Genomic DNA, 576,716 nt, shown 5'->3' on the forward strand with positions numbered 1-576,716 from the left:
GTGGTGATTAGGCCAAATCGCAGGTGTGTGTGCGTGCGCCTGCAGTGATGGCGTTTTGTGCATCGGGGTGTTGCTAGGTCTGGAAAAGATCGAGGACTATGCTAATGTCGGCACTGTCAGGACTCAGGGCTAGCTAGCCTTTTGGTTGTAGCCTCTGGGCTTCTATCCGGGGCTCCAACCAAAAGACCCGGGGCGTTAGCCCCGAAGGCCCCCCCCCAGCAGCCTCTGTGTGTTTTTGTGTGCACATCCAGCTAGCCCTAACCCATTACATTGTTATATACTGTGTCTCCCTGAGAATGTGCATTGAATAGTAGCACATTGTATTCAGTGTTTTCATACTGTACTCTATGATATTGCCATCCAGGCATCCCTAACAAAACACTTTCATTGTTTTTACATACTATCTCACATCTATATATCTTTAAGAAAGTGCAACACATTATTTCTATATTCTGAGCAATGTTTATACAAAACTGCTTGCATTGCTTCATATGGTGTCCTGAATTGTTTCATACCTAGTGTGGTAAGCCAGAAGAAGGACTCGAACCAGAGGACATGTTGTCAAGAGGCTTTATTTAACTTAAAAAGAAAAAACCTTTTTTTAGCCCTATTGCTAAAAGGGAGCTCCCATCCTATCAAAACAATAGCTAAGGCACTCGCCAATAGTCAAAACAAAAAAATAGTCCCCGGTCCAACCCTATCCACTAAAATGGCCCTACATCTTAGAAAACATGAAATAAAAACTGGGCAGAGTGCCCGGACCCCGAGTGATTTCACCCAGATCTTCCTCTGGCTTCTCAGGAGCCTCCTCCCGGCTCTGGGTTTAATATGAGTCTGTAGAAAAGCCAATTCTTGGTTCTTTTTTCCACAAGTCTTGGCATTCTTTTAAAGTTCCAAAGTTTCATTAGTTCGTAAAGAAAGCCTTAAGTCTCAGAAAAAACAAAATGTCTCAATTTCTTTAAGTGGCTGGGATAGTGCCCTGATGTCTCTCCACAACTTGTAGTGACCTTTCTCCACTCGCTTCACATCTTGGGAGACTCTGTGCTCTCTTGGTATGTGTTCTTCACTGTGTTTCTTGTGCCTCTCTAGGCCGCTTGGGTTCCTCCTTCCTAATGTCTCTCTTATCTCTCTAGGGTATTTTTAGCCAATCTTTTTAGGTTCCCTTAGCTCTTGGGAGATTCTCTGAGCCGTCGGATGAATTACAATCTTTGAGTTTCTTGGGCTCCCATAACCGCTATGTTTCTTCTCTCTCTCTCTGACCCTTGTAGGGGCTGATGGAAACTCTTCCTTCCTCCCCATTCTTTCTCTCCTTTCTGCGCCTCCCTCGGGCTGTGACAACCCAGATACCTTCTGTTCCACTGGGTTTGTTCCAGGGAGGGGGCGTCTCTTGGAAAGCATTGGTGTTCCCCACGACTTGCAGGTTTCCAGTCTGGATGCAAGCAGGGTTTCTCTTCTGTTCGTTTTGGTGCGTCTCCGCTCTTGTGCTCTCTCGTAGAGAGTTGAGTTTTCAGTGGCTGTTTGTGGTCACCGGGCCAACCACGTCCTCCGTGTGGTCGCGTCTCCAGGTAAGGCGTGCCTTGAGGTGCCTTTGCCTGTCCGACACTGCGTGTGCCTTTATTCTAGCTCCATGACCAAAAAGGGGCATGTGGTTTATGTTCAGCTGTCAAGCCCACAGAAAGACCAGCAGACCAGCATGGCCTTGAGCCAAACATCCAAAGGCACCTTCAGTATTATCTAGCGCACCACAGTTGAATATACCATCAGTTTCCTGAATTCCCATAAATGCGATAATGCCTTAGTTATAAGGAGTTCTCCACGGGAGTGGGAGTCCTTTTACCCTTCCGGGGAGTGACTCCAAGCCAGGTACTGCGTTTCCAAACCCCTAGGGAGGGTTTTACTTAGCAGGCCATCCATCCTAGCCTCAAAGGGGGGTGGCTCCCCCACGGAAGAAGGGACGAAGCCTCCAGAATCGTCACAGTAGGTATACCCAAATAATCCATCAACTACCTCATTTTTCATCCATCCTCCATCATCCCCATGCAGACCAACCACTCCAACACAAATAGCTGCAGAAAAACAGTCCTCTTGGGCTAAAAACCCCAAAACTCTACACCTCTCAACAATGTGCAAATGTCACCAACTGACCTAAACACCATGACAAACGAAGCCAAGCACAACCCCCATCCCGCCTGGAAACAAAACTCCACTCATGTACATTGCAGACCCACCTAGAAAGTATGCATGCACCAATGCCAATAACTCTTGGTTCTCCACACATCAACAGCGCAGCAAAGCAAACTACCTTTTTCCCCTCTTCTCCGCTAACCAACCCTCCTCCCCCACTTTCCCTTTCAGATCCACGAGAAGTGCCTGGAGACCTTGGAAACAGCAGAGGTGCACAGTATATATCACAATAACATAACGTTTCCAATCTGGATTCCAATCTCTTCACTCTACTGAAACTGCTCTTCTTTCTGTCTGTGACTCACTGCTCTCAGCTCGCTATTCTAAACGCCCATTCTTACACCCTTGGATCTTTCCACTGCTTTTGACACATTGGACTATATCATACTTCTTCAGTTCTCTCTTCCTTTGGTTTCGCCAGTTCTGTATTATCTTGGTTTCTGTCTTATCTATCTAATCGTACTTTCTCGGTCCATGGGCCGGGACCTGCTCTGATGCTTCTCTGCCTTCGCGCAGGGTTCCACAGTGCTCTGTCCTCAGTCCTTTTCTTTTTTCTCTTTCTACCTCCTCTCTTGCTTCTATTATTTCTTCCTTTGTGCTATCTCATCACTTCTTTGCTGATGTTACCTAACGTTTCTTGTCTTTCCCTTCTTTTCGTCCTACTATTCGTATGAATCTTTTGGCTTTCTTTCTACTATTCACACTTGAATGTCTGATCATTGTCTTGTTCTTAATGCTTTGAAAACTGAATTTCTCTCTTCCCCACCCTCTACTATTCCTCCTCCGTCCCCTCCTCCTTTTGTCCTGTTTCCAGCTTCTCGTCTTTCTATTTCCCTTACTGCCCATGATCTTGGTTTTGATCTTGACACTGAACTATCTTTATCTGACCATATTTCTATTTCTTGTCGCACTTGCCGATTTCATCTGTTCAATATTCAAAATGTTAGGTCCTTTCTTACCTTTAGCGCTACCAAACATTTGATATCCTTACTTGTTTTCTCAAGGCTATTCTACTGTTCTACACTACTCTTTGGTCTTCCTGTTTCCCATCTTGCCCCTCTAAAGTCTATTTTTAACTCCTCAATTTGTCTTCTCTACTTGCTTTCCCCTTGTAATTCTATTTCGGACTCGTTGTCTTCTCTTGGATGGCTATCTTTCCATTCTGACTTAAATTCAACTTTCTTTGTATAGTATTTAAATCTCTTCATGGCCATGCAACAATCTATCTAGCATATCTTGTGTCTTTTTATGTCACCCCCTCAGGCTCTTCACTTCTCAATCTTTCTGTTTGTTATCTGTTCCTCGTCGTCTTTGTGTGCAATCACGTTTCGGTCCTTTTCTTTGCTGGCTCCCTTTCACTCGAATGCTCTTCCCCTCTTGCTTCATTCTGTTGATTCCTACACTGCTTCTCGTACTGCCTTGAAAAATGTTCTAGTGCAATCTTAATTTTATCTTTACTATTTTTGAAATTGAAGTGCTTGTTTTTTGCATATTTCTTTGATTATGTTTCAAAGCCGTTTGTACTGTAAATGGCTCTGTACAGCGCCTTGGCATAAGGCGCTATATAAATAACAAATAAATACAAACATAGCTATATGCCCCCACCATATGAATTTTTCATATTAAAATAATTAAAATGTATCTCTAAAATGTACTTTCTAAATCCCTCTCTCCAGAGCACTTAACCTTTTCCTAAAGCTGTAATGTCTGTTTCTCGCTTTATCTGCTCCTAAACCTGCAACAACTCCCAAAATTGTATCTTTCTACATAATCTGATTTCCATTCTTTCTAAATCCTTTCCTCTTACACAAAATCTGTTTCTAAATAACCCTATTCCTTTTAAATTATTCATTTTTTAAATCTCTTTTTCCCTATTGTTTTAAAGTACATTTCCCTTTCTAAAATGTTTTCTCTGGGTATCCTGTGCTCTTTCTTAAGCTCATCTAAAATGTTCTCTTTACACCCATTGTACATCTCTCTCTCCAAATCGGATTTTACTAAACCTCGCTTAATGTGTACATGTAAAGGCTAGCTCCATTTAATTTTCTCTCTTAATCCTCCACCCTCTCAGAAGCTCTTTCTTTGACTTTCCCAAAATCTTCTCTGAATCTCCATATTTACTCTTACACTATATCCTTATGCAAATATCTCAAAATATATCCAAGTGTCTCTTAATTCGTGAACGTGTTTTCTTTTTGCCAAATATCTCTTTGTACACAAAACAAAACCTGACCTCACATTTTCTCTGCAAACCTGTTTTTTTCTCATTGTCCTGATACCGGCCACTTTGTGGGCCTTCCCTTATCATGTTCCGTTTGCGGGTGTCCATTGCACATGTGAACCCATCCTGCTCCTTCGCTAGAGTTGCCTTGATTAGTCAGCAAGTGTAAACCGAATAAGTTGACATATCTGGATCGACCACAGAGGGGCTAAGTACAATCTACTTAATAGTGAGACAGATTTAGACTTTCCTGCATAGGACAGTGATGGACAAGTGGGGGACATTTATTTACTGTATTGTCCCTTTACATTATAAAGGTTATTTCATTCTGGGGATGATGTGTACTGTGTTGTGGTTGTAGACCGATGCGCTGCATGCTTTGGTATTCGCTCAATCAGTCCTGAATGACATGAAGACGAACAACGCTGAATTAAATGCCCGAATTCCGCATAGTGATCTTCATTACTCCGAGTCCTGCTCTCCGCCGTTGCAGTAACTGCAGATAACCCTCCACCACCTGGAGTTGGTCCATTGCTCCTCAGTTCATTGGGTTCGATATTTGCAGCAAGTACAAAGGGGAAGGATCCCTGTTTAAGGGAGAGGAGAAAGAGAGAGGGGAATTAGCGTTCGAATAGTACTGTACGCATGTGACACACTTGTGTATAGGCACGTTACAAATGCCATATCATATCATATCATGCCTCTGAGTGGTAGCGGACATCCTGAGACTTGACTGGATCTTGGAATAATTTAATGTAATGTGCTGTGAAGTCATCATGAATATGATATATGATATGATATTTAATTTATATTGCACTCATACACAAGTGTTTCAGAGCGCAACCGGCAAGGGAGGGGAACAGGGGAGAACAAAACAACAGTCTTACTAGGCCCAGTGACATTGAGAACGCGCAAGTGCATGGGAAAGGGAAAAGGGGAAAAGTGCTTGGAAGGGGGGAGAAGTGGAAAGTGCAGAGCAGAGGAGAAACAGATAAATAACAATAAATAAATAATAAAGGCTATAAATATTGGTAGTGCATCCAGCAAGTGGCAAGTGCTGAGTTTAGCAGACAGGGTGTGTCTGATGAGTGCAGAAGAAAAGAAAGGGGGTGGGGGACTGTATAGGTAGAGATACAGACCCCAGTGCAAGGGGTGGCCCGGAGGCAGTGCAGGAGGGTGTCAGGGTGAGCAGGTACCTGGACTTGGAGAACAGAGGGTGGCCAGGTGCACACTGCAAAGAGAAAGACAGATCAGCAGGGGAGAAGAAGGGGGCGAAGAGGAAGGTCATGAGATTCTTCCGGAACCAGAGATGGTTCTCCTCAATTTTCAGAGTGGCAGGGAGACTGTTCCAGAGGGAGACCGCCACTGAAGACAGGGATCTACCCCCAGCTTGTTTCTTTGAAAAATGACTGGCCCTGCGGGAATTAGAGGTAGAGGAGCGAAGAGCTTGAGAGGGGGGGTATTTACGGAGGGATAGTTAAAGGTAGTTTGGACCCAGGCCCCAGAAAGCCTTGTGGACAATGCAGAGGGTTTTGAATTTAATCCTTGCATCCACTGGGAGCCAATGAAGGGGTTTTAGAGCTGGAGAGATACAATCCCACGGCTTGAGGCCAAGGACAAGTCTTGCAGTCCTGTTCTGGATTAGGGAGGAGAGTAGAGGCCGGTAGATTTAGAAAGAGGCTGTTACAATGGTCCAACCTAGAGTGAACCAGAGCTTGGGTAACAGTAAGCTTCTGTGGGAAGGGGAGGAAGGGCAGAGTACCTCGGAGGGAGTGCAGTAGGAAGTTTTACTTTTTAGAGGCGTCAGAGATGTGGGCGGAGAAGGAAAGTGTGGAGTCAAAGATGATCCTGAGGTTCTTAGCCTCGCAGGTAGAGGTAGGAGAAGGGCCAAGGGAGGCTGCCCAGAGAGTAAGGGGAAAGGATGGTGAAGGTGTACCGATGAGGAAAGATCTCAGTCTTGTTGGAATTTAGACAAAGATCGTTGGCGGCACACCAATCTTGAATGGAAATTAGGCAATCAGAGATGAAGGAAGGAGAGGAGGTAGCCGTGGGCAGTCTGAAAATGAGTTGAGTGTCGTCGGCGTAGCACTGGAGGTTTGAGCAGAAAATGCCAAAGCAGTGGGCGAGAGTTGCCAGGTATTGGTTGAAAAGCCAGGGCGAGAGGTTAGACCCCTGGGGAACACCACAGGTAGAGAGGGAGATAGATGATAGGAAGGCCCCAAGTTGGACCTGGGAGGGTCGATCAGAGAGGAAAGAGGTCAGCCAGGCCAGATGCTGATCAGTGATACCCAGGTTATCAAGGAGACGATTGAGCAGGGTGATATGGTTGACTGTGTCAAAGACAGAAGAGAGATCGAGTAGGATGAGGACAGAGGGAATGTTAGAGTCAAGGTTGGAGAGCAGATCTTCCTGGATGTTCAGGAGAGCAGTTTCCGAGCTTCTGGCAGCTCTGACGCCATACTGGTGCTCATGGAGAGAACCTACAGACTCAGAATGAAGGTTAAGCTGAGAGATGGCCAACTTTTCAAGGAGTTTACCCAAAAAGGGAGTAATGGAAATTGGGAGATAGTTAGCCGGACAAGTAGGATCAGCTGTGGGTTTCTTGAAAAGAGGATGCACAAGGGAGTGCTTCAGAGGGGAGGGGAAGGATCTTGAGGCAAAGGAGAGGTTGCAGAAATCGGCAAGGGCTGGAGAGAGGGTATCATTGTGGTCCTTGATGGTTTTAGAGGAACAAGGATGAACCTGTTTTGATGAGGCTTTCATAGATCAGATTTATCTAGCAACCTCATCAGGGGAGAAAAGAGGAAAGGTTGAGAAAGAGGGTGGGGGGTTACTGGGGGAGGGTCAGTAAGCGCAGACAAAGAGGTGAAGGAGGAGAGGGTGGACAGGATGTCCTGGGCTTCTGAGATAAGGTGAGTGGCAAGGGCATTGCAAAGAGCCTGGGAGGCAAGAGGATGGCAGAGACCGCTGCAGCGTCGGCCAGCTCCTTGCAGATTTTAAAGAGTTTGGCCGAGTTGTTAGATGCCCCAGAGACACAGGCTTGAATCTGTACTATCTTATTGATGAGGACGGAAAGTCGGTATTGCCTTTGGAGCAGCTGAGAGGCCAGTTTGTCAGAGGATAAACAAGAAGCCCTCCATTTCCTCTCAGCTGCCCTACACTTACATTTAAGTGTAGCTAGGTCAGAGTCATACCAGGAATTGCACTTGGCTCTGGACTTCAAAAGGATCCTCATTACAGGGGCAAGAGCATCAAGAGTATCAGGAATGGAAGAGAAGAGCATGGACAGGGCTGTGTCAGAGTGTGAGCCAGCAAGGGATGGAGGAGGGGGAGAGAAGGTGGCATCGAAAACCTCAATTGACATACGCTTCATGGGCCGGATGTCCAAGAAGGTAGGTGGCAATGTTGGGGTAGGCTTAGCTTGGGGGAAGAGAAGGAGAGATAAGAGGAGAGGAGGCAGTGATCGCTCCAGGGGAGAGAGGAGTAGTCAGAGGGGTTGTGGGGAGGAGGCTAGAGGAGATTAAGACATCAAGTGTATGCCCTGCAGAGTGAGTTGGACCAGAGGGGAGGATAGAAAGGGAGAGGGAATCGCAGAGGTCGCAAAAGAGTATGGAAGAGGAACAGGGAGAATCAAGATGGATATTGAGGTCACCAAGGAGGAGGAGGAGTTGAGTGTTAGAGGCAAGGAGGGAGGAGGAGAGGTCAGCCCACTCAGAGAGAAATTAGGTTATTTGACCAGGGGGCCGGTATGGAGTAGAAACCGTAAGAGAGTGGCTAGGAGAGAGAGCCTGCAGACAAGGCATTCTAATGAGGAGTAAGTCTGAGTGGGGATGAGAGAGGCAGGAATCCACTCAGGAAAGAACAGGGCTACACCACCTGCGGGCCGGGTGGATCTGGGCGTGGAGAGGATCTTGTAGCCATCGGGGAGGAGAGTGTCAAAGCTTGTGACAGAGCTGGCAGTGAACCATGTCTCGGTGAGGACATGAAGGACAAGTTCTTCCAAGAGGTAGCAGATGTCAGAGGAGTGTTTGACAGCAGATCGAGAGTTAAGAGTGCCAAGATGAAGAAGGTTGCCGGCCTTAAAGACCTTCCGTGGAGGGTTACAAATCAGAGGTACGCCCTGCAGAGGTGTGGGGGGAGCCAGAGGTGGGGCAGAGGAGGAGGGAAGAGGGGGCAAGGTAACCAAGGAGGGAGAGGAGGGGACAGCCGGAGATGAAAGGAAGTTAATGAGGCAAGGGAACTGCCTATCAAAGAGAAGGAGATTGGCCTGAGGGACTTGGACCATGACAGTGCCGTTTAGGTAGACATTTATTATGACTCTGTAGGAGTCAAAAGAATCCATGAGGACTTCCCAGCTGTTGCCACCATTAATGGGAGAGGGAGAGACAGGACAGAGCACAGAGATCATATATGCGGGGTCAATAGATCTGGCGAAGGAACGACAAAGAGGATGTTGGTGAGGGTCTGTGTGGAAGAGGCGCTGGTGTAGTTATCAGCGATAGGGAGACCAGGGTTGCAGGCCAAGATATCCTTTTTAAACTTCTTACCAGACTTAGTGAGAAGGGAAGGATAGTTGATAGAGAAGTAGTTGGATTAGATAGGAGAATCAGAAAGCGCCATGGGTGAGTAGAGAAAGGAGGCAGTGGGAGTAGTTAGCAAGTACAGAGGGGAGGAAGAGTCACTGGGCTAGCAGGTTACAAACAATTGGCAAATTTAAATGTAAAACACACCCAAATTTGAATGCCAAATTAAATGCAAAACACACCGAAATTTGAATTCCAAATTAAATGTAAAACACACCCAAATTTGACTGTCTTTTCTGAAATTTTGATTTGGCGTTTTGGTGACCTCTTAGGGCTATGATTAAAGTTTACTCAACGTTTACATAGCTGGCATTGTGTCATTTACCAAGATTTCAAGTAAGAACATTTTGCTAAAATATAAACAAATATTGTGGTAAATTACGCAATAAACGTACAATGAGCATTGGGGTGCTGCGGCGGCTACAGCCAATGGCAGCTGCTCCTGGGGTACAGAGGTTTGTCTTAATATTGAGCTTCGTGCATTTCCAAGTGGATGGAGCGAAGAGGCTCCATCACGCAGTAAATCTGCAGGGGGCAGCACTTTCAAGCAGTGGCGCTGATACGGCATAAAATGCGGCTGCTTGGCACGCAAGGTCGCGACAAGCTGGCAGGTGAAGCGGTTGTCAAAGTCCATTTGACAGCATTTTTAAGTAATGAAATCCGGGGTGTTTATTAAGATCGCGAGCGTGAGCGCCTCCAATTATTGGACTATATGTAAAAAGTAGTAATGAGCGCTTGCGTGCCGGATGGCGGTGCGTGCGTACGCTCTCCCTGCCTGACAGAAAACCGCCTTAAGCTGTAAATCTAGGATACCTTTCAGCCGGTTTCAAAGTCTTGATTTCATAACGCAATAGATTTTTTTTTAAACCCCACCACCCACCAAAAAAACAAAAAAAACTCTGCGAAACAAACAAATTGTCTGAGCGGACTTTAAAACTACCCGGATATTTAAAATGCAGAGCAAACCTTATCCAGTAGTGACACATTATAACTAATTCCCGGCAGGAAGCCGGGCTGCTGGCGCATTTTTGAGTAACCTCACATTTCACATTATATTTCCACATTAATTAATCTATAATTAATCCCCCAGGCATCACGTGTGACATCAGCCAGAATACCAAAAGAGCTCCTTGCCTTGAATATTATTAGCCCGCAGTTAGCGCCACTAGAATTGCATATCACGGCTCAACTTGTGTAAAGTGTTGCTATTTTTTTTCTCCGTCCCTCCCCCCCTCCCAGCGTGGGAGTTCTGTCCGGAGATCCGGCACGCGCGGAACGAGGCGCGGCTCAGCAAATATCATATATTCATCCAACTGGATTAAAAATCTGGAAATGCTAATTTAGACGCCTAGTGTGCGTCTCTTTATGATAATATCCCTTTTTTTCTCGTTTCTGTGAGGAAAAAAAAAATCACAGACTGTTTTAAGCAGCTTGGCAGGGGTGCCGGGGGTGTTGGGAGGGGTGCTTCACAACGTACATATTATTTTAAGTGGTGAAAAGAGAAAATAAATAGGTGCTCGAAGATTTTTTTAAAAACGAAATAAAAAAGTGGGCCCGTGTGCCTGCTGAGCCCTTGAAAAGCCCCGCGCGCGTTTAAAGGGGAAATATTGTTTGGTGCTTTCCGCCGGCGCCATGATCAAAATAAGAGGTACAAATTAGTTCATCATGGCCGCCGACGACACAAAACATCATGCAGAGAGCGGTCTTTGGCAAGGTTTTTAATGAGGAGGGGAGGTCAAGCAGGCGGTGGCCCTGCTTTTCAGAGTCCTTCGAGAACAACACAGGCCTCTCGCGCCTGACGTGCCGGGGAACGAGGCGGCCTCGCGCTCTAATCTCGCGCCACTTTTGAACCGCGCGGGCGCTCCATTTTGTGGCCTGCGTCGGCCCCTGCTCAAAGGAAGGCCTCCAGATTTTCCAGTGCGCGCTTTATTTCAAAAGTAAAGGGATCTGGCGCGGCTATTTATGATGCAGTGTTTTTTTTTTTATTCCCCTTTCTTCAGGCTACTGAGGAATTGTTAATGTTTGCATTGCTCTCGATGCAGGGCTGTGGCAGGGCGCCGTCGTTAAAATGTTTGCGCCTACCACAAATCAAGGAGCGGCAGGAGAGAGCGCTTTGCTCTAAAAAAAGCAGGCAGAAACTACTCCTCACTTGCAGTTTGAGAAAACATGTCGCCCAGTGGAGCCGCTAAAATGTATGTCAAGAGCGTACACTCTTGTTTCAACAAATTAAATTACTTTGTGGTAATTTACTTTGCCAAAATTACCTTGCAGTGGTAAACTAGGAAAGCACATGCTGAGGGGGAGTGGCTATAGTGGGCTAGTAATTTACATTGATAAAGCCATGGAGAACGTTTCAGAGTGCAAGGTGTTTGCAACATGGGGGCCATATAATTAGTGTTTTGTTCGTGTACGGTTAGTTTTGCATGTCATTGTTCCTTGTCTTTTAACATTCCAGCTCAGCGTATGTTGAGACCAGATACTGCCTATTATTCATTATAGCCTTTTAGGCTGGAATTGCCAAATCTTCCTCCTCTTCGCTGCTGGGCTGCGCAAGTTAACTCACTGTTTTAATTAGTTCTCACTTTGCGCTGCTTTTTACACCGCTTATTGATATTGATGCTGTTTATTGGTTTACGTCATATGGTTCCTAATTAGGCCTTAAGGGCACCCTGGTGTCTACCCACCACTTCACCCCCTCCCCCACAACAGCAGCCCGTGCACCTCCCTACACTAATTCCTGCCAGCACCCAATTCTTGCATGGCAGAGGGAGCACCAATCCTGAAAGCGGGAGCGCAGAGGCGCATGCTGCATGCCACATACTCCTCATGGATTTGGAAGCCCTTTCTGTGGCTCCTGCTTTCCTTCCTTGGTTTTGACTCTAGCTGCTCCTGCCGTGCCCCCCTCTGAGAGGGACTCTGCCCTGTGACTTATGTCCTTCTGGTGCCAGTTTGGTGTTTTCCTCCCCCCACACCACTCACTTCATAAGCCCAGACAGTACAACCAAACTTGCAGCATTGTTCTGGTTCTATGGAGTGAGTATATCACATGAAGTATGCGCCTCTGCGCTGCTGCTTTCAGGAGTGCGGCTTGCGCTGCCATTCAAGCAATTAGGTTCCAAAGCCTCAGATCTAAAGGACCAGTGTAGGTTGATTAAATATTTATATATTTAATATTTTACCATCTAGAGGCGTGGAGGGCTCATTACAGGCACCTGCCTTAATACCGGGAAAAAGCGGCTAGACTCCTCTATCATAACAGCTTCTCAGGAGGTGGTTATGGGGGTGCTTCCCCAATGAACGGTTGTTTAACTGAGCTAAACTCCTCTTCTTCAATTTGAGCAACTAGAGTCGTGCAGGAAACTATGACCCAGCTGCCTCAGCCATGAATCACACCCTCGGATCAGCTTTTGATCGGCTCATTAACAGAATGGCCAACTTTGACCTCGCCATTGCCCCGACTTCCCTCCCTTCAGCCCAACCTTCTGTATCAGTCCCTCCTCAACTTTTCAAACATGTGCGAGTCTGAGCATATTAACAAGGACTCAGGAGCTTCTGCTAGTTTGCCCCAAATCTCTTTCCTTCTAAAGGGATGGTTTCAAGCTCTCACAAAAAATAAGAGAGTCAGGGTAATTGTCCCTCTCAGATTCAGAGGATTCCGACTCCCCTCAAAAAAGGAGTGTGCGGATAGAATCTCAGGAACTACAACCAAAAGGCTAGCTACCCCCCAGTCGCGACAGTTCCGACATTAGCTTAGCCCCAGGTCTTTTCCAGACCTAGCAACACCCCTGTGTGTGAGACAATCTCTGGTTGGGTGCTTTGAGATGGTCTAGGGAAGTCATACTTAGACCGGGCAAATATTCAGCACCCCAGATCAGCTGAGAGGGGACCTTCTGATGCAGAGGCCTCACCCCTAAGACACAGCAGAAGAAAGCTCTGAGGAAAAGGTGAGCAGATCAAGCAGCGGTCCAAGCGGCCACGCTCTATCCTACCCGATAAAGTGGAGCAGACATCTGAATTGGATTGGTTGTTTATTTATATAGCGTCCATACACAACGTGTTTCAAAGCGCAGTCTGTGGTCTCGTTTTAGTTGAAGAATGGCAAAGAATGCCAAAGGGGGAGTCATAAAGCACTGTATTCTTGTCAGAGTGAGCTCCTATAGATATTGGGACCCCCTTACCCAAACCTTTTGAGTTAACGGAGGAAAGCGCTATAAATAATACACCATTGGATTTTCGAAACCCCAGGAGTTAGATCTAAATTTTGCACCCGCCTGCTCAGCAACACCAATGCAGCCCTCTATGGAAAAGAGGAAGGCTTTCCTTATATGCATAGACCCTAACCTTACTGACATGATCACCACGGAAGCTGGGCCAAAGGCACTGTGCACTTTCTCTGGGGCAGGGTATTAAGGATATATCCAAATAGGTACTGTTATGAACTGGGAGGCTAGGGAGGTGAGCCCGCTCCGCAAGATCCTCCCTAGGGGTCGATGCAAGTGGGACCGCACTGGGAGAGGCTCCACTTTATGGGACAAGGACTCCCGTTACGGTGATGAACTCCCTAAACCTGTACACATGATGGCTTATGTGGGATGCTCTTAAATATCTGAAACCGGTTTACAGCAATACTGTGACAAAGAAACTCTACCAAGATACGTTATGTTACTAAAAAGGAATATGCCCCTTTAAAAAGAGTAACCAATCTACGGAGGTGAATACATTGATTAAAGTAGCTGCGAAAACCCAGAGAGAGGAGACAGAGAGGGAGAAACACAGATGTCGGCTCAGGGTAGTCCTGAGCCGCAGAAAACCTGCAGGAAGCGGGGAATCAGAGAACCTGCGAGTTTCGAACTTGCTCAAGTGCAGTGAACACAATGCCAGAGCGACGGCATAGCCACAGCCCGAGAAACCAGATGGTCAAAAACTCAGGAATAAGTGGTGGCAATGCTACGGTCGAGGGCCCGTGGTTGACCTTTGGCCTGAGAAAGTTTGCAGATGCCATCGCGTCTGTGAAACCCCAGGAGACCAGATCTCATAGCCGAGTACCAGGAAGCAGAGAAGATATTAGAAATCAGGCGTAGAGGCGATGCCGCGAAAAAGCCATTGGGAGTGAAGGGAAGGCACTGGCAACCAAAGTTAAGCAAGAAGGATTCAGAGGAAACCAATTCCGGAAGACGTACCCTGTCGAAGAAGAAGGTAACAGGAAGTACAGGAGTCGCGGGTGGCCTTGAAAGGGAAATCAGTATATCGCACATCCAACTCGTATCAGTTCTAATCCTGAAAGGAAGTTAAGCCTGAAACAAAGTGAGATAAAAGTCTGATAACATGAAAGAACAAGCTATTGAGAACCTCAACAAAGGACTTCATTATTTGGTTTTCCGCGAAAGACAAGCACCTTAGTTGGTTAGATAGGCAGGGACCCCCCATAGTGATAAGGACATTTAGGCTTTAGAAGTTTACTTTAATAAACCATCCTGAAACATAGTCTGTGTCTTTCTCCTGACCTGCCACAGTAGATACTTTCTCCACCAGAGATAAGGCACAAGCCACCGTTGGGAACATGTTCACCCCTCGGGTTTTCATTAAGGCCAGAGTAATTAGAGTTCGCTATTCTGCTGCCGCCAGTTCTTCCCAGAGGCAATCACTACGATCCCTTCTGCGATAGAAGGGGCCAGTCCCATTATTCCATCAAAGTGTAGACCAGTGGAAACACAGATTTAACAAGGTTCTGGATACATCCGGCCCTCATCAGGTAAGCCGGGTCCATTCAAATGTGTCTGTCCGAGAAGGTTTGACTAGCAGAACCACCCAATTGTTTCCAAATTGGACGAATCTTGCATTTGACCCATGGACCCTTCAAATTGCGATGTGGTTCCAGATAGAGTTTTTCCCTTGCCCTTGCGAGTTAGATATTTCTCTCTTGTTCGGGATAAACAATCAGACTTAAAGATCGAGCAACTTACTGCACACATCGTTTACTCAAATGATTTTCCTAATCCCCAGGGTGGACAATGGATATTGTCCTGCAATCAACGTAAAAGCATTGAATGCAGTCTACTGCCCCTTGAAATGTGAGGGATCCACCTGTTATGCTCCACTCTCTTGAAAGGGGAGTGAATGGCAAAAATAGATCTGAAGGACGCACATCTGGCAGTTCCAAGACACCCCTCAGGAATTCCTACATTTCCTTCGCCAACGCCGCAGGTGGAAATCCTCTTTTCTTCCATTTTGCTTGTCGCCAGCCCCTTTGTGCTGCTATGGCCCAGACTGCCTTAGCTCAGAGCTATGGGGGTGAAGGGTAATCATATACGTCCACAGCTTGCTCCTTGTGGCTGAAAACATACATGCCTACATCTACAGCCCTAACAATATTCCTACTTCAGAATCTAGATGTTCTCATAAACACCAAGAAAACTCTCCTAAAGCCTACTTTTCTTGGTAGGATAGCTCAGGGGCAACGTGTTCCCCTTGGAAGCAAGACGACACAGACCAACACAGGTTCGATCCTCAGGTCCGCGCTTAGAAACCTATGGGTGTTAAGCGTGTTATAAATAACCTACCATGTCATGTCATACTCAAAGCATCCAGTTTTTGGGCTTTGATGCAGGACTTTTGGCAATGTGTCCTCCTTCTTACAAGATTAAGAATAAAGAGAGTAGAGCATTCCAAAGAAAGACACGCTTTCCCTCATAAATCCCCTAAGGATTTTGATAATGCTTTTAGCCACTGTTCAATATATCTTCAACACTCGTCTGCATTACAGAGCCCTCCAACGCCTCAAACCCAGGAATCTCTCTTGCTCGCACTTGATTTGTTTATCCGCAGACACAAGGGAGGAATGCCTTTGTGGCATAAACGCACAGAGGCTTGGAATGAGAGAGAGAGAGAGAGAGATCCTTTGTCCTATTTCTGACATCATTTTGAGGTCAGATGTCAGCATTCTAAGCTGGGGTGCGAGTAGTGGATACATTTCCCTGGAGGGAATTGTCTGTGCAAGAGAGTCAACTTTATATCAATTGTCGGGGACTTTTGGCAGGCTCCTTTGATTAAATATCCCTGTAAAACATAAGGTGAACTGTTGTATGCTTCCTTGGTTGGACAACATGTCAGCAGTCTGGTATATCAGCTGCCTTGGCGGGACCAAGTTCACCGGCTGTCTACAGCTTGTGAAAGATTATTGGAATTTCTGTCTGAAAATAGATATAACTATCCAAACAGAATTCCACCCGAGTCTGTACAATGCTGCTGCGCATTGGAATTCCAAGTACCTCCACGGCAGGAGAGACCGCATCCTAGACCACTGCCTGTTTGCTCACCTTCAGTCCCTCTTGTCTCCTATCACACAGATCGCTTTGCCTCCCTCCACAACTGCCAAGTTCCCAAATTATTTAGCTGGCTTGTGCACCTGAACACTTTTGCCTTGGAGGTTGTCTCAAGTCAAAGGGTATGCCTTCCCACCCTTAAAAACAGCAAGGTTCTTGGTGCAAGTCCTCAGACAACACACATCCCTGGATCTCTTCACTCCCTGTTGCTTATTACAAGTTTGGTGCACATCCCTCCTCGAACTAACAGTGGATTTTACTCGACATACCCCGCTCCTTCTACATTTTCCTAGAGCCAGTGTTAGGCCAATATCTTTAAGTGGTCCTTCAAGGTCTCCTTTCCCTTATGGCATGAAGAACTTCATCACTTCTTGGTCTTTCCCAAGTCTTTCGGGGATGCTTTCTAGGACATATCGGATTCTTTAGCTAAGTCTGTCGAATCCTTCTGTGGCTCCACATGGCCATCATGGGTGGGCGAGCACATGAATGGAAATATGAATTCCTTCGATGCCCCGCCAGCAGACGTTGCAAACGTCCTCGTCTCCCTGTACAGACAGGAAGCCCTGTGGGACAAATGGACTCAGATCTGTAAATTCAGTAGGTTGCATTTTAGTTAAGGGTGAACGACTGGAGACACCCTCCTTGGTCAATAAAGCATTGCACACCATCTGCATTAAGATAGCTCCTGATGCTAAGTATTCAGTTTGATAGTGTTTCAATTTTTTTTCTCACCTTTTTCATTCCTGACCCGATAACCGTTCCATTACCTTGCCGCATCTGTTTGTCGAGTTAATGATGCCGTTATGCCTTTGGCATGGAGGGTGTGTTGGGATACGGCGGCAGCAGGAATTGATTCAAAATTGTTTGGAACTCCTTCTGCTTCTGTAGCCCTGGCGTCCAAATTGGCACTCTTGGGCGGGTGGTTGGAAGACAGCCATCAAACAGCAGACTGGCCAGGGAAGTCAACATTCAGACGGCTCCAGTTTTTACATAGAATGACTACTCTCCCTCACTTTTACAAGTGGGCGTTTTGATTGTGTTAAGAGACAGGAAGATGGGTATTATCCCTCCGCCCACCCTTATTCTTTCTTTTCATTCAGTGGACTTCTCGTGGGGGTATGGATGTAACTCTCCAGGGCAGTGCCGTGGTGAAATAGCTACAAAGGGTTTCTCTCCACTCTCTGATTGATCGATTTGCCTTTTTTGATCGGGGCTTGCTTTGGTGGTCAGAAGTTCCAACACAACACCCGAAGAGGACGATTTTGTATCTCTAGCATTAGTTATGCTATGTGACCATACCAAATTGGTTGATGAGGGGACGTGGATTAGTTCTTCGTGTTGTGGGCAGCAGCATGTACTGTCTGCACCCATGGCATGCCATCACAGCAGTAGGAAATCATTGGCCATGCTGTCCAAGCACAAGACATTTGTTGAGAGCCGTCGGCGTGGTTTACTTTTTGGTGCAGATATGCATGCACACCCTGGTTGTCGACCCATGTTGTCAACTACTGAAAGTACTAAAAGAACGGCCTAGCAAATTAAAGGAGAGTGTTTTTGGGATGTTTCCGCTGGTTACGTGGCATGCGTAATTACAAGTGCTAAGGCACACAGTCGTAAAGGCATGTTGTATGCCCCTAATTGTACCAAACAGAAGGACTGTGCATCAACTCAACAGACTCCCAAAAAGCATTAATCTACAAAGGCCACCAGACCTGTCAAAACTGGGACCCAGAAATACAGTCTCACAATTATAGATGATGATAGGCTATGCTTTCTTGCCTGGATTCCCCATTTAGCGTAGCCCTCTAAAGGAGGCATATTACGCTATTGGGCCGCCTTATTTACCAGCTGGGTAATAAGTGCTGTGGTGCTGCTCAGAGATGTCCCTTTTAACTCTTTCACACCTGCCCATTTGTATGCACCTTTTGTTGTCAGCAAGTTCAATGTTATGCTGTCATGCACATGCAGCAGTCACTGCATGGCAGGTGGTTGCAGGCATTGCGGCTCCTTTGGCTGTCATGCCGTGTTCCCACCCGGTGTCCTATGCGGTGTGGCTCACTCACCTCAGCTTCCATTATGGCGTTATGATCGTCTCTCTCTGCAATGTGTGCTGCAGCATAATTAAACTCGGAGGGGTGTGTGACTTCTCCTTACTGATTGGTTCGTCCCCTAACGTAAATTCAGGAGGCTGGTTTTTTTCAGGGCTTTTGCTGTTTTCACTAGAGTATGAAATGAAGTTTGGGTCACACATCTTAGATCCTGCATACCCCATAAAGATGTTAGTCTCTAAGGAAAAGGGATGGTGGCTTAAGTCTCTCTGGGGTTTCCCGGTCCCCTAAGGGGGAGTCACCGCCAGAGGGGTCCTGCTTACCCCGTCCCCTAGTGAGGTGTTAAACATAGCAGCCTCACCTCACTAGTCCCAAAGGTGGAGGCTCCCTCTTGAAGAAAGGTGATTGTAAGGCACGGAGGGTCAGTGATTGCTATAAACCTTTATTAAAAAAAAAAGATCTTGCCCTAACTTTAAGATGGGGTTTCCCGAGTTAACTTATTTAACTAGCGTCAGAATGTCCAAAGCAAAATTCCCATTGTCCAGCGTCAAAATCGTAACTATGTTCCTTACACTCTAAGCTAACTAAATCAAAAGAGACGTCTTCTTGGTCCAGAGAAATGACTCCCTTACCTATGACAATTGTTAGTTCCTATCTTGGTTGGATTTTCCCAATGTGGTTTCAGCGACTCCTTAGCTGTTGGGGGAATGTCTCCCTTCCCCCAGACTTCCTCAGGCTTACAACATAGTTACTTGGGGACCCAGTCCCTTGTTGGCAGCTCTGGCTTCCCTTGTCATATACTGCACTGAAGAACAGCAACCAGGATGCACTCTGCAAGCTGTAGCTGGTCCTTGACCCTGGTTGGCAGACCTGGTTCCCTCTCACCAGGTACCTTCGAAGAAGAATAGCCTGGATACACTCTCCAAGCTGTAGTGGGTCCCTGACCCTGGCATGCAGACCTGGTTCCCTCTCACCAGGTACTGTGATGAAGAAGAGTAGCCTGGGTGCACTCGCCAGGCTGTAGTGGGTCCCTGATCCTGGCATGCAGACCTGGTTCCCTCTCACCAGGTACTGCGATGAAGAAGAGTAGCCTGGATGCACTCTCCAGGCTGTAGTGGGCCCCTGACCCTGGCATGCAGACCTGGTTCCCTCTCACCAGGTACTGCGATGAAGAAGAGTAGCCTGGATGCACTCGCCAGGCTGTAGTGGGTCATGCAGACTTGGCTCACTAACCTGTCAAGTACAGTCTGAACTATCCAATAACTTCCAGTTCTTTTTATATTGGTGCGAGTCTCAGACACACAATAACAGCATTAGTTTTCCTTTATGTGGGCTTTGCTCATTCTCCTGCCAAATCTTAGTACAAATCTGTGTACTTTACTTTTCTCCCACTGCATTTGGGTCCCAGACCCTCATTTCCCAGCCTTCCAATTTCGGCCACCACCTCATTGAGCCTTCAGTGCCTTCTCAGCTACCCGTGTACCTTGTGGGGTAGTCTGCGAAAGTGTCGGCTCCCTTGAGGTAGCTGGATCATTCGCAGGGCCCTGGTTACTTCCTGGATCTTCCCTTGGCTCCACAGTCTTCTTTCCTTCTGGGACAGCATGGACTCACACTCTCGTGCTTCCCGGGTCTCTGGGGCACCTGGAGTCTTAGTCTGACTGTGGGCCATGCAGTCCTCACGTCCTGGAACGGCCTCGGACTCCCCGCTTTCTCTGTGTTCTGGTCAGCAGCTGCCTGCACGTTGGGCTCATACTGCCTCTTGTGGTTATTCTGGGGAGGGCTTGAGACCATGTCAAGTCCCTCTTAAGTTTTGATCTTCTTTCTTCCAATAAATTGTCACAAACCACTAGACTGGTTAAAGTAATTCCGATAGTTATTTGGTATTGCTTAACACTTCCTCCTTATCTTAGTACTAAGTAAGAGCTGATGTGGTAACTCACCAAGGATCTTCCTCATCTCAGTACTCTCTACCTGGACTTCTTTAGAAAAGTACATAGGGCATGAGGTTAGGACTGAAGAGGAAGCAGGTGAAGGAATTACGGGGTAACTGTGGGAAGGGGGGTCTAGGATCATATGATTAGTGGGAATGCTGCATTCTCCAAATGTGGTCATCACTGATCCCAAAGGGTGTTTCCCCTTCCCATGAGATCCAGCCACTGAGTTTCACCCCCAGGGGCACTATCGGTAAGTAGCCTCACCAACCTGGCCTCATGGGAAGGGGCTCCCCCTTTGGAAGCAGTGACGATATCCTGGGATTCGTCTCATGACAAACTTCCTGGATTCATCACATACCCCCCACCGTTTTCTTTAAACCCTCCTCAAAAGGGTCTACAGTCGTGGTTAATACTCGTTTTGGCCAAATCCACTTCAGGGTCAACTCTTCCTCTGGAAATTCATCCTAGGATGGTAAGGGGGGTGGGGAGTATATTTCCTTATTATCTCCCTTGGGAGAGGGCTGAAGCTGATCCTGAAAATGAGGGTTATCAGTACCGATGATTACTTCCTCTGGAGTTTGGCGACTATTGCTACTTTTAGTGGAATTGGACCCCCCCCCCAGACTTCCAAGGTCATCAGTACTTTGGGATAGACCTTAGCAACCCCATGTACACACATGATCTGTTTTTCCTCTCTTAAGCTTAGGGTGCTAGGGTAGATGAGTAGGGCTCTTGTTAAGTTGACTTTAACCTGTTTTCGCACCTGGAAGGAGTCACTCTTACATACGAGGGTATCCGTCCCCTCAGAGGGTTCTGGTCTTCTCTCCTCCCATTCTTCCCTTTCGTTCGTGTCAAACCACCCTATTTCCATAGGTTCTTCCAGTAATTGTTTTGGCTAGACCCAGGCAAAATGTCCTTTTTTGCTGCAGTATGATCAGGTCGGTTGGATGGGTGGAAAGGTTTCCCCCCTACTTCCACTAGCTTCAGTAACTCCCAGAGGTTGTATAACGGTCAGAGAAGCAGACTTTCATACAACCTCACCCCCTCTGCTTCAGGAGAAGGGATGTTGGAATTAACTGAACTTCATGGGTGGGCCCTCTATAGCAAAAGGTTTAGTCTCTCTGCAGGGTTCTGGAGTCTTCAGTATAGGTTGTCTAAGAAACAAAGGCTTCTGAGTGTGCTTGAGAAATTTGAATAGCTGTCTTGAGAGTTGTCTGATAACTCTGCAAAACTGCTTTCTGGCGAGCGGATGCAATGAGTTTACAAACTGTTCAAGTGCCAAGTTTCTAGAACCTCTGGTAGAGTCTTTTTTCCCAACCACTGACTTAAGAGATTCTGAATCCTCTCCACCAATTCTATGAAGATCTATTTGGCAAGTAGATGGATCATTTGCAATTTGCATTAGAAAAAGAGCTCTGTCTGACCCACCTTACATAAGCGATACTTCTTATTCTCATCAAAAGGTGTTGTCCCATTTGCATTGATGGTTTGATACGTCAGTTGCAGCTCCCCCTTATGTAATGGTGCTAGATAACATGTTTTCAGCGTATCCTCCTAATGAAACTGGGTGGCCAGGCTTTCTAAATTGATATACAATGCACACAGGTCATCGCCTTCCTGATAGGGCTGTAGCACTCCACGAGGAAGATAACGACCACCAGGGAACCACCTATACCATCTCTTTTTTTGGTACCTCGTATCAGCCTTTTCCTGGTTATCGATGACTCTCTCCATGAGGGTCTCAAGAGATAGGGAAGTAGTAATTTTTAATTTTGAAGTACCATTCTTCAAGGCTCATGCAAAGGCTCCAGTACTAGGTGAGCATTTTTTGGGGTCCAGAGATTCAAGCTCTCCCTCGTCTTCTGAGTCGTCAGGTAACTTACTGGTCAGGGACGTGGCTAGTTGCTGGTCGTCTCATATTGGGGTTGTAATGTTCCTAAGGGTGGTTAAAGAGGGTTTTATTTCTCACTGGTCTATAAGGGTTAACTGATCAATGCGCCTTGACCTCACAGTCTCGGGGCTGGCCTGACTCTGTATCGAGTCACACACATTCCACTTCTAACACCACTTGTAGTAGCTCAGATTCAGGCGACAGACAAGCATCCATGATTTTCAAACAGTTTATTTCCTCTTGTGATTTCAAAAGACCTAATCTTTCCCTAACTGTTTGATACTAAGCCCTATTCTACACAGAGGAAGGTAACAAGGGGTTCTGGTCTGTGTGTCAAGATGGTCAAACATAAATTAAGTCTCTATCTAGAAATCTGATTCTAATCTACTTTCTCTCCCTACTGCTCCAAGGAAAATTCAGAAACAACCAAGACATACTTTGGCCCTTGCCCAAGGGAAGTGGATGGCTGCTGGCTTCAAACCGCCACCCTTGTCTTTTTACAGTAAGTCTTTACCTATGTTCACAGTCCAAAACACATTTTTCGTGTATGGCTGGAGTGCCGGCCCCCGGGGTCTCTCTGGTTCTCCTCGAAACTGTCTCACAGTCCTTTTCCCTTCAGGGAGACATTCGTATTTCCCCCTTTCTCACTGTTTGGGGTGCTTTCAGTCTTTTCCTCTCCCGTTCTGGGTCTCACCCTTGCTCATTTCCCACTATAGGCTCTTCGGTTCTTTTGGCCACATCGGGCTTCTTTTTGTTTCGTTTCACCACTCCGGGCTTCTTGGGGTTTTTTCTCCTCACTCCAGGGCATTTTGGCTTTTTTCCCAAGCCAGGGCATTTCTCAATTTCTCTGCCCACTCTACGGCTTCTCTATAAATTCACCACACTGGGGCTTCTTTCAGTTTCTTCCCCACTCTGGGCTTCCCTGTTTCTCTCCCTACTCTGGGGCTTCTCTCAGCTTTTATCCTTTCAGTTTCTCTCCCCACTCTTGGGCTTCTGCTTATCACTCCTCATTCTGGGGTGTTATCAGTCTCTCTACTCTGGGGATATTTTCTATCATACTCCTCAATCTGGGGTATTCTCAGTCAGTCTATGATTCAGGGCTTTTCCCCTTGACACCCCCCTTCTATTGGGTGTGCTTCCTCTTTCTCCACTCTGCCTTCTTTTCTGTCTTTCTCCCCAGTCTGAGGCTCTCCCAGTTTCTCTCCACTCTGGGGCTTTTGTCCTCCTTCCTCCCCACGCTGGGGCTCCTTCCTCTGGCCTTGCTGCCCACCTCCCGTTACTCAGAAGGCACCACGTACATGATGAGTGGTGCTCTTTAGGAGAGCTAATTAAACCAAATGTCTCTCATCTTGCCGAAGAGCCACTAACGTTACTCGCCAGCTTGACATGTGGCGCTGGGTGTCTCTTCTGGTTCCCACTGGCTCAGTGTGGGAGATTGTTGGTGGTTCCACCTCTGGACTGTGCCTCGCCCCGAGATACTTCGTTCCCGCTCAGGTTGCCACACATCATGGTGCTAGTACCTGTGCTAATTTTGGTGGGGTCGGGGGACAGCTAGGTAGAGGTTGCTGCTGGGTGAGAGGGCACAACAACCTCAAAACCCTGGAACCCTTGACCTCCAACAATACAGCAGGCAAGTGTCTGAAGCTTTCCATCGTCTGCCTGCCTGCATGAGGGATGTCTGTAACATCAGCTGAGGATGTGAAACGTGAGAGGAAGGCAGGTAGTTCAAGGAAGAGATGAACATAAACGACATCAGGCTGTATGGGGAGCCAGAACAAACATCAATGAGTACAGGTTAGATGGGTGTAAGAAACCTGAGGGTAGCCTCAATCCTACTCCCCCTGGATCCTCTTCTCAGGTGGCCAGGGAGAGGACTTCACTTTTGGATCCTGACCCTGGAAGTGGAGAATCAAGGGAGGATCACCTGGGTGGCGGGTCCTTGGGGATTCGGAGTGTGGTACCCACAGGCGAGACAAGGTATCCCCCTTATCCTAATGACAACCATTGGGGATGTCAGGCATGTCCCACAAATAGTTTGCCTAAAGGTCAGGCAATTGAAATTACTGGCACACACCTGTGGACCCTTAATACTATTAGAGAGTATACGAGGTGGGGCTGTACACCAGGGAGAGAGTCGTGTGTGACAGCTGAGAGAAGGCTGGGAACGAGAATGGGCTGCAAAGAAGAGGAGGAGAACTTGTCATGTGTTACAGTGGCAGATTTGTGCAATCTGAAGCAGAGGAGGGATGCCATCAGTGAGGGTTGTGGCAGACCGAGTAAGACATCTGGAGCAGAGCGCACCAGGAATGAGGATTCTTGGATGCATGAATCCTACCCCGTGAGTGGCCAAGAAGCTTGTACTCCATGTGGCAGAGGTCACGCAGCGGAGAGCAGTGCAGTGTGAAACTGTGACGAAAAGCGCTCGTCGATTCTGACACGACGTTCAGAGGGTCAAAGGGGCAGTCTGAAGCCCTGGTGGGCAGCCAGAATCAGCAGCAGTTTGCATCGAGGTTTGCCCTACACCCCAACCACTTGAGTTTCTCTGAGCCCCGCAATCCGAGACCGCTATGCACACGAACGCTGAAAAGTAACACTGCAGTATGGTTAACGCGATTCCCATTGTCTGAACCGGCACATGAGCTGAAACTAAGTAGCAATGCATTGCGCAAGCATTTAACTCATGCTGCAATTGAAAGACCAGTTGCGTGTGAGAATTTCCAGAACAAGGAAATTGAGTCTTTGTATCCCTTGTCAATGAAAGTGTTATTCAGCGAATTGAAGGCAACGACAGAAAACACTACTGACAAAAGCAAAAGACTGATCACTATATTGAATACTGAACTAAATGAAACCCTTCCATGCAATGCGACGAGCCGTTGCAAGTTAAAGGAAAAGTGCCAATTTAAAGCGAACACACAAAATAAGAGTGCAAGTGTGAAAGAGCATGACAGAAAGGTGGGGAATAAATAAGACCACCACAAAGTGGGCTTTATGAATGAACACAGTGTGGCAAGGCCAAAGACTGGTAGAGGATGTGCGACACGCAGTGGCAAAGCCAAGAGACAAATCAGGAAAAGCCGAGAGAGTGTGAACCTGTACATAAAGCCAAGACGCCGACAAGGACAAGCTACGTGAAGGTGAATCTGTACACAGGGAGTCATACAGAAGAACCTGTTTGGGCTGAAGTGCCTAGGGTTCCTGGTTGCATGACCTGTGATGGGTGGACCATGTGCTCCTAAATTGTGAAAGCCAAAGACATTGTGAAACAAAGAAAGAAGGAGCACTGTAAGTGAACTGTTAATGCAAAACAGAAGGAGTGTCAAGTTGACTTGGAAGTGTTGTTGAACTGTAAAAGACTGAAACCACGTATAAATTGATATGTTGGAATCTTGGGAAAGGGAACTCTGAGGCTTGATAAACTGCAATATTGTCTGGAGGATGGAGCCCTCAAATCCCTTTGTTGGGAACTGTGCTGCCTTGACCTTGGGGAAGGGAACCACAAGGATTTGAGGAACTGTTTGAACTTGCGAAAGGTAACCTCAAGATTTTTGTGGTATTTTCTTGAACTTGGGGAAGGGGCGCTGAAAGGGAAGCTGTCAACTAGGTCAGCTTCACCCTCAGATTCCAAGAAGGCCCCCTCCTCCTCACCTGAACTCTGGTGACTTCTGAGTCTTATTTTTCTTCTTACAAATATCTTCCTTTTTTTATGGAGATAAGGCCTGCCCTGAGAGGAAGCCACTGTGGATACTGGTTGGCAACAGCAACCCATGGGCTCTTCTCACGGGACAAGCCCAGAGCAGGGGAAAAAGCCGGAAGGCAGAAAAAATCCCTGGGAGGTGTTTATAGATGTTGGTGACCACAGGAGTCACTAATGCGGGAGGACAGTTGCAGGGCTGACCACAGAAGAATCCAGAAAGAGGATCCTGAATGGCAGGGAGTATTAGGCGAAGGACGGAAGAAGTAATGAGAGTCCTCCTCCTAGTGACCCCGGTAAAGAGAGGGATCAAGGAGGAGCGGAAGAAGCCGCTGGAAGCGGCCAGGACAGAGCTGTGACCAGGCAGAGACCAGAAAGAGCCATGGGAAGGCGAGAGACGAAGAGAACAGGAATGCGACAACAGAAGGAGACCAAAGAGGAGAGAGAGCCAGAAGAGAGAACGAAGCTGCACAGCGCAGAGAAGGCGACCTAGGGCGGTAAGCAGAGCAGTGCCAGGAGAAGAACGAGAGGAAGAGCGAGAGAGGGACAGAGGTGCATTGTGCACCGAAAGCAGAGTACAGCATATTCACAGAAATGAACGGAACAAGACGAACGGTTGCAATGCACGGCTCGTCGGGAGAAGAAGGAAGTTAAGCCTCCCGGTGGAGCCATGTGGCCACAACACTAGACTCCTGCAGGACATACGGGGAGAACCTAATGGCACACTAATGGTATCTAAGCCGCCAGTGGTTCCAAAAGCGCTGGGATACATGGCGCATGACAGTAGCTAGGAGCTGGAAGAAGCTCAGAACTTTGTGTTAATCACTATTTCTTTCATTATTAACATACCTACACATTGTTTAGCTGACGTTGTGAGGGTAAGGGTAGGTTTTGAACACAGACATACTTTTAAGTTGAACTTTCTGACTCAGACTTTCCTTAGCTTCGTTCAGGTAGTAAAATCCCACCTTAGCTTGTCACACTCAACCCCCGATCCTACCTGTTTGTCCTTCACCGCTCTCTTCTTTGTGGGTCTCTCTGATTTCCGAGAAGTCCTGGACTTGAACAGGTACGGCCACTGGTCCTCTATATCGAGCATGGAACGTGGATGGAGACAGAGGAAGAGCTCAGGATTCCGGGAAGCAAGGGTAGACTATGTTCAGGAATAAGCGCGGAACCAGGAAGGAAGTTGCTGCTCGTAAGATAAACAAGCAGGGTGTATGCACGGAGCAAGGAAAGGAGCCAGGAAGGAAGGAGCGAGCGGCCTGGAAGAGGAGTAGCCGCTCCGGGGTCCGGGAATGAAGGGGAGAAGGATTGAAGTATCGGAAAGCGATACGAGGAAGAAACGCAAGGCACACTAGCCGCTAACTAATACAGGAGCGTTGAAAAGCAGAGCGCCGCAGGGGCGTGTCCTTTTTGTAGGAGTCCATCGCACTGGCATAAATGCTGGAGCGCAGCATGACTGATGCGACGGCCATGTTGAGAGGAACACCGCCCGGTGGTACGATGCATCATGGACCAGGAAGTCCAGAAGGGGCGCGAGTGGGGGTTCATGACAGCATAGCCCCTCCTAAACCCTGATCCACCGGGCTTGCCAGGGTGAGTCAAATGGAATTTCTGCACTAGGCAAGGGGCATTCATGTTGGAGACAGGTTCCCAAGTTCGTTCGCTGGGAGGATATCCTTTCCATTCCACTAAGTACTGAAGTCAACCTCTTCTAGATCTAGAGTCGCAGACAGATACTGGAGATCTCGAATTCAGTCTGCTCGTTGCCTAGCACTGGATTGGGTCAGCGAGTTGACCTAGTGGATGAAAGATTAGGTTTGAGCAGGGAAGTGTGAAAGACAAGATTAATCCTTCTCCAGGAGTCTGTTAACTGGAGTCGATATGCCACTTGATTGATGACCTCCTTGATAGGAAATGGCCCATAGAATTTGGGGGACAATTTATTAGGATGTAGATGTCGAGGTAGTAGTTTTGATGACAGCCAGACCTTGTCACCGATCCCATAGACAGGGGCAGGTCTCCGTCTGGCATCAGCATATCTTTTGACATCCATCCTGGCCTTTTTCAAATGTTCTTTAGCATCCCTGTGCGAGGTGACCAACCTTTCAATCCAGGAATCAACTGATGGAACCGGGGTGGCATGAGGTAGAATGGATGGTAGCACCCATGGATGAAAACCTTGACTACAGAAGAAGGGGCTTGTCTTAATGGATGAGTGATCAGAATTGTTATAAGCAAATTCTGCCACTGGAATCAAGATTGACCAATCATCCTGGACTTTGGCTGAAAAGCAGCACAGATATTGTTCTAAGGTCTGATTAACTCGCTCTGTAATCCCATTGGTTTGAGGGTGGTAACCTGAAGACGAGGCATGTTGGATGCCCAGCATGTGGCATAGGTGTTTCCAGAACTGTGAGATGTATTGAGGACCGCTTGGAGGGTAGTCCATGTAATCTGAAGATGTGTTTCAGAAATATACCTGCCATTTCCTGGGCTGAAGGTAACTTATGCAATGGGGTGAAATGAGCCATGTGGGTGAACAGGTCAATGGTAACCATTATGGTGGTAAATCCTTTGGAAGGGGGCAGCTCTACGATAAAATTGGTAGCGATTATTTCACAAGGACGATTTGGCAACGTAGGTTGATGGAGAAGACCAGCAGGTTTCCTATTATCTGACTTATTCTGACTGCAGATTGGGCAGGCTTGGACATACGCCTTTACGTCATCCTTCATGTTAGGCCACCAGAATTGTCTCTGAATATGACGAAGGGTGGAAGTAATGCCTCGATGTCCAGGTGTCATGACAAAGGTTTATGATCTTGGTTCTCAACTTGTTCGTGGTTACTGCCAACCTATTATCTTTGAAGAGGTAACCATCTTTTGTAATTAAAGACCATTGGTTCTTTCCGACGTAGTCCTTCCACAATTCGGAGGATGGGGTTTCAGCTCGAAACCTTTCCAGCAGGGAGTTGGCTTGGGTGACAAACACACTGTGTCAGGGAACATTTTTGGAAAGGCACGGGCCACCACTGGCTCGTAATCCGGGGACCTAGATAAGGCATCAGCAATTACATTGTGAGTTCCAGGAACGTGATGAATGTGAAACTGATACTGTGCAAAGAAATAAGCCCAACGAGCTTGACGACTGTTCCTGCATTCCATGGATTTTAGAACCTGTAGATTTCTACGGTCAGTTCCCACCTGGACAGGAAATTTGGCACCCAGGAGTAAATGGTGCCAATCAGTAAAGGCTTGCTGGTTGGCGAGCACTCTTTCTCCAGCACCGAATAGTTGGTCTCACTGGGAGTTAAAGTTCGAGACAAATAAGCGATGGGGTGTTCCAAGTTGTCCTTGAATTCCTGTTTCAGGACGGCTCCAATTGTGTGATCTGGGGCATCAGTTTCTACCAGGAAAGGTCTGTTGATATCCAGTTGGGCCAGGATAGGACCCTGAGTAAATCTTCGTTTTAACTCCTGGAAGGCCGTTTCTTGAGCTTCGTACCAAAGGAAGGGAATGTCTTTCTTCAACAATGAAACTATTGGCTGTACAACATCAGAGAAAGTGGGAATGAATTTCCGGTAAAAGTTGGCAAGTCCCAGGAAGGATTGAATCTGTTTTACTGTGGTAGGGGCTGGCCAAGATAGGATAGACTGCACCTTGGAGGGATCCATTTCGATTCCCTTTGCACTCAGGAGGAACCCAAGGTAATGGACTGTTTGGGTGTGGAATATACATTTCTCAGGTTTGACCAGCAATTTGTCTTCACGTAAACGTTGTAATTCCGATGTCACATGTTTCTGATGTAGCTGAGGATCCTTAGAATAAATCAAGATGTCATCCAAATATACTATGACAAAGAGGAACAACATATCCAAAAGACTTTATCCTTGAATCGCTGAAACACCGCAGGGGCGTTTGCAAGGCCAAATGGCATTACCAGGTATTCAAAATGCCCAAAGGGGGTCTGGAAGGCTGTCTTCCATTCATCACCTTCCCTTATCCGGATGAGATGGTAGGTGCCTCTTAGGCCGAGTTTAGTAAAGATTACAGCTCCCCTGACTACTTTCAATATGTCGGATATGAGCGGTAGGGGATAGCGATCCCTGAGGGTCCATTGGTTGAGTGCCCGATAGTCCAGGCAGGGTCAAAGTTCCTTAATGTCTTTCTTGGGCACAAAAAACAAGGAGGAACCGGCTGGAGAGTTGGAAGGTCGAATGGTTCCATTGGCAAGATTGGTATCCAGATACTCCCGCAATGCCCTTTTTTCCAGCTCGGAAAGGATAAACATTCTTCCAAATGGTATCACCGTAGATTCGTTTGTGTCGATAACGCAATCTTCTGGTCAATGTGGTGGTAGTGATTGAACTATAGCTGTAGAAAACACGTCAGAGAAGTCATGATAAATTTCCGGAACCTGGGAAATACTGGAGACACAGATGGACGGTCGTTGGGAAACCTGGGTTCCATATCCACATTCTGAATCATGTTTTGTGGTAAACAATGGGACAGGCAGTATTCAGATCCTAGGAATAAGGACCCTGCCGCCCAATTGATATATGGGTTGTGTTTTTGTAGCCAGGGCATTCCCAGAACCAAGGGGTAATGTGCTGTCTTGATGATGTAAAAACAAAGCATCTCCTGATGGTTGTTGATCGAGAGTAACAGTTCCGTGGTTTGTTGGGTTATGGGTCCTGACGAAAGTGGTTTTCCATCAATTCCTTTGACAGCCTGAATTATTCCCTTAGCTTCCCGGGGAATGCTGTGTTTCAAAGCCCATTCATGGTCCAAGAAGTTTCCCACTGCGCCACATTCTACTAGGGCCATTACAGAATGAGTCTTCTTATTGGCGGTAGATAAGGATGTTTGTAGGACCACCAAGGTGTTCAATCGAGGGTGATGTAAGAAAGGAGCTGAGGCGGATCAAACACCATTCTCCCGAAACTGGGCTCCGCTCAAGATCGGGAGCTGGCGTTTCCCGAACGCCGGGGTGGAGCAATAGGGCAATTCCGTACTAGATGTTTATCCGAGGCACAATACATACAGAGCCCTGTGTTAATCCTACGCATCCTCTCTTGTGCGGATATTGGACCCCGTATGGAACCCAGTTGCATAGGTTCAGGATCAGGAGAGTGAGATGTGGTCGGTTCCTTAGGGCTGGGATATTCCATGGGAACCTTAGGAGAAGCTGTTTTGGTTTTTTTCTTTTCTGCTCTTCTTTCCTGGTTTCGAAAGTCAATTTGGAGGGATAGGTCAATCAGGGCCTGGAAGGAACTTGGACGGGCCACTCTAGCAAGTTCGTCTTTGATTTCTTTGTTTAATTCCCTGCGGAACAGGGTAAAGCTTGCTTCCTGGGACCAATCTGCTTCTTTAGCCAACTGCTTAAAACGGGTTACATAAGAAAGCATGTCTTGACTCCCTTGTTGGAATTCTAGGAGTCTTTCCTGAGCACTGTATACCTGTTCAGGATGATCGAACATGGTTTTGAAGGCTTCCACAAACCCGTCATAATTATCCAGGAGTGGGTCCGCAGAATTGACTAAGGGAGTTGCCCAGGCTAAGGCATTTCCTGAGAGATGAGCAATTATAAACCCCACTTTGGCTCGAGGTGTAGAAAAATAGTAGGGTTTAAATGTGAAATGCACCAAACAGGAATCAAGGAAGGACGCAGTGATTTGCTTGAACCATCATACTTGTCCACTATGCCCCCGACTAGAGCACTTTCCTGTAGTGCAGAATCCCGGGAAAGCACGAGTTGCTTTAAGGCTGCATTTTCAGCCTTGAGGTTCTGGACCTCAGTTGTTAATTCCTGCATTCTTCTCATTAGACTGCAGCCTTCATATTGAACACTGTATCAAGTTTGTGGCATCTCCAACTGTTACACTCAACCCCCGATCCTACCTGTTTGTCCGTCGCCGCGCTCTTCTTTGTGGGTTTCTCTGATTTCCCAGAAGTCCTGGACTTGAACAGGTACGGCCGATGGTCCTCTATATACAGCGTGGAACGTGGATGGAGATAGAGAGGAAGAGTTCAGGATTCCGGGAAGCAAGGGTAGACTACGTTCAGGAATAAGCGCGGAACCAGGAAGGAAGTTGCTGCTCGTAAGCTAAACAAGCAGGGTGTATGCACAGAGCAAGGAAAGGAGCCAGGAAGAAAGGAGCGAGCGGCCTAGAAGAGGAGTAAACGCCTCGGGGTCCGGGAATGAAGGGGAGAAGGATTGAAGTATCGGAAGCGATACGAGGAAGGAATGCAAGGCACACTAGCCGCTCACTAGTACAGGTGTGCTGAGATGCGGAGTGCCACAGGGGCGTGTCCTTGTTGTAGGAGTCCATCGCACCGGCGTAAACGCTGGAGCGCAGCATGACTGATGCGGTGGCCATGTTGAGAGGAACACTGCCCAGTGGTACGATACATCATGGACCAGGAAGTCCAGAAGGGGCGCGAGTGGCGGTTCATGACAAGCATAGGTTAAGTTAGACCTTTACGATCCTGACATTTGATTTAATAAACTATTTCATTTTGAACTTTGAATCTGTTGTTTGTGTCTTGCTTCATGATGCCTTCGTAGGGGACATTAGGAATGTAGGTTTTGAGTTTGCTTAATAGGGAAGAGGGTGAAAGGTTCTTGTACCAGAGTGGAAGTATACCAGGCCTCGACGTGATGGGGGAATGCATCCAAGATTTATAAGTGTAGGAGACCCGCTAGATGAACAGACTTGAGCCCAGCCAGAGGGTCTCACACAACAAGAACAAAGAACAATAATATGAATATAACTATGAAGACCTTAAGTCTTGCTGACTTGCCCTAATACCAAACAATACCTGGTATTCAGCATCACCAAATCTGCATGATAGCAGGTTCAAAGACGTGATGTGGAGTGTCTTCAGGGCTTAAGTATTATCAGACCAGGAAGCAGTTCCTTCAAGTTCCGGGTCCGTGTCAGAGCCGGCCATGGTGCCCCATCCTGTGAGCCACCACCTTTGGGTCAGGCACCAACCTAGACGCCAGTCTCAACGCATCTCCGCTTCTCACATGAACCAGAGGTTGTTCCGGTTGTACTGGCATGGCAGGTGAGAAAGAGGACGGAAGACGTGGCTCCTCCATGCGAGGGGAGGAGATACTGAGTGGTAGGTGACACAGGGTTGAGGACCGCGTCTCCTAACACACTGCTACGGTTTCTTGTCTGCTAATCTCTGTTGAACTCTCCCAATGTGGTCCTTTGGATACAATGCCACATCTGGTGTTCTGTCTCTCTGAGCATGTCTCTACTGAACGTGTGCTGCCGCATAATTAAAATCTCTGGCCTGCATGGTTACTCCTTCCTGATAGATGTTTCGCCTGATGTCACTTCAGGGGTGGCATGATTCCACGACAGTGTCACCGTCCACAACGCTGACACAGCAGTCACGTGACACATTGAAATGCAGAAGTGCATTGCATAAGATGGAACGCATGCAGCTGGATAAAAGGCGTCAGCAGGGGAAGAACGGTGCTCTACAACACTCATAAGTGCCAGAGCCTGTTGCTTCTTCCTTAGCTGTTTCGATGTTTCCAGAAACCACTCTTGCTCTTTGGTTCTATTTCTTGCCTCTTGTTCCTTTCCTTCCCCTTGTACTGTCTTTCCTCTTCCCTCTACTACCTGTTGCTGACTACTCATGTACCGACTTATGCCTGTTGAACATGAAGTAGATTGTCCTTGTCTGTTCTTTTTAGTAACTCTCCAGTATACTACCTTCCGGTCTTTTTTTAGATTCTGGGTTGCCTATTGTTGGATTTTAAGTTTCTTTTGGAACTCCATTGTTTTATAATCACAGTGTTCAAACACCCAGGATTACTACCTACTCTCTACTTCTTCGTCTCTCCCTTAGAGCGCCCATGTTCCGGCGTGTTAGGTCCCTTAGTCTTTTTTCCCCTTTTGTCGTTTCTCCGGTCTCTGGACTCAGGGATGGACATTGATACCAGTTGGTTCTTCCTGTTTGCTGTACTCGCCCTAGGTAGGCGTTTTTCCTTACTTATCACATTATATTGTGTCATGCCGGGATTCTAAAACTGTCCACCTCTGTTTTCACAACCTGGGGGCTCGCTCGTCATTGGTATCCATTTCCCCCCATCCTTTGCTTACCTTGGGAACCCCACGTTTTCCATTGGTGTTCTGAGGGAGGGTTAAGGGGACGGTTCGAGCAATCCTTGCAGACGTCACCTAGTGAAGTCCTGACAAGGGGGATGTTTTCTTTTCTGTCGTTCTGGTTTCCCTAATGAGGATGAAGTGAAGTTTGGGTGAGAAGCCAAGCCAGCTCACACATAGTTCCTGCACAGCCCATAAAAGTGTTAGGGGCTCATTATAAATTCAGTGGTCTTGAATAAATGTCAGAAAAATGCTGGTAATTCCAGTACTGGCATTTTTCCCGGACCGGGGAAACACGTTTGCCGGCGAGGGCAGTGATCTACCATCAAGCCTGACCAGCCGGGAGTCCAGGCCCCTACTGGCAAATAGATGCTAGAATGACTGGCCCCGGGACTAACGGTGCCGATAATTCCAGCAATCCCACCCCATGGCGTCCTACTGGACTCCATGGAATGAGAACATACCAGTGTCTCAACTGCCCGTAATATCCCGGTAATACCAGGATATCGGGCGGTGGAAACACAGTTTTCCTGTTTCCTGTTGGAATTACTGGCAGGATAACTGCAAAACTGTAATGAGGGCCTAAGGCCTCTGGGGAAAAGGGATGGTGGCTTAAGTCTCTCTCTGCGGTTTCCCTGTGCCCTAAGGGGGGACTCACCCCCAGAGGGATCCCACTAACCCTGTCCCCCTCAGGGGTTTTAAGTGTAGCAGCCTCTCCACCCTAGTCCAAAAGGTGGTGGCTCCCTCTTGGGGAGAGGGGACAAACTTCCTGGATTCGTCACAAAACACTACAAAAGGAACAATTCCTTTCAGAAGTTGCGGGAGATCCATGGGAAAGGAACATACATGCTGTCCTTGTTCTGCTTCTAACCGGACATGAAAAGTGGCACCAAAAACGAATCTCCCTCCCTACCATTATGTGGATTTAGTTGAATAAATAGGTCTGCAGTGCCACTGATACCATGTAACCTGTAGGGGGCGCCAGAATCTTGATGATCAGCAAGTAACCTTTGCTAAAAAGCAAGCTGAACTGTTCTTTACGAGGTCTGGGCATAATTATGACAGAATCATTTCCTTTTGTTTGTTTGAAATGCAATAATGCAATTATAATAATGCATTAGATGGGCATGCAGTGTCTGTTATTGCACATACCTTCTAGAGAAGATGAGGAGCTGGGGGGGGGGGGGGGGTGTTCAGCCTGTGTATGTTTTCCAACATTTAATCTTCATTTCTCCTGGAACATGTCCTCTGTGGGCTTGAATGATTGCCAGTCCATATTGATTGACAGCCCAATGCAATTTAAAATGCACTTTTCCTAATTTAAATCTTACCCTGTCATCTCTTTGCAGAATTGCTGCAAGAGGTGCTTTAAATTCACATTTTAACATATCGGCATTGCTGCTTTTAAATCCGTCATGTTTTCCAAGGCTATTGCTTCCTGCTGTTTTATCATATTTTTATTTAGCATTTATGCATTGTATGTTAAAATATATGAACAAGTAAGGATCAACCGGCTCCGCTCGTGCCATTTCTCCAATATTTAATTCCAGACCAAAACCAAGAATACACACAGACTGCTTCAGTTAGGACTCAGTATAGCTATGTGTGTGTGTGTACTGTCATACACACAGACTGCTTCAGTTACGACTCGGTATAGATGTTTGTGTGTGTGTGTACTGTCATTCACACAGCCTGCTTCAGTTAGGACTCAGTATAGATGTGTGTGTGTGTGTGTGTGTGTGTACTGTCATACACACAGACTGCTTCAGTAAGGACTCAGTATAGATATGTGTGTGTGTACTGTCATACACACAGACTGCTTCAGTTAGGACTCAGTATAGATGTGTGTGTGTGTGTGTGCACTGTCATACACACAGACTGCTTCAGTAAGGACTCAGTATAGATATTTGTGTGTGTACTGTCATACACACAGACTGCTTAAGTTTGGACTCGGTATAGATGTGTCTGTGTGTGTGTACTGTCATACACACAGGCTGCTTCAGTTAGGACTCAGTATATTTGTGTCTGAGTGTCTGTGCATACTGTCATCCACACAAACTGCTTCAGTTAGGACTCAGGACTCAGTATAGATGAGTGTGTGTGTGTGTGTACTGTCAAATACACAGACTGCTTCAGTTAGGACTCAGTATAGATATGTGTGTGTACTGTCATACACACATACTGCTTCAGTTAGGACTCAGTATAGATATGTGTGTGTGTGTGTGTACTGTCATATACACAGACTGCTTCAGTTAGGACTCAGTATAGATGTGTGTGAGTGTGTGTGTGTGTGTGTACTGTCACACACACAGACTGTTTCAGTTAGGACTAAGTATAGATGAGTGTGTGTGTGTGTGTACTGATATACACACAGACAGCTTCAGTTAGGACTCAGTATATATGTGTTTGCGGGTATATGTGTACTGTCATACACAGAGACTGCTTCAGTTAGGACTCAGTATAGATATGTGTGTGTGTGTACTGTCATATAAACAGACTGCTTCAGATAGGACTCAGTATAGATGTGTGTGTGTGTACTGTCATACACACACTGCTTCAGTTTGGCCGTTAAGACTCAACATAGATGTGTGTGAGTGTCTGTGCGTACTGTCATATACACAAACCGCTTCAGTTAGGACTCAGTATAGATGTTTGTGTGTGTGTGTGTGTACTGTCATACACACAGACTGCTTCAGTTAGGACTCAGTATAGTTGTGCGTGTGTGCACTGTCATACATACAGCTTGCTTTAGTTAGGATTCAGTTTAGATGTGTGTGAGTGTGTGTGTGTGTGTGCTGTCATACACACAGACTGCTTCAGTTAGGACTCAGTAAGATGTGTGTGAGTGTGTGTGTACTGTCATACACACAGACTGCTTCAGTTAGGACTCTGTATAGATCTGTGCGAGTCTGTGTGTGTACTGTCATATACACAGACTGCTTCAGTTAGGAATCTGTATATAAGTGTGTGAGTGCGTGTTTGTACTGTCATACACACAGACTGCTTCAGTTAGGACTCGGTATAGATGTGTGTGTGTACTGTCACACACACAGACTGCTTCAGTTAGGACTCAGTATAGATATGTGTGTGTGTGTGTGTGTGTGTACTGTCACACACACAGACTGTTTCAGTTAGGACTAAGTATAGATGAGTGTGTGTGTGTGTGTGTGTACTGACATACACACAGACAGCTTCAGTTAGGACTCAGTATATATGTGTTTGCGGGTGTATCTGTACTGTCATACACACAGACTGCTTCAGTTAGGACTCAGTATAGATATGTGTGTGTGTGTGTACTGTCATATAAACAGACTGCTTCAGATAGGACTCAGTATAGATGTGTGTGTGTGTGTGTGTACTGTCATACACACACTGCTTCAGTTTGGCCGTTAAGACTCAACATAGATGTGTGTGAGTGTCTGTGCGTACTGTCATATACACAAACCGGTTCAGTTAGGACTCAGTATAGATGTTTGTGTGTGTGTGTGTACTGTCCTACACACAGACTGCTTCAGTTAGGACTCAGTATAGATGTGTGTGTGTGCACTGTCATACATACAGCTTGCTTTAGTTAGGATTCAGTTTAGATGTGTGTGAGTGCGTGTGTGTGTGTTTGCTGTCATACACACAGACTGCTTTAGTTTGGCCGTTAGGACTCGGTATAGATGTGTGTGTGTGTGTACTGTCATATACACACACTGCTTCGGTTAGGACTCAGTATAGATGTGTGTGAGTGTGTGTGTACTGTCACACACACAGACTGCTTCAGTTAGGACTCAGTATAGAGTGTGTGTGTTTGTGTGTACTGTCATACACACAGAATGCTTCAGTTAGGACTCAGTATATGTGTGTGTGAGGGTGTATGTGTACTGCCATACACACAGACTGCTTCAGTTAGGACTCGGTATAGATATTTGTGTGTGTGTGCTGTCATATAAACAAACTGCTTCAGTTAGGACTCAGTATATTTGTGTCTGAGTGTCTGTGCATACTGTCATCCACACAAACTGCTTCAGTTAGGACTCAGAATAGATATGTGTGTGTGTGTGTACTGTCATACACACAGACTGCTTCAGTTAGGACCTAGGACTCCGTATAGATGAGTGTGTGTGTGTGTGTGTGTGTGTGTACTGTCAAACACACAGACTGCTTCAGTTAGGACTCAGTATAGATATGTGTGTGTACTGTCATACACACAGACTGCTTCAGTTAGGACTCAGTATAGATATGTGTGTGTGTGTGTACTGTCATACACACAGACTGCTTCAGTTAGGACTCAGTATAGATGTGTGTGTGTGTACTATCATACACACAGACTGCTTCAGTTAGGACTCAGTATAGATATGTGTGTGTACGGTCCTACACACAGACCGCTTCAGTTAGGACTCAGTATAGATATGTGTGTGTGTGTACTGTCATATACACAGACTGCTTCAGTTAGGACTCAGTATAGATGTGTGTGTGTGTGTACTGTCAAACACACAGACTGTTTCAGTTAGGACTAAGTATAGATGAGTGTGTGTGTGTGTACTGACATACACACAGACAGCTTCAGTTAGGACTCAGTATAGATGTGTGTGTGTGTGTACTGTCATATAAACAGACTGCTTCAGATAGGACTCAGTATAGATGTGTGTGTGTGTGTGTACTGTCATACACACACTGCTTCAGTTTGGCCGTTAAGACTCAACATAGATGTGTGTGTGTGTGTGTGTACTGTCTAACACACAAACTGCTTCAGTTAGGACTCAGTATAGATGTGTGTGTGTGTGCACTGTCATTACATACAGCTTGCTTTAGTTAGGATTCAGTTTAGATGTGTGTGAGTGTGTGTGTGTGTGTGTGTGTGTGTGCTGTCATACACACAGACTGCTTTAGTTTGGCCGTTAGGACTCGGTATAGATGTGTGAGTGTGTGTACTATCGTACACACAGACTGCTTCAGTTAGGACTCAGTAAGATGTGTGTGATTGTGTGTGTACTGTCATACACATAGACTGCTTCAGTTAGGACTCTGTATAGATCTGTGCGAGTCTGTGTGTGTACTGTCATATACACAGACTGCGTCAGTTAGGAATCTGTATATAAGTGTGTGAGTGCGTGTTTGTACTGTCATACACACAGACTGCTTAAGTTAGTACTCGGTATAGATGTGTGTGTCTGTGTGTACTGTCATACACAGACTGCTTCAGTTAGTACTCGGTATAGATGGATGTGTTTGTGTGTACTTTCATACACACAGACTGCTTCAGTTAGGACTTGGTATAGATGTGTGTGTGTGTGTACTGTCATACACATAGACTGCTTCAGTTAGTACTCGGTATAGATGTGTGTGTCTGTGTGTACTGTCATACACAGACTGCTTCAGTTAGTACTCGGTATAGATGTGCGTGTGTGTGTACTGTCATACACACAGACTGCTTCAGTTAGGACTCAGGACTCCGTATAGATGAGTGTGTGTGTGTGTGTGTACTGTCAAACACACAGACTGCTTCAGTTAGGACTCAGTATAGATATGTGTGTGTACTGTCATACACACAGACTGCTTCAGTTAGGACTCAGTATAGATATGTGTGTGTGTGTGTACTGTCATACACACAGACTGCTTCAGTTAGGACTCAGTATAGATGTGTGTGTGTGTACTATCATACACACAGACTGCTTCAGTTAGGACTCAGTATAGATATGTGTGTGCACGGTCCTACACACAGACCGCTTCAGTTAGGACTCAGTGTAGATATGTGTGTGTGTATACTGTCATATACACAGACTGCTTCAGTTAGGACTCAGTATAGATGTGTGTGTGTGTGTACTGTCAAACACACAGACTGTTTCAGTTAGGACTAAGTATAGATGAGTGTGTGTGTGTGTACTGACATACACACAGACAGCTTCAGTTAGGACTCAGTATAGATATGTGTGTGTGTGTGTGTACTGTCATATAAACAGACTGCTTCAGATAGGACTCAGTATAGATGTGTGTGTGTGTGTACTGTCATACACACACTGCTTCAGTTTGGCCGTTAAGACTCAACATAGATGTGTGTGTGTGTGTGTGTACTGTCTAACACACAAACTGCTTCAGTTAGGACTCAGTATAGATGTGTGTGTGTGTGCACTGTCATTACATACAGCTTGCTTTAGTTAGGATTCAGTTTAGATGTGTGTGAGTGTGTGAGTGTGTGTGTGTGTGTGTGTGTGTGTGCTGTCATACACACAGACTGCTTTAGTTTGGCCGTTAGGACTCGGTATAGATGTGTGAGTGTGTGTACTATCGTACACACAGACTGCTTCAGTTAGGACTCAGTACGATGTGTGTGATTGTGTGTGTACTGTCATACACATAGACTGCTTCAGTTAGGACTCTGTATAGATCTGTGCGAGTCTGTGTGTGTACTGTCATATACACAGACTGCTTCAGTTAGGAATCTGTATATAAGTGTGTGAGTGCGTGTTTGTACTGTCATACACACAGACTGCTTCAGTTAGTACTCGGTATAGATGTGTGTGTCTGTGTGTACTGTCATACACAGACTGCTTCAGTTAGGACTCGGTATAGATGTGTGTGTGTACTGTCACACACACAGCCTGCTTCAGTTAGGACTCAGTATAGATATGTGTGTGTGTGTGTGTGTGTACTGTCACACACACAGACTGTTTCAGTTAGGACTAAGTATAGATGAGTGTGTGTGTGTGTGTGTGTGTGTGTACTGACATACACACAGACAGCTTCAGTTAGGACTCAGTATATATGTGTTTGCGGGTGTATCTGTACTGTCATACACACAGACTGCTTCAGTTAGGACTCAGTATAGATATGTGTGTGTGTGTGTACTGTCATATAAACAGACTGCTTCAGATAGGACTCAGTATAGATGTGTGTGTGTGTGTGTGTGTACTGTCAGACACACACTGCTTCAGTTTGGCCGTTAAGACTCAACATAGATGTGTGTGAGTGTCTGTGCGTACTGTCATATACACAAACCGCTTCAGTTAGGACTCAGTATAGATGTTTGTGTGTGTGTGTGTGTGTACTGTCCTACACACAGACTGCTTCAGTTAGGACTCAGTATAGATGTGTGTGTGTGCACTGTCATACATACAGCTTGCTTTAGTTAGGATTCAGTTTAGATGTGTGTGAGTGTGTGTGTGTGTGTTTGCTGTCATACACACAGACTGCTTTAGTTTGGCCGTTAGGACTCGGTATAGATGTGTGTGTGTGTGTACTGTCATATACACACACTGCTTCGGTTAGGACTCAGTATAGATGTGTGTGAGTGTGTGTGTACTGTCACACACACAGACTGCTTCAGTTAGGACTCAGTATAGAGTGTGTGTGTTTGTGTGTACTGTCATACACACAGAATGCTTCAGTTAGGACTCAGTATATATGTGTGTGAGGGTGTATGTGTACTGCCATACACACAGACTGCTTCAGTTAGGACTCGGTATAGATATTTGTGTGTGTGTGCTGTCATATAAACAAACTGCTTCAGTTAGGACTCAGTATATTTGTGTCTGAGTGTCTGTGCATACTGTCATCCACACAAACTGCTTCAGTTAGGACTCAGAATAGATATGTGTGTGTGTGTGTGTACTGTCATACACACAGACTGCTTCAGTTAGGACTCAGGACTCCGTATAGATGAGTGTGTGTGTGTGTGTGTACTGTCAAACACACAGACTGCTTCAGTTAGGACTCAGTATAGATATGTGTGTGTACTGTCATACACACAGACTGCTTCAGTTAGGACTCAGTATAGATATGTGTGTGTGTGTGTACTGTCATACACACAGACTGCTTCAGTTAGGACTCAGTATAGATGTGTGTGTGTGTACTATCATACACACAGACTGCTTCAGTTAGGACTCAGTATAGATATGTGTGTGTACGGTCCTACACACAGACCGCTTCAGTTAGGACTCAGTGTAGATATGTGTGTGTGTGTACTGTCATATACACAGACTGCTTCAGTTAGGACTCAGTATACATGTGTGTGTGTGTGTACTGTCAAACACACAGACTGTTTCAGTTAGGACTAAGTATAGATGAGTGTGTGTGTGTGTACTGACATACACACAGACAGCTTCAGTTAGGACTCAGTATAGATATGTGTGTGTGTGTGTGTACTGTCATATAAACAGACTGCTTCAGATAGGACTCAGTATAGATGTGTGTGTGTGTGTACTGTCATACACACACTGCTTCAGTTTGGCCGTTAAGACTCAACATAGATGTGTGTGTGTGTGTGTGTACTGTCTAACACACAAACTGCTTCAGTTAGGACTCAGTATAGATGTGTGTGTGTGTGCACTGTCATTACATACAGCTTGCTTTAGTTAGGATTCAGTTTAGATGTGTGTGAGTGTGTGTGTGTGTGTGTGTGTGCTGTCATACACACAGACTGCTTTAGTTAGGCCGTTAGGACTCGGTATAGATGTGTGAGTGTGTGTACTATCGTACACACAGACTGCTTCAGTTAGGACTCAGTAAGATGTGTGTGATTGTGTGTGTACTGTCATACACATAGACTGCTTCAGTTAGGACTCTGTATAGATCTGTGCGAGTCTGTGTGTGTACTGTCATATACACAGACTGCTTCAGTTAGGAATCTGTATATAAGTGTGTGAGTGCGTGTTTGTACTGTCATACACACAGACTGCTTCAGTTAGTACTCGGTATAGATGTGTGTGTCTGTGTGTACTGTCATACACAGACTGCTTCAGTTAGTACTCGGTATAGATGTGTTTGTGTGTACTGTCATACACACAGACTGCTTCAGTTAGTACTCGGTATAGATGTGTGTGTCTGTGTGTACTGTCATACACAGACTGCTTCAGTTAGTACTCGGTATAGATGTGTTTGTGTGTACTTTCATACACACAGACTGCTTCAGTTAGGACTTGGTATAGATGTGTGTGTGTGTGTACTGTCATACACATAGACTGCTTCAGTTAGTACTCGGTATAGATGTGTGTGTCTGTGTGTACTGTCATACACAGACTGCTTCAGTTAGTACTCGGTATAGATGTGCGTGTGTGTGTACTTTCATACACACAGACTGCTTCAGTTAGGACTCGGTGTAGATGTATGTGAGTGTGTGTGTGTACTGTCATACACACAGACTGCTTCAGTTAGGACTCTGTATAGAAGTGTGTGAGTGTGTGTGTGTACTGTCATACACACAGACTGCTTCAGTTAGGACTCTGAATAGAAGCGTGTGAGTGCGTGTGTGTACTGTCATTGTCATGAATAAACTTCAGGTTCAAGAAGATTTGTGGCCCCCTTTTTTGTCTATAAGAAAAGTCACGCTCAGACAGGTTCTGGCCCTTTAAGACGAGGACTACCAGGTGCATGGAAGTTGGCCTGGCAACACTGTCGTCCCATCATTTCTTCATTGCCCCGCCTCCGGCGTGATGCTAGTGTGTTCACGTGATTGTTTAAAAAGCGCCGCCGTGAATCACTCGGTGCTTCTGAACTTCCTGGTTTCCAGTGGCGTTACTTTGTATCATTGACTCTTGTTTACCGTCCCTCCCTTTACCCGCCCTTCTTGGAACTGCCTCCCTGTGTATCGTACTTCGGACTGTCCCTGGATTCTGCCTATCTTCTGTCTCCTTGGTATCTGGAATTGTTCGCTGCCTTCATTGTACTGCCTTGACCTCGGAACGTCCACGGACTATGAATAAAGCCTACGTTTGTTGCCTTACGGATTTCTTTTCAGACTAAAGCCGCTTCAGAGTTCCTTCGGATCTTGCGGACTACATGGGGATTTTGTTGGACTTCATGTTGAACTGCCTTGGATTACGGATTTTGGTTGTGGATTTGCCTTTGGATTTGAAACTTTGTGTTTACTTTAGACTTGAGACTGCCTGTGAATTCTGCTTAGGCGTCCTCGTTCCGTCGGGGTAGTTTCTGTTTGGACTCCCTGCATCCCACTACAGACCCTCGAATCTTCATTGCCTCAACTGCTCCAGTACAGTTTCTTTCAGGGTAAGGGTGTATTCTGAACATTCACTTTGTAATTAATAGCCGGCCAATTCCAGTCGCTAGCATTTATTGTTGCATTTCCTTATTCACAGGGGTAAACTGGTAAATTGCCTGGCACACTCCCTTGGGGTTGAGAGTTCTTAACTCAAAGGTCAGTGCTCTGTTATTGATTGCTTACATTGTCTTACTGTTACGGATTGTGGATAACTTCCATCACTTTCCTTACAGTCACTTCCAGTCTACCTCTACTCCTGTGTCGGCGCACCCTATCCTGAGTACTGCAGCCATCTTAGTCTTCGTTTGGCATCCTATCTTTTGGCTACTAGATCGCACTGGTTGTTTATTCCAGCCAGCGGGGTATAATAGTCAGAAGAACTCTTCGGCTACACTACGAGGGCAATAGTCGCCTGACAGATTCAGAAGCCTTTAACTATAATGTATGCCAACGAGTCATTGACGGCTATTCTCCAGCTGGTGGCTGATCTACGTACTGATATGGCTGCTGCCCACTCCGCCATGGAAAGGCGTATTGATCAGCTTCAAGCTGGTTTACAGCCTGCTGGTGCTCTGATACCCTCTCCTGCAGTGCCCTCAGGTTCCGGTTTGTCTCAGCCTCAGCAGGAGGCAGGCCCGATTCATATGACGGCCCAGTTTCCGTTGGCCCCACCGGAGCGGTTTATGGGGGATCCTAAATCCTATAGGACCTTCCTAAACCAATGTAGGTTGCATTTTCTTTGCAGGCCTGCTTCATTTCCAGACTCCACAACCAAAGCGGCCTTTTTGTTGTCACACTTGGGTGGTACTGCAGCGGCTTGGGCTAATCCCTTGCTTGAGGAAGGAAGTCACTTGTTATACAACTGTGATGCGTTAATAGAGGCCATGAGTCGTGTTTTTGACACGTGGTATGCCACACAGGCTACCGATTTGGAATTGCTTGGGTTACAACAAGGGAATACACCCCTCCTAACTTATGTAGCTAAGTTTAACCAGCTGGTTGGCCGGAGGACAAGAAAGCCTCCCTGTTTTACAAAGGACTTTCCGATCCCCTAAAGGACAAGCTGGCCACTGTCCCGGTGATACCTACGGCCTTTCCCGAGTTATTGGACCTTGTTTTACAGGTTGACTCCCGACAGGCAGAAAGGAGAGGGAAGAAAAGACTAGTCCAACCCACCTCTTCCTCTGCCCATGTCTCCGCCCCCAGTACGGTAGAAGCCATGCAGATTGAAGCAGTTCGGGGGCCAGTTTCACCTGAAACAAGGGAACACAGGAGAAAGAACGGACTCTGTTTCTACTGTGGGGCTTCTGATCACTTGCTCCGCTTATGCCCCAAGAAAACCAACAAGAAACAGGGAAACACGAAAGCCTGACAATAATTGGAGTCCAGTTGTCGGGTATTTCTCGAAACTCCAACAGCCAAGTTCCCTATGGTGTGTCGGTGACTCTTTCCGCTGAGGACTGTGGGGAATGGTTAGTTACTGTGGTTCTGGATTCCGGGGCTACAGGTAACTATGTGGATGATGCGCTGGCTAGGAAACTGGGGTTACCAGTGGTCCTAAAATCGTGTCCGGAGATTGTGAAGGCGGTCGATGGTTCGTCCCTTGTATCTGGCATGGTAACGGAAAGCACTGCCGCCTTGATTATGAAGATGGAAGACGGGCATAGCGAAACTATCACATTTGACCTGATAGCCGCCCCCCAGTTCGGGTTTATCCTTGGCCTTCCCTAGTTAAAATCACATAACCCAGTGGTGGATTGGCAGTCCGGGGTGGTGTGCTTTTCTTCGGAATTCTGTGCTAAGAACTGCCAAGGGACTAATCAGGAGTCCATAACAGCTAGTCGTGCGCTCCTGGACGCGGCTTTTGTTGTAAGTGCGGTAGGTAAAACACAGCTTCCTGAGGAATATGAGAACTACCAGGATGTCTTTGATGAAGGGGTGCTGATGTTTTGCCACCAAACAGGCCATATGACTGCTCTATTGAGTTAATTCCGGGGGCTAAGATCCCCTCCGGGCACATATATTCATTAACTCCTAAGGAAGATCAGGTTTTGAAGTCCTACATTGACAGATCTTTAGCATCTGGTTTCATATGCCCTTCGCGATCCCCGGCGGCCTCCCCCTTGTTTTTTGTGCCTAAGCGGGAGGGAGATCTCTGCCCGTGTATTGATTATGGCGCTTTGAATTCCATTACTATTAGGAATCCGTACCCCATTCCGCTGATTTCTGTTTTGTTGGACCAACTAGGCTCAGCTAAGATCTTCACCAAACTTGATTTAAGAGGGGCCTATAATTTGGTGCAGATACGCGAGGGGGATGAGTGGAAAACCGCCTTCAAGGCCAAGTATGGTCTCTTTGAATACAGGGTCATGCCATTTGGCCTATGCAATGCCCCAGCCACATTTCAGTACTTTGTTAATGAAATATTCCACGATATGATGGACCGGTACTTGATTGTGTATCTAGATGATATCCTGATCTATTCACCGTCCTTTTCTATGCATGTTGACCACGTTTCGGCTGTACTGCAACGGCTCCGGGAGAACCACCTATATGCTAAATTGGAGAAGTGTGTTTTCCACATGAACGAGGTGGAGTTCCTAGGCTATAACATCACCAATAAGGGAGTGGAAATGAGCCGAGCCAAAGTAGCAGTGGTTTTAGACTGGCCAACACCTGTCAACGTAAAGACGTTGCAATCGTTCCTTGGATTCGCCAATTTTTATCGGCGCTTCGTCCAGGACTTCTCCCCAATCGTCAGCCCTCTTACTGCCCTCACCAGTTCTAAGCGCTCATTTACTTGGAATGTGGAGGCGCAGAACGCCTTTGAGGCCTTGAAGACTGCTTTCACGACCGCCCCTGTACTCCAACATCCGGATCCGACCTCACCATTTGGCGTTGAAGCAGATGCTTCAGAGGTGGCGATTGGGGCTGTCCTATCCCAGTATTGTTCAGACATTAGTGGTCTACATCCTGTGGCTTACCATTCCAGGAAGCTTACCTCTTATGAGCGTAATTACACAATAACAGAGAGGGAGAGCTGTTGGCGGTAAGAGTCGCCTTTTTGGTTTGGCGGCACCATCTACTAGGCACTTCAGAGCCGGTCCAGGTCTTTACGGATCATAGAAACCTCCTGGCTCTCCAGTCAGTGAAATGCATGACAGCACGTCATGCTCGATGGCATGAGTTCTTTTCAGCCTTTAATTTTAACATCACCTATCGTCCTGCTTCCCAGAACTCTAGGGCGGATGCCCTTTCCCGCCTGCACAGGGCCTCTGGTCCTGGTAGCCTTGATGGGGTCCCACTTTTGCCCACTCAGGTGGTGTGTGGATGTACCTTGCAGCCATCCCTGAGGGAATCTCTACAGAACTGGGTTAAGAAGTCGCCTTCTGAAATAAATACGCTGGGTCTCGAAGTGTTGCATTCAATACCCTATAAACTGGGAAAGATCTACTTACCTGATTCATCCACCCGGAATACCGCCATGCAATGGTGCCACGGTTCGTCCTTGGCTGCCCATCCGGGTGTCAGAAAGACTTTGGATCTATTAAAGAGATGGTGCTGGTGGCCTTCTCTAGATAAGGACGTGGCCTCGTATTTGGCAACATATGCGTTGTGTGCTCAATGTAAACAGACTTTGGGTAAGCCCATCGGCATTTTACAACCAATGCCCATTCCTGAACATCGATGGGCAGCTATATCGATGGACGTTGTAGTGGAGTTACCACGGGTGGACGGTTTTGACACTATTTGGGTGGTTATAGACTACTTCACTAAATTTGCTCTGTTTATACCATGTCGTGGCATTCCTAGTGCTCCTACATTAGCCGACCTGTTTCTGAAAAACGTATTCAGGTTATTCGGCTTGCCTTCTGTTGTGGTCACTGATCGCGGCCCACAGTTTACCTCTCGTTTTTGGAGGGCCTTGACTTCTTCGCTTGGGATTGACGGGAGGTATTCAAGTGCTTACCACCCCCAGACGGATGGGCAGACTGAGCGACTGAATGCCACCATGGAGCAATATCTCCGTTGCCTAACCTGCCTCTCCCAGGATACTTGGGTCTCAGTGTTGACTTTTGCTGAATTCGCCTATAATAATTTGTTGCATACAACTACCCAAGTATCTCAGTTCTATGAATTGTACGGCCAGCCTCCTCGTTCTTTGCCGCTATCTCCGGAGATACCAGTGCGTAACCCAGCCACAGAGGCCTGCATTAGAGACCTGTGAGAGATCCAAGCACAGGTGAAGAAACATCTACAAGAGGCGCGCATGCGGACCAAGGCCTTTGCTGATGCTAAGCGCTCACCTGCTCCGGTTTACCATCCTGGTATGCGGGTATGGCTATCGACCCGGAATCTCCGTCTTCCTGGGTGGAAGCCCTTGTTACCACGTTTTGTGGGTCCATATGTGGTGCAGCGGGTTATTAATGCTGCGGCCGTCCGCTTGACCCTTCTGGCCACTTGGAAGATACACCCAGTGTTCCACGTTTCGTTGCTGAAACCTTGTCATCCGGATGCCCGGCTGCCATCTCGGCCATTACCTGTTCGGGTTCGGGGCACGGATGAGTATGAGGTATGTAAAGTGTTGGACACCAGGGCCCGTGGTGGTAAACGGTTCTATCTCATAGACTGGAAGGGCTATGGTCCGGAAGACCGTGCTTGGGAACCCGTAGAGAACGTCCATGCCCCGATCCTGGTTTCGCGATTCTGGGCTTCTCGTAAGGTGAGGGCCTCTTTGAGGGAGGAATCTGTCATGAATAAAACTTCAAGATTCAAGAAGATTTGTGGCCCCCTGTTTTGTCTATAAGAAAAGTCGCGCTCAGACAGGTTCTGGCCCTTTAAGAGGAGGACTACCAGGTGCATGGAAGTTGGCCTGGCAATGCTGGCGTCCCGTCATTTCTTCATTGCCCCGCCTCCGGCGTGATGCTAGTGTGTTCACGTGATTGTTTAAAAAGCGCCGCCGTGAATCACTCGGTGCTTCTGAACTTCCTGGTTTCCAGTGGCGTTACTTTGTATCATTGACTCTTGTTTACCGTCCCTCCCTTTTCCCGCCCTTCTTGGAACTGCCTCCCCGTGTATCGTACTTCGGACTGTCCCTGGATTCTGCCTATCTTCTGTCTCATTGGTATCTGGAATTGTTCGCTGCCTTCATTGTACTGCCTTGACCTTGGGAACGTCTACGGACTATGAATAAAGCCCACGTTTGTTGCCTTACGGATTTCTTTTCAGACTAAAGCCGCTTCAGAGTTCCTTCGGATCTTGCGGACTACCCAGGGATTTTGTTGGACTTCATTTTGAACTGCCTTGGATTACGGATTTTGGTTGTGGATTTGCCTTTGGATTTGAAACTTTGTGTTTACTTTAGACTTGAGACTGCCTGTGAATTCTGCTTAGGCGTCCTCGTTCCGTCGGTGTAGTTTCTGTTTGGACTCCCTGCATCCCACTACGGACCCTCAAATCTTCATTGCCTCAACTGCTCCAGTACAGTTTCTTTCACGGTAAGGGTGTATTCTGAAAATTCACCTTGTAAAATATTGCCTGCCAATTCCAGTCGCTAGCATTTATTGTTGCATTTCCTTATTCACAGGGGTAAACTGGTAAATTGCCTGGCACACTCCCTTGGGGTTGAGAGTTCTTAACTCAAAGGTCAGTGCTCTGTTATTGATTGCTTACATTGTCTTACTGTTACGGATTGTGGATAACTTCCATCACTTTCCTTACAGTCACTTCCAGTCTACCTCTACTCCTGTGTCGGCGCACCGTATCCTGAGTACTGCTGCCATCTTGGTCTTCGTTTGGCATCCTATCTTTTGGCTACTAGATCGCACTGGTTGTTTATTCCAGCCAGCGGGGTATAATAGTCAGAAGAACTCTTCAGCTACACTACGAGGGCAATATTCGCCTGACAGTCATACACACAGACTGCTTCAGTTAGGACTCGGTATAGATGTGTGTGAGTGCGTGCGTGTACTGTCATACACACAGACTGCTTCAGTTATGACTCGGTATAGATGTGTGTGAGTGCGTGTGTGTACTGTCCTACACACAGGCTGCTTCAGTTAGGACTCGGTATAGATGTGTGTGAGTGTGTGTGTGTACTGTCATACACACATTGCTTCAGTTTGGCTGTTAAGACTCAATATAGATGTGTGTGAGTGTCTGTGCGTACTCTCATATACACAAACTGCTTCAGTTAGGACTCAGTATAGATGTTTGTGAGTGTGTGTGTGTGTGTGTGTGTGTGCACTGTCATACACACAGCTTGCTTTAGTTAGGATTCAGTTTAGATGTGTGTGAGTGTGTGTGTGTGTGCTGTCATACACACAGACTGCTTTAGTTTGGCCGTTAGGACTCGGTATAGATGTGTGAGTGTGTGTACTGTCATACACACAGACTGCTTCAGTTAGGACTCTGTATAGATCTGTGTGAGTATGTGTGTGTAATGTCATACACACAGACTGCTTCAGTTAGGAATCTGTATATAAGTGTGTGTGTGTGTACTGTCATACACACAGACTGCTTCAGTTAGTACTCGGTATAGATGTGTGTGTGTGTTTGTGTGTACTTTCATACACACAGACTGCTTCAGTTAGGACTCGGTATAGATGTGTGTGTGTGTGTGTGTACTGTCATACACAGAGACTGCTTCAGTTAGTACTACGTATAGATGTGTGTGTGTGTTTGTGTGTACTTTCATACACACAGACTGCTTCAGTTAGGACTCAGTATAGATGTGTGTGAGTGTGTGTGTGTACTGTCATACACACAGTCTGCTTCAGTTAGGACTCTGTATAGAAGTGTGTGAGTGTGTGTGTGTGTGTACTGTCATACACACAGACTGCTTCAGTTAGGACTCTGTATAGAAGCGTGTGAGTGTGTGTGTGTAATGTCATACACACAGACTGCTTCAGTTAGGTGTGTTGGTGTGTGTGTGTGTGTACTTTCATACACACAGGCTTTAGTGAGGCCTTGGTATAGCTGTGTGTGAGTGTGTGTGTACTGTCATACAGACTGCTTCATTTAGGACTCAGTATAGATGTGTGTGAGTTTGTGTACTGTCATACATGCAGAGTGTACTGTCATACATGCAGACTGCTTCAGTTAGGACTCAGTATAGTTGTGTGTGTGTGTGTGTGTACTGTCATACACACAGACTGCTTCAGTTTGGCCGTTAAGACTCAGTATAGATGTGTGTGAGTGTCTGTGCATACTGTCAGACACACAGACTGCTTCAGTTAGGACTCAGTACAGAGGTGTATGAGTGAGTGTGTATGTGTACTGTCATACACACACACTGCTTCAGTTTGGCCGTTAGGACTCAGTATAGATGTGTGTGTGTGTGTACTGTCATACACACAGACTGCTTCAGTTAGGACTCGGTATAGATGTGTGTGAGTGTGTGTGTGTACTGTCATACACCCAGACTGCTTCAGTTAGGTGTGTTGGTGTGTGTGTGTGTGTGTGTACTGTCATACACACAGACTGCTTCAGTTAGGACTCGGTATAGATGTGTGTGAGTGTGTGTGTGTACTGTCATACACACAGACTGCTTCAGTTAGGTGTGTTGGTGTGTGTGTGTACTTTCATACACACAGGCTTTAGTGAGGCCTTGGTATAGCTGTGTGTGAGTGTGTGTGTACTGTCATACAGACTGCTTCATTTAGGACTCAGTATAGATGTGTGTGAGTTTGTGTACTGTCATACATGCAGAGTGTACTGTCATACATGCAGACTGCTTCAGTTAGGACTCAGTATAGTTGTGTGTGTGTACTGTCATACACACAGACTGCTTCAGTTTGGCCGTTAAGACTCAGTATAGATGTGTGTGAGTGTCTGTGCATACTGTCAGACACACAGACTGCTTCAGTTAGGACTCAGTACAGAGGTGTATGAGTGAGTGTGTATGTGTACTGTCATACACACACACTGCTTCAGTTTGGCCGTTAGGACTCAGTATAGATGTGTGTTTGTGTGTACTGTCATACACATAGACTGCTTAAGTTAGGACTCAGTATATATGTGCGTGAGTATATGTGCGTGAGGGTGTATGTGTACTGTCATACACACATACTGCTTCAGTTAGGACTCAGTATAATATTTATGAGTGGGTATCTACTGTCATATACACAGGGTGCAGGAGGAAAGGTAATATGAGGGACTGCCCCAATAGTGGAAGGACTGAGGGCTCTCAGCATATGCAGCGAGGGGGCGTTCTGCCACTTCACGTTTGCGCCATCTTGTCATTTAAAGATGACTAAAGTTATTCAGAAACTATACTGGCTTGAAACATTCTTCTCCTTGCAGCCAGACTTAAGGCTGTTATGTATTTGCAGGATAGGGCTACAAACATACACGAAAACATCTTGTTGTCTTGTAGGCAGCTTTCTTTAATTGGCTGCTAATCAACTTAATTCTCGGTGCCCAGAGCAGAATGTTTCAAGGCAGTATACTTTCCAAATAACTTTAGTCATCTTTGAATGACAAGATGGCGCAAAGATGAAGTGGCAGAACCTGCCTTTAGCATTCTAAGCCAAAATACATCCCTGCCCACAACTTTATTTTGTGTACTTTCACAGCTAGCACAGGAATTACTCCAAGCCTCAGAGACGGTTCAAGGGTTTTTATCATTTGTCCAATGGGCCCCATGGCAGTCCCCTCTCTCTCTCTTTATAGCACCTCCTCCATAGTCTGGGCGTCCATAGCACCTGGTGAGTAGATACCGACTGTTTCATCCTCAGAATAAAAAACAGGTTAAGTAAACTGTGAGGGTAACTTAAAGGCATGTGGCCTCATCTCACTAAGCTCCCTCTGGGATTTCTTTGCTTTCCCTACTCTACCAAGATGTTAGTGTTTTAAAGCGGCATGGTAGTGTGCCTCGCAGACACCCTGCTCGATTAAGACTTTTTTTCTATCATGCTAACATTTTCCTCTCCCTCTCCCCTCTTTACAATCCCTCTCCAAGTACACCCGCCTCGTCTCTCGACCCTCTTTTCTTTTGTCCCTCTGATTTATCTTGTACTTTCTAGGCCTCGCCTCCACCCTTTGATGATGCTCCTGCCTCCTCTGCATTATTACTCTATCTTCCACACTATTACTCCCTCCTGGATACTACTACTCCCACATTTCTCTCAGCCACAATCACAATCACTTCACATTCACATTCACTCCTTACGCTATCTCACCTAAGCGCACACATCACCTTTTTTTTCATGGACACACTCGGCACCTTACCACTCACGCTGACTAACCACTACCTCACCTTCTCCAGAAATCACGTTCATAGTCTGCTGCTTCTTCCTTCCTCCTGCTGGTCTCCTGGTCTGCCACCTCCTCCTCGTCTGACCTCACCACACCAACACACTAGTTCCTCCTTCTTCCTCTTTTAAAGCTCCCCTTCCTCCTGCCATTGGTTTACTTGCCCTGCCCAATCTGGCTGTGTCTTTCCTGCTAAGGTGGTTACAAAATCAGTAAAAACTGAATTGCTCGCTGGTAGCGCCCTCCCCCAAACCCCTCCCCCACTTCCCCCAGCTGAGAGGGGTCCTATCAACTCTTGACATGGCCAGTACCTTGTCACAGTATATATCTGTAGGTGAAATATGAGTTAACACAAATATTTCCAGAATCCACACATCGTAGAGTAGCAAATAGTACATGGTCAAACCAACGTTCTGTATTTTTCTATCTTGGTCAGGACCTGGAGAGAGTGAAAATGTTTGTGTGTGTGTTTGTGTGTATGAGTGAGAGAGTTTTAAGGCACACTAAAGCAAAATAATATTTTTCAGACCCTACGGAATGTAGTTTCAACACATTTAAAATATATAAAGTAAAACCAGGCATCATCAAAGATATTTTACAAAGCGTGGATGACGCAGTGTAAAACAGTTCAGCATTTTGTGTAGCATACAATAGATAAACGGGTAAATAAAGTTAACTATACGGGGCACATACAGGTTTTATGATTTCCTGAGATAACCAGGAAAGCATAACAAGTGTAGTTTTATTTCTATGCACCAAGGGTTAGAGATTCTAGGAACTTGGACCCTTAAAAAAAGACTGAAGAGAAGGAGTTCTAAAGAAAGGAGTTCAAACAAATTAAAGTTGAATTTCATTACTGATTTTGAGGCGCTAGGAATGAGTCACATACGCAGAGGAGACATGTTTATGGCTACAACAAACATTTATTAACACAAATGGGGTTTGGAAAATGCCTCACTATCCCTAATCTGGGAGGAATTTCCCTACCTCAAACAAAAACTAATGGGTCTGTCAGTGTCAAGATGTTCAAACAAAGAATCAGTTCTCTGTTCATAATCTTACTCTGGTCCTTAAACTCTAAAGTAACTCCAAGGTGAAAAGGATACTGGCTCTTGTTTTCTTAACGTTTTCAAATAGTCAAAGTTCAACATAAAAGTTCAAATCTAGCAACAGTTTCCACATGGACAAGATATTCACTTCCTTTGGGGAAATCACTCCCTTGCCCTAGCGTTCTCTTCACCTCCAATCCTTACGGTATACTTCTTCTTAAGGACTTTTCCTTCATACACTTAGTTCACAGTTCACAATTACAATGATAATGTCTTTCTTGAGATCTTTCTCTTACAGTTCATAACTCTCAAGGGCATGAACGTTTCTTGAGATACATCACAATTTGCGTCCATGCTTATCTTTACCTGGTATACTATCCTGCCAGGACTTTGCTATTCAACACATTAATTTAACTTCACCTGGTATACTCTCCTGCCAAGACATTTCTACTCAACCCATTCATTTAATTTCACCTGTTAAATTCTCCTTCCAGGACTTTTTTACACATCACTTTCATTTTCTTCTTCAATTAGGATTTTAATGACCTATTCACAACTTGTTTGACAAATCTTTTCATTTGTTTAATGGCTTCCAACTTGCTTTCTCGTTGTGTTTCTATGAAGTGGCATAGCTTGCTACACCATCTTGCATACCATAACCCTTAGGTGAGTCAGACTCTTCAGTAGTCTCTGGCTTCCCCCGTCTTTCATAACTTTACCTCTGTAGTGTTTTTCGATAATGGCTTCCGTATGCCGGCAACCCGGTAACACTTTAACTTTCCCTGGGCTTACCTGTTACCTTTGGCGTTGCTTCGCCTCCATTAGCTTCACGGATTTGGCTCAGGGAGCGTCCTAATAGGTGCAGTCATGCTACTGTGCCGCCTCCTTCAGTGCGCCATTCCCACCGTTCTCCCCTTTCTCGCAGTGAACCGCCGGCACCTGTTTCTCACCTTCCTGATGTCTGGTTCACCTCCCTGCTGTCTGCCGCAGTGTACCTTCCCTAAGCATGACACTTGGCTTTGCTACGAGCTGTCTGGCCGACATGCATCTCTGGCTCTCTCCTCTCCTTCTCCCTATCAGCTGTGGCTGACTTGCTTTTTAAGTTGCCGGTTCGGTAATTCTTTTTCCAACAACTAGACTGTTGCATTGGCATTGCATTGGCTGCCCGGTCATAGTAATCATCATTATTCTGTTATTCTTTCTCGTGTCAGTGGCTGCGGTTCCTCCTCTTGAATGGTATTGAGGAAGTGGCTATCAAGCTCTAATAGGAGTGATCCTCACTGCTCCTGAACTCTTCCTAGTCTCAGTAGTCAGTTTATGGTGCCTAATGGGACTGTGGGAGGAAATTAAAGTAGATCTACTAGGGAATTGAGCAGGAGCATGACAATATGCCATTAAAGTCTATGGTAACAGAGGCAACATCCCTGGAAGGGAATGGGGGTATTTGACTCTCTCCAATGATGACATCCTCTCTCCCCGAGGGTCACCTCCCTACAGGTGGTCCTTCCTCATATAGCCGCCCCCAGGGTCAGGATCAGGTAGCAGCGCCGTCCCCTGGCCCCATGGGGGAAGGTTAACTCAGGGAAAGGAGTAATGACATCACCAGATTCATCGCATCATTTATTATTCACATATACAGAGCAAAGTGCAATACAGAGTTACTTTGTGGCGCATGTCTTTGGGCAATGTATACACTTATAGCCAGTAGATTAGCTGTATTTATTTTACACTAGACACAGCTGTTTGCCTCACTTCATTCATTTGCTGTCCTTTTACCAACTAAATAAGCCCTTTGTGTATTTCCGATCCCCCCAAACAAATAAAAAAAAGAAAATTCAGTATTCTTTGGGTATTTTGGTTGCAGTGAAAAGTACCACTCTGAAATGTGCTTTGGTAATATCAGATATAACCACTTATCTTGTGCCTACACAGAAGCCAAAACTGTTGGCTTTGCCAGTGCTTGTTAATGTGGTATTTACGGTATCCAGTGAGATTGCTACTAAGGAAAAGGCTGCCAGGGGGCAACATTTAACCAAATGTGCACTCTGAAGGAAATCAAGCCCTTTCCTCAAATATTCTAAAACAGTTCAAATTAGTAAATAACAGCCGCCCTAGAATGTGTTGGGGAAGGCTTTTTAGGAATCATGGCAAACCCTTTCCTGCTGACATTTTCTCATAGAACCATATCTATTTGGATAGGAAGTGGAGCTTTAATAAGGCGGGCTGTACCTGGGTACTCGTCGCTGGTCAGACGGTCTCCTGCCTGGGCTCCTCCACTAGATGCTTGCCAGTATTTGTGTTCGCTAAGCGGTACATACTTCATTTTCTTAGTCCCACCCCACCCAAGGCGCATGTCCAGAAACAGAAACACTTTTTGGGCTTAATACGTGATGTGACAGGGCCAGCTCCGTGACCCTGTAAACGGGTGGGGTGAGGGAGCCCACCCTAACCCCATTGGTGCCTGTATGCTGGCAGGCCCCCTCCCCATCCCCAGGGACGTCATTTCACCAAAATGCCAGGGGAAGCGGAAGTGACATCACATGACCTTTGACCTCTGTTGACATCACAGGAAGTGATGTCTTTTGACCCACCCCCCCACTTCAAAGTGACATCACGGGAAGCGATGGAACCCAACATTTCACCCCTTGACAAAACAGGAAGGGACATCACATATTGTTCCTAAGTACACTACTATAAATCATACTCCAAAAATAAAGAGCCACATGACACTGGCCACAGCCCAGGAACTTAAATAAAAAATAAAAAAAAGTTTTACAAAATGAACATTTTAAACATTTTTTTTCTAGGGGTGGCAAGGGAGATCACAGGGGTAGCAAGGGAGACCTCAGGGGGCACAACTGCGACCCCTGGCGACCCCCAAATGACGTCCCTGCCCATCCCTCCTTACAGGCAGAGACAGCGGCCTCTGGGCCGCAGCAGAGGAGACGCAGCGGCAGCTCCACCAGATACGCCAGAGAACACGCGACGTTGGCGGCACAACACCGGCAAAGGATGCTGGAAGGGGCGTGCAGCACCAAAGGGGTGCCTTGCTAATCGCTAAAACCGGCCAGCAAAGGAGCGCGGCTCCAGCTGACACAGGACAGCTGGAGCCTGCGAAGATTAAAAAAAACACTAACCGACCAGGGATTTCTAATGAATAAATAAAAGCCCCATAAAGGCTTTAACCCTAACCCACCAGGGAGAGTTGATTACTAAATAAAGGTCCCACAGAGCCCTTTAACCCCCTACACCACCAGGGATATCATTTATAATGAATTATTGTTATTAAAGGCCCTGCAGGCCTTGAATGTTCCAGCATCCCGGGACCCCAGCAGGGTCCATGTTGAAAAAGGGGCGGGGCTTACTAGCCCCTTTGAGTCCTCCCATGGCCTTCCCCTGCGACCCACCTTGGAGGTAGGTAAGTGATTGGACAGGGTAAGTAGCCAAGCCTGCTGGGAGGGGGTGGGGTATTTAAGGAGATGTGTGTGAGTGTGTAGGTGTGGGTTAGTTGGGTGAGGACACGAGGCAGTGGAGGACTTCCGAGAAACCAGAGGAGGCAAGAGCGAATGGAGTATGCAGGCTATTGTTAAGGAGGGCATCTGTGGAGTGTTTGTGTGTGAGACAGGGAGAGTGTGAGTATTAGAGGTAGAGTAGGAGTAGTGGCAGACTGAAGTGGTAGTGGTAGAGGTAGTGCTAGTAAGCGGAAGTAAGTAAAGTAGGTGGTGGTAGCAGCGAGTAGTAGAGGGGTGTCGAGGGCACCATATCCATGGGTGTCCATGGGGTCTGACCAGGGGCTAGCGAGAGAGGTGAGCAGGGCATGATATCCATGGAGATCTCCATGGAGGTCTAGTGAGAGGAAGACAGTAGAAATAGAGAGGTGGTGGTAGTAGCAGAATAGGAACAGTAGTAGAGCGGGAAGAACGCCAGTGAGTGGGAGAGCAGGAGTGGCTATTGTCACTAAGTGAGCTAGCAATTCTAATATGGAGAATAGCAAGAGGTGGGGAAATAGAGTAAGAGGGGAAAACAAACAACAGAGGTAGAGGAATAGTTGGAGGTACAAGTGGGAGTAAGAAGAGTAGTGGGAAAGAAGGTAAGATCAAAGGGTGGAGGTGGAAAGGCAGAGTGAGAGATTGGAGGGACAGTGACGTGGTGGGAGGATTACGGTTTAAGAGATAAGTATAGAGAAGGGTCAGGTACGAGAGGGTGTAAAAGGCGTGAGTGTGACATTGGGCGAAAGAAGGCACCATTCCCTATTTCTTGAGTTCTAACCACAGACAGGAAAGGGAAAGTTAGACGTTTCCTAGGGAGTCAGGTAGCCATCCTCTCAGGACAAACGCCTAAAGTTTACAGAAGAATGAAGACAGATGAGATAGGTGTTACCGATCAGGAGTTTACTAACAACCCGGTAGGGACGCTGGGGCTGGGAGGTGGGGCCCAGGCCGGGGGAAGACGAGAGAGAGGAACGGGCCGGCCCTAGCACCAATATTCTCATCCCATGGGGCCCTGAAGAACCAGAAGATAAACAAAGCCATTCTGACAATTTAATAAACACCTTTGGACTTTTCCAAAGAGTCAGTGTGGGTATTTGTCGCGGGCCACCCTGTCACAGTGAATATGTTGTGACTGGATGATATGATTTTCTAAATATTTTCAGCTTACACAACTTCAGCCTAAGACCTAAGTGTGCACATAACATCTCAAAAATCGAAGCACACAGTTTTGAAATGCAGGGATGAAAGCATGAGGGTTTTGGCTTCTATGGAAATCTCAATGTTATGTTATGTTATCTGGTCTTGTACCGTGCACTGATGCCACTTGTGTGGACTCCTGGTGCCCTAGCGGACCTGCAATGGAAGAAGGATTGGGGGCGGGGGTTGTTAGCGAGAATAAGAGGGACAAGAGCCAGCAAGCTTTGTTGTGCTTTTGGTAACTTCAGTTCGGAGGAACCGGTCACTGAGCGTTGGTGCATTTTTCGTTGGTAGCGACCATGTGGTTGCTGGATCTATTCCTTTGTGTTGGTTTGTAGATGATGATCTCGTGTAAGTCCTCCGCCCCTTGGATGTGGATTGCTCTGTGTGTTGTGCAGAGTGTTTTGAAGGTGATTTGTTTTTTGATTGGCAGTTACTGAAGTGTCCTCAGCGCTGGTATCATGTGGTCTCTCCGGGTGAGTTTAAGGAGAAGTCTTGCAGCTGCGTTCTGTATTCGTAATAGTTTCCTCAACAGATATTCTCACGTTCCGAGGTAGATGCTGTTGACGTAATGGAAAAAAAACATTTCATCCAGCAACACTATGCACCTGAAAACTTTGAGGACAGATCACCAAAACTTAACAGAGGACATTTAACATTCAGACCTGGGTGTCATTTTAGATTGGACATAAAATAATGAATGAATCTTTTATAGCACGCTTAGTACCAGAAGCCAGTCTCAAGGTGCGGGACCATGATTCGCACCTGCGTTGCTCTGTGTTGTCTTGCTTCCATGACAAACACGTTGCCCCTGAGCTATCCTCCTAGCCCGGTTTTACAAACAAATTCTCTTTCAGTATTGCTAGTTTGATAATCTTTGCAGACTTTGATAGCCAGAGGAATAGTACCGAAATTGAACAAACGGAAGATCCCTCTAAGTCATCAAAAGGTGATGATGACAAAGATACGTTGGGTGATTGGAAATAAACCTGCAAATGTTTAAAGGTGAACAAAGAGTAAGGAAGAAAGAGGATGAAATGGATTATGAACAATGGAGGATCTATACATTTTCAAAACCATTTCACCCACAAAAGAGAGAATAGACATGGACAACATCTATGCCCAGTTTTCCTAGCCAGGAATCTCCTTCAACAGCAAAAGTGGAGGCTTCCGATTGAGAAAGTTGACCCATTCCTTGAAATTTCTTGGAGAAGTTCAAGATCTGCTATATGGACTAAAAGAAACGGACCCAGAGGAAGACCAAGGTGGCGGAGAAGAGTTGAAGTAGACGGGACAACCGGGCAAAGAGATTTTACACCCCGGGATCCTCACACCTGCTCTGGCCACTGGCAGAGCAGAATGGGAGAGAGAGAGACAGAAGAAATACCTACAGAAAAACCAGTAATATGGACCATGTGTAAATGCTTCAGAGCAGCTGTGTTTTCTCTTAGTTCAGTTATACAAGTTCCTGCCTCTCCCCTGACCCCCAAAAGCACTTTCCCATACCCACGCCAAGCACACCAGTTCCCCCAAACACTTAACCTCTGCCTGCCTCTCCTGGCCACATCATTGGCTCTGGTCCGCCCAGTGCATCACTGCCCATCTCCCATGGCTGCCATGAAAAGGGAGAAGGCGCTAAGACTAGTTCCCCTTCTCCTTTTTCTTTGGCGGCCATGTTCCTCAGAACTTGTGTAATGGCTGCCGCTACGTCTCGCATCATAAAAAATAAAAAGCTATTGGCACCCCATGCGAAATGCAGGAGTGCTAAAAGCTATGACCACACCTGTATGGGCTTTACAGCTTTGCTCAGCTATGCAACTTGGTCCTTGGGCTGATACCAGCTATTAATGCCCCTGGCTCAGTGGTTATTGCTAAAAAATAATCGGATTTTTCTGTAGAGTTTAGGAAAAGGAATTCAATGTCAAGACCGCAAGCTCGTATTATGCTTTCTATTCTTTACTGAAAGCTCAAGCAGCATTTTAACAATAAAACATTCAACACTATTTCAAGAAAAAGAACTATCATTTTCTATGACAATGTAGTCTTTGAACTTTGAAAACTCTATGCTCCCAGGCATATCACGTGTATCAGTCCCCCAATCACGGCGCTCCTGTCCCAGCACTTCACAAGTCCTCCTCATAACTTCCTCTTTTCTTTGCTGCTTGAGCAGCAGATAAGTACTTATTAGTTCTGTTTGCATGATTGTGTTAAGTAACACTAGTATTAGGGAGCGTAGCGCAGCTGCACTAGATAGTGCGCATAGCTGGTTAGGTATGCCTTTAGATATGCAATGATTTAAATTTGGCAGCGCATAGGGAAGTGAAACGCCGATGGGCCAAAACTCTGTATGTTCCGGGCGGCGTACTTTTGGCTTTTGGCATTCATTGTTCATCTGGTGCTGTCAGTTGGCTACCGCTGGCCTGTTGCTTCTCTGAGCAGAGCTCACCATGCCTTAGCCGAGTAGCCACAGAAGCAACTCGATGCTTAGGAAAGCTGGGCACGGTCAGAGGAAATGCCACCTACTGGTGGTGGATGAGCACCATGGCTTCATTTCATGAACCGCAGGGTGCGTGACAGACGAAGACCAATTGCTGTGCAAGTAGAGAGCGACCAGCTCAATTAAATAATTTAGTCCTTACGCTGACAGCATGCGCATAACGGGGCAGACCCAAGATCTCTTGATAGCAACAGCATGTATGGGCACAGCACTGTGAGAAACCTGATGGTGTCTCACCCATTAGTCCCCGTGGATCTGTCATCTAGGTGGCCAGGACACCACCAGTTGGATCCAGTTCCTGGAGGTGGATCAGTGGGGCAGGATCACCTGGATGAAGGGTCTTTGGGGAGTGTAAGTGGCTACCCCTTTCTTTGTAACACCTTTTCCCCATCCTACCCAGTAGGATATTTAGAAGCTCTACCCCACCTTTTTCAACACACTTTCTTTCTCTGTGACAGACAACAGACTAACACCAGAGCCATTTATGTGACATTTCCCAACACACAGGTCAGGCAGAGTCAGGCAATTGACAACCACACACACCTGACGGCCCTTTACCTTCCCCACAGGGATAAAAGGCAGAGCACGAGAGCACACTACGAGCAAGGCCTGTAAGCATGAGGAAACAGCTACACCGGACCAGCAGTTCAAACGGAGGAGAAAGGCGGCGAGACCTGGAGGGACAACAAAGGGGGAATTGCCCGTGCCCTTTTCAACTCACACCTTCGAAGCCTCCGAAAGGGAAATCATAAGACTGGGATTGACAGCTGGCGTACGGAGTAACCGATGTCAACAGTGCACGGGAGCCTACCGCATTAATAGCGCAGGCGGGGAGGCATGCTGGCTACCGTGGTACCATCCTTGACTCCAGAAGCAAGACAAGCCAACGGGTTCAGCACAGCCAGTGAGTAGGAGGAAGCTGATAGCAAACCGAACTGTGTTGAGCCCAAGGTTGCACGTGGCAACATTATATGAATGCAAGGAATTTGGGAACAAAGAACTTGTGTGTTTGAAATTTTGGGAAAGCCCAGAGAGGGGCCAGCTGCAGAGTGGTCAGGCACTGCAGGAGTGCTCATTCGAAGTACTCTCGCTGGCACCTTTTATTTTGTGTTGAAACTGAAAGTACCAGAAGGCCCAAGGAAAGGGCGGCGTGAGGTGTCAGAGTGGTCCTAAAAGGGTCACGTCAAATCCAGGAGAAGGGAACCCATGCTTTCTGATGAAATGAAGCAAATCATGAACTGTGTTAGAAATTAATGAACTGTGTTAAAGATGGCTATGTGATCCCGACAGGGGGATGTGAAAGAAAGCTAGGGGAAGGGAACCCTCGCTTTCGGATGAGATAAAGCAAAGCATGAAATGTGTTAAAACTCATGAACTGTGTTAAAGAAGGCCATAGTGAACTTGACGGAGGGAGGCCCACATTGCAAGGAGAATCCAAGCCCATTGTAGGGAGATCCAAGGGGCAAAGAGCAATCGCCCAAGGTGCAAGACCACCGAAGGAACCTTTGTTTGTTGTTTTCATCCAGCAGGACTTCCAATGCAAGAGACTTTATAGGAAAAGAGACTTGTCCCCTGAAGGTTCTGGTATTGTTGAAAGTAATTGTGAGCCTCTTGCTGAAGAGGCACAGGAGAGTGCTGTGCACAGGAGTTCCGAATTGTCACGTTCTTAAAACATGGGGACGGGAGACCCAGGCATACCATCCTGACTTATCATTTTGTAAACACTTCTTTCTTTTCTGGTGAACATTATCTCACACTCTTTTGTAACTTCATGGTAAGGATTAGCAATGGTTTTGTTTTAGTATAGGCCCCCTTTTTTTTATAAGACACCACTAGGACCGCCTTATTTTTATTTGATGGTCGTAGCTTGCTCCCATCTTAGATTTAGGTTTAGATGAGGTGTTTTTCTCACCCATTATACATGTTGCCACCATGAGTTCCTTACAGCACCTACTAGCTTACGAGCTCACAGTGCGACGGGTGAGAGCCCAAGTTCACTATTTGATGGGGACAGGCCCCAAGTAAGCCTGGAAGTCATTTTAAGGCATAGCCACCTGTGCTTTGCGCATCAAATAAGATGGCCTTTGTGGGAAAAGAATCCTCAGAGAGTGATTCTGGCAGAGACGGGCCTTCTGACCTGCTGCGTGACCCCGATCTAGGGCAGCTAATAAAGCAAGCAGTGTGGGCAGGCCTAGGGCCTTTATCCAATAAATGGGATTTCCTGTAGGACTGGGTGGCCTTCACTCAAGGCCCCAGAGCAGTCAGGCCAATGGCCCACAAGAGACAGTGGCAGGAAGAGCAGAAGGACGGATCGAGCCACAGTCCGTACAGCTCAAGAGACATGCAAAAAAAGCAAGCACACTAAGGGGAAAGCAAGGCAGAGGTGGCAAGGTGGCAGACCCTCTAACCCAGACAAAGACAATAAGGGCTTAACTCACTGAGTCATAAAGAATCAAGCATTGAGGTGAACCACGCAAGGAGTGCATGAGGTCTGACAAAAAGTGCCGGCAGAGTTCCCCAGATGATACCTTTGACCCAGATTCACTGGTCCACCTGTGATCCTCCGAGTGGGAGCCCCCAGTGAAGGTCGCTAACTACTTGTGCATTCGTCTGCACACTCCTTTGAATAAGGAGACAAGGAGTAAATTGAGGCCAGAGGGTCCCAGACCCTCTCTGACAGATAGAGTGGCGGAGAACCCCAGAGGTGGACCCCCGCATGTTGACGTTCCTGGCAAAGTACACCAAAGATTTGAAGAAGGGCATCTCTTGCTCATGGAGAGCTTGCCAGGATAAGCTGCTGGATGCAGTGGGTCCATTGGCCAAAATCCTCCAAATGGCAGAAGAAGTCAAAGAGGGCCCAACGACCCGCAGGTTTTAGTGGGTTGGGCACAAAGGGCGGTATGTGTTTTAGGCAATGTCAACTGTGCGATCGCTGCAGAACACAGGCGGTCAATATTGGTAAAAATCAACTCCAAACTCAGGGAAATGGCATCCTCGACGGCCACGATGGCAGCAAAAGGGCTACTATTTGGTGAGACTTTCATAAAAGATATGTCCAGATTTGTGAGCACTTTCACTGCTCTGGACAAAGCCCAGATATCCTTGAAGAGAGTCTTCGTGCCCCGGCTGGCAGAGGCAGCGGCTGCTCAGGCAGCCGCAGAGGGAGTCAGATGTCTTGTAGAGCAAAGAGCTGGTGGCAGTAGGGCAGCTGGCCCAATCCCTTCTTCCCCTCCCGCAGACTTATCTAGGGTCAGACTGGGCCATGAAAAAGTGTCACACACTTGCAAATATCAATTCATTCCTTTTGTGACATTGTTTAATAAAATGTGAGGCAAATTGTGCATTGGACAGAATATTTATTCAGCAACACTGGTAAAAACTACTAGCCTTTGTCACAATCTTAAGTGATACAGATATACCACCCTCTCCAGGTGGTTCTTCACTCTTGTAAAGTCCCGAGCATGATGTTTAATAGACTTTCCCCCCAAGAGCGCGGTACTGAAAATATCACCGGTGGCAGGCAGCTCAATCCCAGCAATTGTTGGCAGACTAGCGGGACACACACACACACTTGGCAAGAGCTTACTGCAGATTCCTGAGTCTCGAATTCAAGAGCCCATAAAGGCGAAACCACCACTCCCATGCACAATTCCAGAAGTAGATCAAGCCCTCATGGACAAGAAATAGGATAGCTTTTCAAGAAAAAGACGATAGGGCCGTCTGTGCAAAAGGCACTAGGCTTCTTAAGCAATTCATTTCTAGTAAAAAGGAAACAGAAGATTAGGCCGGTGATCAATCTCAGACAATTGAATGCCTTTCTCATATACCAGCACTTCAAGATGGAGGACATCCATCTCCTGAGGGACATTCTGCAGAAAGGGGATTGGCTAGCACACACAGGTTTGAGGGAAACCTATCTGGCAATACCAATTCATTAGATGCCCCACCTATGACTGAAAATCCTCTGGCAGGGACAAAGGTGTGAGTTCACATGCCTCCCCTTCGGCCTAGCCTTGGCGCTGTGGTGTTTCACTAAGCTTCTCAGACGGATAGCGGCGAGATTACGAGACTTGGATTGAGGATGACCATATACCTTGGCAATCTGTGTCTCATGATGCAGGATCCGAGCAGGCTGCAAGAGCAGGTGGCCCTCACGACGGGTCATCTGGAGAGTCTAGTTTTTAGGTTTTCTCGTTAATTGGGAGAAGTCTAGGACCAGTTCGCAGCAGAGAATGGAGCTCCTATAGTTTATCATAGACTCACAGCTAGGGACGCCGGATCTGCCCCCGTCTGCCCCTGAAGAAGGTGAACAACATAAAGAAAGAGATCAGTCTTGGCCAGGGACCAGATTTCCCAGATGTACCTGGCAAGGAGAGTGAGGTGGCTAGTCTCTTCTATCCAAGCAATCTTTCCTAGACCATTGCACTATAGTTCCCTCGAATGCCTAAAGATTCAATTTCTCAGACAAGGATGTCATACCAGCACACTGTGCCAATGTCAGAAGAGGCCAGGACAGAGCTGGCCGGGTGGCTCTGAAACATGCAAGCATGGAATGGGAGAGCCATCTTCGGCACCGCTCTGGACCTAGTGATAGAGTTTGATACCCGCAGGGGATGGGGTGCCTGCTGCAGAGACTTGATGACGGGGGCGATGGTCCTTGGAGGATTCAAATTCCTAGAACTGCTAGGGGGCTCCTTTGCAATCAGGTCAGGTGTCTGACTTAGGACAAGGTACAATGCTGCATTCTGCTGAAAATGGACAACATCTCAGCAGTATGGTACATCAACCGCCTAGAAGAGACGAAGTCCGGGTGGTTAGCAGAACTAACCAAGGATTTTTGGTACTTCTGCTTGGAGAGGGGCTCTAGTGTCAAAGAGTAAAAGTTTCCGGGAGTTTCCAGCCAAGTAGCAGACTGGAACTCCTTGATTCATTGATTCCAGCGATTGGAAATTGAACAGCTCAGTTTTTCGAGTTCTCATGCAGAGAACAGGTCCTTGCCAGATGCACCTTTTTGCGTCCAGATTGAACCACCAACTGGAACGGTTCATCAGCTGGAGGTGCAAGGAACTCTTGGTGGCAACAGTAAAGACAGACACAAGTGATCACAGTTCAGGGGAGTTTGTTAAACTGTATGTGCAGATTGGAAAAACGCCTAGTCCAAACCTAAATGTAAGATGGGAGCAAGCTACAACCATCCAATAATAATAAGGCAGTCCTAGCGGCGTCTTGTCAAAATAAAAGGGCCTATACTAAGAAAAACCTATTACCAATCCTTACGCTAAATACAAACAAAGAGTGTGGGATAGGGTTCATAAGAAAGAAAGAAATGTTCACAAATAATAAGTCAGGATGCGGTAATCGGGATGTCCCTACCCCACATTTTGAGCAGAGAACAAGGCAGGACTCCTGTGCACACCACACGCTCGAGATTTCTCAGCACAAGCCAACAGTTCCACTCTCAGTTATCAGAGCCTTCGGTGGTTAAGCCTCTTCTAAAATAATAAACAAAAGTTCATTTCTGCTTGTACATTGGGTGATGCCTTTTCACCCCTGGTTCCCCCTCTTCCAGGCTCAGATCCACCAAAACGTTATTTGCAATATCAGGACCTTCGGTAGTTACGTTTCTTGCTTCCGAAGGTCAGATGTGTTCAAAATAATAAACAAAAGTTCCTTCATTATTGTAATTGAGGTGATATTTCTTCACCCCTGGGATCCCCTCTTCCGGGCTCAGACCCCTCTCGAATATCAGCCTCCTTCCGTCGAGTTCACCCTTGCTTTTATTCAAAAGATGCATCTGTTGCATGCACGTCTCGGTGGGGTGATGGCTTCTCACCCCTGAATCCCCCTCTTCTGGGCTCAGTCCCTTCTCGAATGCTTGCCTTCCCTCTGTTGGGTTCAATACGGCCTTTTCCTATGGGTGATGGCTTCTCACCCCTGAATCCCCCTCTTCTGGGCTCAGTCCCTTCTCGAATGTTTGCCTTCCCCCCCTCGGGTTCACTACAGCCTTTTCAACACAATCCCATCTGTGACATTCCCAAATCTTAATCACTCTTGTCAACACACTGTTTATCAGGACTTTTGGCTTCGCCCCCTCTTTATCCGCATCCCACCGTCGGGTTCACTCTTGCCAACTTTGTCAATCGCACAGTTTCTTAATCAGTTCTTACGATGAAGGATAAACTTCCCTTAGCTTTACAATCATCTGTCGGTCAAAGACTTTTGACTGTACAGAGGATTTTACTAGACCCCTGTATGACCACTTTGACCCTTTTCTCGCCTTTCCCAAGGCCTTCTGGTAACGGTAGTTTCAACAATAGGGTGGCCACCCAGAGTTTCCCGAGTCAGCACCCCGTATACCGTTGACATCTGCTGCAACACATGCTGGCTATTTTTCACAGTCTTACGATTCATTCTGTGGAGGTTTCATGGGGCCGACTCAGAAAGGGAAAGTTTGCTTCTCTCCTTGTTACCCTGTTGAATTGCACTGTCTTTCTCCTCCTCTTGAACAGCTGTGCTGAGTTAGCTCTCCCGTCGTGCAGTCTGCCTTGCTCGTATTGTGCTTCACCTTTTATCCCTGTGGGGAAGGGAAAGGGCCGCCGGGTGTGTCTGATTCTTGTAAATTGCCTGACTTTGCCTGACCCTTGTAGTGGGACATGTCAGGTAAACGCTCTGGTGTTTGTTTGTCGTCTTTCGTGGTGTGCCAAAGTGTTCATGTCCGAAAGGGGGGGGCGGGTAGTGTGTTTGAGTATCCTACGGGGTAGGATGGGGAAAAGGTGTTATAAGAAGGGGGATGCTGCATCTCACTGTCGTTGTCCCACTTCCAATCCCCGAGGACCCTCCATCCAGTTGATCCTCCTGCACTGGTCCACCCCCAGGAACTGGATCCGACAGCAATGGCCGTGTCCTGGCCACCTGGATGACAGATTCCGGGGACTAGTAAGTGAGATACCTTCAGGTTTCTCGCAGAGGCCGGATCGGGAGGCTGCAGCCATGGATGCCTTCCTGCAGTGATAGGGTCAGCACAAGAATTACGTTCCCACCCCTTCACCTTGTTTGTGAGGACACTGGCATACAGAAGGCAGCAGCAGGCGAGACTAGTGTTGGTGACTCCAGTCTGGAAGAGTTAGGCTTGGTTCCCAGACCTGCTGGAACTCGCCTGAGACACCCTCATTCTCCTGACGGACATACCGGACATCTTGTCAGATCCGACAGGGCTCCAGCACCCAATGGTCAGGCTATGTTCTCTGTGACTGGTAGCCTGGGTGATTTCAGGGCTGCGTGCCAAAGCCAGGACTATTGGGAGAAGCTAAAAGCTTCATCCAAGATTCCTGGGCTCCCACGACAGCCAAATCCTACAAGTCGGCTTGGAATGGATGGCGCGGATGGTGTCTGGATAGCGACGTGCATCTCACTACAGCGGATGTGATTCACGTGGTAAACTTTATAGCACGTGTGAGAAAGCCATGGTATCACAAGTTAGACACTGACACAAAAGAGGCAAGTACAACAGAGTTTTATTAAAATTTTCAATAGGGTTGAAACTTCCCATCTTGCCCTAACGCTATAATAGGAATAATCTCGACCATTACATTAAAAAAAAAAGTCCTAGTCAGTCTTTTAGTCAAAATAAAGGATTATCTAATAAGCCTACACTTGCACTACTTCAGATACAATAACTGGGTGAGGGGGGGTGCCACGAAAAACAAAAAGGTGAGTCAAATAAAGTCAAGAAACAATGTTACTGAATTATATCTCCCTTCCCAATGTTCAAATCCCAGAGGGGGCCAAAGGAGTTCTTGCTTGATGGCTGGTTTACACAGTTCACTGGTTTCGCAAACTTTGAAGTAACTTGAATAAAGTTCAGACAGTTCACACCTCAGTGTCAGGCCCTCTTGGCCTGGGTTCAATAGTTCAATCTTTGTGATGCTTCCCTTACCTTGGTTCAACATAAATCTAGCACAGTTTTGATACAAAGCTCTTTTACAACGGACCCCTCGGGTTTCCCTCACCAAAGTTCGGGCCTCTCTTGACTTTGAATAAAGCAACAATATTCTTTCATAATGGACCCCGCAGGTTTTCCTTGCCTGAGTTTGTGTCTTAACTTGAGATTTTCACAAACTAGAAAAACAATGTCACAATGGCTTACCAGGCGTCTCTCACTTGAATCCGAGCTTCACTTTCATGGTACTTCACTCTGAAGACTTTCGATACTGCATACTTCCATGCATGACCACAGAGTTTACCATACAGTTTACACGTGCTTCTATAGGATGTATATGGTTTGGCCGTGGCACAATTGTTCGCGGCCGAATTGACCGTGGTAAATTCGGCCGTGAAGCCAATTTTGCCCAAACTAAAACCTCCACCCTCCCACATACACTCTCCCAAGCCGCCCTCTAGTTACCTTTTCTCCGTCCGCTCATCTTCTAACCCTGCAGCGTCAGATCAGTCCCTCCTAAGCGGCAGATCCGACTCTGCAGGGTCCGCTTCTCTTTTTTTCTTCCCGTCCCCTGCCTCCAAACTTCCGGAAGCGGGAGACACCCCTGCTACCCCCAAAGCCATCACTACCAAACATGAGGAGCGGGGGACACCCCCACAACTCCCGTTCCCCATGTTTGGCAGTGATTACCCAAATGGATGGTTTACAAATGATCGAATGGCACTGGCCGAATTCGGCCAGATTTACCATACGATTGTTTGTAAACGATCAATTTGGGCAATACCTTTCTATAGCATCAAATCTTTCCTTAGTTCTTCACTGTGGGGTCTCTGTGGCCCTCCTGGGTCCTTCCCCTGCATGGAGGCCACCCCAATTCTTTAGCTTTCCTTGTAGTTTTACGGTGGGGTCTCTGCGGACCTCCACCCCAAATGCTTTCTTTCATACAGGCCTTCTTGGCTTTGGCTAAGCTTGTTTCTGTTTCTTTATTTTTGGGCCAAATTAGTTTCACAGTTCATAGGCAATTTGCAGATATCTTCATTTTTGTATTTTCACTACAAGTACCATAATGCATCTCTCTGTATGGTCAATAGTGGATTTCATGCCAAAAAAAAGGGGTTCATATATTTATACAAAACACCTGCTTCAGCCTCACACGCGTGCCAGGTTTCCCCTCGCTGAGAAACTCACCAGCCAATGCGATGCTGTCTGCTCTCCCAACTGCTGCTCTCCTTTCTGCCAGGAACTTCACCTTTTATACACCTGTGCTTCTTTAACAGGCTGCAGGTGTGAATTCTGGGCTTTGCTGGCCTGACTTGCCTGACCCTCGTTAGTGGAACATTGGTTGTTTCTAAAGTGGGTTGCGCTTATTTGCTCTAGGTTGTTCTTTTGGGTAATCGTCATTACTCCTAGTCGCCTCTTCTTCGCCCTAGTGTTATGTGGAAATGGGTGGGGGGTGGTTGTGTTTCTGAGAACAAATGGGCAATGTCTTTAGCCTTCTCTTTCTCATGTCAGGACTACAGTTATGAGTATGATATAGACAGAGTGTTGTTCCTAATTTCTTTCGATGGGTAATATCAGGGTAATTGTGATGAATGGGTGGTTGTTCCGATTTCTTTGTCTTCCTTCCTTTTGAGGGGAAGTCAAAGGGTAAGACAGGGCCTGGATGACAATACCCCACAAAAGCCTCCGGGACATCGCCTTCCTTGCTTCTTGTCCCATTGGGATACCGCGTTCTACCCCGGGTACTCCCCCGGGCACAACCCCGGACTCCCCTACCCAGGTGATCCTCCCACTCTGGTCCACCCCGAGGACTGGAATCCGAGAGCGACATCCCTCCCCTGGCCACCTGAATAGAATATTCCTAGGGTCTACGTGGGTGAATACCCCAAGGTTTCTCAGACGAGCCTCGCAGCGCAGTGACAAGCCCATCGGACGGTGAACGCGTCTATGTCAGCCGTCTCAGCGGGGCATCAACAGGTTAACAAGGCACCGATCTGCGAGCATGCCCTGGTGGTTTGGCTAGTCAAGGGGGTGAGAGCTATCCGGCCTCGGGCGCTGAAATATTCATGTCTGTGGGATGTGAATGACATACTCCGGCTTTTCCGGAGTTGGCTGGACAACGATGCCCTGATCGGGAAGACCCTTGCAGCTAAGCTAGCAATGCTTTCTGCTTAGTAGAATGCAAGAGAGTGTCAGACGTGGGAGCACTGGAAATAGACAGCACATCTTTCTCTCCAGAGGGCGTAACGTTGCGTGTTAGAAGGAGGACAAAAACCTCCATCAGGACGGCTACTTTTCCCACTTTTACGGAGCAGCGGAAACTCTGTCCAGTTAGCAGTCTGAAAGCGTATGAGAAGACCACCGTGCATCTCAGGCCTGCGGGGGAGAGCAGAGTATTTATTCGAACTCCGTAAGCCTTAAAGCAGTATCCACCACCACCCTAGTCAGATGGGTTTGATGGGTTATGCAGGAGGCAGGCATAGACACTTCTTGCTTTGGAGCGCATTGCGTACTAAGGACCATAACTTCAGAATATTTTGGCAGCGGGACTAGATTACAAGACATCCTCAAGGCCACCGACTAGTCGAGTGATTCTACTTTTAAAAACTTTTACTTCAAGCCTGTCGACCAGGTTCCTTCGTTGGTGGTAAGTAAACTTTAAATAAGCATAATACGAGCTTCCAGTCTTGACATAGAATCGAGATTTTCCATACTAAGATTCAGGAAAATCCTGATTCGATTAAAGACTCAGAGGTGAAGTATTATCCCACATGTTCAATCGCCCAGATCTGCGCATACAGGGTGTGGAAAGGCAAGCTGCAGGGCATGAGAGGCACCAGCCAGGCAGCGGCGCAGCTCAGCGGTAGCAGCGATTGCCCACCCACAGTTAACCTGAATGTGGTAGTGGTCCTTTTATTCTATCCACACAGGTATGAACGCTAAACAGACAGGCTCCTGAGTGTCTTTGGCGATGAAGTCCCACAGTTGAGGCAGAGCCCCGCGTGATCCAGAAGCGGTCGTTCGTTCTGAGTTCTTCGTTCTGACAGAAGGTAAGGCGAAACTACTCATGAAGAGGCTGCAACGAGTCAGCGAAGGCAAAGAGGAAGTTATGAGGAGGACTCGTGAAGTGATGGGTAAGAAGCCCCGTGTTTGGTGGACTGATAAACGTGATATGCCTGGGTGCATAGAGTTTTCTAAATTCAATGACTACATTGTCATAGAAAATGGTAGTTCTTTTTCTTGAAATAGTGTTGAATCTTCAGTTGTTAAAATGCTGCTCGAGCTTTCCGTAAAGAAGAGAAAGCATAATACTTTGCCTCTGTGTCTTTAATAGAATCATGACTTCCTGAACGTTAGTATGGAAAATCTGGATTATGTTCCAGGATACTATTTTTATTTAATGCATTCTGCTGCTAAACATGTGATCTAGACACTGAAATGACAGTGGTTATGAATAAATAACCTGCTGAGAAATGTGTGGTTAAAATTACAGATTCTTGTTCCTTTACTATTTATCCAGCCTATGGTCCAAAAGTGATTCAGAAATATTGCTACTAGTGTACACCAATTGCTTATACAAGACAATGGTTGAACCCGCCATGCTCGTTACACATAACCATCACTTTCTGTCTTGTCACTGTGTATATGAGGAGACAGAGAATGCAATAAATTAACAAGTTACTTACCAACTGGTAACGTTCTTTCGATTGGATGTTCCTCCAACGTATTCCACATCTTTGACATGTAATGTCCACAACTGTGTACTTCGGAAACTTTTTCTGGCAAATGGCGTCCTGCATCGCTGGCATCTGTTCGATGTCCCTCGACGGCCTCCGTTGAAGGCGATGTCACCAGATGTTATAAATAGGACGCAGGGCGCTCGTAGCCTCAGTTTATGTTTTTATTTCCTCCATAACGTGTGACATGCACATATCCAATGCCTGCTTGACTGCACGTAGCCTTGCTGAAACGTAAGCTGCAATCGCATAGGAAATTCTCCAGAGGGGCAGGCTGGGAGGGCGATGTGGAATACGTTGAAGGAACATCCAATCGAAAGAACGTTACCAGTTGGTAAGTAAGTTGTTCTTTGAATGAATTGTGTCCTCCCATGTATTCCTCATCAGGATGAGGAGCAGGATAGAAAGAAGGAAGAACCACACTCTGGCTCAAATGAAATTCAGACACTACCTTAGGTAGAAAGGAAGGACGTACCCTCAGTACAACCCTATCCTTGTGGAACACAGTAAAAGGTGGCTTAGATGAAAGTGCTTGCAATTCACTCACTCTGAAAGCGGAAGAAACCGCAACCAAGAACATCGTCTTGAAAGAGAATAATCTCAAAGGACAAGAGTGCAAAGGTTCAAACGTAGCACCCATCAGGAATTTTAACACCAAATTTAGATCCCAAACCGGCACCTGGAAAGGGGACGCAGGAACACATTACTGAGCCCTTTTAAGAAATTGGCAAATGAAAGGAATCTTAAAGTAAGAACATTCTTCAGACGAGCGCTTGAATATAAACAGCACTGCCAGGTAACCTTTAATGGTACCCACATGAAGGCCCCTGTGGGCCAAAGAAAGCAAGAATGACAAAACCATGAGAATGAAACACTGAAAAGGATCAACATTTTGTCCTCTGCACCAGTCGCAAAACATACGCCAACGGCAACGGTACAGGGATTTTGTCGCTGGTCGCCTGCCCAAAAGCAACACCTCCATCACATCATCCGGGAAGTCCCAATCCTTATACCTCAACCTTTCAGATACCAAGCGTGAAGGTTGAGAGTCCTGACCTCTGGTTGGAGAACCTGACCCCTGCTCATGCAGAACCTCTCGTTAGGGAAGACGGCGTGGAGGGCAGATGAACATTTCAAGAAGGTCCGGGTACCATGCTATCCTGGCCCATCTGGAGCAATGAGGATCATGTGGGATCCGAAATCTCCATAACCTCCTTAACACTTGAGGAATGACGGGGACTGGAGGAAACGCGCACAGCAGTGGGAATGACCAATCAACCACAAATGCGTCTACTAAGGCTCCTCTCGGAGGAAATGTCCTTGAGCAGAACCTCTCGCACTTCTGGTTGGCACTGGTGGTGAAGAGACTCACTTGTGGGGTTCCCCAAAGGGCGAAGATCTCCAGAAGGACTTCCTGAGCCAACTCCCACTCATGAGAGATTATGCTTTGCCAGCTCAGAGCATCACCCACCGCATTGTCCTCTCCGGCCAGATGAACTGCCGAGAATGGAATTTCCTGCCGAATTGCCCAGAACCAGAGCTGCATTCCCTCTCTGCACAACGGGAGTGGCCCTACCCCCCTTTTTTTTGTTGAGGTAATGCATGGCCACTGTGTTTTCTGTCATGATCAGGACACTCTTCCCCCTCATAGACAGCAAAAAAGCCTTCAGGGCCAGCCTTATGGCACGCAGCTCTAACAGTTTGATGTGGAGTCTGGACTCTGACGGAGACCAACGACTGATGGCAGTCAAGTCTCCGGCATGAGCTCCCCATCCTGTGAGGGAAGCATCCGTTACTACAGACACATCCGGCCATGGTTGCTAAAACGGCTCCCCTTTCATCAGGTTCCCCTCGTTGGCCCACCACAGAAGATCGTGGGAGACTGAGATTGGAATCTGAATGGGATCCGTCATTTTGCCGGAAAACTGTGACCACTGCATCTTGAGGACCCATTTCAGGGATCTCATCTGCAGCCTGGCCTCTGGCACCAGAAACATGCAGGATGCCATGAGGCCGAGCAACCTTAAGAATTCAAAAGCCGGGAGACTCTGGGCATGTTGAAACTTGTCCACCATTTGGACAATGTGATGAGCCCTCACCTTAGGAGGCGAGCACTTCCCCAAGGACGTGTCCAACACAGCCCCGATTTACTGGAGCTGTTGGGGAGGTGTCAAATGAAACTTCTTGAAATTGAGGGAGAAGCTCACCTTGTGGAAGCAGCGGCAGGTGAGACCGAGGTGATCCAATGCTTGTTCGGGAGAACGTACACGGATCAGCCAGTCGTCCAGGTAAGGGTAGACGTGAATCCCCCCTCGCCTGAGATACGCGGCCACCACCAGCATTAGCTTGGTGAGGACCCTCGGGCGGAGGTCAATCCGAATGGCAAGACCCGAAACTGAAAGTGCGAGTCGCCAGCCACAAACCTCAGGTACTTTCTGTGTTTGGGATGAATTGGCACATGAAAGTACGCATCATGTAGGTCCAGAGACACCAGCCAATCCTGAAGTTGAAGGGACTGGAGGACTTGAGAAAGAGTTACCATCTTGAATTTGTCCACCCTGAGAAGTTTGTTCAATTCCACAATTCCACAGAGTGTGTGAAAACCTTTCCAAGGCACAAGTGGAGTTGGCTGACTTCAATGACACACTCCCTGCAGAAAACAGTTTGCGTGCCCAACCGTCGAAACGTTTGTCATCCCTTTCAGGAGGGATGGTAAGGTACACCGCCTGCCACGATGTGGCCGTAGCCACCTGAACCACCGAACTCTCGGGAGTGGGCTGAGATGAAAGGTAGCTGGGGTCGCTACCGGAAGGGCAGTATTTTTTGGTTAACGATTTGTTAACTGCCAGAAGAGATTCCGGTGACTGCCAAGCAGCCGCCACCCTTTTCTGCAAAGTCAGATGAAAAGGTAACACCGGGTCAGAGGACGGACCTTGATCTAAAATGTCAGTTAGATCATCCTGTACAAAAGCTTCAGGAGGACTGGACCAGCCCAGATACTCTGTGACCCTAGCCATGAGCCTCCTGTAGTACGACCCAACATGAGCCCCAGGCCTGCCAAATTCCACTTCCGGGGAAGTGTCCAAACCACTGGCATCATGAAGAGTTTGCCTCAACTCTTCCAATTGACTGTCTCCAGAAAAGACAGGAGCTACATCAGGCTCAAAAGGGTCCATATCAAAGTCTGACCTCTCCTCGTCCTCATATATGTCATTCAGAGGGAGGTAAAAGCCCTGCCTCGGGACAGAAGAGGGTCTGGAGTCCACCACAGGCCTCACAGACTTAGAAGTAGCCTTCCTTGGAGGATCCACAGTACCAGGGAGCTCCATCTGTAAATTTTGTGCAAAATGCCCCAAAGCCGTCGAGGGCGCCGAAGGCTTCGGTGTCGAGAGTGCTGATGGCATCGGCGTCAATGTTGATAACGGCGCCGATGGCTGGTACGAAGGCAAAGCTTTGACGTCGGTACCCAAAGGACATGGCGCCGATGGAGTCGACGACGACCTTGGACCCTTACCAGGATTTTGCAGTCTCGCTGGAGACGAGGACCGAGACCTGGAAGCACGTCTCTTGCGACTATCCTGAGCATTGTCCGAACTGGACCTCAAAGGTTCCCGATGAGCGTCGTGTCGAGGACACGAGCCCGAAAGCGTGTGAGCCACGGTACAAGACCATTCCTTTGCTGGCTTCAGCAGAAGGCTCGGTCGGAACTGTGCCCTGCGATTGAAAAATCGCTAACATCTGCTATCTAAAGGCAGCCCACTCCTCCGGAGTCGAGGACTTCATTGGACAAGCCACTTTCCTCGCAGTTCCATCCTCCGAGGAGGATGGGGAAGGCGATGTTACGCTCACCTGATATCCTCGGGGGAGTCTGGAAGGCTCTGAGATCTGGAACCCTGGATGCGTAGTTGCCCATTGCTGAATAATGAATCTGCAATTAAAAAAGGGGGGATTTGTGATAACTGTCTCTAATGGTTGAATCTCCCACCTCCCTCTGATGGATTCCCTTCCCACTGGGTTCTTTTCTCACCTTAGTTATTTGTAGCGTGAGCTATCCGTCCGGCGTTTCTTGTGCAGGGGCGCTTGATGTATGTTGGCGAGTTGCCCGAGTTGCTTCACTGGTGCAGTACGCCTTCCTTGGGCCCAGGCCTGCTGTGACCCCGAATCTGCTGGTAGGCAGGTAGGTTTGTTAATTGTAAGTGTTTGTTCTGTTTATGGTGGGAATTCGTTAATGTCTTCATCTCCTCCTTTTCGGGTGTGAAGGTCTTGATGCTGGCGTGCCAGATGGAGATGCACGTTTCTAGGTAAGAGAAAGCGCGAAGTGCAGCACCTTTATTGTCTTTTGAAGCTAACCTGTGTTTGTTTTCTTCTTCTTCTCCTCACAGGCTGCTGTGGTGCTGCGAGTGGATGAGAGCATGATGAAAAACAGGCCCCCGGAATCCGTTAAGGTAGTACAGCGCTGTGCGGTTGTTTAATATTGAAAGCAAACCTGAATATGTCTCTTTTCCTTTGCAGATGTTGCTGTGGTGCTCCGGGTGGAAGCGTGGCGTAGCGCGATGGAATTCAGGTAGGACTGATGGAATTCGATGTTTTGGAAGCGTGCGTTCTAATATTGTTTTTCCCTTTCTCGTTATTGCAGGTCGCAATGTTCGAACAGCAGCTGTGGTAGCGGTTCGCTGGAAGTCCTTAAGCAAGTATTCACAGGTGAGTGATGTTTCTTCTTTTCTCGGTTTCCACAGATTGCAGCCCAGTTGAGATGCTGAGTGCTGGATGGTGTTTTTCTCAGGTAAGACAGATTAATATTGTTCTTGTTCTTGCAGGATTACAGGAATATGCTGAAGACCAGGAGCTGGACACGGTGAGTGTCACTCTGCTGGTTGCAGAATAATACGATGCATGTTCTGCAGTCAGGGTGTGGTTTATATAGCCCAGGTAAAGTATTACCAGGGAAAGTAGTTCCAGGCCTGCCACACCCAAAACACTAGACCGCATGGCTTGGTTCTTAGAACTAGACTGTGTGGTTGCTTCCATGTTGGATTTAAAGGCCCATGTGCATAAATGGGACCTAGTTTGAACAGCCCTTCCTTCCTACATATGAGCCTGGTGCCAAAGGCGCCAAGACTGGCTCCAGGAGCCCTTATGCAGTGGTTTTAAAGCCCTCTGGGTTCTGATGGGAGCCTGCTTGTGGCACATCTTGTGCCCCCTCACAGTGGTCATGACAGGTGCCCGTGACGACGCTTCCTAGGATGCCACGACGAAGTCGACGAATGGTGGGAGCCACTCCGGGACCGAGATCCCCGGGACTCCTCCTAACGTGAAGAGTTGCACCTCAAATCGCGGGTGGACATCCCCTTGGACTTAGATTTACGAGAATTACTGGGTTTAGAACCCCTAACTACCTGAAGCTTCCCCTTACACTCCCGCAAGGCCTTAGCAGTCAGCGACTGGCATTTGGAACAGTCGTCAGTGTCTGACTCTCGCCCAAGCACCACAAACAAATGCGATGCAGGTCGGTAATCGACATTTTAGACTTGCAGTCCCGGCAAGTCTTGAAGCCAGACCGCGGAGTCGGAGGAGTCGAAGAAGACGACATATTCACAAGGAATATACGAGGCGTGCTGAGTCTCCGAAGCAAACACGTTTGCGGAAAAAACGGAACTGAGGTTACAGGCGTCGTGGATCATATTTATAACATCCGCTGACGTCGCCCTCGATGGAGTCCTTCGAGGGACATCGACCCGATGCCAGCGACGCAGGACGCCCTCTGCCGAAAAAAGCTTCTGAAGTACACAGCTGTGGACATTACATGTCAAAGATGTGGAATACGTTGGAGGACATAATCCATTCGAAATACAGAGCCAGACTGCTGACTGATCTATCTTCATTCTTTTCTCGCTGGCAAGTGCTGTGCATGGTAAATCCCTCTGCGCACGCACGACTGGAGCACGCTCTGATTGGGCGAGGCTCATTGTGACTGTTAAGCTCACCTGGTCTTTGCAGGGACGTTGGGGCACGGTTGCAGCCCTTCCAGGAAGTCGAACCCCCCTGTCTGCTTTCTCCCGCTGCAAATAGGCTGTGGGCTGTTGCGATGAATTGGAACACTGCTCCTGTGTAGATATGAGAGGACGTAAGTTTGCTGGCCTGTGAGTGAATTCCCTCTCAAACCCTTCTTCCCATAGCGTGGTTTCCGTGAGCATGCATTGACCCATTAAGGCTCACCTGTAGGTTATTAATGGTGAGCTCTCCGTCCTGCTACTTCTGGCAGGGGCGCATTTAGGATGAGGACTGAGTTCCTTCACTGGTCCTTCATACGAGGTGTCCAGTCCAGCTGTGACTATTCCACGCCTTTCTGGTGTCTTTCAGTTTTCTCTTTGTCTTGAAGTATTTGTATTGTCTTTCTCACAGCCAGTTGTCAGCTCTGTAATAATGTCTATCTTTCTCGCAAACAGGTGTGATTGCGGCCCAGCAGAGCTACAGAGCATGAGGCGGCACCAGATGATGAGCGGAGATCCTGCAGCGGTCTGGCAGCAGGTAAGTGAGCTTTTAAGGATAAGCGCGAAGAATTTAGCAAGCGCAACCTCAAACTGAAAGTTCGTAATGTCTAACCTTGCCTTTTGTCCTTTTACAGGGTTTGCCTTCATGGATGAGGAAGATGCAGTGCTGCGGTGCCCAGAGCTGAAGTCCTGCGTGCTGGAGGATGAAGAAGATGTGCTGCTGTGCCCAGAGCTGAAGTCCTGCATTCCGAAGGATGAAGGAGATGTCGTGCTGCGGTGCCCAGAGCTGAAGTCCTGCGTTCTGGAGGATGAAGAATGGACGCCAGGCTCAGCGGTGAAAAATGCATGTGAATGCTGACTCCAGGAGGTAAGTGTATGGGCAGGAGACTGGATTCCCAAAGGTAAGTGCTGCTTTATCCCAGGCTGCGGTGAGCGTTACGCTGCATGCGAATACAGATTAACGTGAAGCGTGCGCCTTGGGGTTGGGTTTGCTTTTATAGCTGAGCTCTTAAGGCCATGCCTGCCAGTTCTGTTCTGCTTGCCACACCCTACCACTCCTTGAATTTGTAAGTGCAGCTTATAGATGGAAAGTTGCACATGCAACTCAAGATGGAAAGCCACGCCCGGACTGACTGTACACACGTGGGAAGTTCCTTAAATGCACTCCAGCCCATAATAAAGAGTCTTGCTTATGTTTCCTCCATGAGCCTGGTGACAAAGGCGCCAGGACTGAGTCCAACCGGGCCCCCTGTGTATAAACGTCCCAAAGGGACGTGCGTGAACCATGCTACCCCTTGCTCCCATAACCTGGTGGTGCAGCACCTGTGATCCTGGGCAAGTGGCCATGACAGCACCCCCCCTCAAGGCCCCTCTCAAGAGTGGTCCTCCTCCTGGTCCTGGTTTGGTGAGGTTGTCGCGATGTAACTGCCTAACCAATCGGGGAGCATGGACATGTTCGCTGGGTTCCCAGGTTCGGTCTTGAGGTCCATATCCTTTCCAGTCTATGACGTAGTATCATTTGGATCTGGCCACCTTAGAGTCTAGGATAGTTTTGACTTTGTACTCCGGCTCCCCCTCAATTATCTCAGGATCCAGTGGAATGCCGACATGTGTACCCGGTTTCATTGGTTTTAGAAGTGAAACGTGAAACACGGATGAATACGCATGTTGGATGACAACTCCAATTTCATGGCAGCAGGATTGATTATGGCTTTGATTGTGTATGGTCCCAAGTATTTGGGTAAGAAAGCTCTTGGTCCTTTCAGAGGGTTGTTTTTTGATGCCAACCAGACCTTGTCTCCGATTTGGTAACTGGGAGCTTCTCTTCGATGTTGATCTTCAAACCTTTTTTGTCTCTCCTTGGCTTTGGCCAGATGCTTGGCTGCTTCTTTAAAATCCTAGGTGATGATTTTGTGCAGGTTTGCTATTGCTGGCATTTCTAATGTGTCGAGTGGAACGAAAACAGATGTTCGTGGATGCCGTCCGTGCACAGTATAAAACAGACTTTGCCCTGTATTGGTGTGAATGGAATTGTTATATGCGTACTCCGCCAACCAGACGATGTCTTTCCAGGAGTCTTCAGATTGTTGTAACATGCATCTTAAATACTGCTTTACGGTCTGGTTGGTTCATTCGGTCTGGCCATCGGTTTGAGGGTGATGACTTGTGACAGCCAAAGGTCGATTTAGGCAATTTTACAACACCTTCTCCAGAATGCTGAAACAAATTGAGTTCCACGATCCGATATTAATAGCGATGGGAACCCATGCAGTCGCACAATCTGTTCCAGAAACACTGTCACGAGAGCAGAAGCGGTGGGGAGTCCTTTCTAAGGAATGAAGTGGGCCATTTTGGAGAACAAATCCACAATAACCAAGATGGTGTTGTAACCGTTGCAGGAAGGGAGATCTGTAATAAAATCCATGGACAGAGTGTGCCAAGGCACTGGCGGTACCATCAATGGATGTAGTAGACCAGCAGGATTTTGCTTTTGGGATTTGTGTTGAGCGCAGACACCATAAGTCGCAATGAAGTGGGTAATGTCCTTTCTCCAAGTGGGCCACCAATAGTGTTTCTTTACTTTAGCCTGAGTTTTTGCTATTCCTGGATGTCCTTCCACCAAGGAATCATGATAGTTGGCAATGATTTGGTTTTGCAGTTTCTTATCCGGAATGTACAGTCGCCCTTGGAAGTAGGGTAGATCGTCTTTTTAAAATAAAAATGTAAACAATTTTATTAATTTTATTAAAAAAATAACAACTCAAACCAAACTTACAGTGGATGCATAATGTAAATCACAAATAAACATAAATTGCTGTATTCCAGCCCACTGTATCTCCCCTTCCCTCCCCCACCCCAGCCTACTCCCCCTCATTACAGTCTCTCCCTCTTGCAGTAGGGATTCCTCCTCGACAGAACTCATTGAGTCGCCATCATTTGATCCATCATACGAAGGCCCAAATAGTTCAACAATCAATTGCCTCCAACCCGATAGGGTTCCGGCTTTTTCTTCTAGCTCCACTTTACACGCTTCCTGCCATACCACTGTTTCCGCCTCCGCCCACCCCGTTTCCATTTTGGGCCTATGGCATGCCTTCCAACCCATCGCAATCCTTCTCTTCGCTAGGACATACGCTAGATCTTTCAGCTTGCTCACATTTTTAAGCTTACGTGATCTGGGAAACCCTCCTATCAAACAAGCCCATGCAGTATCCACCTTCATGTGGATCCCCTTGTCTTCCATTTTCTGTGCTATTTCTCCCCAATATCTCTCTATCAATGGGCACGCCCAAAACATATGCACCATTCCCGCATTTTCTTCATTACATTTAGGGCACACTTGGCGTCTGGTGTTTTTAAATTTAGCTATCTTCTGAGGCGTCAGGTATGCCCTGTGAGTTATATACAACTGTATCTGCTGTAACCTAGCATTTCTCGATACTTTTTTATGATATCCTTGTGCTCTCTCCCACATCCCATCACTCGTCGGGGCCCCCACTTCTTCTTCCCAGTCCAGTCTAAGTTGCACCACCTCCTTGCCCCCTTGGGACATTGGGCCTCATTCCGAGTACGGCGCTAACCAATGGCGCTATTAACGCCTTGGTTGACGCCGTACCCGGACCGGCAGCACCTTGGTGGATGGCGGAATCACCGCCCCATTCCAAGGTTGGCGGGGCGGTAATTACCCATTCACCAAGGCTCTTCCCCATTCCCGAATGAGCCCCCATAGGGCTCAATGGGAATGGGGAAGATGCAAATAACGGTGACCGTTCATTACAGTCACCGTTATTGGCTTGGAGGCCCCTTTGCGCCCTCGGCTTTAACACCTCCTCAAAGCAGGCGTTAAGGGCGAGGGCGCAGAGGGAACTCGGAGTATGGCGGTAAGGGATTACCGCCACCGGTCTCGTTACCGGTGGCCGCTATCCCTTACCGCCATACTCGGAATGAGGCCCATTATCATTTCATATAATCTAGATGTTTCGTGTCCCCCTTCCGCTATGTCATATATCGCATCTATAGTGGCGTTCAGTTCCTCCGCCAGTGCCACTTCAGACCAGGTATCCTTAATTCGTTGCACCACCCCATTATACGTAATATATTGCCCCACACTCAGTCCCATTAGCTCCACCAGCTCCCCAAATTCCAATATCTTCCCCTCCTGCCACACATCCGCCATTGTTGCTATATCCACCGATTCCCAGTGCTTCCTAATCATTAGCCTCAGTTGCTTTTCTCTTCCCACCACTGTGACCAATGGGATCTGTGGGGAGCACTGGGTTGGCTTTTCCATTAACTGGCACGCTCTTTGCCACATCCCCCACCCAAGGCCCATCATCCCCGGGCAGCCTTCCAACTCCGATTTAGGCAACCATATCATCTCTTGTAGAAAGTATGGGGCACAGTCCCTCTGAAACAGCCTGTGTTCTAAGGTGGGTTCATCAGGGAGCCATTTGGCTACGTATTGTAATTGGCTCGCTACATAATAGATTTCCCAGTTTGGTAATTTAATGCCTCTTTCTCGTATGGATTTTGTAATTTCCACAGGGCTACCCTGTTTCTCATCCCGTGCCATAGGAATTCCCTGCATATGCCGTCCAACCTAGCAAAGAATTTCCTGGGTATTGAGTATGGGATGTTCGCGAAGCATTGCAACAATCTGTGCAGCGCCACCATCTTGAGCATCGCCCCTCGTCCCATCATTGCCAAAGAGAGCTTCACCCAAAACTTCATACTACTCTCCAGTTTCTTAACTGAACTTTCCGTATTATGCCTATGTTCAGCTTCTAGCGTGTGATATATGTCTACCCCAAGATATCGGAATGTGGTAACCTCCCACGGTATCTGTAGAACCGGCAAATGCTCTATTGGGAGCCCTCTATATCTACCCATGGGGAACATACAGGACTTACTGGGGTTCACAGCTATGTCTGATAGTTCTGCGAACCTCTTCATCACTTCCAATATATATTGGAAGTTCTCTTCTGGGTAGCGCAAATACAGTAACATGTCATCCGCATACAATGAGATTAAATGTGGTGTCTCCCCAACGACAATACCTATTGCATCATACTGCTGCCTTAAATAAATCACCAGGGGCTCCAAGGCTAACATATACAGCATGGGGGACCATGGGCACCCCTGTCTAGTACCTCTACTGAGTTGCCATCTTTCAGAAACTACAGATCCTGTTTTCACTCTAGCTAATGGTGCGCTGTATAACAGTTTCACCCATTTAAGATACCCTGGTCCCATGCCATAATTGGCTAGGGCCGTCGTTAACCAGGGCCATTTGACCGAGTCAAATGCCTTGATCGCATCTAATGATACTGTCGCCATCTCACCTATATCTCCATTAGCATGTTCAATGACTCGGTGGAGTCGCCTAAGGTTATTTGAGATGTTCCTATTCGGGACATATCCTGTCTGGTCGGGATGTATTAACTTATTGATGACCTTCTTGAGTCTATTTGCCAAGACCGCCGTTAGAATCTTGCTGTCTTGGTTTAACATCGAAAAGAGCCTGTAAGAGCCACAGTCACTACCAGGCTTATTGGGTTTGGGAAGCGGTATAATGACTGCCTCACGTACGGATTCTGGTCATTTCCCAACTTCGTATGCCTCGTTAAGCATCTCAGCAGTGGGGGGGAGTAACTCTGTTTTATATGCTTTATAGAATTTGCTTGGGAGTCCATCAGTTCCCAGGGTTTTGCACGCGGGCAGCTGCCTCACTACCTCTTCTATTTCCTACAGAGTAATCGGGGCATCTAACTCCTCCCTCTCCTCTGCACTGATCTGGGGTAGTCCAATATCCTCCAATGTATCCCTTATCTCTTCACTGTTGCCTCCTGTCCCATCCTCATACAGGCGTCTATAATACTCTGCAAATTCCTGATTAACCCCCTCTTGTGTCTCTGCTATGCTCCCATCTTCTTTCACTATCGTTCTAATTGGGGGCCTAGGGGTCTCATTTTTATATAGCCATGCCAGGACTCTCCCTGGTTTGTCCCCTTCTGCATGTTGTCTCTCTATATACTTTTTGTAATTGAGCTTACATAATCTATCCCAGTATACTGCACGTTTCTGTTGCAGGCCGAGTACCATTTCCGTGTCTTCCTTAGTGTTACTACCCCTTTCCGACACCCTTTCCAGCTCCTTTTCGGCTTCCTGTAACTCGGTCAGGATCCCATCCTGCAGTCCCTTAGACTTGGCTATGGCAATCCCCCTCACCACCACCTTGAAGGCGTCCCAGAGAGTGCCTGCTGTTTTAACACTGCCAGTGTTTATCTCAAAATAACTTATTATTTCCTCTCGCATATCCTTCCTGAATACGTTGTCTTTCAACGCCTCTGCACGCATGCGCCATGTGGGTATCCTTCCCCTCGGGGGGTCGGTATTGCCACACTAACATCAATGGCGAGTGGTCCGAGAGGACCCTTGCTTTGTATTCTTCATGCGTTATTTCAGTCATTAGTTTGTGCGTGACAAACGTCTAGTCTAGTATATAGGCCCTGAGGGGCCGCATAGTGTGAGTATTGTCTAGCCTGCGGATGGCGTGACCTCAATGCATCGTCCAGCCCAAAATCTGCCAATAATGACTGCAATGCCTTTGCAGCCGGAGTGGGTCTGTCTACCTTAGCGTCTGATCTATCTATATTTGGGTTTAACATGCAATTAAAATCACCCCCCACAGCACCCCCACCCCCACACTACCACTGAATTTAACATAGAGGGTTCTAAAGTATGCAGCCGTGTCCTGATTTGGGGCATAAGTATTTACAATACATATCTCTCTGTTTTCCACCAGCCCTTTTATAACCACCATCCTGCCGTCTGACTCCGCTGTAGAGTGCAACAACTGGAACGGGACATGTGGGGCCACCCATGTAATCACCCCTCTTGCGTAGGCTGAGTATGCTGCCCCTACTACCGTCCCTTTCCAATTCTTCCGTATCACTTCCAATTTTTCCTGTGTTAAATGAGTTTCTTGTAACAAAGCTATGTCCACTTTCTGTATGCGCAGGTACATCATAACCTTGTTTCTTTTCAAATAACTGTTGAGTCCGCTAACATTCCAAGTAACTATCTTAAGGTCTCCCATGGTTCATATCTTGTATCCCGGGGTGTAGGCTCATACCCCAACTGTACACCCTCCCCAACTACAACAAACCACTGCACACAACCCTTCCCTCCCCCCTCCCTGCCCTACCCCAACCTCAACAGGCGCCCAGCTCCATCCCTGGATATCAGGCTCCCCCGCGTTTGGTCCTACTCTGAAACACCCAGGCCAGGAACCCAGCAGGGTGTCACCCCACTATCGGTGACCTAACTAAACTCTAAATGGGGGTATAAGGACTAGCCCTGCGAGGCTCCCCGACTAAGCAAGTCACAGTGCTCACGGATCATGTTCCTCTCCAACCTGTTCATGCCAGCCCATACGCTGCATCATTTACTATAATCAATTCCCATAGTCTTAATCCACGACACCTTAAGGTGCCCCCCCTGCGCATTACTTATCTCTTCCTTCTCCTTCTCCCATCTGGATGCTTGACTCCTGGGAGCAGCTTTGCATGTCGAGCCACTCCATTGCTTCTTCCGGTGTTTCGAAAAACAAGGTTCTGTTTTTATGGAAAACGTTTAGCTTCGCCAAGTAGAGCAACATTTACTTGTGGCCCGCTTCTCGCAGTCTTCTCTTGACAGTCTCAAAGTTCATACGGCTCTGTTGTACCATCAAGGTATAATCCGGGTAGGCAGTTATGTTTGTTGTCCCTCTTCGTATTGTTCCACCCTTACGGAAGTGTTCCAGGATTCTTTCTCGATCCAAATAGTTGAGGATCTTAGCGATCACCGGCCTAGGTGGGTTGTCCGGCGGCGGCTTCCTCGTTAGAGTCCTATGCGCCCTTTCCACCACGAACCCCTGGGACAAGACTCCCCCGGTTATCTCCTGCAGCAGCATAGATTCAATAAACTCCGTGGGGTTGGGACCCTCTGCTCCCTCCGGCAGGCCAACGATGCGGATATTATTCCTCCGGGCACGTCCCTCCGCCTCCTCTTCCCTGTTCCCTAGGTTGCCCACGTGCTGCACCAGGGCGTGAAGTTCCGATTTGTGTGAAGCACAATCCGCTGTGTTCGGGCCCACCTCTTTCTCAAGGTTCTCGGTGCGCTCTGCCAGTGACCGGCCATCCTGCCGGAGCAGATTCACTTCTTCTTGCACCGCCCCAACTTTGAGCTCCAGCTCCGTTTTCAATTCGGTCATGGCCAGCTCAAGCTTGGTCTCCCAAGCCACCTTCAGGTCAGCGATCGCGGCAAGGACCTCCTGGTTCATGCCCATGGCGGCCACACCCCCAACGGGGGCTCTGTCCTTACTCCTGGCCCCTTCCGGGCTGGGCGGTGTCCTGGCGTATTCATCTAGCGTAGGCTGCTTGCCCTTCAGTCTTGGAGGTTTGTTGGACATGGCGCTGCGGCTAGAGTTCGTAGGCGAGCCCCAGCGGGGGCAGACTTCCATTATCACCTGAGCCCAGGGGGGCCGCCCCAGAAGTATCCCAAAACTACTTCTTAGTTGCAGGAAGGGATTGTGCCCTCCCACGTAACCGTGTGTATCCCCTCTTCGACTCTCCTAGCGGCCTCAGGGCAGCGGGTGCGTTGGCTATATCTCTATATGATTTATGCCGCTCAGTGCCCAAAAATGCCCAGGCCTAGCCCGATCGTGCCAGGGGTGTCTCCCGGCAACTTATCTTATTTCCAGGATGGACTGTGTCATCCCACGTAACCATGTGGGTTCATTCCTTCCCACCACAGCTTCTGCGGTGTTCACATTTTGCTGGGGACCGTTCAAAGTCCCAGGGAGGGGTAGTGTGTGCACTTCCGTGTTGCAGGCGTTTCGATATCAATTCTGCCCAATGTGGTGCCCTGTCGTGTGTCTGCTGGTCAGGTGGGCCAGCTCATGTTCAATCTCGCACAGTGTGTGATTAGCCCAGGGTGCCACGATTTCTTGATCTCGGGTGTCAGACCATGCCCATGGTCTCCGCAGTATCCATCTTCATCCTGGGCCTACCGCCCACCGGGCACATTGACTGGCCAGTGTGCTCTCCCCTCTACCACGGAGTGGGGGATTGTGCACTTTGTTGCAATGTCGCCAGCGCTACCCGAGCAAGGGGGCGCTGTGCTGCGGCATTTTCCCTTCTGAACTGTCCCACGGTGTGTGTACCTCAATGCCTGTTTCATGCAGGTCCGGCACCATACGGTGTGCTGCTTCGGACCCTCGTGGACCGGCCCTGCTCAGTTCGCCTGGATGCACCCTTTTATCCTCTAGTGTACAGTTCAAGCGGCAGGGGCAGATAGCTGCATCCTTATAGCTACAGCGTGTACAGTGCTATGAGCTTCAGTATCTGTCTATCATTCTCAGTCCTGATTCTATTTTCACGGTTCACTTATCTCACATGCTGCTTCCTTTCTGGTGCAGCTACAGATGTTGTGAAATGCCGGGCCCACCGTCCTTTACCTCTCTGTGGCTCAGGCAGCGCTGCTACTATGTTGCGCTCTGCCTCGGCCACACCTCCAGCTCCTGAATGTCATTTGTTGCGCCCAGCGAGCGCTCCGCTTGTTCTGAAGTCGTGCGCCGACACGCCGCGGCCTCCGACAGCTTCTGAACGCGGGCTGCAGGAGCCGCGCACTCGATCTGCTGGTCTCTTCACAACCTGCCTGGGCACAATACTGTCTGCCACCGCACGCATTCGCCGGTGTCCGGTTGCAGGGTCCGGCGGGCAAACGAAGCCCGAGGTGCACCACCACTACTTCACTTAGTGCTGCACACTGTTATTCAAAAGTGGCACAACATCGAGCCCACGTTGTTTATTAAGCCGCAGCTATGCTTTCTCTTCCAGCTCCGTTTCTTCGCATCGCAGGCACAGAAATATTTCTTCACATTTGGCTCCTTTATTCGCTCTGCACGGCCGCCATTTTGGGTCGGGATCACAGGCCACTGCATTCTCAATCATGCTCAGAACCACTGTCCTGGTTCATTCCCTGGGTTCCCGATGCTCTTGGAGGGGGATCCATACCTTCACATGCCTGCCCCTACGTTTTCGTCTGCCGCGGGTTTCTGTGTATGCACTTTTACGTCAGATCACTGCAGCATCATACGGAGCTCCTCTAGGAGTGCGTCTTCTTACATGGCCCTGTAGCCACGCCCCCTGGTAGATCATCTTTAATGGTGTATCGGTCTCCTTTTTGTAGCCATTCCTGTTGGGCAGATTGCCTCATATGGCATGGCAAGTCGGGATGTAGATCATCCAGACAGGTAACCACGACAATCATATTTTGGATCCGCTCTTCAGGAATGATAGCCACAGGGTCCGGTGTAGTGAAAGCTTCCTTTTCCTCGCTCATGCGGGAGAGGACGTCCGCTTTCCCATTACAAGCTCCTGGTCTATAGGTAATGATAAAGTCGTATTCCTCAAAGAAGAGGGCCCAATAAAGTTGGCGCGAAGATTGCGCCTCATCGGACTTTAAGTATTGTAGGTTGCAGTGATCCGTGATGACAGTGAGTGTATGTCTGACTCTGAGAAGATAATGTCTCCATGCTTTAAACGCTGCCTTGATTGCTAGCAATTCTTTGTCAGTGAGTGCATAGTTCAATTCGGGAGCAGAAACCTTACGGGACCAGAATGCCGCGGGGTGTAACTGTCCGGTTTCAGTGTTCCGTTGTGACAATACAGCCCCCATTGCTATGTTGGAGGCATCAGTTTCAACCACATACAGTAAGTCTGGTTGCGGGTGTCAGAACTGGTGCTGTGGTAAATGCTCGTTTTAGTTTCTGAAAGGCTTCCTCAGCCTCTGGGAACCAGCAGAATCACTTGTTTTTTCGCAGCAGAGAGGTAATAGGATGGACGATCTGAGAGAAACCGGGCATGAACCGACGATAGAAGTTGGCGAATCCGAGCACACTTTGTACTCCTTTTCTAGACGTCAGTGAGGGCCATTGAAGGATAGCGTCCACTTTGCGTGTATCCATGTGAACGCCTTGTGGGGTGAGAATAAATCCAATAAATTCAACCTCTGTTACATGGAAAAAACACTTCTCCAACTTGGCAAACAGTCGATGTTGCCGAAGCTTTTCTAGAACTGCCCTGACATGACCAAAATGCTCTTCTTTGGAAGTTGAATAAATGAGAATGTCATCAATATAGACAAGGTAGCAAACATCCAGTAATTCACGGAGCACTTTGTTCATAAAGAACTGGAACGCTCTGGAGGCATTACATAGCCCAAAGGGCATCACCTGGCATTCATAGAGGCCATATTTAGTACGGAATTCCGTCTTCCATTCATCTCCTTCTTTGACCCTTACAAGGTGGTAGGCCCCTCGTAGGTCCAGTTTGGTGTAAATCTGAGCATTTTTTACTTGATCCAAGAGTTCTGGGATAAGTGGTAACGGGTATCTATTCTTCACCGTGATCTGGTTTAGTGCTCTACAATCAATGCAAGTTCTTAAGTCGCCCTCCTTTTTAGGCACGAAAAAGAGCGCCAAGGAGGCAGGGGATTTGGATGGACGGATGAAGCCACTGGCTAGGTACTGGTCTAGGTAAGATTTTAGGTTTTGGTTTTCCTGCTCAGTTAGAGCATAAATCTGACTGCAGGGTATCTGGGCTCCAGGTAAGCGATCAATTTGGCAGTCGTAAAACCTGTGCGCAGGAAGGACATTTGCTTGTTCCTTTTGAATACATCCTGGTAATCTAGGTATTCGAGTGGCAAGGAGCCAGTGAGACCCAGGGCGATTCCTTTCTTAGTCTTCGGGTTGGTGGGACTTTGAGTATAACAGGTGTCAAAACAGTTTTGGGGAAATGTCAGAACTCGTTTTCGCCAGTCAATCTTAGGGTTGTGAGTCTCCAACCAAGGCATTCCTAATATCATCTGGAAATTAGGAGCACTGATGAGATCGAAGGTAATGTCATCTTGGTGGCCGTCCTGACACAACAGCTTGACTTTTTTGGTATAATGTGTTAGTGGGCCGGATGAAAGTTGAGATCCATCTGCCGCTGTGACATTTTCCGATTCCTGCTTTTGTCGGAGGGGAAGGCCTATTCGGATAGCCAGATCTTGGTCAATGTAGTTTCCCACAGCTCCACTGTCATTGTATGCTTCCAAAGCACGTATTTTTGATGGTTGTTTGTGGTCTACCAAGAGCACTGGGATGACTAGATGTGAGGTCTGTACAGGTTGCTTTTCACCGCTCGACAAGTGGACCCCTAAGCTTGGCGGGCGTTGGAGTTTTCCGAGTCTTGTTCTCCTTCTTCGTCTTTGTCGGTTGCTCCAACTATTTTCCTGGGTGGCTTCAACCGGGCATTCTCGAAGAAAGTGACCTGCTCTTCCACAGTACAAGTACTGCTTCACTGCCTCCCAAATACGAGATTATGAATGCCACTCTGGCTTGGTCATTGGGAAAAACCCCAGGTCTGCACAAAAAATGTAAGCGGCATAGATTAATAAATATGGCGTACTTGTTAGGGTCACCTGTGAAGCATTTAGGTGGGCCTGAGGAACTGCTCCTGGAAGAACCACCTGGTGGTGACTGGTGCGGTGTGAGAGTAGGCGCTGGCAATGGGACCTGGCCAAATTGTGCCTGGAGTAAATGTCTTTCAAAACCATCAGTACGCTCTCGGTTCACAATAAGGTCCCTTCTTAAGGCCTTGGTTTCCTGCTTAGAAGCATGAACTTGAGCCCGTAATTCACCCAAAAGTTGGGGCAATTGGTCAGTCTCTGAGGTATCCATAACTCCCAGGCAGAGATTCGTAGTGGCATCGCGTTCTGTTACACTCACCTGGTCTCTGCAGGGATGTTGGGGCATGGTTGCAGCCCTCCCAGGAAGTAGAACCACCCTGTCTGCTTTCTCCCAATGCAAATAGGCTATGGGCTGCTGCGATGAATTGGAACACTGCTCCTGCATAGATATGAGAGGACGTAAGCTTGCTGGCCTGTGAGTGAATACCCTCTCAAACCGTTCTTCCCATAGCGTGGTTTCTGTGAGCATGCATCGACCCATTAAGGCTCACGTGTAGATTATTAATGGTGAGCTCTCTGTCCTGCTACTTCTGGCAGGGGTGCATTTAGGATGAGGACTGAGTTCCTTCACTGGTCCGTCATACGTGGTGTCCAGTCCAGCTGCAACTATTCCACGCCTTTCTGGGAGGTTTCTTTCAGTTTTCCCTTTGTCTTGAAGTATTTGTATTGTCTTTCTCACAGCCTGTTGTCAGCTCCGTAATAATGTCTATCTTTCTCCCAAACAGGTGTGATTGTGGCCCAGCAGAGCTACAGAGCACGAGGCAGCTCCAGATGAGGAGCGGAGGATTCTGCGGTGGTCCGGCAGCAGGTAAGTGAGCTTTTAAGTATAAGTGGGAAGAATTTAGCAAGCTTGACCGCAAACTGAAAGTTCGTAATGTCTAACCTTGCCTTTTGTCCTTTTACAGGGTCCGCCTTCGTGGATGAAGAAGATGTCGAGCTGCGGTGCCCAGAGCTGAAGTCCTGCGTGCTGGAGGATGAAGAAGATGTCGTGCTACGGTGCCCAGAGCTGAAGTCCTGCATTCCGGAGGATGAAGAAGATGTCGAGCTGCGGTGCCCAGAGGTGAAGTCCTGCATTCCGGAGGATGAAGAAGATGTTGGGGGTGTCCAGTCAACTGGTCGAAAAAAAACTGGTCGACTGCAATTTGGTCGACGCAATTTGGTCGAAAACCAAATGGTCGAATTTTTTTTTTTATTTATATATTTATTTTTCGGGTTTTCGTTTAGTAAAAAAAGGGGTTTTTAGAGACAAAGGGGGTTGGGGGGGGACCCCCCCAAAAAAATGAAAAAAAAGGGTTAAAATAAAAAAAAAAAAAATTCGACCATTTGGTTTTCGATCAAATTGGTTCGACCATTTGTCTGGTCGACCAATTTTTTTCGACCAAATGTCTGGCAACCGATGTCGGGCTGCGGTGCCCAGAGCTGAAGTCCTGCGTTCCGGAGGATGAAGAAGATGTCGTGCTGCGGTGCCCAGAGCTGAAGTGCTGCATGCCGAGGATGAAGAAGATGTCATGCTGCGGTGCCCAGAGCTGAAGTCCTGCGTTCTGGAGGATGAAGAATGGACGCCAGGCTCAGCGGTTAAGAATGCAGGTGAATGCTGACTCCAGGAAGTAAGCGTATGGGCAGGAGAATGGATTCCCAAAGGTAAGTGCTGCTTTATCTCAGGCGGCGGTGAGCGTTACGCTGCATGCGAATGCAGATTAACGCAAAGCGTGCACCTTGGGGTTGGGTTAGCTTTTATAGCTGAGCTCTTAAGGCGGCGCCCGCTAGTTCTGTTATGCTTGCCACACCCTGGCACTCCTTGAAGTTGCACGTGCAGCTTATAGATGGAAAGTTGAATGTGCAGCTCAAGATGGAAAGCCACACCCGGACTGACTGTACACACGTGGAAAGTTCCTGAAAAGCACTGCTGCCCATAATAAAGAGTCTTGCCTATGCTTCTCCATGAGCCTGGTGCCAAAGGCGCCAGGACTGAGTCCAACCGGGCCCCCTGTGTATAAACGTCCCAAGGGGACGTGCGTGAACCATGCTACCTCTTGCTCCCACAACCTGATGGTGCAGCTCCTGTGATCCTGGGCAAGTGGCCATGACAGTGACAAGACGGCGCTCGAACATTAACTGTGTCCTTGCCAGGACACCTAAAACTTAAAGGGGCACTTGGCTATTCCCCGATCTCTCCAAGAGGAAATGTACATCTATAAATCAAAGACTGATCAGGTGATGACTCACTATTTTATTCATTACCAGTGAAAGGATTTCTTCCCTCTCCAGGCACTTATTACAGGTCATTTACACATGGGCCTTTGGTTCAGTCCTGTAGAACATGCCATACTTTTTAATTTGTCGATCCCACAGGCCGTGCAATGTCACTGCTCCAGGTTTACTGATAAGGATGTCCTCTCCGGTCACCTAGCACCTGGGCACCCTGTGTAGCTTGCCCATGACAACTATAGAAACCGGGGAGCTAGAAAGGTTTTTTATCTGTAATCTCTTGCAGTTTCACCTACTACCTTAACAGGGACAACACTGATCCCTTTTCTCTTATTGTACAGCGAGCAGGTTCACGCGCACTGGCCGCGATGCCAACCTCCAGAACAGAGCCCAACTGATGTGGACTCCTCAAACCAAGGGTCATCTTGATCAGGTATTTGACCCTATCGGCCATTTTGAGAGTGCATGTAGTTACAGGCGCCACTTTTCAGTAGATCATGTCTAAATCCAAGACACTTTCTTGTGTTTTACAGAAATGTTCAACACACTGGCACAAATTCGCATTATACGTGCTGACTTCCACCTGCACAGTAAGTTCCCTTTGAGACTGCTAGTTGCAATTCATGAGCATAGATGCTCACTTTATAAAATTGTTCCGGATAAAGACGCCCACTTACAGTATGTTATTTATCTTTCTAGATCACAGCACACCTCATGTACAAGTATGTCTCACAATTCCCCATCCTGATGAAGGCCGATATAGTTACAGGACTCCACTTCTGCTGCAAGGCCGAAACACAGACGTGTCGACAATTCCATCACCTCACAGTGCTCCTTACGCAACACTATTGATCAGGCCAATTAATTTGGCATTTGGGAAAATACTGCGCTCCAGACAAGGTTAAGGGCCTATGTAGCCAGGATGCAATACTTTATAAATGTATTAGCCTTTTTTAATTATTGTTCGTTGTTTTTTGTATGTAGGAAATGTATGCTTTCTATTAAACTGTGCCCTGTTTTTGGTTTAATATGTTCCATTTGTTATTGTTCACAATAATAATTGTAATAAAATAGTGGGTCATCACATATCGGACTCGTCCTGATCAGTTCTTTGATTTATAGATGTACCTTGCCAGGACACGACAGTAGCCATAAACATGCTGGGTTCGAAATTAAGGGGAGCTGAGAGCTATTTAGCTCCCACTTGTAGCCTAGAGGAGCCTGGTTAACTTGACACTAACAGCCACCAGGAGCTACTTTTGGCTCCACAAGCCAACTGATGCAGAACAAACCCATCTATGTAAATGTCAGTCACTCTGTGCATTTCGGACAATTGATAAATACGAATTAGGACACATCTATACAACATCTATACAACATTTAAAGCATAATGGGTCATAAATAGTCACCATGTTATGTTTGCATCTTGGGTGCAAGTTAGATTTGTGGAAATCTCTGCACCAGCAGTGTCAGCTCCCATTGGCTAATGCTGGATACCCAGGTGCTGCTTTTAGCTCCTGATTTTGCAATCCTAATTTCGACCCTGCACATGTGCTTTAGGATTCACCAGATTGCCTGCTTAAAAGGGGCTAGTTTGTGAAAAGTAGCATTTCAGTTCTTTTTACCCATCCCTGTATCATCACTAATTAGGTGTAGTGGCCATTATCACCATTTGTACCCCGGCATTAGGTCTAGGGAGGTAAGGGCTATTTTTGTTTGAGAAAGAATGGGCTGCAGAAAGGACTTTGGTCATTTTTTTCTAATAAAGCAAACCACACCTAAGATGGCCGCCGTGCTCTTCCATTTCCATAGTAGCCAGGGGTACCTTTGCAGAGTGGGAAGCCGTTAAGTAGGACGTGGATTCCTCGGCTACTAAGAAGGTGATAGAATGTCTTTGGGGGGGGGCAGAGGCATTTTAGTTGGGGGAGAAGTGTGCAACGAGAGGATGGTACAGGAAAGGGTGGGGTCCAGATTTGGTGCCAGCATGTTAAGAGTTTAGGGCAACCTGATTGGTTACTTGCACCCACACAGACGCTAATTGCCAAGAACAACAATCCCAGAATGCTACGCGGATGGGGCTCCATTGGATTTTGAGGCCCAGACTGACCCCATTCACCAAATATCCCTTTAGAAAATGTTCAACAGACAACACAAGGTAAACAGTTTTTAGCACTCAAATCAGTCCCAAATCCCAGGGAATGGTGTGCGGTTGATTTTATTTGTGAAAATGTCACCCTGAGTGATGCGCAGTTTAAGTTTTTATGTATTTGAAGTTGTCCCAGCAAGCAGCATAGGTCTTCAGAGATTGTCACATGCATTTGTGTCTATAAACGACCTCTGTGAAGGTCTTCAGTGTGTGTTGCCCCTTTAATGAGCATATGCTCTTTCATGCAGCTGGGGGCTGCGGGGGCATTCATTAGCGCGCTTGTGTGTACCAAGGCCCCATGTCCCAGTTGTACCTTTTATGCCCTAGATATATATATATATATATATTTTTTTTTTTTTTATTTTTTGTTTTATTTCTCAACAGTAAATGCATTTCCCTTTGACATATTTTAATGCAGTGGCACAGGGAGAGGAATAGCTGGGGAACAGAAAAACATACTGCTTTCAAAATCCAGCAGTCACCTTTCAGGCTCACATATGGCCATTTTTTTACGTGCCTTTGAACCTCATCCCAAGAGGCCGCTACCTGGCTGCTCTTGCAACAACAAAGTCATTCAAAAAAACCCAAAACATGATTGTTAACTGAACACCGACTGTTTCTTCTCATTTGGCGTTGTACACCAGGGCAGGGGTCCTTGTGGGTATGCACACTGAACCTCCTGTAAATCTCATTTTTTTTATTTTAAGGTGTCCTTTGAACATCCTCTCAGGAATATTTTATAGCTATAATGAGTCCTCCTTCCTAACGCAGCTTATTTTTCGTTCTCTTTCATGTCGGGCTCAGTGATTCTCCCTTTTTTTTTTTTAGACCTGCTTGCTGTGGGGTGGCAAAAATCAAAGCCGCGGCCCAGAGGTGGACTGGACCGAGGGAGCTGTTCCGGCAACACACGAGAGGAAACAGAAACAAGGCCCATTGCGAGGACAGCGGCGCTGTTGGCAACGTGTGCAACATTTGCCACTTTCTAGCTAGCAGGACAACACAGGGCCCACTTTCACAAATCGCCGACTGGTTTGTGTCAGGCGCTGCCTGGGCTCGTCAATGTGACGGTGTTGGCGAATTTAAAAGCAAAGCGCTTGTTGCTCAAACGGAAGGCAGGGCACCATTTTGTAAAGGTCAACAGCGGTGTATGTGAGTCTGGGGAAACAACGAAAATCTGACCTCAGCGTGCTGAGATCAATGAAGGGGCGTGGGCAAACAAGGGCAAATATTGCACGCACACCGCGGGGGCAAACAGGGTCTTTTAAACAGTCATCCTTGTGAAGGCTGCTGAACGGGCCCATTCGCAAAGAAGTGGCAACAAATATGTGAACGTATATTTTCAATTTTAGTACTTGATATAATTACTTTTTTTTCTGGAGTTGGAACCATTGCCTCATTTGAGGTATGTTATGCACCTGGAAAGACTAAACTTTCCACAAATCGCATATTTGTTTTAAAAACAAAAAGAATGGAAAATTAACACATTTCATTTAATGTGATTGACTATTTTAATTTGTTTTATGGAAAAAAAATATTAAAACATCAGTACATTTGAACACTTTCCCCCCCACATTTTAAAAGAAAGATGTCAAATATTGCAAAAAAAAGGACTTTTTTAAGTGTAATTAGGAAATTCATGATCAATTCTGCTGTTATGCCATATGGTCCTCCATCTCACAAGTTGCCTGTGTGCCTCCAACATGAACTTTGTAATTCAATTCCCGGTATGTCTGCCTGAGCTCCTCCATCCTCACAAGGTCGATCAATTGAAGGCCATTACATTTTTGTGGTACGAATGGTATCCACTGATTATACCGAATAAAAAATAGATAATGAAATTTAAACAAATAAAAAATACCGAAATAATATGGATTGTTTTAAAAATATATATATCTGGGGGTGGCTTAAATCTGATGAGGAGGGGATTGGAGTGGGGTTTTAAACATAGGGCAATTGGGGGCTTGGGATGGGACCCCTGTGTCCCCCCAAAACATTTTTTGCAACAAAAATAAACAAAAAACAAAACAAAAAAAATACAAAAAGCAATCTTTTTTCGTTATTTATGTTTCAATAACATTTCATTCTCTATTTTCTCATTTGGTAAAATCCCATAGAACCCCATGAACACCCTTTTTATAGTGCCTAGGAGCAGATGGAATCTTATCATGAAGCGCTACATAAAAATGCAATACTACTATTTTTTTTAATATAATTTAGATGTGATTAACCCACTTTTTGTCCATTTTTTTCAATGCATCTAGGGCAATCCTTTTCTCCTTTTCCATGTATCGAAAGACTGTGATTTAAAACTGTGGGCGAAAATTTAAAAATCTTAGCCTAGCTCCCGAGAACGCTGGCGATCATAACCTTCTGGAATCAACTTTTGATCTTGTAACTACTGGTTGGGCAACCGTAATGACGACGGAGGTTGAAACAAATTACGCTGGGTATAGGCTGCATTTGAAATCTGAAGATATAATATCTGCCACTAAAGCCTACTTCTCCACAAGAGACATGGGAAAAGGATCTATAAAATCGATTGACTACAGACCATTATTAGCCCCTTTCAGCAGTAGATTTTCTGGGTACTACAAAAAAAACCCTGAAACACCACACATATGGTCCTATTGTGGTAGCGAAACGAAGATCGATGAGGCACCTAAGGAGGCAGGCGGCAAGATCAAACAACCTGGGCCTAAAAGATAAAGCTGCTAAAGCTGTTAAGGAATATAAATCCTGGATATTCACCTTTAGGCACAACCTATTACAACAGGACGCAGAACAAATGTTAAGAGTTCTTAGCGGAAAAAAATCGAAAGCATTCTGACAGTGGTCGAAGTGAGCGGTCGGGAGCAGTGCTCCTCTACTTTTTTTAATTACCTTTTACAGCTCCTATACGTTTATTTTAAAAAGAAACCGTTCCGGAATGGTTTCGTTTTAAAATAAAAGTGTAGGAAGAAGTTGAAACTTGCACTTTCAGTGCACTGCACTGAACGTTCCCTTAAACAGCAGGTGCAAGTGTTTGGGTGTGTGTATTGTGTGTGGGAGGGGACGTGGTGATGGGGTTTGTGGGGAGTGGGTGCAGGCCAGCATGGTACATAGTTCCACTACTTCTTTTCGTACACTTCGACCACTGCTGATAAAATCATCTCTTAACTCCAGCAACAAGACACAACCCAATGGTGTGAGTGAACAAGCTTGGATTTCCCATTTTACCACTCTTTATAAAGACTTGTTGCAGATTTCTTCGCCTGAGACTAAGAATGAACCGGACCAACTATGGGCTTGTGACTACGAGGCAACTGAGATCTTGGTAAATATAAAAAAAATTGAACAGATCCAGGGCCTCTGGCCCCGACGGTTTGACCAACGTTATGCTGATGGAACACCCATATGAATGGTCTTTGTTTATACACGCAGTGTTCAGAGATAACTCCAAAGATAGGACAATACCGGATTCTTGGTAATTAGCAACAATTGTCCCTATCCACAAGAAAGGAGATAAAACAGTCCCAAAGAACTATAGACCTATAGCGTTATTAGACGTTATAGGCAAAATCTTCGGGTCTTTCCTGCTGGAGAAATTCACAGATTGGACACTGCGCGCTAACGCAATCGATCCGTTCCAGACCAGCTTGTTCAAAACTATGGGAACTTCTGTAAACATAATGCTTTTAAGCATATTGAAAGACAAGTCACACTCTAGCAGAGGCCAGATTTTCATAGCATTTATGGACCTCGTCCAAGCTTTTGACAGAGTTGATTGTCAAATGCTCTGGTCAAAGTTGGAAGATCGTGGATGTCCTGGAGAAGTATTGGGTCCTCTGAAAGCGCTTCACACAGGAACTCAGATCAAAGTTCGGCTGAATCAAGCAGGGATCCTATCTCCTCGTATTCCAACTTACCAAGGGGTTAAGGTGGGGTGCCCTTTGGCCTCAGCGATTTACAATTTTTGTACCTCAGATATCCAGCATTTCGACCTTACAGTGAGATTGTTCCAGCTAACAATTGGAGGGGTAAAGGTGACTCGTTTGGTATATGCGGACGATCTTATATTGATAGACCAAACAAAAATAGGTTTGCAAAGACAACTTGACAGCCTACAGAGATACACCACCGTGAACCACTTGGAAATAAATCAATCAAAAACAAAAATAAAGAGCTTCCATCGAGGAAATCAAAGGAAAGATCCTTTCGTATGGACTGTAGACTCAAATCCAATTAAAAAAGTTGAGACTTTTAAATACTTGGGAATCATTACGAGGAACAGCTCAGCCGAGACCCCACTTCTTGAAGATCTTCTGACGAAAGCCAAGCAGTTAGCTAGCCAAGCTAAAATTATGGATGCTAAATATGGTCCATTTTCATTAGTGGCAGCTCTAAACTACTATAAAGGAAAAGTTCTCCCTTCTCTAACATATGAAGTGGAAGGTATCTTGGACATTCCTGTTGAAATTTGGGGACGATTGGAATCTATCACCTGGAAAAAGATTCTAAACCTGCCAAATTCAACCCAAATTGAAGTGATCCACAGAGAATTAACTTTGACATCAATCCAGGCAGTTGTCAATTGGAAAAGGCTTGCCCTGCTTCGGAAAATAATCACATCAAAGGACTCGCTCCCCCTCAGTATAATCAACTGTGAAATAAAGAATGAATCATCTCCAATGCTTGTTAAATGGATAAATAACCCCAAGGTTATTATGGACGAATTGGGTTTCACAGTAGAGGACCTAATCGCTAACCTGATGAACGTGATGAAAAAACATTTTCGCTTTGACTGGATCAGAACTTTGGAGAAAGCTAATGCCTCGAAACTGGTTAAAGATGTACCACAGATCCCCTTAAAGCTTAACAAGGTTCAACCTTACCTTTTAAAATTCCCTGACCGTTCATACAGGGCTACCTTCACGAGAATCTGCCTCAATTTAATTCAAACCAATGAAATACTGGCAATAAAAGGGCTTAGTCAGTCAAACAGCTGTAGATTCTGTATGAACTCAACCGTGGTGCAATCCATCAAACATGTGGTGATAAGCTGTCGTGGCCTGACTGATCTGCGCCAACAGCTACTAATACCTCTTTTCCACTCCTTACAGACCCTGGATGACGAACAGAGATGGTCAGCCCTGATGAGTGGTCTAAAGACGTCCTGTCTCATCGCAATGGTTAGATTCATAAGGAAGGTGTACGCACCGACTTAATTAAGCACCTTAAACCTGAGGCTGAAATTTGAAACCATAGGGACCCCTGGATGTGATGATAGAAATGTTGACTAAGGAAAGAGACAACGAGCGTTGGTGATTGTGTATACGGTTTTGTAAAAATTGCAATGCACTTAAATCAAATAAAGCAAAACAAATAATAAAAGAACGCTGTTTTCAGGGATTCCAATCTGCCGAAACCATGGCATTTGACACAAAATTCACGCCTTCCTTATAACCATTTATTTAGAATAATTACAATTAATTAATCTGAAATACATTATTAATAGCAGTGTTACGAAATACACTCCCTGGATGGAACTTAGCAAAACTTATATTTGAGGTTTGCTATGTATAGGATATCTGGAAAGGTTCATGCAGCACCTTCAACCGTGTGCAACATTTTTATTACTGAAAAGAGTCCCTCCTTTGGTTACGGCATGCACCAGTTGGGCTACAGTTTCCTGTTTTTTTTTACATTTTACCTTTCAGGGTTTGAGCACCCAAGATTTCAGCCAAACCTAAATATTAATTCTGATATTAACCAATCTAATCCCTGTTTTGGGATTTTGGTCCTTGCTTGATCGGACCAAACATACATAAATCTGTTTTGGCCAGCTTATAGGGGATTTTAAAAAACACACTGAAAAAATGTTCAATAAACCAAGCAAAGAACAGGGGTCAACTTCTCCCTCAAGTGTGACTGCAACTCTGTAGTCACCTTTAAGGTGGACTTCCCACAGGAAGAGGAATTTTCCAGAGGCTAACAACTTTGACGCTGCTGAAGAAACTGTATAAAACATTAAAAAAGGCCCCTCACCCTTCAAACAAACCTATTGCGAAACGTGCCATCACAAGCTATAAAATGGGTGTGGGTTTATAAGATCCACACAAAGATCGTTCAAGGCACCACCAGAACCCACTATGCACTAGGAGGTGTCGCACCTAGAACTACGCTCTCACACAAACCCTGTCCAGAAGGATCTGAGTTTCTTGGTAGGTATTTCCAAGGTAGATTTGAAACAGAATCAAATTGCCCTCCGCCCCACCCTACTGTGCGAGCGAGACCTGTCAGACGCTGGATGTAATGGTGAGGGTCCGTTCTCAAGGCACTTCCATCCCAAAGGAATGTAAACACAGATCCAAATGGTAACTATTACTTGGAGGTCTCTTTTTAGGGGTGTGTAATGCTTTCGCTCCTTACATGGGACCGTGGGTCCCTATTAGGGGAGCTGAGACTGTTATATTTGGGAGGAACTTCTTAGCAGAGGGAAGGAGTTGTGCCAGTTTACTGAAGGCTCCAATTGAACAGGGTGGTGCAATGAAGGCGACTAGGTTTTGTTTGAAGAAGCAGCCAAGGTAGATGTGGGCATTCATTCTAAAGCATCAGCCTGTCGCCAGGGATCTAATCAATTATATCTCTCTTTTAAGTAGTAATAATAATATTAATACTAACGAGGATGCCATGTTTCAATACAGCACTCCATGCGGCTGTCTCACACTTCAAAGCACTGCAATACAAGGTGTTGCTATATCCAATTTAATGGTACTTTTTGTATTCCCATCAGGATAAAAAGGAGGATCTGGAATTAGAAATGTTGGAGATCAGGCTGGCTCTATATCTGAGATGATTGCTTAACTTGTGGAGCTATCCTCCTGAGAATATAAACTGGAGACTGAAGAAGGCTCCTATGGTGAAGAGAGATGCATACATGTGGCACCCGGGGAAAAACAGCTACCACTGGAAAACACAGTGAAGCCCGCCTGGATTGTTTGATCTCGGATATCCTGTTCTTAGTTATGTCCCAAGTGTGGCTAAGTAAGAGTAAGATTAATTAGCCAATCAAGAATGCATGCAAACCCCAGGCACTATTAGCCAGTATTTGCTTGGAATCTTTGCTCTTGCTCAGCTGGACCAAGCAGAAGATAACGCAGTGTGGTGGTCTTCTTCAACAGCGAACACATGTCAACCTTCCAAATATGTTCTGCACACTCTCGTCACTCCCCCACGACCCAGTTTACACACAGTCTGGGAGGTTACTGTTCTCTGCCCAGTAACATGAGTTCTTGCTGTGTCAAGTAGTTCGGCGTTAGTGGTTCCGTTTCAGAGTACACCCTACCCCCAACTACTAACATCCGACTGGTTCCTGATCAAGTTCCCTCCTTGCGGTGAAAAAAACTCTTTTTTATTAGTGGTCACAGGAATACACAGCACCATCACATATCTCACACAGTATAACAATCAAAAAAAGGAAAGGAAAAATAAAAAGGAAAATTATGATGTACATCTCATTCAAGTGTTAAAGATTACATAGTTTCGTCATCTTCTGAAATCATGTCACATAAGTACATTCTGAAGGGGACCCATATGTCTTTAGGCCTGCTTGCAGATGGGCGGGTAAGGACAAATTTCTCCTCGGTTTCATTTACATACGTCAGTTCCCAAATGAAGTGTTTCATGCTGGGTGGTGTACTACTTTTCCAATGCTGCAAAATGCAGTTTTTGGCCACTGCACATGAAACGTTGACTAGTCTCCTGACTTTTTCGGAGCACTTGCCTATATCTCCAAACAGGTTTTTCTGTGGGGTTAGCATAGGGGGGATCTGTGTGATGTCTCCCAGCATATCCGCCACCTCCCTCCAGAAGTCCGCCACCATCGGACACTCCCAATACATGTGGAGTGCACCCGCCTGAGGTGCTGCTCTGCATTTAGGACATTCTGTGGACCCATTCGGAGTAAACTTGGCTATTTTGGCTGGAGTGTAGTGTAGCCTGTTCAAAATTTTAAACTGCATTAGGCGCAAGCCAGCATTCAAAGATACCTTTTTGGTAAGTGAACAATATCTGTCCCAGGTTCTATCATCGATGGAGGCCTGTAGATCCCTTTCCCACTTGTCTTTTTGACAAGTGTGTTTGAACCGCACCATATAGTCCGGATATCCCCAGGCCATCTCTGGTCGTTACTAGCTGTGTACATGGATGCACAGGGGGCTCATCTGGGAAGAGTGGCCAGTATTTCTGAAATGCTGATCTCATGCGATAGTACAGGAGTGTCTTAAGTGGTCCCCCACCCAATGCTCCCAGAACGTCCTGCAAGGTCGCACATTTCCCGTTAATGAACATGTCACCTATTTTCATTTCCTGATTGGGGTCCCAAGCCTCCTGTAGGCTGCTATCATGTGTAGGTGGTATACCCGGGTAGTTCCAGAGGGAAACCTCTGGGTTGTAAGGGCTTTCCACTCCCAATCTTTTAAATATAGCTCTCCACGCTCCAACCGTACAGCTTACCAGGTTATACTCACATGTATCTCTATACTGTGTATCAAAGGTTACAGACTGTATATTCGTGGGGTGTGTGGTGATGTCATGCCTGCATCATGGGCGCACACATTGGCAACCATCATGGACTATTTGTTATTCATTTATCTTCAGAATACTCTTGGAACAACCCCTATTCACACTTTGGTACTTAATTCCCATTTGCGTGACTTTGGTGCCTTCTTATATAACTCAACTAACTACATGTACCACAATGCACCTTGCTACAGCTATCAATTCCTGGCCATTCCCATTCATCAGCATTGGAACCACAATCCCCAGAAGCCCTAGGGATCAGTGCTGCTTCCACCATCTCAGCACCAGAGAGGGAGGAGGCAGATTGTATTCAGGTGTGCTGCTCCAGGTGCTGCCAATTAGCCTGCCTCAGTACAGGGCACAGCGGTATTTAAGCAGCTGCCTGCAGGAGCTCAGTCTCTTGCACCAAGAGTCCTCCCAGACCCTTTTTGCCTTTTGTCTCGAATTAGTATGCTGTTCCTGCTGCTGCATTTTCCTGCTTTTGTTCCAGTGCTCTTTCTGGGCTTCCTGCCTTGCAGCCTGCTACACCCTGCTGCCTACAGCCCTAGCCTTTTGGGCTCCCTGCCTCACAGCCCTGCTCCGCTGGGCTTCCTGCCTTGCAGCCTGTTACACCCTGCTGCCTACAGCCCTAGCCTTTTGGGCTCCCTGCCTCACAGCCCTGCTCCTCTGGGCTTCCTGCCTTGCAGCCTGCTACACCCTGCTGCCTACAGCCCTAGCCTTTTGGGCTCCCTGCCTCACAGCCCTGCTCCTCTGGGCTTCCTGCCTTGCAGCCTGCTACACCCTGCTGCCTACAGCCATCGCCTTCCGGGCTCCCTGCCTCGCTGCTCTGCTCCTCTGAGCTCGCTCCTTGCTGCTCTGCTCCCCTGGGCTCCCTGCCTTGCAGCCTGCTACTCTCTTCTGCTTTCAGCCCTAACCCTCGGGTCTCTCTGCCTCTACGCCCTGTTCTTTTGGGCTCGCTCCTTGCTGCCCTACTCCTCTGGGCTCTCTGTCTGCCGCCTACTACAGCTCTCAGTCCTGCTCCTCTGGACTCTCTGCCTAACAGCCTACTACAGTCCTCTGCAATCCACTACAGTTTTTCTGTACCTTGTACCATTTGGTACTGCAGCCCTGCTTCCTTGTTTGCAGCTCCCCTCTTTCCTGACTGGTGCTCCCTTGCTCTCTTCCTTGTTTGCAACCCCTTGTTCTTGATCCCTGTCCTTCTCTTCTTGACTCCTCTGTCCTCCCATTTAGTTTACCCATTTCTATTGTACTGTTTCTTCCTTCATTCCCTTCTGCTAGATTTCTCTTAGAATTCCTTGTCCCTGGTTATGTCTGTTCTTGTCTCTCTTGTGTCTTATGTTGATCCTTTGTACAGAGCTTGACTGTTGGTTTCCGGCAGGCAACCTCTGCCCCTTCCCTTGTCACGTTTTCTGTTTAACAGACACCCACAGCTGTTGTTCCCAGCCATGAGCAGACAGAGTGGGCCTCTGTAATAGTAATCCCTGCAGAAGGCTGGAGTTTCCAAAGGTCCGTGGAACACTCTTTTTTCCATATCTGCATACACCCCAAGAGGGAATCCAGTTTGTTTGTATCTTTGTATTTCCTGCCCCTTTCTGTTCACAACTACAGTTGCCTACTTTTCTTTCTTGATGAGTTTCCTGCTGCGTGTGCTCTTATCTGTCACCTTACATCAACACAGCCACCCAAACCCTACCTGGGGGCCCTATGCCACTCTTGACAGAGTGCCATCCTTGACAGGTGAGTTCTATCCACGCATGGGGGGGCCCTCGGTTTCGTCATACCAATACTTCGTTAGTTGGGCTTGGGGGCGTAGTAGTATAATTCAAAATCAGGTGTCGCTTTGCCACCTGAAGAATATGGTTCGGTCATTTTTTCCCACCCTATCCTTGGAGTTTTACCATTCCAGAGAAAAGTTACCACCATGGATCTAAGTCTATTAAAGAAGGATCATCCCGGCCATATGGGGATGTTGACAAAAAAGTATAGCAGTTTGGGTAAAATTATCATTTGGTATTTAAGGCATGCAGCGCGCTTTCATGGTTATCTGTAATAGGCCTCTTTTCTTATACCTTTTATCCCGCCAACCTGCTTTGGGGGTTTGGTCTCAGTGTCTTTCGCAGGGTTCCCAATGCTTCCTTTCCGTCACATGATGGCTTGAATTGAGTCCATAAAAACCTTTGGCAGCCATTTTACATTCATGGTATAGTTGGTTTCCTTCTCAGTCCTCGCTGCTCTACTTGCTCTGATATAGTGGGTTTCTGGCAGCCTCACCTTCTGCCAGGAGACAAAATGCAAGTGCACCGAGTAAAACCAGGAGTGCTGCATCTCACCTCTGCTGCACCAGACTCAAAGCCCAAACTATACATCACCACTGTGTCATGCAGTGCCTTCAGGCACCCTTGGTGCAACCTTGGGTAAGTCTCAAGTGGGTTTTTCGCTTGGAAAGTTGTCATTACTGCACTTTTCATGCATTCTAACAATTACTTTGAGAGCACTGTGTGGGTCTGGTACTTATAGTCCTCTGAGGTGGTCCATGAAAGCCTTTAGCACCCAACCTTTTAATGCATTGGCATCTGCAAGGCTCTATTTCCTGCAGTGGGACCTGAGAAGCACTGAAAGAGCAACCTTTCCTCACTCTTCACTGATAAGAGATTTGAGCTTGTGTGGGATATATTTACCCACTCCGTGGAATTCCCATCCATAACCAAGCTGCGCTTCTGCAGTCAACAGCAAAAGGGATGCGCTGGCTCCTTGGAGCACCATTCCATCAAAACTGCCTTTTTCAGCGACAAAAGGATGGCTGCACCATCTTGCCAAACACCTATTGGGCGAGTTGGAACAGAGAGCACACCGAGAAAGGTGCCAGTGTGTGTGTTCTTGTGTGCACCAAAAGAAGCAAATTGAAAAACAGTGCTGCTCTGCTGTTTACTAAAATGTTCCCATTGAAAAGGGAATATTTTACATGAAAAAGGATGCTGCTGTGACGTTATTTTCATCTGTTCATCATCAAACTACTTTTTATCAGTGAGACCCTGCCATGCCCACCCAGATCCAGATTGTGCTACAGCAGAAGAGAGCACTATCCCTGAATGACAGGCTATGTCAGGACAAAACTGGGAAATCAACAGAAGCTTTACTTCAGCCGCACAGGAAAATGCTTTACTTTTGGGATACAAAATGTCAAAAATCAATGCTTCAAAGAGGCCCTGGCTCTCTGGGCCTATGTCACTTTCAGTGGATCTGTGTTTTAAACAAATTGCTGTGGGAGAGGTGACCTGTGACATCAAGTAGGATGAGGTGATATTCCAGGTCCCCAATGACTGCCTCTGCTGCCTGAAACCCTCTGTCCAGGTCAATACTCTAACCAGAGACCTCTCCACCCAGGTGGAGGAGGCCGCTGAGATAGCAAAAACAGAAGTCTTTCCAGGCTTCAGGCAAATGGTTGAAGAGCGGGTCAACCTAGCTGATGCCTGTGAGACTTTGGAACAAAAGCAAAAGTTGAAACAGGTGTTCTTAGATTTTCAAGATCTCTTTGCTGTGGACTTGTACGACTGTGGTCGCACTGAAAACCATACTACAACAATTCCCACGGACTCTGAAATGACTCCTCTGTTTGTGAGGCAATATTGCTTGCCTCTCGCATCCATGGAGTCCCTGACAGAAATCATCAAAAACCTGGAGTCCCTTGGGATAATTCGTCCAGTCCACAGCACCTTTAATAATCCGGTGCCGGGGATTTTAAAACCAAATGGTCAATGGAGACTCTGCGCAGACCTTAGGGAGCTAAATAAACGGGTCCACATGTCCCAATAGCCTCTCCCCTACATTGACCAGAGGCTGGCCCAGAACCAGGGGTCAAAAGTATACACTGCCATTGACCTGACAAATGGGTACTGGACCGTGCCCGTCAGGAGGGAGGACCAATACAAGCTGGCCTTTACCTTCGGGGGCAGCAGTACACGTGGACCCGGACTTCCTTCAGATTCATAAACTCCGGCAACAAATTCAACATCTTCCTACATAAGGCCATGCCCGACTTGGGTGAAAGGGGTAACCTGGCCTATGTGGATGATGTCTTGATAAAAAGCGCAACTGTGGAGGAACACTTAGCGGAAATCCGTTATGTTCTGACCCAGTTGAGGGTTGCCGGAGAAAAACTGTCCTTTCAAAAGGCACAGTGGTGCAGGACCCGTGTCAACTTCTTGGGACATGAAATAACTTCGGAGGGTCTCTGTCCCCAGGAGAAGAAAGTGGAAGCACTCCTATAACTAAAAGACCCCACAACTCTGTGTGAGCTAAGAAGCCTCCTTGGACTGACTAATTACAGTAGGAAGTTCATTGAGGATTACGCAGAGATCACAAGACCCCTGATCCATCTGTTGAAGGGGTGGGTGTCAAGTGGGAGTGGGGTCCAGAACAAGCCGAGGCAGTAAAACAACTCAAAAGAAGTCTCTTACAAGCGCCTTGTCTTGCTTACCCTGTCAAAAACAAGGTGTTCTTGGAGACAGGGTTCTCGAATACATGCTTGGCAGCAGTATTATATCAAAAGCATGACAAGGTCAATAAAGTCAACTCCTACGCAAGCAAGACTTTATCCTCCATTGAGGAAAAAGTCAACAATTGTGCGGAGGCACTAGGGGCAACGGTGTGGGCATTTAAAAATTACTGCCCGTTAATCCAGGGGAATACATCATAGTGGAGACTCCACACCAGCCTTTGCAATACTTCCAAAGAGACAGAATACGGGCTGTAAATGTGAGTAATTCCAGAATTACTTCCTGGATTCTGTCAATGCAAGGCTTTCCGGTGGAAGTCAGATATGGCCAAAACAAGAAGCGTGCCCTCACGCAAGGTCTGGCTGACTTGCATGATTGTGCCCGAGAAATCTGTCTCGTGGATGAAAGTAATAAAACCCAGGACAACATGGAGGCGTACCTGAATTCCCCGCACAAAGTCTATGAAGAAGACAAGTGCGAGGGAATACCCACAGTTTATGTGGATGTGTGCTCCTACCATGTTGACAACAATGAGGAAAAGGAACTGGTGTCCGGCGTTGGGAATGCCTGGGTGAATGATTCCCCGGAATCCTCCACTGGGTAAAAAATCGTTCCGCGCAGTAGGCAGGTGGCACAGTTGATGGCAGTTCATCAGGCCATCCGCACTGCCGTCCAACACCAACTCCACGAACAGGTCATAATCAATGACTCAGATTATGTCCGGAACGGGTTAGTGGAGCACCTGGTTAATTGGAAAACCAGAGGCATGCTGTGTGTTAATAACAAACCTCTCAAACATGGCAAGCTAATCCAACATATTGATGATCTGGTCACCTCTAATGGGATGACCATCTATTGGAAGAAGATCATGGGTCATTCCAGGATAGAGGGGCCAGACAAAACTGGAAATTACCTAGCTGATCAGCTGGCCATAACCGCAGCCATCCAGAGGGATCTCCTTGAGATCGAGTCGCTGTTGGGGGAAATCCAGGTCACTGCTATCACTAGGTCCCAGACAAATGCTCACAATGAACTCTCAACTGCCCAGTGGAGTAAGGAGACCTCAGATGCTGATTTAATCACGGCACAAACAGGGGATCCAATTATTGGGAAATTTTATCAACACATTGAGGACCCTGAGAACATTTTCTCTGATGGATACCAATTACATTGGGTAAGAGGACCTCCGAGTGTTGATGAAGTGTCCCAAAACGTTCCGAATCCAAGACGGTTTGTTGGTAAGGAGATCCATCTCTGGCTGTGACCAGTAGGTGGTACCTACCTCATTCTGAAGCCTGATGCTTAGTCACGCCCATGAGGCGGCCACAGCCGGTCTTCAGGGGTTTCACACTACTTTAGAAATCTTGCAGGAGGTTGCATACTGGCCACACATGGGGCAGGACCTCCATCAATATTTGAAGGGGTGTCTTGTGTGTGCACAATTTCAGCCAACTTCACTCACACACTGAGCTCCCCTGCAGAAGAGGGGAATGACACTGCCTTGGTCAGATTTACAAGTAGATTTCATCGGGCCCGTGATTCACTCCTCTAGGGCGAACAAGTACATGTTAACAGTAACATGCTTGTTTACCAAATGGGTGGAATGTCTCCCGGCCCACATTGCAAGGCAGCAACAGCAGCTGCCCTGATGATCAACCACATCATCTCGCATTTTGGCCTACCCCAAAGGACTAAGTCAGACCGAGGTAGTCACTTCACCAGCGAAGTGATGACAAAGATGTGTGAGATACTTGGGGTAAAAATGAAACTTCACATTGCATACTGTCTGTCCTCTAGTGGGGGAGTTCAGAGGTACAACAAAACAATTGTGAGCATTCTAAAAAAGTTTGTGGCAGACTCTGGGCAAAGTTGGGACATCCGATTACAACTTGTCCTGATGGCCACCAGATCTACACCTTCTTCTGCAACCAAGATGTCTCCATTTGAGCTAATGACTGGGCGAAGGATGGTGCTACCTCAGCATCTGCTCTACAGAACACAAGAAGAGACACTGATAAACGCGTTCACAACTCAAGAGTATGTTGAGAATCTAAGAAAACACCTTCAACATGCTTTTGCGTACGCTCAGCGAAATCTGGAAAAAAAAGGGATGAAGATCAATATGACTTAAAAACAACCAAAAAGGAATACCAATTAGGAGACCGGGTCTACTTGTACAATTTGAAAAGGAACCAGACCAAGGAGCGAAAGTATTTACCGAGCTGGCGCGGTCCTTTTTAAATTGTAGATAAAATTTTACCTGTCGCCTATAGAATCTGCATCCCCAAAGGAGAACTGACAGAAGAGAAATGGGTCCATATTAATCAGTTAAAAAGTTGTCACCCTACGCACACTTTGCAGCTTATCGAGGAGCCAAGAGAAGACCAAATAGAGGAGACATCTGGAGAATGAGAACCAGAAAAAGAAGAACCAAAAGGGAACAGGTAGGTTTATAGGTATAATTATTTAACAGGGAGTATTTTTCTTCATTGTCAGGGTGAAAGGTGTTCCCCAAAATTCTAGTCAAATCCATAGTTATATGTGTCTTGTGAGTGATCATTTATTTGTCTTTATTGTCTAAATACAGCCATTATTGAATGCACGTGTGTCCCACTGCTGTCAACCATCCTGGAAGGCAGTAAGTGGGAAAATGTAGTAACCGGTTCTTATTTATTCACTAGATTTGTACTGTTTCCGCTCTCCAAGACCAAGGAGGACTTCCCCGGGGACCTGGAAAGGAAAGGCCAGAGGAAAAGCTGGGGCTGTCGCTCCACACCACAAAGAAAGAACTAAGGGGAAGCTATGGATGTTGCTCCCCACTCCAACAAGAGAGAACGGGAGGATCGTGGCGAACCGCTCCATGATGGAAGAAGGACTCCACCTGATGAACCCCGCTTTGCCCTACCGATGAATCCCACACTTTGCCATACTCTCCCGACAAGGAATCTCAGAGGAGTTGGGGGCGGGGGGTATTTGTGGGATATATTTACCCACTCAGCAGAATTCACATCCATAACCAAACTGCGCTTCTGCAGTCAACAGCAAAAGGGCTGCGGTGGCTCCTTGGAGCACCATTGCATCAAAACTGCGTTTTTGCAGCGACAAAAGGATGGCTGCACCATCTTGCCAAACACCTATTGGGCGAGTTGGAACAGGGAGCACACTGAGAAAGGTGCCAGTGTGTGTTCTTGTGTGCACCAAAAGTGAATTGAAAAACAGTGCTGCTCTACTGTTTGCTAAAAAGTTCCCATTGAAAAGGGAATATTTTACATGAAAAAAGATGCTGCCCTGACACTATTTTCATCTGTTCATCATCATACTACTTTTATCAGTGAGACCCTGCCATGCCCACCCATATCCAGATTGTGCTACAGCAGAAGAGAGCACTATCCCTGAATGACAGGTCATGTCAGGCCAGAACTGGGAAATCAACAGAAGCTTTACTTCAGCCTCACAGGAAAACGCTTTACTTTTGGGCGTCAAAAATCAATGCTTCAAAGAGGCTTTGGCTTTCTGGGCCTATGTCAATTTCAGTGTATCTGTGTTTTAAACAAATGGCTGTATAAAAGAAACTGACTATGACTGCAAAACCATGTGGGGAATTCAAAAGGAAGAGAAAACCTTTGAAATGGTCTGCCCAGCAGACTTCACCACATGTTTAAAATGCGCTTTTGCAAATAAGGAAAAATGCCTTTCTTAAAAGTGTTATGTTGAAAGAAGGCCCTGCCTTGGCCTAGCAATGTGAAGGGGGTTTGCTGGGAAACATATATGGGATGTGTTATTTCAACAGGCTTGATTTTGATTCAGAACAAAATTAAATGAAATAAAAAAAGACTTTGGCTGCAGTCTGAAACTAGCTAAACAGGTTTCTGCCATGGCCCAAGGGACATTTGGGTGCTGATAACAGCATTGCCCTACCCCCAAGAGAAGCCACAAGGGAGAGCTGGGCCACATGCGTGATAATTGCTACCTTCAGAAACTTTGAATGGAGCAAAAGCACTAAACAGCATATATTCATCAGACTTTTGTGTGGGCTGATGCCTCTTACAATAGAAATTCTGGGACACTTAGGTGTGATATAGGAAATCACACGTCCTCACAACCTTTACTGGGAGCTTCAAAGCCAACTGAAGAGTAGCCTTGGAACTATGCCCTTATATGGTGAACAATTCTGACCATTTTGGCTCTAACGATTATTTTATTAATAAACTTGTAAGACTTTTATCTTTGCAACAGGACTTTGCAGGAATGTAAAAAGTTAACAGTTTAAATGTAATTTTGTGGGTTTTAATTTAAGACGTGGTAGCCTTCACTGCCATATTGGGAACAGAAATGGCAGAGAATTTTACAGTCTTTGGAAAGTGCACATGATGCCACTGTGAAATTCAATACTTACGTGCCTTATGATAATCTATACCCATGTATAAAGTTATAGAATTTTAGGTTGAATATTTACCACTGAAAATCATGAAAAACTATTAGACGGGCGTAACAAAGTCCTACAGAAATGAGGGTGGGACTGCCATGCTCTGCATAAAATATGTAATCTGTTAAGATGCCACAACTGTAAAAATGTGCCATTTATGTCAAAACTGGATTTTAGCTAAAGTAACTGTGGGATGATCTAGGCATTCTAAATGTCATGCACTTGCCACCACATACCAAGTTGCCTTCACTTGCCCCGCCCCGCTTCCGAATGGGGTCACGTTCACATCCCAGATGCTCTTGGGGGGGGTCTGGGTTGGCGGCGCTGGCCGCTCCGGTCCTGGCAGGTGTCATGGCAATTACGGCGGGCACGCCGGCCGGTCCATGCAATTGCCGTGGGACGAAGGAGGCAATCATGTGTTTGGGGGCGGGACCTTCTCCCTTCACTGCCCGCTTCCGCGTCATGTGATCCTTCACCCTCCAGTCACTGCCATCAACTAAGACCACGTGTTTCTTTATGCACGTTACCTATGCGCCCACGTGACTGATACCAGGAAGTATAAATTAATACCCGACACGCCGCAATACGCCTCTCAGCTGTTTTTCCTGCAGCGTGTGGCGTTTGTCCTTGCTTCTGGTATTTTTCTTGGATTCTGGACCTTGGTTTATGCTCTTTGGACTTCCGCTTGGATTACCCTTTGGATTTGGCGCCTTTATCCTGAACTGATACTCTGAACTGCTCTGACCTTGGACTACGAACTCGGATTACTGTTGGATCTCCCCTTTTGGTTATTGGAACCCTTGGCCATTGAACTTTGATTCCATCCCCTGCCTGGAACCCTTTCTGGCCCTATCCCTGTCTCCCTTCCAGCTATCCCCATTCCTCTTGTACTTGTGGTGGCCTCCCATGGTTGTCTGGTGTAAGTAGCCTTTTGGGTACTATTACATTAGCCTCTTCTCGACTTCTTGAGGGAACAGCTAACATCAACTGGTAGGACACTTTAAGTATTCCTTCTTAGAGCTTGGTGATAAGGTTGGTTTTTGGTTAACTTTCTGTACCTGTTATTTCCCTCACAGTCATCTGGATTCTGGAGATTCCTGTTCCTGCCACCACCTGTGGCCTCAACGACCGGTCAGGGAGTATATTAATATCTCTCTGACTGGTAGTTGGGGACGGAGGTATTCTAGTCTACATGGATCTCAGTTCCTGACACTAAAGCCTCATCACAAAGCTGATGTCATGTCCGTAAAAATCCAACCAGCTGACAGCAAGGCGGTAACAATCACCCCTGGCCAATCCAGTTGTTAGAGGCGTGCCTAGCTTAAGCCTGCCCCACCATATAATTCTATGATGTTACCAGGCCTTATAAATAAGGGAGCCTGACCGAACTCTGGACACAGTCTCTCCTGAATTTCCAGAGCCTGCGTGTCCTGACATTCCAGATCCACCTTTGCAAGATTTCAGACTCTACTGCAAGGGCAAAGCATAGCTGATCCTATCCCAGCAAGGCCAGAGCATTGCTGACCCTATCCCAGCAAGGCCATTGATCCAGAAATTCCACTAAAATCCCAATAACAAAGGGGAAAAGCTGTGGTATACTTTTAGGAAGCATCCAGTGACCAGACCGGCTTCTTGCCCACTACCTGCATTCCCGCTATATCCTTGCCATCATCCAGAGACCAGATTTGCCCAGCTGTTTGCTGTTAGGGGTGTGTGCCCACTATCCGGTGACCAGAACCTTTTGAGTCCAGAATATGGTTGGCTGTCCAAATCCAAACTCAAGTGTGGATTGTGAGTATTTCCCCATTCCATAGCCACACATAGTCTACCCCATCTTGATACTGTGTCTTTGTTCTACTCTCTAAGTAATCCTATCCTTGCCTTGGTAACCTTTTTAAGACTGTTAGAATTCTCTGTGCATCTTGCTTTTCTAGTGTTAGCAAAATTCTTTCATTTACGTCATCTTGTAACTCCTTAGCAATATTTGGAATAATTTAAATTAATTCCCACAAAGATCTCAAAGCGGGGTGAAAGGGTTAAGTTGCAAATTAACCAGGGATCGTACCGTGTCTTTCTTTAACAATTTAGTCTGAATAATCTAGTTTAAGTAAAACTTGTCCTTTTTCTTTCAAACCCGATTTCCTCCCTTAAACGGCATTATTTTCCCAAAACCGACCCTCCGTTTATCTTGAAAATCTTATCCAGTTCTTCAGCAATAGCCCTCCTTTCACTTCTATATTGTCCCTGTGATGTGCATCTATGCCCCAGCCCAAAACCCGCATTCCGATTCAGTGTTTTTCACCCATTTAAAAAGAAAAACGTTTTGACATTTAAAACTGCAAATGTGTCAAATGCAACTTTTCCATGTGTGATTTGACTGCATTGTGTTTTCAATTTCGATCTGATTTGTGAACTGTATGCCTTTGGGGATACCTTGCCTTATAGTTGCTAGTCGTATAGCATCCCTGATACTGTAGTAAAACATATGTACATCATTATTTAATTACACATATAATTAATTATTTGTTAAACTCTGAGTGTCATTTTAGGCCATTGCAAAGGGTTTAAAATCAGTTTTTGCCTAATAACCCTGACTACCTGCTGCTTCTTTCTATCCACTCAGAAATCGATTAATTGTGGGTTGAGGGAACGTTGCAGGGGGAAACCTTAACTCAGGTGCTATCTATTCTAATTGAAAAAGTGCTCCTATTCATTTGTGTTTTGGATATGTTCTTGTAGAAGGTTAACCAAGTGTATTTCAGTGGTTTGCATTGTGATTATCACCCCATTGGTGATTGCTGTCCAACATAACAAATGGTGTGATTTCTTTGAAATTAAAATAAATATATATTGTGCTACCACCCACCGGCCAGGTACATGGTCCATTGTGACCCGGGGTATTTGTAAAAGGGGGTGTGAGACAAGTCGGGTATCGGCTCAATTCGAATGAGTTGAAATTAAAGAAAAAGCATTCTAATCGCGCGCTACATCTAAGGCTAAGGGCGAAGGTCCTGGTCTGGTGTGTGACGCCCGACTGGAATCCTTCACAATTGCAAATAGTCCAAGAAAGAGCATCAAGAAACACCAACTTGAAGTACAAGCTGTTGGTACAGAGAGAACTAACATTCAAATGACTTTCCAATATAAAAACAATGTGTCTATATGGGGCCCGGTTCTGGCTAGGGTTTTCAATGCAGTTGCGCAGTCGGGGGTGGTACCTATGATGTGGCGGGAGGCCATAATTGTCCTGATATTTAAGAAGGGAAATAGGGACTCCCCAGAGAATTACCGCCCCATCTACTTATTGGATGGGGTGGGAATACTGTATGCTAAGGCAATTCTAGGCCACCTGCAAGAATGGGTGGGGAGTAAAGGCATCATCAGACCGCTACAGGTAGGCTTTAAACAAGGAATGGGGACACTTGAGCAGTGTCTTAGGCTAAATCTTATTGTCAGCAAATACACTGTTCTGAATAACACCAAGGTATATGCTGCATCAGGGATCTCGGGAGGATAGCTCAGGGGCAATGTGCTCACCTTGGAAGCAAGACGACACAAAGCATCACAGGTTTGACCCCCGGGTCTGCACTTAGAAACCTCTGGGTATTAAGCGCATTATAACTGCTGACCCTAAAACGGCCTTTGAATCAGTCCCATGATCTCAGCTTTGGGAGACGCTAAAAGGATAAAACATCCCGGCTGGACTGCTACTGCTAATCCAGGCCTTATATCATAATAACAGGGCTGTGGTGAGATGGGGGCTAAGTGGAGAAAATACGGAGATCTTTCAGGTGCAGCGTGGAGTAAGGCAGTGCTGCGTATTGGCCCCGCTCCTCTTCTGTATCTACATCAACAGGCTGATAGAGGAATTGATGATCAATGCTATGGACCCCCCGGAAGATGGGTAATTTGTGCTTCCGTGCCTTGTTCTTCGCAGATGACGCGGTATTGCTGTCAACTAGCCCTCTGGGCGTTAAGCACATCATGGCTGCCTTTGTGAAGAAATTCAGCCAACTGCACCTAAAAATAAACAAATCTAAAACCAAAAGTTGGTCTTTAGACACAGGACGGCTAAGCATGTTAAGGTCAGTGTAGAAATCGAAGGAACAAAGCTGGAGCAGGTCAATAACTACAACTACCTGGGCCTATGCTTTTCTGAGAATGGAACCCGGGGCGAGCAGGCTACAAAAGCTGGGCTGACCTTCAGGATGTACAGAGTGGGCATTATTCCACCTACATGGGAGGGGTGCCTTGACTCCAGCCTTAGAGTTGTATAACATACAAGCTATACCAGCCTCAATATATGGTGCAGAAATTGGCTCCATAAGTGTGGCCGAAAATGCCTTCCTAAAATCTCTTCTATTGCAACCTGGAAGCACCCCCAATGCAATATTGCACACGCAGTGTGAGTCAAGACCGATTGGACATCACATATCCACTATACCATTTCTTTTCAGGGTCCGGGTATGGATAGCACCGGGATTACAGATGTTTTGAGAGTTGCTGACCAACAATTTGGCATTGGATGGTGGCTGTTCAACGACGTGGTTAAAGCACATCCAATTCTGGTGCATGAGATTGGGTGTTGGATCGGCCTGAATGCCCGGCCTGTGGGGCACTGTATGCGTCTGCACTCTGCTTCCTGCTACTCTGCTCCCAAAACAAAGCACTTGGAGCTAAATACTTAAAGCCAATTGTTAAGACAAAGGGCATCCAAGGCACAGTGGAAGCCATGGGCTTATGCTTATGCATGCAATACTATTGGGCTTATGCATGCAATACTATTCTATATTTGTGCTTTTAAATGTTGATACTGTTTTGTATGTAATGTTTCTGCTTTGACGGTACTATTGCCGAATTAAGCTCAGAAAAAGAAAGACAGACTTTTCCATCAACATCTATTACAGCAATTGGTCCTATTTGTTTAGAGTCGCCGTTGGTCCTCATTTTATCGTATGCACTTTACTGCCTTGCGGTCACAACTCAATATTGCGCGTAAAGATTTTTTGATTGGTTTCATCATTCTGTCTAATTTGGAGCGTCTTGTTTTTACAGTTACAAAAACCTTTTTCTTTAAAGTAAATACCCTTTTCCGGATATTCCGAAACAATGACTAATCCCCCACACTAACGTGAGATGGGGGTTTAGATTCTATTAAAGACAAGGAGGCGATTATTATGCATTACAATCTTTACTCTGAAACCACAGCAGCAAAGAAAAAACTTTTACAAACAAAAAAGTTGTAAAGAACAGAACTAAATAGAGTTCAATGGCAATGTATGGGAGCTCCCCAATCCATCATGGAGGACAGGTCATGCCCTGCAGGCGACCAATGAGCAGGGACCCTTCCCCATATAAGTCCATTACTCCAATTCCAACCCCTCTTTCTGTAGCTGTCTTGAACCAGACGTCCACTGCACAGATCAGACGATAAATGATGAAGGCCAATCCAGTGAAGCTCTCGTACCACGCACTCCATAACTTGTAACTGCGAGCCACACTCCTGATCAGGACCTTAAACCATAGCTGTAAAAAACAACAAGCAAGAAGGGTGGGTGGTTGGGCAGAACAACAAACCAAAGAATGTTTTCACTTGAACCACCTATGTACATGCATATCACAATTGACATCATATCATATCCAGGGTGGGAGGGTGGGATAATAATCGCCTCCTTGTCTTTAATAGAATCTAAACCCCCATCTCACGTTAGTGTGGGGGATTAGTCATTCTATGACAAGACAGGAGGCTCATATTATGCAAGTTCAAAGCCCCTGCATCTCATTAGTACAACATGATCCATAATAGAGCCAATATAATGAATAATAAAATAATAGGAAAGGAAACCTTAAATGTTTTCATTAAATAATCAGCTGACCGCAAGAGAATTGCCCAAGACTAGGATGCCCGAAAAACTGTCTTATAAGGCATAGACCAATCCACTGCAAGAAAACAGGAAAATGTGTCAATTCCTGTGTTCCTTACCAGCCACCAAAACCAACTGGTTAAAAGAGGGGAAAACATTGAACACAGTTCTCCTATACTAATAGGTTAGGACAAAACTCATCTGAAATAAACACCTCTGTTGTCCAAAAAACATTTAAAACACTTAAATTCATACCCTTTTTGGGAACGTAAAAAGCAAACCAAAGAAAATAAGCACCTAGCTCTCCTGGAGATAAAGAAAAGTACCCCATAGGGGTGAAAGTCTTGTAGGTTCCATCCCATGGTTTAAAGGAAGATATCGCATTAGAAATAGGGCATGTCGCAGAACTACACTGGGAACCAAGATGGAAAGACAAATCTTCAAAAGGTAAAATGGGAGTACATTTTGTAATAGGACGACCCATCCTGAGCAGAGCGGAAAAGCAATAGAATGAACCCACAATTGTCTTCAGACATATGTGTCTACTAAGGAGGGATGTCTTCTGGAGGCAGAAACAGAATGGAAGAGAGGAGCCCCACCTGAGAAGCTAAACCCATCAAACCGCCAACACGGAGACCTTCAGACCTCCCTAACTCTTGCAGAAGGACTCTGCTACATGACAAAAGGCAGATATTAACAAACCTGATCCTTAAGAGGGAAAACTTGGCAAGGAGAAAAAATGTATCTGACATCCAATCGCCACCATTATAGTGATATGTAAACCCCCTTGTAGATATGCCCGGTGTTTGAACCTTGATCCCTCCTCCCTGGAGATAAACCCCCTAGAGGATCAAAACTAACCGAAGGAGGACACCAAAATTCCAAAGTCTTAGCAAGACTGTAAACTGCAAAGAACTAATCACTAAACAGTTAAACTGAAGTTGTACACCAGAATAGGTCCAGCAAATATTTCAGCCAACTTGCAGATCCTTGAAGCTCACAGCACCTTGAGCTGGCACCTTACTGTAAAAACAAACTCTTGTGAAAGAACCCAAAGGACCACCTGCCATGCAGGCGACTATGAGAACCACGTCAGTAACTAAATATAAATATCCCAGTCCTCTGGGAATCGTAGCGGCAGACACCTTCTGATAGTGAATGTATAGAGACGCTAGAACACATCAACAGAGGGTCATGAGAACATGGATGGGGAATTAGTATCACTCCCAGACCCCTCTATCCCACCAAAGGATATTGAGTCCTCCCAAAAGAGGAGAAACCTCCCCCACTTATCCAAGGGAAACCTTGCAACCCAGAAGAAAGCTCCCCTGAGGACCCCATTAAAGCACAGCTTTACACCCTTAAGAGAAATAAATACACTATAGCACCTCTAACCAACCCCTGACCGTGGACAGGATCAGCTTAACTTCTTGAAATACCAGATATTAGCAGAAAGGAAAGTAACTGACGGGAGGGAAATGCTCAGTGCGAGTCTGCACTGGTCACGCGTCAGAAATCCTGTAAAAAAAAAGGAAAACAGAAAACCATCGGGTGTTACCCCCATAGGTGTAATAATATGATGCAATCCCCCCCAAGGATGGGGGGAAAGGGAATGAGGGGGAAAGGACTCTGGATAATTAACAATGCCCTGTAAATGTAAGGTTGAGAAAGAAACTGGGACCACTGTCCCCTCAAACCCTGAGGACTGAATCACTGTATTCATGTGAGGCCAACTGGCCACTAAAGGAATCAGGGAATGAAAAACTAAGCACCTTGTCCATAGCAAACCAGTACTTATACAGTACGACGAACCCTCAGGTATACGAGAGGTGTTTACTTATCGATCTCAGCCGGATAAAAGACAGATTTAGACCTTTCCAAATTTAGGAACCTGCATCAGTAGGTTCAGCACAGATATGAAAACAGCACTCTATTTGGTGCACTATAGAAAAATATATATGTATAAAGAGGTTAAGTAACGCTCATGAGGGTACAGCAGCCTACTTGTACTCCTCGAGCAGAGGAGAAGTTGCAATATACTATTAGACAGCAAGCTGAACCATAGGCCAAGCTTTGGGAGGAAAACCATGGGGCAGGCGCCATAAAGTTATTACTTGGCAACTCATCTATCAGATACCATCAAGTGTTTCCATCAAGTGTTTCCCAACATTCCATCCAAGTAAAACATGGTTGCTCAACTTGTCATGCAACAAAAACTGAACAGTTACCCTCGAGCTGACCCTGTCTCCACCAAAATCCAATAGAATAATGAATGTCCAATGGAACAAAAGTAGGGGAGAAAAACATGTCCCCACTAAAGAGCCTTAAGCCCTGCAGACCTCACTAGAGACACTTTTTTCTCCTCATGTTGAGAGAAAATACTGTAGCTTAATCAGTACGGGTATTGGGTGGAGCAATTGAGGTCGGGGAAGCAAACCTAAGGAAAGGACTGAGTTGTCCTGAACTAACTAAGGTAAAGGGCAACAGAATTTTTAACTAAAAGACGAAGGATAATACCAGAGAGATGGTTAGAGAGGAAGGTACAACCCCTCCATATGGGTCTGTTTACAACCACTTCCACACTCTCTTTTCTTCAAAGTACTTAATAAATAAATAATATATAATATATATAATATATAATATATCCAACGAAGAGGGGTTACGCCCTCACAGGGGTCCGAACCCCAGGCCCTTATATAAGCTGATACTCACTGAGCTATCCGGGCCACTGACAATTCTGAAAAACGCAAATGTGCTCCAGTCAACACTTAAACATATTGTTTATCAAAAGCGTACACTGAGCAAGTGCACCTCAACTGCTCACCCCAGCAGGGTGTGGCAACTAATAGTACACGAGGGAGCACCTCGCAGTATAAACCAGGCGAAGCCTGAAACCGACGGTTACTGCACGCCTACCAGAACAAACAATGGCGTCAGCCATATGCAGCACTTAAACAAAGCTGCCGACCTTAAGGGAGTAATACACTGAGCAAGTGCATCTCCAACTGCTCGCCCGAGCAGGGCGTGATAATCCGCAGTATACGAGGGGGTAACCTCGCATTAGAACTCAGGCAGAGCCTGAAACCGAGCAGGTTATGGTGCATGCCAGTTAAGGTAATTACCCAAGTTGCCGACTTTAAGGGAGGAAACACTGAGCAAGTGTACCTCAAACTGCTCACCCTAGCAGGGCGTGGACCCAGCAGTATACGAGGGGATCCCTCGCAGAAAACACAGCCAACCTTGCCACCGAGCAGGTGACTGCACCTTTCCAGGGAAGATAATGACATCTGCCACCAGCAGCCCCCAAACAAAAGAAAACTGTCAAGTTTAAGGTAGGAAACACTGAGCAAGTGCACCTCCAACTGCTCGCCCGAGCAGGGCGTGATAATCTGCAGTACACGAGGGGGTAACCTCGCAATAGAATTCAGGCTAAATCTGAAACCGAACAGATGGCACCTCAGTGAAGGCAAATCACCTAACTTAAGAAATAAGTAAATAAATAAACAATAAAATAAAAACTGCAGAATTGGCAGTGTATGAGGCTCTGCAGTAGGTGAACCAGTGTTAATATAAGTTGAAATATCAATATAAACACAAAATAAAATATCAATTTTTAAATATATATATACATAAACATTCATATTCAAAAGTAATTAAAATTACATATAATCTTGTTAAAGTGGAAAAATGCGGACTGGGCTGTCTCAAGTGGTCTCGCATAACTAGGGTGAACAGGCAACCCGGATTCCTTTTGAGAAACCCCTCTGGGATTTGCATGGTTGGGCGGTATGGAAAATAAAATTGTAATTATTTACCCCAACACGTTCCGAATTTAAAAGTTTATCAGCTTCAGTCCAGCCGTACACCATAAATAAACACAAGACTGCTCGCGCGCGCGCGCACACCTGCACAAAGCATTAGCTTCTGTTAGTAAATAAATCTTTACATAAAGAAAGCTTCCATTCAGACCAGTGCACGGGATAAAGAAAACAGTACACACTTAAACATAATGCCCAGAGGCAAACCAGCGCGGCGGAGAGCGTTGGAAAGTTAAACAAACAGTACTTTAAAATATAAAGGACTAATATATATCTTAAATGTATCACAAAGAAATGCTACAAGCATACAATATTTTTCCCATAATATAACCAATTAAGGTTTAACTTCTACTGACAACATGTAAGGCACAAACTGAAAGGAGTGTACTTAACTGTGGTGTCAGCAGCAAAGAAAGAGGGGTTGGGATTGGAGTAATGGACTTATATGGGGAAGGGTCCCTGCTCATTGGTCGCCTGCAGGGCATGACCTGTCCTCCATGATGGATTGGGGAGCTCCCATACATTGCCATTGAACTCTATTTAGTTCTGTTCTTTACAACTTTTTTGTTTGTAAAAGTTTTTTCTTTGCTGCTGTGGTTTCAGAGTAAAGATTGTAATGCATAATGTGAGCCTCCTGTCTTGTCATAGAATTTCATGTTGCCCTGTTTTCTGTCGTACTATGCAACTTCACCTCACCTGTCAGCCTGGGTGAACCCCTTTGACAATGACCTGCGTCACCTGAATCCTGGGGTGCTCTGCAAAGATTTGCTGGTGAGTTGTGACTTCTGGAGCTACACCAAGAAACCACAGACAGTTTGGGGTTACCCACCAGAATGCAGCTTTCGATTGTTGATTAAGCCGCAGTGGAGAGCATGCAGGGCAGTACCATTTTTGAAAACCAGCCTGCCTGAGCTGCTGGTCCCCTTCCTTTCAACGTCATGCCTTAAATCCTCCATATAGATGACATAGTAGAAAGACGATATTCTGGCATAGTTGGTCTGTTCTTTCAGAACGCAGTCTTTCTACTATGTCTACTGCAGGACAAGTAGGCACCTGAAGTAAAGTGAACCGGGGATGGGGGCATCTTTAAGAATTGATTATTTAAAAAGATGACACTATGCTATGTGAAGGGGCAGCCTGTGCCCAGACAGGCGTTTTACAAAGAAAATGTTGCACTACCCTGCGCCTGACCCTCAAATACCCAAGCATTTAAGAATGGCGGGCATCTCCCTTCTCCTGCAGAGTCTTAACAAGAAATACAACCCTTTGCTGTTACTGCAGTAAACTACCCTTCCCTGCAGGCCCAATAAAATCAGGGGAAAAAAACACTTTGCTTTCCTGTGGGTGCCCCCACTCCCACTCGGAGCATAAATAAAAAAGAAGGTAAACAAACAAACTCAGCTGCAAAATATTCAGGATCTTTCGTCAACCCTGAGTACAATGCCACTTGAAGTGATAAAGCGTTTGGCCAAACCTACTCCTGTCAACTCTTTATCAGTATCAGCCTTGCTGCTCAACCTCGCTACCAAACATCAGACTTGAAAATGCAGTGAGCTACTGCTTTGCTTTATAAGAGATACTAAGCAGAGTCACAGTGGGAAAGGGAGGATTGAGTACTGGCGTCCTTGGGTATATCTTGCCCGCATTGTCTTGCCTCAGCCGATTAAAGCGCGACAAGATGATTTATGAGCTCATCAAGGGCAGAGTTCAATATGTCTATAACTGCAAGACATAATTCAGGCCACAGAACTTTATTTTAAATGGCCAATTGCATGTTCAATACCTATAATATCACTGCTGTATCTTTCTTTAACAAATGCGATGCATGCCCCCCTTATGCACACTGCACACCAGTGGGTCTTGCTAGTGCACAGCCTCTTAGCGCTTTGGTCGCTACCAGTAACCGGTGGGGTTATGGTGGCCTAGAGGGGACAGAGGGACAAGCTGTTTGTGTGTATGCCTTGCAGAGGGATGCATCAGGGTTGGGCGGGCACTGTTGGTTTCAGCAACAGCCACTTCTCTACAAACATGCTACATCAAAGCCCTGATTAAACAAACTTTGCACCAGTGCCGTGCAACCGGTTACAGCACACGGGCAGGGACAAAAGGTTGGCTGGCACAAAGATACATTGAAACAATACATAGTTCCTCCAGGGCAGTTCTTATCCCCTGTGCAAAATGGCAGCTGCAGCGGTGCACAGGTTCTGTAAAATGCAAGTACATCATGCGACAGTGTAAGGAGCAATCAACCAGGCTGGGACAACTATGAAAGGTGCTATATTCTGCGTTTTTTCTAATAACACTTCATCTAATTATCACTCCATAGGTTATAATGCCGCACCTGTAAATCATGCGGAAATTGAGTTTCCTCTCATTGTATATTCCTTTCAAACTCACTTCACTTAACATCTGAAAATTGAAGGTGGTGGGCGCGTTCTTGCTCATGCGCGCTGCACGGGATGCGCGTGTACGCAGGTGGCGTAGGTTGAGCGGAACATTGCGGAAACCCCTGAGGTTTCTCTGCATTGGTCAGTTGGCGTCAGATCACATAGGATGGGTTCATCCAGTGCCAGCTGCATGGAAGTTCATCTTTTTCCCAACCTCTCTCGCCTTACGTCAACTTTAGACTCTGATGCCCGGGACTTTTGCGAAAAGAAGGAAAACTGGACATTTCCGCCGATGAAGATCCCTATTTGTGGACCCGCAAATCCGAGGTGGTAAAATTGATAGAGAAATTTCAGATCTAAAATGATGATGGACGCGGTATGCCGCGGAAACCTGTAAAGAGACCCGTGTGGATTTGAATCGGTAATAGCATAATTGACCTAAAACATTTGCCCTAAATCATTTGATCGAATTCTTTAGACTTTTTTTTGGTCAAATGTAATAAAATATATATATGGGGGTGCGTAAGGGTATAGATTAGGTTGAGGGGACGTGGGGTTGGTGCTTGCCGGGGCTCTCCCCCCAGCATTTTAGACCGAACAAAAGGTGTAATAAATGTGATCAAATGTGATTAGGTTAAATAGACCCCAACCTTTGAATCCATCTCATAAAATAATAGGGTTGTTGTAGGGTACTTGTCACTAAACCTTGAATGGCCCTGAAGCTTGAAAGCAGAATCCTATTTAAGTAAATGGGAATATTCAATAATACCACAGAGCTTATTTGGGGGAGGGGGTGGGGAGATATTTTCCCGGTTGGACCGAAGTTTATGAATATTATCTCCAATCTCGGCAAGACCGAAGGTTGATGGCTGGAAGGTTTTGAATGAATCAAACACTTATGGCACTGCTCTGGACAGCCCTGAAGAGCATGGTTACAGAAGGGGGAAGGGGCCACCTGGGCACGCTCCAGACTCGCTGGGCATCATCAGCGTGGTGTAGCCAGACCTGGGTCCCTAGCCTGTGTGCCTGGTGACCCAAGCTGCGACTTACAAATGAGACCCAACAATGCAGGCATTGCTCTAGGGATCCTTGTGACCTTTTGCAAAGGGGATGTCATGTGACCTAGCAGTTGAGACTGGACTGCCCCTTTTGAGTTGGGAACACGTCTGATGGTCTTTGCTCTTGTGCCATCGCAAAGGAAGCTGAGAAATGATGGCTGGATGGGTTCCCCAGAACAATACCTGTGGTTGTGATTTATTCCAAACCTACCATCCATCACTCGTCAGTGCAGCATTTGTCACCCTACGTGGGCTGGTATGTCCAGAGGTGGGGTCTGCAGCTGTTGTACCTAGAGACCCAAGTCTGGTAATTCCTAGGTGGAGTTCTGTTCCGGCAGTTGAACCCGTCGTGTAGCCGACAAGTTCTTTCTGCCAATGTACCTCTCAGCGCTATAAGAAAACCACCTGAGAAGTCTATTGACCCAAAGGTGGATGGATGGATGGACGCCACAGGATTCTGCTGGCCTGCAAAGGAAAGTCAAGGTTAACCCCACAATGTATATCGAGAAAACAATATTCAAAGACAGTAAGGTTTGTACCTTGCGTCCAGCAGGAGTTTCCCTGTAAGTGATTTAGAATCCTGTTGGAATGCTAACTGGCGTATCCTATGAAAAAGACTGCACACTGATAAAGGAATGCGGGTTGTCTAATCAGTGACTATACTTTTAGCATGAACAGTGCCGTAATAATCAGAAGACAAGCTTACCAATGAACACAGTGTAGAAGTTCCATAGAAAACGTGAATGTCCAGAGGTAGGTTGATGATGAAAAGAAAATGCTCCTCCTAACACCCGCCGGCACAAGGACTCCTAACAGTATCCCAGAAGGCAGTCCAGGTTCAAGCGGTACATAGAAGTTCCAATAAAGATGAGTTGAGAGGAGTCAGCGGGTTGCGGTGTGAGTGATGATTCCAAGGGAAATGCTGGGGCGTAGCACTGAGTTAAAGGAAAACAAGTTGCTCGTCCGAGACCATGAATACAAGAATACGTAGTCAGGAGGATTCCATGTCGGTAACAGTGCAGGCAGTGAACTCAAAGCAGGCGGAGCATAAGTAGGAAAGACACTGAACACACGTGACCTTGTGGAAACGGGTCTAACGTGAGAAAACACGTGACCTAAGGAACGCGAAATGACTGCGTTTCCACAGCAACCCGCAACGCCGCCGAAAAGAGACACAGCGTGTTGTTGTGGACTTGGGGATTCTAAGGCAACGTCGGTTAGATGCTTTATTGGCAAAACGGGAGACAGGTGTAGAATGGGAGTTCCTGACATTCCTCATCGAATGATGCTAAATTTAACGTACAGTGGGGGAACTGCCCTTCTGATTCATATGCCATGAACTTCACAGGTTGGTTAACACTGACTATGCACCGGAAAGTCGATCAGTATCCTCACTAAAAAGTGTCACATTTCTGGGTCAATTCTTCCATTAACTCAATGAAAAGGCTGGGACATACAAAGTGTGGTCACCCCATCACACCCTTTCAGGTCCTCCATCAACAGCTCTTATGCAGGATTATCTCATGAGGTGGCAATCACTGAGACCACCCAGAGGGCTGGTGATGCTTATTGGCCTTGCAAATAAACCCTCATTAAAAGCCATATACTCTCATTAAACCCAATGAGTAGGCGTGTTCATATGAGCCTGCCACCTACATAGTCAACGGGTTTAATGAGGGTCTTTGGAGGGTAAAGCGATTCGATGAAGGCTTTAGCAAGCAACTCCATGACAATGTTCACAGATGGTGGTGGGTCTGACGCGGTTTCTCCTCTACCATGGATTCTTAGACTCACTTATGTAACCCACAGCCTCGTTCATACCATACAGCCCTGTTGCCATTTTAGCCATATGTTGGTTAGCCTCTTACACGTGATGTAACCTAGGCCTTTAATTGCTCTCCTTGCCTTGATAAAGCCCCATTTGGCAGGACACATGTTGCTAGCCTCTACTCTGCAATAAGTAATGCACTTACATGGATGTAACGTGATGCTCTCTCCTGTTCTCATTTAATGGGAGGATGCAAACACGGGTACTTCGCGACTAGCGTCAGTGGTCAGGAAATACTCCTCTCCTCCTCCAACCTCCATAATGTGGGACTGGAACTTCGTGGAAGCCCAATGGCAGTCAAGCCAATGACTCGACTTTTCGCTCTTTTCTAACATAAAATATACAATCTAAAGCTACACCGGGAAAGATTTTATTTATTTATTTATTTATTTATCGGTCATTTGTTCGGCGCTTATACAGTTAGCAAAAACTGTTTCAAAGCGCCCACAGGGCAAAACAGTGGGGACAGAGGAAGGTAGAAAATGCATCAACAGAGATAAATAAATAAATTGAATTAATATTACTGACCATGAGAATAAAAGGGAGGGTAGGCAAACCTACCATGCCTTGTGAGTGGGCAGGGGAATTTGGCAAATATGGGTTCATGGGTATGTTTAATGAACCAAATTACGAACACATTGCCCGACCGCTCCCAATTCTCGCCCTTCAAGAGAACATTCACTCTAGAGCTTCACACAGTGCTGATGAAGGGTCACGAAGTTGTACAAGGGATCAAACCCTGTACAGGCAGATTCGAACCATCAGACGTGCCAGTAGGCGCCTTATAATAAGCCGCATTGGAGTAGTTCTTAAGTGGTTTAGATAACAGGTGGGGGATTGTTTTCCTGTCTCGGGAGGATAGCTCAGGGGCAACGTGCTTGCCTTGGAATCAATACGACATGGAGCAACACAGGTTCGATCCCCGGGTCCGCACTTAGAAACCTCTGGGTATTAAGTGCGCCATAAATAAGCTATCATATCATCCTGAAGGTGAGTATTTCAAAGGGTCGATAGACGCATGCATGAAACATGTTGTGGATGATTTCTATGAACCGTTCGAAATTCTGGGGTTCGCAACGCAGTTTAGGGACTCGGGACTCGGAATAAAATGCAAGGTCCCACCACGCCAATCCGCTCCAGGTTAGGAATCTGATAGCATCTCCTAATGCCTGCGATTTTAATGCTGGTGAGGATGGGATGGATTGCTATGGAATCTGTCCGTTTTGTGCACCTTCCAAAGCATGAGGATTCCATAGGAATCCCTGTAAATGCTTCGGCATGCATAGACAGTCCTAAAGGAACACGGCCGCCTGGATTTCTGCATTGCATTTACTGCCAGTGATCAAAATGATCAAACTGTCACATGGGGGTGAGGGGGGCTTGCGTGTATGGAAGGGCGGTCCTATGTGGGCCCCTCTCTGCAAAGTCAGCCCCTTAATGAGCAACACTCTGGTGGGGACACAATATGCCACCTTTTGGACAAGGCCATGTGCCGTAAAGCCACTACGGCGGTGATGGCCACTTGGAGTCAGAAGTCAATGCTAGTGTCACGCTGCTAGTTTAAATTGGCACAATTCTTGCACCCCCTGGAACTCCCATCCTGCCTGTGCTGTGGCTTTCCCTGCCCCTCATAGTCAAAACTGACCCACAGCCCCAGTGACAGACATCTGCAAACCACTCCTAAGGTCCTCCTAAACATAACATTACAATAATCAGAAGCTCTTCCTGTCCTCGTCTCAGGCACTCTTTAACAGCCGGGCAATAGGGGGAGGGGCAGTACAGAAGGAGGGGGGGCGAGGAGGAGGGGGTACCCTCTACAACACCCGAAAAGCCTCCATTCTTCTGAGCAACGCGGCACAGGACTCAGACTCTTCCTAAATATTGCACGCATTTTCCACAGATACAGCTCCTCGTGCAGCCCAGCGCTGCCCCACGCCGGGGCATCAGCTCTCTCAGAGAGGGCCGGTGGTCTCGCCGGCCGGGGCAAGGGCTATAGGTCTACAGTGTACTACCGCCTGGCAGCCGACGGAAGCCTAGTCCAGGAAACTATCGAGCTGGACCCCAGAAGGTCTGGAAGACCCCTGTAATGAGCCGCCTCAAGCGGCGTCAGGAGGGTTCCCAGGCACTCAAGGGTTAACCCTGCTCTGCTTCCATGGGGGTGGGATTGTGGTGGGTGGTCGATTCCTCGCCCCCCTTAGGAGACTGGGCGCAATACTGATTGAAAGTGAGTCATTAGCAATGACAGGATTGTAAGTGCCAGCACCCCCCGACCCACTCCCCAGCCCCTCCCCACTACTGAAACGTCTCTACTCTCGCAAAGCTAAGGTCACTAAGTACAAAAAGGCGAAGTCTACACATGTTGGGAACTCCTGATGAGCTGCTTGCCTACTACAAGCACACTACAAATGCAACCTGAACTCACACTACACAGCTGCTTCCCATAACAGCTACACGGAGAGAGGAGATAGATAGAGTCGATTGATACCTAGAGAGATGGGATAGATGGATAACTAGATAGATGGGATAGATGGATAACTAGATAGATGGGATAGATAGATAAGTAGATAGATGCATAACTAGATAGATAGCTAACTAGATAGATGGGATATATAGCTAACTAGATAGATGGATAACTAGACAGATAGATAACTAGATAGATGGGATATATAGCTAACTAGATAGATGGGATATATAGCTAACTAGATAGATGGGATAGATGGATAACTAGATAGATGGATAACTAGATAGATAACTAGATAGATGGGATATAGAGCTAACTAGATAGATGGGATAGATGGATAACTAGATGGGATAGATGGATGACTAGATAGATTGGATAGATAGATAACTAGATAGATGGATAACTAGACAGATAGATAACTAGATAGATGGGATAGATAGCTAACTAGATAGATGGGATAGGTGGATAACTAGAAAGATGGGATAGATAGATAACTAGATAGATGGATAACTAGACAGATAGATAACTAGATAGATGGGATAGATAGATAACTAGATAGATGGGCTATATAGCTAACTAGATAGATGGGATATATAGCTAACTAGATAGATGGGATAGATGGATAACTAGATAGATGGGATAGATAGATAACTAGATAGATGGATAACTAGACAGATAGATAACTAGATAGATGGGATAGATAGCTAACTAGATAGATGGGATAGATGGAAAACTAGATAGATGGATAACTAGATAGATAACTAGATAGATGGGATATAGAGCTAACTAGATAGATGGGATAGATGGATAACTAGATAGATGGGATAGATAGATAACTAGATAGATGGGATAGATAGATAACTAGATAGATGGATAACTAGATAGATAACTAGATAGATAGGATAGATAGCTAACTAGATAGATGGGATAGATGGATAACTATAATAATAATAATATCTTTAATGTGATATAGTTTAAAACTTCAAACTTTACACATGTACATCTTAATTACTTTCAATACAAAATTCAAGGCGCCATAAGCATAAAATTAAAATTGAGATTAAAATTAAAATAGAAAATTCTTCGTAGAATAGCACCAAAGTTATACATGGGCGTAGTTTTGATTATTTCTTATCATGTCAGCCGTTAAGAATGCATATACTGGACTGCATTATCCCATGACTCTTTCCAATGTGATGACTAGCTCCCCTCAAATCGATATCCCCAGCTCATCTTCCACTCTTAGCCAAATGGAATAGAGTGCAGTTAGCAAACGCATACTGTTGGTGTTTACACAATGATTCCAAAACATCCTGTCTCCAATAGTCTCCCAATTATGTACAAACATACTTAAGTGTAGTTTTATGTTAACCATCATACCCTGGCATTCGGTTAGTACATGTTTAGCTGTCTCCAGAGCTTCCTGGTTCTTACACAGGCGACAATAGCGTTGTTCTCTGGGTATCTGTTCCGTAATACCAGTGGTCATTTTGATGGGGAGATATTCCATTCTTAATAGAAGTATAAACCTCCTTAATCTTGGGGACGGGCATATCATCAGGTATTTCTGTGGTTTCTTGAATGTATATAATCTAGTTTCCACAAACCTATACCTTTTTAATTTGCGCAGATGTTCGTAGTTCTCAAGCCAATCCCATAACTCAACTCGTCTCCCCAGGCAAGATTGCATAGCCTCCGTGAAAGTCCCTGCACGATGATTCCAGCAAATTTCTTTAAGCAGTTGTTCCATTTGTTTTTTGAAATCACTGAGGGTGTTTTCATTATTATTATTCAGGGCAAATGTCGTTAGCAGGGCATTACCCGCGCAGTTCACCATTTTTAAGTAAAATCCGGCTCTTTTCTTTAATATCTGTGCTTTCAATGATATCAGACCCAGCTCGAGTCTGAGAAGAGCCATAGGGATGCATCCCGGAAGTCCTAATAACTTCCTCCAGTATTTTCCCTCAATAATTTGCAACCAGTTTAAATCCATCTTAACCAGTGATTCCAATCCATACACCATCATGGGTGCTAGTACCTGTATATAAAGGTGTCTAGCTCCCCATAATGTGTAACCACCCTGTTTAGTTGTAAAGCTTTTAAATAAGGCAGTAATTTGGGCAGCTCTTATTTTCCGATTGCGTTTGCAAATCGTGTAGTCACCTCTGGGTTCGAATTCAATTCCGAGGTATTTATATTCAGGGACATATGAAATTACAGCTCTATCAATGCATAGCGCGACACGCGCGGACCTTTTACATGTATATCTCATTACATGTGTTTTTTCAACATTAATTGTAAGGCCATTCTGTTCAGAATATCCCCAGATCGCTATGGCTGAGCGACGTATACCACTGATTGTGTGGTCAAATATCACTAAATCATCGGCGTATGCAAGTACCGGGCATGGAGTTTTACCAATATTAGGAGGACAGTTTTTCACCAAGGCTAAAGATGCCGGTATGTCATGCACATACAGATTGTATACTAGGGGAGCCGTCACACAACCTTGTTTAACTCCTCTATTTTGTGCGACTTCCTCCGTCATATGACCTGCTTGGTCTAATTTCAATTTAACCTTGGTGTTCTGATGTAGCAATCTTAGGTAGTATAGTAGATCATCTGGACAGCCAAGGTTTTGTAATTTCAGCCATAGTTTTTCTCGGGGGATAGAATCAAAGGCCGCTTTAAAGTCTATGTAAAGTGCATAGAGGGGTGGTTGTCCGCTTTGTAAGGCTCTGGTTCGTAAGTAGTCCATGACAAAAATGTTATGGCTAGTTGAGTAGTCTTGCCTAAAACCACATTGAAATTTACTTAAGATTTTAGCTCGGTCAGCCCATAACTGTAGTTTTCCCAGCAGGAGTGATGCAAATATTTTACTTGTGCTGTCTAGCATGGAAAGTAACCTATAATTATTAGGGTCCAATCGATTGCCTTTTTTAAATATTGGTATTAGTATGGCCGATTGCCACGAACTCGGCAATACCCCCGTCCTCAAAATCTTGGAGAACCATACATTCATTAGGGTGGCCCAAAAAATTGGGCTACTTTTTATTACAATATTGGGGAGCCCATCGGGACCAGGTGCCCTGGATGACTTCATCCGATTAATAATAGAGAGGATGGAGTCATGGGAAATGTCAATGTCAGGGTCTGTTGGTATGTTACCTAAAGGGATTATCTCCTTGGCTCTGGTCGCTGTATTGCGTTTTTCCAGAAATGCAGTCCATTCCACACTGGAAATGGGATTAACTAGTTGTCGTGACCTATTGCCTCTTGCTTCATTAAGAAGACCCCATATACTGCTGGTTTTACGGGAGCAGATAGTCTGTATTAGCTTTTGCCAGGCTCTATTTCTGTCGGCGCTTCTTTTTGCTTTGATCGCCCTCCTATATCTCATCTTTATTTCCTTGGACACAATTTTATATATGTCCCAGGTCATACTTGTTTTCTTTGCTCTTCTTAGTTCCGCCCTCAAGGTTCTTTTAGTGTCTCGAATAAATTTATCATAGGTAGGACATTTCTCCTGCTCACCGAGCATCATCCCAACCGGAGTTGCGGCATATTGGTCAGAGAACAGGTATATCCAGTCCTCTACTCCATCTATGGTCATTTTCTTAATGTCCTCGACATCGAGATGGCCATACTTATGTAGGGCTTCCTCGGCGCGAGAGACATTCTTATCCGTCCAGCGGATACTGGTCCCTGCGTGGTTGATTTTCAAATCTCCCATAGTGCGCACTCGATCATTATTCTCCGGGATGTCATATGAGCACGCCAAAATAGCATGATCACTCCATATGTTTGGTATTACCTTCATATCATCAATCAGTAACAACAGACTTGGTGACACGAAAATATAATCTAGAGTGCTGATCGCAGTTCCATTGCTCCAAGTATGTTTGCCTGGATGATCACTTTTGGTGCGTCCATTTAACATCTCAAATTCCCACCTACAAAAAAAGTATATCCAATCCAGCCCTTCATCCTCCAATTTATCATGCTCCATAACACATCTGGGACGGAGCTTGGGATTTGCAAAGCTCCTCTCTTCCCCGAGCATGTGGGTGTTAAAATCTCCAGCCACACAAACGTTACTATTTCCTTCAATGGATAACCAACTGGCCAGTAGCTCGTGTAACCCATCTTGTATTGATTCTCTACACATATCGCCCGGAGGATTATATAGGCACACCACCAAGACTTTCTCGGTGGTTTTCTTAACATTGTATATTATTTCAACAGCCAATAGTTGGTCATTTTGGCTCCCAAAAATCCTCCTTGAACTTAGGCTGTTAGATACCCCAATCCATAGTCCCCCAAAGGGTCTGCCTCTTTCGCCTCGTTTGGCAAATACCTGGTGGCCCTTGTATCCATCTAGAAATAGGGGATTCATTGCAAAAGTTTCTTGTAAGCATATACAGTTGTAATTGGACAATTGGGCTATAGGGCCAGTATTGTTTAGAAGATGGGCAAAACCTCTACAATTCCATGAAGCCAGCGATAATTTTCAATGATTCTCTACCACTTTAGACAATGCCTCCGTCAGCCATTTCAAGATGGATTGTACATTGTTTTGGTCCAACTTGGTTCCTGATGGCATGATGGGGCTAGCAACCACAGGCCCATCTATAACATTTTCTATTTCAGAGCTGCTGGGCTCATTATAGTTTACTTCAGCGTCTAGCTCAATGTCAACATTTTTCAGCTCTGTTTTGTAAGTCCTTAATAGTTGGGCAGTCGATGTAAATTTGCAATGCAGGGCGGATACCTTGGGATGAGATCCTGACAAGGGCTCAAGAAATTGAAAATCATCCGATTGTAGGACTCTCAATTGGGGTACCGAGAATAGTCTCTTTAAAAATTCGGAGCGAGATAGCCAAGCGCTTGTGCCAGATTGGTATAAATTTCTAATAATACAGGTGCGATTCCCCCACTTCGGATCACACTCTTTTGCCAGGTCTAAAGGATTTGTATTATGCAGACAATCAAGCTCATCCGTTGTTTTCGGGGGCTTTTCTAGAATGCCATCGTCTTCAAGTATAGATTCTATTATTGTATTTTCGAGTTGCTCGGCCCCGTCTGGGGCTGCAGTGGTCTCCGTAATCAGCCAACTAGTTAGACAACCATCTCCTGCAGCCCTTCGCTTCTTTGCTCGAGCTGCTCTTTTTTTCCCTTTTTTAGAACGAGGGATGGGCTTTTCTAGTTCAATAGGTAAGAGCTCTTGAGTATTCACTCTGGCCCTGTCTAGCGCTAACTTGGCCAACCTCCGCTGCTTACGGGTCATTGGAATGTCTGGTTGGGTTGTTAAGTCGGTGTGGGGGTCAGGGGGTTGTTGTTCGTGTGTCTCGTTTGCTATTGTAATAGCTTCAGATAGGTTGACTTCAACATCCTCGGCCTCCTTCCGTCTTTGCTCAGTGTCACTCAACAATGTGTTTGTGTTTGCCAATATGCGGCCCGACATCTTCAACAATATTTTTAGTGCGAACTGTAGGGAGGCCACGGAAGCTTGCAATTCGGCAATTTCCTGGGCTACCGAATGATTATTGCTGCCTGTCTCTCTTCCAATGTCAGTTGAAGTATCAATAATTAGGTTAGGTGATGTAGATAACCTCTCCATTGTTTCAACTTGAGATAGTCGTTTGCCCTGGTTTTCACTCAGGTTCTCCGGTGTGAGAGACTCCAGATCCTCCGAGTGCACCACAATCTGGGGTGTCATGCCTTTCTGTATGGATAGGCATAAGTCCAGCAAGGAGTTGTTGTCAATATCCTCAAAATTTAATGATCTGTCCAAATTGGAGGTATTGGTCACTTGATTCATGGGCGTCTCGATGGTTGTGGAATTATTTTCAGCCGGTATGTTTATGGGGAAAAAACCCGTTATTTTACCTTGATCTACGGGGGTTCCCTTCTTGGCTTTATTTCTCCTGCCTTTAAACTCTTCCATTATGGGACCCAAGTCTGGTTCGTGTGTCTTTTTCCTTAGATTGTATTTGGAAGGAGCAGGTTTTTTGTGGGGAGCCATCCACTCTAGGATAAGTAGGCTACCCGGCACCAGTCGGTAGAATTAACCGGTTACAGGATCAAAGGGTAATCCCCGCAGTCTCCTGTTACGTTGGAATTCTACCAGGCTCAACTTCTGATGCCACTAATCTTTGTCAGTAGTGGAACGCAGATACTATGTTAATTGCGCCGGGGAAAATATCCGCATAGAGGAACTGTCTCCTCACTCACAAGATCTAACAAAGGGGAGGTAGCCTCACTGCACAATTTGTGGGGGTACCTTATTCAGCCAATGACCTGGTCCGGTCTGTGTGAGTGCGCCCAGTGCCCAGCGCATCACCCGCGGGCACCAACACCCCTCCCCGTACCTCTTGCCGTAAGGCCAGTAACCTTCGGGGGGGGGAAAACTCGCCCGCTTCGTCGCCGGATCACAGTGCACCCAGTGCGCCCTCTGTTCCGTATGGGGCTGCACTATCGGGCGGCGGGTGACGAATCGGGTGTGCGCCCCCGTCACCACTGGCGGCTCTCCTTTCGTCGTGTGTGCGAGAAGTCTCCGTCTTCCTCCGTGCTCCCGACTCCCGGCTCCGCTCCGTTCCCAGCCCTAGAGCCCTAGAGCCAGTCCTCCGGGCCTTTCGGGCCGGCCAACGGCGCAGTTCGAGGAAAGGACCCAGCCGTCCCAAGCCGTCTCAAGCCGCACCTCTACGCAACGAACGCAGAAACGCAGGAGCTATGCGTCGTAAGAGGCCGCCTCCGAGACACCAGCAACTGGTGGATAACTATATGGGATAGATGGATAACTAGATAGATAGATAACTAGATAGATGGATAGATAGATAACTAGATAGATGGGACAGATGGATAACTAGATGGGATAGATGGATAACTAGATAGATAGATAACTAGATAGATGGATAGATAGATAACTAGATAGATGGGACAGATGGATAACTAGGTAGATGGGATAGATGGATAACTAGAGAGGAAGGGACATAACTAAATAGATGGGAGAGATAATTCGATAGAGAACTAGATATATATGGTAGATAGATAACTAAAGAGAAGGGGAGATAACTAAATAGATGGGGTAGATAACTAGATAGGATAGATAACTACAGAGACGGGAGATAACTAAATAGATAGATGGGATTTGATAACTAGATAGATTGGATAGTGTCAGTGCTGTCTGTCTCTGTGTCGTCGGAATTGGTCTCAAAGTCCCTCCCTCCTCCTCACCTGAAGAGATCGACTCTGGAGACGGAACCTTCTCTCTTCCTCTGGCCCGATAGCCCTTTCTTTTGTGTAGATAGGGCCTACCACGGAAGGAAGCCACTGTGGCTGCAAGATTTAGCAGGCCAGTGATCTCGCTTCCGGAGTAGCCAAGAAATAGGGGCAAAAGCCTGCAGACACATAAAACCCCTAGATGCCACGGATACAGGTGGTGATGGTAAGTCCACAGTAGATAACGTTTCCGGTAGAAGAGTACTTGAATCAGGCTGTCAGATTCAGGCCTGGTCAGGAGCAGTGGAAGTCTGGGCTTCTACAGGAGGAGGTCCTGGAAAGACTGGTAAGCTCCCTAAGCGAGAACCAGAGAGGAATGTGGTAAGTACAAAGGTACCATTCTTGAAGAGGAACGGAATGGTCACCCGGAAAGGCAGCAACCTGTAAACCAGAGCAGGAGAATGACAAAGAGGGAGCGACCAGGCTGAACCCTGAAGGCGGGACAGAGGCAGGATATCGCGGGGTGGAGAACCCGCCAAAGAAAGAGGGAGAGCGCCAAGCGCGAAAGAAAGTAAGAGAGAGCCAGCAGAGAGAGAGGGAACGCGCACACAGAGGGCGTCAGCGCGAGGAAACAGAAAGAAAGCAGACGAAAGACAGGAATGTCCAGGGACACAAAGAAAGGAAGCGGAGCACCACTAAAGAGAGCACTCAGCGTGGTGATCCCAAAGGAGGAAGCACTGTGGGTTGCAATGCGCCGCCCAGCTGGAGGAAGTTGATTAAGAACCTCCCGGCGGCAGCCATATTGAAGAACAACTAGACCGGACGGAAGGCACATCGGGGAAAGACGTGACAGCAATCTTTAATGGCGGTGGTGCCTCCATCGATTTCATCAGCGCCAGCCCCCGGGTAGTGTGACAGATAGACAGATAACTAGATAGATGGGATAGATTAATAACTAGATAGATGGAATATATAGATAACTAGATAGATGGGATAGATGTATAACTAGAGAGAAAAGGACATAACTAAAGAGATGGGAGAGATAACTCGATAGATGGGAGAGATAACTACAGAGAATGGCGGATGACTAGACAGATGGGATAGATAACTAGATAGATTGGATAGACAGATAACTAGATAGATATCATCGATCGACAACTAGATAGATGTGATATGTACATAGCTAGATAGATGGGATAGATAGATAACTAGATACATGGGATAGATGGATAACTAGATAGATGGAATAGATGGATAACTAGAGAGAAAGGGACATAACTAAATGGGAGAGATAGATAACTACTGAGAACAGGAGAAGATTATGAAGATGGAGGTCCAGGTATGGCCCTCATGACTCCCACACAGCTCTCAGCCCGAATAGAGAGACACGACAGATGCACCTCTTAGGTCCTTCACCGCCATCCTTGATGTATCGCAGATGAGAAACGTTACTCTCTCAGACAGCCATTCAGGCCATACCCAATCGATGACATGGAGGAGATGGAGATGTCAGTAATCGCACAAGTCGACTGAAGTCAATGACGTCATCACTGACATCACAATGTAGCCGCACTTAGATATGAAGTACATAGTCATCCATTCACAAAGTTACACAAACATGCATTAATTTATTGCATATAGACATGAAACACATTCTTATGACTCATGCAGGTAGATGACTGACACACAAGCATATCTCTATATATATATCCACATTCTTTGCCAAAGCTGAACCGCAAGATGCCAAGGTATACATATACGTAGTTTGAACATGCTTGATTGCCCCAAACATGGAAAAGTCATAAGGACAAATATGGAAGCTATGGGTCCACTGAAGGGAATGAGGAAGGGGAGACAGTCTTCGAATACATGAAAGGGCTAGCATGATCGCTGAAGCCAGAGGCAAGCAAAACGGTGCACCCAGCCATGGACAAATGGAGGCGGGAATGTTCCTGTAGAGATGGAGCCAAGTACACCCACCAAAAGCTCCTCCCCCCATGTTGCCTATATGTTGGGAGCCAGAGTGTGAGACACGTACAATACCAGTGAGAGTACCAATACCGAAGAGAATCCTGGAAGTAAGTTTCCCATTGAGAAAGCCATACATACTTAAATGACAATATGATGGCCATTTGAATGAAATCCCGGAAGAAGTGTGAAAACTGAGCAAAAGAGAAGATTGGTGACGTCATAAAGAATATAGCTGACACACCCAGAAGAGATGTAGAGACGAGAGAACATAAACATTCTATAGGCACTCTAAGGAGGAGGAGGTGCGAAAGATGAGCAACATTTCGGGCTCGAGAGGAAGATGCTCATGCTACAGAAATAATGAAGAAGATATCAAGTCATTTTACAATTGTACAGAAGCAGTAACGAAGTAGACAAATTATTCTTAAAGGATAGCTATGTAGTGAATAGATTGCGGCGACGCGCCAACGTATATGCATCAGAAATGTATGAACTATGGATGATTCCACAACGTACTTTAGCAGAGCTAGAGCCAGTGAAAAGGAAGGTTTTCAGTGTGTCGCAGTTAGAAATCAAAAACTTAACCATGGAGGTGAACCAAGGAAGGGCTTGGCTGGCTCAACACCAAGAAGTCAAGGCCACCTTGGGCCTGAATGTCCGCACAGTAGAAACAGAACGTGCTAAAGAACAAAACTCCTGTCTTAGATGAGGGGCGAGAACATTGAAGACGTCAGAGGTTCATCATTTAATGGTATTTTAAATGCAGAAAGACTCGAAAACATGGTCTGCATTCACGTGGTTGGAGGAAAATAGACACTGGGACAAGCTGTATCGAAATCAAGAGTATGCCTCTACTCCCCCATATTTTTGTGCTCAGAGAACATTTTTAAGGCTACGTTCAAAGCTTAATTGACTGGCAGACTGCAAGGGTGATGACGGATGAACAGGCTAGTTGGTGGGAATGTATTACCCACAATCCCAGACAAAGTCAAAATTATGTTTTTTCCACCAAATGTCAGACTTTGTCAGGGATTGTGGGTCATAAATTATGGGGCGATTTGCTCAAGTCAAACTTCTGTGGATTCCCACGGGTGTCTTCATTTTGGAAATGCATGGGGTTCCCTGTTTTCCTTCATGGCTTCGACACCCTAGGCCCAAATCTATAGGTTGTCCACATGAGCAAAATTCCTGAAAATCTGTTGTGCGAAAAGACTTGGGGTTACCAGTGTTTTAGGCTTTTCCCTTTGCACCCAGGTACGTGCACCCATATATGTGAGGTACCGTTTTTGTTGGGAAACCTGTGGGAACGTGGGAAGGTAGGCCTTGTGTTGTTGGCTGTGTGTTTCGGTGGGTGACCAAAGTGAAATGTGTGGAAATTGTGTTTTTTTCTGTCATTTTCCCGATTTCCCCCCAAACTATGTAATCTTTCCCTACATAGTTGTTGCCTACCTGCGCAAATTACCGCTTCCTAAACTTGGAATATTGTCTACTTTTCAGAAATATATCCCTTTCTGGCTTCCCATTCAGCTTTCCTACCCTTTTCTTCCATTCCATCCACGCATGTCCTATTGGACAAAAAACGCCAAAATCGCCTACCTCTCACAAAAACGGCTGATTAGCATATCAAAATATGTTATTTTGGATTCCACTCAATTTGTTCTTGAAAGCCTGGAAAATGGCGAATCCAGCACAGCAAAGCATTTGTTCCTAGCACTTACAAGGAAAACACCACAGGCTTCTTTGTAAAACATTTTATTGCCATTTTCTGAAAAAACCCCAAATGTTCTCCTTTTGGTTATTTTCTCTCACCACCCCCTACAGCAAACTAGGATTCCTGGGTGGCGTTACGACCGTCTAAATGTGGGAAAGAAGGGGCCAACTTTGGCCGAGATCTCTTGTAACAAAGAAGTTACATGGGATTGAATGGCGACATACCAAAATCCCCAAAAAAGGCCTTCGCACTTGGGGGGAAATACCTATGGCAGTTAAGGGGTTAAGAGGGTAAAGTCCCAGAGGAGATATCATTTGTAAGGTAGCTCAGTTAGTTAATGCTCCAAATGCAGATTGTGCACAGGAATATGTTAACACCTGTGTTCACTTCCTGGCTTAATCTTCCGGTGGGATAATAGGCAGAGTGAATGCATTCAGCTTCTAATTCAACACAGCATTTTCCAGGTCAATTGTTTCAGAAAAAGTTGTGGAAAACACTATTACTGTCCCTTTTTCTAATTAGCCAGATTTTCGTGAATTTTCTGGGTGGAGTTCGGAGCCGAGTGGACATACCAGGACCCACTGTATTTCCCGCTCCACCAGACAAATGCGGCCTTACTGCCAGCATGGATTCTCATGCTGGAAATAAGGAAAGGGATTCCTCTGAGATCTGCTTGGAAATGAAACCTGCGGGTGGAGTCCAGTGGAAGCCATTGTCAATTCTGCCAGCAATCGCTAATTACGCAAGGTATTTACACCCTTCCAAAGTGGAAAAGCAATGCGATTTCACCTGCCTTTTACGCCAAAATCTTCTATTTTGTGGCGGAAAAGTAAAAACATGCGCCAATGGAAGTGGTCCACACCATGCAGTTTAATTTGCGCCTTGATGCTTGGGGGTTTTGTGTGATGCTACCCATGTAATAAATAAATAAATACATTTAACATGACCCCAGATAAATGGCAATTTGTGATCAGAATGAGTGAGAATGTCATGTTGCTGGTAAGAGGGTGTCCTGTGCCTCTTTAGTGTGTTGGCAAATGCCCTTAATTGCCATCTCGCGTTAAGCAGGTGCTTAAACCCATCAGTGTGGATTGCACAATAATAAGTCGCCAGAGGTATTTCAAATGGCCAATTTCGCTCTTTGGGTGACATTGTCAAAGTGGGAGAGTGTTGCCCAGAATGTGCCACTTTCTCTGCGGAGTGAATTGTGCCCACCCCGAGGAAGAAGTGTGAAAAACCCACAAGGGCACTGTGCCCTGCTCTTTCTGCATGTGTCTTCCCCACAGGGCGACAGATGCCGACTCAGACATGGGTAAGTCTCAGGTGGCAAGCCTGTACCCTAGTTGATGTGGCAGAGGATTCCAGACTTCTGAGGCTGATAACATTAGTAGCTTTGAGTTACATGCCACCTGACAGGTATGTGTGATAAAGTTGCAAAGCAGAGCTGTTAGTGGGCTAAAGCAGGAGGCAATTTCTGCCCACCGTCAAAGGGCACGTACAACTAAAAGTAATAGGCCCCTCCCCCCATCATGGCTGTAGGGGCTAGGCTCCAAACCAGGGCAAGAATGTCCTCCTATCATCCATGCCCATGAGTAGGGTACCCCTCGTGCTCCAGGAGCCCTGCTGAGCAACCTCTGTGCTTTCCAGGTGATACTAACATTATTTAAAGCCAGAAGTCTAAAAGGTAATCGCTTAATTGCAGCTGGAAATTAGCTCCTGGCGTGATCAAAATGCCTTAACCAAGTGTGACATCATCCCCTTCATTTATAAGCAATATGTGTGTTCTCGCGTTTCTTCATACACTGAATTACTGTTAGAAACAAAGGCAAGAGTTGTCTCTTGTGTAGGCATTAGGAAGGCAGTTGCCAGCCTCTGGCATAATATGCCCATGTTCTTCCAATATTGGCTAGCTGTTGCCCTCTTTGGCCAGGTAGAGCCCTCATGGCAGTGACTGGCAAATGTCCTTCACCTGCAGACAGAAAAGCGGAAATAAGAGGCCAATTCAAGATAAGGAACAAATAGAAGTTAGGACAGACTGCAGCTGCCATTGCTGTGTTAGGGAGAATAAGTTGAGTGTTCAATCAAGGAGGTATGTATAAAGCAAGCAAGCAGTGAGATAAGGGAGAGGTAAAGAAAGGCCAGAGGGGCTCTTTGAATAATGCAACAGGGCAGGGGACCCATGCTCTGCCGTCCTAGTGACATATGAGAGTATCAAATAGATCAGGCTTTGCAGCAAATGTTAAACGAGAAAGGAACAGAGTCCAGCTCTGCATTCAGAATAACAAAGGCAAAGAAACGCTAGGCTTTGAAGCCAGCATGAGATGAAATAAGAGGGACCAGATTCATCATGAGAGGGTGGCCTGGCCCGGCCCTCGCAGGGGCGCTAGAGGGTCATTCCACATAGCGGGCGGCCCCTCTGGCCACCCCCCTGGGTCCACATACACCCCACCTACTAGGCATCCCCTGGGTCTGACACAACCCGGCAGCAGACCTCAGAAGTGCTTATAAGGTGGTGGGCTTGCAATCGCTCATCCTCCTTGTTTGCTGTACCCCCTGACCCCTGGAGGACAGTCAAAGCAGCAACATCACACACCTGGTCCCTCTACTCCCATTACAGGGCTTCTTCATAGATACAAACAAGATTTCCTCTTTCTTTGAAACCCCCATCCTTCCATTCCAAGAGAGACACACGCCTCCTTGCCCCACACAAAAAAAGTAGCAACTTGCAGTTGGTAGAAAAGGCTGCTACTCCTTTATTTGGCAGGAGTCCACTTACAGGTGATCTGCCTCTTAACAAGCTGCGTCCTAGCGGTGGCCCACTGGAAGTAATTGTTATTTCCTCTCTCTTACCATGAGCTCACAGTCAGATGATAAATCCAGAAATGCAACATACAAAGACAGGTTCTTTGCTGCTGCATCCTTTAATTTTCTTCTTTTCTCTTGTTTTATACAGTGATATTTGTAATTTAATACATACTGCTATTTTAATTATAATTTTGTGAAAAGTCTAGTTCTTTGAGTAAAACACAATAAATAAATAAAGCAAAGTCCCCAAGATGTCCCCTGTTCCCCCTCCCCCAGATTTTATGTGTCTCCTACGCCCCTGAGTAAAAGCATGAGAAGGAAAGGAGAAGAGAAAACAAAGAGCTAGAGGACATAGCAAGGAGGAAAGCAGAAGAAGAGTGGGAAAATCAATTGCAAATAAGGATAGAGAAAAGGAAGTTAGAAGTCGAGCGGCTTGTTAAAGAATAGGGATGCAGGGAGGAAGAGGAGCAGAGATGAAAGTGGGACAGAGATGAGAGCAGAGAGAGACGTTCTTTGAAGGCGGTGGAGATTAAGATGGATTTGGCACATTTAGATGAGAAGGATAGGCAAGGGATACGAAGAACTCTACAGAAGTAGGAGAAACAGCACGGCTGCCCCATGGGCAGTTAGGGGTGCTGCTCGGCCCTCAGTGAGGGGAGAACATGGGATTACAAATTGAGCCAAGGGAAAGCAGTGGGAAGACCCAATGTTAAGGAGGCTTAGCTTTGACGACGAGAGAGAAGGGGACAGTGACAGTAATATCGGGACCAGAGGGGTCAGATGAGGATCAACAGGGGAGTGATGATGACGAAGAGGGAAGACCCTCTCACCACTCCAGGGAAGCAAGTACTGATAGAGACACAGTATAGGAAGGCAAAGAAGACATGGAAAGAGGAGACGAGAACATCGAAAGGGTGACTTCTGCGTACTAGGGGTGGATTGCGCAATGCGGACGATATTACTCCATATGTGCGGAGGCTCAGGGACCTGCCAGGATGGAAATGGTCAGAGATAGCAAAGGCGTTCACCACCACTAAAGACATGGGGAGACAGGACAGAGGGATGAGACTGGCACAGTTCCCATAATTGGAGAAGGGTGGTGGACGGCCTCAGTGTATTCCTTAGAAGCTAATGGATAAGGACAATTTAAGATGCAAGCTACCTTTGTTCACTGCTGGGCTGGGAAATTGATTCATGAGTATGAAAGACTGACAGCAGAGATGACATTAGCGGTGGGTGACATGAAGAGTTTACTCTCAGCCATTCTTGGGGAGGTAGCAGACGATGTATGGAGAAGAGCAGGGTATCCCGGAGTGACTGGACAGAACACAGCACGCAATTCAATAACTGCTGAGCGGCCTTATGGCAAGCTCTAAGGGTGCAATACCCAGACACCTTGGATACAAGCACGATTATGGAATGCAAAATGTGTGAGGAGGAAGACCCACTTCAATATATTCAAGAAATTCAAGAGCAATGGCATCTCAAGACGAGAGAGCTGTGGGACAAAACAGATGTGTTATTTTATCACATATTATGTCAAGGGTTGCCCGTGCAAGTGCAAAAACAGTTTAAGAAGCTAGTGGGGATAGAGGCTAAGCCGTGGTCACAAATTCAGCTAAACGTAGTGCACTATTGTAGGCTAATCAGACCTTCCAGGATTTTGCGGCATGAAATGGCAAATTTTGCGGCATAAAATGGCAAATTTTGCGGCACAAATCTTAATTTATTGCGCCATTTTTGCGGGACATTTTGTATTAACTGGAGGGTGTAAGATTGCCACATTACAGGAAATAGGCAGAGTGCAAGGCTACAAGAGAGCCAGGGTATCATTATTATGTATCTTTTGTATTAATTTAATAGGAAGAGTCCCAGATGTCTCTGGCTTGGCAGAACAGTGTTTGATTTGGCTACATTTCTGGTTTAATGTTCATGCCTATTTAAAAGTATTAACTAAATTGATCATTATCAGTTGTAATGCTGAAAATATTCCCCTTAATGTTCTCCAATCCCCCAAACACCCACACACCTCTCTCACCAACACACATCTCACCAACTCTCCATCACAACTTGCATTCCTTAACCTCTCACTCTGTCATACAAGTACTCACGTGCTATGTCACACTGTCAAGTCACAATTTGCACTGCCCAGTCCCTGCCACACTCCAAATCATACTCCCAACTCACACCTTACACTTTACAATTCCTCCCGCAATATACAGTCCTTCATTCTTTTGTGCTACTTCTGCATCTTGCATCCTTTCTCCCATTCTATCGCACTCTTCCCTCATCCTTTTTCCCCAATCTGCAGCTCACTGTCTCTTTCTGGCCAACCGCTTCCCCTCTACTTTCTGGCTCACTGACCACACGCTCCCTCTACTTTCTGCACCTCTGCTCGCTCTCAGATTTCTAGGCCACCACATCACTGCTTCCTCTGCTCTCTTGTGCAGCGCTTCCTCCTCTGACCCACTGCTCTCCCTCTGCTTTCTTGCCTATCACTTCACATCTCACCCATCACTCTTCCTCTTTCTCATAGTGCAACCATTTTTTAATTTTTTTTAAAATGTAGATTTTGACCCAGTTCCTCAAAAAAGGGGGCAGTTAAAAAAAGAACGGAGGATATGCTATTTTTAGACAACCCATTTTTGGAAATGAGCAGATCACCTTATTCTCAAAGGTGACCGGCGCATTTCCACAGGCTTGAGCTGTAGCACAAATTGTGCGCTGGCCAGCAGCCTTGAATGGTGTTCTGGGTTGTTTGACCGAAGTGTAATTATTTGCGGCAGAATTGACCGTAGTCAGTTTTGCTGCGAATTGGTTTGCACTTCAGCCAAACAACCCAAAATGTACCTATCACGACCATCCCACCCCCTCCCCTACTTAACTGCTTGGTCGCTGCCGCTTCCCCTGCAACCCTGCGGTTCCAGATCCGTCCCTCTAACGCGAGTCGGATCCGACTCCGCAGGGTCCCTGTTAAGTTATTTTCTTTTTTTTCTGTACCCGCCTCCAATTTTGAGGAAAAAGGGGAAAACACTTCTCCCAACCTAGACCAAAAATACTGAACATGGGGAGCGGGTGACACCCCCACAACACATGTTCAGCATTTATAAAAATCAATCGAATAGTACTGGACAAAATAGGTCAAATTGTAACATTCAATCGATTTTTGTCATCAAAATGGGCAGTACTTTGAATATAATCGCTCTCCCGACAGTGTTCTGCAAGCTCCCAGCACCTTTCACAGGGACAGGCCCTCCAGGTGCCTGCCACTGTAAAATGCGACCCAAAAAATGCATTTATATCCTGTTTGAGGAACAGAAATGCAAGCGACATAGCAGCGGTTCATACCTTAAAAGAAATGCATGACAGGGTCAGGAAAGACCCTGTCATGCAGTGGCAGCCCCACATCCCGTGCGCGTAGGGTTGCCTACAATTTCTGCACATTTAAAAGTGCATCTTACATGGAAATGAGGGATGCGCTTTTAAATTGACAGACCCGCCACTTGATCAAGGAGGTGAAAAAAGGCCATCTGAATGGGCGCTCATATAAAATGTGCCCATTCATGTGTCCCTTGTGGATTGGGCTGCACTTTTTTGGGGCGCAAGTGATGATATGTGTTAGCGCATTTCATTTCTTGTGTAAAAAGAAAAGTTGAGAACCTGGCACCCTGAGTATTATTTTTTTTAAAACAGTCATTTTTGCAGATTACTTTAAAAAAAAAAAATAATAATTTTTTTTAAAGATGCAATTTTTGCACAAAACGGACGTTTTTGCGGCATTTTGCGCAAAACGGCCGTTTTCGTGGTATTTTGCGGGATCGCAAAATCGCTATAAGCTGGAGGGTCTGGCTAATGCAAGAGAATGCAAGGAAGAAGCATGTGGAAAGAAAACAAGAAGCAGCAAAGGTAGTGCAGAAGAAATTATCCAAGCACACAATGAAAGGGGCAATGCTAACGAGTGGGCAGGGAGTAGTTACTCAGGATGTGCAGAACAGACCGGAAATAGCAGGGGGAGGCTTCACAGGGAGAAGGGATATAAATCAGTGGCCATAGGGACGAGGAAGGGCACTTCGGTGAAGAGGGTTTCGGTATCATAAGCATCAGGGTGCAGAGGGGCTTCACGGGGACAGCAAAGACCGACAGGGGGGTCCCGTATAATGTTGGGTGTGTGGACGAATGAGTGTGTAGGGACTGGGGTGGGATGCACCAGAATGGGGGAATACAGCACCAACCCACATATCAGACAGAGCAGACTGACTATTATGCCCAGGATAACACACAAGCGCAGACATACACTCTACGACAAACACACACACAGGCAGCACATGCAAGTGCAGTCATATCAGCTCATGACACATGCATTGCAGAACATAATAACCACGACACATGCAGACTTCACGATGCCGACTCCCATGCGAAAGCTGGGCGGAGCGGCTGTTGTAGGGGGCAATTCATTCACAGGGACGGGAATGTCATTATACCCACAATAGGACACCGCACAGACAGACCTGATGTGTTCAATCCTATCCGTTCCACCCAATCCGGCTGAGGAATCTCATATAGGGGTGACACAACTTTTTTATTTTCTCTGGATACAGGGGTGACCCAGTCCTGTATTAGGGAAGGAAGATATCCAATGCGAGGCATTGCCATGAATGTGCAGGGATTATCTGGGGCTACAGACTTGGCTACTTTTACCAATGAACTTCAACTTTCTGTAGAAGAACACGACCTGACCATGCCTCTGTTATATTCCCAACAGACACAAGTGAACATAATGGGTAGAGACATAATGAGCCGACTTGATATGACCATTTCATTCACAGACTAGGGGATAGTGTGCTTGACACCAGGAATTCATTACATGAACGTGAGGGAGCTCATCCAGGCATATTGTGGACAGACGGTACAGAGGGGCATGCCCACAGACATTGAGCTGTCCAATATGGAGCAGAAGAATTGATAGCATGGCTCCCAGGGTTACAGTGACTGTTGCGCATCCCCAATGAGTTGTTATTTAAACCACAGAGTTCCCCTCGATGAAAGGGAAGGAAAACTGATCTCAATGGAACTTGAGGCAGTTATAGTGAGAAACGAGAGAATAGTGTTGCATGGGACTGATGACACAGGACGATCATGGCTAACGGTGATTGCAGTGGGGGAGGGATACAGGTTGACTGATGTGACAGATGAGGAACTAGACCATCGATCAGACCATGAATTGGTGTTTCACTTAAGCAGTGCATACTGGGTGAGAATACATTACAGGGAAATGCCACAGAGAATGTCAGTATTGCGAAAAGCAACACCACCATTTCTCGAGGAAGACTTGGAGCGAGTACCCAGAGTCTTATGGACCAGTGATCCCTATGATGTGGGTCTGCTAAATGGGATAGGAGCGGTCAAGATAAAACTTAAACCTGGGGATATTTTACCAAGGGTGAGACAGTGGGCCTCATTACGACCCTCGCGGTCCCGTATTGAAGGATGCCGGCACGGGACCGGCACCCTTCATTACGGGATTCCCTATTACGAGGTTCCCTTGCGGCACCCGAAACAGACGTCTGGTAAAACCAGATGTCCTTTGCGGGTTCCACAAGGGGATCAAGGAGCTAATAACAGGCCCATTATTAACGGGCCCGTTATTAGCTCCATCCCCATTCCCATTGAGCCCTATGGGGGCTCAAATGGGAATGGGGAATGATTCTGTGCATGAGGAATTACTGGGTCCTCCAAGGTCGGAATGACCCGGTAATTTCTCATTCACAGACCCCGGTATTGGAGCCCGGTATGGAGGCAGCCATGGCGCTAATAGCACCATGGCTACCTCCATACTTGTAATGAGGCTCAGTATCTTCTATCAAAGGAAGCAGACAAAGGTATTTATGAGATCATTGCCATGCTAGTGAAGCAAGGCATTCTGGTAGCTTCAGAATCGCAGTGTAACACTGTGGTGTACCCTGTAAAAGAGGCGACCGGAGGTTGTGGTGTTTTATTCAGGATTTGCATCCCTTGAACCAAATTGTTGAAGTAGAATTCCTGTTATTTCCTAATTCAGCGGCAATTCTGTGTAGCATTCTGATGGAAGCTACCCACTTCACAGTAATAGACTCAAAGAATGCCTTCTTCTCCATACCGCTCCATGAAGAGTCACAGGACCTGACCTTGTTTCTATATAGAAAACGGAGTTGGAAACACACAAGATTACCGGAGGGGTACTGTGAGTCCCCTTCTATCTTCAATAGTGTGCTCCAGATGGATCCTGGCAACATACAGATGGGGAGCACAGTCATGCAGTAGTTGGACGACATTTCAATGTGTAGCAAGTCAGAGGAACAGTGTCGAAATTACTCAGTATACTTGTTGACAGTATTGGCAGAGAAGTGGTACAAAGTGATCAAGACAAAATTACAATACTGCCAGAAGGAAGTGCTATAAATCGGGCAACTGATATTGCAGCAAGGGTGAAAGTGACTGCAGAAAGGGCGGCAGTGATCTGCAGAACGCTGATGCCAATTATAGAGAGAGAAATGCAGCAGTTCTTGTACATCTGCAATTATTGCAGAGCCTGGGTGTTTGATTATAGCACATATACAAGACCCTTGTTAAACAGACACAGGGAGGAACAGAGAGGGGACGGCAAGTTGCTATGGACACACAAAATGACTGAAGAATTTGAGGAGCTGAAGAAAGCAATGTGGACAGCTCCAGTGTTAGGGATCCCAGACTAGCATGACAAATTCTATTTGGTCTCACACTCCAATGGAGTGGTGATAACTGCAGTACTCACACCGAAGACTACCCTAGGGCACAAGCCACTGGCCTAATATAGTGGATGTTTAGACCCAGTAATGAGAGGATATGTCTCTCCTGAAAGCTGCATCGCTCTGGCCAGAGCCCTAGTGCTGACCTGACTGGACTACTGCAACACCCTATACACTGGCACCATGACTTACAACATACATAAACTCCAGGTCCTTCAAAATAACGTCATCAGGGCAGCGCTTAACATTCCTAGATCAGCACACATTTCCGAAACTAGACAGAAACTCCACTGGTTACACATTCAAGAATGGATCTGGTTCAAAACACTCACACTGACTCACAAATGTCTTCACCGGGTAGCCCCCGCCTATAAACCTCAATCTTCCAGACCTACTAGAGCAGCCTACAAGCATCTCAATGTCAGCTCCAAATTCAAGCTCCAAAAAGTGGGGGCAGCAGCTTTCCCTCGATGGCCAGCAAACTCTGGAACGCTCTGCCTGTCTAACTTAGAGCCCAGGATTCCTTTGGGATTTTCTGTAAACAGCTTAAAACACACCTCTTTACTCATAAATTGTGCAATTAACGTACAACACCGGTACCCCTTACATTATGTATCCCACTGTACTAACTCATGTATGCCACCCCAGACATGTATACATTTGTAAAATATAAAATTTGCAAAATATATAAAAATGTAAACATTTTAAAATGACTGTATACCTGTAACCTGTGTTACAACTGTAATGTTTATGTAAGCAAGCGCCCAGATGCCTTTGGGCTTGGCGCGCTATATTAGCAACAAAAGATAAATAACTAAATAAATTAACCATGCGCACAAGCTCCGGCTGCTGGCGCATTTGCAGTAGAAAAGGCAACAAATATTACAATGGGGTGCAGTACCACGCTTTGCGTGGAGCATGCCCTCTTTGCAATCTTCGAAAGTCCCAAGTGTATGCTGACCACACAGATAGCTTCTGGACATGAGGTAATTATCTCAAATCCAGCAATAAAGGTGGTGAGGTGCAGAACTGTTAACCCAATAACATTTCTAGCTGAACCCTTGGAGGGGTGGAGATTATGTGCACGTCTGTACTACGTACATGGAACAGTATGACAACCTTCCCAAAGTGGGGGAGAAGCTACTTGAGGGGGGGAAAAGTGCTTTATATTGATGGGTTTCGACAATATACCAGACAACAGGGGAAAGAGACATGGGGATGGCAGAGGTGAGAAGAAAGTCAGAAAGGACAGTCAAAGTAATAGCAAGCGCGAAATAGCCTTCACATTTTTCAGCACAAGCGGCAGAATTAGTGGCTTTCATATTGGCATTAGAAGCACACAGGGACCAGGAAGTAACAGTGTATTCCGATTCGGCCTACAGCACATTCTAGGTTGTCACGATGGTAGAGGAGGGGCTTCCGATGTGCTGACGGCACACTGGTACAGCACATGCCCCTATTGGGCAGGCTCATAGATGCGCTCCAACTCCCAGTAGTAACATCAGTTGTGAAGTGCCAGGCCCAAAGGAGGGGGGGAGGACCTAGTCTACCGGGGCAAAGAACCTGCATACATGGAAGCAAATCACACAGCATACTTCCCTGAAGTAACTTACTTTGATTCCCCATTGATCACCTGTATCTGTGTGTGCAATATGACTCCACAGGAAGGCTATAATACGTTGCCAGCCACGCAGATAAGGGAATTTCAGAGAAGGGCACCAGTAGAGGTAAAGAATTATGGGTGAGAAGGGGATGTTCAATATCCCCCATGAGCGTTTTGTGGTGACAGGAGAGCACAGGCCAGCTCATAATTACAAAAGCACTATAGCAGATTGAGCTCCCGTAATTGCACTATCCTACTCATCTGGGTAAGGACGTACTTGCTGTACACATTGGGGAAGAGCGGTTCTGTCCAAATATGGCGGAGCACATAGCTGCATTCATAGAAAACTGTGTCACCCGTAAGAAATCCACTTCTCGGCAAACTATATGTGTAGTCAGAGGAAACATCCCAATCAGGCCTTTCCAACACCTCCACATAGACTATGTCGACATGATTCAGGTGTGCTAGTGCTACATGATAGTGGCTGTGTGCCCATTTTCCCGATGGATCGAAGCTGCTCACACCCTGTCGTTCCCAGAGCAGCAAAAATCCTTGTTAGAGAAGTGTTCCCACGATGGGCGTGTGCGAGGTCCTGCAGTCTGACAATGGGACTCATTTTGTAAATGAGACTTTTGAGCACATCACAACTCTATTGGCGATAAGCACACATTCTTCTATGCCAGAGGTGCACAACTGATTTTGACAGAGGGCCGAAAGTACCGTACATGGTGGCTATAGTGGGCCGAAAAGTAAATGTGGATGGGGCGGTAGGCGCGGTGGGGCGTGGCGTGGCAGGAGGCTTTTTCAACCCCCAATTTTTATTAAGCACATGGAAAAAGAATACGTTTTTGAGGTGTAATGATTTTTATTTGTATTTCAAACTTATATTTTGTTCTACACATTTTCCATTGTTACTTATTTCTATTTAGTTATTGCATATCGTCTGTTTAATTAAATTATATATATTTATTGACACTTGATTGGGCAATCCGTTATTTTGGACTGCTATACACTTAGCCGTTTGGATTGCCCAAGAGGAGTATGACCTTCGTTGAGTCAGGTTTACACAAAAAGCAAAGGATGTACATCTCCTAACTGTGCCTGCTTTAGCTTTATTTTTGGGTTCACTCTTGGAGTGCGACACTATGCCCCATAGCCCCCACCCCTCAACCAAACACTATGCCCCACGACACCCACCCCCAACCAAACACTATGCCCCATGACACCCACCCCTCACCAAACACTATGCCCACCGACGCACCCACCCCCAACCAAACACTATGCCCCACAACACCCACCCCTCACCAAACACTATGCCCCAAGACACCAACCCCTCAAGCAAACACTATGCCCCAAGGCACCCACCCCTCACCAAACACTATGCCCCACGACACCCACCCCTCAAGCAAACACTATGCCCCATGACACCCACCCCTCACCAAACACTATGCCCCATCACCCCCACCCCCAACTAAACACTATGCCCCACAACAACCACCCCGCACCAAACACTATGCCCCAAGACACCCACCATTCAAGCAAACACTATTCACCCACAAACAAAACACCATCCCAATGCCTCCTCACCCCCACAACAAACATCATCCCCATACCTTTGGTAGTTAGTGTTCTTACTGAGGAGGATACTTAGAATGCCATGGTGGCAGCCCTCAACACACATAAGTGTGGAATATGAGGGGTCTGCTATAAAATAGGTGATGCGAATCGTGAACTCTTCCATTTGTGCACACACAATGGAGGTGAGGGGATTAGGGCAAAAACAATTCAAGGACGCAGATCAGAAAAGCAGAGATGGCTGTTCCTTTGGGAGTCGGCTAAATGGCATTGGCATCAAAATATCTCTGCACTGTGCATCCTACATTGTTCAGTGGTCGAAGTGTATGAAAAGAAATAGTGGAACTATGTTCCCTGATGGTCTGCACCGCACAAACCCCATCCCTGCGCCCCCTCCCACACACAATCCAAACCCCCAACCAAACACACCTGCTATTTATGGGAATGTGCAGTGCACTGAAGTGCAAGCTTTAACTTCTTCCTATACTTTTATTTTAAAACTAAACCATTCCAGAAAGGTTTACTTTTAAAATAAAAGTATAGGAACAGTGAAAGTACAGTGAAAGTTAAAAATAAAAAGTTTGGGATCACCGTTCCCATCCACTTCGACCTCTGACATTGTTTACTTTTTGTCCATATATCCGGTGTCGGTGCCATTCACTGTCTATTGTTCAGCAGGTTTGTCTGTTATGCAGAAAACATGCATGGATAATGCTAGCTGTCCGCTATCGTGTAGATATCCCAGTTATTTATATGCGCATTCCTTTTTAAATGAAAGCACAATGCTTTTAGGTGTGTGCGCAGATCGTGTGGAATACACCAGAGCTGGGAGTATGTCTATTGCAGGGGAATATTTATTAATTACTGGAGCCGTCCCGCTGTTAGCTATGTATACTTGAGGCCAAGTGATGTGCACACCATATGTAGGCACCATAGCAGGTGCTGCATGAAAGCCCATTCTGCATGCGTCTTTCTCAGCACACAAATGGATGCGACTTTGACTCTCAAAGCGCTTTATAGGCAGGAAAGCAGCCATCACTCCAGGCGCATATGGGGGCCCCAAACTACTTTATTGGGTATTTACATGTTCATGGCTCTTCCCCCTCCTTTACAAGAGGCAGCAGCCAACTGCCCTGGGCAATCTAGCCAACATGAACACCTTGCTCCAGGGAGCAGAACCTGCATTCTGGCAGCCCTGCTGAGTTTAAATGAGAAAGGAAAGTCAAACAAAGACTTTCCTAATGGAGGGCGGCCATTGCTAATTGCGGGCTGCTCTCCATTAGAAAAGTCCTTAATTGCCGCGGGCCGCAAAAAATAACATGCCGGGCCACAGTTGGCCTGCGGGCCGTATGTTGTGCACCCGTGTTCTATGCCTATCACCCGCAAGTGAATGGGCTCTGTGAGCGCCTCAACGACATGCTCAAAGAGAAGATTGCTAAAATAAATGCCACCCTAAAAAGGGGATGGCTCCATTGTTGGCCTTTAGCCCTGCTTGCACTGCACAATCAGGCAAGATCCGACCACCACTTAACACCCCATGAGGTGGAAACTGGATGGCGCGTGAAACTCCCCCTGACTCCTCCCGCTAGGGCATTGACAGATGCCCATGCCACCTCCGATGGATTTGGAAATGAAATGCACAAATAAATTGCTTCTTTGATAGCTAGTGACTCTTATTTCTTGCCAACTGCAGGCACAGCAGGAGAGGTCGAAGAACAACGAGGAAGATAACACCCTTGAAACTTACGAAGCACTCCTAAAGCCATCACTACTTTACCATGGGGGACAATTTTCTGCTGTGGAACTTCATAAGGCCCTGGTATAAACCCAGGTTTGAGGGGCTGTACGTCCTGGAGCAAGCTACAGATCGTAGAACTAAGTGGCAAGAAGGTATGGAACTACATTGGAGACGTTAAGCCCTGCCAAGGTGAGACCTCTTCCCACCCAAACAAAGATGACAATGCAAGAAGAAGAGCAAGATAAGGAAGAAGCACAACAAACGTGGCTTTTCCAGTCCACGACCAAAGAGTTAGGGAAGGACAATATGCACACCTAGATTAGGCACACTATCCTTTCCTTACATTAGGTCTTCATCGAGAATGTTCAGAATTTCATAGGTACATGGTTCCTAATCGGCATATGTCCTTTCAAAGGCCCTTTATTAGATTTGTGATGCAATCCAAAACATAGCGGATGATTCCTCCACAATTGTTTTTCCATGCTTTTTTGCTTTATGTAGACCAGACCTACCCAAAGCTGACCCACAGAGATTCCAGTATAATTACACTCCTCAGTGATTAGAGAATGTGCATAGTTTGGAAGCGATTGTTCTATGCAACACTCATCCAATACTATAGACGTACAGTTTAACCTAACACACACTAATCTCCTAATTACACATTCTTGAGGCTTTTCAGGTGAATTTTACAGACCCTTTGGAGCAACGCGAGAAAACACTGAGTAATAACAAAATGGGAAATGTAATTCGAAATGTCGTGATAACGTTCTGTGCGTTCTGCTGTCCCTACCTCTTTACCCTCCTTGTTCTATGAAGATTGTTATTTTGACATGCACAAGCCTTGAACCTTAGTAATGTAACCCCTAGCCATGCTGTTATGGAAGCTATTATGGGCAGCCAATGAGCACTGCTTAAAGGAGTAAAGAGACTTAGACACAGTGCAGACATAGATTTCAGCCAGGTAAATACCTATCTAACTGATTTGGCTCGTATTTCAAACAACATGTGGTACAAACACATGGGCAAGGTAGGGGAAGGAAACCACATGGGAGGGCTGTTATGTCTGTTCTCTCATCCCCTATGCCATGAGTGCATCCAGGACATTTGTAGCAACTGAAATTCCAAAGCCCAGAGCACAATGCCTCATGCATTTATCATTCTGCACCATAAGAGGACAATTCTGAGGGAGACGAGCCACACTAAGGTGGATGTCCAGAAAGACGTTCCCGTATGAAGATATTTACATTAAGACTCAGGAAATGATGGACGATTACTGGAGTACAGACAAGATGATAGAATATATCACCGAAGGTCCACGCAAATGAGAAACAAAGGTAGTGACACAAAAGGAGTTACAATGCCACAAGACAGGACCAAGGGAGATAATAGGAATGCCAGGATGCTGGGAATGACCGCAGATGCTAGTGTATGGACAAGTGTACACAGCAGATAGGTGGAAGGAAGGAGTGGATGGGAGCAAAGCACATAAACTCCTAACAGTTCCAGTGGAAGTAGTGCAAAAGGAAAATTACAATTGCCTCAAGGAGTGGGAAGCAAGTGCAAAACTGCCCACATGGGTGGAAAATGAAGCAGGGACCATGCCCATTATACCACTTGAGGATGCTTCTTTATGTTTCCAGAATGGTGGTCCAGTAAAGGTTGGAGAGAATAAGGGGTGCAAGCAGATCTTGGCGATACCAGGCTGTTAAGTAGTGAGCCCGAGACAAGAAAGTGTTGAACAAAAAGCTTTATTACACAGCTCACCAGTTTCACGCTGTAGTATACCAAAACAAATTACGTGACTTCCTTCCTTCAAATAAAACAGCTAACAGTTCGCAGCAGGACAGAGCGTGGTCTTCGCCAGCCCGTTTTTAAGTAAATGTCCCAAATGTTGTCTAGGGAGTTCATCAGGCTCGTGGCTGCAGGCTTTTCTGAGTTTCAGCCCACTGGCCTGCCCGACCTTAGAAGTCGAAGAGAATAAAAAAACACAACACCCAGTGTTCCTCCTCACACTCCTTACGGATCCTTTCAGTCAAATGTTTTTCTCCGCTGCGTCGCTGACCTGGCCCGTGGATCGGATAGGGTGTTCTCCGGCGGTTCTTTCTCTCCTCCCTAGTATGCCCACTGGTACTCGGTACCGGCCTCGCTCCACTCCGGAGCCTCTCCGTCAGCCTCCATCCACTCCTTTCAAACAAGACCCCCTCTGAGCGGTTTGGTGAGGCTTTTAACCCAGGTGCCCCTCCTTCCCAGTAATTACTGCCGGGTGTTACCAGCAGCGGTTTCCCCACACCTGATGCTAATTCTCCTCCTCCTTCCTGCTCAGCTCTAGAGGTATCAGCCTTGGTTTTAGTCACTGACTGTGGGGGTCTGCCTGAATATGAAAGCATGTTTTCCCGTCTCCCTTGCTTATTTTCCTTTCCCATATTCTGGCTTTTATACTGATGCCGTATTTGGTGGGGCATTCTGGGATATGGAGTTCGTATGTGTTTTATTTCACATGATTCACTCAAGGGCAGCATTATTTTATCCGTTGGCTTACACCCCTCTCTACTGTTCTGTTCCGTACCCTCCCTTCGCACAGTAGCTCAGGTGGCTGCCTCTTCTACACCCTCACATACTCCCCCCAAAGAGCCATGCCGTTCGGGCATGTCCATGGCTCGGTATAAGTAATCAGCCACCAACTGATACTTTCCAGGCTTGTGTACAGTTGTGAAGTTGTATGGTTGTAGAGTCTAAAACCATCTTAGGACTCGATGGTTGGAGTCTTTCTGGGTAGCCAACCCCTTCAGAGGGGCATGATCAGTAAAGAGGGTAAAACGCCTCCCCAGTAGGTAATACCTTAGGGACTCCACCGCCCACTTGATTGCCAGGCATTCCTTCTCCAGGGTGGAGTACGGGATCTCATGGGGAAGGAGTTTCCTACTTATGAAGGCGATAGGGCACAGGTTTTCCTCCGTCCCCTGTGATAGGACTGCTCCCAGTCCAAATCCCGAGGCGTCTGCCTGTAAGTAGAATTCTTTTGTAAAGTCTGGACAGTGGAGTACAGGCTGAGTTGAGATCATCCGTACCAATGTTTGAAAAGCCTGTTTTACCTCTGAGGTGATCTGCAGGGGATGGTTGGTTTTCAGTGCGTCCATGAGGGGCCCCGCTATGGTCAAGAAATGGAGCAGGAACCTTAGTACCCCACAAATCTCAGAAAGGCTCAGATTTCTTTTCTGGTTTCAGGCATTCACAGCTTTTGTAGGGCGTGGATTTTGTCCAATAGTGGAGTTATTACACCCCACCCCCCCACGGCATACCCCAGGTATTTGGTAGTCTGGGCTGCCAGTTTAGATTTTTTTGGGTTAATGTGTAAACCTGCTTCTTTTAATGCCTGTATTACTCTGATTAAATGTGACAAATGTTCGTTCCATGTATTGCTGTAAATTACAATATCGTCCAAATAGGCAGCCGCATATTGTTCATGGGGTCGTAATATTTTGTCTATTAGGGCTTGAAATGTGGCTGGTGCTCCATGTAGCCCAAAGGGTAAAAGGGTTTTCTCTTGATCGGCAGGTTCGAGGGGAATCTGCCAATACCCTTTTGTTAAATCCAGGGTGCTCAGGAAGGCGGCGGGACCCAGTCTTTCTATGAGCTTGTCGATCCTGGGCATTGGATATGCTTCATATCGGGAGATGGCATTCAACTGCCGGAAGTCCATACAGAACCTGGTGGTACCATCTGGTTTTGGTACTAGGACTACTGGGGAACACCAGGCGCTTTTTGAAGGCACAATGGTTCCCAGGGTCAGCATGTTTTCTATCTCCTTGGCGATCTCACCACGTTTTGACTCTGGAATTCGGTACGGCCTAAGGCGTACTATTTTTCCATCCTCCGTGGGTATGGAATGGGTAGCCATATGTGTTCACCTGGCAATGCCTGAAAATGTCCCAGCTACCGTTTTTAAGGTATCAAACAATTCAGTTCTTTGGGTCTCACTCAATTGTTCCCCTACTTGCACATCTAATAGGCTACTAGGGCTGTTCGGAACCATTTGTTCTGGGACCAACATATCCAAAAGGGTCGAACATAGCACACTCCGGGTTCCTTCTTTCCACAACTTGAGTAGATTGATATGATAGTTCTGATATTTGTTTTTCCGTTCAGGTTGTTCCACTTCATAGTTCACCGGCCCCAGGATTTTGGTTATCTGATTAGGTCCGTGCCATTGAGCCAGCATTTTGTTTGTGAGGGTTGGTAGTAGCACCAGAACTGTATCCCCTATCTTAAAGGATCTAGGTCTACTTTCTTGATCATAGTATTTTTCTTGTTTTTCTTTGGCCCTACCCAGGTTTTCTTGAGCATAGGCGTTCAGCTTTCCCAGTTGCCCCCTTAGGTCACTGACATATTCTGTGAGGGACTTTTCTTCTTGTTGTTCCCAGGTGTCCTTTAGCAATCTCAACACCGACTTGGGTTGTCTACCGAACAACAACTCAAAAGGTGAGTATCCCGTCGATGATTGCGGGGTATCCCTCAGAACCATTAATGCCCATGGCAAAACCCTCTCCCACCCCAATCCGGTGGGACTGGTGGCTTTTCTTATCATCTGTTTAATTGTTTTATTGTAGCGTTCCACCAGCCCATCTGTTTGTGGGTGGTACACTGAGGTTTTAAAGTGATTTATTCCTAGGGTTTTGCACATCACTTTCATCACCACCGACATGAAATTGCTTCCTTGGTCTGTTACTATTTCATGGGTATTCGTACTCGAGCAAAGAAAGGTAATAGGACATTGCACACTTGCCTCGCTGAGGTTCCTCTTAAAGGGAAAGCTTCGGGATACCTGTTGGCGTAGTCCACTATCACCAGGAGGAACCGGAACCCTCGACTGGAGGGTTCTAATGGCCCTACAATGTCCATTCCTATCCTCTGGAAGGGTTCCTTGATCAGGGGCATTAGTTGAAGTGGTGCTCTGGCCGGTATGTGGTTGCTCATTTTCTGACAAATGACGCACTCCTGGCAATATCTGGCTATGTCTGCATATATCCCAGGCCAGTAGAAGTCTTGTAGTGCCCTTTTCCCGTCATGTTTTCTGCTAAGTGGCCCCCTGTTGAGTGATCATGAGCCAGTTGAATCAGTGTCTTCCGATATGACTGTGAAACCAACAATTATTCTTTCTCTCGGTTGTCTGGGCCTCGGGTTACCCTATAATATAGCCCCTGATTCTCCTTGAAGTATGGAGTGGTAATCGGGTTTTCTCTTATGGCTAAGGCTTGCTCGTGTGCCCTTTTTCGTTTTTCATCCAGACCTGCTTTGGTCCTGAAGGAGGGAAGGTGGTCCCCCACTCGCCAGTCTATGAGTGCAATATCCATTTCTTTTTTTTCCATTCAATTTAGCCTTCCTTTTCTGGGTCCTAGAGGCCTTCTCTCTTATGACCCGTCCTCTGATCTACATTTGGGAAAAAGGGGCTTCTTGTAACCATTTATCAAAATCTGGAATATCTGTCCCTATAAGGACGGGAGCTGGTATGGTGGGAATAATGGCTACTTTAACCGGTATTTCATTACCCTGTACCCCTATCACAACGTCTCGAGTAGGGTACCCTTTTATATCCCCATGTACACATTTAATGTCAATAGTTCTCACCGGTCTTGGGTCTGGCTCACTCACATGCGGTTGGATGGCCGTCTGTCTGCTGCCGCTATCCATCATGGCTTGTTGGGGATGGCCATCCACTGTTACTTCAATCACATATGGCAGTTTCTTCCGCTGTCCGTGAGCTTGTAATGTTCCAATCTCCATGGGTTCTGTTTTGTTTCTCTTGGCATAGAACCTGGCAATGTGCCCCCATTCCCCGCATTCAAAGCATTGGGGTGCCTGCCCTTTCAGTATGCTGGTTCCGTTATTGGGCTTAAGCTCGGTTCTGTTCCGTGGCTCTTGCGTACCTCCCTGAGGATTACTGCGCAAGGAGGGAGTTTCAGGGTGATACCTTGCCGGCAGGGCCGTAAAAGTGTGTGGTGTCCCAGATTTTTGGTATGCTGTGGCCACATCTATGGCTTTCAACAGGGTCAGGTGATTATGTTGCCTTACCCACCGTTGGATGGGACCTGGTAGGGCATCAATGAATTGCTCCATCATTAACTTCTCCTTGATCTGCCCAATCGTGGCTGTAGTGGGTTGCAGCCACTTCTCTGCTAAGTCTTGCACTCGATAAAACAGCTGTCTTGGGATTTCGCCGGGTTTTAGTCGTGTTTCTCGAAACTGGAGCCTATAAGATTCCTCATCCATCTCTAGCCTCTCCAGTACTGACTTCTTGATGTCTACATACGGTGTGTCCCCGGTAGGGTTGGCCGCCTGATAAGCTCCTTGCATTACTCCAGTGAGTAGTGGGGCCAAGAAGAATGGCCATCTGTCCTGTGGTCATTTTGCTGGCTGGGCTATTCGTTTGAAATTCACAAAGAAAAAACTGGGGTTGTCCCCCACCTGGTACTTTTGTAGCACGGTAGGCGGAATGGCTGGATGAGCTCGATGTGCCGCTACTGACTCCTCAAAAATTCTCAAGGCCTCCATGCCCTGTTCTTGAGCGGCAGTTTGCACTTGGAGAGCCTGTTGTAGGGCTTGTCTGTCCGCTTGGGCCTGATGGCCTTGCACCTGCACCAGTTCTTGCAACTGCTGTTGCCCTTCAGCCAAGGCTTTTAAGACTGCCTCCATTCGGTTGGGTAGACATGTCGTCTCAGGATCCCACCGCTGCCACCACTGTTAAGCAGTGAGCCCGAGACAAGAAAGTGTTCAACAAAAAGGTTTATTACACAGCTCACCAGTTTCACGCTGTAATATACCAAAACAAATTACGTGACTTCCTTCCTTCAAATAAAACAGTTTACAGTTCGTAGCAGGACCGAGCGTGGTCTTCGCCAGCCCATTTTTAAGTAAATGTCCCAAATTTCCTTTAGGGAGTTCATCAGGCTCGTGGCTGCAGGCTTTTCCGGGTTTCAGCCAACTGGGCTGCCCGGCCCTAGAAGTCGAAGAGCATAAAACAACACAACACCCAGTGTTCCTCCTCACACTCCTTACGGATCCTTTCCTGTCAAACGTTTTCCTCTGCTGCGTTGCAACGTGGCCGTGGATCGGGTAGGGCGTTCTCCAGTTGTTCTTTCTCTCCTCCCTAGTACGCCCACTGGTACTTGGGACTGGCCTCACTCCACTCCGGGGCCTCTCTGTCAGCCTCCTTCGACTCTTGCCAAACAAGACCCCCTCTGAGTGGTTTGGTGAGGCTTTTAACCCAGGTGCCCCTCCTTCCCAGTAATTACTGCCGGTGTTACCAGCAAACGGTTTCCCCACACCTGATGCTAATTCCCCTCCTCCTCCCTGCTCAGCCCTCGATGTGTCAGCCTTGGTTTTAGTCACTGACTGTGGGGGTCTGCCTGAATATGGAAGCATGTTTTCCCGTCTCCCTTGATTATTTTCTTTTCCCATATTCTGGCTTTTATACTGATGCCGTATTTGGTGGGGCCTTCTGGGATATGGAGTTCGTATGTGTTTTATTTCACATGATTCACTCAAGGGCAGCATTATTTTATCCGTTGGCTTACACCCCTCTCTGCTGTTCTGTTCCATACCCTCCCTTCGCACAGTAGCTAGGGTGGCTGCCACTTCTACACCCTCACACAGGCATGAAGGTCGGAACTGCAGTGCTTATGGACCACTAATGGGCCTGCGTGTCGAGGGCATACCTGCAATTGCCACCCAACTGGGAAGGAATGTGCTGACTCGTACAGTTGAAACCACCTGCATTGGCAGTGCCCCAGAAGGGCATACAAGCAGACAGATTCCCCAAAATGGATACTCACCAAAGAAAGAAGAGATCTCTAGGGTTGACCATAGGGAAATGAGAGAACTATGCATCATCAAAAATGGAAGATGCCCTTGACGCGATACCACCAGAGCAGACGCTTCAGCAGAACAGAGATGTTCATCACGTTAATCGTTCCAGCAGTCCAAATGACGATAAATGCCAAGTGTCTTCAAATAACACGTTGGAAGCAGATACAGATGATAAATTCAATTGCCAAAGGGCTCAATGCCATCAAGGTAGAGCTGCGAGCAGTGAGCTTAATGGGTCTCCACAACCGATATGTTCACGGCCCTGGAGTGAGGCGTTTCCGCCAAGATCGGGCTTTTTTACTGTATATTCATTCCTACCCATAACAAAGACAATGGGACCCTGACTGAGGCCATTACCCGGCTTTCATAGTTACATGCTAAGATGGAGGCAGAAACGAACACTGTAGGAAAGGACAAAGGCTGGCTGTTGGATATCTTCTCATGGATACCAACCTGGATGGCCAATGGACTGAAAGTATTGGTGGCAGCCCCGATACTAGTGTTGTTCGCCTTTTGTGTCATCAGAATAGCCATCAAGCAATGCAAAAAGACCACTGAAAAAACCATAGGGATGAAAGTTTTGGTAGACTTAGAGACTGAAAAAGATGAAGAGACAAAGATACGGAATACACTGAAATCACAACAGATGCAGTGTCCTTTGTTCCCGGCAGGAATGGTGTTCGACTTCCCATTCAACACCCGTGACTATTGGGGGAAATGGTTTTGGTGTTTGGTGCAACCCTGGATGAGACTGCAGTTACCTGACATGGAGTTTGGATGACCATGCCAAGCACCATGGATATCTCAGAGGGATAATGAAGGTTTGGCTCCATAAGTTACACGTGAACAGAGAGAGTCGTGTAGGTAATGTGGTCAACTCGTCGACCAGAGGGCAGATTGAAGATGGAGGTCCAGTTATGGCCCTCATGACCACCATACGACTCTCATCCCCAAGCCAGAGACAGGACAGATGCACCTTACTCTTAGGCCCTTCACCACCATCATCGATGTATTGCAGATTTGAGAAACGTCAGCCATTCAGGCCATACCCAATCTATGATATTGAGGAGATGGAGAGGTCAGCAATCGAACAGGTCGACTGACCACAAATTAAGAAGCCAATGACGGCATCACTGACATCACGACGTAGCCGCACTTAGACATGAAGTACATAGTCATCCATTCACAAAGTTACACAAACATGCATTTGTTTATTGCATATAGACACAAAAAACATTCTTATGACTCATGCAAATAGATGTCTGACACACAAACAAATCTCATTATATAGCCATATTCTTCGCCAAAGCTGAACCGCAAGACTCCAATGTATACGTATGACAAGCTTGCACATGCTTGATTGCTGCTAACACAGAAAGCCATAAGGACAAAAGTGGAAGGTATAGGCCCACTGAAGTGAATGAGGAAGGGGAGACCGGCTTTGAGTACATCGAAGGGCTGGCATGATCACTGCAGCCAGAGGCAAGCAGAACGATGCACCCACCCAAGGACAGGTGGAGACAGGAAAGTTCCTGGTTACCAATATGATAAGCCACCTGTAAGAAATTCTGGCTACAATTCTCATAATTACAGGCAAGAAAGCTCCATTTCGTGGTCTCAAAACACATGACCCGGCAGAGCAAGCCAATGCTGTAAGGAACTCATGGTGGCAACAGTAAAGACAGACACAAGAGATCACAGTTCAGCTGTGTTTATTGAACTTTTTAATGGGTGAGTTAAACACCTAATCTAAACCTATATCTAAGATGGGCGCAATCTACAACCATCAAATAATAATAAGGCAGTCCTAGTGGCATCTTGTCAAATAAAAAGGGCCTATACAAAAAAAAAACTTTTGCCAGTTCCTTATTGCTAAATTACAAAAGAGTGTGGGATAAGGTTCAGCAGAAAAGAAAGAAGTGGTCACAAAATGAAAAGTCAGGATGGTATGGCTGGGTCTCCCTTCCCCATGTTTGAAGCATAGGAGAAGGCAGGACTCTCGAGCGCAGCGCACTCCTTGGCCTCGTCAGCATGAGGTTCACAGTTCAGGTCAACTATATCAAAACCCTTCAGAGTCTCCTTCTTGCAAAAGTCTCTTGTCTCAGAAGGCTGGCTGATTCAAAGAAACAAACAGATAAACAGAAAGTGACTTTGGTACTCTCGTACCTTGGGCGATTGCTCTTCGCCCCTTGGATCTCCCTCTGTCGGGTTCGAATCTTTCTTGCAAATTGGGCCTCCCTCTGGCCAGTTCACTACAGCCTTTCAAATATTGCGTGTATGAGTCAAATGTCCTATAAACAATCCCACACGGTGGACAACCCTTGACCGGATTTACTCTTGTCGACAAAATGTTCACAGGTTCCCTTCCCCTAGCTCTCCTCTGGCCATAGGTCAGAGACTTTCAATTTTATAAGGGATTTCACTACACCCTTATAGGACCACTCTGAGGCCTCCCGTTACCCCTTCCTAGGGTTTCTGTTTCTTGTAGTTTCAAAGGATAAATCCCAGTCAGTGTCTTTTGAATGAGCGCCCATGTGGCGCGAAACCCTCTGCACCTGGACCTCAACTGGGCTTTCTCTAAAGTTTAACCACATACAGAAGTTCTTTGTCTTTCATATTCCTTGCATTAAAAAATGTTGCCACTTGCAACCTTGGGCACAACACAGTTCGGATTACTATCAGCTTCCTCCGACTCACCGGCTGTGCTGAACACATTGGCTTCTTTGTTCTCTGGAGTCAAGAATAGTACCGCGGTAGCCAGCTTGCCTCTCTGCCTGTGTTATCAAAGTGGGAGGCCCCCGTGTACCCTGTGACATCTGCTGCTTCGCACGCCGGCCGTTGCTCCCAACCTTATGCTTTCCCTTTCTGACTGGTGGGCATATGCGGAGTAGCAAGAGAGGTATACATATGTCTCAGAAACCCAAATGGAACAGAAAGACTGCAGATATCCCGAGAGGGCGATAGAACCTGGTTGGGGTATATCGATTCTGTAACTCCATAGTGAATAAAAGAATAATAAGGAGCACTGGCCTGAGTCCAGTCTGTCTGTAATCTCACACTGCTATAGGACCCCTGCCACTCCTTGACAACTAAATAGAGGGGACAAATAACTAAATAGATGGGATAGATAGCTAGATAGATGGGATAGATTGATAACTACAGAGGACGGGAGATAACTAGCATTTGTAAGGCGCTTATACAACAAGTAAAATCGTGTTAGATGGGATAGATAACTAGATAGATTGGATAGAAAGCTAACTAGATATGATAGATGGATAACTGGATAGATAGATAACTACAGAGAAAAGAGATAACTAAATAGATAGATGGGATAGATCACTAGATAGATAACTAGATATGTGGGTTAGATAGACAACTACACAGAAACATAGATGGTATAGACAGATAACTAGATAGATGGCAAAGATAGATAGATGGATAGCTATATAGAAGGGATATATAGATAACTACACAGAAAGGGATATAACTAAATAGATAGATAGATAGATAGATAGATAGATAGATAGATAGATAGATAGATAGGACAGATAACTAGATGGATGGGATAGATAATTACAGAGGAAGGGAGATAACTAAATAGATAGATGGGCTAGATAACTAGATACATAACTAGATAGATGGGATAGTGTCACGATTCCATTGTGGGCCCGGGGGTGGCAGGTCAGGAGGAGGGGAAGCCCCTCTTCTAATAAGGTAGGGAGACAGTGGGCAGGTATGATGGCTGGCTGGCGCGTGCATGTGGGGGGGCGCGTCACCGCTGCAGCCAGTAAGGAAGGGCCTACCACAGAGGAGGCAATGCCCAGCACAATCCAAGGAGCTGTGAGCATGTGCGAGCTCAGCATGTGCAAAGAAAAGCCTAGCACGTGCGAGAAACCTACGCCCCTGTGCATCTAGCCCCAACAGGGTGTGGCTCAGGGCTATAAAACCACGCCCTGGACTGCACCCTGTGCTTAGCGTTTCATCTACTCCTACCAAGAGTAGTGTTCTGCTTACCACTCCTGTTGTCAGTATCCTTCAGCATCTCTACGCTTACTGTTTTGGCTTGCAGCATCCTTCAGTTGCCGCTCTGGTCGTCAGTGCTCTTCTGCAGCCTTCAGTATCCCGGTTACAGCAGTTCATCTGTAAACCTTTGGTTCTTTGTTGCATCTCTTCTTTGGACTTTGGTTCTTCCTCTCGCCTTCGAAGCCTGTCTCACATGCAGTGTCTGAGAACCTGGAAAAGCAAGCAACTGGGTGAGACTCTGCATCCTGCTGCTACCCTCGCCCTACCCGCCTCCTCAAGAGCTCACCTGTGCCTGGAAATGAGTTCTCCTTCTCCGGCTTTCCACTTCGGCTCCTCCGTTAGCTGCTCTGCTCCTGGTTGGGGCACAGGAGAAAAGACAGTTAAAGGCAAGCCAACAATTGTGGGAAAAACAAACTCCTGTTCCCAATCATCGTGTTACAAATAAACTTACCTGTTCGCCACTGTATCCTGTGCTCTGCAGTGTTCTGACACACATCTTCAGTGAAGGAACTGGAGATTGATACACACTAGACGCCTGGAACCAATCATCGGTACAAATAAGTTGAGCCGCGCCCATGCGTGCCAGTCAGCCACGTCCTGGGGAGGGGAACGAAGGGGGAGATTCCATTAAAATACAGTAGACTTACCTTGTGTTCATCTCCAGGTTCATCTAATACCCCCAGGACACCACACCCCAGAAGTCCCGAAATCATGCAGGCCCCTCCCAACCTCATGGTCCCTTGGAGGTTAATCCCCAGTCGGCCGGTGGGGGAAGGTGTTGCTGGGATAAACGTCCGGGCGAAGGTCACCATTAAGGGGGCTAATCTGCATTACAGACCGGACCAGGCACTCCTGTAGGGCACCAGAGGTAAGCATGACAGGTAGATAGATAACTACACAGGTACATAGATGGGATAGACAGTGTGAAGGCATCACAAATTAAGACCCAGACAACAGACTTAAAGTACAAACAAAAGATATTTATTAACTTACATGTTCGGATGGATGAAGGCCTAACTTGCCCTATACTAAGGTAGGATATCCCTACCTGAGGATAACTAAGGAAAGCCTGACTCAAAGAGTTCAACTTAATAGTCTGTCTGTGTCCAAAACCAATCCTTGCCCTCACAACTACAAATAACCAATGTATAGGGATATCAAAGTCAAACAAAATAGTGTTCAACTTAAAGTTCCGAGCTTCCTCCAGCTCACAGCTTTCTTTCAGCTCCCTTCCCAAAGTATAAAACAGTTCCACAAAAAGTCTCAAAGTTTCCCGTCTTAGGTTCAAGGTTATGCATTTGTAAATAATCCTTGAGGCTCCTTTCCCCGAATTTTCAGGCAACACAATTCAAACACAAATGGGCCTTGAGGCTCTGTGCTCAAGACAATCAAATGTAGCTCCTCAGGTCTCAGGGTTCCCTTCCCCAAGTTTCCAATAACACAGTTCAAAATAAATGGGGTCGTGAGACTTTGTTCTCAAGGCAACAAGTGTGGTTCGACTGCAATGGTTTCTTTAGGCTGTTTCACAGTGTCCTTGTTTCCTACCATTCAGGGCTCACTGATCTAGGTGCAGTTGTCAGACCTCACAGTCCACCTATCAGAGGACGCACAACCAGGATCACTGGACTCCTCAGCTGACACAGGTTTCTGGCACTTGCTCCTATGCACCAAGTCCCCTTCACTTAGTTAATGTTGTCGGCCTCTTGGCTTTATGTGTAGTCTTGCACTCTGTTGGCTCCTCGTTTTAAGCCTTGTGGCTCTGCCACCACATATCACACACCTCTGGCCAATCCGTGGCCTTGCCACACTGCAGTTACTCAGCAAAGTTTACTGTTTGGCTTCCTTTAGCCTTTGATGTATTTTACTCTTTCAGTTCGATATTTAATATGTACTTACTTGCTTGAAGGTTGAGGTTCAATTTAGTTTGGTATTCAATATGCATGAATTGGCTTCAAGGATAAGTATACATTTCCTTTAGCATTCAGCGTGCAGTAATTTTGTTTGAATCTAAAGTTCCCTTCACCTCAGGATACAAAAAGCATTTTTTTTCTCAATGGTTAAGGTTTTATTAATTTCGGTAATTTATAGGTATTGCTTTGACTTAAAGTTCAGTTTCATTCAGCCAGCTGTTTAATATTTGTTAGTTCCACTTTAATTGAAATGCCCAGCATTCAGAGACGTTCAAAAACGTTATTTTCAAGATATGCGACCACTCTGATACAAAGTTCTCCTTACGCTGCAACATTCAACAATGGAATTGACTTTGTACCGGAGACCTTTGAAAATGCTCTTCTCAAGACACGCGGCCACTCTGATACAAAGTATTAAAGTATTCTGTAACAATGGCAATGTTCAATCATTCGCACACCGGGTTTCTCATCTGGTAGAAACTCACTGGTCTCTGCAATAGTTCTTCCAGCGGCGCAAAACACACAAATTCCTGCTTACGCTGTCGTGGGTCCAACTCGGCACTCCTGTGTCGGCTCATTGACACAGAGGAACAAGCACCGCTGATGTGGGGAAAAGGGACAGCCTCTCCGCACAGCTCCCTTCTCTGCTTTAAATCCATAGCCTGGAGCCCCTGCTCCCACGCCATGCTTTGTTAGACTACTTCTCCTTGTAGTCGCCAGCATCTCGGCATACTGCACACAATGGACCATCCCATAGCAGTTTCCTCCAGCGGCTCGCCTCTCTTCCAACAAGGTGCCCTGCTGCTCACACGGCCTCCCTGCCGCTCCCCTCTCTGTTGCTTTTCCCTCCTCTTTTTATACACCTGAAACCCTCTAACAGGTTGCAGGTGTTCTTTCTCAATTAGACTCCCCATATTATGATTAAGGGGACATGCTTGGCCTGCACAACACCTTGCAGGCATCTTCTTTGCCCCAGTACCAGAGTGGAGAATTGGTATAGTGTTCATTACTGTCAATTGCCTCTTTCCCGTCTCAGTACTACCAAGCGTTACAAAAGGGAGAATGTGGGGAGTGGACTTGCAATAACCCAGTTAGGTCGGGGAAGGGTCAGGTTGGTCGTCACTAGGAAAAGAGAGATACCATATTTCGCCACTTTTACACATAAAGCTGTTTGCCCTCTTTCTGGTATGTTTGGATGGATGGTATCTCTTACCCTTTTCTTGGTCAGCGGGGCATGGATAACAATATCCCATAACTGTCCCTGAAAGGGAAATGTGGAGTACCGCTTCTCACCTGACTGTATCTCACTTCCACTCCCCAGGGACCCTCCGCCTACATGATCTTCCCTCGCTTCTCCACCTCCAGGGTCAGGATCCAAGAGTGATGGCCTTCTCCTGGCCAACTGAGCAGAGGCTCCAAGAGGAGTAGGAGTGAGAACACACTCAGGTTTCTCACAACAGATAGATAGATGGGATGGATAGATATCAAGATAGATAGACGGGATAGAAAGACAGATAACTAGATACATAGGATAGATGGATACTAGATAGAAGGGCAGATAGATAACTACAGAGAAATGAAGATAACTAAATAGATAGAAGGGATAGATAACTAGCTAGATCGATAACTACAGAGAAAGGGAGCTAACTAAATAGATAGATTGGATAGTTATCTAGATAGCTAACTAAATAGATGGGATAGATAACTACACAGATACATAAATGGGGTGGAGAGATAACTAGATAGATGGGATGGATGATAACAAGATAGATGGGATAGACAGATAAGTAGATAGATGGGATAGATAGATAACTAAATAGATCACTAGATAGATTGGATAGATCGATAATTACTGAGAAAGGGAGATAACTAAATAGATGGGATAGATACCTAGATACATGGGATAGATAACTACAGAGAACAGGAGATGACTAAATAGATGGGATAGATAACTAGACACATGGGATAGATAACTACAGAGAAAGGGAGATAACTAAATAGATGGGATATATAAGTAGATAGATTGGATAGACAGATAACTAGTTAGGATAGATGATTAACTAGATAGATAGGATAGATAACTAGATAGATGGGATGGATAGATCACTAGGTAGATGGGGCAGATCGATAACTATGGAGAAAGGGAGATAACTAAATAGATGGGATAGATAACTAGATACATGGGATAGATAACTGCACAGAACAGGAGATGACTAAATAGATGGGATAGATAACTAAATAGATGGGATAGATAACTAGATAGATAACTAGATGGGGTACATTGATAACTACAGAGAAAGGGAGATAACTAAACAGATGGGATAGATGACAAAATAGATGGCATAGATAACTACAGAGAATGGGAGATGACTAAATAGATAGATGGGATAGATAACTAGATAGATGGGGTAGATAGATAACTAGATACATAGATCACTAGATAGGATACATGGATAATTAGCTAGCTAGATGGAATAGATAGATAACTAGATAGATAGCTAAACAGATAGATTGGATAGTTTACTCAATAGATAGGATAGGTGGATAACTAGCTAGAAAGGGAGATAACTAAATAGATGAGCTATATAACTAGATAGGAAAGATAACTACACAGATACATAGATGTGACAGACAACTAGATAAATGAGATAGATGGATAACAAGATAGATGGGATAGATATATGGGATAGATAACTAGGCAGATAGGATAGATGGATATCTAGATAGATGGGATAGATAACTACAGAGAAATGGTGATAGCTAAATAGACAGATGCGATAGAAAGATAACTAGATATGATAGATGGATATCTAGATAGATTCACTAAATATATGGGATAGATAACTAGATAGGATAGATGGATTATTAGATAGATTCATTAGATGGATAGATAACAAGATAGATAGGATACATGGATGTTTATGTTATTTTTTAGATTTGCAAAGCGCCCTAACAGCCCATGGGCATCGAGGCGCTGTTGCAGGAAAGTGCTCATGGTTACAGTGAGCGTGTAGCCTAACAATGCAAGTTTAGTCGGATCCATAAATAAATATGTGGCTACAGGTTTGGTATATCATACAGTAACAATGATGATTACATCACATGGAGAGTGGAGCCGTGCAGCCTGAGCAGAAGCTATTATACAAACAGCATACTTTTTATCGCTTTCCGGAAGGCTATATGTGACACAATACGTCTGATGTGGGGTGGTAGTGTGTTCCAGAGGGTAGCGGCCATAACGGGGAAACTGGCGCCTCCTGCACGAATCCTCCGGTTCTTAGGAGTAGAGATTCGGTTGGTGTAGGCCGTTCTTGTGGGTCTGACTGTGGTAGGTTTGGCGATTCTTTGTGATAGGTAGAGGGAGGCCCTGTTATGGACTGTAAAGACCAGAGGGGGGGGTCTGGACTTCCGCTCTCTATGGTAGAGGGGAGACACAGAGACCCCTGCCAAGATTCTCTACTATTGGTAGTTGTGGTCGAGCAATCAAGGCCTAGCTTCTAGGGAGGTGATGCGAGCTGGTTCTTAAGTACAGTGTAGTCCCCGAGCTCCCACAAAGGAATGTCCACAAACTGCATCGGTTAAAACACAGTCTTTATATAATTAATATTCAAAGTAATATATACAAGATCACGATAACTCACTTTGTGCTCAGAAAATCAACAATGGTAAATATGTACAATTCTAAAGTGGTACCACTAACGTTATTAGATCTTATTAAAGTGCATACGGTTAGAATGACACACAGATCAAAATAAGGAGGAAACCAGCAGTAGAGAGAGGAAGGAAAGCAAGATGGGTGAGCAATAGGCAGAATACTGGCCCCATTACCTAGACACAGTTCTGTGTGGAGATCCCCCCACCTGGGCAACCTGTAGAAGAAAGATACAAGCCCTGTCCATATATTGCTCACACTAGACTTTCCAATAGTTCTGCAACCCCAAAGTACCTGGTGTTATAGTGTACCTCGTCGGGGAAATCGACAACCCTTCTTGAGTGTCCTCCCTTTCAGGCAGGAGTCACGGGTCGTCGAATGTCTGACGGAGAACAGGTCGAGCTTCAACGGTGAAGTGGCCGCGCCGTTCCTAGCAGTGCTCATTGACAGGGAAGCGTAAACATCCTGCCAGGAAGAGGCATGCGGGGCACCTCGGTGTCGATAGTTCTGGACCACAAAGAGTTGAAAAACTGTGGCCCAGCAAGGGCGCCAAGTCGTCGGCGTCTCTGTGGTCTTTGGGTGGCAGGAAACCCACCGGTGGATGCTCCTCTGCGTGTCGACGGTCAGGCCTTCTCCAGCAGGATACGGCGGCGACGATGCGGGCGAGAGCATCCTTGGATCAATGAAGTTCTTAGGCAACAGGAGCACGGCGGCTCCAGTCGGCGATGGCAGTCGTCGACAGTGGCGGACAACAGTCCGGGCGCATCTCCTTGGAGTTCCGCAGCAGTCCCATATCGGGTCGGCAGCCTGTCGAAGGTCTGTATACCAGGGAGCTTAGGCAAAGATCAGCTATGCGCAATGGTCTGTCGTAGCTTGGGAAGAGGGCGCCTTACCAGGTCCTCTCTGGGTCAGTTCTTGAAGCACAGCAGCTTTCAGATTGCAAAGGAGAGCGACAGCAATTCTTCTAGTCCAGCAGGGCATCAGGATCAAGCTTCAGTTACTCCAGTTACTCGTCGTAGTGAACTTCAGCTTCTGAACACAATTCCTAGCAGTGAGAGGTCCTCAGATATACTGTTGATCTCCCATTCATTCCGCTGGGTCACACTCAAGCATCCAATCACGACTACGGGCATTCATGCAGGCAGGCAGCCAATCAGGCACATGGTGCAGTCAGGCCATTCACTTCTCTCCAGACACTCACAACAAGTTATGTGTATTGGGACAAGTACCGAGCCATTCAACACTCCAAGCTGCATTCATACCGGTTTCGGGCAGCGCTGTCTCAACCATTCTGTCAAACACCAGATACTAGACAGTCACAGCATAGAATGTATATTCGTCACACACTCCATTCACCCAGGTCCAACCACAGGCGTACCCACAACATACAGTTGTTGAGAAGGCTCCAGCCAGTCTGGTCGGCACTTCCCCACACTACCATATATGGAACTTCCACCCAACAGCCAGTCAGGTGGAAGGGACAGAGGCAGGACTTCCCGGGACTTCGGAAAGATCAAGGTAACAGGTGATCGAAGTCAAGAGGCCATGGGGGCCATTTTGTCTCCATCAGGAATCTACCGATTCCCATGAGAGGGCCTGGGCATCCCAAAATGGAGGACGCTCAGGGCACCAGTCATTTCAGCACGGAGCTGCCACCAGCCCGTACCCTGCTCTGTGGGTCACACACAGGTGCCCAAAAACATACACTAGGGGCACAGGGTTGTACCCCTACCCATGGGTGCCTTAAGGGTATCCCATAGGTCTGTTCACCAAACCAAAAGAGAGAGAGCTGCAGCGCCAGGAGTCCCACATGAACTCCTGCGTGGAAAACACGACAGAACACACGATAAAAATGCAGTAAAGGACAAGGATATGGAGGCCCTGTCCCTCTGATGCATTTCCAGCATCACAAGGACGCATTTGTGCATGAGTTGAGAGTTTTAAAGACGATTCGCTCTTTGATAGGGAGCCAGTGAACCTGCTTCCTGGTCTCAGAAATATGGTCCCTTTTGGAGATGCCTGTGGTGGCCCTGAGGGCTTCATTTTGGACAGTTTGAAGTTTATGGATATTTTTAGCAGACGTCCCTGCTAAAAGGGCGTTGCTATAATCCAACCGAGACCTAATTATTGCTCTCGCTATGGTGAGGCAATTCTGTTCTGACAGAAAAAGGTCGAGCTGAGCAGAGCAGTTTAGAATGGTAAGCTTGCTGCAGATGCAATGGCACCAACCTGCCGGTTCATTCAGAGGTTGGAGTCCAAGTAGACACCCAAGGTCTTGACAGCTTGAGGTACCTGGATTGGTATGTTGTAAAACGTGAAGAAATGGTATTGTTTATACACTATTTTGAGGGTAGCAGGTGAGCCAATTAGCAGAAGTTTGTTTTTTTTACCGTTAAGGCACAACCAGTTTTCTGCCATCCAAGTTTGGATGGTGGAGTAAATGGAGTTGAGGGTTTCCATATTGGACTCATAGTCACCAGTGAGGTGGATGAGGACCTGCGCGTCATCAGCATAATTGGGATAGAAAGATGATTAAATAGATAACTAGATAGGATAGATGGATAACGAGATTGATTCACTGGATAGATGGGATAAATAACTACAGAGAAATGGTGATAACGAAACAGATGGATGGGATAGAAATAGAACTAGATAGATAACTAGATAGGATAGATGGACAACTAGATAGCTTATATAGATTACTAAATACATAGATAGATAAGGAAGATGGATACGTAGATAAACGAGTAGATAGATAGATCACTAGATAGGTTTATAACTTGATAGATGTATAGATGGATAACTAGATACATAAGTAAATAGATCACTAGATAGATGGGATAGACAGATAACTAGATAAATAAACCGAGAACCAGATAGATAGATGTATAAAGGAGGTAGATGGATACATACACAATATGTAAAATAGAGATAGTTGGATAACTAGATACATAATTACATAAATGGGATAGATAACTAGAGAGATAGGTAGATAATTAGATAGATGTATAAAGGAAATGGATGGATAGATTGATAAAAAGATATGTGCAATAGAGATAGATCGATAACTAGATAGACGTGAACGATAGCTGAATAGTTAGGTGAGGTAGATAGATACCTAGAGGGATAGAAAGATGTAGAAAGCATATTGATTGCTAGATAAAAAATAGATTTACAACAGAGATCGATAACTAGATAGAGAGATAGAGGGATAACTTGATAGACAGATAACTAGAGAGATATATGTAGAAAGGAGATTGATGATAGGTAGATGGGATAGATAAAAAGGTAGATAGCGAAATGACTAGATAGATGTATGACGGAGATCGTTAAATACATATGTAAAATAGAGAAACTATATGATATGATAGGTTATTTATAATGCGCTTAATACCCAGAGGTTCCTAAGCGGGGACCGGGGATCGCACCTGTGTTGCTCCGTGTTGTCTTGCTTCCAAGGCGAGCACGTTGCCCCGGAGCTATCCTCCCGAGATAGATAACTGGGTGGATAGAGAGAACTAGCTAGCGAGAAATACAGATATATGAGGGGATAGGTGGGTGTGTGACAGATAAGTAAAACAAAGGGGGGTAGATGTATCAAGAAGATGGCGAGATCGATAGATAGATCGATCAATAGTTAGGTAGCTGGAGCACCCAGTATTGTTGTTCTCTGCATCTACACTGTTGTGGAGCTGCACGCACGCACGCACGCACGCACGCACGCCAGGCACGGCATTCCTCTCCCTTCATCCCGCTCAAAGCTGCACATTATATCGAGATTAATTCGGAGAATGCAGGGTCCGAGCCGTTTCTACTATTTCAGGGAACGCTTTAATCCTATTACTGGTAATTGAGGGAAGTCTGCAGCCTTTTCCATGGATGTGGCGTTCAAGCTGCAATTAGCATCCGAGGAAAACAACACAGGACTGTTCCACTCTCTGCTGTGTTACTTCCACTCCACAATCAGAGCAGTTTCTATTCCTGTGCGAGTTCATAGGGACAACCGGGCCAGGCTATGGGGTGAGCTCTTTTTAAAAGGAGGTGAACACAGCACGGCTTAAGCTTACACAAATAGTCAGTGGTCGAAGTGAGCAGGAACGGTCGGGAGCGGCGTTCCACTACTTTTTTCTTTTTTTACTGTTAACAGTTCTACTACTTTTTTTTCACCCTTCTCCATTTTAACACTCAATAGCAGTTCCACTTAAAATGAGATCCGTTTCTTGAAAAATGTGTTGCATATTGCCCCATTCCTGCCTACTCTGTCCCCTGCCGGGTTCACAGCCCCCCTACTTTATTTGATACACTTCTACCACTGCAAATAGTCACAAAACACGGAACCTTGAGCCAGTTGCCTACACGGAAAGAACTGGAGAACGTGAGAAACACACACTGTCATATCTTAGAATATATATGACATATATACATTTAGACAGCATTTGTTAATCGTTTAAAGCACTGTCCCCGCGAATAGTCCTTCGCTGGCCTCGTTTGAACCTGCAACCGACGCCCCTGAAAGATGAAAGACAGAGGTTTTCCCACACAGAGCCACCACTTAGCCAGCCCTGATCCCGAACCAGCAATTAACTCTCTTTTAGAGGGAGGGTGGTCCCTAAAGTTCAAGGGTCAGGTCAACACTGAGTAATGCGTCTGGGAGTTTGCAGGGCGGCTTCAGGGTTCAATGGTGAATGTCTTTTGGATTAGTAGTGGAATGCAACTCGAAGCTATAATCCTGTTAGTCTTCACAGGTCTTCAATGTGCAGCTACCCAAAGGGTTTGAACTACGAGTCCCTTCATCCTTCACCATTGACCATGCTGCCTAGGCCTGGTGGGAGTTGTAGTTCAAAATATCTGGACAGCCAAAAGGTGCAGGCCACTAATATAAGCAAACACTTCGAAACATACGGTTGTCAAAAACAGATTCGCAACGTGCCCCCTGTGGCAACACAAACATAACGCAACCTATGCACACAGTGAACACACCCCAGCCAGTCAGGATTTAAAAATGCGAGCCGATTTATACTGCATGTCTAAGCATGGGTGCATTTTGAAATGCCGGCAAGATAGCTCAGCGGGTTGAGCGCTCACTGCTGCAATCTATCTCTGATCTGCAGGTCGCAGGTTCGATTCCTGGCAAGGTCAACTCGTCCTTTCATCCTTCCGAGGTCGATAAATGAGTACCAACTTTGGTTGGGATGATAAATGTATGTAAATATATTCTCTGTAAAGCGCTTTGGCTTAAGGCGCTATATAAATAACAAATCATTATCATTACACACGATTCTTGTGTCTCGCCACCAACCTATCCCTCTATCTGCCCATTCCACATGCATTAGACGGTACGTAGGAAAATACAGTAGTTTGGGCTGTTGTATAGTTTAAATTGTTGGTGACTTAGGGATGGTGAGGGTAAGAGGGCAGACTGAGCAGCCAACGGGGGAAGGTGTATTGCAGACAAAACACAGGGAGGCTGCACGGTGGGAGGAGTCCAAGGGATGCTATTGGTGGAAAACACGAGGACACGGGCTAGGACTAGACGGGGGTGTGGCCAGGCTCATATGGCCACTTACTGTCATATACCCATGTGAAGTCTCATACCCTGCTACATGCCTCATATGGCCATGTACTGCCATCATTGGCTCAGGTACTAGCATCGGGTCAGGTGGTGACCTCGAATAACCAGGTTTTGCCATGAAATGCCCAGGTATTGCCGCGGCATATGCACAGTACAATATAGGGTGTGGGATGCAGGCACGGACATCGAATGGCCAGGTACTGCCAGAGCACACCATGCAATGCTACCCAGCGATGGTATGTGCCAAGGTAGGCCACATATTATAATCCACTATGGGACTCTGATACGGTTGTGATACATTTCCATCTGGCAGGGGTGTAGAAGCTCTGGCTTTTTTGATTTGTATTAATAATAAAATGATGTGGGTTATTCATTCTCAGAAAGGATGACCTGCTAACCAGACTCTCCTTTCAGCAAACTCCATGCCAAAAACATAGGGTACACTTGTGCCCTGCTGAATCAATCTCTTGGTCTGCAGCAGCTGCTCTCCAGTGGCACAGAGCAGGTTCAGGGGGTCACACGTGCCCTCTTGACAGCTGCAATGACAGCCAAGTCAATTCTGCACAGGGGCTGCACTTCAATATGCACCTCTGTTACAAAACCACATAACTATCATATTGGCTATTCTGTTGGCAGTTGTAAACCTTAAATATAAGGCATACCAGAGTTTAAGGAATGGTGGCTAGTATCTTTCATAACTATTAAAGCCACAACAAATGGATATCATGCATGTGTCAGCACTGTAAACCCAGGTTAGCTGTGTAAAGATTGGGAGTATTCTGGTCAGACAGCCTGCTCTTGCAGAGCACGAGCCTGAATAACTGTGCCTCTCATTTGATCCTTTGTGAGGTCTGGTTACACCTCTGTCCCCCTGGGCAACCTCGCAGCAGGAGCTGTCCTGGGAAAGTGGACTCAAAGGGCATATCCATTCCAAAAGGACTAGTCTCACACCAAGGTGCTGCATACTAAATGGCCTTTTGATGCTATGGGTCAGAGAAGGGGCGGCGCAAGTGTAGACAGATGGATCTCAGCAGAGCTGGGCAAAGGTTCCACTATCTGGTTTCTCTCTGTATCTCTTCCTGTCCCTTCACTTCCTTTAACACAAAGCACTGTGGGTATGATATAAAAAGTCAAATACCACTTGTCACAGGGGCAGGGATTGGAACCCTTCTTAAAGCAGGCTTACTTGAATCCCATCACCTGTGGTCTTTGGCCTATAAAAAGGAGGGTCCCCCACTCCTTCCCTGATTCACGTTTGGAGAAACACTTAAGGAAAAAATCATTTGGACCTCTTTTGGAAGAGTTGACCTTTCCAAACCCTCGGCCACTGAGGTGAAGGAGTGCTCCAAGACATAGGCAAGCTCTGTTCCCTATCCCCTCCCAGGGAGGGCATATTGGGGGTGACTCTTCCTGACAACCAGGGCGAGCCACCCTGCTTGTAAATCTTCCTAGGCTGGGAAATTTACAAGCATGGGACTGGTTGAAACACATTATAACCGTGTTCACCCCATTTGAACCAGAGGGTCTCACCGGTGCTGCTTTTGGCACTCCATCTAATTCTAACTACCGCTGCATCACTCCGGTCAGACTGGATTGCCGCTGAAGTGCGACAAGTGGAGCACATCTCCTGTTCGGGTTGCACAACCTGCTCACTGCTTCAGACCAAACTCGAGCAGCTGTATCTTCAAACCTTGCATTGGAGCACCAAGGTCACCACTTTGAGTTGATGGACCTCAACTCAAACCTCTAGAGCAACCCGTCCCATGCTGACCGCAAACCAGCAGTTTCCAATGTCTCGAACCACCTCGACCCCTAATCTGATCCTGGTGAACCATCCAAACTACACGACCTGAATGCTGCACTTGAACCGCACCACGCTCCCGCTTCGCACAAACTGGAACCTGGTTCAACCATCACTGCAGCGAAGATCGAAGTCTGGTTTGAAGCTGTTTTTGTGCCGAAGAACAGCTGAAAGCTACTATTGACCCATAACTGCCCCTCAGGGCCGTAGGGATGGGTTAGTTAACTTTTGCACTATTTTCCATTGAAATACCATGCCTTCTTGCCCACAAAATAGAACATATAGCCCGCAATTGAATCATGTGATCACTGAACCTAGCACCAGTGCTGTTGCACGCCGTGCACCTCCACCCAGACTTAACTTAACCGCTCTTTCACCGCCTCTGGTTTCCGTCACCTGGGTATTAATAAACTTCATTGTGAATCCAGGGGTATTAACCAAATTGACATTTTACAATTGACCTTTTGCACAATTGACCTAATTATAGTGGTCCTAATGACCTTCTGCACAATTGACCTTTAGTATTATAGTTATTAGATATTTTAGTTATTTTATATTTGTATTGGGTTGGTTTTGGATTATAAATAATATAAGGGGATTGGGTGGGGTTGCGGGGGGGTTTGGATTGGGTGGGAGGTTGGTGGGGGGTTTCCGCCTGTGTATATGTCCTAATTGACCTTCTAAATTAGGTCATTTCTCCCGAGGTCAATTCTCCCAAGGTCATTTGTGAAAAGGTCAATTAGTATACAACCAATCCAGGTGATGCTAGAAAGGTGACCTACCAACAGAGAAACGACATGGGCAGTGTCGATGCACACGTGCCGTGATCACACAGTGCAAGATAACGTCGGATGCTCAGAGGGCAGGGGAAGCCTTCCTCGAGAGAAGCCATGCCTACACCAGCAGAATTCTTACCACTGTAAAATAAAAGCACCAGATGATAATTCCCTTTTCCATAACATATACAAATTCTACACCTCAGATGCCACAGCTAGCCAAGCTAACAACTAGCAAACGGCACAATCGAGTGATATTTCTGCTACACACTCACCCAACTCACCAAGCTAGCTCAGACTACCATTTCCCACATATCAAGTAGCAAACGGCACAATCAAGTGATATTTCTGCTGCACACTCACCCAACTCACCAAGCTAGCTCAGACTACCATTTCCCACATCTGAACTAGCAAAGGGCACAATCGAGTGATATTTCTGCCACACTCACCCAACTCACCAAGCTAGCTCATACTACCATTTCCCACATATCAAGTAGCAAAGGGCACAATCGAGTGATATTTCTGCTACACACTCACCCAACTCACCAAGCTAGCTCAGACTACCATTTCCCACATCTGAACTAGCAAAGGGCACAATCGAGTGATATTTCTGCCACACTCACCCAACTCACCAAGCTAGCTCAGACTACCATTTCCCACATATCAAGTAGCAAAGGGCACAATCGAGTGATATTTCTGCTACACACTCACCCAACTCACCAAGCTAGCTCAGACTACCATTTCCCACATCTGAACTAGCAAAGGGCACAATCGAGTGATATTTCTGCTACACACTCACCCAACTCACCAAGCTAGCTCAGACTACCATTTCCCACATATCAACTAGCAAACGGCACAATCGAGTGATATTTATGTTACAGACTCACCCAACTCACCAAGCTAGCTCAGACTACCATTTCCCAAATATCAAGTAGCAAACGGCACAATCGAGTGATATTTCTGCTACACACTCACCCAACTCACCAAGCTAGCTCAGACTACCATTTCCCACATATCAAGTAGCAAACGGCACAATCGAGTGATATTTCTGCTACACACTCACCCAACTCACCAAGCTAGCTCAGACTACCATTTCCCACATATCAAGTAGCAAACGGCACAATCGAGTGATATTTCTGCTACACACTCACCCAACTCACCAAGCTAGCTCAGACTACCATTTCCCACATCTGAACTAGCAAACGGCACAATCGATTGATATTCATGTTACACACTCACCCAACTCACCAAGCTAGCTCAGACTACCATTTCCCACATATCAAGTAGCAAACGGCACAATCGAGTGATATTTCTGCCACACACTCACCCAACTCACCAAGCTAGCTCAGACTACCATTTCCCACATATCAACTAGCAAACGGCACAATCGAGTGATATTTATGTTACACACTCACCCAACTCACCAAGCTAGCTCAGACTACCATTTCCCACATCTGAACTAGCAAAGGGCACAATCGAGTGATATTTATGTTACAGACTCACCCAACTCACCAAGCTAGCTCAGACTACCATTTCCCACATCTGAACTAGCAAAGGGCACAATCGAGTGATATTTCTGCCACACACTCACCCAACTCACCAAGCTAGCTCAGACTACCATTTCCCAAATATCAAGTAGCAAACGGCACAATCGAGTGATATTTCTGCTACACACTCACCCAACTCACCAAGCTAGCTTAGACTACCATTTCCCAAATATCAAGTAGCAAACGGCACAATCGAGTGATATTTCTGCTACACACTCACCCAACTCACCAAGCTAGCTCAGACTACCATTTCCCACATATCAAGTAGCAAACGGCACAATCGAGTGATATTTCTGCCACACACTCACCCAACTCACCAAGCTAGCTCAGACTACCATTTCCCACATCTGAACTAGCAAATGGCACAATCGAGTGATATTTCTGCTACACACTCACCCAACTCACCAAGCTAGCTCAGACTACCATTTCCCACATATCAAGTAGCAAACGACACAATCGAGTGATATTTATGTTACACACTCACCCAACTCACCAAGCTAGCTCAGACTACCATTTCCCACATCTGAACTAGCAAAGGGCACAATCGAGTGATATTTATGTTACAGACTCACCCAACTCACCAAGCTAGCTCAGACTACCATTTCCCACATCTGAACTAGCAAAGGGCACAATCGAGTGATATTTCTGCCACACACTCACCCAACTCACCAAGCTAGCTCAGACTACCATTTCCCAAATATCAAGTAGCAAACGGCACAATCGAGTGATATTTCTGCTACACACTCACCCAACTCACCAAGCTAGCTCAGACTACCATTTCCCAAATATCAAGTAGCAAACGGCACAATCGAGTGATATTTCTGCTACACACTCACCCAACTCACCAAGCTAGCTCAGACTACCATTTCCCACATATCAAGTAGCAAACGGCACAATCGAGTGATATTTCTGCTACACACTCACCCAACTCACCAAGCTAGCTCAGACTACCATTTCCCACATCTGAACTAGCAAACGGCACAATCGATTGATATTCATGTTACACACTCACCCAACTCACCAAGCTAGCTCAGACTACCATTTCCCACATATCAAGTAGCAAACGGCACAATCGAGTGATATTTCTGCTACACACTCACCCAACTCACCAAGCTAGCTCAGACTACCATTTCCCACATATCAAGTAGCAAACGACACAATCGAGTGATATTTATGTTACACACTCACCCAACTCACCAAGCTAGCTCAGACTACCATTTCCCACATCTGAACTAGCAAAGGGCACAATCGAGTGATATTTATGTTACAGACTCACCCAACTCACCAAGCTAGCTCAGACTACCATTTCCCACATCTGAACTAGCAAAGGGCACAATCGAGTGATATTTCTGCCACACACTCACCCAACTCACCAAGCTAGCTCAGACTACCATTTCCCAAATATCAAGTAGCAAACGGCACAATCGAGTGATATTTCTGCTACACACTCACCCAACTCACCAAGCTAGCTCAGACTACCATTTCCCAAATATCAAGTAGCAAACGGCACAATCGAGTGATATTTCTGCTACACACTCACCCAACTCACCAAGCTAGCTCAGACCACCATTTCCCAAATATCAAGTAGCAAACGACACAATCGAGTGATATTTATGTTACACACTCACCCAACTCACCAAGCTAGCTCAGACTACCATTTCCCACATATCAACTAGCAAACGGCACAATAGAGTGATATTTCTGCTACACACTCACCCAACTCACCAAGCTAGCTCAGACTACCATTTCCCACATCTGAACTAGCAAACGGCACAATCGATTGATATTCATGTTACACACTCACCCAACTCACCAAGCTAGCTCAGACTACCATTTCCCACATCTCAAGTAGCAAACGACACAATCGAGTGATATTTATGTTACAGACTCACCCAACTCACCAAGCTAGCTCAGACTACCATTTCCCACATCTGAACTAGCAAAGGGCACAATCGAGTGATATTTCTGCCACACACTCACCCAACTCACCAAGCTAGCTCAGACTACCATTTCCCAAATATCAAGTAGCAAACGGCACAATCGAGTGATATTTCTGCTACACACTCACCCAACTCACCAAGCTAGCTCAGACTACCATTTCCCAAATATCAAGTAGCAAACGGCACAATCGAGTGATATTTCTGCTACACACTCACCCAACTCACCAAGCTAGCTCAGACTACCATTTCCCACATATCAAGTAGCAAACGGCACAATCGATTGATATTCATGTTACACACTCACCCAACTCACCAAGCTAGCTCAGACTACCATTTCCCAAATATCAAGTAGCAAACGGCACAATCGAGTGATATTTCTGCCACACACTCACCCAACTCACCAAGCTAGCTCAGACTACCATTTCCCACATCTGAACTAGCAAACGGCACAATCGAGTGATATTTCTGCTACACACTCACCAAGCTAGCTCAGACTACCATTTCCCACATATCAAGTAGCAAACGGCACAATCGAGTGATATTTCTGCTACACACTCACCCAACTCACCAAGCTAGCTCAGACTACCATTTCCCACATCTGAACTAGCAAACGGCACAATCGATTGATATTCATGTTACACACTCACCCAACTCACCAAGCTAGCTCAGACTACCATTTCCCACATATCAAGTAGCAAACGGCACAATCGAGTGATATTTCTGCTACACACTCACCCAACTCACCAAGCTAGCTCAGACTACCATTTCCCACATATCAAGTAGCAAACGACACAATCGAGTGATATTTATGTTACACACTCACCCAACTCACCAAGCTAGCTCAGACTACCATTTCCCACATCTGAACTAGCAAAGGGCACAATCGAGTGATATTTATGTTACAGACTCACCCAACTCACCAAGCTAGCTCAGACTACCATTTCCCACATCTGAACTAGCAAAGGGCACAATCGAGTGATATTTCTGCCACACACTCACCCAACTCACCAAGCTAGCTCAGACTACCATTTCCCAAATATCAAGTAGCAAACGGCACAATCGAGTGATATTTCTGCTACACACTCACCCAACTCACCAAGCTAGCTCAGACTACCATTTCCCACATATCAACTAGCAAACGGCACAATCGAGTGATATTTCTGCTACACACTCACCCAACTCACCAAGCTAGCTCAGACTACCATTTCCCACATCTGAACTAGCAAACGGCACAATCGATTGATATTCATGTTACACACTCACCCAACTCACCAAGCTAGCTCAGACTACCATTTCCCACATCTCAAGTAGCAAACGACACAATCGAGTGATATTTATGTTACAGACTCACCCAACTCACCAAGCTAGCTCAGACTACCATTTCCCACATCTGAACTAGCAAAGGGCACAATCGAGTGATATTTCTGCCACACACTCACCCAACTCACCAAGCTAGCTCAGACTACCATTTCCCACATCTGAACTAGCAAACGGCACAATATAGTGATATTTCTGCCACACACTCACCCAACTCACCAAGCTAGCTCAGACTACCATTTCCCACATCTGAACTAGCAAACGGCACAATCGAGTGATATTTCTGCCACACACTCACCCAACTCACCAAGCTAGCTCAGACTACCATTTCCCACATCTGAACTAGCAAACGGCACAATCGATTGATATTCATGTTACACACTCACCCAACTCACCAAGCTAGCTCAGACTACCATTTCCCACATCTGAACTAGCAAACGGCACAATCGAGTGATATTTCTGCTACACACTCACCCAACTCACCAAGCTAGCTCAGACTACCATTTCCCACATCTGAACTAGCAAACGGCACAATCGAGTGATATTTCTGCCACACACTCACCCAACTCACCAAGCTAGCTCAGACTACCATTTCCCACATCTGAACTAGCAAACGGCACAATCGATTGATATTCATGTTACACACTCACCCAATTCACCAAGCTAGCTCAGACTACCATTTCCCACATCTCAAGTAGCAAACGACACAATCGAGTGATATTTATGTTACAGACTCACCCAACTCACCAAGCTAGCTCAGACTACCATTTCCCACATCTGAACTAGCAAAGGGCACAATCGAGTGATATTTCTGCTACACACTCACCCAACTCACCAAGCTAGCTCAGACTACCATTTCCCACATCTGAACTAGCAAACGGCACAATCGAGTGATATTTCTGCCACACACTCACCCAACTCACCAAGCTAGCTCAGACTACCATTTCCCACATCTGAACTAGCAAACGGCACAATCGATTGATATTCATGTTACACACTCACCCAACTCACCAAGCTAGCTCAGACTACCATTTCCCACATCTGAACTAGCAAACGGCACAATCGAGTGATATTTCTGCTACACACTCACCCAACTCACCAAGCTAGCTCAGACTACCATTTCCCACATCTGAACTAGCAAATGGCACAATCGAGTGATATTTCTGCCACACACTCACCCAACTCACCAAGCTAGCTCAGACTACCATTTCCCACATCTGAACTAGCAAATGGCACAATCGAGTGATATTTCTGCCACACACTCACCCAACTCACCAAGCTAGCTCAGACTACCATTTCCCACATCTGAACTAGCAAATGGCACAATCGAGTGATATTTCTGCCACACACTCACCCAACTCACCAAGCTAGCTCAGACTACCATTTCCCACATCTGAACTAGCAAACGGCACAATCGAGTGATATTTCTGCCACACACTCACCCAACTCACCAAGCTAGCTCAGACTACCATTTCCCACATCTCAAGTAGCAAACGACACAATCGAGTGATATTTATGTTACAGACTCACCCAACTCACCAAGCTAGCTCAGACTACCATTTCCCACATCTGAACTAGCAAAGGGCACAATCGAGTGATATTTCTGCCACACACTCACCCAACTCACCAAGCTAGCTCAGACTACCATTTCCCAAATATCAAGTAGCAAACGGCACAATCGAGTGATATTTCTGCCACACACTCACCCAACTCACCAAGCTAGCTCAGACTACCATTTCCCACATATCAACTAGCAAACGGCACAATCGAGTGATATTTCTGCTACACACTCACCCAACTCACCAAGCTAGCTCAGACTACCATTTCCCACATATCAAGTAGCAAACGGCACAATCGAGTGTTATTTCTGCCACACACTCACCCAACTCACCAAGCTAGCTCAGACTACCATTTCCCACATCTGAACTAGCAAACGGCACAATCGAGTGATATTTATGTTACACACTCACCCAACTCACCAAGCTAGCTCAGACTACCATTTCCCACATCTGAACTAGCAAATGGCACAATCGAGTGATATTTCTGCTACACACTCACCCAACTCACCAAGCTAGCTCATTCTACCATTTCCCACATATCAAGTAGCAAACGGCACAATCGAGTGATATTTCTGCTACACACTCACCCAACTCACCAAGCTAGCTCAGACTACCATTTCCCACATCTGAACTAGCAAACGGCACAATCGAGTGATATTTCTGCTACACACTCACCCAACTCACCAAGCTAGCTCAGACTACCATTTCCCACATCTGAACTAGCAAACGGCACAATCGAGTGATATTTCTGCTACACACTCACCCAACTCACCAAGCTAGCTCAGACTACCATTTCCCACATATCAAGTAGCAAACGGCACAATCGAGTGATATTTCTGCTACACACTCACCCAACTCACCAAGCTAGCTCAGACTACCATTTCCCACATCTGAACTAGCAAACGGCACAATCGATTGATATTCATGTTACACACTCACCCAACTCACCAAGCTAGCTCAGACTACCATTTCCCACATCTGAACTAGCAAATGGCACAATCGAGTGATATTTCTGCTACACACTCACCCAACTCATCAAGCTAGCTCAGACTACCATTTCCTACATCTGAACTAGCAAATGGCACAATCGAGTGATATTTCTGCCACACACTCACCCAACTCACCAAGCTAGCTCAGACTACCATTTCCCACATATCAACTAGCAAACGGCACAATCGAGTGATATTTCTGCCACACACTCACGCAACTCACCAAGCTAGCTCAGACTACCATTTCCCACATCTGAACTAGCAAACGGCACAATCGATTGATATTCATGTTACACACTCACCCAACTCACCAAGCTAGCTCAGACTACCATTTCCCACATATCAACTAGCAAACGGCACAATCGAGTGATATTTCTCCTACCCTCACCCAATTAGCTGTAGGAACTAGATGGGGCAGAGGACGGGTACATTTAATTTCACTGTCCTGGCATTTTAAGAATGCCACTATTATTCGCGCAGCTGGGTAAACATCTGATACACCCAGTGCCTAGTTCCAGCTGGTCTAGACAGAGACCTTGCTCGGGGGTGCTGAGGGGGCTATAGCCCCGGGGGTCTGTTGGTTGCAGCGCGGATAGAAGCTCAGGGGCTACGACCATAAGGCTAGCTAGCCCCGAGTCCCGACATTAGCGTAGGCCCGAATCTTTTCCAGACCTAGCAACACCCCAGGGTCTAGGTATTGCCTTCCCAGTAGACCTAGCCATTAATCATGCAAATGTTATCTCATGCTGACGGATAAGTAACCACAATTAAAAAAAAAACACACAGACATACTACCACAACCAAAATCCCTTCCCCTCATCCCAATTGCCCCCACCCCAGACTCAATTGTTGTGCCCACATGTAACCCTCTTCTCTCTTATCCACTATCTGATGCCTGGTGCCACCTTGGCAGGACTCCAGTGCACCAGTTCTCGGACATGGTGGCCTGCCATAAGAACACTACGGTGGTGACGGGTGCAGTGTGAATGCCGGGTAGCCTGGCAAGGGCAGACTATTGCATTGGTACAGTTGCACTGGAAATGTAAGGGTCCTGGACAGGCAGTATAGTGAGCGAGGGCAACTTGGCCGAAAGGCAGGAAGGAAAGGCCGATACCCCCGGGTCAGAGCCATTTCTATTTTTAAAGCTGTACATATCCTGTTATTTGCTCCTTAGGGCATTCGTGCCGGCTGTCACCAGGAACCTTCCGCGCTGCTGCTCGTCTCTTAAAATGCTGACGAGCAGCTCTGGTGCAGCCAGAACTAGGCTTCACTTCCCCCACCAGCACCCCTGCCCATTTTGAGCAATTGTATCGTGAGGCGTAGACAGGGTAGGGCCTGAGTGGGCAAGGCCCTACCCAAAAGCTGTGAATGTCCACTCAGCAACACTGTGCGGGCATTTACAGATGTTAATGTCACTGCGGTGGGCCCAACTACATTAGCTTAAGGCCCCACTTGTTAGACAATCCTGGCTACACCTCTGTGCAGCCGTGCTGGCGTAACACAGGGCACAGGGCACACACATTCTTCAATAATAAGTAACATGCCGCAAGTAGAAATATACACCATGGTACGTTGGAATTTGGGGATGGGGATGGCAGAAGGGGGAGGGGAACTGATGAAGGATGGAGGGCGAGTTACTTTCTCGTATATGTTGTAAGCTGGCTGATTTCCAGCTATCTTTGCCTGGCATTCTGCCCACTGTAATAACATGCGGCTCTGCAGATGTTTTGGACCACACCTCCCAAGTTTTTTCTCCATTGGCAATACTGGCTAGGGCTGATGGGAAGTGAAGTCCAAACAATCATGCGACAACTGGGTGAACCTGAAGATACCTTGTTGGATAACCCAGACATGGTTAAAAGAAAATTGTACATCCATGATTGGATAGCAACCCAAAAAGAGCGCCAGCAATTTAAATTGTACGGAAAGTCCATTCGTGAAGCACGAAAACTCAAGAACCTTCCTAGATATCTTAGGTAACTGGTATTTTAGGGATCAGTTCATGAGATTTAGGCTGAACTTACTACCAAGAAGGGAGATACTCAGCCGTAGAAAGGGCAATGAGGGTACAACGACCCGGAGACTGTGCAAGAAAGAGGACTCGCATGAACATCTGAAACTTCTTGTATTATTCTGCCCAGGAACGAGTAGAATCAGGTTGTCCTAATTTACCGAATTCACCATGAAATATGGCTCCGGCACGATGGAAGCGCGGTGGACTGAACTGTTGGGAGGGAACCATATTCCACTGGCTGTGGCACTGGTAAAATTACCTTTAAAGCTTTTCCCGGATATAAAAGAAGCAAAGTAAAACACGAAATGGTTAATTGGAGGATGCAAACATGTAATGGAGTTTCTATGTTTTAGGTTTTTCAAAAAGTTTGGTAAAAAGGTTATCTGTATTGTGTGACCATATTAAAAAAAACAATTTAAAGAAAAAGTCCAAAACATCTGCAGTTTGCACACCCCTGGCACAGGACCATGCCAAGGCTGCACTGCTTCTGTACTACAGACAGGGCATGCAGAAATCGTACCCTGGTCACAGCCGCACCCCCCGCCCCTTGCATCCATGTGCAAGCGTTGCTAAAATCGAGTGCGGCGGACCCGGAATGCTGCTGTGGACCTCGCTTGAAAGGCTGCTGCACCACCAGCAACTTTCAACGACTTATGTACAGTCCTGCCAGCAAAGTGTTGGCCATGCCCACAGCACTTCAGATCCAGCACTGCTGCAAGGGAAGCGACCATTGGTTGGGGCAATGCTGTACATGTCACTGAGCAGCAGTTGCTTAACAGAGACTGCAGAACATCAATGGAAAACAGGCTCTGCAACTAAGCTACCATGGCCCAAACACATTGCATAATAACACTTTCGCAGAACCTGCACTGTCGACAAATTAACTACTTGCTCCATAAAATGCGAACTCAGATTAAGTAAACTCGGGCTGGACGATATGGACCTAAAGTCATATCTTGATATTTTTGGGCTAAATGGAGATATACGATATATATCTCAATATTGTTTGGAAACGTCCAATAAAACCCGAATAATTAAGACCGAATGGGAGATTTGGCCGAACGGCTGCAAAGTTTGACCAAATCCCCCATTCTGTGGCAGGGGCTGCGGGTGTGTCCCCCGCACCCTTTGCTCGCTATATTGTGAGTGGGCATTGCGGGGTGTCCCCTGAAGCCGGTCCCATGAAAAAAAAGTAAAGGACCCTGCGGCACTGATTCCCGATTACAGAAGTGAAAGGGAACAGGCATTGCAGGGACACAGCGAGCCGGCATCAAGGTAGGAAGGGGGGTGGGGATGTGGGTGAAGGCGTGGGTGGAGGCCAAGTCGGAAATGTTCAGGGGAGAAAAGACCAAAGGTTATTTCAGAAAAATAATCTTCGGTCTTTTCTCCCTCAAACATTTCCGTAACGGGCTTTCAACCCCGATCCTATGGTTTATGTGGCTTAAATGCTCAGTTGTGAGCCGCCAACCGTACTAATACTGAACAGTGAATTCAAAACAGAACTCTAACATTCAATTGTCAGTTAACATCACCCTAACATTGCAACTGATTCAAATGGACAGCATCTCAAAAGTAATGGCAAGGGTACACATCCTTATCTGCCTAAATGCACATTTGTGACATTTTATCACATTGATTTGTCATCATCTCAATCTAATGGGTGACAGAGTTAACAATATTGTCTAATCCTATATCGCTTTTGAAAATATATCGATATATAGCTCCAAAACTTGATATATCGCCCAGCAGTAAAGTAAACAATGTTCTATAGGAATAGGCAATGTGGTTTATTCCTTTACAACTGTTCCTCAAAGGAATCGTGGAGTTGTCCCTGTTTCTATAGCACTTGGTCTACCCTGGGAACTTCCAGTGCACGCGCTATTTACTCTAGAAGCAAGTTAATGGGAGCGGCAGTGTAGACCGTAGCAGCGTCATTCAGGTGCCGGGCATCGCCTGGTGCAGAGCACACAGGCCGCAACATGCTTAGGGCTGGAGCAATGTGGCTCATTAACGGCAAAGTCTGTCCCGAGCGCCGCCACCACGGCGTGGGTCCTGCCACGCGGTCAATGTTATGGAAAGTGCACAACTGTCCACCCCTACCCTGGTGGTCAAGATGGCCTGCTAAGAAAGCCCCCTGTTAGTGGGGTGCCTGAGGGTTCTGGGAATTGGAATTGGGTCTCCTTCTGTGTTCTCCCTGGAGTGGGACAAGCACAATCAGCCTTCCGCTGAGTGCGATGATAATAGATTTACCGCCATTTTATTGTGCCATCATATTCCGGCCTTGGGGGTAAGTATTAGGAATACCCCCTGCCACTGGCAGGAGATATCGCAGATATCGCCTCCAGACAAATAGAGGATGTAGTCATAAAAACTCCAAATTAACACGGAGTCCGATGGGGAATAACACTGCCAAACCCCCCACTTAGCCGCCAGCATTGAGGTGCAGTGACAGTGAACAAGTCTGGCGGTAGGTCCTCTGGAGATACCTGGAGATACCAGTCTACTAAAATGAGGCACAATGGGCCTCACTACAAGTTTGCCGGTATTCCGATGGTAAATTTGCCGGAATACCGGCAAAAACGCAATTACCGTTAACAGCACTTGTCTGCCAGTATCATCGGCAGATTACAAGTGCCGGTTTACACAGTAAATCCCCATTCCATGGAGTCCCACAGGACTCCATGGGGGGATTTTGCCGATATTACTGGCTGCGCCGGTAATACAGGTAGTTTTTTGCCGGTAGGAATCAGATTTATCTCCAGCTCTTAGCTGGAGGTAAATTCTTAACCCTTACCGGCAAAGTTGTATTTGGCCGGTTTGGTAAAAGTGTCAGTAAACGTTATTACCGTCCCTTTTACTGTGTACCGGCCAACTCGTAATGAGGCCCAATGTACGGCTTGCGCGGCGGCGCACGTTTTCTTCATGCTGCCACTCATAAAAGTAGCAACCCCCTCTTTTCAACGCTACACAGTACCTTTCAGTAAACACAGAGGTTACTGTAACATAGACACATGAGTATGCCAACATTGCCAGAATCACTGCCGGAGCTGGATAATTGATGTCTCCCTGAAGCCAGGTGGTGGCATATACCAAATGAGACTCAGGTCAGCACTATGAGTCTCTGCAGACAAGGTGTTTATCAAGATGTAGTGGGTGGTCGTGGGCAGTTTGAATTAGTAGAGCAAAGGAAGGAAAAGTGGCACAGCGAGTAGAGCGCTCGCTTTGACATCTGTGAAGAGCCTGCTGACGCAGGTTCGAATCCCGGCGGGGCCAAACTCAGCCTTTCATCCTTCCGAGGTCTATAAATGAGCACCACACACCGTGGGTAATAATAAGCAGCGCTCAGATGCCCGAGGGTTCATAGCGCTATATAAATGCCTCATTATTATTAAAAGAGGGGCGCATGGTAAAGGTGGGGAGAGCGAGACAGACATCAGAAAAAGATATTTTCCAATAAATCGGCGCTATGGGCCTTCGTCAGATTTTAGCGGTGCGGTAAAAATTTGGCAGTAACGGGATTACCACAACAACATATTCAATTGATCGTGGGTTTTGGGGGATACAACCCCAAAACTTGTCTGGAAGTTGTTCCTCTACATTCACTCCAGGAAAGGGGAGGATTTACCATGGGCTAAATTACCACAGCAGTAAATACCACACTCCCCAACGGAGTCCTATTCAACTCCAAAATGGGGACTGCCAATCACCACCCCACTGCTTGCAGTTTTTTGATTGATTGATATTTTATTTCTATTGCGCTCATACTCAAGTGTTTTAGAGCGCAATATGGCAATTTGGGGTCTATACCACCAAAAGGAGTCATAGTAATGAGTAAACGAGTAGGGGGGGGGTTTCTAAAGGAATTTCCATCTTAACTCATGGTTCATAAAACCTGCAAACAACAAAAGTTCATAGCGCTCTGCAAACATTCCGATTCAAGGCGCTGTAAAGTGCTGCATTCAAGTCCTAAATGCACCTTTCAAACGACTCCATACAGCTGCCCGAAGTGCACGCGAACCTGCGGACAGCGAGAGCACTGAATATTGGACAATGGCCCCAGAATAGTCTATGGTAAACAATGCACTCTGCTGCACACTGTCACTGCTCTGCCAAACTTCCAATTATTTGGAAATAATGGATGATCGTGGAATTGGCCTTGCCGTTACCATGGTTGAATGCCTATGGTTTTTGACCACCAGAGCTTCGACTGGCGAGGAACAGAGAAGAGCAACATAGGAACGGGAGGACCATCTCTTCCCTTGGCTGGCTGCACCCATCATTCATATTTGCCTAACTCCACTGCCATTGAATCCTAACTCTTCTCTGTTGCTCTTCTCTGCTACACAGACCACGTTCTTCTATGTTACAGTTCCTGCTTCATGCGACTAAGACCACACACATGGCTGACCCTGACAGCTTGTTTGATCTTTGGGCAACCTGCAGTCTGACCTAATTGAGTTCATTCCAGAGCACGTGAGTGTCTGGTCACTCACAACAACAGAAAGAAAAGAGTGACACAGCCAGTACTGAGAGGGTGGACAGGCATGTCCAAGTCACCTCTTTCCTCCATTATAGAGGCTGCGAGCATGCACCGGGCCTTGATTTAAGACTGTACAAAAATTCCAAGAATGCTATTAATTGGCATAGTGTAAGGTGGCTGGGCACAGCTGGGCAAAAAGTGTCAGTGCAGGTAGAATGCCCCCACCAAGATAGGCCGTGTCTGTGCAATTAGCCGGCTGACCTCTGACCCCTGCGTATTAATTATAGCGCATAAGACAGGGGGATCAAGGCAAACACACAGAGTGATTTGGGGGGCGCTGGCGAGGGCTGCGTCAAAGAATGCCAGTAATTGGCCCTGTGGCTTTCATTCCTTGCCCCATTGCTTTCAATTCACTGACTCAAAATAATGGGCTCACGGTCATTACCAACAGGTTTTCGGCAGCAGGGCCGCAGCCCTCCGGCAGAGCGGCGATGGTAGCACGCTGGTGGCGGACCTGCAACTTTCAGCGGCCTTTGGAAAGGTAGAGTGGCGGTCTAGCCACAACCTGCCCACTGCTTGCTACACTGTGTCCAGGATTGTTCCATTAGGAGGTTGTCAAGTCCCGGATTCCTGCTTGCCAGCAAGATGTTGCAATACAGTTGGTGTGGGCAGGTACGTCACTTTCACAAACAATCGAAAAGCATTTTATTGGAATGGCAAATAGACTTGTTTGCACTTCATCGCATTTTTCTGAGAAACTTTGAAAATTACTTTTTGCAACCTATATGTGTAATACCAAAGCAAATGGGCACATGTGTAATTCCATACTAGAAAACAACCAAATTCTTTCAAAGCATTTTTGTCCCAGGACGGAGTTTGCCCTAGAGAAATAATTTGTCTTGCCCTCGAGCAATTTTTGACTTGCCACAAATTGCACAAGTGCAAAATATCTGTAATAGCTTTATTTTTTGCTGAATCGGATCACGCCCAATTTGCTATAGAAAACCAACAATAATGGTGAGGGGGTGGTGAGTTGTGGTAACGCTATGCTTGCTTCGGTGGGTAATACTTGTCTTCACTCGACTGATGATAGGTGATGTGTAATATACGCAGGAATTTCGCAAAATGTTATTGTTTTTCAGTACGCGCGCATATTTACAATTCACTTCCGTTGCACGCACACGCAGGAGCTCCCACGCGCACACCGCTGCGCATGCGCATTCGCACCCCACTTACGAAACGTCGTGCGTCACGCCATTACGTTTTGTATGTTTGGCGCGCGAGCGGTCCACACACAGCACCCACCAATACGGTATACATCATTTGCGAATGTTCCTCAGTCGTTATTTTATCTTCAAGAAAATGACGGTCTTCCTCAGGGTAGTCACTGTTGCGTGGCAGCAACAAAACACGTTTAGTCTAGAATATCACGTGCGTATAAGGTGTTTTTTTTCTTAAACGTGGCATTTCTTTCAAAAAGGAAATGTGTTCGTTGTTGTATAGACTGTGCTATTATTTTTACATTAGCTTGTAGAAAACAAAATTCCCAATTGCTGCTAAACTTTTTTTTTTACATAAAAGTTGAAGCAATACCTATCCCTTATTTATTTATTTCTTATTCTTGTATAGCGCTACTCGCCCAAGGGCCTCAAAGCGCACACAGATCTTCTGATATGCTACGTTGACAGTGCACAGTTACTCAATACTTTTCATATTTTGCAATGGTGTGTTACAGTGATGTGTGGGCTCGGGGCGGATCGGAAAAGAGAGGGGGGAAGTGTTGCGTTAGTGGGTGCTGCAAGGTAGCTTTGCTGCTGTGTTGATACATGCAGTCCGGGTACTTTTTATGACTCTGTTTCGAGGTGGTCTGCGTCGAGGGCATAGAGACATTTGCGTCCCGGTGGGAGCCTTGTGTGCCCGTGCAGCTAGGGTGCATTGGTCAGGGCGGTGGTATGTAGATTGGCTGTGAAAGCGTAGAGTTTGGTTGTTCGTATACAAGTGGCACCGATTTGGTCAGGGGTGTGCGCAGGCGCGTGTGGTTATGGGCTTGTATGTGTGATGTTGACACCTAGTGGCTGTCAGACACTGCAAAGAACTGGCGCCTCCTTCTCGAAAGCTACAATGTTTCTCATTCACAAATCTGATGCATCTATAACTTTTATGTTCAGTCAAACCATGAAAACAATGCGGCAAATTCCCCCATATTCACATCAATGGAACCAGGAACCAGAATCTTTGGAAAAGGTTTTTTTTTAAAAAAATGTTTTTATCATTTTCAATCATCCATCAAATAGAAGCAGTATACAACATTGTTACCAAAAAATAATACAGGTAAAAAAACAAAGAAAGGGTAACCTGAGTAATCCAAGGAGAGATCTTGCAAAAGTAGAACATAGCAAACAAATCAAAACAAGGTTGTTGAGACAATGAGAAGTATCCATAAGCATTTGTGTGGATCTGGGCAGCTCCTCTTTCATGGCCGGTCTGACATCCCATTCTCCATGTGCATCCTAGCCCATCCCCCTGGATGCACATTATAGCCCAGTGCTGGTAGTGACATATGCACGAGGAGATATTACACCATAAACCCCGGCGCGTCAGCAAAGAGCTCCCAGAAACATTGTAGCGTGCATTACTTGATGGGGTAAACAAGCTCACGCGAGCGCACTACACTACAAGTCGCACGTGCGGTTCGAATTCTGATGAATTGTGATAACACCCTTCAGTGTAGTTTGGTCTTCTTTGACAGTGCAGCACAAGGAAATATTTGATAAAGTGTGTTTTGTCCATTTTCAGCAAACGATTACACAAATAATTAAGAATAGGGCTGTGACATAGTTCTTATCATTTGCCAGTGTTGAGTTTCAAAGAAATGTTATAATTTATTAGTAAAGAAAAGACTGCCTACTCAATATTATTGCCCAACTCCACTAAGGCAGGCATATGTGACGCATGGATTCTGTTTAAATGCAGATTTAATAAAGCACTATATCATGTACTAAACTAGGTCCAAAGAGGAAAACACTTCTGATTAACAGTTCAAATATGCAGAGGGTGCTGTACGCAGCAGGTGGACGGGCTTTTTGCCCTGCTCTCATTGCCCCCATTCTGGAGAAGCCAACGCTGGCAGGCCTACAAAACAAAAGCCTGGAACCATAGAAGCACAGACGAGCATCCGCCCTCCCAGCTGGAACCTCCAACACTGCTACGCATGCTCTATGGCCCAGGCATGGCTGGAGCATACAGCCCCCTCCCCTGCCGCCCAGCCAGTCAAGGCCCATTGGTCATGGTAGCTGGGTCCTTGCACTCATGTGTCCTCCTTGCAGTGTGGCCCATTGAAGCATTGGGGTGTGTTAAGTTTTGAGAACCACAGGAATGTGGAGGGTCTGCATGCATCCTGGCGTGGGACCCAAAGCTAGCGGCTTACAGGTGGATCTGTTGGATTCTGCTGGAGAGTGAGACACCAGGCAGGTTAGTAAAAATCACTGTTGGTGTGTGAGAAAGGTCTGTGCCTTAGCAGATGACATAGTGACCCTGCTCATTTCAAACCTGAGTTCTCTTTCAAGTCTATGTATGTGGAGTGATGTGGGTTTAGAATCTTGGGTGATGAGCTTAAAACCTACAGAGATCATTATGGAGGACAGTGGAGTGGGTCTCTTTCCACGTCATGTCACTACGCCCCCTTTCACATAGGATATTGAGGAACTGTATGCTTGCCATCTTTCTGGGTGTATTTGCTGACTTGACAATTTTCCACTAGGATGGTCTTCCTGGAAGTCTTGCAACCTGCTTGCCTTCTCCGTCACTATTCTGAAATCATACAGAGCATGGTGTTCGTTGACCTCACCATCAACTGGAAGTGCATGTGTAGGTGACTGCCTCCTGCATGGGTTCTACAACCGTCACTGCACGGAAACAGTGGTCACTCGTGTCTCTAATGTCCCAACTAGAGCACATAGATCATGCAATTGGCAGCGGTGTGTGGTATAAATCGATATGACGTAACATGTCTATTGCACATCACTCCCACCCATCCTCCATCTTCCTCATTCTTGATCTCTCTGCTGCCTTCAATAATGTTGAACGCTCACCTCCCCCTCCCTCCCCAAAGGTTGTCTCGACTGCCACCCTAACCAGGTGGCCACGCCTTTTCTATCTCCTGAAACAGTGGGACATCCTCTGCCAGTTTCCCAGAAGGTTCTGTCCTTGGTTCCTTTCACTTCATTCTCCACACCTCAACCCTTAGATAGCTAATCCTCTCTTCTGGCATCACCTCGTAAACCCAGGATCAATCCATGCTCACTATAATCCACCTTGCCGCCTACGCCGCTTGATGCTGCTCGATGCTTAACTCACCCAAGGCCGAGGTGATCAGCCTACCAGCTTACAGTTCCTTCTCCTCTATCCATTCCCTGCTCACTCTGCTCCCCCCTGGATCAAACCTGGCGGATCTCTTTGACTGTGCTATGAACCTACAACAGCAGGAAATAAATGCATGTTGGATCACGCTGTGCTCCAGTGCTTGTTGTTGTGTCTTGCGCCACCACCTTTTCATTAAACACCTCAACTATTTCATAGCTCACATGGCTACAGTTTTCAAATAGTTGGGGATGATTATATGTATTTGGGTACACATTTCCATAATCCTCTTTTTGTACGCTCCGCTGCGTGAACATTTAAAGGGGTGCACGCGTGGCTGGTTGAAAGGACCCCGAAGCATCCGGATGGATCAGGTCTTAGGCACTCAGTAAGATGGGTGTCTTGCATTGAGGTGCCTGCAATCTCTACCTCCATTAATGGCCCCCACTCCTTAGTTTAGGCACATCTCAGGCACACATTCGCTCAATGCGCCACTCCAAGGTAGAAGAGCCTCAAGTCTAATCCTTGTGGCCGTTGAGCAACTTCCTGGATCCTGTGTGGCATAAGGCATTCAAACAAATGATTAAAGTCTCAACAGTGACTCCTGGTGGATGAATAATTGTCCCTTTGCGACTCAAGAGCATGTGTGCCTTGCCTGGAGGTGCCTTCCGTGGCATCATCTCCCTCCTTCATGATGCACTTCTGTGGGTTTACGCCCAATTTACTTCCTACTCTGTACCAGTGGAAGGCCATTTTCCAGAGGGTTATCATATGCCAACAGTGCCTTTCCATTTAGGGATAACAGTCACTGACTGGGTAAATGCTGCATCAGTAATGGTGCACATTTTTTGGTGCCCATTTCAAAATGGTGGCCATGCCAATTCAGTGAACTCAACTTGTGTCAATCGCAACACATCTGAAGGTGTTTTATTTAGTTTTGGCTATGAGGTGGTGCATTTGCACCCCCTATACGTCAAATCAATTGATATAGGATCAAAAGAGGATGTGAAGAGGGACATACAGCTTGTTGGCGTTGTTTGGGATTTGTACCCACCGATTGAGCAACCATGGCCAGGCTAATCCCTATGAACTTTATTCCCCAGTACCCTCCCCCTCCTGGGATCTCTTTGAGCTAGCTCTGTCACCCAATAACAACATACCATCGGCTTTTATGGGGCGGCCATTGTTTCTTCTAAGCAGTCTTTTGAAAAGTAATGGCTTAAATCATGTCCTGGCATGATAACAATATCGTAAAAAAGTGTTCCTTCATTCACAGTCGCTGGGATGAACCCAAGGCTTAGTTGCACTGCTACAGCATACAGACTCACTCGGAGTCCACTCAGGTGCATAGTGACTGTTCGTAAAGCAGCCATTCCAGAGAAGTAACGTAAAAAAGTGTTCCTTCATTCACAGTCGCTGGGATGAACCCAAGGCTTAGTTGCACTGCTACAGCATACAGACTCACTCGGAGTCCACTCGGGTGCATAGTGACTGTTTGTAAAGCAGCCATTCCAGAGAAGTAACTAACACACTCTGTTACCTATACTGCCACCTGTCCCAGCAGAAGCACCACCAGACTAGGGTTGGCAATATTACAGAGTTAGTCCCCATTCATGGTGTTCAAATGACTGCACAGTGGTTTTTGGAGAAGTGGCCATGGGTGTCAATTCCGCCCCAAGTAATGTTTCCAGTTTTTGGGATTAAAGTGGAAAATGTACCTCCGCTTTAGGGGCGTAGGTGTTATTTGGTGGTGCAATACAAATGGCAGTAATTCAGTTATCACCACAAAAAGGGGATATCTGCAGATTTCATCGAGAAGAAAAAGCGAATGCAAAATGTGTTTGAATTTCGGCTGTACAAAACAAACTAACAGCCGAAAAATTTCGAATACATTTACCATTTGGTGCCTTTATAGTGAACAAGGGGGGCCAGGGTTGCCTTCCCTGCACCCTTGTTCTCTATAAAGGCATCAGGGTTTGTGGGGGTGTCCCCCGCTCCCGATACTATAAAGTTTGAAAAAGAGAAAACAAAAGAGGACCCTGCAGCGCCGGTTCCCATGCACGGAAGTTAAGGGAACCGTTGTAGCAGAGAGATGCAGGAGACGGCGGCGCACAAGGTGGTGTGCCGCCCACAAGTAAAGAGGTGGGGGAAAACAGGTTATCAGAAATGTTTGGGGGAGTGAAAACCAAAAGTCATTTTCGTTCAAATGACTCGTTTTTTTCTGCCTCGAACATTTCTGATTCAGTTAATTCATGGTAATCCTAAAACTGGCAGTGATTTCATGATCACCCTTTTGTTACTGCACTGGCAAACGTGTAATGAGCCGCTATAACTTGAGACCCAAGACAGCCTTCACTGATGATGCCCAACAAGGCCGAAACATGTCTGGGGATGCTTGTGGTCTCGTGCAGAAGGGATGCGACCAAGCAGTTCGGGCTGGACTGTTCATTTTGGGACGGGACCAGGCCAATTTGCATATGGGTTTTCCCCTTCTGTAAAGGTTTCTCAGGCTTAAGAACGATGGTCTGGAGGTTTGCCCAGAGCAATGCCAGAGGTTAGGATTAATTCAAAACCCTCCAGTCATCAACCTTTGGTTTTGCTTTAGTCCCGCTCATAACTTGAAACTGCCGAAACATGAACCAGAGGGAAGGCAACAAGGACCCTTTTTTTGCTTTTTCTTCCCGGACTTGGATAAGGCTTTGCAGTGCAACAGTTCAGATCAGGGTCTGCAACATTTGCCTCTCAGGATGTTTTGTACTACACTTCCCATCAGCCCAAGAGTGCATAGTCAATGGTGAGGGATCATGGGAGTTGTAGTCCAAAACATCTGGATACCACAGGTTGCACACCCATCAGCTTCCCTTTTTGGGAAACCGTTTTCTTTTTGACAAAAACAGGAATGTATTTTTTTGGCTATGCCGCAAAGCAAGGGCCAAAGGAAGGCAGAAATGAGTATTGCGAGGAAATGTACACTGGGGGACAATGACATATTTTACAACTCAGGAAGGGTAAGATGGGACTCTGAGGACAGTTTCATTATGGAACGTGAAGGTCTATAGGACCACGCGACACAAGAAGATTTAGCCTGCTCTGAAAGACAAAATTAATATCCATTTAACTAGATGGAGTTTGTTGGAAGACATTTTGGGAGACAGAATGGGGTGGGTACATTTAAGTCATTAATATAAGCTGGGAAAGTAATGCAATTTGATTTAATTGAACTTAATTTAATTTAATATAACTTAGTTAATCAAATTCACTTTACAATGATGTCCCCGAAGAAAATGCTGCTTAAAAGAGAATGTACTCATTGCTCGAAAAAACAAATATAGACTGATTTTCTGTACAGACAGGAAATTGAAATTTGCACTTGAATCAGTGAGAATTGCTCCATATGTGTTTCACTTGCAACCAACGACCATAAAACACCAGAAACCACCAACACAAACCAGCCAAAAAGGTAAGATTTTAAAATAAATTGAATGCCAAAAAAGGTTTTTCTAAAACACTGATCGCCAGAGGAAAAAACCCTTTGATTACATTCGAACAACTGACTCGGAAAGTTACCAGCAAGCACACAATGCGAAACCAGGGCAACGAGAGAGCTGCGCATGCGTACCAAAGGCTGCGCAAACAGTGTGTGTCTCCTGCACAGGAATCCATTGTGATCCAGAATATTTGAGCAGTACTGCTAATTCCAGAGATCTGTGGGGTGCAGAAGTCCATTTTTTATCTTTGATGCACGGAACATCTATTTATCACTCCAAGCAGAACACACATTGGCAAAGGCAACACGTTTGACTTTTGTAAGTGCTTGGCCCGCACCGCCATCATATGCCCAGATGATCACACCGTTTGGCAGCTGGTGCCACGTTATGCCCAGGTAGTACCATCATTGCTGCTCAGGGACTTGGATCATATGGCACAATTTATGCCAGGTATTGCTTATATATGCCAGGCACTGCCATGACATCACTGGCAGTGGACGCCATTAAAGGTCAGGGGCTCCCACCACTGTAATCAAAACGGCCCAGGAGGATCACAAGGTGTGCTTGGTGGTGTAGAAGGACCACCCACACACATGGTTGACCCTCAACTCCTCATTCAAATTTTCACCTAATCTCTCACCACCAGGCAACTGAAATCTGCACAAGTGCAAATAAGAGCACAGCACTTTAGAAGAAGAACACTTTCTCGTGTGTGGCATGCACAATCTCTGGAACTTGGAATCTTGGTGGACCAGCTCATCCTTTGTAAACACCAACGTACCTGGGTGATTCCCCTTCAAATAAGCCAGATAACAGCTTAATAAGAAGTCTCCAAATGCCCACACTGCCCCCTACAGGTGGGAGAAGAGCCCTGCACACGCAGATGCGGCAAATACACGAATTAAACATTCTTCCAATTTCTTTAACCTGCTTTTATTAACCTAAGGACTGTACATAATGCATTTAGCAACACAGCTAAACAGAGGGTGAACACAATTAACCAGCACAGAAACACAGTAAGAAAACAATCGGGGAGGAAGGATGGCTCAGGGGCAACCCTTTGAGAGAACGCAGCGCAACACAGGTTCGAATCCCAATCCCGCGCTTACAAGCACTTTAAGAAGCAGTGTTTATGAATTAGGACTGTTGGCTGGCAGATTGGTAAGCAAATTCATGGCATTGATCAAGTGCCCGATTCCCAAAAGAACTCGTCACTTGCCTGTGACAGTGTGCATGTGAGTGACAGAAATGACCGCGTTCTGCTGGTGGGTGGACAGGGACGTCATTTCACCAAAATGCTTGGAGTAGTAGAAGTGTCATCACATGACCTTTGACCACTGATGACATCACAGGAAGTGATGACATTTGACCCCACCACGAAGTGACATCACTGGAAGCGATGGAACACGTCCGTTTACCTCTTGGAAAAACAGGAAGTGGCATCACATAACATTGTTCCTAAGTACACTGTGGAAAAAATGGTTACAATATCACTGTAACGTGATATACATTTCATACAAGAATGGATCACCCTATGTATCGGCAGAAAAAAACATGCTATAACTGCAACTTGCGAAAAGCAAAATACATACTCCGAAATAGATGCTTTTTCTACTCTAAATTCTTATTTGAGGATTTTGTCGGCATTGTGAATTTGAGGTGTTTAAGAATAGACTAAATCAGTGACCTGATGTGTGCCTGAAATAAACCTTTAATGATTCTAGCAATAAGTTTATAGAATTCCAGAAAGAGAAATTGTTATTCCTATTCTTTCTTATTTAGGGTCACTGCTCAAAGTTTTACACTTGTAGAACCCCCCTTTTTTTTAAGAAGCCTGAACAAGGAAGCCAACCACTCTAGAAACAAAGAGCCACATGGCGTTGGCCACAGCCCAGGAGTTTCAATTTGTAAAAATAAAAAAATAAAACGTTTTTTAAAACATTTTTTATGGGTAGCAAGGGAGACCACAGTGGTAGCAAGGGAGACCTCAGGGGTCACAAGTGTAACCCCTGGCGACCCCCAAATGACGTCCCTGTCTCACAAGGCAAATGGCTTATAGAAAGGCTTTCGCGCAGGAGGTTTTATCCCACCCACAAGATCTTTAGGTCACACCCACCGAATCTTTAGATCCCACCCACATGATCTTTAGATCGAATTGAAGATCTATTCTGCAGCTCTTCTCAGATTCTTGCTACGACACATACTGGGATCGTGTCCTCTCTTTTCCCACGTGTGTGGGTTTAGCATGTATGGGATTTAAAGCGTGCCCACCTACCTGGGATTCAAGGGGCGGTCACAAGTAAGGGTACAGGGGTAGCTGTAAAGATGGAGAAGTAGACTCCGGCAGAGCGATCAGTGATTGGCGACATGTTCTTCAAAGAGTCGGGTTGTCGTGCCGTCCTTCTGGAAGTGTAGGATGCAGTGGGAGAATCTAACCAACATTGGTAACTTACTCCAGAGATCGGGTTCCTACATGAGTGGTGTAGTGGAGAGTTCAATGGGGGCATCACCTTGCGCTTACCTGCCCCCCAATACTTTTAATTGTAACTAAAGGGCTTGAGCAGAGGGAGCCTTGTCCCTCATAGTCTTGTCGGTTGCATGAAGGCCTGGACACACGTTGTCCCATTGGGGTGAAAAGACTGCATTCATTGCAGTCCATTGCAAAGAAATCATCCAGACTATTCTGCACCCTGTGCCACTCGAGATGTTTGTGTTTTTACACTAACAGTTTCTGCCTTCATCAATAGACCATAACCCTCCATTCAAACGGAAGGATCGTGGTTTTCCGCAAGCGCGCCTCATGCCACCACCTTCTCCCTCCTCCGCGAAGGCTTCTTTCTTTTCCCTCTCGATCTCCTGCTGGGATGAAAGCACCCTCTCATCTTTTAATTTCTTTTCATATCTGGGATTTTCTGCAGCCGTGTTTGGAGCAGGTAGGCCCGCTCTGATATGCAAAACCTTCTTCCAATTTGCGCAGGACGCTCCTCGCTTCACATGCTGGCCTTGGCCTCTTTGACTCCAAGTAAACTAAGGGTTGACAGGCCAGGATCCGAAAATCCGACATGGAAACTCTCGCTCTTCGAGTTTTTTTCCCTAAAGATGTAGATACAAGGCTTCACAGGCACAATCATAAAGCAAGGCTTATGTGGGCACGGGTTTTTAGAGTATCCATTGGACAATTGGGGGTGCACAACTTTCACATTAGCGTATACTTTGCACAGTTTCCACATGGAATTTATTTTCACCCCTAAACGCGATGGAGTGCGCCCCAACATTTTGTAGCCCCACGCTGCCCACATGCCTGATTATACCTGTAACTTACCTGATTTGACCCATTGTCTGTGTGTTTGCTGCAGCCCCTGTGACATGAGGTGTGTCTCTGCCAGTTGCCCTACCTGTAATGCAACCTTTTAGCAATTGTGCTATTGTAGCCACATTTGTAACCATTCTTCACAAGCATCTACTGTAACCATCCTCTTAAGTACAAGCGCCAAGATGCCTCCGGACTAGGTGCGCTATATAAGTGTCAAAAATAAATAAATAAATAAAAGAAAGTGACCTCGATAAAAAGAGTTAAAGACACAGGGGGGTTAGGGGGGTGAGGGGTGATTCACAAAAGGTCGGCATCACTTAAGCCTGCTTTAGATCTGTAATTTTACACACAAGTAAATTGCATAAGATTCACAAAGCACATCCAATATTGAAGACTGCCTCAAATATTGTCAGACTGTCATACGATACGCCTTCAAACAGGTTCACAAATGTTAGATTTACACGCACTTCTATTTGCTTTTGCTAATCAGGCGCATTTCACGGGATAGGGGGGTCTTGCTGCAGGTGAATTCATCGAATTTGATTGGATCGAATTTTTTTCGATGGATGTTGCCACAAATATAAGTGGGCGGTGGTTTAGGGTAATAATGTGGGCAGCTTCTGGGGTGCCAGCGTGGGGCCTCCCCCACATATATTAGCAGCAAAATCTACCCAAAAGATGTACATATATATATATTTTTTTAACATAAAATCGAATTTGGTAAATTAATCTCGAGCAAATCACCTAGAACCGCATTTTACATGGGTGTAAATTACACATGCAAAGTAAAAATGCATATTGATAGGAAAATGACTGTAACGTGGCTCTATAACTTGCAGCCAGTCAGCACAACTACACATTTCAGTGGGCGTGAAACCAAAGCTAGACATTTTTGGAGAAATGCAAATAACAGATTAACTCCATGTCTCCCTCTCTCCTTCCCGCGATCTGATCTCTGCCAGTGTCTGGGATATCACACTCAGCCGTCTCTAGGTTCTCCCCCCGTGGCTGTATCGAGATGAATCCAGGCTGCGGCTTCAAGCTGCTTCTGAGCCAGTTAAAGGCTCGCAGCGCCTCCCTGGTGTGAGTCTCCTGTACGCCGACAAACATGCACTTGGCCAGGATGCTTCGGAGATACTAGTTCTTTCTCCTAATCAGACTCTAAACACGGAAAGGAGATTTTATGGGCAAAGTCCAAAGACTAGGATGGGTATGACTTGTCACTCTGCGCCACAGAAATCCTAAATCCTTCAGGTTGCGCGTCGCTCCTTGCGGGTGCCTAAAGATATACCCGATCCTTAGAAATGGTTATGTTTGTGATGCTGTACCCCAAAATGTGCGCCAGACTTTCCAAACGTATCAAAGGTTAGTGGTTTGGTAAGGAAATGGCACCAGGTTCTAAAGTGTAGATGCAGAAAGACATTTTTATTACGTCAAAATGGCCATTCTCATATGCCCTCATGTTGACACGTGTTTCGGCCTAGTTTGGGCCTTTTTCAAAACTGGCCTATACACATCCACCAAAGTCACATAAAGTTGAAATATTGCATCATTATAATATCATCCCATATTTAAAAAAAAAAAACATAATCAGCATTAAAGCAAAGGATACCGAACCATGACGCATGATAGTCATAATACCAGTTAGACCATAACAGAAAATAATGTCAATTGCAGGAAACCAAATAGAAGTGTCAAAATAATAAGTCGATGTAAATGAAAAAAGGTGGATTAGACACACAAATAAAAATAGGGTTGGCAAAGGGAGGATTGGCAGGGAGAGAGAAAAAAAGAAAACAGAGAAATCACAATCAATGTTCATCTATGTACCAACTTAGATACCAGTTAGTGGCATTCCATGACCTTGTGTGATGGTCAGTGTAAAAGTGTGGCTTCCCATCCATACCCAGCCGTCTTGTCAATTCGCAACAGATAGTGCCTTTTGTAGTGCATGCTGGTGCTTGTGTACTCAAATCAGATCTAGTTTGGGTCCTGTTCTTTTATTGTCTAATAGTTTCTGTTTGCACAGGTCAGTGCTGACTACTACCAATATCCTTATAATGGTGCATTGAGTATTCGTCTTATAGTGCTTCCTTATTTGGGATATAATCACACATGCAGGCACACCTTATTCTCCTATTCATGAATGTTGTCAAACTGAAATTATTCCATTCAAGATATTTTGGATAGTTCCCTTGGCCCATGAACAATATATACATACAATGTCCGCCGCATTGCAAGAGCATATCAGTAGGCACTTTTAGCATGCAACCTTTAGGAAGAAACCTAGCTTTCTATCTATGCTAATTCGTATCCAATGCGCTATATTGCAAGTGCAATCTACCATGCAAGCGAAGAGAAAGGGAATGTCACAAGTATGTCTCCTGTTCAAGTTTAGTCATGGTGTCATTAAGCCTTGACAATTATTTAAAACACTTATTAAACCTCATATCCCAGTTCCCCACCACCACTGTGGATGCTGCTGTGATTAGCAACAAAAAACACCCACTTGCCTTCTTGTTATAGAAGGTGCACCTGCTTACAGAAGTTCTCCGCGTGTGTTTTTTCGCCACGGATGCCATTTTGGAATCCCGATTTATTGGGTAAACAAAGGACGACATCACACGTTGTGCACGTGGCGTCAGACTTTCCGGTGGCCATCTTGGATAGCCTGTATTGCAGCTGGGCATATCCATCCAGCTGCAGATCCAACAGAGTAAATGGCGAGGGATCCTGGGGGTCGCAGTCCATAACCTCTGGCGAGCCATAGGTTGCAGCTGTTAAAGTCTCTTCCCTGCTAATCATACAGTAGCGTGACTGATGTGCAGGGCCCTTATGTATCCTCAGGGCCCTGACCCCCCGCATCTCTCATCCCAGCCGCTGTCTATTTAATGCACTTGCTTAGGCTCACCCTCCCCACGGGAGGTTGCACTTACGTTCTTCTCTTCTTAGCACTTCACCCCAAGCACTTCTCCATGAGCACCAGCACCTATGCCGTACCCCCGTGCACTTCCACATTTCTGAACACTCACAAGCATAGAAGGTTTGTCTCCCCTCCCTTTTATTCTCATTATTTGTTTGTATTATTCATTTAATTATTTATCTTTGTCGTAATTCATTGTCCACCTTCCCCCGTCCCCACCCTGTTGCCTTGTGGGCGCTTTGAAACAGTTTTGCTAATTGTATAAGTGCCTATCAAATGACCAATAAATAAATAATCACAGTTTATTTTCTTCCATCTCTGGCAGTATATGCGGTTTCTGGATCTTAGTCTTCAGATTTCCCAGAATGCACAGCTTCAATCTCACAGTCTTTAAGTAGTTCTTTGATATGACATGTCCCACAAATGGCTATTTCAGGTTTACAGTCACTGCTTAAGAGGGCAACTTAAATGTGGCCCTCATTGCACCCAGGGACGTCATTTCACCAAAATGCCAGGGGGAGCGGAAGTAACATAACACGACCCTTGACCCCTGATGACATCACAGGAAGTGATGTCATTTGACCCACCCCTAAGTGGTACACAACCTTTCACCCGTTGACAAAACAGGAAGTGGCATCACATAGCATTGTACACTACGAAAAATATGGTTACGATATCACTATAATGTGATGTATACATTTCATACAAGAATGGATCACCATATGTATCATTAAGATCAGTGTGTATAGGCCCATATTACCAAATTACTGTGAATGCAAGCAGACGTCCATGACCAAATGATAATGATGTGTTATTATATAGCACTTACGCTTAAGTGCTTTATATAGAAAAAATATACACCCAATATCACCCAACCTGTGTTGGTACTCATTTATCAACCTCAGAAGGATGAAAGGCTGAGTTGAGGCGTTTAAGAACAGGCTAAATCAGTGACTCACCCCCTGAAGTGTGCCTGAAATAAACCTTTAATGAGTCTAGCAATTATTGTATAGAATTCCAGAATTACACATTATTTGGTATTCCCATTCTTTCTTATTTAGGGTCAGTGCTGAAAGGGTTAGACTTGTGGCATTCCTGTTCTTATTTTCTTCTTTTTTTAAGGGGCCTGAACAAGAAAGCCAGCCACTCTAGAAGTATAGAGCAACATGGTGCTGGCCACAGCACAGTAGCTTGCATTAAAAAAAAAAGAAAATAAAAAATGTTAAACAAAAAGAAACTTTTTTTTGCTTTATTTTTCTTTTTTTAGAGGTCGCAGGGGAGACCTCAGAGGGCGCAGTTACGACCTCTGGCGACCCCTAAATGACGTCCCTGTTTCCACCTATCCCAGTCTCGTCTCAGCGGCAGAGAAATGAGAGGTGTACATCTTCCCTGATCCCTTCATTCCCATCATCGATGTAGCGCAGGTGTGAGAAACGCTATTCACTCAGACAGCTCTTTAGACCATGTGCTAATGACGCCACTGAAGATATACGTTTGCAGTCAATGGATCAGATAGACTGACTGCGACCCGGCATAAACTGATGATGTCATGACAAAGTTGGGTTAGATTTGAAGCACATATGCATCCCTGCATGAAGCTAGACACACACTTAGATTAAACTGCTTGCAGACATGAAGAACATGCTTATGACCGACTTAGATAGAGGACAGACACACTCCTGCTATACAGTAACCACAAGTTGCACAAGAATACATATGGACTGCTTGTTGATGCTAAACGTAACTAACATGGGCAGCCATGCAAATCAAGATGGATGCCACGATTGCATTGAAGTGAATCAAAGGTGCTGGAAGGACTCGAGAATGCAGAGAAAGTGTGCATATTACTGCCAAGGACACAGAGGGAGAACGTTTCATATTAGCAGATGAGATAGGACACCTGCATGGGTAAAAGCTGAACATTCTCATTGATACAAGCAGGAAAAATAAAGTTTGTGGTCCCTGCACACATGGTCTGGACCTGGGAGACAAAGCCTATTCATCCGAGCCAGACGGAGACCATCGTTCCCATCCAACCAAAGACAGAATGGGCCGCATTACGAGTACTGAGTACTGTTGTTACGGGACTGGCAAACTATGAGTTCTGCAGGCGGGCACCCGCCCGCCAGGTCTGACCTGGTGGGCGGTACGGCACACACCTGCAGACACAGACACTGATGGTAGCACCGGCACCATTCAGAATGGTGCTTGTGCTACCATCCCCTCTATTCCCATTTGAGTCCTGTGGGATTCGAATGGGACTGGGGAGTAAAATATTCCAACACCCGGCAATGGGGAATTACTGGGTCCGCCGGGGCTAGTATGCCCCGGCAGATCCCCATTGCCGGATGCCGGAAAAAAATGGCTCAGGCGGCAGCAGTGCCGGTTTTACTGGCACGGCTACTGCCAGACTCATAATGAGGCCCAATTCTAAGAAAGTAATATCAGGTTCAAAGCCTAATTCTGTCTCAACGCCTATAGGATCAGAGATGGCAACTTGTTCAAGACAAGCAGCACCTTTGGGGCCGTTCTCACCACCTTGAATAGTTGCACATAAGCTGATCAAAGCGTCAAGGCTGAGAAGACTCTGTCTAACCAATCCTTGCTCACCTTCCACGCTAGCTCACACTTTTTTGCATAACCCAATCACAGCACGCTAACCTGAAATACCTGTAGTTGCAAAATTTAGGAGGAGGTCGCGGGAGGAGCCAACAGACATGGTTCAACCAATCCATCTACTAATACCCTATATTTTATATATGTAGTCTACCTCACTAACCAATCCCAGTCCACCTTAGGTTTTGTGCAATGTATAATTGTTTTTGTGACCTCATCGTGCTTGATAACACCTGGACGAGCCTGTAATTGACGAGAAAGTATTGGAGAATACTGCATTGTCCATTGCTTGATCCCTGCATGAAAGCTTTCAGTAAACATTTGTCAGATTGTTGGACTCTTCCATTTTTGAATGCGGGGGATCTCCTCGGCTCAGTTCCTCTTGTTTGTAATTAGAGAAATTAACAAACCCCTCGCCTTAATTCACTATGTAGTTCTTTTGAACTATATTTCCCAGAATGCAAAATCCAGGTTACAGTTTCTACCTTGTTCTCTGGCACTATGTATCTCGGAAAACATATTATCTTTTTTTTCAGTGTCTTTATACTATTTTCTAGCACAGCACTTCCCATAATGCACAATTTCTGGTTCCCAAAACATTAATTGCTCTATCTCAAATTAGTAGGTAGGAATTTATCTTCAAACTGGATTTCTTCTTCCTTGTTTTCCATTTTTGCCAATATTGCCCCATATTTCACTGCAGGTGTTGGACAGCGGGAACCATTTTGACCAATTTCTAAACATCTCAGCATTAGACCTCTAGACTCGGCCTTTCTGTTTGCTGCAATGTTTATCGTGGTTTCTTAACTTCAGTTTACTTTCATGGTTTCTTGGCAGTACTTTTCATAACAGGGTATTTCAACTTGCAGCAACGGTTTGCTTGCTCTCTTGGCCTCAATGTTTAGTAGCCTCACATCTGCGTCTTTGTAACAGGGCAGTTAAACTAGCTACAGTTCTCTCAATGCCTTGGCCTCAGAACTCTTTAGTGGCCTCATATTCGTGAATTTGTAACAGGGCAGTTAAACTTGCAACAGTTCTCTCAATGCCTTGGCCTCAGATCTCTTTAGTGGCCTCATATCCACGAATTTGTAACAGGGCAGTTAAACTTGCAACAGTTCTCTCAATGCCTTGGCCTCAGAACTCTTTAGTGGCCTCATATCCGCGGCTTTTATAAAGGGCAGTTAAACTTGCAACAGTTCTCTCAATGCCTTGGCCTCAGATCTCTTTAGTGGCCTCATATCCGCGAATTTGTAACAGGGCAGTTAAACTTGCAACAGTTCTATTAATGCGTTGGCCTCCGAACTCTTTAGTGGCCTCATATCCGCGGCTTTTATAAAGGGCAGTTAAACTTGCAACAGTTCTCTCAATGCCTTGGCCTCCGAACTCTTTAGTGGCCTCATATCTGCGGTTTTGTAACAGGGCAGTTAAACTTGCAACAGTTCTCTCAATGCCTTGGCCTCAGAACTCTTTAGTGGCCTCATATCTTTGGCGTTGTAACAGGGCGGTTAAACTTGCAACAGTTCTCTCAATGCCGTGCCCTCCGAACTCTGTAATGGCCTAATTTCCGCCTCTCTCGATCTATCACTATGAACTACTACATATCCTCTCTGCTGTATGCTATACCTCATTCCATTCTCCTCTATCTGATGTGGATATCGGAAATTCCCCCCCCTCCCACCGCCAACTCTGCGTGTCTGTGTGTGTGTTTCTGTGTCTCTCTCAATTATCTCTGTTACTGTCACAGCGGTTCACTCAGTATTTGCCCTCATGGCTTCCACTTCTGCTCCAGTTCTTGGGTGTCTACTTTCACTTTTGGTTTGTGAAGTACCTGTGGTCTGCGAGTTTCTGTTTCTAGAACAGAGAGTCCTTTGGATCCAAAGGTGAGCCTCATGTGCAGGTGGTGCTAGGAAGCTTTGGCCGGAAATGTGATATGCAAGTTGATTGTAGAGCTGTAGTGTTCGGTTAGTTAATGTCTGTTGGGAAGGTTATTGCTGCAGGTGTTTGAGTGTACAGGGTACTTTTTACAGGACATCACATCCAGCTTGACCGGGGTTGCGGGAGGCAATCCCACTTTCAGGGACTTAGCTTCGCAGGATGCCTGGCCCAGCTCAGCTAAACCCTTGGCAATGCTCACAATTTCAGACCTTCCTTTCAGTGTTTGTCCTCCGTGGTGTCGGACTCTCACATCTAGTGACACAACAGCGAGTAAGCTAGGACCGCACTGCGGGGCATTATCTCCCCATTTATAGAATTGGACCCAAGATGGACATTGTTTAGGACAGTCCGTTAAGAAAAGTACCCTTTACTAACTACCTCGGGAGCATCGCTCGGCAGCAACTTGCTCGCCTTGGAAGCAAGACAACACGGAGCAACACAGGTTCGATCCCCGGGTCCACGCTTAGAAACCCCTGGGTATTAAGCACGTTATAAATAACCTATCATATCATATCTACCTCTGACAGTGCACCCTATTGATTTAGCTAGCGTAAATAACAGCTAATACTGTAAATAAGAATCCTAGTTATCATTAGATACCCTTAGAGTTGTTTTTTTAAAAGTTTTACCTTCACAAATCCATATCACTTGATCAAAAGCAGTATGCACAGCAGGGCCTGCATGCTCTTGCCCAAATCCCACTGACATTTGGCCCTTGGCTTCCAGACCTTACCTCATAAGTTAGGTGTCTGCAACCTTTGGCTCTCCAAATGTTTTGGACCACAACTCCCATCATCCTTAACCAGTAAAGACAATGGAGAGGGAACATAAGAGGCAGAGTCCTGTCGTAAATCAACCGAGAAGAACAAGGAACACATAACCATTGTTTACCTTTATATCTGGGGGCCAGGAATAACGACATTTTACTTGATCAATTCTGTCTATCCCACTTCCCTGTCTTTAGTTCCCAACATTTAATTCCTCACAGGCCCTAATCTTGGACTAAGCTACCTTTTGTAGTCAGTTTGGCCGCACCAGAATCATTTGGGAACTTACCTGCGTTACCATAAATACACATTGGAGGTATCTTAAGCATATATAACTTCTGGATTGTCCGAGCACGCTCTCGAGACGATCACGCGCCCAACACTTGTCAATCTCTAACATCATGGCTCTTCCATAACTGCTATAGAATCCCAATGTGTATATTAACCCTTTGCATGATTTCTCGTCTCATCTCTCCAAAAGATTGTCCATGAAGGGTGGACTAACCTGCACCCGCGCTCTTACAAAGCATTTCACCTCTGCCGGACTCTGCAACCTCGTCTCCCTCTTGACTTTTGTCTCGGGAGGATAGCTCAGGGGCAACGCGCTCGCCATGGAAGCAAGACGACGCAGAGCAACACAGGTTCGGTCCCCCGGTCCGCGCTTAGAAACTTCTGGGTATTAAGCGCGTTGTAAATAACCTATCATATCTTGCTCTCCTTCCCTTAAGACTAGGGTCCGGCTTCCCCATGCACAGGCATAATGCGCCACGGTCAAGGGTTGGAGCTTTGAAACTACTACAGTGGTGATTTGGCGCCGTACAAAAGCATAGTAACAGAACATAAGCGCAAGCATTATTTGGGGTCTCGACATGTCCAGATGGGGATTCATCGCAACGTCGTCGCACCGCTTTCATCTGCACCTGCTGGCCCGCCTTCTTTTCTCCACAGCTGGCAGCAGTGGCCGTCTGGCAGTTGAACTCAGTTCAGAAAGGTCTAATTTTAGATCACGAGCCGCAAATTAACTTTTTAACTGTCCACATAAATGAAATATGGCCCGCGGTGACAAGCGGCAAATTAGTGACGCACTTAATTTCATATCCTGCTTACTGTTTACACAAGGAACGCTTGTATGTTCTAATTCCCCAAGTGCCCTCCTTCGCTAATTAAATAATCCCTCCAGTTTTGGGGAGCCATGAAAGCGCCAGTTAATCCAGGAAACGGCTTCCCATACAGAGTCTCCTTTCTTCGCGGTCCTTCCCGAGCAAATCAGACTCACCCGCGGCCGACCATCATAACATTTACTGAACAACACAACATTGTGTCACCCTCCTGCCATCCCGGATCCGGCACTCGTGCAATGGCAAGTCCACTGCCTGGACAAGCTTGCCTGGATCCGTGCAAGGACGCACACGTTCTCACCTGTGATGCAAGCACGCTGCGCAGGGTTCGTGCCACACAATAAACCTTCCCCAGATACTAAGACTGTCGCCAGGAGGAGTTATTCCGGAATGGAATCGCTCCCTGCAAAATGCTATTTACTGCATCAATAAACCTCAACCATTCTGCGTTCCAGGGAGGGCCTTAGACAACACTTTAAAACATACTGCATAATAAACCACAGTGCATTGCAGTGTCCTACAGAATTCTTTAATAGATTGGGATAACCAGTGTAGCTGGAGGGTTTGCATACTACATTATCTGTACCTTCTATGGAACAGCCTCAGTGGCGTCACCAGGAATCAAATTTAGGAGGGGCACAGAGGGGCCCAAAGACGAAAGTAGGGGGGGCACAGACAAAAGTAGGGGGGCGCCTATGAAAGGTAATGAGTGACGCAGTGGCGTAACAGAAAATGTGGGGGCCCTCCTGCGAGCCATGATGAGGCCCCAACCCCTACTCGGCAACAAATCACGGCTCGCACCACACTCTAGGCCGGCCTAGATTATCACGCTTGCACAATACGCACAAGTGTGCTGCTGAAGGGGTATGCCGCACACTGCACTAGGAGAAATATTTAAATGTGTTTTTAATGCAATATACAACACAATTTTATGAAAACATTTGGTTATGAAGCCATAATGTTTGCAATTGTTTTGTAGGGTAACACCAATCCAATACATGCAAGTCACCAACAGTGCACAGGAATATTAATGCTTTGCTATTAAAAATGCCATGCCACAATCAAAAAACGTCCAACTGACTGCACAATGTAGACCAGTGTAGACACGTAATAACATTACAGTAAAGCATTCCAGGCCACATTTAGACATACCTCGACTGGTTGCACCAAAATGCCAGTCGAAGCAATAACACTCATCAAGAAGAGAGCACACATTAAAGCCTGCGTCTCCACGGCCTCTAACGACACGGCCAAACTCTTTACAATCTGGAAGGAAATGGTCAATACTGTTGCGGTCTCTACCTCTCCTGTTCCCTCCCAGGCCCTCTGTACAGCTCTGGCCTCACACTAAATCTCAGGACATCCTGTCCGCTATCTCCTGTTCCTCTCCCTCTTCCTCTCTCGGCCTCCTTTGGACATCTCTACCTCTTATCCAACTTTTTCCTCTTTCTCTCTGACAACACCTGAAAAGGTTTCTAGACAAGTCCGATCTATGACAATTTCATTCAATCAGGTGCTCCCCTGCTCCTCCATAACCATCAAGGACCATATTGACACCCTCTCTCCAGCCTTGGTCGATTTCTGTAATCACTCTTTTGCCACTGGAACATTCCCCTCTCCCCTTAAGCACTCCCTTGTGCACCCACACCTCAAGAAACCGTCTGCCGATCCTAACTGTCCAGCAAACTATCGGCCATTCTCCATTACCTCTTTCCTGGGCAAATTCTTGGAAAAGCTTGCCATCTCCCAGCTTACTCTCCACACTGAATCTGTTGGTTGTCGCCATGACCATCAGTCTGGCTTCAGAGCTGCCAGAGGCATGGAAAATGCTCTCCTGAAAACCTGTGAGGATCTGCTCACTAACCGTGATTCAAGCATTCCTTCTGTCCTCATCCTCATCCTCCTTCTTTCCTCAGCTTTCGACATGGTCAACCACGCCATCCTGATCAATCGACTCCGTGAGAACCTGGGCATCATGGATTAGGCCCTGTAGTGACTGATCGCCTTCCTATTGGACCACCCCTCCCCTCTCAGGTCCAACTTGGTTCCTTTCTCTCCGCCACCTCTCCCCACCTGTGGCATTCCCCATGGGTCTATCCTCTCACCATGGTTTTTCAACCTCTACTGGACACTTTGTCTCACCTGATCTCTGCCTTCTCCTCTAACTTTCAGTGTTATGCGGACGACTCCGCTTTCCTTCAGGCTCCCCTCAGCCTCCTCTCCTCTCTCGCTCATTCCTGACTGTCTATCTACGATTCAAGGTTGGTGCACCTCCAACGATCTCTACCTTAATGCCATGAGATCCGTCTCATTGGGACCCCTGCCCCTGCTTTCCCTCTCTCACTCTGGCCTCCCACCTTGGGCTCCCTTCCTTCGCCTTCCTGAGAGGCAAAAAACCTTGGTGTTATCTTCAACTCCACTCTCTCTTTCTCTCCTCACATCTCCGACATCGCCAAGATGTCCCACTAGCAGCTGCTCCTCCTCAAAGGGGCCCTTCCCTTTCTTCCTTTCCACCAGAGGCTCACTGTATCCAGAGCACTGGCTCTCTCTAGGCTGGACTAATGCAACAGCCTCTTTCTCAATCTGCCTGCCTCTACTCTCCGTCATCTGCAACTAATCCAGAACAAGACTGCAAGTCTTATCCTTGACCTCAAGCCCAGTGATCATATCTCTTCAGCCTGAAATCTCTCCACTGGCTCGCAGTGGCGGCAAGGATCAAGTTCAAGACCCTTTGCAAGGATTTCTGGGGCCATGGCCCGCACTACATCCAACGCTCTCTTCCAAAATCCCTTCCTTCTCGAGCCCTTCGCTCAGCTACCTCCAACTCGCTAAGGGTTAGACCCTTCTCCAGGCAGATAGTGGGGGTATATCTCTCACCTCTGCAGGTGCCTCCCTCTGGAATGGCCTCCCTGCTCCTCTCAAACTTGAGGCAGACCACCTGATGTTTCGGAAGCAGCTCAAAACGTTCCTCTTCTCCTCAGCTTTCTCTCTCTCCCTCCCCTGCTGACCTACCGGTCTGCTGTACCGACTGGTTGCTTGGCTACCCTCAGAGTCTCTCTGAGTCCAGGCACTTTCTTGATCGGTTACCCTTTCACTGCCTCCGGGCCTACCATGCACTTAGGGGCTGTAACTGTAACCCTGAAATCCCTTGTTCTCCTTGCACTACCCAGAGCCGTGCTGCCCTGGCTGCACCTACTCAGAGCATTGCTGCCCTGTTTTTCCCTCCCCTCCTCCCTTTCCCCTTGCACTTCTCATTCTCGCACTTGCACCATCTGAATGACACATGGCCTAGTAAGATCGTTTGTCTTGTCCTCCGTCTATCTTCCCTCCCTTGTCTTGTCACGCCTTATGTACGGGCGCGTTATAAATGACTTATATCATATCATATCATTTTATCACAGATGCCCAGAAAAATATACAATGCGGCAGTAAGAAATTACTAGACTGGCAGCACTGAAATGCCAATCTATCCCGGTAATTACACTTAGCAGGACTGCTTTATCAGAAATGCCCAGTTAAAAGAAAGTCATACCAAACTGAGGAATGACTAGACTGGCTGCACCAAAATGCCTCTCTAGCCACTAATGCCACATATCATGCCTGCTTAGCCTGGACATGGACAACCATTATGATTTATCACACACTCCCGCCCCTCCACACCTCCGCTCTCCCACCCCCTACCCCAACCTCCAAAATCAGCTCCTTGGCCCAGAATTACCTCCACGTCCCTCGTTCTTGTCCAAGAGCTTACGTATGAGGCTCTTTGCCTCATAGGTAAGTACTGGGGTGAGGAAGAGTGGGACTAGGAGTAATGAAGATTACAGGTAGCTAAGTCAGACATTGCCGCCATGTACGCTCAGAGCGGGCTTTCTAAATCTTAACTGTCACGCCCCTACTGCACACGAGTGCGCGCAGGGACTGACAGGCTGTCCGAGATGGACAGGGGAAGACGGCTTACAGACAAGAGTCTGCACGCAAAGTAAAACACCGGCACGCGCATAGAAACGCCAGTCAAGCACGTTTACTTTGGAAGTGGTGGTGTGAAATTCAAGACCATGCTGTATCTTTGGCAAGATTTGTTTGCTCAATTTTTAGCACTCGAATCTGATTAGTTTGTGAATGAGCTGGCCCTGACGAAGGAACAGTGTTCCGAAATGCATTGGCCAATTGTTTGAGCTCGCCCTGCACATCTGCTTTTTCTAAGATGTACAATTACTTAAATTGATGACGAAAATCAAGTATTAAACTATCATTTTTTGCAGTAAACTGACATGAGTTAATTATTTTGTGCTTTGAACCACATTGAATCTATACAGCACGAGTGGTGTTTGGGAGTGCAGCCCGCACCGCTGGCTTAACGGCCTTGGTCCCTACCCCCTATTGCCGCCATGTACCTCTTCCTCACCCCAGTACTTGTGCATGAGGCAGAGTGCCTCAAACACAAGTACTGCCTCATGCATAAGTACTGGGACGAGGAAGAAAAGGGTTAGGAGTAATGAAGATTACCAATAAGTAATCGATGCATTAAACACAAGTTTTTTTAAATGTTATTTTATTTTTTTACATTTGAAAAGCGCACTACAGCCCCAAGGCATTGAGGCGCTGTTTACATGAAAGTGTACGTAGGCATGAGTACATTAGGACATGCGGTTACTTGGTTACATCCTATGTGCTAGGTTACAGAGTACAGATGGGCATACGGGGCCTGACATTTCAGACGAACAGGCTGGTTTTGATGGCCTTGCGGAAGGCCAGGTGAGAGTCGATTACCCTAATGTGTGAAGGTAGTGCGTTCCAGTGGGTGGCAGCGATGGATGGGAAGCTGGAGCCCCCTGCACGCACTCTGCAGGTTTTGGGCTTGGTGATCATGTTGGTGTAGGCTAGCCTAGATGGCTTTGTGGAAGTGGGGAAGGCGATGCGCTGGGCGAGGTAGGGGGGTGCCAGATCATGGAGGCATTTATGAGTGATGGAGAGGATTTTAAAGATGATTCTCTGTTTGACAGGAAGCCAGTGACCCTGTCTCCTTAGGTCCGATATGTGGTCCTTTTTAGGGAATCCAGTGGCAGCCCTAAGGGCATTGTTCTGGACACGTTGGAATTTGGCAATGTTTTTGCTGGAGGTGCCTCTGAGGAGAGAATTACAGTAGTCCAGTCTTGAGCCGATGGTGGCTCTAGCGATGGTAAGGCAGTTCTCTGTCGTTAGGAAGGGTCTTACTGCGCTAAGCAGTTTTGAGTAGTATGCTGAAGAGGAAGCAATGGCGTTAACCTGTCTATTCATGGTGAGATTAGAGTCTAGGTAGACACCCAGAGTTTTTACTGTATGGGACACAGCGATGAGCATATTATCGATGGTGAAGGAGCGATAGTTCTTGTTGAGTTTGCCCAGGATGGTAGGTGACCCAATGAGCAGAAGCTCGGTTTTGTCACGGTTTAGGCATAGCCAATTTTCAGCCATCCAGGCTTGGATGGTACAGTAGATGGAGCTGAGGGTGATCCTATCTGCCTCAGTCACCTGTGAGGGGGATGAGCACCTGGGTGTCATCAGCGTAGTTGGTATATGAGATACCCAGGGTGTTAAGAAGGTTGAAAAGGGGCCTAGTAAATAGGTTGTAGAGGGGGGGCGCAATGCAGGAGCCCTGAGGCACCCCACATTTGATCTGACTAGGGGAAGAGCATGCTGAGTCGGAGAAGACTTTCATGGCCCTTTCCTGTAGAAACGAGGTGATCCATGCACATGCATCAGGGGAGAAGTTTGCTGCGATGGAGAGGTGATGTCAAAGAGTCAAAGAGCTCCTCCAGCCCGGAAAACTTAGAAAAAAAACCGCAGCTAGTGCTTATTTAAAAAAAATAAATAAATAGCACCTACCGAGATTCAGCTGCAGCTTTCCTGCTCTGGTCTCCGGTCCACGTCCTCCGCCTACAGCACTAATGAAGGGAAAGCCACCCAGCGGTAGCCTTTGTTTACTACAGCTGGCTGGCTTTTCCTTCATTAGTGCCGCAAAAGCAAAAGCCAGCACAGGAGGGCCTCCATTTCACAAAATGGATGCGCCCATGTGCTTGCTTTTGCGAATTTTGAGCTTGAATAGCTCAAAATTTTACATAGGAAGTTTTAAAACGGAGAATGCTAGTATTTTTTTTTATGTTGCCTATCTATTTTTTAAATAAAAATTTTTACTAGACCATCCCTTTAAGTCGAGGAGGGCAGTTTTGGTGCCGTGTCGTGGCCTGAAGCCAGACTGCCGAAGGCCCAGAAGGTGGTGATCCTCGAGGAATTTCTGGACTTGCAGGTATGCTGCTTTGTCCAGAATTTTAAGCAGGAAGGGGACGGTGGTAATGGGCCTGTAGTTCCCTGGTGCCGCAGGGACAAGGGAGGGCTTCTTGAGAAGCGGTCGTACCCAGGCCTCCTTGAGGTCAGATGGGACATGGCCAGACTGGAAGGAGGCATTGATGAATGCTGTCAGGAAGGGTGCAAGTGTCGCGCCGCAGTCCTTGATGAGCTGAGAGGGGCAGGCGTCGCCCTTACAGTTAGATGCTTTAATGGTTTTTAGGAGGGAAATGACTTCGGATTCCGTCACGTCCTTGAAGTTGAATACCGGGGAGAATTTGATTTTAGTCTCTTTATTCTGTTTGCTATTCTGAGTGACAATTAGGAGAGTAAGGGCCTTTTGGTAAGCTTGGATTTTTGTTTGTATGGTGTTTAGTTTGTTAAGCATGGCCGATTGGATGTCGTTGCACCATTTCTCATCCTTTAGGAGGGTGGGTGGCGGGGTGGAAGGGGTTTCCAGCTCCCTAAAAATGGTGAAGATTTCCTTTGTGCCGGATTTGGCGTTGACTATCCTAGTGTTAAAGGAGTTTGCTTTAGCATGGAAGCAGCAGTGCAACACAATTGAGTTGACTGTGCTTCCGCACCCTCCCCCCCTGAAATTTTGTGCTATGTTGACTCGACCTGGCTGACCTTTAGAGCAGCTGCTGGACGGAATAGGACTCAGATGTTAAGCGGCACCTGGGTTTCACTGTTAACAAGGGCCCAGAAATTACCAATGTAAAGCATTTCACTGTTAGTACCTGCCTTCAAACGCCACATTTTTTAGGCAATTGAAATTGTGATGTGGGATTAGTACTTGCATGCCAGGGGAGTGATTGGTAGGGTGGAGAGGGAACAGGAGACCGCTCATTCTCACAGTAGTCCACAGCTGGGTGCTTTTAGACTTAAAGGAGAGAGTTAACTGCTTGTAACATTGAAGCTGCACTAGAATAGTCTCATTAAAATGCGTAAAGAAGTTAGATGCCCCCACACAAATACGTTTTCCCCTCCCCACCGCTCGTGAAGTTAGAGCCTCTACCAACATTTGAAGGATTAGCCCACCCGAAATGTAGGTTTTGTTGCACCCCTGAACATACGCACAGGCACCATATACACACACGCACACCCAGCCATCCATACATTTAAGTGTGCACCCTTTCACCATACAGGCACACTCAGGCAGCCACCCATACATTTAAGTGTGCACCCTTTCACCATACACTCACACAGGCTGCCACCTATACATTTAAGTGTGCATCCTTTCACCATACACTCTCATGCGCACACGTCATGGGGTTGAGGGGAGCCCTATTACTTCAAAAAGAAATGTTTTTTTTTTAAGTCACTCTGACTTCATTAAGAAATGATTTCCGGTAAGGACCGAACCATAACGGAAATAATTTCTTTATGAAGGCAGAGTGACTTCAAAAATAAACTATGGGCCTCATTCTGAGTCCGGTGATAACCGTGCTGTTGCCACGGGAGGATTGCCGCCAGACTCGGAATGATTTACGGCGCCTGACTTCCCAGTGCCACCGGGAGATTACAACCCCGGCAGCCCAGAAAGTCAGGCGCCGGTAAAATGTTTCTCCCTATTCCCATAGGACTCTGTTAATTGTTAATGGTGCTGGTGCTTGCATGGCGGTCTGCCTACCATGGGCGCTGTGCTGGGCAGGGTCAGACCTGCCGGCACGCTGGCTATGGCAGGCAGACCTGGAATATGCTGGTCCGGAAACAACGGTGCCGGTAAGCTTACCAGCACCGTTGTTTCCAGACCGGCATAGCTGTAATGAGTCCCTATTTCTTTTTGAAGTCATAGGGATCCCCCCAACCCCATGACATGGAAGCCTCGAGCCTAGGGTCTACCATGTCATGGGGTGGGAGAGGTGGGGGAGGGCAGACTTCAAAAAGAACGTTTCTTTTTGTAGTCACTCTGCCTTAATAAAGAAATGAGTTTTGTTAAAGAAATCATTTCTTTATGAATGCAGAGTGATTTCAAAAAGAAACAAAACTTTTTTTTTGGGGGGGGGAAATGTTTCATTTTTTTTCTCCAAGTGGGACCTCCTCCCAGGGGCCCCCTGAACCGTGGGGGCTGCGGGGCCCTCAGTATGCCAGTGGTGGCGTCACAAGCACTCCTGCAGAGAGGCTTTTGTGCACACCAACTACCCACACCCCACGCAGCTCCCCTCCCTCCCATCAAAATGCAGGCACGAAACAATTCAGTGACTAATGGCCCATCATTAGCAGTTTCGTGGCTACATTCTGATGGGAGGGGCTGCACGCTGCTCGAGCACTACTCGCTTTGAGACAAAAGGAGTATTGCCGTGTGATATGCAGACGTTCGCCTCAGTGAGTGTCACAAAACCACGAACAGAGAACATGGTCACTGCGCGCCTTAGGTAGGGAGGGCACAAGGGGGGGCACAGGACTTCAGAGAGGGGGCACTGGCGACGCCACTGAACAGCCTCCGCCTTCCTCTTTGACTTGAGCCAGATCTCACATGTGGAAGCTCCTCAAGATGTTCCTTTTCACCTCCTCCTTCCCGTCTGCCCTCCTATGTCAAACCCCACAGTTGCGGAGATTGTTGACCAAAGCCCTTAAGTGTCCTGGCCTCCTACACCCAATTGCCTAGAGCCTCCACCCCCTACAGCACTTTGCCTTGGCACCCACTGGCCTATGTCACCACAGGCCTGCACTTATGTATTGGCAGCTGTCTCCACTCCTGCTAGGCACCTACAGCTGCTCACTCCCTAGCGCTTGATACACCTAGCACTTACCTCCCCGCACTCCCTCATTCCTTCTCTCTCTCTGCACTTGCACGCTCTGAATGCTCATAAGGCCTTGAAGGTCCGCCTCTATCTTTCATTATTTAATTTCTTCTTCATTCCCGTGTCTCCTCACTGCTACCCTGTGGGTACTTTGAAACTGTCAAGACACTGAGGTGCAGCAATGATATGAAGTACCTCCGTCCCCAAGTACCGGCCAGGGAAAAAGCAAGCTACTCACTGGCCAGTCCTTGAGGCCACAGGTGTAACTGGAACAACAGCAGCAAGGACCCGGACAGCTAAAGGGAGGAAAGTAATAGTTCGACAAAAAGAGGCAACTAATAATCTAACAAGGAATCAAATAGGAGGCCTAGTACACCTACCTACTATAGGGTCTGCAAGGCTGTATGGGAAGGATGGCTAACAGTCTCCAGGAGGCCCAGAGGTGCTTCCTTGCCCAGAATATGCTGTAGGTGAACAGGGTTCCAGCAACCTGGGCGAGTCTGTAGGTGAAGAAGAGCCACAGCTGAGTGACCGCTGAGGTTAAACTGGCGATCAGGTAGGACTCGAGAGTAACCCACAGACACAGGGTAGGATGCATAGGGGGTCCGGGAAATGGCAAGGGAAATACAGGTAGAAGTCCAATCACAGGCGTGGTCAAGTAGCCAGGAAGAACATAAAAAAACACAAAGTCACCAAGTCCTTATGAGAATCCGAAATGCAGTCCAGAGAGGCAGGCCAGAGGTCAGAGACGCCAAGTTTCCGAGAACACAATAAGTCCAAAGTCCCCAAATCCTTAGGAAATCCAAAATGCAGTCCAAAGAGGCAGGCTAGAGGTCAAACAGGCAAAAGTACAGACGAAAAAACGATGAAGTGGCGAGGAACTGCACAACCACCGGTACGAACAGCTGAGAAGCACTGTGTTATGCGCTTGGGCGGCTTTTATAGCCGTTGCCGTGGTGAGGTGTCAGCTGATGGGGACGTTGCCGGTGAGTGACGACAAGCGCCCTTGTGGCATCCTGTAATCGCCATGGCAACTTCCAACGTGATCGCAGCCGAAGCGCAGCGGCTGCCGCGAGTGCGGCCCAACCTTCTCCTGCCCCGTAGGGAACGCGGAAACAGAGGCCTGGGTAGAACAGCAGAAGGGACGCCGCCAGGAGCCTCGTGACGCCTTGTAAGTGTTCTGAATCACCCGTGTTGCTGTAGCGTGACAGAAACACAATTATCTTGTTGTAGAAGCGACTTACAAATGCACAATAAATAGTCCATTTGAGCCAAGTCACACATTCCACAGTGCCACCTAGTAGCCATCGCTGGAAGTTCACCTCCAGTTCTGAGCCACAAAAGCAAGGCATTGTGGATATGCAAATTAGCTCAAATGCAATCCTTTTTCTTCAGGAAATTGTCTTTGTCTAGTAGGGCAGTGCTATTTTATACATAGCTTAATCAACCCAAGACAGGCATTTGCAAGGCTGCCAGGACAACTACATACCTGGTTTCACCCTTATTAGGGATCATCAGTGCAGTGTAGTGTAGTCCTGGCAGCCTTGTGCTTGGAGCATTTGGCCATGTTTTAACAACACCAATAAAGTTATGGTGGGTTTAACAAGGTTTGAAAAACATTTTTCACCTGAAATGTGAAAGTAGGAAAGTCCATTTGATCCAAGTCCATAGCACCACCTAGCAGCCATCGCTGGAAGTTCACCTACAGTTCTCAGCCACAAAAGCAAGGCATTGTGGATATGCAAATTAGCCCAAATGCAAACCTTTTTCTCCAGGAAAGTGTCTTTGTCTAAGAGGGCAGTGCTAATTTGGCCTTTTTCTCCAGAGATTTGATTTAGGGGATGTCTGGAGGACTTTACACATTCTACTCGCCAGCACATGATTCATTCTCAAGATTAGACTACATTTTAATATCCGATAAGTTATTAGACTGGTCTTTGGGTGTAGGCATTAGGGAGAGGGAGATTTCAGATCATGCCTTAGTAGACATTGAAAAGAAGGGGTTTTTCCTGGATATCTTACTTTTTTGCTTAAAAGGAATTGTTTTTCCACGCTATTTGGTGCGTATTTTGTCACTTTTATTTGTGATGAAGCTTTGTTGTTCTTGAATTTGTGGTACAGATTACAGTACATCCGGGGCTCTTATAACCCCATGTTTGTCAGCTGACACGTGCTTCGACCCGTAGGTCTTTATCCGGGCTAGTGGTTCAGGTAGGATGCCTCCTGTGGGGTCCTGTTAACGAGTAAGGATAAGCTTGTCCTGTACATGTGGTGGTTCCTGTTGGGCCCTGGAGTTCTGTGATGTTCGTCCAGTTACTGTTAGTGCTACCGTACCTGAACCACTAGCCTTGATAAAGAGCTACGGGTCAAAACATGTGTCGGCTGACAAACATTCAAGAACAACAAACCTTCATCACAAATAAAAGTGACAAAATATGCACCAAATAGCGTGGAAAAACAATTTCTTTTAAGCAAAAAAGCAAGATATCCAGGAAAAACCCCTTCTTTTTACCTAACAAACAAGGTTTTGGCTAGACCTCAAACAATAACCTGTGATCTTGCGACACATGTCCTTTTTCCTGATGTGCCATAATAAACAGAGCTTAGCAATGTCAATTCCAACTCTAGAGCCAACCACTTTTTCTTAGTAGACATTGGTTTGGATTTTGGTGGAGAGAGGTCTAACGTTTATAAGGTGGCGGCTCAAAGCAGGATTTCTTGAAGGATAACATAGGGTCTGCAAACACCATGATAGTGTGGGATAGTTTTAAGGCAGCTGTGAGAGGTGAACTAAACTAATTAATAGGACCTTGTATATTAGCTAAAGAGGTCTAATAGAATTGAAATCTCTCGAAGCAGAGAATTCCAGTTTGCAGGAAAAGTGTGCACAATCTGGGAATGTTACCGTTCGTCTAAGAATGAATCGAGCCCAGGAAATCTTAGCTAATAAAACTATCTCAATGGCGGCAAAAGTATTTATTTTCATGAAACAAAAGTATTGGGAAAATGGGGACAAGCGTGGCATACTGTTAGCTAACAGATTGAAGGGGATGAGTGAAAAGTCGTATATTCAGGGAATAGAGGATGAACATGGACAATTGATAGTGAAAGATTTTGACATATGTACGAGTTTCCGGTTATGTTATGCATCAATATATATGGAAGACGTATTTCCATCGGGTTCTGACTTGGATAACTTTTTTGGGTCTATTGAAATTCCTTTGTTGAGTCGGGAAGAATGTGCTGGTTTGGAAGAACATATAATGCTTGAGGACGTTCTGTTAGCAATTGAGCAGCTTAATTAATATTGGAAAGTCTGCAGGTTTAGATGGCTTGCCTGTAGAATTTTACAGAATATTTGGATCAACTCTAGCACCCATTCTAGGTGAGTTGTTTAATATTTTCATACAGGATGGGGGTGTATGTCCATCTATGCAAGAGGCCATGATCCCCTTGATACCAAAGCTGGGAAGAGACGACAAAAAATGTAGGCATTATCGGCCTATTTCACTACTTAATGTTGATGCGAAAATATTTGCTAACATTTTAGCAAATAGGCTGGATAAATATATTGGGAGTCTAACTCATGGATCTCAGGTTGGATTTGTGAGGGGTAGGTTCGAGTATGATAATATAAGGGCCATTATTGATATAATGGGTCGTCACCAAAAAGAAACTCTGGATACTGTGTTGATATTCATTGATGCAGAGAAGGTTTTTGACAGTCAACTGGGAATTTTTGAAATTTACCATGTGATGGATGGGTATCTAGTGTTTCCATCGAAAAGGTTTCCATCGAAACCAATTCCAACAAAAATTATGCATCGAAATAATATGCATCGAATGCATAAAGGGTTAATTTTCATTGGGGTGGGTTTTTAAGGGTAAAAAACAGGGCCCCCTCCCCAAAAAAATTCTTTTTAAAAAATGCATTTGATGCAAAGATTTTCGTTGCACTAATTTTCTTAAGGCGGTTGGTTGTCTGCACAATGCAGCGAGGGCTAAAATTTGGGTGAATAATGAATTATCAGACACCTTTGCTCTTACACGGGGTACGAGGCAGGGTTGCCTCCATCACCCTTTTTGTTCAATATTGAATTAGAACCTTTGGCTGCTCGCATCAGGGGTGAGCAAAGAATAAGAGGACTAAAGTTTGGGGGAGTTGAGGTTCAGGTTCTCTCTTATGCAGATGACATGCTGGTTATCCTTTCTAACCCAGAAGATGGAAGTGCAATTTTGAAGGATGCTTTTCAGAAGGTAGGCGAAATTATGGGCCACAAAGTTAACTGGGAAAAAACAGAGGTTTTCCCACTTTCAGCGGCCTGTAGTAGAGGGGATTTTGCGGATTGGAATTGTAAGTGGTCAGATTCACATGTGAAGTATTTAGGAATCTACTTGATCAGGGATCTGAAGGGAATTGTAGAAATCAACCTAAATAGATTAGCAGAGACTTCGGAGAAGGACATAAGAAAGTGGGAACGTTTCAATTTGGGAATCTGGGCTAAAGTCAATGCAGTAAAGGTGGACTCTTACCAAAAGTTGTTTATATTACACAGTCCATACCATTGAGGTTCACAAACAAGATGTTGAAACCGATTCATTGGATCTTTCAAAAATTTCTGTAGGGTGAAAAAACAAACCAAAAATCAAGAGGTTCATTCTATTACGTAGTGTACAGGGGGGGGGCCTGATTTGGATAAATATTACAGACGTTTCATACTGAAGAAAGCTGCACATTATATATCACCTGAGAATATCCATGATCCTATTTGGTTATCAATTGAGAGGGGAACCTTTAAACCTTATAAACTGAGCAATAATTACTCAATGGCGAGGATACAGAATGTAGTTGAGAAGTTGCCTATAGGACACTGTATTGGCATAGTTGGGTTTCGAGGGGGAATACTTGAGATAGGGGATGTGCTGAGGGATTGCAGGATGGACGAATTGTACCTTTTGAGGAACTGCAACGTTTATATGGTCTGAGCAATAGAGAAAGAGAGTTAGATTCAATGGACTTGAGGAGCTTTTCTTACAGAGACTAGGCATACTATCTATGCCAATATGTCATGGCCATAGAGCAGGGGCCCAGGCCTCCCTCACCCACAAGGGCCACTTGGACCCAGTCCTGGCGACTTTGGAGCCAGGCTCATGAAAATATGTGCTTGGAACACTCTCTGCCTAAGGTACGTGCATCAGGACCGAGCGTGGCCATAGGACTGCATTGGGAGGTACATGCTGGAATCCTTTGGCAAGGCAAGGTGGAGCCACAAGGCATGGCTAAAGGGAGGGGTCGGGGCCAGCCTATATAAGGCCAGCCCAATCTCAGGCCCTCGCTTTCCGTTATTCTGCTTTGCAGCTTGACGCTTACCGCTGTATCTCACCTTAATTCTGGCCCTCCAGTTCCGAAGACCTCCGTGCTTACCTGATTCCAGCCGCTCCATCGCTGAAGGCACTTCCTGATTCCAGCCGCTCCATCGCTGAAGGCGCACTTACCTGTTTCCAGCCGCTCCATCGTTGAAGGCGCTTGCCTGATTCCAGCCGCTCCAACGCTGAAGACGCACCTACCTGATTTCAGCTGCTCCATCGCTGAAGACGCTTACCTGACTCCAGCGTCTCCACCGCAGTGCGTGCATCCTACCTGCATTCCGCTGGAGTCGGGGCACTCTTCTCTTCCGATTCGGACTGCCAGCGACTCAGGAGTATCTCGCTTCTTCTACGCTTCACCGCGGAATCTTCCTCCAGAGCCATCAAACCACCTCCAAGTCTCCAGACTCTGTTCCATGCCTTCGGACCGCTCCTGCAAGGGGAAAAGAACACAACAGGTTAGAAATCTCACAATCACGAACCTTGGGCTGCATCTTACCAGAGCCTTGACTTCCATCATATCGATCTGTGTACCTGTTGTCCTCGAGAGCCCATCCTTCTCAGGGGAATCCCAAGAGCCGTTCCACGCTCTCGACCTTCATCTTCACACCTGTTTGGGAAGAGCAGCAACACAGCAGGAAATCATTACTGCTTATCATTTCCTCAATACTCATCGCTAAAGACATTATTAGAAACCAAAGACTTATCTACAAGTGGATTGGTCACAGCTGGTCTGGATCGCCACGCCGCAGGCCAGTGAAGCAACTAGGCCCTCTCTACGCGGCCCTGCTGAAGAAAGCAGGACGGAGAGCCCAACATCTCAAAAGAAGAGGTGAGCTTGCATGGGAAGAGTCTTGCGCACATTGTTCTGGCACGAAAGAGGCGAGGGGATTCAGGACACCTCCACACTCTCCTCATTTCCTCTCCTCTCCTCCCAGGTGCAACACCAGTATCCAGAATCCTATCCTTAGAGGCAGCTAGGGGAGACAACCGACACCAGGGAGCCAAGTTGAGGGAGGGCTCCGACCGTGCCCCAATGCACCCGCAGAGACCAGGTGAGCGTAACACAATACAGGATGAACCGGCAGGGTGTGCTATATTTGCTTGGTCACCACGTATGGTATCCCCATTTGTTAAGCTAATACCTGTGGATCCTCCCATTGATGACTCCTGGAAAGAATTCAAGGGTATGTGGGAAGAGGACCTAAGTTGTGACATTTTGGATAAGGATTGGGGACAGATAGGACAAGTAGGTTTAAGAAGTAAGTTAGATCTGAATTTGAGACTTACACATCTGAGAGTTTTGGGACGTCTCTACTGGACACTGGTGCATATGCATGGTTTTGGCTTGATTGGAAATGCTGTTTGCTGGGTTGTGGTAAGGAGAGGGGTAGTCTTATGCATATGTTGTGGGATTGTCCTAGGGGGAAGGAATTTTGGGGGGATGTATTGGACAGAATGGATACAGAATTATCAATGACCTTTCCTAGGATGCCTTTGCAAGTCCTTTTATTAACCAATAGATGACGGTGTAAGATTGCTAGGTAGCATAGTCAGCCAACAGATGACAGTGCAAGATTGCTAGGCAGCATAGTTAGCCAATAGAGGACGGTGTAAGATTGCTAGGCAGCATAGTTAGCCAATAGAGGACGGTGTAAGATTGTTAGGCAGTATAGTCAGCCAATAGAGGACGGTGTAAGATTGCTATGCAGTATAGTCAGCCAATAGAGTATGGTGTAAGATTGCTAGGCAGTATAGTCAATGGATTGACAAAGTGCTAGTAGTGGCTGTAAAACAAATATGAAAATTGTGGAAAACAAGGAAAACACACCGAGTGGAGCGTTGAGTGAGTGATATGCAAGTGTTATCTTACTTTCAAAAACTAAATAAAGAGGATTATTACTTAGAACTCTGGTCACCTTTTAACAGCCTCTATGGTGGTGTCAGGAAGCAGGATCAGGACGTCCACTCACGAGGAAAGGTCCGGGCCAGGGTTAGTTATCGTATTAAAAGCACCTAAGGTTGTCCTGTTGGACAGTACGCACATTATTCATTTCTACAGCGCTTGCTGTTCTTGTCTCAGTACAGATCGTCATGGAGACAAGGAACGCTTGCACATTCGCGTTGTTCACCCGGAAGTCATTTACCAGATGTGGGTCACGTTGCACAGATTCGCGCTCATTGCACTATGTAAACCCGCCCCCTGCAGCTTCAGGCGCTTCTGATTGAAGTTGCTAGACCTGTTTGTTTTCCACTTCGCTCTTGGACCTTGTGCCTTAAGAGTTCTGTTTGTTTTCTCCTCGTATCTTGATTCCCGACCTACATTTCTTGTACCTTATCTCCGCTTCCCCTTTCTGGTTCACCCTTGCCTGCCTTCACGGTGACGACGCGGACCGCCTCTGCCTCCAGTTTTTGCATTGACTCTGCCCGCACCTCGCCCGACCCTGAACGCTTCACAGACTGCCTCTTAACATTCACTTGGATTAGTCAGTGCCCACACGTTGCCAAACCCAGAACTCACATGGACTACTTACTGGTACTCGTTCTGCATTAAACGCTGCCCGTACGTTGCCAGGCTCGGAAAGTTCCACGGACTGCTTTTTTCTCCTCCCCTGATAAAGACACATCATCTCCTGCCATTTTGGATTACTGCTTACTCACCCTACTCATATTCATTTGCCCTGGACATATCAAGCAGCAGAACTAGAGACGCTTGCTGAAAGGTGCTTTGGGAGTCCTCGTGCCGTCAGGATAGGTTTGTGGATTTTCTTCTGGAACTCACCTATGCGTCCTCATGCCGTCGGGTAGACCTCCTGGAAGACTCATATTTACCATTGCAATCCTACCTGAACGTTGAGGCAACAACAAGGAACATTTCATCTGTCATTTGAATGATGTTGTGGTAAGAAGGTTTCCAATCCGATTTATATCTTTACCACGTATGTCTTGTCCATTTCCTGAATTTCATTGCTTATTTGTCTTAGACTCCAGTACTGGGATCCTGGGGACATTCCATCTTCGCCCTAGGCTGACTAGCTATCACCTTTGTGTACTATCAAGGATGGTCTCTTTCTACATTGTCGGTGTGGGTTTTTTCAGTATACAGTCTAAGGGTGCTGATTTTTGTTTTGTTTATGTTTCCTACAGCCGGTGAGTCGTGGGTGTGTCTCCTCTTTCAACTGTTAGATCTCTCTGTCGGTTTATTTTCTGAACAGCAGAGAGTTACAACAGTAGGAAGAATTCTTCGGCTACTGTGCAGGCTCTCTGGACCTCCCCTCCCAGGGGAACACCCTCCCAACGTTGGGTCTTGACAGGTGACTAGGTATTTAATCACTTGCATGTGAAGTAGGTTAGTGGAGGAATTCTGGTCGGGGGAGAGTATGTGTAAATGTTTTTTTTTTAATGTTTCTCTTTTTTTTTCAATGTTGTGTCGCTGTTCGATGTGTTCTGTAGGTATTATGTCCAAGGACAATGTGTGTTTGTGAGGATTGTGTTATGTTACAGCTATTATAGTACAAGCCTGTATCACAGGATTCTTAAGTTGTGTTAGTGTATTCATTGATTGTTCAGAAAGGAATTGTAACTGTAGAGGAGCAGCCAACTGCCTCTGCATGAAGTCCCGCCCCCCTCCTGCTGATATGTTGGAAGCCTGAAACTGCACCATGCTTGACACCAGTAGTTGTGACCATACCACAACGAGTCTTCGAGAAAAGGTATTCATTAAGAAAGCCATACCAGATGTATGCCCAAAGAGATGGCAATCTCTTGGAAGAACTCCCCAAAGGAATATAAGAAAAGAGCCCAAGAGGAGCTGGTGAGGTCACAAGACGCAAACGTAACACACTAAGAAGCTCAGCTGAAGAAGATGTATAGACTTTATAGAAATTAATGACGAAATAAAGAACCAAGCAAACGTTACATATGAAAAGAAGATTGCATGTGTGATGAGCACTGCAGAAAATGCAAGCCGTTTAATGAATGTACAGATGCAGCAACGCAAGTAGACTAGGTGATCATAGAAGCTGGCTATAAGTAGGGAATAGACTGCAGGCAGAGCCGCCATTATGCATAGGAACTGGACATCGGGGTCCTAAAACTTTTAGTAAGTTCAAACCCACAGAGAAAGAAGGATCAAGAGCTGTGTCGCAGGCAAAGGCTTGAGCTGAAGATCGCAGACTTGGATGGTGAAGCTGTTTGGCCTGGTATCAAAGTTAAAGCAAGCCAAGGCCAGTTATCTATTCTCAAAACAGTAAAACGTGAGAAGCTGAATCGCTCCTTGTCAGAGTGCAAAGAAAGAACACCATGCATGACTAGTTTTATTCAACCAAGACATTTGATTATTGCAAAATGGACCAGATTGTGGTCTCCTGTCATGTGAGCCAAGGATGACAATAGAGTTGGGCATTGCCTCCCAGAAGCTATGATAGCATGTGCTCACACTCCCGAAGATGGGGATACTGTGCAAGGCTGAGTTTAAAGACAATCTTCATGGCAGAAGGCATGGGTGATGAGAGATGTTGGGCTAATTGGGTGGGGAGGTAAAGTCAAGTCCACCTCCCCACACCTCGGTGTGAGCTCATGTGCTCCTAAGTGAACCTAATGTTCCAGACATTGCATGAGCGTGTCAACCAATTGTGAAGGCCATATAACTAAGGGCCTTATAGTTTGAAGGCCAATAGTATTCCATGTACTTAATACGTGTTGAAGATGACTTGCACTAGGGATGGGCATAAGTTGTTCACTTGATAGTAGATGTCCTATCACAACCTGAACCAGTAAAGAAAATATATTTAGACATTCCCCTTAGTCCTATCACTATCCCCCATCGGTTTTTCTTATTTGACACGTAATATGATGTCAGGTATGACGAACTGTTGCTATAAAAGTATGCTTTTTTATTAAATGCTTTGAGAGATATGCTGTGTGACGTCCGTTGATGTCCGTTGTAACTCCCTGTTTTAGACAATTGATAACAAAAACAGTAAAATTGGACTTGCCATCTTCCTGAATTGGTTTGATTAATTGGTGTAAGAGTTATTCTGCATCCCATCCATTGCATGACATGTTACCTATTAAGGACCTTAAGTTTATAACTGTGATATTACATGAATGCTTGCATTAGTTACTTGTTGGTTATTTTGTGAAATTAATAAATAAAGTTTTGAAAAGAGAGCAACAAAATAAACTTTAATTCTATGACTGACCTCTCTGCCCTTTGCTTACAGAGCCTTGCAACCAAAAGCACGTGGGCTTTGTCCCCCTTCTCAAAACATTTTTGCTTTAGGCATCTGAGTCGATATAATGGCGCACCCCTCCAAAGATTGTTCAATTCCTGCCTACGGTCAGCTATGGTTTTTCGGTTTTCCCCTTGATAAGACTGGGTATTATACAAGGCGTCTTCCTGAGACCTTATTTGTTCTCTCAATTGTACTTCTTGCAGGGCCCTCACCATCTTCTTTACAGACCCTTGTGCAATAATCAGACCTCGAAAGCTTGCTTTCGCCGCTTCCAAAATCATGCGCTTACTGAACTCTCCAATTTCATTAATTTTAAAAAACAATTGAATCTCATCTTGAAGCGTATCCCGAAATACTGTATCCTTAAACAGGATATTGTGTCAAACCCAACGTTTATCGGTGATTGGTGGGTAGCCAAGGCCCAGAGCCAACATAGCCATATCATGGTCTACCCATGCAAGTACTCTAATGGAAGACCCTATTATATCATGTCCCCTATGAGAGTCCAAGAGTATATAATCAAGCCGTGTGTAGGTCTTGTGTTGTGCCGAATAAAAGGTGTGTGACCTTAGGTTTGGGTGCAGTAATCGAAACGTGTCTGTAAAATATTTTACATTTACAATGTAAATGATAACCAAGTCTGCATGGAAGACTAAGAGACTATACTGAGAACTGTGAAAGCAATGCAGATGAACATAGAACTTGGAAGACGGGTAAACCAAGTTGCGGTTGGAACTAAGAGACCCAATAGAGAAGGAAATCAGGTCTACCGTTTTTCAGTGCACTACCTGGCACAAGGGAACCAGGGCTGCCAACCAGGGCCAGGGACCCACCACCGCTTGGAAGAGCAGCCAAGATTCTTTTCTTTGTTGCAGTACACGGTAGAAGGTAACCAGGTCTGTCAACCAGGGTCAGGGACCCACCACAGCTTGGGAGAGCATCCAAGCTACTCTTCTTCGTTGCAGTACCTGGTGAAAGGAAAAAAGTCTGCCAACCAGGGTCTGGAACCTGCCACAGCTTGGGAGAGCATCCAAGCTCCTCCTCTTCATCACAGTACCTGGTGGAAGGAAACAGGTCTGTCAGCCAGGGCCAGGGACCCACCACAGCTTGGGAGAGCATCCAAGCTACTCTACCTCGTCGCAATACCTGGTGAAAGGAAACAGGTTGGCCAACCAGGGTCTGGGACACCAGAGACAGAGAAAAAGCCAGAGAAAGGCTGATTGGGGAAGGGAGACATTCCCCTACCAATTGCTGAACTGTGTTAGGGACCTAAGAAAGGCTTGGGAGGGGAGACAACCCCCCAGTAATTGATCAACTGTACCAAGAACCTATGTTAGGCTCGGGAGGGGAGACAATCTGCCAGCAATTGGAGAACTGTACCAAGAGCCTAAGGAAGGCTGGGGAGGGGAGACAATCCCCCAGCAGTTGGAGAACTGCACTAAGAGCCCAAGGAAGGCTGGGCAAGGGAGACAACGCCCCAGCAATTGGAGAACTGTATCATGAGCCTAAGGAAGGCTGGGCATGGGAGACAATCCCCCAGCAATTGGAGAACTGTATCATGAGACTAAAGCCTAAGGAAGGCCGGGGAGGGGAGACAATCCCCCAGCAATTGGAGAACTGTACCAAGAGTCTAAGGAAGGCTGGGCACGGGAGACAATCCCCCAGCAATTGGAGAACTGTACCAAGAGCCTAAGAAGGCTGGCCATGAGAGACAATCCCCCAGCAATTGGAGAACTGTACCAAGAGCCTAAGGAAGGCTGGGGAGGGGAGACAATTCCCCAGCAATTGGAGAACTGTATCAAGAGCCCAAGGAAGGCTGTGCAGGGGAGACAATCCCCCAGCAATTGGAGAACTGTATCATGAGCCTAAGGAAGGCTGGGCACAGGAGACAATCCCCCAGCAATTGGAGAACTGTACCAAGAGCCCAAGGAAGGCTGGGCAGGGGAGACAATCCCCCAGCAATTGGAGAACTGTACCAAGAGCCCAAGGAAGGCTGGGGAGGGCAGACAATCCTCCAGCAATTGGAGAACTGTATCAAGAGCCCAAGGAAGGCTGGGCAGGGGAGACAATCCCCCAGCAATTGGAGAACTGTACCAAGAGCCTAAGGAATGCTGGGCACGAGAGACAATCCCCCAGCAATTGGAGAACTGTACCAAGAGCCTAAGGAAGGCTGGGGAGGGGAGACAATCCCCCAGCAATTGGAGAACTGTACCAAGAGCCTAAGGAAGGCTGGGGAGGGGAGACAACCCCCCAGTAATTGATCAACTGTACCAAGAGCCTAAGGAAGGCTGGGGAGGGGAGACAACCCCCCAGTAATTGATCAAATGTACCAAGAGCCTATGTTAGGCTCGGGAGGGGAGACAATCTGCCAGCAATTGGAGAACTGTACCAAGAGCCTAAGGAAGGCTGGGGAGGGGAGACAATCCCCCAGCAGTTGGAGAACTGCACCAAGAGCCCAAGGAAGGCTGGGCAAGGGAGACAACGCCCCAGTAATTGATCAACTGTACCAAGAGCCTATGTTAGACTCAGGAGGGGAGACAATCTGCCAGCAATTGGAGAACTGTATCATGAGCCTACGGAAGGCTGGGCACAGGAGACAATCCCCCAGCAATTGGAGAACTGTACCAAGAGCCTAAGGAAGGCTGGGCACGAGAGACAATCCCCCAGCAATTGGAGAACTGTACCAAGAGCCCAAGGAAGGCTGGGGAGGGGAGACAATCCCCCAGCAATTGGAGAACTGTACCAAGAGCCTAAGGAAGGCTGGGGAGGGGAGACAACCCCCCAGTAATTGATCAACTGTACCAAGAGCCTAAGGAAGGCTGGGGAGGGGAGACAACCCCCCAGTAATTGATCAACTGTACCAAGAGCCTATGTTAGGCTCGGGAGGGGAGACAATCTGCCAGCGATTGGAGAACTGTACCAAGAGCCTAAGGAAGGCTGGGGAGGGGAGACAATCCCCCAGCAGTTGGAGAACTGCACCAAGAGCCCAAGGAAGGCTGGGCAAGGGAGACAACGCCCCAGCAATTGGAGAACTGTATCATGAGCCTAAGGAAGGCTGGGCACGGGAGACAATCCCCCAGCAATTGGAGAACTGTATCATGAGACTAAAGCCTAAGGAAGGCCGGAGAGGGGAGACAATCCCCCAGCAATTGGAGAACTGTACCAAGAGCCTAAGGAAGGCTGGGCACGGGAGACAATCCCCCAGCAATTGGAGAACTGTACCAAGAGCCTAAGGAAGGCTGGGCACGAGAGACAATCCCCCAGCAATTGGAGAACTGTACCAAGAGCCTAAGGAAGGCTGGGGAGGGGAGACAATTCCCCAGCAATTGGAGAACTGTATCAAGAGCCCAAGGAAGGCTGGGCAGGGGAGACAATCCCCCAGCAATTGGAGAACTGTATCATGAGCCTAAGGAAGGCTGGGCACAGGAGACAAACACCCAGCAATTGGAGAACTGTACCAAGAGCCCAAGGAAGGCTGGGCAGGGGAGACAATCCCCCAGCAATTGGAGAACTGTACCAAGAGCCTAAGGAAGGCTGGGGAGGGGAGACAACCCCCCAGTAATTGATCAACTGTACCAAGAGCCTAAGGAAGGCTGGGGAGGGGAGACAACCCCCCAGTAATTGATCAACTGTACCAAGAGCCTATGTTAGGCTCGGGAGGGGAGACAATCTGCCAGCGATTGGAGAACTGTACCAAGAGCCTAAGGAAGGCTGGGGAGGGGAGACAATCCCCCAGCAGTTGGAGAACTGCACCAAGAGCCCAAGGAAGGCTGGGCAAGGGAGACAACGCCCCAGCAATTGGAGAACTGTATCATGAGCCTAAGGAAGGCTGGGCACGGGAGACAATCCCCCAGCAATTGGAGAACTGTATCATGAGACTAAAGCCTAAGGAAGGCCGGAGAGGGGAGACAATCCCCCAGCAATTGGAGAACTGTACCAAGAGCCTAAGGAAGGCTGGGCACGGGAGACAATCCCCCAGCAATTGGAGAACTGTACCAAGAGCCTAAGGAAGGCTGGGCACGAGAGACAATCCCCCAGCAATTGGAGAACTGTACCAAGAGCCTAAGGAAGGCTGGGGAGGGGAGACAATTCCCCAGCAATTGGAGAACTGTATCAAGAGCCCAAGGAAGGCTGGGCAGGGGAGACAATCCCCCAGCAATTGGAGAACTGTATCATGAGCCTAAGGAAGGCTGGGCACAGGAGACAAACACCCAGCAATTGGAGAACTGTACCAAGAGCCCAAGGAAGGCTGGGCAGGGGAGACAATCCCCCAGCAATTGGAGAACTGTACCAAGAGCCTAAGGAAGGCTGGGGAGGGCAGACAATCCTCCAGCAATTGGAGAACTGTATAAAGAGCCCAAGGAAGGCTGGGCAGGGGAGACAATCCCCCAGCAATTGGAGAACTGTATCATGAGCCTACGGAAGGCTGGGCACAGGAGACAATCCCCCAGCAATTGGAGAACTGTACCAAGAGCCTAAGGAAGGCTGGGCACGAGAGACAATCCGCCAGCAATTGGAGAACTGTACCAAGAGCCTAAGGAAGGCTGGGGAGGGGAGACAATCCCCCAGCAATTGGAGTACTGTTTCAAGAGCCTAAGGAAGGCGTGCAGGGGACACAATCCCACAGCAATTGGAGAACTGTACCAAGAGCCTAAGGAAGGCTGGGGAGGGCAGACAATCCTCCAGCAATTGGAGAACTGTATCAAGAGCCTAAGGAAGGCCGGGGAGCGGAGACAATCCCCCCAGCAATTGGATAACTGTATCAAGAGCCTAAGGTAGGATGGGGAGGGAAGACAATCCTTCAGCAATTGGAGAACTGTATCAAGAGCCTAAGGAAGGCTGGGCAGGGGAGACATTATGCCAGCAATTGGAGAACTGTATCAAGAGCCCAAGGAAGGCTGGGGAGGGCAGACAATCCCCCAGGATTGGAGAACTGTACCAAGGGCCTAAGGATGGCTGGGGCGGGCAGACAATCCCCCAGCAATTGGAGAACTGTATCAAGAGTCTAAGGAAAGCTGGGGAGGGCAGACAATCCTCCAGCAATTGGAGAACTGTATCAAGAGCCTAAGGAAGGCTGGGGAGGGGAGACATTATGCCAGCAATTGGAGAACTGTATCATATGAGCCTAAGGAAGGCCGGGGAGGGGAGACAATCCTCCAGCAATTGGAGATCTGTACCAAGAGCCTAAGGAAGGTTGGGGAGGGGAGACAATCCCCCAGCAATTGGAGAAATGTATCAAGAGCCCAAGGAAGGCTGGCCAAGGGAGACAATCCCCCAGCAATTGGAGAACTGTATCATGAGCCTAAGGAAGGCTGGGGAGGGCAGACAATCCTCCAGCAATTGGAGAACTGTATCAAGAGCATAAGGAAGGCTGGGGAGGGCAGACAATCCTCCAGCAATTAAAGAACTGTACCAAGAGCCTAAGGAAGGCTGGGGAGGGCAGACAATCCTCCAGCAATTGGAGAACTGTATCAAGAGCCTAAGGAAGGCTGGGGAGGGGAGACAATTCCCCAGCAATTGGAGAACTGTATCAAGAGCCCAAGGAAGGCTGGGCAGGGGAGACAATCCCCCAGCAATTGGAGAACTGTATCATGAGCCTAAGGAAGGCTGGGCACAGGAGACAATCCCCCAGCAATTGGAGAACTGTACCAAGAGCCCAAGGAAGGCTGGGCAGGGGAGACAATCCCCCAGCAATTGGAGAACTGTACCAAGAGCCTAAGGAAGGCTGGGGAGGGCAGACAATCCTCCAACAATTGGAGAACTGTATAAAGAGCCCAAGGAAGGCTGGGCAGGGGAGACAATCCCCCAGCAATTGGAGAACTGTATCATGAGCCTACGGAAGGCTGGGCACAGGAGACAATCCCCCAGCAATTGGAGAACTGTACCAAGAGCCTAAGGAAGGCTGGGCACGAGAGACAATCCGCCAGCAATTGGAGAACTGTACCAAGAGCCTAAGGAAGGCTGGGGAGGGGAGACAATCCCCCAGCAATTGGAGTACTGTTTCAAGAGCCTAAGGAAGGCGTGCAGGGGACACAATCCCACAGCAATTGGAGAACTGTACCAAGAGCCTAAGGAAGGCTGGGGAGGGCAGACAATCCTCCAGCAATTGGAGAACTGTATCAAGAGCCTAAGGAAGGCCGGGGAGCGGAGACAATCCCCCCAGCAATTGGATAACTGTATCAAGAGCCTAAGGTAGGATGGGGAGGGAAGACAATCCTTCAGCAATTGGAGAACTGTATCAAGAGCCTAAGGAAGGCTGGGCAGGGGAGACATTATGCCAGCAATTGGAGAACTGTATCAAGAGCCCAAGGAAGGCTGGGGAGGGCAGACAATCCCCCAGGATTGGAGAACTGTACCAAGGGCCTAAGGATGGCTGGGGCGGGCAGACAATCCCCCAGCAATTGGAGAACTGTATCAAGAGTCTAAGGAAAGCTGGGGAGGGCAGACAATCCTCCAGCAATTGGAGAACTGTATCAAGAGCCTAAGGAAGGCTGGGGAGGGGAGACATTATGCCAGCAATTGGAGAACTGTATCATATGAGCCTAAGGAAGGCCGGGGAGGGGAGACAATCCTCCAGCAATTGGAGATCTGTACCAAGAGCCTAAGGAAGGTTGGGGAGGGGAGACAATCCCCCAGCAATTGGAGAAATGTATCAAGAGCCCAAGGAAGGCTGGCCAAGGGAGACAATCCCCCAGCAATTGGAGAACTGTATCATGAGCCTAAGGAAGGCTGGGGAGGGCAGACAATCCTCCAGCAATTGGAGAACTGTATCAAGAGCATAAGGAAGGCTGGGGAGGGCAGACAATCCTCCAGCAATTAAAGAACTGTACCAAGAGCCTAAGGAAGGCTGGGGAGGGCAGACAATCCTCCAGCAATTGGAGAACTGTATCAAGAGCCTAAGGAAGGCTGGGGAGGGGAGACAATTCCCCAGCAATTGGAGAACTGTATCAAGAGCCCAAGGAAGGCTGGGCAGGGGAGACAATCCCCCAGCAATTGGAGAACTGTATCATGAGCCTAAGGAAGGCTGGGCACAGGAGACAATCCCCCAGCAATTGGAGAACTGTACCAAGAGCCCAAGGAAGGCTGGGCAGGGGAGACAATCCCCCAGCAATTGGAGAACTGTACCAAGAGCCTAAGGAAGTCTGGGGAGGGCAGACAATCCTCCAACAATTGGAGAACTGTATAAAGAGCCCAAGGAAGGCTGGGCAGGGGAGACAATCCCCCAGCAATTGGAGAACTGTATCATGAGCCTACGGAAGGCTGGGCACAGGAGACAATCCCCCAGCAATTGGAGAACTGTACCAAGAGCCTAAGGAAGGCTGGGCACGAGAGACAATCCGCCAGCAATTGGAGAACTGTACCAAGAGCCTAAGGAAGGCTGGGGAGGGGAGACAATCCCCCAGCAATTGGAGTACTGTTTCAAGAGCCTAAGGAAGGCGTGCAGGGGACACAATCCCACAGCAATTGGAGAACTGTACCAAGAGCCTAAGGAAGGCTGGGCACGAGAGACAATCCGCCAGCAATGGGAGAACTGTACCAAGAGCCTAAGGAAGGCTGGGGAGGGCAGACAATCCTCCAGCAATTGGAGAACTGTATCAAGAGCCTAAGGAAGGCCGGGGAGCGGAGACAATCCCCCCAGCAATTGTATAACTGTATCAAGAGCCTAAGGGAGGATGGGGAGGGCAGACAATCCTTCAGCAATTGGAGAACTGTATCAAGAGCCTAAGGAAGGCTGGGCAGGGGAGACATTATGCCAGCAATTGGAGAACTGTATCAAGAGCCCAAGGAAGGCTGGGGAGGGCAGACAATCCCCCAGGATTGGAGAACTGTACCAAGGGCCTAAGGATGGCTGGGGCGGGCAGACAATCCCCCAGCAATTGGAGAACTGTATCAAGAGTCTAAGGAAAGCTGGGGAGGGCAGACAATCCTCCAGCAATTGGAGAACTGTATCAAGAGCCTAAGGAAGGCTGGGGAGGGGAGACATTATGCCAGCAATTGGAGAACTGTATCATGAGCCTAAGGAAGGCCGGGGAGGGGAGACAATCCTCCAGCAATTGGAGATCTGTACCAAGAGCCTAAGGAAGGTTGGGGAGGGGAGACAATCCCCCAGCAATTGGAGAAATGTATCAAGAGCCCAAGGAAGGCTGGGCAAGGGAGACAATCCCCCAGCAATTGGAGAACTGTATCATGAGCCTAAGGAAGGCCGGGGAGGGCAGACAATCCTCCAGCTATTGGAGAACTGTATCAAGAGCATAAGGAAGGCTGGGGAGGGCAGACAATCCTCCAGCAATTAAAGAACTGTACCAAGAGCCTAAGGAAGGCTGGGGAGGGCAGACAATCCTCCAGCAATTGGAGAACTGTATCAAGAGCCTAAGGAAGGCTGGGCAGGGGAGACAATCCCACAGCAATTGGAGAACTGTACCAAGAGCTTAAGGAAGGCTGGGGAGGGCAGACAATCCTCCAGCAATTGGAGAACTGTATCAAGAGCCTAAGGAAGGCCGGGGAGGGGAGACAATCCCCTCAGCAATTGGAGAACTGTATCAAGAGCCCAAGGAAGGCTGGGGAGGGCAGACAATCCTCCAGTAATTGGAGAACTGTATCAAGAGCCTAAGGAAGGGTGGGGAGGGCAGACAATCCTACAGAAATTGGAGAACTGTATCAAGAGCCTAAGGAAGGCTGGGCAGGGGAGACATTATGCCAGCGATTGGAGAACTGTATCAAGAGCCCAAGGAAGGCGGGGGAGGGCAGACAATCCCCCAGCAATTGGAGAACGGTATCAAGAGCCCATGGAAGGCTGGGGAGGGCAGACAATCGCCCAGCAATTGGAGAACTGTGCCAAGAGCCTATGTTAGGCTGGGGAGGGGACACAATCCCCCACCAATTGGAGAACTGTACCAAGAGCCTAAGGAAGGCTGGGGAGGGGAGACAATCCCCCCAGCAATTGAGGAACTGTATCAAGAGCCCAATGAAGGCTGGGTAGGGCAGACAATCCCCCAGCAATTGGAGAATTGTACCAAGAGCCTAAGGAAGGCTGGGGAGGGGAGACAATCCCCCCAGCAATTGAGGAACTGTATCAAGAGCCCAAGGAAGGTTGGGTAGGGCAGACAATTCCCCAGCAATTGGAGAACTGTACCAAGAGCCTAAGGAAGGCTGGGAAGGAAATATTTCATCCTTCTAACACTTTAGACTGAACTGAAGTGGAATTTGCAAACTGGGAACTGATTTTTGTCCAGAAGGGAGTAATTTCTCTGGATTAAGAAGGTCTTCTTTTGATTTAGTTTAACTTTGAGAGGGACAGAGCTAGGATTATGACATGTGACTGTTGACTTTTACTTTTGACATCCTGACTGTGACGTTAGTATTTTGGTCGAGGCAGGTAAACCCCTCTTAGAGTTAGGGCAAGATAGTTTTTTTTTTCTTAATTTATTACTTGAATAAATGTTCATGTCAACCACCGGGACCACTCTGTGGCAGAGTCTTACTTCTGCATGCTTATATTTAGTATATTCAAAATAATAAAAGGTCACAACTGAGTAACGTTGTATCCCTGGCAATACTTGTAATTATTTAAATTGATATTTCATTTCCGACCAATCTCGTGCGGTTCTGCATAATCACCCATAATACTGGGGAGCGCTCCCACAATCCAATGAATTGTCTTCTAATGCACAGGTTCCTTATCACACAGTGTTCCTCTTTATTAAACTGCGGTTTCCTTTAACTCGTGTGTCTTTCAGTCCTTCCTCTCACGTAAGTAAAGATAACATCATCTATATAGAACCATCTGATTCGCTAGATAATTACACTCATCAAAACAGTTCTATAGTTTTAGTTATCAGAGTAACAATCTTTTATCATTACATAGAACCAATATTCCCACCCAATCTCAGACTGATTCCATACACCCATGTTAGGAATAATACCACGCTGCGTGTAAGCCTTCATTTTAGGAACACAAAGGAAGGACTACATTTGTAATCATATTAGTTAGTTTGATCTCATGGTGGCCATCTTGTAACATAACGTTTGTTAAGCATCAGCTACCACCCATATGAATTAGGTTTTAGCGCCAGCCTAATCTTTCCATATTCAATCATGAGATATACATAGAGCATAAGCGAAGGAATCCCTGCATCCGTGATTGCCATTCTCAATATACTCATTCATCCTACTTCCGTATAACACGTCTAAGGTTTCCCCTTTCACCTCTATGCTCCTGTTTTACCAGTGTCCCAATTTCCATAATCTATCACAAAGACGGCTGTTATAATTCAACTTAAATTATCAGCAATATAATATGTACTCACAAGCACATTGTTAAAATATTACCATTCTTCTTATCTACAAGTCAATTTAAATCACTGTGAAACAGGATACGGTCTATTGCCGAACATGGACATTAATACCAGAGGATCATCATCCCTAGGATCGATTGTTGTGTTTAGCACCCATGGTCCTTACCCATTCCATATGCTGTAGTTGTCCTGTTCTCTTATGAACTAGAGTGGTTTCAACTGCATTTAGGTAAGCAACCACATTCCCCCATTAAATTCATATCAAAGGTATATGGTCTATACAATCCACATTTCAAAAAGGTTTGGGCTAATTAACCACTTTGTACAGAATTGTTCTTGAATATTCTACTTGTACCATATATGCATTATTTCTCCAGCATATCACTTGTAGTGCAAAACAGGGGGTTCTGGGTGTCTCTCTACCAGCCTCAGTTGCGGGGGAGTCTCAACCAGATGTTTCTCTTCTGTGAAAGGGATAGTGAGCTAAAACATCTGGTTGAGACTACCCCGCAACTGAGGCTGGTAGAGAGACGCCCAGAGCCTACCGACCTCAGTCGCGCGGGAGTCTCAACCAGATGTTTTAGCTCACTATCTCTTTCACAGAAGAGAAACATCTGGTTGAGACTCCCCCGCGACTGAGGCTGGTAGAGAGACTCCCAGAACCCCCTGTTTTGCATATTAGGAAGTAACGTTGGGTCTCAGCCTAAATTATTAGGTTAATTCAGACGTCGACCCCTTTCTAACTGTTCTTAGATAGGCACAGCTCCACCTCACTGATGAGGCCCAGCCAGGCCGAAGCACGTGTCTGGGGTTACTGTTGCTACTCTTGGTCAGAAGAGAATTGCCTAGAATGTTGGTGCTGGACTGCCCTTGGGCCGTGCAAAGGCTGATATTTTGTGGATAATTCTCTTCTGTGAAAGGGATAGTGAGCTAAAAAAAAATCTGGTTGAGACTCTCTCGTGATTCATGCCGGTAGAGTGACTCCCAGAACCCCCTGTTTGCATGTCACTTGTAGTGCACCTTATTCAATTCTTATCGATTCTATGTCATTTAATGTTCCCAACAATGTTCCCACAGCATAGCATTCTTTAAGCAGCACAGTTCCCTTGCCAATGATTCTCTATGTATTACAGTCCATCAATGATTCCCTGCATTTTCCCTTTAATTGTCCAAGAATACGTTCAGCTCATGCTCTTTACTGAACACAGCCCTACTCGCTCTCATATGAAAAATCATCTTTGCCTCCATTCTCCACAGTAGTTGTTCCCAGTCTCATCCCCTTATATTTTTGTGAGCTATGTTGCACCCAAAGAATCATATGCAACTGAACTCCTTATTTGGATGTTTCCAAATCCAGTTCTGTGTCAACGGGTAGCGTGCATTTCTGCTCCGGATTGCACCAACATGCTCCCTTATTCTGAATCGTAGGTCTCCCTTAGTACTACTGACATAGAAGTTATTGGAAAAACAAATAATTAGCTAAATTATGCATGTCGCCTTACAATTGCTAACGTCATTCTTCAGGTCTTTCCTGTCTCTGAATCTTGGAATACTCATAGAAGCGTCTGATTCAGATTTAGCATCATAGTTGCAATTCCTCCTTTCTCTTATCAATTCCCCCACAGAGAGGTAATGTACTTGCGATAAAACAAACACATGCGTCTCTTCTTTTAGAGTGCTTACCTTCCTCCTCTCTGCATGCGTCTCTTCTTTTAGAGTGCTTACCTTCCTCCTCTCTGCATGCGTCTCTTCTTTTAGAGTGCTTACCTTCCTCCTCTCTGCCAAGCGTCTCTTCTTTTAGAGTGCTTACCTTCCTCCTCTCTGCCAAGCGTCTCTTCTTTTAGAGTGCTTACCTTCCTCCTCTCTGCATGCGTCTCTTCTTTTAGAGTGCTTACCTTCCTCCTCTCTGCATGCGTCTCTTCTTTTAGAGTGCTTACCTTCCTCCTCTCTGCATGCGTCTCTTCTTTTAGAGTGCTTACCTTCCTCCTCTCTGCATGCGTCTCTTCTTTTAGAGTGCTTACCTTCCTCCTCTCTGCATGCGTCTCTTCTTTTAGAGTGCTTACCTTCCTCCTCTCTGCATGCGTCTCTTCTTTTAGAGTGCTTACCTTCCTCCTCTCTGCATGCGTCTCTTCTTTTAGAGTGCTTACCTTCCTCCTCTCTGCATGCGTCTCTTCTTTTAGAGTGCTTACCTTCCTCCTCTCTGCATGCGTCTCTTCTTTTAGAGTGCTTACCTTCCTCCTCTCTGCATGCGTCTCTTCTTTTAGAGTGCTTACCTTCCTCCTCTCTGCCAAGCGTCTCTTCTTTTAGAGTGCTTACCTTCCTCCTCTCTGCATGCGTCTCTTCTTTTAGAGTGCTTACCTTCCTCCTCTCTGCATGCGTCTCTTCTTTTAGAGTGCTTACCTTCCTCCTCTCTGCATGCGTCTCTTCTTTTAGAGTGCTTACCTTCCTCCTCTCTGCATGCGTCTCTTCTTTTAGAGTGCTTACCTTCCTCCTCTCTGCATGCGTCTCTTCTTTTAGAGTGCTTACCTTCCTCCTCTCTGCATGCGTCTCTTCTTTTAGAGTGCTTACCTTCCTCCTCTCTGCATGCGTCTCTTCTTTTAGAGTGCTTACCTTCCTCCTCTCTGCCAAGCGTCTCTTCTTTTAGAGTGCTTACCTTCCTCCTCTCTGCATGCGTCTCTTCTTTTAGAGTGCTTACCTTCCTCCTCTCTGCATGCGTCTCTTCTTTTAGAGTGCTTACCTTCCTCCTCTCTGCCAAGCGTCTCTTCTTTTAGAGTGCTTACCTTCCTCCTCTCTGCATGCGTCTCTTCTTTTAGAGTGCTTACCTTCCTCCTCTCTGCATGCGTCTCTTCTTTTAGAGTGCTTACCTTCCTCCTCTCTGCATGCGTCTCTTCTTTTAGAGTGCTTACCTTCCTCCTCTCTGCATGCGTCTCTTCTTTTAGAGTGCTTACCTTCCTCCTCTCTGCATGCGTCTCTTCTTTTAGAGTGCTTACCTTCCTCCTCTCTGCCAAGCGTCTCTTCTTTTAGAGTGCTTACCTTCCTCCTCTCTGCATGCGTCTCTTCTTTTAGAGTGCTTACCTTCCTCCTCTCTGCATGCGTCTCTTCTTTTAGAGTGCTTACCTTCCTCCTCTCTGCATGCGTCTCTTCTTTTAGAGTGCTTACCTTCCTCCTCTCTGCCAAGCGTCTCTTCTTTTAGAGTGCTTACCTTCCTCCTCTCTGCATGCGTCTCTTCTTTTAGAGTGCTTACCTTCCTCCTCTCTGCATGCGTCTCTTCTTTTAGAGTGCTTACCTTCCTCCTCTCGGCATGCGTCTCTTCTTTTAGAGTGCTTACCTTCCTCCTCTCTGCATGCGTCTCTTCTTTTAGAGTGCTTACCTTCCTCCTCTCTGCATGCGTCTCTTCTTTTAGAGTGCTTACCTTCCTCCTCTCTGCCAAGCGTCTCTTCTTTTAGAGTGCTTACCTTCCTCCTCTCTGCATGCGTCTCTTCTTTTAGAGTGCTTACCTTCCTCCTCTCTGCATGCGTCTCTTCTTTTAGAGTGCTTACCTTCCTCCTCTCTGCATGCGTCTCTTCTTTTAGAGTGCTTACCTTCCTCCTCTCTGCATGCGTCTCTTCTTTTAGAGTGCTTACCTTCCTCCTCTCTGCCAAGCGTCTCTTCTTTTAGAGTGCTTACCTTCCTCCTCTCTGCATGCGTCTCTTCTTTTAGAGTGCTTACCTTCCTCCTCTCTGCATGCGTCTCTTCTTTTAGAGTGCTTACCTTCCTCCTCTCTGCATGCGTCTCTTCTTTTAGAGTGCTTACCTTCCTCCTCTCTGCATGCGTCTCTTCTTTTAGAGTGCTTACCTTCCTCCTCTCTGCATGCGTCTCTTCTTTTAGAGTGCTTACCTTCCTCCTCTCTGCCAAGCGTCTCTTCTTTTAGAGTGCTTACCTTCCTCCTCTCTGCATGCGTCTCTTCTTTTAGAGTGCTTACCTTCCTCCTCTCTGCATGCGTCTCTTCTTTTAGAGTGCTTACCTTCCTCCTCTCTGCATGCGTCTCTTCTTTTAGAGTGCTTACCTTCCTCCTCTCTGCATGCGTCTCTTCTTTTAGAGTGCTTACCTTCCTCCTCTCTGCCAAGCGTCTCTTCTTTTAGAGTGCTTACCTTCCTCCTCTCTGCATGCGTCTCTTCTTTTAGAGTGCTTACCTTCCTCCTCTCTGCATGCGTCTCTTCTTTTAGAGTGCTTACCTTCCTCCTCTCTGCATGCGTCTCTTCTTTTAGAGTGCTTACCTTCCTCCTCTCTGCCAAGCGTCTGGCAGTGTGCTGGATAGTTGGTACTGGTGCAAGCCCCACCATGGCGTGCCAGCAGGCGGAACCATAGATATTTGCCAATTCCACCTTTTATATGACCCTGCATTTCTATCTAGAATAAAACATAAAAAGGTCAAAGAAAATAATCACAGGAAGTAAAAGCAGAAAAATCATTTGATATGATAAGTCATGTATAACGCGCCTGTACACAAGTGTTTCTAGGTGCGAAACACAAAGTGGAAGCGCCTAGATCACACTAACCAAGTGTCAGTCGCGTATCACGGGACAACCACTTTCACAGACACTTTCCGCATTCTGGAAGAAATCTAAATAAACATACAACCTGAACATACTTTCTCGATGGGTAATTTGGTGAAGAGCGGCAGGCGATAAAGCACAAAATAACCTTGGTTATAAAAACGGCACTGTCTCAAGGCTCTCTCTATAGAACATGTCTTCCAGACAGGGGGCAATCGCTGGATTTGACCATTTCCTAAACTCCCTGCATCTCAGATTTCAGGATGATCACAGAACATGTTATAGTGTATTAAAGGCAAACTTGAGCTGATTGACCCAACAAATACTCCTATGTGGGCAGGCCCCTCAAACCAGGGCTTGAAGTTTTTGAATCACTTTGCGTTTGACCTCCAAATTATGGTTCTATGTCATTTCATCGATGGGTGAAATTTTGATGGGTTTTTCCTGCCCCCGAGTATTTATTACCGAAAAAAAAACTAATCGAAGTAGATTTCTTTTATTATTTTTGGGGGGTTCCCCCAAACCCCATCCCCTATTATTTTTTTACCTATTCCGGACCACCCCTACCCCTTATATGTGCTTTTCCAACCCCCTATATATTTTGATGAATTTTTTCCGAAAAATGTAAAAAAACCCATCGAAATTTCACCCATCGATGAAAGAACGCTATACCCAAATTATAGTCATTCAAGCAATTAAAACCTCCAATATTTAGGTAGGTTTAAAGCAGATTTGAGACAGCTCACACACCCCCAATTGACTTAAAAACTTAATTTAGGCATGCTTATTTTCACAGCACACATGACACATTATTTCTACATATCTTCAACTCACTAGGTCTCATTGTGAGTACAATGGTGTGGGGGGGAAAGGAGGTAAAGTGGCAGTAATTCCATTAGTGGAACTTTACCACTGTGTTACCGCACCACCTCACTACGAGCTTTGGTGGTAAAGTGGAGGAGGTAAAACATCCACTTTTCTGTCAGAAATCATTGTAATTACCACGGTAGAATTACCACTTGCTGAAATTCTGAAACAAATCCCAATGCAGTGCGGCAGACTCCAAAAATGGGGAATTGCCACTTCCTGAGAACCATGGTAATGCTACAGGACCAAGTAGCAGTGAAGGTAATCAATTGTGGAAATAATTTTGCAAATTTAACACTGAAATACAGCCAAACTCATAACGATATCCACAGTTTCTTGCAGCAAGATACATCAATATTACAGAAAAAGAAGTTAGTGTGACAATAGTTATTGCCTACTCATGTCACAGCATCGTGTGGCAGTCTTGGGTAAAGACGGGCAGACTCCAGTGTACGTTACAGATCGATCGGAAGGTGAGACTGGAGCTCTCCGCCAGGGGCATCGGCTCTGTAGGGCGGAGCAAAGCTTATTTGCACGCGAGTGTGCCCAATGAAAATTCTCGCCACTGCCTGATGGACAGTTTGCTTATTTCGGTATTCCTGAACAGATGGAGGCAGGTGAAACAGAAGCAAGGGTTTTTTCGTAAACCCAAAATTGGTCATAGCTGACGTGCTGACCTGCGTCATTACCAACGTCATCCTACGTGGCAAAATACTAAAACCTATCGGGAAGCGGGATTGGTTCTAAGTGAATAACTAAGCATAGGTGTTATATCTATATAGAGTAAGAGAGAGAAATAATTGGATATTTAACATCAGGTGGGGCAACTAAGCCCTCCCTTCAAAATAGCCACTTATGAACGTCACTAAATGTATGACGTCCCAATGGCTACACAAACTATAGGACCGCGCACACTTTGTGCAGCAAATTGACCAACCAGCTCAAATCACAACTCGTCTGCAAACAGAGGACCTGCAAACAATCTTTCTTTTGTAAGGGACCCACCCTCTGGAACTCAGTCCTGGTATCAACTTGAAACGCTCTCACAATTCTCCCACTCTGCAAAACTTTCAAAACGTGGCTTATCCAAAAACAATTAACCAACGACTAATTTCAATGGATGCACAGACCGCAACTCTCAGTGCTGCTCTGCTGTTAAAGACACCAGCACAAACACTGGTATCCACACCCTGTACAGTGCTACACTGCTCTCAAGCTGTGTCTGCTCTTTAAACAATAAAATGAGCACATGCAGGTTGCAACTTGAGCGGTATGGCATGGTCGCAATCCCTGCAGCCCCAAAGTGGAGGGTGTTGAAAAATGTCCCTCCACAGGGGAGAGGCTGCATCGCAGCACTCCACCCTCCACTGATGTCAAATCTGCCCAGAAGCGACGCCTCAGCAGATGTTAATGCTCTGTAATTCCGGCCCAAGAATTACAAGTGTAGAGATTGTGTGATTGTGTAGCCACATGTGAAAAGGAATAAAGCACCCAACACCGCAGAATTCCATGACTTTGTGAAGGAGCTATTCAGGCTTACCATATCCTATAAAGTACCATTGGGTACACTTTATGCATAATACAAAGATAATGAAAAGTAGTTATTTCAACGTATGTGGTTTTAATGTATTCAATGTGACAAAACAATGTGCAGATTATGTTATATTTAACAAAAGTCTTCCTGTTGGCTCTGTGAGAAGCCTGAAGGTGTCTCCCTGGCTAGTGCCCGGGATCCGTCATCCAGGGGGCCAAGATACGGCCATCGCTATTGGATCCAGTTCCTGGGGATGGACCAGTGAGGGAGTATCACCTGGATGGGTCCCATTCCCACTCCTCTCAGAGTGGGAATGGGACACCAATGGGTGAAACGCGGTATCCCCCTCCTTTCAACAACTTTTTACCATCCTATCACATAGGACATTCAAAACCATTACCCCTCACCCCCTTTCCAACACAAACACTTTTGCACGGCACACTAGAGAATGGACTAACACAGAGCCGTTTACCTGACATGTCCCAATTCAAGGGTCAGGCAAAGTAAGGCAATTGATCAGAATTACACACACCTGACGGCCCTTTCCCTTCCCCACCGGGAAAAAAGGTGGAGCAAGAAAGCACAATATGAGCAAGGCACAATGCACAACGAGACAGCTATCCATGTACGGCAGTTCCAGAGGAGGAGAAAGGCAGTGAATATCGAAAGGCTGACAAAGAGAGACACGACCTTGCCCTTTCTGACGCAGACCCGCGAAACCTCCGCAGAGGGAATCGTAAGACCAAGGACAATAGCCCAAGTATGCTGCAACAGATGTCAATGGTACACATAGCATGTCAATGCTGATAAGCGGGAGCGAGGGAAACTCCTGCTACCGGCTTTAATTCCAGTTACAGAGGAAGCCAAGCAGTTAATCACAGCCGGTGAGTTGAGGGGAGAGTCGATATGAACCAGGCTGTGTTGAATGAGAATCGCGAAGTGGCAAGTTTGAACCAAGTTCAATGAACTGTGAAAAGTGTTAAGAGGTGCCCAGCTGCAGAGGGAAATCGGCACCACATCGGTGCTAGCTCGAGAGACTCTCGTCGGTCCCTATGTGAATTAAACTACAGAAACCAGAACGCCGGAGGAGAGCCACCAAGTTAGGTCAAAGTGGTCATACAGGAGCTCAATTAAAATTCCCATACAGTCGTAAGTCCTCCATCTACGAACTATAAAGAAAGGAAGGAAGGAAAGTGAATCCCGCCACACGAGAAAGCAAGGGAAGTGAATGCCGTAACCATTTGTGAATGTGAAGTTGGTAAGAGTGAACCCGACCGAGGGATGCTGATGAGACGGGGGCAAGCCTAAAGTCCCAAGAAACAGTGTGTTGACAAGAGTGATGTCCACTGGAACTGTTTAAAAGACATTAAGATTTGTGAAAGAGGGATCGGCGCCCGCAAGAGGGGGACCCCGGGGTGAAAAATTCTCACCCTAAGTGAAACCAAGAAACAAACTTTCACTTCGATGAAGGACCTTTTGTTTTGTTATTTGCACATGTCAGACCCTAGAAGGCAAGAGACTTTCTAGGGTCACGAGACTTGGCCATCGAGGCTCCTGATAAGCTGGACCAAATTATCGACACGTGCTGAGGAAGCTCAAGTGTGTGCTGTGCTCCAGGATCCCACCGTACCCCGTACTTAAAACGTGGGGAAGGGAGATCCAGGCTAGCGAGTCGTGACTTCTTTCTTTTCTTGAGAACTATCCCACACCCCTTTTTGCATTAGCTGTGAGGTTTGGCAATAGGTTTCTTAGTATAGGCCCTTTTTCTTTTCACACAACGCCAGGACTGCATTATTTTCATTTGATGGTTGAAGCTTGCTACCATCTTAGATTTAGGTTTAGTTTAGGCGTTTTTCCACCCTGCAAACATTGTTCAATAAACACCCTTGAACTGTGATCACTTGTGTCTGTCTTTACTGTTGTCACTCATGATTCCCTTAGGATATGTGGAGGGGACACACTATTTTGCATTTTATTCTATTTAAAGGACCATCAGAGAAACTCAAATACTACACATTACATGCAGAGCGCACATTGTATACAGTGAAACGTCATTTTCATCTCAAAAGTAATTTCTGATCCCATGTTTCCCATAGCTTTGATGCCTATTCTCTTTCACTTCATTTTTAAAATATTCTTACCATATCTGCTCCTTTCTAGGGAAACTTCTATACTGTGCTTCCACCTATCTAATTGAATAATGATTTCTTCTTGTCAGGCATTATTCGGTCTGGCTAGTAGGGCTTTACCCTGTGCATTTCTAATGTTCACGCACTTGGATATAACCGCTGCTCAGTGGAGGTAAAAGTGCTTCTAACTCGCTTAATGCATTTTTGGCTCCCACCTCCAACGGACCCTGCTCACCTTAGCATTTTCACTGGAGTGGGTGTTTGTTGTTTGGCGTTTGATTACTGGAGTGGAAAGATTGACACTGGCACAGGACCTGCATGATATTAAAATGCTCATGCACTTCCCTGACAGTGCCTCTTTTTCTTCACGGGCCCATATGATAAGTCATTTATAACGCGCCTGTACACAAGTGTTTCTAGGCGCGCCAAGATAAGGAAGGGAAGACAGAAGGAGGACAAAATAACGATCTTACTAGGCCTTGTGTCATTCAGATCGCGCAGGTGCGGGGGGGATGAAGTCGGAGAATTGCCAGGGGGGGCAGGGTGAAGGGGAGAGTGCAATGGAACATAAGTGCATAGGGTCAGGGGACTATAGGGTTGCAGATACAGTCCCTAAGGAGTCGGGAGGCCTGGAGGCAGAGCAAGGGCAACTGGTCGTGCAGGAGCCTAGTCCCGTGAGTGGCCAGGTAACCAGTTTACGCAGCAGCAAGGGAGAGGGAGAGAGAAAGCGGAAGCGAAAAGGAGGGTCTTGAGTTGCCCCTATGCATACATTGTCTGGATGTTGCACATGACCCTGTTTTAAAGGGTCAAATGTTAAACAGTCTTCTTTGTTTTGGATCACTAAGAAGAAAGTAAGTTACAGATTGCAGCGCCTGGTGATGAGCAGGAGCCATGACAGGATGTCGGCGCTTCACACAGTCTTCAGTCTTCACCACAATGAAAGTCACCACTGATTTTTTTTACAGCATATTTTGTACCGGGTTTTGGGCAACAAAATGCAGGGTGTGTAGGTTTGAATCGGCAATATGGGATGGGAAGAGGATGAGGTGGTGTTGTAGTGTAGTCTTGTCTTGCCGCTGGCCTGGGTGCTAGCTGTAGAATGTTGGTGCATGAATGCAGCTCAGGAGAATGTTGGGTGGCTCTGTGTGTGAATGTTCTGTGAGTGTCAGTTGGGGTCCTGAGCTGGGTTGAATGGATGGCTGGTGGGTCTGCTCCTTCATAAGTAATGTTATACCTTCCCATGTTTCTGTCCATGTCTACACGTGCTGTAAATACAGCAAGAGTAACTGGAGTATTGTACCGATTGTACATATGTGAAATAAAGCCTACCTGGAACCAATCTAGACTACAGCTGGACTGTGATTCAGAAGTGCACTGTGAATGTCTAGCATAAGGCTTTACTACAGGTGGGAGTGAAGAGAAGGGAGGGGGGTCTCCCACAGTATTTGGCAGAAGAAAATGGTCACAACTACGAGATTCAAAACGGATCTGTAGGGAATAAATATTCAGTGAAAGGACATGGAACCCTTGACGCATTTTTAACGTAAATATAAGCATCTTATAACTGTGCCTTTCTCTTATGAACCCCCGTTTTGAAGACTTTCCACTTGATTCAATACAGGAAATTGTTCCAACAAGCTGCCTGCAATTCCGTGGAAGACATATTTGAACATTTCAGTCCTATTTCAGTTACCTTATTGTGACGTCATGCCCAAGCCTGGATGTGTGCTGTCAGAGTGTGATGCGCCTGGAACTGCTCTGTTCTGCCTTAGGGACAGCATGAAAGGAGGGGGTGCACAGCCTGTTCAGAGCAAGTTATGCTCCGTTGAAGGCAACCACAGTCAAAAGCTTGATTGCCCAGTACCAATGGGGACCCAAAGGTGCTGCACACTCAAATATGCTGGGACGCAGAAAACACATCAAAGGGGGCCAGATAAGGAAGGTTGCAGGCCTTCTGCTCTGTGTGCAGCTACTCTGCCATCCACAGCCTCGGTTATCTGGCATCTCATTAGATGAAAGGGCACGATTACTGGCAATGGCAGGTGCTGGTGAATAGAGCATTCCATGCATTTATTTTAATTTTATTTTGTTGTATTTATAAAGCGCCCTACAGCCCAAGGGCATCGAGGCGCTATGTGGGAACGTAAGCAGAGTTGATTCAGGGTTACAAGAATGCGGGCCAACAGAATTTACCTAAGCAATGGCCGGATAATACAACTTCTACTGTACACACTTTTACGCTTAAGCACTTTAAATTGCTAATATGCGCACATTTCCCAAAGGGTTTTCATATCTTTTTAACTGAATAATGAATGTTTTATGGCGGTTTCTTTATAAAATGAGACCTTCATAGTAGACTCCCATTTCAAGACATATAGAAGAGACTTATTTCACTGTGTGTCCTACATGGTCTACCCAGGAATGCCAGGACCAGCTTTCAGTGTCCCAGGAGACTTTCGTGTTCACCTCCTCCCTCCTCTGCTAAACCCCACCAGGGACGTCATGTCACCAAAATGCCAGGGGTAGCGGAAGTGACATCACATGATCCTTGACCTCTGATGACATCACAGGAAGTGATGTCATTTTACCCCACCCAAAGTGATGTGACGGGAAGCGATGGAACACAACCTTTCACCCCTTGACAAAACAGGAAGTGTTATCACATAGCATTGTTCCTAAGTACACTGAAAAATATGGTTACAATATCACTATAATGTGATATACATTTCATACAAGAATGGATCATCCTATGTATCGTTAATATCAGTGTGTGTATAGGCCCATACTACCAAATGACTGTGAATGCAAGCAGACGTCCAAGGCCAAATGATAAGCACATTATATAGAACAAATATACATACAATATCACCCAACCTGTGTTGGTACTCATTTATCAACCTCAGCAGGATGAACGGCTGAGTTGACCTTGCCGGGAGCTGAACCTGCAACGTGCAGATCACACGCACATTGCAGCAGCGAGCGCTCAAAGCCACTGAGCTATCTTGAAGGCTATAGCTGTCAGAAAACCAGCCACTCCATAAACAAACAGCCACATGCTGCTGGCCACAGCCCAAGAGTCTCAATCTAAAAAAAGAAAAAAGATGTTAATAAAAAAGATTTTTAGGGGTAGCAAGGGAGACCACAGGGGTAGCAGTGGAGACCTCAGGGGTCGCAGTTGTGACCCCTGGTGACTCCTAAATGACGTCCCTGAACCCCACAGCTGCTGAGATTGGTGACCAGGGCCTGTATGTGTCCTCCTGGGCCCTGGCCTCCCACACCCAATCACCTTCAGCCTCTGCCTGCTCCCAGCACTTGCCTTGGCACCCGCTGCCTATCCCACCACATGCCTGCACATATTTATTTAATGGCAGCTGACCACTCACCTAGGCACATACTGCTGCTTATACCTCCGTATCCCCTAGCACTTCCCTCTTGGTACACCTAGCACTTAGGCCCCACTTCCCCATCCCTTCTCTCGCTCTGCACTTGCACGTTTTGAGTGCTCACACAGAAGTTGTGCACTTTTTCTAATTGGCATGCAACATTGTAGGAAATATTCCTCCTTTATTTCAAAATGAATTAATCACCTGAAATGCAACTGTTTGTTTACCGTGGGTTAGAAAAATCTCCTGAGTTCCTCCCTCCCAGTAACTTACAACCCTGGCTGGCCTAACTGCAAACTGCCCCCCCTCCCCCCTGCTGGTGGGATTCCACAGTGAATAACTTCCATTTCCAGCCGTGTATTTATTCTTACAGTTTTAGTTATCATCACATGTGAATCCTGTTTCACCAACGAGAGCCTGAGTGTGTTTTTGTATTTAGTGATGGTTTGGAATACATTAGGGTGAACAAATAAAACATTTTTTTTTTAAACGGGACAGTCCATAGACATAAAAGGAGGAATAAAGTAAACACAAACAAAACTGTAGTCTTACTTCTATGTCGCTGGCCTGTTGCGGGGGGGGGAGGTGCCCACAGGCAAACTCCTCCCATGTGAAGAGAGTACCCAGCCGTAGGCTGGGGATAGGACCCTTCATTTGGTGGTGATACCTGGGCATATAATGGCTTAACATATAATACGGCCAGGGAATCTAGGCTGACCTGTCCGTGTGTTGCCTTGGTGTCCATATATATATATATATGGTTCTTTTTTCTAATGCGCATGTACCTGTATGTTTTGTGCATGTAATACCTGAGTGTGCATGATTGCCGGGATGTATGTGGTGTGTGTATGAAAGCCCTGTTCATGCATTACATTGCTGAACCTTTTGGCTTTGCCAGTGCTTGCTGTCATTGTGGCAACCCAGCACCCAAAGCTGACCGCTCTGTTGTTTGCAGGCTTGGGTTTTAAAGAGCATGCACATCTCTGCTCATCTTATGGAACTCATAAATAAGAGTGCGCCATCATTTTAGGAGTCAATATTTTTTTTTTAAAACAGCAAAGGATATTTAAATGGCTCCTAAAAAAAGCCCAAGACTGAAGACATGCAAACAGCCTTTCCATAACAACCACAGGCAGTGCGAACAGTTTGGGCTTTTAGGGAGGCCTGGGGGTAACCGGCCACTGTTGGCTTTCCAATTGCTTGTTTTTAATACAACTTCAGTGAAGGGGACTGTTTATCAATGAAGCGGCTGAAGGCTGACTTGGTTAAGACATTTGTATTACACCAGTAGCACCGTTAAAGCGCCAATCAAACCATTAACCCTTAGCAGACTGGTTTGACATAACACCTCGAGCACAAAGTTTGATGTTAGTGCATGAAAAATCTAGCTCAGAGATCCCAGGAGGATGTGCTTGCTTTGGGAGGAAGCAGTTAGTAGGTGGGAATAGCCACTGCGAGTAGCATGAGTTGGGTAGTCAATGGTTGGGTAGCTACCCCAAAACATACGCTGTGTTTCCCTCTTCATACCACATCTCCCTCCTACCTATAGTCCAGTTATATTGGGCCCGATTAATAGAATTATTTGTGCGGAAAATAGGGGACTTGCGCGCTAAACTGCTCTCATGGAATCGAATGTGCGGTGCTTCTCCAGGACTGCACATCTCTGCGAGCCGTCGGGTGCCTTAAATGAGTCACCACGCAGAGCGTGGGCGAGGCCTGCGCAGAGGGCAGAGTAGGGGGCGCAACACGGAAAATGGGGAAAAACATATGAAAAAGTGGGCGTAACGAAGAATGGCCCGTAGGCAGTCTATCGCACACCCACAACTGCAGGGCACAAGACATTAATGGATTCATGCGCGTAACCACTCAGCAGGTAATTGGCCATGCAAGTTCTTCGTACTATCTGCCACCCAAAGGCAGGCACAAGTACACTTGCGCGTAGGATTTGCAGCGCGGAGGTGGATTTCCATGTCAGATATAGGGGTGTGTGTACACAACTGGGGTTCCGATCGAACTAAGGGGTACACATACACAGTGTAGCGGGGTGCACGAACGGTTTACGGGGGTTCGCATGCAGATTTTCCCAGTTTTTACAGAGTTACGATTTTGCATACGCATGCTGTCGGCGTGCTGGCAACAGTTAGAGGGGACCCTGTGCAGGGTGCCCGAGATGCAGGCCTGCTTGCGGGGGACACCACGCACTGTTCGAAGGGTGCCTGTATTTGCGCTCGGCAGAGCAGGCAAAGGTAGCTGTTAGGGCCGTGTAGGGGGCGTTCCGGCCGCTACTAGCGAATACGGTTGCTTGGCGCAGTGAATTCCATGAATACGCGTGCCGTCCATTTTTTTATCCTGCGCGCAGGCTCACGCATTGTCCTTCTCGGCGCGCGGCCCTTGCGGGATTTCTCCTCACATTTCCATGAATCGGGCCCACAGTCTCAGCGAATAGCAAATAACCAAAACTAATAAGAGTTGCATTTGTCGGCCTCGTTACTGACAGGGTAATTCATAGAATTCAGCGCACAAGTAGCGCACGCGGCTGGCGCACAGCGTGCGCGTGCGATAGTCTGCGCCAGCCGCGTGCGCCAAAAACGAATCAGGTGCACAGCGTATTCATGGATTTTAGGCTCCCAAACCAGCCGTGGCGCAGAGTATCGCAGCGACCCTGCAGCAGCGCCAGTAACGCCCCCAGGAACGCCCTCGCGCAAGGAAAAGCCATCAAAATCGCTAAATCATCGCAAAGGGCTGCGCTAACCCTGGACCAGTTTACAGGGCTGCCAAACAAGGAACGCAAAGCGGGTAACGTGCATATCAGGGGTACGCGTGAAGTTATACACGCGATTAGCCAGGGTACGTGTATTACAGGGGTATGCGGGAAGTTTAACATGCGATTAGCCAGGGTACGTGTATTACAGGGGTACGCGGGAAGTTCAACACGCGATTAGCCAGGGTACGTGTATTACAGGGGTATGCGTGAAGTTATACACGCGATTAGCCAGGGTACGTGTATTACAGGGGTATGCGGGAAGTTTAACATGCGATTAGCCAGGGTACGTGTATTACAGGGGTACGCGGGAAGTTCAACACGCGATTAGCCAGGATACGTGTATTACAGGGGTACGCGTGAAGTTATACACGCGATTAGCCAGGGTACGTGTATTACAGGGGTATGCGGGAAGTTTAACATGCGATTAGCCAGGGTACGTGTATTACAGGGGTACGCGGGAAGTTCAACACGCGATTAGCCAGGGTACGTGTATTACAGGGGTATGCGGGAAGTTTAACATGCGATTAGCCAGGGTACGTGTATTACAGGGGTACGCGGGAAGTTTAACACGTGATTAGCCAGGGTACGTGTATTACAGGGGTACGCGGTAAGTTTAACACGCGATTGGCCAGGGTACGTGTATTACAGGGGTATGCGGGAAGTTTAACACGCGATTAGCCAGGGTACGTGTATTACAGGGGTGCGCAGGAATTATCACACGCGATTTGGCTGGGTACGTGTATTACAGGGGTGCGTGGGAATCATCACACGCGATTTGGCTGGGTACGTGTATTACAGGGGTGCGTGGGAAGTCACACGCGATTAGGCTGGGTGGGTCCTCACAGGTGTTCCCTGTACACCCTCCACGGCCCCTGCAGGCAGCCTACAAAACAGGGGACTACCCTGCACACCTGCTCATGTCCCCCTGCACCCCCACCCCCCAGCAGTGCAGGGGCAGCCTCCACCAGGCCCCCACCCATGCCTCCCACCACCCCCAACCCCCAGCAGTGCAGGGGCAGCCTCCACCAGGCCCCCACCCATGCCTCCCACCACCCCCAACCCCCAGCAGTGCAGGGGCAGCCTCCACCACGCCCCCACCCATGTCTACAACCACCCCCACCCCTCCGCCACCAGGGGCAGCCTCCACCAGGCCCCCACCCATGTCTCCCACCACCCCCACCCCCCCGCCACCAGGGGCAGCCTCCACCAGGCCCCCACCCATGCCTCCCACCACCCCCAACCCCCAGCAGTGCAGGGGCAGCCTCCACCAGGCCCCCACCCATGCCTCCCACCACCCCCAACCCCCAGCAGTGCAGGGGCAGCCTCCACCAGGCCCCCACCCATGTCTCCCACCACCCCCACCCCCCCGCCACCAGGGGCACTCTCCACCAGGCCCCCACCCATGTCTCCCACCACCCCCACCCTCCCGCCACCAGGGGCAGCCTCCACCAGGCCCCCACCCATGCCTCCCACCACCCCCAACCCCCAGCAGTGCAGGGGCAGCCTCCACCAGGCCCCCACCCATGCCTCCCACCACCCCCAACCCCCAGCAGTGCAGGGGCAGCCTCCACCACGCCCCCACCCATGTCTCCCACCACCCCCACCCCCCCGCCACCAGGGGCACCCTCCACCAGGCCCCCACCCATGTCTCCCACCACCCCCAACCCCCAGCAGTGCACGGGCAGCCTCCACCAGGCCCCCACCCATGTCTCCCACCACCCCCACCCCCCCGCCACCAGGGGCAGCCTCCACCAGGCCCCCACCCATGTCTCCCACCACCCCCAACCCCCAGCAGTGCAGGGGCAGCCTCCACCAGGCCCCCACCCATGCCTCCCACCACCCCCAACCCCCAGCAGTGCAGGGGCAGCCTCCACCACGCCCCCACCCATGTCTACAACCACCCCCACCCCCCCGCCACCAGGGGCAGCCTCCACCAGGCCCCCACCCATGTCTCCCACCACCCCCACCCCCCCGCCACCAGGGGCAGCCTCCACCAGGCCCCCACCCATGCCTCCCACAACCCCCAACCCCCAGCAGTGCAGGGGCAGCCTCCACCAGGCCCCCACCCATGCCTCCCACCACCCCCAACCCCCAGCAGTGCAGGGGCAGCCTCCACCAGGCCCCCACCCATGTCTCCCACCACCCCCACCCCCCCGCCACCAGGGGCAGCCTCCACCAGGCCCCCGCCCATGTCTCCCACCACCCCCACCCTCCCGCCACCAGGGGCAGCCTCCACCAGGCCCCCACCCATGCCTCCCACCACCCCCAACCCCCAGCAGTGCAGGGGCAGCCTCCACCAGGCCCCCACCCATGTCTCCCACCACCCCCACCCCCCCGCCACCAGGGGCACTCTCCACCAGGCCCCCACCCATGTCTCCCACCACCCCCACCCTCCCGCCACCAGGGGCAGCCTCCACCAGGCCCCCACCCATGCCTCCCACCACCCCCAACCCCCAGCAGTGCAGGGGCAGCCTCCACCAGGCCCCCACCCATGCCTCCCACCACCCCCAACCCCCAGCAGTGCAGGGGCAGCCTCCACCAGGCCCCCACCCATGTCTCCCACCACCCCCACCCCCCCGCCACCAGGGGCACTCTCCACCAGGCCCCCACCCATGTCTCCCACCACCCCCAACCCCCAGCAGTGCAGGGGCAGCCTCCACCAGGCCCCCACCCATGCCTCCCACCACCCCCAACCCCCAGCAGTGCTGGGGCAGCCTCCACCAGGCCCCCACCCATGTCTCCCACCACCCCCACCCCCCCGCCACCAGGGGCACTCTCCACCAGGCCCCCACCCATGTCTCCCACCACCCCCACCCTCCCGCCACCAGGGGCAGCCTCCACCAGGCCCCCACCCATGCCTCCCACCACCCCCAACCCCCAGCAGTGCAGGGGCAGCCTCCACCAGGCCCCCACCCATGTCTCCCACCACCCCCACCCCCCCGCCACCAGGGGCAGCCTCCACCAGGCCCCCACCCATGTCTCCCACCACCCCCACCCTCCCGCCACCAGGGGCAGCCTCCACCAGGCCCCCACCCATGCCTCCCACCACCCCCAACCCCCAGCAGTGCGGGGCAGCCTCCACCAGGCCCCCACCCATGCCTCCCACCACCCCCAACCCCCAGCAGTGCAGGGGCAGCCTCCACCAGGCCCCCACCCATGTCTCCCACCACCCCCACCCCCCCGCCACCAGGGACAGCCTCCACCAGGCCCCCACCCATGTCTCCCACCACCCCCACCCCCCCCCCCGCCACCAGGGGCAGCCTCCACCAGGCCCCCACCCATGTCTCCCACCACCCCCACCCCCCCCCGCCACCAGGGGCACTCTCCACCAGGCCCCCACCCATGTCTCCCACCACCCCCACCCCCCCCGCCACCAGGGGCAGCCTCCACCAGGCCCCCACCCATGTCTCCCACCACCCCCAGCCCCCACCATCCAGGGGCACCCTCCACCAGGCCCCCACCCATGTCTCCCACCACCCCCACCCCCCCCCCGCCACCAGGGGCTGCCTCCCCCCGTGCCCTTTCCCCTCCCATGCGCAGCGGCTGTGCATGTGGTTGGGGATGTGGGGCCACCACCATGTCCACGGCCAGGCCCCGGCGTGTTGCAACGTTGTGCAGGACACATGCTGCCACTATGATCCTGCACACTACTGGGGGAGCGTATAACAGCTGCCCGCCAGAACGGTCAAGGGAGCGAAAGCGTGACTTTAGCACTCCGAATGTGCGCTCCACTATGCCCCTGGTTGTAATGTGGGCTGTGTTATATCTTACCTGGGGTGGCGTGGTGGGGTTCCGAATTGGCGTCATCATGTGGGGGCTGAGAGGGTAGGCACTGTCCCCTGTGGAGGTGGTGATTGGTATCATTGGTGGGGTTGTGACCTTGCTCAGTATCCAACATGCATGCATGTGCAGTGGCATACATACTCACCAAGCAGCCATGTATCGCCATGCCGCCCAGCATCTATGTCCCGGCATAGGGTGGACATTCGGTAAATGAAGCTGTCGTGGGTGGACCCGGGATAGTTGGCATATACTGAGGTGATGATTCCCTTGGCATTACATACTACCTGCACGTTGATGGAATGCCAGTGCTTGCGGTTCCTATAGATGTGCTCTGATGCCCTGGGGGGACGTAGAGCCACATGGGTGCAGTCGATGGCACCTAGCACTTTGGGGAATCGTGCCACTCCGTAAAAATCCAGGGCGGCAGCATGCCTTTCTGCAGGTGTTCTGGGCAGGTATATGTGCCTGCGGACTGATGGGCGTGCAGTCATGATGTTCAAGACCTGGTGTAGGCAGCGTGACTGGGTGGCCTGTGACACCCCACCCACTATGGCACTTGTCCGCTGAAATGATCCAGTGGCTAAGAAGTGCAGTACATTGAGGACCTTCTCCAGGGGGCTGAGTGCTTGGGAGCACAGGGTGGGTGATGTGAGGTCATCCTCCCACTCAGTCACCAGGTCCAGTATGATGTGTGGTGGAAACCTGTACCTCCCATACACCTGGTCATCAGGCATCCCGAAAAGGCTGGTTCTGGGTGTGAATATTCTGGCCCTGACTATCCTCCTCCTTTGGTAGCCCACTGCCACTGCTGCTAGGAACGGTATGTTCATCCTGGCGTCTGAGCTTGTTATTGTTAAAGTCCGCAATTTTATGCTTTGCGCGTGTTCTAGGCGAGCGTGTGACCCGCGCACCCCTGGAATCCAGTTCCCAGTCCAATAGCGTGTGGAAATTCACACGCACCACGGGATACAGCGTGTGACCCGCGCACCCCTGGAATCCAGTTCCCAGTCCAATAGCGTGTGGAAATTCACACGCACCACGGGATACAGCGTGTGACCCGCGCACCCCTGGAATCCAGTTCCCAGTCCAATAGCGTGTGGAAATTCACACGCACCACGGGATACAGGTTCGCTGACGTACTTGCGTGTGTAAGTGGCCGCGCACCCATTAAATACACGTACATAGGCCAATCGCGTGTACGCGCACTTTTGTCCAATTACACGCAATGAAATACACGTACATAGGCCAATCACGCGATGACACTCTGACGTGCAGTATTTCCACGTGTGTTCCGTCATCACGTGCTGAGTGGGGAACGCCCGTGCGGGTCACGTCAGACGCGCTTACGCGCTGAGGGACTCTGGTCCAATAGAATCGCTTATGCGTGCTGACGCGCTTACGCGCTAAGGGCCTTTCCTCGGATTTCACGCTGACGTGCAGGATTTTCACGTGCCAAATCACTCCGTATCAAGCTGGCCAACCGAAAACACACGGAACACCACGCTCCTGCCCAGAAGGCCGAGTTACTGCCCCCCAGTGCCCCGAGCAGCCTCCCACGTGCTATCTGCTGCTGCCTGCCTGCCTGCCTGCCTGCTGCCACCGTGCCCTGCCATTTGGTGCCTGCACATCAGCCATCTGCAGGGGTCCAGTTGCTGTGTCCACCCCTGCTGGAACTGAAGACTCCCAACTGGGATTACATCGCTCCACAGCCCAGCCCCAGGACCCAGTTGCCCACCCACACCTGCCTCTGGGGTTGCCATGTCGGGCACTTCCACATCTGGCACCAGTGGCAACCCCAGGCCAGAGGGGCAGAGGGGCACCAGCTTCACTGCCACCGAAGTTGGTGTCCTGGTGGAGCATGTCCTGGGGCAGTATGATGCCCTCTTTGGATCGTCCCGCGCCAGCAAGGAAGGACGGGAGAGGATCTGGGCCGACTGTGTGGTTGCCATCAACGCGGAGGGGGTGGCAACCCGCAACGTCCAGAAGATCAAGAAGCGCTGGGAGGACTTGAGGTCCAGGACCCTTGTGAAGGCCCGGCGCCTCGTGGAGGGGGGCCGGGGCCGCATGAGTTCCATCCAGAAGAGGGTCCTGGAACGCGTACGCCCAGCGCTCCACGCCCAGGTCCTTGAGAGGGAGGCCCGTCTGGAGTTGAGCGGTATGTGTCCAAGCATTACTGTGTGAGACAGGGCATGTTGCGGTGTGCTGGTTCTATGATACTTGCCTGTATGTGTGCCATGGGCCATGTATGCATGTATGTGTGCAGGGACATCATGGTAATGCATGTGCGACCAGTGATGTGTGACCCACATGGTTGTTGCATGTGTTGAAATGCGGCATGGGGAGCCCTATGCAGATTTTGGACATGAGAGCATGCCAGTCTCTGTACCTGGACATGGATGGGGGTGAAGGATGGGTGCTGATGCCAGGTACATATATGGTAGCCATGTCTGTGTGCCTGACCTGCGTGTCTGTGACTTGTGCATGCCATGGATGCATGACACATGTGTGTGACAATGCACAGATTCAGTGACGCACCCAACTTACCCTTGTTTCGCCTGTGTTCGGTGTGTTTGGGGCCAGATGGATGTGACTGAGGTGAAGTGTGTGCATGTGATATGCATGAGCCATGATGCATGTGAGTTACATATCATTGAATGTTTCTAGAGTCCATTGGACATGCATGGAAATGTCCATGGCATGCACCATGCCTGTTACTGTGTGTGTTTTGCCTGGACTGACCCATGTGTTGTGGAGGGACATGATGGAAGTGTACTTTGACAGTGGTGCTCATCTGCTATTGCTTCCTGTCTAGGGGACCATTGTACAGTAGCCTGATGCTTGTGTCCTTTGTCTCCCTCTACGCAGCGGCTAGTGAAGAAGAGGGCGGAGACGGCGCTGTGGAGCAAGGCGGCGGGGATGCCCCCACGGCTGCAGCGGAAGGGGTGGGTGAGCCCCCACAGGGGCCTGCTACGGCGGGAGACGGTGAGGAGCCATCCAGGTTGGTGGTTTGCACAGAGGAGGAGGAGGCCGACACTGGTGCACACATGGGGCCTGGTGGGAACATCCCTGCTGGTGCAAGTGGTGCAGTCCAGGGCCAGGGGCAGGAGGCAGCACAGGTCACCGTGGAGGGGCCTGTGCATGTCACTGTCCCTGACCCTGTGAGTGCACCACCATGCACCAGCAGGGATGCCCCGTCCCAGGCCCGTCCGCAGGTAGAGGGGATGTCCATGTCACCTGACTCCCCTCCACCTGCGGACGTGGTAACCCCTGGCCGCGTGGAGAAGGTCCTGATTGGGGTCGCGATGCGCACGGCTGTGATTCGTGATGACGTGCGTGCTTCCCGGGAGGAGCACGCACGTCATCACGAAGTGCACCGTGCCGACGTGGCCCAATTGGGATCGGCCATGTTCGGGGGTTTCCTGCATGTGTTGGCCAATCTGACGGCCCTCTCCTCCTCTGTGCAGGCTATCCACCGGTCGTTCTCCTTGCCGTCTTCCGGCCCAGATGCCACCAGGGCCCCCTGTGGACCTGCCCCGACCAATGCAGCCAGCTCGGTGGAGATCCCATCCCTGCCACAGTTGGGAGTCGGAGGTCCAGCAGGGGTGGACAACACAGCAAGTGGACCCCAGCAGATGGAAGATGTGACGGCATCATCGGGCAGGGCACGTGCACGACGGCGTCGGTGGTTTCCATCAGCCTGGATGCCGTCGTGCTGGCAGAGGCAGTGGCGTCGGAGGCAGCAGCGGGCTCGACGTGGGAGGCATCATGGCTCGGGGCCATCAAGATCCGAGGGGCAGGCATCGGCCGGAGGGCAGGGCAACCCTGGGATGGTGGTGTGTTCCGTGTGGGAGGAGTTTGGCCAGCGGATAGGTGCAGAGCGGCAGCGGGCGGAAGAGGAGCGGCTCGCCATGGTCAGGGCGGAGTTCTCCATGCGTCGGGCATTGAGGCGGGCTGAGTGCCTCGAGGAAGCTCGCAGGGAGTTTGAGGTGGACATGGGGTTGTCCCTGCGAGACCTCGGGGCCAGGACAGAGTCCCGCCCCCAGGACATCGACATGGAGTTCGATGATGCCCTGGCCAGCAACATCACCAAGTGAGCCGCAGGACTTGCCCGCTGCCTTTGTATATAGTTATTTAGTTAGTTAGTGCTAGGTTTCCTTTATTTATTTTTATTATTTTGGACCGCTCGGACAATGGCCACTTTTTTGTACATATATTTTTCATTAGTTAGTGGTAGGTTTCATTTTTGGTGTTGGGCTCATGGACCCTGGAACATTCCTGTATATAGTTTGTTTTTTTGGGAGATACATTTTTTTAATTTCTTATTGTTTTCACCATGACGTAATGGTTTTTCATTAATTTCCTATTACATGATATTGCTTTGGACAAATTCATTTTTTTCCTTTTTTTTTTGTTTATCACTTTTGTTCTCGGACATGGACCATTTATTTACTTAGCCACATCGTTGTATGTTTGAAAATTTCACTTATTTTTGGTATTTAATACATTTTTTATATTTTCTTACACTTGTGTTATTTTCTCATTGGTTTGTTACATGTCATGATATGGGTTTTGACATTCACTTGCACCCATTGTGTATGTGTGTGTGACGGACATGTGTTCTTTTGCATACTTGGCATTGGGGTTGTGTCATGTGATTGCATTCACTATGTGGGTGGATGCAATCCTTGCCTGGGTGTTTGTGCTGGGTATGCTGGCCATTACTGCCATGATTGTGTATCGTCAGGACCTGGGGCCAGGGGGACATGTGTGGGGGCCTGCTGGCAGGTTCCCCACAGTGCTGGGGGGTGGGGGTGGTGGGAGACATGAGTGGGGGCCTGGTGGAGGGTGCCCCTGGTGACTGGGGGGGTGGGGGTGGTGGGTGACATGAGTGGGGGCCTGGTGGAGGGTGCCCCTGGATGGTGGGGGGTGGGGGTGGTGGGAGACATGAGTGTGGGCCTGGTGGAGGCTGCCCCTGCACTGCTGGGGGGTGGGGGTGGTGGGAGACATGGTTGGGGGCCTGGTGGAGGCTGCCCCTGCACTGCTGGGGGGTGGGGGTGGTGGGAGACATGAGTGGGGGCCTGGTGGAGGGTGCCCCTGGTGACTGGGGGGGTGGGGGTGGTGGGTGACATGAGTGGGGGCCTGGTGGAGGGTGCCCCTGGATGGTGGGGGGTGGGGGTGGTGGGAGACATGAGTGGGGGCCTGGTGGAGGGTGCCCCTGGATGGTGGGGGGTGGGGGTGGTGGGAGACATGGTTGGGGGCCTGGTGGAGGCTGCCCCTGCACTGCTGGGGGGTGGGGGTGGTGCGAGACATGGTTGGGGGCCTGGTGGAGGCTGCCCCTGCACTGCTGGAGGGTGGGGGTGGTGGGAGACATGAGTGGGGGCTTGGTGGAGGGTGCCCCTGGTGACTGGGGGGTGGGGGTGGTGGGTGACATGAGTGGGGGCCTGGTGGAGGGTGCCCCTGGTGACTGGGGGGGTGGGGGTGGTGGGTGACATGAGTGGGGGCCTGGTGGAGGGTGCCCCTGGATGGTGGGGGGTGGGGGTGGTGGGAGACATGAGTGGGGGCCTGGTGGAGGGTGCCCCTGGATGGTGGGGGGTGGGGGTGGTGGGAGACATGGTTGGGGGCCTGGTGGAGGGTGCCCCTGCACTGCTGGGGGGTGGGGGTGGTGGGAGACATGAGTGGGGGCCTGGTGGAGGGTGCCCCTGGTGACTGGGGGGGTGGGGGTGGTGGGTGACATGAGTGGGGGCCTGGTGGAGGGTGCCCCTGGTGACTGGGGGGGTGGGGGTGGTGGGTGACATGAGTGGGGGCCTGGTGGAGGGTGCCCCTGGATGGTGGGGGGTGGGGGTGGTGGGAGACATGAGTGTGGGCCTGGTGGAGGCTGCCCCTGCACTGCTGGGGGGTGGGGGTGGTGGGAGACATGAGTGGGGGCCTGGTGGAGGGTGCCCCTGGATGGTGGGGGGTGGGGTGGTGGGAGACATGGTTGGGGGCCTGGTGGAGGGTGCCCCTGGTGACTGGGGGGGTGTGGGTGGTGGGAGACATGGTTGGGGGCCTGGTGGAGGGTGCCCCTGGTGACTGGGGGGGTGGGGGTGGTGGGAGACATGAGTGGGGGCCTGGTGGAGGGTACCCCTGGTGACTGGGGGGGTGGGGGTGGTGGGAGACATGAGCAGGTGTGCAGGGTAGTCCCCTGTTTTGTGGGCTGCCTGCAGGGGCCGTCGAGGGTGACAGGACCCACCCAGCCTAATCGCGTGTGTAACTTCGCACGCACCCCTGTAATACACGTACCAAGCCAAATCGCGTGTGATAATTCCCGCGCACCCCTGAAATACACGCGCCCAGCCTATTCGCGTGTGGAAATTCCCGCGCACCCCTGAAATACACGCGCCCAGCCTATTCGCGTGTGGAACTTCCCGCGCACCCCTGAAATACACGCGCCCAGGCTATTCGCGTGTGGAACTTCCCGCGCACCCCTGAAATACACGCGCCCAGGCTATTCGCGTGTGGAACTTCCCGCGCACCCCTGAAATACACGCGCCCAGCCTATTCGCGTGTGGAAATTCCCGCGCACCCCTGAAATACACGCGCCCAGCCTATTCGCGTGTGGAAATTCCCGCGCACCCCTGAAATACACGCGCCCAGGCTATTCGCGTGTGGAACTTCCCGCGCACCCCTGAAATACACGCGCCCAGGCTTTTCGCGTGTGGAACTTCCCGCGCACCCCTGAAATACACGCGCCCAGCCTATTCGCGTGTGGAACTTCCCGCGCACCCCTGAAATACACGCGGCCAGGCTATTCGCGTGTGGAACTTCCCGCGCACCCCTGAAATACACGTACCCTGCTGTAATCGCGTGTGGGACTTCGCGCGCACCCCTGTAATACACGTACCAAGCCAAATCGCGTGTGATAATTCCCGCGCACCCCTGAAATACACGCGCCCAGGCTATTCGCGTGTGGAAATTCCCGCGCACCCCTGAAATACACGTACCCTGCTGTAATCGCGTGTGGGACTTCCCGCGCACCCCTGTAATGCACGCGCCCAGCCTATTCGCGTGTGGAAATTCCCGCGCACCCCTGAAATACACGCGCCCAGGCTATTCGCGTGTGGAACTTCCCGCGCACCCCTGAAATACATGCGGCCAGGCTATTCGCGTGTGGAACTTCCCGCGCACCCCTGAAATACATGCGGCCAGGCTATTCGCGTGTGGAACTTCCCGCGCACCCCTGAAATACACGTACCCTGCCCTGCTGTAATCGCGTGTGGGACTTCCCGCGCACCCCTGTAAATGACGTACCCTAGTTTTTCGCGTGTAGGATTTCACGCGCACCCCTGGAATTCCTGTAGCCTAGCTTTTCGCGTGTGAAACTTCCCGCGCACCCCTGTAAATGACGTACCCTGGTTTTTCGCGTGTAGGATTTCACGCGCACCCCTGGAATTCCCGTAGCCTAGCTTTTCGCGTGTGAAACTTCTCGCGCACCCCTGTAAATGACGTACCCTGGCTTTTCGCGTGTGGAACTTCACACGCACCCCTGGTATCGACGTGGCCAGGGCAATCGCGTGTGGGACTTCCCCGCACCCCGGGATACACGTACCCAGGGCAATCGCGCGAGTGACTTCTCGCGCAACCCGTTGTACACACATGCGCGAATTTTTGAACAGTGGGTGTCCGTGTAAATGGCGTACACCTTTGCACATCATTAGTCCTTTGGGGTCACGGTATGGCCCATTGCTGTATGTGGGTGGTATTTGTTGGCGCAGGTTTTGGCGCACTTTCGTTGAGTGCGTCGGGACGCTACCGCCTGCTTACTTGTGGCGTACGTTTTTGGGCCTGTGCGCTGGTTTGATCGAGCGCTGTTTTGCCCTGTTCGAATCCATGAATACGTGTTGCCGGAGAGCGTGTGGGCGTTCCGCGCACTTGCCTCTTGTACTTCCCCGTGCCGCCCACATTCTTCCCCATTCCGAGTGTTGTGCCCCATTTTATTCCCCATTCCGAGTGTCCCGCCCTGTGTTCCGCCTACTTTAGAGCTGTGCGCTGCGCTCGGAGTGATAGCGCAGTGGCCGTGGCGCACGCCGTTGGTTGACCTGTGCGCCGGCGTGCGCCGCGCACTTTTTCAGCGCACGTCCTATGCTTTTCTTACGCACGGACTTCCATGAATCGACGTGCGCTGGTTTCCCTGCGCTTTTCGCTATTTTTCGGCGCAGCGCACGTATAGGCCCCTCTGCGCCGGAATTTTCAGCGCACATTTATTCCATGAATCGGCCTGTTAATGTCTTCGCTAATTATTCTCAGACAGAAGTCTTTGCAGCAGTCAAGACTCGCTCTTTCATTGCCTTGACGCCTTTTCTTCTTCTCTTCTTCAACACCCGCCGAGTCACCTTCTTAACTCCCCCCTCGTGCGGTATTTTTAGACTTCTCGCTGTGTTTAAGACAACGGCTAAAAATAGGCGAGTGAAATTCCGTGACCTTTTCCAGCAATTATGCCCAGAGCCGTGGCTTGCTGCACAGCTGACCCCTGGTAATTCGCAGTAAGTGGGGGGCTCTGTTGGACTGTTAATTGCATAACTGTAGGCCAGCCTTTCTGCAGGACTTTGGTGCCCGCTGAAGACCCCTTTGTACTGGTCCTTTCAAAGCATAGGGCTGAGCTTCACAAACGGCCGCTACCAAGTAAACACAACTGTATAATTAATGAGGCCAAGATATATGCAGGAGGGACGCAAATGCAGTGCCGCGTTGCCCGCTATGGAGGTATCCGCGCAACTCATCTCTAGGACCGAGCACTCAACGAGGAACCCAAAGTTGACCCCAATTGCACGTGCCAGGCCAATGCTGGTTGCTCCTCAACCCCAGTGACAACCCCCAAGCCATCAGTGGACGCTTTTTGGGTTTTGAAATCCCCCCCTTGCGGAACTCCAATGCGACTACAAACCCAACACTAACATCTAAGTTCCAGCCTCCTGCCAGTACAAAACCCCACATTCCCCTACCCAAGCACCCCGCAGGCACCCCTGATCTCAAGGGCCCACTGTCCCATAACACTACTCTACCATTGAAATGTAGCAATCATCCTCTCACAGACAATACCGTTACCCTCCCCCTTGACCTTCAAACCACACATTAGCCAACATGTCAGTAATCCCCCCACGATTATGACCAAGTAGCCAGCACGGTGCCTACATGAAGCAATCAGACACCCTAAAAGCGTACACTGCAACACACATTCCTAAAGACAGGGATGTCCAACTCCAGGCCTCGAGGGTCGGATCTATGCCAGATTTTCAGGATACCCCTCATTAACATTCATGAGGTAAATTTACATACAATGATTCTAAATGTATGCACATTTCTGCTCATGAATACTAATGAGGAATATCCTGAAAACCCGTCATGTTGCAGGCCGTTGAGGCTTAACACACAGGTACTTTCCTGCATGCAAAGCATGGTTCTCCCATCTCCCATCAACATTTTAGGACCAGCAACCTTGCCCTCCCCCCAGTATCCAAATAACCACCAATCTCTTCTCTCAGAGGATCCAAAACACCAAGAGGCGCGGCGTTGCAGTGCAATACTCAATAACATGACACAACAATGTCAAATGGCTGAGGTGGGATCCGCCATTTTGATTTAAGGTCTCTTTAAGTTCAGCATGCAGGGGAGCTCATAATAAAAAGTAAAATGATATGCTTTCGATTTTTTGGGTAAAAATAAACTTTTTTTTTTTTTTTATTTGTGTTTATCCAAAATCTGGATTTAACAAAAAGGGCTTCATTTCTTCAAGTTATGTGCTTGCAGTCGGTGGCGTACTCTGTGTGCACTGCAGTAGGGCATTCTGTAGGATTTTTTTTTTTTTGCAGTTGCGATCGACCAGTTTGTTTTTTGTCCACTGATTAGGCGGTTCCACCATAATTCCTCTTCGCTATCAGTATATAGTTCATGGTGCGGGTGAAGATATAGTAAACGAAGATGGTGCATCGCTGGGCATACCATTAGCAAATGTCTTACTGTTTCAGAGTCAGCTTTACATAGACGACAGCTTTTGGAGGTAGAGTGTCCTCTTGCAAACAGAATCTCGTTTGTGTGTAACAGATTTAGGCGAGCTCTTAGAAGAAAGTGTCTCATAGTTTTGTTTGGAAATCTTCTGAGTAGCTGGGTTGTCTCATTTAGCTTCTTTGGTGCTTGAGGGAAGGTGGACAAGGTCTTGTTTCTTTTAGCTGTCTCTTCGGTGTTAATCCAGTCAGCCTCTTCCAGTTTTTTTTTTTTATCTTATTTGGATTCGTGATGAGGTCTTCTTTTGTGCACGCAATTTGGGTCAGCTTTGATTTTATAAGTTCGGCCCAATTCAGAATCATACTGCACGCGCCTTTCTTGATCTCTAAGTCAATTAGTTTGTAAAGAGGTGGTGCGTCGGGAAGGATTGTTTTTCTGAACAGGGATACACTTGCCAATTCCACTGATTTAAAGATTGACAGTCTGCATAGTCTCAGAGGATGCGCGCTGCAGAGGAGCAATCATCACAACTCTTTCGATGAAGTAAACTCCTAGGGCCCTTTATGCAGCGACAAGAGTGAGATTCTGTTCTTGGGTCGCACTGATTGGGACTCTCCGAGAGGTATCGCTGGAAGGTTCTGCGACCGTGCGGCCCTGCACAGGTTCCCACCATCTTTCACCCGTTGACTTTGCTGGCTAGTGAGAGCCCAAAGCATCTGGACAGCCTGTGGTGGCAGACCCAAGCCAATTGGTTTCTTTAGTTTATCAGTCAATGGTAATTCTACTACCTATTTGTGTAACTTTGTTGTATTTCCGCCTCCGGTTGGATATTGGAGATCTGGCGTAGACCCCAAAATCAAATTAAGCTGGTGTCAAAAAACTCAACCTAGGCCCAACATCCCAAGTTGCTCAATGGAGCTCCTGGTTGGAATATTTCAGAGCCATTTCTTGCCTGATCATTTTTGCAAGGAAATTGAAGGGCTTTTCTCTGTAAGAAATGACAATCATGTATCATCTTAAACTTGCAGAAGCACACCTGTGATGGCAGAAGCACACCTGTGATGGCTTTTCGGTTTGATCAATTTCATCTGCTGTTTGTATTCAATTGTTGTTTGCTGTGATGCAGTTTGCTTGTCAACAATATCTTACACCGTGGAGTTTTAGTGCCTTAAGGTATAATTCTAGGCCATTGCTTGTGCTTGATAAGTAATAACATACATACATGTATGTGACCACGCCTCCGCAAGCACCTGTGCTCCTTTTCATATTTTTCTTCCCCTACATCTTTTTTTGCCTACTTTCCATCTTTCTCCACAGGAAATACTAATGTGTCATTTCCTCTTAGGTTAATTTGCCAGCAGACAGATGTCGCCTGCCTATCGCTTTTTATGTGCACCACTTGAGATATTTTTGTGTTTTTTTCCTTTGCATTGTCAACTTTTCATTTTATTATATGTTCTTTTGACTTGACTGTAATTCATTGATGTATATTTAAAAACATAATTGTTTTTTAACTATTCCCAACCTGGGTGTTTTTGATGCTTTATGATTGACTAGAAACTACAGAAAAGTTTCAGAAATCTTGCTTTTTGGACCTATAAAATGAGAAACCCTTGCGAAGTTTTTGAAGTGGTGTCCTTGCTGTACAAGCCTCTTTTTATTTTTTTGTTCTTTTATTCGAATTTTCTCCAGCACACAACGCCTTACACTTTTTTTCAAAATGAAAAAAGCATGACTGCCAGGCCTCTTAAGGCATATACAACTCATGGCGGCCTTTACTTTAGTTAAAAAATACTATTGAAAATTGGACATGAATTACTTGCGGTATAAAATCCTGTGCATAATGTCATGATAGGTTATTTATAACGCACTTAATACCCAGAGGTTTCTAAGCGCGGACCCAGGGATCGAACCTGTGTTGCTCTGTGTCGTCTTGCTTCCAAGGCGAGCACATTGCCCCTGAGCTATCCTCCCGAGACAATCGGGAGATACAGACGGATGAGAAGAATTCCTATCCTTGACCGACACGACCTTTACTGTTGTTGTGGCTGTAGCTCCTAGGATATTTCACTAGTCTCCTGGCGATACTCCTGTGGAGGCTCCCACCGTCCCGTGGGTATATATCTTGCGGTTCAGGCGTAAGCATTTTGCAGCATAGGAGAAATTATAGTATGCCACAATTATGAGACCAGTTGACCGATTATCTCATCTGTTGTATTTCTGTGGAGCACAATCACTTTCCTTGGGTATCTATACCAGCTGACTCCCTAGGGTCATGTTTGCTAAAGTGGATATTGCACGGTGGGGACTGGCTCATGTTGCATGTTCCTGCAAAAAGGTGTCCTCAACATGATGTTCATCATTTCCTGGTGGTTTCAGATTTTATACTTTTTTCCACACCGTTTCTGCAAAATTGTAAATGCCTACCACAATTAACAGTGGATTCCAAGGTAATCCACCTGCATTTGCCAGGTTATATCGAACTTCATGCCGGATTACGGCCTCCAAGCATGGGACCGGGTATCGAACCCTGGTTTCCAAGATGAGCACGTTGCCCCTGAGCTATCCAAGCGGTCCTTGGAACACATTGGCTTACCACCAGCATGAGTATCCCCTGTTGGCGGTAAACCTGAGAGACTTGCCAGAAGGGGGTGCAAAAGCTGACAGACATGTTCCAGAAGAACAATTTCAGTGACTTTGGATGTCAATGATTTGCATTCTAATCATTCTCCACGCTGATAAAATGGGATGACTCTAAGACTCTTCCATCCCGCTACTGCATCACATTATCATAATGTAACTATCAACTAGATAGCCAAGGGTTTTGTGTGCCCTAACAAATGCAAAAATAAAAAGAGATGCCTTGTAAGTCCTGTCATTAAATAATACTATAGCGATCACCCGACTCAGTAAGCAAGGGTATTATTCCTCTCCGTAGTATATGATTGTGCCAATCTCAAAATAGCATGTCAAATGGAACAAACCACCGTCCAAACCAGATCAAATGGGGCTCTTGGAGATATGCAAATGCACGAGCAACAAGCTGAAATCTTTCAAAGAACAAAAACGGACCAGTATATCTAGTGAAAAACTTGAAAAATTACAATGCAATCCATTGAATCCGATGCAACTGAAACCTACTCTGCTCTGGTAGCATCGTCTGGAAACGTGAACTCTGCGTACAAGAACACCCGAGAGCCATCACGAACAGCAACTCTATATAGCCCATGACTTTTTATCACTGCAAGGAACATGCCAAAGGGACTACGTTCTTAGATCACTAGGTTGTTTTGGTGGAGATTTTGGCCGAATATTTTTGTCCAAAAAAACTCATTGAAATGTCTTTTTTTTAGTTGAGGGGTTCCCCCAAAATCCTCTTCCCTATCATCTAGTTCCTATTCCCCACACCTTTGTCTTTTATCCCCTTACCCACCCACTCCATATTTTTCAGTAAAAAACTCAGCGAAAAAAAGCCTGTTGTTGCCAAAGACGAAAACTTTGAAAAGTACGGATTTTTGGAGTTGAAAGAATTCATCCCTCAATAATAGGCAACCACCATCGATTGCTTCAATGAAGAAGCAAAGTTTATTGTATTACTGTCATAGGCACAGTCCAAGGTGGACTCAACACTGACAATGAACTTAATTTTTTTTCAAACGTATCCTTATATACACATAATGATGATAATATTTAATCTGCGTTTTACGTCAAGGAGTATGCGTTAAGTCACTTTCAACAAGCAGTAGTTACATAATTCGGCTGTAAATTGACGGGATCCAGTGGCTTAACGGTAATCAAGTTTGGTAGTAATTCCACATAAATACCACAATTTTACCCCCAAACTCGTAATAAGATCCAGTGCCTGGGGCGAGAACAGGGAGAGATCACCCGTCTTCTGAGTTCAGCTCCACGACTCTGGAATATGTCATGTGGCAATGTTATTGACTGAGTGAAAATTGGATTTATCGATACACACCTTTTTCGATCTTAATAATATTTTCGTTTTTCAGTTTACTTTTCAGCTCTTAGAAGTTGAAGAAACACACCTTTCGATGTAAGGGGAAGCGCTTTTGAGTCATAGTTTAGAGCAAATTAGTCCAGTAATAACCTCTGAATCCATGGGCGCGTAACCCTTTTCCTCCATGTCACGCGGCGTTTTTCGCCCCCTGTTTTTAATCCTCTGTGCACAGAGGAGATACATCACTGCTTCTTTCCACCAAGGGCAGCTTTTCAATTCTGCGTGGGCCCGCATTTTGCCTTTGAAATAAATGGCAGCCTGTGTCGCTGGTGTGTAATTTCGTTCTGAATAATAGGCGATCAGCATATTAGAGGAACAGTTTAAATGAGGTATGGATGAACATAGGGACGATTGACTCCATCCCCCAGAGACCGCAAGCCGAAGTCGGCGGACACGATACCGGGCCGCCGGGCTCACAGCAGAGATGAGGCTGGCGCTGCGTGCTGAGGTTTCACTGGGCCTACCGGCGTTTCCTGTCAGACGGGCAATACATTATCTGAAATGTGGATATGAATTCTGCGGGGCCGCGTTCATTTACTGCTTTTAAATCTGATTTAGATCAAGCAAGACATTTACAATGAGCACATGCATAATAAATTGCCCACGAAGTCCCAACTTCCTGGGCTGTGCGTTTTGGTGGCTCGTTTTTTTGTTTCCTATTTAACAGTTGAATGGTAAGCAGTTTACTTTAGTTTATTTGCTTATATAGCGCACTGAACCCGAAGGTAGCTTGGCTCTTTAGTTTAGTTTCTGGTGAACTTGCCCACTAAAGTGGTGTAGTGAGGTTTTCCTTCCAGAGGTTGGTTTCAAAGACCCGGGGAGATGCACACACAGTGATGCAGGATGTCACGTCAAAGCCTGTGTCCCCGATCTTGGATTCCCCGCCGCCACAAGGCATTGCTCCTGGCCTGCTTATCCTAGTGTCCCTGCACTTATGCGTGGACATCCCAGCAACAACCGTTCTCTCCCCCACCCAACCTCTGCCCACTAGCATCCCTCATCGCTTCCTCTTCTGCAGGTGTGGGCGGGGGGGGTCAACCCTGCAACTTCCGGTCTCCCTCAAGGCCCTGCACAGTTCCCTCCCCGAACCCTCTCACCGCCCCCTCTGCATCCCAATTGAACTTATTTATAAGCTTTTAGGCAAACTGACATGTAGTATACACTCCTAAATGCATTGTAGTGCACCTCTGTATAACCTGAAACCTAGGCTGACCAGATTTAAAATGGAAAAAACGGGAAAGGGCCACTAAGATAAAAGTAGGACTAACTCTTGAAAGTGGCTGTCCAGGCACTGCACTTCAGTAGCCTGGAGGAGAAGGAGGTTACTGGTGGAATAAACACATTATAATTAATTTATCAAACGCTACCGATAGCTTAATTCATAAAGTGCAGCATTTTTTCTGTGTGAGATTGTGCGTTCCTGCCGGCCAGCTATGCAGACCTACTACCAAAAACAGGGACCACTGCATTAGACAATGGAAAAAGAATCTTGAGAAAGGGGGACAGAGCACCCAATTCCGTCACAGTTCTGGCAAAACTGGGACGTCTGGTCACCCTACTGAAACCTAATGTAATTATAAAATGGTAGGTGGACTCTGTGCCCAAACGATTAGTGACTTACAGTAGTAAAAGCCTTCTCAAATTTACGTGGGTCGGAGAACGCATGCTGGCTGTCCCACGCCGCTGACATTAGACCGCTCTCCCAATGCCGTTGTGCAAATTTCCCTCTGCCATTCTTTACTTTTGGGGGGGGCCCTCGGCACCCCCGTTTGGTAGTATGACCAGACAGGGTGACCAGACGGGGTGCCGAAGGACCATCCAGGAATTGGTCCCTCTGGGTGGGCATAAACCTCCAAGCTTTCAGGGTGACCAGACGGGGTGCTGTGGGACTATCCTGGAATTGGGCTCTCTGGGTGGGCTTGAACCGCCAACTTTTCAGGGTGACCAGACGGGGTGCTGAGGGACTAGCCCGGAATTGGGCCCTCTGGGTGGGCTTGAACCGCCAATGTGGTAGAGAGACTGGCTGAGTAATCAGTAAAGAGCAAAGCATCCGATATCAGTCAGAGCCTTTGTTAGGAACATGCTTAAAATGCACAATTTATATGTATGAACAGTGCTGGAAATACTCTTGGTGGGGGGGATTTAGGGGGGGCAATTAAGAGGAGGGGATTATAGTGGGTATTGAGGAGGGAGGGTGCCTTGGGATGAGGTGGGATTGGGGCAGTCCTCCTTTTATTTTGTTGGCCGTCCGGTTTTTTGCCTTGAAATCTGGTCACCCTACCGTTTGGTCTCCGTACCCACCGGATCCACCATACCCACCCCTTGCCGGAGCTCACCGCTCTGACGGTATCGCCCCAAAATACTCGTGCATTTACTGCGCCTTCATCATTTTCAAAAATTCCGACTCCCATTACAGCGACCAAGCAGAGCAGGGGTTTGCGGGGGTGTCCCACGGTCCGCTTGGCCACTGCAATGGGAGTCTGGGGTTGCAGGGGTGTCCCCCGCTTACATTAGATGGTAGCGGCAGATAATTAAGAAAAACCTGCGTTAGTGGGAGAGAACTGACGCTGCAGGTATAGACGAGAGCCGGTGGGACATATAGAAGTGTGCCGCTGAAAAGGTAAGTGGGTAGAGGTAGGTGGGTAGGGGGACGCAGGAAAGAAGTCGTCTATTAGATCAGTGCACCGCGCCGAAATGGAGTCGGCATTTTTTTGGTCGACATTATGGGCGGAACAGTGATGACATGCCTGCGACTTAGCTGCACACTGGTCTCTGCGCCATTGGGACTGGAGCATCACGCAGAGGCAACAGGCTCTTCTTGGGAACAAGACGTGCCAACGCAACATGGATTCGATGCAGAAATCCGGCCGTACGTGTGATATAAATGACAAATAATTAACTTCCGGGTTTGAACTTCCTGTCAGGGCGAAGGACGATGTAGTAACGTCCTGCCGGTGGCTTTCTGCGTGCCGCTCTTCTCCAGAGCGACGAACAAGTAGTTATGTCACTTTTTGGGAATGCATCCAAGGGAGCAAGTATTGGTAAGTGCGCCTTTGTATTTGCCAAGTTCGACCTTTCAAGTATTTTCTAAATGGGTGGGGGGGGGCACCTCGCGCTTCCTCGGGTTTATGCAAAGCCGGTGCGTTTTCTTTCTGAGTTCTGAGAGACAAGAAAGCCCCGCATCAGAAAGAAACGCCAAAGCCACCTGCTGCAGACATCTTAGGCCGTTTTATCAAAGTGCAGGGCGGAAGGAGTGCATTCGAGCAACAATGTAACCAGCGTGCCAGGCACCCTGAATAACCAGGGTTTATTAAAGGGTGCACACATTTATTTGCTTTGCCCAGGAAACGAATTCCATCCTTCAAGCCTAACTATTAAACACTATTTTACTTATCTGTTCATTCAATGGTTGTTTGGCTCCCCCCATGCTACAAGCATAACATGTGTGCGTGTTCCACCTTTTATATCAAATCTTCATTTAAACTAGGCCAATGCGCTTATCCACTTAATGCTTCATCTGCTAGTGACGTTTGCTGTCATGGGTCTCTGAACACAGAGTGTGTCCATGCTGATTTCAGACAGCACAGGAACTGAAAACAGGCCACCTGCTGTGCTCAGAATCCATTCAGAAAATAATATTGCCTTGTTAGAAGTCCCCGTGGCAGCGTAAGTTGCCAACAGAAATGATTATTTATTTATTTAATTGGTTTTTTAATAGCACGCCTAATACCGCACCTGAGTTCGGTTTCTAAGCGCAGATCCAGGATTCAAACCTATTGCTCAGTGTGGTCTTGCTTTCAAGACCAGCGCAATGGCCCTGTGCTGTCCTCCATTCATTATAAAACCTATATCTCATCTGGGGAGAAAGGGGCGTCTATCCATGCACAACTGATATCTTTTCAAGTTCTGTTTCCTGGTCTACAAAGCCATGTATGTTCTGATTGTCTCTCAGTTTACTCACCATCTTGTTCCCTCTGATCCTGCTCCGCACTCAAAACTCACCGCCCCATACCCTCAGCCGGCATCCTCTCGCTTCCGCTCTTTCTCCCTTCTCGCCCCGCTGCATTGGAACCCACTGCCCATAACAATCAAAGCCAGCCAACCTGTGGCTCTCTCCCAAGCTCGGCTTCAACTTAACTTGTGAGGAATTTAGCTCGTGAGCAACGCCTGACTTCGAAGCAAGAGGTCGCAGTGCAACACAGGTTCGAATCCCGATCTCGCGCTTAGAAAACACTCACTCGTTTTTAGCGTGTTATAAATTAATACAAAAAAAACTTATTTACTAAAGGGGGAGTACTTGTGAGGTGTGACCATGTGTACATATGTTCGAAAATAAAATGCATTATCACCTTAAGCATTTCTGGCAAGAAAATATAGTTAAATTCTAAAGTGGGCGCACAAACACAAGTCCACTCTAACATCTCGTGAGGATAGTAAAGGCGCAATGCGCTCGCCTTGGAAACAAGACGACGTGGGGCAACACAGGTTCGATCCCCGGGTCTGCGCTTCGAAACCTCTGGGTATTAAGCGTGTTATAAATAACCAATTATAATTATACAATTATAACAGGACTACACTGAGATTTGTGTTTACAATCATTTAACAATGTTATTCTTTATGTAATTAACATTGGTGTAACTATCCAACCTGCATTATAGTTACGGTAACTATCCAAGTCTGTTGTTAGTTATGCATCCTCAGATAGGGAGTGTACAAGGAGGAAGTAATGCCTTAATACACTCTAGGCTATAACATTAACAAAACCTTGTGTGTGAAATACCTTTTATTAAAAAAATGATCAATACAAAAATAGAAAAAGACAAAATATGTGCAATTAAAAAGAACAACGTGTTCACATGTCTGATACCACAAACGCAAAGTACAACAATCAGTGCTGTGCAATTTTAAAAAAAAATTGAGCAATTACAGATCACCACATAATCGGGCTTGACTTAATAAAGGAAAAAGACATTGACAACATTCTTGGGTTGTCGCACATTTCTGAGTGTTCTTGTTGTAAATGATCTTGAACCCATGGTTGTCGCCCTACATGTTTCAATCCCTCCTTGTAGATGTTGGGATTTTCTTCAGGGGCCAGAGTCTGTGGGTGGTGAAATTGACGTATGGTCGGCGAGTAGGTATCCCTGGAAAGCAAACAACCACACTGCTAATGCGCGTCATGCCTTGCTTGTCACTCCCTGATTATTTGCAACAATAACCATATACTGAGGGGAAACCCCAGTGGCCTCTCCAGAAATGTTGTAGAGCCCAATTTAAAATTAGTATTTGGAGACCTGATGATTAAGGAAATGCCTTGCAGCCGCTAACCATACATGCAATTTATATTTGCGTAACTATCCAAGCTGCATATCTTGTGCCCTCTCATGTGTGCAGAAATGTCTCCTGGAAACTACCAGTCAATCCCACTAAATGTGAGTCTTCATTAGTGTTTAGTATACAGACTTGTGCTACAGATGAGCCAAGAGTCACTTCACACCTTAGAGGCGGTTTAAGGGGTTTTATTGCAATATCAATGGGTCCCATATGGCTGTGCCTATCTCTCTCGTCTCTAAGCAATTCCTCCTAAGCCCAGGGGTCCTTAGTTCCATGATAGCGAGTTTCTCCCGAAGTATGCTAATTTGCTAAATGAACTATGATGTTGACCTAAAGTTGCTTGGCCGTATCTCTTTAAACTCCCTCAGGCACAACCTAACTGTTCCTACTTTAACCAGTAGGTGATCTTAGGGGATGGGTGATTTGTACCTTGCAGGTGCAGACTGCCCTCCCATGCTCACTTTCTCCTTACCCTCTATTCTTCTTTCAACTATCCTCCATCTTCCCATCCACCGACCTCTACTCTCTTCCCTCGCTGTCCCTCTGATATCTCTTGTACCTTCCAGGTCTTGCCTCCACCCTTTGATCTCCAGTCCACCCTCCTACTCGCTGCTCTTCCCTTCCCCACACTACTCCTCCATTCCCCACACTACTACTCCCTCCTTCACGCTACTAATCTGCCCTCCAAACCACTCCTAGTCCATCTTCACTCAGACAATCCAATGTCATGCACTCACTTCACATTCATCTCATACTCTCATTCTCCTACCACATTTACAACACCCCCCCCCCTAGTACCGTTTTCACTCACTAGCCAATACCCCACCTTCTCCAGAATTTGCTGCCACACTGTGCTGCTCCTTGCTGGTCTCTTGCCATACCACCTCCTCTTCTTTCTCTATCCTCACCCAACTAACAAACACTTCCCGATTCTTGTCGTCTCTTTTAATCCCCCTCACACTCTCTGGGTTGGCTCTCTATCCCTAGCCAATGTTACCCTCTCTTCCCCATGCATGAGAGTGTGTTGACAAGCAAAATGACAGGTAGTGGGTTATGCCCCAGCCACCACCCCCGCACGGACCTGCCACAGAACAGCTATGGCAGCCTGGGGATTCCAATCCCTCGCTCATGTTGGAGCCCTGTTCCGAGCACCCGCCAGGTAACTCATGGTGGAGAAGGTTTGGGTCCCTCACACAAGGCCCCGATGGTCTAGTGCACTCCATGGCAGCTCTGTACACTCACCCCATCACTCTGCAGCACTGCACGGCTTCTCTGTGCGCCAGATGTAAATGGTGTGGCTGTGCTCCTCTGCGATTGTTGGCTTTTCTTTGCTGCCAGCGTTCCGCAGGAGACCGGCGGGTTGCCTACTGAACGTCCTATACTATAACTACATATAACTATAATGAACGTCCTACTTTCTTCTATGTATGTTAACATTGTAATATGTTGTAATGAGAGCCGTTAGGCGTAAAATGCTATTTTTTTCAGTTTGACTGTAACAATGTATAAGAAACATTATAAGCTGTCTGTAACCTCGCTGTGATACCCAAGGGTCTGGGCGAGTAACAAATGTAATAAATAAATAAAAATACTGGTTTTCGGATCGCAGGTACTCTGTGGCTGACTTGGGGTGCTTGACAAAGGCTCTCATTCGGTTGTTTCTATTTGGTTTCTAGAGAAAAAAAAAGACTGGCAAACATGTAGAGGAGGCCTGGCATGAGACAAAGGTGAACTGCTCAGAAAAAGACTGGCACTGGGGTGTGGGGTGGGCCAGGAATTGGGCTCCTCTGCTGCCACCATCCATCTCAGGGGTTGGCCTTGTCACACGCAAAAAGAAAAAAAGCCTGTTTTGTTATTAAGGCAATACACCTTGGAAGCCAAGCATGTGGTCTCCGCCTCAAACATCTTCTCTAGTTCTCTTAAAGAGATGCGCTTCTGCAAATATAGACGTTTCCCTTCTCCGGCTCTAGCCACAAGCAAAACCACTGCCAATATGAGTTTCAAAAGCTCACTTTACAAGTTAAATGTATTTTAATTCTTAATTTGTGTCCATCTCTACGCAGAATAGCTATTTTGAAGCAAAACAAGTTCAGATGAGGTTGAAAAATGTCTAATTGATATTGATATTTATAATAAAAATGTTGGTAGAAATGAAACACTTCCCTGATTGCTCATGTACCCTAAACAGTTTTCAGTAATTCACAATGTCTTTTTTAACCAATGCTGTGGTCCAAGTCAGCTTCGATACCAATGAAGCCTGTTTTATTCATACGTTGTGCCCTGCAGAAAGCCAGTGAGAGCCAAGCCGGTGGACAGACACATGTCAACATGGAGCATGATTTAATGTGAGATATCATCTTGAAACTAAAAAAAGTTGTGCTCCCCTTTGAATAGCTGCCTATTCATGCGTCCTGCATCTCAAAATGGGAGCACAAATCTGTTGTGTCACATATCAGTGATAAGGCAGAATATGTTATTTTTATAACGCGCAATTTATTTTTCTGACTGCCCCCTTAATGTTGCCTCATAACATTTAGGAAATGGTTATGCAAGTTTCAAAGGTCTTTGGGGGCAGAGAGTTCTTAAATCCCTTCCGTTTCCTCTTTTTGGTTTGACAGTGTGTGTGAGTCACCCTCTACTTAGAGGCGAAATGTGCACCCGTTCTGGGCTGTTGATGTTCTTGGCCAGTGCCAGAGCACTTGGGTTATTTATGCTCAACATATCTATTCATTTTTGTCAAGACTTTTCTTCACAGTTTTACCAAAGCAAATGTTCTTGTTTCCAGCAACTGAAAAGTAAGTAAACATTGCATATATTAGCAGTTTAAAATTCTCAGTGTAGCAATCCTTTTTTCCTAACCAACCCCTTTAACTCTCAACCGTCACCTTGAAACACTTGTGTATAGGCGCGTTATAAATGCCGTATCATATCATACGCCACAGTGATGGCCACCACCGTAACATGGACCACCCGCCGGGACGCAGCCGTACTGCAGGCCGCAGATACTGATTCTGCCACCGTCTTCCACTCCCCTCGCTTATCGAAGAGAGGGTTGGGGGATCTCAAGCGAAAGGAGGAGCTTTTTCAGGGCAGTCTTGAATTCTGATACAATGAGGATTGACTTGATGTCAAGGGGGAGGGGATTCCAATGGAATTTGAAAATCAAGCAACAGACTGAATTGTTGCCGGACACAAACAGCCCGCCCACCCACCCATCCAAAAAAAGAACTATGAGGGAGGCATATATTATATTAAAAGCTTACTAGGCAAGAGGGGTGGGGGTGCAAGCCCATGGATTGATTTGCAGATTTAAAAAAATATTTATTTTTTATTTTATTTTTTATTGTTTAATCAAATAAGATTTTTACAATTACAAACATACTTGTCAATTCGTAAGATCTGTTTCCCTGGCAAATTTCTCACTGTCTGTGTACACTTCATGGTGTCGTGGTTTCGTTATTAAATGTCTTCATTGATTTGATGTTCACTAACACACTTTGCTGTTAAGTAGATGTTGCTCAATATATTCCAGCATTTTAGCTGCTGCAATTTTCCACATGGTTTTCTCACCTCCAATGAGTCTAGACCACCATGTGTTTTCTTCGTTTGCAATATCAAAGCCGGCCATATGGGACAGATACTGCTGTCAGCTGTTGCTGGACATGTCATGAGAAGATGTCTTATTGTCTCTTTGACAGGTTGTGTTGTGTTGCCGCAGAATCGGCAGCCATTTGTTGGCGCTTGTCCCCTGATGTGTAATATCTCGTTGGTTTTCATTAAGTTCACTCGTGCTCGCAAAATTAAGTTTCTCACCTGTCTGTTTGGAAGTTGATTTATAAAACTCTGTAGCTGATTTCTTTTCATTGTGTTGCATGGTAAGTGAGAAGTAAGTTGTAAACTGACTGTGATGTTTATCGTCTTTGCCCAATCTGCATCTTTGATTTTCCTTAGAACTTTGCATGGATTTTGAATCAGTTCTTGTTCGTCAGATGCTATATCATGTAGTACTTTTTGGTTTTCTTCTTTCCATACTGTTAACAGATCACTGTTTTTGCAGTCCATTTCGCATTTGATCATGTTGAAAATCCTGTTACTGGTGTCCATTCTGACTTTTCTAAAAAGCATAATGGTGTTGCACACCACTGTACATTGTAGCGATTGGAGACTGAGTTCCCGCCGGATGGCTGCTCCTGATGTAGATTGAGGTAATCTCAGTACCTTTCGCCAAAACCGGGCCTCCAGTTTTGCCCATATTTGCTTTGGTATCGTGGGCATTGCTTCCATCCCGTAAGTGACTGTAGGCACGACCTTCATTTTGTAGAAGTTTAATGTTGGCACAAGTGAGAATTTTCCGAATCTTCTGTCGATGATTTTTGCTTAGGCCGCTAATTTGTTTATCTTTTCAAACAGTTCCTTTTGCATTGTGCTTTCCAGACGTGAGACGTGTCCAGGAATACTCCGAGGTATTTGAATGAGTTGACAGCCTCAATTTCAATTTGGCCTAGTTGCCATCTGAAGTTGCTTGATTTTTTGTCGCGATTTTGGAAGATCATTACTTTTGTTTTGTTTATGTTGATGTCCAGATGATTACTCGTCCCGTATTGCTGTAGGACAGTTAGTTTGCGTTGTAGCCCTATTTCTATTTGGTCGAAGATGGTGAGATCGTCAGCGTACAGGAGGTGACCAATTTCTGTGGCTCCAATTTTTGGCGGAAAGACTCTTATTGTTTTTTGGATTTCTTGGATGTCACCGATGTAGGCGATGAATAGCGCAGAGGCTAGTGGGCAGACCTGCTTCACTCGGCGTGTGCTTTTGACTTCGCCTGACAAGTCTCCTTCCTGACTGAGACGCACTCTCATTGTAGTGTTGGAGTGCAGAGCTTGTGTGGGGGCTAAAATACCTTCTGGGCAGTCCCACTCTTTCAGTTTTCTCCATAAGAGTGGTCTCTCAATTCGATCGAAGGCTTGAGTGAAGTCAATGAAGACTACAAATAGGCGCTGTTTATGTTGTAGAGCTTTGCTTTTTAGTATAATTTAATTTAATTTAAAAAGGAAGCAAAGACTTATTGACCACCACCGTAGATAGAGGTGGCGCACAGCACAGAGGTAGGTAAGGATGGAGGGAGGTAGAATGTGTGGGTAGCACTGTTCAGGACCTTGTCAAACAGAGTGAATGGGTACAGAGGGAGTCCCAAGGCTGGAGTCAAGAGCCTTCACAGAGTGCAATGCAAGATGGCTGACAATCTTGCATATGGACCAGCAAGAATATCCTCACCACAAAACACTGGAGATTGAACAGCCAGCCACAACCTCTGTGCTGCTTTCCTGACCTGATTTATGTCTGGGAATATTTCCACTTACAATCAGTAAAGAGCAAGAATCAAATGTCATCTATTAGCCACCTAACAACACCACTGGCTAAAAAGATAGTATATTTGTGAGGCCTTTACGTGACCTTGCACTGTACTTGATAAGGACTTTTTTAATGTCTTCCAGGGACGTTGATTCACCAAAATGCCAGGGGTAGCAGAAGTGACATCACAGAGCTGATGACATCACAGGAAGTGATGTCACTTGACCTTTGCCCCAGATGGTATCAGTTCCTCTTTAACCCTGGTGACATCACCAGAAGTGGCTTGCAGGCATAAAAAGATAGTACATAAACGTACATATTTTAAAATGCTAAATACGTACTGAGGCAGACAAGAATATTTTAGATACCAACAACATTTTAACAAGGGTGTTGGCTTCATATGCCATCGATGTGGTCATGATATAAACAGGTAAGCCCCAATAGTACAACATAGGCCGAGGCAATATTGTTTCCATCAACGTGTTTGCAATTAGAATATATCTTTAAGCAATAATTTCGACAAAGCGTTGAACAATTTTGGGTAGTGCTGTGACCTGATTCTTGCTGAAATAGACTCAGACAAATTTACATTGATGAAAAGCCCGGTGAAGATGTACAACAAAATGTAAATTGTAAAATAGGAAAGATATAGAGAGAATGTCATTGTACAAACTACAAACTATCGCTCTTCTTCTCATTTCTGACTTGTGGCTCCTCGTCTCCGCTGTGCACATTCTCGTTTTCGTTCCTTTGAATGCCTTGCTCCTCTTCACTGGAACGCTCTTCCACTTTCTCTTTGTTCTATCTGTGTCTATTCTCTGTTCCGTGGTTCCCTGAAATTTTACTGACTAAAACATTCTTGAGTGAATCTTTTCTGGATTTTATTTTTTATCCATTTATATTGCACTGTTCCGTATCTTATGTACAGCGCTTTGGTTTAAGTCGCTTAACAAAATACAAATAAAATACAAATACAAAAGGGAGCTAACCACAAACCTGAGAAAATATAAGAACTATAAGGAGATACAGCCATCCATTATGAAATTCCCAGGGCCGAAATATCGTAACATTTACATGCTATTTTGTCTTAAATTACTGGGCGCCCGACAAAGGAGGGGTCCCAGAGGGATCCCTTGGCAAGAAATTAATTGTCGGCTCAGTGAAAAGTCGGGTGAGGCAGAAATGCTAAAACATTGGCTGATTGGCTGTAGTGCAACACCAGGGCCGAGGAAAATGTGGTTGGGAAAGTTCCTAAGGAGATTAGAGGATTTCACAGTGAGGCCACGTGGGCTCGGCTCTTGTATGGATACCCAATGACCATTGCTTAATAGGGATACACAAAAAGGTGGGGGAAAATGTTTTCCTCGATTAGTCCACCATAAGGAAGTAGGGAAGGCAGTCATTTGTCGGATAGGTGGACACTACAATCATGGGGGTTAGAAAGGGAGGCCCTGGTAGATAGTATATGGTATTATATTGTATTGCGTTGAATTAATTCATGTCTGTAATGTTTGTTTTCGAATGTTGTGTCTGAAGTGATTTATTGCCATTTGTAATGAACTAAGATTTTTTTGAAGTTTATGATGAGAAATGTGCTAAAGTATTTTTATAAACTATAAACACAAAACAAAATAGGCCGAGGCACTGCCATAGACACGCCACTTCACCACTGCATGGCCAGTAACTTTATATTATGGCAATTATAGCTGCATGGCAGACATTGTCATTACATGAAAAGTAGATCACCTACATCGTCCATTGCTACGATAATACAGTATCCAAAAATCCAATCAACACAAGCCACCAACAATACACAGGAGCATTCATGCTTTATTAATGATAATAATTTGTTATTTATATGGCGTTTTCGCCAAAGTGCTTTACGTAGTGCATATTACAATTATCATCCCAACTGAAGTTGGTACTCATTTATCAACTTAGGAAGAATGAAAGACTCAGTTGCCCGTACCAGGATTTGAACCTGTGACCTGCAGATCACACACAGTTTGCAGCAGTGAGCGCCCAACCCATTGAGCTATCTTACCACTTAGCTATTAAAAATGCAATGCCACCATGAGAAAACATGTCAAAACTGGCTGCACAATGTAGGCCTGGCCCACAATAACACGTACGTTTGCTGTAGTCTTGATGATGCACTGTATAAAATGCTATGCTACAGTAAGACATATCTAGACTGGCAGCACCAAAATGCCAATCTAACCATGTAATAACACTTATCGTTATCATAGATGCCCAGAAAAATATAAAATACCACAGTAAGGACTGGATGCACACAAATGCCAGTCTTGCCAGTGTGACAAATCCCCAGATGCCACTTCTCTCCTAGGGGAAACCACTTCCCATGAGGCCAGGGAGGTGAGGCTGCTTCTCGATAGTCCCCCTGGGGGTGATACGCAGCGGGTGGATCTCATGAGGAGGGAAACTCCATAGGGGACTAGTGACGACCTGGGGAGAACATGGTATTCCCATAACCCACCTTACACTGACACACCATCCTACCCCCGTCACACCAACACTATCCCCAATATTCCTACATGTTTTTGTAGTACTGTCAGTATAGGAAGTACTGGAACGAGGAAGAGTGTAGGCTCCACAAAGGACGAGTATCCTATAAGTACTGAGACAAAGGAGAAGCCAATTGACCCAATGGAAGATCTCCTAGTTGGTACTAAGACAAAGAAAAGGTGCAGAGCCGTGCATATGGCCCCGCAGAACCAAAGCGAGGATTCTAGCGGCATTAGAGAAGGTTTGAAACAACCGGTCAATAAAAAGAAGAGGTACAACCAATTTTGCCAGACCTGGCCTGGAGGAACCAAGAGATTTGAAGTCAGATGGATCAGAGACACTAGGAAAGCTAACCTGCAGGCAGAAGTGTCCCTGAAATGTCCACTGTGGACCACCAGAGAAGCCGGAGAAGTTACAGGCAACCAGCTGACCGAGTAAGCTGGTGCACATGGTCCGCTGCAGACACGCAGCCCTGGAACAGGGGAGCGCTGCAGACCCGCCACAGCCCCTGAAGAAAGCAAGAGAGACCCGAACAGGAAGGCAAAGAAGCCCACAAACAATCGGACGACGTCGGTAAGCACACTGCAGAGCTCTGGGTGGCTGGAAGGGTTGGTTGGACCCCCGAAGGGTGGAAGATTAAAGAAAGACAGGTCTGGGCCCCACCACCCATAGCGAGCAGCCTCCTAAGCAATCTTCTGTGTGGTGATACATGGCAGGGTAGTGAACCACGTCTGCCCACAGCGGTGGGAGAAAGAAGTACAGGTCTGGGACCCGCACCCATAAAATTGAGAAACATTGCTGACACAGCAGATGACCGAAGAATGAAGAGCAAAGTGACTTCTCACATACCATGTTTTGCCAGGGGGTGTCAGGAAGCTGTCACCTCATGAACATTATTACAGAACTCCAGTCTCTTTTAGCAGCAATAGACAGCCAGCTGTGTCTCACACACAGAACTACTGCTGTGCAGGCTAATCTTCTCTACTGCTGGGATTCCTTAGTGGAAAAAATAAATGTGGGCAATGCCAGAGAGTGGCACAGGCTCGACCAGGAGCTGGCACAGAGATATCATTCCAGGGTCAAGATTCTGTATTCAAAAACGATCCTGTCATGACTGCTCAAAGATGTTCATTGGAGCAAGTGAGGAGATGCCAACGAGCAGCTCTGATTTGCATTGGCTCTGCCGAACCGCTCTTCAGACCTGAATGTCTTTGGCCCTTAATAGTACGTCCAACGTGTTCAAGGATTACATAAACGTCAGTGCACTTCTGTAGACGACTGAAATCCTCATAGGCCCTTAAAGATAACATGGCCAAGACCTTCTCAGACAAAATTAAAACATCCAAACTTCCATTAGGTAGCTACGTACCATGTTGAGAAACCCCAAAGTATGGAGACCAAGGCACCATACCTCCTTTGCCCAATTTAATTACTGCTCTTTGGAAAACATTGCTAAACTGGTCAGAACCATGAAGGTATTGGGAGCACACATGGAACTTTGCCAAGCTACTTTGATGAAGGTCTCCATCACCACCCTATTCCCTGTCAATACCACTATAACCTTTGGACTGATTCCCCTTATCGGTTGGAAATGGCTCTACCACGTCTCTACTGAAGGACCCATAGCCTCCCCACTTACATCGGAAAACTGCTCCCTACCTTTAATGTCCTGTTCATGGCCAAACTACTAGTTATCAAAAGCACTGTAGCAGCCTCTGTGTTTATGACAGAACAAAGTCAGAAGTCCTGCGATAAGAACCCTACATCATTTCACATGTTGTTTGACTTACCTGCAGGTTGCGATCAAGTGGAATACGCACTGCTCTGCCTATAGTCCGACTCCTAGAAACTACGGGCAATGACATTATGGCACTAAATTGGTTGGCCCCCTTGCTCACTCAACGGACCACCTCAGTGAAGGTCGGGAGCTTAGGTCAAGCAACATTGAGGTTCCCCAAAATTCAACCATCTCTTCATGTTTATATATTAGTAATAGTATGCTGCTAGCACCAGTGCTCACCCAATTCTGCTCTTCATTTCAACTTTATGCAGACAGACAATAAACACAGAACAGAAATAATGTTCAATCTGAGAAACATGCTCCGGCCAAGAAAAGATCACTGACGGCATCTGAGCGTCCATGAATGGATGAGAAATAATGACCTTTGCCTCAACCCTAGTAAACCCAAAATTCCTATCTTTAGACAACCATCCATCACATGCCTCCATTTTAGTGGGCGTCCCATAGCTACAAGTGGCCGAAATCGTACGGGTCACCTGTGAAGGCATCATGAAGCAAGACACAGACAACAGATTCTGAATTCAAAATAAACACTTGTATTAACTTAAATGTCAGGATAGAAAAGGGCCAACTTTCCCTATGCTAAGGTGCGATTTCCCTACATAAAGTAAACTAAGGAAAGGCTGAGTCAAAGAGTTCCACTGATGAATCTGTCTGTGTCCACAACCTATGCTTGCCCTCGCAACTAAATCTGTACAATGTGCGGTTCCATGTCATTTTCCCGTTTTCTGAACGTCGCATCAGTGCCGTGGAAAGGCAGGCAAGCGAGAGCCCCCTACGCAAAGAATGCTGGGAGAAGGATGCAGCCGCTGCCTGGCAACCTCTAATAAGACACATTTTATGCACATATCTGACAGGTGTCCACTAGAATCAAAGACTGTAGCATGCACACATCGTATGAGGATGAAATGAGTGTCATAAGTGATGAAGTTTCATTGACAACCTACATGATCATGACGGTCGTCTGTCACTTAGGGCTGCACTGTGTGGCCAAATTGTTCCACTTGAGATGACAACTAGTAGGGTATTATTGGAAAAGAATGTGTGTTGGGCAGTTTATCCATGAAAATGAAAGACAGCTTGCAAGAGGAGGAGTGCATCGACATAGAAGTAGGACTCCCAAAGCCTTTCTAATAAGGAAAAGCTACCCTTGATTTCAGATGTGTGCCAGCCAGTGAATTCCAACAGCCATACCCTGAATGGGTTACAAGACCGAATTGGCATTTTATTTCCGGTCACCTAAAATAAATAGCACTTTAGAATGTTATCAAGCAAATACTACCGGAAGAACTCAACAATGATAAAGATGAAACCAGGTAACATCTGAAATTGAATTTGCTCCCCAAAACAATCATATTCTCAAGGCTCCAAGATGATATGTTAGTAAAAAAATACCAGTGACCCATTTGCAAAACACATCCAACTCCTCAAATTCTCATTTAATTACACTTCGATCTCCAGCAGCAAAAAATAAAAAGCAACAACAGACTACAGACCGTGTCAGCTAAGCAAGGAAAACTACATATTCATTTAACAAAACGTTATTTTTTTCTCAACTTAAATATTACGAACAAAGAAAATTGAAGATCATGCTGCCTGGTAAATTGAAAAGATCATGCTATTAAAGTAATACAAAGGTGGATCATTATATAGAAAGAAGAGTCCCTTGCTCACACTGGTTTGATGCGCGACACGCGCGCCTCAGTTCTTGCGCTCTACAATGGGTGGATGGTCCCTTTTGGACTTGCCTCTTGTAACTCTTTTCCGGTGGAGATGAGAAGGATCTATGGTTTTCCCGCTCTTCCAAAGGCATTAAAGGTGTGGGTGATTAAAGAGCCATTTGCAGCGTCTGTATGCTCGGTGTCGTAGACACCGGGAGGATGTCACGGGTCAAACCTTCTCTTTTTTTGTATTTGACTTTTTATAGCATATGCACTTTGAAGTTAATGCTGCCCTACGCCATATCAAGCACATCCTTATATTACATTACCTACGTAGGGAGGGACACCAGAGTGCCCGCTTTCACTATCCTCTTGAGTGACTTGAACAGAATCCAAAACCTGAGGTGGAGCGGGGGCGGGCAAAGGGAAGTATTGACAAAAGGAAGGAGTGTCAAGTATGCATGGTCTCCGACAAAGCACTTAATGCGTCTAAGGAAATGGGAGGGGGTGGGGAGAGAGGAAAGGTCACAATTAGCAAGATTCTGATTTTGGAGGAGGTTAACAGATTATTCAATAAGTGATCAGGGCGAAGCCAGTGACCCAGACTTTAACAATGCTCCAAATACTTCGTATACTCTTATTGAGCGGTAAATATGAATTAACCGAAACTTCAAAGGTCCCTTCCTCTTATATTTTAGTGTACGTTTGTTTTAGTCACCTACGTAAAGTGCAATTGTCTTGTTTGAAAAACTGGCGCTTTGTGAAAGATTAAGGGATTTGCCATATATACGAGTAATCAGTATCAAATGACTGTTTATTGATAAACGACAAACATGCAGAAGTTAATTCCAATATGTGTTTGTTGCATTATGGGTCATTGGCCCGTCTGGTGGCATAAACACCACAGCTCATTTATTGAATTTCTGTCATTTGCCTTAATAAGAATGGGGGACTGCAATCAGAACAACGATTTAAAAAAAAAGTGAGGAACCTTTTTTCTTAACGCTCGTTTTACGAAATCCTATGCCATCTCTCTCCATCTCTCCCCCTGCTCTGCCACTTGGCATGGGAAGGTATGTTAAGTTAGCGGAAAAACCGGGACAAATTAGAAAAAAATCAGAAAATGGAGAAAGGTTGAGTAAGAGTCGTGGAACCCCCCATTAAGAAAAGAAATGAAACAATAAATATAACTTTGCTCATTTTTAGGGTGTTGCTAAAAAAGAAAACTAGATCACATAAGTGACATAAAACCCCAATGCGGATCAAGACCCTCCATGCAAGTAAGAGACACCCTCCCCCCATTTAGACTTCAGTACCAATTATATATTTTAATGGCATTGCACCCAGGGCTTAAGGAAGCTTTCCAATTATGCTGTCTTTTTTGCCTGAGTAGACATTTGCATAACCGAGCATGTACATTTTTTCAATAATCACTGCACACCACCACACTCACACATGCAAGAGGCTGCACCATATTAGGGTTTGGTCAGATACTTTGTCTTTCTAAAATAAACACAGGTTTCGGGTGTCTTGGTTACATTGTCTCTGGCGGCAAAAGAGAGGAAAAGAAGCAAGAGTCCTGGCCAAAAATACCCAACTCATCAGTTCCCAAAAGGTAGTGATCCAAATGCTTCTTTTTTTGGTAGCATTGTCCGAACTTAAGCCTGAAACTGAAACGGGTACTTAAAGTGGGCAGGAACCAAACAAGTCAATCAAAACCGTTTAGGAGTTGCAGATCAGATAGAATAGGGGGAACACCTAATGAAGAATATTAAGATGTCGTAGCAACAATGTAGGCTGAACCTGCTGTAGGAGTTCCCTGCAAACAGAGCACTTTCCTTGCTCACTCTATTCAAGTGGAAGAAGGCTGCATTTTGTGTCCAAGGAAGGCCCGACCTCATCAGATCACCTTAATGGTTGCTTCTGGGAGTGGGAAGAGGAACTTCTGGAGCCTAAAGGAGGCTTGGTGCCATGTACGCTTCTACCACAGCGCCTTGAGGCAGAATGTTGAAGAAATAGAGGTGTTCCTAACCCAAGCTTGTTTTTGTGTATTTGGCACGGTGGGGATTTTCCTAGTGTTGTCGGCACTAAGCCGAAACCGGCCTGGGCTGGGAAAATGTCTATTTCTTAAAATCTCTGCATCTCAGTTCCAGAAAAGTGGTACGAAAGGCCTGCTTGGAAGGTGCATTCTGATTCCAGAGGAGCGCGCCTTTTGGTGCAGATCACTGGCAACTGCCTCGTTTTATACAGAAGGATTTGTGTTTGTGAAATGCACGGAATTGCAGCAAGCAGAGAGTGATCAAAGAGGCACAGGTTCGTTTCCACGTTTGCAGCGGCAGAGGAACTCTGCCCTTGCCGGAAGCAGGCCTTGCTGGCCACCACCAGACGTTGCATATCAGGAAGGAGCCAGGACAGAGCCATGGAGATACAGGCCCTTGTCCTGCCTGCCTCAGCTTTTTTGGGTTCCCCTCTTGGAGCCGTGCTCGCCCTCAGCAGATAAGGGCCGGAAGTGATCTCCCTGAGCCTGCTGCGTCATCTCTTCGCTGGCCTGGCCCTGGGCAGCGCCGAGGCGCCACTTCTGCTTTCCCTCGGAGCCCGCCAGGCACGTGCAGCTCGGCCCCTCGCCCCGGGGCATGGGGACCCTCCGCGGGCATCATTGCGTGGAGCTCATAACCCTCATAGGAATCCAGTCAGTGCAGGTGAGTACCTGCGCGCGCCGAACGCCTCACTGGGTGGGGCAGTACCTTCGAGTCCTCCAGGGGGCGTCGCAGGGGGCGAGTTCAGCAGTGCCCTTTTCTCACCTTTCACATGTCCAGGGACATATTGCAGAACATTTAAACTTGTGCATTTGTTTTATGTGCTTAATGTGCTTCGCCAATGTACCATGCACTTTTTTTTAACTAGCGCCTAGATGTCTGAGGGCTTTGTGCGCTGAAATAAATGCTAAATTAAATAAATAAATACATAAAGGTTTTGTATTCATTTTTGAAGGACTGGTATTTTTTGTTTTCCATTATTTTTTATTTGTAGTGTTTTTGTATAGGAATGTTGAGGCTGGCGTGAGAGGGGTAGGTGGCCTTGGGAGGGTGGCAAAGTGAGGGTTATGACCGGCACAGTGGAGGGGAAATAGATTTGCAGCAAACACAGAGGCAGCTTGCCCCTACAGGCATATATTTGCAGTTAGAATTAAATGAGAGATTCTTGGTGACATTTCTGAATTGACAATCAGTTTCAGTACCTGTGCACTGTAAGGCACAGGTTTGCACCTTTGGCTTTCCAGATGCCACGGACTACAACTCCCATGATCCCTCGCCATTGACAATGCTGGTTGAGGGTGATGTGAGATGTAGTCTAAAACAAATGGCGAGCCATGGTTGGGGACCCCACCTGTAAGGAAAGTGTGTGAGTTTCAATACCAGCTAGAGGGCAGTCGTACCCGTGTCTACATGTTTTTTTTAATGGTATGGCATTTTAGAATCCTTACCTTGTATTTTGCTGACACTGAAAGAATCAAAACATTCTTGCATTTTGCTTTGGGACAGTAGACAAGGCCATTTAACAAACTAGCAAATATCGTGCATTAGCATTCAACTAATTTGCATACCCACAATGCATTGCTCAGTGGTTTTGTGGCATGTGTGGATTGTTATCTGAAATCCCTATTCTACACTCACATTTCACGAAGAAGGGCTTGCACCATAACATTGAGGCACTCGCTTTGTGAAATTAAGCATTGTGCACTATTTTATTTAACTGGATACTGCATCTATCTGAAATGGGATACTAGTATTTGCACAAGCGGGTCTCTTGCCCCAAGCTTGGGGTTTGATGAGTCTTTGTGAATGATTTCCAACCATGCAATTTCAAACTACTTGATATTAATTCATCAAAATGTATACTGTTTTGTATTCATTGATTTTCACCAGGAACGTTGACCTTATTTGTGATACGTTCTGGCCGTGCAGAAAGGACGGATGTCACATGGTACACCTATTAAAGGCCTGGAGTGGGGTGAAAGGATGTTGAGATGATGTGCTGGGAAGACTAGGTTTCATAGTAGGACAGGATATGCCCCAACCTTGGGAGGGCGCATCACCACCGCTGCTGGACAAGCGTCATCCTCCCAGAAGTTGGGGACAGGATCGTCGACTTCAATTCCCTTGAGAAACTTCTGAATAGCAAGAGATGGCGATGAATAAGAGAATATTGGACCGCGCGCATCGGGAGACATTTCTGGGATGCGCTTCTCGAGGTTCAGATGGTGGTGTCTGAACGCAGGTTTAAACCAGAAAATCTCATTTTTTATTAATTTATTTTTATTGTTCGGTCTGTGCCCCCTTCTAATTCAGGGGTATGAAACCTGTGCCTCACGAAATGTTTTGGACTACGAATCCCATGATCCCTCACCATTGCCTGTACTGCCTAGGGCTGATGGGAGTTGTAGTAGACATTTGGAGTGGCATAGATTGCGCACCACTGTTTGATTCGTCGGTCCCATCCCCGATTTTAGATGAAAAAGAATACTTCCATGAGGTACGATTACAGTTTACATATTTGGTCATAGCCATTCTTTATGCAAAGAAGATTTCCAGTGCCATTTAATTAATTTCTATATTCAAGAGTAATATTAAATCATTTGCCATAGATTGTATGCTACAGCTCCAATTCGCAAGCTTTCGGAAGGATTAATGCGCCCATTTGTTGATCTATCCAGTGAGCGTAAAGTGAGGCAAACGTATGAAATTACAGCATACTGAAATGAAGGAGCCAATTTGCTCAATAGATCTTTTAGAAATGACCGGCCCATTGGCTCTTGGGTTTTACCATTGAGAGTTTAGAAGGAGCAGGATCAGACCTTTTCCCAAATTATCTGGAAAGCCAGCCTTTCTGAATAATAATAATTGTATCCCTATGTAGCTCTTCATGCCGGATTCCTCACTCTTCTAAGCGCTGTAATAACAGGATTTATTATTACCAAATGTAGGGGAACTCAATTTATCGACTGCAGAAGGACAAAAGATTGGATCGGCCATGCCAAAGCGCAGGCTGACCCAGTGTCTGAGGTGAGCGCTTAACTCATGAGCTATCCCCTCACTATACCAGTGCCAGCAAAGGTGCCTGTAGGTCATGATCTTACTCAAGCGCTACCCCAAAGTAACACTCAGGAGAACTGGGCAGATAGTACAGAAAGTGCAAAAGTGGACTGGTGTAAAAACCCACACTTCACCGGCACGCCAGCGCTTCTTTAATGTGGTTGTTGAACATTTGACAGACAGGGTTTGACGAAACACGGCCTCTCTGAATACCAGCAACTCTGATGCACCCTCCTGCTTATTCTTTCAAGATCTGGAGAGCAGCCAGTGTTCCAGAGTCGTGAAGTGACCTTCTGCAATATGGGGCGTCACTGGGAAAGAGAATTCCCACGAAGCTCAGAGAATTTGTTTATATAGCGCTTTTGCCAAAGCGCTTTATAGATAACATATTTACATACAATATCCCCCAAACGAAGTTGGTACACATTTATTGACCTCGGAAGGATGAAAGGCTGAGTTCTCCTTTCCGGGATTCGAACCTGCGACCTACAGATCACAGCAGCGAGCACTCAACCCACTGAGCTATCCTACCAGCTCCAGAACGGTGTTTGATGGCAATAGGCAAGGGTTGAGAGCACCTCAAAGTTTGTTAAAATCATGCGATTTAAGCCACGATTGCGATTTCTGGTATCATTGGTTTAAGACAGGGGAGGAGGTCTGCAACCTGTGCCTCTCCAGATGTTTAGGACTATGACTTTTTGCACTGGTGTAAAGTCACTTTGCACTGCCAACAAACACCCTGATTCACAGAGCGATGCAAAGTGTATTTTTGCAGTGCAAAGTGACTTTGCATTGGTGCAAAGTCAGTGCAAAGTCACTTTGCACTGCACAAATACACCAATTATGCCCGACAGGCCGCGGTTGCCATTCCACCGGTGTCTACTGAGGACTGAATCTCGATAATTGAATTCGGGGCCAGGGGCCAGCTGCATCATAGTTTGACAAGAGTCCTTGACGCTCCAGAGATTCCCATGGAAGAGCTGCAATGAGGAGCTTTCTAAGGGTTTGGCGGATCAGAGTCACCTTTGTTCTGAACCGAGCAGTAGAACTCAGTTCTCTCAAGTCTGGTGGAACAGCATTCCAAGGCCCATCTAGTAGCTTGGGTGAGAGCGCAGTTGGGGATCTTGACTTGATTGGTGCATCTGGTAGCCTGGAGGAGAGCGCAGTTGGGGATCATGAGTTAATTGGTGCATTTGGTAGCATCCTGGCCTCGATGGGGCGCCAGTGTAGGTTGCGTCTAGCATCCAAAACATGGTCCCTCCTACTGAGGGCAGTGAGGACCCTGACTGCGCTATTTTGCATGATTTGCAGCCTAGCATATTCTGATTTATCTATACCTACCACTAGGCCACTACAGAGGTCAGTTTTGTAGCATGCAATTGCTCTGCCCACCGTCTCACAGTTAACTCGGGATATGCATGGACGAAGTTGCGCTAGCAACTTACTACACTATGTGCTGGAGGAAACCAGGCGGCTCACTTGGGCATGAATATTCAAATGTTGATCTAAATAGATCCCAAGGGTTTTGGCTTTCTTTTTTGTTTCGATTTCACAGCCTGCCACCAAGAAGTGCCTATAACCTGCTCCCAGTTTTAGCACTTTCATTTCCGTGCCAACAACCATCAGTTCCGTTTTTTCTTTATTAGGCGCTAGGCCATTTTCTACCATCCCTGCTTGAATCAAATCATAGGCCAAATTCATGTTTTTAAAATCATCATCATAGTTTCCAGAAAGTGTGATGGCACACTGCGTGCCGGCTGCATAATTAGTGAATCCAAAACCTTTCTCCTCCAAAAGAATGCAGAAAGGAACTGCGAGGGGGGCGCTGTTGAGCAGCCCGCAAGATGGCTGCCTAGCTTTACCGCTCCGTGGCCCGTCGGCTGAAAATCCGCCTGAATCAGCGGTCCCGTTCATCATCTGGCGCTGCGAACCCGAGCATTGTGCTGCTCACCGCTTTTACTTCATCCTGATCTTTTTTGGGGCGAAATCGGAGCTTTGTAGCCGCTCCGCATCCGCGCTCGGCGCCCGAGGGCTGAGGCCTCCTGTGCCGCGTGGTCCGGCTGCGGCCGTCCCCCCTGCCTTCTGCGGGAGACCGCTCTACAACGCAGACTGCCAGCCCGGCTCACTCACCTGCCTGTGCGGTGTCCTGCTGCTTGGAGCACCGGGCTTACCCTCTTCGCTGCCCGCCCCGCCTTGGACTTGATCTTCCTTTGCTGCTGGGCGGCGCTTCCCTTCACGCCCCCACTCTCCCTGTGGAGTGGTGCGTCTGGGCTTGCGGCCTGCCGGTGCGGCTCCCCTCTCCGGCTCGCCCCTCTGTGACTGCAGTGGCGGCGACATCGACCCTCTGGCTGGTGGAACTGATCCGTCAGATCGCGGGGGCTGCTGGAGCGGCCCCCTACAACGACAACACCCCACCATATCTGCCTGGCAGTTCCATTGCCGGCGTCCCCGGCCCCGAGGGCGCTGCTTGGGCTGGACGGCTGCGTCGGGGCCTACGCGACTCCCCTGCTGGGGCCCTGTGGTCGGGCTCCCGCCTCTAATTGGAGCCCCACTCCCGCCCGGACTGCTATCTACATTCCTTGACTGAGCCTAATACTTGAAGGTGAGGAGTTTGGGGGCCTAGATTGCTGCGTACTACACCCAGTTGGAGACTGCCTATATCCACCGGCTGCGGTCGACCCACTTGGGTGGTGCTGTTGAGACTCTGGGCGTTCCATCATCCTCTTCTCCCCAAAATGCGCAACTATCCGCTGGCGTCCTGGGTTCACTAGGCGCCCCTTGACTGTGCGGCCCTGCATTGCTGGCACCGTCTGCCTGAGACTCTCCTGGCTCTGTGGCGTGCTCCGCCTGACACTATCCCTCCCTTGTTATATTGCCGTTTGGGACACATTGCCGGCCCCCTCAAGGTGGGCCCAGCGCCCTGAAACACACCTGCTAGGGGTACTCTTCGCCCCTACCCCTACACATTCGCCGGCCCAGTGCTGGTCGGGAGCCGAAGACCCTCCCTAAGGCCCCGAGGCATACTGCTGACTAACTACAAGATCCGCCCTGCTGATCTCAGTGTGCCCCCGAACATGTCCGGCAAGGCTCGTGGGGCCAACAAAGCTGGAGCAATGGACAAGTATGCCAAATCACTTGCTAAGCAGGATCAGGGTGGAGCTGCCCTGCCTCAAGACGATCCGGATGCACCCTCAAGCTCTCCTCAGCCGGACCTTACAACACTGATGGAGTCTATGGCCAAAAACTTTGCATCATTTCATGAAAAATTAGATGATATAAATGCCAGTGTTGCCTCACTACGCACTAAAGTGGATCAGCATGGCACTAGGCTGATTGAGGCCGAGACCAGGATCGGGGCCAATGAGGATGCGGTATACGTGCTCCAAAACACGGTCTCTGACTTGGTGCGAGATATGAAGCAGGTCAAGGCGAAGTGTGACAACTTGGAGTCCAGATCCCGCAGGAACAATATCCGCATTGTGGGGGTCCCGGAGGCAGCCCTCAAAGGCAAAATGGAACTCGCAGTCGAGACCCTTCTGAGGGACCTCCTGGGTGATCCTCAACTCTCCCCGTTCTTTACTATCGAACGCGCCCATCGTTCACTGGCCCCACGCCCCAAGCCGGGTGATTTCCCTAGACCTATTATCGCTAAGGTTCTCAGCTTCAGGGATAGAGATCACATTCTACGTTTGGCCCGAGAAAAGGGGGAACTGAAACTTGAGTCTCAGACTATCCGTATCTTTCCCGACTTCTCGGTCAACGTCCAAACGGAGCGCAGACAATTCAATGGTGTGAAAAAACTGCTTAGAGAGAGGAAAGTGGAATACGCCATGTTGTTCCCTGCAAGGCTGAAGCTCACCCACCTTAATAAATTGTACTTTTTCACGGTCCCTGAGGAGGCGGTGAAATTTATTGAGTCCCATATTCCGGTCCTAGGTCCGGCAGGTGACTCTGTGGATGAGGGTTGAGCTAGCCTGCCTTGCACCCATTGCCTGAATCTTCTAGTGTACCAATGCCACGCTTGTCATTTGCATTTTCCTTGTTATCTCATGTATCCTTTCGCTTGTGTATTCATTGCTTGTCGTAACTTGTTGTGAAGTCTCATGAAACGCAATATGGGTTACAGTTGTATGATTTGCGGTATATTGGACCAAGCCTGGGATCCTCTATTTCTATACCCTCTGTTTACCGTACTCTACTAAGGTGTCTCCTCTAAACTTAACATATTTACCGCTGCACGTTACTCAGTGTATTCCACCGTTCAACCATTTCAAATGGGCCCACGGCAGCAGCGACCCCCGCTGCAGTTGCAACGCCGAGTTTGGCTTGTTATGTTCACGGGTTGCGCCCCAGTTGGGTGTGTGGGCAGGCCTTGCCCTGTTGGGTTTGGCACAAGCGCCTTAGACCTTTGGGTGGGATTTTGGGCACTGCTGTGTTGGGGGAGGCAGTGAGGGTGGGGGGGGGGGGGTGCAGTTGGGGGATGTTATAACAAAAATGGCGAGGTAGTGGTAGCTTTTGGTGCGAAGCAGCGGGCCACTGTTTTGGTGGCCGACACTTGTTCAACAAATTATGTCACACATTACTCTGATCCCCCCTAAAATGCTACTGAATGGCTATTAGGCTAATGTCTTGGAATATCAGAGGGCTCAGCAACTTCACAAAGGCACGCAGGATCACTGCTTATGCCCAGAGGCACGGGGTCAAAATACTCCTCTTGCAAGAAACCCATGCACTCGCTCATCTCTCGTCCTCTCTCGCCCGGCATGGGGCCCCAACAAATACTACACGGTGTTCTCCTCACAGTCCAGAGGTGTCCTCACCCTGATACACAAGTCCTTGGAATTCTCCCTGCGCACCAGCCATATAGATGACCAGGGTAGATACGTGATCCTCCACTGTTTCCTTGCTAATACAGAATGCCTTCTGGTCAACACATATGCCCCGTACATAGATGCACCTGAATTTTTTGATCACATCCTTGACATCCTCGTAGGATATGTCTGGGTTCCTATCATCTGGGGGGGGGGCATGAATCTCATTCTAGACTCCGAATTGGACAGCGCTGGGGCCGCACCCAGAACAATGTCCAGGGCCGCTCGCCGCCTCCAAGCACACATGCTCACTGCCGGTCTGGTAGATGCCTGGAGAGCACTTCACCCAATGTCAAAAGAGTTTACATTTTACTCCTCTGTCCATGACAGCCATTCCAGGATTGATCTTTTCCTTCTCTCTGCGGGGCTCTTGGGCAAAACACTTACCACACAGATTCTGCCGCGCACATTATCCGATCACTCCCCGATCACATTGGACATTGCTTTGCACTCGGCCCTCCCCCAGCACTCTAACTGGCGGTTTAAGTCAGATGCACTGCATGATGTTGTCTTCAGGGCCGACATCCTCGCAGATATTACCTCGTTTTTTGATAATAATAAACGCCACGACACGACAGATGGGGTAAGATGGGAGGCCTTTAAGGTTTTCATCAGGGGCATGTGTACCTCCAGGGAGGCTGGGGTCCTGAAAGACATTAGAAACTCTTTGCGCCGTTCTGAGTCCCGACTTGGGGAGCTGGAGCGCGAGTACGCGACCACCCCCTCTCCACCTAAGCTTGCACAGATAAGAACTGAACTAGACGCGTTTGAGTCCTTTGCCCTCAGCGAGATAAGATACCTTGCCCGACCCATTACGGCCCGAAAGTATGGTGAGGGAGAGAGGCCGGGTCGCACCCTTGCCCGCCTTGTCCGGACCGAGGGAGGTAGAGCCCGGATTGATAGTATCATCGGCAATGACGGAGTGCGTCATTGGTCTGACCGGCCCATTCTGGAGACCTTCGCAGATTTCTATGCAACCCTCTATGCCCAGCAACGAGAGCACAGCCCGCAGGATTTGGACGCCCTCCTCGACCGCATCCCAATGTCCCTTATATCTCTAGCCACTAAAGAACAACTAGATGTACCCTTCACCCTTGATGAGATCACCGCTGTCATTTCGGCCCTCCCTAAAGGTAAAGCTCCCGGTCCGGACGGCCTAACCGCCGAGTTCTATCAAGAGCATGTTGCCCTTCTTGCCCCACGGCTTCACAAGGTTTGGGATGAGTCGCTGCGTCTCGCTACCCTCCCCCGGTCCCTGCGCGAGGCTGTCATCACTGTGCTCCCCAAGCCGGGTAAACCTCTAGATGAGTATGGCTCCTATAGACCTCTGTCCCTCATCAATACCGATACCAAAATCTTCACCAAAATCATAGCAAAGAGGTTCCTCCCCATCATGAAATATCTGATTCACCCAGACCAAAGTGGTTTTGTCCCTGCCCGTTCCACTGCCTTAAACATTCGACGTCTGTTCAATGTCATCTCTAGAATTGACCCCAACGCCAACGCTGTGGCCGTGACGCTAGATGCCCAAAAAGCGTTCGACATGGTCTCGTGGCAATACCTGTGGGCGGTGCTGGAGAGGATGGGGATCGGCCCATATATGATGTCCTGCATTAAGCTGCTATATACTAACTCCGTGGCCAGAGTCCTGGTTAACTCTCATCTGTCAACTCCCTTCACCCTCCACAGAGGGACGCGTCAAGGATGCCCATTTTCTCCCCGGTTGTTCGCGATGGCTATCGAGCCCATGGCGGATAGTGTAAGAAACAACCACGTACGCAAAGGGATTCGCCTGCGGGACAGCCCTGAAATTATATCACTATATGCGGACGACGTGCTTCTATACATTAGAGACCCTTCAGTCCACCTAGACCCGATCATTCGTGAAATAATCAAAATTGGCACATTCTCGGGCTTCACCATAAATTACACTAAATCAGAAATCTTTCCACTCACACCTGCAACTCCCCAACCTGCATGCGAATTTCCGCTGAAGTGGGCCGCTGAGGGCATCAAATACCTGGGGGTCCAGGTGTCCCTCTCGAAATCCTCTTTATTGCCTGTTAACTATGGGGCTGCCGCGCAATATGCTGATACCAAGATGAAAAGATGGTGTAACCTCCCCCTCTCCCTATCAGGGAGACTGTCCCTTATAAAAATGATCATAGTTCCAAAGCTCCTATACATATTTGATAACGTTCCACTTTGGCCTGGGAAACAGTACTTTGTGGACCTGCACGCGGGGTGCGCCCGCTTTCTATGGCATTCCGGTGCCGTGTGTAGGAAGTGGCTACATATGACTCTACCTTATGAGAAGGGTGGCTTCAATGCACCTAATCTCACCCAGTATTGGACAGCTGCTCAGGCTCAGCACGCTACGTACTGGTACCATCACCAGGACCCCCCCCCCGCATGTTAAGCTGGAGATCCTCGCGACCGGGGAGGTAAATGTCATGTCCTTGATCCTTTTTCACTCGTATCGCTCGGACGCCCCTGCTGACCCAGTGGCCTCTACTATCAGGGCGTGGCGGCAGGTTCTGATGCCTTACTCTGACTCCCCCCCCGTATTACAAATGGCTTCCCCTATGGTCGTTCCCTGGCCTCACCCCCACACAAGATAAGCTTCTTATGCGTCACTGGTCGGACTTGGGATACAGGTCACTCTCCGACCTGTTCCCCGATGGGAAATGTATCACCCCACACACGTGGAAGCCAGGGCACTCCAAGTCCTCACTGGTGCTGCTGCAATACCTTCGACTCAGGGCGGCAGTCCAAGACATGTGGCCTTCGTATCCGGATGAACCCCCGGAGTCCCCTGAGATCTGCTACATTGCTAACTCCGCTGGGGGTAGGGGCATTGTGTCCTCCCTGTATAGAATGATGATGGCACGAGCTGTAGAACCCCCCCACACTGTTCGGGATGCTTGGAGCCGGGACCTGGGAATAGACATCACTGACGATGTGTGGACCAAAATGTGCATGCATACCCTCAAGGTTTCCCTCAATTCCAGAGTTAGATGTGTTCAATACAAGCTACTCAATCGCCTGTATTACACTCCTTAGGCGGTTGGGAAATTTGCACGGATCACTCCCACCCCTGCCAGAGATGTAGATCCAACGAGGCGGACCACGCTTACATGTTCTGGTCTTGTGGGGCATTGACCCCGTTCTGGGAGGCAGTGCTTAGAGCCCTCTCCGAGATGGTGGGGTACCGTGTCCACCCTGACCCCCTGTCTCTTCTGTTTGGGCTCTGGGAGGGGGCTGAGGCGAAACGGGTAGCTAGGTTTCTGAATGTGGCTGCGATAGTGGCCAAGAAATGCATCCTGCAATGTTGGAAGCGCAGATCCCCCCCTTCTCTAGAAATGTGGCTCAGAGCCCTTACCTGGACACAATCTTGTGAGGAAGACTACATCAACTTGTTGCCTAGTAATGCTCGGACTAAAAACATATGGACAGAGTTTTGTAGCTACCTGAACCGCAGGGTGGACCTGGAACTTCTGTCGTCTCCCCCCTCTCCCGATCTGGGGACCGATCAAACTACATGATGAATGGCTCTATTGTAATCTACCTGCTTTTATGTTCATATGAGACCTTCTGTAGAATTTGTGCTTTATCATTCAAGCTTCAAATATGAAATGTGTGTTATTGTTGTAACCTGTAATGTGCCAGCTGCTACCTCTTGCCAATAAAGAAAAGTTTTTAAAAAAAGAAAGGAACTGCGAAATGCATGCCCCCCTGGGGTACCCCACAGTACAGTGGTGCTGGCATTGCCTCAGCCACCTCGCTGCAAACTCTGCAACGTCTGTTACTAAGAAACAGTTTGATCCATAATGCAGCCTGGTCTGAAAAAGCGGCTACTTCCTTAAGTTTGGTGATTAATAAAGTGTGATCTACCAGATCAAAAGCTGTGGATAAATCTAGCAACATAAGCTATGCGGTTTGTCCCTCATCCAGGACTTGCAATAATCTAGATTTCAGGACAAGTAGCGCAGTTTCCGTTTCCAGGATGTCTTTTTGACAAAGGAGAGACCCAGGCATAGTTTTCAATATAACATTTTATTGGCATTTTAACATATAACAGTACATCAGACATTTTGTGAGGTTCTTGTTACAACACATCGTATGCTAGTTTCTTAGATTAGTAGTTTGGTGGTCGGGGTGGGAGGGCTTTAGGGTATGCTTCTGTTCAGTCCGTGATAAGGTGAGGAGGGGAGGGTGGTTCTATTGCTGTGGCGTTTCATGGCCTCTTAATTATCTTAGCCAGCGGGTAAGTGGGGGACTGCGGGAGAGGGTTGGGAATAGTTCTGCGAAGTCCATGAATAGGGCCCAGGTGTTCTGGAAATTGCTCAGATTCCCTGCTCGTAGGGCTGTGATCTTCTCTGCGACTACTGTGTCCCAGCATTTTGCCCACCAGAGCGGGATTGATGGGCCTATGTGGTTCTTCCAAAGCCGGGCTAGCGCATCTTCGCTGCCGTTAGGAGATGTGCGCATAAGCAACCCAGGTGTCCAGTAAGGGGGGAGTATGCCGTCGCTTGTGTCCCCCAGCAGTACTATCCCTGGATCCCAGGGGATGGTGAGACCTGTGATTGCTTTTATATGGTTCAGGACTTCCCAGGCATTCTTAAGTACATGTGGAACATGACTTTCCTTAAAAATTCACAAATTGACATTACGTCCCAATCAAAGCTGGTGCTCGGGCCTTTTCATCGCAGAGCACACATATCCCCTTAGCCAACCAATCAAGTTGCTTGGACCACAGGCTGAATCTCACGATCCAGGCCTGTGTTCTGAGCAACCTGTAGGCTGCCCACACCCGTCCACCATCTTTTCCCCCCACCCTTGCCTCCCCTTCCCTCTGGTCTCGGGTCCCTTCCCTCCCGCTGCCAACCCCACATCAATCCTTCAATGGCAGCGCCACCGCCGCAGCCGCTTCAGCCCCCCCCCACCACTGTGGTAATGGAAGAGGGGCTCCGCATGGAGCCCTGCCTTCGATCTCCTTGGCGACCATCTTACGTAAGTATTTTGTTTGAATGGACGGCACACCGTGAGCACGTCCATTCAGTCAAACAAAATACATGGCTGTCACCACCCAATGCTTTCAGATTGAAAACTCTGGGTGCTAATAGCAATTCAATCTGATCCGGTGGGCTGGATCAGGCGGTAATGGGGCAAGGGCCCATTTTTAAGGCCCTCGCTATGTTTAGGCCTATAACTTGGGCCCCGGGCTGTTACCACTCGATCCAGCTCTCCGGATTGGGTTTTATTGCTATAGAATCACCCCTTTGACAGAGATGCAATCAATCCGTCCTGCGGGCTTTGTATGGATGCATGGTGCCATATCTGGTGATTACACAACACAGCTTTGAGCATATTTTCTAGGATTTGCTGAATTTTGCTGTTCGTTACCAGCTTTGCAGGTTGGGAAGGAGTCAGGAAGTCAAAGTCATTGGATGAAGTTTTTGGGGAGATTAGTTTAGGAATGTTTTCATGGGTTTAATTCCCATTCAGAATTAGTTTCGATTGGATTTTGCTCCACATTCTGGGATTAGATAGATTAAATTGTATCTGGAGCGCAGTAATCGACAGCTAGCTTTGTGGCGCCTAGCATGAAATTTACAGAAAAATCAGTGGACATAAAAATAGTCATTAAACAGCAGGTACAGAAGTACAAGCAGGCTAAAAACAGGAAGAGAACACATTCAGAACTCTACCAGTGTTCACAGAGGTACCATTTTGAATGTTAGACAAAAGAAGCTTAAAGTGGGAGCAGTTGTAATCATACAAACAAAGAGAGAATACTGCCAAGATTGGAGAAATTTTGCTCCTAGAGTTTTTCTTGTTGCCGGGTACAAGAGACACATTCTTTCTAATTTTGAGTGCAGAGTTCGCTTGGGGCAATAAGGCAGGCAGCGCCAGGGGGGGACGATATTGGGGTATAGAGAGTATCCTTTCTGCATGATGGCGACACCTTTCAGGCTAATCGAACCTCCAAGGTGTTAAGTGGTGACTTCTATTAAGCCCCAGAACAATCTGGTGGGACGCGCCTGACCCATCTCTAGTTGCAGTTTGCGGGTAATCTCTGCATAAGGTTTGAATGAAACATGTTGCTTTGCACCATTAATAAAAGGTACATTGTTCCACTGCACACTGGAGGTGACGGAAGGGGGGGAGGGCGGTCCACCACACACTGGAAAACAAAGATGGCAGTAGTTCACAATCAGCAGTAAATAATGTCCAGACTTGCATACCCACAATGCATTGCCCATCTGGTTCTGAACTGCAGGTGAACATGCAGTGATGGATACTGGGTAGTACTCCGCTGTGTGCAACTTGGCTGAAATGACTAATTCGCTTCCACCTCTCAGTTGGAAGTTTTTTTTCTCCAAGCATTTTAAACCCACACCACCTTTCCTGGCGTTTGGGAAATATGTATTTACCCCCTAACAGATGGTCTTGTTACGCCGCAAGGTGCCCTCATTCGGGGGTGAGGGTTACAGCAAGTCTTGTGTGTCATCCACTATTAGTATTATTATTGAATTTTATTAATGCGCAACACGCCCAAATGCCTCAGTGCGCAGGAAGACAGAACCCTGTTCAAACAAGAAGAAGGGAGATCGAGCCAGGGAACAGGCGGACAAGGGAAGAAAAACTAATTGTTGGAATTAAAAATGTGTGTTTTTAATGCTCTCTTGAAGCTAGAGACACAAGGAAGAGTCCCAATTTTTAGGGGCAAGAGAGTTCCATAAAGTTGGAGCATACACTTGAAAACAGGTGCCACCAAAATGTTTCAGATTGTGTCTAGGTACAAAATGTTTATTGGCCCTACTGGAGCGAAGAGTACGCCCCGTAGTGGCCTTAGACAACCAGTTCTTGAGGTACCGAGGAGACTTGTCAGCCATGCATTTGTACACCAGAGTGAGCATTTCATTAGTGATGCGTTGGCTGACTGATAGCCAATGCATGGTATTTTTAGTCTGAGGCGTGGTCCCATAGGCCCAGATTGCAGACAGCTCTTACTGCCTCCAGTTTGGAGGCTTTTCAGATTATGTTTGGATGTGGAGACTGTTACAATAGTCAAGTTGAGAGTTAACAGGTGCTGTAGCCAAAGAGGAGCAGTGATCAGAAGAAAAGTATGGTTTAATTTGTCTAAGCAGCTTGATAACATAGGCAGAGGATGTCTCAAGGCACTCTACTCTGGCACACTTACTTCTTGTTATTGTTCTTGCACTTGGAGAGTGAAGGGCACTCAGAAGGTTAAATCATTACTGGCTGTTCTCATCCCACAATATTCTCCCTCAAACAATTCAGAGACGTTACTCGGTTGCCTCTTCTAGCAGTCACCATCCCACAATATTCTCCCTCAAACAATTCAGAGACGTTACTCGGTTGCCTCTTCTAGCAGTTACCATCCCACAATATTCTCCCTCAAACAATTCAGAGACGTTACTCGGTTGCCTCTTCTAGCAGTTACCATCCCACAATATTCTCCCTCAAACAATTCAGAGACGTTACTCGGTTGCCTCTTCTAGCAGTTACCATCCCACCTATTCTCCCTCAAACAATTCAGAGACGTTTCTCGGTTGCCTCTTCTAGCAGTTACCATCCCACCTATTCTCCATCAAACAATTCAGAGACGTTTCTCGGTTGCCTCTTCTAGCAGTTACCATCCCACCTATTCTCCCTCAAACAATTCAGAGACGTTTCTCGGTTGCCTCTTCTAGCAGTTACCATCCCACCTATTCTCCATCAAACAATTCAGAGACGTTACTTGGTTGCCTCTTCTAGCAGTTACCATCCCACCTATTCTCCCTCAAACAATTCAGAGACGTTACTCGGTTGCCTCTTCTAGCAGTTACCATCCCACAATATTCTCCCTCAAACAATTCAGAGACGTTACTCGATTGCCTCTTCTAGCAGTTACCATCCCACAATATTCTCCCTCAAACAATTCAGAGACGTTACTCGGTTGCCTCTTCTAGCAGTTACCATCCCACAATATTCTCCCTCAAACAATTCAGAGATGTTACTCGGTTGCCTCTTCTAGCAGTTACCATCCCACCTATTCTCCCTCAAACAATTCAGAGACGTTTCTCGGTTGCCTCTTCTAGCAGTTACCATCCCACCTATTCTCCATCAAACAATTCAGAGACGTTTCTCGGTTGCCTCTTCTAGCAGTTACCATCCCACCTATTCTCCCTCAAACAATTCAGAGACGTTTCTCGGTTGCCTCTTCTAGCAGTTACCATCCCACCTATTCTCCATCAAACAATTCAGAGACGTTACTCGGTTGCCTCTTCTAGCAGTTACCATCCCACCTATTCTCCATCAAACAATTCAGAGACGTTACTCGGTTGCCTCTTCTAGCAGTTACCATCCCACCTATTCTCCATCAAACAATTCAGAGACGTTTCTCGGTTGCCTCTTCTAGCAGTTACCATCCCACCTATTCTCCCTCAAACAATTCAGAGACGTTTCTCGGTTGCCTCTTCTAGCAGTTACCATCCCACCTATTCTCCATCAAACAATTCAGAGACGTTACTCGGTTGCCTCTTCTAGCAGTTACCATCCCACCTATTCTCCCTCAAACAATTCTGAGACGTTACTCGGTTGCCTCTTCTAGCAGTCACCATCCCACAATATTCTCCCTCAAACAATTCAGAGACGTTACTCGGTTGCCTCTTCTAGCAGTTACCATCCCACAATATTCTCCCTCAAACAATTCAGAGACGTTACTCGGTTGCCTCTTCTAGCAGTTACCATCCCACAATATTCTCCCTCAAACAATTCAGAGATGTTACTCGGTTGCCTCTTCTAGCAGTTACCATCCCACCTATTCTCCCTCAAACAATTCAGAGACGTTTCTCGGTTGCCTCTTCTAGCAGTTACCATCCCACCTATTCTCCATCAAACAATTCAGAGACGTTTCTCGGTTGCCTCTTCTAGCAGTTACCATCCCACCTATTCTCCCTCAAACAATTCAGAGACGTTTCTCGGTTGCCTCTTCTAGCAGTTACCATCCCACCTATTCTCCCTCAAACAATTCAGAGACGTTTCTCGGTTGCCTCTTCTAGCAGTTACCATCCCACCTATTCTCCCTCAAACAATTCAGAGACGTTACTTGGTTGCCTCTTCTAGCAGTTACCATCCCACAATATTCTCCCTCAAACAATTCAGAGACGTTACTTGGTTGCCTCTTCTAGCAGTTCCATAAGGATCAACACATTTACAAGACACAAGTCAATTGCATAGAAGTGACACTTCAAGAAATGAGCCTCAATTAGCATTAGCAAAAGAGGAAATTTGCAATGTGAAACATGGCCAAAAATCCAGTTTCCCTCCAAACAGTTTCTCAATGCACAGAGATAACAGACAGCGAGAACGAGATGGCCACCATCTCGGGAACCGAAACTTCTCTGCGAATGTGCACTGAATCGGTTTGCTTAGGAAATAGGTGGCAGGGGTGGGCACGGTTTCCAGAACTGAAACCGGGATCTATTCTGACCGGTTGAGCAACCAGTTGAGCAATAAGTGCGTGCAATGCCCCGGGTCTCGTTTTCCAAGTCCCTTGACTTGAACAGTGATAGCGTAAATGTGTTAAGCTCCTTTAAAAATGTTGTTTTCATGATCAGGGTCTTTTATGGGGGTTTTGGAGGCAGAGAGGGGACTGTTTCTGCCTTCCTTTCCCCCATCACCCTGAAAAACGTTATGCCAACATGGTATTTTCAATTCTTTTCTATGGAATCCATCGGCTTACAGACTCCATTTGAATCCACTGTTGACATGGCAGGCAGCATTTACTCAATTTGCACTACGAAGTTCAAACACAAAGTTGTACAGAAGATTACGTCGGCATTTACAGCTTTGTTTTGTACACCATAGCATAATTGATTACAATTGCACTGAGGGGCACCTGTTTGCAATTTACGTTGTCTTGTGTAATGATCGGCCAACGTACAGGAGCCGACATAACTTCCTATTTTATCAAAATATCAAAGGTAAGACTAGCTTCTATACAGTAACTTTCTTTAAAAAATGTATATATATTTTAGCAAATGTATGTATTATTTTACAAATGTAAAAGGTTTAATTAAAAAACGCAAAATAAGTCATTTTAACCTGGCTATACGCTATTCGAAATCATGTCAATTATTTACACAAAATGTACAAAGTGCCACATCGATAACGACGAAAAGATCACGAAAATGAAAAGCATGCATTAACAAATACTCAGTTATCATATTGTAAAGTAATAACTCGGAAATGGGCACAGAACGGCGAGGGTAAAATATAATGTCATCCCTTCCACTTTTTCCACAGATACTGTTCATGTTCAAGGTTTTTATATCGTGCACCGATGCCAGTTGCTAACGCAGATTTGTAATGCAAGGAGGGGGGGCGGGTGGGCGGTTAGTAGGATTGGATGGCAAAAGAGCAATGGAGCTGGCATGTGCTGTTGGCAGATTCAGTTCGGAAACACTGTTCACTGAGCATAGGTGCGATTTTCAGAAGTTGTCCGTCGTGTGCTGTTGTGTGGGGTTATGTGCTTTTTGTTGTGGTGTTGTGAAGTACGTGCTGGTTGTGGTGCTGTAGAGGTCTGGCTGTGTTAAGTTCAGAGTTTGCGAGGTGTATGCAGATGAGTGAGTTTGTACCGATTGTTGATGAAGGTCCTGGAAATCCATTCAACTGATCCACACCTCCCACCCCTTAAATCCACCCAAGTTATCCACATCTCCCACCCTAGGAATCCATCCTGGTGTGCCACACCGCCTCTGAGAATCCACCCAGGTGGACCACTCCACCCACCCTAGCAATCAATCCAAGTGCTTCACACCCCCCCCCTGAAACTCCATTCAAGTTTGTCGCATCTCATCCCCCTGAAATTCACGCGATTGCGCAGTGCTTCTAACCCCGAAGTCCATTCAGGTGCGTCACACCTCCCATCCCAGGAATCCAGCCGAGTGCGTCTCACTTCCCCGTCTTGAAAATCCATCTCAGTGTGTCACATTTCCTACCTCTGAAATCCACCTAAATGCCCAAGATTCCCTATCGCTGATATCCATCCCAGTGTAGCACAATTGCCGCCCCTGAAATCTGTCCTATAAGTGAGTCAGGTTTCCTACCTATGGGATTCATCTGTCTGTGTCAACTGTGGTATTCGTGATCTTTGTCTCCCCGCTAGTTGCACTTTCTGGGTTTGACCTCGTCACCTCAGTGGTCGTGATTCCTAAGCTTCTCCTGGGTTTGTTAGGCTGTCTGATATCTTGGTACGAGCCCTATTTCTAGCTCGGCGGTGCTTTCACTGGCCAGAAGGGTATCCAACTGGAATGGCTAGTCATCTTCCTTGATACCCTTCGGGCGTTGTCTATTAGCTATTGGGGAGGGTCTGGAGTAGTACTCCTGTTCATTTGATGTTTCTTAGTGGGGGTATGCCTGGGCTGGGAGTCTCCCTTTCCTGGTTTCCTCTCCCCCGGTTTCCCTTGAGCTTCCTTCCCTGGCTTAATCGTTCCTAGGCCTACCAGCGTCTCCTGTTTCTTAGTAGTCCCTCTTTGGTGGCCTGGCGAGGGGCCATCAAGACTTTATGATAACAATACATTTTAAGCTGCCTAACTTTTAGGGACTACACTTGTATTCAGGTGCAGGCCAGAGACAGCCTATTCCGAACTGAGTCCCCAACAGCGGCTGTATTGGACGCTGCACCTTACCCATATGCTTTTTAGGCACATCCAAAGCCCTAAGCAGCCCCCAGCGTCTCTTAGCAGCCATCGGCTGTAACTTTGAAAGTGCAAGTTAAAAGACCTAGATTGCATTTCTACTTTGTGCATTGTGGTGGAGGGAAAACTTCTTCAGGATAGTCAAAGGCGAACAGCCATGTTTCATTTGCTTTTTAAAACAATAATCACCAGCACCACCTCAGAGAACAGCAACACATGTAAAATGATCATTGGCAAAGTCAACAGTTTTAGCTTTTCTTACAGTCGGACATGTCCCCTTTATTTATATACTTTTAATATTACAACTCCTATATTTTGCAATGCTCTGCAAATCGTAGAAGACCGAACAACTTGTTATCGTTAGTCGTTACCTCTTCATTACAAAACAAAGACTTATCAACATGTTACAACTAGTCCCTACCTGGTCTGCAGAAAAGTTCAAGCAGATGAGACTTGCTAAGCATTTTAATTCAGATCTGCGGGATCAGATGCTATATTGCTTACAAATTAAGGGGCTGAAGCCAGACTTGGTTAAGAGGTTTTTGTTACACCTGTAGGTGTTTAATTGTTCAGTTATACGTTTCCATTTCAGACCTATGTTTTTTCAGGAAGTCATGTCTTTGTAAAATATCAATAATGTTAGAAAAAGGTGCCAAGAAGAACGAGTTATTCTCTTACCTGGTAACGTTCTTTCGATGGGATGGTCCGACGACGTATTCCATATCTATGACAGAAATCACCACAGCTGTGCTGCTTCGGAAAATCTTTTGGCATCTGCGTCCTGCGTCGATGACGCCGATACGCTGTCCTTGAGGGAATCCGTCGAGCCGACATCACCGGATGTTATAAGTAGGACGCACAACGCCCGTAGCCTCAGTGGTAGTTTTTTCCCCCAGAACGTGTGGCACCAATCTTCTGCCAGTAGGACCACAGAAAGCCTTGCGGAAACATAAGCTGTAATCGCATAAGAAATTCTGTAGCGGGGAAGGCAGGGAGGGAGCGATATGGAATACGTCGTCGGACCATCCCATCGAAAGAACGTTACCAGGTAAGAGAGTAACTTGTTCTTCGAGGGGATTGGGTCCTCTGACGTACTCCATATCTATGACAGACTCCCAAAGCAGTACCAACGTAAGGAGGTGGGAAAAGAATTTAGAATATACAAATTTAGAATGTCCAGTCAAATTGCAGAGTAAAGGACCGCCTTGCCAAAGGCCAGATCCTACCCATGGATAGAATCTAGGGAGTAGTGACGTACAAAAGTATGGACCGAAGCCCAAGTGGCTGCATCACAGATGTTACGAATAGGAACACCCCTCTGCAGGGCAGTAGAGGCAGCCAAACCTGTAAGCCTACCGGAGGGTCCTTACCCGCCAGGCGGTAACATTCAGAAATTTCCAAGATAATCCATCTAGACAAAGTCTGCTTAGTCACAGCTTGTCCCAAACGCCTTCCAGCGTAACCAATAAAGAGCTGATCGTCCACTCTGACCCAGGACATGCGAGAAATGTAGAAGCTTAAAGCTCTTTTAGGATCCAACCTATGGAGCCTCTCCTCCTCCTTACCAGGATGCGGAGGAGGATAAAATGCCGGAAGAACAACCATCTGGCTTAGATGAAATTCCGACACCACCTTCAGAAGAAAGGAAGGACGAACTCGAAGGACAACCCTGTCCTTATGAAACACAGTGAAGGGTGGCTTAACTGAAAATGCCTGTAACTCATTCACTCTGTGAGCGGAAGTGACCGCAACTAAAAATACACTTTTAAGGGTTAACAGTCTCAAAGGACAAGTATGTAAAGGCTCAAATGGAGCACCCATTAGAAACTTGAGAACAAGGTTCAAATCCCAACCGGGCACCTGGAAAGGTGACGGAGGGAACACATTAGTGAGCCCTTTCAGAAACTGAGAAATTAAAGGAATTTTAAAATAAGAACACTCCTCAGACGAGCGCTTAAATATGGACAGCACTGCCAGGTAACCTTTAACGGTACCCACTTGCAAGCCCCTGTGGGCTAAAGAAAGCAAAACAGACAGAACTACAGGAATGTCACATGAAAAAGTATCCATATTCTGAACCCTGCACCAGTCGCAGAACTTTCTCAGACGGCAACGGTACAGGGACTTAGTTGCCGGCTGTCTGGCCGAAAGCAACACCTCCATCACGTCTTCGGGGAGGTCCCAATCCTTATACTGCAACCTTTCAGAAGCCAAGTGTGAAGGTTGAGGGATCTGACCTCTGGATGGAGCACCTGACCCCCTCCCTTGAGAGCAGATCATCTCGGTAGGGAAGACGACGTGGAGGGCAGATGGACAAGTCGAGAAGGTCCGGGTACCACGTCCTCCTGGCCCATGCCGGAGCAATGAGGATCATCCGGGAACCGAACCTCCGTAACCTCCGCAGCACTTGCGGGATGACGGGGACTGGAGGAAACGCGTACAGCAGTGGGAATGACCACTCCACCACAAATGCGTCTCCTAAGGATCCTCTTGGAGGAAATTCCCGCGAGCAGAACCTTTCACACTTCTGGTTGACACTGGAGGTGAAGAGATCCACTTGAGGGGTCCCCCAAAGGGTGAAGATCTCCAGGAGAATCCCCTGAGCCAACTCCCACTCGTGAGAGATCGCGCTCTGCCTGCTCAGAGCGTCCGCCGTCTCGTTTTCGTCTCCGGCCACATGAACTGCCGAGATCGAAATTCCCCGCTGGATGGCCCAGAACCAGAGCTGCATCGCCTCCCTGCGCAGAGGAAGTGACCCTGCCCCCCTTTTTGTTGAGGTAGTGCATGGCCACTGTGTTGTCCGTCAGAATCAGGACATTCTTTCCTCGCTCAGTCGGCAGAAAAGCCTTCAGGGCAAGCCTGACGGCCCTCAGCTCCAACAGTTTGATATGGAGTCTGGACTCCGACGGAGACCAACGACTGCTGACTGTCAGCTCTTTGGCATGAGCTCCCCATCCCGTGAGGGACGCGTCCGTCACGATCGTCACCTCCGGCCAGGGCAGCCAAAACAGAGCCCCCCTCATCAGATTGCCTTCGACAGCCCACCACAGAAGGTCCTGGGTGACCGAGGGCGGCACCTGAACGAGGTCCGACATCCTGCCGGAGGACTGTGAGCACTGGAGCTTGAGAGCCCATTGCAGAGATATCATCTGCAACCTGGCCTCTGGCACCAGAAGAATGCAGGATGCCATGAGGCCGAGCAACCTCAAGAATTCGAACACTGGGAGACTCTGGGCAAGTTGAAACTTGTGCACCATCTGCTGAATGTAGTGAGCCCTCACCTGGGGAGGAAAACACTGCCCCAGGGACGTGTCGAGCACTGCTTCGATGTACTAGAGCCGCTGAGTTGGCGTCAAGTGAGACTTCTTTAAGTTGAGGGAGAAGCCCAGCTTGTGAAGGGAGTGGCAGGTGACTGACAGATGATCCAGGACTTGCTCTGGAGAGCGCGCTCTGATCAACCAATCGTCCAGGTAGGGGTAGACGTGAATCCCCCCTTTCCTGAGATACGCTGCCACCAGCATCATGAGCTTGGTGAAAACCTTCGGGCGGAGGTCAATCCGAACAGCAGGACCCGAAACTGAAAGTGCGAGTCACCAACCGCGAACCTCAGGTAGTTCTTGTGCTTGGGATGGATCGGCACATGAAAATAAGCGTCCTTGAGGTCAAGAGACACCAACCAGGCCTGAAGTTGAAGGGCCTGGAGGACTTGAGAAAGAGTAACCATCTTGAACTTGTCCTTCCTGAGGAGCTTGTTCAAACCGCGCAAGTCCATGATGGGTCTCAATCCTCCGTCTTTCTTCGAAATCAAAAAATAAGGGGAATACCATCCCTTGTTCCTCTGCGCTACAGACACCAGTTCTATAGCGCCTTTGTCCAGCAGGGATTGAATTTCCTGCGCAAGGAGCGGATCCGGACTCTTCAAAGAGAGGTTCCATGGTGGATTGTTGTGAGGCCTCTGCCGGAAAAGAAGACCCTAGCCGTGGGCTATGATCTCCAGAACCCACACATCTGAAGTAATGGCACGCCATTCTACAATATGCTGCGCCAGCCTTCCCCCAACCGAAGAAGCATGGCCCTCATGACTGAGCTGAAGCGGCTGCGGCAGTTCCTGAGGGCAAAGAGGCAACTGCTTGCGCGGCCTTGGCACCTCGAGTACCTTGTTTTCCACCTCTGGCACTCCTACGGTTGCCCCTTTGACTAGCAGCTCCTCTCAATTTACCAAAATACGAGTAATATCGAAAGGAACCTCCCCTCCATTGCTGTCCCCTAGGACGAAAAGGCGGAGGTTGGCGGACTGCAGCGCCCAATGACTTTGCTGCAGCTTTGGAGGTCTGCAACCTTTCAAGACTCTCGTCAGCCTTGCTGCCAAAAAGATGTTCACCATCAAAGGGCATGTTGAGGAGGTGGGCCTGCACATCAGGAGCAAAACCTGACTTCCGCAACCACGCAAAACTGCGTATTACGGTGCTCGCCGCCATGGACTGGCTGACGCAATCATCCATGTCCAGACCCGACTGAACGGATTCACACATGGCATCCTTGCCATCCTGCACGATAGCAAGGAAACCATCCCGTTCCTCCCCTTCGGGAATATGATCAGCAGGTAGGGAAATACAGTTTCACAGAGTGTGCGTGAAACGAGACAAGGCACAAACAGAGTTGGCAGGCTGAAGCGCCATACCCCCAGAAGAAAATACATTCTTCGCCCAGCCGTCAAAACGTTTGGGATGGTAGGGTACGACGCCTGCTTTGCGGGGGCTGTAGCATCCTGCACCACCAAACATTCCAGAGTGGGGTGCGTGGTCAAGTAGCAGGGGTCGCCACTGGCTGGCTTATATTTCTTCGGCAAGGACTTGCTCACCGCTGGGAGACTCTCTGGAGAAGTCCAAGCCACAGCCACCCTTCTCTGTAAGGCCATATGGAATGGCAGCACTGGGTCAGTTGGTGGACCATGGTTCGGGATATCAGTCAGGTCATCCTGCTGAAAATCCCCAGGGGGGGCAGAACCCCCCAGGCAATCCGCGACCCTCGACATCAGGTGCCGATAAGAGGAGTCGGCATGCATGTCAGGCCTATCAAATTCCACCTCCGGAGAGGTGTCGAACCCACTGGCGTCATGCAATGACTGGCGCATGTCCTCAAGCTGGCTCTGACCAGAAACAATGTCATCAGGGACCTCTGCAGGAACCACACCCTCCTCACACCCTCCTCACACCCCTCATCCACCTCAGAAATATAATCCAGAGGCTGGAAAGAGGGAACTGAAAAAGGAACAAAGACATGTTTTGCCTTAGCCAGAGCCTTTCTAGGAGGAAACCCCGCACCACGAGGCATCCCCAACAAAGCCGCCTCAAAAGGCATTGAGGGCGTCGATGGAATCAGCGCCGACGTCGAGCACGGCGCCAACAGCGTCGACACAGGCCTCGAGGGCAGAGCCCCAAGCGTGTCTCTCAACAGCCTGGGTGCCGATGGCGTCGACGACTTCGTCGAGAGAGTCCTTCGACGAACTCGCCGCCGCCGGCGTCGATGTCTTCCTTGAAGACTTCACAGGTTCATGCGGTCTCGATGGCGTCGAGGACCGGGATCTGTAACGGGCATGTCTAGAGCGACCATCCTTGTCCGACCGGGACCTCGAAGGCGCCCGGTGGTTGCGACGACTGCTCAAGCCTGAAGGCGGACGAGCGGTGTCTGTAGCAAGGCCACAACCGGCGTCCTCAGACGGCGTGGACGGACCGGAGCCCTGCGATTGAAAAATTGCCAACATCTCCTTTCGAAAGGAATCCCATTCCTCAAGAGTGGAATGCTTGTTGGGACAAGCAACCCACCGACGGGTGGAGTCCTCGGAAGAGGATGGGGAAGGTGACCGGTGACGGCGCTTCCTGGAGTGCCTCGAAGAGGCAGAGGAATGGCGGGACCGACTCCCAGACCGAGAACCCCCGGACTCCCGACGACAATGCAGAGAATCGACCCTCGAATCCTCCGTTGAAAGACCAGTGGAACGCGACTTCCGGGGCTTCGCCACCTTACCGACCGACAGGTTCTTCTTACGCTCCCACAAGGCCTTCGATGTGAGCGATTGGCAGTCGACACAGTCGTCCGTATCATGGTCCTCCCCGAGGCACCAGAGGCAAGCGTTGTGCGTATCCGTCAGCGACATCATGGACCCGCACACCCGACACTTCTTAAACCCAGACCGCGGCTTGGAAGAAGCCGAAGACATCATACCGATAGCAATGAAGAAACAGGTTCGAAGAACCAAAAGAACAGGATTCAGTAGAATCAAGGCGTGCCGAGATCTACGAAGCGAACACGTTCGCGGAAAAAACGGAACTGAGGCTACGGGCGTCATGAGTCCTACTTATAACATCCGGTGGCGTCGGCTCGATGGAGGCCCTCGAGGACAGCGTATCGACGTCATCGACGCAGGACGCAGAAAGATTTTCCGAAGCAGCACAGCTGTGGTGATTATTGTCATAGATATGTAATACGTTGGAGGACCCAATCCCCTCGAAATGTATTTTTAAATTCGAGTAATGCCAGGAAAAAGTCCCAAGACCTTATATACTTTCTGTAACATACTCCTCTTAGGCACGTCTGACACTAACCTCACCAAACTCCAGCTCCTGCAGAACAAAGCCCTACGGGCAGCGCTTGGAATAAAAAAATCCGACCACATCTCCAACACCAGGAGAGACAATCACTGGCTCCCCATTAAGGTGAGAATTATATTCAAAACCTTATGTATCACACATAAATGCATTACCAACAAACCCCCAAAATATATTAATAATGCAGTCACCAAGAAAGCCCTAACCAGATCCCTCCGATCAAGCAGCTCTCCTTGAGATCCCACGCTTCAAGAGTTCGAGAGCGGGGGGCAGTAGCTTCTAAGTCCTAGCCGCGAAACACTTGAATGTTCTCTCGATAATTATCAACAACGAAGCATCCTTCCAACTATTTAAAAAATCTCTGAATACCTGGCTTTTCAACCAATTCTAACTGACTCCGCTCCCCCTACTCGCCCTCTCTTCACCACCATAGTCGCTTCTGTTCCTCTTTTTTTTTTACATGTAGTGTACTGCACTTATGTCTTTTTACCACTATTTTGTAAGATTGTAATAACCAAACTGTCTGTAACCACGCCATGATACCTCAGGGTCTGGGCGTACAATAAATGTCATAAATAAATAAATAAATACACTTGTAGTTGGTTTTTAATGCAAGTTGCTGTCACCGCCTCCATGAGAAAAATCTAAAAAGATGTGTTTTGACCATAGAAAGTGCATTCAAATGGTCTTAAAGGAAAGAGACATTGGTCATGATTCACAAAGCATTTTTCAATGGGAAAATCCCATTGAAAAATGCTTTGTGAACCAGGCCCATTGTGCCCAGTGCACTTGATTTTCTTTTATTTGCTGGATGTCAAAGATGCCAATTTGTTGCGAACCACCACTTTGCTGGCATTACCACACACTGCTAGAGGGATGCAAATTAAACATTACCGCTGATAGTGTAACAAAACTGCCAGGTGTAAAGCCTGCTGGCTTTAAAACAAACAAAACACTGTGCAACACATATTTTGATGCCTTTTCCAGCAGCTACACAAATACTACCAAGTGTAATTACCGTCGGCATGATATACACAACTGGTCTGATAATGACATTTTAGGGGCTTGCATGTAACCCCGATGCCCGTATCACTTATATAGGATCATCTGAGTGTGTACTGTTCACCCACGACACATTCTTTATATGTCAATGTCTATACCGCCTGAGATGCTGCTAACCGCAGTCACGCTATTACCCTAACCATCAACGAGGGTACAAAAGACAACTCTCTGTACTAACTCTAGGGGGCCCCACACAGACGATGTAGCACCCTGATTTAAGGGTGCAGCTTTACCGGCCTGCATCGCAAGCGTCCCCCATTCCGCTGTTATGCACTGCTGCATCTCAATGATTTAATGAAGCATTAGCCCTGTTCCATTATTCCCCATGTATGCCCGTTAAGAAGATTCCCCTTAGGTGCAATTTCCATGTGTGAACCCCCCAAACTTTTTGCTTTTGTTTGGCTTACCTAACCTGACTTTTGCCAGTGGTTCATCGCCTTCAGCTGCACTCCTCTGGGCTTTCGCTCGCTTGTTATGGGGAAATGACTCTTCCTTCAGGCTGTCAGTACTGGGAAACTATGTTTCTCTTAGTCTTCGACTTTGTTGCCATTTTTTGGTAATTTTTTATCTATGTGCCAAGTACCTTACAGTACCACGCATAGGGATCCTTTTGTGTTATGGCCCTAGCCACCCTGTAAGGATGTTTTGGTGTTTGTACAAGTGTGCATGGGACAAACTGGTGGCAGCTGTTTACTTTTAAAGTATTTTAACTTTATTTTAGGGACCATACTGCGTTTACCATGTTTGGCCCAAGACTGTGGTCAGTGCCGAAAATGGCCATGCCACGAAGTCTATTGTTCTGTCCTGTGGCCAGTTTGTCCCTTTGCCTTCCCCAGGTCGAGAGACCGGAATATTCCTTATTTGGGCATGCAGCCTCCCGCGAAAACCGAATCTTTCGTGGGCTCCTGCATGTCTAGTGCCCAGGAAGAGGGTTGGGACTGTCTGGTCCCAATCCACACTACTGGTGCCAATATGTCTGGTAGGCCTGAAAGACTGGAACCACTCTGGGCCACGATTGGCCCACGTCTGGCGTGCATGCAAGAGAGCAGATCTTCCATTGGCTATCTGAGATTTGAGTGCAAACTGAATCTTGGATAAGAGAAGGGGCTCGGCATTAATTCCAGGTCGGTCACCTGAAATTCACACCGAACTACAGACGGAGTCAAGTATCCTTAACTAAAGAGCAGACTTGAGGAACCCCCGGAGATTTGCTAGGAAGATTTGGCACCCTGATCCCGCGGTTGTCCTGTCGGGCCCCTGCTTTTGCATCATACCAAGAAGGCCTGCAAGGCTGCTTCGACCCTTTGGAGAAGTGGGACCAATTACTCTTGGCACCTCCTTCTTACCCTTGCAAGGAGCCTCTTCAGAAGTGTACCTGGGCCATCCAGCAAACTGACCAGCTTGAACCCGGGGTATCACACAGAAGTGCTGCCGTCCCTAGTTGGGACTCGAGACTTTGGGCACCCCTGTTGTCCTAGCTCCTCTGGATTGCGATTTATGAGAGTGCGCCATGCCACAAGCATTTGCAATCCCTGGGTCCCCCCGCTGTGGTGACGGTCGCTTTAAGTGCCTGCAGACCTGCCCCACTGTGTCCTGGGACATGCTGCACCGGAGCACCGGAACTATCTTTCCCCTTTCTTCGAGAGCAGAGAAAAGGCTACTGTTCCTCCATAGACAATTGTCCTGTCCCACAGCCTCTGGGAGCTGGAGTGTCCTGTAACTGCAGGGGTGAAACCTACTAGTAAAGTGGACTAGCCTAGCAAAGTTTGGTCCGAACTGTGTCGAGGGTCGATGAGTACTTGCATCACTTACTGGTGACCCCCTGCACATCCATCAGTTTTTACGCACAAGAATCCCTGAAAAGATACTCACCTTAGCTAGGCTAGCCTGCACTCCCCAGCTATTCCCGAACTCCGAAAGTCCCTCTATCTGCAAGGGTAGCCCCTCCTTAAGGAATAGGGCTTTATCCTTCATCGTCTCAGCCCACTTCCTGACCAGCTACAACTCCCTGGAGAGAACCCAGTTTTCGCTTTACTCACGCCTGTGCATTGTTAACACACTGCTGTACTTTGAGCATAAGGCTCCTCACTTCTTAGGGTTGGACTGCATAAGATAGGGATTAACTTTGAAGAACTGCCTCATGTGATATCTGTGTTGAACGTACCTCTTCTGTTGCAGGTTGTGGTTATTTTCTCCCCTTTTCTCAGCATTAGGCTAAACGCATTTTGTATATATGTTACATAGTGAAAAGCGTGTGTGGTAACCGTTTTTTTATTACTGTGGGTTATTTGTGTTTTGTTATAAATTCTTATAATAAATGTATTGTTCATATGAAGCTGTCTAAGAGTAATCTGTGCTGTTTCACTGTGTGTGCTCACTGTGGGCTTCCGATCACTCGCATCCCTCCTGAGAGTTAGTCTTGACCGCCTGCCAAGCTACCTTAGATTGGTCTGGTTTTTCCAGAAGGTTCCCCCATTCCACTAAACTAGGGTGGCCTCCTAAACCTTTGCCCACCAGGTCAGAGTTTAGAAATCCATTTTAACAATGAGTTGTTAACACCCTGCACATGCACTGCGCTGCTCTTCTATCCTAGCAAGGGGGGTACGTCCTGTTATAATTGCCAAATTGAATGTCCCATGTCTCATGCCTACTGTAACATGCTAGTAACGAGCGCCCACAGGGCCCATGTCTGCCTGGTGTGATACTGCATGGACATCTTGCTATATTATTGGCCAAGCATGGGATTATTTATGTATTTTTTTACATTTATAAAGCGCACAAAGCAGCCCTGGTCACAGTAGGGCTTAGTTACAGGAGAGAACAACATGAGAAGCTGTGGGTGTTATTCGGTACAGTGAGAAAGATCCAAGATACAATACAGTATAAAGTTAACAATGATGTTTACATGATGTGCAGCTTTGATCTTAAAGGTTCCAAGGTTACAGAGGAAACCAGCTGAAGTTTGCGGTGAGCTTAGTTTAGCCGGGGTGGGGACACTAGTTGAATATCTTGGTTTTGGCGTAATGCTGCATTGGAGGTCTCATTCCCTAGCATTGTGGGCAGGGCATTCCAGTTTTTTGGTGCTAGAAATAGGAAGCTCGAGCCTCCAGCTTTGGCTCTTTTGAAGGTAGGGACGTAGAGATGATTGGAGTGGTGGGAACGGTTAGGTCTGTCAGAGGTGGCTGAGACTCTTATTTCCTGATAGTTATAGGGGTGCTGTGAGTGATAGGCATTTGTGAGCAATTGCTAGAGTCTTCAATAGTATTCACTCTTTGACTGGGAGCCAGTGGGCATCCCGTCTTGCCAGGGAGATGTGCTCCCTTTTGGGAATGCTTAGCGCAGCTCTGAGGGCACTGTTTTGAGTGATTTGTAGTCTGTTTAGGTTTTTGGCCTACGTGCCCACCAACAAGACAATAATCCAGTTTGACCCCAATAGTAGCTCTGGCTATGGAGAGACCGTGTTTAGAGGATGAAAGACAAAAACCCCTGCCTCATAACTGAGGGCTGGGGGACTGCTACTCTGATGCGCCACCACATAACATATTGCTCAAATTTTCAACCCAGGAACATCATTGCTGCAGGGATTTGCCAATGTAGACCCAGAGTCCCTGATGAGCCTAACAAGTGGTATAACAACAGACAAGGTATTGAGAATTGTTTTTTCTGAATAAACAAAGGGGATTAGATCTCTTAGTCCAGCCAGCAAGGTTATATATAAGGTGCTGGACATCGTTCAATCATTTTGTTAGAATATTTATACAGGAGAAAGGTGATACATTGGCCCTGAAGAAGACCTGTGTTCTGTAAGGTCGAAACACGTGTTGGCAGGAGCATATTAATCACCAATTGAAATTAAATTTGAACATGAAGAATCTGTTGAAAACTCATTTGCAAAAAATTGGAAAGAATACTGATACCTATTGATAAGATTGTATATTAAGGAGAGGATTTGATGAATGGTCTATGCGCAGAGGTTGTACCAATACCTTGTCTGTAGTTTTTAGAGGATAGGGTAAGGTTTGACAGCATTGATGATTTTGGTAGTGAGTGCTGCCGAAGATCCAATGGCGCTAACTTGGTGCATCATGGAGAGAGAGGAGTCAATGTAAACCCCCATGATTTTGACTGCTGGTGAGACAGTGATTAGGGTGTTCTCTATGCTGAAGGAGTGCTATTGAGTGTCAAGCTTGTTGAGAATTTTCTTGGGGCCTGCCAGGAGGATTTCTGTTTTTCCCCGTTGAGGCACAATCCATAAGCTGCCATCCAGGCCTGAATGAAGGCAAAGGTTTTAAACAGGGTAGCTGCGTCCTGTTCGTAGGAGCCAGTGAGAGGAAGGAGGACTTGTGTGTCATCGGCATAGTTTGTGTATGCTATGCCGTGCTTGTCCAGGTCATTGAAGAGTGGTTGAGTGAAAATATTGTTACGAAGTAGCCCCACCAATCATGAGGCGTGGCTTGCCAGAATGTGTGCCCACACTTACCTTGTCACTCATGTTTGCTTACATACCTGAAGTAGCCCCATACCATGAAGCGAGGCTTGCCAGAATGTACACTCTCACCTTTTTTGCCTTCCATGTTTGCTTACATACCTGAAGTAGCCCCTTACCATGAAGCAAGGCTTGCCAGAATGTGCGCTCACACCTATTTTGCCTTCCATATTTGCTTACATACCTGAAGTAGCCCCCACACCATCTAGCAAGGCTTGCCAGAATGTACTCACTCACCTTTTTTTCCTTCCATGTTTGCTTACATACCTGAAGTGCCCCGTACCATGAAGCAAGGCTTGCCAGAATGTACACGTGCAGCTATTTTGCCTTTCATGTTTGCTTACATACCTGAGGTAGCCCCCGTACCATGAATCAAGGCTTGCCAGAATTTACACGTGCAGCTAGTTTGCCTTTCATGTTTGCTTACATACCTGAATTAGCCCCCGTAGCATGAAGCGAAGCTTGCCAGAATGTGCGCTCACACCTATTCTGCCTTCCATGTTTGCTTGCATACCTGAAGTAGCCCCCGTACCATGAAGCGAGGCTTGCCAGAATGTGCGCTCACACCTACCTTTACACCCATGTTTGCTTACATACCTGAAGCAGCCCCCATACCATGAGGCAGGACTTCACCAGGGTGTGTTCTCTAGACACACCCCTAGGTTTGTGACACTTTGCTTGGTCCCGCACCATGTGGATTATGCCATTGCATTCAATATATCTATGTATGCATTCACTGCTATTTGCTGTTTTTCGACTGCTAACTCTCACAATTCCTGTACAAGCGCTGTGTCTGGGCGCAATACAAATGTAATAAATACATATTTATGGTTACTGACATTTTTAAGACCAATTTGTATTTGCATTTATTTGAAGAACAGGGGCGTCAATTTCGATTAGGATTGAAGTATAATAACAGATTTATGGAGGTCGAAGCATTCCTGCAAAGGGTGTCTGTACAATGGCGCAAAGACGAGAACAAGTGTTGAGTCCGTTTATGATGGTGTTTAAAAGTGAGACACATATCAAGGACAAAACCAAACAGGAAAATAAATATATGTGATATAAGAAAATAGGTGACTTACGAATGTAACATTAACCTAAGGGGGCAACTGCTTCAAAGTAAAGAGGAGTACTAATTGAATATACAAAACTACATTATGAAGCATTACTGAGGCGGTGATGGGGTCAGGTAGGGAAAATTGGGGAGAAGGGGGTGCCCTCTCTTTAGCAAGTAAGTGAAGTTTAAGCCAAGCATTGAGGAGATCCACAGCTGGACTGGCTTTGTTTTTTATGGGCAGTGGGTTCCAGTTTAGCGGGGCGAGTCGGGAGAAAGAGGGGAAGTGAGAGGAGCCACAGGGAGGGGATGGGATAATGAAGTTGCGTGCACAGGGTGGGTCAGAGGGAATGAGATGGTGAGTAAACCGAGATGCAATCAAACATGTGCTGAGGAGCAAAACCATTGATGGCTTTGTAGGAGAAGGAACTTGAAAAGAGAATGGTTGCCAATGGAGAGCCAGTTAAAAGCTGGAGTAGTTATCCCTGCAGTATTTCTTTCCATAATGGGAACTGCCAGCCGTAGTATGGATAGAGATTTTTAAAAATCTCACGCAGTATTTCACTCTTTAGCCAACCAGATAGCTTGCCAAATTCTTTAATACGAGTGAATACATCGGGAAGTCTCCCGTCTGGACCAGATACAAGTCAGAGAGAATCGTTGGGACATATAGTTGCCCTACATTCTTTGCTGAACAGGTGTGTCCCCTTAATGCTCCTAATGTTTACTTACAACTACAATCTCTCCCCAATCAAATCTTTCTAGAATAAAAAAAACGGTCCCCTTAATTAATATGGAAGATTTTGACCAAATCATTAAACTTTCTTTTGAAACCAAACAAGTTTTAAACGTGAATTACAAGTTCATGTGGCCATTCTCATGTTTCCAAAATGGTCTTTGATTTTATGCAAAGCAGGCTGGAACTCTTGTTCAGGAGGAGAGGAATTCACCGACGGGCCCATAGGTCAACGCTCACCCTCTAGAACTTGTAAGACAAGATAGCTGCACTATGTGAGGACAGGGGGTGCAGGATTCACTTACTCCAACACGACTCACTAATGAGGACTCAGTAAATTGGCAAAGGGAAGTCCGTTTAATGACAAGTACATCAAACAGAAACAAATGGAAATCGGCAGCATTGCGATCACCTGTCTCGCTCCGACTTCCTCGAACCTCAGTCGAACAGTCATTGTTATAGGCAAAACTCGTCATCACTGACGTCTAATTCTATAATAAATCATACAATATAATTGGTTAGGAAAGGTAACTTAAGTATAGGTGTTATATCTGTATATGATAATAGGGCATGCGGATTGGATAACTCTTATCGGGCGGGCGTCTACGCCCATCCCTCTACATCACGCGTGATGGACGTCACTACAACTACGACGTCTTATTGGTTCTACTATCTATAGGACTCCAGATAACTTGGTCCATTGTGATTGGGCAGGTTACACCCCTGGACATAAATCCCCGTTTTAATTAGCGACATGCAGAATGGACACCCATGTGCCTGGTATCCCAAGTTTCACCCTGCCTCCCTTCCATCAATCAATGTTTTAGGGCGATGTATCAATTACTTGGCTAAGGATGGCCTCGAAACTGTAGTCTTTTATCGGGAAAAATGATGGCATCCTCGGGTCCTGGATGACATCAGGCGGTGGTACTTCTTCGCGCCTGGCTGGTCACGTGTTAGTTCACCATGAATCTGCTTCAGTTTCCAGCTTTTAGTGCATTTAATTCTGTTTCAGCCTCACCACCTGCATGGGCCCCCCTTATCTTGACCTTCATGAGGCAGGCTGGTATGCTCTGAAGTTTGAGTCTTGTTAGCTGATGCTCTCCTCCCTTTCTCTGGTTGACCTCGATTTCCTAGGCATGAGCCGCTCTTTGTTGAGTTTCGATTCCGCTCTGTCCCCTGGATTGGGCTTGCATATGAAACCCGACCAGTTAGGCCTTGGCCACCTAGGTATATTTCTGCTTTTACAAAATGGAGCCGCACTTGTATAACGTGCTTTATTGAGGTAGATATATGGATGGCGTTTGCCGTTCTATCTTCTACTAAGCATTGCAAGCAGTATCAATTTCTTAGCATATTGCGTTTCAAGCCTATTTACACGCGTTTAACAGGTCGGTTGCTTCCATCTTGTCTCGTAGCACCGTTTCCTCACGTTTTAACATCGTCTCTTCTCTGTGTGTCCATTATATTTATTTTCGTAGTTACTCACACTGGCGTGTTATCTTCGATAGCTGCTTTTGTTCATTTACGAGTCTGTTCAGGCCCTTGAGTCATTTCCTCTGGCCTTCCATTAGGGCTCTTTGGGTCTCTTCATGGACCGTCTGTAGGTACTCTTCGTTTCCTATCAGCGGCTGGTATGACTGTCTGATAGGGTACCGTGCTGCCCAGGGTTGTCTGGTTATGGGTGCTTCAACAGGTATGGCTCTTCTGATGTACACTGGGCAGAGTCCCAGTGCAGCTCTTTGTAGGTTCATTTGCTCCTCATATGTCACATACCTTGGCGAGTACGCTCCTGATACCTCGAAATGAGGGGAAGGGGTGCAGGCCATGTCTGGGACCTCCTCTACACTCCCACTGGTGCTATTTATCCTCCTCTCCTTTATCATATGAGTATTAGGGAAGAGTAGAGTGGGAGCATTTGTCATTGAATGATAACCTTCTAGTAACGAGATATAGAGGAAGGCAGAGAGGGAGTAAGGTGGGGGTGGTGGGAGGCCAGGGAGTGAGCGCAAGAGAGGTAGGGAGATCGAGAGAGAGAGAGAGGGACGGCTTGCTGGATTGGCATTTTATTTTTCTTGACATTTTGGAGGCATGCTTTGTTCGGGGTCTTTAACTGACCCTATGAATCATGCGTACGGCGTTTAACAAACTTTTTTTAAAGTTTTTGCTATTACGCGGCACTATAAGCACTGCCTGCGAACCAAACCTATTGGTATGGGAAGGGGAGATAATGGGAAAGGTGGTATGGGAAGGCATAAAAACCCATGCTGTAGTTTGGGCGTTCAAGACGCTACCATGCTAGTGCTTTTAAGGGTGAGCACGCGCTATAATTACGCAATCTTACTAATGGTAATTGCTTGATTGCAGCTGTAAATGCTCCCTGGGTGTAATAATGTGTTGATGAAGTGTGCTTTGATCAACTTGATGCATAAGCAAGATAAATGGCCATTGCATCTTTTGTTTACATTGAATGCCTGTTTAAAACAAGCATTGGCAAAGCCAACAGTTTTGTCTTATTTTGGCATTTGCCAGGCACTGCCATGGTACGCCCAGATACTAACACCATGTGCCAGCTGTCGCCATCGTATGGCCAGGTAGTGCCATTACTGTAGAGCCTGAAACATGTTCACTCCATGACAGCACAAAAGCACAAACTGTTGGTTTGCCAATGCTTGTTAATTGTAAAGCAGCCGGGGCACCTACTTAGGTGTAAAACATTCTGAACCAGGAGGAAAATGCACACCTATAAAACATTTCTTTCATTTCCATTTGCACTAAAATGCATTAATGGCTGCAAACAACCCACCTCTGCATTGTAAAATAGCTGTTTCCATGCACTTTCTAACACTTAGCTATGTACAGTTGGATGTGATTTGCCTTGTTTTTATCAGCCATTCTTTTAGGTAGTCAAAGAAGCTTTTTATAATGAATGCATTTATTTATTTATTTTTTATTCTTTCTGTGCATGTCATGCTTCTCCTCCCTGTGACATTCCAGCCTCATGTCTGGCGCTGGGCGAACTAGCTCAGGGTTTACTCAAAACACCAACATGTTGGCTAGTTCGTGGTCCTGCAGGACTATGTGCCCGATTCCTGGAACATTTGCCCGGTTCAAAGTGAATTTGCACTGCTGAAAAGTGACTTTGCACTGCCGACACAAACCCTGATGCATGGAGCCGTGCAAAGTCCGGGCACAGTCATTTTGTACCCCAGAAATGACTATGCGCCGATGTACGCTTTGCACGGTTCCATGCATCAGGGTTTGCGTCGGCAGTGCAAAGTCTCTTTGTACCGGGCAGATATTACATGAATCGGGCCCTAATGTCTTTTGGTTATCCATTCAGAAATGTTCACCGTTCAATTAGGGATATCGCAGCAATGGCTGGCGGGTGCCTTGGCTCCTGCACCAAAAAAACGGACGCCAGGATGAATTCTAAGGGAGCCCCCTATGGATGGCAGCCTGGAATGCCCGGGAGTGTTTGCACCTAGTTAACGATAGATATTTGGGACTAGGGAAGTATGACATCCTTTGTCTCCAAGGGTCTTGGATAAGGTCTAAGCCCCTGTGTGAGCGTTATACCTGTTATTTGATTCCAGCTAATAAAGGGGGGGGGAGGGCTCAAGGTAAAGAAAGTGCCAAATCCCTCTCCTCATATACAAATGCTTACGATAGAAACTGATTGGAAAGAGCTGATGTATACGTGTAAGTGTAATGAGTTATTTACAACGCGCTTAATACCCAGAGGTTTCCAAGTGCACAACCGGGATCGAACTCGTGTTGCTCTGCGTCGCCTTGCTTCCAAGATGAACACTTTGCCCCTGAGCTATTCTCCCAAAATCAATGTATTCTATCAAAAGCTCTGTCTGTGCCCCACTAACACAGATGCTTAGTCTGAGTTTTGGGATGTCATCATTTGTACATTTTGGAAGAACATTTGCTGCAGTCAATATTGGATATTGGCCTTGTTTTTCTTCCTGTGATCCAAGTCGTTTGCTTACGTCATATTTCATTAAGAATTTCACAATTCAGGAGTTTGTATAATTTCACAAAAAAGGGGGGTCATTGAGCTATTTCGTGCTTCGATGATGCAATTACTTTTATATGTTGTCACCATATTTTCAACACTCGCAGATCTTTTTATCACTATTAATAGCTTTGGTGGCAGATCTCTGAGCAATCACAACCCTCACCCCCTGCCCCTTTTTATAAGGTTCTTTAATCACCTTTGATTGGTGGGATTGTAGAGCTGTTAGCATCCTCAAAATTGCCCACCTTTTCAGATTATTTCACCATAGATCTAGAATCTGACCAACCAATACCCATTCGTTCTTTGGGCTAATTCCCACCTGTTTAACTGCCAATTCCTGCCAGTTTCCCCACATTCCAAGGAACAACATCTCAGCGAGTGACTACAATTGTTTGAGAATCAACCAAAGCCTTACTCCTACCTTGAAACATGCATGCACCTCTTGTTTCCCTATAACAAAATGGCTGTGTCTCACAGAAGCTACAGGTAAACGGGTAAAAGGTCAACAACACCTAAAGTTTTTATTTTGCTGGAAGTACCCAACATGGTTGTCCTATTTGATAGAGTCCTAACATTCACCCTCCCCCACACGACTGAATTCCATTATCCCCCTCCCCTTATCCATCGCAGCGCCTGTGCTATCCTGCACTCTTATGTGTAACCGCCTGGGCGCGTCCGCTATATACAGTGCTGCGTTCCTGATCAGCTAAGTTTGCACTTTATCAATCTCATACACATGCACGGTGCATATATAGTGGCATTCATCTCTTAGGCCTGCTAAATGGAGACTCCCACTCTTACACCTACACCCCCTCCCTAAAAGATGAACTGAGCCTCAATGTAGTCATACCTTGTCTGCAAAACTGACATATCATCGACCTGGGGGTGTGGGGGTCTGTCTCAACAAAGACATCAGTGGAGGTCCTTCTCTTTGGCTAGGATCCACCTGCCATTGCTGCCCTTTCACTGGGTACTTCGAAATTAACATGCCTAACTGCTAGGAAAGCAGTGCCCGGAGAGACTCAGGGACACCAAACAAAGGTCTGCCAGGTTTACCAACAAAGAAGGAAGGTGAGGTCAGCGACGCTAGATTCCCCATCCAAAAGACTTTGGGATACAACCCGGCATGCCCAGGCCTTCTTTATCATGAAGGACTAGTTCATGAACCTTAAAGGAAAATCTGAAGACCCCTGAAAACACATCTCCTTTGTACAAATAAGGTGAGGTATAGCTCCCTCTGTCGTTAGCCCACCTTCCCACAGACCTTTAAAATGAATCTGTTACTTACATTTTACTGGTCAGACCACTGCCTACTACTCATGACAAGTCCTCAGGATTTAATGAACCTCAAACCTGTACCCCATCAACGCCCTCATGTGCAAAAAGGGCTTCTAGAGGGAGTGAATCCCCCCTGTCAGTAGCCTCATATGCCCCACTATCCTCTCACCTAGAAATGGCCGAGCTCACCCTGGTTAATACCCTCGTTCCCTCCATAATTGAAAGCGCGCTGAAGCAGCCTGTAGACTTGTATTGAGTAGGTGTGCCTGTGAAGCCAATTAGAATCTAACCTTGCATCTAAAGGCCCTATGCGAGGGCTCCACTATTCCAGAAGCATTGTAGTCATTGGCATGACGTCACAACCCCCACAATGACATGACGTGATGAAATTGCAGAAAGGGCATACATATAGTTCTTCAGTAAACGGTACAGCTAACCTCAGAGTTTCACAGAACCTGGTGTAACGCGGGCTGAGGGATCATAAGTGGGGTGTTGCAACCTCAATATCCGATGACCCCTATGGGACACAAGCGGCCATACATGAACGAGCCATTGCATGTCCAGGAACTTCATGCAGGTTCTATCATGCTAGAATGATTAGGAGCTCACCAATGTCTGCATCGCCGCAGTCGCCAGTGCAAGAGGCTGAGAAGTCTTCTCGCATGAAAACGAGGTACGTCAGGATTTTCTTTATTTATTTATTTACTGCATTTGATTACAGGCCCAAACCCTTGGGTATCACGGCATAGGTTACATATATCTTCGTTTTCATGTCAGGGTTACATACATTTTGATTTTGATCACAAAAGCTGCTATCAAATTCTAGGGGTTTGCCAATGTGACCTACGGCAATCCCTAAATGATACCCATGGCCTCATGCTATGTGCCCCCGGTTCTCTGTTCTAGCTGGATTAATTGTTCAATAAATTTGCCTCTCACAACACTGCTCACTCCACATGCATTACTCTCAACTCCTCATTTCCCGAATAACGCCTGATCTGATCTCAGTTCACCCTCATGGCACACTCCATGTTTCCATATACTTCAATGGTGTTCCATATACTTCAATGGGATCCTACTTGCCCAAAAACAAAAATACCTAATTTCACCTGCCTTGGAAATAAATCTGGTGAAGAGGTGTGCACATCTGACTACGTTGTTGCACAACAGTTAGCAGTATTGCACAGCATCATTTCGAAAACTTACTGATTTCTTTATCTTCTAATTTTTAAAAGCATTTTACTTGACCCTGCAGTTTTATTTTCATTACATTAGACTGTGTGTCAGAACATTTTGCTCACTGTATTCATTTTCTTTTTTTTTTGCTGGATTTTTTAACCATTAGATATTTAAAATATTTAGCAGGTCATATACTAGTGTCTGAAATTTGAGAATCTGTTAATGTAGTTTTATAAAAGAATTACCACAGAGCCGATCAATCTGCAAAACCACCAGAAATGGCCTGCACAGTGAAATCTTGCAAATGTTTAAAAGTTAAAAAAGTCCGGCCTTACGTTTTGAGACAAATATAGTGCGCCGTTAATCTTAAATGAAGATTTCAGAAGAAAAGCTAATGACAGAATTATAATCCATTCCACATGAATTTAAATTACAGATGTTAATATATAAATATAGCGCCTAAAAATAACCACAATTCGACTGCAGTGGAACAACTAAAAATACAGAACATTATCATTTAAGAATAGCCGGCAGGCATGAGAGATAATTGAAGTCTTTCTTCCATGACAGTGGGTCATTAATGGGCAGCTCGCGCAGCTATTTGAGGGCCTTGATTTGCTCTGGAACAGAGAGCAGTGTTGATTTTCGCAGCTATTTAAATCGCGAGGTTCGCCGAGCATTTGCAGCCTCTCTCCAAACTCCTCAGTAAGCTCCACAATGGACACGAGGTCAAAAGGTTGCAAGGAATGCTGGGGAGGTCGCTTTGAAGCAGAAACAGGCTGGAGGACATTTCTGAGAAAGAGATCAGACTTTGCTTTCTGCCATTTTGTATTTACATGTATGATACCCAGGACCAGCCTTAGGGCAGGGCGGGCCGGGTGACCGCCCAGGGCGCCATTAGCCCCCCGCCACGCCAGCAAGGGCTCGCCCGAACTGGCATAGTGGGATTTGGCACGGCAGGAACCCTATTGTCATTTAAGGCACCCGCGGGGTGGATATAATAACAATAGGCAATAGGGTGCTGATGCAAAAGGATCAGCACCCTATTGAGATAAATACCCCCCTCTCCGACAAGCGAGCAAGGTGGTTTTCATTAGAATAAGGTTTTCATGCATTAGCTTGAGCGCCCTATTCCAATTATAAACTCCCTGCTCAGGCGCCTGAGTGGGGAGTTAAAAAAGAATTGGCACCACCACCCACTCCCCCATTGACCAGGGGCACGGAGGGAGACCATATTTTTAAACCACCAGGGGTCTGCCGCCGCTAAGGCCAGCACTTATGACACCTTTGCAGAGCCGTAACCTGCCCTCCAAAACGTAAGCAATTAACGATACGTCATCAGCTTTAATGCTAGGGGGTGCATTTTCGTCCAGTTCACATAGAACGTTATAATAGCCCGGCACTTAAGGGGCTGAAAAGGAGTTGCGCTTGCACCCAGTTTCACTCTATTCTCGACCGACCTGCACAATAATAATACGTTGTGGGTTGGAGTCACCCTCCACATTTTGTACAGAATTGTGTACCAATATTAAGTCCGATTTTTATTAAGCGACTTTTGCCCAATTTCCCCCGCCACCACTTTAATAATACCGTGATTGTTAAGTCTGATACACTGAGGGAGGAGTTATCCAGCATAAGGCCCATGTTTTCTGGGGGAATAATTCGGGGAGGGGCATTACCCCAGTCGTCAATAACTCCTTCTGGGGTCTAAAGGGCCATTAGCACTTTCTGGTGAACAAAATAAAAGTAAAATATTTTATGCAATGGGTATTAGACTGCTGCTGAAGTCCAGCGTTTGAAAACAGGTCAATAACATAGGTTATTGACTGCACTCTTTTTGAAGCAACCTATTAGATCATCAGTGCTTCCTCTAGATAGACCCTAACCAACATCCTTTGTCATTCCCTCTCCAAAACTATGGACCCCCCATATGGTCTTGCTCTCTCTGCTCTCTCTTCCTCGCCCATTAATGGTGGCACTCAGTAGGAGGTCCTCTTGACCTCCTTCCACTCCTCCAAGACCATCAGTAATGTCTTTCTGAATGGCACCGTCTTGGCCCACGGTCCTCAGCCCAATCTCCTCTTATGTTCGATAAGCATCTCCTGCGTCTTATCAACTTCCTTCCTACTCCCGCTGCTCATACTAGCACCTCTCTGGCTCCTCTGCCACCTCCTTCTTCTGCCACTTCTCTGGCACCTTCCTCCTCTCTGGCTACCATGCCACCTTCTGCTACCGCCTCTGCCCTCACTTGCGCCCTTCTACCACCTACGCAGGGTGTACCTCAAGCCTGTACCCCACCCCAGAAGTCTCTCAAATGTGGCAACCTGCTCCACATCGCTACTCTAAACTCTCGCTCTGCTGTCAAACACTCCTCTGACATCTGCCAACTCCTGGAGGAACTTGACCTGTATGCCCTCGCTCTCACAAGACATGGTTCACGGCCAGCTCTGTCACACATTTTGACACTCTCCTCCCTGTTGGCTACAAGATCCTCTCTGAGACCAGAACCAACCGACCCGGAGGTGGAGTAGCTCTGATCTTTCCAGAGTAGGTCCCTGCTTCTGTCATTCCTACGCAGGCCTACACCTCCTTTGAGTGCCTGGTCTGCAGGCACTCTATCTCTCCTGGCCTCTCTCTGACTGTGGCCACCATCTACAGGTCACCTGGCCAGATCACCCTCTTCCTCTCAAAAGGGGCTGACCCCTCCTCTTCTCTCCTTGCCTCTAACTCACAACTTCTCCTCCTCTGAGACCTCAACATCCACCTGGATGCTTCTAATCCCTCCCCTGCCCTCTTCCGCAACTTCTGTGACATTCTCTCTCAATACTACCCTCTGTTCCAACACACACTGCTGGACACACCTTGGATGTTCTCAACTCCTCAGTCAACCCCCTCTCTAACCCTCGTTCCTTGAAACACTTGTGTATAGGCACGTTATAAATGCCATATCATATCATATCACCACTCCTCTCCCTTGGACTGACCACTTTCTGCTTTCATCTCACCTGAAACTCTGTCCCTCAGGCAAAGCCCACCCCAGCAGGGCCATCGCCCTTCTTGGCCATTCAGCCCATGAAGCGTGTGTCAGTGGATGCCTTTGCCTCTACTTTCTCTGCTCCTTTTACTCCTGCCGCTGAATCACACTCTGGCACAGCCCTCTCTAACCTGCATCTTTCTATCTCCAGCACTCTGCACATCCTTGCCCCATTCATGAGAATCCATCTGAAGCCTACCTCCAAGTGCAGCTCTTGGTATGCCTCCGACCTCACCGGCCTGAAACGCAAGTGCAGGGCGGCTGAGAGGAAGTGGAGGGCTTCGGGTGCATCCTCTAACAAACTGGCCTGTCACCTGCTCCAAAGGCAAAACAGACTCTCTGTCCTGTCCAAGAAGAGAGTCCACATACAAGCCCTCGGGGAACTCTTTAAAATCTGCCAGAAGCTGGCCAATCCTGCTGCAGTCTCCACCTCTCCTGTTCCCTCCTGGGCCCCCTTTGGCTGCCTCTCCCTCGTCTCTTTCTCTCTGACAACACCTGAGGATGTTTCTAAACAAGTCCGATCTATGAAAGTAACATCCAAACAGGTGCTCCCCTGCTCCTCCTGAACCATCAAGGACCACATTGACACCCTCGCTCCAGCCTTGGCAATTTCTGCAATCACTCCTTTGCCACTGGATCTTTCCCCTCTCCCCTCAAGCACTCCCTTGCACAGCCCCTCCTTAGAAAGCCTCTTGCCAATGCTACCTGTCCGGCAAACTACTGTCCAACCTCTAGCACTCATTTTCTGTGCAAACTCCTGGCCATCTCCCAGTTTAGGCTCCACACTGAATCGGTTTGTTGTGTCCATGACCACCAGTCTGGCTTCAGAGCAGCCAGAGGCACAGAAAATGCTCTCCTGAACATCTGTGAAGACCTGCTCTCCAATCTTGACTCCAGCCTTCCTTCTGTCCTCATCCTCCTTGAACTTTCCTCTGCTTTTGGCACCGTCAATCGACTCCATGAGAACCTAGGTATCACGGATTAGGCCCTGGAGTGGTTGACCTCCTTCCTCCTGGACCGACCCTCCCAGGTCCAACTTTGGTCCTTTCTCTCCAGCACCTCTCTCTCCACATGTGGTGTTCCCCAGGACTCCATCCTCACACCCTGGCTCTTCAATGTCTACCTGGTCCCTTTGGCCCACCTGATCTCTACCTTCTCCTCTAACTTTCAGTGTTATGCAAATTGCAATCAGCTCTCCTTCAGACTTCCCTCAGCCTCCTTTCCTCTCTCGCTCATTCCTGAGTTTCTATCCGGAATGCAGGATTGGTGCGTCTCCAATGATCTCTGCCTTGATGCCAGTAAGATGGAGATCCTTCTCATTGGGAACCCTGCTCCTGCTTTCCCGTTCTCACTTTGGCAACCCTCCTTGGTCCCTCTTCCTTCGCCTTCCTTTGAGGCAAAAAATCTTGGTGTCATCCACTCCACTCTCTCCTTCTCTCCTCACATCATGTACCTTGTCAAGAAGGCCCACTTCCAGCTGCACCTCCTCAGAGGTTCTCTTTCTTTTCTCACCTTGCCCCCGAAGCTCACTGTCTCCAGAGCCCTGGCTCTCTCTAGGCTGGACTGCTGCAACAGCCTGTTCCTCAATCTGCCTTCCTCTACTCTCTGCCCCCGAAGCTCACTGTCTCCAGAGCCCTGGCTCTCTCTAGGCTGGACTGCTGCAACAGCCTGTTCCTCAATCTGCCTTCCTCTACTCTCTGCCCCCGAAGCTCACTGTCTCCAGAGCCCTGGCTCTCTCTAGGCTGGACTGCTGCTACAGCCTGTTCCTCAATCTGCTTTCCTCTACTCTCTGCCCTCTGCAACTAATCCAGAACAGGACTGCAAGGCTTGTCCTTGGCCTCAAGCCCAGTCACTATATCTCTCCAGCCCTGAAATCTCAACTGGCTCCCTGTGGATGCAAGGATCAACTTCAAGACCCTCTACATCGTACTCAAGGCTTCTTTCTGGGGCTGGGGCCCGCACTACATCCAACTCTCTTTTCCAAAATACCTTCCTTCTCGAGCCCTTCGCTCAGCTACCTCCAACTCTCTGAGGGTCAGGTGCTTCTCCAGGCAAAGAGTGGGGGGTAGATCTCTCTCCTCCGCTGGTAGCCTCCTCTGGAATGGCCTCCCTGCTACTTTTAAACTTGACCTTGACCACCTGAAGTTTCGGGTGCAGCTCAAGACTTTCCTTTTCTCCTCTGCTTTCTCTCTCTCCCTCCCCTGCTGACCTACCTGTCTGCTCTGCCGACTGGTTGCTTGGTTACCCCTCAGAGTCTCACTGGGTACCAGGCTCCTCCATGATCAGTCTCCCCTGCACTGGCACCGGGCCTACCGTGCACTTAGGGGCTATAACTGTAACCTCTACAGTCCTCTGCCTCCTTGCACTTAGCCAGAGCTGCGCTGCATTTCTAGCTGCACTTACTCAGAGCAATGCTGCCCTGATTGCACTTCCTCCTTCCCTCGCCCTGACACTTGCCCTTCCCCTGCACTTTGCGTTGTCGCACTTGCACGATCTGAATGACAGAAGGCCTAGGAAGATGGGTTGTCCTATCCTCCCTGTGTTTGCATCCCTTGTCTTGTCACACCTAGAAACACTTGTGTACAGGCGCGTTATAAATAACATACCATATCAAGCAACCTATTAGATTATCCGCCCCTGGTTTTCTCCACAGTTGCAGGCTCTTAGGCTGCAATATAGACAAGCTGCGCGGCAGTGGCGTCAAGCTTATTGTGATAGTGATATGGTCCTTTTGAAGAGTCCCCGCCTTGAGTACCGCAAAGCTACTTCTGAAGCTAAAAGTGCATTCTTTTCTAATCGGAGATTCCAAGTAAAGAACTCTTGGTAGTTGCAAGTTCTACCATCTAGGCATCTCAGGAAATGTGTGTCTCGCTCAGAGTTTTTCTAAACATTTGTCAAGATCCGGGAGGATATTTTGGCCTCTTCCATGGATTAATTTTTTTACTCGCCCTGCCACCTCTATACTTGTTACAGGGAGGGGTGAGAGATCCTTTCTGAGCTTCGCTCGGGCTACTCTGGACCAGGTTAGTAAAGGGGTGCAGCAGCTTAACTCCTCTTCTCCACTCGACTCGGTGCCCTTGAGGATTTTAAAAGGCCTCTGTGCTGGGTTTGCATCGGTTCTTACTCTGGCGCTCAACCACTCACTGGTCTCAAAAGCGCTCAAAACACATCTTTTTTTAGCTAGTCTGCTTGCTGTGTTCCTCTCCTTTCTTTGGTTTGTGTTACTCTTTCTCCCGCTTATCTTTGCTACTCTATAGCGCCAAGATACCCTCGGCTCTTTGTTTAGCTTGAAGAAGTTCTGAAACAACACATTCTGATAGGTTTAGAGGCCACACATGAGAGTGGTTACCCCACGTGGTGATAAATGGATGAAGAGCGCTGTCGGTAGGTAGCCCTGATAGGTGCACTATTCCCACTGGAGAAAGCCACCGTTTACCAGTGGAACGTCTCGCCCACATTGCAGGGCTGGGGCAAAGGCCAGATCTACTGCACTGGCCAAGAGACCTACATATCTGAGCCCTGTGGCTGGGCCAGCCTAGGATTCCGATGGCGGTGCCACAGACACTGTGTTAGGATGACACACGTCAGGCTTTTCTGAGTCAGATCTGAACTCGCCAGGGCCGCATCTGCAGCCTCCCATGGAACTCGAACAGCACGACCTCAAACTAAAGCACCCCCCATCACTTGCAGCCCCAAGCGGGTGTCTGGGCTGCCTCCCCCTCCCCCGCCCAGTCCCCACCACCAGAACCTCAACATGTTGCTTGCCACCCTCAGGACTTTCAGCCAAGTCCTAAATGCGGCTGCCCCCAACACTCCTGTAAGAAACCATGCTTGCCTATTCCCCCCCCCCCCCCCCCACAAACACCGCCATTCCCAGCCACCAACCCAACGCTAGGGAATATTACGCGGTACTGCAAAACTGCATGCATTCCAAATACCGCCTGCGGTGACTGCCCAGCTGATCGATGCGGTATTTCTAGGAGCATGCGGTAAAAGGCTCCATATGAAGCCGGCAGTTAGTGCTGTTTGGTAGGCATGGCATGGACATGTGCCAGGCACTGCCATATAGGTAGTACCAGGCCATAACATGGCGTGAGTGCATGTGGACACAATGAGGGTGCTTTGCCAAGGCCTATATGGCACCCATACACACGCCAAAACGGTTGGCTTTGCCAATGCTTGCTTTGAACAGGTGTTCAATGCGGTATTAGTAATTACCACATCAGTATTAGTAATTGCTGCATGCAGTATTAGTAATTACCACGCACAGTATTAGTAATTACCACGCACAGTATTAGTAATTACCGCATGCAGTATTAGTAATTACTGCATGCAGTATTAGTAATTACTGCATGCAGCATTGGTAATGTAAAAGTTAATTTTAAGATGAAAGCACAGGTGATGTTGGATGCCTCCAAACGATGGGTCCAAGGGCCCACACCTTGGCTCCCCCGGTCATCCATTGGAACAAATAGCTACATTCTCTGTCTCGTCCCTAATTCAACCCCAGGATAGATCCATCGCTCACGGCGTTTTGGCCTTTTTTAATTCCATACGTTGCCATATAAATGCATAGGGCACACTGTGGAACACAGCCTATTCCCTGATTGGCTAATCCACTGGCCTCTCCTGCACTGCCGGCAGGCGTCTTGCAAGGCAGCATGACCTGCGCACAACGCAAGCCTTCCCGCCACACAGACTGCTCCTATGCTCTTATGTTGCAGGGACGTCATTTAGGGGTCGCCAGAGGTCGCAACTCCGACCTCCGAGGTCGCCCTTGCGACCTCTGTGGTCCCCCTTGCGACCTCTACATAAAAAAGCAAAAAAAAGTGTTTTTTGTTTTTTTTTGTGATTGCAGTGCAAGCTCCTGGGCTGTGGCCAGCACCATGTGGCTCTTTACTTCTGGAGTGGCTGCCTTTCTTGTTCAGGTCCCTTAAAAAAAAAAAGGACAGGAATGCCACAAGTCTAACACTTTCAGCAGTGACCCTAAATAACAAAGAATAGGAATACCAAATAATGTGTAATTCTGGAATTCTATACAATAATTGCTAGACTCATTAAAGGTTTATTTCAGGCACACATCAGGTCACTGATTTAGTCTATTCTTATACGCCTCAACTCAGCCTTTCATCCTTCTGAGGTTGATAAATGAGTACCAACACAGGTTGGGTGATATTGGGTGTATATTTGTTCTATATAAAGCGCTTAAGCGTAAGTGCTATATAATAACACATCATTATCATTTGGTCATGGACGTCTGCTTGCATTCACAGTAATTCGGTATTATGGGCCTATACACACTGATCTTAACGATACATATGGTGATCCATTCTTGTATGAAATGTACATCGCATTATAGTGATATCGTAACCATATTTTTCGTAGTGTACAATGCTATGTGATGCCACTTCCTGTTTTATCAACGGGTGAAAGGTTGTGTTCCATCGCTTCCCGCGATATTACTTTGGGATGGGGTCAAATGACATCACTTCCTGTGTTGTCACCAGGGGGTCAAGGGTCGTGTGATGTCACTTCCCCTACCCCTGGCATTTTGGTGAAATGACGTCCCTGTTATGCTGCTCCTCAAACACACTTACTCGGCTTCTGGCTGTTGGGGGCCGAGCCCGGACTTTCTGTACTCCTTTTAGTGCCCAGAAGAAGTTTACCCTCCACAAACTGTATTGTTTCAATTAAGTTAATATGTTTTCCAAGTTCAAATCAATCATTCTATCTAAATAACCAATAACATCATATCATGTGACAGTGCAGCTTTGTTAAAATCACCTGGGTGTTTGGAACTAGATTTCTTTCTTTCTCTCGTTCTTTCTTTCTTTGTGAAGATCATTATTGATCTCCTCTCATCCAATCAGAATGTCCACAGTGCAGTCAATAACTACTGGTATTGACTGCATTCTCTGTCAAAAGTAGGCATGGAAAGAACAACAAGATTCCGTTCAGTGAGTCACTTTCACTCTGGGGCAATCTGCAACATCCGATTTAACGGCCCCAAGAGAAAGATAAAACGTGGGGCAATGCTTTCCCTTGTGTGTACTTCCCCATTGCACCTGGTGCATGCTCAAATTAAGCCTGTTCTGTTTCAACCAAGCTTGGAATTAAAATGCTTAACTGGTAAGGCCAAACTTGTTATTCAAGACTGCCAAAAAATAACACATTTAATTTACTAACACAGCTTGCTACTGACTTTAGCTATTATTCAACTAATATTTATTTACTTCCCCACCAAAATGTCAAAACATGTATTCCTGTCACCACTGTGAGCTAATAGCCCGGTACACCTCCGAAGGGATCACCATTGATCACTATATGATCGAGGAGAAGCCGCAGGCCACAACTTGTGCGCTGGTCACTATCCCACGATAATGACTCTTCTTGATGTCTATCGACTTCATGTCGTATCTATACTCAAAATATTGACTTTTCATTAAATGCTTTGCAGCTGGTGCAACATGTTCGTGCCCCGTTACCCAATGATTTATGTAAATAGCTAAACTAATGCAACCTGAGAGTAGGGGGTGCCCGCACACTTCCCGTTTGTGTCTGAGGAGCACTTATCCAACGCTCAACACATTTGCCGCTAAAACACTGTCCTTGCTCAAGGGTCTGCAATCTGTGGCTCTCCAGATGTTTTGGACTACAACTCCTATGATCGCGCACCATTGATTAGGCTAGTTACTGCTGATGGGAGTTGTAGTGCAACACATCTGGAGAGTCTAAGGCTACCAATACCTGACCTAGCTTATGACAATGTTTGGTTGACTTCATTTTTATGATCTTTATTTTGCTAAATTCAATTTCTTGCACACTTTATTTTTAGCAACTTTATTTTCCCTCTCGATATTTTGAACGGCCGCTCTATTTTCTATAATGCAAACATATTCTTAACCGTTTAAAGTGCAGTAAATAATATATTGTTTATGTTTGACAAAAACAGCGCCCAGATGCCTACGGGTTGTGTGCGCTATACAAACTGCTAAATAAATAAATAAATTAAAATCCGGTGCTGGCGCGGATCAGATCAGCAAACAGCTTCCAAAGCAAGCACTGGCAAATCCAATAGAAGCTGCTTTCTTAAAGTATGTGTGTGTCTGGGGAGAGAGGGGTTGCAAGGGGAGAGAGGGGTTGTAAGAGGAGGAGGTGGAGGGGCACGGAGAAGAATGGCAGGGGGGCAGAAGCACTGGTATGCTGCATCTTCAATGTACCCACAGAAAGGAGAGAGATGCGCAGACAGAGAAGAAGCCCTGGGGATAATTACTGTCCCTGTGGCAGGTGTGGAGCGGTCCTCTCCAAGAGTCCCGGGAGAGAGCTAAAGCACTTAATGTCCAGACCTAAAATAGAGCTTATTTCTCATTATAAGACTGATCTCTAATTTAAATTAAAAACAAACCAACCCCTTGGGCTCTAGAAACAACTTAAATGATTTACGTTGTCTGAAATATGTTTAAGGAGGAGCTTAAAAGTTGTACTGAAGAGAAGTTTAGTGTGTGGCACTGCACGCCGTTAACGCACCACAGAAGAGGAAAACAAAAGCGTGGAATTGTAATCCGCAGAACGATGCCCTAATAGGATTTAATTCGTGACAAGAGACCCTTCAGTGGGGCCCATAGATCAGAGGGCCTCTATTGCCCACAGTGTGTGCAAGCCACACCCCGTCTGACTTAGGGGGATGCACGGTGGTGTGGAGGCCGGTGCGGGAACATGCTGGCCACCAGTGAGTGGCACACCCATCACCAGACCTGCAGGAATTGGTGCAGTGAACCAGCTCTGGGGTGAGGGAACATGCTGGCCACCAGTGAGTGGCACACCCATCACCAGACCTGCAGGAATTGGTGCAGTGAACCCGTTCTGGGGTGAGGGAACATGCTGGCCACCAGTGAGTGGCAAACCCACCATCAATCCTGCAGGAATTGGTGCAGTGAACCCGCTCTGGGGTGAGGGAACATGCTGGCCACCAGTGAGTGGCACACCCATCACCAGACCTGCAGGAATTGGTGCAGTGAACCCGCTCTGGGGTGAGGGAACATGCTGGCCACCAGTGAGTGGCACACCCATCACCAGACCTGCAGGAATTGGTGCAGTGAACCCGCTCTGGGGTGCGGGAACATGCTGGCCACCAGTGAGTGGCACACCCATCACCAGACCTGCAGGAATTGGTGCAGTGAACCCGCTCTGGGGTGAGGGAACATGCTGGCCACCAGTGAGTGGCACACCCATCACCAGACCTGCAGGAATTGGTGCAGTGAACCCGCTCTGGGGTGAGGGAACATGCTGGCCACCAGTGAGTGTGCTGGCCACCAGTGAGTGGCACACCCATCACCAGACCTGCAGGAATTGGTGCAGTGAACCCGTTCTGGGGTGAGGGAACATGCTGGCCACCAGTGAGTGGCACACCCATCACCAGACCTGCAGGAATTGGTGCAGTGAACCAGCTCTGGGGTGAGGGAACATGCTGGCCACCAGTGAGTGGCACACCCATCACCAGACCTGCAGGATTTGGTGCAGTGAACCCGCTCTGGGGTGAGGGAACATGCTGGCCACCAGTGAGTGGCACACCCATCACCAGACCTGCAGGAATTGGTGCAGTGAACCCGCTCTGGGGTGCGGGAACATGCTGGCCACCAGTGAGTGGCACACCCATCACCAGACCTGCAGGAATTGGTGCAGTGAACCCGCTCTGGGGTGAGGGAACATGCTGGCCACCAGTGAGTGTGCTGGCCACCAGTGAGTGGCACACCCATCACCAGACCTGCAGGAATTGGTGCAGTGAACCCGTTCTGGGGTGAGGGAACATGCTGGCCACCAGTGAGTGGCACACCCATCACCAGACCTGCAGGAATTGGTGCAGTGAACCAGCTCTGGGGTGAGGGAACATGCTGGCCACCAGTGAGTGGCACACCCATCACCAGACCTGCAGGAATTGGTGCAGTGAACCAGCTCTGGGGTGAGGGAACATGCTGGCCACCAGTGAGTGGCACACCCATCACCAGACCTGCAGGAATTGGTGCAGTGAACCCGCTCTGGGGTGAGGGAACATGCTGGCCACCAGTGAGTGGCAAACCCACCATCAATCCTGCAGGAATTGGTGCAGTGAACCCGCTCTGGGGTGAGGGAACATGCTGGCCACCAGTGAGTGGCAAACCCACCATCAATCCTGCAGGAATTGGTGCAGTGAACCAGCTCTGGGGTGAGGGAACATGCTGGCCACCAGTGAGTGGCACAGCCATCACCAGACCTGCAGGAATTGGTGCAGTGAACCCGCTCTGGGGTGAGGGAACATGCTGGCCACCAGTGAGTGGCACACCCATCACCAGACCTGCAGGAATTGGTGCAGTGAACCCGCTCTGGGGTGAGGGAACATGATGGCCACTAGTGAGTGGCACACCCACCATCAAACCTGCAGGAATTGGTGCAGTGAACCAGCTCTGAGTGAACCCGCTGTGGGGTGAGGGAACATGATGGCCACCAGTGAGTGAGTGGCACACCCACCATCAAACCTGCAGGAATTGGTGCAGTGAACCAGCTCTGAGTGAACCAGCTCTGGGGTGACCTTGTCAAGCGCAGAGAGTGGGGCCACTTAGACTTGGAGGTAATGCGTAAGTCACATAATTAACTAATTATGTGTAACAGTCTCCAAGTCCGGGACCGGGAATGGAACCGGTGTTGCTCTGCGCTGTTTTGCTTCCAAGACCAAAAAGTTGCCCCTGAGCTATCTTCCCGGCCAAAATGACCTGAAGCGGTGAGGGTTATGTTTATGCCAGGACCCTGCCCCGTAGGAACTAGTGGGATCATTATAAGTTAGGCGGTAACTGTGGATTTTGCTAAATACCGCAATTATTTTTATTTATTTATTTTTTTCTCTTGTTTTAGTATTAGCAAATATACGTTACAATCAATACAAATGTGAGTACAATAATTAAATAATCCAAGCTTATCTATCCAACCAAAAATATTCAAAACACAGCCCATGAGCATATTCCCTACCCACCCTTGAGACTCAATGTATAAGACATAGCACAAACTACATAAATACCGTCATTTTTATCCTCCATCCAATTCAGTGGTAGGCTCTGTAAGAGCACCAGCGGTATTCCAATACCACCAGAGGTATTAGGAATGACTTTCCAAATGAAAAGCGAGGATTTTTACCTCAACCCGAGAGGTGGAGTTAAACCTTTTACAATTGCCCAAAGGTTTTTCAAACTTGTATCCAGTGTACGGAACATTTATTTTGATTTGGTAATTGCAAGGCAATGAAAATGTGGGCTTCTCTGATGGACCCCACCTTTCACATGTAATGCATTCGAGGGTGAGAAATTATAAATTTGTGTATACTGAAAAAAGCATCGGTCCGTACCATTACAGTGTATTATCCATTTCCACCAGTTGCAATAGAATACCGCTGGAGGTATTCCAGTGCTAATGTTATTACTGGTGCTAACTGCTCTTGGGTGGATTTTTAGAACTACCGCTGGTGGATTTGGTATTTTCTTGCAGTGATATTCCTGGGCAAAAATCCACCCAACTCATAGCTGCCCCCGTATGTGTCTGTGATGACACTGTGAAGCGACGGGATGCCATATGCGCAAATTAGTTCTGGGCAAAAAATCACCATGTTGATAGTGAGCGCGAGCTGCTTTGTGAAAATCCCGCCGGAATACAGATTTGCCAAGGTTGAGCCGGTTAAGGTCCTTTTTATAAAAATGTAAACTGCATGCAGGGGGCCACCCATGTTAGCATGTGCGTGCCGTGGGGTTGCTGCGTGCACTTCTAAAAGCCCATGAGGCGGAGCGAAGTAGTGAAGAATAAAAGTGAGGTGAACTTGATTTTACGCTCTCGCTTAGTAAACGCCATCCGCAAATATGCCTTGCAGGCAGCGTTAACAAACTGATTTCTATGGAATCCGCCTGGCCGTCACCAGGTGCAAAACGAAGGTGGATTCCATAGGAATCGATTTGTTGTTCGGCTGCTAGAAAAGCTCATTGAGGCGTGCAACGAAGCGTGCTGATAAGACTGCCCGGTGGAAAACTTATCTCCACTCCATATCCCGCCTCCGCCTCGTCACTGCACTGAAATGGGACAGAGAGGTAAACCAAGGCCTAAAATGCTTATGGATTCCTATAGGTGCTAAATAGAGGCAGAATCCATAAGAATACGTTGAAAATCACATGCAAGTGTAAAACGTAGTGCACACGGAGGGAGGGAAAGCGCGGGGGCGATGTTAACTCCACTCTGCGCTTCTTCTGCAGCTTTAGACATATACTATATATGATGTGACATTTATAAGGCGCCTGTACACAAGTGTTCGGAATGCTAACTGCATGCAGGCACCCGCTTTAGCAGTTATACGCCAGGAATCCCGGGATGCACACGTTTCCGCCTCAGAGTAAAGTTGGGCACCCTCGCGCCTACCCTTCTTTTCCTCTTTCTATTGTACTTACCAATGGATTCTGACGGAATCTGCCTGGTTACGAGCAGGGGCATAAGCCAAGGCGGACTCCATTGGGATCTATTGGTTTTATGCATGAGACGGGGCGGGGCGCTAATGTGACTCCACCTGGTCACTGCATCACAAAGGGCAGAGTATTAAATGTGGGTCTACATGCCGGTCACCTCGCCCTTACGCCTCCGTTTAACGCACCGCCCCATTTAAGAGGGCACTTGTGTGCGCAGGAAAATGGGCTGAAGCCGGAAATGAGGAGGCAACTTGCTTTTGGGCCTCCATTTCTCGACCCCTCCCCCTCCGCCATTGCGCCTTGGAGGCAGAGCAGCACAGCTCACTGAATAACAAGTGCTATGGCCGACCCATGGTTCTCACTCTGGCTGGTGCGGCTACACCTCTTTATAAAATCAACTAGCCTTAAATGGAAACCCTACTTGCAAAGTGGAGGGTGCCAATCTGAACACTACTTTCCTTTTCCTTAAGTGCCAAGGACGAGTAGTCCTTTTTGCATAGACTTGACTAATAGCCTGGCACTTATGGCCTGATTCATGAAACTTTTAGCATGGTGCAAAGTGACTTTGCACTGCTGGAAAGTGACTTTGCACTGCAAACACCAACCTTGATTCATGGAACTGTTCCAAGTGTAGTTTTGCAGTGCAAAGTCAGTGCTAAGTTATTTTCTACGGCAAAAATGACCACTTGCACTGTCTTTCGACTGCAAAAATGACCACTTGCACTGACTTTCGACTGCAAAAATGACCACTTGCACTGACTTTCCACTGCAAAAATGACCACTTGCACTGACTTTTCACTGCAAAAATACACTTTGCACGGTTCCATGAATCAGGGGTTGTGCAAAGTCACTTTTCAGCAGTGCAAATATTCCATGAATCGGGTCCTTAGTTTCACAGAGTGGTGCAAAGTGTATTTTGCACTGATTTTGCACTGCTCTGTGAAACAAAGTGTTTGTTGGCAGTAGTTCAATGAATCAGTTATTGGTGCTCGCTAAGGCGCCGTTTATGAGGCATGCGCTCCCTGGCGCTATAATCGAGGGATGCTCTTTTAGAATCTGCGGAGCGCTGTGTGCACTCTGGTGGAAATGAGTGCACTGTGTCCACGGATGATAGTAGAGTTGAGAGCAAGAAGGCCGAGGGGGCAGCGCCACTGGTGGGGGCTTGGGGAGCGGGGGAGTTCGCTGGTGTGTGTGGGTGAGTTTGTGGTTGTGCCTGTCGTGGATACATTTCAGGAATGCGGCCTCCGTGCAGCAGTGGGGCTGTTTGAAGCCACTCTCGGGCCAGGCAATCAAAGGGTGACCTCGTCGGAGCCAATTAGATCGGCCCGCGTGCCCCCTTCCATTATAAAGTGCCGGCGAGTTCGGAAAGTGTCAGTGTTGCGACGTCTGGAGAGGGCTCGGACGCCCCCCACGCCCCTTCTCAGGCTTCTCCCTGGGACTGCAGCTGGACACAAGCATGCCTCACTTATCAGACTGCGCCTATTACGAGGTAAGACAGCGCCGCGAAGGGGCATTGTGGTGATGGGCCGCTGCGTGCAGAATGGCCCGGTGTGTGAGAACTCTGTACACCTTTTTTTTCTGGGACCGATAATTATATTTAAGACTGACCGGCTGATAATTAGGATAAAAGGCACGTGTTACTATTAGACTGGTGAGGTGGTTCCAGGTTTCCCCAGAAGGGCCATGGTTTGATAAAAGATTCAGACTTTATGGAACAGCAGTGGACAGTTACACACGTTTTCTGCATCACGTACAGCGTTTTTAAAAGCATGATGGCCGCCGGTTTTAAACACTTTTTTTATGTATTATGTAAAACAAATTCGGGTAAAGAAAACACGTGCTAAGAAACTGATCATTTATGAGTCAGCCCACTAAGGGGGTGAGACGCCAGGGTGGTCCATTCAAGCCGTCATACGTTTCACTTGTTTGAGGGAGGTCAACGCGGGCAGCTTTTCGTGAAGTGCAGCATGCACAGCGCCACGATGCGCCAGGAATAGTCTAGGCGCTAGCATCCAGGCTTCCGCCGCGTTGAGTGGCCGTACCGAGCGTGATAGCGAGAAGGGTGAGGTGTGCCATAAAGGTGACCGTGTGGAAGGTGCCCGCGGTATCACAGATGCGTGAAGGGTGCTTGGGGCACACTGTGGCACAGGGCTCAGTGTCTGGCGGTCCTGCAGGTGCCTGGCCTCTCTTCTAAGGTGTGGCGGTGAGAGGACAGAGTCCTGGCCTCTGGGAAACAAATGGGTCGCATTGGGAGTTTGGTGGTAAATCCACGGATTTACCGCCAGAAATGTTTATCGTTCCCACCACTTGGTCCCGCGGCATCACAGCAGGATGAGTTGTGGCACGGTGGTGACATTCCCATATGAATCCATGAGGATTTTCGGGTGGATTTATCTTGAGTGGTAATTCTGTGTGGTAAATCCGTTGATCAATGGGATAACGTGGAGTATTTACCTCCATATTTTTCCGCTATGTGAATGATCCACTTCACCTCCACGCTTGGAATTTAGTGCTGCTGCAAACGTGGCAGAAATTTCGTTAGCACCAAAAAAGTGTCGGAAATAGAATTACCCCTTTTTTTACCCTATAAGAGTTGCATTGTTTTTTGACCACCTTTGAAAGTTCTGCGGCCTGATCGAGACCCCTTCTGGTGGACCCCAATGTGGGGACAATCTGTTTAGGCAGGAACGCAAAGCTCGTACAGCCCTCATCATACACCATGCGGCAAGGACGCGGACCCCTGCAGTGCATGCGTGTCGCTAAGGGGTTGGGTCAGAGTGGGAGAGGAGAAGGTCCTAGAACTTGTTCTGCTTAAAGTAGTGCGTCTGAGTAGCTGCATGAATGCATGCGCTCGTGGCGTTGTGATCACAGCCTGACGGGATGGATGGTTTGTTTGTTTTATTTATTTCTGTAGCGCGCCTTAACCCAGGGGTATCTGGGCGCTTTCGAAGGTTGCATAGGTTACAGGCATATAGAACATATATTAAGCAGATTTACAAGCGAGCAAAATCATTACATAATTACTTTGTTACAGTAAAAATAATACTAAAGCTACTACGTTGTTCAAGTTTGGCAGTGAAATGTTTCGGATCGGAGGCTCAGCGGTGGAGTGATAATACCACTCGGTCAGCCATTTGATGGAGTTACTTCGGAAGTTAGCAAATGATTTAGATTTTCTCAAGGGTAGTGGGAGCGAGTTCCACAGCTGGGCAGCCATTACTTGGATGCTGATCCTACCAGATTTTTGTAGTTTGTATCTAGGGACTATTACGCTGAGTGTATTGGTTGACCTTGTGGGCCAGATAGATGGATTTAACTGAAACTTTTCTGATAAGTGCTGGGGGGGGGGGGGCGCATGGTTCAGTACTTAATAGGCGAGGGACATCGTTTTGAGTTGAATCTTGTCCTTGATTGACAGCCATTTATATTGTCTACTTGTTTTGGCTATGTGGGCTCTTCTTGGGATGCTCAGTTCTTATCTAAGAACATTATTTTACAAGATTTGTAATTTTTTTAGCACGTATTTACCGGCTCCCAAATAGAGCCCATTGCAATAATTGTGCTTGGACAGTATTAATGCTCTGGCAAGTGTGATGCAACTTTCCTGGGATCTTCTTACCATCTATGTTGAATGAGGTGTAGTCTGAGTTCAGTTTTTTTAGGTTAGCTGTGGAACCACCAATCAGCAGTTCCGTTTTTGTCATCACTCAGGCAGAGGCCGTATGTGGCCATCCACGCCTGAATGATGAGGTACATTTTGTTCACTGATGCTCCATCATCCTCAGAAGTACCCGAGCTAGATAGATGCATTCTCTCGTGCACTTGGTTTGTTTGGTCTATGTTTATAAAACAACAGAAAGAAAAATGGATAGATGGAGAGACTGATGGAGGAGAGATGGATAGATGAATAGAGAGATGGAGAGACTGATGGAGGAGAGATGGATAGATGAATAGAGAGATGGAGAGACTGATGGAGGAGAGATGGATAGATGAGACTGATGGAGGAGAGATGGATAGATCAATAGATGGAGAGACTAATGTAGGAGAGATGAATAGATGAATAGATAGATGGAGAGACTGATGGAGGAGAGATGGATAGATGAATGGATAGATGAGAGACTGATGGAGGAGAGATGGATAGATGAATGGATGGAGAGACTGATGGAGGAGAGATGGATAGATGAATAGATAGATGGAGAGACTGATGGAGGAGAGATGGATAGATCAATAGATGGAGAGACTGATGGTGGAGAGATGGATAGATGAATAGATAGATGAATAGATAGATGGAGACTGATGGAGGAGAGATGGATAGATGGAGAGACTGATGTAGGAGAGATGAATAGATAGATGGAGAGACTGATGGAGGCGAGATGGATAGATGAATAGATAGATGAGAGACTGATGGAGGAGAGATGGATAGATGAATAGATAGATGAGAGACTGATGGAGGAGAGATGGTTAGATGAATGGATGGAGAGACTGATGGAGGAGAGATGGATAGATGAATAGATAGATGGAGAGACTGATGGAGGAGAGATGGATAGATCAATAGATGGAGAGACTGATGGAGGAGAGATGGATAGATGAATAGATAGATGGAGAGACTGATGGAGGAGAGATGGATAGATGAATAAATAGATGGAGAGACTGATGGAGGAGAGATGGCTAGAGGAATAGATAGATGGAGAGACTGATGGAGGAGAGATGGATAGATCAATAGATGGAGAGACTGATGGAGAGACTGATGGAGGAGAGATGGACAGATGAATAGATAGATGAGAGACTGATGGAGGAGAGATGGATAGATGAATAGATAGATGAATAGATAGATGGAGACTGCTGGAGGAGAGATGGATAGATGGAGAATCTGATGTAGGAGAGATGAATAGATGGATGGAGAGACTGATGGAGGCGTGATGAATAGATGAATAGATAGGTGAGAGACTGATGGAGGAGAGATGGATAGATGAATGGATGGAGAGACTGATGGAGGAGAGATGGATAGATGGAGGGACTGATGGAGGAGAGATGATAGATGAATAGATATACGAGAGACTGATGGAGGAGAGATGGATAGATGAATGGATGGAGAGACTGATGGAGGAGAGATGGATAGATGAATAGATAGATGGAGAGACTGATGGAGGAGAGATGGATAGATCAATAGATGGAGAGACTGATGGAGGAGAGATGGATAGATGAATAGATAGATGGAGAGACTGATGGAGGAGAGATGGATAGATGAATAGATGAGAGACTGATGGAGAGACTGATGGAGGAGAGATGGATAGATCGAGAGACTAATGTAGGAGAGATGGCTAGAGGAATAGATAGATGGGGAGACTGATGGAGGAGAGATGGATAGATGAATAGATAGATGGAGAGACTGATGGAGGAGAGATGGATAGATCAATAGATGAGAGACTGATGGAGAGACTGATGGAGGAGAGATGGATAGATGAATAGATAGATGAATAGATAGATGGAGAATCTGATGTAGGAGAGATGAATAGATGAATAGATAGATGGAGAGACTGATGGAGGCGAGATGGATAGATGAATAGATAGATGAGAGACTGATGGAGGAGAGATGGATAGATGAATGGATGGAGAGACTGATGGAGGAGAGATGGATAGATGGAGGGACTGATGGAGGAGAGATGATAATGAATCGATAGACGAGAGACTGATGGAGGACAGATGAATAGATGAGAGACTGATGGAGGAGAGATGGATAGATGAATGGATGGAGAGACTGATGGAGGAGAGATGGATAGATGAATAGATAGATGGAGAGACTGATGGAGGAGAGATGGATAGATCAATAGATGGAGAGACTGATGGAGGAGAGATGGATAGATGAATAGATAGATGGAGAGACTGATGGAGGAGAGATGGATAGATGAATAGATAGATGAGAGACTGATGGAGGAGAGATGGATAGATGGAGAGACTAATGTAGGAGAGATGGCTAGAGGAATAGATAGATGGGGAGAATGATGGAGGAGAGATGGATAGAAGAATAGATAGGTGGAGAGACTGATGGAGGAGAGAAGGATAGATTAATAGAGAGATGAGAGACTGATGGAGGAGAGATGGATAGACGAGAGACTAATGTAGTAGAGATGGATAGATGAATAGATAGATGAGAGACTGATGGAGGAGAGCTGGATAGGTGAATAGATAGATGAGAGACTGATGGAGGAGAGATGGATAGGTGACTAGATAGATGAGAGACTGATGGAGGAGAGATGTATAGATGAATGGATGGAGAGACTGATGGAGGAGAGATGGATAGATGAATAGATGGAGAGACTGATGGAGGAGAGATGGATAGATCAATAGATGGAGAGACTGATGGAGGAGAGATGGATAGATGAATAGATAGATGGAGAGACTGATGGAGGAGAGATGGATAGATGAATAGATAGATGAGAGACTGATGGAGGAGAGATGGATAGATGAGTCTGATGGAGGAGAGATGGATAGATGGAGAGACTAATGCAGGAGAGATGGATAGATGAATAGATAGATGGAGAGACTGATGGAGGAGAGATGGATAGATTAATAGATAGATGAGAGACTGATGGAGGAGAGATGGATAGATTAATAGATAGACGAGAGACTGATGGAGGAGAGATTGATAAAAGAGAGACTGATGGAGGAGAGATGGATAGATGGAGAGACTAATGTAGGAGAGATGGATAGATGAATAGATAGATGGAGAGGCTGATGGAGGAGAGATGGATAGATGAATAGATAGATGGAGACTGATGGAGGAGAGATGGATAGATGGATAGATGAGAGACTGATGGAGGAGAGATGGATAGATGGAGAGACTAATGTAGGAGAGATGGATAGATTAATAGATAGATGGAGATACTGATGGAGGAGAGATGAATAGATAGATGAGAGACTGATGGAGGAGAGATGGATAGATAGATGGAGAGACTGATGGAGGAGAGATGGATAGATGAATAGATAGATGGGGAGACTGATGGAGGAGAGATGGATAGATGAATAGACGGAGAGACTGATGGAGGAGAGATGGATAGATGAATAGATAGATGAGAGTCTGATGGAGGAGAGATGGATAGATGAATAGATAGATGGAGAGACTGATGGAGGAGAGATGGATAGATGAATAGATAGATGAGAGACTGATGGAGGAGAAATGGATAGATGAATATATAGATGGAGAGAGTGATGGAGGAGAGATGGATATATGAATAGATAGACGGAGAGACTGATGGAGGAGAGATGATAGTTGCATAGATGGAGAGACTGATGGAGGAGAGATGGATAGATGAATAGATGGATGGAGAGACTGATGGAGGAGAGATGGATAGATGAATAGATGGAGAGACTGATGGCGGAGAGATGGATAGATGAATAGATAGATAGAAAGACTGATGGAGGAGAGATGGATAGATGAATAGCTGGAGAGACTGATGGCGGAGAGATGGATAGACAAATAGATACATGGAGAGACTGATGGAGGAGAGATGGATAGATGAATACATAGATGAGAGACTTATGGAGGAGAGATGGATAGATGAATAGATGGAAAGACTGATGTAGGAGAGATGGATAGATGAATAGATAGATGCAGAGACTGATGCAGGAGAGATGGATAGATGAATGGATGGAGAGACTGATGGAGGAGAGATGGATAGATGAATAGATAGATGAGACTGATGGAGGAGAGATGGATAGATGCATAGATAGATGCAGAGACTGATGCAGGAGAGATGGATAGATGAATGGATGGAGAGACTGATGGAGGAGAGATGGATAGATGAATAGATAGATGAATAGATAGATGAGACTGATGGAGGAGAGATGGATAGATGCATAGATAGATGCAGAGACTGATGCAAGAGAGATGGATAGATGAATGGATGGAGAGACTGATGGAGGAGAGATGGATAGATGAATAGATGACTAGATAGATGGAGACTGATGGGGGAGAGATGGATAGATGGAGAGATAGATGAGAGACGATGGAGGAGAGATGGATAGATGAATGGATGGAGAGACTGATGGAGGAGAGATGGATAGATGAATAGATAGATGGAGAGACTGATGGAGGAGAGATGGATAGATGAATAGATAGATGAGAGACTGATGGAGGAGAGATGGATAGATGAGACTGATGGAGGAGAGATGGATAGATGAATGGATGGAGAGACTGATGGAGGAGAGATGGATAGATGAATAGATAGACGAGAGACCGATGGAGGAGAGATGGATAGATGGAGAGACTAATGTAGGAGAGATGGATAGATGAATAGATAGATGGAGAGACTGATGGAGGAGAGATGGATAGAATAATAGATAGATGAGAGACTGATGGAGGAGAGATGGATAGATGAGAGACCGATGGAGGAGAGATGGATAGATGGAGAGACTAATGTAGGAGAGATGGATAGATGAATAGATAGATGGAAAGGCTGATGGAGGAGAGATGGATAGATGAATAGATAGATGGAGACTGATGGAGGAGAGATGGATAGATGGATAGATGAGAGACTGATGGAGGAGAGATGGATAGATGGAGAGACTAATGGAGGAGAGATGGATAGATTAATAGATAGACGGAGATACTGATGGAGGAGAGATGAAGAATAGATAGATGAGAGACTGATGGAGGAGAGATGGATAGATAGATGGAGAGACTGATGGAGGAGAGATGGATAGATGAATAGATAGATGGGGAGACTGATGGAGGAGAGATGGATAGATGAATAGACGGAGAGACTGATGGAGGAGAGATGGATAGATGAATAGATAGATGAGAGTCTGATGGAGGAGAGATGGATAGATGAATAGATAGATGGAGAGACTGATGGAGGAGAGATGGATAGATGAATAGATAGATGAGAGACTGATGGAGGAGAGATGGATAGATGAATAGATAGATGAGGGACTGATGGAGGAGAAATGGATAGATGAATAGATAGATGGAGAGACTGATGGAGGAGAGATGGATATATGAATAGATAGACGGAGAGACTGATGGAGGAGAGATGGATAGATGCATAGATGGAGAGACTGATGGAGGAGAGATGGATAGATGAATAGATAGATGGAGAGACTGATGGAGGAGAGATGGATAGATGAATAGATGGAGAGACTGATGGCGGAGAGATGGATAGATGAATAGATAGATAGAAAGACTGATGGAGGAGAGATGGATAGATGAATAGCTGGAGAGACTGATGGCGGAGAGATGGATAGACAAATAGATACATGGAGAGACTGATGGAGGAGAGATGGATAGATAGATGGAGAGATGGATAGACGAATACATAGATGAGAGACTTATGGAGGAGAGATGGATAGATGAATAGATGGAAAGACTGATGTAGGAGAGATGGATAGATGAATAGATAGATGAGAGACTGATGGAGGAGAGATGGATAGATGCATAGATAGATGCAGAGACTGATGCAGGAGAGATGGATAGATGAATGGATGCAGAGACTGATGGAGGAGAGATGGATAGATGAATAGATAGATGAGAGACTGATGGAGGAGAGATGGATAGATGCATAGATAGATGCAGAGACTGATGCAGGAGAGATGGATAGATGAATAGATAGATGAGACACTGATGGAGGAGGGATGGATAGATGAATAGATAGATGGAGAGATTGATGGAGGAGAGATGGATAGATGAATAGATAGATGGAGAGACTGATGGAGGAGAGATGGATAGATGAATAGATAGATGAAAGACTGATGGAGAGATGGATAGATGAATAGATAGATGAAAGACTGATGGAGAGATGGATAGATGAGAGACTGATGGAGGAGAGATGGATAGATGAATGGATGGAGAGACTGATGGAGGAGAGATGGATAGATGAATAGATAGATGGAGAGACTGATGGAGGAGAGATGGATAGATCAATAGATAGATGGAGAGACTGATGGAGGAGAGATGGATAGATGAGAGACTGATGGAGGAGAGATGGATAAATGGAGAGACTAATGTAGGAGAGATGGATAGATAGACTGATGGAGGAGAGATGGATAGATGAATAGATAGATGAGAGACTGATGGAGGAGAGATGGATAGATGAATGGATGGAGAGACTGATGGAGAGATGGATAGATGAATAGATAGATGGAGAGACTGATGGAGGAGAGATGGATAGATCAATAGATGGAGAGACTGTTGAGGAGAGATGGATAGATGAATAGATATATGGAGAGACTGATGGAGGAGAGATGGATAGATGAATAGATAGATGAGACTGATGGAGGAGAGATGGATAGTTGAGACTGATGGAGGAGAGATGGATAGATGGAGAGACTAATGTAGGAGAGATGGATAGATGAATAGATAGATGGAGAGACTGATGGAGGAGAGATGGATAGATGAATAGATAGATGGAGACTGATGGAGGAGAGATGGATAGATGAGACTGATGGAGGAGAGATGGATAGATGGAGAGACTAATGTAGGAGAGATGGATAGATGAATAGATAGATGGAGAGACTGATGGAGGAGAGATGAATAGATAGATGAGACTGATGGAGGAGAGATGGATATATAGATGGAGAGACTGATGGAGGAGAGATGGATAGATGAATAGATAGATGGAGAGACTGATGGAGGAGAGATGGATAGATGAATAGACGGAGAGACTGATGGAGGAGAGATGGATAGATGAATAGATAGATGAGACTGGAGGAGAGATGGATAGATGAATAGATAGATGGAGAGACTGATGGAGAAGAGCTGGATAGATGAATACATGGATGAGAGACTGATGGAGGAGAGATGGATAGATGAATAGATAGATGAGAGACTGATGGAGGAGAAATGGATAGATGAATAGATAGATGGAGAGACTGATGGAGGAGAGATGGATAGATGAATAGACGGAGAGACTGATGGAGGAGAGATGGATAGATGAATAGATGGAGAGACTGATGGAGGAGAGATGAATAGATAGATGCAGAGACTGATGGAGGAGAGATGGATAGATGAATAGATGGAGAGACTGATGGCGGAGAGATGGATAGATGAATAGATAGAACGACTGATGGAGGAGAGATGGATAGATGAATAGATGGAGAGACTGATGGTGGAGAGATGGATAGACAAATATATACATGGAGAGACTGATGGAGGAGAGATGGATAGATGGAGAGACTGATGGAGGAGAGATGGATAGATGAATACATAGATGGAGAGACTGATGGAGGAGAGATGGATAGATGAATAGACGGAGAGACTGATGGAGGAGAGATGGATAGATGAATAGATGGAGAGACTGATGGAGGAGAGATGAATAGATAGATGGAGAGACTGATGGAGGAGAGATGGATAGATGGATAGATGGAGAGACTGATGGCGGAGAGATGGATAGATGAATAGATAGATAGAAAGACTGATGGAGGAGAGATGGATAGATGAATAGATGGAGAGACTGATGGTGGAGAGATGGATAGACAAATATATACATGGAGAGTCTGATGGAGGAGAGATGGATAGATAGATGGAGAGACTGATGTAGGAGAGATGGATAGATGAATACATAGATGAGAGACTTATGGAGGAGAGATGGATAGATGAATAGATGGAAAGACTGATGTAGGAGAGATGGATAGATGAATAGATAGATGAGAGACTGATGGCGGAGAGATGGATAGATGAATAGATAGATGGAGAGACTGATGGAGTAGAGATGAATGGATGGAGAGACTGATGGAGGAGAGATGGATAGATGAATAGATAGATGAGAGACTGATGAAGGAGAGATGGATAGATGGAGAGACTGATGGAGGAGAGATGGATAGATGAATACATAGATGAGAGACTTACGGAGGAGAGATGGATAGATGAATAGATAGATCGAGAGACTGATGGAGGAGAGATGATAGATGCATAGATAGATGGAGAGACTGATGGAGGAGAAATGAATGGATGGAGAGACTGATGGAGGAGAGATGGATAGATGAATAGATAGATGAGAGACTGATGAAGGAGAGATGGATAGATGGAGAGACTGATGTAGGAGTGATGGACAGATGAATGGATGGAGAGACTGATGGAGAGATGGATAGATGAATAGATAGAGGAGAGACTGATGAAGGAGAGATGGATAGATGGAGAGACTGATGGAGGAGAGATGGATAGATGAATACATAGATGAGAGACTTATGGAGGAGAGATGGATAGATGAATAGATAGATGGAGAGACTGATGGAGGAGAAATGAATGGATGGAGAGACTGATGGAGGAGAGATGGATAGATGAATAGATAGACGAGAGACTGATGAAGGAGAGATGGATAGATGGAGAGACTGATGGAGGAGAGATGGATAAATGAATAGATGGAGAGACTGATAGAGGAGAGATGGATAGATGAATAGATAGATGGAGAGACTGATGGAGGAGAGATGGATAGATGAATAGATAGATGGAGAGACTGATGGAGGAGAGATGGATAGATGAATAGATAGATGAGAGACTGATGGAGGAGAGATGGATAGATAGATGGAGAGACTGATGGAGGAGAGATGGATAGATGAATAGATAGATGGAGAGACTGATGGAGTAGAGATGAATGATGGAAATACTGATGTAGGAGTGATGGATAGATGAATGGATGGAGAGACTGATGGCGGAGAGATGGATAGATGAATAGATAGATAGAAAGACTGATGGAGGAGAGATGGATAGATGAATAGCTGGAGAGACTGATGGCGGAGAGATGGATAGACAAATAGATACATGGAGAGACTGATGGAGGAGAGATGGATAGATAGATGGAGAGATGGATAGACGAATACATAGATGAGACTTATGGAGGAGAGATGGATAGATGAATAGATGGAAAGACTGATGTAGGAGAGATGGATAGATGAATAGATAGATGAGAGACTGATGGAGGAGAGATGGATAGATGCATAGATAGATGCAGACACTGATGCAGGAGAGATGGATAGATGAATGGATGGAGAGACTGATGGAGGAGAGATGGATAGATGAATAGATAGATGAGAGACTGATGGAGGAGAGATGGATAGATGCATAGATAGATGCAGAGACTGATGCAGGAGAGATGGATAGATGAATAGATAGATGAGACACTGATGGAGGAGGGATGGATAGATGAATAGATAGATGGAGAGATTGATGGAGGAGAGATGGATAGATGAATAGATAGATGGAGAGACTGATGGAGGAGAGATGGATAGATGAATAGATAGATGAAAGACTGATGGAGGAGAGATGGATAGATGAATAGATAGATGAAAGACTGATGGAGAGATGGATAGATGAGAGACTGATGGAGGAGAGATGGATAGATGAATGGATGGAGAGACTGATGGAGGAGAGATGGATAGATGAATAGATAGATGGAGAGACTGATGGAGGAGAGATGGATAGATCAATAGATAGATGGAGAGACTGATGGAGGAGAGATGGATAGATGAGAGACTGATGGAGGAGAGATGGATAAATGGAGAGACTAATGTAGGAGAGATGGATAGATAGACTGATGGAGGAGAGATGGATAGATGAATAGATAGATGAGAGACTGATGGAGGAGAGATGGATAGATGAATGGATGGAGAGACTGATGGAGAGATGGATAGATGAATAGATAGATGGAGAGACTGATGGAGGAGAGATGGATAGATCAATAGATGGAGAGACTGTTGAGGAGAGATGGATAGATGAATAGATATATGGAGAGACTGATGGAGGAGAGATGGATAGATGAATAGATAGATGAGACTGATGGAGGAGAGATGGATAGTTGAGACTGATGGAGGAGAGATGGATAGATGGAGAGACTAATGTAGGAGAGATGGATAGATGAATAGATAGATGGAGAGACTGATGGAGGAGAGATGGATAGATGAATAGATAGATGGAGACTGATGGAGGAGAGATGGATAGATGAGACTGATGGAGGAGAGATGGATAGATGGAGAGACTAATGTAGGAGAGATGGATAGATGAATAGATAGATGGAGAGACTGATGGAGGAGAGATGAATAGATAGATGAGACTGATGGAGGAGAGATGGATAGATAGATGGAGAGACTGATGGAGGAGAGATGGATAGATGAATAGATAGATGGAGAGACTGATGGAGGAGAGATGGATAGATGAATAGACGGAGAGACTGATGGAGGAGAGATGGATAGATGAATAGATAGATGAGACTGGAGGAGAGATGGATAGATGAATAGATAGATGGAGAGACTGATGGAGAAGAGCTGGATAGATGAATACATGGATGAGAGACTGATGGAGGAGAGATGGATAGATGAATAGATAGATGAGAGACTGATGGAGGAGAAATGGATAGATGAATAGATAGATGGAGAGACTGATGGAGGAGAGATGGATAGATGAATAGACGGAGAGACTGATGGAGGAGAGATGGATAGATGAATAGATGGAGAGACTGATGGAGGAGAGATGAATAGATAGATGCAGAGACTGATGGAGGAGAGATGGATAGATGAATAGATGGAGAGACTGATGGCGGAGAGATGGATAGATGAATAGATAGAACGACTGATGGAGGAGAGATGGATAGATGAATAGATGGAGAGACTGATGGTGGAGAGATGGATAGACAAATATATACATGGAGAGACTGATGGAGGAGAGATGGATAGATGGAGAGACTGATGGAGGAGAGATGGATAGATGAATACATAGATGGAGAGACTGATGGAGGAGAGATGGATAGATGAATAGACGGAGAGACTGATGGAGGAGAGATGGATAGATGAATAGATGGAGAGACTGATGGAGGAGAGATGAATAGATAGATGGAGAGACTGATGGAGGAGAGATGGATAGATGGATAGATGGAGAGACTGATGGCGGAGAGATGGATAGATGAATAGATAGATAGAAAGACTGATGGAGGAGAGATGGATAGATGAATAGATGGAGAGACTGATGGTGGAGAGATGGATAGACAAATATATACATGGAGAGTCTGATGGAGGAGAGATGGATAGATAGATGGAGAGACTGATGTAGGAGAGATGGATAGATGAATACATAGATGAGAGACTTATGGAGGAGAGATGGATAGATGAATAGATGGAAAGACTGATGTAGGAGAGATGGATAGATGAATAGATAGATGAGAGACTGATGGCGGAGAGATGGATAGATGAATAGATAGATGGAGAGACTGATGGAGTAGAGATGAATGGATGGAGAGACTGATGGAGTAGAGATGGATAGATGAATAGATAGATGAGAGACTGATGAAGGAGAGATGGATAGATGGAGAGACTGATGGAGGAGAGATGGATAGATGAATACATAGATGAGAGACTTACGGAGGAGAGATGGATAGATGAATAGATAGATCGAGAGACTGATGGAGGAGAGATGATAGATGCATAGATAGATGGAGAGACTGATGGAGGAGAAATGAATGGATGGAGAGACTGATGGAGGAGAGATGGATAGATGAATAGATAGATGAGAGACTGATGAAGGAGAGATGGATAGATGGAGAGACTGATGTAGGAGTGATGGACAGATGAATGGATGGAGAGACTGATGGAGAGATGGATAGATGAATAGATAGAGGAGAGACTGATGAAGGAGAGATGGATAGATGGAGAGACTGATGGAGGAGAGATGGATAGATGAATACATAGATGAGAGACTTATGGAGGAGAGATGGATAGATGAATAGATAGATCGAGAGACTGATGGAGGAGAGATGATAGATGCATAGATAAATGAAGAGACTGATGCAGGAGAGATGGATAGATGAATAGATAGATGGAGAGACTGATGGAGGAGAAATGAATGGATGGAGAGACTGATGGAGGAGAGATGGATAGATGAATAGATAGATGAGAGACTGATGAAGGAGAGATGGATAGATGGAGAGACTGATGGAGGAGAGATGGATAAATGAATAGATGGAGAGACTGATAGAGGAGAGATGGATAGATGAATAGATAGATGGAGAGACTGATGGAGGAGAGATGGATAGATGAATAGATAGATGGAGAGACTGATGGAGGAGAGATGGATAGATGAATAGATAGATGAGAGACTGATGGAGGAGAGATGGATAGATAGACGGAGAGACTGATGGAGGAGAGATGGATAGATGAATAGATAGATGGAGAGACTGATGGAGTAGAGATGAATGATGGAAATACTGATGTAGGAGTGATGGATAGATGAATGGATGGAGAGACTGATGGAGGAGAGATGGATAAATGAATAGATAGATGAGAGACTGATGAAGGAGAGATGGAGAGACTGATGGAGGAGGGATGTATAGATGAATACATAGATGAGACTTATGGAGGAGAGATGGATAGATGAATAGATAGATCGAGAGACTGATGGGGAGAGATGGATAGATGCATAGATAGATGCAGAGACTGATGCAGGAGAGATGGATAGATGAATAGATAGATGGAGAGACTGATGGCAGAGAGATGGATAGATGAATAGATAGATAGAAAGACTGATGGAGGAGAGATGGATAGATGAATAGATGGAGAGAATGATGGTGGAGAGATGGATAGATGAATAGATAGATGAGAGACTGATGGCGGAGAGATGGATAGATGAATAGATAGATGGAGAGACTGATGGAGTAGAGATGAATGGATGGAGAGACTGATGGAGGAGAGATGGATAGATAGATGGAGAGACTGATGGAGGAGAGATGGATAGGTTAATACATAGATGAGAGACTTATGGAGGAGAGATGGATAGATGAATAGATAGATGGAGAGACTGATGGAGTAGAGATGAATGGATGGAGAGACTGATGGAGGAGAGATGGATAGATGAATAGATAGATGAGAGACTGATGAAGGAGAGATGGATAGATGGCGAGACTGATGGAGGAGAGATGGATAGATGAATACATAGATGAGAGACTTATGGAGGAGAGATGGATAGATGAATAGATAGATCGAGAGACTGATGGAGGAGAGATGATAGATGCATAGATAGATGGAGAGACTGATGGAGGAGAAATGAATGGATGGAGAGACTGATGGAGGAGAGATGGATAGATGAATAGATAGATGAGAGACTGATGAAGGAGAGATGGATAGATGGAGAGACTGATGGAGGAGAGATGGATAAATGAATAGATGGAGAGACTGATGCAGGAGTGATGGATAGATGAATGATGGAGAGACTGATGGAGGAGAGATGGATAGATGAATAGATAGAGGAGAGACTGATGAAGGAGAGATGGATAGATGGAGAGACTGATGGAGGAGAGATGGATAGATGAATACATAGATGAGAGACTTATGGAGGAGAGATGGATAGATGAATAGATAGATCGAGAGACTGATGGAGGAGAGATGCTAGATGCATAGATAGATGAAGAGACTGATGCAGGAGAGATGGATAGATGAATGGATGGAGAGACTGATGGAGGAGAGATGGATAGATGAATAGATAGATGAGAGACTGATGAAGGAGAGATGGATAGATGGAGAGACTGATGGAGGAGAGATGGATAAATGAATAGATGGAGAGACTGATAGAGGAGAGATGGATAGATGAATAGATAGATGGGGAGACTGATGGAGGAGAGATGGATAGATGAATAGATAGATGGAGAGACTGATGGAGGAGAGATGGATCGATGAATAGATAGATGCGAGACTGATGGAGGAGAGATGGATAGATAGATGGAGAGACTGATGGAGGAGAGATGGATAGATGAATAGATAGATGAGAGACTAACGGAGGAGAGATGGATAGATGCATAGATAGATGAGAGACTGATGAAGGAGAGATGGATAGATGGAGAGACTGATGGAGGAGAGATGGATAAATGAATAGATGGAGAGACTGATAGAGGAGAGATGGATAGATGAATAGATAGATGGGGAGACTGATGGAGGAGAGATGGATAGATGAATAGATAGATGAGGGACTGATGGAGGAGAGATGGATAGATAGATGGAGAGACTGATGGAGGAGAGATGGATAGATGAATAGATAGATGAGAGACTGATGGAGGAGAGATGGATAGATGAATAGATAGATGGAGAGACTGATGGAGTAGAGATGAATGATGGAAATACTGATGTAGGAGTGATGGATAGATGAATGGATGGAGAGACTGATGGAGGAGAGATGGATAAATGAATAGATAGATGAGAGACTACTGAAGGAGAGATGGAGAGACTGATGGAGGAGAGATGTATAGATGAATACATAGATGAGACTTATGGAGGAGAGATGGATAGATGAATAGACAGATCGAGAGACTGATGGGGGAGAGATGGATAGATGCATAGATAGGTGCAGAGACTGATGCAGGAGAGATGGATAGATGAATAGATAGATGGAGAGACTGATGGAGGAGAAATTAATGGATGGAGAGACAGACGGAGGAGAGATGGAAAGATGAATAGATAGATGAGAGACTGATGAAGGAGAGATGGATAGATGAATAGATAGATGAGAGACTGATGGAGGAGAGATGGATAGATAGATGGAGAGACTGATGGAGGATATATGAATAGATAGATGGAGAGACTGATGGAGGAGAGATGGATAGATGAGTAGATAGATGGAGAGACTGATGGGGGAGAGATGGATAGATAGTTGGAGAGACTGATGGAGGAGAGATGGATAGATGGAGATACTGATGTAGGAGTGATGGAAAGATGAATAGATGGATGGAGAGACTGGTGGAGGAGAGATGGCTAGATGGAGAGACTGATGGAGGAGAGATGGATAGATGAATAGATAGATGGAGAGACTGATGATGGATAGATGAATAGATAGATGGAGAGACTGATGGAGGAGAGATGGATAGATAGATGGAGAGACTGATGGAGGAGTGATGGATAGATGAATAGATGGATGGAGAGACTGATGGAGGAGAGATGGATAGATGCATAGTTAGATGCAGAGACTGATGCAGGAGAGATGGATAGATGAATAGATAGATGGAGAGACTGATGGAGGAGAGATGGGTAGATGAATAGATAGATGGAGAGACTGATGATGGATAGATGAATAGATAGATGGAGAGACTGATGGAGGAGAGATGGATAGATAGATGGAGAGACTGATGGAGGAGTGATGGATAGATGAATAGATGGATGGAGAGACTGATGGAGGAGAGATGGATAGATGCATAGTTAGATGCAGAGACTGATGCAGGAGAGATGGATAGACGAATAGATAGATGGAGAGACTGATGGAGGAGAGATGGATAGATGAATAGATAGATGGAGAGACTGATGATGGATAGATGAATAGCTAGATGGAGAGACTGATGGAGGAGAGATGGATAGATAGATGGAGAGACTGATGGAGGAGTGATGGATAGATGAATAGATGGATGGAGAGACTGATGGAGGAGAGATGGATAGATGCATAGTTAGATGCAGAGACTGATGCAGGAGAGATGGATAGATGAATAGATAGATGGAGAGACTGATGGAGGAGAAATTAATGGATGGAGAGACTGATGGAGGAGAGATGGATAGATGAATAGATAGATGAGAGACTGATGGAGAGACTGATGGAGGAGAGATGGATAGATGAATAGATAGATGGAGAGACTGATGGAGGAGAGATGGATAGATGAATAGATAGATGGAGAGACTGATGGAGGAGAGATGGATAGGTGAATAGATAGATGAGACTGATGGAGGAGAGATGAATAGATAGATGGAGAGACTGATGAGGATAGATGAATAGATAGATGGAGAGACTGATGGAGGGGAGATGGATAGATGAATAGATGGATGGAGAGACTGATGGAGGAGAGATGGCTAGATGGAGAAACTGATGGAGGAGAGATGGATAGATGGAGATACTGACGTAGGAGTGATGGATATATGAATAGATAGATGGAGAGACTGATGGAGGAGAGATGGATAGATGAATAGATAGATGGAGAGACTGATGATGGATAGATGAATAGATAGATGGAGAGACTGATGGAGGAGAGATGGATAGATAGATGGAGAGACTGATGGAGGAGAGATGGATAGATGGAGATACTGATGTAGCAGTGATGGATAGATGAATAGATGGATGGAGAGACTGATGGAGGAGAGATGGATAGATGGAGAGACTGATGGAGGAGAGATGGATAGATGGAGATACTGACGTTGGAGTGATGGATATATGAATTGATAGATGGAGAGACTGATGGAGGAGAGATGGATAGATAGATGGAGAGACTGATGGATTAGAGATGGATAGATGAATAGATAGATGGAGAGACTGAAGGAGGAGAGATGGATAGATAGATGGAGAGACTGATGGAGGAGAGATGGATAGACAGAGAGACTGATGGAGGAGAGATGGATAGATGGAGATACTGACGTTGGAGTGATGGATATATGAATAGATAGATGGAGAGACTGATGGAGGAGAGATGGATAGATGAATAGATAGATGGAGAGACTGATGGAGGAGAGATGGATAGATGAATAGATAGATGGAGAGACTGATGGAGGAGAGATGGATAGATATATGGAGAGACTGATGGAGGAGAGATTATGGATGAATACATACATGGAGGATAGATGCAGAGACGGATGGAGAGCTAGCTGAGACCAGCATGAATGGATGGAGAGAAAGAGGGATAGAGAGATTGCCAGAGAGATACATGGTGATATGGATGGAGAGCTACTTGGAGAGACAGATACATAGACAGGCAGCTAGGTGGGCACATAAAGGGAGATAGGTGGAGACATAGACACGTAGACCCATATATAGATAGATGGGCGCAGAGATAGATGGATACATAGATTGAGGGGTAGAAGGAAGCCAATTTGTCTGGCTCTGTAAATGTGGATGGCATTTTATTTTGTTCAACCCCTACAGTATAAAAAAAGACTTGCCCTGTGTCTATACAAAAGAAGGCCTGTTAACTTTGCCAATACTCGTTTTGCAGATTTGCCTTTTAAGGTCATTCTGATTGCTTGCTCTTCATAATGTCTGGCAGATTTCCAAACCCCTGATGTTCTGTTTAACCTTACTTGCATTTTAGTTTCACTGAAGGCCTGCGCTGTGCATGCCTCAGACATCAGTCTGGACCTTGTTGCGCACTCACCAAGTCCTGCTGATGGAGATGAAGAGTATGGCTTTCTTCCTGTAATGGATCTTATACTCTCACACGAGCTGGATTATAGTCCTCAGAAACCTCAAATGCTGCTTTTCCACAGCACCCCTCGCCCCCACCCACTAGCAGCCCTGAAAAGCACAAAGCATTGAGCGCACTATTGTGCAAAGGCACTCACCCGTAAGCAAACATATTCTCTAGACGTATAATGCAGATATTCCTTCACTAAAATGCATGGTGATCTGCTGCAGCTGGAAGCTGTCACACACGAGGAAAACGCACACTGAATAGAAACATGATCACTGAGCTAACACTCACATCAGAAAGATAACACTGTTGCACTTGAGCCATCATTCCAAGATGGTGTCCACTCGGCTCCGGCAGATTATCAGATGTACACCGTTTCTGGATAAACCAAACGAATGATGGCTAAAAGGGATAAAGTACTGACTTTGCTCTGGACAATCTCTCCCCTAACGCCTTTTGTTTTAGCCCATCAGTGCCATTACACAGGAGGACCAGGCATATGTAACTCCGTCCTGGTCCCATCGTCAATGCAAACAGTCCATCCTGGAACTGTCAAACCATGCCCCCCTTTGCATGGGATTAAATAGGCATGTTTCGCTTTTGTTGGGCCTCCTCAGTGACGTGTAGCTTGGCTCACTATGTCGCAGCCAGGTAGGGATCCACTTCCGGGTCGTAACTCCTCGCCGCCGGGCAGAGAAATTGACGGATGCATGGCTTTAGGTTAAACATAGCCACTGCCATGTCTAGCAGCAAGGGTCTGTCACAGTTTGGACAAACTTTATAAAAGGATACAGCCGTGTAAAGGATACAGTCAGCATCCACTTTCGGGGAGCCCTTCCGCTCTGGGGTATCTTGAACGTGCAGCGAACCAGATTCTTCCGGGACACCTTGCGCGTGATGCTAAACAAGACTTCCCCCAAGAGCATAGCCTGTAGGAATTTAACTATAACTAACAGGCCAGGGGCTTGAGCGAAAAGGCAGGAGCAGCGACAACAGAGCTAAGGGAACAAACAAAACAATGATTCAAAAGAGTAACTATGGTTACCCAAAATGCAGCGACCAGCCACCCACAATTACCCTCTCTTACCTGCTTAGCCAGAAAGAAATCCCACAACCTTATGTAAGTACGAACACACCACGGCAACCAGGTGATGCAGGAAGAAAGTCCCAGTTGGTAGAAGTTAGTGCAGAGATTCACCTAACCCGAACGGCACAAGGGCGCAGCTAGTGTCCAGAAAGCAATCCCTTATTCAATTCAGCAAAGCGTCCCTGAAGTGAAGGTAAGCAATCCAGGTAGTGACTAGTAGAATCAGGAGAGCGTTCATATAGTCACGTTGATGCGTAGAGTGATGTGTTTTGTGACAAAATGAAAAGTACCATTAAACAATCCAGAATGTGTAGAATAATGAAGGGGAATTAGGAAGTCCGTGAAGATAGCAGCCAGAGGGGATAAACAGAGCTTAATTGGAAGTTCAGTGATGGGGAAGCAAATCCGAATGCGTCACAACAAACAGGAGCAGGAGAGAGCAATCCGTATACAAAGCCAGGAGTTCGATTACCAAAGGGAAAACAGTCGAGGGTTTTGGCGCCAGAAATGGTAAGGGAGGAGACGTACGGAATAGTCCTTAAAGCATGAGCCGGGTCCAGGAGATTCAGAAAAACAGGATAACGAGAATCGGGCACTTTAACTAACTGCTTAGTTTTAGGAGCACCCGTTGCATGGACAAGCTGAGTTAAGTACGATTATCTTTCCCAGGACGTGAGACGCGTTGCCGGCATGTCACGTGATCGCAAAAAGGGGAAATTCTGGGAAATGTAGTGCGGCGTGTCCCGCGACTTGGAAATAGTCGCCAAGGCAACTTCCACATGGAAACGGATGACCCTAGTTGTCCGTGTGCAGGAACGCGGGGCATGACAGGGTCCATACTTGTACTTTTATTGCAGCATTGCAGAAACGACCAGCCCTGTGCTGACTAGTTTTGGTCCTGGCATCAGTCCAGCTGGGCCTGCCGGTCCACCTCCCTGTGCATGGGACTACATGCAAACGTAAACAGTAGTTGGGCTACGAAATGTCTGCTGTGGGCCTGTCACGCTGTTAGCCTCGTTACATCCTTTTTATGAGGGAGACATGAGGCTCGGTCTAGAGGATGCTGGTGGAGATGCGAGAGGGTGTCAAGCCAATGGGTACTTGTTAATATGGTGCAGGGCCATCTTAAGCACTTTTGGGGCCCTGGGCACGGACACCTTTGGGGGCCCCCCTCCATCAAACCAAAGGAATTAAGGGATCAAGAATACTGCTTTCGCCCCTCGCCCACACCCATCGCACTCACAACCTATAGGTTGATATGCTGTCTCGCAGCATAATAAGCACGTTTAATCCCTTTAAGTCTGCTTCCCCTTTCATTCTTGCTCTAATCAGAATGATAAACAAGTAGCATTTGAAGACCAACACATTACCAAACATGACCATTTTAAAACAAAATATTATAGAAGGGTGTTATGCAAAATGGGAATGATTCTAGCTTCATTCTCTCCAGCATCAAGGGAAGTATATAAGTACCAGCATACCAATCGATGTGATTTAACACATTTAATCTGGGTTTGTCTTTTGTATTTTAAAGCTTTAAATACTTCCAAAAACAAAGGCTTGTGAAATTTTCATTTATAAACGTGCATAAAAACCTTTGACTTTTACCAAAAAGCAAACCTTTTCTTGTTTCAAACAAGCAGACCTTACAGATGCTTGCCTGAGGCCTGCAACATCTGGTCCGCTCTTTTCTGTCTACCAGCCCTTCCACCCAAATGGCCTACATAAGAAGAAAGATCAAGTAAAGGGCTAAACGATACCAGCAGCATGCAAGAAGGCAAACCTCATTGAAGACAGTACAGTAATGTAAGATATATTGGATGGTTTGACCAGGATCACTTTATCGTCTGCTGGCGAATCCAGAATACAAGCATGAACGCTTTTGTTCCATAGTCTTGAATTTGAATACTTATTCAACTCTTGGACTAACAGTTTATGCCATTGTTGTAGGCGATTGCCTATGTTTTACAACACCCCATCTGAACAAACCAATTTCTAGACCTTCACCATACGGATGATATGTTAGTTTTTCTAGCAACTCCTATCTGGTGCAGGGCCATTGCTGATAATAGCAGAAGTTGTTGTGCAAAACCAAATACATATGCAAGCATGTTTATAAACCTCAGAAATAGGAAAGGCTCAGCCAGCCTTGCTGGAATGTGATATTCTAATTTTGCATATGAACACATATCTCTGCAATGGGTGCTTCACACACTGAGCTAACTTCTGCACCATTGTGGCACCCAGTTTATCAATATGCATTTCACTGTTGCCTATTGCACATGATCAACATAATTCCCACATGAAGGAAAGAATGCTACAGAGTTGTGCCGTAAGGAAACACACAAACTATTTATACCACAGTGAAAACAGAGAGCAATACATGATCAATTGATCAAGGCAGAATGTACTTGTCTAAACAGAAAGGCAATGGGTTTAGAGCCTCAGCAGCACCCCTTAAAATATCCTGACGTGTGCTATTTAAGACTGGTGAACAATGGAATCTTTCTTCTTCAGATCAGGCAGCCCTCGGGGGCCCCCTCCAAGGTGGAGGCCCTGGGCAAGTGCCCCTTTTGCCCTCCCATAAAAACGTCTCCGATATGGTGTACGCTTCCCTCGTGCCTTCCTCGCCACCGCATGCACGGGGTATCCAGTTATAATGTTAATGTGAAAATGGCCGCAAGGTGGCAACTTTTCCCTAAAAATACACCCTCCAAACAATTAAACACTTTCCCCAAATATTCAAGGCTTGGAGGACATACTATATAGGTACACCCCCCTAGAATATTTGGGTAAAGAATTTTAAGGGTCAGGAAAAAATAATCACCTACCTGGCTACTTTTTCAAGGCGACATTATGGCATGGAACCATACTTGGTAGGTCCATGACAACAGCCCGTCAAATGCAAAGATGAGTAGCTATCAAGATAGGGTGTATTGTGTATCATTCTTGTTGGCTTTCACGTCCCTGCAAATCCCTCAGCGGAATATAGTCAATGCCGGAATGGTGCTGACGGGATCACTTTACATCGCATGCCAGGTCTTCCGCGCGAGTTACAGAATACGTTTATATCCGTATGCCTTTTGATTCTCTTAAACAACAAGACGACGCACTAACCAGCAAGTGGTAGGACTGGGTGATATGCCCGAAATTCTCTCCATATAGAAATTAGCCAATACTGAGCAAAATCCACCTGCTTTGCAAATTCCCCCCCACAGAGCGGAGGCAGCCCTTTTGCATTGTGGATCTTTACAAGCCCGAAATTTCATTTTCTTTCATGAAACATGATTTATTTTGTCCGAATTTATGGGAACAATCCCCCGCCCCTCCAAATTCTGCCGACAATAAAAGTTAGTGAAAAAACTGACATTTCAGAAATGTTGTGCAAATTAATTTCACTGAAAAAAGTGGCAAATCGAATTTTTGCTGGTGGTAAATTCTCCCACCCCTTCCCGGTATCTTTTTTTCAAATCCAGCTGAATAATGTGTTGTCACGCTCTTTACTTTATCGAGTTGTGAGTCAAGGAAACTGGCCCAACGGGGCAATAGGATTCTGCATATTAAGTCAGATCACCCGGTCTCAGGTACTGTGGGGAGTGGGCGGTGTATGGACCTAGTAACCAGGGGAGGGAACAGTGGCGATCAGATCACCCGGTATCAGGCACTGTGGGGAGTGGACGGTGTATGGACCTAGTAACCAGGGGAGGGAACAGCGGGGATCAGATCACCCAGTCTCAGATAGGGTGGGCAGTGGACGGTGTATGGACCAAGTAACCAGGGGAGGGAACAGCGGGGATCAGATCACCCGGTCTCAGGTACTGTGGGGGAGTGGACGGTGTATGGACCTAGTAACCAGGGGAGGGAACAGTGGGGATCAGATCACCCAGTCTCAGGTAGGGTGGGGAGTGGACAGTGTATGGACCTAGTAACCAGGGGAGGGAACAGCGGGGATCAGATCACCCAGTCTCAGGTAGGGTGGGGAGTGGATGGTGTATGGACCTAGTAACCAGGGGAGGGAACAGCGGGGATCAGATCACCCAGTCTCAGGTAGGGTGGGGAGTGGACGGTGTATGGACCTAGTAATCAGTGGAGGGAACAGCGGGGATCAGATCACCCAGTCTCAGGTAGGGTGGGGAGTGGACGGTGTATGGACCTAGTAACCAGGGAAGGGAACAGCGGGGATCAGTGTATGGACCTAGTAACCAGGGGAGGGAACAGTGGCGATCAGATCACCCGGAATCAGGTACTGTGGGGAGTGGACGGTGTATGGACCTCGTAACCATGGGAGGGAACAGTGGGGATCAGATCACCCAGTCTCAGGTAGGGTGGGGAGTGGACAGTGTATGGACCTAGTAACCAGGGGAGGGAACAGCGGGGATCAGATCACCCAGTCTCAGGTACTGTGGGGAGTGGACGGTGTATGGAGCTAGTCACCAGGGGAGGGAACAGCGGGGATCAGATCACCCAATCTCAGGTACTGTGGGGAGTGGACGGTGTATGGACCTAGTAACCAGGGGAGGGAACAGCGGGGATCAGATCACCCAGTCTCAGGTACTGTGGGGAATGGACGGTGTATGGACCTTGTAACCAGGGGAGGGAACAGTGGGGATCAGATCACCCAGTCTCAGGTAGGGTGGGGAGTGGATGGTGTATGGACCTAGTAACCAGGGGAGGGAACAGCGGGGATCAGATCACCCAGTCTCAGGTAGGGTGGGGAGTGGACGGTGTATGGACCTAGTAATCAGTGGAGGGAACAGTGGGGATCAGATCACCCAGTCTCAGGTAGGGTGGGGAGTGGACGGTGTATGGACCTAGTAACCAGGGAAGGGAACAGCGGGGATCAGTGTATGGACCTAGTAACCAGGGGAGGGAACAGCGGGGATCAGACCACCCAGTCTCAGGTAATCAGGGGAGCGAACAGTGGGGATCAGATCACCCAGTCTGAGGTAGGGTGGGGAGTGGATGGTGTATGAACCTAGTAACCAAGGGAGGAAACAGTGGGGATCAGATTGCCCAGTCTCAGGTGACCAGGGGAGGGAACAGTGAGGATCAGAACATCCAGTCTCAGGTACTGTTGGAAGTGGATGGTGTATGGACCTAGTAACCAGGGGAGGGAACAGTGGGGATCAGATCACCCAGTCTCAGGTACTGTGGGGAGTGGACGGAGAATGGACCTAATAACCAGGAGTGGGAACAGTGGGGATCAGATCACCCAGTCTCAGGTACTGTGGGGAGTGGACGGTGTATGGACCTAGTAACCAGGGGAGGGAACAGTGGGGATCAGATCACCCAGTCTCGGGTACTGTGGGGAGTGGACGGTGTATAGACCTAGTAACCAGGGGAGGGAACATTTGGGATCAGATCACCCAGTCTCAGGTAACCAGGGGAGGGAACATCGGGGATCAGATCACCCAGTCTCAGGTAACCAGGGGAGGGAAGAGTTGGGATCAGATCACCCAGTCTCAGGTAACCAGGGGAGGGAGCAGTGGGGATCAGATCATCCAGTCTCAGGTAGGGTAGGGAGTGGACGGTGTATGGAGCTAGTAACCAGGGGAGGGAACAGTGGGGATCAGATCGCCCGGTCTCAGGTAGGGTGGGGAGTGGACGGTGCATGGAGCTAGTAACCAGGGGAGGGAACAGTGGGGATCAGATCATCCAGTCTCAGGTAGGGTGGGGAGTGGACGGTGTATGGAGCTAGTACCCAGGGGAGGGAACAGTGGGGATCAGATCATCCAGTCTCGGGTAGGGTGGGGAGTGGACGGTGTATGGAGCTAATAACCAGGGAAGGGAACAGTGGGGATCAGATCACCCAGTCTCAGGTAGGGTGGGGAGTGGACGGTGTATGGAGCTAATAACCAGGGGAGGGAACAGTGGGGATCAGATCACCCAGTTTCAGGTAGGGTGGGGAGTGGATGGTGTATGGAGCTAGTAACTAGGGGGGAAACAGTGGGGATCAGATCACCCAGTCTCAGGTAGGGTCGGGAGTGGACGGTGTATGGAGCTAATAACCAGTGGAGGGAACAGTGGGGATCAGATCACCCAGTCTCAGGTAGGGTCGGGAGTGGACGGTGTATGGAGCTAATAACCAGGGGAGGGAACAGTGGGGATCAGATCACCCAGTCTCAGGTAGGGTCGGGAGTGGACGGTGTATGGAGCTAATAACCAGGCGAGGGAACAGTGGGGATCAGATCACCCAGTCCCAGGTAGGGTGGGGAGTGGACGCTGTATGGAGCTAGTAACCAGGGGAGGGAACAGTGGGGATCAGATCACCCAGTCTCAGGTAGGGTGGGGAGTGGACGCTGTATGGACCTAGTAACCAGGGGAGGGAACAGTTGGGATCAGATCACCCGGTTTCATGTAGGGTGGGGAGTGGATGCTGTATGGACCTAGTAACCAGGGGAGGGAACAGCGGGGATCAGATCACCCGGTCTCAGGTACTGTGGGGAGTGGACGGTGTATGGAGCTAATAACCAGGGGAGGGAACAGTGGGGATCAGATCACCCAGTCTCAGGTAGGGTGGGGAGTGGACGGTGTATGGACCTAGTAACCAGAGGAGGGAACAGCGGGGATCAGATCGCCCGATCTCAGGTACTGTGGGGAGTGGACGGTGTATGGACCTAGTAACCAGGGGAGGGAACAGCGGGGTCAGATCAGGGATGGAACAGCAGGGATCAGATCACCCAGTCTCAGGTAGGGTGGGGAGTGGACACTGTATGGAGCTAATAACCAGGGGAAGGAACAGTGGGGATCAGATCACCCGGTCTCAGGTAAGGTGGGGAGTGGACGGTGTATGGAGCTAGTAACCAGGGGAGGGAACAGTGGGGATCAGATCGCCCGGTCTCAGGTAGGGTGGGGAGTGGACGCTGTATGGAGCTAATAACCAGGGGAGGGAACAGTGGGGATCAGATCACCCGGTTTTAGGTAGGGTGGGGAGTGGACGGTGTATGGAGCTAGTAACCAGGGGAGGGAACAGTGGGGATCAAATCATCCAGTCTCAGGTAGGGTGGGGAGTGGACGGTGTATGGACCTAATAACCTGCGGAGGGAACAGTGGGGATCAGATCGCCCTGTCTCAGGTAGGGTGGGGAGTGGACGGTGTATGGAGCTAATAACCAGGGGAGGGAACAGTGGGGATCAGATCACCCAGTCTCAGGTACTGTGGGGAGTGGACGGAGAATGGACCTAATAACCAGGAGTGGGAACAGTGGGGATCAGATCACCCAGTCTCAGGTACTGTGGGGAGTGGACGGTGTATGGACCTAGTAACCAGGGGAGGGAACAGTGGGGATCAGATCACCCAGTCTCGGGTACTGTGGGGAGTGGACGGTGTATGGACCTAGTAACCAGGGGAGGGAACATTTGGGATCAGATCACCCAGTCTCAGGTAACCAGGGGAGGGAACATCGGGGATCAGATCACCCAGTCTCAGGTAACCAGGGGAGGGAAGAGTTGGGATCAGATCACCCAGTCTCAGGTAACCAGGGGAGGGAGCAGTGGGGATCAGATCATCCAGTCTCAGGTAGGGTAGGGAGTGGACGGTGTATGGAGCTAGTAACCAGGGGAGGGAACAGTGGGGATCAGATCGCCCGGTCTCAGGTAGGGTGGGGAGTGGACGGTGTATGGAGCTAATAACCAGGGAAGGGAACAGTGGGGATCAGATCACCCAGTCTCAGGTAGGGTGGGGAGTGGACGGTGTATGGAGCTAATAACCAGGGGAGGGAACAGTGGGGATCAGATCACCCAGTTTCAGGTAGGGTCGGGAGTGGACGGTGTATGGAGCTAATAACCAGGGGAGGGAACAGTGGGGATCAGATAACCCAGTCTCAGGTAGGGTCGGGAGTGGACGGTGTATGGAGCTAATAACCAGGGGAGGGAACAGTGGGGATCAGATCACCCAGTCTCAGGTAGGGTGGGGAGTGGACGGTGTACGGAGCTAGTAACCAGGGGAGGGAACAGTGGGGATCAGATCACCCAGTCTCAGGTAGGGTGGGGAGTGGACGCTGTATGGACCTAGTAACCAGGGGAGGGAACAGTTGGGATCAGATCACCCAGTTTCATGTAGGGTGGGGAGTGGATGCTGTATGGACCTAGTAACCAGGGAAGGGAACAGCGGGGATCAGATCACCCGGTCTCAGGTACTGTGGTGAGTGGACGGTGTATGGAGTTAATAACCAGGGGAGGGAACAGTGGGGATCAGATCACCCAGTCTCAGGTAGGGTGGGGAGTGGACGGTGTATGGACCTAGTAACCAGAGGAGGGAACAGCGGGGATCAGATCACCCGGTCTCAGGTACTGTGGGGAGTGGACGGTGTATGGACCTAGTAACCAGGGGAGGGAACAGCGGGGTCAGATCAGGGATGGAACAGCAGGGATCAGATCACCCAGTCTCAGGTAGGGTGGGGAGTGGACACTGTATGGAGCTAATAACCAGGGGAAGGAACAGTGGGGATCAGATCACCCGGTCTCAGGTAAGGTGGGGAGTGGACGGTGTATGGAGCTAGTAACCAGGGGAGGGAACAGTGGGGATCAGATCGCTCGGTCTCAGGTAGGGTGGGGAGTGGACGCTGTATGGAGCTAATAACCAGGGGAGGGAACAGTGGGGATCAGATCACCCGGTCTTAGGTAGGGTGGGGAGTGGACGGTGTATGGAGCTAGTAACCAGGGGAGGGAACAGTGGGGATCAAATCATCCAGTCTCAGGTAGGGTGGGGAGTGGACGGTGTATGGACCTAATAACCTGCGGAGGGAACAATGGGGATCAGATCGCCCTGTCTCAGGTAGGGTGGGGAGTGGACGGTGTATGGAGCTAATAACCAGGGGAGGGAACAGTGGGGATCAGATCGCCAGGTCTCAGGTAGGGTGGGGAGTGGACGGTGTATGGAGCTAGTAACCAGGGGAGGGAACAGTGGGGATCAGATCGCCCGGTCTCAGGTAGGATGGGGAGTGGACTGTGTATGGGGCTAAAAACCAGGGGAGGGAACAGTGGGGATCAGATCACCCAGTCTCAGATAGGGTGGGGAGTGGACGCTGTATGGAGCTAGTAACCAGGGGAGGGAACAGTGGGGATCAGATTGCCCAGTCTCAGGTAACCAGGGGAGGGAACAGTGGGGATCAGATCACCCAGTCTCAGGTAGGGTCGGGAGTGGACGGTGTATGGAGCTAATAACCAGGGGAGGGAACAGTGGGGATCAGATCACCCAGTCTCAGGTAGGGTGGGGAGTGGACGGTGTATGGAGCTTATAACCAGGGGAGGGAACAGTGGGGATCAGATCACCCAGTCTCAGGTAGGGGTGGGAGTGGACGCTGTATGGAGCTAATAACCAGGGGAGGGAACAGTGGGGATCAGATCACCCAGTCTCAGGTAGGGTGGGGAGTGGACGGTGTATGGACCTAATAACCTGCGGAGGGAACAGTGGGGATCATATCGCCCGGTCTCAGGTAGGGTGGGGAGTGGACGGTGTATGGAGCTAATAACCAGGGGAGGGAACAGTGGGGATCAGATCGCCCGTTCTCAGGTAGGGTGGGGAGTGGACGGTGTATGGAGCTAGTAACCAGGGGAGGGAACAGTGGGAATCAGATCACCCAGTCTCAGATAGGGTGGGGAGTGGACGCTGTATGGAGCTAGTAACCAGGGGAGGGAACAGTGGGGATCAGATCGCCCAGTCTCAGGTAACCAGGGGAGGGAACAGTGGGGATCAGATCACCCAGTCTTTGGTAGGGTCGGGAGTGGACGGTGTATGGAGCTAATAACCAGGGGAGGGAACAGTGGGGATCAGATCACCCATTCTCAGATAGGGTGGGGAGTGGACGCTGTATGGAGCTAGTAACCAGGGGAGGGAACAGTGGGGATCAGATCGCCCAGTCTCAGGTAACCATGGGAGGGAACAGTGGGGATCAGATCACCCAGTCTCAGGTAGGGTCGGGAGTGGACGGTGTATGGATCTAATAACCAGGGGAGGGAACAGTGGGGATCAGATCACCCAGTCTCAGGTAGGGTCGGGAGTGGACGGTGTATGGAGCTAATAACCAGAGGAGGGAACAGTGGGGATCAGATCACCCAGTCTCAGGAAGGGTCGGGAGTGGACGGTGTATGGAGCTAATAACCAGGGGAGGGAACAGTGGGGATCAGATCACCCAGTCTCAGGTAGGGTGGGCAGTGGACGGTGTATGGAGCTAGTAACCAGGGGAGGGAACAGTGGGGATCAGATCACCCAGTCTCAGGTAGGGTGGGGAGTGGACGCTGTATGGACCTAGTAACCAGAGGAGGGAACAGCGGGGATCAGATCACCCGGTCTCAGGTACTGTGGGGAGTGGACGGTGTATGGAGCTAATAACCAGGGGAGAGAACAGTGGGGATCAGATCACCCAGTCTCAGGTAGGGTGGGGAGTGGACGGTGTATGGAGCTAATAACCAGGGGAGGGAACAGTGGGGATCAGATCACCCAGTCTCAGATAGGGTGGGGAGTGGACGGTGTATGGACCTAGTAACCAGGGAGGGAACAGCGGGGATCAGATCACCCGGTTTCAGGTACTGTGGGGAGTGGATGGTGTATGGACCTAGTAACCAGGGGAGGGAACAGCGGGGTCAGATCAGGGATGGAACAGCAGGGATCAGATCACCCAGTCTCAGGCAGGGTGGGGAGTGGACACTGTATGGAGCTAATAACCAGGGGAGGGAACAGTGGGGATCAGATCACCTGGTCTCAGGTAGGGTGGGGAGTGGACGGTGTATGGAGCTAGTAACCAGGGGAGGGAACAGTGGGGATCAGATCGCCCGGTCTCAGGTAGGGTGGGGAGTGGACGCTGTATGGAGCTAATAACCAGGGGAGGGTTCAGTCAGGATCAGATTGCCCATTCTCAGGTAACCTGGGGAGGGAACAGTGGGGATCAGATCATCCAGTCTCAGGTAGGGTGGGAAGTGGACGGTGTATGGAGCTAATAACCAGGGGAGGGAACAGCGGGGTCAGATCAGGGATGGAACAGCGGGGATCAGATCACCCAGTCTCAGTTACTGTGGGGAGTGGACGGTGTATGGACCTAGTAACCAGGGGAGGGAACAGCGGGGTCAGATCAGGGATGGAACAGCAGGGATCAGATCACCCAGTCTCAGGTAGGGTGGCGAGTGGACACTGTATGGAGCTAATAGCCAGGGGAGGGAACAGTGGGGATCAGATCACCAGGTCTGAGGTAGGGTGGGGAGTGGACGGTGTAAGGAGCTAGTAACCAGGGGAGGGAACAGTGGGGATCAGATCGCCCGGTCTCAGGTAGGGTGGGGAGTGGACGCTGTATGGAGCTAATAACCAGGGGAGGGAACAGTGGGGATCAGATCGCCGGTCTCAGGTAGGGTGGGGAGTGGACGGTGTATGGAGCTAATAACCAGGGGAGGGAACAGTGGGGATCAGACAGCCCGGTCTCAGGTAGGGTGGGGTGTGGACGGTGTATGGACCTAATAACCAGGGGAGGGTTCAGTGGGGATCAGATCGCCCAGTCTCAGGTAACCTGGGGAGGGAACAGTGGGGATCAGATCATCCAGTCTCAGGTAGGGTGGTGAGTGGACGGTGTATGGAGCTAGTACCCAGGGGAGGGAACAGTGGGGATCAGATCATCCAGTCTCAGGTAGGGTGGGGAGTGGACGGTGCATGGAGCTAATAACCTGGGGAGGGAACAGTGGGGGATCAGATCGCCCGGTCTCAGGTACTGTGGGGAGTGGACGGTGTATGGACGTAGTAACCAGGGGAGGGAACAGCGGGGATCAGATCACCCAGTCTCAGGTAGGATGGGGAGTGGGCGGTGTATGGAGCTAATAACCAGGGGAGGGTTCAGTGGGGATCAGATCCCCCAGTCTCAGGTAGGGTGGGGAGTGGATGGTGTATGGACCTAATAACCAGGGGAGGGAACAGTGGGGATCAGATCATCCAGTCTCAGGTAGGATGGGGAGTGGATGGTGTATGGACCTAATAACCAGGGGAGGGAACAGTGGGGATCAGATCATCCAGTCTCAGGTAGGGTGGGGAGTGGACGATGTATGGAGCTAATAACCAGGGGAGGGAACAGTGGGGATCAGATCGCCCGGTCTCAGGTAGGGTGGGGAGTGGACAGTGTATGGAGCTAATAACCAGGGGAGGGTTCAGTGGGGATCAGATCGACCAGTCTCAGGTAACAAGGGGAGGGAACAGTGGGGATCAGATCATCCAGTCTCAGGTAGGGTGGGGAGTGGATGGTGTATGGGGCTAGTGCCCAGGGGAGGGAACAGTGGGGATCAGATCATCCAGTCTCAGGTAAGGTGGGGAGTGGACGGTGTATGGAGCTAGTAACCAGGGGAGGGAACAGTGGGGATCAGATCGGCCAGTCTCAGGTACTGTGGGGAGTGGACGGTGTATGGACCTAGTAACCAGGGGAGGGAACAGCGGGGATCAGATCACCCAGTCTCAGATAGGGTGGGGAGTTGACGCTGTATGGACCTAGTAACCAGGGGAGGGAACAGTGGGGATCAGATCATCCAGTCTCAGGTAGGGTGGGGAGTGGACGGTGTATGGAGCTAGTAACCAGGGGAGGGAACAGCGGGGATCAGATCACCCAGTCTCAGGTAGGGTGGGGAGTGGACAGTGTATGGAGCTAGTAACCAGGGGAGGGAACAGTGGGGATCAGATCACCCAGTCTCAGGTAGGGTGGGGAGTGGATGGAGTAACAGGATTAGCACCATTTCAAGTACTGTTATTGTGAAGGGTGTTAGTAAGGCCAGTTTTGTGCAACCTACATTGTATTGTATGGAACTCCTCACGCTTCTCAGGAGATTGAAGGTCTTTGTGCATTTGCTCTGAGGCAGAGGACATGGGAGTGTACAATGAGCCCAGAAAGACACACAGAGCTTCCACTGGCAGACATCTTTCATACACATCAGGGACTGCAAATGCGCGGCATAGGGGATGCGGGGTGGAATTCTGCTCGCCCAAGTGATGCAACATCTTAGGGGCTGGAATTCGCTGGAGATCCTTCTGTTCATTCCTATGTGTTCATTATCAGAAATAGAACCACTCTCCACTTCTGAGACATTTATAGAACTGCAATTATAGCCATTTTCAATCATTCTATCCATGCATTTAATGTTCAGAATTGATCAAACGACATGGCACTATGAAGGAGGGCACTGTGGCCAGCACGCATGATTGATGTTCTGAGAAATTACATTATAAGTGTTATAGTTAGAAAAACTTCTTTCGATTCTAAAGTATTTGACCCATCAAGAGTGAAGTAATGTAAGCACTACCTTAGAAACAACAGGTCCCATTATAGAACATCAATTTGAATTGTAGAACTATGCAACGATGTACATTGGTGGCATTGCATTATGCAACAATGTGAATTGGAGGCATTCTATTATGCAGCAATGTGAATTGGTGGCATTGCATTATGCAACGATGTGAATTGGTGGTATTGCATTATGCAAAGATGTAAATTTGTGGCATTGTATTACGCAACAATGTGAATTGTTGACATTAGATAATGCAACGAGGTGAATTGGTGGCATTGCATTATGCAGCGATGTAAATTGGCGGCATTGGACTATGCAAAGATGTAAATTGGTGGCATTGGATTATGCAACGATTTGAATTGGTGGCATTGAATTATGCAACGATGTACATGGCTGGCAATGGATTATGCACCAATGTGAATTGGGGGCATTGGATTATGCAACGAAGTGATTGGTGCCATTGGATCATGCAACGATGTGGATTGGTGGCATTGCATTATGCAACAATTAAATTGGTGGCATTGGACTATGCAAAGATGTAAATCGGTGGCATTGGATTATGCAACAATGTGAATTGGTGGCATTGCATTATGCAACGATTCAAATGGGTGGCATTGGACTGTGCAAAGATGTAAATTGGTGGCATTGCATTATGCAACAATGTGAATTGTTGACATTAGATAATGCAACAATGTGAAATGGTGGCATTGCATTATGCAACGATGCAAATGGGTGGCATTGGATTATGCAACAATGTAAATTGGCGGCATTGGATTATGCAACAATGTAAATTGGCGGCACTGCATTATGCAACAATGTAAATTGGTGGCATTGGTCTGTGCAAAAATGTAAATTGGTGGCATTGGATTATGCAACAATGTGAATTGGTGGTATTGCATTATGCAAAGATGTACATTTGTGGCATTGTATTACGCAACAATGTGAATTGTTGACATTAGGTAATGCAACGATGTGAAATGGTGGCATTGCATTATGCAACGATGCAAATGGGTGGCATTGGTCTGTGCAAAAATGTAAATTGGTGGCATTGGATTATGCAACAATGTGAATTGGTGGCATTGCATTATGCAAAGATGTAAATGAGTTGCATTGGATTATGCAACAATGTAAATTGGTGGCGTTCTATTATGCAACACTGAATTTGTGCCATTGGATCATGCAACGATGTGAATTGGTGGCATTGCATTATGCAAAGATGTAAATTGGTGGCATTGGATTATGCAACGATTTGAATTGGTGGCATTGAATTATGCAACGATGTTCATGGCTGGCAATGGATTATGCACCAATGTGAATTGGGGGCATTGGATTATGCAACGAAGTGATTGGTGCCATTGGATCATGCAACGATGTGGATTGGTGGCATTGCATTATGCAACAATTAAATTGGTGGCATTGGACTATGCAAAAATGTAAATCGGTGGCATTGGATTATGCAACAATGTGAATTGGTGGCATTGCATTATGCAACGATTCAAATGGGTGGCATTGGACTGTGCAAAGATGTAAATTGGTGGCATTGCATTATGCAACAATGTGAATTGTTGACATTAGATAATGCAACGATGTGAAATGGTGGCATTGCATTATGCAACGATGCAAATGGGTGGCATTGGATTATGCAACAATGTAAATTGGCGGCATTGGATTATGCAACAATGTAAATTGGTGGCACTGCATATGCAACAATGTAAATTGGTGGCATTGGTCTGTGCAAAAATGTAAATTGGTGGCATTGGATTATGCAACAATGTGAATTGGTGGTATTGCATTATGCAAAGATGTACATTTGTGGCATTGTATTACGCAACAATGTGAATTGTTGACATTAGGTAATGCAACGATGTGAAATGGTGGCATTGCATTATGCAACGATGCAAATGGCTGGCATTGGTCTGTGCAAAAATGTAAATTGGTGGCATTGGATTATGCAACAATGTGAATTGGTGGCATTGCATTATGCAAAGATGTAAATGAGTTGCATTGGATTATGCAACAATGTAAATTGGTGGCGTTCTATTATGCAACACTGAATTCGTGCCATTGGATCATGCAACGATGTGAATTGGTGGCATTGCATTATGCAAAGATGTACATTGTTGGCATTGAATTGTGCAACTATGTGAAATGGTGGCATTGGGTTATGCAACAATGTCAATTGGTGGCATTGGATCATGCAACAATGTGAATTGGTGCCATTTGATTATGAACAATATCTGTTTCAGGTGGTAGTGGAGGTGGTAGAACAAGCCCATGTGGATGCCTCTTCATCTAGTTTCTGCTACCAACATTGCGTCCCCCAGATTATGAGTGCTAGGGGACTGTGGACACCTTCTTGGGGTTTAAGTGCTAAGCGCGAGTATGTTTATCCTATTTGCATAGGAATGCCTAAGAGGCCAGCACTTTATAGCACTTTCAGGGATGATGAGTGAGTTAAGTGCTCACTTCTGACATCTGTGTGAACCCTGCAGACCAAGTATCGAATCTCGGCACAAGAGGCTCAACCAGTGTTAGAAGTGGCATGGGGAAACGAGACGGGGCTCCTCAAGGGGGTGTGGCCTAATGCTGGGTATCGACTGCATCCCATTAGTGAGGCTCCTTTATCGAACCCTGGCTTAATGGCCTAATGGGCTGCAGGAGACCCCTGCCAGGCATCCCTTTGCAGCGATCATACCCCTTTTCCCCTGGCGAGAGGGTCTGATCCCTGCATCTCTTAACTAAAGGGGTGCCTAGCGGTAGTCGACACCACCTTTTTTATTCCTTAATGGTGGCGCAGACCCCTGCCAAGTATCCATTTGCAGGGATCATCACCCTCGCTCCCAGGGGTTGCAAGGCTGATGATCCCTGCATCCCTTATGTAAAAGGGATGCCTTGAGTAGCGGACAGGCCACATGTTTCCATCCAGAATGGAGGTGCTGCCCCCACCAGACATTCCTTTTACAAAGAGAAGCCATGAAGGATGAAAAGGCGAAGCCTCTAGAAGCCGAGGCCTTTTATCTTAAGCTTGATGCTCCAGCGATTGAGCAAGAGCTTCAGGCATTAGGAAAAATGGCCTTGGTTTTCAGCAGCCTTGGCATCTCTTGGTTAAAGGGATGCCTGGCAGTTGCCTGTGCCACCATTATGGATAAAAGCCTCTAGCAGCTTCATTGGCTGGAGCTGCTCAGGGGCATTATGGAGTCTCGACTGGGCCCCGTCCCAGAACCATTTTTCTGAGACTGGTGTGGCTCAGCCCTGGCTAGCCCTGCATCCACTTAAAGCCCTGTGCTGAACCCTTAATCCTTCTGTGGTCGATAAAAGGGAAGCGGAAGAATTCGATTGATAAGTGCTGTATACAATAGGAGATTATTATTATAACCTAGGGTCAGCAGTAGTCAAATAGCCTTTGTGTAGCATCTGGTATTTCCATCGAAAAGGTTTCCATCGAAAATTATGCATCGAAAAAAATATGCATGGAATGCATATATGGGTTGGGTAAAGGGTTATGTTTCGATGGAAAGGGTTTTTATGGCTAAAAAATGGGGGGTTCGGGGAACCCTTAAATAAAATAAAAAAATTAAAAAATGCATTCGATGTAAACATTTTCGATGCATAATTTTCGTTGGAAAATGTTTCGATGGAAACCTTTTTGATGGAAAGACCATAAAACCCTTTGTGTATTAGAGGGCCAAACCTGAGATAAGTCGTGCTAAAGCGCAGAGTAAAAGAGGGCCAACACCATGAAATTATAAGGCTACAGAGACCGCCATCGTCTTATAAAACCCATGAACGCCTAAAGTAAATTCTAGTTCTTTGCATCCTACACTGTTTGCACATGCCATTATCATATCTTCTTCCTTCTCTCAACAGGTTCAAGCCCACCTGGACACCCCAAGCAAGTACCATATACAGCAAACCCAGAGGCAGCAGGTGAAACAGTACCTAAGCCTGGGTGCCAAGCTGCCCAGTCAAGCACTCTCTTTTTCCCCTTCCCAAAAAGCCCAATCTACCGGGGTGGTGCCGGGCACCAGGAGCGGGCACATGCCGCCGGTCACCGAGAACTGCATCGCCGACAGTTGCGTGGCCAAGCTGCTTGCCCTCGAGTGCGACCATGGAACCGAGGTACGGCTTTCCAGACTTCTTACTCTGAAAATCATGACTGCACACATAATGTTCATAGCTAAGGTACCTTAGAGGTATCTTAGAGTCTTGAGGCTTCTCTCAGGCCTTCACCTAAGCTGGTGCGTTGCATCAGGGCATCTTGCCAGGCACCCTGAGGCACACAAGAGCACCTATCAGGGCTATTACCACGCCACGCCTAGATTACTGCAACGCCGGTGCATCCGCACAACTCAACGGTAGTAACGGTGCCGGACTGGCAAACTTGTAATGAGGCCCACTGCGCGCACCAGGCGAAGTACCTGAAGTACCTCTTTGCCTCTCATGCTGCTCTTACGCTGCTCTGGACGCTTTGGACTTGTGCAACATCTAATACCACCGAACGTGTGTAAATTGCCGTTATACGGCTTTAACTGTTGAGGCCCCGCGCCTTTGGCTAACAAGCTGTTAAATACACCAATCCGCGCGCACCAGGCGAAGTACCTGAAGTACCTCTTTGCCTCTTACGCTGTTCTGGACGCTTTGGACTTGTGCAACATTTAATATCGCTGAACGGTATTTACAAGGCAAACTGCACAGCTGTGAGACTTTTGTTATCCCTTCTGTATTTACAATCACTTATAGCGTAATTTCTTTCTTTTTTAGTGTATTGCAGTGCTCTCCCAATGTCTGTCCAAAACTTTACCCGCACCCTTTTCTTATTCAATCTCTCCGTCCTCTCTCCTGAGCTGGCCACCCGTGGCAAGGACACAATACCCCTACCTCCCGGACACGCCAGGCTCTCTGAGACCACTAGGGTGGTGATTTGGCATCGCATAGCTCTTCCTCACCCTTTCACTTACCCTTCGATTTTTTTTTTTTAAAAAACGCTTCTCTGTCCTACCCCCACCGGTCTGGCTCAATAGTCGCCTATTATTTATAAAGCGCGCAAAACCCTTAGGCATCGAGGCACTGTTACAGAGAACGCTACAAGATGGAAATCAAGTGTTCAGAGTGTCGTTTTTGTTAGGGGTTTTGCCCTTTTGCCCAAACGCATATTTCCTCAGTGTAGGTTTTTGCATTCATCATTCTTAAATGTATTTATATTTATTTTACATTTCTAAAGCGCTCACACAGCCCGGGGGCATCGAGGCGCTGTTACCGTAATATGTTTTAGGTGCGTATTTATAACGCGCTTAATACCCAGAGGTTTCTAAACTCGGACCCGGGGATCGAACCTGTGTTGCTTCGTGTAGTCTTGTTTCCAAGCCTAGCACGTTGCCGCTGAGCTATCCTCCTGGAAAGGATTTATTTTTTGGACTTCACATTAAGCATCCATACATGTATCTCTGTTTTCATTTAATGTTTCCTTTATTTCATTTTTTTCAACTTATAGGATCCCTCCTTACTTATGTTCTTTACTCAACGCCATTGTGTCTGTGTTGATATAACGTCTTTTAAGTCACATTTTCAATGTATCAATGATGTGGAGTGGCTGCAAAATAAAATCTGAATGCTTTTGCAACATTTCTTTTCCAAATATGATACACGAGCAGGTGGATGGCGTTATGGGGCGACACGCAAAATCACGTTTAAATAATATCTTTGAACGCAGCGTGCCATCAGGTTACGTAGCGTAACATCACACGCGTGCAACGGAAATTGTAGGCACTAAATAAATTCAGTGTATTGCAGATTTAGGGTACAATGGCTTCCTTAACTCAAAAGCATTAGTTGAAGGAGACATTATAAAAGAACATTGAAGTTCTGTATAACCATATATTTTGTTTTAAATAATGGCAAATAAACTAAGCACGGTTGGTCACGTGATCTAGCAACTCCAAGCTCCACACTGGTGTTTGAAACACAGCCAAGCCTCGAGGTATCATTATCTCTTTCGCACTCATTTCTTTTTTTTATGGCACTTCTGTACTTAAACCTCCTTTTCTAATTTTAAGTCAGGAAGGCCAGAAGTTAACTCTGTGTCATTAATAACCATAATACATTATTCTGAAACTAATTTCTTTTATTAGATGGAAGACGTTATTGATGACATAATCAGTCTGGAGACATGTTTTAACGATGAGGGATTGGGTGGCAAGGAGCCCACACTTCTTATCCCAAGCAACGTGAGTATTCCTCTGTAGCCAGAACTCAAGGCAAATATGATGGCATTTTAAGCAATATTCGCTTTTTATTTTATGTTTAAGCACATTTGCCATTCGATGGTACAATTATTCTGCTGCTTATCCAGTTTTGATAAAATACTGCAACTAACTTGCAAAGGAGATTTGGGGGGCAATGGGGAAATAGAATGTACACTTAAGGAAGTGTGATTGGGTGAATGTTGACTGTACATTGACATGTTCATTGGCCTGAAGCTACACTTTAAATGATCGCATGTTACAGTGACCAAACTCACCCCGGCTCTGGATCAATCGGTAAGCCATATGGGCAAGACAGTCTATCTGTCATCAATATTTATCTGCAGATAATTAAGCAATAACCCCCGGGTGGAGGGCTTTAACGCCTAGTTTTGGCCTGTGGCCCTAGGTTACACAGGGGTCCCCTATGCCATTTCAGGTGGTAACGCCTCCAACTCAGTTGGTTTAAGCCATTAGCACTTAGTATTTTGTGTGGGCGGAGGGGGACGGGGGATGGCAATAGATGTTATGTTCTCAATGGTGAAACAGGGCAGTGGCTGTTTCACAAGTAAAAAAAAGTACAACAAAAAATGGCCGCTGTGGGAAAATAGAGAAGGGAACTGCTTTTAGTCTTTTCTCCATTTCCATGGTGGGTGTGGCAGGCATGCGAAGTTAGGAGTGGTTTGAGAGCGTGCAACTAGGTCCACAAGGAGACAGGGCAGTGGACGTGGACCGTGTTTGTGGGAAGGGTAAAAAGGGGAGTGCTTTGGGTGGGGCAGATGGTGGCTGGTCCAGGGGGAGTAAATGGCAGAGAGAGGCTGATAAAAATGTCGGCATAGTGGATCGTTACCAGGAGATCAGGCTTGCATTTTGTGCCGCCTGATTGGGTGAGAGTTCTGTCATTCCACTTGGCCAGGTGACAATATTGTTGGTGAAGCTCTGCACTAACACAGGGGGCCTTCAACTCACGTATGAGGCCAATTGGATGAGCTCAAAATCAATTAAATCAGTGGCAAAAGTTTACCAAAAAAAGTAGTGGAACTATGACACTGGCGTGGTACAGAGCAGGCAGGAAGGGAGCAACATGCAACACACTTTTAATTGGTTGCAACCATGTGGGTTAACAGCCAATCAAGTTGACACAGATTTCAATTTGACTGTTACTGCTACTGGATTAAAGTAGAGGAGTGCGATTTAACTTCACAAAGAACAGCGCCGAAATGGTTAAAATGGTTACAATAAGTAGTGAAACTGTTAACAGTAAAAAATAAAAGTAGTGGAACGCCGTTCCCGACCATCCCCGCTCACTTCGACCACTGGATACAATGTACACCATTGTCCTTCTGTCCTGGGGCCTTGTTGCACTGCTGTTGACAAGGTTTGAATCTTTTTGTTTTTGGATGATGGGGAAGGAAGCCAAACTTCCTGATTAGAGTTTGTGATTATTTCATCTACTCCCAGAAAGTGCGACCAGTCAATGCTTTCGCTTTTGCCGTCTGGATTGTTGTAATGCAATCTATTCAGGGCTACCCAAACAGCATTTCGCAACCCCCAAACTATACAATATGTGGCTGCTTCATCTAAATCGTAGGCTCCGCATTTCACCGGCTCCTCGCATGTTGCCTTGGCTACTGGCGGGTAACGCATCCAGTTTAGGTCCTTTTGCCTCTGGGTACTACTCAAATTGTCTAGCACAAAAGGAATTAATTGCCATTTGTGACGGTGGGCCACTTTTCCATTAGTACTCGAGCCCATTTTGTGCCCCAGTCCAACCTGGCACAAAATGGGCATTTCTTCAGCATTTGTATTCTGGGTTCTTATGTCCTTTCTTCTATATGTTTACTAAGAAAAATGCTGTGTTCAATAAAACCCTGTACATTTAAAAAAAAAACAAGTGTACTAGCTCATCCATTAGTAAAACAGATACAGAAACTGGAAACCTCTTTCATTGACCCATATGTTGTGCACTTTTTTTAATAAGATTTTCTAACCTGTGTTCCCAGACCAGGGGACCGCCACCAACATCTCTCCAGATGTTTTCAACTACGACTCCCATGATCCCTCACTTTGACTATGCAGGCTAGGACTGATGGTAGTTGTAGTCCAACGGTGCCAGCTCCTTCCACTAGACACACACTTTCCCTTGTAAAGATTGGCAAGGGTTTGACAAAGCAGCAAGTGTGTGCGCATAAAGTCCACTCAAAGCTCCCCCCGCTCCCCGTCCCCCCCCCCCGGATGGAGGCAGAGCCCGTCGCAGCGTTTCTGACCAGTGCACCAGCAAAAGAAGGCAGCCCATGAATGATGCACTGTGTGTGTGTCCCTGCCTTTGCCACCCCCCAAACAGCTTCTGCTAGAAATGGAGGAGACCCAAATAGAACACATAAAAATAGACCAAGTCGCTATCAAAAATGACTTCTGAAAAGACCGAGAAGGCCAATTTTAACCCGTTCGAAAATTATTCCCCTAGGCCTACCAGCGGCCCGAATTGTAATGTGGCTGGAAGGTTTTAGACAGCTCTTTTTTGTGAACTATATTTGTTAAGCCCCTGCTTGAACCCAGTCCTTTTTATTTTAAGCTCCAAGACAATTGTTTTTTAAAAATGAAGCTAATTTTGTATAAGTGGTTCTTTTACAAAGCTCCTATTCTTGCACTGGGAAATGGTGGGCGCTTTTCCTGCAGTTTACTTGATGTTGACGCATGCTTGCAAATGCAGTGCATGGGCAGGCTACAGAGAGACCAGCCTGCTGTTCCAGATGCTTACTTGCAGAACTAAACTGTTAGGTCACTTACCTGGGGGGAGACGAGACGCTCCCGGTCCTGGCGAATCTATCCGAGGTTTCGGTTAGCAGGGAGAGGAGTCTCCCGGCGCCCGAGTCCTCGGATAGTATCCGTTGCGCGCATGCGCCTCAGCCCGCGGAGGCCAACGGCTTGCGCTTCAAGCCTCGTTGTCGCTCCGGGGTTACGGGCTGCGCATGCGCAAGGCGGCCTGCGTTCCACGCCTCGGCTTCATGCCGAGGGATGTAAATAGCGGCTGTGTCAGGAAACGAATCGCGTCTTAACGCGGTTCGTTCCTGACCAGCCGCAGCAGCGCCTACCTTCTGTTTCGCAACTGTTTTGCCTCCAGCCTGGGTTCCTGTTCTTGGTCTTCTTGCCTGCTTGCCTTCCTGGGTCCGGTCCAAGTTGGCTCTCCCGGATTCCAGCCCTCTTTTGGGTTATTGGGGAGCCTTTCCTTGCTGCCTACCAGGAATCAGTTTCCCTTGCCTTTTGGTCTCACACTGCATTCGCTCTCCCCTTGGCTTCTAAGACTTTCCTGTTACCATCGGCAAGCCAATCCCAATACCCTGATCTCCTGCCTACTGGGTTTTTCTTTGGCTCTCTGTGGTACCTTGTCCCTTCATGTTATCAAACCAATTGGTTGTCCCCGCTCCCAGAAGAATCGATGCACTTACCTGGTACCTTAAGCCAGTGATCAGTCCTTCAGTCTGGCCTCTCCAGTACAGACGTCTTCCAAGAGTCCCGCCACTACAGGTGTTGTCCGACCCAGAGACACACACCTTAACAAACACGAGACTTGACCCACTAAAGCCGGGGTCTGCAACCTTGGGCTCGCCAGATGTTTTGGACCATCTCCCATCAGCCCTAGCCAGAATAGTCAATATGGAGGGATCATGGAAGTCGTAGGCCAAATCACCTGGAGAGCCAGAGGTTGGGCAAATTCTGCTTTGGTGGTTTATGGGTTCCCACTCCACTGACTATGCAGCCTTTCCAAACTCACAATGTACACACACACACACACACTTGGGGTGCTGGCGATCTTCCTGCATGATCGCGGCCCTCCAGATCTTCGGTGGCCAGTCATAGTGAATAAGGGGAGGGCTGAGGAGGGGTCTGGAATCTAGTGCTGGTTGGATCAGATGTGCCGGTCTGCGAGTTCCTGATTGTGGTGCGTGGGTGCCTGCAGGCATTCACAGCTCCCCAAAGGAGGGCAGGGTTGTGTATGTTTCAGTGGGGTTGGAGTGAGTATTTGCTGACAAGGGGGTAGAGGGAGGTATGTGGGGGTGAAGGCAAGTAGGAGAGTATTCGGGTAACCTGCAGCACTAATTTGTTTGGTACAATATTGAGTATTAAATAAGACTATTCAAAATCTAGGCCTTTGGCATATGTATATTTATATATATATATATATATTGTGAAGGCATCATGAGGCAAGCCATGGACAAAAGATTCAAAGTTCAAACAGAATTGTTTTATTAACTTAAATGTCAGGATGGTGTAAAGCCTACCTTGCCCTATGCTAAGGTGGGATTTCCCTACCTGAACGAAACTAAGGAAAGTCTGAGTCAGGAAGTTCATCTAAAAAATCTGTGTCCAAAACCTACCCTTACCCTCACAAATAAAGCTACACAATGTGTAGGGATGTCAGCAGCAATAACAGAAATTGTGTTTTCGAAATAAAGTTCTGAGTTTCTTCCAGCTCGTGGCTTATTTATCAGCTTCCTTTCCCCATGTTCAAAGCAGTTCCCCAAAACTCTTGGGGTTCCCTTCCCCAAGTTCAAGAAAGTTCCACACAAGTCTCAAGATTGCCTTTCCCAATTTCAAGACAGTTCCACAAATCCTCAGGGTTCCCTTCCCCAAGTTCAGGATAGTTCCACAAAACCTTGGCATTCCCTTCCCCAAGTTCAAAACAGTCCCACAAAGCCTCGGTGTTCCCTTCCTTAAATTGAAGACAGTTCCACAAAACCTTGGTGTTCCCTTCCCCAAGTTCATGACAGTTCCACAAACCCTCAGGGCTCCCTTCACCAAGTTAAATACAGTCAATTTACACTTATTCTCAATCTTGCAATGTTCAAAAACAGCTTGAGATCAGCTGCACACTCTTTCTGGGTTTTGTTTAACAGATCCATCAGATTGCTTTTTCTTATTTCACTTCAGCATTTTCTTTGGTTTTCACATTTGGGGTTCCCTGGTCGTGGCGCAGCTGTCGGACCACACGGTCCACCCACTACAGGTCATGCAACCAGCAACCCTAGGCTCTCCAGCTCACACAGGCTCTTCTGTACCTGTACCCGTGTGAAGGTTCACACTCACGTGGCTTCCCCTTGTCAGCCTCTTCGCTTTGCCACAATGTGTCCCATATCCTTTTCCAGTGTCTGGCCTTGCCACACTATATTTATGCAAATTTCGCTTTCTGTGGTTTTGTTGCCTTCACCACCTTGCTTGCATCCTCTCACGCCATCTTCCATACTTGCTTTCTTCTGTGTTTTAAATTACTTGTTCTTCACGTTCAAATAGGCAGTATCTGAGTTTCACATACACTTGTCATCAGATCGTAACTTTGCCAAAAGCATTCATTTAGTTCGGTATTCAATATCTGTGATCTTTTATTCTGCCACTTGCAGGTTATATTGTCCTTAATTGTCTCTCAACCGGTGACTTTGTGTTTGTTTCATCATGCATATGCTTTTTAAGCCCCCAAGGAGTACCCCGGCTCGAGCGATTCTCCCTCTTCACTCACCGGTCCCTGGCGTCTCCTCCAGGCAGCTGTGCTTTCTGTTTTGGCTCCACCTGCACATTTCCTTTCAACCGCAAGCCCCACTTGCACGTCGGTTTCTCTCCGTCTCCCGCTGGCAGCTCCACTTTCTCGCCATGGATGCTGTCAGTCACCTTACTTCTTTCTTCTGCTTTTGTAGCTCTGGCTGCGTACCTTCGACCATTGAGGCTCCCCCACCCGTGGTCTTTTTGTGGCTCACCCAGCCCTTGGCTCCACAGCATCCTCGGGTCGTCCGCCGGCATTCTGGCTTTCCTGCAGGACCCACCTCAGCTGCCTCCTGGGATACAGGATTCCCTGCTGGTGTCTTTGCTACTGGTCTCCTCCCTTCTTATACACCTGCAATGTGAGTTCCAAATTGTAATTGCCTAGTCGCAATTAGTGGAGCACTTGCGACATGCCTGACCTTTACAATACTCTGCAGGCCTCTAACTCGTCTCAGTACTTGAGTGGTGAAATGACTTAGTAGTGTCCACCACTCCTAGTCGCTTCTTCCTCGTCCCAGTACTATAGTGGGTTGAATGAGGTAAAATGAGGGGAGGTCATTGACAATAGCCCATAAAGGCAGGGGAAAGGTGAGGTTGGTTCTCAGAAGTAAAAGGAGGGCACCATGTCTTGCCTGTGGATACCCTCTTCCCAATCCTCAAGGACCCTCCAAGCAGGTGATCCTCCCTCCCTTCTCCATCCCCAGGGTCAGGATCCAAGAGAAATTGCCTTTTCCTGGCCATCTGAGAAGAGGATCCAAGGGGAGTAGGTGTGAGGATACCCTCCGGTTTCTCACTAAATATATATATATATATATATTCCGGATAAAAACGTTAGTTGCAGGAACGTTAAGGTGAAAATTTAATGCAACACAACCACTGAAATACAGCACAGAATTCAGGCAAAACCACCTTAACTTAGCGCCGCCTTTGCTCAGTGTATGACAACAATGATGACATCATAGATTACATCACTGAGGATGTCACTAATTACATCCCACATGACATCACTGATAAAAGGTTGAAAGGTTTTGTCACAATGTATTGCTTACCTTAATGTCCCTGCAACTAAAGTTTTTTCAGTGAATTTCAAGGGTTTTGTATACCATAGTTTTCTTAGACCACATGGCCAGTGGCCATGGCCTTCGGCCGTGTCCACTGTACAGGTTCCTCCAATATGTTTCTTTTCGACCCACTAAGTGGCCACGGCCTCCGGCCATGACCACTATACATGTCTTTCAGGCCCAGTAGTCGGGGCCTATGGCCCTGGCCACTGAGCACAGCCTTCAGGCTTGCCCACGGTATATTTGTAAACATTACCAGGCCACTAGCCATGGCCGGTGGCCACAGCCTTCAGATGTGCCCAATGTTCATGTTTCCCCAATATGTTTCTTTTGGACCCAATAGGTGGCCATGACCACTATACATGTCTTTTAGTCCCACAAGCCAGGGCCTTCGTCCCTGGCCAGTGAGCAAGGCCTTCGGCCATGACCACTATTCATGTCTTTTAGTCCCACTAGCCAGGGCCTTCGTCCCTGGCCAGTGAGCAAGGCCTTCGGCCATGTCCACTGTATATTTGAAAACAATACCGGACCAGAAGCCTTGGGCTTTAGTGATGTAATCAGTGATGTCATCTCTGATGTCATCATTGTGGTCATACATTTTGTAATCGGGGGGCACAAAGTTAAGGTGGCTTTGCCCGAGTTCTGCGTCGAATTTCAAGGGTTTTCTTGCAATATGTTTCTTACTTTAACTAAGCATTAACTAAAATGTTTTGATTTTAAAATGGCCAACCAAGTTGAATATAGTTGGCTGGTGCTTACTTGCCGGATGGTAAAGCGGCTGGTTGCGTTGTGGGGTGCGGTTGGCTATGCTAGTTGCTAGTGCATATTTATCATCACCCCATATAGGAGTGAGTGCTGCTGCAGCTAGCTTATCTGTGGGGTGTCAGCGGGCAGTCGGGAGGGAGGTCCCAGGCTGGTAAGTCAGCAAATAATGACCTTGTGATAATTGATAACTGATCTCCAATCGCATTATGGCTCTCATCACTTAACCCCTTAACTGCCAGGCTATTATGCAAGTCTATGCAAAAAGGACGAGCATACTCATCCTGGGCACTATACTAATTTCCGCTGGTGGTAATTGCGCATTACCACTGGTGGATGGCACTGGCCCCCATGTCAAGTCGCAGAAGCCGGTTCTTGTATTAGCTGTTTTTAGCACTGGCTCGCCGCTGATGTTATTTTTCTTGCTTATTACGTCCATTTTCAGGTGGCATTGCTTCCTGCAAAATGCATTCAGTCTTATTGCGAGTGTGGCAATGTTTCCAGAGAAAATACTGCCAAACCTGTTTACTTTTACCACCCCTAGTTTTGGCAGTAAATCCATACAATTAGGGGCTGTTGGGTGGCGGTGTCAGTCCCCATTTTGAAGTCCCATTGGCTGTCTTTCTGCCCATCGTAAATCCTCTGTATTTCCTCCAACTCCTGGCAAAAGTCATAATATGGCGGTGCGGTAAACATTGCCGCTTATTAGCGGTGCACCACCATACGCATAGGTAAAAGTAGCTGCTTATTAGCTGCACCACCATACGCCTAGGTAAAAGTGCCCGCTTATGAGCTGCACCACCATACGCCTAGGTAAAAGTGCCCGCTTAGGAGCTGCACCACCATACGCCTAGGTAAAAGTGGCCGCTTATTAGCTGCACCACCATACGCCTAGGTAAAAGTGCCCGCTTATGAGCTGCACCACCATACGCCTAGGTAAAAGTGGCCGCTTATTAGCTGCACCACCATACGCCTAGGTAAAAGTGGCCGCTTATTAGCTGCACCACCATACGCCTAGGTAAAAGTGGCCGCTTATTAGCTGCACCACCATACGCCTAGGTAAAAGTGGCAGCTTATTAGCTGCACCACCATACGCCTAGGTAAAAGTGGCCGCTTATTAGCTGCACCACCATACGCCTAGGTAAAAGTGCCCGCTTATTAGCTGCACCACCATACGCGTAGGTAAAAGTGCCCGCTTATGAGCTGCACCACCATAGACCTAGGTAAAAGTGCCCGCTTATTAGCTGCACCACCATACGCCTAGGTAAAAGTGCCTGCTTATGAGGTGCACCACCATACGCCTAGGTAAAAGTGCCCGCTTATGAGCTGCACCACCATACGCCTAGGTAAAAGTGGCCGCCTATTAGCTGCACCACCATACGCCTAGGTAAAAGTGGCCGCTTATTAGCTGCACCACCATACGCCTAGGTAAAAGTGCCCGCTTATTAGCTGCACCACCATATGCGTAGGTAAAAGTGCCCGCTTATGAGCTGCACCACCATAGACCTAGGTAAAAGTGCCCGCTTATTAGCTGCACCACCATACGCCTAGGTAAAAGTGCCTGCTTATGAGGTGCACCACCATACGCCTAGGTAAAAGTGGCCGCTTATGAGCTGCACCACCATACGCCTAGGTAAAAGTGCCTGCTTATGAGCTGCACCACCATAGACCTAGGTAAAAGTGCCCGCTTATTAGCTGCACCACCATACGCCTAGGTAAAAGTGCCCGCTTATTAGCTGCACCACCATACGCCTAGGTAAAAGTGGCCGCTTATTAGCTGCACCACCATACGCCTAGGTAAAAGTGGCCGCTTATTAGCTGCACCACCATACGCCTAGGTAAAAGTGGCCGCTTATTAGCTGCACCACCATACGCCTAGGTAAAAGTGCCCACTTATGAGCTGCACCACCATACGCCTAGGTAAAAGTGCCTGCTTATGAGGTGCACCACCATACGCCTAGGTAAAAGTGCCCGCTTACTAGCTGCACCACCATACGCCTAGGTAAAAGTGGCCGCTTATTAGCTGCACCACCATACGCCTAGGTAAAAGTGGCCGCTTATTAGCTGCACCACCATACGCCTAGGTAAAAGTGGCCGCTTATTAGCTGCACCACCATACGCCTAGGTAAAAGTGCCCGCTTATTAGCTGCACCACCATATGCGTAGGTAAAAGTGCCCGCTTATGAGCTGCACCACCATAGACCTAGGTAAAAGTGCCCGCTTATTAGCTGCACCACCATACGCCTAGGTAAAAGTGCCTGCTTATTAGCTGCACCACCGTACACCTAGGTAAAAGTGGCCGCTTATTAGCTGCACCATCATACACCTAGGTAAAAGTGGCCGCTTATTAGCTGCACCACCATACGCCTAGGTAAAAGTGGCCGCTTATTAGCTGCACCACCATACGCCTAGGTAAAAGTGGCCGCTTATTAGCTGCACCACCATACGCCTAGGTAAAAGTGGCAGCTTATTAGCTGCACCACCATACGCCTAGGTAAAAGTGGCCGCTTATTAGCTGCACCACCATACGCCTAGGTAAAAGTGCCCGCTTATTAGCTGCACCACCATATGCGTAGGTAAAAGTGCCCGCTTATGAGCTGCACCACCATAGACCTAGGTAAAAGTGCCCGCTTATTAGCTGCACCACCATACACCTAGGTAAACGTACCCGCTTATTAGCTGCACCACCATACATGAAATAAGGCCCCTTGTTAGATGTTAAGTTACTTAGACTTGCCATCGCAAGGCTTTAGATATTGCATAGCCTCTTTGCACTGCAGCACCTGCAAGGGGAAAACAAAAATTGGGTTGTGCGTGGGTTCGAGCGAGCAGAGCTAACCCGTTGTTTTTTGGTTGACTGCCGCAGGAGTTTGCGTGGCTAGCTGGTGGTTGGGGGTGGCTATGTGGTTAACATGATATCATGTTTTGATGGTGATGACGATTATCAGGTCAGATCTTGGTGCCTGTGGCTACTTAGTGCAGTGAGCATGGTGAGTGGAAACAGTCGGGGGTAGTCGGGGATTTTCTGCCCACAAAAATGTGCTAAAAAAAACTCGTCAAAATGTTATATTTTTTATTTTTGGGGTGTTATCTCCCCAACCACTGTCTCCTAATCATTGTACACTATTTTTGACCACTCCCACCCTTTATATACCCTTGCCCTTGTGAACGGGGGATAGCATAGGGGCAACGTGCTGGTCTTGGAAGCAAGATCACAAGAGCAACACAGGTTTGAATCCCGGATCCGCGCTTAGAAACCGAATTCAGGTACGGTATTAGACACGTTATAAAAACCAATTAAATAAATAAATTACCCACAACCCCCTATATTTTTGGATTGGTTATTACAAGAGAAAACATTTTGTTAAAAAAAAACCATTTCATAGAAACCACCGTCGATGAATGAACGTCGTCCTCGTAGGAGTCAGGCAGAGGCGATAGCGAGTGAGGGATTCGCTTGTGTGATGGACTTTGTGCAAGGAGGCAGGTGAAGGGTGCCTGTTAGGAATCGATGTGTGGGTTCGGGTACGAAGTTGAGGGTTAGATGCTAACGGCGGATTACACATTTACACACACACCCCATCCTGTGAAAGGCCGGACTTTACCGCTAGAAGTCAGTAAGGAATACCACCAGCGGTATTGTGGCTTACTTTCCGTGGCGGGGTGTGCAAACACCAACTGCAATTAATGTTGACCGTTTCGGGGTTGGAGTCGACAAAGCTGAAAAGATGCGAGCACTTTAGTCTCCTTGGAAAAATGGAACCTCTCAGAGTAAACATTAACCTCTCCAAGCCACTGAGTTCTGCTCAAGTGCCTTCCACACCCGGGGGCGCACAGTGTTAAAGTCCAGGCGGAGGCGAAGTCCATCACACAGTGCAGACTCAGCCTGAGCACACTTCCTTGTGCTGTTCCCGAGTGCAGAAAAGCGGTTAAGAGAGACACACACACACACAATGTAAATCTCCGCCGCCCCAGGCCCTGTAGTCCGCAGACCCAACACCGAATCTGGAGAGCCCAACGCCGAATCTGGAGAGCCGAACACCGAATCTGGAGAGCCCAGCACCGAATCTGGAGAGCCCAGCACCGAATCTGGAGAGCCCAGCACCGAATCTGGAGAGCCGAAAACCGAATCTGGAGAGCCGAACACCGAATCTGGAGAGCCCAACGCCGAATCTGGAGAGCCGAACACCGAATCTGGAGAGCCCAACACCGTATCTGGAGAGCCCAACACCGAATCTGGAGAGCCCAACACCGAATCTGGAGAGCCCAACACCGAATCTGGAGAGCCCAACACCGAATCTGGAGAGCCCAACACCGGATCTGGAGAACCCAACACCGAATCTGGAGAGCCGAACACCGAATCTGGAGAGCCGAAGACCTCTTAAGTGCTAAGGGCGAGCGTGTTCGTCCTGAATTCCCATAAGGAATCATTGTAGGCTCCGCCCACTTTGGCGGTTGAGCTGTTTGAAAAAGAGAAGCGGATCGCAAAAAACAATTCGCTGTTCGCAACAGACGATATCATGTCCCTGCATGCACTCGGGTGGTTCGGCTTGGCCTTCGTTGGGGCATCAAGTTAAATGGCAGTGGAGAAGGTGTGGCATTTTCAAGGTAGGGCATTTATAGTAATATGGTGGGTTATGTAGCGCTTTTTGCCTATTTTCTAAGCACTGTAATAATCACTGTCACCATTATGGCCCACTTACGGTACTCAATTAATCAATCTGGAGAGGATGATGTGCTGAATTGAACCAGTGTCATAGTGTCTTGTTCCAAGTCGGGTTCTGCGCTTAAGCCATCGGCCCGATGGTCGAGCACGCGTAACCCGCTTGCACCTCTGATCCCACACGGATTGCAAAATCATTGCTTTTTATTGCCCTTTGGGTCTTGAAGTGCAAAATACAATTTGGAAGTTCTGCATTTTTGTAGCTAAGGTTCTATGTTCTTAGATCGCCAGGGTTTTTTTTCGTGGATTTATTTTGGGTGAATATTTTCAGCCCCAAAAAACGAATTGAATGTCTTCTTTTTTATTTGGGGGTTTCCCCCTCACACCCACTTCCCTATTATCTAGTCCCTATTCCCCACACACCGCCACCCTACCTCTATATCCCCTTACCCACCCACCCCATATTTTTCGATTCGTTTTTTCAGCCGAACATTTTTGGCAAAAAACAGCGGAAAAAAAGCCGGGCGATGAAACAAGGTTGCACCGTAGCTTTACGTCTGAGGGCACAGCTTTTCATCACCATGCAGTGCACAAACATGCATGTTGTAGCTCACAAGAGCAGACCAGTGGTCATCGTGTGTACCCAGGGCTTTAAGTGGGGTAAGAAATCAAGGGGGGGGGGCCCTCATTTGGGGGCGTGGCTTGTGGGAGGGGCGTGGCCTAAAAAGTATGCAAATCGTAGGGTATACACACACGTATATATAAATGTTATATATTTGTGTGCGTACCTTACTACGGTTTGTGTACTATGCAAGCCATCTTTTCTAAACATAGAAATATGTAACATATTTCTACGTTTATAAAAGATGGCTTGCAAAGTGCACAAACCATAGTAAGGTACGCACACAAATATATAACCTTTATATATCCGTGTGTGCATACCCTACGGTTTGACTAGTTTTCAGGCCATCAAAATTGTCCGTCGGCAAACAAAGCTTTATAAAAGATGGCTTGAAATGTGTACTTTCAAAGCCATCTTTTATAAACCTCGAAATATGTCGAGGAATCCCCAGGTTCGCCGAGGGTTAAAGACGCCTCAGCGACCTGGGGAAACAAAGGGACAGTCAGTCAGTAACTCTGGTGACCTCTCGCGCGAGGGGTCACCAGACGCAGTTACTATGACTGACGGAAGTGGCTGCCAGGCGCAGCGTCGCCGCGACGGGATAATGCATCCCGTGATTCCCGCCAATGTTGCTGTAGGACGGGGGCCCCGGCAGGGCCCTGGCTCAGTCCCACTTTTTGGAGACTGCCGGGGCCCGGCCCCGGCAGGCCCTGGCCCACCTTAAGCACTGTGTGTACCAGATCAATGGCGTCTGCCTGCCCTTCCACAGTGGGTGTTTTTGAATGACACTGTCAGCTTGCTGCCACTGCGTCCTCCCTGCACACCGTAACATGTTTTGTATGGCTTGTTTAGGGAGCCCACATGAAGAATCTGCATTTTAGGGGAGGGGGTGGGGGCTACCCAGTGAACGACTCCACAATAGATACGCTTGCTCTAACGTCTTGGGAGGATAGCTCAGGGGCAAGGCGCTCGCCTTGGAAGCAAGACGACGCGGAGCAACACAGGTTCGATCCCCGGGTGGGCGCTTAGAAACCTCTGGGTATTAAGCGCGTGATAAATAACCAATTACAATAACGAACACCCTCAAACAAAGAGACATCCTGGAATCCTGTTGCCTAAACTAATAGGCCCAGGCGTAGCAAAGCCCTCTAAGGTGGGCAGTTAGCACACATTGCGGCCCACCCATGAAGGCACTATTGGCAAATAGCCGGGAGGTTACCTCAAGTGCACTGTGCTGGCCTCGTGAGCTGCATATCCCGGCCGGGTTAACTTCGCCCCTCCCTCCCTGAGGTGATGCATTGAATAGCATTGATGGTAATAACTAATATTGGTGCCCAACAAGTGCTCTGAAATGTATTCCTGGTGTTAGCAGCACTTCATAAAACACCAACACTAGTATTAGCACCCCATGGTAAAGGTGGGGTTAGAGGAAAGGATGCATGGGAGGTGCCCCTCTTTCAGTGGCCACAGAGGAGGTATGGGGGGAGCACAGCAATCGAGGATTAAAGAGAACTGAGGTTTTTTTTAAATGTAATTGAAAAACAATGGCATGAATGGATTGTGGCTGAGTGGTGCTCGCAGTCCAATAGCTTTAGATAAAGCCCACAAACTGAGCAACCTGATTGGCTGCTCTCGGAATCTTGGTTGCTAATGGTGGTGACTGCCAATGATGCAGATGTGGGTGCAGAGAACGCCCACTCCCTCCTTTCTCTCCCTTCTGAGTGTAAACTTCACTTAGCTAACACAATGATCTTCTGAGAGGGTAGAAGCATTTGTTTAGATTTTTGTTATTACATCTGTCATGGTTGTGCACCATTCTGCCTATTGGTGCACACTATTTCCTGCGTGCATTATTCATTTCACTTTGCAATGTGTATATGTTTCACCCACCTCCCTTTAAATGGAAAAAACTCACTTTCCAAAAGGACCATGAAAATAATCCTAAAACATGCATTTAATGAGGTTATAAAGAGATGTTTACCCCACCTAGTCGCCCTTATTAATGGCTTAAAAATCTGCAGATCAATACATTATTATTATGGTATATATTGAGCGTGGACGTGGCCTCCAGAAGCAACGGAGCACTTTACAGAGGTATACAACATTACAGATGCATAACAGAGCGCGTTACAGAGGTATACAACAGTACAGATGCAAAACGGAGCACTTTACAGAGCAACATTACAGATGCATAACAGAGTGCGTTACAGAGGTATGCAACAATACAGGTACATAACGGAGCGCTCTACAGAGGTATACAACAGTACAGATGCATAACAGAGCGCGTTACAGAGGTAACAACAATACAGATATGATATAAGTCATTTATAACGTGCCTGTGACAAGGAAGGGAGGACAAAACAACAATCCTACTAGGCCTGTGTCATTCAAATTGCGCAAGTGCGGGGGGGATTATAGAGGGGGAGTGCAGATAGGTCATAAGTGCTGCCGATAAGTGGCTCATACGTGCAGAGAGTCAGGGGACTGTAGGGTTGCAGATACAGATCCTTAAGTGCTTGGGAGACCTGGCGGCAGTGCAAGGGCAACTGGAAGCATGTCGCGCAGGAGCCTGACCCAGAGTTCAGTGGGTGGCCGGTGAACGGGTCCTCAGCAGGGGAGAGGGAGAGAGAAAGCTCAAGCGAAAAGGAAGGTCTTGCTTTGCTTACGGAACCAAAGGTCGTTCTGCTCAAGCTTGAGAGAGGCAGGGAGGCTGTTCCAGAGGGAGACCCCAGCCGAGGAAAGCGATCTACCCCCCACTCTCTGCCTGGAGAAGCGTCTCACCCTCAGAGATTTGGAGGTGGATTAGCAGAGAGCTCGAGAAGGAAGATGCTTAGGAAGAGAAAGTTGGAGGTAGTGCGGTACCCGGCCCCAGAAAGCCTTGTGGACGATGCAAAGGGTCTTGAACTTGATCCTTGCAGCCACTGGGAGCCAGTGGAGAGATTAGAGAGCTGAAGAGATACGACCCCTGGGCATGAGATTTTAGAACTGGAGAGATATGACCCCTGGGCATGAGGTCAAGGACAAGTCTTGCAGTCCTGTTCTGGATAAGTTGTAAAGGACGAAGAGTAGAGGCAGGAAGATTTAGGAAGAGGCTGTTACAGTAGTCTAGCCTAAGGAGGACCCAGACTCTGGAGACAGTGAGAAAAGGAAGAATACCTCTGAGGAGGTGCAGCTGATAGTGTGACTTCTTAGAGACGTCAGAAATGTGAGCAGAGCAGGAGAGGGTGGCGTCGAAGATGCCCCAAGGTTCTTAGCTTCACAGGAAGGAGAAGTTAGAGGGCCCAGGGTGGGCGGCCAGAGAGAAAGAGGAAAGGAGGGAGCAGGTGTCCAAGTGAGGAGGATCTCAGTCTTATTGGCATTAAGGCTGGAATACTTGGTGACACACCATTCCTGAATTGTGGACAGGCAATGTGGTATGAGAGGAAGAGCAGAAGTGGCTGAGGGGAGTCTAAAGGAGAGCTGGGCGTCATCCGCATAACACTGAAAGTTAGAGCAGAAAGTCGAGATGCGGTGGGCAAGAGGTGCCAGACAGAGGCCAAAAAGCCAGGGGGAGAGGCTAGACCCCGCTGGGGAACACCACAAGTAAAAGAGAGATAGAAGAGAAGAAAGACCCAAGTTGGACCTGGGATGGTCGATCAATGAGAAAGGAGGTCGGCCAGGCCCTGACCAGAGACATTAATGATGGTCTTAACAAAGCGCTTTACAGAGGCATTAAACCGTACAGATGCATAACAGAGCACTTTACAGAGGTATACAACAGTACAGTACAGATGCGTAATGGATCGCTTTACAGAGGTATACAACAGTACAGATGGATAACAGAGCGCTTTACAGAGGTGTACAACAATACAGAAGCATAACAGAGCGCTTTACAGAGGTATACCACAGTACAGATGTATAACGGAGCACTTTACAGAGGTATACAACAATACAGATGCATAACGGAGTGCTTTAGAAAGCTATAGAACAATACAGATGCATAACAGAGCGCTTTACAGAGGTATACAACAGTACAGATGTATAACGGAGCACTTTACAGAGGTATACAACAGTACAGATGCATAACAGAGCGCTTTACAGAAGTATACTAAAGTACAGATGCATAACAGAGCACTTTACAGAGGTATACAACAGTACAGATGCATAACAGAGTGCAACAGTACAGATGCATAACAGAGCGCTTTACCGAGGTATACAACAGTAGAGATACATTACAGAGTGCTTTACAGAGGCATACAACAGTACAGTTGCATAACGGAGCACTTTACAGACGTATGCAACAATACAGAAGCATAACAGAGGTATACAACAATACAGATGCATAACAGAGCGCTTTACAGAGGTATACAACAGTACAGACGCCTAACAGAGCGCTTTACAGAGGTATACAAAAGCACAGATGCACAACAGAGCACTTTACAGAGGTATACAATAGTACAGATACATAACAGAGTGCAACAGTACAGATGCATAGCAGAGCACTTTATAGAGGTATACAACAGTACTGATGAATAACAGAGCGCTTTACAGAGGTATACAACAGTAGAGATACATTACAGAGCACTTTACAGAGGTATACAACAGTACAGATGAATAACAGAGCACTTTACAAAGGCATACAACAGTACAGATGCATAACAGAGCGCTTTACAGATGTATACACAGAATATACATGATTTTGCTGTGGTTTTCAATAGTTGGAATGGCAGTATGAGTAGGCGATCATAGCCCTGCATGTTCCACACGTTCTCTGGGTGGGTCCTAGGCTGGTGGTCTGGAAAATAGCCTGCAGACGAGCACGCTGATCACAGGAGAAGCAGGGCTATAAAACTGGAAGGCCGGCCAAGAACTCTTTAATGTCCCATAAAATATCCTCGTAATTAGTTACATGGAATGGCTCGAGTTTCAACCAAATGGGAAAGGTAAATAGCGCGTTATGAATTATTAGAGCCATAATGTTTAACAAAGTCCTTTTATCTCCGTCTCATATTAAAAAGGGCCTCCCCCCAGCTTTTACTGGCAGTGAGAAGCTGGGGTACCAAATGATCTGCTTCAGTTAATTATTTCACCCCAGTAATGTGAGGGTTTATTTGAGGCAGGTCTTGTGCTTCCTAAATTACCTGTCTTGAGGAATGTGGTGTCGTTTGGTTGTAAAGATGTGTCGCAAGGAAGTGGAGATAAAACTACTAGGAAGTCTTCAGGATCATAAAAGAGGGCTTTTTGGTCTCCATGCAGCTCTGGGCAATGTGTGTCTGACAGCATTGTGCTCTTTAACCATTGCATAGCCATCAACAATGTGTTGCTCGGGTACTTCTTTTGTTAACAGTGGGTTCATTAGGGCAGGGTGGGCGTGATCGCGCATTTTATAGGATGCGGCTACAGTAAGCAAAGTCCATAAGGTATGTCTGAAATGGTAATGAGTGAGCAATTGTGCAAAAAGGATCCGAGCTTTTATTCTCCAAGTCATAAGTCTCCTAATATTTTGGACTGCGACTCCCATGATTCTTTACCATTGACTATGCTGGCTAGGGCTGATGGAAGTTGTAGTTCAGAACATGAAAGGTGGTAGGCCAGGGGTCTGCAACCTGTGGCTCTCCAGCTCTATGACCCTTTAACATGGGAAACATTGGGTAGGACTATTGGGAGCTGGAGTCCAAAACATCTGAAGAGCCAAAGGTTGCAGAACCCTGTCTTAGACTATGAAAGGCTGGATTTCTTTTTGCTGCAATTTCAGCGAGGAGAATGATTTGGGTTGCTGTTAGATTTCCAAACACTGTCTAAGCTAATTGGTGCTATTGTATTTGGCGTGTCTGATATTTGGTGGTTGGACCAACACTGCGTGCTGATGAAAAAGGTAAGATCCCTGGGTCCAGCTCCTATGGGAGTGGTGGTGGGTCGATCTGCCCAGCTCCAAACCTCAAGCAGGTGTGAGACCCAAAAGATACACTCAAGAACACAGGTTCTTTGGAATCTTACAGTTTTATCCACACATATTCTGTGATTGTTTGGTAAAGTATTTTACTTTATACGATTCATTTTTATTTTTACATTTATGAAAAAATAAAATGAGGCATTTAAAACTTTTCCCATGGTAAACGGCTTTAAAAAGGTTCTCCAAACGTTTGAAAGGCACATCACCCTTATTTGTCTTGTAATCAAAGTGACATTGCCAACAATTTCTGTGCAGAACATGATCTGGTGTAAATTTGAGGTCCATTCATGCATTTTTTGCCTTCTGCCTGCAGCTGCCCCTGTCTGATGCCCTTTTGGATGCTTATAGCGGGGATCAAGGCATGCCCATTGTGGACATGGGCCTTACCAACGCTTCCTGCCAGTCCAGCCTGGGCGTAAAAAGAGAAGCTATAGGTAAAAACATGCATGCATGTGTCTCATTCCTTGGTTTGTCTGCAATTCCTTGCTCAAGAGTCATACAACTTTCAAACAGTAGCAGGCTTGGGCTTTGTCTAAAGTGTCCAGATTAAAATAAAAAAAAAAATAAAAAAAGGGACAGGCCATAGACATGGACTAAAGTAAACACAAATAAAACTGTAGTTCTACTTCGCCTGTTTCTACTTCGCCTGTTTCAGGGGGTAGGGGATGTGTGCTCACAGGCACACTCCTCTCATTGGATGAGAGTGGCCGGGCAGGGGAAGCAGGAGGAAATGGGGGTGTGAAATGCATTCACGCCCTTATTCACGCGCTGCAACAGTCCCGCTGGGCCCGATTTCGGGATTTCGAAATCGGATCCCGGCAAAAACCAGGACCATAGCCACCCTTCCTTCCAATGCCGCAACAGGGGTTATAAAATTAAAACAATTCCCGGGAACCCAGGACGGATGGTGATTTCCAGGGACTGTCCTGGGAAAACCGGGACGTCTGGTCACCCTAGCTTTGTCTAAACCTTGCACTATATTTGAGAACCAGGGGACAAAATGGCCGCCGGGCAGTTCCTGCATGTGCAGGCTTTCCAACACAAGGACCTCTGTTATCTGAATAGTGGTCATACTGCTGCAGAAACTTAATTGTTTTGGGAACATTAGGGCGGCGTGGCCGATCGATTCAGATTTTGCCTAAAAACACATAGCGTAAATAAATGATCATTTTTTTGTCAACAAGGCATCCATTCATGATGAAGCTCACGGACGGATTAGCAGTTTCCAAAGTTATATTCGATTAGTCGAAAGGAAGTTGCCAGCCACATCCAGTTTCATCCTCCTCAGTCGCAGGGAACAAAGAGTTTGCTTAGGAGCTACATGCGAAGGCATGATCTAATCTTGGTACATGGGGGGGGGGGGCTAGAAAACTCAATTTGCAGTAGTAAGCGGATTAAGACGTGTTCTTGTTCTAAGCAAAGGATAGCAAACGTGGCAGAATGATCAGCTGTCGAGAAAAACAACCTGGCGCTGCAGACAGCGCCGCTTCCTGTGTGATCTCCCCCCGTGCTGTACATGCGGCACTGCGCAGAAATGACAGGCGCTAGAAGTGAAACTAATGAGTGTACGCAAGGTGGAGTGTTGTCTGCATTGCAGGGAGTGCTAAAAATACACTGGGTACAGTGCCTAATCGAAGATGGCTGCCCACCGGCAGGGACCATTATCACAGAAAGTGGCACTGCATGGCTGATAATTAGGGAGAAGCTGTCCTCTCGGAAATGTGTGATTGACTTGCACTAATTTGAGTTCTTTCCCCTTCAGAAGGAGATCCGCGAGCCTTTGTGAAGGAAAGGCAGAAAAAGGACAACCACAACCTAAGTAAGTGAAGAGTTCCCTGGGCGCCATAGTTTAACATTGCATTCATTGCATTAGGTAATATTGCATTCATTGCATTAGGTAACATTGCATTCATTGCATTAGGTAATATTGCATTCATTGCATTAGGTAACATTGCATTCATTGCATTAGGTAATATTGCATTCATTCCATAGTGTAACACTGCACATATTGCATCGTGTAATATTGAACTTTCTTACATATTACAGCATGCGAAATGGTGCTGTACTGCAGCACGTTACAGTGTTACCTTTCAAGTTACATATTTATTGAATGTTTCATAGTGTAATGTTTCATTATGTAACATAATATGATGTTATACTACGTTAGATGGTGTTATATATCACAAATCCAGCTCGTTTTCTCTTGCACCAGGCTACAGTGTTGTCCTGCACCATGTTGCCTTGTGTTAACTTTTCATGTTACATAGTGTTATATTTCACTATGTTACATAGTCTTCGATATCACTAATCTACACAGTTTTATCTTGCAACATGTTACATAGTGTTCTTTTCCATGTTATACAGTGTAATATTCCCTCCCCTATGTTGCTTAGTTTTATATTGAACTGTTATATTTTACTACCGTACAAAGTTTTACACTGCCCTATGTCACAGTGTTCTTTTTTTATTTACATAGCGTTATATTACACTACTTTACATAGTGTAATATTCCACTATGTTACAAAGTATTATATTCGATTACTTTTATTGCACCGCATTATGGTGATATAGTGCACTATGTGAAATATTGCTGTTTTGGCTATTTTACATGGCATTATTTTGCTCATTGTGCATAGTGAAACATTCCGCTACGTTTCATAGTGTTCTATTGCACTGTGATATTTTACTACCATGCTAGGTTTTATACTGCCCTATGTTACATAGTGTCCTTTTTTGTTTACATAGCGTTATATTACACTACTTTACATAGTGTAATATTCCACTATGTTACAAAGTATTATATCCGATTACTTTTACTGTACCGCATTACATGGTGATATAGTGAACTTTGTGAAATATTGCTGTTTACATGGCATTGTTTTGCTCATTGTGCATAGTGAAATATTCCGCTACGTTTCATGGTGTTCTATTGCACGGTGGTATTTTACTACCATACAAAGTTTTATACTGCCCATGTGTCACATAGTGTTTTTTTATTTACATAGCGTTATATTATACTACTTTACATAGTGTAATATTCCACTACGTTACATAGTGTTCTGTTCGATTACTTTCATTGTACCGCATTACATGTGATATAGTGCACTATGTGAAATATAGCTATTTTGGCTACTTAACATGGCATTATTTTGCTCATTGTGCATAGTGAAACATGCCGCTATGTTTCATAGTTTTCTATTGCACTGTGATATTTTACTACCATACTAGGTTTTATACTGCCCTGTGTTACATAGTGTTTATTTACATAGCGTTATATTACACTACTTTACATAGTGTAATATTCCACTATGTTACAAAGTATTATATTCGATTACTTTAACTGTACCGCATTACACGGTGATATAGTGCACTATGTGAAATATTGCTGTTTTGGCTACTTTACATGGCATTGTTTTGCTCATTGTCCATAGTGAAACATTCTGCTACGTTTCATAGTGTTCTATTGCACTGTGGTATTTTACTACCATACAAAGTTTTATATTGCCCTGTGTCACATAGTGTTTTATTATTTACATAGCGTTATAATACACTACTTTACATAGTGTAATATTCCACTGTGTTACATGGAGTTAAATTCGATTACTTTTATTGTACCGCATTACATGGTGACATAGTGCACTATGTGAAATATTGCTGTTTTGGCTACTTTACATGGCATTGTTTTGCTCATAGTGCATAGTGAAACATGCCGCTATGTTTCATAGTGTTCTATTGCACTGTGATATTTTACAACCATACAAAGTTTTATGTTGCACCACGTTACACGCTATACTGCACTACGACACATTAGGGTTGATTTTAAAAGATGTGCCAATTCCATGCGTGTGCTTATGTGTTGTTGGTCCTCTATATGCAATTTTTCAACTTTTGCCGGGCCTTGTGCAAAAGTACAGAGCGAAACAAGGTGAAATCACATTTGCTCTTTATTTGTATGCTCTTTTGGGCAAAAGAGTACATGACACCTGCAAAGTATACTTTGGAGATGGCGTTTACTAATGGATTCCTGTGGAATACGCTTTGGTACACCAGGTGTTAATGCAAGGCGGATTCCCTTTGCTGCATGCCTTCTTGAAAATCCCATGCGGGTGTGAAACGCTGTGCTGTCCCAAGACAGAGCAGGAAAGCATGGCCTAGCAGAAAACTCAGCTTTTTGTCCCTTTTCCATCCTAGATAAAGATGAACATGGGCTGGAGCGGTAAAGCAAGGAGTAAACGAATCATGCCTTGTATTTGCACCCTGTTTTACTGCTTCGCCCATTTTAAAATGACCCCCATAGTTTACAGTAAACTACGTTACATAATCTATTATTCCACTATGTTACACTGCTATATTGCACTAAATTACATATTGTAATAAAATATATTACATACAAAAAGGTAGCAGGCACCCCTCTCTAGAAAGAACATGGCATGATAACCTGTTCAGTGTTTTTTTTCCCACTTTTAGAGTCTGCAGCCATCTGCTTTTTGTTCATTGTACTTTTCACAAAGGAGGAATTTACATATCAGTCTTTGTCCCGCCCAGAAGGCCAGTCCTGCACCGAAATGCCAGGCAAACCTCCTTTGAACAAGAGTGGCAACAGCAGCCACAGGCAAGTGTTTCGGCCTAGTCAGGCCTCATCAGTGAGGTGGAGCTGTGCCTCTCTGTCCATGCCTGGGTACCTTACATAGTTTTATTTGATAGTTTTATACCGCCATGATCCCATTTATAAAGGTGTAACGGGCCGATCCTGAAAGGCACCCCTCCTTCGCCTCTAGGAGCAGCGCAGGCCGAGGGCAGCTACATGATCAAGAGAGCAGCAACCCAAACAACTTCAGTACCAACACTCCAAAATAAAAGAATGTCCAATCAAGGTTATAGGAAAAGGTGTATGGTTCTAAAAGAACCTTTACAAAATGACATCAAATACCACATTACATTTCATTAAAATCCACATTTCCAATCGTTAAAACACATAACCTTACTTGAAAATTACCATAAAATGTCCTAAAAAGACTATAAATACACACATATATATATATAATTAAACATTAAAATGCAAACAACTAACTAAAAACCCTGCCAGGAACCTACCCCGGTAAAGAAAAATAGAAAATACAGGCTTTTGTAGAAAGGTATTCTGGGTAGATAAGCAGGGGTGGCGTTCAGGTACTAAACTGGCACAGTGCCAATGTTCAAGAGAGTCTTATAAGAAAGAAACAGGTGAGGGGGCCTTAAAAGTCACTATTGTCAGACAGGTGGGGCAGGGTCTCTTCACACTACCTTATTGTTTGGCTTGGATGCGTGAAAGCATTGAGCTGGGCTTCTATGTGCTTTCCTGCAGTCGAGTCCTGGCGAGTCACGTTGATCCGGCATCGAGACGGGACTCGGTTGCAGACCGAGTTAGTGCGCGAAATGATGGAGTCGATGTGCGCAAGAGGCTCGAGTCTGCGGTTGAGTGGGGTTGAAACTATGTTTCCGCTGGGTCGAGTCGACGACCGACACAACGGCTTCCACCATATTGGCCTGACGCGCTGCTCGGGGTGCAGCGAGTCAGAGACTTCCACAGCAGCGAGCTGGCTCAGCACAGGGGCCCTCACATTTTTGGCTAGCTTTGTGCATTTTTTTGTATACTATTATTGGTGCGAGATGTACTATACCCGTGAAATACTTAAATACCCGTCGGGTTTACGTTACTTTATACCGCGCACCGCTACCACCCGAGGGCAGTGTCCATGCGCTCAGGTGTGATGCAGCCACCTTTTCATACGTTCAGTGAACTCTCCCACTAAGAAACTGCATTGCATAGGTAGAAATCCATATTGCCCATGGGCCTGGCCTTCCCGCCCATCCCCCAGCCCCCCAGAACCTCAGAGACACTGAATCCACTGCAAATCACTTTCATTCTTATTACATGTCTCAGTGTCTAATATTTACGGGGCAGAGTTGCTAGAACATGCAAGAAGCTCAAGTCTTCATGAATAATACATATATGACTTGTCAAAACATTGATTAACGCCCTCCCAAATTCCTGTTAATTAATTAAACATTGATTTGGCGATGGGGGAGATCCAGGGAAGGCAGGGCTAAATGGATAGATGTGGCCGACACGCACATTAAAATGTGATCGACATAAAAGGGGTGGGAGGGGACTCGCTTTGAACTGAAGTGAAAGAGCTGCACAGGGAGATTTTTGTTCTATTTCAGGGGGGGTTTCAGGCTGGCTCCCCTTCAGTTGATGTAGTCTCCCAAGGTAAGATTAACACGAGAGAAGTGCAAGGGCCGAAGACGCGGAGTCTGCGTGGGAGGGGCGTCTTCATCCTCCCACCCCCTCCTTTCAGATCCCATCAACATCTGTCAAGCACCCACCACCATCAACTCTCCCAAATGAGGGTCTGGAAATGTGTGAGGTCTGTTGAGTAGGGGGTGGGGCAATACTGGCCATCCAGACCTTTTACATGAAGGCAACACACATTCTGTTTCTACACACAACAGAAGGCGGGTATCGGGTAATAATGTCCCCATACATAATGTCACGGGGAAAAGCCAATGGCGACATTATATATGGCGACGGGTTGCGGGGATGTCCCCTGCTCCCATTTAAAAAATAAAAATAAAATGGGTGTTGAGGGGTTGTCTCAAGAGGATAGCTCAGGGGCAATGTGCTCGCCTTGGAAGCAAGACGACAGACGGGGCACCACAGGTTCGATCACCGTGTGCACGCTTAGAAACCTCTGGGTATTAAGCGTGTTATAAATAACCTATCATATCATATCATATCTGTTCAATGTAATAATGTCTCTGCAAAAAAACTGCGACTTTTTTGTCAGGGGAAATTTTTTGCAGGGACATTATTACATGGAACTAGGAGGCAGACACTCACATTTGGAAATAAGGGGTACGCGTTGAGGCCCACCTTCTGGAGGCAAAGGGAATTAAGCTCATCCCGCTACGCAGACCTGAGAGTAAGGGGCAGTAACATGTTTTTCAACTTTCAGAGCCTCCTCGAGATAAAATGAGTCATTAGCAAAGATTTGCTTCCTGGACTCTCTGAGATCATTTCTGCCTCAAAAATGGATTCATGGGGAACTTGCCCAGGAAGGCTCTGTGTGTCTCTTTCTCAGGTCCGACTGCGATACAAGCAACATTAGGCGACTAGCGGAACATAGCATCTGCTTGGCCAGACCCAACATTAGGCGACTAGCGGAACATAGTACCTGCTTAGCCAGACCCATCATTAGGCGACTAGGGGAACATAGCACCTGCTTGGCCAGACCCAACATTAGGCGACTAGCGGAACGTAGCACCTGCTTGGCCAGACCCAACATTAGGCGAGTAGCGGAACATAGCACCTGCTTGGCCAGACCCAACATTAGGCGACTAGCGGAACATAGCACCTGCTTGGCCAGATCCAACACCAGGTGACTACCTGACCATAGCACCTGCTTGACCAGACCCAACATTAGGCGACTAGGGGAACATAGCGCCTGCTTGGCCAGACCCAACATTAGGCGACTAGGGGAACATAGCACCTGCTTGGCCAGACCCAACATTAGGCGACTTGCGGAACAAAGCACCTGCTTGGCCAGACCCAACATTAGGCGACTAGCGGAACGTAGCACCTGCTTGGCCAGACCCAACATTAGGCGACTTGCGGAACATAGCACCTGCTTGGCCAGACCCAACATTAGGCGACTAGCGGAACGTAGCACCTGCTTGGCCAGACCCAACATTAGGCGAGTAGCGGAACATAGCACCTGCTTGGCCAGACCCAACATTAGGCGAGTAGCGGAACGTAGCACCTGCTTGGCCAGACCCAACATTAGGCGACTAGCGGAACGTAGCACCTGCTTGGTCAGACCCAACATTAGGCGACTTGCGGAACATAGCACCTGCTTGGCCAGACCATTATTGTTTTGGACGTCCTGACTTTTGCCTGTTCCCTTTCTGGGGTACACATGTCCTGTTTCAGGGTAGGAGGCTTTGATAATGGAGAGTCTTTTCATGCACGGAGCAGCTTGGTTCCTTATGCAACACTATTCCCTTTCTACCCGGCTGCTATTGTGGTATAGGCTAACGATGTAATGCATTTCTTTCTTGATTAGGAGGAGACATTTCAATTGAATGGTGTCCTTTATTGTACCCGATGATAAAGGTAGCAAGAAGCATAATGAGATGGGGGTCTGAGTCTTATGCTGGGAACCCTTTCAGGCCAATAAAGGCTTGGGAGATAAAGCATCGTACTCCTGTGTGCCCTGCTTGTTGAAAGCATTACAATCAGGGGTCAACTTACTGCGGTGTGGTCTCCCCTACCCTTCTCCCAGCTCCTGTTATGGCTGGACCCCTGGTCAATCTAGTGAGGGTGCTCCAGCTGGCTTCCCCTCCCCTGCTCTCTTCTTTCCCCCTCTTGCACCCCACCTCCCCACCCCCTCTATTCTAGCTGGCAGAGCACATTTAAAGGCTCCATATACACACCCTTCATCTTCATGATGGCGCATTCATGTCGGCACTACAGTTCTGATGGTTGGTGTACTGGAGTGAATGCTTGATGAAATAAACAGCCCTCCTAATCTACACTGCCTCCATCTTCATTGCAACAGATCTTAAAATAATCTGATGGCCCGCCCAATGCCAGGACTCGAGGGCTGGATCCATGTCGGATTTGCAGGATAACCCTCATTAATATTCATGAGATAAATTTGCGTACAATGATTCTAAATGTATGCAAATATTGTCTCATGAATATTAATGAGGGTTATCCTGAAAACCCATCAGGTTTCTGGCCCTCGAGGCCTGGAATTGGACAACCCTGAAGGTTGTTCTTCCAAAATCAACCTGTCATGAACACGGCTTCTCCGTCTGCATTAGAGGCTAGCTTAAACCTGGTTGTGGTTTATGCAACAGCCACACCAGGTGTGCTAGTACGGCTGCACCTCCAGTTGCGAACTGAAAGTTCCTTCCTTTTGCTCTCCATGCTTTAGGCAACCTGTGGACTTGCAGAGGTTTTGGCCTACAACTCCCATGATACCGTACCTTTGACTGTGCTGGCTCGGGCTGCTGGGAGTTGTAGGCCACAATAGCTTTTGTGTCAGAAGTTGGCCTCTGCTGCTCTAATATGCAGTCGAGGCTTCCCATTTTTGTTTCAGAGTTGACACTTACTGCTCCTTCAACAAGTTGGTGACAGTTTCCTTAGTTTGGTAAGGAAATACAACTAAATGATTAGGAGGACCAACGCAACGCTAGATAGCCTTTTCCATGTTTGTTAGACACTCCTGGCGAGATGAACTAGGTGTAATCTACACTGGAAGAGTGCACCTGAGCCTGCACGATGTGCCGGAACCGACCGTAGCACAAGACCTTCCATGGTACCTTGCACTGTAACAGGGCACTGCAACCTGCAGCTCCGCCCATGACTTGGACCATAACTCCCATGATTCGCCATGATTGACTAAACTGGCTAGGGCTGATGGGAGCTGTAGTCCAAAACATCTAGAGAGCCAAAGGTTGCAGATCGCGATCTATGAGTGACCTCCATGCATCAGTGGACCGATTTAAAAAGAATAATCAACCTTTATTTTTATCTTTAAAGTTGAAAGGAGAAGAAGATACAACATCAACTACCGGATCAAGGAACTGGGCACGCTCATTCCACGGTCCAACGATCCGTGAGTACCTACAGATGCCTTCTATTAATTTGCATCATTTAGTTCCAAGACCATCGGTAGCTTAATACATTGGTTCTTAATGGGGGTCATTTTTCCTTCGCTATCTGAACGAAACCCGACTCCTCGCTAATGCCGCTTATATATCAATCCTATTTTATTATTTAGTGCATAAATTGCCTTATTTTTCAATTATCGAAAGTATGTTTCATTTTGAAACCGGGTACATCTCAACAAACCAAAATCCTTTAACGCTTTAATGCCTTCACAATACACTGACATTAATGTCTTCTGTTTTGGGTGGTCCAGGGGCCGCAACGCCCCACGATCTGAGTCAATAGGCCCGAGTCAAGCGAGAACGTTTAACCAGGGTGGGGCGACATTGCCATCCTCTGCAGCCCGCCCCGGAACTAATTACTGGGGTGTGCACCCCGGGAAAGAAACAAGGGCTCAAGAAAACCAACATTAAAACCGAGTAGATTTCCTTGAATGATATTCTAACAAAACCCAAGGTCGCCACTGTGCGAGAATGAGTTCTGAGTGGTGGGAAGTCATTCTGGAGCAAATCATGGTTTGATTAATACCGGAGACCAGTCTCTAAGCCCGGACCGGGATTGGAACCCGTGTTGCTCTGTGTTGTCTTGATTCCAAGACAAATCAATTGCCTTTGATCTATCCTACCAGCCAATGGCGGTCCAAAGCTGAAGACCAATTAACTGAACCTAAGAAGGAAAAAAACCTCTGAAATTCCATGGCAACTGTTTAGTTATTGTGCGGTATCTGCCTGCAATGGGCGACCCCAGAATGCATGCTGCACATACCTGACTCTTGGGGTGTATTCGCTGCCCTGGCAGCGAGCTCGTGCAGAGTCCAATCAGGGGAAAAGTGTCCAGCAGAATAGTGGCCGGCGGGAAATTTCAGTTCCATCCGGCACGCCACTGGTACACAGCGTGACCAGATGTCCCGGTTTTGCCAGGACTGTCCCGGTATTTGGTGCTCTGTCCCCCTTTCTCAAGATTATGTTCCCATTGGAAACTGAAGTGGGGCCTGGGTTTTTTGTAGTAGGTCTTTGTAGCTGGCAGGCAGGTATGCCCAACACTGCACTGTAGAAATGCTGCATTTTACAATTTAAGATAATGTTAGTCTGTGAGAAATTAATTATAATATGTGTTTCTTTGAACAGTAACACTTAAGCCCTCTTCTCCTCGGGGCGCTACTGAAGTGTAGTGCCTTGACAGCTACTTTCAAGTGTTAGTCCTACTTTTATGTTAGTGGCCTTGTCCCGGTTTTTTACTTTTTTTATCTGGTCACCCTACACTTAAGCCCTCTTCTCAGGACGCAACTGAAGTGTAGTGCCTTGACAGACACTTTCAAGGGTTAGTCCTACTTTTATGTTAGTTGCCCTGTCCTGGTTTTTTACTTTTTTTATCTGGTCACCCTAATGGAACGCCCGATGGAAATGGCGCTCGTAGGTAGAGGTTACCTCAGTTATCCCACCCCAGGGAGGCATTCAGGGAACTCTTGACAGAATGAGCGCGTCTCTCTGGACCCCTATTAGGTGGTTCCACTCAAAAACGGAAGCAGGAAAGTATTCTGCGACCTTCTCACCAGAACAAATGATTTCATAGGTCCGATAGGTATGTGAAGGAGTGGGGGTGCTCCAAGTACCAGGAGGGGTTGGGTAGGGGAGATGATGGCAGTGGGCAGGATAAATCTTGGTGTCCCCGATGGGAAGGGACCTTAAAGTGGGACAGAGGTTTGGGGTACCCCGTGTAAGACACGAGTGGGATTGTGTCACCGTCCATGAAGAAATAAAAGTTGCTCATGGCACCCACGCCCCTTTTAGGAGGAGCAGGTGGTTGCGCGTGGGCCGCGCCACAACGGGTAGGTGGAGCAGTTTAGGGAGGAGCGGGCGGGACACCGGTGACATCATTGACAGCAGAAAGGTGGTCACGGAAACATGACCCGCCGATCCCTCACAAAGAACCCCCAGAATAAGATCTGTTTAAGGCGGGTCGGAAGGCGGATCTTGATCTCCCACCATAACTGGTGCCGGCTTTCCAGACAAGGAGAGAAAAGGCAAACAGCAAACACAGGCCACTGCGGCCCAGCGGGGCAAATTATTTCCGCGAGATCCCCCTGTGGAGCACCCGGTGCAAAAGCCAGCACGGGGCAGGTGGTGGAGGGCCATGCGAGGGCCCTTCTCCTCCATGTAGGAGGGGCTATTGGGCCTCCGCTAGGGGAGTCTAGTACCCCCAATATCGTCACAAGCCTCTGCGGGGACACATCCAGGGCACCCCCACATTACATCTACCTTGCAAGAGCCTAAATATGTCCAGAGGGTTGCATTACACCGTCGCCACTGATAACCCGGAAAGAAATAGGGGGTGAGGTGGTGGTGGGGGGCTATATGTGCCACATCTAGGCTGTCTATCGCATGCCGCATGGCTGGACGGCTCCTCGGCTCCATCAGGCGCGGCTGCTACTGCGAATACGGAACGGTATCAGCACTAGGGCAGACTCTGCCCTGTTGCAAACATGCATTGCAAGAATGCACTTTCGCACTAGCGTCAACCTTGCCCTTGCACTAGTGCAACGCTCTTGTATTGACGCTCCAGATATGCAATGCTGTATCACGTGGGTGAAAAAGCCTGCAGCAGCCGTGTCATGCGCACTCTGAAACTGCAAACGCTGAACAGGCGAATCAACCACCAATGCTATAGTGCCATTATAAATTACCACCCGTGGTAAGATGCCACCAATGCTATAGTGCCATTATAAATTACCACCCGTTGTAAAATACCACCAATGCTACAGTGCCATTATTAATTAGTGCCGGTGGTAAAACACCACCAAAGCTATATTGCAATTATGAATTACCAGCAGCGGTAAAATACTGCCAATGCTATAGTGCCAGTAATTACTGTCAGTGGTAAAATACCACCAGTTAAAGTGCCATTAATTAGTGCCAGTGGTAAAACAGCACCAATGTTATAGTGCCATTATACATTTCCACCCGAGGTAAAATACCACCAATGCTATAAGGCTATTATTAATTACTGCCAGTGGTAAAATACCACCAATTACAGTGCCATTATTAATCAGTGCCAGTGGTCAAATACCACCAAAGCTATATTGCCATTATAAATTACAGCCAGTGGTAAAATACCACCAATGCTATAGTGCCATTATAAATTACCACCCATGGTAAAATACCACCAATGCTATTGTGACATTAATAATTACCACAAATGCCATAGTGCCATTACAATTACTACCAGTGGTAAAATACCACCAATGCTATAGTGCCATTATTAATAACCGCCAGTGGGAAAATACCACCAATGCTATAGGGCCATTATTAATGACCATGCGTGATAAAATAGCACGAATGCTAAAGTGCTATTATACATTACCACCAGTGGCCAAATACCACCAATGCTATAGTGCCATTATAATTTACCACCAGGGGTAAAATACCACCAATGCTACAGTGCCATTATTACCGCCAGTGGTAATAGTCCACCAACGATATAGTGCCTTTAGTAATTACTGCAGGTGGTAAAATACCACCAATGCTATAGTGACGTTATAAATTACTGCCAGTGGTAAAAAAACCACCAATACTATACTGCTATTATAAATGGCTGCAGGGATAACATACCAGCAATGCATATTGACCTGTATAATGAATGCCAGCATGAAATACCCCCAAATGTTATATTACCAATGGTCACAATTACTGTCCAGAATGACATCATCTCTGACTGATCAAGAGGCGTGAAAATGTGTCCTGCTAAGTTAATGATGGAGGTATTTGTGCTGCAGGAGCCATTATCAGCCCATGAGATTTAAATGCATTCTGGCCAGTGGTATTTTCTATTTCTTGCAGTATTGTTTTTCTGCCAGAAAGGCATGGAAACACGCCTACCACTAGGTGTATCTGTACTGCCTGTGGTTGCTAACCCTGGTGGCTGTTTACCACCCAAGTAATAGATCAGTACCTGGTGGAGGAACAGCTTGGTCTTATCTAGGCCCTTCTTGGTATGCACACGGACGTCATTTGGGGGTTGCCAGGGGTCACACCTGTGGCCCCTGTGCTCTCCCTTGCTACCCCTGTAGTCTCCTTTGATACCCATAAAAAAAGATTTTATTACATTGAAGCTCATGGGCTATGGCCAGTGCCATGTGGCTCTTCGTTTCTGAAGTGGCTGGCCCTTTTGTTGAGGCCTCTTTAAAAAAAAACAGGGGGTTTCACAAGTTAACACTTTGAGCAGTGACCCTAAATGAGAAAGAATAGGAATAACAAATCAATTGGTTGACTTATTAAAGGGGTGAAAGGTCGTGTTCTATCACTTTCCATCAGGTCACTTCAGGGTGGGGTCAAATGACATCACTTCCTGTGATGTCATCAGATGTCATGTGATGTCACTTCCGCCACCCCTGGCATTTTGGTGAAATGACGTCCCTGGGTATGCATTCAGTGCGGTTATAAAAACAGTGCAATATTACTTGATATTGGTAAACCTTAAACACATTCCATATGGACTGTGCACTCGAACGTCCTGTTTGATAGAAAGCATCTTATCTGCCCATCCTAACACATTATTTTTTCGAAGTATGAGGTTAAAAGTCTGCCCGAACATACAATAGAAGCGCGACTCAAGGTGCCCACTATTTGCATAATCCCTTTATTTCAAGAACCCCCCACTAGAAATGAAAAAAGCACTTCAAATGATCTTCCCAAAATTAAGCTAAAGCTCTTAAAAAGTGTACATTATTTCCGAGTTCATTAATGTAGAAATATGGTGCGTAGATTCTAATCTGAAAGTTGATAATAAAAGTAATTTTTCTAAAAATATAAAAAAACCTGTAATGGTGGAATCATACGGCTGCGCCGGGCTTCCCACAAAAAGTCTCTTTATTGCTTTCTTTTGACACTTATTTTCATTCTGGGATTAATTTGACTGCATAAGCGCTTCTTAACTATTCTATTAAAATTTCCATTCAGAAGTAATAATATCCAAGAGTGAATAATAGGCAGGTAAATCATTATTTCTGCTGGATGTGAAAGGATTTGCGGGCTCTGCTGATGCGCCGAATGCTGAAAGAGACTGTCTTTACATTATGCAGTGACATGCGCTGGAACAAAGGGACAATCCTGAAGGCCTCGGTGGAGTACATCAAGTGGCTACAAAAAGAACAACTGAGGTCCCGGGAAATGGAGGCGCGACAGAAGAAATTAGAGCAGGTGAACCGGCGACTCCTCCTTCGAATTCAGGTTGGTCGTCAAATCATTTTGTCACGATACAATGACTTGGAAATTGTCACCACCCAATCATTCCCGCTCTGATCAACTTCTCATGAAACTGGCCTACGCCTTTGATTTAAGTTGAATTGCAAACAACTCGTTGTCCCTTTTCAGACCGTCTCACTGCCTAAGAAAAGTTCATTGAGGAGGTTTTTTAATGAGATTTCTACCTTGCATTTGTATTTCCCGACTATCCGGTCTCATGAAGCAGAATTTCATCTTTTGAGGCGCATCAATACAGTGTTGAATGTTATTGTGCATGCACGCAATTGAAAAAGGTGTCGACAAAGGTTTCGATCATAATGAAAAGTAAAGTGTGCGATTTATTTGCACTTCATTGCAAATTCTCACCTGCATTAAGGGGTTTCCGGCTCTTTGCAAAAACAATATGGCTCCATGTGGAACTATTCAGAAAAGTGCCTATAAGAGACGTTGCATCTCAAACAGACAATGAGGCTGCCTTCGGACCGCTAATAAGAAATATCTGTAGCAGGTGAATCTCTCTCGTTCCATTTTAATACTTCCAAGACAACATGCTGATCACATTAGGAAAATCATTACAAATACAAGCCATTTTAGACAAACGCTTTTCTAGGAACCCCTTACCAGATTCTATGCCAGCGATGATCGTACCCCATTAATTGGAAGGGGCGAGCCTCTGTGTAACCATAACATATTCAATACTATTATTACTTTCTGGTGTTGTGGTATTAGTTGCATCATTAACAGTAATAGTCATTCTAGTTGTAGCCGTGTAAGTAAGTAATATAACTAGGTCTTGTTTAAAAAAAATAGGGCTCCTGGTTGGGAGCCTATTCTACCCAGGAGGGTTACTAAACTAATGTTTAACGAGGTGCCAGTTCTTCTTGATGGTCCTCTGGATCAATTGACTCAGTGGTCCAAAAGTGGTGACACAGACTATCCTCCCCAGATTCTTTTTGGGTTTGTTTTCCAGGCAGATTTCTCTTGGTGTATGTCTGGCCCTCTTTTTAGCTTGGCTGATAGATTTTTGAGGGTAGCCTCTTCCTGTTAGACGTTTGGTCAATCAACCGCGTGTTGTTGGAATTTGTCTAAATCTGTGCAGTTCCTTCGTATACGCAAAAATTGTCCATACGGTAAGTTATACTTCAAACCCATTGGGTGATAACTTTGAAAGTGTAATAGACTGCTGCGATCAGTGGGTTTACGAAATAGTTCAGTCTTCAGTAGATCGCCTGTCCTGTAGATGTGAAGGTCCAAGAAATCTATTTGGTGGTGGTCCGAATGTATAGTAAACTTGATATGTGGATTCCTCGCATTGATCCAACTGTGGAAACTTTGTAGTTCAAGGGGTCTGCCTTTCCATACGATAATGATGTCATCAATGAACCGTTTCCATAAGGAGATGTTCTCCAGGTAAGGGTTCTCAGTCGTGAATACCAGATGTGGCACATCAAGCCCTCCTAGGAACGGCTGAAACACTGTGGTGTAGACGCATTACCCCCAACTGCAGTATATTCACGCTGCCTAACATAGAGAAAACTATTTGTGTCCTTGAAATTTATATGTGATGTTACAAATGTCGAATTGTTTATGTGTTTGCTAGTTTTATGTGAACTTCATGGCAAACGACACCTGAGGTTGAGTTTGTCCCTCACACACAAAGTGGTTTTTGTGCCAAGAAACTTTTGGTTTCGTGTGTTGTAAATAGTTTCTGTTCTTCCGGCCAAATACTGTTTTTGATGTTATCTCTTGAGTGCCTATTTTATGTTGAACTGTACAACTCTAGATAAAGAACAAGATTGATTCTACACAGAGTTTGAATATGTAATTCTTTCTTTATGCAGAGGTTGAAAAAAATCAGCAGTATTCTGGGAGCACTTTTTTTCTTGGACCTATTCAATTGTAACTTTTGTTTCCTAACTAGGTCTTGTGACATTAGCATTTGCGGAAGTTGTAGAAGAAGGAGTTAACGTAGTACTAAACCAGTCTTTGCAAGTGTAGTGATAGCAATAGAAGCATTAGTTATAGTAGTATGAATATAAATAAAAGTAGAAGCAATCGTAGTGATAGTATGTGTGATCCCACTCGAAGGAGTGCATGTAGTAGTTATGGACACAATCAGAGTATTGGCAGGAGTAAAAGTAGCATTGATCCTATAAGTAGCAATAGTTGCAACTGTAGTGCTAGCAATGGAATGGGATATAGCAATGGCAATGGGAGCAGTACAACTAGCATTAGTCATATTAGTAGAAGAGTATGTAGACAAGAAGTAGTAAAAGTAGCATTAGACATACCAGCAAGATTAGATGAAGACACAGTCATAAAAGTAATAGGAGTTCCCTAAATCGTAGGTATAGAAGCAGGTTCCAAAGTGCCCTTAATCGTACAAGGACAGTATTTGCAATAGTACTGATAAAAAAAGAAAAGTAATTATAATAGTGGTAAGACCAGTAGTAAAAGTAGCATGAGTAATTTCAGTAGAGTATTAGTAGCTGCAGAAGCTAACATGATATGATAGTAGTAAGCATTATATTACTATTAGAAGCTTTCATATTGTTAATCCAAGAAGCAGTACAAGTAGTATTACCCATATTACTAGACATCTTGGTAGTTGAAGCAAACATGATAGTAGTAAGCATTAAATTACTAGTAGAAGCTATCATATTGTTAATGCAAGAAGTAGTACAAGTAGCATTAGTCATATTACAAGACGTATTGGTAGTTGAAGCAAACATGATAGTATTAAGCATTATATTGCTAGTAGAAGCTATAATATTGTTAATGCAAGAAGTAATACAAGTAGCATTAGTCATATTACTAGACGTATTGGTAGTTGAAGCAAACATGATAGTAGTAAGCATTATATGATTGGTAGTAGCTATCTTAGTGCCAATACAAGCTGTAGTAAAAGAAGCATTAGTCATGTTAGCAGAAGTAATAGTCGCTGGAGAAGCACACGTTAGCAGTATACTTCATAATGCTAGTAAAAGCTATCATTGCTACTATAGGCTGCAGTAAACGTAGCATTAGTCATATTGGAAGAAGTATTAGTAGTTGTAGAGTTGGGTTGGACTATAACATCATAGTCTCTGATTAGTCTTTTCCAAGTTACGTTTTTCCAGAGAGTTAGCCTTCGTCTCTGATTGATGCACCACTGTGGGTGGCTTTCTGATTTGCAGGTCAGTACCGTGTGGTTTCCCTGGGTTTACCTTTGAGGAGTCTTGTGCAGCTCTTTCCAGTGCGTGTTACCCTTGTCTGCATTGTCAGAGTTCTCAGCCCACCTTGGTATCTTGGTTTCTTATGTCCCATCTTGGGAATGGGTTGTTCTCACCCTATCCTGTTGTTTGGCCTCTCATACTCGGCCTTGGGGTTTGGTTTGTGGTAACTTGCTGTGGATTCACATGCCCCACCTTGGGGTATATTTGTTCTCACCCCTTCCTGGGGTATGTTTGGCCTTCCCCTCCCACATCTACCGGAGCCCTCGCTTACCTTGTTCTCTGCTGCTGTCTTCCTCGGGCAGACCGAGACCTTCGGCCATGATTAGCATCGGGGTGTCGCCCTCGTAACTTGGTGGTTCTTGTTTCTCAGACGACGGTCGGTCTTTTGGTTCGAGACCCCCAGAGTGTCCCCGGCTTCTTTCTCTGCCAGCGTCTCGTCTTCCATGGTCCTCTCTGCATGGTCAAACACGACGCCTGACGTCGGTCTGTCTTCTCTAGGCGCACTTCCCAGAAGGCAGTGTTAGGCTTAGTGGGCTCACTTCCCTTGTCAGGTGTTGTTGACACTGAACAAACACATTGCACTACCTGCCTCAGTGGGACTCTGCCTCCTGAAATCATAACGCTCTGCTTGCTGCAAACATGGAGACTGCGGATGCACATTGTTGCTGAACACCAACAGTGCTATGCCTGTCTCAGTTGGGTATCAGGGATCTCAGAAGGCTCGTATGAATTAGGTACTAACAGTAGCCCAAAAAGGAGCACACACAGGGCAAGGATTAACGCTGTTTATTACAGCTGGGCAAGCACAAATCAAACAGAACAGTGGAACTGAATTGGTTGTTGAAAGCTGACAAGCTGGCACACAGCAGACATCATTTGTGTACTGCTAATACAATGTATAAACAGTTATAAACAGTTGTACTTCAAACTTCATGTCTTTGCAGTTCCCACAAAGCTTACTGGTCAGAATACGTCAAACCCCTATAGCTAAATATACGTTAGTCAAACATGATTGGAGCAAACAGACCTGCCCTCTCCCAGCTCATTTCCTCCCTGTTTGGCACCACATTGCTTCCCACTCCACCCGCAAACAGTTTGCAATTAGTATTAACAGTTTTGTGTTGACCTCTGGGCCTTTATTGATGTGCCATTGGTCAGCACCAAAGAGGAAGGAACACCAGACACCCTGAACTAGTGGGAAGGGAGACATTCACATGGAATCTGCAAGATAACGGCAGGAACACTTTGGGGGCTGGCTACTTTTCAAGGACACAGAACGGATCTTCTGATTGGTTCTTTTTCTAACACATCTCCATTCCACATCCTCGTTCCCATACCCGCTGGCCAAGGGGTGATTTGAAACCTCCTTGGTGCCATGCAAGTGTCGCTCTGGGTCTGATCGATTTCCCTAGCTCCCACGAGTAGCCGTGGGGCTGGCTTGCCGGCCTTGATTACATCACCTGGTGCTGTTTCAAGCGACTGCGGTCGGCTGGGGACGAGCAACCTGAGTTCAGCTCCCCCCCCTCAACCGTGGTGCATGAGCCATGTGTTCATGGTGGGCCTGGTGGGGGAGGCCCAACCTGTGGGGCCCCCATGAGCAGCGTTTACCTGCGGTTTTGCTCTCTTCGCATGTGTGCATACAGGTTCCTTGTGTCCATGATGTGAAATATACAGAGTGTCAGCCCTTGTTCCTCTCCACGTCCGGTCCGGGGCTGGCGACAGCTCCCATAGTCCCCTCTGTCCCCCACCCCTCTGAGGAGTCTCTGACCGTCGCTCTTATTCCCGCAATTAGTAGGTGCGCCCCCTGTCTGGTGCTGAATCAGCACCTTCATTACTGCCTGCCAACACAACATTCTGCTTGCTGCAAATATGGAGAATGTGGCCTTGATACTAAACAGCAGATATTTCTGCAATGCAGAAAATGGTGAAACATGTTCTTTCTGGATCCCAGAGAGACCACATTGCCATTAAAGTGTTTGTAAGGCTACACAAGAGAAAGTAAGTTATTGAAAGTAATGGATCGTATACAATTGTATGCTTGAGTAAGACATCGGCAGTGACATACCTGATGACATGTGTCAAGTCCTCATAAATTGCCATTTTAGCTGTAATCATTGATTTCCTGATCTATGCATTTGATCGTTATTTAAGTTCCATTGCTTCCTTTACATGTTAATTTTGGTCGTTTTCTTTTTAGTTTTGTATTGTAATGCTAGAGTCACTTTTCATTGCAGTGAGATGGACAAGCAGAACGACTCAGCAGTTAGTTCGATAGATGCATAAATGAGATAGATATATAGGAGAGATGGAGGGATAGATGGAGATAAACATAGGTAGTTCAGTAGATAAATAGGTTGATGTGTGCACATGTAGGTAGATAGATGGATGCGAGATAGTTAGGTAGGGACATGGATAGGTAAATAGGTGGAAAGATGGATGGCTGGAGAGATTGATAGATGCTGGATAAGGAGGGATATCGATAGATAGGGGGAGAGAAGGCTGGTGATATAGATAGAGAGGCCAGTACATAAACATGTAGATAGGTAGATGGATGGATGGAGAGATTGGTAAAGATAGGTAGAGATTGGTAGGTAGGCAGATGGATGGATGGAGAGATTGGTCGATGATGGATCAATAGATAGGTAGAGATTGGGAGGTAGGCGGATGGATGGATGAATGGATAGATTGATAGATACTGGATAGGTAAAAATTGGTAGATAGGCGGAGAGATGGATGGTTGGAGAGATTGACAGATGATGGATATATAGGTAGAGATTGGTAGAGAGCTGGATGGATAGGTGTAGAGATGGATTGTTGGAGTGATTGATAGATGCTCGGTCGAAAGGCGGTGAGATGGATGTTGCAGAGATTGCTAGAGGATGGATAGATAGGTAGAGATTGGTAGATAGGTGGAGAGCTGGATGGATGGATAGGTGGTGAGATGGATGGTACGTGGTACACCTTCCAAAGTGCCCTGGTAGGAGAGATTGATAGATGCTCGGTAGAAAGGTAGAGATTAGTAGATAGGTGGAAAGATGGATGGCTGGAGAGATTGATAGATGCTGGATAAGTAGGGATATCGATAGATAGGGGGAGAGAAGGCTGGTGATATACATAGGCAGGCCAGTACATAAATATGTAGATAGGTAGATGGATGGATGGAGAGATTGGTCGATGATGGATCAATAGATAGGTAGAGATTGGTAGGTAGGCAGATGGATGGATGGAGGGATTGATAGATGATGAATAGATAGGTAGAGATTGGTAGATAAGCAGAAAGATGGATGGTTGGAGAGATTGATAGATAATGGATAGGTAAAGATTGGTAGATAGGCGGCGAGATGGATGGTTGGAGAGATTGATAGATGCTGGTTAGATAGGTAGATAGACAGAGATGGATGCTTGCAGAGATGATAGATGCTGGATAGGTAGAGATTGGTAGATGGGCGGAGAGATGGATGGTTGGAGAGATTGATAGATGATGGATAAATAGGTAGAGATTGGACGAACGGCAGAGAGAGGGATGGTTGGAGAGATTAATAGATGCTGGATAGGTAGAGATTGGTACATAGGTCGGAGAAATGAATGGTTGAAGATATTGATAGATGCTGGGTAGGTAGAGATTGGTAGATAGGCGAAGAGACGGATGGTTGGAGAGATTGATAGATGCTGGATAGGTAGAGAATGGTAGATAGGCAGAGAGATGGATGGCTGGAGGGATTGATAGATGCTGGATAGATAGGTAGGTAGAGATTGGTAGTTAGGTGGAGAGAGGGAAGGTTGCTGAGATTGATAGATGCTGGACAGGTAGAGATTGGTAGATGGGCGCACAGATGGATGGTTGGAGAGATTGATAGATGCTGGATAGATAGGTAGAGATTGGTAGATAGGTGGAGAGATGGATGGTTGGAGGGATTGATAGATGCTGGATAGATAGGTAGATATTGGTAGATAGGCAGAGAGATGGATGGTTGGAGAGATTGATAGATGCTGGATAGGTAGAGATTGGTAGATGGGCGGACAGATGGATGATTGGAGAGATTGATAGATGGTGGATAGATAGGTAGAGATTGGTAGAGAGCTGGATGGATAGGTGTAGAGATGGATTGTTGGAGTGATTGATAGATGCTCGGTCGAAAGGCGGTGAGATGGATGTTGCAGAGATTGCTAGAGGATGGATAGATAGGTAGAGATTGGTAGATAGGTGGAGAGCTGGATGGATGGATAGGTGGTGAGATGGATGGTACGTGGTACACCTTCCAAAGTGCCCTGGTAGGAGAGATTGATAGATGCTCGGTAGAAAGGTAGAGATTAGTAGATAGGTGGAAAGATGGATGGCTGGAGAGATTGATAGATGCTGGATAAGTAGGGATATCGATAGATAGGGGGAGAGAAGGCTGGTGATATACATAGGCAGGCCAGTACATAAATATGTAGATAGGTAGATGGATGGATGGAGAGATTGGTCGATGATGGATCAATAGATAGGTAGAGATTGGTAGGTAGGCAGATGGATGGATGGAGGGATTGATAGATGATGAATAGATAGGTAGAGATTGGTAGATAAGCAGAAAGATGGATGGTTGGAGAGATTGATAGATAATGGATAGGTAAAGATTGGTACATAGGCGGCGAGATGGATGGTTGGAGAGATTGATAGATGTTGGTTAGATAGGTAGATAGACAGAGATGGATGCTTGCAGAGATGATAGATGCTGGATAGGTAGAGATTGGTAGATGGGCAGAGAGATGGATGGTTGGAGAGATTGATAGATGATGGATAAATAGGTAGAGATTGGTACATAGGTCGGAGAAATGAATGGTTGAAGATATTGATAGATGCTGGGTAGGTAGAGATTGGTAGATAGGCGAAGAGACGGATGGTTGGAGAGATTGATAGATGCTGGATAGGTAGAGAATGGTAGATAGGCAGAGAGATGGATGGCTGGAGGGATTGATAGATGCTGGATAGATAGGTAGGTAGAGATTGGTAGTTAGGTGGAGAGAGGGAAGGTTGCTGAGATTGATAGATGCTGGACAGGTAGAGATTGGTAGATGGGCGCACAGATGGATGGTTGGAGAGATTGATAGATGCTGGATAGATAGGTAGAGATTGGTAGATAGGTGGAGAGATGGATGGTTGGAGGGATTGATAGATGCTGGATAGATAGGTAGATATTGGTAGATAGGCAGAGAGATGGATGGTTGGAGAGATTGATAGATGCTGGATAGGTAGAGATTGGTAGATGGGCGGACAGATGGATGATTGGAGAGATTGATAGATGGTGGATAGATAGGTAGAGATTGGTAGATAGGCGGAGAGATGGATGGTTGGAGTGATTAATAGATGCTGGATAGATAGGTAGAGATTGGTAGTTAGGCGGAGAGAGGGAAGGTTGCTGAGATTGATAGATTGATGGATGGATAGATAGAGATTGGTAGATAGGTGGAGAGATGGATCGATGGTTGGAGGGATTGATAGATGCTGGATAGATAGAGATTGGTAGATAGGCAGAGAGAGGGATGGTTGGAGAGATTGAAAGATGCTGGATAGATAGGTAGAGAATGGTAGATAAGCGGACAGATGGATGGTTGGAGAGATTGATAGATGCTGGATAGATAGGTAGAGAATGGTAGATAGGCGGAGAGAGGGATGGTTGGAGAGAATGATCGATGCTGGATAGATAGGTAGAGATTGGTAGTTAGGCGGAGAGAGGGAAGGTTGCTGAGATTGATAGATTGATGGATGGATAGATAGAGATTGGTAGATAGGTGGAGAGATGGATCGATGGTTGGAGGGATTGATAGATGCTGGATAGATAGAGATTGGTAGATAGGCAGAGAGAGGGATGGTTGGAGAGATTGAAAGATGCTGGATAGATAGGTAGAGAATGGTAGATAAGCGGACAGATGGATGGTTGGAGAGATTGATAGATGCTGGATAGATAGGTAGAGTATGGTAGATAGGCGGAGAGAGGGATGGTTGGAGAGAATGATTGATGCTGGATAGATAGGTAGAGATTGGTAGATAGGCAGAGAGATGGATGGTTGGAGAGAATGATTGATGCTGGATAGATAGGTAGAGATTGGTAGATAGGTGGAGAGAGGGATGGATGGTTGGAGGGATTGATAGATGCTAGATAGATAGGTAGAGATTGGTAGATAGGCAGAGATATGGCAGGAGATCTACATAGGCAGGCCAGTATATACATGCACACACTGTTGTGTTGCACCGTGCATCCGAACCCGAAGCCCTGGGGCAGAGTGTGGCATTCTAAATGAAGCCGTGCCATCAGCGCGCGGAGTAAGAGGGCTCCTGCTTTATATAACCTGACAGGGTGACATGGAGGAATTAATGCACACGTGTCTGGGCAGCATCCGGCGACCCTGGGACTTTGTGAGTAATTAATGAGTGGCGCTGTCGCCTGCATTCTATGTCACCTCTCAGCGGCTCAGCACTCTGTGACTGTCACATCACTTGTGCTTGAAATACTGCACGTGCCCGCGTGATGGACGGCTCGCAGGCACTCCCTCTGCGTGCGCCATGATTGCGCGGCTTCACTCCTGGCTCTCATCTCCTTGGAGTCGCTGCTATTCTATTGGCAGCTGGCGCACCAGCTCTGATCCGGGCTAGCTTGGCATAGCCGGCTGAAGGAAGGCGCTAATTCTTCTTTTTTCACTAATTCAGAATAACATCTTTCCTGGAACTATTCCTTGCTGCGCAGGGGTTTCGCTTTCTAGATCAAAAATCATGAGCCAGGTGCGAAGGCCAGCGAGTTAAGCGCTCTCCTCGGATCTGAGCGTTAAGCTTGCATGTTGCAAGTTCAAATCCCAGGAGGGCAGACTCAGCCCATCACCCTTCTGAGAACGACAACTTGTATTAATAAGAGACACTATTACAGCGCTTGGAAGCAGGCGGAATGAGACGTGAAGCCCTGTATAAATAAAAAAAAATGTATTGGCAAAGGGGGACTAGCGAGGTTCAGCACAAGAACCTATAAAGCTTGGGTGTAGTGAAGAAAGCTGCAGGTGAATGCAGGGGGCGGGATTTGCCAAATCTGTCGCCAGGGAGGTAGAACTAGATACACATTTTTGCAAGCACACTGCGCATAGACACTAATAAAACCAGTTGGTATAGTGATTTTTAATCGACACTGAGGTAGCCTGACACGTGTTTCGGGCACTGGCCCTTCCACTGAGGCTGTAGTCAGATGTAGTGCAAATGTGAACCTAATTGAAGGTAAGTGATTTAAGATGGATTTATCATGGGCCCCACTGTCATTTGCAGTGCAACAAGAAAATAAGGAAGCTCCAGATACATTTCTCAGCGGAAACGCTGCAGACACGCGCAAACGCTTCCTTATTTTCTCGCTGCCGTGGTCATTGCATCTGGTCATTGCATCAAATGAAATAGCATCGAATGTCATAGCAGAGAAAAAAAAGCATCGGAAAAAAAACCTCGAATGCATTTTTTTCATGTAAAGGGTTTAAGTTTAATTAAAATGGGGGTTATAGGTTAAAAAAGAGTGATTGGGGGCCCATAAAAAACAATGAAAAACAAATGCATTCGATGTTTTTTTCGATGCTTTTTCTCTCTGGTATGACATTCAATGCCATTTCATTCGACGCAATGACCATAAACCCTGTGTTTGCTGGACCCCTGCTGCAAAGGCTGGCTGCCTGGTCGCTTCTGAGTCCTACAGGGGCCATGCCATCCGCCTACCAGTCTTCCGCAGCACCCCACTTCCCGCACACCTCTCCATGACTAGCCTGCTCCACCCCTGTTCCTCGCACTTCACTCTTACTCCCTGCGCACTTGCCCTCCATCGGCTCCCCTAGCACTTACACTGCACTATACCTAGGGCCTCCTCTCCCCCCATGCACTTTATCTACTGCGCTTGCACAAGCCGAATGTCACAAGGCCTGCGAGGACCGTTTCTTGTTGTTTTATCCTCTCCTGTTCCCCCTGCTCCTTTGTCTTGTGGCGCCTGGAAAGCCTTTCGGCTTTTTAAGCGCCTTACAAATGTCAAACAAATAAAATAAAATAAAGCCCCATAATGTTTGCACTTCTTTGACTCTTGAAACTGGTGCAGCCAATAGGGGACCTGATTACTGAAGCCCAGAAATACACTGCACGCATCATTGACTTTGCAATCACTCAATGTCATTCAACGTCTTTACCCTAGACACCCTTTTCTCCTTTTATAAGTCTTATCTTCAGTTGTTTCTCAAATGTTTTCACACATACAAGTTACCTTTCCATTTCAAAGTAAATCGAAATGCTTTTTGTGTGAATTAATTTGGTCTCACCCTATAAGCAGATGGTATGTTCTAATAGCATTATTGACTACTTTTGAGGTCAATAACGGTTGTTAAAAGAACTTTGCTTAGGATGCATACATTGGAAATTAGTGATTCATCGTTATTGACTGCAAATGCAGTCAATGATCCCACTATGCTTGTAGCTGGGTTCGCAAGTCCGAGTTCTGGCATGATTGATAAGGTTGGCTCTTTTTTCTTAAGAACTGTTTTCTTTGATGCCTTTTTGGCAGAAGATTTGATTTCTCCAAATTTCCATATATAGTAATTTTACAACATATTTCTTTCCTTTTCATCCGCAGGAACTGGAAATACAAGCTCGGGCCCATGGTCTGCCCATGACTTCCTTCAACTCTGTGGAGCTTTCCTCTCAGGTAACAAAGCTACATAACTTTCAAGAAGAGAACTTCGCAGACTTTCCTCATCAATCCACGCTTATGCATGGACACAACACCGAGCTATGCGAAGGCTCGGCCGCCTTTTCAGATCCACTCTCACACTTCACGGATTTGTCGTTCAGCGCTGCTTTAAAAGAACAAATGTCCGAAGAAATGTCGCCATTTGGCTCAGACCCTTTCCTGTCCTCGACGTCGCCGACGGCCTCAAAAGGGAGCAGTAACAGAAGCAGCTTTAGCTCCGACGAGGGCGATGACTTATAAGCAGAGGATCAACTCTGTGTTACCATACAAGGAAATTGTGAGATTCTGCTCTTCAGAGACACTGGAAAAACATGGATCTGGATAAATCATTTGTAGGTCGGGATTTTTGAGCAGAGGCAACACATTTTGGATCGATGAATGACGCCAAAGAACGTTTCTGCAGTCACTTACGACTTGAAATGCTCATAATCTTCTACGATGCTACTTGATGAACACTCCAGTAGACTCCTTCGTAGAGCCACATTTAAATTTGCGCTCTTCTGACAATCTTCTCAAGGACAGTGTGGGTGTTGTTTAAGGGGTATCTTGTCAAACGATAAATGGTTCCATTTTCAAAGATCCAAATTCATTTGTAAGATAACCCCACTTGCAAAACTGTTAAGAGTTGACCTTCCCAAGGCAGACATTCTATTGTTTGCATTCAATTAGTGTAAAATTCGACTTCCAAAAGTCATCTTTTGAAAGATTTGTTTTTAGTTTTTATTTTGTTAGTGTTTTTTTTATGCCCCCACCTCCCAAGTTTCGTTTAACTCTTCCATGTGCCCCCTTTTCCAGTGTCGGAGCCATCAGTCTACTTCAGATTATGCTAGACTGCTATATTCCATCCTACTAAAATTTAAACCTGAGATTAAATTCAACATCTGTTAAGATCAGTGTTCGGGTTGAGATGAAAAGGGCGAACAGAAGAAAACATTTGGTCTTGAACAATTTCAACTTTTTTGCAAGTCTTCTTTGAGTCGTCTCCTACTAGGTCGACTCACAAAGAGATGTCGACTTTTAAAGCCGGATACCAAAAACGTACAGTTCGCGATTATCTGCCATTGTTGTTTAAAATGAATTGAAGGAACCCAGTCTTCGACTCTGTATGAAAGATGATGGATTGAGACCGTTGTGACACTTGATAATTCAGCCAATATTCCATATGCAAAATCAAAACATGATATGTATTTAATGTTTTTCGTAGAAACAAAAAAGTCCACTTGCATATTGAATAAGTAGGGTGGCAAAATGTAAATATGAGTCTTTTTTTTACCAGTCTGTTTTTTAGTTTTTTTATGAAGACTGTACTATATAACAAATGATCCAAAGAAAGATAGACAAATGTTACTATATACTGAAGGAATTGTATGTCGAACCACAATTTAAGATACTAATGCTGGTGGTAGTCCACACTGTCACTGTCCTACTGGAGCTGCTCCTAGAAACTGGCCAACATAATCGCAGAAGTTGCTGAAACATGTTGCACATCCCAAAATGGGTTATGTTGAAAGTGCCTTGAAGCCGTGCTGGAAGGGCGGGGTGATTGTACACTGATTTTTCTAAATCGAATAGTATAAATAAATTATTTCTTTTTATGTAGTAAGTGTTGTACACACCTGGATGGTGACAGTATTTTTAGTAACCTGACAAGTCTTAATGAACATGCTGTTATATTGTCATTAAACAACAGAATGAAAGAGGTGCCTAAAGGGGTTAGGGGCAGCCTGATTCTTTCTTAATTCCTCATTGTTGTGACATATACATATTACCAAAATATATGCATGAATTACACCAGCATAGCACTATGTGTCACTGCATCATACTCTCTGAACTTAAAATAGCCTTGACAAAGCCTGTAGTTACTGCTTGTGTATAGGCATTGCATAGGTATTTGACAGTCACTCTGTTTGCCGGCTGTTGTCACTATATACTCAGGTCACATTCAGTCAAACAATGTTTATTTCAGACAGTCAATAAAGCAATATGCATATCACTCAGAAACTACTGGCACAGGCATCATATGACAACAGTGCTGTCGAAGAGCAGACAATAGCACTAAACCCCTGTGACATTGCACCACTCTGCCGGTTGAGGTACAGCTACCATATGCACACAATATGCCATGTTGGGCTATCATATATATTGAGGCGATATGGCGGGCCACCCCTGTTGGCATCGGCCCACCACCCAAGTTAAGGGCCCGAGGGAAGAAAAGGAAAAGAATAGATTTTTTTAAAAATAAAAAAAAGAGAAAAAAGGACACCACTAGCGTCCATGTAGGAAACTACACAGGTGCTAATTGGTGAAGGGGGAGCGGGGAATTGAAGCACCTGTCACCAATGAAAATGCTCAGAGCACAGGCTTTCCTTAGTGAATACAGCCTGCGTTGCAAGCATCTTATTGATGGACGGCACCGCCCAGGGTGCTAATGCCAGTCGAGCCGCGTGGCCAGCTTTGCTGTCCAATAACCAAGTCTCCAAGCCCTTTGCCAAGTGTTGACATCACTTATTAGAAGTTCGCACAACTGCCAGGGCTTTGCCTTCCTTGTCCCTGATACACTGTTGTCAGGTGTTGTCATGACATGCTCTGATGCTGGCTAAGAAACCCCTCAAGTGCTCAACTCAGATCAAGGCTCCTATCAGTTTCAAAATCCTAAAGGGATGACTTAGAGGGGAAGTATCGGGAGGATAGCTATGGGGCATGCTCACCTTGGAAGCAAGATGACGCTGAGCAACACAGGTTCGATCCCCGGGTCGGTGCTTAGAAACCTCTGGGTATTAAGCGCGTTATAAATGACCAATTATAATTACAATGCTAGAATTCGGGCACCCGATGCCCCTCTCTTCCATGGCTCCAAATGGCTCCAACCACTTACGCAAAGTCCAATATGTGAGCAACATGACCATCCACCCGGATTCACGGCCACATACTTAGTCCACTAGTGAGAGACTTTCAAGCGGACAAAAGGCGACATATGAACGCCATACAACACATGTAAATAAATAAAGTCAGTATTTATAGTGATCATGGTGACTTTTTTGTTTGAAAGAGATCGCTGTACTCTTTGGCAATGTTAGAATAGTGGGGGTGTACGTTTTCTTTAATTGACAAACAGATTTCTTTGAATTATAGAAGTTATGGAAGGAAAATTAAAATACATATTTTATTCTCATGCCGCCTAGACTAAATGGGTCACTGTGATTTTAAGTAAAGTATGCTTTACTGTAGTAGTGTTATCAGAGTACTCCAGGCCACCAGGGACACCCTACTCCAGTCCTGGCTTTGCTGTTACTTTACTGTTATTTTAGTTCATTTTATTCAATTGAAGTCACCCAACACTACAACTCCCAGAATGCAATTGATGGAGAAATGAAAGCCAGGACTGGGTCATGGTGGTCCCCGATAAGATAGAGCAGTGTGTCACATCTGTGGCCCTGCAGCCAACCGAAAGAATAGCCACTGAAGACAAAAACAGTTCACTTTGTACCCCTTACGTATACATTTAACTCATGAATATTCATGTTGTATAGCGTGGAAAACGAGGGCCAGAGTTGTACAACCCATGACATAAAGGAATGGTGAAGAAGGTTGAATTAATAAAGGAACACAACTATAGGTGACCTATGATTAAAAATAATACATACTTTAGCAATAAATCGACGTAGGCTGCCCATACAGGTCAAGTAATGACCCGGCTAGTCAGACTCGTCATGGAGGGGTTTATTGTTTTGTGGGGTGTTCATGATTTGTCTATTGCCTTTTCTTAAACATTCTGGGCCCGAATTAACCATGTAGCAGCAAGAATGTGGGTGGCTGGTCAGGGAAGGAGGGGAATCTTACCTTAAGTTCGTTCTTTACCCGGAAGTACATAAAAACATCAAGGGAGGTGAAGCCCCCTCTCACTCATTAAGTTGATTCCATGGACATGAATTTCACCTCAGGATAGTAGTCCCCAAACCAACCTTAGTGGTCCATTGTAGATATGCCCGCTCCCCAGTGATCTCCATTCTAGCCACATGCCTGGCCGCATTAGCGACGTGTATAGGACCTTCACATTCAGTTTATCGACAATCCTATGCCAGATGGTGCATGTGTTAGTCAGAATTTTCCCAATCCCGGCTGCAGGGTCGTAGTATCGCTGTCCTCAGTAAAATTGGAGTTGCAAGGGCTCGTTCAACCTGCACATGTGACCTAATAAAGTGTGTGGCATACAAAATGGACAAATAATGAGCTTGTGTCACCCAGTATTATCGCTCAAAATCAGGCAGGTCAGACCGCCCGTGGTGTAAGGCCAGGTCAGCGTAGACCAAGTCACACTAGGCTGCTTCCCGGCCCATAAAAACTCGCCAAGGACTACCCGCAAACATGTGAAGAATATCACTGGTAAGTTCTTGGGAATTTTAATGAAAAGATATAAGAACCTCGGGAGTATAACCATTTCTACCACAGATTTACGCCCCATCAGGGAGAGAGGGAGGTCACACCATTTCTGCATTTGGTCTTTAAGGGACTTGACAGCTTTACCACAGTTTTTCCGAAAGAGAATGTCTTGGTCCCTCGAAACCTCTATGTCCAGATATCTAGTAGCTCCCCATTACCATCTAAAGCCAAACTCATCTGTGAAAGCCCTTGTGTGCTTAGACAAAGGGAATAACACTGATTTGCTGCGTTTGATACTTAACCCTGAGAGGTCTGCTAATGTAAGGTTAGGTTGATGGCGGGTTCGCTTAGGAATAGTACCAAATCATCGGCGTATAGCGAGATTATCAACCTGTGTGATATGAGAAAGGTATGGTATCAAGAGAGATGATACAGACAACAGCGGTATGTATAAACAAAGCTTTATTTATAATCACGATGGTGTAACGCCCAACTAACCCTATGCTATGGTGGGATTTCCCTGCCTAAAGTTCTGAGCTTTTTCCAGCTCTGGCTTACTCCTCAGCTTCTTTTTCCCCCACTGTCTAGAAGTTCACCACAATGTTCAGTTTACCTTACTTTGGATCTTAGAAGAAATATAGTGTTGTAGCTTTGTGGAGGTCAGGATGCCCTTACCTAAGTTCAACACAGTTCCAGGGTAACACAGTTCCAGGGCAATGCAACTTAGGGTTCCCTTCCCCAAGCTTCATTCCAACACCAAAAAAGAAGTATCTTTAAGCTTTGTCTTTCAACTGGATATTCACAATTCTTTATAATGCGGGGTTCCCTTCCCCAAGTTCATCACTAGTTGTTTTCCTGCTGTCACCATAGCAAACTTCCTTTTTGGCATATAGTGGGTCTCTGGTCTTGGCACAGTTTTAGAACAGACGGTCCACCCATTACAGGTCACGCAAGCGGGAACCTAGCATTCGCTTTTCCACCGTCCTTTGTTTCACATGTAGTAGTTCTCTCATCTTGGCACAGTTTTCGACCACACGGTCCACCCATTACAAGTCACGCAACCAGGAACCCCCAGGTCTCCTTGCAATGTTCAGAATTTAGCACAAGTAGTTTCTTAATATGCAGCCTCACAACTTTACCACATCATTTGTTTCTTAATCTTGATTATCTTTATTCAAAGTCTTTCATTCAACTTAGCTTCCTCTTGATTTTCAATTCATTGTTCCAGAAATGCAGCTTATCTTACTTAATTCCATTCAGTTCAATCAGTTCAGTTTTTTATAGATGCTGCTTTCACTTCACCAGATGGGTTCCCTCTGTGACCCACACTTCTCTGTCAGGCAGTGAGAAGGGACCCTCTTTTCCCAACATTACCTTTCTGCCTTCGCCTGCTTTTACTCTATTCTTTTTCAACGCTTTTGTAATTTTTCTCCCACTTCGCATGCTCCCCTCGGCAGCTTCATTCATTTTCCACTCATCGATTTCAGTGGACTCAAAACAGATACAATATTCCCTTTGTGCCGTGCCTTTAACAATGCCTTGCATTCATGCCTTCACCTCTGAGCCTCTCGCAAACGTGTGAGCTTCACACGATCACTCTGCTACTATGTATCTTCATAATTCATACACTCGCCAGGTTTTTCTCATTTCCAAAACCTTGCTGGTTGCAGCGCATCACTTGCTGGCTCTTCGGAACATCCACAACAGAGGTCAGGGTCTTTCCACCTGCCCCTCAGACAGCCCTGGGCTGGCACTTCCAGGCAGGGTAACAAGCAGTATTTGGCCACAATAATGGCACTGCCTCTTTACACAGCTCCCTTCACATCCCTCTCACCGGCTCCCTGGAGACACAGCTCCCTCGCCATGCAGTTACTGCCTGTTTGTCTCTGCAGTCATTCAGTGTTGCGGGGCTCCGTTCTCCCGGGACACTCACTGGCTGGGCTGGCCCTCTTAGTGCTCTCCTGTCTCCCTTTGGAACACTGGTGCTCCGCCCATTATATACCTGCACCCTGTTAAATGGTCTCAGGTGTGCTTCCTTTGCCTGGTTTGCCTGGCTCAAATCAAGCCAATCACTGAGACATGCCTGACCTACAGCTCTGCAGCTTCCAGTTTCCCTCTTCTTCATCCCAGTACCATAGTGGTGTTTCCCATAGGTAATCTGCATTGCTCCTCTTCTCTGTATTTTGTATAATGGCAAGGGGAAAACTAGGATCAAAGTCACAATAGCATATTAAGGCAGAGGTTGTTAGGATAGGTCCTTATCAAGGAAGTGAGAATACTGTGTCTCTCCCTCTGACACCCCCTTCCCAATCCCCAAGGACTCTCCACCCAGATCTTCCCTCGCTACGCCACCCCCCAAGGTCGGGAATCAAAAGCGATGGCCCTCGCCTGGCCACCTGACCAGAAGATCCCCGGGGAGCAGTTGTGATAGGTTTCTCACAGTGGGCCCAACTCTATGTCCCTATGCAGGAGCCCCTGTCAGATTGTAGCTGCAAGGGTTTCCATTGCCAATATGAAGAGCAACAGGGAGAGGTGGCAGCCCTGTCTGGTCCCCCTTCCGATCTCCACCACCCCAGATAAATGGCCACCGACGACAGTTCTAGCAACAGAGGAGTTTTAGAGGATTGCCACTAACTTAACACAATTCATTGCCAGACCCAGTTTAAGCAATATAGCAAAGAGGAAGGGCCATTCCACCAAATCAAATGCCTTCTCGACATCAAACAGCACCTATACCGCTTGTGTTCTGGGTTTAGGGCTGTGCGAACCGCAACAAACCTCCTTAACCTGTAGGAGGTGTTCTTCCCTGGCACAAAGCCTGATTGATCTGCGAGGACCAGGTCCAGCATCACTGGGAAAAGTTGAATGGAAAGGATCTTGGCATATATTTTATTGTCCACGTTGATAAGGGAAATGGGGCGATAGGAAGCATTCTTCACAGGGTTTCCCTTTTTTATGTAACAGGGTGGGGGGAAATATTCCACGCTTCAATTATTCCATGTATATTTAAAGGAGGAGTGGGGCCAGAGTAACAGCATAAGAGAAGCCATCGGACCCCGGAGCCTTAGCTCCTGGAAGATCTTTAATAACTGTATCTCTTCCAGGGTGATCTCACAATTTAGCGCCACCCGCTGGGACGGGTCCCACCAATAAAGCTCAATGTAAGCTAGAAATTGCCATATGGATGCCGCATGTTGAAATATTTTCGCGAAGCATTTTTTTGTTTGTAGAAGGCTCAGAAAGGCTCTTTCATATTGAAACTACCCTTGGGGGTCTTTGACCACCTCAATATGGTGAGGTTTTCGCTCTGCTGGCAACATCCTGGCTAGTAGAGCCCCGGATTTCTGACCTTCACCATACTGCCTCACTAGGTGAACACTGTTTAGATATTTAACCTCGGATAATGATTTGCTGCGAAAGTTATCCAATTCCTGTCTGATCCCAGCTAGTGTGCGGACATCTTTGGAGGACAAGAAATCATGTTCCAGCAAATTAAGTTTGATTTCCTTGTCCTCTAAATCCCTCCTGATCAATTTTAGGATCCTGGTCTCCTTGGCCATACATGCACCCCGGAGATAGCACCCGAAGCTCTCCCATAGGACCCCCTGGGAGGCCACTGAAGGAAGGCAGTTATTTCTTCCTGTATTTACTGTTGAAGACCTTGCCTTTGAGGGCTTCTGATTTAAATCGGCAGGTTCTCGTGCCTCTACATGGCAGAGCACTCCAGGGTACAAACAAAGAGGTAATGGCTGGAAGGTTTAGAGTGAATCTTAACCACTGGCATTGCTCTGGGCAACCCTCCAGACCATCGTTCTTCATCTGCCAAGCCATTACAGAAGGGGAAAGACCATATGCAAATCAGGCTTGGTCCCACCCCCAAAGGGGCATTCCAGCCCGAACTGCTAGGTCAAATCCCTTCTGCACAAGACCACAAGCATCCCCAAACATGTTTCGGCCTTGTTGGCTACTCATCAGTGAGGAGTAGCTTAGGTCTTTAGGCCCAGCAGGCACGGGGACCCATGTCTGGGCATACCCATCTCACTCCACTTGGGGTGACAAAGCAAAATCAACAAAGCAAAAACAAAGAGGTGATGGCTGGAAGGTTTAGAATGAATCTTAACCACGGGCATAGCTCTGGGCAACCCTCCAGACCATCGTCCTTTGCCTGCCAAGCCATTACAGAAGGGAAAAGACCATATGCAAATCATGCTTGGTCCCACCCCAAAAGGGCAGCCCAGCCCCAACTGCTGGGTCACATCCCTTCTGCATGAGACCACAAGCATCCCCAGGCATGTTTCGGCCTTGTGGTTAAGATTCATTCTAAACCTTCCAGCCATCACCTGTTTGTTTTTGCTCGAGCACTCCAGGGTGACAGGAGAATGATCAGCAAGAGTCCTAAGGAGAATCTAACATTGCCCAAATGTGAGCAACCTAGCTCTATCAGACTAGTATATGTAATCGATCCGAGAAGCCGACCCGTGCACCCTTGAGTAAAAGGTGTAGCCCCGCTCCATCATATGTTGTATTCGCCAAGCATCAACCAACTCCTACGTGGCTGAAATATCTGTTACTTCCTGGTTTGCCTTTGACTGAGACTGCGTACCCTTACTGGACCTGTCCATGGTGGGTGAAACACTGGGTTAAAATCCCAGCCCCAGATTACGGTAGCGTCTTCTGAAGTAGCTAGGTTGATGAACAACCAGTCGAAAAAACCTGGGTCATCCACATTGGGAGCATATGTGTTTATCGTTATCACCTTCGTATCCTCAAGGGACCCCATTATCATCAAGGCTCTTGCTTCTTGATTCTTTACCACCCTTGAGAGATGAAATTTAAGAGAGGTGTGGTTCTAAATTGCGACCCTCCCATTGAATATCCCGAGAAAGACGAGTAATATCTGTGGCAGCCCCACCGCGTGGCCCATCTGTTCTCCATGGCGGGTTTGAGGTGTGCCTCTTGTATAAATACAATGTTAGTTTTGTGCCACTGCATATATAGAAGCAGTTTCCTAGTCTTACGTGGCTGAATACCACCCCTGATGTTGCATGTAATTACCTTGAAGGTTCCAATTAGATCCTTGTCCTAACAATACATTCCCAGTGATCCACCGATTATCTGCCATTCGCAGTGGCCAAGCTCGACCATTAGATCCGTAATCTAGATACCCCAAACAATAACAACCAACTTCCCAACATGGTGAACTTCCGCTCCCCCATGGGCAACCCCAACTAGCCCGTAAATCCCCTCTGCAACTTGAATTCTTACAGTAACTCTGATGTACCCGGGACACCAGGGTCCTCACCGTTACCAGCCTGTCTATGCCACTAGACAAGATTATTGACGTCATCAGAGAATGATAGAATGGAGCTCAAGTCAGTTGTCTAGCCCATTTTGCGCTTTGGCCATGCCAGGAAGTGCCAGGTGTGCATTCAAGAATATACTTGGCCCTTGATGGCAGAACTCTTCCCTCCGTCCCTTGGCCTGCCCCTGGGTGGCGCTTTATCGATCTTCTCCACAAATGAGCAGGCGGCCACAGGGTTTGTGAAAAACCGCACCTTCCTTTCATGCGTAGCTTAGCCAGGAACAGCATTGCCTATTTAATGTTATTGTCTCACAGCCCGCCTTTCACACCAGCGAAAGGACTTTCTAGATGTTTTGACCCTGGCTGAAAAGTCTGGAATGACCTGGAACTGGTTCCAATCGAATGACAGTTCCTCCTTCAGCGAGGCCCGGTGCAGAATCGTGTCACAGTTGCAGCATTTTAGAATGCATGCTGTTAGAGTGCAGAAGAAAGAAGGAGACTGACACACAAATGGCATGATTGTTGGCATAAACTTTTATTATACCAGAAATAAAGAGAAAACCTACCTTTCCCTAACACTAAGTGGGGTTCCACTACCTCAACTAAAATACTAAGTATTCAGTCAGGATTTCCATGTAAATCAAGAGTCCACCATCCTGTGTCAAATACCTATTTCTGTCCCTTACACCTATAAATAAACAAATGAAGCAGAGGATCTTCCTGGTCCAGAAGAATGTCTCCCTTCTCCTGGACAATGGATCACAGTTCCAAGTCATCAGTGGGATCTTTACCCAAGGGGACTACTCTCTTCCCCAGGTCTCAATCCCTTTCCAAGGCACACAGCAAAGATCCAGGTTCAGGTGTTAAAACACAGTAAAGTTCTCAGTTCACACTCAAAAGGTAAAGTTCCAGTTCAAACATCAACATTCCTTATTGCCCATAGTTGTCACTTCACTGTTGGGATCCTGGAGAATCCCTGCCTTCTCCAGTTGTCTTGCGCTCAGTGTTTTCACAAGTCCATGGGGATGTCTCCCTTCCCAGGCCTTTTCTCAGGCTTACTTCGCAGTCCACAAAACCAGGGGGAATGTCTACCTTCCCCTGGTCTTTTCTCTGGCTTTCTTTGCAGTTCACAATGCCAGGGAGAATATCTCATTTCCCCTGGCTCTTCTGATACTTCATTTCACAGTTCACAGCATCATGGGGAATTATTCCCTTCCCATGGCTTTTCTTCGTATATCCAGTATGGCAGACCTGGTTCACTCTCCTGCCAGGTCTGTCATCAAGAAGATGACATATGCTATTCTCCCTTTGGAGTTGTGGATCCCAGAACTGAACTTTCCTCTGGTTTCTGAGTGGCAGCCTTGGTTCACTCTCCTGCCAGGTCTGTCATCAAGAAGGTGACATATGCTATTCTCCCTTTGGTATTGCGGATCCCAGACCTGAGCTTTCTTCTGGTTTCTGTGTGGCAGACCTGGTTCACTCTCCTGCCAGGCACTGCCACAAAGAAAATTAATCATCTTGATCTTCTATTGAGGGCGCTATATTTTGTTCTGGCAGACTAGGCTCACTTCTTTGCCAAGTACTGCCACGAGGAAGATGACTGGCGATGATGTTCCTTTTTGGTTGAGGGTCCCAGACCCTGTTCTTTATGCTTCCTTCTGCAGGATTATTACTGTCCTTTGATATACTATGGGGATGTTCCCCTCTTTCCCCTGTATTGGGAAACATTTCTTTGGTACCCCTCCTTTCGCGCTCCTACCAACCCATTCCGGTAACGCCTGCACCTTCAGAGTTGGACCTGGCATCTCCTGGTCGGTCTCAGGATCATCTCTGTCTGTATTCGGGTCTTGTGCGGCTTCCCTAGCATGTTGCGGCAGCTCCATCACTGTTGGTGCCTTGCAAGTGTTGCGTCTACCTGCGACCACGCTGTTAGACTCCTGCACTCGACTGGACCTCTGCTCTGTCAGCTTCTCGCCCAGTCAATCACTTTAGGACTGTGTGTGGATACCTCTCTCTCTCTGTCCTGGCCATCAGCCTCTTCTTCCTGCACTGGACCACTGTTTTGTTCACGGTTCTTTCAGGGAGGGATTGACAATTTAGCAAGTTCTTCCTTTGCCTTTATTCAGAAGGGCCATTGACAACAAGAACGCTCGTTCATATTCCTCCAAGTGCTCTTCAGTGCTCCACACTCCTCCTCGTCCCAGTACATCTCAAGGAAGTTCTTGTTAGAACATCCCTACTCTTCCTCGTCTCAGTGAATGTTGGAAATTCAGTCTTACAGACATACATAGAGATGGGTGATAGAGAAGTGTGGTTCTTAGGGCAGGAGGATGTATAGGGTGCTAGGTGAGGGGTGGCATACCGCATTTTCCCTAGATGGTTGTCCTTGTCCCCAGAGGGGTTGTCTCTTCTCTTGGGATCCTCCCGCAGTGTACCACCCCCAGGGGGGACTATCGGGTAGCAGCCTCAGCTTCCTGGCCTCATGGAAAGGGGCTCTTCCCTCGGAGAGAAGTGATGACATCTATGGATTTGTCACAGCGCGATGATGGAGCACGGGAGGCGGGTATTGGCCCGAAGGCAGGAATTCTGTGTGCCCTTTCAATGACGAAAATGGAGTAGAATTCAGTGCTTTCGAACACTGCCCTGCACAACTTCTCGACAAACTCCTCCATCCTGCCAGGCCCTTGCTGCTCGCAGATACCCACCAGCCCTATGTTGTTCACCACACCCTTCTTCCCAAATCCTTGTTCTTGGCCGCCACTGCCTTGATAGCCGATTCCAGTGCTTTTACCTTGGACTCTATCATGGTAGAAGTATCTTCCAACTCTGATATCCTGTTTTCGGCCGCATCCAACCGTTCGCCATGTTTATCCAGTCTTAGCTGCAACATATCTACCTTGTTGAACAGAACTTCTAGCTTAGAGTCCAGGCTGCTAATGCCAGCTTCCAGTTGAAGGAGCTCCTTGATGCCACTCTCTTGATCTCCTTCATTTGCTGGGGATGCCTCCTCATCTCCACAGGGGTCCGCCGTTCGCTACAGGGCGTTAGCTTTTTTGGTGATTGCATACCCTTCAAAGGACAGTGTTCTTTGGTTCCTATCCATTTTCCCCAAGGAGGGGGCTGCTCCAGGCTCCTGCAGCCCCTATACATCTCAGGGTGCTGTATATATGCCTGCTTGATGTTGCTGTGCAACGCCACTGGATTCTTTAGCTGGGAGATGTGTGGGAGGCTCAGATCCTTTGTGCACCCTCCAGCCCTTCCCTTCAACAGAGCTCCACTGGCCCCTGCTTGTCGCTCCTACCTGGGGCCTGCTGGCTGCTTTGCTCAGTGCGCGGACCTCACGGCTCCCTCAGCCTGTGACCTTCAACCCGGCATTGCCTCTTCAGGTGTTGACCTGATTGTGCCGGTTCCTCAACGCCGCTCTGAGCTGGGGCCATGAGTTCTTTAGGTGTGTGCACTCGTCCCAAAGCCCAGGCTGGTGGCGGCTTCACCCCCTCCCTCCTCGCCAGGCTGCAAATTCAATTGGCTTGGGGGCTCTGGCACTCACATCAGTCTCTCTGGCACGCGCTCTGAAACACGTGTGTACGAGCACGATACAAATAAAATATCATATCATATCACCGGGACTCCAGCCTTCGTTTGGAGCCGGATGGCTCCTGGGACTGCCTCCTTACACTCTGCTCCCCCGTCTTCAGGGCCAGGCTGCAAAGCCTTTGCCCGCCACACTGTCGACGGCCAATGCACACATGGCTGGGGGACGTCACCCAAACCGTCACCCTGGGGTGTTTCCAGCATTCTCAGAGCTAACAGTCACCTCTAGTAGGCTTCCCATGTGTTCTCAGCTCCTTCTGAGCAACAGAGCGTCTCATTCGCCGCAGCAATTGCAGGATTATAATGGCCGTTTGATGGAGCTCATGGGGAGTCCGCTATGCTGGTTGGGCATTCTAGAGGCACCGCAGTTACTCAAAATAAGAAAACGTACAAAACAAAGTGGCCACCATGCACATGTGGAGAAGGAGACTACATGAAGGCTTTTTTCCATTTTCATTGTTGCATAGGGGAAGGGGCGGGACAGCAAGTGTTTCAGTTGCCGGCGAGGGATGATGTAGCCCAAGTTAAGTGGGGCTGGGTTTGGGGTGGGGGTAGAAGGAAGGGGAGGTGGGAGGGTAAGGGGACAGAAGAAGAGGACGTGCAGTAACCGAGATGGAAAATGTCGGCCTTCTGCTTCAAAGGAGGTTTAGAAAGCAGGCAATACCATGACGTATAGACTGCCTTCCGAGCTTTCTGGTTGCTAGTCCCTTGTCGAGACCTCTCGTGTACTAATTCAACGGATAATTATTTGTTAATTATTCAATCATTTCATTTTTTAGATTTATAAAGCGCTTTTCACCAAAGGCGATGAACCCAATTTACAAAAAAACAGTACAATTGCATGATAGTGCAATGCCATTTAAAAACAGAAGAATGGAGAAAAAGCAGCATTAAGTGGAAAGAGAAGACAAGAGATGAGCTTTCAAAAGAGACTGAAAAATGTGAAGAGACGTAGAAGAGCAGATAGAGAGGGGAAGAGAATTCCAGTACTGAGAGGCTAGACGAGCAAATGCACGGAAATGAGAAGCACCAGGGGGTTTAGGAAAAGTGAGATAGAATAGATTCTGTGATCGAAGAGACCTATAAGGAAAGGAGGACTACACTAATGAAGAAAGATAGGGGAGAGCCAGAACATGGGTACATTTCAAAACAACTGAGAGGAAATGATCAAGAAGACATGATTCAAAAGGAAGCAATGAAACAGAGAGGAAGGAGGAAGTCATGGAAGAGTAAGGGGGTAAAGAAAAAGGGAGATGAACCAAGGAAGTATAAACGGAGTGAAGAGGAAGACGATATGGGGCAGGGAGTCCAAGCAGAAAAGATGAAGAGTAGTCAATGCGAGAAATAACCAGGGAAAAGAGAGGAAGTTTCGTAGCATGGAAAGAGAGATATGGACTAGCATGACGAATGTTGACAAGGGCATAGTGACAAGAACGGGCAATATAAGAGATGTGGCGTGAGAAAGAGAGCAAAGGATCAAAAGTAATGCCCAATTTACACGCAGATGAGGAAAAAACAGGTGCAGGAAAGTAGAGGGATGTCGGAGGAAAGTAGGAGGAATAGTTGAAGGAGGGAAGAATAGAACCTCAGTCTTACATGGGTTGAAGTGAGGAAAATGGGAAGAGATCCAAAAAGGAGAGGACAAAGTACCAAGCTTTCATGGTGGTCCCTGCTTCCCATAATCCGAAGACTTGGTATCGTGGTCCCGCCGACGTTAGAGATGATCCAGAGGCAACATATATTCAATCTGTGCACTAGAAGGTACAAAAAACAAATATGCAACTTGTAATGTGTTGCAGAAAACTGTTCTTAGCTGTTGAGTGGAGCTAGTCTGAAACCCCTTCCAAAATACATAGCGTGCTCTAGTAGGCCCTTACATAGCAAGTAAATGCGTGTTTCCTGTTTTTTTGTGCAAACAGTTTTGACTGGAGCTTTGCAATGGTCCTACTCTGGAGGTATGCGTGATACCTTAGCCGGTGAGTTTTGTGGGCAGTTAGGTGGGTACCCGGGCAGTGGTTGCCTTGGATGTGAAACGGGACATCTTGAACAAGATCCCGGCTGCGATACATGATGTATTTGATGATGCCCATGATGATAACATGGGCGATATTATCTGTGATGTAATGTGTGTCGATATGAGCTGCGCATGATGGGGGCGTGAGTTATGGTCACAGGTTCCCATAATTTATGAATGTCTGTGGTTTTTAGATGTTGCACTGCAACCACAGCATTCCCTAACTCACAGTTAGCTTATCCGGACAACTTACCCGTTATGTCACTTAAACAATGTTTTTTCACTAGATATTTAATACAGTTACTTTTTTTTAATTAAATAGCAAATGCCTTTATTCTCAAATGTGTGTAGCCTGAGATTTTTTAGCTCAGATTTTTGGGCCAATGCCCTTTGTGAAGGCATCATGAAGTAAGACACAGACAACAGATTCACTCTTCTAAAATAAAATGGTATATTTCTTAAATGTCAAGGTGGTGCAAGGCCTAACTTGCCCTATGCGACGGTGGGATTTCCCTACCTAAAGAATCTCAGGATAGTCTGTGCCATATAGTTCAACTCAATAGTCTGTCTGTGTCCAAAAACTATACTTGCCCTCACAACTAAAGATATAAAATGTGTAGGGATGTCAGCAACCAAGGAAACAGTGTTCAAAACAAGGTTACGATCTTCTTCCAGTTGTTGGCTGGTTTTTCAGCTTGCCTTTCCCCAAGTTCAAATCAGTTCCAAGAAAAGACCTCAGGGTTCCTTTCCCCAATTCAACACAGTTCAAACAGGCTTCGGGGTTCCCTTCCCCACAGACAACACCGTTCACAAATGCCCAGGGTTTCTTTCCCCAAGAAGGCAACTCTTCTAGCTTCAAAATCACAAGTCAATTCAACTTTCTCCGCTTCTAATAATTATTACAAATTCACTTAGAAACCTTTCAGGCTTTTCACCAAATCACGTAGCTTGCTCCGTTCCTTAATCACTTCAACACTTGTTAGGCAAAACAGTTTCAGTATCTTGACTGTTCTTGGTTCATTCCAAGTAAGGGGTTACTCTGTCTAGGCGCAGTTGTCAGGCCACACTTTGTTATATTTACATATTCTCATTGAACTTCCTTGCCAACACAGGCTTCCTCTCTGAACCTGTGCCATATTCAATTCTGTTTCTCCTTGGCAGTCTCTTGCCTCTGTCACAACGTGACTTTCACACACTTTACTTTGTGTTGTGTCTTCCTTGTCACCACCTTGCTTTCACACTATCCAGTAGTGCTTATCATTTGCTTTTCACTTGGTTCGTAAGCCCTCATTACTGGCTTTCACTTGGCTCATACTTTCACACTGGCCATCAATGCTTTTCACTCATTTCCACTGTGTTGGGAAATACTCAGCACTTTCTTTTCACTCGAGCTGTATTTTTATATACTTTGCCTATGTTTTCCTTAGTTCGGTATTCAATCATTCATAAAGAACTTTGCAGCTTGTTTGGCATTCAATAATCTTCCCTTTGGTCTCCAGACCCATTTATTACAAGGTTTCATTCGATCTGCTTCTTCCTTTGCCGAATCACAGCCCCTGGAGCGGCCCGGCATGAGTGTTCGCTCGCTGTCACTCACCAGTACATGGCCGCTCCTCCGGGTGCTTTCTGTTTTATCTCCTGCAGTCTCTCGCTCCCACTTCACTTGGCGGGAGCTCCGGCGAGCAGCGATCTCCTCTTCCGAACCATGTAGGTGCTGTCTGCGGCTTCTTGGAGTCTTATGTGAGCCCCAGCTCCGGCTGAGGACGCACGACACAGATATCTGCAGGGCTCTCAACCATTTCATGGCACGTTCAGTCTTCAGCGTGCTTCTCGCTCTCTGCAGCACTCAGCGATCCTTTTCACCGCCCGTCTCCAGCCTGCTCTGTATCAGGTTGCCGCGTCCTTCTCCCCACACGGGTCTCTCATTTCCTCTCACTTGTGTCTCCTTATATGCACCTGTAGCCCCTCAGCTGCCTGCAGGTGCAAGTCCTTTGCCTGACCACAGTTACCTTTATTAGTGGGACATGCCTGACCATGGAAGGTGGTGTGCCACAGACCTCTTCCTCGTCTCAGTACTAAAGTGGTGTGCACAGATGGGAGTGTGTATTACTCCCTGTTGCCTCTTTCTCATCCCAGTCTTAAAGGAATATTAATGTGGGACAGTGTCTCTGTGTGAAAGAGGGGAGACTGGTAATAACCTACAAAGGTAGGGGGATGGTAGGGTGAACTCTGACAAGGGAAAGGGGGATACCATGCTTCTCCTGAAGACGTCCTCTCGCAACTCCCTAAGGTCCCTCCACCCAGGTGATCCTCCCTCAAATATCCACCCTCAGGGTGGTGATCTAAAAGCAATGGCAATTCCCTGGCCACCTGAGAAGAGGATCCAAGGGGAGTAGATGGGGGGACGTTACATAGACGACGTTTAGATTTAGTCATCCATTTAACCCCTTCATTTAATCACGGTCCGTGGGGTTTTGGGGCGGCTGTCTAGTAATCAGTGATCGGCTAAATTGGTAAAGGGTTACTAGAGTTGGCTCGTTGGCAATTATTGTTTCTCCCAGTGAATTATCTATCAATCCAGGTGAGGTGTTGAATGTTTGGAATAGACTTCTTCTGAGAGCTCAATATTTTAGCACCCTCAACTCTCTCCTTACTCCTCAACTATAAACTCTACTCTCTCAGCTGATGACCTCGCTGAATATTTTGCATCCAAAATCTCAAAAATGAGAGAATCTCTCCTTCCCTCATCTCACTCTCTCCTTGACCTTCTTACAATGTACCTTGTGATGAGTCAGAAATGATTCCCACAGAAAACCACTCCTGGGACCCTTCTCATGCGGCAAAGGAAAGGCAGACACTTTCTGATCCCGACCCTGGGGGTGGTGTTCTGCGGGAAGGATCACATGAGGGGGGAAGCAGGTCAGGAGGAATGAGAAGCTCCTTGTTCAACTTTTCCCAAACCCCCCCTTCTAATGGATTATTGCAAAACCAAAGATGTTAGAAAAACTGTCATTAGGGACTTCAAGTACCATAATTCCATAAGTATTGGGACGAGAAAGGGGGCTAAAGAGGAATAATACTGCAAGAGTGGTCAGATCATTCATGTAAATGGCCCACTCCTGAGGGACACTGGGAAGCTTAAAAGGCCCCCTCAGATGCAGGCATTAGAGCAAGAAGGAGAAGGAAGAAGCTGTTGTCAGAGCAAGCAGGAGGAGCAGTGCAGATCGTGTAAGCAGCAGAAGTCGGGACTAGAGGAGAGAAAAGACAGCGAGACCACGGTTAAGTTAAAAACAGTAGCTGGTCCGGAGAGGGTCTATACCTCCAGTTGTCCCCATTGCAGAGGTTGTGCAGTGGGAAGCGTGCAAACGGGACGCTTGCCCTTTGAAGACTTGTTGTGCAGAGGCTGCACAAAGGGAAGTGAAAGTGAGGGAAGCTTTCCCTTTCGAGAGGCTGTCTCCGGTGGCTGGCATGCACCAGAGAGACTTAGGAGCAAAGGAAGCTCCGGCAACGAGTGGTGGGGACGAAAGTTGACCAGGAGAAGCTGTTCACCGAATCGTGAGGAACCACTTCTGCAGAAGACCTGAGAACGCTGAGAGGGTGGTAAGCGTGCGACTTACCCAGTGAGTTCACAAGTTGAAAGGGACCCCAGAGTGCTCTGAGACTGCTCACCTGTTCCAGGCAGGTGTTTTCCCTTGCGTATGAGTGCAAGAAGTTTTAGCAGTCATTTTGAAAACCGAACTATCAGAAAGAGCGAAAGTCGTTTTTGTTAAAACCAAACAACTGTAAATTTAAGCATTTGACTTTATGGAGAATCCAATAACCCGATGGAGCAACATTGTTAAAAACAAATGCATATAACCATTACCCAAGCTAAGAGAAACCCATACCTAAGCACTTCAAATCCAACAGATATTGCCAAAGGTGAAAGGGGAGTAATGGAAGGCCCACGCGTTGTGAGACCCATTACTCATACTTTGTGAAACATATAACAGTTGATATAAACACACATTGTCAAAGCAAAGAAAGAAGCAGAAACAAGACTGTATGCTTGTCAGTGTTTGGTTATTTGTGCAGAGGGGAAACGTAAGTGCCAAAAAAGGCCTCCCTTCTGGAAAAGGTTATTCAGAAGGAGAGGAGCTTAATTTGCAGAGGAGCATTAAAGAGCACCAATGTGAATCTGATTTTCCCTGATAAATTGCTAAACGTTTAATGCTGCAAAATAACATACATTGTGAAGCTCTTGTAAAGCTGTTCTAAGGTGAAGGTTACCACTGATGCACGTTCTGTTTTGTGACATGCATTTCCTTATTGATTTATTGAATGTATAAGTTTGTTAGAGTGTTCCCTTCAGGTTATTTTAGGCAGGGAAATCCTCGTCTGGGGATGGATAGTGAGGCTTTATCCAACCTTTTAATTTAATAAAATGGCAATTTTTGAAAACTCTTTACACAGTTATCCGCCTCAAATTTATGACCCCTCACTGCCTCTATCCCCCACTTCAATCATACTAACTCTGATAAAGTCCTTTATCTCCTTATTAAGGCAAACCCCTCCTGTGCCCCTTGCACCTCACCTTGTTATACCCATTGCCCCAATAGTGGCCTTTCACCTCGCTAACCTCTTCAAACTATCATTTTACTCTGCCTGATTTCCCTCTTATTTCAAAACAGCCATGGTCATCCCTCTCCTAAAGAAAAACAAGAGGCTGATCCCAAAATGCCGACCAACTTTTGGCCTGTATCACTTCTCCCTCATTACTCTAAGGTGTTGAAAGATTAAAGAAATATCGAGGTTTAATACCACTTAATAGAAATATGCCAGGCATGAGTACAATGGTACAAGTACACTTTTATTTTGCAGAACAGCTGTCTGGTCTCTCAACACCTCGCAATGTGTGGTAGCGGACACTGTGAGATGAGAGAGTGCTGGACATTACAAAGCACGCATATTTATACATTTCTCTCACAATCCGGGACACATCGTCAAGCCCATCTTTGAGTTATCCATTCACTAGGGTTCGTAGCCAGTTCACATAACTAATACAGATTCAAACAACTAAACATTGTTCAATGTTTTCCTAAAAGACTAGACATGTTTTTCTGCACATAAGACACAATGGTAGTATTTTTTACTTTACTCATTCGTGTTTATTTATCGTTTGTTCTTGAGTTTGAAGTCAGCTTAGGTTCAAGGAGCGAAAACACAGATTTCTGCAAAAGCACATATTCAGCTACTGAACATTGTGTTTTGCTGTTTGAACGGATAAGACACTATTGATACAGATGGTCTCTAGATTACAGTTTAAATACAGCTCTTGCTGAGCTCCAAGGTTTCTTAGTGCAGGACAAACAATTCCACCATAGCAGCTTCAACATGCTTATCTACGTTGACACAGTACAAAGTTCTTTTTGCTTGACTGGAGCCAAAAACACAATTTCTAGCATGCAGGAGTAATCAAAATGGCAGATAACTTTAAGATAGCGGCATAGACAGCTTATTGCAAGTTCATTCAAATGCTATTTACAGTACAATGCAAATGCGCTTAGGCCAATGTTCATTATCAGACGGTATTATGCGAAATATGCTTTTACAAACTCTCCTTTTGGCCTAAACCAAGAGCATTAAACATTAGCATCATCCGAAGACCATATCTCATCGCCTGAACATCCTGAATCGTTATCCTCAAAAACATTGATCTCCATTAACTCTTTTATAGCAATGTCCTGCATTACCAAGACATTAGTAGCTTTTTCAGGCAAATGTATCTTAGGTTCTAATTTACATATTGCTTGTGCACAACGTCCTCCCATCATAGAAAAAATGACAGGCAGACACTGTATGCAAAAACAGCAAAACAGTATAATGCCAAGGATCACCATTAGAACTGCAAAGATTTTCCAGCCCCATGATCGCAACAAGTTCCAGAACCATGTACCAATATCCCAGTTTCCCTCTGGAACACGCACTTCAGTGCTTGAGACATGCAATCTCTTAATTGCCTTAAATAGAGTGGGGGAGGAATCAGGTACAAAAACACAACACGCAGATACCACCATTTTGCATAGCCCACCACGCTCAGCTAGAATGATGTCTGGCACCATCCTATTCTGGAGAGCCACCAATCTAATAGCCTTTTGCTCTAGCGTCATGTTATACAGGATATCAGTGGTCTCATTGATGGTTTTCTTCAAAACCCTTGCTAATTTTCTAATATCCTGGGAATGTATTATCTGTCCCCAGAATGGCACAAAGGATTTGGCAACGTCACCCAAATTTGTGAACGAGTATCCTCATCCCGCCTGCGGCGAGTTTTAAGAGACTTCAGCAGGGTGGCGACATATACTCCTGTTAACAATATACCCAAATAACAAGTACCCTCCCAGTCTCTGGGTAACCACGGATATGCCTCATTACCACAAACAAAGTAAACAGGATCTCCTACATACAAAGGTCTATCCTCACTGGTTAATATAGCAGTATTCGTACAACCCTAAAATGTACCTATTCGTTGGGAACTTTCTCTTTGTATGCAGAATGGAATGGAGTTTGGACTATAGTTGATGGCATAGGAGGGAGGCATGGCATCCTTATTACTCACAGGAGCCATTTTAAAAGTAATTAGTGATTGGAAAGGTCTAGAGAGTCTGTTGGAATGCCAAATAGAAGCAACATTTAGCTTGCTCCTATTCGCAAACAGAGAACATTCTAAAGGTGTTAAGACTCGTTTTTCAAATTCATTAAGATTAGTTCAATCAAAATTCCCAGTGACACTATCGTTCCATCGGCCAAAGGATAATCCCCTAAGCGAAGTATAACAAGCAGTAATTAAAGGGAGGGGATGTATATACCAGCCCAGTCCCTTTTCCCCATGTTGCAGCAGATGTGAACATACCCAGCAATTTGTCTTATTTAAAATGGCATGGGTTGCATTCATAATCATTAAGAGGGTATGGTTATGATAACCCCCTCTATGTTGGAGGTCTCGAGGACGTAGAGTGTGCAAATGCACATAAGGTGGAGACACAGTGGAGATACTTGTGGTTGGTAATAATACATCAAGCGGATGTGCATTTTCCAGATACCAACCCCCAAATGTCAATGCAATTGTAATACAAGCTGCTATTGTGAGCAGTGTCCATTTGATCCTAGGGGACCATGACTCTTGATGAACGGATTAATTATCAACAAAACGATCAAGATCCTTTTTAGTGCGAGTGGCCTCTAAAATAGGTATAGTTTCTCAGTGTCCGTTAAGAAGCCTCACTTTAGGCTCTTTTAGTTCATCCGTGGGTGGCACTTGACCACGTGGCCTATGTTGATTCAAGGGAACTTTTCCGGTCCCTGCCTCTTAAAATATGCAGCAGAGGAATGACGAGGGACTGGCTCAATGGTGGTCTCTTGTGGGTTTCTTGTGGGCACAGCCTAGCTGTACTTTACTATCCTACTTACATTAATGTAATGTCAGCTAAATCTAAATCCGGTTCCGTGGTCGCAGATCGTACCTTGTGACTCTGGGTACAGAATGATCAGTGAACAAAGCCTTGTCATGTCTGGAAGATGAAGAAGCAGAAACAGGATTGATCGACGCTGAAGAAGAAGCAACAATCTCCCCAGGCACCACAGGCTCAGGAAGGATTTTCGAAGAAGCAACAACAATTTCCCCAGGCCCCACGGGCTCAGGAAGGATTTCCAAATAAGCAACAACAATCTCCCCAGGCCCCACGGGCTCAGGAAGGATTTCCGAATAAGCAACAACAATCTCCCAGGCCCCACGGGCTCAGGAAGAACTTTCGTGACACCCTCGGTGTCGATCAAAGCAGGCTCGTTGTGAGCGTCGTGATCATCAATTCCCTTCTCCTCCCCTTTGTCATAGGGCAGAGGAAAAGGAATCCTCTTCACGTGTATCGCATGAATCCCGTGCTTCTTTCCAACCACTCGTACAGCGGTTTGTGCAGCCAAAAGGATCTGATGTAGTCCTCTCCAATGAGGTGCAAGGCAGGTGCCCCTCTCAAAGTTCTTCAGAAGGACCCACTGGCCAGGTCGAAGTCGATGACCTGGACCCTCATATTTTACAGGGAGGGCTGCTCATAACTGTTGATGAATCAAATGCAAGTTTTGAGTCAACTGGTCACAACAATCAGACAAAGGCGGATACTCGGCATCTTTCAACTGCTTGGGTTTTGGAATATTCCATATATTTGCTGGTCTTCCCATCATAATCACATAGGGGGAGAGCACTGTCTTTGATTGTGAGGTTGTCCGCATTGATAGTATGGCTATTGGCAAAGCGTCAGGCCATTTCAAATTGCTATGTGCATACACCTTTGCGATTTTGTTCTTTAGAATTCCGTTATGACGTTCCACAAGACCGGTACTTTGAGCATGCCTGGCCGAATGGAACATTTTATCAATCTGTAATCCTGCACAAACTTGCAAGATGACAGCAGCGATAAAATGTGGGCCATTATCGGACCAAATGACTCTCGGCAAGCCAAACCTAGGAAAATATTCCTTTAGCATGGTCTTTGCTGTTGACATTGCTGTGGCATCTTTTACGGGAAAATCCTCAAGCCATTTACTAAAGGCACAGATTACAACTAAAACATATTTATAGTTTTGACAACGTTCCAGCTCAATAAAATCAAAATGGATAACCTCAAAAGGCATACAGCGGGGACTAAAACTGCCCTTTGGTGTCAGTGTTACCTTCCCAATGTTATGTTGCAAGCATATCATGCAACTTTGGACAAAAAGCAGTTTTCTGAATATTAGTATTATACCAGACAGGATCTAACTGTTTGCAAATCTTTTTGTCACATATGTTTGATGGGCCATGGTAACCATAGCAGTGACATAGGCATTGTGTAGCATCCATCTTTGCTTTTCACTATCCACCCAACAACCCTCATCATCGAGACCCGCTGGACCCTTAGACCACTGTTTGATTTCTTCTGGAGTAGCTTCAGCCTGAATTTCTTTTATACAACTAATCCCTTCGTCTATCATACAAGTGTCCCTTTTGTTGGATCCAACACGTACATTTCTGAGTGCAAATCAGTAGCAGTCTGTTTGGCTATTCTGTTAACAAAAGCGTTTCCTTTTCCCACATCGTCGGTCACTTTCTGGTGTGCGGCGCACTTCATTATTGCTAACTGTGTAGGAAGCGCAAGTGCTGAAAGCAACCAAATTATTAAAGTACCATGCTGAATTTTTGTTCCATGTGAGGTCAAGAATCCTCTCTCAGCCCATTGTCGGCCAAAGTTATGAACTACCACAAAGGCATGTTGGCTGTCAGTATGTATATTTACAGTAAGCCCTTCAGAAATTTCACAAGCTCTGGTTAACGCAATAATCTCTGCGGTCTGTGCAGAATTATGCAGATTTTGTTTAGTTTCCACAATAGTACTCAATGTGGTGATTGCGTAAGCAGCAGTGGATGTACCATCTAGAAGTTTGAAACAAGAGCCATCACATAACAGCTCCTATTTGTGGATTCTTTAGAGGTGTGTCAACTAGATCAATTCTGCCTTTCGTTTCTTGCACTGTAGTATAGAGGTAGTTATGTGACATCTTGTCACTACAGTCTGTTTCTTGTGGGAGAGGCAATAGTTCAGCCAGATTTAATGAGCAACATCTCTTAATTTGGATATGCGGAGCAAATAGAATCAGCTCGTACCTTGTGGGTCAAGCTGATGTGAGATGTTGCGTCTGTATTCTGTTTAATAGAACGTCTACGGAGTGGGGTACCATCACAGTTAAAAAAGACCTACAACCATGCCCTCACTTTGTTTCACGGATGCAGCAGCTCCAGGTCTCAAACATCTTGGCAAAGCGCATGCAACAGGGTCTAACGTGGAGGAAATCAGCCGCATGGTCTATTCTTGCCCCCATGTTCCTGTGTTAAAACAGCCAAAGCACACCCCATCACACTCATGTACATACAACACAAAGATCTTCTAGTAATTTGGTGTGCCCAAAAAAGCTGCTGAACACAATGCAGCCTTGAGAAAAAGAAAAGCGTTCTGGCAATCCATGTTCCACGGTAAAGGCAAAGAAATACCCTTCTTTGTCAGTGCCAACATAGGTTTTATCAACAAAGTAAAATGTGGGATCCACTGTCTACAATATGAGGCCATGCCTATTAAAGCTCTGACCTCTTTCTGTGTATTTGGGACAGACATACCAGAGATGCTTTGTACCCGTTCAGGTGTCCGTCTTCTTCCCTCCTTCAACAGGAGATAGCCTAAATAGGCGACCTCCTGTTGACAATACTGAAACTTCTTCACTGAAGCCTTATGCTCATGCTCTGCTAAATGAATAAGCAGCAACACAATGCCTTCTTTGCAAGCAATTTAAGAATCAGTAGCTAGAAGTAGATCATCAATATATTGCAATAACGTGCAAGTGGAAGGTAACTGAAGTGTATCAAGCTGTTCTTTCAACCCTCTACTATAAATGCTTGGACTCTCAGTATACCCTTGCGGCACACGAGTGAATGTAAACGAGCGTCCCCCTACGGTGAACGTGAACAAATATCTAATATCAACATGTACAGGAATACTGAAAAAAGCGTTTTTCAAATCCACAACACTAAAATGTGTAGCCGTAGCTGGAATCATAGTCAGAATTGTGGTAACATCAGGCACAATCTGAAACTGTGGAGCAACTTCTTTATCAATAGCGCGTAAGTCAATGATGAAACAAAAGGAATCGCAATATCCGCTTTCTTATAGACTGGCAAAATTGGACTATTATGCACACTTCCTGCAATTTCCTCAATTACACCTCGTGTACGAAATAAGAAATAATACTCTTTAAAGCCTGTTCGCCTTCAACCGAAATCCTATACTGTGGAATACGTGGCAATTTAAAACCTGGTTTCAACACAATTTTAACTGGTTCAATTTGTAAAATTCCAACGTCATTATCCTTAACTGCCCATAAACATGTCAGAACCTTATTCAATTCAGTTGGTAAAGGCCTAGACAAAAATTGCAGAACGGAAGTTTGTTGGGGCGAAATCGTTACGTATACTCCATCTGGAGAACAGTAAATCACAATATTCAATTTCTTTAATACATTCAATCCCAACAAATTTTCCCCACAATTTGTCATCAAAGGAAATGGACACGAATCAGTGAATGGTCCCAGTGAGATAGGTACCGGCCGAGAGACCGGACTAACCACTGGCGTACTAGAGAACCCTACAGAAATGTTGCTCTGCCCTGACAGTGGAATATCTGGAACCTGTGCATGATCAATAGAACACTTCTGTGCTCCTGTATCTATCAAGAATAGATGCTCCCTATTCCCCACCTTCATTTCAATGTAAGGCCCTTTCTGATCAATGGGAATAGGTACTGGTTCCAGACCCTGCTTCGGGCTGTCCTAATGGAACAGTATATCGTCAAATGCAAGATCCTCAGAAAAATAGACAGTCGAAGGATTATCAAAAATGTTCCCACTATTAACATTCTGTTGCAGACTATCTTGCGAAGGTGTCTGTTGATTTTGTGCAAACTGACTTCTACCAGGGCCCCCTATCCCAGGACGGCCTCTGGATTGTCTACCCATGGTACCCTATGTGCTATTTGGTCTCTGCTGTAGGATCAGGCATTGTGCTTTCCAACCTCCCCAACCCCCCTGTCTACAATATGCACAGTGGTTCATGTGTACAGGCCCAAGTTGTGTGCTACCCTGTGGTGTAAATTGGCCTCTAAACTGTGTATTCCCACCCCTGCGTCCTCTAGCTATTTGATGCAACAATACTCTAGTTTTCAGGTCTCCCTTCTTCTTTTCCAACTTCTCCTTCTCTGTATTAACCATATTCGCATAGTACTGAGCCATATGTAACACTTCAGATGGTGATTTTGCTTGCCAAGCACTCTCAGAAGTCATAATCTGTGATTGGATTTCAGGCAATAATCCATGCACAAATTTATCTACAAACCTTTTTCCTGGCTCTGTACTTAAATCTTGACCACTAAAATCTGGAAATACTTGCTCAAATCTGTTAAAATATTCTGTTGCACCCTCTGACTTCAATTGTAAGCAAGCTGTAAACTGATCCCATATGATTCTTTTTTCAGGAACCATAGTTTTCAATTTAGTCACTATTCTATCTGGCAACATTAGTATAACCTGTTGCGGTTTCTCACCAGCATTTCTTTCCCCATCTATTCGTACTAAGGCATCCCATGTATCACCCCATCCATGCCTGATCATCTACAGTTCTAATCTGCTTCCACAAATCAGCAGGAAGTATCACGGGAAACAACAAATCTATATCACTCAGCATGAAAACTGACGAATGCAAGACAGATTCAATTTCATTATAAAATCCGGTTGGATTCTTCCTAATATCTGGAATTGATTGCCTAATGGTATTCACTTCTTGTCTAGAAAATGGTACATGCACAAACTGTGAGACATAGTGTGCTTCAATAGTAGTGGCTGGTCTGCCTGCCACGGCATCAGCTGGAATTTCTACTTTGGGAACAATTGGCAATTGTAAAGTAGGCAAATCTAAACGTCTATTAAGCAACAAAGCTAAATCAATTGACAAAGTAGTCAAAGCAGTATCGGGCGAAAATGTTCTCTTATAAATGACCATCAAATCTGTGGGACAACAAAACTTTCTCCTCATAAATTCATCTTGTAGATACTCTACCATCATCTGTAACACTTTCCTTTGCATTGCCGGAGCATAACGTGTCATACACTTCAATGGGAGAAATTGAAACATCCGAAATCCATCTAAGAGCGTATCTTGTGCAAATGCGCATTTCTTCACTCATTGGTTTCAATGGAGGAAGAAATTGCTTCTGCACATATGAAGCTTGCTGTTCACTTACATCCATCTCATCTTCCTGTAACCAATCTAGCTCCCTTTTAAACTCAAATGCCTCCTCTTCACGCTCATGTACTTTCTCTGCAGTGTCACTTGAGTGGGCAAAGACATTCAAATCCCTCAACCCCTGTGGGACATTCATGTCTGTCAAATCACTCCATATATAAACTAAATGCATTCCCATCCATTTCATCAAAATAGTCTGTTCAGGAATACCCCCTTAGACAGAAATCGCAACTGAAACAGCCGATTCATCACCCTCTTCTATGTATTTTTTAGCCCATGTATATAATTCCCTCTTTGTCTTTAGATACTGTACCACGAGTCACTATTCTTGAATCAGCTCCCACCCTTTCAAGCACTACAAGTGGAGCGGAACCACCTGGTAAAGAATCAATAGGTAGCGGAGGTAATACCGCTGGCGGTGCAGACAGAATTATGGGGACGGCAACTGTCGGCAAGGGTGGAGGCGCAGGAGGAGGAACAACAACAGGAAGAGGAACAACAACAGGAGGAGGAACTACAGGAGGAGACACATAAGGAGGAGGTGCAGTTGAAACAGTTCTACATTCATTTAGAAATGTATTAAGTAACTCATCTGATGTATGAAAATCCTGCGATGGATTTATCTTTTGCACATTGAGTTGGAAAGCCCTATCCATACCTCCAATAGATTCTGACTGTTTCTGCTGATCATGCTATAATGCTTTCTCAGCATTCATCGTGTGTCCACGTGCATGCTTTTCGTTACTTTACGTTGCTGCATAGCTTCCTTTTTCCAAGCTTTAACTGCATCAAATGCTGCAAGCCTAGCCTTTTTTCTCAACAATACAGATTCTAAATGCTCTAGGTAGGCAAATTCAAACTACCATAGACTGGCCACTGAAGCTCGGAAACATGCCTGGTCTGTCTGTGCCAAATTTCATTAAATACGATAAATCCTAGACCATACTTACAGTACATGAAAAAAGCCAGCGACCCATCAGGTGGCGCTGGTCGGCGTTGTTCCAAAGATTGTCTATCTCTGCGGACTAATACCCTGAAACAGGATGACAATTTCCCAGGCATTTCAGATCCCTGGTGTTACCTGGCATCGTTTGCATTTGCAAATACAAATCTGCAATCAATATCAGGATTCTTAGGAATCGGGGTACGACTCACCTGATTTCAAACAAAGGGTTCCGATTGGATTACAAATCGTCGTGGCTGGCGTTTTTGCAAGACATGCTTCGATACGGGGCCCGCGTCGTGATGTCTCACCAAATGCTGCTCACCGTCCAGGAATCGGGTCGTGCAGTACTGTGGAGGAATTGCGTCTTACTTTGCTGGGGCCCCCTTCACTATCCGATCACGGTCCAGCAGCCTCGTCCTTGTCTTAGCAATGTGACTTCAATCCTGAGGGTCCCTATTCCGGCGCCATCTGAAAGATTAAAGAAATATCAAGGCTTAATACCACTTAATAGAAATACGCCAGGCACGATTACAATGGTACACTTATTTTGCAGAACAGCGGTCTGGTCTCTCAACACCTCGCAATGTGTGGTAGCGGACACTGTGAGATGAGAGAGTGCTGGACATTACAAAGCATGCATATTTATACATTTCACTCACAATCCCGGACACACCGTCCAGCCCATCTTTGAGTTATCCATTCACTAGGGTTCGTAGCCAGTTCAAATAACTAATACAGATTCCAACAACTATACGTTGTTCAATGTTTTCCTCAAACACTAGACATGTTTTTTTGCACATAAGACACAATGGTAGTATTCTTTACTTTACTCATTCATGTTTATCTATTGTTTGTTCTTGAGTTTGAAGTCAGCTTAGTTTCAAGGAGCAAAAACACAGATTTCTACAAAACACATATTCAGCTATTCAACATTCTGTTTTGCTGTTTGAACGGAGAAGACACTATTGATACAGATGTTCTCTAGATTACTGTTTAAATATGGCTCTTGGTTAGCTCCAAGGTTTCTTAGGGCAGGACAAACAATTTCACCTTAGCAGCTTCAACATGCTTATCTACGTTGACACAGTACAAAGTTAATTTTGCTCTGCTGGAGCCAAAAACACAATTTCTAGCATGGGGCAGAAAGCAGGAGTTCATCAAAATGGCGGATAACTTTAAGATGGCGGCGTAGTCAGCCTTATTCAGGTTCATTCAAATGCGGTTTTCAGTCCGATGTGAATGTGCTTTGGCCAATGGTCATTATCAAGCGGTATTATGCGAAATATGCTTTTACAGTGTTGCAAAGTGTTGCATTCAACCGCGTCACCAACTTTCTCAACATGCACAACCTTTATGAACCTCTCCAAACAGACTTCTGCTCTTGCCACCCTAGTGAAATGGCTCTCAGTGTCCACAACTCTATTACCTCTGCTAAACATTGCAATTTGTCATCTATCCTAATCCTCCAGGACTTATCTGCTGCCTTTGATACTGCTAATCTCTGCACTACTCTCTCTCTTCTTGGGATACATGATCGACCCCTCGTCTGGATTGATTGCTGCCTGGCACCTCACCAATTATGTTTCCTGGATGAACACCTCCTCCAAATTTACCCCTCTCACAGTGGGTGTCCCCAAGGCTCTGTCTTGGGTCCACTCCTATTCACACTCTACACATCTGCTCTCAGGGCTCTCGTCTCCTCCTTTGGGTTCTCGTATGAACTCTTCGCTGATGAGACACAAATCTAGTTCTCCTTTCCTGAATTATCAGCAGACCGATCTATCAAAATCTAAAATGGTCTCTCTGCTACTAAATACTGGATGGCGTCTCACTCCCTTATATCAAACTCCTTCAAAACGTAAGTGTTCTTTCCCGCTAAATCCTCTCTCTCTCCTCCCCCGCCTATCCCGTTCCCACCTGACACTCTTCCCTATTCTTCCTCAGCTGGAAACCTCTTCCCGTCACCTTTGATTCTTCATTCACCTTCTCCACCACCTCTCAAACCACAACAGTGGCTCGGAGAAGCTCAAAAACATCAGGAAAATCAGGCACTGCCTTCCCTTTAAAACCACCAAACATCTCCTAACCAGTCTTGTCTTCTCTAAACTGGACTACTGTGCCAAAATCCTTGTTGGTCTCCCTAACTATTCATCTGGCCCCTTAAAAAGATGATTAACTTTGCTACCAGGACTCTCTTTGAACTCTATCGCTTCACCCCTACTTCCTCTGATCGCCATCAAGCTGCCTGGCTAACCATGCAAAACAGGGCCAAATTAAAATGTCTTCTACTAGTACATAAGTCCATGCATAGTAAAGCACCCCCCAAATCTATTCTGTCCCATTAGCTCCACAAACCCTCTCTCAACCTTCTCTCTGCCTCCCCGGCCAACCTTGTGGCACCTCGCCCATCATGTGCCTCTTCTCGCTTTTGCTCTTTTAGTCTTCTTGCCCCGCTCACTTGGAAATCCCTCTCCTGTGAAATCTGAAACACAGCCCAAACAGATGTATTACAAAGTGAAAGTCCACCTCCTCGCTTCTGAGCTATCCTCTTAACTCTGCTCTAGAATCTTACTATCTCACCGTTCACCTTCCTTTCCCAATGATCTAGGCCCTTAAAAGTAAGAATTTGCAATCTCCGTCCTGGCTTGACGAGCAGATGGCCTACCTACGGACAAATAATGCCACTTAATGGTGCGTCGTTTCAGACGGTACAAAATGGCCACCCCAGACACTGTTCATGGCCCGCCTCTTTCAAACAGGAACTCTGAGATTTTTCTTACAAGCACCACTTTTCTAAAATGCCTTATTTTACAACTTTACATAATTGATTGTCTGCTTCTGGGCTAGCTAATTAAGCCTTAGTAGTGTGGAGGGGGATGGGAGGGAGGAGGAAGGGTGACAACGTCCCGGGCAAAGTGAAGTCATTAAAGTGGGATTTGGGCACCTAATGCCTGTGAATTCCACCTAATTGGGGCTAAGGGTTCAGCCTCACCCCCCTCAATGAAATATTCTTGCCAGTCAACAGCATCCTCTCTGCATTGCGAGTTCATGAAAACATGGCCACGTTGGTTGCACTGTGACGGCATGCAACACGCAGATGAGAGCGGCCATCTTAAAAATAAGTCATTGATAGGCTGTGAGGATGTGCATTCCCCTACCCACACCTAGTTAGTATTTCAAAATAATACTTGCCTCTGCCTGTTGCTTTTCCCGGTGGTTCCAGGTGACATGGGTCAAGGTACGGTTGTGCTGATAAACACTAGTAAGATGTCAGTTTCCAGGAGGTAACCACTCAACTACACTGTTGACCTGAGGTTGCGGGACTGTGCTGGTTGTTCAGGCTGCATGGCTCTGTAATACACTGAAGCCCCCATGTAAATGGTTTGCATTCAATGAAAATGTGCCAAATTTGCAGAGAAACTATATTAATAGCGGTTTTAAAAATAAAAGTGGCTGCTAGCCAAGTTTGAAATTAGCAGGCCTAACAATTACGGGAGTGGAAACTAAAAGCTTTAAATTCTGATTGGCCAACTCCATGGTGCCTAGAAAGTAAACGACAGCTGAATTTAATAAATTGGCAGGCAAAAGTCAAGAGCACTGTGTTAGAACGGCAATGATGGCGGCTAAGGACATGATTCGTGTAATATATTCTGTAGCAGCCCCCGGGCTATTGTTCCCGGCATGGATCAAAATTTGCATATCGCTGCTCCTTGTGTCAAAATACCTGGTACTTGCAAATGTTAACACTGCCTTGAAAAGTTTCAGAAGCTTGGAAAAGTCGATTGGAAGTATTAGGCATCAAGCGGACGGCGGAATGTAGTACACCAGCCAACACGTTGACTTTTGATAAGGTGCACCAAGTCTTAAAAACCTACCAATGACTGTGCTCTAACCATATTTTATCCTGTTGGCAAATTTACTAGATTTTGGCTAAAGTAGCAGAGAGTTGTGGGATGCCTGTGCTTTTATATTCAACTTCACCGTGGCACCTGCAAGCTGTTTCAAGCATTTGCCGCAGAGCTGACAAAATACCTGGGCTTGCGTCACCCTATCATTCCAATCTACCTACAGACCGCTGCAAATCCCTAAACTAGGGCTCTTTAAAGTTTGGCTCTCCAGATGTTTTGAACTACAACTCCCATCTCTGGAGTACAGCTCCGGGGCAACATGCTCGCCTTGGAAGCAAGAGGCACAGAGTACTACAGGTTCGATCCCGGGGTCCGCGCGCTTAGAAACCTCTGGTTATTATGCACATTATAAATAACCTATCATATCATTATCGACAGCCATCAGAGTTAATAATGAGGGATCATGGGAGTTGTAGTTCAAAAGAAGTGGGGAGCCAACGGTTGAAGATCCCTACCCTAGAAGCAAAGGAAATCCTTTGCAAGTTGGGCATGTAAAAGCATAATTGACCCTAACGCATCTATAACCATTATAACCATCTATTAACCTCTGGGCGAAACTAGGGATGTCATTCAAGAGTGCTCAGAATATTTCACCCGCTTATGATCAACTTCCAGTAATGACATCACATAGGATGATTGCAACCGATGGCTGGATTACCAAACAATCACACCCGTATGTTATGTTATATTATGATATGATAGGTTATTTATAACGTGCTTAATAAACAGAGGTTTCTAAGCGCGGACCCGGGAATCAAACCTGTGCTGCTCCGTGTCATCTTGCTTCCAAGGCGAGCACATTGCCCCTGAACTATCCTCCCGAGACCGGGAGGATAGAATTTAAGCAATTCACAAATTGCTTAAAGAACCTTGGTCCTACACAATGGTACACCCACACAACCTATGCAGGAACCTTGGTCACAATGGTAGCAACAAACATTAAAATCTCAGCTGTCGACGCATTCACCGCTCCTGGCGAGACCACCAACTCATACCATCAAGGATGAATTGGTACGACAAACCCAAGGACCAAGAATGAAGGACCCAGCCTACTTTTTATTACGAAGCAATAAGGGTATGGCTTCTAAAAGAAATGATGTACTATGATACACTAGAGAAGGCTGCAGCCGGGAGTCTTTGCATACGTGATGCGTGTCTAGATGAGATTATACAAGGTGATGGGGGGTAGTGAAGCGAGACAGTAACTAGAGCAGGGTTGCCCAACTTCAGCCCTCGAGGGCCTGATCCATGTCAGGTTTTCAGGATACCACTCAATATTCATGAGAACCATTTGCGTACAATGATTCTAAATGTATGCACATTTTTCTTCATGAATATTAATGAGGGCATCCTAAAAACCCGTCAGGATTCCAGCCCTCGAGGCCCGGAGTTGGGCAAATCTGGACTAGAGGCGGATACATAAATAACATTAATAACTGAGACATATCCAGGATAGAACAGGGCAGCGGTCAGAATTGAGGCACTTGAGACTTCTACAAGACACATCACTCCTCAATGCCCGCATTCAGAACTCTTTCTAAGCCTGAGGAGTGAGGAGCCTGTCGAGCAGGGGTTGTACATCTCTCCACTTGCTGACACTACAATGTGCCCGGAAGTAGTAAGCGGTGACTTGTTAGGAGTGCATTACACCGGCCACACCCAGTGACGGGAGTGCGACTCCAAGGCCCAGTCTGTTATCCACAGAGTTCATACAAAGAATCCTGCAGCAAGAGGTAAGAGTATAGTGCCTGCCAAAATGAGGCCGACCTGTGCCACCCTGAGAAATGCTACTAGCATTTTGGTATCCCTGTCACACCACTGGTCATAGGTGCATAGGGCACAAACGCTAGAATGATACCTCACATTTCAACGTATACTGGACAAAGCACAATGCGCAACATTACAAAAACTAGTCAATGTGGATCAGCCCTGCTGCTCCCTCTGGGGAGTTTGAGCTCTTGTTACCTCATGTTCTTGAGTAATATTTTCAAAGAAGAGTCTACATTTGCAAATACTTATTTGCCCACGCTTTTCAACTGAAAAAATTGCACAATGTGCAGCATCTCCTGTGGAGTTTCAGCCGGGAAACTCAGCCCACACTACCATAGGTGAGCCAAAGGGCACTTCAAGGGGACCTATCATGTTTTTGCTATCGGTCATTCCCTAGGAGCAAGTTATGGGACCTCGCCACTATCCTACGCCTTTTATCCTACTCTACTTATCCAACTGTTGTTAAGTAAAGTGTGTTTTAGCCCAAAGTTGCAATAAATGTCACTGTACTCAAACCTTCCAATAATCTCTTAGACGTATTCTTAAGCAGCCAGCTCAGTTGTTCACCGACTCCTGCAATGTGTAGATAGGTACAGACGCTATTAAATGCTTAATGTGAATATATTCATCAGGAACACCCTTGGACCAGATAACGGAAACACCCATTTTGTCTGAAGAAACACAACTGGACAATCAGCACCATTGTTTATGGACACATTATAAAATAAATCAAATTAATGGATTAAACACAATTTAAAGCAAAAAAAGTAACCCGATCCCATATTAAAGACATATAATTGCCCTGTCTGTGTTTATACATTCTTTCAAAGTAACATTTTTTTTGCAGGTGCTCTCCATTATTGGCAAAAGTTTGATTTCTTTGAATGCTTTACCAACTTATTTTTAGGTATTGTTGATCGCTAGCAACTGAAAATGACTGTGGCAATAAGCCACAAGATGGCGTGCCAATACCGCCCCAGGTAATTCCCCCAGGGCCGTAGTTACAGGGCCAAGCGTAGCGAGGGCCTTATCGAAGCCCCGGGGGCATTATCGTGGGTGGAATTGCCCCGCCGTCGAGGGGCTTATAGCCAATAGTACACCGGCCTGTTGGACAAGGGTACTAATATCATTTTTTTCTGTTCAGCGTTTCGGAACAGAAAAAAAAAAGAAAAGTCTAATCAAATGGCAGCCGGGAAAGGGGAAACGGTTTTGCCTTTCCATGGCGGCCATCGGGAGCATTACGTATATCCTGTGGACACACCCACGCCGGGTACTCATTTATAATATTACCTCGAATTAAACATTTAGGTGGAAAAATATCTTTTTGTAAAACATCAAACTCAAAAACCTTTCCCTTCAGAAAACTTTGGCACATTTTCGAACAGACACCCGGAAAGTTGGTATTTTGGGGGGTGGTGGGAGTATTCTAGTCAAGAGTAAATAAAATAACAAAAAAGGAAGATCAGCGCACAGCCCCAAAAAATAAACAAAATGAATTGTGGAAAATAAATTCTTGCAAAGGGAATGAATGCATGAAACACAAACAACATGATTGGGAAGCAATTGCACAGTGAAAATTGAGAGAGATATTTCTTTTTTATAAGAGATGTGATCGTATTAAGCCACCTTTCTCGGCTGCAACATTCGAAGACGGGGAGGGTAAACACGTCTCCCTTTACTGTCCTCAAAGCACATTTGCCACCAAGGTCTGCTTCCTGGCCAGTAAAAGCGATTCGCCTGAATTATGCATAACAAGAGGCAGCACCTACGTCTAATTATGCGACCCAGCCTCTGGGATTTTTACTGGCACGCATAAACGGCTCGGGCCTCATTTATGGCACGAACAGAACCCATGAAATGACATATTACGTTCAATTGCACGCGGTATATAGTCCGATGAAACAGAACGGTCTGATAAGCAGCGTGGCCTGGAACGAGCATTAAGCACAGCTGGGACAATCTATTGTGAGTTAAAAGAGCTCCCAATGAAAGTGCCACCTGCTGGAGACCAAGGTTAAACGGTAAAGTGCATTAACGAGCGTAATGGCCCACTCGAAAGTCTGGACGTGATGGAGTGTTTACAACATTCTCGTTTCCACGCTTTATTCCAAAGGTACAATGTTTCCTGAAACACACACAGAAGAGTTTCCGGCGTTATGCAGCACCTTACACCTGCATTGGACTGTAAACGTACACATGAATAAGCTTTATAGCAGGGATCCCCAACATGTAGCTCGGGAGCAACATGTGGCTTGCGGCACCCTAAATTGTTGCTCGGGGCCATGGTGTGGAGGCCTAGAAGGAGGTGCTGAAGGGATGAGACCTCAGTTGCAGTATAGCCAGGACAGAGTCATGGACTGTGCAAGAATGTTGGCCAATGAGCCTGCTGTGGTTCTGTGATGCTGGAAATGCATCGGAGGGACAGGGTCTCCGTATCCTTGTCCTTTACTGTCTTTTTATCATGTGTTCTGTCGTGTTTTCAGCGCAGGAGTTCGTGTGGGACTCCTGGCGGTGCAGCTATCTCTTTTGGTTTGGTGAACAGACCTGTGGGATACCCTTATGGCACCCATGGGTAGGGGTACAACCCTGTGCCCCTAGTGTATGTTTTTGGGCACCTGTGTTTGGCCCACAGAGAAGGGTACGGGCTGGTGGCTGCTCCGTGGTGAAATGACTAGGTGCCATGAGCGTCCTCCATTTTGGGATGCCCAGGCCCTGTCATTGGAATCGCTAGATTCCAGATGGATACAAAATGGCCCCCAAGGCCTCTTGCCTTCCATCACCTGTTACCTTGATCTTCCCGAAGTCCCGGGAAGCCCTGCCTCTGTCCCTTCCCCTGACTGGCTGTTGGGTGGAAGTTCCATATATGGTAGTGTGGGGGAAGTGCCGACCAGACTGGCTGGAGCCTTCTCAACGACCGTATGTGGTGGGTACACCTGTGGGTGGGACCTGGGTGAATGGAGTGTGTGATGAATACGCATTCTTTGTTGGTTGATACAATGCCTGAGACAGCCCTGCCCGAAACCGGTATGAATGCAGCATGGAGTGTTGAATGGCTCGGTACTTGTCCCAATACACATAACTTGTTGTGAGTGTCTGGAGAGAAGTGAATGGCCTGACTGCACCATGTGCCTGATTGGCTGCCTGCCTGCCTGAATGCCCTTAGTCGTGATTGGATGCTTGAGTGTGACCCAGCAGAATGAATAGGAGATCAACAGTATATCTGGGGACCTCTCACTGCTAGGAATCGTGTTCAGAAGCTGAAGTCCACTACGACGAGTAACTGGAGTAACTGAAGCTTGACCTTGAAGCCCTGCTGGACGACAAGAATTGCTGTTGCTCTCCTTCACAATCTGAAAGCTGCTGTGCCTCCAAGGAATGACCCAGAGAGGACCTGGTAAGGCGCCCTCTTCCCGAGCTACGAGGGACCATCGTGCACAGCTGATCTTTGCCTAAGCTCCCTGGTAGACAGACCTTTGACAGGCTGCCGACCCGATACGGGGACTCCTGCGGAACTCCAAGGAGAAGCGCCCCGACTGTTGTCTGCCACTGTCGACGACCACTGTCGCCGACTGGAGCCGCCGTGCTCCCGTTGCCTAAGAACTTTATTGATCCAAGGACGCTCTCGCCCACATCGTCACCGCTGTATCCTGCTGGAGAAGGCCTGACCGTCGACGCGCCGAGGAGCATACACCGGTGGGTTTCCTACCACCCAAAGACCACAGAGATGCCGACGACTCGACACCCTTGCTGGGCCACAGTTCTTCCAACTCTTTGCGGTCCAGAACTATCGAAACCGAGGTGCCCCGCACGCCTCTTCCTTGCAGGACGTTTACGCTTCTCCGTCAACGAGCACCGCTAGGAACGTCTCGGCCACTTCATCGTCGTAGCTCGACCTGTTCTCCGTCGGACGTTCGACGACCCATGACTCCTGCCTGAAAGGGAGGACACTCAAGAAGGGCCGTCGATTCCCCGACGCGGAATGCTACAACGCCAATGTACTTTGGGGTTGCAGAACTATTGGAAAGTCTAGTGTGAACAATATATGGACTGGGCTTCTATCTTTCGTCTACAGGTTGCCCAGCTGGGGGGATATCCACACAGAACTGTGTTTAACAGTATTTACCAGTATTCTGCCTATTGCTCAACCATCTTGCTTTCCTTCCTCTCTCTACTGCTGGTTTCCTCTTTATTTTGATCTGTGTGTCATTCTGACCGTATGCACTTTAATGAGATCTGATAACGTTAGTGGTACCACTCTAGAACTGTACATATTTGCCATTGTTGATTTCTACGTACAAAGTGAGTTATCGTGATAGTGTACATCACTTTGAATATTAATTATATAAAGACTGTGTTTTGATCGATACAGTGTGTGGACATTCCTTTGTGGGTGCTTGGGGACTACCCTGTACTTAAGAACCAGCTTGCATCACCTCCTGAGAAGCTAGGCCTGGATTGCTCGACTACGTTACCAATAATAGAGAATCTTGGCAGGGGTATCTGTGTCTCTCCTCTACAAAATAGAGAGTGGGAGTACAGACCCCCCTCCGGTCTTTACAGGTTTCAGTTGGCTTATTCTTGTAGATGCAAGATTTGAGTTTGTTTCCACCATGCAAATTATTTTTCTGTAAACGTCCTTACTTATTAAAGCAGTGTTATTGTTAAAACCCTGTCATCTTCAGATACTTTGCACAGCTGACAAATGTATTAATGATCAAAATAATTGAACCATGTTTGTGTCCTGGAGGAAATGGTCCTATTCTGTTCCTTTGCATAGCTAGCAGGAACATAATGGACAAATAAGTGGCACGCATACCCAACTGTCCTTTATTAACAATTTGCAAGCACTGCTTTTTGTGCAGGTCAGACTTGTGTTTGATGCCACCATGCATTACATTTATCAGATATATTATATTTATTACATAGTGTCCTAGTTGAAAAATGGTCATCGTCTGAAAATCTCTCAATCTGGCACTTGGACAATGGGCAATAAGGGAAATGCATTCAGCATTTTCCATTATTAATTTGCCCTATGCTCGAATCCAATTAAGTTACTGTTAATATGTTTAAATTAACATGCCAATTTATTAATCCAAATGCCTAGTTAACACCACTACACCCCTCTATGAAGTGGTTGTCAAATGCTCAAAGTTTTTACTAATGTTTGCCACTTTTTCTTTTTTTTTTGATCAAAGATATTATTGATTTTCAAAGTTAAACATCATTACAAACATCTCTCAACATTTCAGGGAGGGGGCATAGTGGGTGAGGGAGGGCGGAGGGGGGAAGGAAGGGGGGGAAGAAGGGGAGAGAAGAGGGGAAATGTCAAGGCAGGGGTGTGGGGGGGAGAGGAATGTAATCAAAAGAAAACAGCATTAACCGTTACAAACTCAGCTTCAGGGACCTTGGTCCGACAGACCATCGGTTTTTCATAGGATGATTTCATGGCACAGGGCGGTCTTAACAGAGTTAGTACTTCCCTTTCAATGGGTCTCACACAGTCGCAGTGGATGCAGGGTCGGCCTCGGCCATCAGCTGTCCTCCTCCCATCTTCTCCATATTTTCTCTGCTTTATGGGGGCACCCTCTTGCTTTATACACCCGGTGCTCCATTACCGCACATATGTCCACGTCCGTGACCCACTGGTCATAGCTGGGTGTGCGCTCCGAACCCCACAGTTGTGCAATGTTCTGCCTAAGGACTGTGAGCGCGGTTGACCACAGCAGTTTCTCATATCGAGATAAGTCAGTGTCCCAGGAGACCCCCAGAAGCAATTGTTTCGGGCACCTCTGTATCGTCTTTCCCAGGACGTTAGACAGTTTATCGCAGCATTTCTGCCAGAGCAACTGAATACTGCTACACTCCCACAGAATATGAAAAAAGGTACCTTCCTCTCGCTTGCAGCGTAGGCACTTTGTGTCGACGGCCCTGCCCCATCGGAAGAGTGCTACTCTCGGGTAGTAGGTGCGGTGCAGGATCTTCAGCTGGACAAGTCGGAGTCTCGAGGAGATGGTGGTTTCACGCAGGTACATCAGGGCCTCTGTCCAGTCTTCCGGAAGGAGGGGACCTACATCTCGTTCCCATTTTGTTTTCAGGTCGGATAGCTCTGAAGTTGCGAAGGAGGATATTACAGTGTACATGGTGGAGGTGACCTTCCGCTCCACCCGATCCAGAACTATGTTTCGTTCAAGCGGGGAGCTTTCGGGCAGATCTTGTATGGTCCGTCATTGGGCTGTCCAGGCATGATTTAGCTGCATGTGGTGGAACCTTTCCGTGTCCGGCAGGGAGAACCTTTCTTGCATCATTTCAAATGTTGCCAGGTTGTCCTCCTGTACCACATCTCCAACAGTGGAGATTCCACGCTGGGTCCATTCGGGCCATTTCGGCAGTTTCCGTACTTCGGGGAGGTTGCAATTGTTCCACAATGGCTGGACCAGTGTTGTTTTCCAGCCCCAGCCCAAGAATCGAAGCGCTTCCTTCCAAATTCTCGTTATGTGGGATGCCATGTCAGATTTCGGAGGGCGGTCCAAGTCTCTGTAGAGGTGCTCTATTGGTTTGATTGTAATGTTGTAATGGAAGCCCATGATATGTGGGAGACTCCTGTCACCGTGAAGCATGTCGTTTATTACATCCATCTGACTGGCCCAGTAGTATGATTGCATCCTGGGCAGCCCGATCCCCCCCTCCCAAACAGACCTCTGAAGGGTCGCAAGGGCAATTCTCGGGTGGCCACCTTTCCAGAGCAGCTTTCGCAGGATGCATTCGATTTTGTGGAATTCCCGGTGGTCGATATGTAATGGCGCATTTTGCAGGACGTATAGAAATTTCGGGAGGGCGATCATTTTAAACAATGCCGCCCTACCCATCAGTGTCAGTGGCAAGGAGATCCAGTGGTGAGTGTCGTCTGCAAATTTTGCCATCAAGGGGGACAGGTTCAGGGTAGTATATTCAGTAAGGTGCATTGTAATGTGTATCCCCAGGTATTTAAATCGTTCCTTCTCAATTTGGTAGGGGCCGGTCGCCAGACACGACGATGGAGTGTTCCCTATAGGAAAAAGGATGGACTTGGACCAGTTCACGCGTAGTCCACAGAATGCCTCATATTGGCCCAGCAGCTGCACGACTCTGGGGCGGGAGGTACTGGGTCCTTCAGGTAGATGAGTAGGTCATCTGCGTAGAGGGATATTCTGTCTTCCCAGGTATCGGACATCGGAAACCCTCCCATGTTGGGTCGTTTCGTAACAGGATCGCCAGGGGTTCGATCGCAATAGCAAAGATCATGGCGGATAGTGGACAGCCCTGCCTTGTACCCCTTCCCAGACCGAAGAGTTCTGATCGCCAACCGTTGACCCTGGTCCTGGCAACCGGGGATTCGTATAGTAGCTTCACCCAAATCATGAAGTTCTCACCAAAGCCCATGCGGCGCATGATGGTCCAGACAGCCTCCCACCTCACCGAATCGAAGGTTTTTTCAACAGGGCCAGTGGTCCTTGTATGCTGCCGGCTCTTTCCAAAGCCGCGAATAGTCTGCGGAGGTTCATGCAAGTTGATCTCTGTGGCATGAAACCGCACTGGTCCGGGTGGATCAGGGAGGGAATTACCTCTTCTAAACGGTCCGCAAGAAGCTTCGCCAGTATTTTAGTTTCAGAGTTGATGAGTGAGATGGGCCTGTACGAGCTACATCTGTCTTGGGGCTTGTCCGGCTTAGGGATCACTACGATTATTGCTTCTCGGAGATCTGGGGGGAGAATGCCCTTCTCACGAGCATGGAGGTACATTTGCAGGAGCTGGGGGGCTATCACGTTAGTGCCCACCCTTCGCCATAGCTCTACCGGGAAGCCGTTTGGACCAGGAGTCTTACCGGTTTGGAGTCCAGAAATGGCGACTAGGATCTCATCCTCCGTGATCTCCCGCTCCAGTCGTTGCCTTTGCGCCTCATTCAGGGTAGGGGTTTCAATTCGATCCATAATCCTGGCATCCATTGGGATTGTGGATTCACTGTATAGCTCTGCGTAGTATTCCGCAAAGCCTTGGGTTATTTCCTGGTCCGTCACCCTTGCGTTCGGACCATCCGCTTCGAGTCTCCGGACATGGCTACGTCCCTGCTCCTTCCTTTCCAGCCATGCCAGCATCTTACCCGCCTTGTCACCAGTTTCGTAGACCCTTGCTCTCATTGCAGTGTGCGCTTGGCGCGCATTGTCCATCGCTATGCTTTGCAGTCTTTTTTGTGCAAGTAGCAACGTCCGATTAGAGGCTGGCGTGTTTTCATCTACGTGCCTCCCCTCTGCCTGTTTGACTTGGAGCTCTGCTTCACGGATCTTACTCATATGTAGCCTCTTTTTGGCCGCCGTCCAGGATATTAGTTCGCCCCTCAGCACTGTTTTATAGGCTTCCCATAGCATTTCAGGGTTCGTTGCGGTCTGTGTGTTTAACTCAAAGTATGAGGTGGTGGTCTCCTGTAGTTTATCTATCAGCTCTGGGTCCCCCAGATAGTAACTGTTCAGGCGCCAACATGGCGGTGGGACCCTCCGGGACGTTATTAGTAGCATTTCTAGCGGAGAGTGATCAGAGATGCCTCTAGGTAGTATGTTTATTTCCTGTGCCCTGTGTAGATCAGTTGCGGGAGTGAAGAAATAGTCCAGTCTAGAGAGCGAGGCATGGGCCCCTGAGTGGAAAGAATATGCTTTAGCATCTGGGTGCAGTTCCCTCCACACATCGCACAGGCCGAGTGCGTTGGCGAACGTAGCAAGCCTAGTGGGGACTTTGGTGTTCCTATTACGTATATGGGATTTATCCAGGGTGACATTCATGACTTCGTTGAAGTCACCGCCAGGTATCAGGCAGTTCGAGGTGTCTTTAGCAATTAGCGGGGTAATGTCAGTGAGCAGTGATTCCAGAAGGGTCGGTGGTGCATAGATGGCTATCAGTGCAAAGGACTGCCCCCATAGATCGCCCGTCACATATATGTATCTGCCTCCTGTACCATGGGTCACTGTGTAGAGGTGGAGGGGCAGGTTTTTGTGTATCAAGATCATAACGCCTCTCGAGTCCATCGTAAAGCCTGAGTGAAATGTCAGCTTATAATTTGTACACTTAAATAGGGTGCATTCTGTGCCTGCAAGATGTGTCTCGGACAGGAACACTATATCAGCCCCCCGTCTGTTCAAAAATTGACGCACCAAGCGGCGCTTGATTGCATTGCCTAGGCCATTGACGTTCCACGACATGATCCTCAGTGTTCTGAGAGTGTCGACCCTATTACGATACTCTGCCATGTGAGTGTGTGTCGGTGGCCGCCCTGCCCATTAGCTTGATAGGACCCTGATATAGCTGTGCTTAACAAACCCGAAACCCCCCACCCCATACTCCTCCCAACTAGAAGCATCTGTCGCCCAAACAAAAGCTCTATGGTGTCAACTGGACACCTAACATGCACCAAACTTGATATCAAACAAAAGTGGTCTCCCTCTAGGGAGAGCCCGGGGGGGGATGTAGTACTCCTCTGAAAAAAAGGGGGGGGGATCCCAAGGGCAATCCCCGCGTAAACTACACCTGGGATTTATTGCGTTCTCAGGGGGAGGGGGGGCTCTTTTCCTATCGTAGTGCCTAGGGCGTACCGCGGCCGCTACAGGTGGATGTGTGCTGCCTATCATTGTGTGTGTGCGTGTATTATGAGAAGATCTATGGTCTGACTTGTGTATTTCCGTATGGACACAGGATTTTTGAGGGGGTTATCACCCTCTAGGTCTTCCGGTGGGTCCTGCGGTGGTGGTCGGCGGGGTTCTCTCCACTGGTCTGGCGGAGGTCTTCGGTTTCTCCCCCTGTTTTCGCGGGGGGCGGACCAGTCTCCTTCTATGTTTTGCTCGGCCCAACGCCAAGCCTCCTTAGGGTCACTAAAATGGATTGTTGTGCCTTTATGATAAATCTTAAGTTGTGCAGGGAAGAGCAGGCTGTATTTCACGCCCATCGTGTGTAGCTGTTGTTTCAGGGAGTCAAAGGATTGCCTTGCCCTCTGCACTTCCCTCGTGTAGTCCGGAAAAAAGGTGATTTTGGAGCCATTGAAAGTGACCGCTCCTTTGGCGCGCGCATGTTGCAGCAGGGCGTCGCGGTCTCTGTAATTTAAGAATCGTGCTATCACAGTTCTTGGAGGGGCTCCAGGCGGTGTCTTTCTATGGAAAAGAACTTGGAAAAGGCATCGGGCTCGTATAGGTCAGAGAGCCATCGTTCTAGAAAGAGTTCCATGCAGGGGCCCTCTGCCTTTTCGGGTATGCCCAGGATGCGTACATTATTGCGCCTGGACCTGCCCTCTCCTTCCTCGATTCTGTCTTCCAGCACCTTTAGTTTGGACATTGTGTTATGGAGTTGTTGTTGCACGGTGTTCATTCTGTCCTCCGTATTAGAAATGCGCTGCTCGGCTTCCCCGGTGCATGCCGTTAGTTTTTGGAGGTCGTGCCTGAGGAGGGAGACATCCATGCTAATTCCGTCCATTTTCTGCTCCATGGACGTGCGGGAGTCGGTAATGGCGGCCATGATGTCTTTGAGCGATATTCCTTGGTCCGTCTCCATGTCGACTGAGAGTTCAGCGGGTTGGGGAGGAGGAATGGTGTATTGATCCATTTTGCTTTGGGCGTGAAGCTTCCTCGGCCTGTCTTTCCCCATAGCACCCGGTCCTCCGCGTACGCTATGTGGGCCGATGTCTCTTTTACCTTGTCGGCTGGTCGCACCCTTCGTAGCTGCTGTGCTCTGGGGATATGTCCTCCCTCCAGGGCTGACGGAAGTAGCGTGCCTCCCGGGGTAAGGCGTGCTCTTCGCTCTCACACCGTATGATGCTGGGGTCTCAGAAGGCAGGGCTCACCGGTCTTCTCTCCCCCTGCAGGCCTTCTTAACATTCCCGGCCAGCGATGGTGCTCTGACCAGACCCCCGAGGGGGTGGGGAGCCGGCGCAGGAGGCCTAAGGTCCACTCTTTGGTAGGCTCTCCCGCTACCTTCTTGTCTGTGCTGTCCTCCAGGGAGCGTGTCTCCGGCCGCACCTTTCTCCCGCTGTGATCGATCAATCCGTTGCGGTTCGGCCACCGTGTCAGCGCGGCCACGCTGGGTGTGCACCGGAGGTTCAGCTGCGTGCGCCCGTGGCCATTTTGAAAGCGGGCCGGCTGCTATCGCTAGAGGACTTCAGACGGTCGTCTCCGGGGAATCCGACCGCGGTTCTCTTCGATCTTCGCTCCAGGAATGCCCAAGGGTGTTCGCTATCGTATCGGAGTATTTCCAGCTCTTATTACCCCTGAAAACAGGCTTTTTTATATCAGGATGTTAGTGCGGCCGCGGGAGCCGAGCAGATGCACGTCTACTCCATCCCGCGGTTAGCCACACCCCCCCTGTTTGCCACTTCTTGTGTAAAATCCCTTTTGGGCAGAGACAAGAGGCTCCAAATCCTTCAGAAAATTATCATGTTTATTTCGAAACTCTTTTTCACCAAAGTAACAGGCCCCAGGGGCTTTAGAATGCACTATTTGCCACATGCAAAAAACGAATTCTTAGGTGTAACCTCCAAAGCACAAGTGAAGTGATTTTTAAAGGATACATGTAATGACCAGTATCACTCAATCAGTATTTATTTAATTTGATTTCTTCATTAAGTTAGCAACATTTACACACATGTATTTTATTTAATGAAATTCATATAGAACAATCCAAAATAAAGAACCAGCTTTAACATATTCAACCAAGCTATATATAAAAACTTGATCAGTGTTTTATTAGCAGAAAATGAACCAAATCTTCGACTGACATTTTGTAGGCACACTTTGTTTCCTCCTGCACTCCGTCATTTATTGAGGGGTGGGTACATTTACACGTACCAATAGCATCAGCCTCCTGCATTCTGGGGATCTTATTTCACAGACTTCTCCTTGCCATCTGATATGTGTATGTAAGTATTATCTTTTCATAAGTCATTTCTTGCATATGTGCTTGTTGCTGTGTAACCATGAGACCAATGGGCACCTGCCTGTAAATCATATATCCGTTCATCTTCTGTAACAGCGCCTCGATATATTATGGGTTGCAGGTGCGCTTGACAAATGCAAATAAATAAATAAATAGGTCTGCATATAAAGCTAAAGAGTGCAGCATATTTTGGACATCTGCCTCTCTCCCCATCAGACAAGTTCTTGCTTTAAGAAATATTTTGCGTCAACTTAATGTGCCAAATGTAGTACACCATCCCATCCAAATGAACAGTGCCTTACAACCCCCCTCTAACCCTCAGCACCATAGTATTTTTCTTGTTTTCTTTACAAGGGGAGTCCTCGTTTATGTGATTTTAATAAATAAGTAAACTATCTTAACTGGCCTGACACCTTTAAACTAACACTTCAGAATCAGTTCATAAGGTGCTACCAGGTGTACCTTGAGGTCCAACCGGTATTTGGCACAGGAATTTATTTTGCAACTCCTCCTGGAAATTACAATTTGAATCTCCCCAGATTTTGCTGCCATAAAATATTATGGAACAGTGTGCCTTATATACCTCCAGACACGTTCCCAATCTGAATGCCTCAACTTGAAATAAAAAAGTAAATAGCCCTTTAATCCTTAATGATGCCCTTTCAGCTGCCTCCTTAAAATGATTGACCCAAGCACCGCCTTTGAGAAGAGTAGGCTCCAATAAAAATGAGAATACCTCTTCGCCTCTACATTCATTTAAAAACCAGCTACAAGGCATCACCCTTTTCCAGAACACAGTCATTTAAATTTAATTTCAAACTATAGTTCCCAAAATAGCCATTTGTGCATACAAGGCCCTGTTGGGGACCTGCCAAGTCCAAAATAGCAGTGTCATCAGCATAAAGAAGCATGCTATAAAATGTCCCCTTCAGAGAGGGTGGGTTAACTTTCCTAAGAGAAGTATAAAGGGGTCGATTCATGGAAATAATGTGCGCCGAAAATTCCCGCGCAGAGGTGCCAAAACGTGCGAATCGCAGGAAAAGTGCGAAAATCGCAGTGCAAGTGCGAAAATCGCAGGGAAACCAGCGCACAGCGATTCATGGAAGTCCGTGCGCGAGAAAAACATTGGATGTGCGCTAAAAATGTGCGCCGCGCACGCCGGCGCACAGGTCATCCAACAGCGTGCGCCACGGCCACTGCGAAATCGCACATAGCGCGGCACATATCACAAAAGTAGGCGGAACACGGGGCGTAACACTCGGAATGGTGAACAACGCGTGAAAATATGGGCGTCACGGGGGAAGTACAGGAGGCAAGTGCGCGGAACGCCCACACGCTCGCCTACAACCCGTATTCATGGAATCGAATAGGGCAAACCAGCGCACGGTCAAAGACGCGCACAGGGCCAAACAAGTACGCCACAAGAAAGCAGGCGGTAGCGCCCCTGCGACTTAAAAAAATGTGCGCCAAAATGTGCGCTAACAAAAAGCACCCATATACAGCCATGATGAATGGGCCATACAGTGGCCCTCTAGGACAAATGAGGTGCAAAGGGGCACCGACAAACACAGACACCCGCTGTGTGAAAAATAGTGTGTGCGCGTGTTCCTGGGTGCGCGGGAAGTTCCACACGCGATTGGCCTGGGTACGTGTACTTCGGGGTGCGCGGGAAGATCCACACGCGATTAGCCTGGGTACGTGTAATACGGTGTGCGCGGGAAGTTCCACACGCGATTGGCCTGGGTAGGTGGGGGTGCGCGGGAAGATCCACACGCGATTGGCCTGGGTACGTGTACTTCGGGGTGCGCGGGAAGTTCCACACGCGATTGGCCTGGGTACGTGTACTTCGGGATGCGCGGGAAGTTCCACACGCGATTAGCCTGGGTACGTGTACCACGGGGTGCGCGGGAAGTTCCACATGCGATTGGCCTGGGTAGGTGGGGGTGCGCGGGAAGTCCCACACACGATTGGCCTGGGTACGTGTACTTCGGGGTGCGTGGGAAGTTCCACACGCGATTGGCCTGGGTAGGTGGGGGTGCGCGGGAAGTTCCACACGCGATTGGCCTGGGTACGTGTACTTCGGGGTGCGTGGGAAATTCCACACGCGATTGGCCTGGGTACGTGTACTACGGGGTGCGCGGGAAGTTCCACACGCGATTGGCCTGGGTAGGTGGGGGTGCGCGGGAAGTTCCACATGCGATTGGCCTGGGTACGTGTACTTCGGGGTGCGCGGGAAGTTCCACACGCGATTGGCCTGGGTACGTGTATTCCGAGGTGCGCGGGAAGATTCACACGCGATTTCAGCAGGGTACGTGTATTTCGGTGGTGCCGGGGAATGCTACACGTAATTTGGCCATGTGGGTCCTCCCAGGTGTTCCCTCTACACCCTCCACGGCCCCTGCAGGCAGCCCACACCACATGGTACTACCCTGCACCCCTGCTCATGTCCCACAGGCAACCCATCCACCATGGCCATGCCCACCAGCCAACCCACATGTCACCTTGCACTACTGATCACCAACACATGTCTCCCATCACCCCCACTCCCCAGCCACCAGGGGCAGCCTCCACCAGGCCCCCCCTCATGTCCCCTATCACCCCCACCCCCCAGCAGTGCAGGGGAAGCCTCCACCAGGCTCCCACACATGTCCCCCTGCATCCCCACCCCCCAGCCACCAGGGTCAGCCTCCACCAGGCCCCCACTCATGTCCCCTATCACCCCCACCCCCCAGCAGTGCAGGGGCAGCCTCCACCAGGCCCCCACTCATGTCTACCACCACCCCCACGCCCCAGCCACCAGGGGCAGCCTCCACCAGGCCCCCACTCATGTCTCCCATCACCCCCACCCCCCAGCAGTGCAGGGGAAGCCTCCACCAGGCCCCCACCCATGTCTACCACCACCACCACCCCCCAGCCACCAGGGGCAGCCTCCACCAGGCTCCCACACATGTCCCCCTGAACCCCCACCCCCCAGCCACCAGGGGCAGCCTCCACCAGGCCCCCACTCATGTCCCCTATCACCCCCACCCCCCAGCAGTGCAGGGGCAGCCTCCACCAGGCCCCCACTCATGTCTCCCATTACCCCCACCCCCCAGCAGTGCAGGGGCAGCCTCCACCAGGCCCCACTCATGTCTACCTCCACCCCCACCCCCCAGCAGTGCAGGGGCAGCCTCCACCAGGCCCCCACCCATGTCTACCACCACCCCACCCCCCAGCCACCAGGGGCAGCCTCCACCAGGCTCCCACACATGTCCCCCTGCACCCCCACCCCCCAGCCACCAGGGGCAGCCTCCACCAGGCCCCCACTCATGTCTCCCATCACCCCCACCCCCCAGCAGTGCAGGGGCAGCCTCCACCAGGCCCCCACCCATGTCTACCACCACCCCACCCCCCAGCCACCAAGGGCAGCCTCCACCAGGCCCCCACTCATGTCCCCTATCACCCCCACCCCCCAGCAGTGCAGGGGCAGCCTCCACCAGGCCCCCACCCATGTCTACCACCACCCCCACCCCCCAGCCACCAGGGGCAGCCTCCACCAGGCCCCCACTCATGTCCCCTATCACCCCCACCCCCCAGCAGTGCAGGGGCAGCCTCCACCAGGCCCCCACTCATGTCTACCACCACCCCCACCCCCCAGCAGTGCAGGGGCAGCCTCCACCAGGCCCCCACTCATGTCTCCCATCACCCCCACCCCCCAGCAGTGCAGGGGCAGCCTCCACCAAGCCCCCACCCATGTCTACCACCACCCCCACCCCCCAGCCACCAGGGGCAGCCTTCACCAGGCTCCCACACATGTCCCCCTGCACCCCCACCCCCCAGCCACCAGGGGCAGCCTCCACCAGGCTCCCACACATGTCCCCCTGCACCCCCACCCCCAGCCACCAGGGGCAGCCTCTACCAGGCCCCCACTCATGTCTCCCATCACCCCCACCCCCCAGCAGTGCAGGAGCAGCCTCCACCAGGCCCCACCCATGTCTACCACCACCCCCACCCCCAGCAGTGCAGGGGCAGCCTCCACCAGGCCCCCACCCATGCCTACCACCACCCCCACCCCCCAGCCACCAGGGGCAGCCTCCACCAGGCCCCACTCATGTCCCCTATCACCCCCACCCCCCAGCAGTGCAGGGGCAGCCTCCACCAGGCCCCCACTCATGTCTACCACCACCCCCACCCCCCAGCCACCAGGGGCAGCCTCCACCAGGCTCCCACACGTCCCCCTGCACCCCCACCCCCCAGCCACCAGGGGCAGCCTCCACCAGGCTCCCACACATGTCCCCCTGCACCCCCACCCCCCAGCCACCAGGGGCAGCCTCCACCAGGCCCCCACTCATGTCTCCCATCACCCCCACCCCCCAGCAGTGCAGGGGCAGCCTCCACCAGGCCCCCACCCATGTCTACTACCACCCCCACCCCCCAGCAGTGCAGGGGCAGCCTCCACCAGGCCCCCACCCATGTCTACCACCACCCCCAACCCCCAGCCACCAGGGGCAGCCTCCACCAGGCCCCCACTCATGTCCCCTATCACCCCCACCCCCCAGCAGTGCAGGGGCAGCCTCCACCAGGCCCTCACCCATGTCTACCACCACCCCCACCCCCCAGCCACCAGGGGCAGCCTCCACCAGGCTCCCACACATGTCCCCCTGCACCCCCACCCCCCAGCCACCAGGGGCAGCCTCCACCAGGCCCCCACTCATGTCTACCACCACCCCCACCCCCAGCAGTGCAGGGGCAGCCTCCACCAGGCCCCCACCCATGTCTACCACCACCCCCAACCCCCAGCCACCAGGGGCAGCCTCCACCAGGCCCCCACTCATGTCCCCTATCACCCCCACCCCCCAGCAGTGCAGGGGCAGCCTCCACCAGGCCCTCACCCATGTCTACCACCACCCCCACCCCCCAGCCACCAGGGGCAGCCTCCACCAGGCTCCCACACATGTCCCCCTGCACCCCCACCCCCCAGCCACCAGGGGCAGCCTCCACCAGGCCCCCACTCATGTCTACCACCACCCCCACCCCCAGCAGTGCAGGGGCAGCCTCCACCAGGCCCCCACTCATGTCTACCACCACCCCCACCCTCCAGCTGTGCAGGGGCAGCCTCCACCAGGCTCCCACACATGTCCCCCTGCACCCCCAGCCACCAGGGGCAGCCTCCACCAGGCCCCCACTCATGTCCCCTATCACCCCCATCCCCCAGCAGTGCAGGGGCAGCCTATACCAGGCCCCCACTCATGTCTACCACCACCCCCACCCCCCAGCAGTGCAGGGGCAGCCTCCACCAGGCTCCCACACATGCCCCCCTGCACCCCCACCCCCCAGCCACCAGGGGCAGCCTCCACCAGGCTCCCACTCATGTCCCCCTGCACCCCCACCCCCCAGCCACCAGGGGCAGCCTCCTCCAGGCCCCCACTCATGTCTCCCATCACCCCACCCCCCAGCAGTGCAGGGGCAGCCTCCACCAGGCTCCCACACATGTCCCCCTGCACCCCCACCCCCCAGCCACCAGGGGCAGCCTCCACCAGGCCCCCACTCATGTCTACCACCACCCCCACCCCCCAGCAGTGCAGGGGCAGCCTCCACCAGGCCCCCACCCATGTCTACCACCACCCCCACCCCCCAGCCACCAGGGGCAGCCTCCACCAGGCTCCCGCGCATGTCACCCTGCACCCCCACCCCCCAACCACCAGGGGCAGCCTCCACCAGGCTCCCACACATGTCCCCCTGCACCCCCACCCCCCAGCCACCAGGGGCAGCCTCCACCAGGCCCCCACTCATGTCCCCCATCACCCCCACCCCCCAGCAGTGTAGGGGCAGCCTCCACCAGGCCCCCACTCATGTCTTCCACCACCCCCACCCCCCAGCCACCAGGGGCAGCCTCCACCAGGCCCCCACTCATGTCTCCCATCACCCCCACCCCCCAGCAGTGCAGGGGCAGCCTCCACCAGGCCCCCACCCATGTCTACCAACACCACCACCCCCCAGCCACCAGGCGCAGCCTTCACCAGGCTCCCACACATGTCCCCCTGCACCCCCATCCCCCAGCCGTGCGATTTTCCTGGGTACGTGTACTTCGGGTGCGCGTGAAGTTCCACACGCGATTGGCCTGGGTACGTGTACTTCGGGGTGCGCGGGAAGTCCCACACGCGATTGGCCTGGGTACGTGTACTTCGGGGTGCGCGGGAAGTTCCACACGCGATTGGCCTGGGTACGTGTACTACGGGGTGTGCGGGAAGTCCCACACGCGATTGGCCTGGGTACGTGTACTTCGGGGTGCGCGGGAAGTCCCACACGTGATTGGCCTGGGCACGTGTACCACGGGGTGCACGTGAACTTCCACACGCGACTGGGCCTGTGAGAGTGGGGTACATGTATTCCAGGGGTGGGCGGGAATATTTACCCGCGACTGGGCCTGGGAGAGCGTGCTACGTGTATTCCTGGGGTTGGCGGGAAGATTCACACGTTCGCCTACGATGTGCCGAAAAATAAATGGTCCAATCCTGAAACACGTACGCCAGCATGAAGCAGGCGTACGTCGACCCGCGCAGCATAAAAGTGCGCGCAAACAACAAACAAGCTCATACGCCAGGATGAATATACCATTCCTAGCAGCAGTGGCCGTGGGTTACCAAAGGAGGAGGAGGAGGATAGTGAGGGCCCGAATTTTCACTCCCAGAACCAGCCTTTTTGGGATGCCTGATGACCAGGTGTATGGGAGGTACAGGTTTCCCCCACACATAATACTGGACCTGGTCAGTGAGTGGGAGGATGACCTTACATCACCCACCCTGTGCTCCCAAGCACTCAGCCCCCTGGAGAAGGTCCTCAATGTACTGCACTTCTTGGCCACAGGATCGTTTCAGCGGACAAGTGCCATAGTGGGTGGGGTGTCACAGGCCACGCAGTCACGCTGCCTACACCAGGTCTTGAACATCATCACTGCACGCCCATCAGTCCGTAGGCACATATACCTGCCCAGGACACCTGCAGAAAGGCAGGCTGCCACCCTCGATTTCTACGGTGTGGCACAATTCCCAAAAGTGCTAGGTGCCATTGACTGCACCCATGTGGCACTACGTCCCCCCAGGGCATCTGAGCACATCTATAGGAACCGCAAGCACTGGCATTCCATCAACGTGCAGGTAGTATGTAATGCTAAGGGAATCATCACCTCAGTATATGCCAACTATCCAGGGTCCACCCACGACAGCTTCATTTACCGAATGTCTACCCTAAGCCGGGACCTAGAAGCTGGGCGGCATGGCGATACATGGCTGCTTGGTGAGTATGAATGCCACTGCACATGCATGCATGTCAGATGCAGAGTTATGTCACTACCCCACTAATGATACCCATCACCTCCTCACCAGGGGACAGTGCCTACCCTCTGAGCACCCACATGATGACGTCAATTCGGAACCCCATCACGCCTCCAGAGGTAAGATACAACACAGCCCATATTGCAACCCGGGGCATAGTGGAGCGCACATTCGGAGTGCTCAAGTCACGCTTTCGCTCCCTTGACCGTTCTGGCAGGCAGCTGTTATATGCGCCCCCAGTAGTGTGCAGGATCATAGTGGCAGCATGTGTCCTACACAATGTTGCAACACGCCGTGGCCTGGCTGTGGACATGGTGGTGCCCCCACATCCCCAACCACATGCACGGCCGCTGCGCATGGGAGGGGAGAGGGCACGGGGTGAGGCAGCCCGTACGCAGCTGGTGGCTAATTACTTCACATAGAAATCACACCCCAGTGGAGTGCACACAGGCCTGGCACATACCATCTGATAAGCAATGATGACTCGACCTGACAATTAAGACGAACAAAGGGACTGTCAACTGTCAGAACCATAGCAGCCTGAGATTGTTCATGTGGAAGTGTCACAATGTGTGCATCCCTACCTACACAAACACCACCAATGCAGTGTCATGAAAAGACACTTCCATGCTGCAGAAATGAATACCCACTCGCTAAATACTACATGAAAACAGTGCCATGTCACCCACCCCCTCCCCGGCACGGCCACACAACACACCATGGCATGTCATGCAATGTGAGAGGAAAGAAATTAATCCCCACAACATGCCCCAAGTGTCACCAGCTACAGTGTCCCTAATGGAAACATGTCCACACATGAAATGCTCACAGTAATGCAGGACCTACAACCCACATTACCAAATACTTACCAAGAATACCAATCACCTACACAACCTCCAACCTACCTTAAACATGACATTACAGACTTAAAAATTAGCTAGCCTCTCCACCTGATGATGACAGCCCTCCGAACACTTCCAAGTATACAGTGTTAGCGCCACGCAAGAGTGTAGGTGCACTGCTTACAACATGGACTCCAGTTCCAAGGTGGACCGCATTGTGAAGACATGAGGAATGGACCTGCAAATATGGAGGATGAGATGGATGCAGAGGCACATATCAATACACAATGCAGTGTACAATACAACAACAATATGCACTATGAATGTATACACAGTATTGACTACAGACTGCCCACACAGCTCATGGGAGTCCAATGTCACCATGTACGTCAATGTCACTTGGGCACACCCTTTGCAAGCCCATGGAAACGGGAAGCAGGAGGGGTGTGTGTGACAAAAACCCAAGCATCTGAACCAAATCCATGACAAGCCTGCATGTGCCCAGCCACAATGCAGCGTATGCCCACGGGAGCCACACAAGGCAACACACTGTCCAAAAAAAAAAAAAAAAAAAAAAATCAAAAATGGCCATTAATGGGCCTGGGTGGGGGGGATGCCACCCAGGAGGTCTGAGGACAGGGTGCTCACCAAAACCCACCTGTGTGGATCTTGCGAAAAAAAAAAACACCTCCATGGGCTCATGGCCTACACGGCTACCCTATTGTGGGAGTATCACTGCTGTCGCTATCCTCACCCTCTGCAGCTGCATCAGGAGGTGGTGGCACTATGGGAGGCAGCCCACGCAAAGCCCTAGTCTGTTCCTCCATGGCTGCAAGCATGCGGGTGTGGTAGGTCTCGTTCTGGAGGATAAGTGTGCGGAGGTCCCCATGCAACAACTCACGGGATGCCCGGACCTCCGCCCTAGTTGCCTGCATCTCAGCTGAGAGCGTACGGGTGAGACGCTCCAGCTGCTGTTCTGTCCTTCGGTTTGTTGAAGCCTCAGGCTCAACAAGAGTCGACCTGAGGTGAAGGAGTTCCAGCCTCAGGGCTTCCCTGGGCCCTGGGACTCTATGGAGATGGCTTCCTGCAGAGTCGCCAGTGCCGCCCGCCTGTCCCTGTTTGACGCCAACATGTCCTCCCTGTGTGACTGGCAGATGGAGTCGGTTGCCTGCTGTAGTCGCTCCATCAGCCTTTCGGGGGGGACAATGGAAGTGGCCACCCTATCCATGGCCTGAGACATCATCTCTGATGATGCTGCCTGTTGGGTTGCCATACCGTAAATGGATTGCTCCCATGCGGTATTGCCAGGTGTCGTACGGCCACCACGTCGGCGGGCACCACACCTGTCTGGGGCAAGGCGAACTGCGCCTTGCTGTGCCGGCACTGCCTGAGGCTGCAGGACTGCATTCCCCTTCTGATCTGCTGGCCCAGGAACAGGATCAGATGTCGCGGAGTGTGACCCTGCATCCGTAAACACCAAAGGCGTACCTGCCAACACCGACATCCCCATTGAGGGTTCTAACCCTGGTGCAGGTGGGTCGGACAGAACAGAATCCCTCCCAGGAACACTCACCTGCGACGGCACGTAGGTCTCATCATCCGAATCGACACCTGAATACAGCTCGGGGGAGGTGCAGCCAGAGACACCCCTTGAGAGCGCGACCTGCAGCAGTTGTGGGTTCTCACCCACCACCACACCACGTCCCTCACTGGTGGTCGGTCGGCCCTCAGACCCCTCCTGGGTCTGCACCATCTCCACAACCCCAGCAGTATCAAGTGCGTCTTCCCCTGCAAAGATATAAAAGAAAACAAATGGAAACAGGCATTAGCACTATGGCACACAATTAGGGCTGAGAGGCTACAGAAACAGGACTTGTTTGACACATGTCCCACATGACTAAAACCCTCCCATGCATGCACCGTCACTGCGTGTGATGGGGAGGCAGATGGCACACATTGATGACACCAAGATGGAAGATGAACACATTTGCTGCATGCTGCCTAGCAGTGGCATCACACACTGGCCAGTGATTGGCAGGTCAAATACACATGCCATCACACAGATGGCATGTACCGTAGCCATGAAGTGAAGAGGGAGAGGAGGTCACCAATTGTTCATTCAGTCCAGTTTGCTCATATAATTGATTATTTTCATTGTAATGGTTCAAATGTTTAACCTGCAGCTGCCAGTCAAAAATGGTCCTATAGCACAGGGACATGTCTAAACTAATCATGTCTAGGAAACTGAGCCAGTCCACTGTACCATAGCCATGTCAGAAATGTGACAACAGGACTGAGAAATCCAGAGTAAAAGTGGTGGTATGCAAACAATCTGCCTGAATAAACAGAGGTAAATAAGCAACAGTGTTGTGGCAAGATGACACTCCAAGGGCAACTGGCGTGGTGTTGGGCTGGATGTCTAATGTTGGCCGAAGGGATGCTGCTATACCCAAATGCTGGTGCCAAGAATGTATAGGAAGAGGCACATGGGTGAGCCGAACCACTCAGGCACACACACCCTCCCCTGGCACCCAAACAGAAGCCCTCCTACACACACCATGCACATGGATGACACACACATGCATGTGCACTCACCGGACAATGCCTCGTAATCTGCCAGTTCTCCCACGCCTTGGATCTGTTCCTCCGTGACGTAGGTCCCAGCAACCTGCTCATGTGGAGTGAGTTCTATGTCGTCTGCTGGAGACCCACCTCCAGTCACTAGAGTTGCAGCATGACTTGAGGCCAGCTTATTCTTTGCCCTGCGCTTCAGGTCATTCCAGCGCTTGTAGCATTCATTAGCTGTGCGCCTCACGATCCAAGGGCACTTATGATGTCCGCAATGGTCTGCCAGTGTGCCTGACGTTGTGCAGGTGTGGTCTTGGATCCTGCAACAATCACCATTTTGCGGTCATGTGCGGACACATATTCTACAAGTGCATTCAGTTCGGCCTCATTGAAGCTGGGCTTCCTTGACGGGCCGGACTGTGTAGCCGTGTCTGGGGCATCAGCCTCTACTGGACGAGCACTCTTCCTCTTCCGCTTGGAAGGTGGTGGGGATCCTGAGTGTCCTACGCCGCTCTGGACACTAGGGGCAGGAGCGTGGGATTGCACACTCAGCATGGGAGTTGGTGCAGGCATTAGCTCAAGTGTGATGGTGTCAGGGGGAATGTCAGCATGATGGACTTGGACCGACACTGTCCTGGATGGGTGTGTGAGAGGTGGGGTGGATGGAGCCGCAGCTGCCCCTGCAGCCTCCCCAGCCTGCCTACGCAGGGCAGCAGATGACCTAGCTGCCCCTGATCCACGTGGCCTGATGACACCAACGTTCACCGGCGCACGTGGCCTAGACCTGCTGACCTGGAAGTCAGCCATGGAGTCACCCTGTGCCAGGTCTGGTTCCACAGTGGGCTGGTCCAACAAGGGCTGAGCATGGATGGTGTCAGCCACGGTAACCTCAACCGGGGGGGGGGGGGGGCATGGGTGTCCCTGACTGCTCCTCCACACATGGGGGGCTAGGGGCACCCTGCAAGTCACGGCCACGTCCCCTACTCGATCCACCACGGCCACCACTTGGGGCTCGGCCACCTTTGCCACCCTTACGGCTTGGTCGCCTCCCAGCCATGGCACTGATGTTATTGTGCGTATGGGAGTCGATGTGAACTATTGTCCTGGGCAATTGGGGGTCAAAGGGGTTGGGTACCAGATGGTAATCGTACCCTAGTGCTCTAGCAAGGCTGTATGTCACCCCTGGGGAAAGATGACGGGTCACGCAACACACAGGCACCCCAAAAAAGTGAAGTAAGGTGCACGCAACCCCTCCTAGACCACGTGCGTGGAAAAATAAACCTGCACTACGCTGTGGTACCCAGAAACACAAGAATGAACGTATGCGTGTCACACGCAGCCTAGAATGACCTCTGAAGGGGTACGCGACACACGGGGCAAGCACAGATGTAAAATACGTGCGCGACTCACCGTCTGCCAGGAACAAAAGTGTGAAAAATATGCGCGTGTGCGCGTTGGCAACACCCCCGCCAAAAGAAGAATTGTACGCTGTCTGAGGAGACAGGACAACAGTAGAAGGGAACGCTGTTTGAGGAAACAGGCCCAGGAAAAAGAGGAAAAGAGAAAAAGCTGTCAGAGGTAACAGGGAGTACGAACTGGAAACGCTGTGAATTAAATCGCGTGTGAACCGACAAGAAGTACATAATTCACCCACTCGCTCTCCACGAAAAGCATGTACAAGGAAATGGCGTTCTACACGTACCTTTTATACACACGTCACAGACGCGCATACGCGATGAGGACATTTCCACCAATTACGCGCTTTGACACTCGGACGTGTATCTCTTCATTTTTACACGCGCCATTATCTACGGCCATGCGCGTGACGTCACAGCTGCGCATGGTGGCCTTTGGGCCAATGAAATCGCATATGCGAGCACACGTGGTAAACCTGCACGTCCGAGTGTCATCGCGTGAAATCGGAGGGAAGTGAGCATACACGCGATTGGCCTGGGTACGTGTATTTCTGGGGTGCGCAGGAAGTTCCACACGCGATTGGTGGAAATCCACGTGTGCTCTGTCATCACGTGTAATGAGGGAAACACCCGCGCGCGTCACGTCGCTTACGCGCTAAGGGCCTTTGGTCCAATGAAATCGCATATGCGTGCTGACGTGCATACGTGCTAAGGGCCTTTCCTCGATTCACACGCAGATGTGCAGGATTTTCACGTGCCAAATCACTCCGTATCAAGCTGGCCACGCGTAAGCACACGGAAGACCACGCTCCTGCCCAGAAGGCCGAATTACTGCCCCCCAGAGCCCCGAGCACGCTCCCACCTGCCATCTGCTGCTGCCTGACTGCCTGCTGCCCACGTGCCCTGCCATTTGCTGCCTGCACATCAGCCAGGGGTGCTGTTGCTGTGACCACCCCTGCTGGAACCGAAGACTCCCGACTGGGATTCCATCGCTCCACAGCCCAGCCCCAGGACCCAGTTGCCCACCCACTCCTGCCTCTGGGGTTGTCATGTCGGGCACTGCAACATCTGGCACCACTGACAACCCCCGGCCAGAGAGGCAGAGGGGCACCAGCTTCAGTGCCAGGGAAGTTGGTGTCCTGGTGGAGCAAGTCCTGGGGCAGTATGATGCCCTCTACGGAAGTGTGCGCGCCGACAAGGAAGGACGGACTCAGATCTGGACGGACATCGTGACTGCCATCAACGCGGAGGGGGTGGCAGTCCGCGACTTCCAACATGTCAAGAAGCGCTGGGAGGACTTCAGGTCCAGGACCCTGAACAAGGCCCAGCGCCTCTTGAAGGCAGCGGATGCTAAGGGGCGCCGGGCCACTTGTCGGAAGATCAGATGAGGGTCCTGGAACGCATATCCCTAGCGCTCCACGTCCAGGTCCTTGAGAGGCAGACCCGTCTGGAGTCGAGCGGTAAGTGTACATGCATCATGATTGTAAGCTGTGCGTGTGGTGATGTGCCAGTAGTGTGCCGGTTGCACATCTGTTTGTATGGGGCCGAGTATGGGTGGGGATGTACAGGGCTGTGAGGCTAACACATGCGAGGGCTGTCATGTGTGAGACATGGATGGTGCTTGTGTGTGTAGGCTTGCATGCCAAATGCAGTTGTGTGGGCACACATGTTTGGATGAATGTGTATGTAAGTGGGCATGTTCGTGATGTCACGCATGTATGTTGTTTTCAGCTGCATGTATCAGCACTGTGTACATGTGCATGTGTGTGTATTTGACAAGGGTGCAACAGTGATGCAACATGGATGCATGTGACAGCGGGATGTGGAAGCCTGATTGGCAGATGTGACATGGATGCCCATCGGAACACTGCAACAGTTGGCTGAGGTGTACACATGCATGCAAGTGTGGTGGTGTGCGTGCATGTGTAGTGCACTCCCTGTGTTGCATGTGATGTCTGGCTCACCTTTGCCTGCTCATGCTGTTGTATGTGTATGGATGGTGCTGGCAGTTGGGATGTGGCTGTGGTATGGCTCATGTGTGCAAGTTGAAATTCATGTGCAACTGTCATGTGTGTATGTGTCCATTGTACAGTGCCCTGATGCCTGTGTTTAATTTCTCCCTGTCTGCAGCGTCAACTGATGAAGAGGGCGGAGAAGGTGCTGTGGAGCACAGCGGCGGGGATCGCACCGCCAGCCGGAGACGCAAGGCCCGGCTCCCCTCCCAGGTTGTGATCTCGTCGGGGAGTGAGGAGTCCGGTGCCGCGTCCCAGGCCGCAGCTGCCGGGGGGAGGTCCAAGAGGCGGAGGTCGGAGTTGGACTCCTCGGCAGCAGAAGGGGCAGCTGGGACCCAGGTTGGTGGGGGGTTTGGTGGAGGAGGAGGCCGTGCAAGCAACAGAGACGGGGTCTGGAGGTGGGGATTCCACTGGTGCTAGTGATGCAGTGCAGGACCAGTGACAGGAGGCAGCACAGGGCGCCGCGGAGGTGCCTGTGTGCAATCCTGTCCCTGATCCTGTCACTGCATCATCTTGCACCAGCAGGGATGCCTACGTCCAGACCCGTTTTCAGGCAGGGGATGAGCTCACGACAACTGGCCTTCCTCTGCCTGCGGACGTGGCTATCCGGGTCCGGGTTGAGCCTGTCCTGACTGGTGTGGCGTTGCGTCAACAGGCCATGCGAGGTGACCTGCAGTCTTTTCATGAGGAGACTGCACGTCATCTCGAATGGCTTGTTGACCGCGTCGGCCTACTGGGACAGCTCACCCAGGCCGGATTCCTCCGTTTGATGGGGCTTGCTCAGACCCCCTCCTCAACTGAACCCCCTATGCGCCAGTCGTCCTCCGTGCCATCTTCCCACCCATCAGTCACCTGGGTGCCCTGTGGAGCTGCCTCTGACGGTGCGGCCAGGCTGGTGGAGGAGGCATCCCTGCCACAGTCGGGAGTCAGACGTCCAGCAGGGATGGCCACATCAACGACTGCACCCCAGCCAGCGGAGGATGTGCAGGCAGCAGGAGGCAGTGCACGGGCAGAGGCGCAGCAGCAGCAACGTGGTGGGAGCCATGATGGCTCGGGGCCTTCCACATCGGAGGGGCAGGCATCGGCCGGAGAGCAGGAGGACCCCGGACGGGAAGTGTCTTCCGTGTGGCAGCGGTTTGGCCACGCCATAGATGCGGAGCGGCAGCGGGCGGAAGAGGCACGGCTCACGATGGTCAGGGCGGAGAACTCCATGCAGAGGGCCCTGAGGCGTGCCGAGTGCCTCGTGGCAATCCTCAGGGAGTTTGGGGGGAACATGTGGACGGCCCTGCGGACCCTCGGGGCCATGGAGGAGGAGCGCCTCCGGGACATTGAGCAGGAGTTTGATGATGCCCTGGCCCGGAACATCCCGAAGTGAGCCGCAGCCCTTGTAAATAGTTATATAGTTAGTGTTAGGTTTCCTTTGGTTTGGGTTTATTTTTGGACCTTTTGGACAATGGGCCACATTTTTGTATATAGTTATTTTTTTTAGGTAGTGTTATTAGATAGGTTTCATTTCTTCGGTTGGGATCATGGACCCTGGATAGTTATCTGTACATAGTTGACTTTTGGATTTTCAATTTTTATTATGATTTCACCATGGAGCAATGGTTTTCGATTTTAATTTGTGACTTTGGACACCTTTCCTTTGCATTATGATTTGTGGTTTAGCATTTTTTCACAGGCCTGCTGTTTTTTGTTTTGTTAAATTACTATTATTGTTTGTTTTTTTTTAATTCAATTTATGTTGCTTTTAATACATATTTGTTCTTCAAAGTTCAATGTGTAGTATCATCTCATTGGTTTCATGCATATCATGATATGGGTTTTGACATTCACTGACACCCATTGGGTGTATGTGAGGGACATGTGTTCATTTCAAAACTTGCAATTGGGCTTCTGTCATGTTTTTGCAATTTCTAAGTGGGTGGATGCAATACTCGGGTGGGTGTTTGCCATTTGGAGGCTGACCATAAGGGCCAGGGATCTACATTGTGGTGGCATGTTGGCTGGGAGACGTGAGTGGGGGCCTGGTGGAGGCTGCCCCTGCACTGCTGGGGGGTGGCGGTGCTGGTAGACATGGGTGGGGGCCTGGTGGAGGCTGCCCCTGGTGGCTGGGGGGTGGGGGTGCAGGGGGACATGTGTGGGAGCCTGGTGGAGGCTGCCCCTGGTGGCTGGGGGTTGGGGGTGGTGGTAGACATGGGTGGGGGCCTGGTGGAGGCTGCACCTGGTGGCTGGGGGGTGGGGGTGCAGGGGGACATGTGTGGGAGCCTGGTGGAGGCTGCCCCTGGTGGCTGGGGGGTGGGGGTGCAGGGGGACATGTGTGGGAGCCTGGTGGAGGCTGCCCCTGGTGGCTGGGGGGTTGGGGTGCAGGGGGACATGTGTGGGAGCCTGGTGGAGGCTGCCCCTGCACTGCTGGGGGGTGGGGGTGATGGGAGATATGAGTGGGGGCCTGGTGGAGGCTGCCCCTGCACTGCTGGGGGGTGGGGTGGTGGTAGACATGAGTGGGGGCCTGGTGGAGGCTGCCCCTGCACTGCTGGGGGGTGGGGGTGATAGGGGACATGAGTGGGGGCCTGGTGGAGGCTGCCCCTGGTGGCTGGGGGGTGGGGGTGATAGGGGACATGAGTGGGGGCCTGGTGGAGGCTGCCCCTGGTGGCTGGGGGGTGGGGGTGATGGGAGACATGAGTGGGGGCCTGGTGGAGGCTGCCCCTGGTGGCTGGGGGGTGGTGGTGGTGGTAGACATAGGTGGGGGCCTGGTGGAGGCTGCCCCTGGTGGCTGGGGGGTGGGGGTGGTGGTAGACATGGGTGGGGGCCTGGTGGAGGCTGCCCCTGCACTTGTGGGGGGTGGGGTGGTGGTAGACATGAGTGGGGGCCTGGTGGAGGCTGCCCCTGGTGGCTGGGGGGTGGGGGTGCAGGGGGACATGTGTGGGAGCCTGGTGGAGGCTGCCCCTGGTGGCTGGGGGGTGGGGGTGATGGCAGACATGAGTGGGGGCCTGGTGGAGGCTGCCCCTGCACTGCTGGGGGGTGGGGGTGATGGGAGACATGAGTTGGACATGAGTGGGGGCCTGGTGGAGGCTGCCCCTGCACTGCTGGGGGGTGGGGGTAATAGGGGACATGAGTGGGGCCTGGTGGAGGCTGCCCGGCTGGGGGGTGGGGGTGATGGGAGACATGAGTGGGGGCCTGGTGGAGGCTGCCCCTGCACTGCTGGGGGGTGGGGTGGTGGTAGACATCGGTGGGGGCCTGGTGGAGGCTGCCCCTGGTGGCTGGGGGGGTGGGGGTGGTGGTAGACATGGGTGGGGGCCTGGTGGAGGCTGCCCCTGCACTGCTGGGGGGTGGGGGTGGTGGTAGACATGAGTGGGGGCCTGGTGGAGGCTGCCCCTGGTGGGTGGGGGTGCAGGGGGACATGTGTGGGAGCCTGGTGGAGGCTGCCCCTGGTGGCTGGGGGGTGGGGGTGCAGGGGGACATGTGTGGGAGCCTGGTGGAGGCTGCCCCTGCACTGCTGGGGGGTGGGGTGGTGGTAGACATGAGTGGGGGCCTGGTGGAGGCTGCCCCTGGTGGCTGGGGGGTGGGGCTGCAGGGGGACATGTGTGGGAGCCTGGTGGAGGCTGCCCCTGCACTGCTGGGGGGTGGGGGTGGTGGTAGACATGAGTGGGGGCCTGGTGGAGGCTGCCCCTGCACTGCTGGGGGGTGGGGGTGATAGGGGACATGAGTGGGGGCCTGGTGGAGGCTGCCCCTGGTGGCTGGGGGGTGGGGGTGCAGGGGGACATGTGTGGGAGCCTGGTGGAGGCTGCCCCTGGTGGCTGGGGGGTGGAGGTGCAGGGAGACAAGAGTTGGACATGAGTGGGGGCCTGGTGGAGGCTGCCCCTGCACTGCTGGGGGTGGCGGTGGTGGTAGACATGGGTGGGGGCCTGGTGGAGGCTGCCCCTGCACTGCTGGGGGGTGGCGGTGGTGGTAGACATGAGTGGGGGCCGGGTGGAGGCTGCCCCTGCACTGGTGGGGGTAATAGGGGACATGAGTGGGGGCCTGGTGGAGGCTGCCCCTGCACTGCTGGGGGGTGGGGGGGGTGGTAGACATGGGTGGGGGCCTGGTGGAGGCTGCCCCTGGTGGCTGGGGGGTGGGGGTGGTGGTAGACATGGGTGGGGGCCTGGTGGAGGCTGCCCCTGCACTGCTGGGGGTGGGGGTGGTGGTAGACATGAGTGGGGGCCTGGTGGAGGCTGTCCCTGGTGGCTGGGGGGTGGGGGTGCAGGGGGACATGTGTGGGAGCCTGGTGGAGGCTGCCCCTGGTGGCTGGGGGGTGGGGGTGCAGGGGGACATGTGTGGGAGCCTGGCGGAGGCTGCCCCTGCACTGCTGGGGGGTGGGGGTGGTGGTAGACATGAGTGGGGGCCTGGTGGAGGCTGCCCCTGCACTGCTGGGGGGTGGGGGTGGTGGTAGACATGAGTGGGGGCCTGGTGGAGGCTGCCCCTGGTGGCTGGGGGGGTGGGGGTGCAGGGGGACATGTGTGGGAGCCTGGTGGAGGCTGCCCCTGGTGGCTGGGGGGTGGGGGTGATGGGAGACATGAGTGGGGGCCTGGTGGAGGCTGCCCCTGCACTGCTGGGGGGTGGGGGTGATAGGGGACATGAGTGGGGGCCTGGTGGAGGCTGCCCCTGGTGGCTGGGGGGTGGGGGTGATAGGGGACATGAGTGGGGGCCTGGTGGAGGCTGCCCCTGGTGGCTGGGGGGTGGGGGTGATGGGAGAAATGAGTGGGGGCCTGGTGGAGGCTGCCCCTGGTGGCTGGGGGGTGGAGGTGGTGGTAGACATGGGTGGGGGCCTGGTAGAGGCTGCCCCTGGTGGCTGGGGGGTGGGGTCGGTGGTAGACATGGGTGGGGGCCTGGTGGAGGCTGCCCCTGCACTGCTGGGGGGTGGGGTGGTGGTAGACATGAGTGGGGGCCTTGTGGAGGCTGCCCCTGGTGGCTGGGGGGTGGGGGTGCAGGGGGACATGTGTGGGAGCCTGGTGGAGGCTGCCCCTGGTGGCTGCTGGTGGGGGTGACGGGGGACATGATTGGGGGCCTGGTGGAGGCTGCCCCTGCACTGCTGGGGGGTGGCGGTGGTGATAGACATGGGTGGGGGCCTGGTGGAGGCTGCCCCTGCACTGCTGCGGGGTGGGGGTGATGGGAGACATGTGTGGGAGCCTGGTGGAGGCTGCCCCTGGTGGCTGGGGGGTGGGGGTGATGGGAGACATGAGTGGGGGCCTGGTGGAGGCTGCCCCTGCACTGCTGGGGGGTGGGGGTGATGGGAGACATGAGTTGGACATAAGTGGGGGCCTGGTGGAGGCTGCCCCTGCACTGCTGGGGGGTGGCGGTGGTGGTAGACATGGGTGGGGGCCTGGTGGAGGCTGCCCCTGCACTGCTGGGGGGGTGGGGGTGATGGGAGACATGAGTGGGGGCCTGGTGGAGGCTGCCCCTGCACTGCTGGGGGGTGGGGGTGATGGGAGGCATGGGTGGGGGCCTGGTGGAGGCTGCCCCTGCACTGCTGGGGGGTGGGGGTGATGGGAGACATGAGTGGGGGCCTGGTGGAGGCTGCTCCTGCACTGCTGGGGGGTGGCGGTGGTGGTAGACATGGGTGGGGGCCTGGTGGAGGCTGCCCCTGCACTGCTGGGGGGTGGCGGTGGTGGTAGACATGAGTGGGGGCCTGGTGGAGGCTGCCCCTGGTGGCTGGGGGGTGGGGGTGATAGGGGACATGAGTGGGGGCCTGGTGGAGGCTGCCCCTGGTGGCTGGGGGGTGGAGGTGCAGGGAGACATGAGTTGGACATGAGTGGGGGCCTGGTGGAGGCTGCCCCTGCACTGCTGGGGGGTGGCGGTGGTGGTAGACATGGGTGGGGGCCTGGTGGAGGCTGCCCCTGCACTGCTGGGGGGTGGGGGTGATGGGAGACATGAGTGGGGGCCTGGTGGAGGCTGCCCCTGCACTGCTGGGGGGTGGGGGTGATGGGAGGCATGGGTGGGAGCCTGGTGGAGGCTGCCCCTGCACTGCTGGGGGGTGGGGGTGATGGAGACATGAGTGGGGGCCTGGTGGAAGCTGCCCCTGCACTGCTGGGGGGTGGTGGTGGTGGTAGACATGGGTGGGGGCCTGGTGGAGGCTGCCGCTGCACTGCTGGGGGGTGGCGGTGGTGGTAGACATGAGTGGGGGCCTGGTGGAGGCTGCCCCTGGTGGCTGGGGATGATAGGGGACATGAGTGGGGGCCTGGTGGAGGCTGCCCCTGGTGGCTGGGGGGTGGAGGTGCAGGGAGACATGAGTTGGACATGAGTGGGGGCCTGGTGGAGGCTGCCCCTGCACTGCTGGGGGGTGGGGGTGATGGGAGACATGGGTGGGGGCCTGGTGGAGGCTGCCCCTGGTGGCTGGGGGTGCAGGGGGACATGCGTTGGTGGGCAGTAGTGCAAGGTGACATGTGGGTTGGCTGGGGGGGCATGGCCATGGTGGATGGGGTGCCTGCAGGACATGTGCAGGGTAGGCCCCTGTGGTGTGGGCCACCTGCAGGGGCCGTGGAGGGTGTAGAGGGAACAACTGGGAGGACCCACACGTGCAATTCACGTGTGGTGCTCCCCGCGCACCCCTGTAATACACGTACCCTGATGGAATTGCGTGTGATACTTCCCGTGCACCCCTGGAATACACGTACCCTGCTCTTTTTGCATGTGATACTTCCCGCGCACCCCTGGAATTCACGTACCCTGATGGGAACGCGTGTGATACTTCCCGCGCACCCCTGAAATACACGTACCCTGCTGTTTTTGCGTGTGATACTTCCCGCGCACCCCTGAAATACACGTACCCTGCTGTTTTTGCGTGTGATACTTCCCGCGCACCCCTGGAATACACGTACCCTGATCGAATCGCGTGTGATACTTCCCGCCCACCCCTGAGATACACGTACCCTGCTGCTTTTGCGTGTGATACTTCCCGTGCACCCCTGGAATACACGTACCCTGCTGTTTTTGCGTGTGATACTTCCCGCGCACCCCTGGAATACACGTACCCTGATGGAATCGCGTGTGATACTTCCCGCGCACCCCTGAGATACACCTACCCTGCTGCTTTTGCGTGTGATACTTCCCGTGCACCCCTGGAATACACGTACCCTGCTGTTTTTGCGTGTGATACTTCCCGCGCACCCCTGGAATACACGTACCCTGCTGTTTTTGCGTGTGATACTTCCCGCGCACCCCTGAAATACACGTACCCTGCTGTTTTTGTGTGTGATACTTCCCGCGCACCCCTGGAATACACGTACCCTGATGGAATCGCGTGTGATACTTCCCGCGCACCCCTGAGATACACGTACCCTGCTGCTTTTGCGTGTGATACTTTCCGTGCACCCCTGGAATACACGTACCCTGCTGTTTTTGCGTGTGATACTTCCCGCGCACCCCTGGAATACACGTACCCTGCTGTTTTTGCGTGTGATACTTCCCGCGCACCCCTGAAATACACGTACCCTGCTGTTTTTGCGTGTGATACTTCCCGCGCACCCCTGGAATACACGTACCCTGATGGAATCGCGTGTGATACTTCCCGCGCACCCCTGAGATACACGTACCCTGCTGCTTTTGCGTGTGATACTTCCCGTGCACCCCTGGAATACACGTACCCTGCTGTTTTTGCGTGTGATACTTCCCGCGCACCCCTGGAATACACGTACCCTGATGGAATCGCGTGTGATACTTCCCGCGCACCCCTGATATACACGTACCCTGCTGCTTTTGCGTGTGATACTTCCCGCGCACCCCTGAAATACACGTACCCTGCTGCTTTTGCGTGTGATACTTCCCGCGCACCCCTGGAATACACGTACTCTGCTGCTTTTGTGTGTGTTACTTCCCACGCACCCCTGAAGCACACGTACACAGGACAATCGCGTGTGGAACTTCCCGCGAACCACTGAAATACACGTTCCCCGCTTGGCGTTTGCTGTTTGCCAGCCCTGTGAACTGGTCCAGGGTTGGCGCAGCCCTTTGCGATTATTTGGGGATTTTGAAGGCTTTTACTTGCGCGAGGGCGTTCTTGGGGGTGTAACTGGCGCTGCTGCAGGGTCGCTGCGCCACGCTGCGCCACAGCTGGTTTTGGATGCGAAAATCCATGAATACGCTGTGCGCGGAAATCGATTTTAGCGCACGCGGCTGGCGCAGACATTCGCACGGGCACGCTGTGTGCCAGCCGCGTGCGCCACTTTTGTGCGAATTTCTATGAATTACCCTGAATGTCTTTACGGAATAAATTGGGACCAACTGACACCCCTGCTTTTCACCTTTATTGGTGAGGGAAAAACAATGTATAATCCCCCTATATTGCATATTGGACAGACACAGAGATGTCTGCGTATCACATTTGGATGAGATTTAATAAACTAAGCACCCCAACAAAATGTAAATTCCGCCACAATATGATTCTATCAATCAAATCAAACGCTTTATCCAAATCTGAAAAAAAACACAAATAATCTTCCTCCCTTCCCTTTGCATATGTCTCCATGATGGTGCTCAGAGTGAAGCAGTGGTCCATGTACTTTAGCCCTCCCCTGAAGACCACTCGGGAGTGCTTCAAGATATTGCAACTTTGAACCAACATCTCCAGTATGAGCAACAAATATTTGGAGAATATCTTGCTGGCAATTTTCAGTAAGGAAATTGGCCTATAAACATAGAGGGTGCGGGCGGCTAGTGGTCCAAGGACAACTTGTCCAAGGAGATGGCATAATTCCTGCCTCGACAATTGCTTTAGATATAAATCAATTTGATGACCTTCGAAAAAAGCTTCCATTATTTTTCAATACGTACATTTTTGTGTTTCTTTTGAAACTATAAATCTGACCAGCCGTGTACACACCCCTCATTAAATCATGGTTCAATTTTATTTTCGAGATTCTACATTCTGCATCGAACCAAGGGGCAATCCTTTCTATAACCTGGACCTCCTGAACTGGGAGACACTGTTTGCCAATATTTCTGTCCCGGATAGTTTTAACCAAAGACTGAAACTGACACTTCCGTTTGTGGCGTCTGATCTGTTTTACTGTTTTGAGAGAATATCTTCATTTCTTGTGAATTAGTAATACTTTCCAATACCTTCATGTTGAGCGTAGGCATCACCAACCAGCCCCACTGGCTGTCAGGCATCATCTTTGTGGCGCCTAGACCCCTCACTTAACTCAAGAGGATAGTGATCACTCTTTCAATCAAAAATGCACTAAATGTCTTTAAAATATTTTGCTCGGGAACCTGAAGCCCCTGGTGATATTTATTTAGTCCTACTATATTTTAGAATAACTTTACTGGTGCATCGGTCTAAAAATGTCCTACTGGCCACTCAATGTTCCTTGTACAATTATTTTACTAACATTGTACGTGCTCTATATGACTGTTAAGTACTGCAAATTAAAATGTGCTATTAGCAGTCTTTAGTTAATTACATTTCTAATTTGTGTTTCAATATTTTTTCCACCAACTGAGCTCTGATATGTTCTGTTGAAAAATTGATGTTGCTCACCATTTCATTTGATATACAAATGTTGCTCATTGCACACAAAAGGTTGGGGACCCCTGCTTTATAGTGACGGCATGGGGTACTTCATTTTTAATTTCTTCTCATTTATTTTTTAGACATTTAGACTTTTTGCATCGAGAATATTGCTAGATGTGGTTTCGTCATGTTAAAACAATGGTATGGTGAACAGGAAAGCATACTTGATATATTGCCGAATAAATATACAGTTGTCAATATTAACTACTTTGATTATGGGGGAAAGGTTTGCTCGGTCGAACAGAGAGCATGGAGAGAATACACAAAGAAGTTGCTCTGAGAAACTACTGGCGTAAACATGGAGAGGACTATTCGATTCCCAATGAAGGTGTTACAAGTGACTCTGTCTTACCCCTGAAGTAATAAACCTGGAGAGAGCTATTCGATTCAGTGACTCTGTCTTACTCCTGGAGAGGGCTGTTCGATTTACAATGAAGGCATTACAAGTGACTCTGTCTTACTCCTGAAGTAAACGTGGAGGGGGCTGTTCGATTCACAATGAAAGTGTTACAAGTGGCCCTGTCATACTCCTGAAGTAAACCTGGAGAGGGCTATTCGATTCACAAGGAAGGTGTTACACGTGACTCTGTCTTACTCCTGAAGTAATAAACCTAGAGAGAGCTATTCGATTCAGTGACTCTGTCTTACTCCTGAAGTAAACCTGAAGGGGGCTATTCAATTCACAATCAAGGCATTATAAGTGACTCTGTCTTACTCCTGAAGTAAACCTGGAGAGGGCAATTCGATTCACAATGAAGGTGTTATAAGTGACTCTGTCTTACTCCTGAAGTAATAAACCTAGAGAGAGCTATTCGATTCAGTGACTCTGTCTTTCTCCTGAAGTAAACCTGTGAGGGCTATTCGGTTAACAATGAAGGTGTTCTAAGTGACTCTGTCTTACTCCTGAAGTAAACCTGGAGAGGGCTATTTGATTCACAAAGAAGGCATTACAAAGGACTCTGTTTTACTCCTGAAGTAAGCCTGGAGTTTGCCATTCGATTTACAATGGAGTTATTATAAGTGACTCTCTCTTACTCCTGAAGTAATAAACCTGGAGAAGGCTATTCGATTTACAATGAAGGTGTTATAAGTGACTCTGTCTTACTCCTGAAGTAAACCTGAAGGGGGCTATTCGATTCACTATGAAGGCGTTACAAGTAACTCTGTCTTAATCCTGAAGTAAACCTGGAGAGGGCTATTCGATTCACAATGAAGGCGTTACAAGTGACTCTGTCTTTCTCCTGAAGAAAATCACCCGTGCCAGTAGAAGTTATTCCAAACCATCTACTGTACGGGATTTCAATCAAAACCCTGTCATCAGGCATTACCCATGTACCACCTGTGTGGCCTGTAAATTCTCCAAAAAAACGACCTCGTTTTTCACGCAACACAAAAATTGGGACCTCCGCACCTTCACGACTTGCAAAAGTAAAAACGTAATTTATGTTATTCGGTGCCCATGTCAAAAAATGTACATTGGAAAAACTACCCGGGAAGTCAGTACCCGGATCAATGAGCACCATTCTAAAATAAAAACTCGTAACCTAAATGCCCCAATGGTGATCCATTATGTAGAGATGGGTCACAAAGCGGAACAAATTGAATGGTTTTGTGTAGAAAAGGTTTTTGGTCATAATCCCACACAAATTCTAAAAAACCTAGCCTACAAAGAAGAACTATGGATCTTCAATTTGAAGACATTGACTCAGGGGTTGAATACTCTGGAACCCTGGCATTCAGGCACATAACATCCTTAATTGGCCCACCTTTCAGATACCCTTGGGAGGTATCACATTGCAAACATGCTGCAGTTCCATCTAAATCAGTACACATGAATTGGGTCACTAATTGCTCACATAGATATATATTAATCTTTGGATGGGGTGCAATGAATGCACAGATTGGACAAAGGAATTGTCTAGGCACATGCATTCTTGGCCAGCCTGCATTGAATATGTTATAAATGGATGGCTGTTGTGACATTTTCAATGCCTCCCAATAAAAACCTTTTGGAGGTCCAGCTTTGATAAAGATGGGCCCGATGATAGCCCACATCATTTATAACGCCATCTATGAAGGCACTGTTTATTTATTCTAAATATATGCCATTCATGCAGTTACTCAGACTTGTAGAAAGATCCTTTGAATACGCTGAACAGCGTTATTCATATCATCCAACAAATTGTCTGTATGCAAAATAATTTTACAACATAAGCTTCTCGATTGAGTCCGAGCTCTCTTGCTCGTTTCCCTGGCAACGTGACTTGTTGACATTTAAGTCACGCCGTGTAGCATAATCATGTGGCTAACGTGCGAGTCACGTGCACCAATAATCACGTGGTTCAATAGCTTGCTGTTGTCCTATTAACACGGTGCAGCATAACCACGTGAGAGGGTGGTACGTGCTATTAATACGTTAAAACAATCGCATTGTTTAGATGCGCGTTTATGCTCTCCAGAGTTGGTCTGAGACTATCCGAGTGCTTTGCTGTACCCGCGGACCCCTGTCCCCGCTCCTGCAGCTGTCGCCAACTTCAGCGGTCGTCATTCGAAGGTAAGCGGCTTGTCACATAGTAATCGGGCATATAAGCGGTCTAATGCCCTGATAGCTTTACTGTAACGAGGTGAACATAGGATACTCTGCTTCCCTCCTCTATTTTCAAGTATTGCATTTTCCATATTAACATTCTTGGTTTAGCTGTTAGATGTCAATTTTTTTTTTTATATATTTTTTTTCATAAAAACAATTAGCGTAAGTTTTCTGACTTGTAGCTATGACCATATGACATGCTAACTGTGTTTAAATTACACTTGGAGCACAATTATTTATTAGTTTTCTCCTCTCCTTCTTCTTTGCCTCTTAGACATTTAAACATTCAGGTTCCACCTCTCCTGATATACGGATACTGGCAAAGACATCTTTTGAGGTGCGCGACTATTCCAACCTGCACCACTCAATTAACCGATTCCCTGGGTAATATAACATTTAACTTGACCATTTTGGCTTTTCTCTTTTAAATCTTTGACCTTGCAGCCATACTGACGAATACGTCATTGTATACCTCCTTGGCCAGGGTTCCTGACATCATTGTTTATAACCTTTACAGATTGGAGCATTAAATCCAGCCATCTGTCACGCGGGATCCCCCATCTGAACATTGCCAATTTGTATGACAGTGCCTCAAGTCCCATACACAAAACACAACGGATTGACTCTTGTTGGTGTTGCTAAGGTTGGTCTGTAGTTTTTTCAAGAGTATTTCCGACACCATAATTTGGGAGCTCTCTCTCTTTTTACATCTGGTGTGTGCCTATCTTTCCATCACATTTGGCCCACTTACAGCCATGATTAACACCCGCCTGGTCCAGGGACACTGATTTTCTACGGTAGCACTCCCTGCCTGCCACCCTTGGTTTACCCCAGATATATATGTTTGGGGGCATTAGCAGGACAACAGTAGGTTATTCTATTTTTGAATCTGAGCATTTGCACGTCCCTTCCACTTTTCTTCTTCCTTCCATTGCCCTTTTATTTATATAGGGAACTTATGGTCTTATGTTTCTTTTGTTTGAAGACAACTATTTGTAATCTCCTGATGAAGACGTAACAAAAACAACGTTAATACGTCGAAACCGGTAGAGAAACCCAGGATAAGGCCGCTTGTGAAAATCTCACCCCCCTTTTTTTGGCCTATGCCATTTGCTGACCACTTATAAAATCCATTGTGGCCATGCACTTTGTTTTGTTTTGCACAAAAACTCTTTGTACAATAACTGAATTGTTGATGAATTGTTATATTTGTTATATGTTTTTATCTTGTACTTATTGATGCTTCGCATGAGTGGACTGATGGATGGTGTACGGATGTGGATGAATGCATGAATGATTTAATAGTATGACTTTTATGGAATGATGATGTTTTTAAATTTATTCCTGCTATGTTAAATAAATAACTGCTTGAGTGCTGATTAAATCGTGATTAAACTCACACAGTAAATGTATTAGGTATAATAAAACCCTTAATACGTCTTTTTCAAATTGTATCCTCTGGATATTCTTTCTGAGATTAACTATTACGTTAATATCCTAATCTAGAGAGCGGGATTCCCTGTACCTTTCAGATACACAACATTACTCCTGAAGTGAACCTGGAGTTTGCTATTCGATTCACTATGAAGGCGTTACAAGTGACCCTGTCTTACTCCTGAAGTGAACCTGGAGTTTGCTATTCGATTCACTATGAAGGCGTTACAAGCGACTCTGTCTTACTCCTGAAGTAAACCTGGAGGGGGCTATTTGATTCACAATGAAGGCGCTACAAGTGACTCTGTCTTACTCCTGAAGTAAACCTGAAGGGGGCTATTGGATTCACAATGAAGGCGTTACAAATGACTGTCTTACCCCTGAAGTAAACCTGGAAGGGACTATTCAATTCACAATGAATGTGTTACAAGTGACTCTTTCTTACTCCTGAAGTAAACCTGGAGCGGGCTATTCAATTCACAATGAAGGTGTTATAAGTGACTCTGTCTTACTCCTGAAGTAAACCTGGAGAGGGCAGTTTGATTCACAATGAAGGTGTTATAAGCGACTCTGTCTTACTCCTGATGTAAACCTAGAGAGGACTATTCGACTCACAACGAAGGCATTAAAGTGACTCTGCCTGACTTAATCCTAGAGAGGGCTATATTATAAGTGACTCTGCCTTACGCCTGAAGTAAATCTGGAGAGGGCTATTCGATTCACAATGAAGGTGTTATACTTGACTTTGTCTTACTCCTGAAGTGAACCTGGAGGGGGTTATTCGATTCACAATGAAGGTATTATAAGTGACTCTGTCTTACTCCTCCAGTAAACCTGAAGAGGTCTATTTAATTCACAAAGACGGCATTATAAGGGACTCTGCTTGACTTAAACCTGGAGATGGCTATCTTATAAGTGACTCTGCCTCACTCCTGACTTAAACCTGCAAAGGGCTATTTGATTAACAATCAAGTTATTATAAGCGAGTCTGCCTTACTCCTGACTGAAACCGGGAGAGGGCTATTCGATTCACAATGGTGTTATACTTGACTTTGTCTTACTCCTGAAGTGAACCAGGAGGGGGTTATTCGATTCACAATGAAGGTATTATAAGTGCCTCTGTCTTACTCCTGAAGTAAACCTGGTGAGGGCTATTCGATTCACAATGAAGGCATTATAAGTGACTCTGCCTGATTTAAACCTGGAGAGAGCTATACTATAAGTTACTCTGCCTTACTCCTGAAGTAAACCTGGAGATGGCTATCTTATAAGTGACTCTGCCTTACTCCTGACTTAAACCTGCAAAGGGCTATTTGATTCACAATCAAGTTATTATAAGTGAGTCTGTCTTACTCCTGACTTAAACCTGGAGATGGCTATTCGATTCACAATCAAGTTATTATAAGTGAGTCTGTTTTACCCCTGACTTAAACCTTGAGAGGATTTTCGATTCACAATCAAGTTATTATAAGTGAGTCTGTTTTACCCCTGACTTAAACCTTGAGAGGATTTTCGATTCACAATCAAGTTATTATAAGTGAGTCTGTTTTACCCCTGACTTAAACCTTGAGAGGATTTTCGATTCACAATCAAGTTATTATAAGTGAGTCTGTCCTTCCCCTGACTTAAACCGGGAGAGGGCTATTTAATTTACACTGAAGTTTTCATATGTGAATCTGTCTTACTCCTGACTTAAACCTGAAAAGGGCTATTCGATTCCCAAAGACGTAATTATGTTATTTATTTAATTTATAAGAATTAGTTTGAATGAACTTTTCACATATAAATTTACAGAAATATAGTACACACAATTACAAGACATACACTGGACACTAAAAGGGCTAAAATCCCTAAAAAGCCATACTCCCTTTCTCGGTTCTTTACCTAAATAAATTCAATGAATAAATTACCATCATACTTTGTACTTTACTGCCATGAACTTTCCCCCAGAATCCTATTCATCCTGCCAGTATTTTGTTTTACTAATTCATTAGTTCTTTTACCTTCATCCAAACGTTATAAAGTGCTGTGTGTAGATTTACTTTCAGTATTTAAACAATAGCACCAAAAAGCCTCTCTCTTTATCCCTTGGTAATTCTGGACAAAGCTACCCAGCATATTCGTATACAGAGGGCTGAGTTCACGGCACTCGGACTGAACATGTCAAGCAGTTTCCTCTTTCCGTCTCACTTCACATGTAGGACATGTTCGTTCATCCAGCCCCACACCAGGTTCTGGCCCAAATTCGACAGCATTGGGAGTTTTGTCATTCTTAATAACAATATAAGCCGTCGCAGAGCGGGAGCCGGGCACAGTGTCAGGTAACTCTGAGGAACCCTATATTTATGGACTAGCTTTACAATTTCTGGGTAGCGTTTTAATTCCATCAAATGTATAGATTTAGCGGCTGTGAGGGACTCATGGCATCAAAAGGAGAGTCACACACCAGAGCTGCAAATTTAACAAGGTTATAATAACTTTGCAAGGCGTTGGAAAACTCCTATGTTGCCCTATAACTAAGATGGGATTGTTCTCGACTATTAAATAATTAAGAAAATACAGCCCTAGTCCATCTTTAGTCAAAATAAAATGGCCTTTACTAATAAACCTAATGCCTACCTAATGCCAATACAAAAGGTGTAAGGAAAGTGTACATGAAATGAGAATGATAATGTTCTCAACAAAAGAATTAGGATGGCAACGGCTTTGTAGTTCTAAAGAAACCCTTCCACCTTCGAACAGATTCAGGCAGCACAGTTCTCCCCAGTGAGGCACACTTTGGCGTACTGGAGCCGAGTCTCTCAATGCTCGGGCCTCTCTCTCATCAAATGCTACTTTGGTCTTTTCAAAAACAGGGTCTCAAATGCTTTCTCCGAATCAACTTCTTCGTCTTAAAGAAGAAACAATAATTGTCAAAATCTTCCACAAAAAGGACTACGGGATACCCTTCCCCAAGCCTGCTTGGTCGAAGACTCTCAAGACGGCATAGGTTTGGCTTCCTGCTTTGCCTGCTCACTTCGACAATCACTGTATCATGTCACACTCTCAATGCTTTCTGGTAGTTGTAGTTCATGCACACATTTTGTATTTTGTAGTTCACTTTTAACCAGTCTCTTTAAGCCAAGTAGGTTCCGCTCAGTCGGGTGTAAACCTCTCACGGTTTTCCTCTTACCAATACTTCCCAGGTTCCCCTCAGTCAGGCTCAAACCTGCAGGTTCTCCTTAGTAGGGCTCAAACCTTCTCTCTGCTCCTCCCTAACTCTGTCGTTCACCTGGGAGGGGGGACCGGTGCCTCTGTTGTCCTTTCTCCCCAACTCTGTCCTTCACCCGGGAGGCAGTGCACCACATTCCCCTAAAGTTCAAATCACTTTCACAAATCTCCTGGGTCAGTCCACCCCCTTGAGAGTACCCTTGTCTCTACTATTGTCGAAGACTTTCGAGTGTGCAAGGATTTGACATGTACCTCCGCATGACCACTTTGACACCTTTGAAATCAACAGTTCACAATGTGGGGTCTCTACGGCACTCCTGGGTCAATCCCCTCGCCTGGAGGCCATCCCAGTGCTTTGCCACACAATGTTCAAATTTTAAGTGCCTCTCTCTCTCCTCACCCAACCGGCTCCCACATCACTCACCGGTTGTGTGTTTCTCAAAGCTCCCGCTCTTCTCCGCAGCGCCTCTCGGCTTCCTCGAAGGCCGGCACCACTTCTGCTGGTTGCCTCCCCGACCTTGCTCTGGCGTAGGCAGGGAAGCGGGCTGCTTCTGGTCTCCAGCCTCGCTCCAAGTTTACCATAACAAATCTCCCTGGACTTCAAGTCCCATAATGCAATGTTCAAAATTAGCTTCCACTTCACTAGCTCCTTTAAAATGGCATTCCTGGCAGTTTTGGGGGCTGCAGGTATTAAAGTGGGAGGTTTCCTAGGGTCAGGGTCTCACCACCTGTCACTCAAAGGCCTGGGTTTTCCTTTATCACCCAGGGAAGGATCTCGAGTTTGGGCACTGCCAGGTAACCTCAGCTGCCCCTGGCTTGGCTCCCTGGAGTCAGAGCTCCCTCGCCATACTGCAGCCTGCCCTGTACTCACAGGCTCAGTAATTTGGCAGTCCTCCTTGCTACAGGCCTTCCAGGGATTTCAGGTTCTTTCCAGCTGCAGTCCTTCTCTTCTGGCTTCTGTGCTTCCTCCAGCATCCCCATCTCGCTCAAAGTGCGCCTGTTTGCTCTGCCTTTTATCTGAGGTGGGAAAGTTAACAGGTTTCATGTGGGGATGATTGGAATGGGAGGCCTGACCTTGCCTGGCCTCATTATCGGGACAAAATGGAGACTGCTCATAGGAATCCACGATGCATTGGTTCCTATGGGTAATCTTCATAGCTCCCTTTTGCCTCTTCTTCGTCTGAGTGGTTTTGGAAAAGAGCAGTGGGGAGGAATTATGGGCGTTGTAGTGTTCCCTGGTGATTACGGGTAAATTGGTTGAAATGTTGTCAGAAAAAGGGGAATAATCCTGTTGCTTTTGGACATGGGGCGATACAAGTGATGTCCCGTTCCCGCGTTTCCTATGTCGCCCTCATTACTTGGTATCTGTTGGAATTGGGGAGGGGGCAACAGTAAAGGATCCATAACAGTCCATGAGGGTGAAGGAAATGTCGATTAAGGAGGTGTTGAGAAGAGGGGGATACTGCGTCTCGCCTTCGGGCTCCTCCCCTTCATTCCCTGAGAACTCTCTGCCCAGGTGATCCTCCCGCACTGGTCCACCCCCAGGGTTTGGATCCAACAGCGATGGCCGTGTCATGGCCACCTGAGCAAGAGATCCTCAGGGAATAAGTAGGGAAGACCTTTAGGTTTTTCACACAGTCCAGTCCCATCTTTCTAGTTTTGTCCCAAATGTATTTTGGTGTTTTTGATAATCAAGGTCCTAGTCCGGTTTCCAGGTCACCTTGTCGGACTCTTGATTCACCAGCTGTGAAAATGCATTAGTTGTTCTTGCATCGGGCTTCCTGTCCCAGAAGATTCAACAAATTGCATTTGGGTTTTGTTTGTGATTTGATGTATAACAAACACATTCTTTTTAATGCCATAGAGGGGAGTGCAGTGAGGTCCAATTCCAGTCTTAACAGTTCTATTGGAACACTGGGACCCAACCCTAGCATTCACCCCCAATACTTTCCCTCCAAAACCTTCCGCCATTTGAGATCTTTCATGTACAGAGCATTCAGACCGCATAACACAGTTGGGCAGAAACATTGCTTATACAGTCTTAAGATTCCAATCATGCTATATCCTGCAGATTAATTCCTAAATCTTGCTATCATGGCCGTTAGTACTATCGCCTTTCTTCTCATCACCTCAGTGAACCCCTGCTAAACACCCAGGGCCGTGAGCTCAGTGCCCAGATAGTTAAACTTGACCACTCTTTCGATAACATTTTTAGGTATAGTCATTTCGCTATGTGAGAAATGCATCATACCTGTGTAATCCCACTAGGAACCTCATGATTTCCGAAAAGCTGCGATCAGATACCACCAAATAATCTGCGTACGACATGAACAGCACCCCTTCTCTGTTCAATTGGGGGTCAGGCAGCTGTGCGCTCGTGCTAATTCAACTCTGTGTCGTACAACTGACTTAAACCTGGAGGGGTCTATTCAATTCACAAATAAATTATTATAAGTAACTCCTGGCTGAAAGAGGGAGGGGGCTAGTTGATTCACAGTGAATGTACTCTAAGTTGCTATTACTCACTCCTGACTCATACCTGGGTGGAGGGGACTAGTTGATTCTCAATTAAGTTACTATGAGTAACTCTGACTTACTCATGACTTAAATCTAGAGAAAGGGCTAACTCTTGCCTACTCCTGAGGGAAACCGGGAGAAGGCTAGTGGATTCAAAATAAAGTGTCTATGACTTACTCCTGACTTACTCTTCTGTTTCCAGGAGCAATCCACGAACACGCCAAAGTTACTCAAAGTAACCTCTTTGCAAATCTCTAGGTTTAAGCCAAATGAACTTCTTTGTGAACTAACGCCGTTATTTTCAAATATCTTACAGCCATTTACAGAAGGCACGCATGTCTTGGCCCTGCTCATATACATTGAAAAGGTGATGTGTGGGGGGTTCTATATTCTTAGATCGGCAGGTTTTTTTTGCAGTGTTTTTTGCTGAATATTTTCGGCCGAAAAAACTCACTGAATGTTTTTATTTTGGCCCTCCTCAAGCACCTCTCCTCTATTATCTAGTCCCTATACCCCCACACTCCCTACCCCTTATGTCCCCTTATGCACCCCTTCCCCCATATTTGCCGATTCGTTTTTTCGGCTGAAAATGTTTGGAAAAAAACTCACCAGAGAAAGGATGGTATCGTTACTGTTATTGGTAAGGGAGATTGGGGGAAGTATGGTTACATGTCTTTATAACAACAGCTTTTATGTAGAATGCACAGATACCGAAAATGTTACAATGAAAAACATTTTTTTGGGGGGTGCGGAGTCCAAACCCCCTTTTCCCAACCCTAAAAGCCCACCCCAAACGTTTCGCCCCCAAGATGTAACCCTTTACCCCACCCCACAGACATTTTCGTTATATTTTTCGATCCATTTTTCTTTGTTATATGTGCATGTCATGTGCATGTCTATATAAAAGTTTCGTTATAAAGACTGCATACCAGAAGTATGATATTGCCCAATTCACAGAGAAAATCAGACACAGCTGAAGCTAAAAATAACTGATGCTAAATTTACCACCAGAAGTAAATATCTTAACACCAGTGGTAACTGCGTTACCAACCTGTAATACTAATGAGAGGAGAAAGAAATGATCAGGAATTAACTGGTCTTAAACAGGGTAAAATGCCACTCCCTTTAGTGGAGGCCGGGTGCCTGATCATTCAGCTGCTGGTGAAGGGAGAGGTGCGATAGCTTCGAGGACCCTCCATCCCTGTCTATTAACATTTTAAACTCCAATTATGATCAAGAGCAGATGCTGCGCATTGGTATTAGTAGAGGACTGAAGCGTGCCAATTGACGCTTTCATAGAGAAATCACCAAGACCAAGCAATCGTAACGTAAAGACAGACGTGCTTTGAAACGAGTCCTGAAGGAGCATGATCTGGTCGAAACATGACAGCTCATACAGTCAGTAGACCGGGAGTACTCCTTCATCTAGTTTGTTCTTGACACACAAACTAGAACCAGTTGTTTTCTGAAATCAATTAAACTAGTACTTACATACACTGATTTTATGCAACATATTTGTCAGAGTTCTAATCATAATCTTGTAGCCGAAGGAATTGCCTTGAAATTAAAACCTCCCTCGCCAAACCACCGAAGACTCATTGTTGGCCACTTTAAACAAGCGGCCGACAAAACTCCAAGGACAGATGCCAAAACTGACTATCTACCGTGAAATGCTGGCTCGGTTGAGATTTTCATGCAGGCGTAAACCTGCACCTACTAGCGACCAAGTGGATTCCGTAGAAATCTATTAGTAAACGCTGCCTGCAAAGCATCATTTGAATGCAGTATCTACTTCTTAACAAAGGCGAGAGTTAAGACGATTGCGCCAGGTTTTTCTCTTCAGTTTTGCACTACGCTTTGTAAATGTGGTTGCAGTCACGTGCAGGGTGGCACCCAACAGCACATTCGGTGGTTCAAGTTTCGCCGCCTCAAAGCCGCAGGTTATCCGTAGGGCACATTACACATCTAAATACCAAGAAATAAAAAGCCACATTTCTCTAAATGCAAATCTGCTTGACACCTGTCCATCACGCGACCCTTTGTATACGCTTACGCGGTCCCCGTATTCGGTCTGGACGCTGTGAACGCCGAACGCGTTGAATATTAATAGTCGAATTACCGACAGGCGCCATTTTAGAATTCTGCCCGCATTTGATCATTTGAATGCATTTGGAACCAATAAGCAGATTTGCTCCCTGTTAAAATGTACAAATCTTGGGGAAGTCGCTCTTAGCAATTTAGAAGTCTCTGCGGCGGGCGCGCGCGCAGCACGCCCCGATATCCTTGGCAGGGTTCATCACACCTGAACCTGTGAGCCTGCATAAGGCAATGGCATTAAACGGGGCGGCTGTGCTGCTGCGGCCGACCCTACAGTGACAGGAAGCCGAATTTCTCCTAATGCTCCTCCTAGGGACTTCAAGATGACCCTGTTAAGGCAGGTGGTCTGCCTGGGGGATGCATAATGGGGGGGGGGGTAGCATGCCAATATGCAGAGGGAGGTGTCTGGAGAGAGCCGGCTCCATCATATTTTATTGGCCGCTAATAGCTGTTCCGATTGCTGCTTGGCAGTGATCTTTCAGGGCAAAGGTGGTGTGCCTTCCTTAATATTTAAATACGGATGTTCGGGGGGGGGGCGGGGAGCGGCTTAGTGGGGGCGGAGAAGTCTACAGAATTGACAAGAACGTTCCAGCAGACCAACATGCTAATACCAGCCTTTTCCCAAAGCCCCATAACCTTTCCCTTTGAACAGCAGGGGGGGGGGGGGTGCCTCGGGCGCCTGCATATTTATAGTGCAGGTCCAAAATAAAACATGTGAAGAGGAACTTTCAATGTCCACAAAGATTTTAAAAAAAGAGAAATGCAAAAATGCAAAATAAGCATAACTTTGGTGTCGCACCTGTCAAATCGATTTATAAGTAGCTGTGGGGGCGACTCTACTGGGGGTGGGGGGAGGAATTAGCGAAAAGTGCAGCTATAAAGTTAGCATTTTTTAAGGCCCAAATTCTTTTTGAGTTAGTTTAAAAGCCAGCATGTCTTCTTACCTTCAAATTCTTAAATTTTCCAAACAATTCCCCAACGTGTTGTTATACCTGTGGCATGTGCTGCTTTTTCTGTGGAACCTTTTTTTTTTCTAGTCTAAAATCATTGCTCTCAGGATACCAATGACTGGTGTCTCCCCTGGTTCCGCCAACCCCCCTCCCCCTCCATTGGGGTTCATAGTCCCCTGGGGGAAAAATGTCACCCTCCCTCAAAAGGGTCGTGCATTCCCCACCCCCTAGATTCCTGAAAAATAAGTTAGGCCTATTTCATTTCTTTTAAGGTAGATAGCCAGCTTCGGCCATACTCCAGGCACTTGACGCTCGATGCCATGGGCATCAATGTAGCGGGGGGCAAGGGTGTTTGTCCCACCCCAACCTTTGTGGCACCCCATTTTGTCCCACTCATTTGGAAGGGGCCCCTTTTATTTAGATGCCACCCGCGTAACACTGCTCGATGGACACAGCCATGCACTAGGCCCAGGCGGCCATCTTAGTTACCTCGAAAGGCATGACATGTGGCCAAGACAGGTGGGCCCTGTCCCCGACTCCTAGCTATTGACTACCATTGGCCATGCACCGTACCCACTGACCCGTCCAGCAGGGCACCCTTCGTTTGCAGGTTCAGAGTGATGAATACACAGTGACGCATGTGGAACGCATGCACGGCGGTCAACGTGTAGAGGCGGAGCTTTATTTTAGGAAGGGCCAGTGAGTCTAGGGTATTGCAGCCCTGCAGGTAGAGTCAATGGACGTCCAGCAATGAAGTGACAAACAGTTTTGCTGTTGAGAACAAAACCACAAATTCATTGGAACCATCAAAAGTGACTAGATATGCTCCAGAACACTAAACTTACACACAGATCAGTATACCGTTTTACTCCCAGAATAAAGTTATGCAAGGTAAGTAACTTATTTTCCATCCAGAAAATGTTCATAGGTAGGTACATTATCTAGATACTTTTGTGGATTTCACTGTGGTTTTAAGTACCAAAAATCCCACCGAAGCCACCAATCGGCCGCGGCAGTCTTTGTACCACCCTCTCCTGAGGGAACTGAAAACAGTGACCTTAATGAGGGGACTAACACACCTGAAAAGAAAAGGGAGACTACACCTCTCTTAAAGTGTAGGTAACGTGGGCGTAGCAACAAGGTTTTCCTCACAGGTAGGGGTAGCAGGTCGACACAAAGGTACAATTAGCCCACACACATCCCTAGAAAATACACCATATACCGAAATATGTATACTTTATTTAAGTCACACGTATACGGCCAAGCAAGTACTTGTGTAAAAAACACAGTGCTCAAAAGATATCAATAATACAAAAACTGCAATATCTATAAAAATGACTCTCCAAGCCCCACTGTATATATAAGGACCCACTACCAGAGGGGATGGCGACAAAAAGGGAACCACAACACCTAACAAGCAGGTAAGTCCCCCTTACAGGCCTGCAAAATTCTGCACAGTGCCCTGAAGGCACAACACAGCCCTGGTATATGTGGATGGCCCTAGACCTGGAGTTCAGCACCTAACACATATAGGCAGAGGTTGGGAGGAAAGGGGAAACTGACACTTGTCACCTACCAGAAAAATGCAGTCAAAACTCCCTAGGGCCTATAAGAGAAGCCATGCATTTGTGTGAATACTTGGACATGTTACAGCAATACTTTATATGATGCCATTACATTGCTATAGGATTGCAATCGCTTGCATTTAAGGGGAATATATGGCTATATGAAGTCAATCCAATTATGTGATGGCAATAGGTGTTGTTTGCTTGCCCGATTCACTCGCCCTCGGCAACCTCATGCCTCCCTGGCATCCTCTTTGCTTAACTACAGTACTTTGTTTCCATCTGCTCTGTAACCCAAATGGAGTTCTAGGGGACTCCAGAAGCGGGATGAACACTGCCACCCTACAACTCCCAATTTTGCTAATTTCGTGCTGTGAGGGTGATGCAGCAGCACTCGCCGACACGGCGGTTGAGCACACGCTTCTTCAAGATGGCGCCTCCAGGATGTGGACGCTGGGACTCAGGGGGCTGCCTTGGCAAACGGCCACACAATGTGGCCGAAACAGACAGGCTGCGCGGTGCCGTTGGAAGGGCCGCGCGACAGGTACACAGGGAAATGCACAACGGAACTGGTGAGGCAAACCACAGGGGCAAGTCTCTATCACATTTTCAACTAAACCGTTACCTGGATAACCAGTGATGTCCTGCAACTCTGCAACACCAAACAGAGTTGCTGAAGCACCACAATTCCCGAAAACCCGCAGAGGCAGCCCCTGTCAGGGAAAGACAAATGACGGCCATGACATGGGGCGGTGCCTATCCTGTAAAAAGGGAACTCTCCAAGCAGGGCCGGGTTCTGATTGGAGGGAGACCAAAGGAAACAATGCAAAGGGGGACGGGAAGTGTGATACAATGTTGCATTATTCGCCTTGCAGGACGACAGGCCGCTGGAGGAGAGGACCAAGGAGTCGGCCTGGTGGGCCTATCCGGAGTAGGAAAAGGGAAGAAGCAACCCCTTATCCAGCCAAGAAAGTCCAGAGAAGGCTTGGAGAACACCAGGAGGGTGAAGTGCCAAAGCGAGTGCGGTCAAGGTAAAACAGAAGAGCGGTATTTTAGGAAGGAATACCGCCATACTCGTAATGAGGTGATACCGGGTGCTCTCAAAAGGAGATGCTACAAACCTTCTCGGTTCCTATGATTTTTTTGGTGCAGTTTCCTGAACTTCTAGTGCTGTTCAGCCTTGCTCGACTCAACTCTACTGTTATTTGCACATATCATGAATGCGTTTTAACGGCGGGAGATACTCACACAAGCTTTCACATGTATTATTAAAATGTTTGATTAGGCCCCCACTGGAAGCGTCATGCAAATACTCCACTGTCTGCCAGTCCAGCTGCCCATCTCTTTAGATCAGGTCAAATTAAACTGGCAGACTTGTTCTTGCTGCATAAAGCCGGCATCATCACCGGGCCTAATAAGGCGACCGCAAACAATCAGGGGGGGCAAAAGAGACTGACTGCGACAACAGCCCACGGCGAGGGCATAGGTCTGGACAGGAAGCCTCTAATTACACCCCCAGACAGACACCAAGCAAGAGCATTGAGAACAGGGAAGGATTTTTCCAGAAATGGATGGGAAACTTATCAAAGGTGTCTCTCCCTAAACCAAGACTGTATCCATGTGTACGAATGGTACAAAAGACCGAAAAAAGGCCTGTACCATTCCTACGAATGGGAAAATACCAAACATGAGTAGCAGGGGTTGTGGGGGTGTCCCCCCGCTCTCCGTGTTTGGCACCTCCTATGGAGAAAAAAAACGAAAGGACCCTGAGGTGCTGGTTCCCAAGCACGTAAGTGAAGGGAACCGGCGTCGCAGAGGGATGTTGGGGACGGCAGCACACAGCAAAGTGTGCCGCTGGAAGGTAAGTAAAGGGGGGGCAAGGACAAAGTCTGAAAGGTTCAGGGAAGAAAAGGCCAAAAGTTATTTTCAGAAAAATAATTTTCGATCTTTTCTCCCTCGAACATTTCAGCTACGGTCTTCCAACCCAAATTCACACAAAATAGGGGAATTACCCAATGTGTGCTTTCTCAGTGTGCACCCCCAGGGTTCCCTTTGGGCAGGGCAGGTTCAAGGGATGCACTCAGAGATCTGCATATGGGATTTTTTGTCCTAACCTTTCCACACCTTGGGCGGGTGCTGCCCTCTTTCCAGCTATAGACCACACAGAGTATGCGCGGGGGCGCGACCACACTCGGTGCGCCTCACCTTTCAGGGATGCCAGGGTACTGGGAGGACACAGGAGCAAGACAACACCAGCGGTAAAATTATATTGATTCATTCACTTGCAGATGTTTCAAGAACAGTTATTTGATCATAGTTTTAAATTGTATAGAAAAGTGCATTATTGCCGTTGAGCCAATCAAAAGGAGGCCCAGATAATACAGCAATTACTGAACACTAATGACACATCCAAACATTCATAATAATAAATACGAATAAATCTGCTAGGTAAATAAAATATTTTTTGTTCAAGAGTAATTTTCATTTAAGTTCTTTTTAATTTGTGTTTTTGTTATATCGGGTCAGTGTTTAAAAACACACATTGTTATTTTCCATAGGTGAATTGCATGTCCGCTTCCCGGAATGCAAGGTATGCGTTCGCCCTGATGAAGGCTGGTCCATTGTCAACTTAATAGGCCGCGTCAACAGCCGAAACTCGAGTTGTCATTTGATTTAAGATGTTATGCAGTCTTGAAGTGCTGCGGCAATGTTCCCTATATGACACATGTTAATTATCTAGGCATTCATTGCTTGGCAATTACAGTAATCACATTGAATTGATCTGCATCCCAACATCGGATGCAGAGACAGATGCCTCGCACTGACGCAGTGTGATCTTGCTTTACACCCTTAGTCTTTAATGTAGGTAGTAGTCTATTCCTTTCTCTTTGCTTTCTTTCTTCTTTTTGCTATTCTCCACATGGTGAGTAACAACGGTGTTGGGTCTCTTACTATGGTCTTAACAGGGAAGTGTTAGATCGGATATCTTTTTTGGTAATCCAATATGTGCAATATTTTAAGATCTGTACGAGAAACTGTTCAACTTGTTCATTTTCATTTTTGTACTCTGTGTTTTGATAGTTCTTTTGTCTAAAATGTACCTGCCAATGTATAGTGATGTATTAGTATTTATTGTTATGAATGTTTGGTTGTGTCATTAGTGTTCAGGCAGAATAATTGCTGTATTATCTGGGCTGTCCTTTTGATTGGCTCAACGGCACTAACGCACTTTTCTATACAGTTAAAAAATATGATCAAATAACTGTTCTTGAAACATCAGCAAGCGAATGAATCAATATCATTGTACAGATGCCTTCTTCTTGCTCCTGTACAGTTGGTGTTGATTCCACTTAATAAGGGACTGTCCTCCAATACATGATGTGGTTCACCTCCTCTTTTCGTGTTATGTAGGGTGCTGGGACAGGTCAGAAGGAGGACGCAGACTCTTTGAGGACATTTTTAAGTAAGGTTTATTAAATCAAAGTCAGGAAGGCCTAGTAATCCCTATAGCTATGGGGTTGGGATGCTGGAAATGACTTTTAGTGGGACAGGGCCTTCTAGTCCTTGTCCTACCACTACTCTGTGTGTGTTTTCTCTATGTTTTCTCCCTTTGAGGTCCAGTCTGGACCTCTGGTAGTGCAACTCTTCATTTTTCCTTTTGGTGAACAACGCCCATGGGATCCCCATATGGCACCCATGGGTGGGGGTACACCCGTGCACCCCTTATGTGTGTTTCTGGGCACCTGTGTGTTGCCCACAAATTGGGTGGGTATGGGCTGGTGGCAGCTACATGCTGACTTGACAATGGCTCTGAGGGTCCTCCAGTTTTGGGACCTCCAGGCCCTGCCATAGGAATACATGGATTCTTGAACAAAGGCAAGATGGCCAGTGTAACCTCTTGGTTTCTATTGCCTTTACACCCTTTTCCCCAAAGTCCTGGGAAGCCCCGACTCTGTCCCTTCTCCCTTACTGGCTGTTGGGTGGAAGAACCATATATGGCTCTTTGGATGCCTTCTGCCAGACTGACTTAGGCCTTCCTAGGGACTGTGTGTTGAGGTAAACGCTTGAGGTGGGACCTGTATGAATGTAGCGTGAAGTGAAATCACATTCTGTGTTGTGGGTGTCTGGTTTTGGTTGTGTTACACAATTCCTGGGCCAGCCCTGACTGAAACTGGAGTGAATGCAGTGTAGTGCGCTGAAAGGCTGGGTGCTTACTACAATCCACATTCTGTGTTATGGGTTCCTAGTTTGGGTGAATGGCCTGAATGCCTGTGAGCCTGATTGGATGCCTGCCTCCATGAATGCACTTGTTGGCTGCCTGAGCCTGGCACAGCCTGAGTGAATGGGGAACATATGTGTATATCTAGTGACCCTTCACTCAACAATATGTTCAGAAGCTGAAGTCGAGGCTGAAGCGAGAAGAAGCTGTTCCCTGGAGCCCAGCTGGAGGAAGAAGTCTGATGCTGCATTTTCTTCACGTAATGCAAAATCTGCTGTGTTCTTCCAAGGACTGATCCCTGAGATGACCTTGTTAGGAGACCCATTCCCGAGCTATGAGGGACTATCGTGCACCTGCTACTCTTCATCAGAAGTACCCTGAAAGCCAGTCCAGTGTGTCTGCTGTCCGTAGAACGGGTCTTTGTGAGTCCAGTATAGGAGTGCTTGGACATCTCGATCCAAAGAAGTTGTGTTGCCCAGGGTCCGGAAGAGTGTTTGTGACTGCTGGAAGCCAGGTTGCTGTCTACCACCCAGAAGAGGGGGTACACTGGCATAGAGCTGCTTGACACCCATAGATGCAAAAGTTCCACCTGATTAAAGAATCTTTCAAGGGACATACCTTCCATTACATCTGACCACTCTTTCCCGCCGAAGAAGATCCCAGTTCACTCTGTTCAGAGGAAGGTTCGCTGGTGGGTTTCTCCCCACCAAAATCCAAAGGTGTCCCAGGGGGCCATCCATGGGGAAGATCTGTAGTCCAGTCCAGTGGTCGAGTCTAGGTCTCCAGGAGCCATCCAGAGGTCCCCGCTGCGCAAAAAACGGAAAGTCGCTAACCTGTGAAATCCTGAAACCCGATACCTATTTCTGCCGCTGCACCCGTCATCAGCAAAAGGCATTGAATGTCCCCATGGGTCTTATCCTCTACGGCCAGGCCTTTTCAGAGTCCACAGCAAGTTTCACATTCATGGGACATCCACAGCCGGAGTAACGACCCGCCAACAGAGACCACGGCAAACACCAAACGCACTGCCTTTCCAACACCGTCAGGTTCCTCTTTTTCTCTTGGCCTCAAGCTCCCAGCGACTCTTTCTTATAAAGGGGGTCCATCCTCAAGGGGTCCCATTGAGTGAAGTCAAGAACCTCCACCTCTTCACCTGCCAATGCCCCAAAGGTACTGTGACGAGGAAGAGCATCTTTCAGCCTCGAAAAACATCCAGGGTCCCTGTTTCCTCATGGATCCTGTTCTCCTGCGGCCTCTCATGTACTTTGGGGTAGTGGAACCTATAAAAAGAAAAGCATACCATTATTGAACTTATTTGGATTGGGCTGTAATAGACAGGATTTGCTGTCTGGTTGCCTGGTTCACCTCCAGAGCCTTACATGTCCCAGGCACCTCCCCGCCAGTCTTTGAACGTGCCTCCTGGCCATTGCACTATGATCAGCACTACTGCACTTTCTGTTTACGCTCTATGAGCAATGCAACCTCTCTGCACTTAACAATGGGCCCTGTTGAACTGGACGTGTCTGTTCCCCAAACCCCCGCATCCTCGCAGCTCCGTCTGTACGTGTGCATTAACTAAATGTACTAGGACTAGTAAGTTCATCTGTCCTGCCCCCCCACCTCTTTCTGTCCACTCCCCCTTAGCTGGGCGAAACACAAACACTAACTGCACTTGCACTAGGAGAAATGCCATCTGGCCTAGTATTCTAGTTTTTCTGTTTAGATCATTCGGAAAATTCAAGGCCTAAGAATGATTACTGTATTGCCTTGTTCCCTTCCCACCACAAAGTGCTTTCAAGCACTCCACTGGTGTACAAGCGCTGTATAAAAAAACAAATACATTACATTACAAAGGAAAAGGACAAACCTACTATGCATTCACTTTTAGTAAACGTATTGCATTCCTACTTCCCTCCCCTCCCCTCCATGGAACAGTCTTGTTCTTTTCCCCAAACTATCACAGTTCATACATAACCACGATAATTCCATTGTATTTAACTCTACTTCAATGGGCTTTATGGGTTTTGTGCTAATTTCATCACAGTTCCAATATAGTAACTATTCTTTCAATTCAGTTAGATGAGGTATTCGTTCCGTATTATACTCTTTGTTATTCTTCTCATGCACCCTCTCCCTCGTTTCCCCATTACCTTCATTCTTCTTACAAAATAGTCCTAGGACTCCTAGGGGTCTGGCGTCAGTTCGATCTTCATTGTACTTGCGAGCCGGCTTCCTCGCCTGCAATTTTCACACTTTTTCGGGTTTCCATGGTATCTCACCAGGGAGCCGTGTCACTTGTAGCGGCTTCCCACGGATTGTCTCAGCATTGTTTTATGGGCCAGCTGCCAACCCTGAATCTCTCAGTGTCACACCACCACCAATTCTTCTCCTCCTCGCAGACTCTCTGGTACACTGGCCGTTCAGCGTTTGTTCCTAGCAAGTTTGGAATTTGTGGGTACTGCATCCCAAATTGCTCACCCTCTTCTCAGGCTCACGTCAGGAGCGAACATTTGCTTGGTGGAGACATACTGCTCGCTCTCTTTTCGTCCTCATTCTCTACATGAGCATTCTCTTTCAATCCACTCATCTCAGTGGATTGGTTAGTTTTCCTTAAAGAGTACTTTTTCCTGAATAATAGCATCCCTCAGCCTCTTCTTTGGCGCAGTCTTGATACTTGATAGGATTTGGTCGTCCCATGTATACCATTATACATGGTGAAGGGAGATCCTCACAGGAGCAGGAGTCCTTATCTTCAAAGGGGAAATCCCTCCAGGTGAGGTCCCACTAGCCTCGACCCGTAGGGAGTTTGTTGCGGAGCGGGCTCCCCTCCCCAGCCTCACATGGGTGGGGGGCTCCCCCTTGGGGAGAAGGGGTGAATCTCCTCAATGCGCCACAGTGCTCACATATAAATGGGTGCAGTCAACCCCCGCCCCCACCACCCAAGGTCTGCAATGGAAACTAATGTTTCAAAGCTCATACTGCTTCCCAGAGTCAGTGCATTGAAATCTACCTTTTTTAGCCACATAATAGAGTGGCCGGGTGGCGCATCCCGCACGTGCGCGTAAATCGGTTACAGCGTATGATTATCTGGCCCATAATTGTTCATAAAATGTAACTCTCAAAAATGGAATCACAATGAGTGCACATCAAATCCATACACATTTGGAATCTGTGTGCAATAGATATGCCAATCAGTAACAATTCTACAGTATTTTCATCCATTTTTGTGGTGGGGAGTTGCACACGGAATCCTTCAGACAAGAAAAGGCAGCTACGAGGAGGACACAGAAGCTCAAATGAAGAAGATTGGCAAATGGTCCTTTCCAGGAGGACCCCTGATGTTCCCTAATGCATGAGCGTAAATATAATTTGGATTGTGGTGGGCTGTGAATCTTTTTCTAATGTATAAATGAATGATAATCTGCCAGAGCTGAAGCCTTTAAGTGAGGGTAACGCAGATCGCGGCGAAAGCCCATAGTGCCGTGTGCCTCCAAACGGAAGCCTGCCATTATGCATGTGATAAATGGAGCTATACTGTATAATTATACTAATTACTGCCGAAAGATCAGCGCAGCCATACAGGGAGAGGTTATTCCCTGCTGTGCCAAGCGTCATCATTCCAGAATAAACCACCAATGCTTTTGCGGTACGCGACCACCCCGTGAACAGGACCCAAATGCTCAAATTCTCAAGCAGTTCCTAGGAAAATGCTCATCCATACAGAGCAGAATTTGCACGCCCTAAACATCGTAGAACATACCTCATTGAGTCTCCATTTTGGGGTTACCGCCCTGTCCTACTGCCTTAAGAAGGTTTGATCAACGGTCAAGAAAACGATTGGCCTTTGACAAACATAGCTAGGTTTGCTTTCTAACTTAAATTAATCTAAACAGTATATGTTAAAAACAATTCTTCTCATATGTTTCTGTAGTCCACAAAGCAAATAGCATAACCAATAAACGTAATAGTCTATGATGTCCTCTCAAAAGCAATATGTAAAGAAAGTCTTGCAGTCTTTCCAGATGAAGACCATAAAAGAAGACTAAAGTTTTATTGTGCCGAAACCTTGGCAGCCATGTAGTATTGGCTATATGAGGTACATAGAAGTACTTATTGACCCGTGGAGAAAACATAAGGATCCTACCCAATCAGGATCTAGGGCTCCCTGGCAAAAATCACCAGTGCAACAATGGGTCCCTATGACTCTTTGATTTCCATGTTCCGCCTTCCTCATTACGCAGGTCTCCATCCTCCCGCAGTCTCTATACCTGTTACGTTATGTTATCTGTATTTGTGGGCCGCAACCTTCACCAACACTCGCATCATGCTGCTAAACGAGTAAGACAGACAAAGAAAGGGGTTCAGACAGAGAAACTCATGCCAAAAATAGATAGGTCTTAAGGGCATGAGGAAAAGACAGGTGGTCCACAATTGCCCGTAGTGACAGTGGGGAAGGAATTTCATAGTTGAGCTGCTAGCACAGAAAAGGAACACCCTCTCACATAGGAAAGTCTGACCCGGGGAACCACAATTAGCAGGGGGGAAGAAGAGCACAGGGGCTCGAGGGAACACACTGTATGAATTTCGCCTGCAGATATTCTGGCCTTGTTTTATGGAAGGCCCGCTGAAGAAGTCAGAGGGCCTTGAACTTTATCCGTTTAGCCAGGGGAAGCCAGTGTAAGGTGTGCAAGATTGGAGATGCAGAAGAAAACCAGGCAGCACCAGTGGTCTCGGGACGAAAGCTCAGGGGCAACGTGCTTGCCTTGGAAGCAAGATGACACAGAGCACCACAGGTTCGATTCCCAGGGTCCGTGCTTAGAAACCACTGGGTATTAAGCGCATTATAAATAACCTATCATATCACATCAACCTGGCTGTGGAGTTTTGAAGGATTTGCAAATGCTGGAGCAGAAAAATGGGTTGCTCCACGAAAAGTGGATTACAGTAATCCATAGAACCAGATGTAGATGAAGATACTTCCATGGGACGAAGAGCGTAAGGAAAGTAGAGCAAAACTTTACACAGAATGCAAAGTTTAAAATGAACTGACTGGCACACAGCACTGACCGGAATCTGCATGGACAGAGAGGCGGAGAGCGTAACACCCAGATTTTGAACCACTATGGACGGGGATGGCAAAGGGCCAAGTTCAGCCGGTCAGAAGGCAGAAGTCCAACCTGAGGAATCTGGGGTGGAGCCAGCAATAAGAACCTCTATTTTCTCCCCATTAAGACAGAGCCAATCTACTGCCCACCTAGAGATCCATGCACCCGAATGGACACCTCCTCTCTTTTCTCCTAGTAATGGCTCCCGAATGTCTCTTGCTCGGCCACGCTACACACTCGTGAGGCACCTCCCCTGCAATCCGACCCATGCATCACCATAAAAAAAACTCAGTCGCTCGGCGGCTGTTACACTGGCATGCCTGTGTTTCTTTCCTTGTTCTTTATGAAACGCACTGCTTGCCTTCGGTACTATCTTCTTAGATCGGCAAGCTTTTTTTTGTGGTTTTTTTTTGCCAAAACCTTTCGGTCAAAAAAAACTCAGCTAATGTTTTTAAAATATATTTTTGGGTTTTCCACATCCCCAACTCCATCTTCCCTATTTCGTAGTCCCGATACCCCACACGCCCCTACGCCTTATATGCCCTTACCCACCCACCCCTATATTTTTCTAATATTTTTTCGGCCCACAATTTTCAGCAAAAAACACCACGCACCCTGCAAAAAGGCCCAGGTCGTATCAGGCTCGAATAGGCTGGTGATGCCTACAACTAGAGATAAGAATAACAAGAGTCTCCTGTTCAGTAAGGTCGAGATAAGCGCAGAGTGTATACGACTGACATAATTAAATCAAATATGCAGGACTGCATGAAGAGGAGGCCTATTTCACAGTGTTCTAGTCACGTGGCAAGGCAGGCCGAAAGGGATGAGACTTTCACACTTACGCATGGAGCCTTATCGTACCCATCCTCCATAACTTTCTCAGACCAAGAGGCAGACTGAAGCCAAACTACAAGGCAGTAATTGACACACGGCCACTGAGGTGATGAATGGCTGTAACATAAATTGGAGGGAAGCTGGGGTACAGACTTACTCCCTGCACCTGGCTCATTATTCTGCATGCTGCTAAGCGCAAGTGGAAAAGTATGTGTGGGCTCAATGCCAGCCCAATCATAGTGAACCATGTAATCTAGGGTCCAATAGAGAGTAGAGCCAATAGGACGTCGTACTTTTTGTGACGTTTACAGTGGCCAGTTTGAAGGAAGGGCTCAGTTGCCCCACCTGACATTATTATCCAATCCGCGCTCCCGGTTACCATATTCAGATATAGTACCCATATTAAAGTTATCTTCCTATAACCAATCGAGTTGCATGTTAGGTTTTTAAGATTACACGTCAATGATGACGAGTCTTTGGTATAAATGATGTCCTTTTTCTGAAATTAGTTGGAGTTTAAGCGAGAAGGAAGATCGAGCGGTTGCTGATGTTCATTGAACTCCCCGTTTTCTGTACTCGTCATTAAACGGACTCCCTTTGCCAAACTATTGAGTTGTCATTACTATTTGATGCGAGAGTCCAAATCAGCATCCCCATATATCTCGAGGGTGGTGCTACTCATCTTAAAGGGCTGTTTGGAGACCCCCAGTCTTATGGGCCGGCTGGGTCCATCCAGTTCACTTGGTAGCAGAGATTATATTGTTAGATTAGATAAGACGCACATTGACCGTCGACATAAGTAACTTCGGGTCATCGGCAATATCACAAGTCCTTGGCCATCCAGCTGATAGAATGAGAAGCTCCCCGTAGATAGTGGTTAGTGAAATCGAAAACCCTGCAGGTTAGGTCTGAAGGAACCTTTGCTTTCCCCACAGGCCTTGAAACGGCTTTCCCCACAGGCCTTGAATCAAGTAAAGGGAAGGTAACGGAGGGAGGTGGGACAAAAATAACAACAGAGTAAGAGTATAATGTATATATAAGGGGAAAATATTGAGTCGAGGGTGGATGAGCAATAGAGAGAGATACTGGGAGTGACCGAGGTAGAAAAGAGTATGCGCCCAGGTTCCTAGGTTTTAAAGCACACTAGAAGAAGCTTTCATTTAAAGCCCTGAATTGAAAGGACGACGTAGAAGACCAGATTCGATTAAAGACGATCTGAAAGAAATGGGCTTGAATTCCATGTCGGAATACAATTAGGGGCAGAATGCATCTGATGAAGCAGATGGCATGAGATTTGTGTAGCCGGCCGGAGTCTGTTTTGTCTGTTTCATGTTTTTGTCTGTAACATTAGAAGGTAAAAACCTTTTAAAAAGTACCATGAAAATTGCACGATTATGGTAATGCGATGTTACATGGCATGTATTGATGGCTGTAGTTGACAAAAGTAAAAGTGAAATTTGTTGTTGAAAGAATGGGACTGGAGCTTGCGACAATTGGTGCATGACGACATATTTGCACACCACATACACGGGTAAAAAGTTAGACAAACGCCTAGTTAGTCTAGAGCTTTGGAAAATGTACCAACAAGAAAAGTAGGAGGAGCCACTGTTAGATTGGATACTGAATGTATGCACAGAGGGGGGTAAAGAACCTTCTGCACCACTGGTAACGCCTGAAACAAAAGCGAAGCTAGTAAAGACAAAGGGTTATACCCGCTGAGGGAACTTAAAGCAGCCACAGGATATAGCAACCTGTCATATGAGTCACCTACACAAAGTAGTGACGAAAGCCAAGAGAAGGACAGAGATATTACCTCCAAAGTCCCAAAGGACAAGGGGAGGTGTGAAAAGGAGACCAAGCACAAGCAAGTACATCTCTAAATATGGGAAGAGAGGAAAAGAGATGGAAGGGAAGTGAGGATAGGACTGATGAGATGGCATTAGCACAGAATGGATGGATGGGAGGTCAGATTTTATTGAAACTCGATGGTAAAGGCATTGAGGATATGAGACAAAAGGGAGAACGGGATGAGTTAGAGAAAACGGAAAAGGAATACAGATCAAGAGAGGAAGGGACTAAGAAAAAGGATAGACAGAAACGAGAGCAGCTGTATCATGATGAACGGGTCAGAAAACAGGAAAAGGCAGACGAACAGAGAAAACGCGATTACAAGCAGAGAACAGCTGATGATCGAGATAGAATAGAACGAAGGAGAATAGAAGAAGATGAGCAAAAGATACAGGAGAAGAGAATATAAAGACAAAGGGATGAGGAAATACAAAGGGCTAATGAACGAAGAGATGCGAGGAAGCAAGAAGAAGATAAGGTCAGAGAGGAAGCGAGGAAGTATAGAGAGTTTGATGACGACATAGAACGTAAGCAAAGACAGAGAGCACAGGATCTTGAATATCTGGAAAGAGAGGTTAAAAAACCTGATCCAGTAGTAGGCTGGGAAGATATAGAAGAATTCTTCCCTGAGTTACGATTCAGTACCAGGCACGGCTAGGGCAAATATCGAAGATGACTTTGACACCAGAAGCATTGGAGAGACGATTGATAGAATATGATGAGATGGGACTAGGAGGAGTACCCCAAAGGGAAGAAGTGTAATGATTCAACACTAACCTGACTCGTGCGGCAATCAACGAGGCAAATGGAGAGTCCCCTGAGGCCCCTAACACCTCCCTCCTCCCTGAAAGGGAAACGAAGGGTTGTGCGAGGGATCCCAGGGAAACCCTCCTGGGGGAAAAAACCCTGCTGGAACGGATGTGGAGGTGAATCGGTTGCTTTATCCGCTGGCAGTTTACAGGATTCACTGGATCTGGTCACAGAATCTTGGCGAAGTCCGGATTCTAGATAAGTAAACAAGAGATGAGTGAAGGAACTAGGTACGAGAGGAATCAATGTAATGGTTGGTGATGTACCTAACGTGTCTGGAAGGGGAGGCTACCGGAGTTTCCTGTAGACTCGTGAGCAGCGGAACGGGAAGGCTGGGCAGAAAGGCAAGGCTGTAGGAAAGAGCAGGAAGGAAAGATAAGCATAGGAATAAGGTATAGAATAATAAATTCCCTAGATGCGAACTCACGTAGCGTCTGTAGAGAGTAGCGACGCACTGAGCTTCAGCCCTGCTGGGCCATATCCAGGATCCAGGAGAGAAAGAGATGACGTCAGAGAACGTCTGCCATGCGAACGTGGAAACACTGCACCGTAACCCAAAGGATGAGGAGCCATCTTGGAAGAGGGGGAAACGGAGAGTGCTCGCAATCTCCAGCGTTGCCACAGGGAACGCCGGTGCCAGTAAGTCGTGACAGTATGCCTCCTTCCGAGGGTAACACCCCCTGGCTTGCCCGGATGACACCTGTGAAAATGGCGAACAAGTACGGGGGCGTGGACTGCTGAAGCTGGTTCCCATGTACGGTCGGCCACAGAGTAACCCTTCCAATGGATCAAATACTGCAGTCGACCGCGATGATAACGGGAATCACAAATGCCCGAGACTTCGAACTCCGGACCCTCCGTAGTAGCTACTGGAGGCGGGTAGGCCTTAGTAGATCGACCAAAACGATCCGATACGTGTAGCTTGAGTTGTGAAACGTGAAAAACTGGGTAGATTCTAGACCAAGAAGGTGGAAGCCGTAACTCAAAAGCCAAGGAACCTTTTGCTCTCAATACCGTGAAAGGTCCAAAATATTTCGGAGACAATTTAGAAGGAACCAGATGTCTGGGCAGAAACTTTGCTGAGAGCCAGACCAAATCCCCCGGAACAATCACTGGAGATGGTGAACGATGTAAGTCAGCATAACGTTTAGCATGCTCTTGAGCTTCCAGTAATGCGGTTCTGGCCAAAAGATGTCCCTGTTGAATGTCGCCCATTAGGGCGTCCACATCTTGAAAGGCCGAAGATCTGAGAAGAGAGGATGAATAGCAGGAAGGATCGTACCCATAGGTACAATGAAAGGGACTAGTTTTGATAGAAGCATGAGGAGCGTTATTGTAGGCAAACTCTGCCAAAGGTAACAAATCCTTCCAGTTGTCCTGTGCCGCTGATACAAAACAGCGCAAATACGTTTCCAGAGTCTGATTTAAACGTTCAGTCTGCCCATTCGTTTGAGGATGGTAACCCGAACTCAAGGCTCTCTTTATGCCTAAGGCAGAGCACACTTGTTGCCAATATCGGGAAATATATTGGGAACCCCGATCCGACACTATGCTGTCAGGGAGACTATGCCGGGAAAAGATGGTGTCTATGAAATGTCTGGCCATCTGTGGAGCTGTCGGTACTGAGGGCAGAGCCTGGAAATGAGCCAATTTGGTGAAATAATCCACCGTTACCATAATGGTGGTATGATCTTTAGACTTAGGTAAGTCAACAATAAAATCTGTAGAAATCAATTGCCAAGGACGAGTAGGTCTCTGGACTAGAGCCAGCTTTCCCAATGGTTTACTGCGAGGTACTTTGACTTGCAGACAGATCACACAGGAAGAGACGTAATCAGTCACGTCCCTTCTTAAGGTTTCCCACCAGAAATGTCTCAGTATGAGCTCCTGGGTACTGGCTATTCCACGATGACCAGCTACACTAGAATCGTGACACATGTGCATTACTTCAGTTCGAAGCTGGAGTGAGGGAATGTACACCTGATGACCCCGGTAGAAACATCCGTCTTCGAGACTTAGTCCCCATTTATCCGCCTGAAATCTAATGGAGTCCATTAAGACATGATTTTGGGCTGCTACAGAGTGAAGGAAGTCCTGTACTATAGATATGAATGTAGCATGAGGAAACAGTCTTTCGGTCTGAAAACCAGATTTGCAATCGGGATCTCTTCGAGATAGAGCGTCTGCTTGAAGATTGATTTTACCTGGAATGATAGTGAAAGTGATTTTGTAGGGAGAGAAAAAATGGGCCCATCTTGCTTGCCGGCTGTTGCGAGTCTCAGCGTATTGTAAACTCTTGAGATTCTGATGGTCGGTGCGGACCTCAATGGGATGTTGGGAGCCCAAAAGGAGATGTCTCCATTCTTGAAAGGCCCGTTTTATAGCCAGCAACTCTTTCTCTAACACCGTGTAATTGATCTCAGAGGGAGAAAAAGTCTTGGACAGAAAAGCCACAGGGTATTCTGTTCCTTGGGCAAAAGCTTGTTTAAGTACCGCACCCAAAGCAAAATGGGAGGCATCAGTTTCAACAATAAACGGTAAGCTCTGATCTGGGGTTCGCAAGAATGGAGCGGAAGTAAAAAGAGTCTTCAAAGTATCAAAGGCTGACTGGGCGTCTTCTGTCCAGTTAAAAGGCTTTCCCTTCTTGAGTAAACTTGTAAGGGGCAGAACGATTGAGGAAAATCCCGCTATAAATTTCCTATAGAAATTCGAAAACCCCAGAAATCTCTGTAGTTCCTTGATAGAACTAGGAGAGGACCATTCCAGAATAGCGGTCACCTTGCGGGGATCCATGGAAATTCCAGTAGGGGACAGAACGAACCCCAGGTACGTGACCGTCGTCTGATGGAATCTGCATTTTTCTGGCTTGCAATAGAGGTGGTTACTTCGTAATCGGTGTAATACCTGACACACGTGTTGGTGATGTTCTGTAGGATTGCTGGAAAACACCAATATGTCGTCAAGATACACCACTACCGTATGAAGAAGGAGGTCTGAGAATATATGGTCAATGAATCTTTGAAAAACTGCAGGTGCATTCGCGAGTCCCTATTCGAAATGACCAAAGGGGGTACGAAACGCGGTCTTCCACTCATCCCCTTCTTTGATTCTGATGAGGTGATAAGCCCCTCTGAGGTCCAACTTTGTGTAAATCGTTGCCCCTTTTACTGCTTCTAGGATGTCTGGTATTAAGGGCATTGGGTATCGATCGGGAATTGTGATCTTGTTAAGACCCCTATAATCAATGCAGGGACGTAACTCGTCCGTGTCCTTCTTTACTATGAAGAATAACGATGCGCCTGCAGGGGAAGTCGATTCCGCAATCAAACCATTTCTAAGGTGGGTATCCAAATACTGTCGTAGGACTGGTTTTTCCTTCTCGGAAAGGATGTACATCTTTCCAAAAGGGAGTGGCTGAGAGGAGTCTAGACGAATGCAACAATCGTCTCTACGATGAGGCGGAAGTTCAGAAAATTTGGAAGAGGAGAAAATGTCCTGAAACTCTTCGTACTCAGGAGGAACAAGACTAATCAAGTCTACTATCTTTTGAGGGGCAACAGGATTCGAAGAAGGAGGACAAAATTCGACCGATCCTTCAGCAAGACAGTGTTGGGTACAGTATTCTGATCCTAAAAAAATGGAACCGGCTGTCCAATTTATGTAAGGGTTATGTAGTCTTAACCATGGCAAGCCCAAAATGACAGGGTAGTGAGCTGCTTTTATAATGTCAAATACGGCGTCCTCCCTGTGTGATCCAATGAACATCTTCAAAGTGTGAGTCTGTTCTCGTATGGGTCCCGATATTAGAGGGGTTCCGTCTACGCCTTCTACAGGTATAGCGATTGCTTTAGGGGATCGGGGAATATTCAGTTTTCTCGCCCAAAAATCGTCCATGAACAAACCAGCTGCCCCACAGTCAACCAAGGCTGGGACAGTAACAATGTTTTCATCTGACAGAGAAAAAGTGACACGCAGGACTACCTTGTCCAGCGAGGGAGACAACCTTGTAGGAGATTGGAACCTGTATCTGTTACCCCGACCGTATGTCCCCTTACGGTTGAGGTCTGGCGTTTCCCGAACAAAATGGTTTTGAAGTGGGAGAATGGAAGACCAGGCTCCCGTCCTTCACCTCTCGCGCTTGGCCTAAAGGGTCACGACCCAGACACCCGCCACGAGAAGAGTTTGCCCATCTACCAGACGACCAAATACCCTGGTACAGGAACATACGGATGTGTCCATCTGCCTGCCCAGCAGTCCGCACTAGCCATGCCGACACCTGCGGCCCGGATCAACTAGACTAAAACCTACACGTCGTTAGAGATGCCATGACGACCTAGCCAACGGTCAGCACACCTGTACAAATATACACACTGGACACTCCCGCACCAATCTACACGAAGAAAATATTCAGTGCTATGACGTAGGCGACAGACATACTCACGGACGTGCATCTTTATTATTTTCCATATAGGCTTTCAAAATGCAGAAATGCAAGACGCATCATGAACTCAGCTAAAAAAGCTTGCTTACGCTTCTCCCAAAACCAGTTGCCACTATGAGAAATATAATGAAGACACGATACTGGTCATAAGACAATATGGCACTGTAACCTAAAGCGCCTGTGCACCAAACGGCTCCACTTATACACCAGGCCTAAGTAGGCCGCAAGCAAGAGCTTCCATGGACGTTAAAAGAACAAGAGTCAGGTTGCTGATCCTGCAGAATGAGCCCAGCGAAGCAAACAGCCAAGGTCGTAATGTTGCCAACCCACATTCCGAGAGCAAACCATCAAGGGCACGATGTTGCAACCTCGCACGCCGCACACCAACGTTAAAGTCACACCTGCAAATTAAACCAGGCACACAGTGGAAAAACAATATTTATTGTGCAGAATTCTGCCTCAAACACGGTCCCACCTCACGTGACCAAGCCGAACCTGACAGGATGCCAAGCCCAGGAGGAAGAAAGCGTCTGGATCCCTCGATACAAGACATAGGCAGATACAATCAAAAGACTCAATGGACATCTGCGACAGTGGGAGTAGTCGGCCGTCCAGCTATGAATAAGTCCTCACATTGTCTGCACGTACCCATAGTGATACATTGTTGCAAATGACAGGTACACCGAGAGCTGGGAACAGCGATGGTCCCAGGCTGGGAAGCTCGCGGGCACACCAATCAGAACATGGGGCTCCTATCACTGACGCCATTAACTTTAACCAATCATCAGGGGTCTTCATGTAACAATTCTCATGTATCTAATTGTAGGGACAACCCAGATATATCACCTGACTAACCCTTGTCCACTAACATTGTTCTCTATACGTGTGCTATACTAACCCTACCACTCGAGCAACCAATTAAGAGTGGCGATAGGTTTTTTGCTAACTTTCCAAGGTGACGCAAGTAGCGCGTCATACTAAGGTAAAAAGGGCCTGCGAGCCCTACGATTGTGTGTGTGTCAGGACGGACGCGTACGCTCCTTGACCCATCCCTGCCGTTTTGCCTAATAAACAGCAGAGTCACCTTGCTTCTTGAGTGTGTCTCATACTCTATCTCATCTGGGATATACGGGAGGAGTTGGGGCCTCCCTGCCCTGAGGTCTGCGGACGGCCCGGCCGACCCCGGCAGAATTTCCCCCCCGACAAGTTGGAGGCACTGCTGAGATCTGTTTAAGATCCGCCTTTTTATTTTTTTTTACTTTTTCCAGGCACTCCCGCTGCGAGGAGGCCCGGCGGCGCGGCCCCCTCTGCCGTTGCCCCCTTCTGAGGACTACAGGACCATCGCGGAGCTGCGAGAAGACCGGACAGCGCAATCCGGATATTGGCCCTCGGGAGCCGGTTGAGAAGTATCCCGCCCGCGGTTGGCGAGTGTCCAGACGTGGTCCAGACGAGGGGAGGTGGCGAGCCGCTTGGAGGGCTGCACGCAGTCGAGCGGCCCCGCATCAAGAGAACTTGGTGAGCATGACACGCACAACAAGCAATGCGAAATTGTGAGGGAGGGGGGAGGAATTAAATAAGGGAGGAGGGAGGTGTTGCACAGGTGCGCGGCGAAGGTCTGACAATCTAGTGTTGGCAATGGAATGAATGGTAGTGGAACGAGTGCGAGAGCAGTCGGCTACGTCACGCGAGAGAGGGGGGCGGAGCACGAAAACATCACGTGCGGCCGCTCGTAGACACTGATTGGCCTAGGTCGCGACCACGTGTAAGGGTGGGTGTGTGTGGTTTCCTACGATTTGGCATTTATTGATCAATGAGTAGATGAGGATCCCTATTGTTCGAGCAAGAAACTCGATAGGTAGATGACGTTTCCCTGTAGGCGGTAGCTAGTTAGTTGCCCAATACGGAAGATAATTGGCTGGTTAAGCCCTCCTGTTGAGGGGCGTATCACACGCGAGGCGACGCAGTGTGCGCAGTCCGATTATATTATTGATTTGATTACCTTGTTCCAGGAGTGACAGGAAGACAGCTGTAGGGTTAACGGGGGTAGATTGCAAGTGTATTTTGAACTTAAAGAATATATGAAGAACTTACCAGTAGCTCGAAGAGATCGGTGACGTCACCAGTAGGGCTTTCATAGGATATCGCGAGCACAAGGCACCTTCGTTTTAAGAGTGGTGGGGAAGAGAAATATGGTAAGGGAGTGGAAACGGAGATAAATGATAAATAAGTTGATCGGGGAAAGGAGAAAGGGGGGCGTGGCTGCGCACGGAGAACGCCGGCCACGGCAAGTGTAAAAGGGGGAGGAGAACGTCAAAACAGGACGACTGTATAAGAGCGTCATAAGGGGTACGCAGCCGCAGGGGGCTACGTGCGCCTCGGCCGCAGGGGGCCGTTAGGGTGTTGTATAAAGAAAGAAAGACAGAAGGGAATATACAAATGTAAAACACCATATTTTTTATAATTTTTATTAGCGGATTGTCGTAAGTCCCCAAACTTACGGGGCCAGGTAAACAATATAAGGTTGTATATTGTAAACTGCTAGTGAGATAAACTGCTACCAGATAGGGGAAGGGTAACAAGTGGAGCGCTACTATGTCATACGGGACAGGGTCGGGAGGGTGGGGGAACACCCTCACTACCCCACTACAACACATATGCACCACACTGCCACCCCATAGGGAGAAACTAATTAAGTACAGCATAGAATGGACCCAGGGGACGGATAACAAAATGCTAACACCGTGGCCGCCTAATGGTAGCTTCGATCCATATGCCCAACATTCACTGTTAAACCATCTACACAATACATACAAGGGGAAGAAGTTGGCAAACCATGTGGAGGTGTTTAACCTATGGAGGATGTTCCAGGGGTCCCGACCAGGACCAAATGGAATGTTCACTATGGGGGAAAAACCGGAAGAAAAAGAGATTAGGGAGGAAGGAGAGGATGGGAAAAAGGGGAGTGAAAGCAGAAAGAACACGGGGAACGGAGAAGGAGGAGAAAAGAATAATAAATTAGATGACATAAAAAAGGAACCGAGCAACGAGATACCCATAACACAGGAAGCGAAAACAGAGGGAGGGGGGCTGTACCCTTTAAGAGAATTAGGAGAAATAGAAAGAGGACAGTTAAGGGCGGCTGAGGGATACTCGAATCCGGCATACAGCCCTCCACCATATGTGGCTCATAGGAAGATGCCAGTGGGAGAGGGGAGGACTGGAGAAGAACAGACTGTAGAGATAGGAAATGATGAGTGGGTAGCTGCACAGATATTATTAAAATTACGAGGTTCACTAACTGGAGAAGAGAAGGAGGTAGTAAAGAAAACAGACGAAGATAGTGCAAGGGAGAGTGAAATGAGGGGGGAAGAGCTATTACGGCAAAAGGAAGAGATTTTGGAGGAACGACTAGCAAAGCTAAGGGATGAGCAGAATGAATTGATCAAACAGCTCGAGAGGGAGGAGAGAGAGAGCGCGAGGAAAAGGAAAGAAGGTAAGAACGAATTGGAAAAAATAAGGGAACGGAATGAGGAGCAAAGGAGAGAAGCTGAAAGGGTAAAAGCAGCAGCAGATAGGGTATCAAGAGTAGTGCTGCGAGAGAAGAAGAGGGAAGAAGAAGAAAAAGAAAAAGAAATGGCAATATGGAAGAGGAGGTTACTATCAGAGACAACTAAGAAATATGAAGAAGGGAAGGTAATAGAGAGTATAGTAGAAAGAGAAAGGGTGAAATGGGAAAGGAAGAAAGAGGATGAAAGAATATTGGAACAGATGAGCAATGAAGTGATGGAGGAATTAAAAAGGAAAAGGGAGGAAAATAGTAGGGAGATGGAGGAGAGAAGTGAAGGAGGAAGAGAAGATAGGAGTAGGGAGAGTGAAAGATGGGGGGATGAATATAGAAGCACAGAAGTAGCGACAACATCAGCACAAGGGGGAGCAGTTGGTAACGGAGAAAAAGGAGAATTGGACCTAATAGACTTACAAACAGTAACAATAAAAGGGAAAAAGGCCGAGTGGGGGGTGCCGTTTATGACTGACTTCTGTAGTGAGGAAGAAGAAGGAGTGGAGAGGGAAGGAAGAAAAAGTGAAAGGGAAAGCTTAGACAAACTATACCTCACCCGAACCAACATAGAATCGCCATGGATCAGTAGGAGAAAGGATGAGCTGGAGAGAAGTGAGGAGGGAGAGCAAGGACTAGCGGAAGGACAGATACATGAAGCCACACCCTCCCCATCCCCATCACGCCCTCCCCCATCACACCCTACATGCTCAACCACCTCACGCTCGTTGCGCAAAATAAAACTCGCGCCCTTCACAGACGAACTGACACCCTATGCATGTCGGCTTAGAGACCTCCCTAGTCGCAGGCAGGACAGACGAATACACATGCCCACATTAAATACAGGAAATGATGGAAGGAGGGGAAAGGATGGAGAAGAAAGAGTTAAGAGCAGGGGTAATAAGGACGAAATTGAAGATGTAGAAGAAAGGGAAGAGGAGGACGGGTGTGAGGACTCGATATTATGGAACATAAAGGGTGAAACGAGACACAACTTAATGCCACTTTTGGAGAGAGGAGGGGTTAGACCACAGTATGTCCCTTGGAAGCATACAGATAAAGAAAATATAAAATGTAGGCTTCCATCATTAAGCAGAGGTGCGGGTAAGTGGATATATGAAATGGAAAAACACACCGCAGGACAGAAACTGGCAGTAGGAGATGTAAAGGGCCTTTTAATATTAATATTAGGGGATAGAGCGGATGACATTTGGAAGAGAGCAGGATTCCATGGGGTAACAATAACAAACACATCGCATGATGGGGCACCATTCGCAAACTGCAGACATGCACTATGGCAGGCACTGAGGGTACAGTACCCAGACACATCAGACATAGGAGCAATTACCTCCCGTAAGATGCGTGAGAATGAAGATCCTGTTGATTATATCCAGGAGATCCAAGAGAAGTGGCGCATGGAAACTAGAGAGCAATGGGATAAAACACCAGCAATATTCTATCACATACTAGTACAAGGGCTCCCAGAAGGAGTTCAGAAACAACTAAAGAAAGTAGTGGGGATGGAAGCAAAACCATGGCCAGAAATACAACTGACTATAGTGCATCACTGCAGGACATGGCAAGGAAAAATGAAACAAAAGGAAGAGGACAGGAAAACGGAAGAGGCTAAACTAGTACAGAAAAAACTTACTAAATACACAATGGAAGGGGCACTAATAACTACGCCCGCAACAATGGCCCAAAGCCCCACACAAGTAGTGGCTGCACAAGATTCCGCCCAAATACCACCTTCACAGACTATAACACAACAGGCGCCGCCACTGCAACCATACACAACCAACATGGGAGGAGGGTACCCAATGCAAGGAGCTGGGTATTATAATTATAACAGGGGGAGAGGAGGATTTATGAGAGGGAGAGGATACGGATATAACACCCAACAGCAGATGGGAGGACTTAGAAATTCCTACCCCACAGGGCAACCAGTATACCAGGACAACACAGGGAGCTTCCCATGGCAGAGTAGGGAACCACCAGTGTGTTGGAGTTGTGGATTATTAGGACACATGTCACGCACGTGTAGAGTTAGGCCAGGAACACCATCATGGAGTGAACAGGGACAACCAAGGCCCTCACAAGAACAGCAGGGCATGCAACAACAGCAGACGTTGCAACAGGGAAATGAACAACAACAACAAATAACACAACAACAGCCACAGACATATTCACTGCCACAACAACAGGTAGCGATGACACAACAACCCCAAGCACAACAAACACAATTGGGTAGGGTGACGGTCTTGGGACACAACCCCTACACAGGAAATGGCCAATCATTGTACCCTCAATAGGACAGCCCACAGACGGCCTTGGTGTGTCCCATCCTGTCAGTAACACCTAATAGTGCGGAGGAGCCACGCATAGAGGTAACGATAGGTGACAAAAAATGATCATTCCTTGTTGACACCGGGGCGACCCGGTCTTGCATAAGGGAAGGTAAATTTAAGATGTCAGGCGAAGCCATGAATACCCAAGGATTCTCTGGGGCTAGAGGGTTGGTTCCCTTTACTGATAACATTCCCTTATCTATTGGAGATTATGATCTGTCAGTTCCACTTTTATATTATAGTGCCTCACCAGTAAATATACTGGGGAGAGACATAATGAACAGGTTGAATATGACGATCTCCTTTACAGAGGACGGCATAATTTGCTCTACTCCAGGGATTAACATGCTCACAGCACGACAGATTATGCAAGCATACTGCGGGCAGACAGCGATTAGGGCGGAGCCAGTAGATGGCGAACTATTCCAGTATGGAACAGACATGGCATTTGCATGGATGCCAGGGATAGAAGGGAAAATATGGAGGAGGCCAGCTGCCTATCTGTTCAGACCAGAAACACCTGTTAATGAACCAGAAGGAAAGGTGGTTCCAATGGACATTGAGAGCATTATTGCAACGGCTGATTATATTGCTGTGCATGCCCAAGACAAAGAAGGAAGAGCATGGAGGGCAGTGATAGCACTAGCAGAAGGATGTAGGCTAACCCAGGTGTCAGATGAGGAGCTGTTCTCAGAAGAAAAAGAGGAAGGTGAAATGGTGTTCATGATGAGTGTAGAAATATGGCTAAAAGTGGCTCACAAACAAGTAGCACAGAAAATTGCGATGGCACTTGAGGTACCCGCATGCACCCCAGTCCCCTTCTTTAAGGAGGATATGTCAAAGGTATCCAAATCATTGTGGACTACTAGCCCTTATGACGTGGGGTGCATCAAAAGCATAGGGGGAGTAAGGATAAAATTGAAAAAAGGTGCAATACTCCCCAGAGTGAAACAGTACCCACTGTCAAAAGAGGCAGATGAGGGCATATATGAAACCATAACGGCCCTTATAAACAATGGCATATTGGTCCCCTCAGAATCACCATGCAACACGGCTGTGTACCCAGTGCGCAAGGCTAAAGGGGGGTCTTGGCGCTTCATACAGGATCTCAGGCCTTTGAACAATATAGTAGAAGCAGAATATCCCGTAGCAGCAATATTGTGTGGCATTCCAGCAGAAGCATCACGATTTACAGTGATCGACGTTAAAAATGCTTTTTTCTCAATACCATTGCACCCAGACTCACAAGATCTGACAAGCTTCACTTACCGAAATACAAAGTGGAAACATACCAGATTGCCACAGGGGTATTGCGAATCACCCTCAATATTCAATAGAGTAATACAGATGGATTTGGGTAACATTGAAGTGGAAAGCACAGTGTTGCAGTATGTGGATGACATAATAATTTGCAGTACAAACGAAAGTAAATGCAGAGAGGACTCCTTAAAGATGTTGACAATATTGGCTGAAAAAGGGTACAAGGTAGACATGGAAAAGATACAATACTGTCAAGAACAGGTACTTTACATTGGTCAACTTATATCCCAACATGGAAGAAAGATTGCACCACAAAGAGCACAGGCCATTTCAAGCACTCCAATGCCACAAACTGTGAGGGAACTGCAGCAATTCCTGGGGCTGTGCAACTACTGTAGAGCATGGGTATTTGATTACAGCTCGTACATAGGACCCCTGCTTGAGGCTTTAAGGGAAGCTAATAAAGGGGAGAAAAAGTTGGGGTGGACTATGGAAATGAAAGAGGCTTTTAGTGAATTGAAAGATGCGATATCAACTGCTCCAGTACTGGCATCCCCAGACTATGAGCGACAATTTTTTATATTTTCACATTGCGACTCAGCAGTAATGAAAGCAGTGTTGGCTCAAAAAACAAGCATGGGCTACAAACCAGTAGCATTTTACAGCGGTCACTTGGATCCTGTGATGTTAGGTCACTTCCCTTGCGAACAAGGTCTCGCTGCAGCTGCCTTTGCAGTGGAAAAAGCATCAGCAATCACCATGGGGTGCCCAACTACACTGTTTGTGGAGCATGCACTGTTTGCAATATTGAATAAACCTAAGTCCACCCTAACCACGCAGAGGGCATCAGGTTATGAGATCATTCTATCTAGAGCTGAACTATCAATTGTTAGATGTAGCACGGTTAACCCTGCAAGGTTCCTAGCAGAAGTAATTGAGGAGGGAGATTATGCCCATGACTGTACGCAAATAACTGAAATGTACTCATGTACTAGAAAGGTTGAAGAAAACGCACTAGAGGGAGGTGAGCTTTTGTTTATTGATGGGTCATCAACTATTGATCAAAGAGATGGGATAAGGAGAACTGGGGCAGCAGTGGTAAAAATGATGGAGGTACCGGTGTGTGTGGCTATGAAATGTGTACAATTACCACAGCATTACTCCGCTCAAGCAGCGGAACTGGTTGCACTGATCTTGGCGTTGAAGGAAAGCTTTGACAAACGAGTAACCATATACTCCGACAGTGCATATGTTACATCCACTGTCCACTCAGGGCTGTCGAAATGGAGAAGAAGAGGGTTTAGGAGAGCTGATGGCACTCCAGTGCAACATGCCCTCTTATTGGCTGAACTAATTGAAGTAATAAATGACCCCCAAGAGTTAGCCCTAGTAAAATGCGCCGCACACACCAATGGTGAAGACCACATCTCAAAGGGGAATGCAGCAGCAGACGCACATGCGAAGTATGCTGCATACTTTGATGAGATATGGAACCCCCCAGAGTCACAGAGAGGGAGAGGGAGGGGAATGGCTAAGGAGATGTTGATAAGAGAAGGGTACACCCATCTCCCAGCCACGCAGATTATGGAGCTACAAGCGGCCGCACCAATGGCCGAAAAAGAAATATGGGTAAAAAGAGGATGCACAATGTCACCAACCGACGCACTATGGCGCCAGGGTGGCACTGGAAAGGTTGTAATACCATTGGCACTTTTGAACACCGCCCTGAGCCAACTACATCATCCAGCCCACACAGGCAAGGAAATAATTGCAGCACGAATTAGAGAAGATTGGTTCTGCCCCGAGTTAAATTCTCATGTGTCAAATTTTATCAGCAATTGTCTCACATGTCAACAGTTTACGGCCGGCCATACCCTAAAAGTAATAAGAGGTACTATACCCCGGCCAGAGGGACCTTTTCGGCATCTCCATATTGACTATGTTGATATGATCAACATATGTCAAGGTAATAGGTATATGATTGTAGTAGTATGCCCATTCTCTAGGTGGATTGAAGCAGGGCCCTGTTCACACCCAGATGCATTTAGAGCAGCTAAATTCCTAGTGAGGGAGGTCTTCCCAAGGTGGGGAGTGTGCGAGGTGTTAAGGTCAGACAATGGCCCACATTTCGCAAACGAAATGTTCCAGCACATCACATCCTTGCTGAACATAAAGCATAAATTTGCATGTGCATACCACCCACAGGCCAACGGTATATGTGAACGCCTGAATGGCCTATTAAAAGAGGCAATTGCAAAGATACAGCAAACAACAAAGAAGAGTTGGTTATATTGCCTTCCATTAGCCTTATTTGAGCTAAGGAATAGACCAGGGTCCGACCACCACCTCACCCCACACGAGGTGGTTACCGGACGTCAAATGCGCCTTCCCCTAACGCCAACATCAAGAGCATTTACCGACCACGAAAGCGCAGCAAGTGTTCTTGGTGATGAAATGTACCAATATGTGTCTTCTTTGATTACTAGTGTAGTGTTTGTGTCTCAACAGCTCGAGCGCACACGGGGCGGGTCTAACAGCAATCAACAAGAAGACGTGGATAAAGAATTGGAAAAGGAAAGACTGTGTAAAGTAGCTAAAGGTGACCACGTACTACTTCGCAATTTCAATAGGAAGTGGAACAGTGTACGATTCACTGGCCCCCATCTGGTAGAGGAGGTATCAACGAGAGCAGTAAAGCTACAGGACAAGCGTGCCTGGAACCACCTACACGATGTAAAGATCTACAAACTCCAGACCCGCCCCAGCGCCACCGACAGGTCCATTGGGAGTACAGCAACAACATCACCAACGGAGGAAGAGAGTTCTACCACAGCCAACGACCCAATTGTTCCCATACCCTGTCACTCCCCAGATTCCCCGGAGACAATAACTGAAGAAGAAAGGGGTGATCCCCATACTGCCCACCCCATGGTCACACGCTCAAAGAGTAAAAATACTTCCGCCAGCTGAGCCCAAACCCCCTGCCCATTGACCCCTACCCCCAATACAGTAATAACCGAACTGAAGGACATTGCCGTGCACACGTACACATGTAAACACGTGAATGCTCTCTTTTCTCTTCTCTCGCACATGCAGGAACTGCGTATTATTGTATTGCTAAGAAAATAGATAACTAACAAATTCACTGCCCAGGAGTAGATGGTACCCCCAGACGATAACTATCCGGAAGAATTGTCACACCAATTTGTATATGAAATAAAAAGGCCAACGTACCTGAAAAGGAGAAGGGTACGTGTCTACTACACAGCATTCCTCTTGGCCATAGAATATTCAATGCCCCACCTTCACCCATACTTGCCTGTCCTAAGAGATAGATCACTTAGAGTAGCGTGGGAACAGCTCTTCGCCTGGGCACTGAATGACTATTTGATAGGGAGAGCTTAATGAAAAAACAACAACTAACATTTAATAACCAGCATATTGAGAATTTTCAGGTGGGCAACTTTAACGTCGCAAGAATACGCTGCCAGGACTGCAGCAAGGTAAGAGCAAAATGCCGGTGAAATTAGCATATGTAATAAAGATAATAGGGATTTTGATGATCACCGGGTTCTTGGCTGCCTCTGTATGGCAGTACAGCTATGCTTTCAATATTATTGCTGCACCCAAACCTAATACACCCCCATCCCCAGCTGCAACAGGTGTTACGTCAGGTGATACTAGTAAAATTGCACACAAGCAAAATAGAGTTAAACGCAGCACATACTCAGATAATAAAGGTATTGATAATTATATACAAGATTCAGCACATGTCTCAAACAACATATGGTACCAACACATGACCCGCATTGGTAAGCAGACAACAGAGGACAGCTGCTACGTTTGCTCATTAATACCATACGCCATGAGCGCTTCTCGAACATTTGTTTCCACAGAAATAGATGAAAAGACAGCACGATGCATAATATACCTGGCATTGTTCCAAACGAAGGGAAGATTCCAAGGGACAGTGGTGCATATGGTGTGGAAAACACGAGACTCATACCCATATGAAAATAACTTCCTCAAGACTTATTTGAGTTACCACAAGAGCAGTCTACATGCTGAAGCATTCAAATACATAACAACTGGTCCTGCAAAAGGGGAAACAAAGAAAGTAACACTGCAGTATCTCCCATGTGATTGGTACGCCACTGAAGTTCCTGGTAAACAAGGATGTTGGGAGAGGCCACTGGTGACGATAACCGGGAAGGTGTACCTGGACAACAGTTGGGAGATAGGAGTGATTGGCAGCAACATGGTAACAAAAGAAACTATCTCAACTATCGAGGCACACAACCACAGATGTTGGACGACGTGGATCAAGTACGTACCCATGCTCACGTGGGTGGAGACGGATGAAGACCCAATAACAATACTGCCGCTGACTGCGCCTAAGGTATGCTACCAACATAAAGGAGAGGTGGACGTAGGATACAACACCAACTGTGCAAGCGTGATGGAGTTACCTGAGGGGGGAGCAGGAACAGCAGTAATAATGGACCATTATTGGGCCTGTGGAGAAAAGGCATACCATACACTGCCTCCCCTGTGGAATGGTGTGTGCACAATGGTGCACGTCAATGTACCATCACTAGTGGTACCCAAGAAGCATGTGAATTTGCCGAATTTTCCCAAAATGGATGAAGGGCACAAGAGAAAAAAGAGATCTGCACCACTTCAGGAGGAGCAAAAGAACAGGACCAACAGCAATGATACTGTCCTAAATAGAAGGAAAAGACAAGGAGAACCTCTGACAGGAAATTACCTGTGGGGAAGGTCGGAAACGGCACTCACTTCAATCCCGCCAGAACACAGACTATTCAGCAGAGCAGCAATGTTCTTCTCCTCAATAATACATCCGGGACTGCAGGCTTACGCAAACGCAAAATGGCTCCAGATAACTAGATGGGAACTAATGATGACCATCAATTCTACAGTAAATGGATTTAACGCAATAAAAGAGGAGCTGCGAGCTGTAAGGATGGTAGCACTCCAGAACAGATATGTATTGGACCTCCTCACAGCCATGGAAGGAGGAGTCTGCGCAAAGATAGGACAATCATGCTGCACGTTCATTCCTGCCAACGATGCTGACAACGGCACACTGACCGAAGCAGTTTCACAATTGGCCCAGATGCACTCCAAAATGATGGATGAAAGTAACGGTGTAAACAAGGATAAGAGCTGGTTTTCACTATTATGGTCATGGATGCCATCTTGGCTGTCAGATGGACTGAAAATTATAGTTGGTTGTACTATTTTGGCTGGAGCTACGCTGATCATAATAAGATTTTGGAAGGCCCGGAAGGCACGCACCACTGACGAGTTGCTTGAAATGGTCGGTATGCACCCCTTGATGCCAGCAGATGACGGCCAACACACAGGCATAATAATACAAGAGAGAGAGAAGTTGCGCAACCAGATCATCACCAACCATCTGGACCCACCATCGGTGAAGATCGAGAACCCAAGAAACCCCAGGAGCTACAAAGGGAAATGGGTATACTGTACTCCTGGAGGAACCTGTGAATATATGTATTGGTCATTTGAAGATCATGTGAACCACTATGGACATTTAGGAGGAATAACTAAGCTATGGGGAGTAAGAGGAGACAACGAAAAGGATATGTTTGTGGTCGACAAGTCGACCAGAGGGGGGACTGAAGTGGGAGAATGGAAGACCAGGCTCCCGTCCTTCACCTCTCGCGCTTGGCCTAAAGGGTCACGACCCAGACACCCGCCACGAGAAGAGTTTGCCCATCTACCAGACGACCAAATACCCTGGTACAGGAACATACGGATGTGTCCATCTGCCTGCCCAGCAGCCCGCACTAGCCATGCCGACACCTGCGGCCCGGATCAACTAGACTAAAACCTACACGTTGTTAGAGATGCCATGACGACCTAGCCAACGGTCAGCACACCTGTACAAATATACACACTGGACACTCCCGCACCAATCTACACGAAGAAAATATTCAGTGCTATGACGTAGGCGACAGACATACTCACGGACGTGCATCTTTATTATTTTCCATATAGGCTTTCAAAATGCAGAAACGCAAGACGCATCATGAACTCAGCTAAAAAAGCTTGCTTACGCTTCTCCCAAAACCAGTTGCCACTATGAGAAATATAATGAAGACACGATACTGGTCATAAGACAATATGGCACTGTAACCTAAAGCGCCTGTGCACCAAACGGCTCCACTTATACACCAGGCCTAAGTAGGCCGCAAGCAAGAGCTTCCATGGACGTTAAAAGAACAAGAGTCAGGTTGCTGATCCTGCAGAATGAGCCCAGCGAAGCAAACAGCCAAGGTCGTAATGTTGCCAACCCACATTCCGAGAGCAAACCATCAAGGGCACGATGTTGCAACCTCGCACGCCGCACACCAACGTTAAAGTCACACCTGCAAATTAAACCAGGCACACAGTGGAAAAACAATATTAATTGTGCAGAATTCTGCCTCAAACACGGTCCCACCTCACGTGACCAAGCCGAACCTGACAGGATGCCAAGCCCAGGAGGAAGAAAGCGTCTGGATCCCTCGTTACAAGACATAGGCAGATACAATCAAAAGACTCAATGGACATCTGCGACAGTGGGAGTAGTCGGCCGTCCAGCTATGAATAAGTCCTCACATTGTCTGCACGTACCCATAGTGATACATTGTTGCAAATGACAGGTACACCAAGAGCTGGGAACAGCGATGGTCCCAGGCTGGGAAGCTCGCGGGCACACCAATCAGAACATGGGGCTCCTATCACTGACGCCATTAACTTTAACCAATCATCAGGGGTCTTCATGTAACAATTCTCATGTATCTAATTGTAGGGACAACCCAGATATATCACCTGACTAACCCTTGTCCACTAACATTGTTCTCTATACGTGTGCTATACTAACCCTACCACTCGAGCAATCAATTAAGAGTGGCGATAGGTTTTTTGCTAACTTTCCAAGGTGACGCAAGTAGCGCGTCATACTAAGGTAAAAAGGGCCTGCGAGCCCTACGATTGTGTGTGTGTCAGGACGGACGCGTACGCTCCTTGACCCATCCCTGCCGTTTTGCCTAATAAACAGCAGAGTCACCTTGCTTCTTGCGTGTGTCTCATACTCTATCTCATCTGGGATATACGGGAGGAGTTGGGGCCTCCCTGCCCTGAGGTCTGCGGACGGCCCGGCCGACCCCGGCAGAATTTCCCCCCCGACAGTTTTCTGAGAGGAGCGACTGGGCATTCGTGCACGGCATGGCCAGAAGAGCCGCAATACATGCATAGTCCCTGGTTTCTTCTGCGGGCGCGTTCCTCTTGAGTCAGAGGACCCCGTGTAGTGCCCAACTGCATAGGTTCTTCCGGAGTAGCTGTTTTAGGGAAGGATGCTAATTCTGGCGCAGAGCGATGACTTCTCCCTTTTCTCCTCTCCGTTTGCCTTTCTTGCAGCCGATAGTCCAGCTGCATGGTTAACGAAATTAGTTCAGCTAATGTGTTTGGTCTCGGAACTCGAGCTAGTTCATCTTTCAACTTCTCATTAACCCCTCTCCTAAACAACGTAATAAGCGCATCATCGGCCCATGATGTGCCTAGGGCCATTTGATTAAAACGGGTAATGAATTCTAAAATTCCTAAAGACCCTTGTTTGAAATCTAGAAGTTTCTCTTGAGAGGAGACATTGTATTCCCTCCGAGAAAACATAGCTTTTAGGCTCGTTGTAAAAGCGGGCACAGAATCCAATATGGCATTGTTGGAAGTGACAATAGGCGTGGCCCAAGCTAGCGCGGGACCTGTGAGATGAGTTATCATATATCCCACTCTATCTCTGTCCGAGGGAAAAAAGGATGTCTTAAAAGCAAATTGCACCGTACATGCATCCAAAAATTCCCTTAAAGAATGCGGGTTTCCGTCGTATTTCCCGCCTGGTAGAGGGCCAGGAGGAATCTCTGAACTAGTGGGGGCCTTAATTAACATTTGCTGTTTGAGGATTGCATTTTCATGCTTTAAGGCTTGTACCTCATGGGACAATCCTTGTACTGCGGTCGTTAATTGCTGCACTTGGTCTAAGGCTGCCTGTAAAGTAGCCATGATGTGTATCTAAGCCTTTTTCTTTTAGGGCGTCGCTAGCTGTAATGATTCAACACTAACCTGACTCGTGCGGCAATCAACGAGGCAAATGGAGAGTCCCCTGAGGCCCCTAACACCTCCCTCCTCCCTGAAAGGGAAACGAAGGGTTGTGCGAGGGATCCCAGGGAAACCCTCCTGGGGGAAAAAACCCTGCTGGAACGGATGTGGAGGTGAATCGGTTGCTTTATCCGCTGGCAGTTTACAGGATTCACTGGATCTGGTCACAGAATCTTGGCGAAGTCCGGATTCTAGTTAAGTAAACAAGAGATGAGTGAAGGAACTAGGTACGAGAGGAATCAATGTAATGGTTGGTGATGTACCTAACGTGTCTGGAAGGGGAGGCTACCGGAGTTTCCTGTAGACTCGTGAGCAGCGGAACGGGAAGGCTGGGCAGAAAGGCAAGGCTGTAGGAAAGAGCAGGAAGGAAAGATAAGCATAGGAATAAGGTATAGAATAATAAATTCCCTAGATGCGAACTCACGTAGCGTCTGTAGAGAGTAGCGACGCACTGAGCTTCGGCCCTGCTGGGCCATATCCGGGATCCAGGAGAGAACGAGATGACGTCAGAGAACGTCTGCCATGCGAACGTGGAAACACTGCACCGTAACCCAAAGGATGAGGAGCCATCTTGGAAGAGGGGGAAACGGAGAGTGCTCGCAATCTCCAGCGTTGCCACAGGGAACGCCGGTGCCAGTAAGTCGTGACAAGAAGAGGATGAACATCTGGAGAGCACTCAGTTGTACGATACTGAGGACGCCTCACGAAGTAGCAGAAATAGAGTGCTGTCCTTAGATAGGCTGACCCTAACCAGAAATTAGGAGGATGAGAGAAGTTGCACGAGTTGGGCACAGACAGTATCGGACACAGAAAGAGAAGATGAGAGAAGATGCGAAAAACGCTTCTTTAGGGGAAAGGGAGTGAGATGGTCAGATGCTAGTGGGCCTACGCCTAAGGCATCAGAGTCAGCCACACAATCAGATTGGCATGAAGAAGTATCATACGGTCAGAGGGGGGTATCTCCAACGCCCTATGTGAGTAGACTAAGGACATTGCCAGGTAGACGGCGATGCAGGTGTATTACCCCTGCAGTACAGTAGACAGAAAAATGATGAGAGAGGAAAAGGAGTGTCATGTGTCACAGTTCCCTTTACTAGAAGAAGGAGGAACGAGACCACAATATAAACCCTGGCCTCACATGGACAGAGAAAACCTGAAAAATAAGCTCCCAATGTTGACATCGGGAGCCGGAAAATGGATACGTGGTTTGAAAAAATGACAGGAGGGAACACTTTTGCTATAGGGGATATTAAGGGTCTTTTAATAGCCATATTTGGTGATAGAGCTGATGATGTGTGGGCAAGAGCAGGTTACCCTGGAGTGACTACAGTTAATACCGCGCATGACGGAGCACCGTTTAACAATTTCAGAACCGCGGTATGGAAAGTGCTTCGAGTGCTATACCTGGACACTTCTGATATGGGAGCTTTAATGTCATGCAAGATGAAGGAGTCAGATGGTCCTTTGATTTACATTCAGAATTTCCAAGATGCCAGGGTGCTGGAAACTCATGAATCTTGGGGGAAGTCTATACCCGTGTTTTACCATATATTGTGCCAAGGGCTGCCAGAACAGGTACAGACGCAGCTCAAGAAACTGGTAGGGATTGAGGCAAAGCCATGGTCTGAACTACAGTTGGCCATCGCACACTATTGCAGGCTGCTGCAAGAAAAGAATCGCAAAAAGGACGCTGCATGAAAAGGTGAAGAGGCTAAAATGGAACAGAAAAAATCATCAAAGTATGCCATTGAGGGGACAATGATAACTAATACAGATGGATCAAACATGCAGCAGGCCAATAGCCATAGACAGTTTGATCAAAGAAATGACGGGTTTACCAAAGGGGAAGAGGTCTTTGAGGAAGAGGATGGAGGAATCAGGGAGAATTTTCAAAATATGCAAAATAGAAATGAGGGCATGCAAGATGGGCAAATGATCAGACCACCGCCAATATGTTTTGGATGTGTGGAATGACAGGGCATCTAGCACGCACATGCAGAAGTCAAGGCATGGTGCAAAACGAACAGCTCTCAAGATGAGGGATGATGAATCCATGTGTGTTCTCGCAGCAGGCTGGAAAGGGAGAATCCCATGGTGCAGCAGCAATTGCTGGGAGTACAGCAAAGTTTGCCACCCCAGAATGTGACACATTTTCCACAGGGACAGTCTCAGCAGTCGCCGATGCAACTGTTGCAAACAACAGGTACAGGACAGATACTGAATTCAGGGATGAGAAATGCCACAAGTGACGGGGGAAATCTGTTCACTCATAATGGGACAAGATTATATATACAATAGGACAGCTCACTGGGAGACCTGATGTGTTCTATCCTATCAGTAACACCGAACCCTCACCAGGAACCAAGGGTAGATGTCTGTATAGGGGATAAAGAATATTGTTTCTTAGTTGACACAGGGGCAACACGCTTGTGCATACGTGAAGGCAAGTTTTCTTTGTCTGGCGATGCCATAAATACTCAGAGCTTCATAGGAGCAACAAGTCGTGTTTCTTTACAAAAGAACTTAAAGTCTCCATAGGAAAATGTGACATGAATGTGCCACTGCTATATTCAAGGCAAGCCCCAGTGAATATATTGGGACGAGATCTAATGAAAAAGTTAAACATGACAATTTTGTTCATGGAGAAGGGCATAGTATGTTCAACTCCAGGAATGCATTATTTGAACATATGCGAAATGATTAGAGCATACGCAGGACAAAGGCTATGAGAGCTATCCAAGTGGACCCAGAAATATTCGTTTATGGAGTGCGCATATTAATGGCATGGCTACCAGGCTTGCAGACAAAACCATGAGAACCCCAGATTAGTTTTATTCAGACCAAGAATACCTATGCATGAGGAAAAGGGACGCGTGTTTCCCTTGACAGTACAAGCAGCCATAGTGCAAGAGCAATGGCTCTGCTTGATGGTTATGATGATGAAGGCAGACAATGGTGTTCAGTAATCGCCATTGGGAAAGGTTACAGATTGACTGACGTCACTGATGACGATCTTTTTGAAGAACAAACAAGTGACTATGAGAAAACAGTTGAGGTTAATTTCATCTATTTGGTAAAAACGATCAAATGAGAAGTGCCTCGGAGAATGATACTGGCACAAAAATGTCCTGAATACTTTGAGGATGATATGGCAAAGATGCCTGTCTCAGTATGGACTAAAGGCCCCTATGACGTAGGCTTATTGAAAGGAGTCGGAGAAGTGAAGATTAAATTAAAACCAGGAGCAATTTTACCAAAAGCACGACAGTATCCCATGTCTAGGGAAGCAGATGAAGGGATTTTTAAGACAATTTCTGCCATGATGGAGCAGAGCATCTTAGTGAAGTCAGAGTCACCCTGTAATACATCTGTGTACCCTGTCAAGTAATCAAAGAGCGGGTCTTGGCATTTAATCCAAGATTTATGACCATTAAACCAGATAGTCCAGACCGAGTTCCAGCTAGTCCCTAACACTGCCACGATCCTATGTAATATACCAGTTGAAGCAAGGTATTTCACAGTGATTGACATGAAACATTCATTTTTCTCAATCCCATTGCACAAAGACTCACAAGATTTAACATTGTTTACGTTCAGGCAAGTTCGTCTGAAAAGCACAAGGCTGCCTCAAGGGTACTGTGAGTCTCCTTCGATTTTCAACAGAGTCCTGCAGAGGGACTTGAGCAATATCATGTTAGAGAGTGTTTTCTTACAATATGTTGGATGACATCCTAATTTGCAGCATGACAGAGTTAAAGTGCAGGGACGATTCTATTCAGCTATTGACTATACTGGCTGAGAAAGGATATAAAGTTGACAAGGAGAACTTACAATATTGTCAAAAAGAAGTGCTGTATATAGGCCAGCTAATCTCACATGAGGGGAAAAAGGTTACCCCCGAAAGTGCTGGAGCCATTTCAAAGACAGTCAAACCACACACGATAAAACAAATGCAGAGTTTTCTTGGATTATGCAACTATGTCAGGGCGTGGGTCTTTGACTATAATTCCTTTAGCAGACCCTTGTTACAAGCCTTGAAGAAAGCACAGGCAACGAAAGAAAAAATAGTGTGGACCAAGAGTATGGAAGAAGGGTTTGTTGAACTAAGAAAGGCCACTTGCACAGCACCCGTTTTAGGGATTCCCGATTATGCAGAGGAATTCTACCTGTTTTCACACGCGAATGGCAGTGTTATGACAGCAGTACTCACACAGAGAACCACACTGGGGTACAAGCCTCTTGCATACTACAGTGGGAATTTAGATCCAGTGATGAGGGGTCACTTCCCGTGTGAACAAAGTTTGGCTGCCGCAGCGTTTGCCATAGAGAAGGCTACAACCATTGTGATGGGATGCCCAATGACGTTATTCGTTGAGCACCCACTATTTGCCATTTTAGAGAAACCTAAAGGCACATTGACATCTCAGAGAGTTTCTGCCTATGAAGTGATAATATCAAATCCAACGATTAAAATAGTTTGGTGTAAAATAGTGAACCCAGCTATATTTATAGCAGAGCCAGTCATTGAAGGAGAGCCAATAGATGATTGTGCGAACTATGAAGAATTCTATGAGATTCTCAGAGTAAAAGAAAATGCATTGAAAGGAGGAGAAATCGTCTTTGTTGACGGTTCTTCGAGGATCGATCAAAATGATGGACAAAGATATACAGGCGCTACTGTGATGAAGCACACGGCAAATGGGGAATTTCGAGTACTCATTAGTGCACGATTACCCTAACACTATTCAGCACAAGCTGCAGAATTGTTGGCGTTGATACTCACACTCGAGAATCACACAGACCAGGAAGTGACAGTGTACAATGACTCTGCCTATGTGACGTCAACAGTGCACGCAGGCTTAGCGCGCTGGAAAAGGAGAGGCTACATTTGAGCGGACGGCACGCCAGTGCAGCACGCAGCCCTATTGGACAGGCTCATTAAGGCACTACAACTCTCAGTGGGCATAGTGGTCGTGAAATGCGCCGCCCACACAAAAGGGACAGATTTTGTCTCACGTGGAAATCAAGCAGCAGGCATGAAGCCAAGCGTGTGGCGGCAAAGGACGAAATAATCATGAGTGCGGAAATAACTGATGTGCATGAGAGAATGATTGTTGCACGAAGCGAGCCTGAAGGCCATAGCACCCTGGCCAGGACCCAGTTAGCAGAGCTCCAGGGGAAGGCACCGCAGGAGGAGAAGAACCTATGGAAGCGACAAGGGGGTTCTTTAAACCCCTCCGAGAGCTTGTGGTGACAAGACAGCACTGGTAAACCAGTGATGCATATAGCCTTATTGAAGATAGCACTGGAACAGTTACACTATCCAGCGCACATGACAAAGGAGAATTTAGCAGCAACGATTGCTGAAGACTGGTTCATACCGAACTTGGCGGAACACATTGCATTTTTTATGGTGAACTGTATAATTTGCCAGCAGTTCGCGGCTGGGCATACACTATGTGTAATTAGAGGACTTATCCCAAAGCCTAATGGGCCTTTTCAGCACTTGCATATCGACTACGTCGACATGATTCAAGTATTACATCACATGACATTTGTTATGCGCACTATTGACCCTCTGGCATAAAGTCGCGGACTACAGAGAAGGACAAACAACACTGACAAGTAAATCAACGATAAGAGGAGAGGTCCAGGAAGCCTTAAAGGAGATTTTGTGGGATCCCCAGTCAGTTCCACGGTATCGTGGAAGTATCCAAATTCTTTAGAGATGTCAGACGAATAAGAAGGTCTTCAATTCCTTCTTAAAAGTGAGGAGAGAGGAGTGACACCTCAGGCTTATGGGAAGGTTATTCCAAAGAGAGGGGTTCTTCACATTAAATGCTTCCTTTTCCGCCTTTGATGTCTGACATCTTGGCTGTATGATTAGGTTTAGAGAACCTGATCTCAGAGATCTTGGTTACACTTCTCTTTTATGTGCTGTTGTAGGTAAGCTGGCATTATTTGAAGCCGGCATTTAAAGACTATAACTATCACTCTAAAGTTAATCCGGGATTCAATAGGAAGCCAGTACAAGGAGCGTCTAGCCTCGGTTACATGGCTGTGCCTGGGGAGTCTGATTACTACTCTGACCGCCCAATCCAATTTAGCACCGAATATTGCCCTGGCTATTGTCTCAGCGCTTTCTTGGGAGATCATGGGCCTCAAGTGAGCCAGCAATTTAATGTAATACACTACCCGGGTCCAGTATTACTCCTAGTATTTTTGTTTTTGATAATGGAGAAATAATGTCATTTCCCAAGTTAAATGCACTATAGGCTTGATTTAAGTTGTTGAGCGCCTTAGAACTGCCTACAATCAGCAGCTCAGTCTTGCTGCGGTTCAGAGCTAGGAAGTTGTCAAGCATCCACTGTTCAATCAGTGAATACTCTATTATTTGTGTATGTGTACCTTCTCTCACCCCTTCTTGGGTTTACTTTGCCGACCCTGTCACCAGCGTTGCAATTCACTTTAACGGGTCATCACAAAAATGATGAGGTTTCATATACCTCTTATATTCTCTGGGGACATAAAAAAAGTGGGACGAGCCATGGTTTAATGGCCCCTTTAAGGGGGAGGATGTCACGCCCTTTGCAGTCAAACTACAGGGAAGAAGAGCTTGGATCTTTTTGCGCGACATCAAGCCATACATCGGAGAAGACCCTCTGCTTGCACCCCACCGCGTAGAGACTACAGACGACGGGGAAGAACCACAGCACGTGCAGACGGGATCCATGACAAGGAAGAAGGACGCATGATCAGCAAAGCAAAGATAAGGAACATTTTGTGCAAGTTGTGGTGTAGTTTTGGACACTTCCTTTGAGCAAAATAAAGAAAAAAAGAGACATAAAACCATAGACACTCTGTGAATCCTAGTTGCAGGGTGAAGAAGAAGAATTGCACTTATAAACCACAAAAAAAGCTTGTTGATTTTAGACTTTGGACTGAGGCACACTGAAGCCTCGAAAGGAAGGATATGCCAGATTTTGATCGAGGACATGTAAATTGGAAAAGAATACAGTATCCTGACTCTTTCAATACAGCAGCCCTATTTGGACTTACTCATGGTGTCACCCAATAGTGATCTCACCAAAGACAATCTGATCTATGTCGAGTTAGTATTGGGGTCATACCCATCGTTGGTGGGAAGAATCACAAGCATAACAGAGTTTCTTCAAGATCCTGAAAACGAAAAGACAATAAGGAGGCTGCTCACAGTGATTGCACAGCAGTTCTCTTTGCTTCCCGAATACAGTGAGGACAAGACAAGGGACCACTATCGAGCAACTTATTTTTTCGATTGATTGAAAACTTTCCAGAACTGGTGGGGAGACATGCCAGTGTTGATGTCCTCATGTTCATTAGAGACCCAGCGAACTCTGAGAGATGAGCATGCTCCTGCATGGTATTATAATACAGGTCGAACTTTGTAACCAACAGCAGAATCACCGGAGAAGATTGCAAAACTTTCCTTCGAGGGACAGATCGTGAAGGTGTTGCCAAGGACTTTATTTTGTTTAAGCTGACAAGGAATGAAATGTCATCCGGAGCGAAACAGATAAGAGACATTGACTTGGAACTGGTCTATTTTGAACACGCAAATTAAAAGACTTGCTGAACCTATTGCCTCATTTGGAACTTTCGTTTAAGCAAGGAACTGTTTGCAGAGACAAGAGACATTCTATTATTCAGAGAAAAAGGATAATCAGTTTAGCATCTGTAATCTGCAAACAGAGACAGTAGAATCCAGATAAAAAAGGCAAATGTTAGTATGTATTAAAAGCTAGTTTTGCTTCCTTAAACGATCGCAATGGGAAACCAGAACAGTAACGTTGTCCTCCCTCATGAGAAGAGACGTCCATATTGGCCAAGGAACAAATGCTGCAAGCTTACTTACAGATGCATTGTTTACATGTGCATAGTATTCATTATCATATTACTGTCATTGACGATTAGGACTGCATTTTTCATTGGTGCACAGAGCGTTCAGGTTCCTGTGCACCCACCCAATGATGTACACATGCAACCTACAAAGGTACCCAGACCTTACATAGTCATTCCAGTTCCTAGAAAACATGATCGAGTGATTGAGCTTGAGATGGATGTGATAAAAAATGACACATGCCCGAAACTTGGGGTAACAAATGAATTGCAAAGCTGGAGACAGGGTCGGCAAAGTAAACCCGAGAAGGGGTGAGAGATGGTACACATACACAAATAATGAGCACATACACACCTGGTCTAGTGTCAAGAAGTTCAGAATCACATACCAGAGAATGGGGAAAGCCCGGACAAACAACGATGAGAAGTTCCACACCAAGAGAAGTTGAGCGAGAGATGGAGGAAGCTGAACTTTTAAAGAGACAAAAGACTCTAGAGATAAACAAACAGAGACAGCACCGACAAGCACGCCTGACCCCATGATGAAGAGGTCAAGCTTAAATCCTGCAAGACGATCAAGTGCTGAGATACTGGTAGAATCAATATGGACGATCATAAACAGAGCCAGAAAGAACCAGAGGGATACAGAAAGACTTACCAGACTTTCTCCTACTCAAGTAATACAGACGAAAATACCTGGATCATTGATGAAGATACCTGAGAATCCTCAAGCAAGAAGAAGCTATACAGATGGGTTTAAGGATGTGGTTACAGCTAACTACAGGAAAACCTTAAGAATTAGAAGGAGCACACAAGAAGACAATAATGAATTGAACGATTACTTGGACAGCACAGCACACTTGGGAAACAACATATGGTACCAACACATGAAGGAAGTTGGAAGACGAACTTCAGAGGAAGAATGCTTTGTGTGTGCACTCCTACCTTACAGCGTGGGGAAGTCCAAAATCTTTGTAGCTGTTGAAGTAGATGTGCAGATAGCACACTGTCTGTCACATATAGCAATGTGCAAGACCAGATGACAGTTCATGGGAAGTGATGCTTCACTCAAATGGGCAACTGGAGCAACTGATCCAGATGAAGATGGACTATGTCCAGGACATAAAGACAAGAAACAATGGCAACACAAAGAACATTGTGATAAGATATGAAAAGTCTGGAGTTAAAGGAGCGGAGATCAGAAGGGAAACAAACAAGAAACTGAACATCCAAGGGAAATCTCTGGAAGAAATGCAAAGATGGAAGAACAGAGGCCAAATGCAAATCTGGGTAACAGTGCTTTCACCAGACGGATGCGAGAAAAGAGTAGTGATCTGCAAAGCATGGATGGTCATTGGACACTACAAGGAAACCATTGAAAATGCACAGAGGATATGCAAACCACTATGGCCGAGAATGGACAGGCTGCTTACATGGGTCGAAGACAGAGGAGGACCCCTAGAGATAGTGCCATTGGAGAATGCCAAACTGTGCTTCTGAAACAATGGTACAAGAAAAATGGGAGAAAATTAGAACTGTGGACGAATCTTTGAGGCCACAGGAATGGCACATGGTACTGCAGTGATCATGGATCATTATTGGGCGTGTGGATCCAAAGCATATATTAGGTTGCCGAAGAATTGGGGAGATATATGCACACTGGTGAATGTCCATGTTCCAGCATTGGTGATTCCAAAAGGTGACCTGAATATTGACAGTTTCCCGAAAACAAATGCTCACATGAGGAAGAAGAGAGCTGTGGAAGTGATGAGCCGAATTAAGAGAGAGAATTACTTCTCTGCCAAATCAGAAGAAGCCTTTCATGCAATCCCATACGAACACAGGCTATTCAGCTTGACCTCATCAGTGTTGACGACAATCCTGATGCCAAGGGTTCAGATTGGAGCAAATACTAAATGGTTGCAGATAACCAGGTGGGAATTACTGCAGACCATCAACACACCGATAAAGGGATTCAATGCAATCAAGGAAGAGTGAAGAGGGAAAATGGGACAATCCCTTCCCCCGATTCTCATCCAGACCATGGCCTATGACGTCACAACCTAAGCACCCGCCGCGTGAGAATTTCGACCAGCCTACTGCTGCCCCGAACGTCAAGATCCACCGTGGCCATGCCCCACACACCCAGGCAGGCTGCACGTCATCCCAACCTCAGGCTGGAACCTCGGGTGGAGCTGACACCGACCATATGGACCAACTCGATTAGACATCACCCACAAATATCGCCATTGTTAGAGATGCCATGACGACATAGCCAGCAGATGAGAACACACGTGCCACCAAGCACCTGGATCAGACACACACCAACCCACACGAAGAACCTACTCAGTACTATGATGTAGAGGACCACTCACATATGCATCGTTGTTATTTTTCACATAGGCCAACTACAGTACCGCAGAAATGCAAGACGCCAGAAGAACTTGTGAACATGCTTGCAAACGCTTTTCCGCTACTAAAGCCATGAAAATGTGGCCCTATATATGGGCTAACGCATAAGAAATCATGTCGCCCCTCGCGATCCCCGTATTATGGACTGTATACCGCCACCCATGAACTAGGCCAAGGTAGGCCACAAACCAAAGTCCCCAGGCCGGAGCAGCTCAGATGAGGCTGCAAGACGCTGATCATGTAGAAAGAACCCTGACGAGAGCCCACAGCCAAGGCCACAAAGTTACAATCTACACGCTGTGCTCCCCGCGCCAAGGTTACACCTGCTAATGCTAAACGCTCCTCAGAGCTGAAATACAAATCAAATACTCGTAATTCTGCTCCAGCCATGGTCTCACCAGACGTGACCAGGCCAACTTGAAACAATGACAAGCCCCAAGGACCAGAGAAGCTCTGGGGTCTCATGTCTGGGACACAGACTGCAACAATGAAGTGACAACTTGGACATCGACATAGATGGGAAAGGGACACCCAACAGCCCATAGTCAGACCTGTCCATTGTCTGCCACTGACACATAGTCATACATTGTTGCCAGCACCAAGTACACCGCAAGCTGGGAATGGTGATGGTCCCAGGTTTGGGGGCTCACGGATGAACCAATCAGCATACAAGGGGTTAACCACTGACGCCACTATAGTTTAGCCAATCACTAATTTTCCCCTTGTAACAATGTTCATGTAGCAACTATTAGGGATGACCCAAGCGTACCACCTGACCCTTTCTCTACCAATAACATTCTCTTCTATATGGGCCTATACTGACCCTACCACTCGTGGAGCCAACCCGAGATAGTGTTAGGTTTTGGGGCTAGTTTTCCCAGGTGACACACATAGACGCGTCATACAGCTAGAAAAAGGGCCTGCAAGCCCACCACGGTGGAGATGTTCCTGGGTACCTGTTATCTTAGAACCTATCCCTGTCTGTTTTGTGCAATAAACAGCAGTAACTCTTTTGCTCTTGTGTGTGTCTCATACTCCTTTGGGACGCGGAAGGAGGTGTGGCCTCCCCAACCCCGGAGGTCCGCGGGCAGCCCTGCCGACCCCCTGGGAAATTACCCCGACAAGAGTTAAGAGCGATTCGACTAATGACTCTCCAGAATGGATGGAGGTGTTTGTGCAAAAATCGGAGAATCATGTTGCATATTTATACGATCTCACGGTGATGAAAATGAAACCTTAACAATAGCCATAGGTATGCTGACGAAACTACAGAATCAGATGATTGATGAAGCTGGTGATGACAGTTGGTTTGGATCACTGTTTTCATGGGTTCCGCAAATGGATGGCAGACGCATTCAAGATCCTAGGAGCCCTGTTGGTGATGATATTGCTTGGATTCTGTGTTATCAAGATAATAATCTCTCAGTGCCAGAAAACTGCAAAAAAGGCCATAGGGATGAAAATAATGATTGATGTTGAGTCAGGAGAAAAGCCCATAGACCTGACTGATGAAGATATAAGGGACTTTGTGAAGGCCAGCATTTATGCACCAGAAGAAGAAACATAGAAAATATGTGGGAAAATGGATCTATTGTAATCCAAGTGGAGAATGTAAACTTATGACATGGAGCAAAGACGAGCACGTAAGAACAGCAGGATGTTTTAAGGGAGTGATAAAGATATGGACTCCAAAGGTACATTTCTGCAGACCTAGATGTCCAGATCCAGAGTATGACAGAGAAGTGAATGCAGGGAAAGAAGTAAGAGTGGTCAATGAATTGCCCAGAGGGGGGAGTGAAGATAAAGTGCCAAGTATCAGCCGCACCCAAGCCACCCCCTTCGAAGTGCCAGGAACTTTCGCGCCAAAATATGTGACGTATGAAGAACAGATAAACCAGCAGAGAGCAGCAGTTGGGCTCTGCCCAGTGCCTATCGGAAGAACAGCACCTATTGAAGTACCGGCACCTAAGCAAACTTGGACAGCAAGGTACCCACTGAGAAATCCATACCTACAGACACAACAAAGGGATGTTTGTCAGAATGGAATACCCAAAGAAGCCAAAAAGATACTAAAAGAAGATGACTGGTGACGTCACGAGAGAGATCAGACTGACACACAGAGAGGGCATATGATGACCCAAGAATGCTGACAAAGAGATGAAATGCCATGGATAAGTGACATCTTGGGCCTAAGGGGAAACAGGTGATTTCAAGATAAAGAAATGTATGCTGGATGCGCGATGAAAACATTAAGTCAGTTTAAACATGTACAGGGATCTAACCTCTCCCCCTGGCTGTTCAACCAATACCTGGCACTCCTTGCCCACCGCATCGCCGCTCTCTGTCCCAACTTTCAGTGCTATGCGGATGATACCCAGCTCATTTTCAGGCTACCCTCGGCCTCCTCCTCTCCGTCCCTCATCTCTGACTGTCTGTCTGCTATCCAGGAATGGTGTGCCGCCAATGACCTCTGCCTTAATGCCAGTAAGACTGAGATTCTACTCATCGGCACACCCACTCCCTCCTTCCCTGCAGCTCTCTGGCCGGCCTCTCTTGGCCCTCTTCCTGCTCCTACCTGCAAGGCAAAAAAACTCAGGTTCATCTTCGACTCCACACCCTCCTTCTCTCCTAACATATCTAAGAAGTCACACTACCAGCTGCACCTCCTCAGAGGTATTCTTCCTTTCCTCTCCTTCCCCCAGAAGCTCACTGTCTCCAGAGCCCTAGTTCTCTCTAAGCTGGACTACTGTAACAGCCTCTATCTAAATCTTCCTGCCTCTACTCTCCGCCCTCTGCAACTCATCCAGAACAGGACTGCGAGACTTGTCCTTGGCCTCAAGCCCAGGGACTGTATCTCTCCAGGACTAAAATCGCTACACTGGCTCCCAGTGGCTGCGAGGATTAAGTTCAAAACCCTCTGCATTGTCCACAAGGCCTTCTGGGGCCTGGGGCCAAAATACCTTCAACTCTCTCTTCCTAAATATCTTCCTTCCCGAGCTCTTCGCTCATCCGCCTCCAACTCCCTCAGGGTCAGCCGCTTCTCCAAGCAACGAGTTGGGGGTAGATCCCTCTCCGCGGCAGGGGCCTCCCTCTGGAACAGCCTTCCTGCCTCCCTGAAACTTGAGGAGAACCATCCCTTGTTCTGGAAGCACCTCAAAACCTTCCTCTTTGCTTCTGCTTTCTCTCCCCCTCTCCCCTGCTAAATTCCTGACTGAAACTGCACTGAATCTGCAACTGGGCCACTCTCACCAATCTCAGTCCCTGGCCCAGACACTCTCCCCTTGCACTGCCTCCCTTGGCAACCCCTGCACTGCGGGACTGTCTCTGTATCCCTACTACCGCCCTTCCCAGCACTTGTCTGCACTTACCCTGCACTTGCCACCAGCTGGCACTTATTATTTATCCTGTTATTCTACTACCCCTGTACTGCACTTTCTCCTCTCCCTTTCCTATTACACTTTCCCTTCCCCTCTGCCCATGCACTTGCGCGATCTGAATGACACCTGGCCTAGTAAGATCGTTGTCTGTCTTCCCTTTGTCCCCCCTCCCTGCCTCGTCGCGCCTTGAAACACTTGTGTATAGGCGCGTTACAAATGCCATATCATATCATATCATATATGCAAGAAATCGCAAGAAGCAAAGAAATCGTGAAAGCTTGCTTATGCTTAATAGTAAAATAGATTGCGGCAATCGCCAACTATACATATCTACCTCAAAAGCACTTTATAGATGAGCAAAAAATCCACTACGCACATGAGCAGAATTAAATAGAGGTTACTAAAAGTTTCAGGAGGGAAATGCCGCAGCTACAAATCAAGAAGTAAAGACGGAGAGAAACTCTGCTGAAGGTAACCCTGCAAAAAGACCCAGGTCGTATCAGGCTGGAATAGGCTGGAGATGCGGGGAAGAGGAAAGGGGAGAAGTGCCAGGGGAAGGGAAAGTGCAGTTAACTCACAAGTGCTGCCAGTGGGTGGCTCATAAGTGCAGAGAGAAGGGACCGCAGGATTGCGATACAGACCCTTAGGTGTTGGTGAGCCCGCAGGCAGTGTGAGGGCAACTGGACATGCAGGAGTCTTGGCCCAAGTTCAGTAGGTGACCAGGTGACCAGTGCACAGAGCAGTCAGGTGCATCAGCTGGGGCGAGGAAGAGAGAAAGCGGACGCGAAAAGGAAGGACTTGAATTCCTTCCAGAACCGGAAGTGGTTCTGCTCAAGTTTGAGAAAGGCAGGGAGGCTGTTCCTGAGGGAGACCTCAGCCGAGGTGACAGATCTGCCCCCAACTCTCTGTTTGGAGAAGCGTCTGACCCTCAGAGAGTTGTAGGTGGGTGAGCGGAGAGCTCGAGAAGGAAGATGTTTTGGAAGAGAAAGTTGAAGGTAGAGCAGTCCCAGGGCCCAGAAAGCCTTGTGGACGATGCAGAGGGTCTTGAAGCTGATTCTTGCAGCCACAGGGAGCCAGTGAAAAGATTTCACAGCTCGAGAAATACAATCCCTGGGCTTGAGGCCAAGGACAAGTCTCGCAGTCCTGTTCTGGATAAGTTGTAACAGTCGAATAGTAGAGGCAGGAAGATTTAGAAAGAGGATGTTGCAATAGTCCAGTTTAGAGAGGACCATAGCTCTGGAGACAGTGAGCTTCTGGGGGAAAGTGAGAAAAGGAAGAATACCTCTGAAGAGGCGCAGCTGATAGTTTGACTTCTTAGAGACATCAGAGATGTGAGGAGAGAAGGAGAGGGTGGAGTTGAAGATGACACCAAGGTTCTTAGCCTCACAGGAAGGAGCAGGAAGAGGGCCCAGAGTGGGCGGCCAGAGAGAGAGAGAGAGAGAGGAAAATAGGGAGTGGGTGTCCCAATGAGGATCATCTCTGTTTTACTGGCATTAAAGCAGAGATCACTGGCAGCACACTATTCCTTAATTGCGGCCAGACAGTCTGGTATAAGAGAAGAAGCAGAGGTGGCTGATTGGAGCCTAAAAGAGAGCTGAGTGTCCTCTGCATAACATTTAAAATTGAAGCAGAAAGTACCAATGCGGTGGGCAAGAGGTGCCAGGTAGTGGTTGAAGAGACAGGGAGAGAGGTTAGACCCCTGGGGAACACCACAAGTAGAGAGAGAGAGATAGAAGAGAGGAAAGACTCAATTTGGACCTGAGAGGGTCAGTCAGTGAGAAAGGAGTTCAACCAGGCCAGGGCATGATCAGTAATATCAAGGTTGTCCCGGAGATGATTGAACAGCATGGCATGGTTGACCATGTCAAAAGCAGAGTATAGATCAAGGAGAATGAGGACAGAAGGGAGAGCAAGTCTTCACGGGTGTTCAGGAGAGCAGTTTCCATGCTTCTGCAGCTCTGAAGCCCGACTGGTGGTTATGGAGGCAACCAACAGATTCAGTATGTAGATTAATATGGGAGATGGCCAGCTTTTCCAAGAGTTTTCCCAGGAAAGGAGTGATGGAGATAGGGCGATAGTTAGCCTGAGAGGAAGGATCTGCTGAGGGCTTCTTTAGAAGGGTGTACACAAGACGGTGCTTAAGTGGGAGGCAAAAGTTCCAGTGGCAAAAGAGTGATTGCAGAAATCGACCAATGCTGGAGCAAGGGTGTCAATGTGGTCCTTGATAGTTCTGGACGAGCATGGGAGAACCTGCTTTGATGGGACTTTCATAGATTGGACTAGAAACATCGTCAGGAGTGAACAGGGGAAAGGAGGAGAAAGTAGGAGGAGAGAAGGCCTCAGATGGGCCATGAGTGGTAGAGGAGGAGCAAGAGGAGTCAGAGGAAGAGAGGGTGGACAGAATGTCCTGAGTTTTAGTAGTGAAATGAGAGACCAAGGCTGTGCATAGGGCCTGGGAGAGAACAGGCGGGGTAGAGACTGCAGCAGGATTGGCCAGCTCCTTGCAGAATTTAAAATTTCAGCCAAGTTGTTAGTATCCCTGGAATACTTTATGATGATGTTGATAAAAGCCCTCCCCTCTCCTCTCGTTTGATCTACATGTTCTACCAAATTAGACCTGTCCATAGTTTTAGCTTTCTCATAAGCACACAGAAGGCATGTAGGTGCTTGCTATCGACATTCGTCTTTAGAAGATGGCAGAATATCTGTAGAACAGAGATGAGGACAGGGCAGCCTTGTTTGCACCAAGAGGGAGTGCAAGCCACGTCTTTAGATCCAATGTCACCACAACAGAAACACTCAGACAACAATGTGTCAGATTAGAGAGGCTGTCAAAGAAAGACATCAATAAGTGTTAGGAACAGGCCTCTATGTCCTTGATAATGAAAACATCCCGAGGGGATTGAGAAGTCTCATCTTCCCCAACTTTGAGAAGACTGAAGAGCAGGATGTAGCTGCTAAAGGGGAAGAGAACCTCAACCAGAGTTCTAAAGTCATGATGCAACTATTAGTGCAACTACTAGTAGACCACGCCACTAGGGGGCACAGCAGCGTCCAGGTGCAAATCGATAAATTCAAACAAGAATGTGCAGATATGGATAAGCTTGAGAGTACCAAACAAAAAATAACACAAACATTTACGACATTCTCAACATTGACCAGGATGAAGTTAACCTGAGGAAATCACGTAAATACTTTAGAGACGACAGAGATTACCAAGACGATCAATTCTATACTTTTCAATCCAAGTTTGATGAAAGTCACAAGCCAACGTCAAGAGAGAGTGCTCTGAACACCTCACCTGGGAGCTCATATATTGATTCAGATGCAGATGCGATACAAAGACCAGGTGCCCAGTCCTCAACTGCGACATCAAGTGCCACTGGACAAAGGAAGGGTTTTTAGAGAAACTGGACATACTATAATTTTGAATGTCAACAGTGAAAATGCATTGAAATGAACCTATTGCTTTAAAAGCTACACCCATTAACCTGCAACTTAAATGAAATTCAAAACAGTTACCAGACACCAATTAATATATCACTTATAGTGATGCCTGGAAGACAAATGGAACAGCTGTAGTTTGATAATGCATTGTGTCTGCTTATTAAAATTAAAGAAACCCAAACGTATAGGACTATTGAGGCTTAAAACGGAACCAGCTCTGTTCCCTTATTTAAATGGCTGATATTAGATAAAAGCATTACTGTGATCGATGATAACTGTCAAAATAAATATCTAGTCACTGCAGATGGATAAAGAAATACATTAGCCTTTGACAGCGAGTCCCAAGAACGCATTGGCACAAATACATAGGTTTAAAAGCCATTTAACCTCTTTAATTGACAATTTAAACAATTAAAACAAGTCACTTGTCAACTTAAGTAGAACTTTTGATTACTTTATTTAACAAAACCAGGTAACAGGAGAACAGTGAACCATTGGTTTCATATCCTGGGATTATTAGTCTCCAAAGTGCAAAGGAAGAAAAATCTATTTGTAAAAGTTGCATGAAGTGTCAGATTGATTGATATATTTCTCCTTATCTTTCGAACCATTCAAGCCAATTAGGAATCGAATACAGTTCTGTAACTGGATCTACCTACTTTATAAGATGTATATTAAAATGGTATTCATGTAAGTATGCTTTTTGCCTACATCACATATTGATAATACCATTATGCTTAAAGTGATAGAAATAAAACATCTATCCTCTGGTTTAAAATATTCTCACGAATCAAAGTATGGTATTCTTGTTTTAAAATATTTATACTAAAAGTAATAACAAAAATACATAATTTCGCCGAGCTGAACTGGCTAAAAGGTGGGGGCAAGTTTGTTGCTGAACTCCCCTCTATGGCACTCCAGTTCCTAGAGCAATGCATGCTAAAGAGACAGCCTGCTTGGGTTAGAGAATCCTTCCAATCACAATTGTAGTGCCATGTGATGCTAAAGTGGGTGGAGCAAGCTTAGGTCTTAAAGCCCTGGCCATGTGGAAATGAGGGGCGGTGTCATGTTCTGTTCATCTGCCCCCCCAGATGATTTAGCCAAGGAATGCACACTAAATTGCAGGCAAAGGGGTGAGCACACCGGACACGGGAGGGGTTCCACATTGAGCAAGACATGGAAGACACCTTGGAACAGCTTGTTAGCTGTGGGCTGGGGAAGAGGACTGGAAGGCTGGGGGTCCTGAGCCTTCTCATCTACAATAGGACACTAGCAGATACAGGGGTCCCGAGAACCCATCATAGAGATAGACTTAATTAAACAACTACAAAATAGAAGTGAACCCAGTCCCCTACAAATAGAATCCTGGGTGGAGGGGTCATTTCTCTCAGCAGATACATATTAGTGGTCTTGTTTTTTAAAGAAGGCACAGGGTCTCCTTGAACCTGTGATCTCTAAAGTATGAGACGTCACACATATGGCAAAAGGATTAAGAAGACCTGATGCGATGCAGCCACCCTCGTCAAATAATGTCCAAAATCAGAATATGTTCCCATATGTGTGAGATACTGTGGGGGGGCACTGTTAAGAAAATAAAGTGTCAGGAACTTGCTATTCAAAGTGATTCCTTGTCTACCAGACCGCATTTTTAAAGCCATTTATTTTGAATCTCCTTTTCATTTACTCCCTACTTCAAAAGGTACAGCTGCCACCAGTGGGTATCTCACCCCCCAAGATTTACTGAAGCATTTATGTAGGTTTTTAATGCTCCCATTTCACAATGAGCAGACGCATGATTGGCTACCTGTAAACTTGAGGATTCAGATCCAAGCCCTAGCATCATTTACAATGTATTGTAAAAAAATAGCCCAGCTGACCTCCAGAAATGTTACCCCATTACTGTTATTATTAATACTATTATTATGAGGGAACAGATGTCGATCACCCAGCAGTGAACATCAAAGATTTGTAGCTCTTGCTGTGTGGATGAAACAAGAGTTAACCTGTGTAGTGGAATGAGTTGTGGAATTGGTTTTGCTCTTTGTTCTTAGAATTATTCTAAGCAAGATTCTTTTTTTTAATACATTAATATTATCATTATCATTATTATGAGCAACAATAATTATTTAACACTTTATTTTTGGCATTGTTGTTCCCCCTATTATAATTTATAATATTAATGACAATATAATATAATAACAAGGAACAAAACCAATTACAGAATGCCTATGACTTACATACAGAAAGAACTACACAGCTCAGATGTTTAATATGCGACTGATTGACATCTGTACAACTTCTGATTACAACAATCAAAGTGCATAAGGTGGACACGTCACTTTGCAGAGTGTCACGTGCTGTGATTTGTGGCCGGACAGAAGGAGGACACAGACTCTCTGAGGACATCTTTGCCATGCGCTTAGTAAATAATGAAAAGAAGGCCTATCTTTCCCTATCATTACTGGATGTTCCCTGCCTGCGTTACTAA

The 576,716-nt window shown here is 47.2% G+C and overlaps 1 protein-coding gene and 1 long non-coding RNA gene across 6 annotated transcripts; one reads left to right on the forward strand and one right to left on the reverse strand.

The window, feature by feature from the left end:
* Window positions 1–556: 556 nt before the first annotated feature.
* On the reverse strand, window positions 557–127,777 carry LOC138513226 (uncharacterized). Its single transcript, XR_011281734.1, has 2 exons — window positions 127,372–127,777; window positions 557–4,992 (listed from the first exon to the last, which is right to left on the reverse strand). It is a non-coding gene; the product is annotated as an uncharacterized lncRNA (long non-coding RNA).
* A 68,475-nt stretch (window positions 127,778–196,252) lies between these two features.
* Window positions 196,253–441,448, forward strand: TFEC (transcription factor EC). 5 transcript variants are annotated; one of them, XM_069627888.1, is made up of 8 exons: window positions 196,253–196,457; window positions 391,882–392,133; window positions 394,143–394,238; window positions 413,142–413,262; window positions 414,591–414,647; window positions 422,418–422,493; window positions 427,624–427,771; window positions 439,623–441,448. In XM_069627888.1, exons 1-8 carry the CDS (start codon window positions 196,431–196,433, stop codon window positions 439,977–439,979), a joined length of 1,134 nt encoding a protein of 377 aa, XP_069483989.1. In that variant the 5' UTR covers window positions 196,253–196,430; the 3' UTR covers window positions 439,980–441,448. The 5 variants fall into 5 exon arrangements, with proteins under 5 accessions (XP_069483989.1, XP_069483990.1, XP_069483987.1 ...); XM_069627889.1 differs by lacking the exon at window positions 196,253–196,457 and adding an exon at window positions 282,196–282,306; XM_069627886.1 differs by lacking the exon at window positions 196,253–196,457 and adding an exon at window positions 298,515–298,638.
* Window positions 441,449–576,716: the final 135,268 nt, after the last annotated feature.

The sequence above is a fragment of the Ambystoma mexicanum genome, chromosome 12 (genome assembly GCF_040938575.1).
Source record: "Ambystoma mexicanum isolate Mex_15411 chromosome 12, UKY_AmexF1_1, whole genome shotgun sequence".
NCBI classification, from domain to species: Eukaryota; Metazoa; Chordata; class Amphibia; order Caudata; family Ambystomatidae; genus Ambystoma; species Ambystoma mexicanum.

Bases quoted from the DNA above. Each gene is read 5' to 3' on its own strand.
- TFEC (XM_069627886.1), top strand. From the start codon at position 298,573: ATGGGGACCCTCCGCGGGCATCATTGCGTGGAGCTCATAACCCTCATA. The intron at 414,648-422,417 runs GTAAGTGAAGAG...TTATCTTTAAAG, and splicing joins AAAGGACAACCACAACCTAA to TTGAAAGGAGAAGAAGATAC. The intron at 422,494-427,623 runs GTGAGTACCTAC...TACATTATGCAG, and splicing joins ATTCCACGGTCCAACGATCC to TGACATGCGCTGGAACAAAG.